This window comes from Hypanus sabinus, chromosome 3 (assembly GCF_030144855.1).
Source record: "Hypanus sabinus isolate sHypSab1 chromosome 3, sHypSab1.hap1, whole genome shotgun sequence".
NCBI lineage: Eukaryota > Metazoa > Chordata > Chondrichthyes > Myliobatiformes > Dasyatidae > Hypanus > Hypanus sabinus.
In genome coordinates this window covers 129864347-130290272 of record NC_082708.1, presented here as the reverse complement: position 1 = coordinate 130290272, position 425926 = coordinate 129864347, and the positions used below count along the sequence as shown (strand labels likewise).

Below are 425926 nucleotides of genomic sequence, written 5' to 3'. Positions count from 1 at the left end.
TAGTTAAGGTGCACACTGCATTGTAAATCCCAAAAGCCATTTAAGACCAAGGTCCTTTTTTCATTGATCTCACAAAAAGACTGAATAAACATCATGTCCAGATTTTTGATAGCAAAAGATTTTTGTCGTAAAGACTTTTAAAATTATTGGAAGCTGAATATTTAAATATCGAATTGAGATGGATGGTTTTTCTTTTTTCCAATCCCCAGATTCCTTAGTTCAGGGGTTCTTTTGTATGCCATGGAGCCTTACCATTATTTGTGGGGTCCATGGACCTCAGGTTGGGAACCCCTACCTTTGCTGCATTGTGGAAGTTGATGATGCACCATCTTAAATGGCTGCAGAGAATGCAGTGAACTAACTCCTATATGTCCTAGGATTTTAGAGTTAGAAATACTCATGACCCAAATGGAATGATGCCCCACTTGAGAGGTAACACCAAATACATTACACATTTACACTATCATGGTGGGTACTCATTAAATGGACTTGTATCTTGCATAGTTTAGTGTGGCAGTTGAAGCCAAGCTACAGTCTGAGCGCCCTATTACACTTCTCCAGACCATTGAGATCTTTAGAGAATTGGATGAACTATTCATTGCAAAATAACAGATTATACTTACAGTGCTCCCCAGTTGGATTTCTGTCAGTGGCAGCTACTACTAAGCCTCAAAGTGGGGTGGAGTGGATTATGTAGGTTTTTGTTGAGGAGTGAAATTCCAAATTTTAGGTCATTTCCAGCTAGGGCAAGAGTGTAATACTGGCATATTTTCCTTTTTATTGCAACAAAAAGAAAATGTGGTTTTAGCCATACCCTGAAATATGCATTCAGGCTTTAGTAATTGGAAATAATGCTTTATTTTTGAAATTGTCCTGTACCCATTTTAAATTTTGATGCAATGGTTACAATTGAGTGTAAGAAAATTTTCCTGAAAGATTCAATGTGCAACTAAAATTCTCAAAATATTAAAAAACAAATGAAAAGGGAAAAAAGCCTGGATAGATGGATTGGGTCTATGTCCATAAAAGGACAAAAGTAGTCCACAAAATTAGGGGTAATCCAGAAGTCCGTTACCACTTTCATCTTCAAGTGGTTAACTCAGTCCTTTCTGTGCATTGACATATCCTGTTTGAAGTTTCTGACCCTAGGAATTAGGAGAAGTCTGGTTTTACCCTGTTCTTGGTCAATTTACTTTAAATCCACCCATTTTGAACAGTTAATCAACAACACAGCTTTTAAGGACATATACAAACTGTAAAACTCATAAAATACACCATAACTCAATAGCTTGGACACTAGAAACAAGAGCAGTGTTGCAAATGAGATCCTCTTCCAAAAAGCAATTAATTCTTCTGTAATGCATTGAAGACTATTATAGAGAATTTACCCTAATCAAAATAAAACTTGCAATTAAAAAAATTGTGCACTAGATTTGGGCATTTAGATATGGTTTTACATTGTAAATTTTATAAATTCTTAAAACAATAAAATGAAATACACAAAAATAGCAGGTAATGATTTGTATATACATGTTCAAGTCATTTGTTATATGTACAAGTGATGCTCTAATATATGTAAAATGTAGCAAGTTGTTAGGTTAATAGCTTAATGTACTACATACTTATTTGATATATTTGTTCTCGGTGAGCTAAATCAAAACTATTAAAAGATCCAGAATATTTTTGCCATACTGCATGCATTTTCACTTCAAGTCTTCACACATAAATGTAGAATGACACAATTAATGTGATGTCAGGAAATTAAAAAAATACACACATCAATTAAACCTGATAGTTGTCGAAACCTGTAGACTTATGAAAGATGGCCAAAGTGTTGAGATTTCTGTGTATACATACCATTCATAGTACTGCTGTTCATTTACCTGACTGCAACAGTGACTAGGAAAACTCAACATGCTGATTTTGTTGGTACATCAGTGAAACATAAATAATTCCTCATCAGAAAGCAAAAATCAGAAACCAAGGCACAGTTACATTTTCCACCCACCGGCGCCTGGTTCGAGGAGCTTTGGCACACACAAAAAATCACTTGCTGTAGCTTTTAATTCAAAAGGGAAGATTTTAAAAAGGGGCAGGGATGTTAAAACAATGTGAAAGCAATACATTCAAATAAAGAAAAGTGGTATATGCATTTTACATTTTTAAAACTTAGCCATGTTTTCACTGGCAAAACTTAGGCATTGCCAAGCTTCCTCATTGAAACAAATCTCCAAAGAATCACAGTGCAACCAGTTATATTTTCTGATTCATTTTGTTTGTTTTTATATGCATTTTTATAAAAGTTGGGAAGATTGCCACAATTACACACGCTAATGCTAGATGTGCACACTTATTTCATTAGATGAAAAAATTAGGTAAATATTCTAAACTGATTACTTTGAATGGTATATACAATCTTTCACCTAAGTATTTTACAATTACTCCATTCAGCTGGGTTTAAGCCTAGATTATACATTAAGGTATGTGTGTGATATTTCAGTAAATTAAAACATGTACAGCTGTAGCATATTTATAAATGGTAATTATGTGGATTCCACACTGCTACTGTTCATTCTAGCCCTCTGATTACCAGCAGTAAATCAAAGTACTGCTCAGATTTTCCTATATTCAAGTTTGAACAGATAGGAAGACCAATAGATTGGTTTCACTGGATGCATTAGGATACTATTCCTAATAGCATACATTTAAAATACATGTCAAATTTTGAAGATTTTCCAGTAATTTTCACAGATGTGAATACCTTTCAAAATAAACCAGCAGCCCACAACCATCTTGCTAAGTATAATTTAAAATAATGTCACTGTCTTAATAATTCTTAAGAGCAAAATTAAACAAAATCACTTCAGTAAATGAGCACTTTTTTTTGTAAATTTTCCACAAAAATTTGAACATTTTACAACAATAGAACAGGATTAGAAAATTACAAATCAATTGTAGTGCTTCACTGAAAGCACACTATAAGCATAAAGTGATGAAACAAAACCACACCACCTCTCCCAAGCCACATAGTACCTCCTGAAATGAGAATCTGCAATTTTATCTTGACCTGTCTATCAAGATGCAGTAGGTATTTTAAGCAGTGCAAGGTATTAGTGATTCAAAGACCATTTTAAAAAAGCCGCATATTCCTTAGTTCTGCTTTCATTCAAGCCCAAACAATTCCGTCTATATGAATCATTTGTAACAATCTCCGCTAAATTGTCAGTAACTATGTAACCATCTGTTTCAAAACTAGAACACACTGCATCCAGGATGATGCACAACCATTTTCAACACTGTTAATTAAGTTATTAAATTATGTTGCAGCCCTGGTCATATCATCTTGGATGCAAGCTTAATTTCCAGATTTTTTTTTCTATCTACCTAAGTTCAACTGTATACATCCCAGCAATAAATTTGTACTTTGATATAGGCATATATAATTAATAATAATTATAGGAGGAACTGGCTGCAAAAGCACTATGGTAATGGACTAAAAAATAAAATTTTCTTCTTTAAGAAGTATGAGAAATCCTCATTGAAATCTAAGGCATCCCAAAATTCAAATGTGTAATTTTTGCATATTTGCAGGAATGCGTTTCTGTAAACAGTAGCTCAAGGTCATCTTGGAAATCAAAATGAGGGGAGTAACAAATTTTAAGAATTCCAAGCTCCCCTCCCAACAGCTTGCTGAAAGCTCAAAAGAAACAGACTTAGTAGGTTTCCCCACCCCCCAAAACTGAAAGTAAAATTAATATTTTCAAGTTTTTTTTCATTGAGGCAGTCTGAAAAAAACTGAACAAGGTCCTTGAGCTTAAAATACTGATGTGATTTGTAGAAGCAGGGAGATGTGACACATCTATTTCTCAGGTGTTTCAAGATTAGTGGTAGTCATGGCAGCAGTACTCTGGCTCCTATTCTCAGATTTCCCAGAAGATGTATCCCACTTGGAAGGGTTTGTTGAGACCTGAGGCTGACTGGTGAGTAAGGGCTTAGCAGCATTTACTGATTTACTTGAAGAGTTTGATAGATGTCTTCTGCGACCACTCTCATCATTTCCAGAAGAACGTCGCTTTCGACCAACCTCATCACCAAATGGAGGCTAAGAAATAAATAGCAATGTCATTAACAAGTTGGAAGTAGAATTAATTATGCCCTGAAAAGCAGAAAATTAAAAAGCACATTTCAGCTGAATACAGCAAGCAGTCAACCCATTTAAATAGATCAGACTGTACTAAAGTGCTGGAGTCACAGAGAATCTTAGGGGAAAATTGTGGATAAATATCAACCAGACTCTGATAAGATAGTAAGTGCTAATTAACCTACTGGAGAAAAGTAAGACCAAGCAATATGATTGAAATAATTCGGAATTAGGACTCAAACATTATTCTGCCTACTAAACAAGGATATCAAGTTTACACAGATTTGGTTTGGGCGGGGGGGGGGGGGGGGAGGAAGGAGAGAGAAGAGAAGAGATGAAACATTCTTTTCAACATTTTAAGCAAGATTAGTGTATTATTTTTGTTTTGTACAATTTTAGAGTGGGGAAAAAAAAGGAAACGAGCACCATGCAATAGTTTGGGCACTCCAAGAGATTTGAGCTCTCAGATAACTTTTACCAAGGTTTCAGACCTTAAGTAGCTTGTTAAGGTTATGGCTTGTTCACAATCATCATTAGGAAACAAAGGTGATGCAAATTTCAAAGCTTTATAAATACCCTGACTCCTCAAACCTTGTCCCAACAATCAGCAGCCATGGGCTCCTCTAAGCAGCTGCCTAGCACTCTGAAAGAAATGATGCTCACAAAGCAGGAGAAGGCTATAAGAAGATAGCAAAGCATTTTCAGGCAGCTGTTTTTTTAGTTCATAATGTAATTAAGAAATTAACAGGAACAGTGGAGGTCAAGTTCAGGTCTGGAAGACCAAGTAAACTTTCCCAGAGAACTGCTTGTTGGATTGCTAGAAAGGCAAATCAAAACCCCCCTTTTGACTGCAAAAGGCCTTCAGGAAGATTTAGCAGACTCTGGAGTGGTGGTGCACTGTTCTACTGTGCAGCAACACCTGCACAAATATGACTTCATGGAAGAGTCATCAGAAGAAAACCTTTCCTGCATCCTCACCACAAAATTCAGTGTCAGAAGTTTGCAAAAGAACATCTAAACAAGCCTGATGCATTTTAGAAACAAGTCCTGTGGACTGATGAAGTTAAAATAGAATTTTTGGCCTCAATGAGCAAGGCTACATTTGGGAAAAAAGGGTGCAGAATTTCAAGAAAAGAACACCTCTCCAACTGTTAAGCACAGGGGTGGATCAATCATGCTTTGGGCTTGTGTTGCAGCCAGTGGCATGGGGAACATTTCACTGGTAGAGGGAAGAATGAATTCAATTAAATACCAGCAAATTCTGGAAGCAAACATCACACCGTCTGTGAAAAAGCCGAAGATGAAAAGAGGATAATGATCAACAACAGGATAATGATCCTAAACACACCTCAGAATCCACAATGGACTACCTCAAGAGGAGCAAGCTGAAGGTTTTGCCATGGTCCTCACAGTCCCCTGAGCTAAACATCATTGAAAATCTGTAGTTAGACCTCAAAAGAGCAGTGCATACAAGATGGCCCAAGAATCTCACAGAACAAGAAGCCTTTTGCAAGGAAGAATGGGCGACAATTCCCCAAACAGGAATTGAAAGACTCTTAGCTGGCTGCAGAAAGCATTTACAAGCTGTGATATTGCCAAAGGGGGTGTTACTAAGTACTGACCATGCAGGGTGCCCAAGCTTTTGCTTCGGGCCCTTTTCCGTTATTTTGAAACTGTAAAAGATGGAAATAAAGAAGTAATCTTCCTTAAAATATTAAAGAAATGTGTCATCTTTAACTTCATGCCTTTTGGAAATCAGGTAATCTTTTTCTCACTTAGCTATTCACAGTAACAGAAATTTTGACCAGCGTGCCCAAACTTTTGCATGCCACTGTATCTGCATGCAAGACTGCCGTATCTTTGCCATTAATCCGCTAGTAGGCCTTGGGTAAGGAGGGGCCCAAGATATCAAAATAGGTACCGAGTGTACACTATGGGTGTACTCTAGCAGCCCATGGAATCAATGTGGAATTGAGGGGGACAGATTAATTTACAATAAAAAGTGGGCATTTTTAAAATTATTCAACAGCTGCCAAATTCCTTTCTCTAACAACCATGTAACAAAGAAAATATCATAAAACTCACATCAACTCTGAAGTCCTCAAGCCGCTTGAAATTGCTAAGGTACTCTTGAAGTTTGTGGTCAATTGGTAAATGCTTAGTTTGTGTGTACTTGAGAAAAGCCCAGAATTTTTCCAAACCATAAAGCTGACCTAAATCAAAGACACCCAAAAGTCAGAATATTAATACCTAAGATATTATTTATTAGAATGCACCTTTTAAAAGAAATACTAATAGCTGAAGTTATAGACTTCACATTTTTATTTCCATAACAATATGAAATAGTTTCTAAACACAATATTTCCATTGTGTATATCTATAAATCCTCTAAATTCGTTATTTATAAGCTTATTTCTTTAGAACATGGGTTACCTGCTTCATAGTCTTTTATTGTTTCCTCCTGGAAGTCTTTGAATATGTCATACCGGAATCTTTTCTCTAGACCATAGCTGTAGAATCTAAAAAGACATTCTAACCCATACCTGGAAAAAGAACATCACTGTAGATAAACAGGTTGAACATTTCAAGTGTTTGCAAGTTACAATTTAAACAGCATGGACAATGAAAGGTGTTGCATTATTTTGGACAGAACTCTTTGAAAAGATCAAACTCCAGAAACAAAACAAACCTTGCAACTGCATATTTTGACTCTATATGACAGAGTGGCAACTCACTGAATAAAAACTGCATGGGTAAAGGAAAAGCAACCAAACAAAATAAATTGCCAGTGCAACAGAAATCTCTTGATACCTCTGATGCCTCGAGTATTTAGGTTTGAACAATGCACTGGATTTAGGTTTCCCAGCTAGTAACTTTGACATACCACTTGCACTAAAGCTGTAAATTTCTTCAACTTCATTCGCCTAGTCCAGTGAAATTTCATAATTTCTCTACACAACTACTTGAATTTTTCACACAATCATTACTTGGTCTTATGAAAGTTATATCCCCAAGAACTGAAGGAGAAACTGTTATAAATTCACAAAGACCTCCTCTACATCCAGCTGAGTATGAACCTGTTTTATTATCTATCAAGACAAATAGACTTCCATACATATTTTTCCATGACTGCTAACCATTTTCCAAGTGATGAATTGCAGACAGAAGGAAACAGACAATGCATACAAGTTAAAAAGTTATATGGCTAAATAGAAACATATAAACATAGGAGCAAAAGTGGGCTTTTTGAGCCTGCTTCACCATTCAATACTACGTGCTGACCATCCACAATCAGTACCCTGTACCTGATTCAAAGAGGCCAGCTCTCATTCTTCTAAACTAAATGTCTCAATTTCTCTACAATGTCAATCCTGCCATTCTAGGAATCAGCCTGGTGAAGCTTCTCCATAGCAAAAACATCCTTATCTAAATAAGAAATCACAACTGCATACAATGCTCAAGGCATGGACACCAAGGCCCTATACAAATGTTCCTGTACTGATCATCTCCTGCTATGAAGACCATTACACCATTTGCCTCTCATTCACCTGCTGCATCTACATACTTACTCTCACTGATTGAGGAACAAAGGACTTCTTTCACCCCAATTCCTAATTTACTGCCCAAATAATAATTGGCTTTCATTTTTGCCACCAAAATGGATGACCTTACATTTAACCAGAATACATTATTATTGACTCTGCATTTGCCCACTCAGTAAACCTTTCCAAATCACACAACTCTTCTCACAGCTCACACTCATAAGCAGCCTTATGTTATTGTAAATTTGGTAGTAGAGTGGATTCCAGTTAATTAAGACACACTGGGATCAGTACATTTTGGCCCATTTTAGTGGCTGACACAATTATCTGAAGTTTTATGGAAAGAGTTACAAAGTTATAAAAAGACAAACTAAATAACAAATCATGTATTTAACTAAATAAAAAAACATGTATTTAAATGAAATGTAGAACAAATTAGAACACTGTTAAACTACTACAGTACTATAAAACTGTGTATTAGTTTCCTGCAGTTATATATAGAGGAATTAGGCTGGCATGTTCTTTTGATTGATTCTTCCAAATCTTCATTGTTATTATAACATTCATTGTTGACAACTTCAATTTAAAAAAATGGTTCCCAACTTGAAGTAATGAAATAGTATCATTTTCACTCCAGCCATTTCTGGCTTCTGAATGCAAAACAATCCTCAATTGTCTTACCGTTTATTTCTCACAGAATTGTATCGGTGACAAAAACACTGCATTTTGAACATAAACACACAACTAATGCTACTTAAAAACTGCTCTAAGCATGGTGTAGTGTCTAACAACCACGCAAGTGAATGTGTCAGACGCTAGTTAGAAACTGTTCATTCACAGTCTCCTGCCCCAATTAAGCGGCATGGTGATGCAAATAAACAAAGGGAATATTGATTGGCTTTTATTCTTTGTTCATCCCAAATAAGCAGCTGCCCCGATTAACCGATGGCCCAATTAACTGGAATGCACTGTATTTAATTTGTATGTCTCTATGCACACACACACACACACAAACATATTTAAATATATTCTAAATAGCTATGTCCAAGATATTTTACCCTGCAGCATGCCTCTGGTCACAACCTGCCACTCAAGAGCCCTGTTTATTCCCCTGTTTTTCTCATCTGGCAACCAGCTTTCCATCTATTATTTTCATGTGCTTTACCTTTGCTCCCCAATATTGTATGAGACCTTGTCAACAATGTTCTGAAACTCCAATACACAATATCCAATTTTACCTACATATCCCAAAGCTTCCAATAAATTTGTCAGGATCTGACTAATCAATCTGGTCATGGCCGCAAACACTGATACACAATTAGTAGTAGACTCTATAATTCCCCACTATCAATGTCTGGATTTCCCTACTTTCTGCTCACCTCATACCACTCCCTCCAAATTATGAGGTTATAGTAGTTACACTACAATCCACAAGGACCAATCCAGTCCAATGAACACTGGAAAGTGACCTTCAATGCATCAACGATGTATACTGCTATTTTTATTAGTACTCTTCCTCTATGGACTTATTAGTCTTCAATCCTATCAATTTCCTTAACTCTTAATTCCCCACTCACCCTGAATTTCTTCAGTCCCTCCACTTCACTAAATCTTACGTTTCCCAATTCTTATTGGGAGGCTATTTGTATCCTCTTTTGTAACGTATTCAATTTGTCTGCCACTTCCATGCTCCCTATCATAAAACAAGAGGTCAAGTCTTCATTAATTTTCTTTTTCTTCACACATCTATGAAGTTTTATAGTCAGGCTTTATACTCATACTTAAGCCCCATGATTCCCTTTTATAAGTAATGGGGAATCACGAGAATAAATAGGGCCTTTGTGGTTGGCTGCCAGAGACTAGTGATGTTCCTCAGGGGTTGGAGTTCAGATTGTTTATTTTCAAGTCACATGTCAATGATTTGGACGATGGAATAGATGACTTTGTGGCCAAGTTTATGGATTATATGAAAATGGGTGAAGGGGCAGGTAGTGTTGAGAAGCAAAGAGTCTGCAAAAGAGCCCTGCAGGGCAGATTGGGAGGATTGGGCAATGAAGTGGCAGATGCTATACAATGTAGTGAAGGCTATGGTCATGCACTTTGGCAGAAGAAATAGAAATATAGACTATTTTCTAACCAAATGGAGAAAAAAAAATGTGCAAAGGGAATCTTCCTGCAGAATTCTAGCAGGTTGTGTCAGGTAAGGATGGAAAATGCAATGCTTGCATTCATTTTGAGAGGACTAGAATATAAAATCAAAGATATAATGCTAGTCAGACTGCACTTGAGAGTATTGGGAGCAGTTTTGGGCACCTATCTAAGAAAAGATGTGCTGGCATTGGAGAGGATCCAGAGGAGGTTAACAAGACTTACTCTGGAAGTGAAAGGGTTAACATATGAGGAGCATTTGATGGCTGAGGGCCTTTAGTGGGGGTGGGGGGAAAAGAAGGGAGATCTCATTGATAGGCCTGGACAGAATGGATGTGGAGGGGATGTTTCCTATAGTAGGGAAGTCTAGGCTAGAGGGCACTGCCTCAGAATAGAGGGATGTCCATTTAGAATGGAGATGAGGACGAATTTCTTTAGCCAGAGGGTGAATTTGCAGAATTCACGACCACAGATGAATAGATGCCAAGTAAATTGGGTATATTTAAAGAGGAGTTTCTTTATTTGTCAGGACATCAAAGATTCTGGGGAAAAAGAATGAAGTTGAGAGGGATAATAAATCTATCAAGATGGAATGGCAGAGCAGACTCCATGGGTTAAATAGCCTAATTCTGCTACTTTGGTCTTTAATAAACTCTAAACTTTCAGTGCAATTTATCTCCTCCTCGGATCTGATCTTGGTGTTAAGACTCTGCTGTAAACTAAACCAGTGAATCAGTCCATTAAATGTGCCCTATAACTCCAAATTGTTGTGATGGAAGGATTAAAATCTCCATTTTGATTTGAATCAGGAAGAATTGCTGCTCCTTACTGCAGACTGAATTTGCGACAATTAATTATTATACCTGTAATTGTCTTTTGCATCCTCAAGAGACAACTGCTTAAATTCTTCATACATTTTCCTGTTGAAGTGATCTCTGAGGAAAAAGGACCAGAAACGGAACAGTGTGTTCATTTCCTGGGACTGCCCAATTCCCAATCGCTTCCTCTCTGAAAAACAAGATGCAATGAAACTTGTATCATTTAAGAAATATTCTGAAAAAACCTAGAAAAATGCTGACATTCTTGACTCAAGTTCAACTGTAACCTCAAATGCAGAGCCACATTCTTTTTCTTACATTTGACTGAAATATGAAGTAGCTAATAGAATACTTATTTTGCCATTTTCAGACATTTTATCTTACATTGCTTGGATTCAGAAGAATTTTCGGGATCTAGAGAACTAAGCCCAAGGTTCGAAGTAAATTCATTATCAAAGTACATATATGTCACCAGATACCACTCTGGGATTCATTTTCCTGCGGGCATTCACAGTAAATACAAACAACAGAATCAATGAAAAATTGCACACAAAGACAAACAACCAACGTGCAAAAGAAAACAAACTGTGCTAATAATGGTACTGTAGAACAGGTGACTGAGAAGGAGTGTCAGGGAGGGGGAGCAGGCATACACTGTTGAGATACCAGGGCAAAGTCATTTGATTCCAAACAATTGGTTTACTGGTTATTACAGGTCTCTCTAGTGCTTCCCACACTCTCTCCCTCCCATTCATAGTCCACAACAGAGACCCACATCAGAATCAGGTTTATCATCACTCACATACATCATGATTTTCCTTTCTGGCAGCATAGTACAGTGCAATACATACAAATACTACAGTACTGTGCAGAAAGTCTTATAGACAACTAGATACACACACACACACACACACACACACACACCCCACCCCAAGACTTCTGCACAGTACTGAATGAAAAAGAAGAGAGATATAAATAATAGACTGACAGTGAGAACACAAGTTAATGAGTCCTTGAAAGTAAGTCCATAGGTTATGGAATCAGTTCAGTATTCTGGTTCAAGAGCCTGATGGCTGTTCCTGAACCTGCTGGTATAAGTCCAAGGTTCCTGTACTTCCTTCCTGATGGCAGCAGTGAAAAGAGCATGGCCTGGATGGTGGAGAGGGTGGTGACATTGATGATAGATGCTGCTTTCCTGCAAAAGCGCTCTATGTAGATGTGCTCAATGGTAGGGAGGGCTTTACCCGGGATGGACAGGGCAGTATGCACACCTTTTTCCAAGGATGGCGTGGCCAACACCAGAGGACATGCTTTTAACTTATATTGAGGAATATTTTGGGGAGATGTCAGAGGTACTTTTTTTAAAAAAAACCCACAAGTGCCTCGAATGTACTGTCAGGGGTGGTGTTAGAAGCTGATACATTAGAGACATTAATAGATGAAAGAAAAATGAAAGATTATAGGCTACATAGGAAGGACAGGTTATTTTGATCGTGGAGTAGGTATCAAGGTCGACACAATATTGAGGGCTGAACAGCCTGTACTGTTCTGTACTGCTACATTCTATGTTCTCTTCATGCGTTATACAGGTACCCATCAAGTGGACTGGATGGTGGCAAACTTTGATATTAATTGGATCTACCCTTATCCAGTCAAGAGTACTTCTTCACAATCTTGGCGTGTGCCTTGTAGGCGGTGAAAAGGACAGGATGGCAAAACTGATAGCCTGGGAATGTTTTCCCTGAGCGAAGGCAATTGATGAGGTTATAAAATCATGAAGAGCAAAGAAGTAGACAATCACAGAATTTTCCCAGGCTAGGGGAGTCTGAAACTAGGGTGCATAGGTTTAAGATGAGAAGGAGGCCCTAATGGATAAATTTTTCCATGTAGAGTGCTGAGTACATAGAGAGAACAGCTGGAGTAAGTGGTAGTGGTGGGTACAAGTATAATGTTTAAAATACAGTTAGATAAGTACATGATTTGGAAATATTTGACAATATGGATCTAACAGAGTCAAATGGGAGTTGCAAAGGTTGCAACCTTAGTTGACAAAGACAAGTTAGGCCTAAGAACCTCTTTTCACACTGTATAATTTTGCAAAAACTCAAATGATGGAGAACATGAGATGCAAGGGATGAAGAGGAGGATACTGAGAAGAATGGAGGAAGGCAGTGGGCATTTGTTTGACAAAATGAATACACGCTAGTGCATAAAACAGTTATTGAATAGTGATACACACCATGTGCAATGATTTCTTTAAACCATGACAGTAGAATTGTGAACTGTCAAAACTCAGTAACTTCACAATTCTGAATTATACAATCACATTAGTCTCTTAAAGTAATAAAAATATGGATCTGATCCTTCTTCATTTACTTTCCAGTGCGTGAAACACTGGAGTTCTAAATCAGCAAAGGACATACAGAACAACAAGACCCTAACTGACCCATTCTCAAAAAAAAAAAATCGGGGGGGGGGGGGGGGGGAAAGAGAGGGCGTTTAGAAAACAGGTTCGTGTCACCACTCAAAATTCCCGATAATACAAATCAAAATGACAATACATTTATATCTCTATTTTTCAGTTGTACAGCAGAAGTTCATTTCCTATTTAAGATTAATATCAAAGTTACCCAAAATTGGAAAAAAAACCCATATGCACTTGCATTAACATCAATGGCTCTATTTGCCAAATAACTTCCTTTCTTCCCAAGTAAGTCTCCAATATTCAACTATCATTTGAAAATAAAGGAAGCACGCTCACCATTTAAACATCTCCGACGATACTTATGGTAAACTTGTTGGGTGAAGCCATTCTCTCTCAAAAGCTCATGTGATGGATGCTGGAACTTAGGCAGTGAGTTGGGTGTGCAGCCATAACTTCCAACAAATGGTGTGCCTTCTGAAGGACTGGCATTTGAGCTACTAAACAAAAAAAAAGCCACAAAATTAGACATGCACTTTTGCCTTTAAAACTGGTGTCCCCCACGATTTCATATGGCTCGTTAATTAGTATTTTTCCACTTTCTGCTCCTTAAGACATGTTTTTTCCACTGCAATTCACTAGAAACTAGTCACAAATACAGTATAAGTAACCCAGAACATTTAAGTGGAAAGTAGATACAGAACAGAGCACAAAACTATTTGCCTCAATTAAAAAAATAAACATTATGGTACTACGGCATGCTTTGCCTGCCAGGGCCTAAAGCTCCATATTTTCCTGTGTCTGCAGCCAGTTCTTTCATATTTCCCTATATTAAGTGATAAAATTTCTGTTTTGTGCTAAACACTTGTTATATCAAAAATGTTTTAAAAATTACAATTACACTTATTGATTAAAGATAATTGAAAATTTCCAGGCAGATTAAAGAAAAAATACTGCCAAGTGAATTTTCTTTTGCAATGGATAGAATAATTACAAATTTTTATAATTACTTTTACAACATAGGACTAAATTTTCCACACAAGCAGCAGTAAATTTTTGTATTTGTCACTAAATAACAACTATTGTTAAATAAAGTATTTCAATTACACAAAATTTGAAGAACAGTATCAATCTAGAATACTGCCATTAACAAATGCTTCAGACTTTCATTGCTTTACAATCCTATTTTGCACCTATCACTTTTAAATGAAGATATTTATTAAACCTATCAACAAAAGCATTTACCTAACAGATGATGTCCGTGGTCTGTGTTCTTTAGAATCCATAACCCAACCAATATGGCATTCAAGTGGAGGATTTGAACTATGTCGTGTCTTTCGTTTCCTTGGTGTCTGTAACAACAATCAGCTTTAAGATAAATACTACCAATATCTTAGTTCCTGCCTCAGTAAATTGTAGTTAACCCTCAGTGTACACATTCGTATCATGTATTTGGGCCGAATCACTGTGATGTCATTAAGGGCTTGAGGTAGAGAGATTATGAGGTTAAATAGGCATGTAATGCAAGATTACTATTGCGCCAAATGGATACAATGGTAAAGCAATAAAATACATCCGACAGTAAACATGTTTCAGTATAAAAGCATTTACTACTCTGATGTCCAGGATATGCCTTCTTATCATTGCTACCATTACGGAGGTGGTACAGAAGCCTGAAGATACACATTCACCATTTTAGGATCAGCTTCCTCCCTTCTACCATGAGATTTCTTAACAGTACATGAACCCATGAACATTACCTCACTACTTGGTTTTACCATTTCTATTTTAACTTAAATGACTTAGATGATGAAATGGAAGAGTAGGTTAGTATGTTTGCAGAGGACATGAAGGTTGGCTGTATTGTGGATAGTGTAGAAGGTTGTCGCAGATTAGACATTGACAGGTTTGGCAGATGGACTTCAATCTGGAAAAGTGTGAAGTGATGCACTTTGACAGGTTGATTTTGAAAGCAGAGAATAGCATTAATGGCAGGATTCTTGGCAGTGTAGAGGAATAGAGAGATCCATATATCCCTTAAAGTTGCCCCTCAAGTTGAAGGGTGGATAAGTTGGCATATGTGTTGCCCTTCAATAAGCAGGCATCTGAGTTCCAGAAGCATGAGGTAATGTTGCAGGCCTATAAAACTCCGGCAGGAACATACTTGGAGTAAGTTAAAAGGTCGGCACAACATTGTGGGCCGAAGGCCTGTACTGTACTACTCTATCTTCTAGTAACTGCTGCAAAGCAACTAATTTCATAACATTGACACTGACAAATGCCAGTGATGATAAAACTGCCTCAAAATGACCATGTTACCCTTTTTCTGTGAGAGTGAAAAACTAATTCACAAATGATTTTTTAAAAATATTTGAAATTATTTTGCAAATACTTATCAAAAAGGACAAAAATGGAAAAACGTGGATGGTAAAAGACAGAGAAAATCTGAAGCAAGCAGAATGAAAAAGAATTCCCCTCAAAATGAGGTATTACATAACTCTAGTCGAGACCCAGGACTCCACAACTCTCAGCAATAGTAGAAAGAAATATTAAGAAATCTTTTCCGCTGGATAATAATTCTACATATTTAAATAAAAATCAGGTACTTGGCATAATCCAAATAAAAACCAAAATCATAATTGGTATTCTTCTATTAATTTAATTGAGTAACCAATTGATTAAGATAACCTCACCATACCATGCAAATATAAATAGAATACAGGGTAAAAAATGTAATACATGATTTTAAATAACTTATCCTTTCACACAAGATTAAAAAAAAAATTATACCTCAATATCCAATGGCCGTCCTTCTTTCACAACAGGATAGAAACGTGGAGTTTTATTAGGATCTTGTAGCCTAGGTGTACGCGGTGTCCTTGGCGTCCTGGCAGAACATACTGGTGACTCTGGTACAGTAGTAGGCAGAGAGCGGGCGAGATTTGAAGCTGGTGGCTCTGGAACACCAAACAGCTTGTTGGCTAATTCTTCAGCATAATCTAAGACATGTCAAGATTTGGGTCTGTTAAATATCTTTGTTTTAATGCATAGTCAAACTCTTATATTAAGCCTAAAGTGAACTAGCCTTCAATGGCAAACTGCATTAATAAAAAGGGTAAATACCCTCGAATTCACAGCAAGGATGCAATCAAGACAAAAAAAAGTACAAGAAGAAAATTTGGCCAGAATCATGGATTCATAAATTGACTCAGAGTAGGTAAACAGTTATGCTTATTTTATTAAAATTGCTGATAATTTAAGAAAATATGATTTAGTAAATGAAGAGACTTAGATACAATGTGGAAAGACTGGAGAAAATAGAAAATGTATTTGTCTGAACAGAATATTAAGGGGAAATTTAAAAGACGTATTTAAGATACTGCTTTTGATAACAATCAGCAAAGATCTTTTATACTGTAAGATCATTAATCGCAGAAAGTTGATTTCAGATTAACTAGCAAAATACCCAGCTGAGCGAAGTTATTTTATGCAACAAGCTGTACAACACTGTCAGAAATGATAGCAGTTTCCTCAGTAATTTACCGTAAGAAATCTGGGAACCAGCAGGAGAGGAACTATTTAACATTATATTCAAAAGATTCAACATAGACATAAAGAGTAAATAACCAAAATTATTCCAGCAAGTCATGCAGATGGAAAATCTCAAATTAAAAGAGAATTTGTTTCTTTCACTCATATTTAAGAAAACTTAATGTGCAAGATCATTCAAATTTTTAAAACTTTCATAATAATGAACACTATTAAATATTTAAGTTGTATCTGGATAACTGTGTATGAAGTGTCATAGAATCAAATCATAGCACGCGACGAGAGGCCATTCTATTAAAAAGCAAATCAATTATTTACCTCTGTTCCTCCTTATAACCCCTGCAGTACTGAGCTTTAGCTTGCGAAGCTTGTATACTTGCAGCACAAATATTAAATAACAGGAATAAAAGCAGGATAGACAGCAACTACTCTGTCATGCACCAAGGCTGCAAAAATGATGCAAATCTGGATGTGCTAATTTAAAGATGCATAAAAATAAATGCAATTCATGCTCAATTCAAACAGCATATTCCTTATTATGAAGTTTTAAGAGGGCATGGAATCCATTTTGATTATTTCCTGGCATTGCTCTCACCAACTGAAATCTTCCCTCAACACTAATAGATCTGTTATGTCAGTGGGATGGCGTGTACTGAGGGATGAGTAATCTGAGCCACAAAATGATTTAAGAAATGTGACCTAAGTGACTTTGATCATGGCCAAATGTTGTTCCCAAATGGGGTAGCTAGATTTTACTGAGAAAGATGCAAAAAATATAAAAACATCCAGTGAACTGCAGTTCTGTAGGTAAAACCATTTTGTTAATGAGAGGTCAGAGGAGAATGGCCAGGCCGGTTCAAGCTGACGGGAAGGTGACAATAACTCAAGTAACCACACGATACAACTGTTGTGTGCAGAATCAAGTGGGAGGACTATAGCAGCAGAAGACCACAAACATGCACTCAGCAATCACTTTGTTTAGGTACAGGAGGTACCTAAACAATCTTAGATTTATGAAAAGTAATCTGTTACCACATGGAGTTCATGGAATGTCATAAACTTGTTAGTGTAAACTTAGTCATGTACTCAACTGTCATTGAGCTGTTTTTTTCTTGAAGTTGGAAAACTAATCTCTGTTTTATACTGGGCCTGAACACCTCCCTTTGCAACTGGATCCTAGACTTCTTGACTGGGAGACCTCAGTCAGTCTAGATCAGGAGCAGCATCTCCAACATCATCACACTGAGCACGGGGGCCCCCCTCCACTGCTGTTCACTCTGCTGACCCACGACTGTGCTGCAACACACAGCTCGAACCACATCATCAAGTTGGCCAATGATACGATCGTGCTGGGTCTCATCAGCAAGAACGAAGAATCAGAATACAGAGAGGAGTTGCAGTGGCTGACGGACTGGTGCAGAGCCAACAACCTGACTCTAAATGTGAACAAAACAAAAGAGATGGTTGTTGACTTCAGGAGGGCATGGAGCGACCACTCCCCGCTGAACATCGACGACTCCTCGGTAGAGATTGTTAAGAGCACCAAATTTCTTGGTGTTCACCTGGCAGAGAATCTCACCTGGTTCCCTCAACACCAGCTCCATAGCAAAGAAAGCCCAGCAGTGTCTCTACTTTCTGCAAAGCCTGAGGAAAGTCCATCTCCCAACCCCCATCCTCATCACATTCTACAGAGGTTGTATTGAGAGCATCCTGAGCAGCTGCTGATTTGGAAATTGCACCATCTCGGATCGCAAGACCCTGCAGCGGATAGTGAGGTCAGCTGAGATTATTGGGGTCTCTCTTCCAGTAATTTTCCACCATTAGTCAAATGGTCATATTTAAAGAATCACAGCTAGTGGTTCAGATTAATGGTGGAACACTCTGTGACACAAGTCCTTTTACCTCGGCAGTAGGTCCCAACCTGGCGTCCACAGACCCCCTGGTTAACGGTAGAGGTCCATGACATAAGAAAGGTTGGGATCTCCTGCACGAAAGGAAGAATCTTCAGATTCATAATTTTCAAATTTGACGTTATACAGTGATTGAGAATACAGTGCTCTTGTCATTAGACAAGACTGTTGTTGTTGATTTGGTGTTTAACATTGACCCCAAAAACATTACGCCCGTAGACAAAGATATATGAATCAAATTATATTTTTGTTCTCTGCAGGTTATTCTGGTCTTACCTTGCTGGGCTTTTGGTGGTGCAGGAGGAACCTCCTGGTTTGCATCAATTGGTGGTTCAGGTGCCAAAGATTCAAAACGCTCTTTACTGATGACTTTCACCTTCTTAAAATTCTCAATTTCTTGCTATATTTTAGATAAGGAAAGAAAATTAGCTTTTGTTTGCTCTAAGAACTAGAGTGCTAACAGTCTAATTTCTTTGTAAGCTGTAGCTATATTTATGAGGACTTCTATAAGTGTAAATGCAGCAAACTGGGGAAACTTTAAATGAATGATGTGGTTCTGCAGATTTCAATATGATAAAATAGCTTGGGCAATCAATTTTATTACACTGTAATCAAACAACAAATGTGAAAGCATGATCTATTGTTTCTTAAAGATAAAGAATCATGATGATTTTCCAAAAAGTAATGAATAGGCAAATAATTATTTTAGCGTTCTCTAATTTTAAGCATTCCCTACTGCTAATTCATTTACTTAAGATCCATATTTTAAGATTAAATTAATTTATGCAGACAGATTTATTGTTAACTCACTGCTTATTTTTCAGAAAGTCATAGATTTATTTTAACTCAAAACTAAATCTCAACTTCAATTGATCCAAGTGCCTTTTAAGGATATTTTGAGTAAACAAAACTTAAAATGATTCAATTGTGCAGTTGTTACACTGGAGATAAATGCTATAGAACATTTTTGTACATATTAAAGTTCATTATAGAGTGCATGGACAAAGAGCATCACCTCAATCATTTGAAAGTCCCACAGATGATCACTGTGAAATACACATAGAAAAAGAACCAACACTTGTCCACAAAAGTTGGATGAAAACTTAATTATTTGATAATCCAAAATAGAACGTCAATATTTGAAAATAACATCTGTCTTGCGTCGATGTACCCTTTCTGTTGTAAAAATTGTTACATTAGCATATTGTGTGTACATTTACACCTGACATTATAAAGCTTCTCCTTTCCTATCAATGTAGTTTCCTAACCAACAACTCACTTAAGTTACTAAATTAATTTATATTTTCCATCTGTTTAATCAACCCAACTGATTTCCACCCCTCCTTCAGCAGTATGAAAAGTTAACAGGATGAGGTCGAAGTAGAGCAGACCTGTGTGCTGGACAGTGTGGAGATTAAGGAAGAAGTAGTGCTGGATCTTTTTAAAAACATTAAGATTGATAAATCCCCAGGGCCGGATATGATACACCCCAGGTTGTTGTGGGAATTGAGAGATCGCAGGAGCATTAGCCACCATCTTTGAATCCTCTTTGGCTGCAGGGGTAGTGCCGGAGGACTGGAGAACGGCAAATGTAGTTCCCTTGTTTAAAAAAGGTAATAGGGAGAAACCTGGGAACTATAGACCGGTGAGTCTTACGTCAGTGGTATGCAAACTACTGGAAAGGATTCTTAAGGATAGGGTCTACGAGCATTTGGAGAAGTACAGTCTACTCATGGATAGTCAACATGGCTTTGTGAAGGGAAGATCGTGCTTCACAAGCCTGATTTGAGTTTTTTGAAGAGGTAACTAAAGAAATTGATGAGGGTAGGGCAGTGGATGTGGTCTGCATGGACTATAGCAAAGCATTTGACAAGGTTCCAAATGAGAGACTCATCCAGAAAGTCATGAGGCATGGGATAAGTGGAACCTTGGCTGTTTGGATAAAAAAATTGGCTTAAAGGAAGAAAGCAGAGGGTAGTTGTGGAAGGAAAGTATTCTGCCTGGAGGTCGGTGACTAGTGGAGTGCCGCAGGGATCTGTCCTGCGACCCCTGCTATTTGTGATTTTTATAAATGACCTGGATGGATGGAAGGATGGGTGAGTAAGTTTGTGGATGACACAAAGATTGGAGGAGTTGTGGATGGAGCTGTAGGTGGTCGAAGGTTACAAGTGGATATAGACAGGCTGCAGAGTTGGGCAGGAAAATGGCAGCTGGAGTTCAATCCGGACAAGTGTGAGGTGATGCATTTTGGAAGGACAAACCAGAAGTCTGAGTACAGGATTAATGGTCAATTACTTAAGAGTGCGAATGAACAAAGGGACCTTGGGGTTCAAATCCATACATCCCTGAAGGTCGCTGCACAAGTTGATAGGGTAGTTAAGAAGGCCTATGGGTTGCTAGGTTTGTTTAACTTAGGGATTGAGTTCAAGAGTAGAGAGGTCATGTTGCAACTCTACAAATCTCTGGCGAGACCGAACTTCTATTGCATTCAATTCTGGTCACCTCATTATAGGAAGGATGTGGAAGCTATGGAGAGGGTGCAGAGGAGATTTACCAGGATGTTGCCTGGATTGGAGAACAAGTCATATGAAGCAAGGTTAGCAGAGCTGGGACTTTTTCTTTGGAGTGTAGAAGAATGAGAGGGGGCTTGATAGAGGTCTACAAGATTATGAGAGGCATAGACAGGGTGGATAGTCAGTACCTGATTCCCAGGGCACCAACAGCAACCACCAGAGGGCATATGTATAAAATAAAGGGAGGGAAGTTTAGGGGAGACATCAGGGTTAAGTTTGTTGTTGTTTATTTTTATTAACACAGAGGGCTATGAGTGCCTGGAATGACTTGCCAGGGATGGTGGTGGAGGCTAAAACATTAGGGGTATTTAAGAGCCTCTTGGACAGGCACATGGACGAAAGGAAAATGGAAGGTTATGGGGTAGTGTGGGTTTAGTACTTTTTTTAAAGGATTATATGGGTCGGCACAACATGGAGGGCTGAAGGGCCTGTACTGTGCTGTAGTGTTCTATGGTTTATGGTAACACGACAAAACCAGGATCTGTTTGAAACAGAAATTATGCAACATTCAAGAGAAAAACACTGAAGAAATGATAACACTCTTTATAAACAAGTTACTCCAAAAGTTAGGATATTACTGATACTGCCAAACGCTTAATTGTCCTTGATTTACTGCCCACAAACTGAGAAGTAACAAATCAGTGTGACTAGAGCCATTTATTCATGATACAAATCCACAAGGATTATGAAACATGGCCAATTTCCAGGTTGATTTTTCCATAATTTGACCCGATTTGTGAACTAATTTCTATTTACATCAGAGAACCGTAAGTTAATATTTTCTTATGTATTACCATGATTTTTCCATCCCAACTTTTCTTAAATGCCTTGAGGCATGAAATACTTCTCTTAAGAATTGTAAAACAATATTTGTGAACACTATGTGTTCACGATCTACTATTGTGATCAAAATGTCCAAGTTAACATGGATATGAAAAATATTGTTGCCACTCTTATTCTGGTATTAGCATTTAAAACAACATTTCTGATAATACCAAAACATGCAATAATGCTGGAGAGAGCATTGCAACCCGATTCAAGACAGAGGAGGTACAATTTGCATGTCAGGTTGTGGTTATGACATTCTGACAAAATGCACATTTAAGTTTTGTCAGTCAATCTTTAACATATCGAATGCATAATGATTTGCTCAATGTACCCTTTTTGCCCATGTCCCCTTTTCAAACAGATCAATAGCACATTTGACTTATGGTGAAGGTAGGACTAGGGATTGAAAAACAGCAAAAACTACCGCGAGATTCTGATTGGAAACGTTTGGTTTTAACTTAACAGCAACTGGAGCTAATACTGGTCAATTCTGGCCAATAAACTTTAGTAATGTGATCAAAATGCTCTAAATCTACGATTCTATGAAAAATACAAACCCTAGATACAATCTCCTATAGAAGTTAATTTTGACAGACTTCTTAAAATCAATCTCTCTCATAAACACAAATGAATATATTTAAATAGAATTATAATATTCTTTAATGAATAAACTCTTTTCCTACTTCTGGCCGGGTACAGGTATCGATTTTAACTTATGTTTCAATGACAAACTCTGCCATCTTCTCTAGTTTTATTTCAACGATTTTCAATGGAAAATCCAGGAAACTTAACAACAATCAGGAACCCATTGCGACCACCTGTCTTCCCTATATTTCCGGTTTCTAGAATGATCTCAATGATGGATCCTGAAGAAACACTGGATTAATACCATCCATAAATCCATAAGGCAGCTCAAATCACAGCCAAAGCCAGTTGAAGAGTCAGGACAACTGATGTTTACAAGATTCCCCGTGAATGTGGAGCAGAGTATATTCAGGATGGAACACTTGGTGGAAACTCACATCATGAAACACAGGAGGTGTAACCATTTGGGTTTTTTGGAGAAATCGGCAGTAGCAGAAGTTTGTATTTGCAATGGCCTAGGATAGACTTTGAAGGCACAAAACTAACGGCTTTTGGGACACCCTGGTGAAGGAAGCCATTGAAATAAAACTAGAGGAAAATAATTTTAACAAAGATGAGGGTCTCATTGGAAGTTGATTATAAACAAGGTGGGGCAGCAGAAACCTGATTGGATGAGGATGAACCAATCAGGAGGGACGCACGATGCAGGTATATATACCATTGGACTAGACGTGCCTAGGCATCGACCCTGATGAAGGTGGCAGAGCTGGTCACTGAAATGTTGGTTAAACAAATACCTGTACCCAGCTGGAAGCCTGAGAAGAGTTTATCCGTTATATATGCCAGGTAACCCATGATGCTTTAAAGGTAGATATACAATTTCTCTCCTCTTATCTCCTTTCCATCGTTGGCTCTATCAAGTAAATGGGAGTAGACTTCACCTGGATTGACAATTCAGTTGTGACAGGTGTGGGAACAGACTGGAGATATTCCAGAAAAAGGTGAAGTCACTGTAGATGCATAGCAGCTTATATCAGAAAAAGAACATACAAAGGAGCAAAGCATGTAGTGACGGTGTAGCACTAACAATCAATTACAAGTTCCAACATCTGGAGAGAGGAAAAAAAGAACTGGCCAAAGGGTTAAGCTCCCTGCTTCTATGAAAACAGACAGCAGTATCAATTAATGTTACCCAACAATGCACAATTTTGAAATGGAAAAATAGACTCACTGAACCTACCTTAGCAAATTATAAGTGCTTATTCTTTTTGGGAATCCAGAAAAATATCTATAATTAACACCCACCACAATAACTATCTCCAGTAACTACAAACTAATGCCTTATCTTTAGAGTTTTCCTTTCAAGAGAGCATATAAGCAACAAAATGCCCATTAAAAGGATGTGCACCTTGCTAATCTTAGTTTAAGGCAGATTTAAATGCATCGGTATAAAAAGAGAGGAACATAATATGTGCAAGCGTAGGTCAACATAAATTAAAAACCACTACATGGTAATGTTTTCATATCTGATATGACTTTGAAGCATATAGTTCTTTATGATCTTAGCATTATCTTGGGCCACTAATAAACTAATAAATACGAACAGTAACTAGTGGTGGCTCACCTTTATCATAGAATATTCTGGTCCATTTTCTTCCATCCACAGGTCTTGTTCATAGTAGTACAATCCATCATTGATAGCTTTTGCCAGTTCTGTTGTAATTTTAGCCCGCGAAACATGATTTCCTGTACGGTCACCACCTGGATGTTTACGCATATGAGGAGGAGTCTGAGTCACAATCAAGATCTTGTTCACATCATGATCATCGATTTCATAGTCCGAGTCATCATCTGACCAATCAGTAAAGGTATTCTTGCGACCCTCTATCTGTTCCATTTCTTCATCAAACATAAAGTCCAGTTCCTCCTGCTCTTCTTGCTCCTGCTTGTGAGTTTGCTGAAGTTTGGTTGACACACTTTCCTTCAAATCAGCAAATCAAACAATTAATTTCCTTTATAAGATGCACTGTTAATTTTGGAAAGCAAAACAGAGCTAGTTTAACATGGGGGGGGGGGGGAAGAAGTATGAATTGTTTGTATTTGGACACTGCTTCAATTAATATTGGAACTGACTATATAATACTACTTCAAAAATGTTGCTGCTTTTTCCCCAGAGGACATATACAAAAATTGCACCAAGAATGAGAGCCTACACAGTATTTGAAAGTAATTGGACTGATGAACTGTGTCACTTACAACAGAAGGTCACATACGAATCTACAATAGTCAATGCAGATTCCTGGTTGGGGTAGGAGTACTGTTAGGAAAGGAAGGTACACTTTCTCTTTTGAAAACCATCTGAATACTATGCCTACCAGGGCTTTACTTGAAAGGTTAATTAAAAAAAAATAAGAGTAGGAAATAAAGAGTAAAAAGTGAACAAGAAGTGGGTAGAGAGCAGGAGTGAGGAGAATGGACAGCAGGAACAAAAAACCTGAGAGAAAAGTAAATCTTACACCTCCAATTACATGGTGCACTCAGTACCATCAGCATATGGATAAATAACTTAAGATTCTAAATATACTATTTTGAAAAGGAAAAAAGCAATTTAAGTAAGCTTTGTTTGGTTCAAGTTCTACATCACTATTTTTAATTATAATATATAATTTCATGCTTATAGTATTAATATCAGAATTGTGTTGCCACCTTACAATAAAATTTACACTTTGTGACTCAGGGCAAATCTAGGTATACCTTGAGTGGTGATGGACGGTGTCTCTTTTTCACTTCTATCCAAGTATCTGATTCCAGATCAGGCAAACTTGTAGAAAGTCCTTTAGACATTGTCTGAAGGTTACTGGCTTCAACATTTTTCTTTACATCAACAGGACTTCCCAGCCTAGGGGAACTAGGAGCAGATTCTGAAATTCACCAAATTTACAAAATTATTCATGTTGCAATACAATGAATGGTCAAAGAATATGATACCAAGGCTAAAGGGAGTCAAAGCCATGGAAAGCAGAGAGTTGGGATACATGGGTGTTACTCTGGTTGGCAATCAGTGGTGAGTGGTGTGCCGCAGGGGTCGGTACTGGTCCCACAACTGTTCACAATATACACGATCTGGAAGAAGGGGCCAAGTGTAGAGTATAAGTTTGCTGACAATACTAAATTAAGTGGAAAAGCAAATTGTAAAAAAGATATGGAGAGTTTACAGAGATTATAGATAGGTTAAGTAAGTGGCAGATGGAGTACAATGTTGGTAAATGCGAGGTCATCCACTTTGGAAGGAAAAATAAAAGAGCAGATTATTTAAATAGTAAAAAATGCAGCATGCTGCTCTGCAGAGGGACTTGAGAGTGTTGTGCATGAATCTCAAAAGATTGTTTTGCTGGTGCAGCAGGCGATCAAGAAGGTAAATGGAATGTTGCCTTTCATTTCTAGAGCAATGAGCAGGGAGATTATGCTGCAACTATACAGGGTTCTGGGTGAGGCCACACCTGGAGTACTGCATGCATTTCTGGTTTCCTTACTTGAGGAAGGATAACTGGCTTTTGAGGTGGTGCAGAGGAGGTTCACCAGGTTGATTCCAGAGATGAGTGAGTTAGACTATGAGGAAAGATTGAGTCACTTGGGACAGTACTCACTGGAATTCAGAAGTGCGAGAGGAGATCTTATAGTAACATGTAAAATTATGAAAGAGATAGAAAAGATAGAAGCAGGAAAGTTGATTCCACTGGTAGGTGAGAATAGAACTAGACATGGCCTCAAGATTTGGGAGAGTAGATTTAGGGGACATCAGGAGGAACTGCTTTTCCCAGAGTGCCGAATTTGTGGAATTCTCTGCACAATGCAGCAGTGGAGGCTTCATCAGAATGGATAGATTTTTGCATAGTAGGGGAATTAAGGGAAATGTGGAAAAGGCAGGTAGGTGGAGATGAGTCATGGTCAGCCATGATCTTATTGAATGGCAGAGCAGGTTTGACAGGCCAGATGGCCCACTTCTGCTCTAATTTCTTATGTTAGAGGAGGGGATGTCAGAAGCAAGTTTTTAAATCCAACATAGTGAGTGGTGGGAGTGTGAAACATGCTGTTAGTGGTGATGGTAGAAGCAGATACATTGGGAACAATTAAGAGATTTTTAATGCTGAAGGATCTGTACCATGTGTGTTCTATGTTCTATTATTAACTAGCTATTAAAAAATGGCCAAATTTCAGCATGGTAAGTATACAAATCTCTATATGGATACAACAGGAGATCATTTCTTAAATAGTCATCCAATTTAATGGAATGCAAAATCTCTCCTTTCCTGGGTCAAAAGCTCCACTTGCCTAAGAAGCTTCAAAGGAGGTCAGACATAACATTAAAGATGTGCATAAACAGCGAGTTCTACGCGCGTAACCTTTGGGTTATTTATGAAAGATATAAAAATGCACCTGAAAATAAATTTGTAATTGTACATTTTGGTATCCTTTGCAAGAACAAAAAACAAACCAGCACTGTGACATTGGAAATAGAGAAGGTGAAGCTTACAGCAGAGAGAATACGAATATCAAGGAAATAAGACTAAACAGATGACTTTTATTTCAGGATTTTACAAGTAGATGAGAACATTGCAGATGCCTTTACAATGACCTTTCAATTTTATATCTAAACAGAAACTAGACATTTTGATGGTAAAACTGCACATCATTCCATTTGAGTAAAATTGGAGGAACACATTATTCATAAGCATGTTGGTTCATTACCTGCTGTCAGGCCTTGAACTTTAATTAAAGATCAAGAATTTCAAGATATTAACAGAAACTAAACTCAGGAAGAGAAGATGTGGCACCAAGGCTGATACCAAAGACAGGGAAGAAGAATCCCCCCCCAGATGCAAACTAAGGCATCAAGCCTTTCTAAGTTTTGTTCCGCAATAGCTGAGCAAGATGATGTTTGAATATTTTTTCTACAAGTGGCAATGAATGGAGATTCACTTATTAACTGATATTGATAGACTTCTGTTATCTAAATATCAGTAAAGGATATTAGTTGCTGGGTGTGAGGGGTGGGGAGTGTGACAGATAGGGAAGTAAGGTTAAGTCAGAGGTCGACCAGAATGTCAATATGAAAACAATTTTAAGGGGTTAAATGATCTACTCTTATTCTTCAACAACTATGTTTCTGCACAATCTTCTATTAAGTTACTAAAGTTAAAATCTTTTCTGCATTCTCTTTAGTGCTTCAGTCTCCTTCAGGCAGTAAAAGGAACAGATTTTTGAACTTGCAAATACACACTCACTGCTAGGGTACCTACGACCTTTGCACAGTACCACAGTAATTTTATGTATTCAACTCTACTGCTGCCATACAAATGAAACCATGACATTAGTGAGTGATGATAAACCTGATTTCAATATAGGTCTCTTCTGTAGACTGAGAGTGGGAATGGAGCAGCGAGAGGGTTGGAAAAAAGGGGAAAGGAGAGGGCAAGGAACAGGAAGTACCAGATCAATAAATTATTTAGAATCAAATGACTTTGTCTAGTGAGTCAGCGCTGGGCGTCTCTGCACCAACGCCCCCCCCCCCCCGGCACTCCTCTGCCAGCTGTCCAACACCCCTCCTCAGTCGCTTCACTCTCACTATTCCCAACATCCTTTGCTCCCACCAGTTTGCAAAATTTCTGTATGTTCTACTTTGACAAATACAGTACTGAGCAAAAGTCTTAACTATATGTGCCAAAGATCTTTGCACAGTACTGTACATGTCAAACATACTCCTGAAGCTATCAACCAACATCACTTGAGTCTCAGTATAAAATCCCTGGAAAGTGAATACTCTAGTGTTGTAAAAGCTGATTCAGTTATGCAACTGCCCCTTCTGAACTAACAGATGAGTATTTTTTGAGTCGATCAGCACAACTTAAGTATCAAAGCACCAGACATACAAAATGAAAAGTCAAGAAATTGCAGATAATATTTACACATATAGGTATATTTGGAAAATCTAAACAAATATGTTGAGATAGTTGGTAACTAGAGTCATAAAGGTATGGACAGAATTTCTAATCTGACAATACTTTCTCTCCTTGCAGGATAAAAATCACTTCTGATTTACATTAGAATGAAGCTTCTCACTTCACTGGCTAAGGTTCAGTATACTTTACTGTACACAACTAGGATTGCAAGCTGAGATCAATGCAAATTGAGACTGAGTGATCGGTTCAAACCAGAAAGGCAAGAAACAGACATTCGACTATTTTACATGCTTTTAAGTTAATGTTTTGTTAGTGCAGTGGTTATGCTACAGTAAATGTCAAACTTACCTGCTCATCAAAAGCCACTGCCCCATGAGAGGCTGGGCTTGGCCCTCATAAGAAGCATTGCAGCCCCTCCCACTAGCTGCCACTTAGCTGATGATGTCACAGCACCAGTAGAGTTTAAATGTAGCGCGCGGAAACCATGGTGCCTCTTTCTGCTCTCCAGGTCACCACAAGCAACCAGTGCCCTGGAAACAGTGGAAGTGTGCTGCAGTAAAGGAGGTCCTGGGTGTACACTTTAGATAAGTAGTTTCCACTGGGTGTATGTTTAGTATCTGTTCTGCCGCGCCACTTCAAGCACTCAATTTAGACAAGTACTTGTAACTAAGTGTAACTTGAAGGGTTTAACTGAATGTTTAGTGTTGATTTTGTCCTGTAAATAACACTTACCGATTGTGAGTGTCTTCTATTCACACTCACCGAACCCAGAAACCTGATTTCACACAACAGGTTAGTTCAACAGAATCAGAAGAATTCCAGAATCCTCACCAGTTTGAGAGCCATACATCTGTCCAGGTATAAACTCCGGGCAATTGATTAAACGGGAAAAATCAGTCCTTGGAAGATCAGATACAGGTGGTCCTGGAATTGGCCATTTTTCAGGACACTCCTTTTTCCTCATCTTCTGGTCCACAATTTGCACCTCTGTACTTCCTTTTAAAGCCTGTGAAATTAAACATTAATAAAGACATTAGATTTTTAAGAAATGTAACAAATTCAAGGATAGCATTCAAGTTTTGGTATAGTTTTGAAGTTATACATGCTTTTAAGTTCATATAATGGACGACATGGTAGCATAATAGGGAGCACTATCACTTTACATTGCCTGTCATCATCAGGATTAAAATCCTGCTGCTCTAAGGAGTTTGTATGTCCTTGACGTAATCGCACAAGTTTCCTTCCACGTTTCAACCATGGATTAGTAAGCTGCGTTGGCAGAAAAGCATGTTAACACCCAGGCGCTGCCCCCAGCACAGGACCGCGCTGGTTGTCGAAAAAACACATTTCACTTTTGGTTTTCACAATTCTGATCTTTTGCACATTACCATCGGGTGTCAAGTGATTTACGTTGCATTTTTTTCCTTCAAAATGCATTTTTTGCTGCAGCTTCACAAACTGCAGTTAAGAGTTTCAATGCTGAAAATATTGTTCATTGTCTCTGTTCCCTATATTGGATCTAAAACTGAATAAATAAATTTGAGCAAGGCAATAGCATTCCACAAGACAATGCTTACTTGTGTTTTTACACCTAGAGAACTTCCACGGAGGCAGAGCTTATATTTGTGGAAAACTCATCCATTAAACTGCTTTCAGGATTTTACAGGCATCACTAACTACTACTTCAATACATACATTCTAACATATCTCCGAAATCAAAATTTCTAACAAATATTCCTCACTTTAAAAATGGCCCTGTTAAGTGGCCCTGATAACACTGTTAAGTGTTATCACTAAAATCAATTCAAAATACAAGCATAAACAGTAGTTTATCGACAATCTTACCCAATTGTTCAACATCCATAAACATGTAAAGTTATCATAAAAGCTAACAAAAGGATTAGACCACCGGCTGCTTAGACCAGCAAATTCCATTAGTTTTGTGCTGCTGGTTAGCATTAGCATGATGAGGGAAAAATTGATTTGCTATAGCAGTTTATGGAGAATCATGGCAATATTTGGGGAGGACATTCCTCGGGGAACGATCACTTGGGGGGGGCGGGGTAACAGGGGAAATATGCCAAGTCCTATGATTATAATTCTGTTCAAACATAGAATACAGAACAGAACTTTTGTCTTCAAATATCTGTGCTGACCACGCCAATTTAAACTATACATCTGCTGTACATGTTTTGTAATTGTCCCATCCCTACATGTTCACCTGTGTGCTCAACGTCTCTTAATGTTGCTATTTCATAGGCTTCCACCCTTCCCTGGCAGTCTGTTCCAGGCACCTATCATTGCTGTGAAAAAAAATATTCTCTTACATGTTCCCCTTTTCACCTCTAGTACTTGACATTCCCCTCTCAGAAATTTTTCATAATTTTATATACATCAATCAGCTCAGCCCTCAACCACCAACACTTCAGAGATGCTGTCCATTCTCTTCTTATAGCTAATGCTCTAATCCAGTCAACATCCTGGTGAACCATTTCCCCATCCTCTCCAAAGCCTCCATATCCTTACTGTAATGTGTGGAGCAGACTGTACAAAATACTCCAAATATGGCCTAATCCAAGTTTTATACAGCTGCAATGTGACTTCCCAACTTTCATACTACTCTATACCTAACTGAAAGAAAGTACGTTATACACCTTCTTTACCTCCCTTTCTACTCATGTTGCCACTTCTAGGGAACTATGGACATATACCCCTTGACTTCCCCTGTACATCAACACCCTCAAGGACCATTTACTGTACATCACACTTGCCTTCAATTGGACAGGACAGCTGTCCAAGACTTCAGTGAGATCATACCTGGAATATTGTGCACAATACTGCACAAAGGATGTGATTAAGCTTAAGTGGGCGTAGAAAAGATTCACAAGGATGTTGCTGGGTCTGTTTTCCCTGAAGCAAGGGGGACTGATGGATGATCTTATGCAGCTTTGTAGTCTTCTTACCAAGTAAGGGCAGTCTGTTCCTAGAAGGTACAGGTTTAAGTTGAGAGGGAAAGCTTTTGTTTCACCCCAACACAGTGGGTGATAGGGAAATGGAAGAAGCCACCAGAGGTGCAGAGCTGGGCAAAGTTACAACTTTGAACAGGCGAAATGCTTTCGTAACTATACACAATGTACTCAATGAAGGCGCAATGGCATGATAAAGTTGAGGTTTATTTTCTTTAGGTATTCCTCAACTGAAAGAACATGTGCTTTTATTCTGAAAATTGAACACCAAACTAATTACCCCAAGATGAAAACTACAAATAAGACAAATTTGAGGCAAACAAGACTACCAATAACAAGGATAATAGGAAATTAAAATCATGATAGATTACATCAGGGTGGATGGGAGTCAATTGTTTTTTATTGACTTGCATATCACCAATTGAAAAGTGCTGCTGAGGTGATCTCACAAGATAAACAGTGATCGGAGCCCGGATTGCCTTCGAAGAATGCACTAGAGGCTGACAGAATTAGGCATTATTACAGAAAAGCTCATTTACATTTGAAACACAAGTCACGAGGTTGTAGCTAAAGAATAAAGCAGTGGGTAGCACAGTGGTGCCGTGTGTAAAACTGCTGTCTCTAGCTCTAGTGACCCAAATTCAATCCTGACCCCACAGTCCTTTCAGTGGGTTTATTGTTTTACTTATTTTTGTTCCAAGACCAAAAACTCACCCAGAAACTATAGATAAATTCACATAGTGCACCAAACTTCGAAAATAATCTTCACTTAGAGGATAAACACTTCCGTGGACAGTAACCTGAAGGGACGCTGGTTTGCAAGGCTGCAACTGCTGAATGCATCCTGTCTATCCTACGTTCTCATCAACCTCTGACCCTTAAAAGGTAGTAATTTTAACATACGTCTGAATTTTATAGTACTGCATATTAAGGCAGGACCCAAATTAGGTAAAAATTAATGATTAACTGAAATAAAAACACTGGAAAAGCTTGGGGGATAAGAAAAACAGAACGCTGGTAAAATATCATTGCCCTAAACTGCTAACACTGCGTCTTTCCACAGATAGTGTCTGACGTTGAGTATTATCAGCAATTTTCCTTTCATTCAGATTTCCAGTATCTGCTGCATTTCACTATTGAAGTTTGAAGAGAAACCCACTTAGTCAGTTTTCCAAAACTAATTCAACAGCAGCAATATTATTTTTAGTACAACGCAACTATACTTTCTTTTTCCCAAAACACACAAAAGCCCATTGAAAGGATTTTATGGTTTATTCAGATGAGAATTAGCTAACAGAGGGAAGAAGTGTTCAACAGAGAGGAAATCACCAATGCAAAAGTTCAGAACTGGAGAATCAGAGAGATATGGAGAGGAGATGGTTCTATGTGACGTAAAATATGCTGTCAAGCTGTGTTTGTCCCAGGAGGAAAAACAGGCTAGGCAGCACTGGAGTGATGTTGAAGAATTTCCCATCTCCAACTGACCTTATTAGCTAGCCAAAAACCAGTCAGCTTCAATTCCAAAGGACAGCCTTCACAGAACAATAAGTGACTAGGAGTTAGCAAAAGGCCATAGTGGTTGGTGGATTCCTGTTTATTTTGGGCATACTTGGGTTAGGCCAGGCAAAAGGGCCAAATGCCTTAATAAAATTCAGAATTTGCAAAGTTCCCACAATTGACATAACGGGATCAAAAGATATTACCTCCAAAATAAGATTTACGTCAGTAGTTAGTGCCTGCACTCGGTGGAAGCTAGCGATTAGGGAAATAGGCAGAAAGCCTTGTTCATCCATCTTTCGCCGTAGAAAAAAGTCTCTTTCCAGGTTTTCTGTACTGAAATAATACTCACTTTAAAAAGAAATGAATAGTGTTAAAATACTTCATTGTTTTCCTAAAGTTAACAACTCTGTTTAGCAGAAATTAAATTGTTACATACATTTGACGTTTTATGTACTCTTTCAGTAAAGTTTCATCCACTGTATACATCTGTGCTCCACTTCCATCATCGTAATAGTACATCATATTAGTGTTGTATTCTGCTATATATTGGTCAGAGGTCTCATATGATTGCTTGTACCCATAAGGATAATCATAGTTCACTAAGAAAAAAAAAATGAACTAAATTAGTCAGGTTAATAGAATTTACACTCATTGTCACACATCTCCCACATCATTCTATTTGTACAGCTAGCTCATGGGACAGATTTCTGTGTACAATATACACTATTAAGCTGAACACTGGAAATACAAAGAAGAATAGCTTCACCAAGTATTCACTGCACTGCAAATTTCACACAAACACATAACAGATTGTTATAATCGAGATTACTTCCACAAATTTAAAGAACAATTTACCTCATACCAAAATTGCCCCTTTGAATTAACCTATATATTTCTATCCATTACATTTTTGGCCACAAGCGAAACTATGCCCAGATGAAGATTCATGACAAAGAAGTCCATTTCCTTCTATAGATGCAGCCAGATCCAGTCAGCTTCAAGTGTTTTTTTAGTTCCAGATTCCAACACCTGTGATCATTGTCTCTCCCTATATGTCTAATGTTTTAAATTACAAATTATTGGTTTAATAAAATCAATGCCAAATTATAGCAAAAATACTTACTACGCGAGTTTCCTCTACCACGTCCTCTGCCGCGCCCTCTTCCTCGTCCTCTTCCTCTAAAACTTCCTCGCATGCCACCACCCTCGCTCCTAACGCTGCCAACTTCATCAGCATCATCTCTTCTGTCTCTATCACGTTTGTCATCTCGGCGCCAACCTTCACAAAAAGTAAATTAAATATTTTAAAGAAAATTACTATGATATTTTACCCATCTTCTGTAGTGACCATTGCTTAAATGTGAATAATTTAGTGAATCATCTCTGACTGTGTCTGACTGGTCTGGTAGCCAAATGACTTTTCAGAAACTTCATTTTAAAATTCACATATACATTATTTTAAGAACTTGTGCCATGGGTTTGTTTCTTATGGAAATTCCATTGTTTAAAAAAGTGTTAAAGATATCCATTTGATTAGTATTCTGGTTATACTTTAGTATTTCCAAATCAATTTAATCACAAACCAATTGAATCATGCAATTCCTCCCCCCACCAATGCAAAAAATATTCAGTAAGCTTTCTGAAGAAATACTTTTTCAAAATATTCCAAACCAAGAAAATAATGAAAGCAAATGAATAAATTAATAGAGAATGGTGAAATATTTTCATTAAATTGTCTTGTATTCTGTACCTCAATTTAATATCTGTAGACCAACTCTCCAAAAAGATAAAAACATTACATTTTTAGCTGAATGAAGTTGGACATGAACTTTGAGCACACGTACAACTTCACAGAATCGTAACCATTTGTCAACTCGTATTTTCCCTAAGCTTCTAGTGGCCTTTCCTCAGTTGGTTCTCAGATCAAAGAGAAATTATTGCTGGGTTGTTTACTTTGCTGAAAGATTAATTAACCCTGTATAGATTAATGGGAGGTGTTTTAATATGTTCCAGAGAGCAATGCATATTCCAATATAGAAAAGGAAACCAAATTTTGAATCTAAACTCATTGCAGCTTACACAGTTGATAATTGGAACATTGGAGTTGCTGACATCTGAAAATGTTGGGAATACATATCCATCTATAAAATCTGTTTGACTGTTAATCTTGCAGCTAATATAAACAAGCGTCAAAATACTGCACTGAATTAAAATATGCAAGCCACTTACTTCTGGAATAATCATTTCTTTTGTTGTTTTGGATTGATCGTGTTGCATCTGATTGAGATCGCAAACTGTTACGTGAATTAGGCCTTTCTTGTCCATCCTGCTTCACTTCATCTAGATGTAATGGAACCCATTTATGCTTGTTGGCTAAATGTTTTAAAAATAAAATAGTTTTAATTATGCTCAATAAAGTTTAAATGTCAACAATTTTTCAGTATCCAAATAGAAGCTGCAGAACAAAGGAAATATAGGTCATCTTATGGCTTAGAAAATGTTTTACCTCCAGAAACAACACATTTCAAGTTGAAGCATAATTGTTTAAATGCAATAAAACTTTAAACATGAAAACCACAAACAGAAATCATAGAATCCCAATAAATAAAACCTGGGCAACAAGGTGAATTCAATGCATAAAATAAAACAACTGGAATTAAAAATAACAGATGTGTATACTTATCAGATTATTTAGAAAAAACAAAAGCATAACATTTACATAAAATGCAACATAAAGAAGCACAGATAACAACTTCAATGTGAAATAATGCATTTTAGAGGAAAAAACATTTTTAAAAAATAGGATGTACATTATATGTGCATGTTACATACAAATGTTGGCACATGGCCAAGTCATTAAGGCGTTAATCTTGTGATCTGAAGGTCGCTAGTTCGAGCCTCAGCTAAGGCAGTGTGTTGTGTCCTTGAGCAAGGCATTGGTCTGTGACGACACCAGTGCCAAGCTGTATCTGCCCTTGCCCTTCCCTTGGACAACATCGGTGGCGTGGAGAGGGGAGACTTGCAACATTGGCAACTGCCTGTCTCCCATACAACCCTGCCCAGGCCTGCGGCCTAGAAACTTTCCAAGGCGCAAATCCATGGTCTCTCAAGACTAACAGATGCCTATTACATTCAAAATAAAGGCTTGCAAGTAGTATAATTAACTTGCAATCACTTGGTGAATGTTTACATTTCAGAAGAACCATCCTTTGGTTAATTATTGGAATGAACATCTTCAATGTGTAACTCAATATTAAAGCTGAATTTATCTTCTATTCAAAACTGAAAGCAATCAACAAAAAAACTGAATAGTTAAAAAAATGAGGAAGAAATAAATACAGCACTAAAGATCAGAATAATTGCCTACCAAGAATATGGTCTATTTACATATAAATAACATGGTAAGCAAAAGGCAAGATATTTAGCCTTCAATAAAATATCCAGAAAAGCAATATTTTCTGGTGCTGTCACATGAATGATCAAATCACAAATGTATGTGCTATACAGAAGAATGGAATTGGAAGAGGAAAAGTAAATTAATCAAAGTACATAGATGTCACTATATATAACCCTGAGATTCTCTTTCTTGGGGACATACTCAATAAATTCAATAACCATAACAGAATCAATGTAAGTCCACACCAAACAGGGCACACAAGCAGTGTGCAAAAGACAACTGTAAAAATACAAAAGAAAAAAAAAACAGGAATAAATAAATGGACAATAAATATTGAGAGCATGAGACGAAGAGTCCTTGAAAATGATACCATAGGTTATGGGAACAGTTCAGTGATGGGGCAAGCAAAGTTGAGTGAAGTTCAAGAGCCTGATGACTGAGGGGGTTATTGTTCCTGAACCTGGTGGTGTGGGTCCCGCTCCTACACCTACTTCCTGATGGCAGCAGAGATAAGAGAGCATATGACCTGGGTGGTGGGTGCCCTTGACGATGGATGCTACTTTTCTGAAACTCTCCATGTACAAACCCCATTTCCAGAAAAGTTGGGATATTTTCCAAAATGCAATAAAAACAAAAATCTGTGATATTTTAATTCACGTGAACCTTTATTTAACTGACAAAAGTACAAAGAAAAGATTTTCAATAGTTTTACTGACCAACTTAATTGTATTTTGTAAATATACATAAATTTAGAATTTGATGGCTGCAACACACTCAAAAGTTGGGACAGTGGCATGTTTACCATTGTGTTACATTACCTTTCCTTTTAATAACACTTTTTAATCATTTTGGAGCTGAGGATACTAATTGTAGTAGATTTGCAATTGGAAATTTTGTCCATTCTTGTTTGATATAAGACTTCAGCTGCTCAACAGTCCGTGCTCTCCGTTGTCTGATTCTCCTCTTCATGATGCGCCATACATTTTCAATAGAAGATAGATCTGGACTGGCAGCAGGCCAGTCAAGCACATGCACTCTGTGTCTACAAAGCCATGCTGTTGTAGCCCGTGCAGAATGTGGTCTGGCATTGTCCTGCTGAAATAAGCATGGACGTCCCGGGAAGAGACATCCCCTTGATGGCAACACGTCTCTCTAAAATACTAATATATGTCTCAGAGTCAATGGTACCTTCACATCCATGCAACTCACCCATGCCGCGGGCACTGATGCATCCCCATACCATCACAGATGCTGGCTTTTGCACCTTTCACTGATAACAATCAGGATGGTCGTTTTCATCTTTGGCACGGAGAATTCGACACCTGTTTCTTCCGAAAACTAGCAGAAACGTGGACTCATCTGACCACAGCACACGGTTCCACAGTCTTTCGGTCCATCTGCCGGTGTTTCTGCATAGAGTTGATGTATGGCTTCCTCCTTTCGTAATACAGTTTCAAGTTGCATTTCTGGATGCAGCGACGGACTGTGTTAAGTGACAATGGTTTTCCGAAGTATTCCTGAGCCCAGGTGGCTATAATTGTCACAGTAGCATGACGGTTTCTTAGGCAGTGCCGCCTGAGGGCTCAAAGATCACGTGCATTCAACAGTGGTTTCCAACCTTGCCCTTCATGCACTGAGATGTCTCTGAATTTTCTAAATCTTTTCACAATATTATGTACTGTAGATGTTGAAAGACCTAAATTCTCTGCAATCTTGCGTTGGGAAATGTTCCTTTTGAACTAACAATTCTCCCATGAATTTTGGCAAAAAAGGAATGAGCCACGACCCATCCTTGCTTGCAAAGACTGAGCTTTTGATGGACACTACTTTTATACCCAGTCATGACAACTCACCTGCTACCAATTAGCCTGCTTAATGTGGAGTCTTCCAAACCGGTGTTACTTGAATATTCTGTGCACTTTTCAATCTTATTTTAACTCTGTCCCAGCGTTTGTTGAGTGTGTTGCAGCCATCAAATTCTAAATTTGTGTATATTTACAAAATACAATTAAGTTGGTCAGTAAAACAATTGAAAATCTTTTTTTTTGTACTTTTGTCAGTTAAATAAGGGTTCACGTGGATTAACATATCACAGATTTTTTGTTTTATTGCATTTTGGAAAATATCCCAACTTTTCTGGAAATGGGGTTTGTAGATGTGCTCAATGGTGGGAACGGCTTTACTCGTGATGGACTGGGCCATAACCGCTACTCTTTGTAGGATTTTCTGCTTAAGGGCATTGGGTATTTCTATGCCAGATTGTGACGCAGCTGGTCAATATGCTATCCACCACACATCTATAGAAGTTCATCAAAATTTTAGATTTGGCATGACATCTTTGCAAGCTGCTAACTAAGTAGAGGTACTGCCATGCTTTCTTCGTAAAAGCACTTACATAGTATGCAAATATAAAGTTCTGAAAATGATGTTATTTACTTATCTATATTTCCTTCTAAAACCTTTCCATTACCATAATTTCAATCCATTTTCAATCCACTTTTTAAAAATTTTAAGCTTTAATGTTATTATCACATAAAACCAAATCTCACACAGTAAATTAGGTAATCCTATTAAGTCGGATTTCAAATTTCAGCCTAAACCCATGTTGCTTTCTGTCTACATGACAGATACCAGCTCATTTTGGGAACAGTACAAAAAGTGAAGTTACCTGCCCAAATTGCAAAGATCTATAAGCTTCCAAAGTTTGAAACTTTCAACGTCACCTGTAGCCCAAAGACATTAGCAGGGTCAGTAATTACTACAAACCTTCACAAGCAAGGTGACAAGAGCAGAAGACATGGCCAACTGAGCAGTGGGTGGGAAACATGTCTATGTCAACATAGGCTGAATATGGCTTTCCAATCCACTGCAGAACCATACATGTTATTGCACATCACACCAGTGTACAATTGCCAATATCGCCCTTCCACTTTTATGGCCTGTTTACGCATATACACTGGATTTTATACTGTATTACCGTAATGCAACTCCAGTGAGTTCTTTAAATAAGAATGCTGGGAGAAGCTGAAAAATAAATACAAATTATGAAGTTGAGATATTGCATAGAAGAAACTACCTTTCTTCCCTTTTTGTGAAGATCCCTGGGTTTCATCGTCAATGGCTGATTTTTCCTCATCATTTTGAGGTGTTTCTCTATTTTCTTTGCTCTCACTGTTGTCCTTCTTTTCAGCCTTATCCTTCTTCTTATTTTTATTCAGAGGCTTTTTGCTTGTCTGGTTCATAATGTTATGATGCTATAAATATAAAGAGGTACAAATTTCATATTTACAGATACACTACACATTTTAATAAAGCTGCACAATTAAGTTAACATCTTCAAAAAAAAAAGTACCCAAGTTGATTTGTTCAGATCTATAATGGAAAATATCTATAGACATAATGAGATCAACTATTTTTTAAAATATCTACTGTAGATTTTCTATCAGGCCACTTTCCCCAAATACAATCTAATTAGGATTCAAGAAATCCTAATTCATAAGAATTAAAGCATAAGAGATAAATAACTGGCCCAAGCTTTGCATTTAGCATTACTGAACTGACATCTTTAATAATTTCTAAATGAGTCAAACAAATGATTAATCAGATGTTGAATCTTCACAGAAGCCAAAAATGAAATAAAAAATAAATTTAATTATATTACTGATATACAAATTAAAATTGGGGCATGCACAAAACACAGCTCATTATTGTTAATACACATGGCCACCGTATACTGTACCTCATTTTACTTTGGTTAACTGTACTTACACAAATTCAAAGTGTTGCTGTTAGTTTTATTGACTACAGTGAACTCTGACAGCCTTACTTGCATTTCTTTAAGTATATTCTGACTGAGAGGACTAAACCATGCAAAAGAAAATGAAATTAAAATAAACCAGACCACAACAATATAATATGTCAATACTGGATGAAATAAAGATTACACTCAGCATATAAAGACTTAATTCAGAAGTTTCTATTGATATCTGCCAGTTATCTCAAAATGCACCCTAATTAAAAACCTGCCATTAGGTGCTATAAATAGTCAGCTTTTCTGCAGTCCACAGTTAGTGAATGTATTTTGATTTTTTTCAACCCACCCAACTGATAGGCAGCAGCTGGTTTCCTACAATAAATTGTATGCAATAGTATTTGCTGCCATTTAACAGCCCAGCTTGTAGGATTTTGATAAAGTAGAAAAATTTATTTGTGAGTACACAACATACCTCCTTATTAGCGATTTCTCCTGGAGTAGGCCAGTTCGTGATGTCACTGAAGTCACTCGCCTAATTAAAGAAAAAACACTGGTCAATCAAAAACAAGTAATTTCTTTGAGGTTTATATTACTAAATGACATACCATGTTAGAACTATCAGATCAATCCAATCCCCTGCTTTCCCCAAAGCCCTACATTCCATCCCTACTCCATTTACATTTCAAGCAGCAAACTATTTGCTAATGGAATGAATTATTGCTGTATAAAAACCATATGAATTTTGAACAGTGTATAAAATCATGCTATAATCTTTTGAGTCAATAAGACCAGGGAGTAGAATACTTGGCTCAAAGCTTGGTGTGGGTTTCTCTGGGTAAGAGCATCAGTATTGGCAAAGGGGCAGCTAATCCACTGGCATGGGCTTCAGTGAATCAGGTTGGAACCAGTGTCCTAGTAAATTAAATATAGCTATAAAATAAAATGTAGGTAGTGAGGAGCTGAGCAAGTGCAAAATGGGTTAGAAAAATGGAAATTGTAACTCATCTGTCAAGAAGGTAAAAAGCATAAAAAGATACAAGAAAATCATCAATTAAAGTCAGTGTAAGTAAATCAATACCAAGACAAAACAGGAGTTCTTTGATTCTGTGGCAAATGTAAGAAAACAGATAATCAATGCCACAAATAGAAACAAATGGGAACAATGTCACCACAGAGACATGGTTACAACATATGCTGCCACATGCACTGTGGCACTCCACAACATGCAATCATAGGGGACAAGCACATCATGCAAATGTAATTTGTAGTACTATGGTAGGGGACAGTTATGAGATTTTTTGCTAGATAGAAAATTGGTCAACAGGGCTAGGCAGTTTAAATTGTTTGGCATGGATTAGATGGGCCAAAGAGCCGGTTTGTACACCATACTTTCCTACACCTCTATAACAACCAACGCAGATCCTTCTCTACAACTAAAAACAAGCTTATTTTTTAAATTATAATTCCGAGAAAAGACTGACCACTTGAAATTTTAGCTCTGGTCCTGTCAACTTAGATGATGTTTGACCTGGTGACTATTCCTTACATTTTTTAAATATTACATTACTGTTCTGAACTATTACAGCACTTCTTTATGTAACAAAACATCATGCATTTGACATAAACTGATGTTCATCTAAAAAGCAAACACGAGGAAATCTGCAGACATTGGAAATTCAACACACACAAAATGCTGGTGGAACACAGCAGGCCAGGCAGCATCTATAAGAGATCCACTGTCAACGTTTTGGGCCAAGACCCTTCGTCAGGACTAACTGAAAGGAAAGAAAGTAAGAGATTTGAAAGTAGTGGGGGGCAGGGGGAAATGTAAAACGAAAGGAGAAGACCGGAGGGGGTGGGGTGAAGCTAAGAGCTGGAAAGGTGATTGGCGAAAGTGATACAGAGCTGGAGGAGGGAAAGGATCATGGGACAGGAGGCCTCGGGAGAAAGGGGGGGGGGGGGAAGCACCGGAGGGAGATGGAGAACAGCCAGAGTGATGGGCAAAGAGAGAAAAAAAAACAAACAAAACAACTAAATGTCAGGGATGGGGTAAGAAGGGGAGGAGCGGCATTAATGGAAGTTAGAGAAGTCAATGTTCATGCCATCAGGTTGCAGGCTACCCAGCCGGTATATAAGGTGTTGTTCCTCTAGCCTGAGTTTGGATTCATTTTGACAGTAGAGAAGGCCATGGATAACAGACATATCAGAATGGGAATGGGACATGGAATTAAAATGTGTAGCCACTGGGAGATCCTGCTTTCTCTGGCGTACCGAGCATAGGTGTTCAGCGAAACGGTCTCCCAGTCTGCGTCGGGTCTCATCAATATATAAAAGACCACACCGGGAGCACCGGACGCAGTATACCATACCAGCCGACTCACAGGTGAAGTGTCGCCTCACCTGGAAGGACTGTCTGGGGCCCTGAATAGTGGTGAGGGAGGAAGTGTAAGGGCAGGTGTAGCACTTGTTCCACTTAGAAGGTTAAGTGTCAGGAGGGAGATCAGTGGGAAGGGATGGGTGGACAAGTGAGTCGCGTAGGGAGCAATCCCTGCAGAAACCGGGGTCGGGAGAGAGATGTGCTCGGTAGTGGGATCCTGTTGGAGGTGGTGGAAGTTACGGAAAATTATACGTTGGACCTGGAGGCTGGTGGGGTGGTAGGCGAGGACAAGGGGAACCCTATCCCGAGTGGGGTGGCGGGCAGATGGGGTGAGGGCAAATGTGCGGGAAATGGGAGAGATGCGTTTGAGAGCAGAGTTGATGGTGGAAGAAGGGAAGCCCCTTTGTTTAAAAAAGGAAGACATCTCCTTCATCCTGGAATGAAAAGCCTCATCCTGAGAGCAGATGCGGCGGAAACGGAGGAATTGTGAGAAGGGGATAGCATTTTTGCAAGAGACAGGGTGGGAAGAGGAATAGTCCAGGTAGCTGTGAGAGTCTGTAGGCTTATAGTAGATATCAGTAGATAAGCCGTATCCAGAGAAAGAGCAAGAAAGGGGAGTGAGGTGTCGGCTGCTCCTCACAAAGCTGATGAGAAAATTTATCATTAAAACTTTGAGGTCTCACTACATAACCTATATACATCAAGATCTCCAATATACTGATGCCAAAGTCTTCAAGTTTGACCATAGTCCTGTGTAATGGCCACGATTCACAATACAAAACATTTTCCAACAAACAGTGCATAAATGCAAGAGATAGCTAAGGCTTTGGTAATTAACACCAAATCCATAGTCTTTATAATAGTGGTCACCAACCATTTTAAGCCCAAGATCCCCCTACCTCGGCCTTAGTGAAAGGCAAGATTGACTCCAAATCAATTAGTTACACACATGTGCATCGGGGCAGAAAAGACCAGAAGTAAAACCCAGCAACCCAGAAGTAGAAACAAGGTATAAACACAAGGGGAACCCACCCTGTTTTGCACCAAGGACCAGATTAATATTGACAATATTCTTGCGGGCCGGCCGACCGGGGGGGTGGGGGTTAAACACAACCGGAATCCAGCGATACTCGAAGCAGGTTCCTTATGTCCAGTCTATTCTGCAATTTAGTTTTCGTGGCTCTCGGCACTTAGCTTCTGTCCAACTTGCTCACGTTTTTTTCATTGAAAAAAACTCAACCTGTTTGTCTTTAAGTGCAGGGTGGTTGGACTCAAGGTACCGAAGCAGTTTTCATTACCTCATTAGACAGCCTCCCACCCGCCGCCTTTGCCAGGTGTGGCTGGTCGTGGGCGGGGTGAGAGGACAACGTTAGGGCCAGAGGTCCCTGTGCCAGGGTCACGGTGGTCATAGTCCAGAGAGAACGACCAACCGAGGAGGGCGACAGGACGCGAGTCCGCCCCACCTTGTAGGATCTATCGGCCAAGGGATGACCTTCAGTAGATGGCAGCGAGGAAGCTGCTCTGCTACTTACGAAACCCTGCGCCCAAATTAGGTCGCCTGCGAATATTTTAACACTGGGTTCCCCACAAACATTCGGTGTGCTAAACAGGTTCAGAGGCGGCGCCCATCTGTCTGTGCTCCAGGCCGGCATCAATGGTACTTCCCGCCGGCCGCGCAAGGCCAACCAGTGATCCCTGGCGCGAGGGTGTGACAGCATTTAGGTGACTGATGACCTCCCGTGGGTTCAAGTTCAATCGTGGCCGTGACAGGGAATGGGTAAAGGTGCAGCTGACTCATATCGTTTCCTCGTGGCCCGGTGTTTGGGGACCACTAAGTACACTGTGTAGTGTGGGGGAGCTACACTTATGCGCACTGAGCAGAAAGAACGGAACTTCTTTGCTTGATGCCACATTAATGGTTACTGTTTTTTAAATGCAGCAAGGAAATATAAGTAAATATGTAGATAAGTCGTGGAATGAAAGCAATCTCAACAGTATTTGTGTGTTTATTTTTCTTTCTTTCTTTCTCTCTCTCTCTTTTTTTTTCGGGATCTACTGGGAATGTCTCAAAGATTGACCAGTTGATCGTGATCGACGGGTTGGCGACCACAAGTTTATAAGATCCCATGGCTGTCAGCAATATTATACAGTTCATACAAAGAGAAAGATAGCAAGTTTAGCAATTTTATTGCATGGACACCGACCATGAACAATGTGGTATACAACTAAACTTTGGAGTAAAGACTGGATGAATCATAGCAAATTCAAGTCCACAGATATTTTGCACGAGGGATTCTAACAGTAATTTTTTTCATACCAAATTATATAGACTGGATCCTTTCAAATACAGATCAAAGCAAGGAAGAGACCGATTACAGTGATTTTGGCAGAGAAGCTGCCTTACAACTCCAATGACCTGACTCAAATCAGTCCTGACTTGTGGTGCTGTGTGCAGTTTTCACTTTCACATGGGTTTTGTCTGAGTATTCTAGTCTCCTCCTACGCTCCAGAGATGTGCAAATTAGTAGCTGACTATCCAGTGTAAATGGACCGAAGTATGTAAAGGAGTGGTAGAATCTGGCAGGAATGTGTGTGGCTTAGTATAAATGGTTGGTGTAGTCTTGGTGGGCTTTAGGGCATATTTCTCTGTTATGTGATTCTAATTAGACATGAAAAATGTTGATCTTTAATTCAGAATAAGACTCCATTAAAAGCAAGAGAAAACAATGAACAGGGTAGTATTTGACTTCCACATCTTCCCTCTTAAAGCATGACGACTTTTATACAAGAGATGAAGGAAAAACAAAAATAAATCCATCAAGTGGTCTCCAGGGAAACTGAGCCAAATCCATCTGTTCAGAATATCTCTGAATCCTATGTTGCCTTGATTTAGTCATCGTCATCCTTTTCTTAACTTTTGACAACCTTAAGCTTTCATTCCACGACTTATCTACATATTTACTTCTATTTCCTTGCTGCATTTAAAAAAACAGTAACCATTAATGTGGCATCAAGCATAAAACATGCTCTGGGATAAATCAGGGCTATACAGAGTGCATTACTGCCTTCACAACAATATTTACTCAGGTGGTAAATTATTTTGCTTTTTTAAAAAACAATATATTTTATAGAATATTCAAAGGGGCCATGTCATACATAGCATACTCTACAGCCCATACCTGTATCTGAAACTTCTGAATACCATTAAATTCCTTAGTATTTAAGTATACATCCAGTACAAAGGGGAAGTGATCACTTGGGTGAATTTCTCCACAGGGATGGCCACAAAATGTATACTTTCCCAGCAGGTGTTATTAATAAGCAAGTCGCCTGGCTACTAATTTAACAACTTTTAATTTGCTGATACCTTATGCTCATTAAACCTGCTATGTCAAAACAAAGCCAAAAAAAATCACCAGGTGTTCTGAAGAAAACATTGCTGGTTAGGCCAGTAGATGCTGTGTAACCAGATTAAAGAAACGACAACAATAAAAAGTATAGATGCTCAAAATCAGGGGAAAACACCAAAACACAAAACGATGCATTATCTGTACAAAGAGAATTAGACCTTTCTTCAGGAAAAGAAATGCATGACTGTAAATGGGTTCAGCCAGGAAATCTCTATAAAAATGGTTAATAAACAGTTGGATGCAAGAGCTTGAAGTGTAGGTAAGAAGCAAAGAAATACGAGTTAAATGAGATGGAAAAAGTGACCCAGGCAAAGTGTTTTATTGGTTTATACAATGCTAAACTCATTAATAAATTCTGAAAGCCAACCTTTTAAGAATCTGCAGTATAAGCTTATTTTACATACTTTGCCAGGTTTCTTTATCGTCTTGGGCTTGCCTGCCTTGATTACTTTGGTTGAACTTTGGGGTTCTGTAATTAAAATGCAGAGGTTATGTCAGAGGAGATCATGCAAAACAGAAAATCATCTCAACACTTTTCATATCCATTTTTGTATGTTACAAAAACTGTACAATTAAATAACCACTTTGAAATACAGCCAATGCTGTAAACATATTGCAGCTAACGTGCAGCAAAATCCATTGAAATGCAAACATAAAGGATGAATTCTTATGTGCGGATTTGGCTAACATCAGAAAATTCAGATTACATTCACTTCCGTATGATAAAGGAAATCTCTCCACAGTATTTTCTTCTACTTTATCAGCCAGGTCTGTGAACAATTACACAGTTCATTTTCACCTAGGTCTCGGTCTTCACCTTCGTCCTGATTCCTTCAATCTCCCTCAATTAACTACAACATAGTTAAATACAATCTGGTGGATTTACATACTCTGGGGAAAATAAGCATCTAAGGCAGTATAGCAGCACAATAACTAAAAGGAGCAAAAACAGATTAAATGAGGCAAACATAAAACACTTGGGGCTCAGCTGTGGAATGATAAAAATGAAAACAAGAGAATTTATGTTAAACTTCAATACTTGATAACACTGCAGAGAGATCTCCCAGTGACAGGCACTGCAGAAATGAAGACACTGGAATGATACAAGAGAGATCACACATTAACGAAGTTCTAAGGAAATGTATTTCTGAAGTACAAATATGTCACCATATGCAACCATGAAATTAATTTTCTTACAGGCATTCACAGTAAATTCAAAAAACATAACAGAATCGATGAAAGGCTACATCCAACAGGATGGACAAACAACCAATATGGAACAGGTAACAAACTGCAAGTATCAGAGAGAAAAACAAAGGGAAACAATAACAATAAAAATAAGTAAATTACAGTGATAAATATTGAGAGGGAGATAAAGACTCAATGAAAATGAGTCAAGGTTGTGGGAACACTTCACTGATGGGGTGAGTAAAGTTATCCCCACCGGTTCAAATGCCTAACGACTGAGGGATAATAACTGTTCTTGAACTGGATGGTGTGAGTCCTAAGGCTCCTATACTTCCTTCCTGATGGCAGCAGCAAGAAGAGAGCTTGGTCTGGGTGGTGGGGGTCCTTGATGATGGATGCTGGTTTCTTGTAATGCTGGCGAGGGGTCTTTACCCATGATGACTGGGCTGTAATCCACTTCTTTTTGCAGGATTTCCATTCAAGGGTATTGGTGTTTCTATACCAGGCTGTGATGAAGCCAGTCAATATACTCTCCACCACACTTGCACAGAAGTATATCAAGATTTTAGATGTCATGCTGAATCTTCACAAATATCTAATTAGAGATGCTGCTGTGCATGGTTTGTAATTGCACTTGCGTGCTGGGCCCAGGACAGATCTTCTGAAATGATACACTAGACACCAGAATACTACAGCACAGTACAAGCCCTTCAGCCCTCAAAGTTGTGCCGACCCATATATTCCTTAAAAAAAAACACGGAGGAATTTAAAGTTGCTGACCCTCTTCACCTCTGATCTGCCAATGGACCTCTGGTTTCCTCCTCCTGTAGTCAAAGATCAGCTCCTTGGATCAATTATGGAAAAAATATGCTAGCAGATGAATTAAACAGGTATTTTGCATCAGTTTTCACTGAAGAGGATACAAATAATATACTAAACATTACCATTTACTCTCAGGGGGACTGAATATAAAAGCTAGATTTGCTGCAGTTACATAGAACATAGGTGAGACCACACTTGGACTAATGTGTACAGTGTTGGTCTCCATATTAAAAGGAGGGTGTTAATTCATTAGAGTCGAGAAAAGGTTTACTAGACTGATTCTTGGATTAAGACATAAAACAAGCACATTTAATGAGCATCTTTGTTCACAAGTCTCCATTCCACAATATGACCCCAAAAATCATTGAATAGAGATCATTTTGAGAAATATTGCAGTGAATTGACCCAGTGACCTTTCAGGCCACTTGGTTCCAACACTATACTGTCTTTATATGGGGAGATACACATCAAATTGAATCCATAGCATAAAAGGCCAAAGTTAAAAGTACATAAGCAAGATCAGAAACTTGGAATAAAATAGGCTGAAACCCACAAATTGTAATAAATTAATTACCAGACACTCTGGATTAAATGTTAAGATCTGGTAGAATTCCTGCTTAAAAGAATCTCCACAAGCAGAAATCTCAATCCAAATCCAAAAATTGTATAAAAAGTCCTGGAAGTGGAAATTTCTTTACTCACATGAATGTTTAGAAATTGAACTTGCAGGCACAAGTCATGGTTCAGAGAACTAGCTTCTGTATTCAAGGGAGCAGGGGAAGGAGGGAATAACCTCATCCTCAATGTCAACATAACAAAGGAGATGATTACTGATTTCAGGAAAACCTGCACCACTCACACCATTCTTCACATCACCGGCACAGCAGTGGAAATTGCACACAGTTTCAAACATCTGGGAGTACATATCTCACACAAACTCTGACGGTCCATATTCAAGAAAACTCACAAATGCCTCTACTTTGAAGATGCTAAAGAGAGCTGGTCTATGCACATCAATACTCACAACAGATGCACAGTTGAGAACATCCTAGCATGGTGCATTACTGCATTGAAACTACACTATGGTGGACTGGAAGGCTCTGCAACTGGTAGTCAAAGCTGTGCACTGCATCACTGGCACCAGACTACCCACCAAAGCCATAAATACAGATAGGTGCCGGAAAAAGGCCAGCAATATCATAAACAATTTGAGCTTCTATGCTTATGGACTCTTTGTCCCACTCCCATTAAGGAAGAAGCTACTTTGAATCCACACCAGGACCACCAGACTCAAAAACAATTACTTCCTCCCCAAGTCTTCAGGCTGATTAACCCTTCCTTCTTAACCCCACCCAACCACCTAATTGGGGGGGGGGGGGGAGGATTTAAACTTTATCTTCCTCCAGTGTCTTAGAGGTTTCCTATATGCTTCAGAAGCAGAGTAAGCAGCTTTTTTAAAAAAAATTCTAGAAGTATTCTAAAAAGACAGAAGTATATACCAAATTACTTGAAATTGTAACAAATGTCACTTTTCACATTTTAAACATATAAAATATCACTAGAGGTTTTGAGGAGGCTCACCTGCTAAATTAGAAAAATTTTCCCATAAATTCTGGAGGTTTACATCACTTTCCTTTATTTGCTCATTTATTAATGTATAACATATTCTCTCTGCCCTACTCAAATAAATTTGTTGCCACAAATTGCCAGGTTGCTATCACAACTACCTTTGAACACATGCAGCTAGAAGTTAAATAATGCAGTCGTTTGAAAAACAACATAGTATAATTGGCTAACCAATGTTCCAATACCAAAGTCACCACCTAAACATTCCATCATGACATGTAGATAATAAACATTCTATTCTCTATTGAAGAATGGAATACACAACTATAGAGATTGAAAGCAAATAACAGTTATAATTTAACGAAGTTTGTTTGGTAAATAACAAATTACAACCCAATACTTTCAAATGACTTCAATGTAACTGTCCTGATTTTATATAAAACGAAGTGTCGTCATTAAACGACCACATAACTGTGCATGATCTAAAATTTTCCTTTTTAAACTGTAGAAAGCTTACAATTTAAAATACCTATCTTCCAATATAAAACATTGTAAGATGCATATATATTATAGAACCAGGCCATTTTGCCCCAACTTCAAAGAAACTGCGAAGTTTACATGAACAATAACTCCCATGGCACCTTCTAGTTACAGCTACAATCACAACCATCTTAAATAATCCAATTTTCCTGTAAATCAGACCAAAATTCCAACATATCATCCCAAGCTTCATGTGCTCTTATTCTGTACAAGAGCCTTTTGGAGGTATCACTCTGAATGGCTTTTAAATTTATCCTGCTTTCACCCTGCTTCAAGCTTTTCATTTTGATGCTTTCTTACAGAATGCAATCCTGCAGCTTGGTTTCTTAGTTACTAACCACAGTGAAAGACATTCAAACGTTTCTTACTCTCTTTCAAAACTATTTTCATCCAATAACTAATCAAACCTGCAATAGTTAATGTGGATTATTTACAAGTAATAAAGTATAATTTGTAATGCTGATTTAAAAGCTCGATTTGACTGGCATTCTGTGATAGTCATGCATCATGAGATCTAACTCTGCATACTGGAAAAAAAATCACTCCTAATTCCCATAAGGACCAAAGAAACATTCCTGTATTTTCTAAGACGTTTAACTGCAATACGACATGCAAGGCATTATGTAAACGCATGCCATATTAACTGGAAGATAGCTTAATATTATAAGAGGTGTGATGCCACAAACAGACAAAGGCAGCTTGTAACCTAACAACATATCAATGATGAATGAATGCACAGTATCATAGGGAAGTAACACTTACATATACAATAAACTTCAAACAGTTACTTAGATTTATCTACACCTCTGGGTGCTGATATCCAATGGAATTACAAACTTATGATTTACACTGAATGCTGGAAGTAAATTCATAACATCGGATTACCTGATTGATAGAGATAGCTACATGGAAAAGTTACGTCAACAGGTACCAAGAGATTATCTGCACGCACACTGTGTTTCAACTGGTATGCATGCTCTAGGCAATAGCTCTCTTCAACCTCACTTTTAATTGGCTTGCCAATTCCTTTCTGAAATATCACTTTCGTTTTATCAAAATTGCCTTTTTCCTTTTAGCAAGTTTCACACAAAAAAAAAATGCTTCCAAAGCTTTTCAGCAATGAAAGTTTCCCTCACCTGATATCTGGTTTTAAATGATGAAACTTCCCAAGTAGTTAACTATGTTACAATTTTAAAGTAAACAGAATGGAGTTTTATTTTCTTCAACCTGGCATTTCCAAAGTTTTCATACACTCCAGAACTTGTATGTTTGTGCCACATTAGTGCTGAGCAACGACCATCCCTAAACAAGAGGGAGCCCATTCACCTACCCTTGACATTCACATTATCCAGTGTCATCATCCACATCTAAGGGATCAGCACTGTCCAAATCCAGAGCAGAAAACCTTCTTAAACCTGGTGGTGTGTGACTTCAAGTTTCTCTACCACCTGCCCAATGGTGGCTGCAAAAATACAGCATGATCCAATGGGAGAGAATCTTTTATTGAAAAGGTTGTCTCTTGTATATACTATCAATGGTGGGAAGAGATATGCCCATGATGTATTGGACTGAGTTCACTGCCGTCTGCAGCTTCTCACATTCCCGTTCATTCAAATTACTGTGCCAGATCAGCATCAGGTTTAATACTACTCGCACAGGTCATGAGATTTGTTTTATGCGGCAGCAGTACACTGCAAAACACAACTTAAAAACTGTAAATTACAATATGTATATATACACCCTGATGTAGACCTGCACATGTTCACCCCCCCCCCCCCCAACTTCTCGAAGTCAACAATCAGGTCCTTAGTTTTACTGTTATTGAGAGGATGTTTTTGCACTCAACTAGGTGACCCATAATACTTCTGTAAGCTGTCTCTTTGTCACCTGTAATTCGTCCAACAATATAGTTATATCGGCTAATATGAAGATGGTACTGGAGCCATACTTAGCCAAACATTCATGTGTTTAGGGAGTAGAATGGGGGGGGGGGTGCAAGTAGCATTGAGGTGCACCCAAGATAACACCCAAGATGTTATTACCAATCCCCAGTAGGTCTGCCTACAAGGAAGCTGAGTATTCAGTTGCAGAGAGAAATGCAGATGCCTGCGTTTTGAAAGGGGAATTGGATGCAAGAACGAACAGCAGTCTGACATACAAGTTTCTCTTGTCCAACAGGTCCCGAACAAATTGAAGAACCACAGAAAGCACATATTCCATTGATCTGTTGTATGGAAGACAAACTGGAGTGGATCCAGGTGATCCGAGACTAGAAGTAAATTTGCACTATGACAAACCTGATTGATGCAAGTGTCACTGGACAGTGTCACTGAGGAAGGTGACCATGCTTTTTTTCTGGGCACTGGTACAATAGATGCCTTTTTGAAGCAAGTAGGAACCACTGTTCTCAGAAGCAAGAGATCGAATGTGTCTGTAAGCACTCCAACCAATTAGTCCACACAGATCAGAATCAGGTTTATTATCAACGGCATGTGACATTAATTTGTTAATTTAGCAGCAGGTCAATGCAATACATAATCTAGCAGAGAAAAAAAGTAAATCATACAATTTTAAAATAATAAGTAAATAAATTACATATATGAATAGATCTTTTAAAACGTGCAAAAATAGTAATACTGTAAAAGTGAGGTAGTGTCCAAAGATTCAACGTCCATTTAGGAATCGAATGGCAGAGGGGAAGAAGCTGTTCCTGAATCGCTGAGTGTGCGCCTAAAAGCTTGTATCTCCTACCTGGTGAAAAGAGAATGCCCTGGGTGCTAGAGATCCTTAATAATGGACACTGCCTTTCTGAGACACCACTCCCTAAAGATGTCCTGGGTACCTTGTAGCCCAAGATGGAACTGACTAGATTTACAACCTCCTGCAACTTCTTTCAGTCCTGTGCAGTAGCCCCTCCATACCAGACAGCGATGCAGCCTGTCAGAATGCTCTCCAAGGTACAACTACAGAAGTTTTGGAGTTTATTTGTTGACATGCCAAATCTCTTCAAACTCCTAATAAAGTATAGCGGCAGTCTTGCCTTCTCTATAACTATATCGATATGCTGGGACCAGGTTAGATTCTCAGAGATCTTGACACCCAGGAACTTGAAGCTGCTCACTCTCACTTCGCCAGATACACCAGCTGGATCCTTTGAAGGACACCCAGCCATCAACAGCAGAAACTAAAATTACAGAGTCATCCAGAAATGTGAGGCTCATATGAGACACTATGGTTTTCCTTATCAAAAGGTGCATGAGGCACTGAGTACATTCAACAGTGATGGGTCATAACCACTTGTGCTTCCCAATCTCACCTCGTAGAACTTCTACTGTGCAAGACTTTCCATGCTGTTGGACACCCATCTGTGATTCCATTTTATTCCAGAATTACCACAATTGTCTTCTGGAATTTTTACCTGGATTGCTCATACAACTCTAGGTTGCCGGCCTTAAACAGCCTTGTTCATCCATGGCTTCTGGTTGGGAAGATGAGGAATGCTTTTACAGGTACACACTTGTCCACTAGTTTTTCCATAATCTTTTGGGCCATTAAGACATTAAATGCTGGCTTTGCAAGTGATGACAAGATCCCAAAAAAGCAAAAGCCACTGCAAATACAGACTAGACAGGGACCATCGCCATTACTTAGGACCAATAGCACAAAATGTTCCTGCAAATGATGAACTACTTCACATTAATACAGGTGTCCTCTGTTTTTCGAACATTCGCTTTACGACAGCTCTCTGTTACGAAAAAAAGACACCAGCTTTATGCGTGTGCTTACTCCAAGAAAGACTACCATGACCGTGAAGCCTTGCGCGGGCAGTTGTGTGCGCATGTGTGTACGTGCCGATTTTTTTTCCTCCAAATCGATTTTGGCTTGCTGTCTTCCCGATTTTGAAAAGTGAAACTACACCGTACACACAATATTTCTACTTTATATAGGCTGTATATTTATCATATCATTCCTGCTTTTACTATATGTTAGTGTTATTTTAGGTTTTATGTGTTATTTGGTATGATTTGGTAGGTTGCTCAAAATTTTTTCCCCATATAAATTAATAGTAATTGCTTTTCACTTTATGACATTTCGGCTTACGAACAGTTTCACAGGAACGCTCTACCTTCAGATAGCGGGGGAAACCTGTACTGTTCTCACTGCAGAGATACAGCATTGTTGAACATAAACTACAAATTTGCCCAAGTCATTTGCCTCCTGAAGAATTGTCAGAACTTACATTTGCAGAAAGTTCCGAATGCAGAAGAAAAAAAATCATTGTAAAATCTTGGGCTTCAAACACACATACAGCGATTTTTGTATTGATGAAGAATCCAACAATGTGACATTGTAACATAAATTGGGGCAACAACCTAAGGAGGCATTTACATCTGCAACTTGAAAGTATACTTTGATGTTCACATGTTCAAACACATTTAAAACCTTGCATGCAAAGTCACCAACAATGTTGTTTTGCATGTTTCTTGAATTAATGCTTAATTTGTTATATAAAACATAAACATTTTTAATGTAAATAGTATCAAAATTCTGCAATAGCATAATGATTTTCAAAGCAGATTCCTTTCTACAAGCCTACATTTATATCTAATAGAAATCATTTCATTTTCAGAATGCAAAGTCTTTTTAATTTTACGCCAACAATTCCCAGAACTGAAATGGCAAAACTGAAAATACTATGTTTATTTTCTTACTTGACTTTCAAATTTTGTGCCAAATGTTTGGAAATTTCGTCTTCACATGCTTTCATTAAATAAAACCAAAACAGAAAATATTTTGATATTTTAAAAGAATATCTCCAAATACAACTTCCATTTTTTCTCAAATTATTTAGCAGAATGTCTGTTTATTTTTCAAAAATTTCTCAAATTCAAACAGACATTAATACAAATCAGTGTCCCAGCCAGAGTTATCCTGTCCAGTTTCTTTTTTAATCCAAGGTTTGCTGTTTTAACTATTTTATAATAGATGCAATGAAAGATAGATTATGAATAGGAAAAGCAAAACCATGTTTCAATTTCCTAGACTTTCTACTACATTTTTTAAAATAAGGTTTTATTGCTGATTCTATATTGCAGATTTCTAAAAATAATTTAACAAAACTCTTGGTTCTCACTCATTATGATACAATATACAAAAGAGAAGGCTAGAATCTTTCCAAAAATGCATAGGACATTTCAGTTATAGAAGCATTTCATAACAATTTGAAGATTTTAGGTGGCATAAAGCAAACAATGATGTTGGAATCACAAGTAAATAGACTTATTTAAACAGTGGCTGCATAAAACGTCTCATTACTTTTAATTTACCATGCCAATGAGAATATTTGTAGTTAATTAACATGATTCCACTGAATTATTGATTCTTATTGATTCTACCTGATTTTAAAAAAAGTATGCTGTCATATTTACAAAATACAATATAATAATGAGTAATAAATCACAGTCAAGTCATACAACATACAAGATAAGTAATTCATTTAAAAGTTATATAGGATGACAATAACCTCACTCAAATGCATTTCAATAGCTGCTCAGATGGACTTGACGCAATCAAAAGTGTACGCTTACAGAGCAACATTCCCTCAAGTATCTAGGCCTCAGGCCCATCATTGAGAATGACTAGACACAAAGCTTAAATCTGACCACACTGCAAAATGTAGAAGAAACAAGGATCACAGCTTTTAAGGAATAAAAACTGCACCAATTGCTCCACTTTTAGGAGCACATATTCCAGGCAAGAAGACACATTCACTCCACTCCCCCCCCCCCCAACACTATTTAATAAGCTATTTTTCCTGGGCTTTGCTTTACATCATTCCATTTGTCTGAAATTTCGCCATTTTCCATCCTGATGCCGCATAAATTCGGTAAAGCCTATAGAAATAGGTGATGCACATTTAAAAGCATGCTAAATGCAATATAAATGAACACTATACCTTGGAAACTTTACATTCAGCCTAGTACTATTTAAAAGTGTAGAACAAACTGAAGTAGCAAACTTGAAAAATCACAATTTTACAATATGTATGGTTGTGATTTGAAGATGACATTAAGAAATGCATACCAAAGTACATGAGGAGAGCAAGGTTGTAGAAAATAAGGATGCAGAATGAAATCCAAGATGGGATACAGAAAAGGTATGTTTAAATGAGAGGTTTATGAGATAGAATCATCCAGCATGAAAACAGCCTATATAGTTGGGTCAGTCATAAAGTGCATATCTACAGTAATGCCTATTTCCAGCACGAATTACATTCTATGCTATGGTATTTCTAGTACTTATCAGAACGCATGAGTGCCTGCATCCACAAACTGCTCTTAGCAAATTCTGGGTTTCAATCGGTGTGTGCGTGAAGATGTTCCTCTAATCTCCAATCTCCCACCTTAAACCTATCCCTCTGATCAAAGGAAAATTTTCTCGATCTTTATGACTTAATTATCTTACAGTAAGACTTCAGATGAGCAATATGGCACCTCAGATCAAACAAGGTACAGCTTTTGGATAACCAGAAAACTGCTTTAGATGCCATTGCAACCATTATGTAAAACGTTTGACAAAAGATTATTTGAAAAATTTCTGCTTGCCTTACCAGCTCAGCCTAGAAATTTTGAGAGAAGATGTGTGCTTTAGTGTGCATTGCAGGGGGAGGTAGACAGTCAGGAGGAGGGATCCACCCCAAAAAACCATCATTTGGTGCACAATTCGTAACAGCATCAGCAAAACTGCTGCAGTTCCAACAATAACTTTAACTCAAAAAGTTACATCTTAAACTATGAATATCACTTATTAAATTTATCATTTAGAGTTAACACTTCAGTAAATTCATAAAAGTATCATTAAATCTTTAGAAACACAATACCATTTCAGTGGCATAATTCATTAAATCAAGACCTTTAAGCATAAAGAACATGTACAACAAATACTGTGGATTTCTGAATACTTTTCTTAACAAATAGTTCACAAGAGGAATAAGAAAAAAATCAACAAGTGTCTCATTCTAGCTTCTGCACCACAAAAATACAAATACACCCAGCAAAATACATATTTGTATATTGCAGATTTACTGGGCTCTAAACAAGATGAGCAGTGCATTTTCCTAGAAACACAATACAAAATGGTTTTATGAGACTGGTCGCACAAAGTGAACAAGAAGTTTTAGAATGTAGAAATGAACTTTTCATATTCTATTATTAAGATCTTCTTTTGCTCTGCCTAGTTTTCCAACCATCTAGTAAATTACAAGTACCAGGAAAAAATGCCAAGCTGCTAAGACAATTCGCTTGAAAAGTGCAGGTCCAGTAACCTTTGAGTTAAACCTCACTGAGAATAGTACAAGCTGCCTATTTGACACCTCATCCACATGTTAAATTCCACACCACACTACCAGTGTGCTACAGCTACAGCATAGAAAAGTAGATAATCATAGTCCTCAAAAGATCTTAAACAAAAAGGGAGATGGTTTTACAATTGCTAGGTTATCACCTGCTATGCAATGTCTGTGAAACATAGAAAACAACCCTAGATAATATGGAGGGATGCCTGGGATTTGTGGATCCACTCCCTATGTTTTTTTAAATAAATAGTTAGCCTTTGTTGTGCTTATTTCTGTTGCAAATATGAAACATGTTAGCAACAATCTCATTAGAGACACCAGAAACAACCTCTTCCCAACCTACCCTTTTGTTATTTCAAATCTACATTTGGAATTATCAGCCCATTGGTATTCTACATGTTCACGCCTACAAATGACTGCAGGTCGAGCTCTTAATCTCAAAGGTGAGTGTGAACATGGGAAAGGGCAGGGTTTAGTGGGGGGGGGGGGGTGGAAATAAAGAAGTGAAAAGGCGTGGAAAAGGTTAGCCAATTCCCAACAGTTGAGGGAAGGGTGGGAGGGTGGGGAATAAAAGCTGAGGGCAACTCACCCTGGGATGCTCTTGCACACCTCCTAGCAACTGGTTAGAGCAGCTTTGGCAGAGGCCTGGGAGCAGGTCGCCTGCCCGCCCTCTCGGCAGTGGGGTGGTGCAGGGAGACCTAAAGAGGGGGGAAGAAAAATAAATTTTTAAAATGTGGTGGAGAAATTTAATCTCCAGTCCAATCAATCTCATCCAATTGCATAATAAACTAAACCCTCTTTGGTCCCAATGATTCTTTCAATTTTAATTTCAAGAACTCAGCAAAAGAAAACCTCTCTTTTTCAACTAACTTTTGCCCCTGTAAGCACATTAACTATCTTCCAGGATATAGTTCTGCAGGTGCCAGACAGGATCTGGTGACTCGGCAAGTTGCCAGTCAAGGCAGTGGATGATATGAAGTATACTTGTCTACATAAGTAACATGTCTGGCCTCTTCACCAAATACTCACTTCAAATAGATCCAACAGTGACTGCTCAGCAACTAGAAACATAGGCAACTCTCCCCTCCATCAGCACTGATATACAAATGAGGCTAGTTCCAAAGGACAGAATTAAATAAATATGGAATACATGATCCACAAGACTCTTTACCTAATCCTTTCAACACTGTAAATTTCCACTGGAAAAGTCACTTGGAGATCAAGTCGTTACCATATAAAAAGAGACACAAAGATAAAGTGAGAGATATAAATTCCCATTATAAGGTTGGGACCTCCAAAATCTCCTTGCTCTTGCAAGTAAAATAGCTCATATGGAATAGAATGATATAAACAAAAAGCTTGTGGCTGTAAACTCAGTTGAATAAAGACATCCTACCCTGCAAGAACTCATGTCAGGGAGGTAGCAACACCACCACCGCCCCCTGCAACTCCATATCCCCTTAGTCAACCTCCAAGGGTGTATGTATACAGGCCATTTAATTATGAAAGAACACAAGTTTATTTGGATACATATTGAAATTTACTGTGTGTGTGTGTGTGTGTGTGTGTGTGTGTGTGTGTGTGTGTGTGTGTGTGTGTGTGTGTGTGTGTGTGTGTGTGTGTGTGTGTGTGTGTGTGTGTGTGTGTGTGTGTGTGTGTGTGTGTACACACACGATGCATAATCCATGATATATATATTCCATCAAATCCAACAAATACACACACACACATATTCCATCCATGATATTAAATGTTGTAGGAATAAAAGGGCAAGACCAAAGGTTTTCAGTCAATCTAAAGGATGTAATGTAATTAAAGGTGCAGGGAAATAACAATGGACTGCAATGGTGAATAGAAAAGTAGCAAATTCAATTCAGTCCTGAGAAAAGAAAGATAATATACTACTTAAGAGCAAACAAGGCAATAAATGGTAGATTATTAATAAAAAGTAACAATGACAATCTTAAAACATGTCAACAGAGGTATCGAGGACAAGCAGATAATGTGATTATGGATACATTTGCTTTTTTTGGACAAGATGCAGAATAGAAAATGCTAAAAGTACAAAACATTAGCTTGATCTCATTACAGGAAGAACCTGGTAGCAGAGATTATACACTGGAAATTTACAAGGATGTTGCCAAGTGAAGGGCTGTCAAGACAACACACTTACCAGTTAAGGCTCCTTATTAAAATAGTAGAGTTTAGTTAAGGTGTACAAGCTTATTACATGACTAGATTGGGTGAACAGAAGTGATCACCTTAGCAGAGGCTCAACAGGGAGAGATAGGTAAGAGGGGAAAAGCAGTTGCATTTTTGTTCACCAGGGAAGATATTTCCTGAAAGGACGGAAGAAGCAGAAATTTTGATTTTTACCAAGTATAATAGATTTTAGTTATTGGCCACTGGTTAATCAGGGTAGTCATTTATTTGGGACAACTCTTAAAGAACAAAAACTGATCTAGAAGATTGGCAAGATTCCCTTTGTTTATTTGGGACACTATGCCACTTAATTGGGGCAGGAGAATGTTGCAGAACAGTTTATAACTGGCATCAGACATGTGCACTTGTGTGGCCATTGGGCACTACAACCATGATTAGAGAGAAGTTTTTAAATAGCATCAGATGCATGTGCTTGTACTCAAAGAGCAGTGATTTCATCACTGACAGTTGGTGAGAAATAAGTAACAAGACATTTCAGAACTGCTTTGCTCACTGCGGTTTCAAGCAATTAGGTTTGGAGATGACAGAAACGATCATGAGTGTAAATGAAAGGATTTCACTACTTCAAGCTAGGAACTACAATCATCTTGAATATTACAATGAAAATGAAGATTTGTTGGAAGCAATCGTTGATAGTATTGCATGAAGGCAGTCCATTACCTACACTAGGTACATTTACCTAGGTACATTTCATTTACAACAATCAAAAGGCGGCAGCAGTGGTTCCTCCATTGATACCACTAGGAACTAATACAGTTTTATAATATTGGAGCAGTATTGATAGCGTTCTAGTTTGTTCAATAGTCATTATAATACATCATTTGTTACTTAAACAGCACTGTCTTTTTTTTAATAACTTAACTATTTCCATGAAACGTCGGCTAATTGGACAGCCACTTAATTGGACCAAAATGTACTTGTCCCAATTAACCAGAATCCACTGTACATGGATGAGCATTTGATCCCATAATCTGCATGGATCTGGACCAAGCGCTTGCAGATGAATAAATTTTACTCAGCTGGCATTGACACGACAGATTAAATATCAATATACATATCATAAAATGGCATAAATATGAATCAGAAAACAAATGATTCACATGAAATCTTGTTACCAATAGTCCCTGCAAGTTGGCTGCAGAGTACAGACCCTGAATGAAATAGGATTTGCGCTTTACACCTGAGAAGATACATGGTCTAAATCTGCTAACAGGCAAGTTAATTAGACTACAAAATTATGTTTCACATTGAAGTCTAAGCTTGTTTGCAGTGCACTTCACAACAAATGTTGGTTGATTATTTGAAGATTTACACATAAATAAAAGCTTTTGGACATTTTACCAGAGTCCAAAACAGTATGCTAGCAATAGAGAAGGTCACAAAAGCAAAATATTGGCAGGAAAGGTTTATTTATTAATGCGCCTAAAAATGTGGTCTTATTACCTCAAAGAAAGTTTAATTTATTTTACTGTGCCACTAACAAAGTACATGGCAAAACTGTAATCCAGCAATTCCACAGAATCGACCATTTCACAGGAAATTTAATTCAGTTACATGACTAAGCACATTCAGTAATTTCATCGCATGATTCTTGCAAGATTCACAAAGTGAAATGCACCTATGTTTTCGATCTGTAACAATGATAGATGCAAATTTGTCTTACAACCAAGTAAAGCTGCAGTGCATTTCTAAAAACAGTCAAAGGTAACTTCAAAATTTAAATTCCAGCACCATCCACCCACCCATTTCTTCACTTGAAATGCTGCTTGCCCGCAGCAGTACTACACGTGCTAATTTGATTAGAAATGGGGGAAGGGTAGCATTTAAACTGCTCCGTGATCATGAATGCGCTGTCATCAGCATATTCGCCCGTTTACAACTATTCCTCATGAAAACTAAAATAGCATGGCAATAAGAGAGACAGACTTGAGAAATTGAACTCAAAATTCACATTTACTTAAAATTTCACAGTTCACATATGCTATTACAAAATCTATAATGTCGTACGTTCATAGAAAACACGTTTTCTTCCATTAGAATTATGGGTAAAGTTAAATAATCTGTGTCCCGGTTGGTAGCAATCGCTAATACCACCCGTGTAATTAAAATTAAACACTTTATATTCGATTGTAAACTATTACAGAAGTAATCAAACCAAAGGATGAAAAAATATCCTGATCATATACACAACTCAGGTCGAATCAAAATAAATTTGCTTTAATTCCCGTGGAAAGACCTGCAGCTGGCCGACCAATAATCCTCCTAGGTAGCAAATAGTACTCGCAATACTGCAGTAAGCAGAAGAGTATTTTTGCCAGAAATGGCACAATTGAGGCCAGATTTCATGCTAAAGGTCTCGAATATACAGACAGCTCTTTCAAACAATACAAACACCTGCATTTGTAGAGATTAAAAACTGAACTTTTAAACAGACACGTGGCCTCTAAACTAATCCAATTAGCTGCTGCAAGTCAGCAAACCAAAAGATGACTCGACTTTCAGTGCTCGGCAAAAGTAGTACTTGTTTTAAAAAAACTTAGTTTGTGCAAGTACTAATAACAGCAAATATATTCGTAGCCAGCAATAATCAAGCAATAAAGCCAATCACCTCTTCACTGTCACCTCACAGCTTCAAAGTAACCAACTACCAGGTTTAAAATCGACTTCGTGCACAAACCTGTCTCCTGACTGCTGACGTTCACGCTGTTAGCAGTGACCATGTTTTTCTTCTTCGTCCAAGGGTTGATTTTGGGAGGGGGCGCTTCGGTGAACTTCAGCGATTTATCTGCCGGATCCCTCTGGTTGTGGTCGTTCTCCTTGTTCTCTTTCTCGGCGTCGGTCGCTATCTCCAAAGGGCCGCTTCGCTCTCCAGAGCGATCTCGCCCTGTGATCTGCGGCTCCAACCTCGCCGGCAGGCCGTTACCGGCGTCCTCGTCTCCTCCTGAAGCAGACGATACAGAGCGGTGGCGGTCCGCCGGTTCCACCCGAGAGCTGACACCGCTACTGCTGCCAACCGGCTGCGGGTCGTGATCGGTGGACTGAAGCATTGGTGTCTCAACGTCGGTGGCCATCGTGCACCGAACGGATGAACCGATGTCGGGTTCACCGCTGTTCCCCTCTCCTCTATAGCCCTCGCAAATAACTTGTCTTTAAAATTACTCGCGATTTACTGTTGGAATTAAAAAAAAAGAAAAACGAACAATTAAATTAAAGTAATGGAAGAGCTGCTCCTTCATTTCTTAAAAATCACATGGTCACTAGAGTTAAAAAGCAGTAAGCGCCTCCCAACCCAGACTCACTCCGTTGAGGGTAAACTTAAGTAATTTTTTTTAAAAAAATCCATATTTTCCTTTTAAATGGGGGGTTTTGGGTAGCAGAGACAGAATCTAAAATAATCAAAAATATAAGTGACCGGTGTGGCCCAGGGTTAGGTAAGAGGGGGAGAAGGGTGCAGAACTAATAATTAGTTGAGCGGCACCTTGTGCGGATGCTGCAAGGGGCGGCCGGCGAGGGAAGGGGCGCTCGGAGCCGGACCGCCAGCTCCCGGCCACCACGTGCGAGCAGCACTGACGTGGCCGTGGCCGCCGCCGCCGCCGCCGCCGCTCGCCGGCCCCGCCGCGCTCCGCCGCCCGCCCGCCGCTCCGTGCCATTGTTACGACACACAGCTGTTACTGTGGAAACTGGCCTTGTTTATTGTGTTTTTCCCCCTCCATCTTGAGCCCCGGTAGAATTAATTTTTGTTTTATTTAAAGGCGTATAGACGGCGTGGAGAGGAAGCACAGGCCAGGGTTCCGTGGGGGCGGGGGAAGGAAAGGCAGCAGAAGCGGGTCAGCTCAATGCCATGCATCGGCCCATCCAAAGGCAGAGTAATCTCTTCCCCCCCCCCCACTTCGTCTTGCCCTCCCTTCAGTGGGGTCCGAAATAGAAGCGACAGAAACCCCAAAAGGTGGGGGGACGACGACGACGACAAGAAAAAGGTGGTTAAATTAAGAAAATCACAAGGTCAAACGTCTCACCGGGATTGCTTCTAGGGGGTGAAAAACATCTTTTTTTGCGGGGGGGAAATCCAACTCGCGAGGAAGACTGAGCAGAAGAAATTAAACGGAATGTGCAGGAGAACACGGGCCAGAGGCAGCAATATGGAGGACTAGAGGACGAGTCGCTCTTCCCTTCGAACCCGGGCAACAAACGTGGTTCCTCGCCAACCTCCACTCACTCGCCTCGTTGTTCTGAATCACGGCCTCAAACCCCTCCCTCCAGGACCGCCCGGGATCGGTCTCCAAGGGACTACTCCGTGCCGTCCTCCTTCCCGTGTCCACTCACTCGCAGTACTCGCCGGATCTCTGGCCCACCGCCCGCTTCCATTTGCCTCAAGTTAAGACATAGTTTGCACCCACCATGTTAATCCGACAGTTTTTTTGTGTGGGTGAGGGTGGTGGGTAATGGCACTGCGCATGTGCACGAGTGCCTTCTCGCCGTCCTGTGCGGCGACGGGCTGGCGCATGCGCGCCGGCTCCTCCCTCCGGCGCTGTGCGCTTCAAAAAAAAATGCCGTCGGAGGTACAGTACGTGTGTGTGCGAATGTCCCCTCTGCTTGGAGATCTAAAACACACACGCATTCATTCTCTAAAAAAAACTGCAGAGGACAGAAATCGGAAACAAAAACAGGGAATCATGAAATGCTAAGCAGAGCAGTTTTTGAACCTGGAACGACAATCTGTTGGAAGAACTCAGCGGGTCGAACAGCGTCTATGGATGGAAAACAACTGTCGACGATTCCCTTCTTACCACAGATGCCGCCTGGCCCCTTGGATTCATCCAGCATTTTCTGTTTTTATTTCATTTAAAAAATATATATAATCTGAAATTCAACTTTTTTTCCTGCAAGCTATCGCCATACACCTTGAGTGGGCGTGTTCTCATTCTTTATTTCCATTGGAAATGGAGAAAGCTGATCTAAGCGAACAAAATTCTGAAGTAATATTTGTTTCCACTAGAAAATCAGTACCACCACTGTTCATGTGTAGAGAATAAAACACATTATGACTATGCTTAGGAATATTTCTTGTACAGTATATTAGTAAGGTGGCCATGCATCCAAGGGATACATAAAGTCAGAAGCAAAACAAAGTAAACAAGCTGGAAAATACTGGCTAGAGAGAGTAATATTTTCTAGCAATTCTTATCCTGAGAATATAAGACAGAACAGGAAATAAAAAAACATCAAGTAGAGGCTGGAAATCTGAAATAAAAACAGAAAAAAATGAAAGAAACCTAACTGGAGAGAGAAGAAATGTCATGCTTCAGGCTATTGCCTCTTCATCAGAATTGGGACAGTGAGAAGAACAAAGTATTAAAAACAGAAAAAATACTAATATCTAAAAGGCTAATCAGGCAGTGTCCGTGGAATGAAATTCAGAGTTCATGTTTCAAATCTGATACCCTGTCATAACCAGGAAAGAGAGAGAAGGCTGATTTTTATTTGGGGAGGGGTCACAAGGGAATGGGTAGAATACCTTCAATAGGGTGATACCAAATGAGTAAATGTGGTGGTTAGAGGTTGATTAAGTTTCTTAGTCTGTATTATGGGATGCCACCTTCCTGAGGCACCATCTCCTGAAGAAGTCCTTGATGGTGGGAAATGTTGTGCCCAAGATGGTGCTGGCTGTTTTTGCCCCTTGTGATCCTATGCATTGGAGCCTCTATACCAGTCTGTGATACATCTGGAGTGTTTGATGTCATATTAAATCACTTCAAACACCTAACAAAGTAGAGCCACTGGCTTGCCTTCTTCATGTTTGCATCAATGTGTTCGGGCCTTGACAAAGCCTTAAATATGTTGACACTCGGGAAGTAAAGCTGCCCACTCTTCCCACTGACACTTCAATGATGACTGGTACATGTTCTCATGAGTTTGCCCTCCCAAAGTCCACAATCAATTCCCTGGTCCTTCTGATGTTAAGTGCAAGGATGTTATGGGGATACTCAACCAGCCAAACCTATTTCACCCATGTACACCTCCTTCATTGCCACCTGAAATTTTACCAACAACAGTAGTGTCATCTAAGCAGTTATAAATGGTGTTTACACTATACTTAGCCACACAGTTATGCATGGAAAGCAGAGCAGTGAGTTAACCACACATCCTTGAGGTACACCTTTATTGATTTTGTGAGATGTTATCACCAATTCATGCTGACTGTGGTTTCCTGTTGAAGAAATCAATGATTCATTCGCAAAGGGAGGTATAGAGGCCTTCTAAACAGAGATTTAGAAGCTTGTTGACTGATACTGAAGGGAGTCTGAATGCATCTGATCTGCTAAGCAATAATACCACATTGGGAACATTGAATGTACACCCTAGTACACTGTATTAAAAGCGGGAATGAATACTTGCTTTATTTGCAGTGTCCCTGAATGGAGGGATAGAAGTAAAAGTACAGGTGTTACTTTTCCCACTGATGAGAAAGTGCTTGAAGACAGGGATTGGTTGGTGTGGAGGGAGTGCATCTGAATGATGAAAATGTTGAAAGAGGAAAGAAACATGCATCTAGTGATCTCTTTTGCTTTTCCTGGGTAGTTTAAAGCTGTGGGGGTGGGTGACAGTGGTGGGAAAGATGGGAATTTCTGTATTTATATGGAGATCAAAGTTCTCCAAGTAATAACTGTCTTTGATGCCATCTAAGAGAGGTAAATAAATATTAACCTTAGCTTACCCATTTGATCCATTCCTTTGCTTGCACATGTCCTGTTAAGATGTCTCAATATGGTCAATCTATTTCACCCATGTACACTTCCTTCATTGCCTCTCTCTACTAGATTGTGTATAGCATTGAACTGCTGCTGCTCAGTTAACAAATTTCACGTCATATGTCCGTGATAATAAACCTGATTCTGGTCCCCACAACTTGGCTTAAAAACAGCATTAGATATATTGCATTTGGTCATCTCATTCATTTTCATGTGCTTTAATTCTAATTACCTCCTGCATTGCATCTTATCAAAAGCCTTATGAAAGTCTTAAAGACCCAGCGATCCTCTTATTTTTCTAGTAAAAACTTTAATCAAATTACAATAGATTTTTCAAACACAAATCCCTTTCATAAATCCAAATTAATTTTGTCCAATTCTATCATCATTTCCTAAATGCCCTGTTAACATTTTCTAAATAAATTTTAATAATTTCCCTACTATTGATGTAAGGGAGTGTAATCACTTGGGTTTCTCTCTCCCTCTGTTAAGTGGTGAGCTTTTAATACCTTATAATTTGCGGGACTTCTTCTGAAATCTATGGAATTTGCGAAGTTGAACATCTCCACAACTATCCTTTTCAAGATCCAGGTTGTGAATCAATAGGAACTAGGAGTTTATGGGCTTTCAGTTCCATTATTTTTTCCCACCTTCTTATTCAATTTTAGGCTATTGTTCTCTGCTATGTCTGGGAGGACTTTGTCTTCCAAGCAGCCAATCACAATTGTTTTTTGTTTACTTTCTCCATATTCCACAAAATAACTCAAAGGAAACCACATTAACTTTAATATATCTTTTCAATTTTACATATTTATGGAAGCCCTAATTGGTTGATTTTATATTCTTTGGAAGATTAATTACATGATAGCTGACATGACAAATGACAAATAATTATTTATATACACCATGGATGTAAGTTTAAGGATGCATTCAGCCTCAATTTATTACCAATGCATAATAATGCAATGACATTGCTCAAACCAGCATGAGAAGATGGATAAAAGGGTAACAGGTACACATTCAACTTAACCAATACAGTTCAACAACGTTGGCCAGATATAATGGTCATTTTTTTTCTTTATATGCTTTCTTCTGTACTTTGATTACCTCTTCCACATATACTTCTTAAATCTAAAATCCCCAAAGCTGTCTCCACTAATCCTGTCTTCTCTGCTCCTGAGTGCCTATGCTCTTCACCTTTTGCTCCACCTCTTCTCCCTACTCTCGCACTCAGCACCTTTCCCTATCTTATTTCCAATCCTCTTTCCATTCCTTTCCCCCACTCGCTAATGCTAGCCTCTTTCCTGCTCCACTCCTTTAGGCAATTTCCCAATTCCACCTCACATCACCTGCCAACTGCAATAAACATAACATCTGAGAATAGATGCAGAAGCTCCTGTTAAGTATATTTTCAGAAGTGGCAAGCATGGCTTTGATGGTAGGAGACAATTGATATTCAGGCTCCTCAGACAGGTTTAATCAAAATATGCTTTCCATAGTACCAGTCAATATCAAAACAATTACCTTACCAAGTTATCAGGTAAGGTGTTGAAGATGGATTTTGTGAACCAGAGACATGTTTGCAAGGTAAATAAATCTTATACAATGTATTCCTAGAAAGTGGGAATAAATGAACACCCTTTATACTCAGAGACCTTCATAATCGCATTCCAATGTCTAAAACAATGTCTGCATTTCTAGAGTGTCTAATTGGTTGTAGAGAGCATGTAAAAAGTAACACATAAATCCAAGTTTTTTTCCTTTTATGATTACAGTATAAATACATCTCTGCTTGCCCATCTGCCAGATGCTTGCACTAAAACTGAACTTTCAACGAAACTTTGGCTTTCATCCTAATAGCTGGTGGTTCACCGTAAATATTGGATTGCAGTTTTGTGATGCACAATTAAATCCCAATTCTTCTGCAGCAAGAAAAGCGTTTAATGGCCATTTTTTTTTAGCTGGCAGTAAATCTTTCTCAATTGCAGGTTCTTAAGTTGTGGGCACAAATAATTGAAATGATATTAAACTATTTTCATATTCAGGAATCTGGCTTATATTATTTTGAATCTGATTTTCACCATTTTAATTCCTAATGAAATTGATAGGAAATTTTACTTTAACTTAAATGACCATTGAATATAATTTTAAGGTTGCACACACACACACACACACAGAAAATTACATGTCTATTCTCAGGGTTCAGTTTTATTACCTTACTCATTTTTATTTGCAAACCTTTTAATATTGTTGTCAATTGATCTAATACAAGACAGTAAACAATAACTATTGCTGTAGGACATAATATCTGATAATATAGTTAAAAATGATAGAAAAGTGGACCTTCAGAACTGGATTAGAAGGCTTGGAATACAGAAAACAATGGAAATGAGTGAGCAGCCTTTAGATAAAGAATAGCAGAGCTTAGATTAGTTGAAGAAGAAAAAAAACTCATTTTTGGATAGAATTGGAAGTGGACATTGATATAAATAGATATAAGAGAGAAGATATTAGAAGACTGGTCACAGAAAATGAGAATTGCATTACTAAGGAAATGGCAAACCAGAACTCATTGCAAGTTTGCCAGCAAGGCCCTGGCTGACACAATCAATATATGGAAGTTCGAATAAAGAACCATCAATATGCTGATCAGTCTGGTTTAGTCTGACGTAATTATCATTGGAGTAGATGGAATTTAATCTTATGAAGTTCAGCTGGAAAAACATGAAAATATTAAAGATGACCTAAATGCTTTGCAGAAACTTTGATATCTATGAAGTGCCAAATGAATGTCAAATAATGGAATGCGTCACCCATAACCCACCATCACCATTGATGTCATTGGTTTGGAAATCCTTGTCTTTACACTAGGAGTGAAATGCAGAACGTCTCATTGAGTCTAACTAACCACATCTGTTAAATTGTGAAACATACTGTACTAAGGTCTCTTAACAGACTATTATACATATATAAATGTTTGTTATAATGGTAATTAGAGTTAAGAATAATTTAGATCTCCCATTTAAGAAATTGTTCAATCTTGTGCTGAATAATTAAAGTAAGTGCATCAAGAGCTTGAACAGTCAATGTAAATGATTATGTATATTTAGTTAAGCAGCAATAGCACAACGTTGCTGAAGCTTTATAATTCTATTAAAGGTCAGAAATGATACAGTAATAAAGTTAATTCTAAAATACCATAAGTATTAATATCAGAATTCTGAAGAATATTTCTGCTACTTTGCATAAATTGTCTTAAAAGTAAGTAGGGGATCACATAATCTCCTGGATGTAATGAAATTTAAAGTTTCTATGCGAGATATACACACACACAAACAGATACACACACACACACACACACACACATATACATACAGGAAAAAGACATAATGAAAAGCAATGATTTTTTTTTCCCCTTGCAATGGACATCCTGAAAGTACCTCTCCAGTTTTGTTCAATGAATATTCCCTATATACTTTGATTTCTATGAACTTCTATGGCAATGTGTTAAAATATTCCTCACTTTCATTGCCTGAAACAAAGGAAGCAGACAATCTTTAATGAATTTTATTAATGAAAATCATAAATACTGCATTTAAATTTAATTATAAAGTTCACATATGACATTGAGCTGCTTTAATAATTTTTAGTTACAAGTTCTCCAATATACACTAAAATTTAAACCAAAAATCAATTTTCAAACACTGAATCCTATGGTTAGTCAATTATCATTACTAGATTACTGTGACATCTTAATTCCAGTGTATATTCAGGAAAACATTGCAGTGTAATTACTTTTTCAGTTTATGTTAGATATTTGCAATTTCTTCATTAAATAAAGAAATGTTATTTTGCTAGAAGTGGATTGTGACTTCCAAGTTTTGTAGTTTCTGTAGGCACAATATAACTCAAAGTAGCACCATATTCTTCCCTTTTATATGGTATTACACGCATTACTAATACTTTTGATCAAGTCAGTTTGGAAGTACATATTGTTTCTACATTTGTATTTTCTTGTACATGTGTTCCCTGAAGTTGATATTTGTCAAAAAATAAAGCCTAGCACTCTTCAATAGATCTAATAAAACTTACTGGTAAGATGTAAAAACTCATCAAGTGACAGGGTTGCACCAATGATGAATAGAGTTACTGAGTTTCAACAAATTTTGAAATGCGATACCAATAATAATGGCATTAGGTTGTATACAGTTCTTTTGTTTCACTTTCACTAAGTAACTTCCAACTAATAGAAGATGATTATGCTCCCCGTCTTCAGTGTGAAGTTTCTTGATAAATGATATTCCCTGTATCAGTGATTAGGACTCTGTGTAGTGACATCAGCCACAAATGAAAACCAGAGGTTGATTAAAACTTGTGCTAGATGGAGTACTTCTGAAGGAATCGTTCAAATGCATCATAAATGGCTCGTCTGTAAACAAAAAAAGTGAATTTTGAATAAATATACCATAGCGAGATACGATTATATCTCACAGTCAACTTTTTACACACTATATAAGACCATAGACATAAAAGCAAAAATCAGGCCATTCAGCCCATTAAGTCCACTCTGCCAGCCGATCATAGCTGATTTATTTTCCCTCTCAACCATAATCATTATACACAGCCAGTCTCACTTTATTAATTAAAGTTTCAGGACCAGGTCATTTCTACATGGCAAGCATTTATCTTATGTTCATAACAACTACTGAGATGGTGGTGTAGGCCATCTTCTTGAATCACTGCAGTCCTGTTGTTGAGATACGGTCGAGGGTATTAGACCCAGTGACAGGAAGAAATAAGTACTACTCTTCTACATCAGAACAGCATGGGTCTTGGATACGTAGACATTAATGCTCCTCTACATAATCTCTGAAGCCCTTGCCCTTGTTGGTCTGAAGCATGCAATCTGATCAATCTAGGCAGTGCACATTGTAGTTGGTACACAGTGCAGCCACTAGTGGTACAAGGAATTACCGTTCATGGTGGTGGGCAGACTACCAATTAAATCGCAGACAATTTTGAGCTTCTTGAGTGTAAGCTGAATTGCATTCATTCAGGTGAGTGGAGAATATTCTATGACACTCCCTTCTAATGTTTTGTACATGGTACAAAAGCAGAGGTGATTGGAGATATCACATACCACAGGCTACAAGCTACCCAATCTGTAATAGTAGTTTTAGATGGTTGTTCCATTGGATTTTCAGTGACTGCCAAGATTTTTGAGCCTCACCAAAGGCAATACCACTAAATGTCAAGGATAATATCAAACTCTTTAATATTAATCATTTGCTGGGATTTTGTGGCATTAATGTTACCTGCCACTTATTACCCCATGCTCAAATGCTGTCTTGGGAGAATGAAAGCATGTAATATTTCACACATAGGAGTTACAAATGGAAATGAACACTTTGCCATTTTGATGGCAGGAAGGTTATTCACAATACAAATGAAGATGGTTGGCCCAGGATGCTAAACCTGTGGAACTCCTACAGTGGGCCCTGGGTATAATGATTAACCTTCCAAAATGTTAACCACTTCTTTTAAGTTCCAGTCATTAAAAAGTTTACTCTTTGATAACTGTTGAATAATTTCATCAGAGCTCCTGATAGTACACTCAATTAAACATTGCCTTGTTGTGTAGGACAATCACTCTTGTCACCTCCGGAATCAGCTCTTTAGTCCATGTTTGGACCAAGGTAGATGTGGTCTGAAGCCATATGGCCCTGAAGAATCCCAGCACAGGCCACGTCGAACGATTACTGGTGAGGTAGTGCCACATGATACCACTGTCAGCTGATAGCTGAGAATAAACTAATTTGTCCAGTAATTAACTAGATTGGATTTGTCCTGCTTTTTGTTTTCCATGTTGTTGTGTATATTCCACAAAGAATAAAACAAAAATGGTGAAGACTTACTGGAATAGAACTCTAAATTAATCCCTAGTTAACACAATTACAGAAATTCCAAACATTTCATAATTTTTGTTAGTTATAACATACATGAATGCAAATAGAAATGAACACATATCACTTTTTACACATCAAGTAAAACTACATTTAAAAATTACATGCTCTATGCATTGACTCTCCTGATCACAAAACACATTAATCAAACTGCCTTCCTTATTGGTATGTAACAAAAAACAAAGGTGTTTCTCTGGGGAAAGGTTATTTTCTCCAGCTGATAAAAGATAAAAGAGCTATACAAAGCCATAAACCTAGGAGTTACTGGAATAAGGAGAGGAGCATAAATGTTTTTATGAAGAAAGCATTGGGGGATAAAACTTTTTGCTTAGGAAAAAGGCAAGACATTATTTGAATGAATGCAAATGAAGCAAAGGAAATTATAGGTCCACGTGAAGATACAAAATAAGAGAAATTAGGTTGGTTTTGCTTTACTGATAAGTTGCTGATTCCATTCATCCAAATGGTTCCGTTTAAAGTCTATAGTCACAACCTATGGATTCACTTTCAAGGACTCCTCATCTCATGTTCTCAAACTTTATTGTTTATGTAGTGATGTGCTACACACAGCGCTAAAATAATGACATGCAGTCGGTAAGTCGTTTTGAGACTAGTTTATTCAAACTTCGCGGCGCTGGCATTTAATCCCTAGCGCCCGCCCACTCCAGGCAGAAATGACGTCAGAGGTGCATTACCAAAGTCTCGCCCTTTGCACTGGCTATTCGTGAGCCAGTTCACCTGCGCAGAAACTGGGTCGCCAGATAATCCCCCCCCATCACCCCAGAACCGGCGATACACCCCCCAATGTCCACAGTCTGGATCAGCCTCTGCGCCACGGTGCCTGAACCTCGACTGGCTGCGCCAAGTCCACATGGGCTGGTTTGAGTCGGACCACCTTGAAAACCTCCTCTTCCCCCCAATGTCCAGAACGTATGTGGACCTGTTGTTGTTGATCACCTTGAATGGCCCCTCTTATGGCCGCTGTAGCGGTGTCCAGTGTCTGCCCCTTCGTACAAACACATACTTACAGTTCTGCAGGTCTTTGGGTACACGGGTTGGGGTCCGTCCGTGCTGTGAAGTTGGTACGGGGGCCGGGTTGCCGAGCCTTTCGTGTAGCCTGTCCAGGACTGCTGCTGTAGGTTCTTCCTCTTGCCCCTTGTGGCTGGTATGAATTCTCCCGGGACGACCAGGGGTGCGCCGTACACCAACTCGGCCGACGAGGCGTGCAGATCCTCTTTAGGCGCTGTGCAAATTCCAAGCAGGACCCAGGGAAGCTCGTCCACCCAGTTAGGTCCTCTCAGGCGGGCCTTGAGAGCCGACTTCAAGTGACGGTGGAAGCGTTCCACCAGTCCGTTCGATTGTGGGTGGTAGGCAGTAGTGTGGTGTAGCTGCGTTCCCAACAGGCTGGCCACAGCCGAACACAGGCTGGAGGTGAACTGGGTGCCTTTGTTGGAGGTAATGTGGGCCGTAACCCGAAGCGTGCTACCCAGGTTGCGATCAGTGCTCGGGCGCAGGAATCGGCAGATGTGTCGGTGAGCGGGACCGCCTCTGGCCACCTTGTGAACCGGTCTACCATAGTTAGGAGACTAACCTCGGGACACTGGTAGGGGGCCCATGATATCCATATGAATGTGGTCGAACCTCCGGTGGGTGGGTTCGTACTGCTGCGGCGGGGCTTTAGTGTGCCGCTGCACCTTGGCTGTTTGGCACTGTGCGCACGTTCTGGCCCATTCACTGACCTGCTTGCGAAGTCCATGCCACGCGAACTTGCTGGAGACCAGCCGGATGGTTGTCCTGATAGATGGGTGTGCCAAACCATGTTGGAGTGGAAAACTCGCCGCCTCCAGGCTGCCGGGAAGATGGGGCAAGGTTGGCCGGTAGCCACGTCGCACAGGAGGGTCCTATCTCCTGGGCATACGAGGAAGTCCTGCAGCTGCAAACCCGAGACTGCGGTCCTATAGCTGGACATCTCGTCGTCTGCCTGCTGCGCCTCCGCCAGTGCTGCATAGTCCACCCCCAGGGACAGGGCTTGGACAGCTGGTCTGGAGAGTGCGTCCGCCACGACGTTGTCCTTTCCTGAGACATGCTGGATGTCCGTCGTGTACTTGGAGATGTAGGTCAGATGTCGCTGCTAGCGAGCTGACCAGGGATCGGACACCCTCGTGAACGCAAAGGTCAACGGTTTGTGGTCCATGAATGTGGTGAACGGCCTGCCTTCTAAGAAGTACCTGAAATGCCGGATTGCCAGATACAGTGCCAACAGCTCCCGGTCGAAAGCACTGTACTTGAGTTCAGGTGGTCGTAGGTGCTTGCTGAAGAACACCAGGGGTTGCCAGCGCCCCTTGATGAGCTGCTCCAGCACCCTACCGACTGCTGTGTCGGATGCGTCCACCGTGAGGGTGGTCGGAACGTCTGTTCTGGGGTGCACCAGCATCGTGGCATCTGCCAAGGCTTTCTCGGCTTTAACGAAAGCAGCCACGGCCTCCTCGTCCCAAGTAATGTCCTTGCCTTTACCCGACATCAGGGTATACAAAGGGCGCATGATACAGGCTGCTGAGGAGAGGAAACAGTGGTAGAAGTTCACCATACCAACAAACTCCTGCAGGCCTTTGACCATGTTGGGCCGGGCAAAGTGGCGGATTGCGTCTACCTTGGCAGGCAGAGGTATTGCCCCGTCTTTGGTAATCCTGTGGCCCAGGAAGTCGATGGTATCGAGACCAAACTGGCATTTGACCAGGTTGATCGTGAGGCCGAAATCACTTAGGCAGGAGTAGAGCTGGCGGAGGTGGGACAGATGCTCCTGGCGACTACTGCTGGCTATAAGGATGTCGTCCAAATAAATGAACGCAAAGTCCAGGTCGCGTCCCACTGCGTCCATTAACTGCTGGAATGTCTGTGCAGCATTCTTCAGGCCGAACGGCATTCGGAGGAACTCCAACAGGCCGAACGGGGTGATGAGTGCTGTTTTGGGGATGTCTTCAGGGTGCACCGGGATTTGATGATATCCCCGGACGAGGTCTACCTTGGAAAAGATTCTTGCCCTGTGCAGGTTTGCTGCAAAGTCCTGTATGTGTGGCATGGGGTAGCAGTCTGCAGTTGTAGCCTCATTCAGTCTGCGGTAGTCACCGCATGGCCTCCAACTCCCAGCTGCTTTGGGCACCATGTGCAGGGGGAGGCCCATGGGCTGTCGGACCTCCGTACGATCCCCAATTGCTTCATCCTCTTGAACTCCTTCTTCGCCAGGTGGAGCTTTTCCAGGGGGAGCCTTCGTGCGTGGGCGTGGAGGGGTGGTCCCTGGGTCGGAATGTGGTACTGTACCCTGTGTCTGGGCATGGCTGCCATGAACTGCGGTGTCAGAATCGATGGAAAGTCCGCCAGGATTTTGGTGAATTCATTGTCCGACAGCATGATGGAGTCCAGGTGTGGGGCTGGCAACTTGGCTTCACCCAGGAAGAACGTCTGGAAAGTCTCAGCATGTACTAGTCTTTTCCCTTGCAAGTCGACCAGCAGGCTGTGAGCTCGCAAGAAGTCCGCCCCCAGGAGTGGTTGGGCCACCGTGGCCTGTGTGAAGTCCCACATGAACCGGCTGGTGCCGAACTGCAGCAGCACTGTGCGGGTGCCATAGGTCTGTATCGTGCTGCCATTTGTGGCCCTCAGGGTGGGTCCCGGCTTCCTGTTGCGGGTGTTGTACCCTGTCGGGGTCAAGACGCTGATCTCTGCTCCGGTGTCGACCAAGAAGCGGCGTCCCGACTGTTTGTCCCAGACGTACAAGAGGCTGTCCTGGTGGCCAGCCGCCATAGTCATTAGCGGCAGCTGGCCCTGGCCCTTGCAGGGCGGGCGATAACGGTGGGCTTTTGTGCCCCACCTCTGGTGGTAGAAGCACCACTGTTCACTGGCCTCCTCATCACTCCTGCCTCTGTGTTGTGTGTGCCCCCCTGCCGGGCCTGGTCTGGTGTGCTGTTGGGTGCATGCCCTGGTAATCTGACCGACGGACACCACGCTCTCCCTCTTGGCTTTCCACAGCACGTCTGCTCAGGCCGCCACTTTCCGGGGGTCGCTGAAGTCTGCATCGGCCAGCAGCAGATGTATGTCCTCGGGCAGTTGCTCTAGGAACGCTTGCTCGAACTTGAGGCAGGGCTTGTGTCAGTCACCCAGGGCCAGCATCTCGTTCATCAATGCTGACGGCAGTCTGCCTCCCAAACCATCCAGGTGAAGCAGGCGGGCACCCTGCTCGCCATGAGAGACCAAAGGTCCCAATGAGCAGCGCTTGAATGCTTCATATTTGCCTTCTTCTGGGGGCGACTGTATGAAATCCTCAACCTGGGCGGGCGTCTCCCGGTCAAGGGCGCTCACCACGTGATAGTAACACGTGGAATCTGAAGGTATCTGCCGAATCTGGAACTGGGCTTCTGCTTGGCTAAACCACACGCGTGGTCGCAGCGTCCAGAAAGTTGGCAGTTTTAGCGAAACTGCATGAACAGATGAAGAGTTGGTCATCTTTGGTCCAAATCCCGTTTGGACCATCGGGGTCACCAATGTAGTGATGTGCTACACACAGCGCTGAAATAACGACACACAGTTGGTAAGTCGTTTGGAGACTAGTTTATTTGAACTTCGCGACGCTGGCATTTAATCCTTAGCGCCCGCCCACTCTAGGCAGAAATGATGTCAGAGGTGCATTACCAAAGTCTCCCCCCGCATGCTGGCTATTTGTGAGCCGGTTCGCTTGCGCAGGAAGTGGGTCGCCACATTTATTTATTTATTATTATTATTATATTTTTCTTTCAGCTCAAGCTGGTAAAATCTGAGCTACGGATATAGCCAAGCATGCTCATTTGTCAATTGCTAGGAACTTTCAGACTAACCTAGTGGTATTTAGTATTGTGGCTTTCTGAACATTTATGTACATATTACTGTGTAGCCCTAATTGTTTAATGTTATTGTGCAGTGCCTTTGGGATGATGCCAGTTGTAGATATTACTATCCGGACAATCTATACCTTGTTCATTTTCCAAAGTCTTTCAATTTCCTCTTTTAATTCAGCATATTTCTAGTGATTTTCACTTACTGATTTTTGTAAAAATATTCTGTAAAAAATTATTTCTCTTTCCACTGAGGTTGCTTACTCTGCTGATTATTTTCAGCCCTTTGTTTTTAGTAATCATCAACAGTCTTATTGCAAGGCAGGCAAGACTGAGTACAACTGAATGTATCACTGAAGTATACAATCATAACATACAATAATATTGTAAACCTAATTTTTGAAAACTAATTTCAAAAACTTGGCAAATACCTCAGAGTTCTACAAGAGTAATACTCAATTTTCTTCAAATAAATTTCTCATTCACTCATGCCAACCAAACAATGACTTTAATTGTCTTTAATGCATCCATGATCTTATCTGCAGAGTAAAGTCCAAAAACTGGAATACAAATAGATAGTGATAAAAAATAGTAAAGTCAGGTGAGGGAAGGTACTCATCTCCTTCCTGAGCTAAGGTCATGCAATTGCTACAGAAAGAAACTGCAAATTAGGTCCCAAAAATTACTACTACTACCTGAAGAGGCCTTGTTTGAAGAGGTAGGCACTAATGTGACCCCCTTCCAAGTATCTGATTTCACATCCAGGCCAGATTTCATTAAGGCTCCGTACTCCAGCTCGAGGAATGTAAGCATCTTCTTTTGCTTGTACCACTATGATTAGACTAGGGTCTACAGGCACTACAATTTAAATCAAAGAACAGTTAGTTAAAGTTTCTGGAAAGAGGTACTTTCAGCTGGCAATCCAGACCCATCAAATGTTAATTGGTATAATTCTCTTAACTGAAACAATAGAATGTATTGCTCCTTGCAAAGTAATGGTAACTCCCTACTTCTACTTAAAACATTTATCTAATTTTTGCCATTAAAAGACATAAGTCTGTTTTATCAATAGTTAGTGTCCACTCTTTGATCACATGAAAATGCATTTATCTCCTCTTTAAATACCTTTAATGAGCTAGCCTCCACATACTTCTTGGGTAGAAAATCTAAGAGTTTTGCTATGCTCTGCAAGAAGAAATTACTATACATCTCATTTTTAAAAGACTGCCTCCTCATCTTTTAACTGTGTTGCTTGTTCAAAACTTTCCCACCAATGATTCACCAGGATATTACATGTTTTAATAAGATCTTTCTCCATTCTTCTAAATAACAAAGAATAGAGATTGAACTTTTTTTTAAAAAAAGCATTCATGATAGCAAACAGACCTCGTATCGCAGAAATTAGCCAAGTGACTCATTTATGGGTTTCTTCAATATCAGCATCTCTTATAAATAAAGATACTGAAGCTCTGCACAGTACTCCAGATATGGCATCACCTGCGCAATTTTAACAGTACAATATTTTTAAACTTCAACTCCCTAATAACAAATGGCATTACATACTGCACCTGCACGCTAACTTTTTGTGTTTCATACACAAGAACATCTAGATCCCTCTATACTCCACTCATTTGTAGTCTCTCTCCATTTAGATAATAACTTGTCTTTTAATCCCTGCAGCTGAAGTGTATGACCTCATGCTCCCCTACTTTTAAAGCCATTTTTCCAAATTACCACCCATTCATTCGATCTATTTCTATCTTGTTCAGTAAAATATCTAGCATCGTACCCAATGTTATTTTGTCCAGGTTTATTGCCTCATGCTTACCCTCATTAGAAAAACAGAAACTGAGAATGGAGGAGCAATAAAAGAGCATTCAGCACTTTAGCCTTGACATAGCACAAATATGGTGTTGTGAAAGATGATTATTCATGACCAATCATAATCAAATTATCTGCCCATATCCCTAACACGTCCTTGTGCCCAGAAATGTATCTGCTTCTTTCATATTCAGCAACTTTCCTCTGTAGCTCTGTGGTCTTACAGTAGATTTCACATTGAATCTCTCTAGCTCTGCCAAGTGTCAACTAGATTCCTCTCATTCTTTTACAATCCTACAATTCTACTAGGCTACAATCATAGTTGACCTAACCACTTCTCATGCAGCATTCCAAAATGTAATTGAGTTTACACTGCAAATAAAAACAGTATCAGCTAATAAATTAGATTATTCCCGTGACTTCAATGATAGTTCAAACACTAGACAACAATGTGACTAATGCTATAAATGAGAGAGACAAGGTAATAGTGACAAAGTTCAAATAGGAGTAATTAAGGTGGACCAATGACAATGGTTCAGTATTTAAATAGAAAGGTTATCAGACTTAAAAACTTGTGATTTTCCATCAAAGAATTCATTACCTGTAGAACTAACGCCAGGTAACCTCAAAGTGAGAAAAACACTTTTTGCAGGGTTAATCAGATACATATCAGCAACTGAGCTTGCATGCAGTTTTTTTTCCAATTTGGATACAGATAACAATTGTAAAATGGTAAGTGATGACTCAGCAGAGATCGGGTAACCACACGATGAATTTAACAACTAAGCTGTAAGAAAATTGTCTGCATTTCTAATTTATTAATGAAACCAAATACAATTTCAATGTATTACTCAGGTTCAGAACTTCTGACATCAACTTGAATCAAATGTTTTAAAATACCTGAGAAATTTCCCATATGTGTACATTCATCCATGACTCCTTTCATGAAAAGAATGGATTCTCGTTCTAAGGAGGTCTTCCTCTTTTCTCTCTTTGAAGGTTCATGTTTTACAGAGGATAAAAGCTTGCTAGTGTTTGTTGAAGGGCTTCTGTGACTCTGACAGCCACTGTGTGGGGTATCATGAAGCCAAAACTGTTGAGCAGAAGCATTAAAGGCAGTACTGTCTGGACTAAACTGAGTAACTGTCGCAGTTTTCAAGACTCCTCTCTTGACATTTAATTCTTGCATGTTTGTGGCAAAGTCAAAGTGTTGCCAGTTGTCCAAACTGGATGGGGAGTTCTTTACAAAATCTTGACCCATTTTGAAGGAATCCATCTACAGATTAAATAATCACTGTTTAGAAATAATTTCAGACATTTGGTGCATTCTCAAAGCAAATATTTCATCTAAGTTTTTGATCAGCTTCTCCCTGCCTTATTTGCAGTTCTAGCAGACATTGTGCAGCAATTTACAAGGCAATTCCCAGACATGTTGTTTCCTATCAATTATTTCATTCCACAAATGAGAACAGCAAACAAGCCTGGCAATTTCCTGTTCAGCACAACTCACTTATATACTACACTGAAAAATAGCACACTAAAAATAGTGGGAATCTCATTCATTTTAGATAATATAATCTCCCAAATTAAGTATATTAAATATGAATTAAATCCATTAATTAAATATAACCCCAAATTAAATATCTTCTTTACATCTTTTGAAGATTGTCATTTTGATAAATAACCTTCACTGCCAAAAAGGTGAAGCCCACTACAGGATAGATATGCAAGACCAGTGTTTCTGCTGGAAATATGTATTTTGTGCTCTTCAAATGTGATATGAATATTTTATCCCATAATTTTTTTTGCCTCTTTAAATCTAACATCACTCATGGTGAACTGTAAGGGAACAGAGAAGAAAGTTTCTAGAGGAAATAACCAGTAGTTTTTAAAGTATGTATTTACATAAGGACTTTACAATGACAATCAAACATACTTCCAGAGCATCACACACAAAATGCTGGAGGAACTCAGCAGGCCAGGCAGTATCTAAGGAAAAGAGTAAACAGTTGACATTTCAGGCCAAAGCCCTTCATCATGTCCTGATGCTGCCTGGCCTGCTGAGTTCCTCCAGCTTTTCGTGTGTATTGCTTGAATTTCTAGCACCTGCAGACTTTTTTTTGTCTTTATACTTCAGGACATCTCTTGGTGTTACAAAACCAGGGAAGTGTTTTTCAATTGAGATCATTCCAATAACAAATGTAGTGGAACTTTTGATCTTTTGAGTTTACTCTACTATTCAGTAATTCCTGACTGATCCTCTGTCTCAAATCTATCTTCTCACCCATGTCTTCTCTCCCTTGATTTCCTTAATGTCTCCAAAAAATTGCTCAAATAATTCAGTTTTGAATATATTCAGCAATTTCTCATCAATGTTCTTCTCCACTGTGTGAGGTATCATGAAGCCAAAACTGTTGAGCAGAGGCATTAAAGGCAGTACTGTCTGAACTAAACTGCGTAACTGTTGCAGTTTTCAAGACTTCTCTATTAACGTTTAATTCTTGCACGTTTGTGGCAAAGTCAAAGTCAAAGGTGACATATTGAACGGCAGAGCAGGCTCAATGCTCAATGAACTATTCCTATTCTGAGATAGATTTAAAAAAAAATCAATCCTAAGGGAACAGATACTTAAAATGAGTCCAAGCACTATAGTTACATTCCCCTGTCTGAGAAAATAGCTTTTTACCTACCCTGTTAAGCTATCAAAGAGTTCACCTTTTCTCCTAAGTATAAATCTGCTGAATCCAAGCTGCATTGACATCTTAAACATAGAGAGTAAAATTGCAGATAGCAATCCACATAAAATTCCAGCAAGAATTCCTTATTTTTGTACTTTATCCCTTCACAATTAAAGCCAATATATGAAGTGATAAGCCAATTACAGTTAATGGGGCCAGTGGATAATCAAGGTCACTGCATATTTGGGACAAAAACAAATCAAGAAAATAGCTGGGATTCCCTTTGTTTATTTGGGACACTATGCTGCTTAATTGGGGCAGGAGACTGTTAACAAACATTTTCTAAGTAGCGTCAATTGTGTGTACGTCATGTGGTCCTTAGACAGTACACTGTGCTTAGAGGGAACAGTTTTTAAATAGTGTCACTTGTGTGTTTGTGTTCAAAACCCAGTGAATTTTGTTAATGATAGTTGGTGAGTAATAAACAGTAGGACAAGTCAGAACTGTACTGCTCATTGCAGATTCAAACATTCAGGCTTGGAGATGCCAGAAGTGGCCGAGAGTGAAAATGAAATGATTTCACTAATTCAACAGCTAGGAACTATGAAGAATTTGAAGGTACTGATAATCATCTTGAATGTTAAATGAAAAATAAGATTTGGAGGATGCAGTCATCGAAAGCACTGTTTGCAGGCAGTTCACTACCTACACTGGGTGTCTGTGCTGATATTGTTCATTTACAGTCAATCGAAAGTTAGTGTTGCTTCGTCAATTAGGAACTAATGCAGTTTTATAGTACTGTATTGCTTAGGTACCTCTCCAAGTCCAACCCCTACGTACATCCTGAGAGGTGGAAACGGGCAAGATTGGCCAACAGGACTCTGGTGAAACTGTATAGGCCAATCCCCTGGACAGTAGATACAATGGATTACAGAAACATTGATGAACTCCAACCATACCATCAACTTTGTAAAAAGAGGCTCATCATTGAGTGAGCACATGACACACTGCAGAGATAGTCATCAGGATCCTGCATAGCTGACACCTCTTTTGTTACCAATGTCCATGACTACCTTTGGTATTGGAATGTGAGAACCATGTACCAGGTAGGAAAATCCATCATCATAGCAAATGTGATGAAAAGATACAAACAGTCAATTGTTGGACTGAGTGAGACAAGATGGACATCATCTGGAGAGACTCGACTGAGAAACAGGATAAGTATCATATACTCAGGCCATCAGAGTAATGATGCACCACATAGAGGGTGTAGCCTTCATGATGACACCAGAAGCACACAGAGCCATCAGTTTCAGAATCATCACTGCTAGCTTTAAAACCAAGTACAGGAAGATAACAATGTTAAGCACCAACAAATGCACTAATGAAACAGACAAAGACGAGTTCTACAAAGCACTAAACGGAGTAATCAGCAGAGGGAAGGAAAAAGACCTGACCATTGACATGGAACATTTTAATACCAAAATAGGCAAGGTTACTGGTTGAACAGGTGAGGGGAAAACACAGTCTCAGAGAAATGACCAAGAATGTGCTAACTTTGAGCTGGTTATTGGAGTAAGCTTATTCCCACACAAGGAAACATGGATAGCACCAACCAAGGTAACAGAGAACCAGATTGACCTAGCATGTATCTCAAAGAATTTTTGAAGAATACTCCATGATACAAGAGTAAAACATGGTGCAGATGCAGGATCAGACAGATGAAGCTAAAAAGAAGCAACGTACCACCCATTCAGCGACTGAAAGACAAACAAACAGCTCATAGATTTTCCCTCACACTTTCCAACTGGTTCCAGGCACTTGAGGACTTGATATCAAAGATGAATGGACTGCTGTCAAAGAGGCAAAAAATGAAACTTGAGGAAGGGCTAGGAAAAAGGACATTTAAGCACAAGGAGTGGATTACACCAGGAACAATAGAAACAATCAACAGGAGGAGAACACTGATAGAAAAATGCAGTGGAAGCAGAATCAGGAACAAGGAAGCAGAGACACAGAGAGAATATGACAGAGTGTACAAAGGTGCAAGGAGAAACATCAAGAGGGACAGAAGACAGTACATCAAAACCCTTGCATCCCAAGCAGAAACCTCAGCAAATGGAAATATGAAAGAATTATATGATACTACCAAGAAACCAGCTCACAAATTCAACCAGATCAACACCCAGCTGAAGGATAAAGATGGAAACATCCTAACTAAGGAAGACGAATAGTTCCAATGTTGGGCACAGTACTTCAATGAGCTTCTGAACAGACCACCTATTGCAGAATCTCCTTTTAGACGCACAATCAGACTTGGACATCAACTGTGCCAATCTATCTAAGAAAGAAATCATACAGGCAATCAAGAGGCTAAAGTCAGGAAAAGCAACAGGCCCAGACAATGTACCACCAAAGGCATTGAAGGCAGACTCTAAACTTTGTTCTGCAACATCTGGGACATTGGTCCGGACTGTGTGGAAAACATCATGCACAGTGCCAGTACCTAAGAAGGGCCGACCAAGTCTGGAATGACTACTGTCCAGTGGCCCTGACCCTATGCATCATGAAGACTGGCTCACCTCCAACCCCAGGTCAGATCAGCCCTTGATCCCCTGCAGTTTGCCCACAAAGAGCACATGGGAGTCGACAATGTTGTCATCTACCTGCTGAACAGAGCCTACTCCCATTTGGATAAGCAGGGCAGCACTGCGAAGATTATTTTTTATGATTTCTCAAGTGTGTTCAATACCATACAGCCCACATTGCTGGGGGGAAAAGCTCTGCTCATCTCAGGTTGGCATTTCTGTTGTATACTGGATAATGGACTACCTGACTGGCAGACCACAGTTTGTGCATCTTCAGAGCTGTTTGTCAGACATGGCTATAAGCAGAACTGGGGCCCCACAGAGGACTATATAGACCCCCTTCCTGTTTACCCTGTATACCTCGGACTTTAGATACAACACTAAGCCATGTCATCAGCAGAAATTCTCTGAGCAGCAATTGTTGGGTATATAAAGGGAGGATGAATACAGGACCCTGGTGATGGACTTTAGGAAGACTAAGTCTTAGCTGTTAATATTGATGATAAGGACATGGATGTGGTGAGGACCTAAAAGTACCCGGGGGTGCACCTGGACAACAGACATGAGTGGAGCACCAACACAGAGACCATGTACAAGAAGGGTCAGAATTGCCTCTACTTCCTGAGGAGACTGAGGTCCTTTGTGGAGTATGCAGGCCTCTCCTTCACGTCATACCAGTCTGTGGTTGCCAGTACAATCTTCCATGTGGTGGTGTGCTGAGGCAATGGCTTTAACATGGATGATGCCAACAGGGTCAATAAACTGATTAGAAAGGCTGGCTCTGTTATAGGAGGCTGTGGTAGAATAAAGAACCCTTTGGAAAATCTTGGTAATTCTCGACAATGTTTCTCTCTCTCTCTTCATACCACCTTGGCTGAACAGAGGAGCACTTTTACTAATAGACTGAGACAACTGCACTACTCCAAAGAGTGCTATATGAGGTCAATCTTACCCTCGGCCGTTAGGCTTTATAATGAGTCAATCTATAATCGGGAAAGCGATGACCCCTTCCTGTTGGACTGTTTGAGGTAACTTTTTTTAAAATTCTTTCTTACTTCTCATCTAATATTTGTATATCTCTGTGCTTATAATGCTACTGTAACAGTGTAATTACGTTTGGAATCAATAAAGTATCTCTGTCTATTTTTATGAAACCGACTAATTGGGGCAGCCACTTAATTGGGCCAAAATGCCCTGGTCCCAATGTATCCCATTAACCAGAATCTACTGTACTATAACTGTATTTCATGTGCATGGACACTGTTTAATATTAAAAACTTGTTAGTATATCACCATGAATAAAATACATTTCTGTTCTTCCTATTAAATGAATTACTTCACATTTTCTAACATCTTCTCTTCCACCATTTTATTCAGTCAATCCCACTGTTTTCACTGTTGATTATTTGTCAGTTTACTTTCTCACCTAGCTTTCTATCATCAACTAACTTGAACATAATGAGAGCTTAACTTTGTTTTCATTTTCTGTTCAACTCAATTTTTAAACCTTTATTAGCATTCTGCAAAATCATGTACTTTTGGTATTAAAAAAATCTTTAGTAAAGAAATACATTTGCATGTGATCTCTATAGAGAGTAATTTGAAATGGGGGATTTGGGAGGCAACGCGTCCGATCCATTTTGCTTGTTTCTTGTGTGGATTTGGGGGTTGATGTGCCTGTTCTGCTCCTGTTCATTTTTTTTTTGCAGGGAGGTGGGAATTTAAGATCGTACTACCTTTCTTTTCTTTTCCTTTATTGGTTTCATGGCTACCCGGAGAATTTCAGAGTGGTATTCTTTGAAAATAAATGAACCTTTGAATCTTATCATTTATTATATTAAAATATTATTGTTTAAGTGAAAATGCATATTGTTAAAATTGACCTCTATCTATAAGTTTACCACAGTATACAACAGACAAATGGGATTCAATCTTTGTGCACATTTGAATGGCACTTACTGTCATCAAGCCTAGCAACCCAAATCCAACTTATTCATTGTGATATCTACCCTCTGCTTTAAAGAACCTGTTGTTAATTGGCAGATTTGAACCTGGGAATAAGCACACAAATCAAGTTGGATTATTTCCAAACTTAAAAGATTCAGAGTCAAAACTATAATATAGCATTGCATGATTTATGAATTCAGATATGCTATTAACTAAGTTACACTCAAACATTCTTAAACAGATCTGAATTACTGTTTACAGATTTTCAGCATCCTTATAACAAGTATAATGTGGCTAGTGGAGAGGGTTTACAATGGCTTGAAAGGTGGGCAATATTATACCTGCATTAAATTTTTTAAAAACTACATAGATCGTGAAGTGTATGGGTCATCCTTAAGTAATAAAAATGCTATGATAAGTGCAAGTTTACTTAGTTTTCAAAATCTGTTGTACTTCCCTTTGTATTTAATTTTGTTTATGTTGTATATTTGGCCTTAACTAGTAGAAGACAACCCATACAATGTGATTTGCATATTGCAGCACAGTAAAATTATGTTAGCTAAAGCACACAACAGCTGTTCATTGCAAATTTAAAATTTTGGTGCTCAGATTTCCTATGAAAATATAGTCTGCAGTACATTTAGAAACAATTGAAAATAGTTTTGACACAATAATTCTGTGCTTCTACTATCATTGGTAGTGTAGTCTTGTACACAAAGCAGATCTGGTGCAAATCAAAAGAGGATTCAGAACTGAACGTTCTTGGATACAGAGTGTTCAGGAAAGAAATAGAAGGAATAGTTTGGGCTGGGAAGCAGCAGCAATATTCATTAAGCAGAGTGTTGCATTGTTGGAAAGACAGAATGATCAAAGAGAGTTTGTGTGATTTAATATGGTTTACGTTTTGAAACAATATAGATACCCTTATTCAATCGGCAAACACCCAGAATGAAGGATACAGAACAGCACATTTCTAAAGTAATTACATAGAAGTGCAAAAATGAGAGAAATGGGAGAAACATAGTTCAAATATGTACATAAAAGTGTACATGACAGAAACAAAGAAGAATATTCAGGAGAACTCTATTATAATATCTGTACTCTAGTAACAGAGGTAGTATCACCAGACAAATGGACAAAGCTGTAATCTGAGTATCACAAGCTTTAGAGTCTCTACAGAAAAGATCAACAAGTAAGCTGGAGTACAGCTAATTAATCCACTTTAGTTGGTTGAGACCAGACAAGGTTAAGATAACTGGAGAGTCAGAGATTAAAATCATAATCTGGTTTACTGTGATTGACATAAATCGTAAAATTTGTTGTTTTACGGCAACAATACAGTACAAGCATAGAGCGGGGGTTTTCAGGCTCCTGTACTCCCTCCCCCACGGAAATATTGATAGGAAGGCACGTCCTCAATGATAGAGACCATCTTTTTGAGGGAACACCTTTTGAATATGTCCTCAAAGGTTTGGAGGCTTAAGTCCATGATGGAGCTGCCCGAGTCTACAACCCTCTAAAGCCTCTTATGATTCTCTCTCCATGGTACAGTACTGAGCAGGTGAGAAGAGCTCTAGGGAAACTCAGACATGGCAAAGCATTGGGACTGGATGGTGTGTGAACTGCGAGGTCCTGAAGGAGTGTGCTGAGCAGCTGTGTGGCATCCTCCTGCGCATTTTTAATGAGTCTCAGCCTAGACAGGGTCCCGACTCTGTGGAAAACATCATGTTTGGTCCCAGTACCCAAGAAGAGCCAACCGAAAGTCTTGAATGACTACAGTCCAGTGGTCTTGACCTCACACATCATGAGGACCCTAGCCAGGCTGGTCCTGGCTCACCTCCAATCCATGGTCAGATCAGCCCTCGATGCCCTGCAGTTTGCCTACAGTGGAGTCGATGATGCTGCCATCTGCCTGCTGAGCAGAGCCTACTCCCATTTGGATAGGCAGGACAGCACTGTGAGTATCAAGTATTTTTTGATTTCTCAAGTGCCTTCAATACCATACAATCCTCATGGTTGGGGGAAAAATTCTCGTTCAATGCAGGTTGACACTTCCGTTGTTTCCTGGATAATGGACTACCTGACTGGCTGATCACAGTTTGTGCGGCTTCAGAGCTGTGTGTCAGACATGGCTATATGCAGCACTGGGGCCCCCACAGGGACTGTATTGGCTCCCTTCCCGTTTACCCTGTGTACCTCAGATTTTATATCTAACACTGAGTCATGTCACCTGCAGAAATTCTCTGATGATTCAGCAGTAGTTGGGTGTATAAGTGGGACGATGAATACAGGACCTTGGTAGAAAACTTTGTCAAATGGTGCAAGCTGAAATCATCTGCAGCTCAACGTCAGTACGACAAAGGAGATAGTGATGGACTTTAGGAAGACTAAGCCTGCACTGCTCCCTATTATCATTGATAGTGAAGACATGGATGTTGTGAGGACCAACAAGTACCTGGGGATGCATCTGAATGACAGACTTGAATGGAGTACCAACACAGACGCCATGTACATGAAGGGCCAGAGTTGCCTCCACTTCCTGGCAAATCTGGACAATGTTTTTCACCCTCTACATGCCACCATGGCTAAACAGAGGAGTACTTTTAGTAATAGACTAAGTCAACTGCAGTGCTCCAAAGAGTGCAATTATGTGACACCCCCCCCCCCCCGTTAGACTGTTTGAGGCAATTTATTTTTTTTATTCTTTCTTACTACACTTCTAATATTTGTATATCTGTGCACTTGTAATGCTACTGTGACAATGTGATTTCCTTTGGGATCAATGAAGTGTCTATCTACCTTTAGAAATTTACTAGTGTTTTCGGTGGCATAACTAATCTTCTGTAACTCCTATTGAAGTACAACTGTTGGCATGCCTTTGCCGTGATTCCATCAATATGGTGGGCCCAGTAAAGATCCTTTAATATGTTGACACCCAGGAACTGAAACTGCTCACCCTTTCCACTATTAACCCCTCAATGAGGATTGGTGTGTATTCTCCCAACTTCTGCTTCCTTAAGTCTACAATCAATTCTTTGTTCTCGTGCAAAGTTGTTATTATGACACCATTAGACCAGCTGATCTATTTCACTTCTGTATGTCTCCTCATTGCTTTTTGAGCTGTATCTAACCAGAAAGTCAAAGTAAGTGTAGAGAGAGCAGAGCAGTGGGCTAAGGAGGCATCCTTGAGATGTTATCACCAATCAGTACTAACTGTAGTCTCCCGAGGACGAAGTCAAGAACTCAGTTGCAGAGGGAAGTACAGAGGTCCAAGTTTCAAAGCTTGTTCATACTGCGGATTGATGGTGGTGAATGCTGAACTGTAATTCAGAAACAGCAGCCTGATGTAGGTATTGCTGCTGTCCGGGTGGCCCAAAGCCCAGTGGAAAACAGTGTGACTGTAGGCAATTGGAAAATAGATAGGCTTTCTAGAAACATGCAAACAACAAAACAAGAGCTCTCTGTATGATGAGAGACGTCAAAAGTAAGAGGAAACAAAAAGAAGGGGCAACGAAAGAAGGAAATAAGGGCAAAGGGCAAGAATAAGAGTAGCCTGGCAACTAATGCTGAAGATAACATGAGCTTGGGGCTGTTTAGGGACCAATACAGAAACCTACATATGGTACTACAGAGTAATAGCGGAGGAACATGAGTACTCTGCATGTTTATTAACATGGAAGAAATACCATAATAGGAAAAAAAGAGGCTTTGAGATTATGGTTAGGCTAAAATAAGAGATATAACAATGTATATTTAGGTATGTTAGGTAGTCCTGGCTAGTTTTCAAACACTGGTATCCCATATTAAGACAATATGAAAAAGGTCACCTGAAACTTGACTCTATTGATTAAATGCAGCACATTATCCAAAAACACTGAAGTACTCTTGCAGAATTGTGTGGCTAAGTACAGCTCCAACACAATATACAAGTTTGCCGTTGACACCACTGTTGTGGATTGTATCAAAGGGGGTGATGAATCAGCATACAGGAGGGACACTGAAAATTTGGCTGAGTGGTGTAATAACAATAACCTCTCACTCAATGTCAATAAGACCAATGAACTGATTGTGGACTGCAAAACAGGAAAATCAGAGATCCATGAGCCAGTAATCATTGGAGAATCAGAGGTGGAGGGGGTCATTATCAAATTCATTATCTCAGCAGACCTGTCCTGGACCCATCATACAAACATAACTGCAAAGAAAGCGTGACAGCACTTCTACTTCTTCAAGAGTCTGCAGAGATTCAGCGTGTCATCAAAAACCTTGGCAAATTTCTATAGATGTGTGGTGGAAAGTGTGCTAACTGGCTGTGTTACTGCCTGGAACGGGAACCCCATTGCCTTTGAGCAGAAAATCCTACAATAGCTAGTGCGTTCAGCCTAGTACATTATGGGTAAAACCCTCCCAACTATTAAGCACAGCTACATGAAACGTTGCCATAGAAAAGCAGCATACATCATCAAAGATCCTCACCACCCAGGCCAGTCTCTTTTTTCGCTGCTGCCATCAAGTAGAAGGTACAAGTACCTCGGCTCTCATACAACCAGGTTCAAAAACAATTACTACCTCACAACAACCAGGCTCTTGAACAAAAGAAGATAACTACACTCATTTAAGAACTCTTTTATCTTGTTATTTCATGCTCATTATTTATTGCTATTTATTTATTATCTGCATTTGCACAGATTGTTTACACTTTACAGATTCTGTTTACAGTTACAGTTCTATAGACCGGCTAAGTATGCTCACAAAAAAAAATCTCAGCATTGTATGTGGTGACATGTGCAGTTGAAGTCAGAAGATAACATACACCTTAGCCAAATACACTTAAACTCAGTTTTTCACAATCCCTGGCATTTAATCCTAGAAAACATTCCCTGTCTTTGGTCAGTTAGGATCACTACTTTATTTTAAGAATGTGAAATGTCAGAATAATAGTACAGAGAATGATTTATTTCAGCTTTTATTTCTTTCATCACTTTCCCAATGGGTCAGAAGTTTACATACACTTTGTTAGTATTTGGAAGCATTGCCTTTAAATTGTTTAACTTGGGTCAAACGTTTTGGGTATCCTTCCACAAGCTTCTCACAGTAAGTTGCTGGAATTTTGTTCCATTCCTCCAGACAGAACTGGTGTAACTGAGTCAGGTTTGTAGGCCTCTTTGCTCGCACACACTTTTACAGCTCTACCCACAAATTTTCTATCCGATTGAGGTCAGAAAATGATGTCAAGTTTGGTTCATCCTTGGGAGCAATTTACCATGTTCATCTGTACAAACGATAGTACGCAAGTATAAACAATTTAAAGGCAATGCTACCAAATACTAATAAAGTGCATATAAACTTCTGACCCACTGGGAAAGTGATGAAATAAAAGCTGAAATAAATCATTCTCCATACTATTATTCTGACATTTCACATTCTTAAAATAAAGTAGTGATCCTAACTGACCTAAGACAGGGAATGTTTTCTAGGATTAAATGTCGGGAACTGTGAAAAACTGAGTTTAAATGTATTTGGCTAAGGCGTATGTAAACTTCTGACTTCAATTGTATGTACTCTGATAATAAATTTTACTTTAAACTTTGAATTTTTACTAGGTGCTATTCTGAGCTAAGCCTGAGTTAAACAGACAGGTTCTTTTGTTAACCTATAATATTATATAACCATATAACAATCACAGCACGGAAACAGGCCATCTTGGCCCTCCGTGCCGAACCCTTAATCTCATCTAGTCCCACCTACCCGCACTCAGCCCATAACCCTCCACTCCTTTCCTGTCCATATACCTATCCAATTTTATCTTAAATGACACAACTGAACTGGCCTCTACTACTTCTACAGGAAGCTCATTCCACACAGCTATCACTCTTTGAGTAAAGAAATACCCCCTCGTGTTTCCCTTAAACTTCTGCCCCCTAACTCTCAAATCATGTCCTCTAGTTTGAATCTCCCCTACTCTCAATGGAAACAGCCTGTTCATGTCAACTCTATCTATCCCTCTCAAAATTTTAAATACCTCGATCAAATCCCCCCTCAACCTTCTACGCTCCAATGAATAGAGACCTAACTTGTTCAACCTTTCTCTGTAACTTAATTGCTGAAACCCAGGTAACATCCTAGTAAATCGTCTCTCCACTCTCTCTAATTTATTGATATCTTTCCTATAATTCGGTATTAATGACATTTTCTCTCTCTACAGATGCTGAATATTTCCAGGATTTTATTTTTAAACTTTTAGCAATCATGGCACTTTGCATTTCACAGTTCCAGTATTTTTTTCTGCTATTTTCATTTATATTAAATTTACACTTTCTGCAAACAGATCAGATACAATAACAAGCCTTCATCATCACATTTCTGAGCTAGCATCATCACCACTTGTGTCATTCACTCTCTCTTGGTCTCCATCCTATCACAGTTACTATCTTTGCTCTCTCCACTCTTCCCTTTTCTGCAAGTTAAAGTATGGTTCATTTCTAACTTTTCCTACATCAGAAGAAAAATAATCAATCTAACCTGTGAACACTTCTCTCCAGCTACGCTGGGAGATCTAGCCATTTCTCTTTTTACCTCAGATTTCTAGCATGTGATTTTTTTTTGTTTGACAATTATTACAGAGTTATATAAACAGAAACAAACTTGTTATTTTGGAGTTGTTTGAGCTTTTTGACAAACTGTATGAAAAGCCACAACATGCAAAGCAGAATCATCTTAAATTATTCCAAGCACCATGCATTCATTAGAAGTCAGTTCAGTACTCAAACAGTAGACCAATATTAATCAATGTTAAACAATAATTTATCTATGCATTATTTTTCCATTATCAAAAGATATTTTTTCCTTGATGGTGTGAGTTAAGCTTTTAAATGGGATTAGAAAGAATAATTTGCTTCCTGGAAACTATTTACACCTAGTTTCACATTAAACCTCTTGAGGTTTTCAGCTAATATACGTTGTGCTACCTTCTGGTCTTTCTTCCATGGCCAACCCGAATGCCCTAACTGGGTAGCGATGGAGCTGAGCTCCACTAAAGAATTATCTATCTCTGCACTTCTTGGCTCTGCACTCTCTAGTAGTCTGCCCAGATCAATAGCTAATCCTCTTGTTAGACACACTTTGCGTATATGGGCTCAGATCAGGAAATGCTATGGTTTCCAGGAGTTTTCGGTTTCCAGCCCTATTGCTCATAATCACCTTTTTTTACCTACTACATACGATTCAGCATTCCAGGTTTGGTATAGGAAGGGCATTAGACATTTTGAAGATCTTTTCATTGATAATCGCTTCGCTTCTTTTCAGCAGCTCTCTGTTAAGTTCAATCTGCCCAATGCTCATTTTTTCAGATATCTCCAAATCCGACACTTTATTGCTCCTTTAATTCCTAACTTTCCTGAAATGCCTGCGAAAAATGCTATGGACCTATTTCTTTCCATGAATCCACTAGGTAAAGGCTTAGTATCAATCATCCAAGATAAACTAGCAGCCTTACGACGGGCCCCCATGGATAAAATCAAAATGGCCTGGGAGCAGGATTTAAATATCTCCTTATCTGAGGAGAGCTGGGATTCAGTTCTCAAATCGGTTAACTCAACCTCTCTTTGTGCTCGCCACTGCCTTTTACAGTTTAAGATTGTTCATAGAGCCCATTTGTCTAAATCTAAACTATCTCGGTTCTACCCTAGCGTTAGTCCGCACTGTGATAAATGCAAGAGGGGCGTGGCCTCTCTCATCCATATGTACTGGTTCTGTCCTAGCTTGGAGAAATTCTGGAAAGACGTCTTCACTACGTTATCGTGTATTCTGAATCAGCACCTAGAACCAAACCCCTTTAATTGCTCTGTTCGGTTTTTGGGGTGAGACAGATTTATGTCTGGGTCCGACCGAATATTATCCTTTGCCTCTCTCCTGGCTAGACGCTTGATCCTCCTCAGATGGAGAGATGTTGCCCCGCCCACTCATGCTCAATGGCTTAACGACATCATGGCCTGTTTGGACCTCGAAAAAATTCATTATTCAGTTCTCAATTCGGATCTAAAGTTCCATAAGGTCTGGGGACCTTTTATCGAGTACTTTCATAACCTTCCTCTTGACTAGGGTTTTTTTTTTCTTTTTGGTCCCTTGCTTTCAGCTCCTTTTTTTTTCTGGTAGAAGGCATTATTACCCTCTGTTGCTGAGTGTATTCACAGTCTGGGAGTTTGGCTGTCCTGACTTATACTCTCTATATTGTGTTGTGGTTGGTCTGGAGTTGCTGTTGTTTTTTTCTTGTGTTGTGGGGCTTGGGGAGGACACTAAGCTTACTTGTCTTTAATTCAGGTGCTTTTTTTTGCTAAATTCTCTTCCTTTGTAGCATATTGTTATTGTATGCTTAATTTTGCACTGTTTTAATGTTCCTCATTGGGATTTGGGGTTTTTAATTTGTAAAATGTTTTGAAAAACTAATTTAAAAAAAAACCTCGAGGTTTTACTGATATTTCTGCTGGCTTAATTGTACCTTTAAGTATTGCTGGCAAAGTAAATAATTAAAGCTTGCACAGTATTTGCTGGAAACATCAGATTAATGGGGACCTTGGTCCTCGAAGTCATTACCAGTTTTATTCCTCCTCTGAAGAAGTCCCTCTGAATAACTTGCTTCCCCTTTGGGTCTAAATTTTGAGTTGACTGATGAGGCCGATGAAGAAATTGCAGATGAGCAAAAGGACCCTGATAGAGTGATAAAAGTCTGTGAACATAGTATACTTCTGGTGCAGGTAATCAAGGTTCTACATACTATTCCAAATGCTTCTCCTCTGCTCTGAGTGGTCATGGGTCAGCAACTCTCAGGAGTTGGTTGATGATATGATATGTATTTTTCTAGAGGTTTGGCCACATCACTGGAGTTTCTCCTCCATCTGCCTGGTAATCTTCTCCCAAGACAGAACTTGGAATAAAATGTATGCTTTGAAAGTCTGATACAACAATAAATGCCCATAATCAAGGATTATTTCAGGATGCCAGTGCTCATTTAATATGGTGGTAGTTACCAGACAAAAGTAGAGAGGAAAGAATCAAGGAAAGATCTGTCTTTCTTACAGATCTGTCCTATAGGTACCACAGGAACATAGTCAGTTCTTAAACTGTCCTCTGAAACAACAGTACCATCCACTTTATTCTGGGAAAATTAAGGATGGCTGCTGGCTTCATTTTCCCTGTGATGTTACACAAGAAATAGAAGCAGGAATAGGACATTTGGCTCTTCCTAAAGGTCATGGCCCAGCTTCTAACTCAGCACTATTTTCCTCCTCAACACTATACAAGAACAATGATTACCTTCAGTGTTGTGACATACAGCACTTTAGAAATTAAAATAAACTTACTCCACAGTATTCTAGTAAGCTAATAATTTCTTCCTCATAAACTGTTTCAGTGGCATATTGTTTCTCCAGTTCTCTCCAGTTCACTGCTTTGCTCAGCACACCCTGCAAATAGAAACACAATAATAAAACATTAAACGTCCAAATCTTAAAGCCAAGGATTCAGCACATTTTTGTATTACAAAACAGAATTTTCTACTGTTTAATGAACACACAACTGTCTAACTTATTAAATGCATTATTTTTAATAGTGAGCATTTTGTTATCAAATGGAAGTCAATTATGTTTGGAATGTGAAGCAGAACTTCAGAGAGAGAGGTGATCAAAATGGACGGGAAGAAAAGGTAGAAAAACTGGTGAAAGAAAAATGCATTAAAAGATTCATGAAAATGAAAATAGTGGACTGAATAGTGGACCCTAGGTAAATCCTAAGGTAAGGACATGTTCGGCATAGCTTTGTCGGCCGAAGGGCCAGTGTTGTGCTGTAGGCTTTCTATGTTTTTATGTATGGAGGAACAAACAGGGAATTTTATTAATCGGAGTGCATTGCGAACTCTGGTTTGAAAGAGGTAGGGGTGCAAGTTTAAAGGCAAATTTGCAAAGTGAGAATAAAGCATTAATGACAAGGGATTTAAATTAACTTAATAGTAACTGAATGTAATTAGTGTGAATGGTGTAGAGAGCACTCATTTCCTAGCCTTTCTCCAGGAGAACCTTTTCAGCCGATGTGTGTCAAGCCCAACAACTGGGTGGTGTTTCTGGCTTTAGTCTGAGGGAATGAAGCTGGGCAGGTGGAAGAAGCATCAAGGGAAGACTGATTTCGAGGTAGTGTCTATAATTTAATCAGATTTAACCAAAGGAGAAAGACAAAAGAGTAGTGACAGTTTAAAATTTGAAAGTTATGAATTTTAAAAATAAGAAATGTGTTAAAAATAGTTTAGCAAAAGTGAATTGGAAATAGTGATTTGAGGTAAATCAATGTCAGGGCAATGGGAAGCATTCAACTGTAAATATGCTTTTAATTTGAAGAACTCCGAGGCTGCCAGATCTAGAGTCTTCTCAACAACAAGATGCATTGAGGGAAGCTTAAATCAGACACAGAGCTCAATACTTCAGGAAGCCAAGAAATGTATAGAAAATAGGAAATGATAAATGAAATGATAAATAAAACTAGGTTTTTAATATCTTATTTTCTCAAGATGTTTTATTATTACATAAAGAGCAAGAACATAACCAAGGGAAAAAGTATATCTTATCAAAGATTAAAAAACAACAGTCCTAGTCATGAGCAATTAATGTTCTTAAAAATTTTGTGCATATTTTCACAAGAGGGGGACAATACTGTAACTGAGATTAAAGAGGAAGAGTAAAATACTGAATGGGATAAAACTGGCAAAAGTGGTGGAGTTAAGATGTTTAACATCGTTGAAAGATGATAAATCTACGGGTCAAAATATACTCTAAGTTACTGAAAAAGGCAAGGAAACACACTGCAGAGGCATACTCCGAGCATGGAGGAGTGATAATATTGCACCATTGTTAATTATGAAAGTCAAGTAAACATAATACAGGTCAGTTCGATTAATTTTGGCTGTGGATAAATTGTTGGAATGACTAATGAGAATTCTAAATCACTTATAAAGGCAAAAAATAACCAAGGACTGTTAGCATAAATTGTGTTGAAGGAAGGTAATGACTGGTACCTTTACTTAATTTTCTGAGGAGGTAACAAGAAAGTTCAATGATGTCAGAGCATTTGATGTAGTGTATATGGATAATGGAGAACTACAGAAAGATTATAACACAGTTCATACTGAGTCTATGTAATAGCAATATAGCTGGTCCTACACCCCAACTCTCTACATATAACCCTACAAATTCTTTCCTGTGAAACTCTTATCCAACTCTTTTTGAAGCCTTTGTGAATTTCAGACCGTAATTACTTTTTGTGAAAAATAATATCACTTCTGGTCTTTCATCCAATCACCATCATTTTATGTGCCTGAGTTGATTCCCTCTGCCAACGAAACAATTCTCTATTTGCTTTGAATATCAAAAGAAAAACTGCAAATACTCAGCAGATCAGGCCTCTTCTGTGAGATGAAAAACTGAGTTAGCATGTCAGGTTGAAAATGATTCTTCAGAATTTTATCTGACAAAGGGCCTTAACTCTGTCTCAAGCCTTCACAATTTAAATATCAGATACCCTCACAATCTCCTCCCTTTCAGTTTCTCCAGCCTATCCACGTAACTCTGGAATCATTTTAGTCAACTTCATCAGCAATTTTTAGATCTTTTCTGAAGTGTGGCATTCGAGATAATCCTGAATTAGTGGGCAACTAAGGGTGATGACAGCAACGGTCAATATTATTTGCCTTATGGCTAGACTAGTTATGCTCAATAAATCTGGTTCTGTCCAGAATTTGGTTTTAAATGACTTGGGAAATGCTTTTCCACGATGTTGATGTTGAAGGATGACTGAAGTTTGCCAGCAATTTATAGGATAATGGAAATAATCAGAGAAGATCCAAGGCAGCAATTGAGATGGAAGTGAGAGATACCAACGATGTCAAAAGAACAATATGGTATGAAATATGGTGAGTTTATAGTTTATGTGGTAGTAGAGATTAAGTGAGAATCATATAACCAATAAGCGGAAAAGGGAAGTAAACTTGATGGTTTAAAATAAAATCAGCAGCGTGAAGTCACTCGGAGCTGTGGCTACAGTAAAGTAGGTAAACGAGAAGATACTTCAGTGAGAAATTTCGCTTGGAGTTTAGTTGGTCAGCAGATGGTAAGTTACAATTATTGTAAGATTTTAGCTCCTTTTTTCAGAAAAATAGATTTCATACGTCAGAAGTAACAAATACAAGTTTAATGGCAGCACACAGACTCACAAAACTGTCAACAGTTTGTTACAACTTAGAAAGCTTCTATTCATTTCTTACAACATTCAAGTATTTCCTTAGATGCAAATGAGACCAATGGCATTTACTCACTGTAGTAAAGACTCCTGAAGCTGTCGACCAAGATAGACAGGGTACTAGTGGTATGGGCTTGGGCCAGTTAGTCACAGCTAATGACGCCATCTACAAATTAAATTTTTAGTATGTCAATGCATTTAATGCAAATCAGGCTTCTTTGGAAGCCATTTTTTTATCTGTAGGCTTTCATCAGTAATATAAAAATTCAGCTGTCAACCAAAGATACTATATCAATTAAACTTCCATTGCAAAAGCTATACAGAATCAAAAACATACTACACCTTTACCTCTCTACTCATCAGCATCACAATCTTTTTGGGGAAGGTGAAGTAACCATAGGTCATCATTTTCTATGATGAAATTTGATTATTTCTTTACTCATCCCAATAAAATTATTTTAAATTCTATTATAGCAATTAAACACATAAGTATCAACAGGAATTCATAATAATTTCCCATATTTTATAAAACAAAACTAGATGATCCTATAGATGAGAAAATTTGCAGGTGCTGGAAATCCAAGCAACACACAAAATGATGGAACTCAGCAGGCCAGACAGCGTCCTTGAAAAAGAGTAGTTAACTTTCAGGCCGAGATCCTCCATCAGGACTGGGGGAAAATATGCAAAATTAGATCAAGAAGGTGGGGGGGAAGAGAAAGAATTACAAGGCGGTAGGTACTAGTTGAAACTGGGAGCCTCCTCTACGGCTGCAATGAGGCCACATCAGGTTGGAGGAGCAACACCTCATATTCCTTCTGGGTAACCTCCAACTTGATGGTATGAACATTGATTTCTCCGGCTTCCAGTATTTGCACCCCCCCCCCCCTTTCACTATTTCCATTCTCATTTCCCTCTCTCATCTAATCTCCTTACCGCCATTAGCTCCCTCTGGTGCTCCTCCCCCTTTATTTCATCCCTTCCTCTCTCCCATTTTTACTTATCACCTACCACCTTGTACTTCTTCCTACCCTCCCCCAACCTTCTTGACCACACCTCATCTTTTCTTCCAGTCCCTATGAAGGGTTTGGCCCGAAATCTTGACTGTTTACTCTTTTCCATAGATGCTATCTGACCTGCTGAGTTCCTCCAGAATTTTGTGTTATGTTGCTTAGATGATCCTATGTCAAGCTCTTCTATAGATTTTCTTCCTTAAATCAGATTTACTGTAAATAATTGAAGTACTAACATGGATCCCTGTGATGTCCCTCTGAACATGAACTGTCAAAGTGAAAACCATCCTCCAACATCCCTACATGTTGCTTCCTGCCAATTATCCTAATTCACCAGACTACAAAAAATAAAGTTATTTATGATTAATGCACTACTTGATCTTTGCCCTCAGAGTGTGCCTACTGTTTGGGGCATACAATTTTCTCTTGCCCTGTTTCAAATAACATATTGCTCTACCCAAATGAATTCTACATTTAAATTTAGATTAACACAGCAGGTCAGGCACCATCTAAGAAAAACAGTAAACAGTCCATATTTCAGGCCTAGACCCTTCATCAGGATTGAATTTAGATAGTCCTTCACAGCCGTACTTGCTTCACCTTTTATTAGCACCTCTAATTGACCTTTTCCTTCCCACATCTTCTTAATGTTAAATATCTATTAATATTGTGCTCCCATGTTTGATTCCTTGTAATTATGTCTCTGTAAAATCAACTCAACAGTGCTAGTTTATACCACTCAATACGACAGAAGTCACACTCCTCCCTGGAAATAACCTCTTCAGTTTGTACAGTTTGTCCTCAAAATGCTTTAAGTGCCTCAGAAATCTAATGCATCCTCCTTCTTACCTACACAATTATCTATCCTTGAGTAGCTGAAGGAGTAATCCTGAAGTTATTCCTTTGAAACTTAGCTCAAACCTTACTTATACTTAGCTCAGGATATTTTTATCCCCCTACAAGAACTTTGTCAATTGTACCAATATATACCACAACCCCAGCTGATCATCTCTCCACTCCTCCCCCAGTATGTTCTGCAGCCCTTCCAAGATATCCTGAACCCAGCAACATGGAGGCAAGATATCATCTTGGGAGTCTTATGTTGAATCTCTGTTGCTGTATCACGAGAACATTATTACTTGAATGTACCTGATCCATAATACTTTTCTTAGAAATGTTCAAACTTACATGTCCTCCCATAGATATCCCAGTCATTCCTAAAGGTCCATAGCCCCCTCTCTCCAACCAATGAAGAAGAGCTGCAGACTCCAGAACCAGAGCTCCTCCCATCACAAAAAGATCAGAAACGTTCCTTAAACTTGATCTCCTAAACAGAAGAAAAACGAAGTGGAATAAGTTAAAAATATTACTTTTAAATAGTAGCTCTGAATTTTCCACCAAAGACTACCTTTTTAAATATTTTTATCATATCAAAATGTAGTGTTTTCCCAGAATGCAACACATAAGAAAACTCGTATATTTATATATTTATTATAGATTTCCCTTTCCTTCAATCCCTGATGATGTTCAACTCCACAATCAATTTTTGTACTTCAACCATCAGGATCTTTCTCATATGAACATTAATAGGATTCACAGATGAAACCAGTGACCAGAGTCCAATTCTCGACCCACATAACAGAATGGACGATGCAAGTCCAAGCAGCAGTAGGTAATAGTATTTACTTTCCATTTCCAAGAGCAGATGTGACAAGGGGACTTCTGTTGACATTCTGGAATTGTTTCCAGTCTTTGTTAATGCGAATACCAAACCAGCTGAAGAACAAAATGGAGGAACTAATTACCAACTGCATTTATGGACTAAGACTAAAATATGTCCAAGCCAACATTACTGTGAACGATTTTCAACTCTGGGGTTAAATTAATTAATTTAGTTGTTTATTTATTCTTTTATATATTTATTGAGTTAAAACGTGAATAGGCCCTTCAACTTATGCTGCTCCACAACCCCTGATTTAACCCTGGCCTAATCATGATACAATTTACAATGACGAATTAACTTAACCAATTAACTAGTATGTCTTTGGACTGTGGGAGGAAACCAGAGCACCCAGAGAAAACCCACACATACCATGGGAAGGAGATACAGATTTAACAATTTATTTCCTCAGTATTTCATAGAATAGTTATATTATAAGCAATCCTTCAGTTCATTTTCAGTGCTGAGTATCAGAGCAACTTTCTAGTTTGGTCCACCTACCTTTCCCAGTAACCTTGCAAAATTCATCTCTTACCATAATTTCCTCCTAAAAGCCACTAAAGAATTCGCCTCCACACTAAATTTTCCAGAGTTCAACCTTGCTGTGTAAAAATAGTTGATCCTTCCATCACTGTCAATTCTATTCATATTTATTCCAGCTTGGTGTTTAGACTTTTTATAGTTCAGACCCCTTCCACCAAGAAAATACTCTCAACTTCTACTTTTCATAATTTTATATATCTATCAAGTATCCCCAAATCCTCTTCAAAGAAATCAATCCCAGCCTCACTCAGCTACTAACAGTAGACCTTCATTCCTTGTACCATATTTGCAAATTCTTTTTGAACTCTACTGCCTACAACATCCTTCCCGTTACGATAACCCTTTTCTGGCCAAATATACCACCTGATCTATTAGCTATCAAATATCATATTCCATGCTTCTGTCTATTTTACCAACCTATTTTGTTTATTCTGCTGCAGTCTAACAATGTCCTTCTTGGACTTCATGATCCTGGGAAGTTGTTATTCTCTGCCTTAAATACACTCAATGACTTGTTCTGTTATTTTCAACACTGCCCTGCATGCCAATAAGACCGTAAGATATAGGAGCAGAAGTAGGCCATTCAGTCCATCGAGTCTGCTATGCCTTTCAATCATGGGCTAATGCAGTTCTTCAAGTTATCCCCACTCCCCTGTCTTCACCCCATATCCTTTGATGCCCTGGCTAATCAAGAACCTATTTATCTCTGCCTTAAATACACCCAATGATGGCCTCCGCAGCCGCTCGTGGCAACAAATTCCACAAATTTACCACCCTCTGACTGAAGTAATCTCTCCACATCTGTTCTAAATGGACATGCTTCAATCCTGAAGTTGAGCCCTTTTGTCCTATATTCCCCTACCATGGGAAATAACTTTGGCATATCTAATCTGTTCAGGCCTTTTAACATTCAGAACGTTTCTATGAGATGCCCTCTCATAATCCTGAACTCCAGGGAATATAGCCCAAGAGCTGCCAAATGTTCCTCATATGGTTACCCTTTCATTCCTGGAATCATTCTCGTGAATTCTCTCCAGTGTCACTATATCCTTCTAAAATGGGGAGCCCAAAACTCCACACAATACTCCAAGTGTAGTTTCACAGGTGCCTTATAGAACCTCAACATCACATCCTTGCTTATATTCTATACCTCTAGAAATGAATGCCAACATTGCATTTGCCTTCTTCACAACCGAATCAACCTGGAGGTTAAGCTTTAGGGTATTTTGCACTAGGATTCCCAAGTCCCTTTGCATCTCTGCATTTTGAATTCTCTCTTCATCTAAATAATAGTCTGCGTGTTTATTTTTTCCACCAAAGTGCATGACCATACACTTTCCAACATTGTATTTCATTTGCCATTTCTTTGCCCATTCCCCTGAACTATCTAAGTTTCCCGAAAGGATTTCTGTTTCCTCAACACTACATGCTCCTCCACCTATCATTGTACCATCGGCAAATTTAGCCACAAATCCAAATCATAGACATAAATTATAAAAAAAGAACAGCAGTCTCAACACCAACCCCGGTGGAACTCCACTAGTAACCAGTAGCCAGCCAGAATAGGATCCCTTTATTCCCACTCTCTGTTTTCTACCAACCAGCCAATGCTCCACCCATGCTAGTATCTTCCCTGTAATTCCATGGGCTCTTATCTTGCTAAGCAGCCTCATGTGTGGCACCTTGTCAAAGGTCTTCTGAAAATCCAAGTACACCTACTGCATCTCCTTTGTCTACCCTGCTTGTAATTTCCTCAAAGAATTGCAGTAGGTTTGTCAGGCAAGATTTTCCTTTCAGGAAACCACATGCTGTCTTTGGCCTATCTTGTCACGTGCCTCCAAGTACTCTGTAATCTCATCCCTAGCGATCAATTCCAACAACTTCCCAACTTCTGACGTCAGGCTAACGGGTCTATAGTTTCCTTTCTGCTGCCTCCCACCCTTCTTAAATATTGGAGTAACATTTGCAATTTTCCAGTCATCTGGTACAATGCTAGAATCTATCGGTCATTGTTAATACCTCCACAATCTCTCCAGCTGCTTCCTTCAGAACCAGAGGGTGAATTCCATTAGGTCCAGATTTATCCACCCTCAGACCATTAAGCTTCCTGAGCACCTTCTCAGTCGTAATTTTCGCTGCACAAAATTCACTTTCCTGACACTCTTGAATGTCCAGTATACTCAAGATGTCTTCCACTGTAAAGACTGATGCAAAATATGCATTCAGTTCCTCTGCCATCTCTCATTACAATATCACCAGTGTCATTAAAATAGCAACAAAAAAAAAGAGCAGTACCTGTCCTAATAATGTTTGCCAGAAATTCAAGAGTGTCAGGGTGCAGACATAAGTGTGGTTGCTATTACTAAGGAGAATGTGCTTGGAAACCAAAAGATCTGAAGGTAGATAAGTCACCTGGACTAGATGAACTACACCTCATAATTCTGAAAGAGGTAGTTGAAGAGATTATGGAGACATGAGTAATGATCTTGCAAGAATCACTAGATTCTGGAATGGTTCCAGACAACTGGAAAATTACATATGTCACTCTACTTTTTAAAGAAAGAGGTAGGCAGAAGAAAGCAAAATTATAGACCAGCCCACCTGACTTCAGTGGTTGAGAAGAGTCCATAATTATGGATTAGTTTTCAGGATACTTGAATGCACATGTTAAAGTAGGCCAAAGTCAATATGGTTTCCTTAAGAGGAAATCTTGCCTGACAAATCTGTTGGAATTATTTTGAGGAAATAACAGGAAGGATAGACAAAGAAGAGTTAGTGGATGTTGTTTACTTGGATTTTCATGAAGCCTTTGACAAGGTGCTACATGAGGCTGGTTAAAAAAAAAGTTAAGAGTGCATGGCAATACTGAAAAGATACTGACATGGACAGAAATTAACTGACTGGCAGGAGTCAAAAGTGTGGGAATAAAGGGGGCCTTTAATGGTTGGCTGTCGGTGACCAGTAGTGTTTTGCAAGGGCGGTGTTGGGACCACTTTTTTTTTCCATGTTATACATCAATAATTTGGATGACAGAATTAACGGCATTGTGGACAAGTTTATAGACAATATGAAGATAGGTGGAGGGGCAGGTACTCTTGAGGAAGCAGAGTCTAAGACAGATTGGGGAACAGACAAAGAAGTGGCAGATGGAATATAGTGTAGGGACATGTATGGTCATGCACTTTGCTAGAAGGAATAAAAATGTAGATTACTTTCTAAAGGGGGGAAAGAATTTAGAAATCAGTGGTGCAAAGGAACCTGGGAGTCCTTGTACAGAATTCCCATAAGGTTAACTTGCAGGATAAACTGGTGGTAAGGAAGGCAAATGCATTGTTAGCATTCATTCTGAGGACAAGAATACAAAAGCAGGGATGTAATGCTGAGGCTTTACAATGTATGGGTCAGATGGCTCTTGGAGTATTGAGAGCACTTTTGGATCCCTTATCTAAGATATGCTGGCATGGATATGGTCCGGAGAAGGTTCACGAGAATGATTCCAAGAATGAAGGGGTTAATATATGAGGAGTGCTTATGACTCTGGGTTTGTTCCTGCTGGAGTTAAGAAGAATAATGGGAGATTTTATTGAAGATTGAAAGGCCTGGATGGAGTAGATGTGGAGAGAATGTTTCCTATAGTGGGCGAGTCTAGGACCAGAGGAGACAGCCTCAGAATAGAGGGACTCTATTTAGAACAGAGATCAGGAGGAATATCTTTAGTCAGAAGGTAATGAATATGTGGAATTGAATGCCACAGATGGCCGTGGAGGCCAATTCATTGAGTACATTTAAAGTGGAGGTTTATAGTTTCTTGATTTATCTGGGTGTCCAAGGTTACAGGAGCATGGGGTTGAGAGGGATACTCAATCAGCCATGACGGAATGGCAGAATAGACTCAATGGGCCAAATGGCCTAATTCTGCCCTTATGTCCTATGGACTTCACAAGATCAGTATGGAACTAACTTTGACACCAAATTATTCAATAATAAGAACAAATGAGTGTAGAGTGCAATACAGGCATAGCTTCAAGGAAGGGATTTTAAAGTTTAAGGTGGGAGAGTGTGACAAGGATAGAGCAGGATTACAAAAATATGAAGAGAGACAGGGAAGAAGGCAAAAATACAAATTTTAAAACATGTTTGGCTTGTTTGGAAATGAATGTAGGTCAGTAAAGGCAAGGCATGCTTGGATTAACACTATTTTGGATGAACTGAGTTCTGAAAATTGGAAGAAGGAGAATGTTAGAATAATGAGATTTAAAAACCAAAGTAGCATATCAAATGAGCCAAGCAGCATCAGGACTCAATAGCATTAAGCAAATGGAAAACAGTCAACCTTCATGAAACAAGTACATATTCAGTAGCCTCGCCCCAGGTCAAAAATGACACCGAAGTGGAACCAATCTAGATCAGTCTCAGATAATAAAGTAGGTACTACAAATCAAAGTTTATGGTGGGATTTTATGGTAGGGACTTAGTTACCCCAATAATGGTTGGATGAATTTTTTAACTTTTCATTACTGGGTGTTAGACAAACAATCAAACAACATATAAATAATGGAGTAGTGTGGTGAATTAAGCAAAATACTATCAGAAAACATTTAACATCAATATATTCACAAAGTCAACAAGAGATGAACCATGAGAAATGGGAAAGATCTTTAGTAGTAATGAGACCGGAATGAGAAGAGAAATCATTGAACTGCTTTAGTTATGAGAACATAAAAATGGATCCATATGAGTGCAATCCCAGAGAGGTAGGAAGATGATTATGTGCTCAACCACCTCAAAGGTTTTAAGAGGACAAAAAGAAAGAGGTCATCTTAGAAACAGTTACAAGATGATATACATTACTCTGTCAAGGACTCTCCACCTTAACTGATGATGATGAACATGGCAGCAGCAAACAACACACTCAAAAGCAATGTCCTTCAGATAGTTCATGAAACTATTTCCTTTACTTCTTCTTTCAAATATGATTCTGTTACAAAGCTTGGAACCTGTAATTTACATTTTTTTGTTGTGCCTTCAGGCCGATTGAAAGATCTGCACTTTGCTGTCTCTATGGGAGATCAGTGAGATTTGGAGAGGAGTGTGCAGCCTAGAGGCCAAGAAGGCTGGAGATGGGGTGCGACCCCATATCTTGCTGATCAAAGCATCGAGAAAGTTTGAAATCAATGAGGACGAGAGCAGAAGGTGAGCAGATGTTCAGCACCATCTCTCTGTGTTTGACTGGTCTTGATCACTAGTCCCAGAGGAAGATGCCTGCATGTGAGTGGTCCCTCTCCCTCGATGCTGCTGGAGGTTGGTGTCAGAGACTTGGATCTTGGGCAAGGTTTAGTCGACGCAGTTTGTGGATGGAGTCTGTAGTTCATGTTATATGTTGTTCTGGTTACTCTATTTTTATTGCTATTTTGAATGGGGCAGACTTGCTCCTTGACCATCAGTCAACAAATGACAGAGTGCTAAATTGAACTAAACATTCTTAGACGGTTTCAAAGACTTTGTAGTTTGATGTTTTATATTGTTTTCGCTCATTGTTTTGCTATCTGCGTGATTTGTTCTTTCTTCACGCATTGGATGGTTGATGTTTTCTTTGACTGGATTCCATGGTGTTTCTTTGTTTTGAGGCTTTCTGTGGAAAGACACATTGCAGGATTGTACACTGCATACCTACTTTGATAATAAATGTACTTTGAATCTTATCTTGTTTTGAATATACTAAATCATCAACTCCTCTGCAGTTTTCCCATAATTTGTACTGATTTTTCTAACAAGCATGTCCCCACTGTCAACATCATTGTAAGTCTTAAATTCTTTAGATACTCTCACCCTATTTGCACTCCATACTTTTAAATTAACCCATCTTCTGTCAGCCACTTGTTGTGTACCCCAATTTTACATTAAAAAATTTCTAGTATTCTTAACATCTAGAACAAAATTTAATTTCATCAATTCATGCTATTGCTCTGCTGACTTCAGTAAGCCCACTGTTGATCAGGGTTGACCATGGATGTTCCGCCCTAGCTGTCTACGCAAGCCAGGGAAATACAATATGAAGATCAAGCTGTTGTCTCTGCAGCAGGCTCCCTCCCTACACAGCAGAGACTGATATAGTTTGGCACCAGTGGCTTTTGAGGAGTTACCAGTCAATATTGAGCTCAACATAGGATTGCCTTAGGGACTCCACCTCTGGGTTTTTCCTCAGGGTTTACTCCCAAAGCCTTCCGCATGATTGGGTACAGCCACAAGGCAGCAGAGGTTTGAAATTACAGTTGTTCTTCTCTTAAATGAGCTGCCAACTTCAAATGACAAACCCCATCTGCCCGAAGCAACTGGTTTTAAGGCACCAGTAATCTGCTTTTGCCCCTTCCCCTTCCACCAGGCTTAGTAGCTCAGCCACACATGAAGGCTAGGAGTTGGACACACATGCCATTGGGAGCATTTAATAGGTAGTGGGAGCTTAGCCCACTACCACCCCCAGCTATGACAATCTTAAGGAACCTTCCTTTAGTACAGACCACAAAACTATCAATTCTAAATTATCCATCACTTTGATTATTCTTGTTTATTCTGTCATTCAGACTCAACAATTCTCATGCTTAGCTCATATCCGTTACTCTGTTTAGAACAATAACCTTGTGTCTGTTACAACCTGTAACAAATCTCATTAATTCATAGCACTGCTTATGGATTTTTAGGTGATCATGATGCAACAATCCAGAGTTTTAAAATCTACCCATTCAAATCCCTCCAGTATCCTACCCTTCATCATTGCTGCAATGTGAAAGTAATCAAGCAGCTTATCTAGTTACCTTGTTTACTTTTGTTTGGTAGGTCAGGTCAGTAACCTCCTGAAACAATTTCCATAGCAAACAACAAATCAGCCCAAGTGCAGGGTTCTTGAGATATAGTGCAATTCCTCAAATTTTGTTCCATTGCCTTGGCCCCAGTTCTATATTGCATAATAAGAAAAGACCTATACTGCAAATGGAATTTACGTCCATATTTGCTGACTTAATTCAGAGACATGAAAGCATACAAAGTGAAATCAACATGAGAAATAGTTTAGCTGAGTATTTAGACACGTGTTGCTTTTCTCCTCCAGCACCTGAGATGTTGTCCTTGAAGTTAAAAGAGAACTGATATAAAGTACAATGAATCATGCTGAATGTCCTGGATGATTATACAAGGTGGGTAAAAAGGATCACAATGGGACAAACCTAATCACAAGAAGATACAATTTAGTTGGATTTTTCCTGGAAGTAATCAATGAAGGCCACAAAATAATGAGCTGTGGTGCACTTGATCACTAATGAATGAAGAGGCTTATTCAAAATGCCTCTAATGCATCCAGCATTTCTCTTAACACAAAATAGATAAAGCAGAATACTAAATTTATTGTGAAGACAAAGATTATACAAGAGACAAAACAAGTACACATTACTAAATACCTACACTTGATCTTTAGGTTTCCTGTAGCCATGTAACAATGTCGTCAGGGAAAATAGGCAATTTTCATGCATTTAAAAAAAAATACAATATGTATCCATTCAAATATTGAAAGTATACCTGTACATAACAAACTGTTACTGGTAAAGCATTATATCTAAACTTAACTATTTTGATATCTTATTTAAAAAGTAATCACATCAAGACCAAACAAAGAAGGAAATTATGTAAAGTTCACACCTAGGGCAAGTAGAAAAATAATTTCTCCCTTGCACTTGGTAACAATTAACTCCCTAGAACATCAAAAACAGCTAACACTATATATAGATTAACTAATTTGCAAAAAAACTGCACCTGCCTGCTTCACCCAATTTTCATGCCAATATAAACAGATTGAAGGTTACTGGAAAGTGTAGATGCAGATGATCAAATACTCTGTGGAGTAATGTGGTTTCTATTCTATTCTGAAAAACAGAATGAAGCATGTTGGAACTGAATGCTATTTCAATAGCTGAGTATTTGTTCAATTGTCTATGAGAATTTAAAATAAGGGGATTTAGTATTTAGATGCTCTCCTGTTTCATTATGTATTATGCTTAAAATATTAATTAGCTTAATAATCAGGTTGGGCCAAAAGAGCAGAATTTATGGATTATGATCTCCCATCACCCTTCATATGGAGTGTACTGGAACAACAAAAGCAGCAGAATGAAAAATGCCACTGGAAACTGGGACTTACACAGAAAAGTGCACACAAATCCCAGCATTGGCTCCAGTAGTAAGGTAAAAAGTGTGCTTCATGAACTGCCTTTTTGTCATTTTAAATAGTTCTTTTGGAAATTTTACTTTGCTGATTAAATCTTCATTAGATATTTAGTTAGGAAACAGCCCTGAGAAATTATAACTCTAAGTGGCTAACCTCACTTAGATATTTTTGGGTGATAGTAAAACTTCGGAACATTCACAAAGGATATAGTATGGGTTTTCCAAAAGAAGTGATCCAATACACGCTTCCTTTATCATTGGACGAGCCATCAAAGTGCGTCTTCGCCAGTAAAACTAGAAATGATTTCGAACAAAATATGTTAAATTTATAACACAAAAAGAGCTTCCTTAAAAATACATAAATAATTCATATGACATTTTATTGAATCCTGTCGTTTCACCTTTCAAGTCAATACCAATTTATTTGATTGCACAAGGGGCACATTCAGATTTTCCCTTCATTTTATAACCACCCCAAGTTTCTTTTCAATGCTGATAAAACATACATTGAACTTTCCATACACACATTCTCAGTTATTGCAGCAAACAGTAACTGAATATGACGTTCACCTTTACAGTCAAACTGCAGTCAAAAAGTTATTTTGGGCTTAAATTCCTGACTAAGCAATAGTGTATACATATCATAAACAACCTGGCCTAGAATTCAACTGATTATTATAGCTGTTTAATCATTGTAGCCATTATGGTGAATGCTGCCCTTACACAACATCCATAAGAAATAAAACCACTGCAGAATTTAATAAACAAAAAATTCCATCATGCTAATCATTTGTTCAGATCAATATCAGTTCACTCAATATAGACTAGGGATAAACACTTGGAATATTCATGGTATAGTGCTAAGCAGCACGTTAAAACTATTTCTAATATTTTTTAGTAGAGGGAAACACAGTTCTTTATTTTAATTTAGTTGAACCAATATTTCTATGGATGCTGACATGCTTCACAGGAACAGCTTCTTCACCTCTACCATCAGATTTCTGAATGGACAATGAATCCATGTGCATAACCTCACTATATATTTTTGCTCTCCTTTTACATTACTTATGTATATAACTCTTGTGTCATTTACAATACTAGCATGCAAAAGTTTGGGCACACCTGGTCAAAATTTCTGTTACTGTGAATAGCTAAGTGAATAAAAGATGACCTGATTTCCAAAAGGCATGAAGTTAAAGATGACATATTTCTTTAATATTTCAAGGAAGAATACTTTTTTATTTCCATCTTTTACAGTTTCAAAATAACAAAAAAAGGAAAAGGGCCTGAAGCAAAAGTATGGGCACCCTGCACGGTCAGTACTTAGTAACACCCTCTTTGGCAAGTATCACAGCTTATAAACGCTTTCTGTAGCCAGCTAAAAGTCTTTCACTTCTTGTTTGGGGTATTTTCACCCATTCTTCCTTGCAAAATGCTTCTAGTTCTGTGAGATTCTTGGACCGTCTTGTATGCACTGCTCTTTTGAAGTCTATCCACAGATTTTTGATGATGTTTAGGTCGGGGGACTGTGAGGGCCATGGAAAAACCTTCAGCTTGCGCCTCTTGAGGTAGTCCATTGTGGATTTTGAGGTGTGTTTAGGATCATTATCCTATTGTTGATCATTATCCTCTTTTCATCTTCGGCTTTTTCACAGACGGTGTGATGTTTGCTTCCAGAATTTGCTGGTATTTAATTGAATTCATTCTTCCCTCTACCAGTGAAATGCTCCCCATGCCACTGGCTGCAACACAAGCCCAAAGCATGATTGATCCACCCCTGTGCTTAACAGTTGGAGAGGTGTTCTTTTCATGAAATTCTGCACCCTTTTTTCTCCAAACATACCTTTGCTCATTGTGGCCAAAAAAGTTCTATTTTAACTTCATCAGTCCACAGGACTTGTTTCCAAAACACATCAGGCTTGTTTAGATGTTCCTTTGCAAACTTCTGACACTGAATTTTGTGGTGAGGACACAGGAAAGGTTTTCTTCTGATGACTCTTCCATGAAGTTCATATTTGTGCAGGTGTTGCTGCACAGTAGAACAGTGCACCACCACTCCAGAGTCTGCTAAATCTTCCTGAAGGCCCTTTACAGTCAAAAGGGGGGTGGGGTTTTGCTTTGCCTTTCTAGCAATCCTACAAGCAATTCTCTTGGAAAATTTTCTTGGTCTTCCAGACCTGAACTTGACCTCCACCGTTCCTGTTAACTGCCATTTTTTAATTACATTATGAACTGAGGAAATGGCTACCTGAAAACGCTTTGCAATCTTCTTATAGCCTTCTCCTGCTTTGTGGGCATCATTTATTTTAATTTTCAGAGTGCTAGGCAGCTGCTTATAGCAGCCCATGGTTGCTGATTGTTGGGACAAGGTTTGAGGAGTTAAGGTATTTATAAAGCTTTGAAATTTGCATAACCTGGCCTTTCCTAATCATGACTGTGAACAAGCCATAGCCCTAACAAGCTAATTAAGGTCTGAGACCTTGGTAAAAGTTATCTGAGAGCTCAAATCGCTTAGGGTGCCCAAACTTTGCATGGTGCTCCTTTCTTTTTTTTCACTCTAAAATTGTACAAAGCAAAAATAATACAATAACCTTGCTAAAAATGTTGAAAATAATGTTTCATCTTTAACTTTATGACTTTTGGAGATCAGTTCATCTTCTACTCACTTAACTTTTCACAGTAACACAAACTTTGACCACGGTGACCAAACTTTTGCATGCCACTGTATACTTATGTATTGTACTTCTGCCATGAAACAACAAATTTCATGACATATGCCATTAAAATTATACCTGATTCTGATTCAGTTTCATAGGACTCTTAACATTCTTCACTATCTTGCTTAATATAAGAATCTGAAACCATTATTGACTATGTGGATCTTAAAGCATACTCCACCATTCAATGTAATGCCTGATCGAGTATTTGTCTGAACTTCAGTTTCTTGGCTATTCTCCACAACATTTGCCTCCCCAACAGACTAAAATCTTATTAATGTAGACTATAAATAATTCAACTTCCATAGCTCTCTGGGGTAGAAAATTCCAAAAAGTTCTCAGCAGAAATTCACTTTCATCTCTATCTGAATTGAACAATTCCTTATTCGAAAGCAATACTCCGAAATTTTATATTTACCCACAAGGGCAAAGAAGCTCTCTGCACTTCCTTTGTCAAGAACCCTCCAAATTTCAAAAAGGTCACCTCTCATCCTTTTAAACTCTTGTAATTTAGACCCAACTTGCACATCTGTTCCTCAAGACAATCTCTTAACCCCAGGGATCAATCTAGTGAACCTTTGGTGAAATGTTTCCAGTAACTGCCAGATGAATATATACAGATCCACATTTACTCTTTGGGAATTATCAGTCATTAAATATAGAAACAAAAGCTATATGCGCTCCACCAGATGTGGCTTCAGCTTTGCCCTGTTGTGTTGTAGCAAGGTTTTTCTACTTGAAGTTATATCTTCTTTATTTACAATTTTTCCTCTTATCTTCGATTTGCCAGCAAAATTAACTGCAATTTCATGTTTGCGTTTCACTGTTTCAAAGTAACTATTTACAAATACTGATGGTTTGACATCTAGTTCACTGGAAGCTTGCTTTTCATTGTGTTTCACTTCTCAGGTGCCCCAGCTCCCAGTAGGACCCCCAAAGAGTGAAACGCAAACAGAAGAACGAGCACCCAATGACCCAGACATCAAGCCATTAGAATTTGTGAAATTATATTGTGAATTATTGGAATTTTACTGTAACCAAATAGCATTAATACTTTTAATTAAAAGTTGCAGCAATGGTCATCATGGCTTTAAGAAATCATATATCCAGCTATTTTATGTCGATTACATACAGTTTAAACTAATTTTATTTGTTTCCACTTACATGGTCTCCAGTGCCTGCCAGATGAATGCATACAGGTCGATATTTGCTCTTCCATTCTTTGGGAATTATAAACTGAAACCTGCAGCAATGGCAGTGTGAGTAACTTCACGTGGCAAGTGGCACAATGATGTGATAATCATAAATCCTAAACACACAGAACCTGGACTGAGAAAGACATCTGATATATAATTTATCTCAGCTAACATGCAAACAATTGCTTTTTCGTGATGTGTAGAAATAAACAACCTTATCCTAAACCTCTACAATGTGAAATCCTTTGGATAAAGCTGTATTCTTGATAGCTACTAAAATTTAAATTTCCTTAATATGTTAAAAATGAATAATTTATTATGCATATATTAGAATTTTGAGATTAAGTTAGACTTTGAAATGTGTCGGCATAACTTTTCCCTTCTGAATCCGAAGAAGCACTTACATTTATTCCTATCCGAACAGTTTACTCTGTTATATCGAACAGGAGGACGTGGGCATACTGTCAATACAAGGAGTTGAGTGTCCTAATCCCTGGTAATATCCACATTCATTGTGCTGACCTGAGCCTCACATCTCAGTATTTATAACCACAACATTTGCACCAATACCAGTCCTGACAGACAGACTCTCTAGACTGAACGGTGGGCAATCCCTTCCTGCAAGATTGGCAACAGAGAGCAGAGATTTATCCCATGCGTCAGAAAAATCACTGATCCCTGAAATGTATTGGTTTTCCAAAAGCTTGTGGCTCACAATTTCATCGCTCAGTTAGTAAAAGTAATTTGTGACATTGTACGAAATATCTTAAATTTGACCAAACAAGGAGAGCTTTTGAGGTTCATAGAATTATTTTCTTCATTATGAAATATGAGAACCAGAAAATCAACAAATAGTATTAACTAAAGACAGTAAACATATTAATATTTGGTACTTTGCAGGAGCCACAGTTAATGATAAATATTGCTATTTTGTAATTAATCATCCAGGACAGCTTGTATGTCCAGAATATTTTAAAGACTTTCAGCCTTCATTAATAAGTTTTAGAAAAGCAGAAGCTTTGATGATAACTTGAGGCTGAACAGGGAACTGTGTATACTATCATGTAGACATCTGCTTGGAGAATCTGGGGGTAACTAAACATGGTCAAAATTGAGCCTGTCAACCTGATTAAGGCAAATCGTTAGCCCCAATAACAATTAAAAAAACGAAAGAAGCTAAGCACTCAGCAGGTCAGACTTTCCACAGATGCAATCTGATCCAATGACTGATTCCAGCATTTTCTGTGTACATTTCAGACTTTCAGCACCAAGTTTATATTTTCCCAAAAAAAGTTGTATTTGAATTTGGTATCAAATTTTAATATTCACATCTTCAGCCCCAAGACACTTCATCTTAGCAATACAACACATCCCTTTCTTTTACTTTACACTGAAATTGCCATTGATCTCAATTTTCCCCTGGAATAAAGTACCTCACATTCTCACTACTGAGTAAGGATGATTATTGGTTTTCTTTTTGGAAAATATACATGATTATTTTGTGTCTGTAAGCACCATTTTGGCAATCCAATGTGAAAATCTTTAAATTTCAGAATTTCCATCCTTTTTTTCTAGTCAATTCAGCCCTGCTATTCGGTACTTCATGGTAATTATACACTTAGGTCTTATGTCATCCTTAAAATTGTATTTTTTTTAGTGACTACAATTTTAAAGAGAATAGAACTGCACAGAATTCCACATGTGGTCCAAAAAAGACTGTATACTTATCAAAAAAATTCTCTTTTTCTATCCTATCCATCTAGAATTTTATAGCCCCATGATTACATGTGTGAATCAGCATCTCCTAACACCTGTTTGGTCCTATCCAATTTGGTCTCATTCTTCCATGAGAGTAAGTATTTCCATATTTCTCCTTCCAAAAGAATCACCACAGAAGGATGGAAATTTATTTGCTATTTGGAAACTGTTTATATTTTAAGGTCCTCTAAATTTTGTGGAAATTTTCCTTAATGTAAACAACATTCATTAAGTTGGAGTTATCTACAAACTGAGCTGTACTTCAGAGCCCAACAGAAATTCTATCGCTGATCCCCATGAAATAATGTATTCATCTTCTGCCAAATTGAACAATTACATTTCACTCTGTTCTATATTACTTTATGACATATTGTGGAACACTAATTTAAATCACTTCAAAGGCCGGCAAAAGCCTGACTTTCTTTTCAGAAATCGGTCCTGTAGCCTCGCTTTCAGTTAGGTTGCTACAATTAATTTCCATTTAATCCTTGAATATTGTTTCCAATATCTTTCCAGTATGACATTAACCTAACTGGTCAATAGTTCTGTCTTTTGATTTCCAAGAATAATGTCCACCAGACCTCTATTTCCTTTATTACTTAATATGCCTTTTGCATTTCTTCCCTACCTTCAATACAATCACCTGTGGGTACAATTCAACCAGTTCAACTGCAGTTAGGCTAGTGTGTCCTAATCTGGAAATTAGTCTTTACAAGAGATATCAATACCTCAGAGATGGGACAGAGGAGATTTAACCAAACGTATAGAGAAATAAGGAATGCAGTACACTGAAGCTAATATTATACTCTTTTAAAAAATGAGACTTTAAAACTTTAAGACTGTAAAATTTGCAGTCTTTTGACCACAAAGATTAATTGATAATCTGACAAGATTATTAGCAATTGGAGGCTACAGGTTTGAAATTATGGCAGTAAAAGTTAAGAAAAGGAGAATTTCTTTTGAGTTCATTGAGCTCTGTTGATCTAACATTGGAAGAAATCTAGCAATAACTTAAACTATACCAAAAAAATCAAAACATTTTGAAGAAATAATACTGTAAAGCTGGAAATACGAAATAAATACAAATATTGCTAGAAACATTCAGCATAAGAGGTGCCAATTGTAAAGAAAGAAGCAGAGTTAACTTTCCATGCTAACAGTTTTCATTAAAATATTTCTGGGCCTCATAGAAAGAACAAGGAACTGGGTCTTGAAAACCCAGTAGACATATCATGGGTCAATGAAACTTTTTCTGTTCATTATGCCAATTTTAATTACTTCCTTATTTCCAACCTATATACAGCAAAATGCTTTGACATCTTTTTGATCGCCTCTTCTAATATCACATTTATTTTGGTAGTTTCTTTAGTAACCACCAAGGCTGTCATATCACCATTTATCCTGTTCTTCTCTTGATCGACCTATCTTCCTTTGTTTTGCTATTTTTGGATTGGTGAATATTTATAATATTTATATTATCTGATAGTGTAATTTGGCATTTCTCTTTGACTTCCAAATCATTTTATTCAAGACAGTTGTATGCATCTTTGTATTTGCTTTTGGCTTTGTTCCAACTAATCCATTCATTAATTTCCCTCTTCATCTTGAGTTATTGGCTTTCATATTTTGAAGCAAAATATATTACCGTGAACTTCCAGTCATCCAACTAATTTCTTCCTAAAAGTGTTTGAAGTCTTGGTCGATAATTTTCTCCAATTTATCTTCCCAAGTTCTATCCTCCATCTCTCAAGATTAATTATTTTTCCCCAAAATGCAATCTGTATCTTCCTTGCACATCTCAGTATCATTAGTCATAGAGCTGTACAGCATGGAAACAGACCTTTCAGCCCAACAGCTTCTTGACCAAGGTGCCCTTTGAGCCAGTTCCACTTATATTTGGCTGAGATCACTCTGAACATTTTCTATTCATGGACCTGCTCGAATTTCCCTTAAATGGTGTAATTGTCTGCCTTTACCACTCCACTGGTAGCTCGCTCATATTCTTGCCACCATTTGTGAAAATGTTACCTCCTAGGTCTCCTTAAACATATGCTGTATATTTTTATGACTCCCCTACACTGGGGAAAAAACTGTCAATCCAGGTTGCCTATGCCCATCATGACTTTATATACTTCTGCAAGGTCAATATTCAGCCTCCTTCACTACATGGAATACAATCCCAGCCTAAAAAATCTCTTCTTGAAACTCATACCCTGCTGTCTGTATGCTGTCCAGCATCCTTCTTATAGTACGGTGACCGGAATTGTACATAATATTCAAGGTCCAGCCTCTCCAATGTCCTATATAGTTGTAGCATGACAACTCTTGTACTCAGTGCCCCATCTGATGTAGGCAAGTGTTTCAATGAGCCAAAACAATCAGTACCTTGTAGTTGCTGAAGCCAATCAAAGGCTGCCATTCACTGATTGGTTGTTGTCCCAGTCAAGGACTCAAGTGTTCTGGGGTAAAATATTGAAACAGTCTCACTGGGGAGTGAGAGTTTGAGTGGAATCCTGAAACTGGTGCAGTTTTATTGAATAAAGGGTTATTTTGTATTCCAGCTTGTTGGGCTTTGGATCTTATTAGTAGTTATCGGTAAGCAAAAATATCAAGCATGTCATAAATCATCTTCAACACTGTCTATCTGTGTTGCCAATTTCATGGAACTATGTACTTGTACCCAACGTCTATCTATTCTACAACACTCCAGGGCCTCATTATTGATTATGCAAGTCCTGTCCTGAGTTATTTCACCAAAGTGCATCACCTTACACTATCCGAGTTACATTCCATCTGCCATTCTTTTATGTAATCTCCCAGTTTATCTGGATCCTGTAGTAACGTTAGGTAACCTTCTTCACTATATACCATTCCACCAATTTTGGTGACATCCGTAAACTTTCTAATCATGCCACTTATATTCTCATCTAAATCATTAATATTTATGACAAATAGCAGAGGACATAGTACTGATCTCCACAGTACAACACTGGTCATATGCCTCCAATATGGAAACACAACTCTTCACTACGACAGTGACGGCTCCCAACATAGCTCATCCTAGACTCCATTATGATCTCACCTTCGGGACTAGCCTACCAAATGGGATCTTGTCAAAAGCAATGCTAATGCCCAAGTAGACAGTATCAACTGCTCTGCCTTTATCATCCTTTTGGTTACCTTATCAAAAAATCTTAATTAAATTCATGAGACACGATCTTCCATGCACAAAGCCATGCTGAGTATCCCTAATCAAGACTTGCCTTTCCATCATTATAATCCTTATTAAACGTGATCATTATTGTTTAAATGATCCCCTGTACCTTCCTATCTGTTCTGTTTCATTTCTCAGTCTTGAAATCAGGAAATTATACTCAGGTTTCTTGCTTAATTTGGCTAGGCTTCCACAAACTGTTTAACTTTAGTGACTTTCTATTGTTTCCTTCCAGCAGGACCTCTATAAATATTGTTTCTGGATATTAATCAAAAATAATGAACTCTTAAATATTATTGACCCACTACTATTCTACGCTCTTCTTCTTAAAAGGTTATCCACCTTGCTAAGAAGATCTTAAAAGGAGCAAACTATACCAAATTCTCAGAGTCAAGTCATGACACATACTTTACAGATATTCTAACTGAATAGTTTAACTAGAAAACATTTAACAGTTCATATATTTTTAATTAAATCTGATAGATATCAATGTTTCTAACAATGTACAGATGAAAAACTATGCTTACTAACATAATTGTCTAATCCACTGTACTCAAAATGGATTTTTGACATCATTAACTTTTGACCTTAAATAAACGATGGTCAAACAATTGCATGCTGATGACACAATGGAAGAGGGAAATAGATCAGAAACTGTTAAAGGTTGGCATCATCAGTAATTGCAATGACATATTATGAATAATATAGATTAATAGAATAAATAGCGTTTTTTAAAAATCAGATAATGTTGGGAAAATCTGGGGCATTTATGAATGTAACCTATACATCTTAAAAAGAAAAATCTAATGTTTTCTTTTACCTGTTTAAGGGCAAATCACATCACATCTCAAAAAGTCTTGCAAAACCATTCATGAATCAATTGTATGTTTTCATTTCCTTACCTTGCATTGACAGATTCAGCTGGCATAATCCCTGGCAAATAATGATCCAGTGGAGATACAAAATGCCCATCCATGATCTGACAGTCTGCCTGCTCCTCTACCTGTAGAGAAAACCACTATTGTATTCAATTATGCAACAAAGAAATGAACATCAATTTCCACATACCCTTCCCATATTTAAAAAAGACATCTTCTCAGGCTACATACTGCTAAGCCAGGGACATGACATAAACTTTAGCCTTCCACTGGTGAAGCTTGGTGAAGAGAGGCTGTCCATGAGCAATGTTCATCAAATATCTGTCATATTAATCTTATATTCCAGCACCTGGCCTGTAGTTTAACAACTCACCTAACAACTTCTTGTATATTATAAAATGACTTGCCTTTACCATTCTCTCAGTTGGAGGGCCAAATATTTTCAGCTACTTAATCAATGGCCAAGCAGGCAGAATTAAAAGAACTAAAAGGTAGTACAGAATTAAATTAATAGCCTCTTTAAAAAACACTACAGGTTCCAAATAATTGTAAAAGAGGACTTGTCTCATTAATTCATAAGGTTTTGCCTGCCGCACCTCACCCAATCATTATCTGTGAAATTGGTGCATAGGACAAATGCTGTACAATTTATCTTTTGGGGGAAAAAAATCTAATTGTCACGAACTCACCGCTGGCGTTAATACTAGCCCAGTTCCTCCTTAGTTCCATTTGCTCCATGGAAGCAGGAGTCTTCTTAAATACTGCAACGCAGGTAATTCCTAGGTAATGAATAGCTTCCTTTTTATAGACGTCCCAACATCGAGTTCGCCCACACTTTGGGTAATACACAATAATCACTACCTAGTAACCATACCTCCATGATACTGTAGTGAGTGGCAACAAAAACAGAGAAGACCAAATACTGAAAGTGGGGGAGGGACAAAAGGGGGCCAGACATAGCAATTAAGGCGTACGTTTGTCAGACTTTTGAATTTAATAATACTATGGGAGTTAATTCACATGTATGAGGGTCAATAAGTTGGGATGACCTGTAACAACATTATGCCATAAAGCAAACCAGCAAGCCACTTAACAGAAGCCATGGAAAATAGTGCCATTGCAATTACTTCATTCCAAAGTAAATTTAATACTTAAATATCTCTGAACAGAGAAATGGAAGATAGGGAAACCACCTCAAAATCTATTTGAGACTATACAAATAAAGCCTCAAAAAATCAGATTGAAATACAAATGTTTTTCCAGAATTGGTAAGGAACAAAGAGCCTAATGAAAAGGAGGAAATAAAGAAAACAGCATTAATAAAACAAAATTCCCTCAAGACATTAAGGGAATTAAAAACTGCTATATCGCCAGGACCTGACAGGTGACATCCTGAGTACTACAAGGTGCAAATGAACTCTTTAATAGATATCAGCAAAAGGAGGGAAATAAATGGAGTCAGTAAGGGAAGTGATAAGAATGCACTGGGAAAACATTAACAGGATTAACAAAATCAACATGAATTTATCAAAGGGAAATCATCTTTGACAAATCTAATTTTTTTTCACAATTTTCTATGTAGGATATATGGACATAGTATACTTGAGCAACACAAACAAAACTCAGCTCAGGAAACATCAATGGAATAAAATGGAGCAGTCAACGTCTTGGGCCAAGATCTTTCCTCAGGACTTAGAAGGAAGGGGAAGATACCAGAATAAAAAGGTGGGGGGAAGGGAAGGAGGCTAGCTAGAAGGTGATAGGTGAAACCAAGTGGATGAGAAAGGTCAAGGGCTGGAGAGGAAAGAATCTGATAATAGAGATGGGGCAGAGGAGAAAGGAAAGGCAGAGGAAACACACAAGTCCACATAAGATGTTAGAGTGCATAATTTAAGCAGATGGAATAGCAGGTATCACATTGCAATGGATAACAAAACAAAATTAATAGAATAAGTGGGCCTTTTTCTCATCATCTAGATGACGAGGAAACCATAGCTGATGAGCCCCATCTGATTTTAATATGCCAGTAACCTACCTTTACCTCTTATCCTGCCAGGAGAAACAAGTTTGCCGAGCATAGTAGCTAAGCCACAAGTGAAGGGCAGGAGCTGGTCAGAGGCTATTTCAGACACATGCCATTGGGAGTATTTAATAAGCAGTGGGAGCTTACCCTACAACCACCCCCAACTATTACAACCCAGGAACCACTCATGATGATAGAACAAGAAAATGATGTTGAGATAGAGAATTAGCAATCATTATATACACTCAGAATATGTTCCCAGACACCAACATGGTATCAGTGCTAAAAGCTTTCATTCTTGCCTTATAATTAGAGGTAAGTGTGTTACTGATAGCACTGCTGCACTGGGAACATCATTTGAACCCATTTTCCTTATTGCCTTTTGCTACTGAGCCAGGAGTCTGCCACAGACCTCACAATGTACTGCTCTATAATTAATGCAGAAAAACTTCTTAAAAGGGCTAGTATGAAAGCCAGGGCAGTACAGTATACAGAGCAAGGCAGGCACTGTAGCCACTCAATGCTGAGGAGTGGGGCCCAGGGCTGCATTCGGATTGTCCTGTTGGAGATCAGCAGCACCTTCTCCATATGTTAACAGACTGCCTGGATCCCGTGGTTTCTGTCAGCACCACCTGTTTGATATGATGAAACCCAACACCTCAGTGATGAGCAGCTGACCATTCACCATGGCAAAGTCATCAACAGCCCTAAAAGGCAACCATTCTGTATCTATCCATAGGGCAATTTTTTGCTGGGAGAGTGCCAGCAAAGGCCAGGACTCAAACTGAGCTCTTGACACAGCTATAACCAGAGAAGCAGAGAAGGTAGACGGGGTTATTCCAGATTCCCAAAACAGCACAACGTAACCTGAGCAGATGTTCTTTGTAAAGTATGGAAAGGGATATGTACCTGAGCATTCAGAATGGAGTATCATGTGTGCTATAATGAATCACTGCCCTGTGAGATAGTGCTATTCAATGATGGAGCTGGTTCATATCGTATTTTTTCCTCTTTCCTTGTTCTCAGTCCAGTGATGCCCTGAACATTTATTTTTAAAATAAAGATTCCAACAGCTAATGTAAATAGGCAATTCCCAAGAATGCTAAATGGAATTAGATGACAACTGCTACATAGTCTAAAATCACTTCCATCTCAACAACAGCCCTCTGCTGTCAGGCTCTCTGTTCTACCAATTCAGTATCAATTTCTTCAAGATTGGAAAAACCAAATCCATTAACTCCCAAACCCAATTATAGGCTTTGTTCTTTTGAGACTAATTCATTCTTCCAATGCATATTTTCAGACTGAGCTAAATAATAAATGTCCCGCAATAAAATAAATTTGAAATATTGAGCAGGTCATGCAGAAACAATGTTAACATTTCAGCTGAATAACTTCATATGAAAAGTAGAAAGAACAAGAAAACAAGTATATTCAACACTTCAGTGAAAAGGGACGACTGAGAGGATAAATGATTGTGATAGGAAAGTCACCAAATGGATCTGGATGACACAGTATTTATATGGGTTATCAATGCTATTAAAAGTAAGAAGGGGGAGAGATGAAAGAATACGTGTTAGGATGAAGCTTAAAAGAAACTGGATGACTCAAAATGGCATTGGTGCTGGCTAAGAGAGGATTAATGAAGATTTATTCACTTGCCAATCTATCTGAAGCTAATATAAACCTCAATAATCAATTGTTGCAATGCCCACAGTTCTGGTCTCATCCATCATAAGCTCCAGTTTATTCAAAACATAGCAATCATCAAAATATTAGCTTCATTCATACCTGATCTACATTGCTCAGATTAGTCTGCAAACAAACTCAATTCTTTCTGGAACTTTGCTCTGATCTGCTATTTTGTTCTCCAACATCTATACCTCAAATCCTTCTCAATCATAGTGCATTAGACACTCACTTCATTTTGCTATAGTGCTATACTTTATCATTTTAATTGGTAATTATAAAATGTTGCAATGGAGTTAGCTGGATGTGCTTTCCCCCAATTGTTTATCTTTAAAACTGTCTCATTCACTGTTCATCTACTTACACATTTACCTAAGCCTTGTTGGATGAAACTTGGACAGTAAGGGGTAGGGACAGCCAGTGACAATAGCAAAATCAATCATAATCTACTCCCAATCTTGTCCTGATACAATGTTGATACAGATGATTCATGCAGTAAGAACAGGACTTTTTTTTTTAAAACACCTTCTTCAATATAAGTATTTTAAGACGGTTTTCACCCACATTCTTCCTCTGAATCTGGAACTGTAACAGTAACTAAAAAGTTAATTTGAGATTGTTTATCATGAAAATTACAGCAATTATTTGATAGTTCTAACTTAAAACTGATTAAATCATCCTTAACTTGATAAGTTCCAGGGAATTCAATCCAAATAAACATTTAACCCTAGGTATCATTACAGTAAGACAAACTTGAGGGAAGCATTGATCAACCAAATATTCTGATCACATCTTATGCATTTTCCTGCTACACACAAATTCACAGAACAGAAAGATGAAACAACATCAACGAAAACCATTTTGTTCATTTTTGGGGGCTAGTCGATATATAGATGTTTATCTAACAAATTAATAGAGGTCCATCTTAATAATTTCCCACATTAATTCCACTAACTCAAGAGCAATCCAAGAAGTTATAATTGTAAGTATACATAAACTGACAACCAGTTTTGTCTTTTCACTACCTAAATTTATAAGGAAGCTAGAAACAATTCTATCATACATGAAGTATTAACAGCACTTATATAGCTAGGTATGAAATCACAATTGGTTCTAAATATCCTCTCAGCGTTGATGCATTTAAGCCACATTTAAGTTTTAGTCTATTTATTTTCCATTTCCCACCCGTGTCTTGCCAACTCACTAAATCCAACTCAGTACATCAGTGTCCTGCTTCACTCAACATAATCATCCCATCATCAAGATAATTTTTTAAAACATTATTTTACTCCCACAGCTGCTAAAAACTCAACCATGCATTTGAACACACTTCGATTTTCCAACATCTTCCTAGTCATCCCCCCCAACTATTCAAAAGCATTTTATTCACAACTGCAGCACAAAATCCATTTGAACTGAGCCAATAATTACTTAGCATTCCTTTTTCTATTAACTTTCAGGGGTTACCTCCAGTTTACTGACTTACTTCGGAAATCATTTCATGTACTCATGCCATCCATACCTCTTCATCATATAAACGTTCCTACTCTCAAATTATTTGAAAGAACAGTATCAGGTGAAAGTTCTACTCCGCCTATATTTCAAATGCTTAACTGATACTCAACTGGTCGGTCAAAGTCCTGGAGCTTTACTATTTCTATGCCTTCACCACAAGGTAGCTTTACAAGGAAGGCTTTAACATCACAACCAACTTCAAGAACAATTAGGGATATGGATTAAATGCTAATTATGGCACATCCAACTAGGGTCACTACCATTTCTTTATATTCTGGCATAATTAGTCTTGAAGAATTTAATTCCTTTCCTCTTGCTAAGTTTCTCCCTACCATCGGAAGCATTCTCAAAAATCAACCTCTTTCGCAATTACTTCAGTTCTTTCTAACATCTCCAGTTGCTAAAGTGCTAAGTCTGACTTGCTTGTCAAATGTGTCTAAAATTAAAAGATCAATACAAGTGTCAACTGATACTAAAAATTATATCCTGCCATGACTGAACCGGAAAATATGAAGCTACAGAACCAGTTGAGGATAGAATTCAACAATTGATACTACCAAAATTAATCTACAATAACATATATACTATTATTATTCCCCATGACAATCCAGGAGATTCTGCTGGAATCCAACACCAGAATTAGTACTTTCTATCACAACCTAGCCAAAAATCAGCTTTACAGAGGTATGTGTGTCTAGTTAAATCAGCCAAAGACTGAAACAATTACATTCTGGCACACAATCTAATCTAATGCAAAAGTCATGCACTTTTAAAAGATCTTTTTGTGACAGTTTATTACCTTGTCGATGAATATGGGATAGTCTTTTGGTACTAATTGTTGACATTTTTCTCTGTTTCCTATTGTTTTCCTAAATTCAAACAATCTGCAATTTTAAAAGGAAAAGAATTACATTACTTGAGTGAATTTTATATTCATGTGAGTGTTAAGTATTTCATTAAATGTGCCCATCATATTGTTGAATGCCGTAAGTTGAAGCATACATTTGGAATTACAAACAAAAGCAAAGCAACATTATCATTTACAGAATTAAGTATTAAAATTTGATAATTGATCTCTATTTAGAGAGTAAAGCAGAGACTTTTTCCCCTAAGGAGAAAATTGCTAATACAATGGGCACAATTTTATGATGACTAGAGGAAAGTATAGGAGGGTTGTCAGAGGTTGTGGTTTTTTAAAAAAATGCAGAGAGGGGTAGTTGCAAGGAACACATTGCCAGGGTCTGGTAATGCAATACAATACAAGCAGATACAATAGGGACATTTAAGAAACTCTTAGAATGGCATGCAGGTGAAAGAAAATTGGAAGTCTATGGGAGAGGGAAGGATTAAATTGATCAGAAGAGTAGGTTAAATGGTCAACACAACATCATGGGCCAATTGGCCTGCGCTGTCTGTACATTATATTCTATGTTCCAGTGTGTTATTAATTGGATAACATCAATAGTTTGTAAAGTCTTCCAATCTGGCAAAGTTGAAGCAGGCTAAAATAATAACATTCTAACAGTATTGTAAATCAGCAGACAAACCAGCTATAAAATCAATCCCACAAATGAAATAGTCCACTAGGTTACTGTAACAATGTACACTAAAATAATGAGTGACATAATCAAGAAATGACACCAAGAGTACCTTCTGAGATCGTCTGGTTTTCCCCATCCTTGGATGAAAAACTTCGTAAGAAGGAACCGTCTATAGAGGACGTCCAATTTACTGACACCCATTAGAAGGTCCAATTAATTTTAAATACATCTAATTAAACAAAAAATTTCCAATCACATATTTAATAGGTAAATTAAAGATATAAAATTATTACAATTATGAAAACATAATTAAAATTATTTTATCCAATACTTAACAAATGTTAACATTTTTACATAAATCCTCAGCTTTTGAAACTATAAAGGAAAAAATTCTTGGCATCTCTCAAACTAGGCTACTTCCCCAAAAGTGCAAATATTAACTTGACCCTTGGAATTAAATTACCTCATTCTACAACTACAGTTGCAAGAAAAAATTTGTGAAGCCTTTCCAGTTACCTGGTTTTCTGCATTAATCAATCGTAAAATGTGGTCTGATCTTCATCCAAGTCTGCCTAAACTAATAACACAACAAACAATTGTACTTTTCATGTCTTTATTGAACACATTGTTTAATGATTCACAAGTATCTGAACTTTTGTATTTAATAATTGGTAGAACCACCTTTAGCATCAATAACCTCCACCAAACGTTTCCTGTATAGGCAATCCCCCGGGTTACGAACGAGTTCCGTTCCTGAGTCCATCTTTAAGTCAGATTTGCACGTGTCGGAACAGTATGCAAGTCGGAACAGGTACATCTACTATTATTTAGCGTCAGTTAGTCAAACGTTTGTCTTAGTATATAGTATATATTTTACCTTTCTATGCATATAAAACACTTAAGAAACGTATATATTTCAATAATTAAACCACTGCATCACTTAGTATTAATTGCAGCTTTCATCAGGGCAGGGCCTTTCACATCCTCCATTATTCTCACTTTATCCTTTAAAATTGTTCCGATTGTTGACCGTCTGTAGCCTAACACTTTTCCAATGACCGATGGCGTTTCACCTCCTTCCGATTGCTTTATTATTTCCACTTTATATTCCCACTTTATTTTTAATCGTGATCGTTTTCCATCAACAGAACAGAAACACCGTGGGGTCCAAAAGTCTACCACACTGAGACAGGTTAAATGGGGCAAGTGAAGACAGTGCTGACTAGAAAAGTGTGTGTGGGGGGGGGGGGGTGGTCAGGGTGAATCTTACTAAGAACAATTTAAGCCAAATACAAAGATACACACTCAACACAGTGTCAACGGCAACAACTTAATATGGCCGACAGCGTTCTCCTTCTTCAGTTTGTACTGTCAGACCTGCACAATGGCAAGGAGGAATTTTAGACTATTCCTCCATACAAAACTGTTTCAGTTCATCAATATTTCTGGGATACCTTGCATGAACAGCCCTCTTCAGGTCATGCATCAGCATTTCAGTTGAGTTCGGGTCTGGACTCTAACTTGGTCATTCTAAAACACAAATTTTCTTCTTTTTAAACTATTCTGTTGTTGGTTAACTCTGGTGTTTCAGATCATTGTCTTGTTGCAAAATCTATTAAGCTTCAGGTAAGACCGCTACCCTGATATTCTCCTGTAAAATGTCTCCCATTCTTCCCTCAATAATTGCACTGTGTCAGCAAAGCAGCCCCCAAACCATGATATTCCTTCACCATTCATCAGCTGGGATGAGATTTTGGTGTTGGTTTGGAGTGCCCTTTTCCCATCAAACACAACAATGAGCACTTCTGCCAAAAAGTTCAACTTTTGTCTCATCTGTCCAGAGAACATTGTCCCAGTAGCATTGTAGAACATCCAGGTGGTCTTTTGCAAACTTTGTTTTATTTTGGAGAGCAGCTGTTTCCTCCATGAACTGCATTGTTGTTCAGTGTTTTTCTTATAGTGGACACATGAATAGAAACTGCAGCAACTTCTAGAGATTTTTGCAGGTCTTTTGCTGTTACCCTTGGGTTATTTTTCACCTTCTTCAGCATTGCACATTGTGCTCCTGGTGTGATCTTTGCAGGATGCCCACTCCTAGGGACAGAAGCAACAGTACTGAATTTTCTCCATTTGTAGACAATTTCTCTTACTGTGTACTGATTACTGTTTAAATGGTGTACTCAGTTATTGATGGGAAGTAGTACAATTGTTTGTGTTATTAATTTAGACAGATTGTGTTTGTCTATTATTGTGACTTAGATGAAAATCAAGTCCACACTTTATGAGTAATTAATGCAGAAAACCAGGTAATTGCAAAGGGTTCACAAACTTTTTCTTGCTATTATATATCTGTAAGGAACACAAGTAGTAGGAGCTGGTGGCCATCTACCCATACAAATGTCTCAACAAGAAAATGAATGATCTTGTACCTCAAATACGTTTCCCCAAAGTATTCCTTTCGAAATCTAAAGTTATATCAATTTCAGCAACAACTGCGTATCTATAGCAGTGGTGGAACATTCCAAGGGCATACAATACTACCAATAAAGTTCTTACTCCAATCATAAAGGTGATTACTCCAATCCTTCTTTATGTCCTCCAGGCTAGGGATTTGTTCTTTGAAGTGACATAGCATGAGAGGAGACTTGATCTAGATTTATAAGATTATGAGGGGCATAGGTAGATAGCTAGCACCTTTATCCAATAAGAGCAATGGCGAATACCAGAGTACAAAGGCTTAAAGTGAGTGGATTAAAATATAGGAGAGATGTCAGAGGCAGATTTTTTTCTAATATACAGAGAATGGTGGATGACTGGTAAACACTGTCAGGAATGGTGGTAGAGGCTGACACAACAGTGACATTTTAAAGACTCTTAGATAGGCACATGGATGTAATAAAAATGGAGGTTATGGGCTGTCTACGAGTGAAAGGTGGAATATAGTTAAATTGGTCAACAATTTAATCTTCAACTATAGAACTCAAGACTCCTATATCCCTTCAATTCTGGTCTCTAGTGCAAATCTGCCTTTATTATTACTGGCTGTGGCCTTCAACAGCTAAGGCCCCAGGTTTTGGTATAAACCTCTTTACCTTCCCCTTTCAGAAATTCTCTAAAATCTGTTTCTTCTAATTTTTTAAAAGTGGCTTAGCAATAAATCTTGTATAAGATTCCAATGAAGCACCTCAATATATTTAATAATTCTATTATTCAAAAGCAAGTTGTCTGCAGTTCCTCGACCTGCTCCGTTTTTACTGAACAACTGAACAGGTTGCTTGCTTTTTTGAGGCAATGCTTCAAAAGGGTGGCATTCATCATTAAGGACCAAAATCACCCTGGACATGCCTTCTTCTCATTGCTACCATCAAGGTGGTGGTCCAGGAGCCTGAAGACATGCACTCAACAGCTTCTTCCCCACCACCATCAGATTTCTGAATGGACAATGAATCCATGTACATTACCTCAATATTTTTTACTTTTGTTATTCACTACCTATTTTACATATATTTCTTATTGTAATTTATAGTTTAAATTATGTATCACAATGCACTGCTGCCACAAAACATCGATCGATCACGTGCCAATGTTTACAGCGAGGTTGCATCCACAAGGTCTTATATTTTGCCTTCTGCTGGAAGATGGTGTTGGTTATGGTAAGGTTATGCTCAGAGCAAAGAGTAAGTAGCCTCATGCCACTTGCATTGATCTTGCCAATACCATGCCTACCTAGCACTCCACTCCAAATCCTGTTATTCTGTCCCACCCGAGAGTTGAAGTCCCCAAGCAAAAGGATCTTATCATTCTCACAACATATACCCATGATATTAAAACTGATTCTGTTTCTTTTTATATTACAAGATGAGGGATTGAAAACATAGGTCATTTGGCCCCTTGAACTGGGCTCCATGATTTAATCAGGTCACTCATAATCTTATCAATAGCTCCTAACCCACTGCTTTCCCCAATCTGGCTACATCACTGTTTCCACTCCCCCTTCCTCTCAACCACTTGAGTTACAGCCTCTCATTTTCAACCTGCAAAAATCACAATGTAGTTCTGTTCAAGATATCCTAAGCATTTTAGTCAGTGATATTGGTGGTAAAGTAAGAAACAGCAACCAACAGCCAATTCCCACACAACAATGGGACAAAATCAGGTGATCGGTTTTCTGCAATGTGTAAGAACCATTTGCTAGTTTGTCAAACTTATAAACAAAATCAAATTAATTTTACTTTTGCTGGTTACTGTTTAAGCAGTATTTTTTGCAAAAAAAGATTACGTGCTATTTTCATTTTATTCTAAATTTACGTTTCATTAAACATTTTTACCCGTAAAAATGCCATCAGCATCCACCAACGTATTTAGAGCGAGATAGATTTTACAATCACATTCGATCTCTTTTACATCGCTTAAAACATTGATTACCAAAACACATTAAAATTATGTCCTGATCCGAATGAGCTCCTCGATTTGCCTGGAAGACGAGAACGCTCTTCTTCATCAACCGATCATCATTATAATCCAAGACTGCACCGAAACAAAACGGGTCATTCAAGTAGCATCTGTAATTCGAGAAGTCAGAGGGTCAACCTCACTAGCAATAGAACCATCGTGTACAATATAATTTCAAAATAAAAATAAACCAACGGACAACGGCGATAACAATCGTTCGCTTTGTTCTTACTCACTTCAACCACAGTGCTCGTCCTCAACCCATTACCAAGAACGCCGCCATCTTGCAAACACCCCGTGATCCAGCAGTCCTCCAATCAGCGCCCAGAAAACCTGCAGGTCGGCACTGAGCTGAGGGCGGATGAGGACGGTTAGCATGCTGAACAACACAGGTTGTATTAGGACAGGTAGAGGAAATGGCTATAGGTGGGAAAGAAGGTTAGTGCCTCAGTAAATCAAAATAAAATTTTCTTCTGTTGACTTCATAGTCTACCTCCTCATGGCCTTGAGCCTTAACTGTCTGTCTGTACTGTACTCTCTGTAACTGGAACACTATGTTCTGCATTCTGAATCAGAATCAGGTTTATTATCACTGACAGGTGAAATTTGTTGTTTTGTGGCAGGAGTACAGTCCAATACATAAAATATACTGAAAGATAAAATAAGAAATTGGGAAAATGCTTGAAGCTATCATCAAAGAAGAAATGGTGAGGGATCTGGAAAGAAATGGATCCAGGAATGGACACAGCATGGATTCAGCAAAGACAGGTCCTGTTTGAAACACTTGGTGGAGTTCTTTGAGAATATAATGAACACAGTGGATAGAGGGGATTTCCTTGGATTTCCTGAAGGCATTTGATAAGGTGCCGCATAAAAGACTTATCCATAAGATGAGAATGCTTACAGTTGGGGGTGATGTATTAGCATGGATAGAGGATTAGTTAACTAATGGAAAGCAGAGAGATGGGATACATGGGTGTTACTCTGGTTGGCAATCAGTGGTGAGTGGTGTGCCACAGGGGTCAGTGCTGGGCCCACAACTGTTCACAATATACATTAACAATCTGGCAGAGGGGACTAAGGGTAGTGTATCTAAGTTTGCTGATGATACTAAATGGAATAGAAAAGCAAATTGTGCAGAAGATATGGAGAGTCTACAGAGATATATAGATAGGTTAAGTGAGTGGGCAAGGGTCTGGTAGATGGAGTACAATGTGGGTAAATGCGAGGTCATCCACTTTGGAAGGAAAAATCAGAGCAGATTATGATTTAAATGGTAAAAAAATTGCAGCATACTGCTGTGCAGAGGGACTTGGGAGTGCTTGTGCATGAATCACAAAAGATTGCTTTGCAGGTGCAGCAGGCTATCAAGAACATTGGCCTTCATTGCTAGAGGAATTGAATTTAAGAGTAGAGAGGTCATGCTGCAACAATACAGGGTACTAGTGAGGCCACACTTGGAGTACTGCATGCAGAACTGATCTCCTTACTTGAGGAAGGATGCATGGATTTGGAGGGGGTGCAGAGGAGGTTCACCAGGTTGATTCCAGAGACAAGGGGATTAGACTATGAGGAGAGATTGAGTTGCCTGAGACTATATTCACTAGAATTCAGAAGAATGAGTGGAGATCTTACAAAAAAATATAAAATTATGAAAGAGATAGATAAGATAGAGGCAGGAAAGTTGTTTCCACTGGTAGGTGAGACTAGAACTAGGCCTCAAGATTGGGGGGAGTAGATTCAGGATGGAGATGAGGAAGAGCAGCTTTTCCCAGAGGAAGGTGAATCAGAAGAATTCGCAGCCCAATGAAGCAGTGAAGGCTACCTCAGTAAATATATTTAAGACATGGTTGGATAGCTTTTTGCATAGTAGGGGAATTAAGGGTTTGGGGGAGAAGGCAGGTAGGTTGAATTCAGTCTATGGCCAGATCAGCCATGATCTTATTGAAAGGCGGAGCAGGCTTTGAAGACAGCAAATATCATGTCACTGTTTAAAAATGGATGTAGGCAAAAGGCAGTTAAATATAGGCCAGTTAGTTCCCAAACATCCACGCTCACCACATATGCCTGCTGCCTTAAAAGTGAGAGTTCCTTTCATCCTTACCTCCCACAACATGAGCTTCTGCATCCAACACATCACTATCCACAACTTCCATCATCTCCAAAGGGATCCTACCACCAAACATATTTACCTTCCTCCACCCTGTCTTTTCACTTTCAGAATCAGAATCATATTTAATATCACCAGAATATCTTGTGAAATTTGTTAACTTTACAGCATGAGTACAATGAAATACATGATAAATAAATATAGAGGAAACAAAATGGAATTACAGTGAGCATCTATACAGTATGTCTATTAAATAGTAAAGTTAAAATAAGTAGCGCAAAGAAAACAAAAAAGTAGTGAGGTATTGTTCATGGGTTCAATGTCTATTTAGAAATCAGATGACAGAGGAGAAGAAGCTGTTCCAGAATTGCTGAGTGTGTGCCTTCAGGCTTCTGTACCTCCTGCCCAATGGTAACAGTGAGAAAAGGGCATGTCCTGGGTGGTAAGGATCCTTAATGATGGACGTCGCCTTCCTAAGGCACCACTCCTTGAAGATGTCTTGGATACTATGGAGGTTAGTATCCATGATGGAGCTGACTAATTTTACAAGTTTCTGCAACTTACTTCAATCTTGCACAATAACAACCCCCCCCCCCATACCAGACAGTGATGCAGCCTGCCAGAATGCTCTCCACTGTACAGTTGTAGAAGCTTACAAACCAAAGCTTGGACAAATCAAATCTCCTCAAACCCCTCAAAGGTTCGTTTATTTTCAGAGCATGTATCCATATACAACTCTGAAATTCATCTTCTCCAGGTAGCCATGAAACAAAGAAGCAACATGAAAGCCATTCAGAGAAAAACATCAAACCCACAGCCCCCCCAGCACAAAAAGAACGGCATCCCAATCATCAACCTTCAAAATCCCTCCCTTTGCAAAAAATGGAACAAGAACTTCAACCCCCAATCAACCTCTTCCCCACACAAAAAAATCTAATAGAACAACAAAATGGAAAAGGAATGGGTGATAAAAATCACAGAATATAAAAACCGTAAGTCAAAAAAAGTCCACAGTCCATAAACACAGACCCACAATAGCATCCTCTGATATCAGCGACATTCATAGAAAGAGACTGACACAACACGGCAGAGAGGCCCACCTGCCTGTCACAGCGAGCCACACAGAGATAGGCTGCTCACAGACTTCTTCTCTGGTAGCAATCAAAAGGAAGGCTGTCGGTACTGAACCCTCACTCACCATCTGCATTCATCTCCATGTCTCAATCCTCCTCCACGCTTTAATCTGCAAAATGGAGTTGAACATCCTGTCTCAAAGTTTCTTAAGGCTGTCTATGTACGCGCTCGATTTTCAGAATCTTCTCAGAGACAACAAAGCACAGGAGCACTCAAATAATCTCCAATCTCTAAATCACGAGATCTAACAGTCCCAGAAACACATTTGAACTGAAAAACAGATGTAAAAGAAGTAAACTAATGTAATATAGCTGTTATCTCATCTTCTTTATAGGTGCATCAGTATGTTGCATCCAGATTAGGTCATCAGCGATATTGGCACCCAGGAACTTGAAATTGTTCAGTTTCTCCACTTCTGATCCTTCTATCAGGATTGGTTTGTGTTCCCTTGTCTTATCCTTTCTGAAGTCCTTATGGACTTTGGTCTTGATAATGTTGAGTCACAACACCTCTCAACTAACTGGTATACCTCGCTCCTCTATGCCCTCTCATCACTATCTGAAGTTCTGCCAACAATGGTTGTATTATCAGCAAATTTATCAATGACATTTGAGCTATGCCTAGCCACATAGTCATGGTTGTAGAGAGAGTAGAGCAGTGGGCTCAGCACACATCCCTGTGGTGCACCAGTGTTGACTGTCAGCGAGGTGGAGATGTTATTTCCAAATCACACTGATTGTGGTCTTTTGGTTAGGAAGCCATGGATCCAGTTGTGGAGGAAGGTAGAGAGGCCCAGGTCCTGTAGCTTTTTGAACAGGACTGATGGTGTTAAATGCTGAGCTGTAGTCAATAAACAGCATCCTGGCATTGTCTAGGTGACCCAAGGCTTGTATGGAGAGCCACTGAGATCGCATCTGCTGTAGACCTATTGTGGCAATAGGGAAATTGCAGTAATCTGCAGAGATCGCTCCCTCTGTGATTTTCATGTCCTTTTGTTCCTCCCCACTAATCTCCTTCCCGGCACTTATCCCTGCAAGCAGCCTAAGTATTACACCTGCCCGTTCACCTCCTCCCTCACCTTTGTTCAGGGTCCCAAACAGTCCTTCCAGGTGAGACACACTTCACCTGTGAACCTGCTGGAGTTGTCAATTGTGTTTGGTGCTCCCGATGAGGCCTCCTCTACACTGGTGAGACCTGTTGTAAAATGGAGGTCCGCTTCGTTGAGCACCTGTGTTCCACCTGCCAAAAGCAGAACTTCCCAGTGGCGAAATATTCTAATTCTGATTCCCATTACCGTTCTGACATGTCAGAATCAGAATCAGAATCAGGTTTATTATCACCGGCATGTGACGTGAAATTTGTTAACTTAGCGGCAGCAGTTCAATGCAATACAAGCAGAGAGAGAAAAAAAAATAATAAATAAAACATAATAATAAATAAACAAGTAAATCAATTACGTATATTGAATAGATTTTTAAAAAATATGCGAAAAACAGAAATACTGTATGTTAAAAAAAGTGAGGTAGTGTCCAAAGCTTTAATGTCCATTTAGAAATCAGATGGCAGAGGGGAAGAAGCTGTTACTGAATTGCCGAGTGTGTGCCTTCAGGCTTCTGTACCTCCTACCTGATGGTAACAGTGAGAAAAGGGCATGCCCTGGGTGCTGGAGGTAATTAATAATGGACGCTGCCTTTCTGAGACATTGCTCCCTAAAGATGTCCTGGGTACTTTGTAGGCTAGTACCCAAGATGGAGCTGACTAGATTTACAACCTTCTGCAGCTTCTTGCGGCCCTGTGCAGTAGCCCCTTCATACCAGACAGTGATGCAGCCTATCAGATTGCTCTCCGCACTACAACTATAGAAGTTTTTGAGTGTTTTTGTTGACATGCCAAATCTCTTCAAACTCCTAATAAATTATTGCCGCTGTCTTGCCTTCTCTATGACATATCAATATGCTGGGACCAGGTTAGATCCTCAGAGATCTTTACACATGTTGGACCATGCCCTCCTCTTGTGCCATGATGAGGTCATCCTCAAGGTGGAGGAGCAACAGCTTATCTTCTAAGCTGATGGCATGAATATCAATTTCTTCTATTCTCCACTTTGGCCTCTTGCCTCTCTTATCTGCCGATCACTTCCTCCTGGGTCCCTTCCTCTTCCCTTCCTCCAATGGTCCACTCTCTTCTCCTATCAGATTCCTTCCCCACCCACATGGCTTCATCTATCACCTTCTAGCTATTCTCCATCTCCCCCCCTCCATCTTTTTATTCTAGTGTATTCTCCCTTCCTTTCCAGTCCTGAAGAAGGGTCTTGATCTGCAACAGTGACTTAATTCATTTCCATAGATGCTGCCTGGCCTGCTGAGTTCCTCCAGCATTTTGTATGTGTCGACTTTTACTGAACATCTTGATATTTTCTAAACACCCTGTTATAATATCTCTAATAATATGTCTAATATTTTCTCTTTGACAGAGGTAAGCTAAATATTCTGTGATTTACTGCTTTCCATTTCATTTTTTTTGAATAAAGGAATAACTTCTGATGTCTTACAATCAATTCAAACCTTGCCAAATGGAGGACATTTTGAAAAATTAAAATCGATACACAACATCTCATGAGCCACTTCTTTTTAAGATCCTCCATTGAGGTCCATTAGGACCCAGAAATAATTCACTCTGCAGGTTGAACAATGTCTTCAGCATCATTTCCCTGTGATTGAAGTTTCCTCAAATTCTTTCTTCCCCTCCAGTTCCACATGTGAGATATTACATCTACCCTCAGTAGTGATGGCTGATGGAAAATGCCAACGTAATTCACCTCACAGCTCATTAATTACTGTCATTAATTCCCCAAGCTCATTTCCTATTGGACCACATGTGCTTTTCTTAAACACTTTTTTGAAATACTGACAGAAACCCATACCACCTGGTTTTTAAGTTTATGACTTGCTTTATATCAGAACCTGATTTTTTTTTCTTCCTTACTATTCAGTTAGCCTGTTGTTGTGCTTTATATTTCTGACCTCCCACCTAACACTGGACAATTAAACACCTCTAAGTTTGAAATGGTAACATTTTTTAGATAACTACAGGTGATGTGTCCTCATTCTAATCCACCTGTTCTGCATATTCTAAAAGATCCCCTTATATGTCTTCCACTGCATTTCAACTGATTGAATCTAATTTGCTAGTTCTCTTTCGGAACTGTGCTTTAATACCCTAATAGTTCCCTTTATTTAGGAATAGCATTCTTAGACACATTCTTCCTTCTATTAAATTTTACTGAGAGTAAAGTTCAATCAAATGATGATTGCTGCTGATTTGTTATGTCTTCACTACAAGGTTATTAATCTCATCCCATTGGGCAATATCAAATTTTCCCTTTCTCTCTCTGGCTCAAGAAAATGAGACACTTTGACTTCAGATAATATCAGAGTCTTTTTCTATATCAGAAATAAACATGATTCATAATAAAATATATACAAAAAAAGCACAAAACTTTTATATTCATGGTCAATGTAGTCAGTAGTGTTAACTTCCTGTTTATAAAATAACCTCACTTCCCAATCTTTACAATGAGTGTTTTAGTTCATTTCTGATCATGATCATAGATTTATGAAGATAAGTTGCTTGCCTCAACTTTGTAATAATGGGAGATCAGCACAAACATTTACCTAGAGGGACTGAAGTTAGGAAGCAAATTAAGCAGAGAGAAGAGCAAAGGCTCACCCACCATTTACTTTATATTCTAGGTGGCAACTTCTGCAAGGATAAAGCATTCCTCCCTCAATAATAACATTGACAGGAGACACAATCCAGGTAATGCTGAGAATAAAAACACAAGTACTGAAGATAATTTGAAATATTGAAAGTTTTTAAAAATATTAAACAGATCTGTATTGACAAAACCCTTTGGTTTATTTTCCTTTCTTAGACTATTTGAGGGGCAAGTGATTCGTTATTAAGAACAGATGATGCTCAATAAGGTTGGACAACACTGTTCAACTACTGAATATCATTAAGCTGTCTAAAACAGTTCCTACATCAACTGCATTAAACCCCGTATGTAATTTATTCACATATAGGATAAAAGCATTGCTGGCACAGTTAACATTTAGTGGCCAAGGTACCCTTGAGAAGATCTGTCATGAATATAATTTATGTAGTAATATATACCATTACACGTGTTTGGATAATAGTTGCCTTCCTCCAAGCCAGCCAGGGTTATGGTGCTTTTTGGAATTTCCATCTCACTGTTTTGATCTTTGGCTGTTGTCACTTTTGTTGGAAATTTGCAAGGTCTGTGTTTGAAGATGTGCATTCAGCAGGCTTGAAGAAAATTAATATTTTTTTAAAGCTCCCACCTTTTACTGTACGTAAAGATGAAACAACATACTAGGTCAGCTTCCTTCTTAAACCACTACAGCCAATATCAAGCCTGAAATGTCACTTTTGGGTAGAAAATTAATTTTGTGCTCTCTGATAAAGGAGCTCACCTGTTTCAATTAGTCAGTTATAATGGGATGAGATACTTGGCTTTCCATGATGTCTCAGTGAATTCAACATGCAGATTTTGGACCTCTCACTCAAACTCTTCTGTGAGAATAATAAAAAAGAGAAAGAAAACATGCTTGACATTGGAGAGATGGAGAAGGATGAACAGAAGGAATGTTTTGAGATCAGGTGCGGACCAAAGTGGGTGAAGGAACAAACACGAGGAAATCTGCAGACGCTGAAATTCAAGCAACACACATGAAATGCTGGTGGAACACAGCAGGCCAGGCAGCATCTATAGGGAGAAGCGCTGTCGACGTTTCGGGCCAAGACCCTTCGTCAGGACTAACTGAAAGGAAAGATAATGAGAGATTTGGAAGTAGGAGGGAGAGGGGGAAATGCAAAATGATAGAAGACTGGAGGGGGTGGGGTGAAGCTAAGAGTTGGAAAGTTGATTGACAAAGGGATACAGAGCTGGAGAAGGAAAAGGATCATGGGACGGGAGGCCTAGGGAGAAAGAAAGGGGGAGGGAAGCACCAGAGGGAGATGGAGTACAGGCAGAGTGATGGGCAGAGAGAGAACAAAACGGGGGGAAAATTAAATAAATCAGAGATGAGGGGAGGAAGGGCATTAACTTAAGTTAGAGAAGTCAATGTTCATGCCATCAGGTTGGAGGCTTAAAATGTGTAGCCACTGGGAGATCCTGCTTTCTCTGGCAGACAGAGCGTAGTGTTCAGTGAAACGGTCTCCCAGTCTGTGTCAGGTCTCACCAATATATAAAAGGCCACACTGGGAGCACCGGACACAGTATACCACACCAGCTGACTCACAGGTGAAGTGTCGCCTCACCTGGAAGGACTGTCTGGGACCCTGAATGGTGGTGAGGGAGGAAGTGTAAGGGCAAGTGTAGCATTTGTTCTGCTTACAAGGATAAGTGCCAGGAGGGAGATTGGTGGGAAGGGATGGAGGGGGACAAATGGACAAAGGAGTCACATAGGGAGCAATCACTGTGGAAAGCAGAAAGGGGGGGGGAGGGAAAGATGTGCTTGGTAGTGGGATCCTGTTGGAGGTGGCGGAAGTTACGGAGAATTATACGTTGGACCCGGAGGCTGGTGGGGTGGTAGTACAAGAGGAACCCTATCCCAAGTGGGTGAAGAAACAATTACTTTAGAATTAGAAGAGCAAAGATGACCATTGGAAACAGAAAGAGACAAACATATCAGTGGAGGGAAATTAAGGGATGGTGATTTGAAATTGAAGGGTGCAAGGTAGCCTAAAGGAAGCTAAGATGCAATTCCTTGATCTTATGTTGGTCTAATTAGAGTAATCTAAGAGGCAGAGATATTGTAGCAGTTACTTTAACTGTTGAGAGACTAAGCCAGGAGATTGACATCGTTTGATGTACTTCCAAATAATGAATTTCTGAAGTTGAAAAAAATGTTTGATCCTTTATTATGAAACTAGCAAAGACAAACAATCTTGTAGAGATAAAAAACTAACAAAAGTAAATTAACAATATGATTTTCAAATTAGCAAAATAACAAAGTTAGCAGTTGAACTAACGTATTTAAACAAAGTTAACAATCTAGTTAGCATTCCAGTAACATCCCGATTAGTGTTCTAAGCAGTCAATAGTAGTCAACAAAAAAAAAATCATTCTCTGGCTGCAGCTAACTAACTAAGCCCAAATGTGAATATGAAACTACACTCATTTGCCTCTACTACGCCCCAGCCTACATGACAGATTATCATTTTAAATGTGCCAAAAAATACGATATAGACAGAAAATAGATACATAGCTCTTAGAGACAGAAAATATATAAATGGCCCCTACAGGTAGAAAATAGATACATGGTTCTTACAGATCTGGAGGTTAGAGATTAAGCAGGACAGAGAACCAAAGTGACAAGGTTCACTGATTTGCTTTGAAATTTTGCAACTATACCTGTGGTGAACTATGTGCCTGTCTGGACACGCCCCCTGCTGACTGCTCCTGTGGCTCCTCCCACAGGCCCCTGTATAAAGGCGATCTGAGGCCTGACGCTCGGCCTCAGTCTCCAGGACATAGTATGATGGACACTCACTCCTGGTTCCTTCTTCCAGTCAATAAAAGCCGATATCTCGCCTTACGTCTCAGTGTGAGTTATTGATGGTGCATCAATACCTAACTTCAACAATATTTCCTTTCCTTTTTGGGAATCAACAAACTATCACGTTTATTTTCACCCCTGGTGGTAGTGCCAGGTGTTGGCAAGTTGCCTTATCCTTCCAGTTCAAAATACAGTACGTGTTCTAATCTATCTGGCCCTTAACTTGTCCATTTGGACTCTCGGTCATTTGAGAGTTTTCAATTGTTCTTTATACCTTGGAATCTGTATTAATTCTCAAAATAGTTCTGAATGTTAGAGATTTAGACACTCCTCTGACATCACATGTTACATTTATCACACATTTATCTATAGTCAGGATCCCATCATTTATGGCTGACACAACAGTCTTCAGCTGCTATATTTTGTCTTTATATTGTCAAATGTAGAAGAACCACAGTATAACTTCTGGATCTTCTTTTATCAATCACGGCTGCATAACATAGAAACATAGAAATCTTTGGCCAACAATGTTGTGCCAACCATGTAACCTACTCTAGAAACTGCCTAGAGTTTTCCTACCACATAGCCCTCTATTTTTCTAAGCTCCATGCACCTAAGAGTCTTTTAAAAGACCCTATTGTACCCACCTCTACCAACATTGCTGGCAGTACAGGTGTCCCCCACATTACGAATGTTCGCTTTACACCACTTCGCTTTTACAAAAGACCTGCATTAGTAACCTGTTTTCGCATTACAAAGAGGATTTTCGCTTTTACGAAAATTTTCCCCATATAAATTAATGGTTCTTCGCTTTACGCCATTTCCGCTTAAGAAAGGTTTAATAGGAATGTTCTGCCTTTGTAAAGGGGGGGAGGGGAGAGACACCTGTACATTCCATGCACCCACTACTCTCTGTGTGGAAAATCATATAAAAATCATTTGAGAACTAAAATATATTCATATTTCAATATTAAAAACAGCAAGCCACAGAGTATTCAAATAAATTCTTTGGATTCTCCTTTTTTGAAGGAGTGAGTTGCACAGAGCAAAGTGAAAGACTGCAGTCCAAAGGAGGTCCCATATAGAGGTACAGAAACCCTTGCAGGGCTAATCGGAAGTCTTCGCTGAGTAGGGGAAACATCTGGGTCGGGCAGCGTTCACAATGTACTCTCTGCAAGAAAATGGCATGATTTTGAGTGCCATTATGCAGGTGTCATTAATGAAATGGAAATAAGCACAAGTTCCACACAATTACCACACTTCCAAGTCAACAATGTGCAGCAATTCTTGTCAGTCTCAGATAGACTTGGTGTTACGCACAAGAATGCAAAGCGGGATGCAACCTGCTGTGCCTCTAGCTCAATGTATGAGTTTTTGATGTAAAATAATTGAAATATACCAATAAAGATCAGCTGTAAAAGAGAACTTGCTTCTGTGAATTTGCATCCTTCAATTAATGCATTTCTAAAATGATAAATGAAAAAGGAAGATCATCCTGAACTATGAAACATAGTCAAACTTAACAACTGAAAGCAAAAGTCAAAAGGCTTAAGTACTCAAAGCACTAATGTGGAAATACATTTCAATAGCAAATCAGTGACTTAATTCCTGCAAATCATCTGTTTCAATAAATCATACAAGATAATGTCATAAGGGAATTATGATTATGCCATCAAGGAGGAATACCCATTAGATCTCAATAATACATTCTATTTGCATCATGTTAAGGCTTAATTAAGTAAAGAGTGAGGTAATATTATTTGTAAAGAGGTAAACACAACCAGCCTGTCAGTTGTCAGCAGGAGGTATGAAAGGATGTTTGTAATGACACAATATATTCCTTTGTTTTTTGGTTCCAGTATTGCTGAAAACTATATGATTTGTTTAAAATATTTACTTGCAAACATTTTATTCAAGTACATTTATTTTGTAATTAATTTACTAATTATTTCAGAAAGAGGCTAGACATAATTAAATAATGAGTGTTGTGAAAGTGTGCATTAAAGATATTGATGGCATTTGGGATGGGACAGCTACCATTTCTCAGAAACAGGACCAATAAAATATCACTATTTAGAACAGCCAGTACCACTACTGTGGGAACACTGAAGAGTGAATCAGAGTCAGGTTTATTATCACCAGCATGTGACGTGATATTTGTTAACTTAGCAGAAGCTAGAAGAGAAACAAATAATAAACAAGTTAATCAATTACAGTATATGTACATTGAACAGACCAAAAAATGTGCAAAGTACAGAAATACTGTATATTAAAAAAGTGAGGTAGTGTCCAAGGGCCCAGCGTCCACACAGGATGGGATATGTGTATATGGTGGATACTGTGTCTGTTGTTTAAGAGGTTCAATTGAAATAATATTAATTAGACACAAGCAACACACACAAGATGGTGGAGGATTTGAGCAAGTCAGGCAGCATCTGTGGAGGGGAAATACACATTCGATATTTCAGTCTGAGACCTTTATCTCAATTATGTTAATTTTGTTCTTTCCTTCTACCACTCTGGAAAAAAGATTTTTAAAAATCCATAATGCGTAACTTTTACTTATAAAATGCTCGAGTCCTAAAGAAGAGTCTTGGTCCTAAATGTTGATCGTTTATTTGTTTCTATGGATGCTACCTGACTTGCCAAATTCCTCCAGCATTTTGTGTGTGTTGGTTTGGATTTCCAGCATATGCAGAATTTTTTTCATGTTTTTTATTTGCAGGATTCATTTTTGCCCCCAGTTATTATTTTTGATCACAGTTGATCACTATAAATGTGATCAAGCTGAAAATATGTGTTTGTAAAGTAGCTGTAGCTCCAGTCCACAATGGCACAATTAAGTAAACATTTAATTATTGTACATGCTTCAGTTCTAGTGACAGTTCCTCAAACAAGGCAGCAATCAATTAAGACCAGAGGCCATAAAAATTAAGAAATCAGAGCCAGAGTAGGCAACCCAGCTCACTATTTATACTTGATCTGTCTGTTGATCTTAATTCCACTTTTTTGCCCAATTCCCATAACCCTTAATTCACCAGTAGCTAAAATAATACCTCAGCTTTGAGCATACCAATGATCTGGCAGACAAAACTCTGAGAAAAGGAATTCCAAAGATTCAGAGCTCTCTGGGAGAAGATAGACCTCATTATCTTAGTCTTAAAAAGACCATTCTTCTTTCTGTATCTACGTTTCCTCTTCTGAGCCTACAGGCAGCAGGGCTGGGTAGATAAATTGCAATAAGATAAAGCTTTAAATCATCTGTAATAGCTAAATGGTGAAACAATGACAATTCCAAAAAAAAACACAGTGGAGCTTTAAAAAAAATGATCAACTATGAGAATGGTTAACAGATCTGATGAGATACAAAAATTCTACTTTTTTGTTATAAAAAGAGCCAGTTTTTGCTTATCTGTGTTAAAGCCTTAGCAGCAAGATCATTTCCTAGAAAGGTTAGGAACACCCTTCAAGCTCAAAATCCACTTTGACCACTGATAACCAAGTATTCAGTGCCCAAAGTCATATCTTTTACCTTGCAGTTCTTGTGGGTTTCTTCAAATACCTCAGGAGAATGAAACGTTCTACCATCTTTTGTTACTCAGATTTTCAACACACATTGCATTGTCCTTTTGTATTTTGGGAAATGGTTCTGCTTCTTAAATTTACACCTCTTCCAGAATGATCTTTTGCTTCTGTACATATCCATTAACATTTTCTTTAGTTTCTCAACATTGTTTTTCATTATCCTTTTATCTAGAAAGAGTTTCCTACCTCTCCTCTTTTCTCTGCATCTTAAAATCTATTAGACCAACCATTTACCTCTCTAGACATACTTTCTGACTGTTGAGTACTTCTAGTTTTAATCACAGCAAGAATTTTCGCTTTTGGGGAAAGGGGAAGAAAAGCTTTCTAAATTTCTAATTTTTTTCTCTGTCATGAAAATGTTTTCTTTATGCATAGCACTACCCATTATTTGTGAGGTTGATTTCTTTGACTAGATTTGTAAGAATAATGTAACTAAATAAATTGGCCTTGTCTAAGACTATTGTTCTTCATAAACTGTTTTACAACCAGTTCAGTTCCTAGAATGATCTGCAACAACCCATTCCACAAAATTTCAAACACTATGCTGACCGCTGATAACTGTTTACCCTGCAAGAGGTGTGGTACCATGCACTCTGCAGTTTTTGAGGACCTCAGTTGAATATTTGAGAAAGAAGAATGCCCATTGATTCTACTTAAACAATGCCCATAATATTTATCTGAAATCAAATACTCTATCATGAAATCAAATACTCTAACATTGTGGCTTTCTTTCCAAATAGATCTAAAACAGGCAAAACTTCATTAGTATTGAAAACACTGGTTAAAAAATGTAAGAATTTGTTGAAACAAGATATATAATTTTCTCCTTGCTTATTGGTCATATTATGAAATGCTGCATCTTGTTTCAACAAGTTCTAGCCAATTCAAAAGAATTACTTAAAATTGCATCTTGATTATCTTACAATTTAAACTTGAAAAAAGTATTCCAAAGAACTTTTCACAAATGCAATTAAAACTAGATTAACATCAGATTAAGAATATTAAGACAAGTGACCAAAGTATTTGTTTAAGACACTGCTTTCCTCATGCAGAGAGCTTCTTAAGGAGGTGGAAAGATTTAAGAAAGGAATTTCAAGGTTTTAGAGCCAGTCAGGCAATTAGGTTAACCTAAAATTGGAAGACTCAATAATTATGTCATTGAATTGTAGACTACCAAGGCGGAATATAACATGTTGCTCCTCCAGTTTGCTCTGGGCTTTAGCTCGCAGTAGACAAGGCCAGAGATAGACAAGTCTGCATTGGAATAGGAAGGGGAATTGAAATAGTCTATAGCTGGGAGCACGGGTGGCCCTTGTGGATAGAGCATAGGTGTTCTGCAAAATGATTGCCCATTCTGCTTTTAGTCTTGTTGATGTAGAGGAGGCCACATTGGGAACACCAAATGCAGTAGTAGATGAAGGAGAAGGTGCACACAATCCTGATCAGCCTAGAATGCACAAGCAACCAGAAATGGAAGGATGTAGAGTTCTAAGAGTATTGTTAGTTTATGCAGATTACAGAGACAAAGAGCGGAGAGGTATGTTAGTACCTAAACACATCAGTGATAACACTGGACAATATTTTTTTCCAAAAGTGCTGCTTCCTCAGAATTTTTTGTTTGTTTGTGATAAACAGCTTGAAGCCGAACACAAATCAAATTTCAGACAACTTGTATCACATGGGAATTTGGAGAAACAAGAAATCAACTAACGTTGAATATAATGCATTTAAATGCATAATGGCATTGACACTTTGCATAGCACAACTAAGCTAAAAATATTTTATTGATGATTTTCATTTGTATTTAGTGTCTGGGGCTTCTCGCTTAATAATCAGCCAGCACTGATGGATTCCAGTTGCCCTGATATGCAGGCCATGACCGCAATGTCCTGGTGAAAATTTTCACCACACTTGTCACTGACAGTGCCAAGATTTGCAGGGAAGAAGTCTAAATTGGAATGCAGAAAATGAATCTTTAGAGACATTTTGCATTTCACGGTTTTGTATGCTCTTTGCATGTCGTCAACCAGCTGCACGTAGTTTGGTAGTCTGTAATTGCCAAGAAAATTTTCAACAACATTCTTGACGTCCTGCCTTGTTCCTGTACCAAAGACGCCGTGCCCCAGTGGCTCCAATGACTACAGACCCGTGGCATTGACCTCCCACATCATGAAGACCCTGGAGAGACTTGTTCTGGAGCAGCTCCAGCCTATGGTTAGGCCACACTTAAACCCCCTCTAGTTCATCTATCAGCCCCGACTAGGAGTTGAGGATGCCCTCCAGTGCGTTCAACACCATCTGCCCTGCTCTGCTGGGTGAGAAGTCGACAGTGATGCAGGTGGATGCTTCCCTGGTGTCATGGATTATTGATTACCTGATTGGCAGACCACAGTACGTGCGCTTGCAACACTGTCAGACAAAGTGGTCAGCAGTACTGGGGCTCCACAGGGGACTGTCCTGTCTCCCTTTCTCTTCACCATCAACACCTCGGATTTCAACTATTGCACAGAGTCTTGCCATCTTCAGAAGTTTTCTGATGACTCTGCCATAGTTGGATGCATCAGCAAGGGAGATGAGGCTGAGTACAGGGCTACGGTGAGAAACTTTATCATATGGTGCGAGCAGAATCATCTGCAGCTTAATGTGAAAAAGACTAAGGAGCTGGTGGTGGACCTGAGGAGGGCTAAGGCACCGGTGACCCCTGTTTCCATCCAAGGGGTTAGTGTGGACATGGTGGAGGATTACAAATACCTGGGGATACGAATTGACAATAAACTGGACTGGGCAAAGAACACTGAGGCTGTCGACAAGAAGGGTCAGAGCCGTCTCTAATTCCTGAGGGGACTGAGGTCCTTTAACATCAGCCGGACGATGCTGAGGATGTTCTATGGGTCTGTGGTGGCCAGTGCTATCATGTTTGCTGTTGTGTGCTGGGGCAGCAGGCTGAGGGTAGCAGACACCAACGGAATCAAGAAACTCATTCATAAGACTAAACATGAGGAAACCTGCAGGTGCTAGAAATTCAAACAACACACACACAAAATGCTGGTGGAACACAGCAGGCCAGACAGCATCTATAAGGAGAAGCACTGTCAGGACGAAGGGTCTCGGCCCGAAACGTTCACAGTGCTTCTCCTTATACAAACTCATTCGTAAGGCCAGTGATGTTGTGGGGGTGGAACTGGACTCTCTGACGGTGGTGTCTGAAAAGAGGATGCTGTCCAAGTTGCATGCCATCTTGGACAATGACTCCCATCCACTCCATAATGTACTGGTTAGGCACAGGAGTACATTCAGCCAGAGACTCATTCCACCGAGATGCAACACTGAGCATCATAGGAAGTCATTCCTACCTGTGGCCATCAAACTTTACAACTCCTCCCTCGGAGTGTCAGTCACCCTGAGCCAATAGGCTGGTCCTGGACTTATTTCCACTTGGCATGATTAACTTATTATTATTTAATTATTTGTGGTTTTATATTGCTATATTCCTACGCTATTCTTGGTTGGCTCGGCTGTAATGAAACCCAATTTCCCTCGGGATCAATAAAGTCTGTCTGTCTGTCTGTTGAATGCCTTCTACACAATTTTCTCCGGTCCCACTACAAGTTCTCTGAATTGCCTGTCACTGATGACCTGCTTGATTTGTGGAGCCATACAAATGTCTTCTTTAACCTTGGCATCAATTATTTGGTGATTCTGAAACATCTGTCTCAAATATTGAAATCCTTCACAAAAAATTATAGATTTTCTCAAACCTGTCCTGCGATGCAGCAGCCGCCCTGCCTAAGCCTGCCCAGGCATCCCTGGACAAGATTGAAAACTTTTCAGCTCACGTTGTGGGCAATATTTTAATTGACTTGAATTATAAATTGAAATAACTAATATAGGCAATTTAAAAAAAGTGATGCATGATAGGGAAATCTCATGGTGACATTTATGATCAGCAGCCCAAAATCCATAAGATACACCCAAAAAAAATTCAGGAAGCAAAATCTTTGTTGTCCAGTGTAATTTGAGGTGCTAATGGACTGGGTAGTAACATAGATCAGTCTACACAATTATTACGGGAAATTAATTATTAGTCCAAAATAATAAATGATTATTTTGTATGAGCTCAGATTTTTGGAGGGTGGAAGCTACGCCAAGTAAGCACTGGAATAGTTGAGAATGGGGCTAATAACATCATGGGTAAGTGATTCATCAGGAGACAGACAAAGTCAGATATTATAGGGAAGGAAATAGGTGATAGTGGCAGCGGAGAGGAGCTGGCTCAGATGTTCCAGTCACAGTGATGTTTATTGCTGAATTTACATATTGTTTTGTTCAGCTGAAGGTCTATAGGGAATTGATGGCAGGGAAATAGAATTCATGAAAATCAAAAGAAAATGTGGATATTGGAAATCTGAAACACAGGGCAAGTACTTAGGATGTGCGCAGCACAACTGGCAGGTGTGTTTGCAGACATTTTTAATCTCTCCCTCTCCCAGTGTAGGGTGCCCTCCTGCTTCAAAACATCCACCATTGTCCCTATAGCAAAAAAGACCGAAGTAACATGCCTGTATGATTGCGTCCTGTCGCACTCACCTCAATAATAAGCAAATGCTTTGAGAGGCTGGTCAAGGACTACATCTGCAGCTTGCTACCCCCCAAACTGGACCCCCTACAATTCACCTACCGAAACAACTGAGTGACAGATGACACAATAGCCACTGCTCTACACACTGTCCTTACACATCTGGAGAAGAAGGATGCTTCTGTGAGAATGCCGTTCTTGGACTACAGTTCAGCATTCAACACCGTACTTCCCTCAGGCTCGACAAGAAGTTCAGAGACCTCGGCCTTGACCCTGCTTTGTGCAGCTGATCTTACACTTCCTGTCAGATTACCAGGAAGAGTAAGAGTGGGCTCCCTCACCTCTAACCCTCTGAATCTCAATACAGGAGCCCCTCAGGGCTGTATACTGAGTCCTCTCCTTTACTCCCTGTATTCCCATGTCTGTACTGTCAGCCACAGATCCAATCTACTAATTAAATTTGCCGACGACACTACATTGATTGGCCTTATCTCAAACAATAACGAGATGGCCTACAGGGAAGAAGTCATCTCTGACACAGTGGTGCCAAGAAAACAACCTCTCCCTCAATGTCACAAAAACAAAGGAGCTGGTTGTGGATTACAGGAGGAATGGAGATGGGCTAACCCCTGTTGACATCGATGGATCTGGGGTTGAGAGGGTAAACAGCTTTAACTTGCTCAGCATAAACATCACTGAGGACCTCATGGTCTGTACACACCAATTGTGTGGTGAAAAAGGCACAACAGTGCCTCTTTCACCTCAGACGGTCGAGGAAATTTGGTATGGGTCCCCAAGTCCTAAGAACTTTCTAGAAGGGCACAATTGAGACCATCCTGACTGGCTTCATCACTGCCTGGTATGGGAACTGTTTCTCCCTTAATTGCAGGACTCTGCAGAGAGTGGTGCGGACAGCCCAGCGCATCTGTAGTTGTGAACTTCCCATGATTCAGGGCATTTACAAGGACAGGTGTGTAAAAAGGGCCTGTAGGATCATTGGGGACCCAAGTCACCCCAACCACAATCTATTCCAGCAGCTACCATCGGGGAAGCGGTATCGCAGCATAAAAGCCAAGACCAACAGGCTCCACAGCTTCTTCCACCAGGCCATCAGACTGAGGAACTCATACTGACTTGAGTGTACTTTACAATACATTGACTGTTCCATTTATTATAAATTTAGATGAAGACGTAATGTTAAGATTTTTGCTCCTCCTGTATGTGAAGGATGTAAGAAATAAAGTCAATTCAATTCAATTCAATTCAATACATCTCATATTAAGATATTATCCTGAGATTTTCCATACTTAGCAGAGGTTGCTACTGCGTCACATAATTTCTGCTCCTATTAATTATTAAAAGTCTACATTAAAAAGAAGGATATATTGGCTTTGGAGGCAGTGCAGAGGAGGTTCACCAGCTTGATTCCAGGGATGAAGGGGTTAACCTACGAGCAGAGATTAAGTCGCCTGGGACTGTACTCTCTGGAATTCAAAAGAATGAGCGGGGATCTTACATACAAAATTTTGAAAGGGATAGACAGATAGCAGTAGGAAAGTTGTTTCCATTGGTAGGGGAGACTAGATTCAGGGGAGCAGATTCAGGACGGAGACGAGGAGAAACTGTTTTTCCTAGAGAGTGGTGAATCTGTGGAATTCTCTGCCCAGGGAAGCAGTTGAGGCCTCCTCACTAAATATATTTAAGAAACAGATAGGTTTTACATTGTAAGGGAATTAAAGGTTATGGGGAAAAGGCAGGTAGATGGAGCTAAGTTTACGGACAGATCAGGCATGATGTTATTGAATGGCGGGGCAGGCTCGATGGGCCGGATGGCCTACTCCTGCTCCTATTTCTTATGTTCTTATATTTACTTTTTGTCTCCCGATGTTGACATATTCTGTCTGTTTACGTGCAATTGGAGGCTCTTTGGTCTGCGCGGAACGGTTTGTCAAGCCCACAGTTACCTTCCCCTCCTTGGCGTGGTTGCACGCGTTGCTCTCCGGTCGGATTTGGTGTATCCCCTGGCCGTCACTTCCGACAATGAATCTACAGAAAGACTTGGTCTGATTAAAGTCAGGCGATAGTTCTTAAAATGGAGGCGCAGCCCGAGGTGGGTGAAAGAAGCCCGTTGTTGAATGCGGATCGTGGAAGGTGAGTGACCACATGCGGCAGATAAAAGACCAAACACAGACGTCGAGAATGAGGGCTACAGGTTTTTCCTTGTTAAACGTACACACGCAATTATATACAACTTATAGCAGACCCATCAACTCCTGAAAGAGAACAGAATAAAGCGATTTGTTGGTTTGTGTTCTTAATATATCACATGTGTGAAAAGTGTACTATTAGTAAGTTATTATTTTTCTTTATGAAAACTTCCGCATTTTATACTGTGTTTTGCACTGTCGATAATAGTGATCTTGTCTAGAATTCCATTGCTCACATCCTAGTTTGTTTCATTCACTTGACTGACCCATTTAGATTTCAGATTGATACACCTGAGTGTTGAAGTTATTTCATTTCCCTGTACTGTTGCCCTTTTTATATCTCCAGTAGTCTCCCATTGCCTTTTAGAAATTCATATTCTTCCTGTTTTTGCACATGCTATCCTGATTCCCTTTGTTTCTTCATTGTTAGCAACGCATTCAGATGGCAAGTTATAAATGCTAAAATTCTGCTGTTATTCTTAGATGGGTTCGTGAAATAGAGAATGGCAGGCTTCTATTCCAGTTTTGAAAGTCTGAAATACCTGATAAGGCTAATCTGGGAATTGAAGACTCTTCTATAGATAGGGCAGGTGGGTGGGTAGTTTGTGAGATGAAGCTCACCTTTCATCAATTGCAACTTTTGTTGCATGAACTGTAATCCTGCCCTTTATTTCCCCATTCTGTTTCTGTACTTGCTCAAAGATAGACCACTTCAGAACATCGCAAAGTATTCTTTATTTTACCCATTTTGTACTAGCTACATTTTCCTTCACTAACCTAGTGAATGAAGGCAGCAGCTTTTTAATTAAGCTAGTTAAATACTTTCGTAGCTTACAGTGCACCAGCATAAAGTAAATCAGCTTGGTTAGCTTGAATTTTACACTCAGAGCCGCACATTCAGCAAGTACTATCTACTTTTCATAGAAAATAGCATTTTGAAAGCCATGCTTCTATAATTAATCTTGAATCTCTCTTTCTTAATAACAAAAAATGTTTAGAAATGTGACCTTGCAAATTGATCTGTTTCCAGTGGTGAACCGTGCCATTTTCAACATCTAATAGATAACAAGTTGTCTTCAGATCTATATGTGTCAGCTACCTGAAACTGATTATCACTTTACTGGGAGGATGTTATTGCACAGGAGTGCTGTAGAGGAAATTTACAAAGATGTTCCCTGGGAAGGAGAGTTTAAGTTACAAAGAAAGTACTTGGAATGGAGGAGGCTGAGAGGTTCCTGATAGAGTTATACAAAATTATGAGGGGATTGAGAACAGGAAACTCTTCTCCATAAAACTAGAGGCATGGAGTTATAATAAGAGAATTAGAGGGGGTCTGAGGAAGAACTTTATCACCCGGAAGGTGATTGAAACCTGAAATGCACTGTCTGAATGGGTGGTCAAGCAGGTGTATTTTCACAATGCTTAAGTATCTGGATGAACATTTGAATTGTCAAGGCATAGAAGGCAATAGAGTAAGTGCAGGTAAATGAGATTGGTATAGATGTGTACTTGAAATTTGTCTTTGGTAGGACCTGTTTCTATGCTGTATGACTACAGCCTGTGACAATTTGATCTATTGCTACACCCTGTCTGAATAATGTTAATTTTTAATTACATTCATTATTTCAGTTGATTCCAGATTTAATCTTTCTCTGAACTACAGTATTAGCAGATTTTTTTTATAGTATCAAAGTGAATCCCTTGATGTACAAGGCATCTAAGTTGTAAAACCACATAAATAAAAAACCCTGCAGATGCTGGAAATCTGAAATAAAAACAGAAAATGACATAAATACTTAGGTCAGGTAGCATCTGTGGAAGAAGATACAGAATTAATGTTTCAGGTTAAAAACCATTCAGAACTGGAGAAGAGGGGGAAATGGGTAGTTTTCTATTGTAGAGCAGATGGTAGCGGTTTGATAATAGGTTTGGAATATTTCTGAGCTAGCAGGAGCAACAAACAATCTACTGCAGTAACGCAGCAGGTCAAGCAGCATCTGTGTGGTCTGATTATTGGCTTTCAACTTGAGACATTGATATTTCCTTCCGCTTTCCACAGCTACAGCTCAGACTGAGTTCCTCCAGGTGATTGACTGTTGCTCATATTCCAGCATCTGCAGTTGCTACAGACTCCACTCACTCTCACACTCACACTCACACTCACTCTCACTCTCACTCTCACTCTCACTCTCACACACACACACACACACACACACACACACACACACACACACACACACACACACACACACACACACACACCACTCCCCCCCCCCCCCCCCCGAGTTTGTTGCTTGTTGATGGTATACTGTGTTAAACTGTATGTTTTGATGTACATGCTAAATTTGATACCGAGTCTGGAACTATACTGTGCCCAGGTGGAAGAACGAGGTGCTCTTCCCCAAGGTTACGTCAGAATTCATTATAATAGTGAAGGATAGGTCAGAGTAGGATAGAGAATTAAAACGACTGGAAACTCGTATTTATCCCTGCAGTCTGAATACAGCTGTTCCACAAATCAGTCATACAATCTGCACTGATGACGAAATAAGGTGACATTTCAAATGCATATTGGGTGATTGCTCTGTGGAAAGATGCACAAAGTTTGCAAAGGCAATGAAAGCTTAATATTTGCCAGGACTATTTTATTGTTCACATCTTTCAAACTGTTTTTTTTTAGCGATAGAGCACAGAGTAGGCCCTTCCAGCCCTTGAGCCATGCCACCACCGACAAACCCAATTAAATCTAACCTAATCATGGGATAATTTTTTTGTACAATGACCAATTAACCTATCGGGTATGTCTTTGGGCTGTGGGAGGAAACCAGAGTACCGGTGGAAAACCTACGCATTCCATGGGGAGGACATTCAGTGACTCCTTATAGACCGACGCCAGGATTGAACTCTGAACTCTGGAATGCACCAAGCTGTAACAGTATCGCACTGACCTCGACGCTGGAGGTGGGGTGCACACTCCAGCCCCCATCTCCTTTTTAATATTACTGAATTAATGTGTCTAGCATAAATATAACCTTACCAGATTATTGGAATGTCCCAAAAGGTGCTTGCTTTCTGAGGGAAATTTTGTTGTTCGTTCTTCGGAGTCGAAGACAACCACGACTTCTGTCAGGTGGAGGGTTTGTGATTGTGGGTTCGGAGGTGACTGGTGAGGCCAATCCGGGCCCTGAAAGCTCGCCCACATGTGGGACACATGAGGGCAGGTGCTGCAGTGGAAGTGGAGGTAGCTTGAGCTTTGCGTGCGGCGCGTTTCCTCTGAGCCTCTGCAGTGCGTCTGATTTCTGCTGCATACGCTTCTTTAGTGGTCCTGCTCCACCAGATTGGGCGGTCCAGAACAAGTGATTCCCAGTTACTGGGATTGATGTTGAGGTCTTTGAGGGACACTTTGAGGAAGTCTTTGAAATGTTTCTTCTGCCCTCCAACTGAGCGTTTGCCCTGGCTCAGCTCTCCATACAGCAGCTGTTTCGGTAGTCGACTGTCAGACATCCTGACGACATGACCAGCCCATCTGGCTTGGGCTTTCTGTAGGAGGGTGTAGATGCTGTGGGTGCTAGCCCACTCTGGGACCTCCGTGTCTGGGACTTTGTCCTGCCACCGTACGTGGAGAAGTCTGCGGAGGCAGCTCAAGTGGAAGTGGTTGAGCTGTTTAGTGTGTCTGCTGTAGACAGTCCAGGTCTCGCTGGCATAGAGGAGGTGGTGAGAACCACTGCTCGGTAGACCTTCAGCTTGGTGGTAAGGCTGAGTCCTCTCCGCTCCCATACATTCTCACGGAGTCTCCCAAAGGCGGCACTGGCTTTGGCAATTCTGTTGCTGATCTCTGCATCTATGTTCACTGCTCATGATAGAGTACTGCCCAGATTAGTAAAGCTGTCGACTGCCAGTAGCTTCTGCCCCTTTACTGTGATGTGTGGTTCCTGGTAAGGCTTTCCAGGTGCGGGCTTGTACGTAACTTCAGTCTTTTTGGTGCTGGTTGTAAGTCCGAAGTTGTCACAGGCTCATGAGATGCAGTCCATTTCTTGCTGCATCTTCTGCTCTGTGCTGGCGTTGAGGGCGCAATCATCAGCGAATAAGAAGTCTCTGACGACGGTCTCCTTTACCTTTGTAACAGCCTGTAGACACCGGGGGTTGAATAGCCCACTGCCAGTCCTGTATCTGACGTGTACAGCATCCTGACAATCACGGAAGGTATCATTCAGCAGAGCAGAGAAGACCATGCTAAAGAGTATAGGGGCGAGAACGCATCCTTGCTTCACACCGTTCATCACTGGGAAGGCTTCTGACTCATCACCATCATCCAAAACTTTCACCAACATGCCATCGTGGAACTGCTGAACAATCGTGATGAACCTGCTAGGGCAGCCAAACTTCTCTGTTATCTTCCACAAGCCATCTCTGCTGACCGTATCAAATGCCTTGGTCAGATCGACAAAGGCCATAAAGAGGTCGCTGTGCTGCTCTTGACATTTTTCCTGGAGTTGGCGTGCAGCAAATACCATGTCGGCAGTTCCACGCTCTGCACGGAAGCCACACTGGCTTTCTGGGGGAGACCCTGCTCAAGGTGTTGGAGAAGGCGATTATGCAGGAAGCGAGCCAAGATCTTCCCAGCTATGGACAGGAGGGAGATGCTTCGGTGATTGTCACAAGACTGGCGGTTGCCTTTCCTCTTGTAGATGTGGACTGTACTGGCATCTTTCAACTGTTGCGGGACCTTTCCTTCATTCCACATAGACTGGAAGAGCTCGGTCAGCTTCTGCATCATGAATGGGCCTCCTGCTTTGTAGACTTCAGCAGGGATTGCATCTGATCCTGGTGCTTTGCCACAAGAAAGTTGCCTGATGGCTTTTCTGACTACTACTTTTGTGGGGAGGTAGTCAAGGTTCAGTGATCTCCACCTGAGGAAGGCGAGCAGTGGCCTCATCATTGATTTCGGCAGGGCGGTTGAGGACCTGGTTGAAGTGTTCAGCCCATCTCTCCAAAATCTGCTTTTTCTCTGTCAGCAGCCGAGTCCCATCTGCACTGAGGAGGGGGGGAGGAGCCAGAGGACTGAGGTCCATAAATAGCCTTCAGAGCGTCGTAGAAACACTTGGTGTCGTGACTGTCTGCGTAGCCCTGGATCTCATCGGCCTTATTGCTGAACCAGACATCTTGCATCTTCTGCACTTTCTGTCTTGCACTGGCAAAGGCATCTATCTTTGCTTGTGATGTGGGATCGTTCTGGTGCGCTCTGAACAGTTGGTGTTTCTCTGACAACAGTGCCTGTATCTCCGCGTCGTTCTCATCGAACCAGTCTTGATGTCTATGGATTGCTGGTCCCAGGTGTTCGAGAGCGGTAGAGTAGACTGCATCTCTGAAAGCTGTCCACTGCTCTTCAATGCTGGTGTGGTCATCCTGGGGTGTGTCAAGCAGCCTGCTATCTAGGTCTTTACGAAATTCTTCTGCAACTACGCTGCTCTTCAGCTTAGAGACATTGAGCCTCTTTGCAGTCTTCTGACGTTGGGGTCTTCTCATAGGCAGGATGCGAAGTTTAAACTTGGACACTATGAGTCGATGATCCATCCAGCAGTCGGCACCACACATGGCCTTTGTCACTCTCACGTCTTGCCAGTCCCTCTTTCTGGTGATGACATAGTCAATCAGATGCCAGTGCCTAGAGCATCCAAGATGTCTTGTTACAGTAAGGGAGGCGGAATATGGTGTTGGTGATGACAAGGTCATGCGTAGCGCATGTCTTGAGGAGCAGCAGGCCATTGCTGTTACACTTGCCAATACCATGTCTTCCAAGAATCCCTTCCCAGGTCTGGTAATTTGTCCCCACACTGACGTTAAAGTCCCCAAGGACAACAAGCATCTCTGACTTTGGGACTGCTGCTATGAGGGCGTCAAAGTTCTTCATAGAACTTATCTTTGATGTCATCTGGATTGGTCATCGTTGGGGCATATGCGCTGATCAGCATTGCACTCCTCTTATTGCCAAGTGGGAGCCTAAGCATCATCAGGCGATCGTTGATGCCCTTGGAAGCTTGGCAAGTTTACGAGTGAGGTGGGATCGGATGACAAATCCAACGCCAGCCTCTCATCGTTCAGTGCTGCTGCGACCGCTCCAGAAGAAGGTGTACCCACCATCACGTTCTGTAAGCTGGCCCTTGTCTGCTAGGTGTGTTTCGCTGAGTGCTACAATGTCCATGTTATAGCAGGCTAGTTCTTTGGTGACCAGTGCTGTTCTTCTTTCTGGTCTGACATAAGGTTAAGCACCCTCACTTTCATCTTCTTTGTAGTTCGACCGCTGAGTGGGATCCCCGCCAGCTGCGGTGTGCTGGCCAGGGTAAGATGAAGCTGGCTATGTTTGAGGCACCTTTTCTAGCCCCTTCCTCCATGGAGGTGAGCAGAGCGATTCCTAAAGAGGACTGCTCAGACACCCAGGGGGCTGCCAAGCTCCACTACTGCTTCATTCCAGCGGAGAACGACCCAATGCCCTGGGCCGCCTGTGTGCAGGTTTGTGACTACAGCTTCCAGTGTATCCACACCTGCTGTTTCACCACTCGCCCATCGCCACAGGACTTGAAGTTTTTTTAGTGGAATGGGTTTGGGAAAGGAAAATATAGTTCTGTCATAAAAGCTTTACCATGAGGCCACCTGCAGGTGTAACATAGCAAAACATCTAAATATTTTCTGAATGAAGCTGAAGTTCTTCGAACTGATTGATTTGACAAGTAAACTTTTAACTGCTTTGTAAGCCGTAATCATTGCATTAGGTTTCTAATGGCTTTGAAAATTTATCTTAAAAGTGGTCTTTCACCCTTTCAGAATTTAATTGGTGTTGGCGATGTTAAAAATACACAGAAATATCAAATAATTTGCTAACCAATCTTTAAGAAATCCCAGTGGATCAGCATTTGATTCTTTCTAGTTCCTGTGCTCCTTTTAAGTTTACTGGGGTTCTCCCTTGTTCCCTTTAAGCTCATCAGAGCCCTGCTTTCAGCACCTCCTTTAAACTTATTTGAGAGTCTAAATTGGAGAAAGGTTTCAGAAAGGATCAGGCAATTGTGGTTTGGGACAGGCTGTTTTCTGGAAAAGGTGTACTTGGAAAGTGGGTGGTCTTCAAAAGTGAGATTTTAGAGTATAAAACATGCAAGTACCTGTCAGGATAGAAGTTAAAGATAATAGGTTTAGGGAAACTTGGTTTTCAAGAGATACTTAAGCCTTGATTAAGAAAAGTAAGGAGCATTATCTACCTGTATAGCCAGGTAGGAACAAATGAGGTGCAATGGAATATAAGAAATGCAAGAGAACATTTAAGGAGGATATCAGGAGGGCTAAAAGAAGGCATGAGGTTGCCTTAGTAGACAAGGTGAAGGAGAATCCAAAGGGATTCTACAGATACACTAAGAGCAAAAAAATTTAAGGGACAAAATTGGCTCCCTAGAAGATCAGAATGGTGATATGTGTGTGGAGACAAAAGAGATGAGGGATTTTTTTTTGCATCTGTATTTACAGTATTTGGGAGATGGACACTAAAGTCTACAGAGGTGACGCATAGCAACAGGGAGGTCATAGACTCTATACAGATTTGCTGGCTTGAAGTGTTCCCTCTAACTCTGTGGGAGGCAAGTGCAGAAATTGCAGTGGCCCAAGGGGAGATATTTTAAACGCCCTTAGCAACAAGTGAAGTGCTGGAGGATTGGAGAATAGCTGATGTTGCTCTGCTTTTAGGAAAGGCTCTAAAAGTAAACCAACAAATTATGAGCCAGTGAGCCTAACATCAGTATGGGAAAGTTATTGGAAGGTATTCTGAAGGACCAGATATATGAGCATTTGAGTGATTAGGGGTAGTCATCATGGCTGTGTGCGTGACAGGTCATGCTTAACCAATCTTATAAAGTTTTTTTGAGGAAGTTACCAGGAAAGTTGATGAAGGCAAGGTAGATGATGATGTCTACATGAACTTTAGCAAAGCATTTTAACAAGGTCCCACATGGGAGGTTGGTGAAGAAGTTTCAGTTGCTCGGTATTCAAATTAAGGTGGTAAATTGGATCAGACATTGGCTTTGTGGAGAAGGGAGAAGTGACAGTAGAGGGTTGCCTCTTGGACTGGAGGCTTGTGACAGATGGAGTGCTGCAGGGATCAGTGCTAGGTCCATTTTTGTTTGTCATCAATATCAATGAGCTGGATGATAACGTGGTTAACTGAATCATCAAGTTTGCAGATGACCCCAAGATTTGGAGTGCATTGGACAGTGAGGAGGATTATCAGAACTTGCAGTGTGATCTGGACCAGCTGGAAAAATGGGGTATGTGGTAATCTGCCTCAGTGACTATACTGCCTCAGTATTCACTGTGATGCATATCACTCCTGCCTGAGGAGTGATTTAGATCTGCTCCAAGTTTCTTCCTCCCCTCCCCTCGTCTTTTTAATCTGACTTCTCCTCTTCCTTTCCAGACCTGAAGAAAGGTCTTGTCCTGAAACATTGACTGTTTACTCTTTTCCTCTAGATGCAGCCTGGCCTGCTGAGTTCCTCCAGCACTTAGTGTGTGTTGCTTTGGATCTGCTCCAATTTGTCTAACATCATAAGCCCACAGCAGATGCCATTTTATTGGCCTTTCCCTCAACTCTGGAACATCTGGAAAATTAAGATGCATATATCTGGATGCCCTTCATTGTCTATAACTCAGCATTCAACACTATTGTCCCCTCAAAACTCATCACTATGCTCCAAAACCTTTGTCTCTGAACATCCCTGTGCAAATGGAACCTTGATTTCCTCACTTGCAACAACACCTCCTCCACACTCATCATCAGCACAGGTGCACCACAAGGCTCTGTGTTTAGCCCACTGCTTTACTCACTCTATGCCTATGATGGTGTGGCTAAGTACAGCACAAATACCATATTTAAGTTTGTTACTGACACCATTGTTGGTCAAATCAAAACTGATGACGAATAGGCATATAGGAAGGAGATTAAAATTTGGTTGAATGGTGCCACGCAAGAGCAGCCTCTTTGCAAAAGCAAAGAGATGATTAATGGCTACATGAGGAAGAAACTAGAGGTCCATGAACCAGTTCTCATTAAGGAATTGGAGGTGCAGAGGGTCAATAGCCTTAAATTCCTTAGTGCTACCATATAACAGGATCTGTCTGGAGACCAGCACATAAATGCCATCACAAAGAAGATACAATGGTGCCTCTGCATTCAGAAGTCTGCATAGTTTCAGGATTTCACCAAAAATTTTGCCGGAGTTCTACAGATGCACAGTAGAGAGCATCTTAACTGGTTGCACCATTGCCCAGGAATGGAATGGTCTATAGAAAGTGGTGGATACAGCCTGGTCCATCACAGGCAATGCCTTTCTCATCATTGTGCATATTTACATGGAGTTCTGCCACAAGATAGCAGCATCCATCATCAATGAACACCCACCATCTAGGCCATATTCTATTCTCACTACCACCATCAGGCAGGAGGTATAGAGGCCTTTAGTCTCACACCACCAGTTTCAGGAACCGTTATTACTCTTCAATTCCTGAACTAGTATGGATAACTTCCCTCACCACAACTCTGAACTGATACTACAACTTGCAAACTCACCTTCAAGACTCTTTACAACTTGTGTTCTTAGTATCTTTTTTTTATTTGCAGTTTGTCTTCTTTTGCACATTGGTTCTTTCTCAGTCTTTGTTTATGTATTTTTTTTGTAATTTCTATTGTATTTCTTTCTTTTCCTATAAATACCTCCAAGAAAATTAATTTCAAGGTAGTATGTGTTAACATGTTGGTATTTCAATAATAAATTTTACTTTACCTTTGATTGCACTGACCTTCACCCTGGTATAGCAAAATGTAGGAGCAATACCTTGTATTTCACCTTGGGTAGTCTACAGTCCAATGGTAGGAATATTGAGTTTTCCAATTTTAGGCACCCATGTTTCTGTTTTTCCCTTGTCCGTTTTTTTTTGCACTCCTCCTGCTCATTATCTGGTCTCCTTTCCCACTCTTCCCCAGCCCCCCCTTCGCACATCTTCATTCCCTTCTCCCTCTCCTGGCTTCATTACCCAGGCTTCCCCCCCCCACCCCCCATCTGGTTCCGACCATTGCTGTGCTCTCTCCAATGGATCCAGCTCTCTCCTAATCCAAATCCAGCTCTGGTGGAGACTTGTATTCGTGCTCATCCCCTTTCAGCAGCTGTCTCCCAACTTCACACTCCTCTGCCCCCCCCATCACCCCCACCATGCTCCATCTGACTTTTCTTTCTCTTCTCTCTGTCGGCCTCATCAGCTGTGCTTGGTGGCTTGTCCAGAGAAGGAAATCTCTCATCTCAAATCTTCGCTGTCTTGTGGCTATACCAGGGGTCGGCAACCCGCGGCTCCCCGTGGTTTGTTAGTTTTTGAAATGTAATTCGAAATTTGAAGATTATGGTGATCTTGTACAATCTAAAAATGTTGTGGAGACCTCATTTCCTGGCACATCCGAACTGGCTCACAATTAGCCACCGTTCCGGCTAAGGGAGATAGCCTACGGGGGTTTGTGAGTACGTGTCTTTTGGAGCATCCGCGCCCACGGGGACGGGTTGAGGGAGGCTTTAAATCAAGGCTGTTTAGTTCGAATAAAGTTACCTTTGACTGCAGTGTCTTTGTTTTAGCGCTGCGTGTAGTGCTACACCGCTACAACGTGTTTTTTAATGCTATTAATATACATCACCACTGCCAATGCCTGACACCCGCCAGTGCGCGCTTTCTTTTAATTCTTCAATCCAAGGTAGGCTAACTATGGAGTAACCTTCAACCCAACGTCTTTTTTTCGGAGTTCAAAATGTTTTTGTTGCATGCAGAAATGTAATTTCATTTTCTGTGCAGGAGTTCATCAATTTCATAAATGCAACACATTATAGTTTGTTTATACATAGCATAAAGGCAAAACAAAACGTTGTATGCAGTGTTATTTCATTTTAAATGTCAAACGGGTTTTGTGGCTCCCAGTGTTTTCTTTTCTGTGGGAAATGGGTCCATATTGGCTCTTTCAGTGGTAAACGTTGCCGACCCCTGGGCTATACCCACTCATGGGGGAGGACTTTGGAAGTAAACCCGGAAGGGAAAAATCTGGAGCTGGAATCCCCAAGGCAGTCCTACGCTGAGTTCAATGCTGACTGGCAACTCCTGCCAAATTGTGTCAGTTTCTGCTGTTCCTTTGGATTCATCATCTGCATGGAAAGGGGGAGTCTACTGCATGGACAACAGCTTGTTCTCCATATTGTGCTGCCCTAGCTTGCATATCAGCTGATGGCATTGCACCAACAATGTAGGCAGCTGGATGTATGGAACACAACGTCCATGTTCGATCCTGACCAATAGAGGGCCTCAGGACTGCCTCCAACTGTCGTTCACCTGCCACAGTCTTCCAACTCCATTCCTTATCTCCCATTCCTGGCATTACATACCTGTCAACTCATACTTCCCCTGAATTCACCAATCACTTTAGAATCCTTCCTCACCACTCCCCTTGTCCTTATGCTGGTGATCCTGCCTTTCCACTCTCAGTCCTGATGCAGTGTTTCAACCTGAAATGCTGACAGTTTCTTACCTCCCACTGATGCTGTTTGACCCTCTGTGTCTCTCCACACTGAAAACTAGTCTATGCTGAACTATTAATCTGTCTAGTCCCATTGACATGCATCCAGATCATTGTCCTCCATACCCCTCCCATCAATGTACAGTAACTATCCAAAATACTCGTGTTGAAATCAAACCCACATCCACCATTTCCGCTGCCAGTTTGTTCCACACTTTCACCATCCTCAGAGTGAAGAAACTCCCCCGTTGTGTCCCCCTTAAATATTTCACCTTTTACCCTTAACCCAAGACCTCTAGTTCCAGCCTTACTCAATCTCTGGAAAAAGCCTGTTTGCATTTACCCTATCTATACTCATTATTTTGTAAGGGTCATATCTCCCCTCATTCTCCTACGCTGCAGGGAATAAAGTCATAACCTGTTCAACCTTTCCCTAAAACTCAGGTATCTCATACATACTGTTAATTTTCTCTTTACTCTTTCAATCTTATTGATATGTTTCCTATAATTAAGTGGCTAGAATTGCATGCAGCACTCCAAATTAGGCCTCACCTACATCTTGTACAACTTCAACAAAATATCTCAGCTTCTGAACTCAATACTTTGATTTATGAAGGCCAATATGTCAAAAGCTCTCTTTACAACCCAATCTATCTGTGATGCTGCTTTTAAGGAATCATGGGTACTTCCAGATCTCTCTCTTCTGCGTCACTCCTTGGTGTCCTACTGCTCACCGTGTAAGTGCTACCCTGGTTAGTCCTTTTAAACTGCAACACTTCACATTTTTCTGCAGTAAATTCCATCTGCCATTTTTCAGCCTATTTTTCCAGCTGGCCCGATCCCATTGCAAGCTTTGATAGCCTTCCTTGCTGTCCTCTCCACCCCTGATCTTGGTATCATCTGCAACTTTGTTGATCCAATTTACTACAGAATCATCCAGATTGTTGATATAGATTCCAAACAGTGATGGACCCAGCACTGATCCCTGTGGCATACCACTTGTTACAGATCTCCAGTCAGAGAGGCAGCCATCTACTACCTGATGAAGGGTCTCGGCCCGAAACGTTGACAGCATTTCTCCCTATAGATGCTGCCTGGCCTGCTGCGTTCCACCAGCATTTCGTGTGTGTTGCATCTACTACCACTCTGGCTTCTCCTGCAAAACCACAGTATAATCCAATTTACTACTTCATCTTGAATGCCAGACCATTGAACCTTCTTGGCCAGCCTCCCATTTGAAAACTGGATTGTTTTCTCTGGACCATTGGAGGTTGAGGAGAGATGTGATAGAAGTTTATAAAGTTATGAGAGACCTAGATGTGGTAGGTAGTTGGTCTGTACTAGGACAGCATGGTAGTGTAATGCTTTACTGCACTAGCTGTAAAATCGGGGTTTAATTCCCGCCACTCTTTAGGAGTTTGTATGTTCTCCCCATGAATGTGTGGTTTTCCTCCAGGTGCTCTGGTTTTCTCCCACATTTCAAAGTCATGAGTTTGGGTTAGTAAGTTGTGGGCATGCTATGTTTGTGCTGTAGCACGGTGGGCTACCCCCACCATATCTCAGACTGTGTTGGATGTTGAAACAAAGAACACATTTTACCATATGTTTCAATGTACATGCGATAAATAAAGTTAATCTTTATCTGCCTTAGGGTAGAAAAGTCAAATTCTACAGGATGTCGATTTAAGGAGAGTGGGGAAAAGTTTAAAGGAGAGATGTGGGGCAGGTTTTTTGCAGAACTTTGGGTGCTCTGGAACACGCTGTCATGGATGATGATAGAAACAGATGTGATCGTGGAGTTTAAGGGGTAATGTTGTGATGGAAATGAGACAGATTCTTTGGGTCTCAGAGGCAAGGACTTCAGACACACAGTTTTAATAAGGAGTTTATTTACAAGGGGTGAAAAGCTTGGAAACAACACAAGTGGCTACAATATTCGCACAAACGCACTTAGAATAGACGAGCGTGGGAAAAGTTGAGTTGGCAGTACAATACACGGGAAAATGGTGTGGGGACAGAGTACAGGTACACATACAAGCAAGGAAAAAGTAACTGTGATACCTGCCACCCCTTGACTTGGGCAGGTGTGGCTCTCTGTTACAGGGACGACAAATAAACGCTCCCAAAACCCTATTCAATGCACGGCTCACCACATGTCTCCAGCGCTGTTCTGCAGTGTTTAGCCTGGAGTGAAGCAGGGTGGTCCCTCAAGGTTGGCAAAAAGAGAGTGAGCCAAGCACATGCAACACCCTTTATAGGTCAGGGGTCTGGAGAGTCCAGTCCAGGTGATACGCCGGGCGGGGGGGGGGGGGGGGCACGGCTTGGTGCTAGACGAGTTAATCCAATTAAGGTGGCCAATGATTAAGTGTGCATTAATTAGTTGGGAGGGGTGAAATGTTGACTGGCATGTGGTGTGACCTCCGACCAGGTGAGGGCAGTGCTGTGACATGACAGGCACGGCTCTCTGGATACAGGTACTTAGGCAGGTTCATGAATATGATACGAACGGAGAGATATGGATTGTGTATGCTGAGGATTAGTTTCCTTTGACTGAAGCAAACATTGTAGGCTGAAGGGCCTGTCCTGTGCTGTAATCTATGTTCTAATCCCATTAGTACATTGATCTTCTGTTTTGTTTTCCAATAATAGTTGAAGTAATTTGGTAAGAGTAATTGTGGATGTGTGGTGAAACAATGTAATATGTATCTAGACCTGAGTAATTTTGATACACTTTTTCTTCCATCCTTTCCCCCGAACAGATCTGAATGATGTATATCTATCGTTAGGCTGTTTTACTAAAATATAGGACTGTAGCGGTGTGCTACATGCAGTGCTGAAATAACGACACGGAGTCGGTGAACTGCAGTTACAAAAAGATTTTATTCGAACTTCGCGGCCTCACTTTAAAGTCTTCCTGATCCCGCCCTCCCCGGGTGCAGATGCTGTAGGGGGCACGTATTCACAGTCCTGCGCGGGCTTTTCTCTTTGTTGATGAAGCAGACTTGGCGCCCTTTTGGGACTGGCCTTTATGCCGGCGTGCTGGCTATTTGTGAGCCAGTTTGAGTGCGCTAGGAAGTGAGTCGCCACATAACCCCCCCCCCCCCCCAGAACCGGCAATACACCCCCCCAATGTCCACAGTCTAGGCCGGACCCTGTTTGGGAGGTCTGCCTCTGCGCCGCGGTGCCTGAAACTTGACCGGTTGCACCATGTCCACATGGGCCAGTTTGAGTCGGTCCACCGTGAAAACCTCCTCTCTCCCCCCAACATCCAGCACGAACGTGGACCCGTTGTTCCTGATCACTGTAAATGGCCCTTCGTAGGGCCGCTATAGCGGTGGCCGATGCCCGCCCCTTCGTACAAACACAAACTTACAGTTCTGCAGGTCTTTGGGTACGCAGGTCGGGTTCTGCTCATGCTGCGAAGTGGGTATGGGGGCCAGGTTGCCGAGCCTCTCGCGTAGTCTGCCCAGGAATGCTGCGGGTTCCTCCTCGTGCCCCCTTGGGGCTGGTATGAACTCCCCCAGTATGACCAGGGGTGCGCCATACACCAACTCGGCCGACGAGGTGTGCAGATTGTCTTTGGGCGCCGTGCAGATGCCAAGCAGGACCCAGGGAAGCTCGTCCACCCAGTTAGCTCCTCTCAGGTGGGCCATGAGAGCTGACTTTAGGTGACGGTGGAAATGCTCCACCAGGCCGTTAGACTGTGGGTGGTAGGCAGTTGTGTGATGCAGCTGTGTCCCCAAAAGGCTGGCCATAGCTGACCACAGGCCGGAGGTGAACTGGGCACCTCTGTCGGAGGTAATGTGGGCCGGTACACCAAAGCGGGATACCCAGGTGGCGATCAGTGCCCGGGCATAAGATTCGGAGGTGGTGTTGGTGAACGGGATTGCCTCTGGCCATCTTGTGAACCGGTCCACAATAGTGAGGAGGTGCCGCGCTCTGTGCGACACTGGCAAGTGGCTCACGATATCCACATGAATGTGGTCGAAACGCCGGTGGGTGGGGTGGAACTGCTGCAGCAGAGCTTTGGTGTGCCGCTGCACCTTGGCCGTCTGGCAGTGCATGCACGTTTTGACTCATTCACTGACTTGCTTGCAGAGTCCGTGCCAAACGAACCTGCTGGAGACCATCCGGACGGTTGTCCTGATAGAGGGGTGTGCTAAGTTATGAATGGAGTTGAAAATGTGCCGCTGCGGGGATGACCGGACGGGGCCGGTCGGTGGCGACGTCACAGAGTAGGGTCCTCTCACCTGGGCCTACGGGGAGGTCCTGGAGCTGCAAACCAGAGACTGCGGTTCTGTAACTCTGGATCTCCTTGTCTGCCTGCTGCGCCTCTGCCAGCGCCTCAAAGGCTACCCCTTGGGAAAGGGCATGAATGGTAGGGCGAGAGAGCGCGTCCACCACGGCATTATCCTTATCCGAGATGTGCCGGACATCCATCGTGTATTCAGAGATGTAGGACAGATGGCGCTGCTGGCGGGATGACCAGGGATTGGACACCTTCGTGAACGTAAAGGTAAGCGGCTTGTAGACCGTGAACGCGGTGAAGGGCCTACCTTCTAAGAAGTTCCTGAAATGCCGGATTGCCAGGTATAGCGCCAACAGTTCCCAGTCAAAAGCACTGTATTTGAGCTCGGGTGGTCGCAGGTGTTTGCTGAAAAACGCCAGGGGTTGCCAGCGACCCTCGATGAGTTGTTCCAGTACCCCACTGACTGCCGTGTTAGATGCGTCCACTGTGAGGGTGGTAGGGACGTCCATTCTGGGGTGCACTAGCATTGCGGCATTTGCCAAGGCTTCTTTCGTTTTAATGAAAGCAGCAGTGGACTCCTCATCCCAGGTAATGTCCTTGTCTGGACCCGACATCAGGGCGAACAGGAGGCGCATGATTCGGGCAGCTGAAAGGAGGAAGCGGTGGTAGAAATTTACCATACCCACAAATTCCTGAAGGCCTTTGATTGTGGTGGGTCGGGGGAAATGGTGGACTGCGTCTACCTTAGCGGGCAGAGGGGTTGCCCCGTCTGTAGTGATCCTGTGGCCCAGGAAGTCGATTGTGTTGAGCCCGAGCTGGCATTTGGCCGGGTTGATTGTCAGGCCGTATTCACAACGTAGAGTTGACGGAGGTGGGACAGATGCTCCTGACGACTGCTGCTGGCTATGAGGATGTCGTCCAAATAGATGAAAGTGAAGTCCAGGTCGCATCCCACCGTGTCCATTAACCGCTGAAACGTCTGTGCGGCATTCTTCATGCATGCTGAACGGCATGCAGAGGAACTCGAAAAGGCCGAACGGGGTGATGAGTGCCATTTTGGAGATGTCGTCCAGTTGCATCAGGATTTGATGCTATCCCTGGACGAGGTCTACCTTGGAGAAAATCCGTGCGCCGTGCAGGTTTGCTGCAAAGTCATAAATGTGCGGCACAGGGTAGCGGTCCGGTGTTGCAGCCTCGTTCAGCCTGCGGTAGTCACCGCATGGTCTCCAGCCCCCTGTTGCTTTGGGCACCATGTGCAGGGGGGAGATCCATGGGCTGTCGGACCGCCGTATGATCCCCAATTCCTCCATCCTCTTGAATTCCTCCTTCGCCAGTCGGAGCTTGTCCGGGGGAAACCTTCGAGCACGGGCGTGGAGGGATGGTCCGTGTCGGGATGTGGTGCTGTACGCCATGTCTGGGCATGGCTGCTGTGAACTGCGGTGCCAGAACCGATGGGAAATCTTCCAGGACTCTGAAGTCGTTGTCGGATAGCGTGATGGAGTTGAGCTGTGGGGCTGGCAACTGGGCTTCACTCGGAGAACATCTGAAAGGTCTCGGCGTGGACCAGTCTCTGCCTCGGCAGGTCGAGCAGTAGGCTGTGAGCCCGCAAAAAATCCGCACCCAGAAGTGGTTGGGCTACGGTGGCCAGTGTGAAGTCCCATGTGAGCCGGCTGGAGCCGAACTGTAGCTGCACCGTACGGGTGCCGTAGGTCCTTACTGTGCTGCCGTTCGCGGCCCTCAAGGTGGGACCCGGTGCCCTGTTGCGGGTGTCGTAACTCGTTGGAGGTAAGATGCTGATCTCGGCACCGGTGTCGACTAAAAAACGGCGTCCGGACCACTTGTCCCACACATACAGGAGGCTATCCCGATGGCCAGCCGCCGTAGCCATCAGTGGCGGCTGGCCCTGGCGTTTCCTGGGAACTTGCAGGGCGGGCGACAGCGGCGGGCTTCTGCGCCCCGCTGCTGGTGGTAGAAGCACCATTGTTTGTTGGTCTCCTCACCCCTCCCTCTGGGGCTAGTGGGCTCTGCTGCTGGGTCTGGTCTGCTGCTGGGAGCATGGCCTGGTGATCTGTGCGACAGACGCCCTACTCACCTTCTTGGCGTTCTACAGCAAGTCCGCCCAGACTGCCACCTTCCGGGGGTCACTGAAATCCGCGGTGGACAGCAGCAGGCGTATGTCCTCAGGCAGCTGCTCCAGGAGTGCCTGCTCAAACATGAGGCAGGGCTTGTGTCCTCCGGCCAGAGACAACATCTCATTCATTAAAGCCGATGGAGGTCTGTCTCCCAAGCCATCCAGGTGCAGTAAGCGGGCAGCCCGCTCGCGCCGTGAGAGTCCGAAAGTCCTTATGAGCAGGGCTTTGAATCCCGTGTACTTGCCATCCGCTGGGGGAGACTGTATGAACTCCTCAACCTGGGCCGCTGTGTCCTGGTCGAGGGAGCTCACCACGTAGTAGTAACGTGTGTCCTCCGAGGTTATCTACCAAACGTGGAATTTGGCTTCTGCTTGCTGGAACCATAGGTGAGGTCGCAGCGTCCAGAAGCTTGGCAGTTTCAACGAAACTGCATGAACAGATGCGGTGTCGGTCATCTTTGGCCCAAATATCGTTTTGGGCCGTCGGGGTCACCAATTGTAGCGGTGTGCTACACGCAGCGCTGCAATAACGACACGGAGTCGGTGAACTGCAGTTACAAAAAGATTTTATTTGAACTTTGCGGCCTCGCTTTAAAGCCTTCCTGATCCCGCCCTCCCCAGGCACGGATGCTGTCGGGGGCACGTATTCACAGTCCCATGCGGGCTTTTCCCCTTGTTGGTGAAGCAGACTTGGCGCCCTTTTGGGACTGGCCTTTATGCCGGTGCGCTGGCGATTTGTGATCCGGTTTGAGTGCGCTAGGAAGTGGGTCGCCACAGGACTTTGAACAATCTGATGGTGTTGCTTGTTTTAAAATTTAAATACCATGCACAAAAGCTTAATTGCGTGAATAGCAAATTGATACTTAAAGATAAATGATTGTTTTATTTTGCAGTGAAGGCATTCCAATTGAGTTGCTGCAGGAAAATCGAAGTCGCTGGAGGTCAATCCGGGTCATGTATCTTACTATGTTTTTCAGCAGTATAGGTGGGTGTTGCACTCAGAGATAACCACTCAACTAAAAAGTGAGGACATTATTAGTCATGAAACTTTTTGTGGACTACACTTGAATAGAATGATGAAAATTGCATTTAATTGATATGTATTTATATTCATCTCATTTTAGTAGTAACATATTGCTTCAAAGTTAGTTTCTCAAAAAACCATGAAACGATATTTCACTGTCAATTTTTTTTTCAAACAAGAGAAAATCTGAGATGCTGGCAATCCAAGCAAAGCACACAAAATGCTGGAGGAACTTGGCAGGCCAGGCAGCATCTCCTGCTGAAGGGTCTCGGCCCAAAACATCGACTGTACATTTTTCCATAGATTCTGCTTGGCCTGCTGAGTTAATTTAGGATTTTGTCAGTTTGTTTTTGATTTTTGTTATCTAACCATTTCATTCTCATTTTTAAAAAAAATATATTTTTTCCCTTTGCCCTTTTTCCAGTTTAGTGAATTGGCAGACACTAACCTTACATCAGCACTTTGGTATATGTGGAGCTTTCTGAGGGGAATAGTTATTTCCTTAATAGTTCTAATAGTTATCTCTCCCTCCTGACCTTCCTGCTTCGTTTGCAGGATTCTGCTTGATGTTTTGTCATTTTGCTTAATTATCAGTATTCTGCTGTTATTAATTTTTTCGTAGGTTTTAAACAGGACTGTAATTTTATCCACCATTTTGATTCACATAGCTTCAGTAGGAAGGTGGCTTCGGGAAATATGATTAGAAAAGAAGTTGTTACTGTGTCATTCTTAATCACTTCCTTGTAGCTTGTCCTAGACAGAAGTGATGGAAGGCAGGAGTGTAGTTGCTTGCTTGCAAATTAACTTGACAATAATAGTTGAAATAATGTTGGAAGAGAATATCATGAATATCTGAACAAATTTGCTTGAAAGTATTTTTTCCATTGGAAAAGATCAATGGGTAGCTGATCAATGAAAATAAGAGATTATTAATCAGCTGATGTTTCAGGCCAAAACCCTTCATCAGCACTAGAAAAAAGTGTGAGGTGTCAGGGCAAGAAGATAGGGGAGGGAAAGAAGAAGTACAAGGTGGTTGGTGAAACTGGGAGGGGGGAGGAGAGGTGAAGTAAAGAGCTAGGAAGTTGATAGGTGAAAGAGATAAAGGGCTGGAGAAGGGGAAAACTGATAAGAAAGGGTAGAAGACCATGATCAAAAGGAGGAGGAGCAACAGAGGGAGATGATGGGCAGGTAAGGAGATAAGCTGGGAGAGGGAAATGAGAATCAGGAATAGTGAAGGGGGAGGGGAGTAATTACCAGAAGTTTAAGAAATCTCAGTTTATGCCACGAGGTTGGAGGCTACCCAGAAGGAATATAAGGTGTTGCTCCTCCAACCTGAGTTTGGCCTCATCACGGCAATAGAGATGCCATGAACTGTTGTGTCGGAATGAGAGCTAAAAGTAGAATTGAAGTGGGTGGCCACTGGGAGATCCCATTTTTTCTGGCGGATTGAGCGTAGGTGCTCGGTGAAGTGGTCTCCCAATCTACATCGAGTCTCTCAGATATACAGGAGGCCACACCGGGAGCACTGGCAACAGTAGATGTCCCCAACAGACTCACAGGTGAAGTGTCGCCTCAACTGAAAGGACTGTTTGGGCCTGAATAGGACTGAGGGAGGAGGTGTAGGGACAGGTATGGCAGTTTATCTACTGATACCTTTTATAAACCTCCTGATTCTCACAGCTACCTGGACTATCCCTTTTACCACCCTGTCACTTGTGGTAAATGCCCTCCCCTTCTCTCAGTTCCTCTGTCTTTCCCGCATCTGCTCTCAGGATGAGGCTTTTCATTCCAGAACTAATGAGATGTCCTTCTCCTTCAAAGAAAGGGCTTTCCTTCCTCCACCATCAACACTGTCCTCATCCACATCTCTTCCATTTCATGTATGTCTGCCATTACCCCATCTTCCTGCCACCCCACCAGGGATAGGGCTCCTCTTGTCTTTACCTACCACCCAGTGACCTCCATGTACAGCACATAATTCTCTGTTACATCCGCCATCTCCAGTGGGATCCCACCACCAAGCACATCTTTCCCTCCCCCCTTCCACTTTCTGTAAGGATCACTCCTTACAGAAAGGAGCGACTCCCTTGTCTATTCATCTTTCCCCACTGATCTCCCTCCTGGTACTTATCCTTGCAAGCAGAACAAGTGCCATACCTGCCTCTACACCTCTCCCTCGCTACCATTCAGGGACCCTAACAGTCCTTCTAGGTGAGGTGACACTTCACCTGTGGGTCTGTTGACGTCATCTACTGTATCTGGTGCTTCTAGTGTGGCCTCTTGTATATCAGTGAAACCCAGCGTAGATTGGGAGACAGCTTCACCAAGCACCTATGCTCTGTCTGCCAGAAAAAGTGAGATCTCCTGGTGGCCTCCCATTTCATTTCTACTTCTCATTCCCTTTCCAACATGTCAGTCTGTGGCCTGCTGCAATGAGGCCACACTCAGGTTGGAGGAGTAACACTATATTCAGTCTGGGTAGCTTCCACCCTGATGGCGTGAACATCGATTTTTTTTCGAACTTCTGGTAATTTCTCCCCCCCCCCACACCCATTCCCCATTTCTGTTTCCCTCTCTTCTTACCTGCTTATCTCCTCTCTCTGGGACACCTCCCCAATTCTTCCATGGTCTTCTACCTGCTCCCATCAGATTCCCCACCTCCAGCCCTTTTTCTCTTTCACGTATCAACTTCCCAACTCCAGTTCACCCATTCCCCCCCGCCCAGTTTCTTCTATCATCTATCACCGTGTACTTTGTCCCCTCCTCTCACCTTTTGCTCTAACTTCTCATCCTTTTTTCCAGTCCCGTTGAAGTGTCTCAGACCAAACTGTTGCCTATTTACTCTTTCCCGTATTTGCTGCCTAGCTTGCTGTGAGTTCCTCCAGTATTAGAACCATAGAACACTACAGCACAGTACAGGCCCTTCAGCCCTCCATGTTGTGCCGACCCATATAATCCTTAAAAAAAAGTACTAAACCCACATTACCTCATAACCCTCCATTTTTCTTTCATCTGTGTGCCTGTCCAAGGGGCTCTTAAATATCCCTAATGTATTAGCCTCCACCACCATCCCTGGCAAGTCATTCCAGGCACTCACAACCCTCTGTGTAAAAAAAAAACTTACCCCTGATGTCCCCCCCCCCCCCCCCCAAACTTCCCTCCCTTAATTTTGTACCTATGCCCTCTGGTGTTTGCTACTGGTGCCCTGGGAAACAGGTACTGACTATCCACCCTATCTATGCCTCTCATAATCTTGTAGACCTATCAAGCCCCCTCTCATTCTTCTATGCTCTGAAGAGAAAAGTTCCAGCTCTGCTAACCTTGCTTCATATGACTTGTTCTCCAATCCAGGCAACATCCTGGTAAATCTCCTCTGCACCCTCTCCATAGCACCTCTCTACTCTTGAACTCAATCCCCCTGTTAATGAAGCCTAGCATCCTATAGTCCTTCTTAACTGCCCTATCAACCTGTGCAGCGACCTTGAGGGATGTATGGATTTGAACCCCAAGGTCCCTTTGTTCATCCACACTCTTAAGTAACTGACCATTAATCCTGTATTCAGTCTTCTGGTTTGTCCTTCCAAAATGCATCACCTCACACTTGTCCAGATTGAACTCCATCTGCCATTTTTCTGCCCAACTCTGCAGCCTGTCTATATCCTCTTGTAACCTTCGACCACCTACAGCTCCATCCACAACTCCTCTAATCTTAGTGTCATCCGCAAATTTACTCACCCATCCTTCCGCCTCTACATCCAGGTCATTTATAAAAATCACAAATAGCAGGGGTCCCAGGACAGATCCCTGTGTCACTATATTAGTCACCGACCTCCAGGCAGAGTACTTTCCTTCCACAACTACCCTCTGCTTTCTTCCTTTAAGCCAATTTTTTTATCCAAACAGCCAAGGTTCCACTTATCCCATGCCTCGTGACTTTCTGGATGAGTCTCTCATGAGGGACCTTGTGAAATGCTTTGTTAAAGTCCATGTAGACCACATCCACTGTCCTACCCTCATCAATTTCTTTTGTTACCCTGTAGCGGTGTGCTACACGCAGCGCTAAAATTACGACACGGAGTCGGTAACTGCAGTCGAAGGAAAAACTTTATTCGAAATCCTCAGCCTCACTTTTAAGCCTCCCTCAACCTGCCCCCCGTGGCGCAGAGGCTCCAAAGCTCTGTGCTATCTAATTGTGAGCCGGTTCGGATGTGCCAGGAAATGGGTCGCCACAACCCCTTCAAAAAACTCAATTAGGCTCGTGAGGCACAATCTTTCCTTCACAAAGCCATGTTGGTTATCCATGAGTAGACTGTATTTCTCCAAATGTTCGTAGATCCTATCCTTAAGAATCCTTTCCAGTAGTTTGCATACCACCAACGTAAGACTCACTGGTCTATAGTTCCCAGGTTTCTCCCTATTACCTTTTGTAAACAAGGGAACTACATTTGCCGTTCTCCAGTCTTCTACCACTTCCCCTGCAGCCAAAGAGGATTCAAAGATCATAGTTAATGCTCCTGCGATCTCTTCTTTCAATTCCCACAACAACCTGGGGTGTATCATATCCGGCCCTGGGGATTTATCAGTCTTAATGTCTTTAAGAAGTTCCAGCATTTCTTCTTCCTTAATCTCCACATTGTCCAGCACACTGTACTTCGACCTCATCCTGATCAAGATCCTTTTCATTTATGAATACTGAAGCAAAGTATTCATTTAGGACCTCCCCAAACTCTGCTTCCAGGCACATGTTGCCCTCTTTATCCTTTCGTGGTCTCACCTTCGTTCTCGTCATCCTCCAATTCTTCACATACGCATAGAACGCCTTGGGGTTCTCCTTAATCCTAGATGCCAAGTCCTTCTCATGCCCCCTTTGAGCTCTCCTAAGTCCTTTCTTTAGCTCCTTCCTGGCTACCCTATATTTCTCATAAGCCCCTCCTACTTCCTGCTTCTTGTATCTAACATATGCTTCCTTTTTCCTCTTGACAAGTTGCCTCAGTGTTTCGACATGTTTTGTCAGCCACGGTTCCCTTTTTCTACCATTTTTTTCTTGCCTCAGTGGGACAAACCTATCCTGAACCCAGCTCAAGTGGTCCCTAAACTTCTCCCACATTACTTCTGTGCTTTCCCCTTTGAACATCTGTTTCCAGTTTACTCTCTCTAGTTCCTGCCTCATCCCTTTAAAGTTAGCTCTTCCCCAGTTAAGCACTTTACTATTTCATCTGATCTTATCCCTTTCCATAGCTATGCTGAAGCTAAGGGAGTTGTGGTCACTCTCACCAAAATGCTCCCCGACTAAGAGTTCTGTCACCTGACCAGGTTCATTACCCAGAACTAGATCCAGTATAGCCTCTCCTCTGGTCAGCCGGTCCACATACTGTGTCAGGAATCCTTCTTGAATACACCTGACAAGTTCAGCCCCATCTATCCCCCTTGCACTCAGGAGGTACTAATCAATATGAGGGAAGCTGAAATCACCCATAACTACTACCCTGTATTTCCTGCACCATTCTAAAATCTGCCTGCTTATCTGCTCCTCAGTGTCCCGAGGGCTATTTGGGGGCCTATAGACTACTCCCAGTACAGTGATTGATCCCTTCCTATTTCTGACTTCCACCCAGACTGACTCCGTGGACACTCCTTCTGCAGCGTCCTCACTTTCTACAGCCGTGATACTATCCCTGACCAGCAATGCCACTCCCCCCTTTTTTCTACCCCCTATCCTATTCCTTTTAAAACACCTGAACCCCGGGACCTGCATCATCCAATCCTGCCCTTCCTCCAACCATGTTTCAGTAACGGCCACAACATCGTAGTTCCACATATTAATCCATACGCTAAGTTCATCCTCCTTGTTCCTAATACTCCTATTATTGAAATAGACACATTTCAACCCCTTTAACCGGCTACAATTATGTTCTGTCCCCTGCCTGTTCTTCCTCATCAACTCAGAACTCTTAGCATCATGCCCTTGTCCTACCTTAATCCCTGCACTCACATTCTGATTCCCACCCTCCTGCCAAACTGGTTTAAACCCTCCCCAACAGCTCTATCAAACCTGCCCGCCTTGGGATTCAAGTGCAACCCGTTCTTTTCGTACAGGTCACACCCGCCCCAAAAGAGGTCCCAATGATCCAGAAATCTCAATCCCTGCCCCCTGCTCCAATCCCTCAGCCACGCATTTATCCTCCACCTCATTCTATTTCTATACTCACTGTCACGTGGAACAAGTAGTAATCCCGAGATTACTACCTTTGAGGTCCTGCTTTTCAACTTCCTTCCTAAATCCCTGTAGTCTTCTTTCAGGACCTCTTCCCTTTTCCTACTTATGTCATTCATACCAATATGTAGCATGACCTCTGGCTGTTCTCCCTCCCACCGCAGGATATCTTAGACGTGATCAGAAACATCCCGGAACCTGACATCTGGGAGGCAAACTACCATCCGAGTTTCTTTTCTGTGTCCACAGAATCACCTGTTTGAACCCCTGACTATAGAGTCCCCTATCACTACTGCCTTCCTCTTCCTTTCCCTACCCTTCTGAGCCACAGGGCCATACTCAGTGCCAGAGAGACGGCCACTGTTGCTTCCCCCAGGTAGGCTGTTCCCCCCAACAGTACTCAAACAGGAGTACTTATTGTCAAGGGGTACAGCCACAGGGGTACTCTCTAGTACCTGACTCTTCCCCTTCCCTCTCCTGACTGTGACCCATTTCTCTGTCCCCCATGGCCCCGGAGTGACCTCCTGTCTGTAACTCCTCTCTATCACCTCCTCACTCTCCCTAACCAGACAAAGGTCATCAAGTTGCAGCACCAGTTCCCTAACACAGACCCTTACGAGTTGCATCTCGATGCACTGGGTGCAAATGTGGCTGCCCTGGACACCGGGAGACTCCAGGACCTCTCACATCTGACACCGACCACAGAAAACTGGCCTCACACAATCAACAACTGCCTCACCTTGTCCCATTACCGCCAAAGTCCTTTCACACTGCTGCCTCTCACTCCACTGCCTGCTCCCAACGCTGCCCTCTGGATATGGCTGCCTTCTTTTTAAACTGTTTGCGCTCAACTGGCTAACGTCACAGTGCGCAGTCTGGCCTCTCTCTTCCGCCGAGAACTCAAAATGTCTTCCCGCTGGAAATCCTTAGGTGCTCTCCCACTGCCTTGTTCCACTTCAAAAAATTTTGTGTATGTTCCTTAGAATTCCAGCATCTGCAGGTTTTCTCATTTGAAGGATAAGTAGGTTATTTTTGTAAAATGAAGATGGAGATCTTTTTAAAAAATATATAACTTGAGATGTAAAGTAAAAGTTTTACAGTGATTATTTATCATTTGTTGAAGCATATTGTGTTGGGAAAAAAACTGCTGGCTCTGTGTGATAAAAAATACTTTTCCTGCAGGTTTCTCAATTGTCGTCTCTTCAATTTGGCCATTTCTACAAAAGGTTAGTGATTTTTTTTTTCTTAATAATCTTGGTTTAAAGGAATACTTTTGTAGGGGGGTCTTTAAGGTTACTTATGTCACGAGGCATTTTCCTTTTGTCAATCAACATGATGGTCCCACTGCAGTGAATAATGAATACTACCTGATAATAAATAATGAGAATTAAAAGTAAATGGTGATAGAATATTAGTGCTAGGCTACCCAGATTATATGACTATTATTAAACAATTTTTTAATCAAACAAAGGATGCAATATAGATGGGAAGATATTTGGAATCACTAACATGATTAAGATTAATTATTTTTTGATGTGTTTTGAGTTATTCAGACTCTGTTGATCCCATGACTGTACAATACTGAATAAAATAGATTGCCATAGCTGCATTGCTCTGTATCTGTTTCAGAATAGGTCTATTTAAGGAATTCTGTAATATTCTTACCTCTAAGCTGGAAGATTAAGGAGTCAAGCATCCCTCTTGTTGTGAGTGAACACTGCACAGCTGTCGTTTGAATCAGGCAATAATTGATGTTTAATTGGCTGCCACCTTTTCATATATTATTAGAGCAGCTATAATTCGAGAAGTACTTCATTGACTCAAAAAATGTGTCAAGATATCCTGAAGTCATAAAGAATTCTATAAATCTCGGCCATTGTCTTTTATTGCCTTTAGTGTATCTCCCCTATTTTCTGATAGATTTGTCTTATAAGTGGTAACATATGAATGCTTCCTTTAACAAAAATTGACATTTTGTGGCCAGTCATATTTCATTGATTATATGAAAACATCATGAAATTCCTCAAGAAACAAAATATTTGAGTCTGAATGCTCAAGATTGGATAATTTAATTGAGGAATACAGTAAACAGTTACTAACTGATATTTAAGCATCTGGAATTCTCAAGCAGCTTGCAAAAGTTTCTAAGGGTATTAAGCAATTTCCAACTAAATTACAGTGCAAGACATTGTTACTTAAAGGAGGGAGATTACATTGTTCTGCAATTTATTTAAAGGTTTATGTTTAGATTATTTGTGCCACAGCTGAGTCCGATGCATAAAATACTAGTGTGGGGTAATCTGCAATAATGATTTTTTTGAGCAATTATGCAGCTCTCATTTATGCAACAGCATCCCGTTGAAGGCAGAGAATGCACTGTATTTATAAAAGAAGACATTTCGAATTTTGTAGTGGGGCTTTTAAAGCATTAGTTCATTGCTCTTTAAGATTCCTTGTAGAGGCATTTTCCTTCTCACTGTGACAACCCTGGTACTATGAATGAACGAGGAATATTTTTAGGTGATAAATTAGATTGGGAATGAAATAGAGTTAGGACATTAATAGTAGACTACCCATGTTAAGAGGACAATTATTAAACAATTTGTTTAAAGAAGTAGATGATTTTGGGATGATGGGAGGACGTTTAGTAGTTAAAGCCAATTAATTTGGGCTTGATTTGAGTTATTCACACAGAGTTGGTAATCATAGCCATGCGCTTTTTGCTTGCAGGTGGATAAGACTGCAAATGCAACTTTTCTTGGATGGGTTATTGCAGTTTACAGCTTGGGGCAGATGATTGCATCTATACTGTTCGGTGCATGGTCCAACTACAGGCCAAGAAGGGAACCTCTTGTTATCTCAATTTTGATTAATGTAGCAGCAAACATACTGTATGGCTATGCACATGCCCCACCATCTCATAATAAGTACTATATGCTGTTTGCACGAGCGTTTGTTGGATTTGGAGCAGGTAAGACCTATTTCATGTGAAAACTCTTAGTAATTGTACACTGAATATAAGCAAAATGGACAAATTATATGGTAAAGGCTTTTAATTGCAGGTATTGTAGTGATGTGCTACACACAGCGCTGAAATAACAACACGCAGTCGTTAAGTCGTTTCGAGACTAGTTTATTCAATCCCTAGCGCCAGAAATGACGTCAGAGGTGCATTACCAAAGTCACTCCCCGTGCGTTGGCTATTTGTGAGCCGGTTCACCTGCGCAGAAAGTGGGTCGCCACATAACCCCCCCCCCCCCCCCCCCCAGAACCGGGATACAACCCCCAATGTCCACAGTCTGGATCAGCCTCTGTTCGGAAGGTCTGCCTCTGCGCCGCGGTGCCTGAACCTCGACCGGCTGCGCCAAGTCCACATGGGCTGGTTTGAGTTGGTCCACTGTGAAAACCTCCTCGTTCCCCCCCAATGTCCAGAACGTATGTGGACCCGTTGTTGCTGATCACCTTGAACGGCCCCTCGTACGGCCACTGTAGTGGTGGCCAGTGTCCGCCCCTTCATACAAACACAAACTTAGAGTTCTGCAGGTCTTTGGGTACATGGGTTGGGGTCCTTCCGTGCTGTGAAGTTGGTACGGGGGCCGGGTTGTCGAGCCTTTCGCATAGCCTGTCCAGGACAGCTGTGGGTTCGTCCTCTTGCCCCCTTGGGGCTGGTATGAACTCACCATACACCAACTTGGCCGACGAGGCGTGCAGATCCTCTTTGGGCACTGTGCGAATTCCAAGCAGGACCCAGAGAAGCTCGTCCACCCAGTCAGGTCCTCTCAGGCAGGCCATGACAGCCGACTTCAAGTGACGGTGGAAGCATTCCACTAGTCCGTTCGACTGTGGGTGGTAGACAGTAGTGTGGTGTAGCTGCGTTCCCACAGGCTGGCCACAGTTGACCAAAGGCTGGAGGTGAACTGGGTGCCTCTGTTGGAGGTAATGCGGGCCGGTACCCGAAGCATGCTACCCAGGTTGTGATCAGTGCTCAGGCGCAGGAATTGGCAGATGTGTTGGTGAGCGGGACTGCCTCTGGCCACCTCGTGAACCGGTCTACCATAGTTAGGAGGTACCACGCTCCTCGGGACACTGGTAGGGGGCCCACGATATCCACATGAATGTGGTCGAACCTCCGGTGGGTGGGTTCGTACTGCTGCGGCGGGGCTTTAGTGTGCCGCTGCACTTTGGCTGTTCGGCACTGCGCGCACGTTCTGGCCCATTCACTGACCTGCTTGCGAAGTCCGTGCCACGCGAACTTGCTGGAGACCAGCCGGACGGTTGTCCTGATAGATGGGTGCGCCAAACCGTGTATGGAGTGGAAAACTTGCCGCCTCCAGGCTGCTGGGACGATGGGGCGAGGTTGGCCGGTAGCCATGTCGCACAGGAGGGTCCTCTCACCTGGGCCTACGAGAAAGTCCTGCAGCTGCAAATCCGTGACTGCGGTCCTGTAGCTGGGCATCTTGTCGTCTGCCTGCTGCGCCTCAGTCAGTGCTGTATAGTCCACCCTCAGGGACAGGGCCTGGACAGCTGGTCTGGAGAGTGCGTCCGCCACGACGTTGTCCTTTCCTGAGACATGCTGGATGTCCGTCGTGTACTCGGAGATGTAGGACAGATATCGCTGCTAGCGAGCTGACCAGGGATCGGACACCCTCGTGAACGCAAAGGTCAACGGTTTGTGGTCGTGAACGCGGTGAACAGCCTGCCTTCTAAGAAGTACCTGAAATGCCGGATTGCCAGATACAGTGCCAACAGCTCCCAGTTGAAAGCACTGTACTTGAGTTCGGGTGGTCGTAGGTGCTTGCTGAAGGATGCCAGGGGTTGCCAGCGCCCCTCGATGAGCTGCTCCAGCACCCTACCGACTGCTGTGTCGGATGCTTCCACCATGAGGGCGGTCGGAACATTTGTTCTGGGGTGCACCAGCATCGTGGCATCTGCCAATGCTTCCTTGGCTTTAACGAAAGTGGCCGCTGCCTCCTCATCCCAAGTAATGTCCTTGCCTTTACCCAACATCAGGCACATGATAACGGGCTGCTGAGGGGAGGAAACAGTGGTAGAAGTTCACCATACCTACGAACTCCTGCAGGCCTTTGACCGTGTTGAGCTGGGCAAAGTGGTGGATCGCGTCTACCTTGGTGGGCAGAGGTGTTGCCCCGTCTTTGGTAATCCTGTGGCCCATGAAGTCGATAGTATCGAGACCAAACTGGCATTTGGCCGGGTTGATCGTGAGGCTGAAATCACTCAGGCGGGAGTAGAGCTGGCAGAGGTGGGACAGATGCTCCTGACGACTACTGCTGGCTATAAGGATGTCGTCCAAGTAGATGAACGATAAGTCCAGGTCGCATCCCACCACATTCATTAGCCGCTGGAACGTCTGTGCGGCATTCTTCAGGCCGAATGGCATTCGGAGGAACTCGAACAGGCCGAACAGGGTGATGAGTGCTGTTTTGGGGATGTCTTCAGGGTGCACCGGGATTTGATGGTATCCCCGGACGAGGTCTACTTTGGAAAAGATTCTTGCCCCATGCAGGATTGCTGCAAAGTCCTGTATGTGCAGCACAGGGTTGTGGTCTGGAGTTGTAGCCTTGTTCAGTCTGTGTTAGTTGCCACATGGTCTCCAACCCCCAGCTGCTTTGGGCACCATGTGCAGGGGGGAGGCCCATGGGCTGTCGGACCTCCGTACGATCCCCAATTTCTCCATCCTCCTGAACTCCTCCTTCACCAGGCAGAGCTTTTCCAGGGGGAGCCTTCATGCACGGGCGTGGAGGGGTCGTCCCTGGGTCGGGATGTGGTGCTGTACCCCGTGTCTGGGCATGGCTGCCGTGAACTGCGGTGCCAGAATCAATGGGAAATACGCCAGGATTCAGATGAATTCGTTGTCCGACAGCGTGATGGAGTCCAGGTGTGGGGCTGGCAACTTGGCTTCACCCAGGGAGAACGTCTGGAAAGTCTCAGCATGTACCAGTCTTTTCCCTTGCAAGTCGACCAGCAGGCTGTGAGCTTGCAAGAAGTCCGACCCCAGGAGTGGTTGGGCCTCCGCGGCCAGTGTGGAGTCCCACGTGAACCGGCTGGCGCCAAACTGCAGCTGCACTGTGCAGGTGCCGTAGGTCCGTATCGTGCTGCTGTTTGCGGCCCTCAGGGTGGGTCCTGGCTTCCTGTTTCAGGTGTCGTACCCCGTCAGGGGCAAGACGCTGATTTCCACTCCGGTGTTGACCAAGAAGCGGCGTCCCGACTGTTTGCCCCAGACGTACAAGAGGCTGTCCTGGTGGCCAGCTGCCATAGTCATTAGCGGCAGTTGGCCCTGGCCCTTGCAGGGCGTGTGACAATGGCGGGCTTTTGTGCCCCACTGCTGGTGGTAGAAACACCTCCGTTCACTGTCCTCCTCACTCCTGCCTCTGTGTTGTGTGCGCCCCCCCTGCTGGGCCTGGTCTGGTCTGTTGTTGGGCACGTGGCCTGGTAATCTGACCGACGGACGCCACACTCTCCCTCTTGGCTTTCCACTGCACGTCTGCCCTGGCCGCCACCTTCCGGGGGTCGCTGAAATCTGCGTCGGCCAGCAGCAGATGTATGTCCTGAGGCAGTTGGTCTAGGAATGCTTGCTCGAACATGAGGCAGGGCTTGTGTCCGTCCGTCAGGGCAGCATCTCGTTCATCAATGCTGACGGCAGTCTGTCTCCCAAACCGTCCAGTTGAAGCAGGCGGGCACCCTGTTCATGCTGTGAGAGGCCAAAGGACTCAATGAGCAGCGCCTTGAATGCTTCATATTTGCCTTCTTCCGGGGGCGACTGTATGAAATCCGCAACCTGGGCGTCCGTCTCCTGGTCAAGGGCGCTCACCACGTGGTAGTAAAGCGTGGAATCAGAAGATATCTGCCGAATCTGGAAATGGGCTTCTGTTTGGCTAAACCATACGCGTGGTCGCAGCATCCAGAAAATCGGCTGTTTCAGCGAAACTGCGTGAACAGATGAAGAGTCGGTCATCTTTGGTCCAAATGCTGTTTGGACCGTTGAGGTCACCAATGTAGCGATGTGCTACACACAGCGCTGAAATAACGACACGCAGTCGGTAAGTCATTTCGAGACTAGTCTATTCAAACTTTGCGGTGCTGGCATTTAATCCCTAGCGCCCGCCCTCTCCGGGCGGAAATGATGTCAGAGGTGCATTACCAAAGTCTCTCCCCGCGCGCTGGCTATTTGTGAGCTGGTTCGCTTGCGCAGAAAGTGGGTTGTCGCAGTATGTGCTTATATTTGAATTGTGGATTTTGAAGACAAAAATGCATGTAACTAACATGGTAATGTTAGGAAAATTTGTTTGACTTTAGCATGATCTTGAATCCATGTGTTTTATACAACCTGATTGTCCTGTTAATATTTTTCCTTGTGTAACTATCATGACACCTATCTCTCCTTATGAACAATCTCTTTGCAACTCTTGAGTTATTATTCTCCAATAATTGATCTTCTGAGATAGTACTCCACATCTGGTTTCAATGTTGTAGATAATTTTTGAAACAGAATTTCTTCATGAAACTTGCAATACAAGTTCTCAACAGATTATAGAAATACACTGGATGCCAATTAACTGGGCCACATCAGGACCACTACATTTTTGCTCAGTTAAGCAGCTGCCCCAATGAACTGAAGTTTAGCGGATATGATTTTAAAAATAAAGACAAACCACCATTTAACTGAGTAACAAATTGCGTATTTAAAAATATTGAACAAATTAGAACATTATCAATATGACTACAGTACTATAAAACTATAGTTTCTGATAGTTATTTATACTGCTGTGTTTTATTGACTGTAAATTAACAAAATCAGCATAAATAACTAGTGCTGATAATGGACTGCCTTCATACGATGCATTCTATGATTACATCCTCTAAATCTTCATTTTTAATTGTAACCTTCTAGATTGATTACTGATACTGTTGGATCTCTCTTACTTTCTGATCCTTGGGGTTCTTCTGGGAGGCAGGAATGACTAACAGTCTTAGTTCTAATGATAGTTTACAAACAAACATACAAATACTAAGCAAACTAAATAAAGAGCTGAGGAACATTGCTCAGATGAGTGATTGTGAAGGTAAAAGGACTAAAGATGGTGCCTCTGAAAAATCCATCACTTTTATAGATAAGAAATTCCTTAGATAGGAATAAACTAGTTGGTAGGCTACATAATTAAAACAATTACATCACATGGGGAGGGGAAAAAGCGAAATGATAGGAGAAGACTGGAGGGGGTGGTGGGGTGAAGCTGAGAGCCAGAAAGGTGATTGGCAAAAGGGATACAGAGCTAGAAAAGGGAAAGGATCATGGGACGGGAGGCCTAGGGAGAAAGAAAAGGGGAGGGGAGCACCAGAGGGAGATGGAGAACAGGCAGAGTGATGGGCAGAGAGAGAAAGAAAAAAAGGGGAGGGGGCTAAGGGGTGTGGCCTTTTATATATTGTTGATACCCAACGCAGACTGGGAGACTGTTTAGCTGAACACCTATGCTCTGTCCGCTGCTGTCAAGATGAAGCCATACTCGGGTTGGAGGAACAACACCTTGTATACCAGCTGGGTAGCCTCCTACCTGATGACATGAAAATTGACTTCTCTAACTTCCGTTAATGCCCCTTCTCTCCTTGTTACCCCATCCCTGATATATTTCGTTCTTTTTCCCCCTCCCCTTTTTTTCTTTCTCTCTCTGCCCATCACTCTGCCTGTTCTCCATCTCCCTCTGGTGCTCCCCTTCCCCTTTCTTTCCCTTTAGGCCTCCCGTCCCATGATCCTTTCCGTTTTCTAGCTCTGTATCCTTTTTGCCAATCATCTTTCTGGCTCTCAGCTTCACCCCACCCCGTCCAGTCTTCTCCTATCATTTTGCTTTTCCCCCTCCCCCTCCTACTTTCAAATCTCTCAGTACCTTTCCTTTCAGTTAGTCCTGACGAAGGGTCTCGGCTCGAAACATCGACAGTGCTTCTCCCTATAGATGCTGCCTGGCCTGCTGTGTTCCACCAGAATTTTGTATGTGTTGATTGAATTTCCACATCTGCAGATTTCCTCGTGTTTGCATCTTCAAATTCTTTGTAGTTTCTAACTTGTTGAAGTAGTGACTTTCTTACTCCCCATTATGCTGCTGGTGTTTAGGGCACCAATGAAGGTCTTCCATTTCTAGCGGTGTTCAGGAATTCCATCATTGTGTCATTAGCTTCCTCTTGGTTTTTACTACTGTCAGCCATTCAAGTCCCTGGTAGAGACTCAGAAATACCGTCACACTCAGTTGTAGAAGGGTTCTATATTGCTGTTATGTTTTACCGGTCAGGGTTGTTAGCCGTGAGCTGAACCCCTGAACCTGGAGGACCAATTCACTCTTAGTCTGACCTCTACCCTTTGATCTGTTTGACATGGATGACCCTACCAAGAACCAAAGCATAGCTCTCTGGGTCATTGAGACATGCAAAACTCCAAATCATGACATGGTTATGGTCCTCTTGGAGGTAAAGTAGTGAAATCATTTCTTTTTCACCCCTGGCTGTTTCTGGCATTTCCAAGTCTGAATGCTTGTAACCTTAGTGAGCAAAATATTCCTGAATTGTCTTACTATTTTACTTATCACTAACTATCAGTGACAAAGATCACTGTTGTTTAAACAGAAACACCAGCAAATGATATTTAAAAACTGTTGTAAGCATGGTGTTTAATGACCACACAAGTGAACATGACAAGGTGCCACACATGAGGCTGCTTACCAAGTTAAGAGCCCATGGTGTTACAGGAAAGTTAGTAACATGGTTAGAGCATTGGCATCGCATGGGAATAAAAGCGTCCTTTTCTGGTTGGCTGCCAGTGACTAGTGGTGTTCCACAGGAGTCGGTGTTGGGAGCACCTCTTTTTATGCTGTATATAAATGATTTAGCTGATGGAATTAGATGGCTTTGTTGTCAGGTTTGCAGATGATATGAAGATTGGTGGAGGGTCAGGAAGTGTTGATGAGACAGGTAGGATGCAGAAGGACTTAGATTAGGAGAATGGACAATGAAATACAATGTTGGAAAATGCATGGTCAAGCACTTTGGTAGTAGAAATAAATGTGTGGACTATTTTCTAAATAGGGAGAAAATCCAAGAATCTGAGATGCAGAGGGACTTGGGAGTCCTTGCGCAGAACACCCTGAAGGTTAACTTGCAGCTCGAGTCAGTGGTGAGGGTGCAAATGCCATGTTAGCATTCATTTCAAGAGGTCTAGAATACAAGAGCAAGGATGTGATGCTGAGGCTTTATAAGGCATTGGTGAGGCCTCACCTTGAGTATTGTGAACAGTTTTGGGCCCCTCATCTTAGAAAAAATGTGCTGGCATTGGAGAGGGTCCAGAAGAGGTTCACAAGGATGATTCCAGGAATGAAAGGGTTATCTTACAAGGAATGTTTGATGGGTCTGTTCTGACTGGAATTCAGAAGGATGAGGGCAGGATCTCATTGAAACCTTTTGAATGTTGAAAGGCCTAGACAGAGTAGACGTGGAAAGGATGTTTCCCATGGTGGGAGAGTCTAGGACAAGAGGGCACAGCCTCAGGATAGAGGCCCTTTCAAAAAGAGATGAGGAGAAATTTCTTTAGCCAAAGGGTATTGAATTTGTGGAATTTGTTGCCACATGCAGCTGTGGAGGCCAGGTCATTGGGTGTATTTAAGGCAGAGATTGATAGGTTCTTGATTGGATATTGCATCAGAGGTTATCGGAAAAGGCTGGGAACTGGGGTTGAGGAGGAGAGGGAAAAAAAGGATCAGCCATGATTGAATGGCGGAGCAGACTCGATGGGCCAGATGGCCTAATTCTACTCCTATGACTTATGGTCTGATGGACATACCAGTTAGAAACTTCGGCAACAGTCTCCTGTCCCAAGTGAATGGCATAGTGTCCTAAATAAACAAAGGGAATTTCTGCTATTTTCTCAGTTTTTTTTATTCTTTAAGTTGTTTTGAATATGTAGCTGCCCCAATTACCTGGAATCCACTGTAGTAGAAAATAATAATATCCATATTGTGAAGGTTTTATGAGTATGATTAGTCAGTTTCTTCCCAGTTTCTTAAAAGATTTATCTGCAGGTTTGACTGGAAAAGCTTTTTCACCCAGAGAGTGGTGGATATGTGGAATGCTCCGCCCCAGAAGGCAGTGGAGGTCAAGTCTCTGGATGCTTTCAAGGGAAAGTTAGATAGAGCTCTTATAGATAGCGGGGTCAAGGGATATGGGGAGAGTGCAAGAACGGGGTACTGATTGTGTATGATCAGCCATGATCACAGTGAATGGCAGTGCTGGCTAGAAGGGCCGAATGGCCTACTCCTGCACCTACTGTCTATTGATCCCAACACTAAAAACTGCAATTCTTCAACCTTCCCACTGCAGATCATTATTATAATGCCTTTTTACCATCAACTTCAATCCATGAGCTTGTGAAAAGCTTGGGAAAACTTGAAACTCATCATTTTCATGAAGATGGCATAAAGTAATTCCTGAAATGAGGAAGTTTAAATTTCTCGGTACAAGAAACAGGTTTAACTGCTTTTATAATCTAACTGCAGATTACTAAAGTGATATTATTTTGCTGACATTCAGAATAGAAAATGCACGAGGTTACATATTATTCAGTTCAAGTCTGAAAGTATATTGCTCCAGTGGGCCACTCTGTAATACAACAGTGTTTATGAGCCTGTGCCTGAGTGCATGAAATGGGGACATGCATTTTGTCATTGGAGTGCAATGATGGCAGTGATAGGCTCTGTAAAAGATCAGGACTCTGTTGCTTGCATGAGGGTCTAGATCTTCCACCTAACTAGGGAATTAATGGCTGGTAAATTTTGGGTTATTAGTATATGGAAGAGCTGGAATTTGTTACAAATGTCTCAACAGGTATCTATTTTGAAGTCCCAATTTATTTTATAGTTGTATGAAGTTGACTTACATTTGTGTCAGTGTTTTGAACAGCTGTTTAACATTATTGAACAACTTGTAATACTCCCTGCCCAACGGAGGAATAATTGCTTCTAGGAAAATTTTATAAAAAGCTCAAATTGTAGTGTGCCTGCTTTGATTCTCGGGTCATTAAATTATCATTTGTGCTCCAATAAAACGCAGAGGTAGGCATTTTTACTGTATTCAAAAAGTGGACCTTAGCAAAAGGGGTTTGAGCTTCCAGAATTCCAAGTTACTCTGGGGATTCGTTGTTCACAGACCTTTCAGCTTTTACTCCCACTTTAATGGTTAATATTTCAAGTTGTCCCTGTATTTGAATATTCTAAAGATATATGTTAAGTTGCGGAGTAGCACATAAGGATATTTTTGTTAATTAATCATAATTGTCTACAAGCCACAGGTGGTTATCCTTTTGATTTTGTTTTGTGAAGCACAACAATGAAAATTGAACTGCAGCAAAATGGTTCTCTTCAATATAGGTATAAAATTAACATGAAAATAAGGAGCTTGTAGTTAATGTGTAAAATGTTATTGGAAATATGAATTTTTAATAATTAATAATCATAAATATTTGAGCAATATAAATTCCCAGGCTGATGGACTGATACCATGATGTAGTCTCCTCTGAACCCGAGAAACCAAGATCAGATTGGGTGACCATTTTGCAGAGCACTTTGGTCTGTAAGGATAACTCTGAGCTTCCACATACCTGTCACATTAGTTCTCTACCCCTTTCCCACCTTGACCTCTCTGTGTTCAGCTTCCTACCCTGCTCCAAAGCTCTTCAATGTGAGCATCAGGTCTGGTTACGTTGAAGCCCTCCCAGTTTAATATTGACTTTAATAGTTTCAGGTAACTAAGTTTCTTTCTGCTGACATGATTATACCTTCCTCTTTCAGTTAATATTTTTGCTTTTCCTTTTCTTTTTCTAAATGCTGATGTTTAAAGTCATTGATATCATGACACTGTCAGTCTTCACCCTACACAAACATTCTGTTTTCTCTGTCTTCCCTTGACTGAAACAACGCTCTTGTTTTTTCACTTTTCCCACTGTAATGAAGGATTATTTTCCTGAAATGATTCTTTTTTCATCTACAATTTAATATATTTGAAAAAAATTATTCACTTCCTGTTTTTGTTTTGGATTTCAAATATCTGCAGTTTTATGCTCCAATTCATGAAATCGTGACCGTTTCCTCCTGATGATTTTAATTTGCCTCAATGCTGCAAAGTTTTCTATGTTTATTTTTCTCATAAATTTGATTTCTGGAAACATGTGGTTTGCCAAGGGGATCAGTTTTAAAAAGGTGGAGTAGCTTAAAAGGTCAGTACAACATCATGGGCCAAAGGGCCTGTACTATGCAGTAGTGTTCAATGTTCTATATATACACGCTCACAGTGGATTCCGGTTAATTGGGCCATTTGTTAATCATGGCAGCCGCTTATTAGGGACGACCTTTAAAGAACAAAAACTAGTCGAGAAAATAGCTAGGATTCCCTTAATTTATTTGGGACATTATGCTGCTTAATTGTGACAGGAAATACTCCCTGCTGAAGTTTCTAACTATCGTCAGTTGCATGCACTTGTGTAGCCATTAGACACTACACTGTTTAAAGCTAATAGTTTTTAAAGTTTTTAATTGCATGTGCTCGTGTTCAAAAAGCAGTGATTCTTGGTGAGAAATAAGCAGTAAGACAATTAGGAACTGTTTTGCTCACTGCGGTTTCAAGAATTCAGGCTTGGAAATACCAGGAACAGTCAGGAGTAAAAATGAAGCTATTTCACTACTTCAAGTTAGGAGCTGTGGAGAATTTGAAGGTATCGTCAGTCATCTTGAATGTTACACTGAAAATGAAGCTTTGGAGGTTGCAGTCGTTGAAAGCGGTATGAAGGTAGTCCATTACTTGCACTAAGTGTCTGCGTTAAATTTGTTCATTTATAGTCAAACAAAAGGACACATGAGCATACACTCAATGAATTCCTCTGTTGCAAACTACTAAAGACTACAGTTTTATAGTACTGAGTAGTATTGAGAATGTTCTAATTTGTTCTGTATTTCATTTAAATACATAATTTGTTACTCAGTTAAATGGTTGTTTGTATTTTTATACATTTTTAACTATTTTCATAAAATCGGCTAATTAGGGTCGATTTTAGCGATTGGGCTAAAATGTACTGGTCCCAAGTAATTAACTGGAATCCACTGTATTATCCGTACTGTGTATTCTTAATATTAAATTTGCTATAGTACTGTTCAAAGGTTTTAGGCACTCTAGCTATATATACATATACATGCCTAAGACATATATATATATATGTGTGTGTGTGTGTGTGTATGGATATGTACATATGTTTTACTGCTGATCTTCATTTTGCTTTTAAAATAAAATTGTATTCTTTTCATTTGTTTGGGAAATCTGAAAAAAAATTTTATGTTCTGGGTCCAAAAAGACAAGGTAGATTTTGGCCTGATTTGCTTAAACTTTCATATTATTTTATACTTTCCTAATAAAATTGTGTAACCAGTACTTTTTATAGCATTAGCTAATAGTCAATGGAATTAACTTTCATTGGAAGAGCTGGATTATAGTAATAGTGTTCATTAACTTTATAGATTTTCTATATTTGTAGTCACACCATAATGTATTTGCATTAGTCAGTACAATAAAGTAGATGTCAGTTATATGCTCCAAATAGTTCTATAACTGTTAGTACACTTCTCTGTGTTGGAGGCGAAATGGTATACAGAAACACATTGGAGCAGTACTTCTGGATGTTTGATGGAACTTGATCTGTTTATACATGGATAAAAAGCAAATAGTGTTTGATGAAAATATTAAGTATAGTTTAATGGTAACTATATTGTGAGGGAACTAAAACGGATTTCATACACTTCGAGTGAATACGTATCAGAATACGATAAGGGCCAAGATTTGAGTAGCTATATTTTAATGTGGGAATTACAGTTATTTTGTTTCATTTACCACATTAGTGATAGAAGATCAGTCTTACTAAATACATACACATCTTTTGGAATCATCACAGATTCTAAGCATCTGGATACTCAAAAACAGGCTAGTAATTGATGAAGTAAGATTTCTGTTTCTGTGTAACTATATATCTAATGCTGTACATTTGAAAATTAAATGAAGTAATGTTTTTTTTAAGGAAATGTGGCTGTGGTACGATCATATGTTGCTGGTGCAACATCACTTCAAGAAAGGAACAGTGCAATGGCTAATATAAGTGCTTGTCAAGCTCTGGGATTTATACTAGGACCAGGTAAAAAAAAATTACATTGCTGACAATATTTATGTTTGAATGCATTTTTGTGTTTCTTGGGTGTGAGTTTTTATTTCAGTTATCTTTTTTTTTAGCCAATCTGTTGAATTGTTAACTTTAAACCAATTCATTGTGAGGTTGATTGCCCCTCTGCTAATTGGAAATAGAAGTATTAAAGAGCCATTTAGTTCTTATTGCCACAGGAAATGGAATAAATGGATTTAATCTGCTATGATAAATCCATTTCATGTTCTGGGTGATTAAAAATGATTGTTGAAAAACTATCAATTCCCACATTACAGTTTTAAAAAAAACACAAAATCACACCTAAGATCTGGGTGAAAGCCAAAGAAACTGATGGGTTTGAGTGTGCAGGTCACAGATTGATAATGTTATTAATAATATTGAAAAATATTAATAATAGTTAATAATGCTAATAGGGTTGTATATGCCGTGATACCCAGATTTTGTATGGCCCACATGTTACTTCATAAGCATGGGCTTTCTAAAAACCAAAGTCCTTTCTCTTCATGGTTAAGAGTGTGCGCCAGGTTTACGGGGAAAACATGACCCAGAAGAAAAGGGAATGGAGGGGAATAGGGAAGAATCATTATTCATTTCTTGTTGGGAGAGGACCATGTTTTGGCTGATAGATGCAAAGGAGAAGGAAAGCTTGCAACAGATATAAAAAGGTTGAAGTGGGAAAGGGGGGGGGGGGGGGAAGGGTATCTTGTCGGTCTACCAGAGGGGAAACACTTTGACTTATTTTGCAACAGAGAATTTTGGAGGAACTCAGCAAATCAAACAGCATCTATGGAGGGGAATAAACAGATACATTTTCGAGTTGAGACTCTTTTGAGGTTGTTAATTTCCCTTCATAGATGCTTGCTGAGCTCCTTCAGCATTTTGTGTGTGTGCGTGCGTGCGTGCTGCTCAGGATTTCCAGCATCTGCAGAATCTCTTGTGTTTATCACCAATTTCCCTTCTGGATTTTCCCTCTCTTCTTTTGAAGGTGGAACATCTTTTACCATGCTTTAGGCAATGTATTTTTTCAGGAAAAAGTTGCCATAATTACGTTTCCCTTTGCTCTGTAAATATATTGTTTCTGAATAAGTTGTATAATATGACTGTTTGACTCCAATGACTTAACCCACCAAAGGTGATGCGTTCTTATTTATAGGCATAATTGCACCAGTGCAGTCAAGTGCTATAATTATTAATGTTTATAATGTCCACACACACACACTCTAGGCAGAGGAGTGTCTGTACATAAGGTGAAGTAGTGGTGGAGTTAGCGGGTGATCAGCGTGCTGCTTGGGGAAAGTAACTGTTTTTGAGTCTAGTAGTCCTGATGTGGATGCAGTGTAGCCTCCTCCCTGATTGGAGTGGGGCAAACAGGCCACAGCCTGAATGCAGGATGCTTTATGATATTGCTGACCTTTTTCTGGCACCTTTCTATATATACGGCCTTGATGGCAGGTAGGCTGGTATTGTAATGCATTGGGCAGTTTAGATTACCTGTTGTGAATCTTCCTGTCCGCTGCAGTGCGGTTTCCATACCATGCAGTGATGCAGCAGGTCAGGAAGCTCTCTACAGCACATCTGTAGAATGACGTGAGGATAGATATGCATAATACAGCTCTCTTCAGCTTCCTCAGAAAGTAGAGATGTTGGTGAGGTTTCATCATTGTGTAGGATGTGTCCTGGGACAACGAGAGGTTGTACATTGAAACGACCCGCAGATTCCACTGCTGTGCCGCTGATATAAAAAGAGGTGTGAATAATGCAAGTTCTTCTAAAGTTGATAACCATCTCCTTTGTCTTGTTGACTTTGAGGAAGAGATTATTTGCCTGGCACCAGGCTCAAGCTCTTCCACTCCCATTCTGCAGGCCACCTCACCATTATTGATGATGAGCCCCACCACAGTCGCGTCATTGGCAAACCTGACAATGTGACACTCAGGTGTTTGGTCATGCAGTCGTGTGAGCAGAGTGTACAACAATGGACTCAGCACACAGACTGGGGACACCCATGAGGAGGATGATGGGGAGGGAGGAGCAGTTGTGCATCCTAACTATCTGAGGTCCATTGGTTAGGAAGTCCAACTCCCAGCTGCACAGTGGTGTACTTGCACCAAGGCATAGGAACTTGTTCACCAAGGTCCGTGGGGCAATGCTGTTAAATGCTGAACTGAAATCTAGAAACAGCTTTCTGACGTTAGTGTCCTTGTTTTCTAGGTGTGTCAGGGCCAGGTGCATTACAGATGCAATGGCATCTCTCCTAGAGCAGTTCTGTTGGTGAACTTCCAGGGTGGAAGGAGTGGAGTTTTTGATATGTGTCATTACCAGCCATTCAAAGCACTTCATGATATCACTGAAAGGTTGTTGTTTAGTTCTGAAGCTGTGGAGTTCCTTGGCAGAGGGGTGATGGTGGCTGGTTTGAAGCACATGGGGACAGCAGGCTAGATGAGTGAAGTGTTGGAAGTTTCCATGAAGACATCAGTGAGCTGGTGCACACATTCCAAGAGTACTTGGCCTGGGATGTTGTTCCTGGATCGGCAGCCTTATGGAGGTTGACTCTTTAGCAGAGTCCTTCTCAGATCTGCTGCTGTTATAGACAGTGACTACTACCTGGGACAGGTGGAGGTTTCGTGGATGGTGTTACATGCCTTGAAGTATGCATTGAAGTTATTTAGCGTGTCAGGGAGGGAGGCAGTTGGTGCTTTTTTACTTTGCATGGTCAGTAATGCCTTGATGCCCAGCCACATACACCAGGGATCATTATCAGACCCACGTTCTTGATGTTTTTGTGCACAGGCAGGCTTAGCCCTCTTGATGCTTAAGATGAGGTTTCTGCTGGCTGAGAGCTGATCTGTGTCCAGACTTGAAGGCAGAATACAGATGAGCATACAGCAAATGAATTAGGAGCATGAGTACAGCTCTAGCTCTCTCAAGTCTGCTTCATCATTTATTATCAGGGCTGATCTGATTGTAAACTCCGCTCTGCTTCCCATCTACAGATAGTAATCTTTTATCCTCTCTTGCTTAACAAGTTTCTATCTTCCACTGCCTTAAATTATTAAAAGTCATTGCTTCCGCTATCGTTCAAGGAAGACAAATTTGAAAGACCTGCAGCCCTTTGAGAGAGAAAAAAAATTGCATCCTTTAATTGGATAACCTTCGTAATTTTTAAATAGTGACTCCTATTTCTGGGTACTCTGATGAAAAAGCTAATCTGCTCTCTATCCACCCTGTCAAGACTCCTCAGAATCTGACATGTTTCACTAAAATCCTTTTTCACTCTTCTAATCTCCAGCAGATACAGATTTACTTTGTGTAATATTTCATCATAAAACCACTGGCCCAATCCAGTTATTAGTCTCATAATGACAAAAAAAAATTTGCAGAAAAGTAAGAGCAACTAACCCAAATGAAACCAAGAGTGAATAAAAATTTTAAAAGGCAGTGCCCTCAAAAGGTGGCATTGATCATTCAGGCTCCCATCAACCAGGATATGCTATAAGACATAGGAGCAGAATTAGGGCATTCAACCCATCGAGTCTGCTCCATCATTCCATCATGGCTGATCCCAGATCCCAGATCCCACTCAGCCCCATACATCTGCCTTCTCGCCATATCCTTTGATGCCCTGACCAATCAGGAAGCCATCAACTTCCACCTTAAATATACCCACGGTCTTGGCCTCCACCGCAGACTGTGGCAGAGCATTTCACTGACATACTACTCTCTGGCTAAAAATAATCTCCTTACCTCTGTTCTAAAGGGTTGTCGCCTCAATTTTGAGGCTGTGCCCTCTAGTTCTAGATACTGCCATATAGGGAACATCCTCTCCACATCCATCCTATCTATTACTTTAAAGATTCAGTAGGTTTCAATGAGATCCCCTCCGTATTCTTCTAAATTCTAGTGAGTGCAGGCCCAAAGCTGCCAAATGCTCTTCTTGTTAACCCCTTCATTCCTAGAATCATCCTCATGCACCTCCTCTGGACTCTCTCAAATAACAACACATCCTTTCTGAGATTATGGGGCTCAAAACTGTTGACAATACTTCAAGTGCGGCTTGACTAGTATCTTATAAAGGCTCAGCATTATCTTCTTGCTTTTATATTCTATCCACGTTGAAGTAAATGCTAACATTGCATTTGTCTTCTTTACCACAGACTCAACCTGTAAATTAACCTTCTGGGAATCTTGCATGAGGACTCCTAAATCCCTCTGCACCTCTAATGTTTGAACCTTTTCCCCATTTAGATAATAGTCTGCACTATTGTTCCTTTTAACAAAATGCATTATCATGCATTTCCCAGCTCTGTATTCCATCTGCCACTTTTTTGCCCATTCTTTCAATTTGTATGTCCTGCTGCAATTGCATTGCTTCCTCAGCACTACCTACATCTCAACCTATCTTTGTATCATCTGCAAACTTTGCCACAAAGGTATCAATTCCATTATTTAAATCATTGATAAACAATGTAAAAAGTAGTGGTTCCAATACTGACCCCTGACTAGTCAATGGCAGCCAACCAGAAAAGGCCCCTTTTATTCCCACTCGCTGCCTCCTGCTTGTCAGCCGTTCCGCTATCCATGCCAGTCTCTTTCCTGTAATGCCATAGGATTTTATCATTGCTACCATCAAGGGGCGGATACAGGAGCCTGAAGACCCACACTCAACATTTCAGGAACATCTTCAAAGTTCAAAGTAAATTTATTATCAAAGTACATGTATGCCACCATATACAACCCTGAGACTCATTTTCTTGTGGGAGTACTCAACAAATCTATAATAGAATAATAACCGTGATAGAATCAGTGAAAAACTGCACCAACTTGGGCATTCAACTAGTATGCAAAAGACAACAAACTGCAAATACAGAAAGAAAGAAACGACTATAATAATAATTATAAATAAACAATAAATATTGAGAACATGAGATGAAGAGTCCTTGAAAGTGAGGTTCCTGATGATGAATGGAGCTTTACTGCAACATCATTTAGTATAAATGTGCTTAGTGTTGGGGAGGGCTTTATCTGTGATGTACTAGGCCATATCCGCTACTTTTTGTAGGATTTTCAGTTCAAGAGCGTTGGTGTTTCCATACCAGGCTGTGATGCAGACATCAATATACTCTCCACTATACAGCTATAGAAGTTTATCAAAGTTTTAGAAGATGTGGCTTAGCAAGCTCCTAAGGAAGTAGAGGCACTGCCATGCTTTCTTCATAAATGCACTTAACGTGCAGGGCCCAGGATGGGTTCTCTGAAATGATAACACCAAAGAATTTAAAGTTGCTGGCCCTCTCCACCTCTGATGCTCTGATGAGGACTGGCTTATGGACCTCTGGTTTCCTCCTCCTGAAGTCAATAATCAGCTCCTTGGTCTTGCTGACATTGAATAAGAGTTTGTTGTTATGGCACCAGTCAGACAGATTTTCAGTCTCCCTCCTATATGTTGATTCATTACCGCCTCTTATTTGGCCAATGGAAGTGGTGGTGTCAGCAAAACTTGAACATGGCGTTGGTGTTGTGCTTAGCCACACAGTCATAAATATAAAGTGAGTAGAGCAGTGGGCTAAGCACACATCCTTGTGGTGAACCTGTGCTGATGGAGTTTCTGGAGGAGATGTTGAAATACTAAAACAATGTAATTATTTAATAGTTGTGATACATTGCTTTTGCTACCCGTGGTTAAATCCAATGTTCCCTCTAATTTGCAATGACCAGCGTGTGCAAAAATCTTGTGCTGTGCAATTTTTTGCCCAGTGATAACAAAATGTGTGCACTGAATAATTTCTTTAATAAAAACAGTATAAATAAGCCTGTTACAAAATCTTCAGACAAATCATCACAAGCTCCATGTTGTCAACACCGTCCGCACCAGAAACTGGAAGAGCAACTGTGATTATATACGATCCTGAAATATACTTAACATGCCAAGGAAGTAGAGAGAGACAACCTTTTGTGCGCAGTTTAAATTTCTTTGTACACTAGTTACAAAAGATGTGAGCATGTCCACACATTAGAGCAAACATTGATTCTATCCATTCCGTACTCCCCTATTCAAATCTCAATATATTTTAAATTGTTTTAATTGATGTGTGTGTTTTATTCATCAATTTTGTTCTATACTTATTATTTAGTTTTAAAGTTTTTTGCAAAGCACATACCCTCTAAACTAGGCGATATCCTAATAAACTTTGTCTACCCTGTCCAAAGCCTCCACATCCTTCCCGTAAAGGGCCAAACAGAGTTGCATGCTGTGCTCACTGTTCAACGTAAACTTGTTATAAAAGTGCAGGTACTGTATGTCACCATATACAACCCTGAGTTTCTTTTTCTTGTGGGCATACACAGTAAGCATAGAATATAGACATCTACAGCACATTACAGGCACTTCAGCCCACAATGTTGTGCTGACTACTGCATAGCCCACTATTTTTCTAAGCTCCATGTGCATCTCTAAGAATCTCTTAAGATCCTATTGTATCCCCCTCCACCACCATTGCTGGCACCATACACCCACCACTCTCCATGTGGAAAAACTTACTCCAGATATCCTCTCTGTACCTACTTCCATGCATCTTAAAACTATGCTCCCTTGTGTTAGCCATTTCAGCCCTGGGAGAAAGCCTCTGGATACCCACACACTCAATGCCTCTCATTATTTTATACATCTCTATCAAGTCACCTCTCATCCTCTATCCAAGGAGAAAAAGCCAAGTTCTCTCAACCTATTTTCATAAGGCACGGTCTCCAATCCAGGCAACATCTTTGTAAGTTTCCTCGGCACTCTTTCTATAGTATCCACATCCTTCCTGTAGTGAGGTGACCAGAACCAAATACAGTACTCCCAAGTGGGGTTCAACCTAGGTCTTTCTTGTATAACTGTAACATTACCTCATGGCTCTTGAACTCAATCCCACGGCTGATGAAGGCCAACACACCATATGCCGCCTTAACAACACTGTCAACCTGCACAGTAGCTTTGAGTGTCCTATGGACACGGACTCCAAGATCTCTGCCAAAAGTCTTACCATTATATTATATTCTGCCATCAAAATTGACCTTCTAAAATGAACCACTTCACACTTAACTGGTTTGAACTCCATCACCACTTCTCAGCCCAGTTCTGCATCCTGTTGATGTCCCACTGAAACTGCTGACATCCCTCCAGACTAGCAAAAAATCCCCAACCTTTGTGTTATCAGTAAACTTACTAACTCACTCTTCTACTTCTCCACCCAGGTCATTTATAAAAATCACAAATGGAGGGGTCCCTGCAGAACACCACTGGTCACCAACCTCCATGCAGAATACGAACCATCTTCAACCACCCTTTGCCCTCTGGGCAAGCCAATTCTGTATCCACAAAGCAAGGTCTCCTTGGATCCAGTGCTTCTTACTTTCTGAATAAGCCTTGCATGGAGAACCTTCTCAAATGCCTTACTGAAATCCATACACACTACATTCACAGCTCTGCCTTCATCAATGTGTTTTGTAAATCCAAGAAATACAATAAGATCATTGAAAGACTGCACCCAACGTGATGGACACATGGCCAGTGTGCAAGTGACAAGAAAAAGTGTGCAATCACAAAATTAAGCAAATAAATAAATCGAGCAAGAAATATTGAGACTATGAGATGAAGAGTCCTTCAGAGAGAGTTCATAGGTTGTGGGAACTGCTCAGTGATGGGGTAAGTGAAGTTATCCCCATTGGTTCAAGAGCCTGATGTTTAAGGGTTAAAACTTCATGAACCTGGTGGTTTGGGACTTGTACCTCCTGTACCTCCTTCCTGATGGCAGCAGTGAGAAGAGAGAATGGCCTGGGTGGTGGGGGTCCTCGATATAGGATGCTACTTTCCTGCAAAGGTGCTCTGTGTGGATTCACATATGTTTATTATCAAAGAATGTATAACTTGTACAACCTTGAGATTTGCTTGCTCACAGGTAGCCACAACCAAAGAACCCAAAATAACCCAATTTTAAAAAAGAATAAAAAATATAACAGACCAACACTCAATGTTAAAAAAAAAACACAAATTATGCGAACAATTGAAGTGAAGAACAACAATCTGAATCAAAATTGAGTCCTCAGTTCCAAACCCTGGAGCAGCCCTGAGTAGGACCAAAGCCTTGCTAATCAGTTCTTCATATTAGCGGGTATGAAGCACAGCAGCCCGGGCAGTCTTCATAGACTCAGCACCATGAAGATGACCATTGCAGAGAACAAGTGAAATTGGTTCTTATCACCAAGTCTGTTTGGGCTGGTGTTTAAATTATCCCAACAATGGAACAGCGAAAGGCACCGTGCTGAGAGAGGCGTGAACATCATGGAGAGCGAGTGAAATTGGCTCTTACCTCTGATCTGGGCTGGCATTTAACAGTGAATTGTACCTCACACTAGAACCTAGACCACACTGCCCAGCAACTCGCTCTGAGCCCAGATTCCGTTGCCCAATCCAAAACGGTTCTCAAGCTCTTCAAATGAGCTCAGCAGCCAGAGCAATCTAACCTTGCACCCGGGCCTGTTGAACGAGCATTGTAACTTCTTTTGGCACCCATTGTAATCCAGCTTCACTCCCGGGCCAGCCCTATGGGCATTGGAATTCCCAACTGCAACAAATCTGCAACTAACTACCTTGGCTCATCCTCCAAATTCGTCTTGCCATTGCCTATCTCTTCACTGTTTGTGACAATAATATAATTTACCAGAGAAAAGCTATATTTAGGGATGCTTTTAGTCTGATTTCCTATCTTTACAACTACCAGAAGCTGTTGCACACGTTTAGCCAGTAGCACCATCTTAACCGGAACTGCTCAGCGATGGGCAGTGCTTTACCCGTGATGTAGGATTTTCCATTCAAGAGCATTAGTATTTCCATACCAGGTTGTGATGCATCCAGTCAATATGCTCTCCACCACAGATGTATAGAAGTTTGTCGAAGTTTTAGATGTCATGTTGAATCTTCACAAATTCCTAAGGAAGTAGAGACACTGCCATGCCGCCTTTGTTATTGCACTAACATGCTGGGCCTAGGACAGGTTCTCTACAGTTATATCACCAAGGAAGGAATTATTATGATGGATGACAGAAAACTAGGTGCAAGTAATAGAATTACTGTATATGGAATAGTTGGGACAGTCAGTAGACATTTGGCCCAGCTGGTAGTTCCTAATATTTTTTTGCCAAATGAACTTGCTTCTGTCTATATCTTCTGGTTCTACCGATAAATCTGTGTATCTGCTGCTTCTTTACATACACCTACTCTAATTGCTGTTTCTGTTCCATGCTGAAGCAGGCCCTGCATTTTTAGTTCCTTTGAGAATTGTTAGTAGTTATATTTCTCACTCCTTATTTTAGATTGACCATGAGGAACACTGTGTATCATTCAGAGAGTTAAAGACTTGTGTTTGATTTGATTCTGTAAGAAGAGAGCTGTAGCTGTTTAGTTTTTGCTGGTAGTTTTAACCTCTCAGTTGTGATACTAATAAATTTCTTGTATTCGATTATCTCTGGATCCAGTTTGTAATATGAAGACAATAGTTTGTTCAGTACTCAGTATATTCTAACCAAACTGTTAAATGTTTGACATAACGATCTGTTTTTCAGTTTCTGGATCTAAATGCTCAATTTGTACTTGTGTTGCTATATTTAATACTTGGGAATACATATCCCAATGGATCCCTTATTAGCCCTGGTTCATTTAGAATTTAATTTTCCAAAGAATATTTTGCTTCCTTAATCTTCCTACAAAAATGCAACACTGCACATTTGAGTATAAAGAAATTCATTTATATTTACATGTCTTCAAGATAATTACTTTTGCTTGGATTTTGAAGCAGTCTTCCTCAGCTTTATTATAGAAACATAGAAAACCTACAGCACAATACAGGTCCTTCGGCCCACTAAGTTTTTCAGCTGTGCAGCTGCTTTGAGCGTATTATAACTGTGAAGTCTGAAATTAGACTTTCTAAGTCATTACAGTGGAAAACCAGTTTATGCTTCTGGAGAATTACTTACTACTTCCACCAATCTGAATAAATACCTTTAATATTTTCTCTACATTATAGTTTGTAGTCAGTTTGCTATCCATTTTACTACTTAGATCCCAGCTCTGCATGCTAAGACTATATTTTTGAAGAATTGGTTCATTAAAGGTCATTTGAATGTCAAAGGAAGCAAAATCTTTTGCATTACCCTTATCTATTGTAGCCTTGCTTTGCCTACATATTTTCAGAAAAGATTCCATTTTTCCTACCACTGATGTTAAGTTAACATTTCTAAAATGTTTTGTTTAGAGGAATGATATGATCTGGATTTTAAAAGAATTCTATTTTCCTTACTGTAAAATAAGAAAGGGTGTATGGTGATAAATGATTAAGAATGGAGTATGGGAGCAAACTTAGAATGATTCAGGGTACATGTTTTGGAGAAGTAAAACCACAGGAACAAGTCTTCAAGCTGGCTGACTCTGTGATGACCATCAAGCACCCATTTAACTATTCCTACACTAACCCCAGTTTATTCTCCGCAGATTCCACCAACTCCCCGTACAGGCCCTTTATCTAAGCATGCAGATCCATTGTTGGGACTGTAATTAAAATGTTAGGTGTTTATTTAAAATTGGATTGACATGAACAGGAGGCACCAATAGATGGCTAGATGAACAGGAGAGTAATTGGTGGAGTTAAATTCAGAGAAGTGCAAGAGGACATCCAAGATCAGAATCAGAATCAGACTTTAATCGCCAAGTACCTGTGCACATACAAGGAATTTACTTCCGGCAGATGTTGTCTCTCTGCTCATAACAATAATAATGATAAATATAAATGAAAATATAGATTATACATACAAGTAGTGCAAGTAATAGTTAGCCAACAGTTAACCGGCAGTTAACTGTTCAGGAAAGTGACAGCAGTAGGGAAAAAACTTCTCCAGTGTCTATTAGTCTTAGTCTGGAGGGATCTGAAGCACCTACCAGACGGAAGCAGTTCAAACAGTCGGTGTGCAGGATGGAAGGAGTCCTTTATGATGTTACCCGCCCTCTTCTTCAACCTGGAAGAGTACGGGTCCACAATAGAGGGCAGGGAGGCTCCAATGATGCGCTCGGCAGTCCTCACTGTGCGCTGTAGTCTGGTTCTATCCTGCTTGGTGGCGGCTCCAAACCACACAGTGATGGAGGTGCACAGGACAGACTCAATGACTGCAGTGTAGAACTGCAGCAGCAATTCCTGAGGCAGACCATATTTCCTCAAGAGCAGTATATAGTAGACAACTCAGTATTATACAATGGAGTGATGTAGATGTGCAAGAACTTACTGCCCATTATGCTGTTGGCATTTAGGGCAGCAACGAAGGTCCTCCCCCTCTGGTGCTGGTCAGGCCTTCCTCTTGGTTTTCAGTACTCAGTCATGTAAATCCTGGGTAGAGACTCAGGAATACCGTCACACTCAAATATAGAAGAAAACTTCATTGCTGTTTCCATAACAATTTTGTTTTCCTAGTCAGGGTTGTTAGTCCTGAACCTGGAGGGTCTGGTCTCTACTGTTTGACATGGGTGACCCCACCAAGAGTCAAAGTACAAGGTCCTGACTCCAGCCATCATAGCTCTCTGGGTCATTGATGCACACCAAGCCTCCAAACCTGACAACAAGGTTGTGGCCCTCTTGGAGGAGATTTGCATGTTTAGTGTTCTGAAGTGTGTTTTAAAAAAAATATTTTTCAGCTTTGCAGACTGCCATGATAAGCATTGGGCAGACGGGGGTCTCTTGGAAGGTGATTGACCTTGAGTTGAACATGTACACTGCACCAGCTTTTCTGGGAGCTTTCCTAGGAATTGTAAACATCATTTTTATTATTGCAGTATTCAGGTAAGTTATAATAAATACTTCAGAAAATGGTAAAATTAATTTAAATATCACCATTGCTTGTAGAATTTAAAACAAAACATTTTCTGTACCTGATGTTGAAATTTCTTATTGGGTTTTGTTGAGAGTGGTATTGAACCAACCTTGTTTCTAACAGATTTCTGAGGAATTTTCTTTGAGTGATATTTAGCACCTATATTACTCAATTCTGTTTTAGTTGTATCAACCCTGTTCCCAATGGAAATTAACCACTAGCATGGTAATATCAACAAGCTGCTAATCTCACTTGCAAGTGTGTTTACTTTAAGAAATAGAAATGTCAATATTAGCTGTCATATATGCTTTTACTCTGCAGCTGATAGCAAAAACTTAATTCCAATGGATCTTACTTGCTGTAGCAAATCTTACTATGTAATGGATCTTAGTGCACTACAGTTGGGCAGGAAAAGGAAGCAAATCAGCACTTTGCTCTTGATCGTTCTCCTGCAGTTTTGCCACAGCTGAGCTTAGCTCATAAGTAGTGGCTATATGATCAGACTTTCTGATGGTGTCCCAATTAAACTGCCTGATAGCACTCAATAGACAAACCATTGCAGATACTGGAGATCTAAAGTGAAAATAAAATATGGTGGAAATATTCAGAGGTTAGGCAGCATCTGTGGAGAGTGAAAAAGTTAACAGTTTGGGGTGATGACCTTTTATCAAAACTAGGAAAATTTAGAAATCAGTTATGTTTAAAATTGGAGAGAAGTGGGAGCAATGGAGACAACAGAAGGAATGTCTCTGGTTTAAGATGGCACTGGTGAAGCACAGTGACGACTTGCTGGTAGAAAACAAAGCAATAAATTAGTGCATTGATCTCACTTTTCCTCAGATACGATCACTGCAATCAATAACTTGTAACTTCACTTTCAGAGTTGAGCTGTTGAACTGCCTGTATGACCTGACATTTTTGTGGTGTGTACTGAAGTCTCAGAGTTACAGGGTGGTTGCCACATGGTGGGTATGAGGCAAATTGAGGCAGTACGGTCCGGGCCTGCGAGTGGGGAATGTGCCAGTGATTGGTCATTGCTGGAATGCACTTGGAGGCATTTCAATGTGGCAAAACCAAGGCGAGGCAGAGTCAAGGTGGTGGGGACCATGCGCAAGTCTGAGAGCAAGGAACGACCTGATATTTGACTGATTTAAGCACCAGGACAGATAGAAAAGGTCAGGATGTCAGGGCCAGAGATAAGGGACAGGCTGGTGTTTAGCTGGCTGCACGCGGGCTTTACTCGTCTCTGTGCTGAACTGAGGCGGTGGATTGTAACTAACGGGCTCCTGAGTTGACTGCAGTGATGACTGCCTTTGTGGCTGTGGTCTCACTTTTCGTGAACTTCAGTTCTGAGTGTTATTTGCTTACTTTTATGGCTGGCAATCTTTGGTTTATTTCCTACACATTGGATGTTTGACAGTTTTAAAAATGGGTTCTGTTGGGTTCTTTGTTTCAAGGCTACCTGTAGGGAGGTGAATTTCAAGACTGTCTATAATATACATTGGTAATAAATGTACTTTGAAAAGATATAGACCAAGAGTTAATGACTGAATGGTGCAACTGATGGTGATGCTGCCTGAGATGAATAGTCTCCATCATTCCTTTTCTATTGGTCTTTACCTTATCACATACATTCCCTTTGTTCTTGCAGCTTGAAACATTTACTTTCCAACTTTTCCAGTTTCTGATGAAAGATCATTGAACTAAATAGTTAACTACTAAAATTGCAGATGCTGGAAATGTAAAATAGAAACAGAAAATGCAGGAAACATTCAATAGATCAGGCTGTATCCATGGAAAAAGGGAGCAGAATTAATGTTTCAGGCCAAAGACCCTTCATCATCTTAATTTATGTTTCTTTAATTTGTCTTTTGTCTATCATTCAAATATAATCTGCATTAAATGTATTATTTTCCACAGGGAACACCATGTTGATGAGTTGAGTGGAGCAAAATGTATAAATGGCAACATCCAAGGTAACTCATTTAAATCTTTTTGAGAATTCTACAGAATTCAGGTTTTAGTGAATAGATGTTGCTCTAACAGAGTCATGCTTTGCGTTTTACAGGAACTTCGGAGATGCGTGAAAATTCTGATGGGGATATTGATCTGGTCGCAGTTGTAACGTGCAACATCCTGTTTTTCATCATTTTCTTTGCATTTGCCATTTTTGAAACGTAAATAATTTCCTGAATTTTTTTTGCCGCATTGCGCTTTCTTGCTAAATTGACTGTTGATTATCCCATAGTTCATTTAATAATTAATCGCTGTGGTGCCAAATTAGTTATTCAGAGGACTTCATCTTTGAAACTGCTAAATTTTGACAATGATATTAAACCAAGTGTAATCCACAGTTGGACTGTTTGTCCATAGCTAAGTTAACCATGGTAAGTGGGGAGCAGGAGCAGTCAGTGTATATGTATTAGTTATGATCAACAAACCTTCATCACTTTCTCAGTTGAAACCACCGTCCTTTGTCTCATTCAATCTCTTGGTCTTCACTCTAGTGCAGGTATTCCTTTTATTCTTTCCACCCCTCCTCCTCTTCAACGGCTTAAAAACATTTGATTTCTATTTTTTTTCTGATTGTGATGAAAGGTCACTGATAAGAAAGGAACTCTGTTTCTGTTTCTCTCGAACAATGCTTCTTGTCTTGCTGAGCACTTTCAGTACTTGCTGTTTTAGTTTCAGATTTTCAATGATCTCCTGTTATTTTGCTTTTCAGTTACCTCTTGTTTCCTGTCACTGAGCCAACTTTGGATCCAGTTTGCCACTCTGCTTAAACTCCCTATGCTGCCTTTTTTTTCGACTAGCCCTCTGTGTGACTCCATCAAAAGCCTTGCCAAAGTCCATATAGGCTGACTCAAATGCTCTCTCTCCTAAGTGTTCCTCATTACCTCCTCAAAAAAATTCAATCCTTAATCAGACAGTGTTGTTTTAACAAATGTATGCAAACTGAACTTGATTAATCTGTGCCTTTCTGAATGTAGTTTGTACTATGTCTCAGAATAGATTCACTTAATTCTTCGAGCACTGAAGATAAACTAACTGCCTGTAATTACTCAATTTGCCACTTTTCCCCCCACAACAATGCAGCTACTAGGGCAATTGACTCAGCTCCAGAGACTCTGGTTCAGTAATCCTGACCTTGGATGTTGTCTGTCTGGAGTTTGCAGGTTCTCCCTGTGACCGTATCAGTTTCCTCTAGATGCTCTGGTTACCTTCTACATTCCAAAAGTGTGAGGTTTGGTAGGTTAATTGGTCACTATACCTTGCTCCTGGTGTAGGTTAGTGGCAAGACCTTGGTGGGTGATCAGGCGGGTCATGTGGAAAGAGTCAGTAGAATTAATGTAGGGTTAGTGTCGATGGCCAACATGGACTTGATGGGGCAAAAGAGCTGTTTCTTTGCTGAATATTTCTGTTTCTAGTACAACATTAGTAGTTCTCCTATCTTCTGTTACTGTATAGAAAACCAATTGTCACAACCTCTGCAATTTTATCTCTTTATTCTGTTTATCCCTTTAAGTATTACACATTCTTCCTTCTTACTTCTCCACTTTTTGAAATCAATCGTAAAATATCTGTTAAAAATTTTAACACATCAAACTTTCCAGATAGGTTGCTTGTTCTTGAATAAGCCTCCTCTTTCATAAGTTATATTTCTGTTGTTCATTTATTTAGAAAGCATTTTAAAAATTTCCTTTGATTTTACTTCACTGTTTTTTGTCATGCTTTTATCCTGCTGTCCTAGTTCCCTTTTAATTCTTCGCCTATAATTCATTTTTCTTCCAACCTTTCTACAATGTCAGATGTAGGTTTCAATTTTGTTTTTGCTTTATTGTACAGTTTTGGCATCCAGGAGGTTCTGGTTGTACTTCATTAGTAAAATGATTTCTGGTTATCTTGAAATCTATTAGTTAGACTAGAAAATAAATAACTTTGGTTAATAAAGGCTTCAAAGTACTTAAGTTCACAGTTTACGTTGTTAGGCAGCTTGGAAGACTAGGGTATCAGGCCTCAATGACTTAGAACTTAGGAAGTGAAATTTAGCCAGTGTTCTTGCTTGGATTATTAATAATTTGTATGATAGTTGACAACGACATTAGGCATGATTTTCAAGGGATTATATAGCCTGCCTGCAGTTGCTCCTGTGTACCATACATGAACAATGTAATTTAGGTAAGGTAACAAAGAGAACCTGGTGCTTATAGAACCATATGCCAGTAGAAGTCAGTGCCTTCAAGACAGAGTGGGAAAGGCTATTAATTTTCTTTAACACACTCTTAAGAACAATTCTAATAGCCATCCGATTCCTAAATGGGCATTGAACCCTTGGACGCTACCTCACTTTTTAAAAAATATACAGTATTTCTGATTTTTGCACATTTTAAAATTTATTCAGTATATGTATACTGAAATTGATTGATTTATTATTTTTTCTCCTATATTATGTATTGCATTGCACTGCTGCTAAGTTAACAAATTTCACGTCACATGCCGGTAATAATAAACCTGATTCTGATTCTGAAAAAGTATAGAGACATAGGAGAATGCTGATGCTGGGATATGGAACAAATCACCAGCTGCTGGAGGAACTCGGTGGGTCAGGCAGGCAGACTCAGTGCAGATTCAAAGGGATAGTCGCTTTTTTAGGCTGAGGCCTTGTCTAAAAATATCTACTTACCTTTCTGTCTCCACAGATGCTGTCCGATTCATAAGATGAGGAGCAGAATTAGGCCAGTTGGCCCATTCAGTCTGCTCCAGAATTCCACTATGGCTGACTTATTATCCTTCTGAACCCCATTCTCCTGCCTTCTCCCAATAACCTTTGCCTTTTCTAATCAAGAACTTATCAATGTTCGCTTTAAGTAAGCTCGATGACCTGGACTCTACAGCTATCCGTGGCAGTGAATGCCACAGATTCACCACCATTTGGCTAAAGAAATTCCCCCTCATCACTGTTCTGAAGTAGCGTCCTTATATTTTGAGGCTGTGCAGAAAACCACCTCTCCATATCCACTCTATAGGCTTTTTAATATTCAATAGGTTTCAATGAGATAAGACCATAAGATAAAGGAGCAGAAATAGGCCATTTGGTCCATCAAGTCTGCTCTGCCATTTCATCATGGCTCATCCATTTTCCCTTTCAGCCCCAATTTTCTGCCTTCTTGCATCCCTTGATGCTTTGACTAATCAAAAATCTGTCAACCTCTGCCTTGATGTACTTAATGAGATGACCTCCTCAGCCGCCTGTGGCAACGAGTCCCACAGACTCAGCATTCTCTGGCTGGAGCAATCCCGCCTAATCTCTGTTCTAAAAGGACACCCTTTATTCTGAGATCCCTGCATTCTTCTGAATTCCAGTGAGTACGGGCCCCCGAGCCATCAAACTTTTCTCATACATTATCTCTTTTCTTCCTGGGATAATTTTCACAAACCCAAAACTACTCTCAATGCTAGAAGTGCAGTCTGACTAATCTGTCGTAAAGCCTCAGCATCACATCTTTGCTTTTATATACTAATCTTCTTGAAATGAATGCTAACATTGTATTTGCCTTCCTTTACCACCGACTCAACCTAATAGTTAACCTTTAGGGACTCCTGGAGGAGGACTCCAAGTCCCTTTGCACCTCTAATTTCTGAAATTTGCTTCCTGTTTAGAAAATGGTTACACCTTTTATTCCTTCTGCCAAAGTGCACAACCATACAATTCCCTACACTGTTTTCCATCTGCTGCTTCTTTGCCCTTTCTCCTAATCCAAGTCCTTTTGCAGAGCACCCCCTGCTTCATCAACACTACCTGCCCCTCCACCTACACTCAATGTCACTTTACACACACTCATATACCTGCTTGTTAATGCAAAATCTAATCAGCCAAACTTGTGGCAACAACTCAATGCATAAAAGCATGCACACATGCCAAGAGATTCAGCTATTGCTCAGACAAAACATCAGAATGAGGAAGAAATGTGATCTAAGCGACTTTGACCATCACAAAATGCTGGTGGAACGCAACAGGCCAGGCAGCATCTATAGGAAGAAGCACTGTCGATGTTTCGGGCCGAGACCCTTTGTCAGGACTAACTGAAAAGAAGGATAGTAAGAGATTTGAAAGTAGGAGGGGGAAGGGGAAATCTGAAATGATAGGAGAAGACAGGAGGGGGTGGGGTGAAGTTAAGAGCTGGAAGGTGATTGGCAAAAGGGATACAGAGCTGGAAAAGGGAAAAGATCATACAATTGCAAAGGGAGGAGAGCCATCCAATGATCCTTTCCCTTCTCCAACTCTGTATCCCTTTTCACCTCTCAGCTTCACCCTACCCCCTCCTGTCTTCTCCTATCATTTCAGATTTCCCCCTCCCACTCCTACTTTCAAGTATCTTACTATCTTTTCTTTCAGTTAGTCCTGACAAAGGGTCTCGGCCCGAAACTTCAACAGTGCTTCTTCCTATAGATACTGCCTGGCCTGCTGCGTTCCACCAGCATTTTGTGTGTGTTGTTTGAATTTCCAGCATCTGCAGATTTCCTCGTGTTTGACTTTGACCTTGATTTGATTGGTGCCAGACGGGTGGATTAAGTGTCTCAGAAGTGGCTGATCTCTTGGGATTTTCACGTCCAATCGGACTGTAGTGTAGGGCAAAAAAACATCTAGTGAGCAGGAGTTTTATGGGCAAAAATACCTGGTTAATGAGAGGCCAGAAGAGAATGGCCGTATTGGTTCAAGCTGACAGGAAGGCGACAGTAACTCAGGTAACTGTGTTACAACAGTGCTGTGCAGAACAATGGAAAACATGTTGAACTTTCAAGTGAATGGGCTCACAGCAGCAAAAGACCATGAACATGCAATCAGTGGGCACTTTATTACGTCTAGGCGGTATCTAATAAAGTGGCCACTGAGTGGATCTTTGTATCATCTGCTAACTTGGCCACAAGGTCATCAATTCCTTCATCCAAATCATTGCCATGTAACATGAAAAGAAGTGGTCCGAACTCCGATCCTTGTGGCATGCCACTAATAACAAGCAGCCTATCAGAAAAGGCCCCCTTTATTCCCACTCTTTGCTTCCTGCCAGTCAGCCAAACTTCTATCTTTGCTAGTATTTTTCCTGTAATACTATGGGCTCTTATCTTGTATTGCAACCTCACTTGCAGCACTTTGTCAAAAGCCTTCTGAAATTTGAGTTAGCAACATCCACTGACTCTCCTTTATCTATCCTGCTTGTTATTTCCTCAAATAATTCCAACAGATTAGTCTGGCAAGATTTATTTTATCATGTGCTTGCAAATACCCCAACAATTGAGTACATCCTTTGTTTCTTTGTCCCCCATTCCTACCTCTCCAGCTTCATTTTCCTGCAGTCTGATATCCACTCTCATTTTACCTTTTATATAGTATATCTGTGAAGACTTTTAGTATCTTCTTTTATATTATTGGCTAGCTTACCTTCATATTTCATCCTTTTCCTCTTTATTGCTCTTCAGTTGCCTTCTGTTGTTGTAAGTGCCCCACAATTTTTTGCTATATTACATGCCCACTCATTTGCTTTTATGCTGTCTTTGACTTCCCTTGTCAGTTACGGTTGCCTCATCCTCTGTTTAGAATACTTTTTTCTTTGAATGAATCTATCCTGCACCTTCTGAATTCCTCCCAGAAACTCCAGCCACTTCTGTTCTACCTTCGTCCTTGCTAGAGACCCCTTCCAATCAACTTTGGCCAGTTCCTCTTGTATGTCTCTGTAGTTCCTTTTACTCCACTGTAATAACTACACCTGATTTTAGTCTCTCCCTCTCAAACTGCAGGGTGAATTCTATCATATTACGGTCACTGCCTCCTAAGGGTTTTGTTTACCTTAAGCTTCCTAATCAAATCTAGTTCATTACACAACACCCAATCCAGAATTACCTTTTCCCTGGTGGGGGGACCCACTGAGTTTCTTCAGCAGTTTGGCTTTTGCTCATCAATATATGTCTTGAAAATACTGGAATAAGCTCTCAGACAGGTAACGAAGAGGCAACTTATGTGACTATTGATTATAACCCTGTTATAATTCTTAAGGTAATGAATCAATGATCATGAGCAATATTGTAAATTAATGTACAACTAAAAACATTGTACTTTAAAGATTGTTTGCATATAATATATAATTAAATATTGTCATAGTCCAGTAGTTTGAAGATAATTTTTAAAATTTCTTTGCAGCATAGCCACCCCATTAACCATGGACATGTATGCATGGACTGGTAAGCAGGCTGTCCTCTACAATGGGCTTCTGCTGGTGGGTGTTGGTGTAGAGTCCATTGTTGTTTTTATGACAACAAAAATTCTTTCAAAAAGGTAAAAATATACGATATATTATGTAAGTATTGGAGTTAACTTCTGAATTTACACATTACAAAAATCAATTTGTTTTTTTTTAAAGACTTGAGGATCGTCTATTGCTGCTTAAAGGATTTGTTATCATTTTTGTTGGCTTCTTTATTTTGTTACCATGGGGAAATCAGTATCCACAAATTCAGTGGACAGGTAAGTTTAGTCTTCAGTCTGGTGGTACCTGTGTTTTGCCATTGTCAAACTTTTAAATGTTGTGGAGTACAGAAAATTTTCAAAAACACAGAAATTTGAAATTAAAAATAATTTTTAATGCACATTTTTAAATTGGTTTTAAAAATGGGTTTGATCTGAAATCAGGAACTAGATTTCCTTTAGTAACTTCTGAACATGCTGGATACCATTTTGAGATCTTGAGAAATTCAGTGTTAGAACACAGCTGAGAAATTGCCAGTTGAGCTTGGCAGGAAGATTCAGGCATGTTGTGTTAGTTGGGAAGCACTCAACCACCTGATATTTCTCAGGGATAAATATTGACAGGCTGTTATGAAATTGCTGTTATGACAGAAGCCTCTGAAGGACATCTGGATTGAACATTGATTAGATACTTACAGTTAAAAATAGTTGTAAGTGCTTTAGAGCAAACACGAGGAAATCTGCAGATGCTGCCTAGCTTGCTGTGTTCTACCAGGATTTTGTGTGTGTTGTTGTAAGTGCTTCAGCTTGTCTTTTACACTTGATGATGGAGATTTTCAATGAGCCTTTCCCTGCTATTAATATTAAGTTGCTCACAACCATCCACAACTGCAGGGCTGAATTTTGGTGGTGATGCCCTGCTCAAGCAACTAGTGCAGTAAACTAGAGGCTTGTATGAAGAATCCAGATACCCAATTTAATCCCACCTGGGTAGCTGTGGAATTTAAATTTAATTCATAATTTGGATGAAAAATAAAAGGTCAATCAGTCCTGGTAAGGATTAATCTTCTGAGTTGTAAAAGCCCAGATGCTTAATCAGTGAGGAAATCCTGCCATCCTTACATGATCTGACCTATATGTGAATAAAGATCTACAGGAACATGGTTTACTCTTAGCTGAGCAGTTGTTTGGGTGACTTCAAGAGAGGAGAAAAGTTTGACTGGATTCATCACCTTGCCATGAATAGTAAAAGACAGCTAAGTTCATGTAATGCAAATAAATATCCTAACATTTTTGCTGTTATTTTCAGAGATTAAGAATGGCTCCAACTACAGTTCTGCTGACATATATGGTGAACCTTCCATAGTTGCATGGAATTTCTTATCACGGTCTTCAGACAGTGTCGATGCAGTAGGATGCCCTGTGCAGCAAGAATGGTGTCAACATATACCTATTATCCATCTAGCTCAATACATCGTATCTGTTATTCTAATCGGAGTTGGATACCCTGTCTGTAATGTTATATCCTACACCTTGTATTCTAAAGTTTTAGGACCAAAGCCCCAGGTAAGAAAGATGTAACTATGTATCATATTTGGTAGTTTATGATTTTCAGTTTTCAAATTTCCTCAGTCTCTTAATTCAATGACAGTTTTTAAATCAACAATGTATCTTAAAGGGCCAACATTACATCTATTTACATGTTTTAAAAAAACAGTGATTTAGCTGCTAGACAGTTATTCTAACACCTAGTTCCACAAGTGATATGGGCTTATGAACAAAGGGACAGGTTCAATATTAACTGGGACTGCTTTGGTTGTAGAGAGACATAGATGATAATTTAAATTATAACTTCAATAATTATAATGTATGTGTGTAATGCATACAGGAGGGTTTCATAGAATAATATGTTGATGATCCAACAGAGGAGGGACCATATTAAACCTTGTGTTGGGAAATGAGCCTGGCGAGGTGATCGGTGTTTCAGTGGAAACAGTGACTGCAGGTTTTCTGATGGTTGTGGATAATGGTAAGATTGGGCTTTGGGGGACTGTGGAGGTGAGCGCTACATGGGGGAAAGACTAATTACAACAGTATTATGCTGCTTTTGTTGGTTAAGTCCACCTTGGATATATGTTCAGAATTCACTTCCTCTGTTTAAGAAGAACAATTGAGACAAAGCAGGACAAACTAGTGAGCCTTACATCAGTGGTAGGTAAGTTAATGGAGAAGATCTTCGGATAAGAACTGCTCACATCTGGAAAAATATGGTCCTTTTAGGGATGGGATGTTATTCTGACTAGAGGTTTATGAGTTGTGGTGTTCTGCAAGGATCAGTACTGGGACCTCTGTGGATTGTGATATAAAATGACTTGGACAAAAATGTTGGTGGCTTATTGGTGAGTTTGCAAACTACACAAAAATTAGTGGAGTTGTGGATAGTGAGGAAGATTGTCAAAGGATTTAGTAGTGTACAGCCCACTTGGAAATGTGGGCAGAAAAATGGCAAATGGTGTTTAATCCAGCCTTTAACCATCTAGTTTACAGGGAATAAAATAGTTTGTGCAATCTTTTTTAATATTAGCCTCTAGATAGCTTTCTGATAGATCTCCTCTAAAACCTAAATGCACTTAAGTTTACCATTACTTTAGAAAGAGGTGTTGATCATTACTGTTTCTATTGTATGATTTTTTTAAACTATAAATTGTTTTATAACCATCACAAATTTGTATGATTATACCATGAGTCACACCCTAACAAAATATGTAAGCGATATCTCATCCTCTGAAATATTTAAGGAATTGATTAAAGCCGTCAGATATGCTAGATAAAACATAGAGATTACATTGGTTCTACTTATTTCCCACGTGATTACATTACTCTGGTTTGGAGGAATTTTCAAGGCTTCGTTCTAGAATTTAGTAATTTTCTGTTACTAACAATTAGGTTGCCTGTGTCTTGTTTCTCTTAAATGGAACAACTGCACAGTTTTCCAATATATACTAATAAAAGCTGGTTCAGATTTATTACCACTGACACTTGTATGATATGAAATTTGTTGTTTTGAGGCAGCATGGTGAAATCAAAAGATTTGTGTATGTTAGACCACTCTTTGCAGGAGCAGGGTGGAAACTTGTTAGCTAAGGAATAGCATACAGATGCTATTAATGACATTTAAAAATTACCATTTTGGAAAGAAAATTTGAGTCAAATGTTTCTTTTGAGAGAAAGATGTCTTTACAATTGCCGATGATTTTTTGAGTTTAGTTTATTTAATGCAGGATCTTTAGCCCTGGGTTTCATAAATTGTATCAAAAGAAAACTAAAATGGTGCACACGAGGAAACCTGCAGATGCTGGAAATTCAAGCAACACACACAAAATGCTGGTGGACCGCAGCAGGCCAGGCAGTATCTATAGGGATAAGTGCTGTCGATGTTTCGGGCTGATTCCCTTGGTCAGGACACGCTGTCAACGTTTCAGGCCGAGACTCTTCGTCAGGACACATTGTGTTCATTGGAGAATTCAAGTGGTGAGATAGGTGCTATAGTAGAGAGGTTATGAAAGGGAGATATGAAATTAGAGTGCGGAGAAGTAAAAGATTTTGTGAATCAAAATCATCTGTGACGTGTAGGAGCATCAAGCAGATACATGGAATATCCACAAAACAGAACTATACGTAAGGTTCAAACTGAGATCTTAACCCCTTGACTGGGGCGGTGGGAGTATTGTGCTGCAGGCTGTAGCTTATTGTTTAATGGAGAAAGATGGCAAGAAAGGAAAAGGAGATTGTTTCACCATGAAGGATAAACATTTTAGTATCTACAATGGGAATGTCAACACACCCATTCTGCCTTGGGGAAAGGGGTGATTTTGTTGGACGATTTCCAAATGTAAATTGCTTGAAACCTTTATGGTATCCAGGTATTTAGGATAGGAACAAGGAAATTTGACTTCACTTATATTTTATTGCTGAGTTTCTTTCAGAGCAGTGAGGCTTTAATTTTATTACTTTGGGTTAATTAGCATCAACGAAGAAAAATGCATGTTTCAGCTGAAAACAGACTACCGTTGTCAAGCACAACAGAGCCAGCAATTTCTCCAAGTTATCTCCCCAGTTGCTGCATGTTTGCCTGATCATTTTGAAGAATACATGATTGCTTTTATTTAAAATTGCCATTATTGACGAATGAGTAAAAATTTGAGCTGCAGATTGGTAGTTCTACTTATTTCCCATGTGATTACCATCATTTTTATAATTTTAAAGTGGGGAAGAGTTTTAAAACAATTGTGGTTAAATTTTGTACGAAAGCACACAGTATCTCAACCTCTTATTTTTAACTTTTTAGGGTACATATATGGGCTGGCTAACAGCCTCTGGAAGTGGAGCACGCACACTTGGACCAGCTTTTGTTGGGCAGGTTTATCCTCGTTATGGACCCCGGTGGACATTTGGCCCCCTATGTGGGATGGTGATGGCAGCTACAATACTTGTTGTACTAATGTATAAAAGACTCGTAGGGTTTTCAGTCCGGTCTCTGACCCTACAACGATGATTAACTTTAAGGAATGCAAAACAAAATTATGGATTTTACCTGAGTACAAAATTAAATTGCACTTTATAATTTTTTTATCTACTGAAGCTAATAGTTATGGGGTTTAACTATAACTACTCTTTCTAAACATAATTTACTTGACTTTGTTCTAAATCAACACTATTCACATTCTGCTGTATATAATTCTAATGTTAATATGATATATATTTTTAAAACCTAATTTTGAGATAACAAATATAGGAATATTTTGAGCTTTATTTTTGTGTGGGGTGTTACGAACCCCATAACTGGGTCACTTACCAGCAAAGATGGAGACGTCCGTTGAAGTCTGATGATACTATTTTTAACAGTATTTATTAGTAAAAATACACAAAAATAGTATCAATGCAAATATACAGATAATATATGTCGTCAGTACTAAATCTAAAAGTGCGGGTATAATAATAATAATAAGAAATAAGCTTTATCGTTGTCTAGGGGATAATGTATTGTCCGATAGAAATATAAAGTTCACTCAGTTCATGCAGCAGGCTGCAGCCGCTGGGGACCGCTGTGTTGCAATGGTTGGCGAGAGAGAGAGAGAGAGAGATTTGGAGAAAAACTTGCCAGCTTTCCTTTTATGATTTCGATCCGTCAGGAGTCTCGTTGTTGTGGCCTTTCACTTGTGGCCTCTCCTTTAGCTAAACTGTTCTTCCGTGGTGAGCCCGCCACCCAGGCAAGGGAGGACGCACACGAGCCCCCACTGGCTTTTGCTATAAAATGCTGTCGCTGGATCGCCAGCGTTTCTCCTGGTGCGTCTAAAGGGGTTGTTCCCCAGACCCTTTTATCCTTACTTACTGGGTCTCAGCTGTCAATCAGGTTGGGATGATGCAATCCCCCAACCAGACCACTCTGGTTGTCCCTTGAGGGTTTTCAATGAAGAGTACAGTACTCAGTATACAATTCCGTTTCCAAGAGACAATAGCCGTTATCAGTGGTTCCGTTTCGCTGAGGTCAGGACACATTCCAAACCTTGTGTATTCTGGTTGTCTCTTTCTCATTTCCTGGGTCTCAGACCTGAATTAATAGCGATCTTGCGATTCTCAAAAAGGAGGGGGCGACTTTGTACCCTTTGGCCCCTCAGAGTTGCTTCACATTCATAACAGGGGAAAAGAAAGTTATCCTTTCAGTCTATGGGTGATTTATTAAGTCAATGTGAAAGAGGTATGCTTGGTGCATGGTTGCTATATGTACAGTATATCCAATGCTGAAAGGGTTTGGTTTTGCTGTAAAATTTAGACACTCACCCTCACATAAAAGTTAATCAAATATGCATTTAAGCCCAGCTCTGCTCAACTTAGTTACAGCCAAACAGGTAGGTGCACGGTAGCAGTAAGTGAAAAATTGATTTTAATGTAAGGATTTTATCCAATCCTTTGTGTATTGGATAATCAGAAATTGAATGTGTACATAGCTCAGTTATATGGAGACGAGGTTGTTTCTTTTTCCTGCTGTTGTGAATGCTGCTTAAAGCTCAAAATGAATTTATTGTTTAGTTTATATTAAACATGTCACATTATACAACCCAGAGATTCTATTTCTTGCTGGTATACTCAATAAATCCAATTACCATAACAGAATCAATTAAAGATAGCTTGCAGACAACCAGTGTGCAAAAGACAACAAACTGTGCAAATACAAAATATTGAGAACATGAAGTGATGAGTCCTTGAAAGTGAGTCCAAAGGTTGTGGAAACTAATGGTTAAAAATATCTTCAAATGCACCTGTCAGGAGCTGGCACTCCTGAATACAGGGAGAAAATTATGGTTGGAGGCTGCTAATTGCTGGTCAAGCCTGAACAAGGAGGTGGGGACAGTTCTGGAATAGCAGTATTTAGTCATCTCATTTGCTACCAGCAAGCAAACACTGGATTATGCAGTAGAAACTGATGGATATAGCTTCTCAATGTCAGATTTCCCATGATATGTGAAACATTTGCATTTTGTTTGGAACACTCAACTTCCAGCCTTTTGCTAGCTATCAATCATTTAAAAAAAATGCCCTTTACATTCTCAATTAAGTGCACAACTAACTGTACTGTAACTGTTAAGTTCATTCTAAATGACTGGCTCAGAGACATCATTCATGCCCATGAAACAGCCTAAGCCTAACATTAACCTTAATCAATATGACTTTAGTTGTTTGTACCAGATATTGTTTTGTACAGTATTTTTCAACCTCTTAGAATGTAGGGCATACAAATTTAAAGATTCAAAGCCAAATCTGTTAAGCTGCTTTATTTTTACAGCAAAGTAAATGTACATTTAATATTGCACTTGCTAATTAAACCCATATACTGAAAAAAGAAAAAAAATAACTGATGCTGGAAAACAGAAACGGAAGTTAAAAGTACTGGAAAATCTCAGGTCAGAGAAACGAGATTAAGGTTTCAATGTGAACAGACTTTAAATATTAACTCTTTTTCTTTCCACAAATACTGCACAACCTGCTGTTTTCAGAATTGTTTTGTTTCAAATCTATACCTGTTCATCCTGGAAATAAAACATTTTTAAAAAATTGGCAATCTTTCTATAAAAGCTCTCTCAAGTCTCAGCTTTTTATGCACTCCTCCCAACTAGCTGCCTCTGTGTTCAAAACAAGGGCTATAGTTTATCCAAGACTAAGTTTTGAAAATGCACTAACATATTGGAGTAATATCAATGCTAGCATATTAACATTCTGACTGACCTTTTTTCTTCTATAAATTATGTACAATTTCCAAATTTAAATGTTACTAACTTTTATTTTAAAATGGCAGGACAATGAAAGTTAGAAATTGAAAATGCTGGAAATATGCAGGTGGTATCTGTCAAATAATTAAGTTAACATTTCATATCAAAAGAATTTTATAAAGTGTGGTAAGAATATTTAGCCAATTGACAGTTCTCAAAAATGAAAATATTAAACTTTGTAATAAAATTAAATCTAAGCTTTGATTTGAGAATGAAGTGCATTTTTTTTTAAACTTCAGTTAGTGTCAAAATGGTTAAACCCAGCAAGCAAAATCATTCTGGAGGTCTTAGATTTAATCCTGTTTTAAGATTGGTTAATGAATCTTGGATGCCACTGTTGGTTGCCTTTGGGCTAATAAAAGTTATTTAAGGTTTCAATTTAGATTAATATCCCCAGTGCTAGAACCATCTATTTTGGGAGATGGTGCAATCAAATTTGTTGAAATACCCAAAGCTCATAGGAATTATGTACTGGTTGCGGTCTGGATGTTAGTGCCTTAATGCAAAAGAAAAGTAATTGTTAACTATTAGCATCCGAACAACTGATATTTGGTATTAAAACTTGAACAGAAGGCTTGGTCTGTCTTTACACATTATTTCTTTTAAAAATATTGCAGGAACTTTTCAAATTTATTTAATGACAAATAAAACTGGAAATACATGCTGCTAGTTGCAAGATTTCTTTCTGCTAGCAAGGAGAGACATTTTTACGGAAAAACAAATTAGGAAAAACTGTTATTTATAAAAAAAAACAAACTAGTATTAAAGCACCAATACACATAATATATTAGAACAGTCAATAATGGACAGCAAGTTTTGTTATTTAAATATACATAATTTACATATATACTAAGCAGTAGATTACAATCCAAATCAGTTTTCAATATTTTTTGACTAAGTTGTCTCATTAACAATGGTTATTCATTTTCCTGCAAGGTAATTCATAATCTTTTCAACAATTAAGTACTAATTTAAAATTAACTTAATTGTAGGCCAAGCTTGGACTTGGGGAATTAAAACCAATAATTACTTAAGTTTAAAATCTTAAAATGTGGGGCAAAAGGTAGTGTGGCTAATTTGGATGATATACTTTATAACTTATCAAAATACTAGAACACATGACTTAGAATTTCAAATTTAGTCTAGATATTTTGTTTTTGCGTGAACAGTCATCTTAGAATGAAGGATACAAACACTTCATGAAGTTCAATGCCCCACTCCATGTTGGAAGCAGTGTTTTGTTGCTAACAAAGTCAGGTAATGAAATTACAGTGCAGCTCTAAAATGCACAAATTATATATAAAATTGTCTTACAGAAAATACATGTTTTTTTATAAATTGTGCAAACCCTTCTATACAGTTAAATACACATCTACAATATGCCCATTTCAACTCTTTATCAATGCATTATATTTACTCAACTTAGATACGAATAGAAAAAATAAAAAATCTCAAAAGAAATAATAAATACACAATTATTTACAGCTTCAGATACAGCATTTACAAGTGCTACATTAAACAAACATCTTTTTCAGCTTTAACTCTGACCGCTATTATTCAGGTGTCAAGGGAAAGGGGTAGTAACTTACGAACATTACCGAAAACAAACATTCACAAATATACAAAAATGTAAGAAAATATTGTCAATTTGACAGATTATATATACATGTGTCATTGGAATCTATGTTGACTTGTCTGATTTGCCAGCATTCCTAGGATTGATGAGAGGCACTGTAGCTTCCCTTTTACATGATCTGGAATCATCTCATTCTGCCCATACCTATAAAAACAAACATTTTAATTGTAGCAAATTCTATAATGATTACATACAAATCTAAACAATCTTGCTTCCATTAAGTTAAAAATGCAATTGTGAAATGCACTATTCATTGTTTCTGTATTTAGAGAGATAAAGCCTTTTACAAATGGTAGATTTCAAGCATAGCACAAATATAGAATAAAATTGAAAATGTGAAAACAAGAAGTACAGTGTCATAATCTCTCTTCACTCTTGTTATCTTGACCATATGCTGGAAGAACAGCAAATCCTGTGCGATAGTTTTGTGCCTCATTTCTTTCAACTACAAAGATTTCACTAGTCAGAACAATATTTCTTAAAACAACTACATTGAAGGACAGTTACTCATCCACTTCCACAGAATCTTTACAACATTTAGTCTTTTAAACTTCATAAAAATATAACTACTGTTCCTTAGAGTAGGTTTTCACCAACTTCAAGTTTCTAAAGGATTTGATAGGAATAAGTAATAATGTTTTCACACAAGTTTCACATAAAAGCAGTTTTGAATATGGCAACTTGTAACGTTTGAAATGAGCAAATAACTCAAGTTGATACTAAACATGTTCCCAAAAGATCTGAGCCTTTTGTTACCCCCATTATACTATACCACCCCCATATACAAAAGCTGCACCTGGAGTATACAGTAAATATGTAGTATGGGAATAATTATTAATATTTTAATTTATTTCAACCAAGTTATCAATTCATGTTGTTTCTTCACGCCTCGTGGCACACATCTTTGCCGTTTCTGTAGCATTTGACATTTTTTAAGCGAGGCCAAGCTGCTAGCTGGACTCTCAACCCAGCATGGACAGAAAGTGTGCAAGGAGCCAGCCAGATTCGAACTCGGGACCACTCGCCTCGAAGTCCGGTGGTTACACCACCAACCAGTTGTCAATTCATATTGAGAAGTACTTCCACTCAATTGTAGATAACAGAGGGATGTATGGGGTATCAGGGAGGGGTAGCACCTCTGGTAGGGGAATATGTTGTGTCCTTTTCAAGGTGGTTTCTCCACCTTTGGTCCCCACCTGGCACTCAGCTCTCACCTGTGGCTCCCTGTAGCTGTTTGCATGTGACAGCGGCTGCACCCCGGGAAATGGCTTTGACAAGCTGGCTAAACCAGCTGAGGGTAGCCGACAGGTCTTTAACCTTTGGTGAGATGGGGAGTTGTCTATCCCAGCATGTAAAGACAGACTCCAGTGGACTGAGCGGATGAGACCAATGGAAGGTACAACAGTCAAGAAGGCAGTCTCTGCAAGCATTGTGAAACGCACAGTGCATGACTAGACACAGAAGATGTCCTGGTCATCCACTGTGCCTAGTCCCATCTCCAGCTGTCTTGACTCTTCTCTTGCCACTCGATCCAGATGGGAATTGGGAAGAGAGAGTGAGGCTGACGCTGTGCAACTCTCCCTCACTTCAATCCTAATCAAGCACCGACGACGATAGACGAACACGCAGATATGAGTTAAACTTTTAGTTTTGCACAAGGTTCTATGCTATTCTATAATTAGGAGAGTGGATAGTAGTATGTGCCACATCAGAAAATTTACTTACCTGATTGATTGGCCCTGAGGAGGTGTGTAAATGACCGCTGCAACACCAGCTTGAACCAGGAGCTGAGAACCATCATTAAATTGAACCCAGACTTCTCCGTTGTTGAGCTATCAAATAAGGAATTAGCAAACATTAATTTTAGGCCCTGATTCTTTCTTGTATTCTAACAAATACCTTAAAATTAATGACTGCTATTTGAGTAAATCTCAAAAAAGTACAGTACTTATACATATTTAGTATTAAATGCCTTTTGTTCTTCATGTATAATAAATGGGAATCAAGTGTTTGGAAAAATACTTTATTTAATTAAAAAATTTTAGTGGTCACTTTTAGACTCAACCCCCAATACTGGTTGCCTAACCATACATCAGTTTTCTCCCCCCATTGTTATTAATAGTTTATTCTGGTTTGTCCCTCAGTTTCTTTTTGTATAAGTGGCTCTGTAGAGTGATGCAATAAATATAGTCTGTGGCCTTAAACTAGTAGTCCCTTTGAGAAATGCTCAGGCTTAGAGAAGAGATTATTAATCTTCTTATCATCTTATTAGTCACTGAACTCTGCAGCAACCAATAGTTTGCTGGAAGAACTGAAGCAGTATCTGTGGGAGGAAAGGAACTTTTGATGTTTTAGGTCAAAACCCTGCATCAGGACAAAGTGAAGAGGGGAGATAACTAGGAAGGGTACTGGAGAAATCCCAAGACAGGAGCTCAAGGTGTCTGTTGAATGGTAGTAGTGGGGGAGGGGGAAAGGCAAAATGATAGAAGACCGGAGGGGGTGGGATGAAGCTAGGAACTGGAAAGGTGATCGGCGAAAGTGATACAGAGCTGCAGAAGGGAAAGGATCATGGGGCAGGAAGCCTCGGGAGAAAGAAAGGGGGTGGGGGAAGCACCAGAGGGAGATGGAGAACAGGCAGAGAGAGGGAGTAAAAAAACAATATGTCAGGGATGGGGTAAGAAGGGGAGGAGGGGCATTAACGGAAGTTAGAGAAGTCAATGTTCATGCCATCAGGTTGGAGGCTACCCAGCCGGTATATAAGATGTTGTTCCTCCAACCTGAGTGTGGATTCATCTTGACAGTAGAGGAGGCCATGGATAGACATATCAGAATGGGAATGGGACGTGGAATTAAAATGTGTAGCCATTGGGAGATCCTGTTTTCTCTGGTGGACCAAGTGTAGGTGTTCAGCGAAACGGTCTCCCAGTCTGTGTCGGATCTCACCAATATATAAAAGGCCACACCGGGAGCACCGGATGCAGTACCACACGAGCTGACTCACAGGTGAAATGTCGCCTCACCTGGAAGGACTGTCTGGGGCCCTGAATGGTGGTGAGGGAGGAAGTGTAAGAGCAGGTGTAGCATTTGTTCTGCTTACAAGGGTAAGTGCCAGGAGGGATATCAGTGGGAAGGGTTGGGGGGGGGGGGGAAATGAATGGACAAGGGAGTCTCGTAGGGAGTGATCCCTGCAGAAAGCAGAAAGGGGGGGAGAGAAAGATGTGCTTGGTAGTGGGATCCAAGTTACCGAAGTGGCCGAAGTTACGGAGAATTATACGTTGGACCTGGAGGCTGGTGGGGTGGTAGGTGAGGACAAGGGGAACCCTATCCTGAATGGGGTGAGGGCAAATGTGCAGGAAATGGGAGAGATGCGTTTGAGAGCAGAGTTGATGGTGGAAGAAGGGAAGCCCCTTTGTTTAAAAAAGGAAGACATCTCCTTCGTCCTGGAATGAAAAGCCTCATCCTGAGAGCAGATGCGGTGGAGACAGAGGAATTGTGAGAAGGGGATAGCATTTTTGCAAGAGGATATTAAGGATTTAGATTCCAATCTTAATGAAACATTGGGTCTATCCTCAGGAAGTTCACTGAAGCCAGCATTCCTTGCAGTAACTGGGATGAGGTGAAATATGGTCACTGTATTAAATTCATCAAAGCTAAAAAATACCTGAAAAAGCAAGATGAAAAATTATATTTGCAAAAGTGGTTTGAATTTGAAATACATTGATGAATATGATTGATAGAGATTCCATAGAATATTCAAAAATGGTATCTGCTGTTAGAGAGCTATTAATACTAGTTTTCTTCTACAGGAGACGGAGGCAAGAAGTCAGTGCTCCCTCAGAAAAAGGGGGTGTCAGGATGGAGAGTAAATACATGCAGGATGAAAGAACCCGGGTGGACAGTATGAGGTTATCCAAACTAGTAGCCTGCTTTATTTTCAGGACCTATGTTAACCCAAATTTTAAATATGATGAAAATAGCATAAATTAAGGATATGTCACATTTTCCCTGAAAATATTATTCAAACATAACAATTATTCTAAGTCAGAAGAATCTGGCTTTGCAAACAGGTAAGACCTGCTACATCATTGAATTATTTAAATTTCACAAACGTAACAATTATCAAGCCATTTCCTCATGATGGTGGTTACACATCAAAGTATCAGTTGATTCTTTTGAGAAAAGAATAAAGTAATTCATACCTGGGATGCCCAGCCAACATTAGGTACAAAAACAGATTTCAGCACCTGTCCTGGACTTGGAGATATTGCAGGCTGTGATAAAGGTGCAGTTTTATTTTTAACATCGGTAAAAGTTGTTAAAATAGACTCCTCAGACAAACAAATCTGAAAAATTAAAATAAAACCTGGTATGAAAGTCAAAATTGTATAATACAGCAGGTGTACAAATTATTGTTAAAAAGAAGTACTCTATTATTACAGAATCACAACGTAACATGAATTGGAAAGAGTTTTGTTGAAACATTTAAAGTAGAAATTACAACAGAAGTGACTCGGTGAAGAAATATGCAAAAAACATACAGACATTACTTTTGAGGCACATCATAAATATTGGACAAAAGGCACAGGAGAATGATACACAATAACTAAATTTGCATACTTAGTTGGTCATTGGCTGAAACTGACTTTCATTGCAATCTTTCAAAATTACTTCCCAACAAATGGCTACCATTGTCTATTGACTATACCTTGAAGCCATCTAACCTGATTGGCACTGATCCATAAATGGGCATTTTCAACCGAAATCTGGTGAGCATCTTGAACTTAGTCCTGTATTAATTAAATTGACATGAAGACATTTTTGCTTCAGGTAACATGGAATTTAAATAATCATTTGGTTTCATCTAATCCATGCTGTGTGCTTTGACTGGTTTTGATAAAGTGGTAACACACAAAATGCTGGAGGAACTCAGTAGGCCAAACAGCATCTATGGAAAAGAATAAATAGTCGACATTTCAGGCCAAAACCCTTCATCAGGACTCATGATTAATTCTAGAGTAGGTTAAAACGTCAGCACAACATGGGCTGAAGGACTTGCACTGTGCTGCAATGTTCCAAGTTCTAAGAGAACAGTGATCTTAACACCATGAAAGTAGGCTCTTCTTCTTCAGCCTGTACTCCATCTTGTCAGTATTTCGCATCTGGCTCACTGGTGGTGTCATTTGTGAACTTGTAGCTGGAGAAGAATTAGGCCACACAGTCACGGGTGCAAAGAGACTATAGTGAGGGGCTGAGAACTTGTAGGACACCAGCGCCGAGGATAATTGTGGTGAAGGTGTTACAGCCTATCTTTATAGATTGCAGTCCATTAGTTAGGAAGTCAAAGATCCACTTGCAAATGGAAGTGCAAGTCCTAGGTTCAGGAGAGGAGCCTGTAGATGAGTTTATTTAGAACTATGGTATTGAAGGCCTTGTGACTATGACAAAGTTGTCTTTGTTATCAAGATGCTCTAGAGATGAGTGTAGGGCCAGGAAAGTGGCATTCTCTGTGATCGTGGCCTTGTCTGTTTCAGCAGTAAGCAAATTACAGAGGGTCAAAGTTGCCTAGGAGGCTGAAGGTGATATGTGTTGTGACCAACCTCTTGAAGCATTTCATAATGGTGGCTCTCGGAGACACCAGGCAACAGTAATTAAGGTATGTCACCATTTTTGTTGGCATTAGAGTGGTAGTGATCTTAAAGCTGGTGGGAATCTCAGATTAGAAAAGGGAGAGGTTAAAACTATCCACAAGTACTTCCTTCCACTAGCTGATTCTTGCAGGATATACAGTAGCTGAGGACTCTAGCTGGGCCACACATATTTTCTGCAGGTTCTCTCTCAGGATCAGTTGTAGTTCATTACAGCATGCAAGCCTTGCCACAACTGACAGCTTATCTGGGACTCATGTTTGCACTGCTATTGTCTCTTGGCATCTCAGATTGCTTTATAAAAGTTATAATGAATTTCCTGGATAGGTCAAGGCCATCCAATTTGCACTTTACAGGCCTGGACCAGTAGAGATTGGCTCTCTGTTCATCCATGGTTTCAAGCTGTACTTCTACTCCCTGAGTACAGGCAGAGACTGAAGACTGCAGCACCAGCAGTGAGGACCAAGAAGGTTTAGACAAGGGAAGCACAGTAGTGCCTACAGGACTGCTTTGAATCGGTGGTCTGGACTGTATTCAGCGATTCATCTTTGGACCTGGATGAGAATGTTGCAGTTAAAACCTGTGTGGATGAGTGTGTGCCTACTGTACATTCCCAAACCAAAGCCGTGGATGAAGCAGGAGGTACGTCATCTGCTGAAGGCTAGATCTGTGGCTTTCAAGTCTGGCAACCCAGGCCTGTACCAAAAAACCAGGTATGATTTGCAGAGGGCTATTTCAAGGGCGAAGAGACAACTTCAAACAAGTTTGGAGGCGGTATCAGATGCATGGCAACTCCGGCAGGGTCTGCAAGGCATTACTTCCTACAAAGTGAAACCCAATAGTATGAATGGCAGCGATGCTTCACTACCAGATGAATTCAACGCTTTCTATGCCCACTTTGAAAGGGATAACACAACTACAGCTGTTAAGATCCCTGCTGTACCTGATGACCCTGTGTCTCAGAGGCTGATGTTAGACTATCTTTAAAGAGAGTGAACCCTCACAAGGTGGAAAGTCCCAATGGAGTACCTGGTAAGGGTCTGAAAACCTGTGCGGGAGTATTTAAGGACATTTTCAACCTCTGACTGCTACGGACGGAAGTTCCCACTTGCTTTCAAAAAGGCAACAATTATACCAGTGCCAAAGAATAATAATGTGAACTGCCCTAACAACTATTGCTGGCAGCACTCACATTGACGGTGATGAAACTCTTTGAAAGATTGGTTATTGCTAGACTGTACTCCTGCCTCAGCAAGGACTTGGACCCATTGCAATTTGCCTATCGCCACAATAGGTCAATGGCAGACGCAATCTCAATGGCTCTCCACATGGCTTTAGACCACTTAGACAACACAAACACATACGTCAGGATGCTGTTCATTGACTACAGTTCAGTATTTAATACCATCATTCCCACAATCCTGATTGAGAAGTTGCAAAACCTGGACTTCTGTACCTTCCTCTGCAATTGGATCATCCACTTCCCAACCAGAAGACCACAGTCTGTGTGGATTGGTGATAACATATCCTACTCGCTGACAATCAACACTGGTGCACATCAGGGGTGTATGCTTAGCCCACTGCTCTGCTCTCTGTATACACATGACTGTGTGACTAGGCATAGCTCAAACACCAACTCCTGGCACTCAACGTCAGTAAGACAAAAGAGCTGATTGTGGACTTCGGGAAGGGCAAGATGAAGGAACACATACCAATCCTCATAGAGGGATCAGAAGTGGAGAGACTAAGCGACTTCAAGCTTCTCGGTGTCAAGATCTCTGGAGATCTAACCTGGTCTCAACATATCAATGTCGTCATAAAGGCGGCAAGATAGCGGCTATTCTTTATTAAGAGTTTGAAGAGATTTGGCATGTCAACAAATACACTCAAAAACTTCTATAGTTGTACCATGGAGTGCATTCGGCCAGGCTGCATCACTGTCTGGTACGGAGGGACTACTGCAGAGGGCTGCAAGAAGCTGCAGAAGGTTGTGAATCTAGTCAGCTCCATCTTGGGCACTAACCTACAAAGTACCCAGGACACCTTTAGGGAGCAGTGTCTCAGAAAGGCAGCGTCCATTATTAAGGACCTCCAGCACCCAGGGCGTGCCCTTTTCTCACTGTTACCATCAGGTAGGAGATACAGAAGTCTGAAGGCACACACTCAGCAATTCAGGAACAACTTCTTCCCCTCTGCCATCTGATTCCTAAATGGACTTTAAAGTTTTGGATATTATCTCACTTTTTTTAATATACAGTATTTCTGTTTTTGCACATTTAAAAAAATCTATTCAATATACGTAATTGATTTACTTGTTTATTTATTATTATGTTTTATTTATTATTTTTTTCTCTCTCTCTCTGCTAGGTAGGTGCTTGCCGAAGAATGCCAAGGGTTGCCAGCGCTCTACCCACAATGATTCTACACCATCCAATCCTATGTCACCTCTTTATAATGATTTGATTTCAATTTTTATTAACAGAGCTATCTCACCACCCTGCCTACCCTTTCAATAAAAAGTGTATCCTTGGATGTTAAGCTCCCAGCTATAATCTTCTTTCAGCCATGATTCAGTGATGGCCACAAAATCATTTATGCCAAAAAGTTCATCTACCTTGTTCCATATACTGTGTGCATTTAAATATAACACCTTCAGTACTGTATTCATCATCCTTTTCAGTTTTGTCCCTTTTTACATTGCAGCTCATCCTGTTGACTGAAAATTTGCAGCATCATCAGCCTGTCCTTGCCAGTAGGACTGCCTGTGTTTGTAAACCAACTACCCTGTCCTCAGCCCGATCACTCCATTCCCAACCCCTTAACACATTAGTTTAAATCCGCCCAAACAGCTCTAGCAAACCTGATCACAAGGATACTGGTTGCCCCTCAGGTTCAGGGGTAATCTGTCACTTCTGTACAGCTCACATCTTCTCTAGAAGAGGTCCCAATGATGCAGAAATCTGAACCTGTTCCCTACCAGTTCCTCAGCCATGCATTATCTGTCAAATCATCCTATTCTTACCCTCACTGGCACATGATACAGGCAACAAACCAAAGATTACTACCCTGGAGGTCTTGCTTTTCAGCTTTCTACCTAGCTCCTTAAAATCTCTCTTCAGGACCTCCCACCTATGTCATTGGTGTCAATATGTACCAAGACTTCTGGCTGCTCCCCCTTCCCCTTTAAAATTCTTGTGGACCTGATCCGAGACATCTCTCACCCTGACTTAGAACACAGAACATTATAGCACAGTACAGGCTCTTTCTATGCCTCTTATCATCTTAAACACCTTTATCAAGTCACCTAAATGTGCTGACCTTTCTATGCCTTTTAACATCTTAAAAACCTCTATCAGGTCACCTCTCATTCTCCTTCACTTCAAAGAGAAAAGACCCAGCTCATTTTCCTCAAAATACTTATTCTAATCCAGGCAGCATCCTGGTAAATCTCTTCTGCATCCTCCCTAAAGCTTCCACATCCATACTATGATGAGATGATCAGGATTAAACACAATACTCCAAGTGTGGCCTAACCAGAATCTTATAAAGCTGCAACTTTACTTATGGCTTTTGAACTTAGTTTGCTGACCACACCATACACTTTCTAACCACACTACCAATTTGTGCAGCAACTTTGAAGGATCAATGGACTTAGACCCAAGAACCCTGTGACTCCACACTGTTAAGAATCCTGCTAAGAACTTTGTACGCTGCCTTCAAGTTCGATCTTACAAAGTATATCTTGCACTACTCCTGTGGCCAGTGAAGACACAAAGATAATTGTCAGCATCCCAGCAATCTCTTGTGTAGCTTCCCTTAATAAACAGTGGTATATCCTATTCAGTCCAGGGACTTATCTATCCTAATGTTTTTAAAAGCTCCAATACTGTCCTTTTATTAGCCTCAACATGCTCCAGCAAAATAGTCTCTCACAATACTCCTATCACTGCTGAACAATGAAGCAAAGTATTCATTAAGAACCGTCTCCTAACTCCTCTGGCTCCAAGCACATTTCCCCCTTTATTCCTCAGCACTCCCACCTTCAACCCTAGTCATTCTCCTGTTCTTCACAAACATGTAGAACACTTTGGGGTTTTCCTAAAGCCTTTTTATTTCCCCTTCTAACTCTCCTAAATCCCTTCTTAATCTCATTCCTGTCTACCTTACAACTCACCAACAGCTGTGTTTTTTCTTTCTGAAGCATTAAATAAGCTTTCTTCTTCCTCTTGACAAAATATTCTACCTTTCTTGTCAACCATGGCTCATTAATCCTGCCATCCTTTTCCTGCATCAATGGGAAAAACCTATCAGAACCCCATGCAAGTGCTCCCTAAACAAACTCCACATTTCCACCATGCACTTCCCTGAAAATATGTTTCCCAGTTTACATTTCCAAGTTTGTGCAGATCAGAAGATTAATTTTGTTGTGCTCTGAGTAACTGGAAGACTGGATGGGAAATTTGTACCAATGAAAAGTGCTGAAGTTTCTTTCAACCACTGAATCAAACAAGACCTTCACTTTTTGTTTTGAAGTATTCTCACATTTCAGATACAAATTATCAGCATGTATCACAGCAAAGAAAGCTCCAAACAGCATGGAACCAATCTATTTAGAGCTTTTAATATTTCATATTGCTCTACCAAATCTTAATATTAGCCTAAATGATAGAAGTGAGTGCAATCTCAAGATCAACCTTAACCCGCCACAGAAAAACACAAAGTGCACTGCAGATGCTGTGGTCAAATCAAGATGTACAAAAAAGCTGGACGAACTCAGCAGGTCAGGCAGCATCCGTTGAAAGAAGCAGTCAACGTTTTGGGTTGAGACCCTTCGTCAGGACTAAAGAAGGAGGGGACAGGGGCCCTATAAAGAAGGTAGGAAGATGGTGGAAAATCAATCAGAGGAAAGATCAAGGGGTGGGGGAGGGGATAAGCAGGAGAGATGAAGAAGGAATCTAAGGGGAAAGCACTATGGGTAGTAGAAGAAGGCAGAGTCATGAGAGCTAGAAGAGGAGACAGAGTAGAGGTGGGATGGGGAAGGGAGAGGGAGGGAATTACCAGAAGTTGGAGAATTCGATGTTCATACCAAGGGTCTGGAGACCACCCATACAGTAAATGAGATGTTGTTCCTCCAACCGAATTTTGGCCTCATCTTGGCAGTAGAGGAGGCCATGTATGGACATATCCGAATGGGAATGAGAGTGAGAGTTGAAGTGAGTGGCAAAAATACATCTCTTTCTAAATTGACATTATAATCTGGTATGCAGAAGCTGCTTGTTTCATAGCAAATAATAAACAAATGTTTGCTTACCGAGGGACTAATGCTTACAGTCTGGTTAGTTCTATTTTGAATCAGTGGTTGCTCCTGCAATTCATGTTTTGGATCCAATGTAGGAGTTGGGGGTAGCATGGAATCTATGTTTGCAGGCCGCCTATTATAGATAATAAAACTTATTAGATAGTGAACAATTCAATAAACTACCATTTAAAAAAGGTTCTTTCAGACTTTCCTGTCCCAACAGTGCCTTTAAATGCACTTTTCATTTCCAAAACATTCTGAATTATGTACATTGCTAGTATATTAATTAGTAAATATTTTTACCTTCCAATAATTATAGGGAAAAATGACATCTGTTTTCCCTTTCTTCCTTCTTGTTCAGCAATGATTGATTCCAGATCTTGACAAGTCTGATAAGCCTATGGGACACAACATTATATAAAGTTAAACAAAATAACTTAGTATAATTGTTATTCAATTTCAGTTTTGTTATGCTCATTTACTTTAATCAATAAAACCTTCATACTGCATACCCTTAAGTATTTTTCCAACTATTGGAATCATGTTGAGCATTAACAAATTGAAGTCTTACTAATTTTAAGTATAAAATTTGAATAGATAGAACAGTTTAACTTATGAAACTACTTTTCTTCAAGGTCAAGATAGCCAAATTGTACATACAAATTTCTGCACCCATCAAAGTCAGTATCATGACTTTAATGTAGAACTACTGGGTACTGATAAGCAGGTATCCATAATGGTGATCTTATTGAAATAAAGGCTATTCCCAAATTGAATCTTGCTGAGCCAATAATTTAAAATTACCTTCAAAATGAACTTTGTATGATGATAGGTTCTGTATTTTTGCTTCCCATCTCTATTACTAAACATTGACAAGCAGCTTACTGGACTTATTAATAAAATAGAGCTTCAATAATTTAAGATCAAGTTAACTTAATAAAAAAACATTCATTTTTACCCTAAAGATCTTTGCTGAGTGGTTGACAATTGCTGTAGATATAGTTAAAATATGCTTCATAGATACTTGATATAGATAAATTTAATCTAGGTTAAATAAAATCTGGAAAGAAAATGCTTTGTCCTTAACTTTGTTTCATTCAGATGAATCAAGACACAAGAGACAATAAGACCATAAAATGAAGTACAATGATGTTCTAGATTATACATATCCTAGCTAGACTAGAATTTATATAAATTACATCAAATTATTTAAAAAAAGAAAATGCTTATGAACATTCAATTCAGTAAAAAACTACTACAGTAAAACTCTGATAACCAAACATTCAATTGTTCAAAAATCCAGCTCTCTCATTATTTTGAAATGAGAGGAAGGGGTCCCAAAGTGAACTAGGCTGGGAGTCCAGAGCCAGGAAGATCTGAAGTGCAGCCAGGGCCAGGATTTAGATTCTGAGCTAGGCATGTAACAAGAACCAGGGTTGGGATCTGGAACATGAGTTGGTCGGGCCCACACACTTCTATATTCCCTGCTCCAGTTAAATTCATCAGATTCACCGCATGATCACAAATTTCATACTATTGTGAAACATGTTTAAACAAAAAGTTAAATTGAACTGTTTGGATATTCATAAGAGTAACATCCAACATTTCAGAAAATCTGAATGCCTGTCACTCTCAAAATCCAAGGATGCCAGATTATTGGAGTTTAACTGAGCTTCAAGAATAATAGCCTTACCTCATGCGCATGTTCCACATAATATTTTATTTCTTCATCCAAGTCATTTATTTTCCCTCCTTTAAGTGTGTGTGATTTCCCAGATTTTTCTATGACACGAATAAACTCAGACGTCTTATTAACTTTTGCTCCTGTTAAGCAATTTTATTGAGTTTAATTAATCAAGGATGGTCAGCTCAGATCAGGTCCAGTAAATTGGAGATAATCAGCAGAGTTAATGAAGAGAACATTCGCTACACTTAACATTAATTTTAGAAAGACCTTAACAAATCCTGCACGGCAAACTGGTCAGAAAAGCAAAAGCTCACAGCATCCTAAAAAAGGACTGATACAGTCTATATAGCAGGAAATACACAGTTGCCTTAGTGACAAGTGGCTCAATGCAGTGGCATTTTGTAGAGCTCATTTCTAGCTCCTTTGCTTTATGATCCACATCAATGATTTAGCCTGGAAGACCAGTGTTCCCTCTAAGCTGCACAGGTGTGCAGTCACACAGTAACTGAAATGCTCTTGCACACATAGCCTTTGCCCTGCAAAGCTGGAATAAAGACAGATTGAGAAAAAGTTTATGAAACGTGGAAGATTTTCTTTGTTGTATCATATTTCATTATATCCTTCAATTAATAAAGTCAATTTTCATTCTAACTATTCATAGTATACATATTACAAAAAAAATTAAAGTGCTATGCAGTTTTCAGGCTGTGTAAAAATGTCCTGCTCAGAGCAATGGATAGTCAGTGCAACTGTAAAAAAATATAGAAGGAATGTTGATAGGAGCTATGATCAAGATGTTTCCAGTTAGTGCTAAATTTGGTTATAGAAAGTGTACAGTGCAGTAATATTGTACATCAATCACCTAGACAAAAGTACAGAGAGGTGAGAAAAGTTAGCCTGAGGTATTATGCAATGCATTTGGGGAGGGCAACCAAGACATACTTAATAAATCTTACAATGAGAACTCTAAAGGAACAGTGGACCACAAATCTCTAGAAAAGGTAAGAGATGAAAGTTAGGTGGTTATGAAAGCCTTCAAGATACTTTACTGGCTGTAGGAGCAGTCAAGTAATGTTTAAGTTGTGGCCTGAATAGTTTTATACAGCTGAAGTACTGTACAGTTCTGGTAATCACATTCAATAAAGGATCTACCAACTACAGATTTAAAATGACAAATAAAAGTTTGTTTCATCAGTCATGCCTGCTCCATCATCCAATAATGTTATGGTTGATTCTTCACACCAAATCCTATTTTCTGTTCAATTCTTCGATTTCCTCAATTCTCTTACTGCACAGAAATCTTCAAATCTCAGTCTGGAATGTGCTTTATGGCTGAATACAGACATAGAAAATATTAAAAATACTCCACCTTATGAAATAAAAATATCTTCTCATCCAAGTCCTAAATGATTAATTCCCTAATTCTAAGGCTTAAACTACTGAGCATTAGATTCTCTAATTCTTGTATATCTCATTGAGATCTTTACATTTCAATCTCATTTGATCTCTCATCTTATAACACTTTTCATTCTAGGAACCAATCTAGTACAATAAAACTCTTACAGTCAAACACACTTAGAACTTCGGCCAGTGCCAGAGTATCAGAATTTCCACACCACTGGATGTTATTCCTATTATTACCAAATGCACTTTTATTTGACTACTTTTTACGTTACATGCTAGTGTAATAAATTTTCCAGCAAACCCAGTGAATTTAAAAGGCACGGAAAATGTACCTACAAGTACTCAGACCCCTGCTCTAGCTCTGGCTGTACACCTAGCTAGCACTTTAGGCCTCTAGTCACACTCCAAGTGAGCAGGAAGACAAACCATCAGAATTTAGCTTTACTATACATCTCGTTGCCTCTACTGTATATGCAGTCTAGTTCAGATATTAAAACTGTTGGGAATATTCTATGTGTGCTTGCCTAATTTATACTCCAACTACTTTGCAATAACAGGCAACAAACCATTTGCCTTCCCAATAATTTGCTATTAATTTGCAATTATAGTAACTGGTTTCCAAAAGTACCAGACCAAGATCCTTCTGTATAACAATGAAAGATTCTCAGCATTTACAAGTTAGTTTTTCAATTCTTCAACAAATTCAATAATCTCAGATTCTCATCCTTTCAACCTATTCATTTTGCAAACTCTGCTTCTTCCTTGTTGCCCCAAGAATATTCCAAATTTGACTCAGAATGCAAGGCATTGAGGAGAGACTTAATTGAGTAAAATGGTTGATAAATACAAAGGAAGGGCTAATTTCCTTTAGCATTGAGATCAATAACTCTAGGATATAGATTTAAAGTAATTTAAAGACAAGTATTTTTATATAAAGAAAGTGTATCTAGAAACAATGGGAGCCTGAAAATCCATTAATCGATGGAGACAGAAACATTCAGCAGATTTTAAAATAATTGGAGGCACCCATTAAGTGCCAAAAGCCAAAATTTGCAGCCAATAACTGTGGCTTGGCCAGCAGTGATATTGGGAATCACCCTGCTCCTTGCAAGCCAAAGATTTCTATGAAATGAAAACAAGAAAGTCTACATGCAAGCATAAGCATAGATTAAGTATGTAAGACTTACCATCGTAAAAACAGACTTCAGAATCAGCTTGTGGGCCATTCTCCATTAACATACATTTGCCATACTTAGTGTACAGTGTTATCTTTGGAGTTTTGGATCTCACCAACTGAACAAACTTTGATGCATACTGATACTTCTTCCAATAGATTTCTGAAACCAAGTATGGGAACAGTGGAACTAATGTAAGAATGATTTTTTGTATTATGGACTTCTGTCCAATTTTTGAAACAATCAAATTTAACATTCTCTAACCAAAGAGTACCAGTATTTTGATTTTGCTTTGAATGTAATGTTGGAAACTTGAAATAAAAACAAAATGTTGGAAACAGCATGATACATTGAAAGCACAATATTTAAAATTAATGATCTTTCAACAGTGCAACAGCTAGAGGTATACTGCTCAGGCACAGATGTTTGTTTAAAAATGTTTGCTTAAGTATATTTATTTGATGGAATAGCATTAACTGAAATAATACAGTTTATCTCACACTTGTTGCTTAACCTATTTACTTCTATAATTTGAGTACTCAAATAATAACTATATTTGTAAAGCGTGTTGTTATACTCCAGAATTCATTTGATGCATGCCATACTACGTTAAATAGAATCACAGAACATGTTTGCTCATCAACCATGACATCACAAAATAGTATGTAAAAATGTTATTATTCAAATGATAAAAGGCAAAAGGCCACTAAGCTTGTATCTTAATAACACTGAGCTTGTATACAATCTTTCCCGTTAATAACCTGAACATATACTGTACACTCATTTTTTTAAACAAATTGGGTTGCTAGAAATCAGTTAATATTCTTTCTTACTACATACGATGGAATAAACTGGATATTCGGGTAAAGGTTTCAGACATTATCCAAAAGGATTAAAAAAATAAGTAAATTTGAAGAATAATTTAAAATTTGTCCAATATTAACTCTCATTTAATGATTGAAATTTTCCATCCATATACAGATTTCAAAATGGATTCAAATCAACCAGTCCAAATATTAGAGGAAACTGATTTATTGGAGCAATATGAAATTCTTTAAAAACTTGAGCAACACACAAAATGCTGGAGGAACTCAGTAAGTCAAGCAGTATCAATGAATGGAAATGAACAGTCGATGCTTTAGGTTGAAACCCTTCATTGAGACTGGAAAAGAAGACAGCAAAAACCAGAATAAAAAGGTAGTGGGAGGGGAAAGAGCATAAACTGACAGTTGAGTTCAGGTGAGAAAGGGAAGGATGGATGAAAGAGAATTATGTGAAAATCTAGGACAGGAGTTCCCAACCTTTTTTTATGCATGGACCCCTACCATTAACCAAGGGGTTGGGAACTCCTGAGCTAGGAGGTGATAGATGGAAGAGGCAAAGGGCTGAAGAGAAAGGAATCTGATAGGAGAGGACAGCATACCATGGTATTTATATTTTCATTCTTCATCTTTTTGCGATTTATGTGATTATTGGACTGTAATTTATATTGGTTTCCTTCAATTTTTCAGTGTTTTCTTTCTTACAGCAAATTGGCGGGTGGGTGATCTTTTAATTTTTTGTGTGTGAGAAGGGGCTGTGGGGGAAAATTGATGCTACTGTTAAAAACACAAAATGCTGGCAGAACTCAGCAGGCCAGACAGCATCTATGGGAGGAGGTATTGACAATGTTTCGGGCCGAAACCCTTCATCAGGAGTGTTTGATGCTGATGAAATCAGCATTTGACAGCATAGATGCTGTCTGGCCTGCTGAGTTTTGCCAGCATTTTGTGTTTTTATTTATTTCCAGCATCTGCAGACTCACTCATGTTGCCTTTGATGCTACTGTTGCTGTTTTTTTTTGAGTGACGGGGTCAGGGATTGTTATTGTTGCTGTTTTATTTCTGCAGGGAGGGGGTGGGGGAATTTTGGGGTCTGTGAGTTTTCCTTTTCTGTGCTGGGGAGGAGGGTGGCGTTGATGTTCCATCTTTCATCAACTTGTGTGGCCCTTCATGGCTATTCGGAGAAGACAAATATCTGAGATGTACATGCATACTTTGACAAGATACTGACCCTTGAACTTTTGATGAGTGCAGGTTAGTAATGTTTGCATCTCTTGGTTTGGGCATCACTAGCAAGGCTGTGCACCTAGGCTATCTCAGTGTGCCCTCAAGGATTTTATAGTGAGCCGCCTTCCTGAATTGCTGCCCTACATTTGATTAATACATTTTAACTATATGAAGTCTTGCTATATTACTGAGCAGTATAGACTTTTGCCAGACTGGAACTGCACATCATAGATGGTCACTAGACTTCTTATCTGAAATAGAATTAATAAAAAGATAATCCACTTGTTTTTGGTACCACTATGGATCCTAACCTTTTAAATTAAAGTTTGTTTAATTAACTAAATATAAATTCGCTATTCGCAGTGGTACAATTTGTTCCCATATTGAAGGCACTGGTTAAGAACACAACCACTATACCATAAATCTCACTGTCATGCTCTAACTAGCACTTTAAACTAGTACCAATCATCCCGGCAGCCTTCTCTAATTCCCACCTCTTCATCAAGTAATGTAAGTAATAATGGATACCTGGTAAGTCATCAAAACTGTAAACAAATACTTCCTCTGGTGGAGATGGTGGTCTGTTGTCTATTGGGAAACCTCTTCCCTCATTAGGATGGTAAATATGGATCTGCATAGATTAATTGTTAAAAATGTTATATATAAAATCTTATTTCAAAAATAGAATACATAAGAGATTGTTACTGGATTAGATTCAGAGAAACCACATTCACTACTTCTGCTGGCAGCTTGTTCCACACTCTCACCACCCTGAGTGAAGAAGTTGCCCCTCCTCTTCCCCTTAAATATTTCACCTTTCACTCTTAACCTCTAGTTCTCATCTCACCCAACCTTAGTGGATAAAGCCTGCTTACATTTACCCAATCTATACTTTTCTTAATTTTTTTATACCTCCATTAAATCTCCTCTCAGTCTTCTACCCCTTAGGGAATAATGTCCTAACCTATTCAACCTTTCCCTATAACTCAGGTCAAGCGCTGGCAACATGGTCATAAATTTTCTCTGCATTCTTTTAATCTTATTAACATCTTATACAACTTCAATATTACATCACAACTCCTGTACTCAACACTTCCATTTATGAAGACTAATGTGCCAAAAGCTTTCTTTATGACCCCATCTGTGTCGCCATTTTCAAGGAATAATGTATCTGTATTCCCAGATCCCAGTGTTCTACTGAACTCCTCAATGCCCTCCTGCTCACCATGCAAGTCCTAATCTCTTTTGTCCTCCAAAAGTACAACACCTCACACTCATCTGCATTAAATTCCATCTTCCATTGTTCAGCCATTTTTCCAACTGGTCCAGATCCCAATGCAAGCTTCGATAAGCTTTGTTTTCCACCACACCCCCAATTTTGCTGTCATCCACATATTTGCTGATCCAGTTTACATTATCATCCCAATCATTGATACAGATGACAAACAACAACAGATCCCCATGGCACACTACTAGATACACGCCTCCAGTCAGACAGACAACCATCTACTATCATTCTCTTGCTTCTCCAATGAAGATAATGTCTAATTCAATTTACTAGCTTATCTTGAATGCCCTCCCTTCTGCGCTATCTCCTTAGCTGGGTTAAACTGCATAATCTTCCTCTTTCTGGCCTTACTAGCATGTGGTACAGGTAGCAATCCTCAGATCACAACCCTGGAGGTCCAGTCCTTTAACTTAGAACCCAACTCCCTGAACTCACTTTGCAGGACTTCTTCACCCTTCTTACTCATGATCCCTGGCCACTCACCCTCCAACTTAAGAATGTTGTGGATTCAATCCAAGATGTCCCTGACCTTGACACCTAGGAAGCAACATACCATCTGGGAATCTTCTTCTTGTCCACAGAATCTCCTGTCTGTTTCCCTGACCAATGAAACCCTGTCACTCCAACTCATATCATCTCACTCCTTCTCCTCCAAGCCAGAGCCAAACTCAATGCCAGACAACCGGACTGCTGTGTCTTTCATCTGCTAGATCATCCCTCCCAACAGTATCAAAAGCAGTATACTTGTTGTTGAGGGGAATGGCCAAAGGGGTACTCTGCACTGGCTGCTTATCCCCATTCCCTCTCCTGACAGAGTCTTGAACCTTGGGTGTAACTATCTCCCTGTATGTCCTGCCAATCAAACTCTCAGCCTCCTAAATGATCCAGAATTAATCCAGCTCCGTTCCCATTCCTTAATAAGACTTGAAAGACCCTTTAAGACAGGGGCAGTGGACTTTTTTGAGAATGTGTACCCAAATTCGCAATGATCTAAAAATTTCACGCCATGTGCCATGGTAATTTTAAACAAAGATTATTGTTGATTAATGAATTTGTAACAATAATTATGGATTCTTAAAAAAAGATGCTTATTTATTCATTGCACAAAAATTATTAATAATACTCTTTTAAAGACAATTGAAAATTTTGTATGGAGGTGCTAAACTATCTGCAGTATTTATCATCACTGAATATCCAGTGTTTAGTCACAAATGACAGAAGGAAAAGTACAGTCGGCCCTCCTTATCCACAAGTTCTGCATGCGCGAAGTCAACCAACTGTGAATCAAGAAAACCTGGAAGTGCTCTTCCAGCACTCGTTGCTCGAGCATTATTCGCCTCACATCTCATTCATTTACTACTTTGTTCCTGTGGAAAAAATGGCTCTTAAAAAGCAATTACGTGGTCAAAGCAATTCCTCAAAGGCTAAGAGTGCTATCTCTCACTGAGAAAGTAGAAATATTAGATAGTTTGAAAAGTGGCATATCGCTTTCTGAAATGGGCCGTAAGGTCAGTAAGAACAAATTCGCTCAATAAAACAGAAAGAAGCTACAATTTGTGAAAGTGTTAGTGCTGCCCCTACAACAGCAAAAATGGTCTCTTTGGTTCATGATAAAGTGCTTGCAAAGATTGTGTGGCTAGAGGACATGTCACAGAAGCATATCCCTGTTGATGGCCAAATTGTACGTGAAAAAGCTCTTAGTCCCTATGAGCACTACTGTGACAGGGTTGATGAGAGCGAGATAAAAGAGTTTAAGACTAGCAAGAGATGGCTGGCTGGCTATGTAAAGCGCTACAGCCTCAAGAATGTAAAGATTAAGGGAGAATCGGCATCTCGTTCGTTCACTGCTTGTGTTGTGAGCAAGAGGAACATGTACAGTTCTTTCTTGTCAATATTCCCTAAACATTTCAGTATAACAACTATTTACATAGCATTTACATTGTATTAGGTATTATAAGTACAGTCGGCCCTCGTTACCCGCATGCGCGAATTCCGCCAACCACGAAAACCCAGAAATGCTCTTCCAGCACTTGTTGTTCAAGCATGTACAGACTTCTTTTCCTTGTCATTATTCCCTAACCAATACAGTATAACAACTATTTTACATAGCATTTACATTGTATTAGGTATTAGAAGTAATCTAGAGATGATTTAAAGTATACGGGAGGATATGCGTGGGTTATCGTGGATCGGGATCGAAAAAAAATTGGAAGTTCTCTTACTAAATAAGTCGGAACAGGTACATCCAGTATCATTTGGCGTCAGTTAGTTAAACGTTTGTCTTAGTATATATTTCACCTTTCTATGCATATAAAACACTTAAAAACATATGTTTCAGCACCAGGCTCGGGAACAAAGTTCCCGAGTTCGATTGAGTGACAGACCACTCCCAAGAGTGCTCTCCACTGTGCCGGGTTGATGTGGAGGATCAAAAACCCAAAACCCCTGAACCTAATGTGTGACATGTGGCCAAGTGGTTAAGGCGTTGGACTAGTGATCTGAAGGTCGTGAGTTCAAGCCCCATCCGAGGTAGCGTGTTATGTCCTTGAGCAAGACACTTAACCACACATTGCTCCAGTCCACCCAGCTGAAAATGGGTACCAGCAAAATGCTGCCTACTATGTGACTGTTAACCAGCGTCCTATCTGGGGGGAGTCTCGTACTCTCAGTTGCTTCACGCCACGGAAACCGGCATAAGCACCGGCCTGATGAACCTATAAGGCTTGGGACAGACCTTTAACCTAACCCTAATAATTAAACCACTGCGTTGCTTAATTGTAGCTTTCATGGGGGCAGAGCTTTTCTCACTTTATCCTTTAAAATTGTTCTGATCGTTGACCCACGCTTTTCCCATGACTGATGATGTTTCATCTCTTTCCGATCGCTTTATTATTTCCACTTTATTTTCAATCGTGATCGTGATTATTTCCGTGAACAGAAACACTGCGGATTCATTCTGCTGCTGGGTCCTAATGTCAACCGCACTGAGACAGATTGAATAAGGTCTGGGGTTCCGCTAGGTCCTAAGGTCCACCGCATTGAGACAGGTTGACTAAGGGACTTGAGCATCCGTGAATTTTGGTACCCACGAGGGGTCCCAGAACCAATCCCTCGCAGATAAGGAGGGCCAACTGTAATCTAGAGATGATTTAAAGTATACAGGAGACTGTGCGTAGGCTATATGCAAATACTACGCAATTTTATTCAAGGGACTTGGCATCCGTGTTTTTTGTTATCCGCGGGAGGCCCTGGAACCAATCCCTCACGGATGAGGAGGGCTGACTGTTTAAGCTAACCAAAGCAAAGCCTAGGTCAACTGGCCCAACTGTATATTATCTAGATATTGATGCATGCACCAGGTCTGCGGGATTTCAAAGCGTGTCATCCAATGTCACATGATCTCAGAATCTTCTAGTTCGCGCCAAGCACGTTTTCTGTGAAAACATCTCACTGCTCTTGAATTGTAGAAAATAGTTTGCTGCTGCATTTGGCAGTAGAGATAATCATTATGTATTTTTAAAAAAATTAAGGGCAGGGGTTAAAGAATTGAAGGGTGGCGCTTCATGCCACATCCAACAAAATTTTTTCAAGTACATCTTTGGCATGTGTGTCAACGGTTCATCACACCTGTCTTTAGAATATGTACCCTTGACTTACAAATCCACCTTCTGCTACAAAAAAAAATAGTGTGGTTCTCTGTTCTGAGAAATACACTAAACTAAGTTAAATGAACATCAGTCTGCCTTTTCGATTTTTGGAATTTAGCTTGTGCAAAATAGTATTCACAAACATGTCCATTTTGTAAATCGAAGACTATTTGTAAAAGATTTACAATTTCCACCACTCACTGACTCCTGGATTACTACATTAGCTTGAATATAGTTATGCAAGTTCATTAAAACTTAAAGAACCAAAATAATCCAATTTGAAGGAAATTATCAAAATAAGCCATTGTTTTTAATTGTGTTAAGTTTTCCCTCTTTCCCCAAATGCTATTATCATTTCTAATTGTAAAGGGGGTTTCTTCTTTTTTCTTTGTTACTGTTGGGAAAGGGTTTCTTTTTGTTAACTAGCAGGAATGCTAATTTACTGATACCGAGAATGGTATTCCTTTGTAAACCCAATGGGGATTAATGTTCTTTCTTCTGAGTCTGTAAGCTTTTGTTGACGGGCTTTTGGGCAGATCGGCGCGAGGGGGTCGAGAGAGAGGACGCAATGCTCTAAGCTGGGCGAGGATCGGACCCCAAAGGGGGGTCCGAGGCCGGGAGATTCTCCGAGGAGGGGGGATGAAGCTAGATGTGCTTGGTTGACCACTCGGAGGGTCCTGAGCTGTTTGGAGAGTCGAGGAGTTCGGAGGGTCCGGAGCTGCGAGACGAGGAGTTCGGAGGGGATCGAATGGTGGCCAGAAGACTTCAGAAATTGAGCTCCAACGGCTGTGCACGAAGTGGTTTGGACTTTGATAAGTTTGGCGCCTTTTCTTTAATTTTCTCTTCATATATACTGTATCGTTATTAATCACTTAGTTATAGTAACCTTTATAAATTGTACTCATTTAATCGCATATGGTGTACTGTCTGTTTTTGGGTGAGGCGGGGACATCACACAGCATCCACACCAGCTGATTACCCAGTTTGGCGGGGCCGAAGGCTGCTCCCCCTAGACGAAATGAGCTGAGCGAGCCTGAGGCGACCAAGGGGGTTACATAATAAATGGCATAAAGTAGTAAGTCACCAAAGCAAACGCTCAAAAATTTTAAACATACCATGTTTCCATCGCAGGATATTCTAAGTACTTCCCTTACACGTTCTTGAGCACCATTCCCTTTCAAAAGCTCCATGCACACTTCTTCAGAGTCAAGAATACTGACCTGAACAACATAACAATAGTCATTGTTGTACAATAAAACAAATTATATAAAATATGCAATAGAAAGTACTTTGCCTCAGCTAATTGGTGCTTATGCTTAGACTAAATACGAGTTTTTTCCAATTTTTTTTTGCCTCATCCCAGCCTTTTAGTAATTGCCTCAAGCATTTTTTTGTAAATAGCAACTTCTATTGATGAAGCATCCACAAAGCATAAACAGCTCTCCATAATTCTATATTTATTAAGACAATATTATGGATTGTTAATAGTATATCTGCAAAAGAAGCCTTTCTATCCTTATCTATCTTGTGTAACACATTAAAAACTCTAAAGATCTCCAAGTCCTCTTTTCTAGGTTTTTTTTAAAAAAAAGAGCCCTAGCTTTTCATTCTTTCTTGATAATCTGTTCTGGTATCAAACTTGTACTTTCTTTCTTGCACTTACTTCTTTGCTTTTATGTTCTTTCTGAAGTAGGCTAAAAGGGCACAAAAACATGGCTTCAAATTGGCAAAAATTCACAACTGAATTCTTACACTAATAGAAATAAAATTCAATTTTGAGGAAAGTACTCATTATGATTCACAATGGGTGCATTTCAGTGCTTGACAGCACCTTGACCTAAGCACTTTCTAACACAACCGAGATTGCTGAACTGGCTGTTTGTTGTTGGCCACTTAAGCAAACAGAACTGACATGCACAATAAAAATGGCACAATAATCTGTTGCTTTCAACAGTTCTTGGTAGATCAGGTAATTCTGGTTAATTGGGACACATCAGGATCAGCATATTTTGGTCCACCTCATCGTCTAGCATTCAAATTTCCTACTGAGGATGGCATCGTAGATATATGTGGTAATGCCTTCATATTTCTGCTGACAACCAAAACAGAAAGAAATTGCTTCATAATTTGTATTAGCTATATAAGGTTCAATTATGATGACTACATTGGTTTTGAATACTGACCCCAAGACAAATTTGACTACTACTAAGTTAGCTGGGAAATTTAAATCAAGTAACCATGCCTGGAACAAAGATCATATTCAGGAGTGAAGAGTGAGAGAGAGACAGACAGAGAGAGAGTGTGTGTGTACACATACATATACAATGGCATGCAAAAGTTTGGGCACCCATAGTAAAAATTTCTGTTACTGTGAATAATTGAGTAGAAGATGAACTGATCTCCAAAAGTCATGAAGTTAAAGATGAAACATTATTTTCAACATTCTAAGCCAGATTAGTGTATTATTTTTTGACCTGTTCAATTTTAGGATGAAAAAAAGGAAAGGAGCACCATGCAAAGGTTTGGACACCCCAAGAGATTTGAACTCTCAGATAACTTTTACTAAGGTCTCAGACCTTAATCAGCTTGTTAGGGCTATGGCTTGTTCACAGTCATCGTTAGGAAAGGCCAGGTTATGCAAATTTCAAAGCTTTATAAATACCCTGACTCCTCAAAGAATGTCCCAACAATCAGCAGCCATGAGCTCCTCTAAGCAGCTGCCTAGCACTCTGAAAGCTAAAATAAATGATGCCCATAAAACAGGAGAAGGCTATAAGAAGATAGCAAAGCATTTTCAGGTAGCCGTTTCCTCAGTTTGTGATGTAATTAAGAAATGGCAGTTAACAGGAACGGTGGAGGTCAGGTTGAGGTCTGAAAGACTAAGAAAACTTTCTGAGAGAACTACTCCTAGGATTGCTAGAAAGGTAAATCAAAACCCCTGTTTGACTGCAAAAGGCCTTCATGAAGATTTAGCAGACTCTGGAGTGATGGTGTACTGTTCTACTGTGCAGCAACACCTGCACAAATATGAACTTCATGGAAGAGTCATCAGAAGAAAACCTTTCCTGTGTCCTCACCACAAAATTCAGCATCATAAGTCTGCAAAGAAACATCTAAACAAGCCTGATGCATTTTGGAAACAAGTCCAGTGGACTGATGAAGTTAAAATAGAACTTTTTGGCTGCAATAAGCAAAGGTATGTTTGGAGAAAAAAGGGTGCAGAATTTCATGAGAAGAACACCTCTCCAACTGTTAAGCACAGGGGTGGATCAATCATGCTTTGGGCTTGTGTTGCAGCCAGTGGCACAGGGAATATTTCACTGGTAGAGGGAAGAATGAATTCAATTAAATACCAGCAAATTCTGGAAGCAAACATCACACAGTCTGTAAAAAAAAAGCTGAAGATGAAAAGAGGATGGCTTCTACAACAGGATAATGATCCTAAACACATCTCAAAATCCACAATGGACTACCTCAAGAGGTGCAAGCTGAAGGTTCTGCCATGGCCCTCATGGTCCCCTGACCTAAACATTATCAAAAATCTGTGGATAGACCTCAAAAGAGCAGTGCATGCAAGACGGCCCAAGAATCTCACAGAACTAGAAGCCTTTTGCAAGGAAGAATGGGCGAAAATCCCCCAAACAAGAATTGAAAGACTTTTAGCTGGCTACAGAAAGCGTTTACAAGCTGTGATGCTTGCCAAAAGGGGTGTTACTAAGTACTGACCATGCAGGGTGCCCAAACTTTTGGTTTGGACCCTTTTCCTTTTTTGTTATTTTGAAACCGTAAAAGATGGAAATAAAAAAGTAATTTTGCTTAAAATATTAAAGAAATGTGTCATCTTTAACTTCATGCCTTTTGGAAATCAGGTCATCTTTTACTTGCTTAGCTATTCACAGTAACTGAGATTTTGACCAAGTCTTTCGTGGGGGGGTGGTGGTGGTGGTGGGTGTACACATGCATATATATAATTTATTTATTTAAAATCTGGTTTACCAAGGTCTTTTAGAGAAAAAGGTTTGAAAACCTTTTTCTGACTTTCAACCCATGTGGAACATCAGATTCAATGCAGTTACTCTTAAATGCCCTGTGACTGGCTGCCATGGAGGACCACTCTAATCGAGAAGCTATCAAGAATTAAGTATTGGAAAATAAGCAGCTATAAAGAACAAATTGCAAAACTCACCACAGCATTTTTAGTTTTTTGCCGGATTGCTTTAAGTCTGTGAGCTTTCAGTGGTGACACCAACTCCCGCAACGTCTTGTTTTGAGATTCAGTAGATTGCCTTTCCTGTTTTATTAATCCACGTTGTTTCACAGCTTGAGGACAGACATACCGCATGTCTGATTGTCTGGAATCTCCTTCACAACTTTGATTATCTATCTGTTTTCTGAAGCAATCTTTGTAGTATAGTTGGTCAGTTTTCATTTTGTTGCTGCATTGTTTTCCCCACATATTTGTTGATATAACCTCATCTACAGTCTGCTTTCTTCCATGTAAAATTCCATTAGAGCTACCAGTGGTGCTGATATCCACTGGTTTTCCGAAATGAGCTTGGAAATAAGATTTGCATTAACTCTACATGAATGAATATTGCCTAAATACTGCCTAGATTTTAGAGTCATTGTTAGATGTAGCATGGAAACAGATCCTTCAACCCACTTATACAACCTTAATCCAATTTCACGCTCCCCACATTTTCATAAACTCCCCCAAGTAACATATCACATCATTGGTATGTATTTCTAATGTACTGCATTAACCATCTATTACACTTATAAACATTTTTCAGAAAACTAAGTTCTACTTTAGTGAAGCAAAAATCCATATTTCAGGTCTTGGGTTTTAAATATGCATATCCTGAAGACCTTGTATTTAATTTCAAACCAAGAGTTCATTTCACAAAGCTGAGTTGCATCGTTACAACTTAAAACAAAAAGGCAACATAGCTGCAAATACCATTTATGGTGCTAAAGTAGAAAAAGTAAGCAATACAGAATGGACTATAAAATTCCTAATCTTAGCCAAGCTGTTTCAGACTGCACCTCAAAGAATGGGGTGAAACCCATTAAAATACAAATTTGTTAACATCAAACAACACATACAAAATACTGGTGGAACACAGCAGGCTAGGCAGCATCTATAGGGAGAAGCACTGTCGACGTTTTGGGCCGAGACCTGCTGTGTTCCACCAGCATTTTGTGTGTTGTTTGAATTTCCAGCATCTGCAGATTTTCTCGTGTTTGTTTGTTAACATCAAGTCACTTTGCACTGAAATGACAGGGTGATTATATCTACCCTTCAAGCTCACCCTATCAACAATTCTTCCATGGACAAGGGAGAACATAGAAAAATAGTTTTGAAAGATAAAAAGAAAGCAACTTACCATTATGTGGCTGGCTATTTTCAAACCAGTGCTGTATTGTGCCAGCCTGTGATATCTGCTCCAAGAGTGGTCCACTGGAGGCAGGCTGGTAAGCAAAGCTTGGGCTATGAATAAAATTAGAAAAGATGTGCCTTGTCAACAACTCCAGATTAATATTTTATAATCCACTGAGTTGAGCAACAACATCACTCAGCTACCAACAACAGGTTTAGGTAGATAAAAATCAGTGTTAAATGTCTCCCCGAAATGTCCTCTAGGCTTTCCTTGCTTCAAGTCACTGTTGATTATCAGCAACATCACTCTTCATTCTTTTATTACAGAATTATTATCATTAATTTTACATATTAGACAAACTATTTTTCCAGAGATCTCCATCATTTGCAATTCCTTGTGACATACAATGAGGCCTCTTGACCCAATGAGCTTATACTACCTAACTCAGAGTAACCCCAATTCTCTTTAACCTTTTTACCCATTAACTCCTATCAACCTACACCAATCAACGTCTTTGGGATCTGAGAGAGAAAAAAACATACAGATTGTGGAAACTCCACACAGAAAGCACTGGAGATCAAGATTAAGTCTGGATCACTGAAGCTTTGAGCCAGGAATTCCAAAACGGTGCTATTACATTGATTTTATATTTTTAAAACAGTTTGTGATAAAATTAAACATTATTTCAGATGGTAATTATCCTAATAATTCAAAGTATTTTGTACTGCATACTGTCTACAGTTTGTAACCTATATCTAGCCAGTGTTTTCCATTATGAAAACCAACATAAAAAACAAATTTATTTTAATTTATTCTCTTTATACTTGCATCCTGCAACATCCAGAGTTTGTCTTCTGTTATGTTGTGAAGGTAAAAATGGATGCACTTACTTTGTGGTCTGTTTGACAGGAGACATGGTAAGCTTGTCCTGGGTGGCGACGTTATCTGAAACCTCTCTATTAAACTGTGGAATATCTACATAATTATCTCCATAAAAGTTTTCACGATTATGCATTCCATGTCTGGTTGACTTTAACAGTGCATCAACAGATTGACAGCGCTCCATGCTGCTTTTGGGCTTTTCAGGTTTCTGATTTTGGAAGTTTTCAGATCTGTCAGTAGAGTGCGCCCTTCGAAGCCATCGGGAATGGGGTCGTTCTTCATCTCCATGTTGTATAGTTCTTCCTCGACCAGCTCTATTAATTTCAGTGTTTTGTGCTCTTTCCCCATGATATTCTATGCTAAATCCTAGGGATGAAGTATCATTGATAATACTATTGTGTGAAGTAATGACTGACATTTTATTTGGAAGAAATTGTCCTATGACTTGTTTTGTTTTCTGCTGTAAGCGTCCTGTGGCACTAGCACCAAAAGATCCTGCTCCTGTGGTAAACGCAGTTGAAATTGTGGCATGTCCACTATCCATTGAGTCCTCTGCAGATGTTGAATCTTTATTTTTGGATGAAGGGCACTTCATCATGAATGGATGGTCCAATATACTAGAAAGACTGATGCGATCTGCTGGATTTTTTCGAAGCAGCTGATAGATCAAATCTTGAGCCTCGCTTGAAACAAATGTTGGCATTTCATAATCTGCCAGCATCACTTTATTCAGTGTATTTTTAACAGTGTCAGTGTCAAATGGTGGCTTTCCCACCAGAAAAGTATAAAACATGCACCCAAGAGACCACACATCAGATTCAAGACCATGAGCACTGTGAGTTGCGATCTCCGGTGCAATGTAATTGGGAGTTCCACACATGGTGAAATGCTTTTCACTGGGCATTTTCAGCTGTGCGGCTAATCCAAAATCTGCTATTTTTATGTTCATGTCACTTGTAAGTAGAAGATTAGAAAGAGTGAGGTCCCGATGCAATATACCATGTGAGTGAAGGTACAACATTCCAGTGACAATATGATGCATGAAGTGTCGAGCTGTGCATTTAAAAAAAAGAAAAGCAGAATGAATGTCAATTTTAAAAATATATTAAAACTATTCCCCTTCTTTGCCATACTTCCTCCATTATTAACTCAAAATAATTATGTCACTCACAGACAAGAGAAAAATCTGCAGATGCATGTTAATCCAAGCAATACACACAAAATGCTGGAGGAACTCAACAGGTCAGGCAGCATCTATGGAAAACAGTACAGTCAACATTTCAGGCTGAGACCCTTCATCAGGACTGGAGAAAAGAAGGTCAGAGTAAAAAGATGGGGGGAGAGGAGGAAAAAACACAAGGTGATAGGAGAAACCAGGAAGTGGGGGGGGGGGGAGAGAAGAGAAGAGGAGGAAGAGGGCAAGTAAAGAGCTGGGAAGTTGATTGGTGAAAGAGATACAGGGCTGGAGAAGTAGAGAAGGAGGAATCTGAGAGGATAGGACAGAAGGCCATGGAAGAAAAAAAAAGGGGGATGAGCATCAGAGGGAGGTGATGGGCAGGCAAGGAGATAAGGTGGTAGGGGGAAATGGGAATGGGTAAAGGGGGGGGGAGGGGAGGGGTGGCATTACCGGAAGTTTGAGAAATTGATGTTCACACTATCAGGTTGGAGGTTACTCAAACAGAATATCAGATGTTGCTCCTCCAACCTGAGTGTGGCCTCATCACGACAGTAGAGGAGGCCATGGGCTGACATGTCAGAATAGGAATGGGAAGTGAATTAAAATGGGCGGCCACTGGGAGATCCCACCTTTTCTGGAGAAAAGAGCATAGGTGCTCAATGAAGCAGTCTCCCAATTTGCATCGATTCTCACCAATATACAGGAGACCACACCAGGAGCACTGGATATAATAGATGACCCCACCAGACTCAGCTGAATTGTCGCCTCACCTGGAAGGACTGTTTGGGGCCCTGAAAGGTAGTGAGAGGAATGTGTAGGGACAGATGTAGCATTTGTTCCACTTGCAAGGATAAGTGCCAGGATGGAGATCAGAGGGGAGGGACGAACGCACAAGGGAGTCACGTAGGGAGCAATCCTTACAGAAAGCAGAAACTTGGCGGGGGGGGGGGGAGAGGAGGTGTTTGGTGGTAGAATCCCGTTGGAGGTGGCGGAATTTATAGAGAATTATGTACTGGACATGTACACATGGGGTTGGGTGGTAGGTTGAGGGCAGCATTGATGGTGGAGGAAGGGAAGCCCCTTTCTTTAGAGGAGGAAACCTCCTTAGTTCTGGAATAAAAAGCCTCATCCTGACAGCAGATGCAGCAAAGACGAAGGAACTGAGAGAAGGGGATAGCATTTTTACAATTGACAGGGTAGAAAGAGGTATAGCCTAGGCAGCTGTGAGAGTCGTTGGGTTTATAATACGCATCAGTAGGTAAGCTGATATATATTAGAACAAAAAAAACCAACAAATTTCAGCCTACTCAAATGTCAGTTCTACTCATAATCCCACCTCATTATGTTAGCAATATTTTTGCTCTTATTTATCCATTTTCTTTTTGATGCCACAATTGAATCTTTAGTATACAGTATATCCTAATCAGCCAATGCATTTCATATTCTATAGACACACATAAAACAATCCTAATGTAACCTCTGACTTATTTCCTAACCATTTTATTTAAGTGAGCTCTCATTAACAGGTTTCAGCAGATAAAACACAGAGTTTAATGTTTCCCTCAAATGTCTTCCCAGCAGAGTTTTGGTCATTTATCCCTGGACATTTCGGCCCATCCAATTCAAGTACAACAATACAAGAGACATGTAAAGTCCTAATGAGATAATGCTGAGCACCATCTGTACACCTATGCAATGTTTTTCATACCTTCATTTGACAGAGAAAGAGGCTATTCAGCCTATCAAGTCTATGTGGACTCCCAGAACAATTTCATTCCCTATATATTTCTCTTACATGTCCATCAATTTCACTCTGATCGTCCTACCACCACTATGGTATCCAACTAATTTAACAGTTAGAACATCTTCAAGATAAGAGAGGAAACCAGAGCATTGGGCAAAGCCCTAATAATTTATGATGGTAGATCAGTAGTTTTATGAATGAATCCTGAATATAGCCAAGTAGAGATCAATTTGAATCTGGCAAAATAAAACACATGGTCCTCAATATCACATTTATTAATGGAAAGTCCATAATAAATGTTTTCAAATGGTAGTACCTTCATCTTCTGAGAAACTAGCTTTTCTGTTCTTTAAATATCTGCTCATCTCTCCATTGTGACACATCTCCAGTACCAAATAGACATAATTGTTGTCTTCAAAATAGTTGTAAAGCTGAAAGTAAACAAAGATCATCCATAAGTATTCTCATAGAATAGATGCAAAAGAACAGTATTCATAATACTGCAATTACCTCCAATATTGACGGATGCTTCAACTGACAATGTATCTCCACTTCATTGCGGACTCTCTGTACCATTCCCACTTTGTGCATGGCCTTTTTGTCAATCTGGAAACACAATTCATTGGATCCATATCATTTCAACAATGAGCAATTAGATGAATTAAATATGAGAAAATCTGCAGATGCTGGAAATCTAAGCAATGCACACAAAATGTTGTTGGAACTCAGCAGGTCAGGCAGCATCTATGGAAAAGAGTAAGCAGTTGATGTTTTAGGCTGAAACCCTTGATTCATAAGTCCTGATGAAGGGTTGTGGCTCAAAACATTAACTGCTTACTCTTTTCCATAGATGCTGCCTCGCCTGCTGAGATCCCCCAGCACTTTGTGTGTTAATTAGATGAATTAAATTATTTTCTATTTCAAAACCTTTACTACATTTTGGGGGGAAAAATACACAAGTGCAAAATTATTTGAAAATATCTGCTTGGGAATGTGAAGATTCTTCCCATCATAAATAGATTTAAGTTACTAACAGTAAAACTTATTTTCATTAAAGTAAGAAATGGGAACAAGTTTCACAGCTGATAATCAGCAATTTAATTGTCCAATACAAATGTTGGCCAAAATGAGTAAGCCAGTTTCTCACAAAGATGTCTCATGAAACAACAGTTACCCATTAGACAATAATATCCAGTGCTTGATTTTTATTCTATTTTACCTGTAGTTTCCTCTGACAAGAGGATGTTAGAATCTTGGGTAAGATACTCTCCTAAAAGTGGTGAGTAGTCACAGAACCTGCAGTGATTAAAATTTATTCTGTCCTTTGAATTATAAACAAGTCACCATGCATACATTGCTGAGCTGAATTTTACTGTTTATTTGGAAAGAGTATTCCCAAAGATGCACTCAGTGATTTAAAAAAAAAGAAAAATTTTTAATATGCCAATGACCAACTTGAATATGAACTTTAATTACAAATTAGTTAAAATTGTCCAAGAATTCTAAAAGATTTATGGGACTTATTTGGATATGTTTAGTTACTTTTCTGGACATGGAGAAATTATCAGGCACAATGAACAATTATGTTTAGTCTGTTTCAAGTAAGACATTTAAGCCAAACTCAACTCAGACCTTTTTTTAAACCATTAGAGCAAACGGCATTAATTCCGTTATGTTGACAAGACATTTAAAAATAATTCTAACAAACTGGGCTAAAGTAAGTATTGCATTCAAGATTCCCATAGGCAGAGAAATTTTTAAAAAAATTGTTTAAAGTACATACCGCTTGTGGTAAACTTACCATTTTTATCGCCACCTCCAGACCTGTACTCACAGATTTTGCTCTGTAAACACAGGCGAACGACCCCTTCCCAAGGAGTGTTAAAACCTTGAAGTCCTGAAAAAAATTTGTCAGTCACCGATTCAATATACTCTTGATCGATTGCAGCACAATAATGCAATAATAACTATTAGGCAATGTGCAAATGACTAGTTTGTTCGGTATAAATGCTTCGTACAGCTTACCGCAATGGCATTTTCACCACCAGACATCATACACTTGCACTTTAAGATACAATTCAACACCCGATCAAACATGTTAGAACTACCAACGGGAACTTGACCGGTTTTTCTTTTGACTGGCACGAACTAACTAAGTAGCGAGAGGATTCAAAGATAAAGACCAAGTCAGTAAAACATAAGCCCGGTTTTATTCCCGCGTTAACACAACGGCTTCTCATTGCCAAGCAACAGACCTTTAAGTATTATTTACGTGTTCTTCAAAGCCTCGTCAAGCGAAGTATCAAATCATTAGAAAGTATGTTTAAACACAAATACATTACATACTGAGACAATCCATTGAAAATTTGAATAGCCTTCATTTCTACAATAAACATCAATTTGCCAGCAAATAGTTTCTAGTTAAGGGCGTCGGGTATTGAAGTCTACTATAATGGGCACACCCTCTTCACTACTGTGGGCATTTTCAAGAGACGGTGCCTCAAAAGGAGCCTGAAGACCACGCTCAGTGATTTAGGAACAGCTCCTTCCCCTCCGCCACCAGACTTCTGAACGGTCCATGAACACTACCTCATTATTCTTTATTTCTGACACTAGTTATTTTGTAATTTATAGAAATTATTATGTCTTACACTGTACAGCTGCCGCAAAACAACAGATTCCACACCATTCAAGACAGTGATTATGAAAACAACACACACAAAATGCTGGTGGAACACAGCAGGCCAGGCAGCATCTATACGGAGAAGCACTGTCGACGTTTCGGGCCGAGACCCTTCACTTTAGAACTAAAGAACGTGGGAAGTATTAATTAAAAAATCACCTCCCCCATGTCTCTAATATTACTTTCTACCCTTACATATTTTATAAAATCTGCCTCTTGTCATTCCTCTCCCGTTAAATCACCCTTATTTTAAATCTAACCTCTTCAGTGTTTCATGATCCTTTAAAAATAGATGTATATAAAGAGCGTGCAAACTAACAAATAGCATAAGAGAAAACAACAAGATGATCAATTTAGATATTAGGGGAAGCAAATAACTGAGAGAAAACAATAAGATAAATTGCAACACAATAAAAAAACATAAGATAGCTGATTATATTATATATAACACACACACACATTTTATATCCATAAAGTGAAGCTAGGCACTGGTGACCCTGACAGGAAATGATAAAGTAGTGAAGGTTTTGATCAGCCTTATTGCTTGGGGAAAGTAACTGTTTTTGAGTCTGGTGGTCCTGGCATGGATGGTATGTAGCCTCTTCCCTGATGGGAGTGATATTATTAGGCAACAATGACAAATTATAGCAACCAAAATGGAAAAAGCAATCAAAAAGATCAAAATATACAAATATAAGCCAAGATGACATCTGCATTGAATAGACTATCCAACACCTGCATGACCATGGATTGCATTTTCAAAATGATGAGGCCAATACACATAGTTGTCTTTGAAGCCAGAGAAGGACTCTTGAGATTGATGTAGTTTTCAGCTAATCTCAATCAATGTCAAGGAGTCTAATGCAATTATTACAATTAAAACAGGGGTGGATTATTTTGATTTGAGACAAGGAGAAATATCTTGGTGAATTTCAGAATGCTCTACCCAAGATGACAGTGGAGGTTCAATCACCAACTGCTCTAAGAACAGTGATCAATAAGTTTCTGATTGAGAGACGTCAGATAGGCAGGAAAATATGTTGAGGTGGAAAATCAATATTGATTTTGTTTAAAGGGGGAGCAGGCTCCTACTGTGTTCTCACACTAGATTTGTTGCTACCTTATAAACTTATTGGTGAATTAGTTTGAATTAATCACTGTGAATTAGTTCTTCTACATTTTGCAAGACAAAAATTCATAGTTGTATAATATGAATGGCAAATCATGCTCCTCTCAAGTACTGAATCTCACCAAGGGTGGATTTAAGAAATGACAATTCATTGCCGTTGCTTAGTTAGATCCCTGCTACATTCAATGACCAATCAGCACATATGATACCATCAATCATCAAAAGCTGTTTTGGAAGAAAATTAAAGGAAAGATTCAAGCAAGTGTCAAAAAGCACCACTTTTTAATGATCATGATAAAAAATGCATTCAATGACACCCTCAATGGACCTTTTCCCACAAGAAAACCACTCCAGTGTCATCCTCAACAACTTGTTGATTAGCCAACGTGAACAGCTATCTACGCCAAGCTGGCTGATTTCAACTTAAATCAGCCGGTTCAATCAAAAGCTTATTATGTTGTGGTTACTTCAAGAGTGACTCTTTTCCATACATGTTCTTCCATTATCCATTCAAGAAAAGACAAGGCAGCACTTAAAACAACAGTTGCAAGTTTGTAAATACAAAATGATTGCTGGACCTGGTGACAGTCAGGATCTTCACCTTCACTCAAAGATATGTGGGCTCACTTGTCTAATATGGTAATACTCTGGTCAAGCCAAAATAGATTCATAAAATTCAAACAACCTAAGTAAACCAATTTAACAGTTCATAAGGTCTTACAGGAATTCTGTCCTCCTCAGACATCCAAAGAGTCATAAACAGTCAAACAAATCAGCAGAAAGACAGCTAGGTATCCTCTGTATTGTTATATTAAACCAACTCAGTCAATACCATACCTACAATCTCTTGTGTGGAGATATAAGAGAAATATCTTGGAGACCTTGTTGTTGGGTCCAACATAGGAATCACAGCAACCATGTCAGGGATTGCTAAACTACCAGATGCCATTATAAAGACCTCTACCTGTAGCAAGAGACAGATCATGTAACATTTTCTGGTTTTCAAAGTCTCCAAAGACAACATGCAAATCTTGTAAAAGCCTCTTTACAAGTGTTGAAATGTTCTCATCACTAGAAATATGATTTGGCAGATGGATGTGAAAGATAATGAAGCTTTCAAAAGAATCTGGAGTACAAACACACAAATCATTAAAGCAACAATGGTGTAGATTAATTACACCATTAAAAGTAAATTTATTGTCAAAGTGTGTGTGTATGTATGTACAGTGTATTGGCCTTCATCAATCATGAGATTGAGTTCAAGAGCCGAAAGGTAGTGTTACCGCTATATAGGACCCTGGTCAGACCCCACTCTGAGTACTGTGCTCAGTTCTGGTCATCTCACTACAGAAAGGATGTGGGATCTATAGAAAGGGTACAGAGGGGATTTATAAGGATGTTGCTGGGATTGAGGAGCATGCCTTATATGAGAAAAGGTTGAGTGAACTTTTCTCCTTGAAGCGGATAGTCAGAGGCTTTTTCCCAGGGCTGAAATGGCTAACACGAGAGGATATAGTTTTAAGGTGCTTGGAAGTAGGTACAGAGATGTCAGGGGTAAGTTTTTTTTAAGCAGAGTGGTGAGTCCGTGGAATGGGCTGCCAGCGACGGTGGTGAAGGCGGGTACTTTAGGGTCTTTTGAGAGACTCTTGGCTGGGTACATGGAGCATAGAAAAATAGAGGGCTATGGGTAATTTCTAAAGTAAGTACATGTTTGGCACAGCATTATGGGCTGAAGGGCCTATATTGTGCTGTAGGTTTTCTACTTTTCTAATCCTGAGATTCATTTTCTTGTGGGTATACTCAATAAGCACATAATAAAATAATATCATAATATAGCTAAATAAATCAAAAGGAGAGGTTTAGTTAAATTTATGCTTTTTATTCATCAAAATGAGCCCCATTATAGCCAAGAGAACTGGAGACAACCTAAATAAAAAGACTATTTTTTAATTATCCTTCTTGATTTAGTGAAGTAATAACAAAGTGAAATCTTGTTATGTAGATTTCTGTTTGTGCATCAAATTAAACTTGGGTTAGAGTTTGGCACCATCTTTAGGAGAACAAAATGGATTGAAAGATGGCCACGACTCCTATCATGTGAAGAAACTACAAGGTTCCATTACAATGCAGAACACTTGTGGCCTTTTCTACTAGCTATGTGTTGAATATTTTTGTATTGTGAAGAGGCAAAAACTTCCCATGAAAAATGCATTTCTAATGATTTACACCACCCAATTACTATTGGTGTTATAGCATTTCTACTATCTGTTGCTTCCCTAGCAAGGTCTCAAATATGCACGTTAACTGTCTAACAAACAACTTGGATGGTAGAACGGACATCTCCAAATTGACACATTCTGTGATGGGCTTCTGTACAAAACAGTCAGCCAGCTTGCGGCACGATGTTACGCTCTTCCTGAATATCAGGTAATATCAGACTCATTTTGGGTAACTAAGAGGTAGTTAAATTTTCAAGGAATGGAATTTTTTCCGCAATGCATTTCATAACTGCATATTGGTAGGATAGTTCTACAAAAAAGCTGTCGGTACTCTATCCTCCCAGCATACTTTTTTGGTGTTGCATATTTGCTTTAGTACTGTACTAATAAGTACAAATTAATTTAACATGGCCTCAAAAGCTTTATGGTTGTCTGATAACATAAGCTGTGGGCCTGGTCCATCCACATATTTAGTCAGGCTCTTGCATTCAACAAAACACGTAGATCAGCCCTACAAACATAATAAAATTGTACAGTAAATGTTGACAATATTGGTTGGTAGTGGACAGGACACTTCTTGTCAAATCTGTTCTAATCAGTTCCTGAAAGGCATGAAATTGTTGTGGAGAGGATGTTTCCTCTAGTGGGGGAGCTAGGACAAGAGGGCACAGCCTCTTAGAACTGAGATAGAAGGACAGCCCTTTAGTACTGAGATGAATTTCTTCAGCCAGACAGTGGAATTCATTGCCACAAATGGAGGTGGAGGTCAAGTAATTGGGTGTACTTAAAGTGGAAGTTGATAGGTTCTTGATTGGTAAGGGGTTAAGAGGGATAATAAATTTGCCATGATGGAATGGCAGAGCAGACTCAATGGACTGAATGGCCTTATTTTGCTCTTATGTCTTATGGTTGGAGTCTAACTCCCAAGCCATCATGGCTGTGGTGCAGATGATATGGTCACCCAAGGTCTGGAAAACTATGCTATCAAAGTTTGTCTCAGACTGTTGTGTAACAGAGCACCACTCATATCTACAGTGTTCCCAGGGATGAACATCAAGAAAAACATCAACTGCTGCTGCAAGATCATCAACTGTTAAAGACCCAGTTTAGTCTATCCTTCTACCTGAAACCTGATGTTATTCTGGTTCACCAAGAGCTCTGTAAGTGAATACTGCCAATTGGCATATTTCACCCTCAAAGAGTACATAGTCAGGGGCACATTTAAGCTTAGCACAGTCAATGTAAAAACTCTGAGGGGAGGGATCACAGTTCAAGTTCCAGCCATCACTGGGCATTGAACAACTGGACCACTCTGAACTAATTCTACAACCTACTTTTAAAGGTACAATTCATGTTCTCAGTACTATTTTATAGGTGCACAATTTATCTTTTGCTCATTGGTTGTCTATGTACAGTTCTTCAGAAATTGCGTTTATTTATTTTCATGTAAATGTTTGCAAGTAGATGAATCTCAAAATAGCATATGGCAACAAATTTACTTTGAGCTCTGTTGAGTGAACACTTCCTGAATGAATTATTCTAAGTGGAAACTAGCTGTGCTGCTGCATTGTGAATATGAAAGAATGTATTGAATTGATGGCAGAATGAATGGAATGATTTGATATAATTTTAATAGTTTTTAAATGTTGACAGCTTTCAATCAACCCCAGATTTAACTGATTTTTTTTTGTTATAGAAGATAGAAAGTTTACGTTTAGTGAACTGTGTGTTTCGCTGGCTTGGCTTCTGGGCAGACATCTCGCTACGAAACAGCAGGTACCACATCTGCGCCCGATCTGGGACAGAATTAGCGGCAGACAGAAAACCAGAAAATGTTAGTTTAAAAAAAACAAATCGGCATTACCAAAGGGTCTAACGTGACAGCTGATGAAGGGGATGGGCCCCCGCCGAGGCTTCGGTCTGAGATTGGACGAGTTGCCTTCCACAGGAAATAGTGTCAGGACTTTTGTTAGTAACCAAAATACAGGTGATGGCGGGGCGTACCTTTATTTTCTCACCGATGCACACGGTCGCCATACCGGTAGCCGCTGCCCCCGTAGGGCGCGGGCTCACTGCTCCGCTGCGCGCTCCCTCGCTCCAGTCGCCCGCCCAACGCCACGGCGGAATCTCTCCATTTTTGAAAATTCCGCCGTTTACCCAGTCGACAACGAGGCTGCGCTGGCGTCACCTCCTCGCTGAGGCAGTGAAGAAAAAAAACAATGATTAAAGAAAATGTAGGTCCTAGAATCGATTATGAATCCCATTCCTACATGTAAAATATATTTGTTTTAACTTTGTAGAAGTATTTGATTTAGTAAAGGATGTCACGTGACTCTCCCCCCCCCCCGCCGAGTGCAGCGCATGCGCACATCTCCTTTCGTTTGACTTCCAGCGCGTAGATTTAGAAATCCGGTTTCCTTCACTGCTGTCGGTCTGACGGACACTGCTGCAAGAGCAAAGTAAGATTAATTGGAATTTATTGGCGTTTAGGTGTTTAAGAGAGTTGAAAGAGTTGCAGCGAAGGTAAAAGATTGGTCTCTCCGCCGGTTGAAAGTTACGTTGGTGGGAAAGTAAGTTTCTTGGAAACAAGTGGGGCAACGAAGTACTGGCAGAAGTGCAGTGATTGTTTACAACCCATATCCCCAACAGTTTTATTTAAGGGAAAAGTAATTTATCCTATGGAAAACGTGTATGTTAGACACGAGATGCTGGAATCCGAAGCAACATACAAAAAGCTAGAGGAACTCAGTAGGTCAGACAGCATCTATAGAGGGAAATAGTCGTTACTTGGGGATTAGGGCTGACAGATAGAGGGGATATATGTTTATGTGGACATTTTTATAATGTACGAATCACAATGAATGTAGTCTTTCCCCGCTCTCCATTCTTATTGGAGTACGAATGATTTTTCAAATGTTTTAAGGGTAATATATTACGACAACAAATAAACCCGACTTTTATCTGTAGCCAAACCTCAGATTTCTTAAATGGGGAAACGGTACGAGTAGAATGTAGAAAGTTAAAGCTGATGTCAATGAGGACAATGGGGAAATCTTTACTATTCCTCGTATCCCTCGCATAATAAAAGTGTCTTTTTTGGAGGCTAGTGATTGCAATCCAGAATTTAGTTATTGGATACAATATGATTGTGTTCATCTTGCAACTTTCCCAAGCTTAATCACCGGCGGAAGTCAATAGTATGGCAGAGAACTCCACACTTGATCGGATAAGGTGCGTTTACAACAACTTTCAAGAATGTTAACGTCTTCCAGGATTGGTATCTGATCACTAATTGATATCCCATTCTCTATGACAAAGATGTACTATTTCTGGTCTGAACTCCATCTTGGCACTACTCAGTAGACATTACTTCCCAAAACCACAATTCCCTCGATTTAGCAGGACAAGTGTTAGCAGGAAAACTTTCAATATCTCTGCCAAGTCATCTACACTTCTGGCATGGACGCAAATCATCATCCTTTTATTACCAGTAGGTCAGATTACTGGCCAGATCATTCTCCATAGGAAGACATTGTGGAGGCATCTTCATTATATGCATTGCAATAAGTCATCAAAGCAGACCTAGGGAATAAGCTTATGTTCTAAATTTTTTTAAAAATAAGACTTTAAACATGCAGGAATTGTATAAAATCATTCCCTGTAGGCTATATAATTTGGGGACTTCTAACCTTGCATTTGCAGCAGTTATTTCTGGTGCTTTTTGTGCTGTTTTCATTAGCCCACAGTCCAATTGTTTGTGAGATATTTTGCCTAGACTGGACCATTATTCTTATTTGATGTTTAACATTTTTTGCGCTCTTTTTCTTGAAGTGTTTGTTGGGAATAGATGGTGATTTCCATTTTAATAATTTTCTGACATTAAGAATACTTACATTTGTCTTTTTACAGTCCTGTACTGTTTAAGACATTACTTGTGAATCTTCAGCTGTTTCTCTGCTTAATAAAGATATTATAATTTTAAAACTTCTTGGTGAATTATTTTTCTTGAGTTTGACTGATCTGCTTATTTGTAATCAAACAACAAAAAAGGGAAAATTTGCAGTTGCTTGAATTCTGAGCAACACACACAAAATGCTGGAGGAGCTCAGCAGGCCAGTGGCTTCCCTACCTTCACCATCAATGCTGCCCTCAACCGCATCTGTTCCATTTCATGCATGTCTGACTTGTACCCTGTTTTCCATCACCCTACCATGGAAAGGGTTCCTCTTGTCCGCAACTACCACCCCACCAGCCTCCACATCCAACACATAATTCTCTGTAACTTCCGCCATCTCCTGCAGGATCCAATCACCAAGCACATCTCTTCTCTTCTTCCCCCCCCCCCCCCCCCCGCCACTTTCTGCTTTCCACAGGGATTGCTCCCTATGCAACTCCCTTATCCATTCATCCCTCCCGTCTGATCTCCCTGCTGGCACTTATCCTTGCAAGTGCAACAAGTGCTATGCCTGCCCCGACACCTCCTCCCTCACTACCATCCTTGGCTAATTAGCATCTAACAATTTAACGGCATTGTTACGTACCCTGTAACTGGGTGTCTGACCAGCAGAGAAAGAAGAATCTGTTGGAGTCTGGTGGTACCAAACTAAAGGTGTTTATTAGTAAACTACACAATACAATATCAAAATTGCAAATATACATATAAAACAAGTTAGCAGTAATAAACCTAAAAATGTAGGAATAATAATAATAATAAACAAGCTCTATCGATGTCTTGGGGTAAATGAATTGTCATAGGAAAGTATAGAGTTCAGTTCATAAATGCTGAGGTGGTTATGGTTGTTATATTGAAATAGTTGGAAAGAGAGAGAGCGAGCGAGAGGTAACAGCTACAGCTGTGACAGGCAAACCTTTTGTGGCTTTCTTAATCTGTCGTGTTGTTGTGGCCATTCAGTTATGACCCTTCTGTTCTTCAGCTAGACCGTTCTGTGGTGGACTTGTCACTCTGGCATGAGTGGACACACACACACACACACGTCCCCACCGGCCCTGCTGTAACACTGTGAGCTTTACTGACCGATCTCCTGGTTCGGTCTCCAAAGCCCCTCCCCCCCACCTTTCTGTGGGTTCTCAACACTCATTCAGTGTCCACTGGGGTGTCTGAAGGGTGTCTCTCCAGACCTGTCTTTTATCCCCACTCACAGGGTCTCAGCTATCCATCAACTCTGAATGAATGTGTTCTCTCTCTCCCCCTCTCTCCAACAATAGTTCGTAGTTTTCAGGAGGCGGGGTGGAATGGTTAACTCTGCACCCCATTGTCCATCAGGTCTGTCCATCACTGATAACATGCCCATCCTTCTGGAAATTTTCACCAGGGTGAAAATTAACTAATAAAGCATATTACTGAATTACAGAGTTTAACAAAATACAGAAGTGGTCTTAACTACAAGAATAATACAGATACACTTTCAAATTAACATTTGGATAAACAGCAATTACATTCTCACTCCCCTTTACATGTTATATTTTAATATCGAATTCCTGTAACAACAGACTCCAACTTAATAACCTCCTGATTTTTATTTTTCATGTTAGCCAAAAATACCCAGGGTTTGTGTTCTTAGCTTGGGTGTGTATTACAAAGTGTGAACCAATACATGTGTGATTATACTGTGGTACATTACAGAAGTTTGTGCAAATACTAATCTCTATTTTACTTTTAAGCTTAACATTCAATCTTACATGATTTGTCTTTATTATTCACATTCTTTGTTAAAAAAAAACAAATTCCCGCAAAACCAGATCCTGTCATTCAAAGTGGCATTTGGTCAACCTTTGCCTCTCTTCCACTTAACTCTCACGTGGTTAGCTTGCTCACCAGCTTGGAATAGGCCTTCACAGACTCCTTTCACAGGAGCTATCTTATCACCAATATTTTCCAAACTAAGCCCATTTGCTGAACTTCCACACCACTCATTACTTTTAAGCAGGTCATTAATTTTATCTTCAGGATCTTTAATTCTGTTAGTTTCTCTTTTAACATCTGCAGGTGATCCCTCTTGGTCAAAATAACACTTTAAGTTCTGTCTCTCCAAATCACATTCTTGAACAACATCACTAAGTTGTTTATCCTTAAATTCCAAAACAAACTGTAATTGATTCACAGGCACCTTGTTAACAAGCCACTGTTCAGTTAACGGTCCCTTCACTTTTGTCAACAGTTCTGACACCAAACTTGGCATTAAATTTTCTTTATTCAAAAGTCTAGGAACAATACTTTTCCCTTTCCCTTCAATTATATTCACATCACCAGCTTTCATCTCATTTTTAACACAAGTGACTGAGAATTCTCACTTTCTCCAGGTGCCACGGTTAACCTTTCTTCACTGAACCAAGTCTATCTGACCCAAAAGGATTGCATTCTTTTTCAACTAAATCAGATACCTCATTCTTTTCCTGAGCTTCAACACTAAGTTCAGTACTCTGTGTCCCCACATCCTTCACATCCTGAACACAAGCAAACGGGACATCTGCCTCTCCTAGGCTTTCAATACCAGTCCCTTTTTCAAATTCCAAGTTCCCCTGATCCTCCCAGTTACTCTCTGGGTAACTCCACTTCAGAGTAAACTCAACCTTGCGGGTTAAAACAACCTCGTCTGCTAACCCAGCAGACTCCCTCAAGGTAGTGGCATCCTTTTCATCTAGGACTGCCCTTATATCATCGGGAACACGCTTAACTTCTTAAACTGAAAACAGCTCTGTCAAACCAGACAGTTCATCCATGTCCAACCCTGGACCTTCTAACTGCCTCATCTGTTTCTCATCTTTACTCTGTGTCTCCATAACCTCCTTCCTCACTCCTAAGTGTCCACCTAGGGGTATCTTGTGAGCCAGATTCAAAATTTCGTTCCTTGCTAACTCTAAATCTGCTTCGTCTCCCTTACTTTCCTCAGCTCCACTGTTCTCCATTTACCATCCTCTAACCTCTCCTGGTACAAGATCGGTAAAAACGTCTCTGCTAAATCAACAGTGGACTCATTTAAACTGTCTCCTTTCTCAGCTGCCTTTTTAGACATGCTGCGAGTGATTGCGGATGCGGGATAAATCTTGGAATCTATGGGTGGGTCCTCAGCACTTACAGACTTGCTTGTTAATTTCACTGCTGAATACACATCCCCAGTATCTCTCCAGATCCGCACTGGAACTGGGGTTTCACCCTCCTTCACAGATACCGTCCCTTCCGAGATAAACTTCTCACTCCCCTCTTGTGCTCTATCTACCTTTGCCTTCCTCATCAATCTGTTGACTGACTCAATGCAACCAGTAGAGATTGCTGTTTTCCCTTTTCCTGTCTCCTTCTTCGGAACAAAGCACTTAAATGCTATATGACCAGCTTTCCCACAATTATAACACGTAAAGTTGGGAACCTTCCTGCTAGCCTGCTTTTCCTCCTCCTTACCTTTTCCACTATCTCCCGGCTTATTCTCAGCCTTAGCCGGTGGGCTTTCTCTGCCATCCCTACTGCCTCTCTGGTAGCTCTTATTTCGGGAAAACTTTGTTTTGTAGGTTAAGGCATACTCGTCTGCTAACTTGGCAGTCGCAGACAGAGTCACTGTCTCCTTCTCATCCAAGTACGTCTTCATACTCTCAGGGATACAACTTTTAAATTGCTCCATCAGTATTAACTGTAACAGTTTATCATAATCTCCAACGTCCCCTTTTGAAGCATACCAACGCTCACAATTCATTTGCATCTCATGGGCAAACTCTAAATACGTGTGGTTCCATGGCTTTCTCAAGTTCAGGAACTTCTGCCAATATGCCTCTGGCACCAACTTGTAACTCCTCAATACAGCCCTTTTTACTTCCTCATAATCCTTAGACTCATTCATAGACAATGCCGAATACGCCTGTTGAGCCTTCCCCTTAAGTACGCTCTGTAACAGAACAGCCCATTTCCCCTTAGGTCAGTTCTGATTCACAGCCACTTTCTCAAAATGAAGGAAGAACTTATGGCCGTCCATCTCCTCGATTGGAGGTACCAACTGGATCTCCTGACCAGTCTTGAACCCCTCATTTGGGTTTGCTGCCCAGTCTCTTCCCTGCGATGCCTTTAACCTCTCCATTTCCAGTGCAAACTGCCTCTCTTTCTCTCTGTCCTCCCTCTGCCTATCAGCTTCTTCTCTCTGCCTTGCAGCTTCTATCACCTTTATCTGGAGCTCATGCTCCCTTTTCTCCTTCTCCGCAGCCAACCTTAATCTTTCTATCTGTATCTGAAGCTCACCCTCAACTGGTTTTTTCTCAGGGAACAGGTCCAATACATCTGACATGAACACACCATCGGATACGTAATGCACAGCTATTGCTCTCTGTATATCCAACTTGCTCATCGATGATTTCACCGCCGGGAGATTTAATCGTTTTGCAACGCTCACCAATTCCGCCTTCTTGGCAGCCTCTAATGCCACTAAAGTCGGGTCTTTTAAAAATTTGGCAATTTCCATCTCTGCTGGTTTCCTGTCTGGTTATCTACACAACCAGATCAGATAAGGGACTTCTATCCCGATTCACTGGCCCCCCAATTTGGTAATCAAATCCCGGAGACGAGGCCACAATTTGTTACATACGCCATAACTGGGTGTCTGATCAGCAGAGAAAGAAGAATCCGTTGGAGTCTGGTGGTACCAATCTAAAGGTGTTTATTAGTAAACTACACAATACAATATCAAAAATGCAAATATACATATAAAACAAGTTAGCAGTAATAAACCTAAAAGTGTAGGAATAATAATAATAAACAAGCTCTATCGATGTCTCCGGGTAAATGAATTGTCATAGGAAAGTATAGAGTTCAGTTCATAAATGCTGAGGTGGTTATGGTTGTTGTATTGAAATAGTTGGAAAGAGAGAGAGCGAGCGAGAGGTAACAGCTACAGCTGTGGCAGGCAAACCTTTTGTGGCTTTCTTAATCTGTCGTGCTGTTGTGGCTATTCAGTTATGACCCCTCTGTTCTTCAGCTAGACCGTTTTGTGGTGGACTTGTCACTCTGGCATGAGTAGACACACACACAAGTCCCCACCGGCCCTGCTGAAACACTGAGCTTTACTGACCGATCTCCTGGTTCGGCCTCCAAAGCCCCTCCCCCCACTTTTCTGTGGGTTCTCAACACTCATTCAGTGTCCACTGGGGTGTCTGAAGGGTGTCTCTCCAAACCTGTCTTTTATCCTCACTCACGGGGTCTCAGCTATCCATCAACTCTGAATGAATGTGTCCATCAAATCAGGCCACTCCTGCTATCTCCTGAGGAATGTTAACAAGGAAAGTACAGTCCTTGTAGTGGAAGGTAAATAATCCAGGAAGAGTCATAATACAGTAAATCAACAGTCTCTCTCCCCCTCTTATCTGTAGCAGATGTTCTTGCCTGGGCTTTCTCTCTCTCTCCCTCTCCCTCTCCCTCTCCCTCTCCCTCCCTCCCTCCCTCCCTCCCTCCCTCCCTCCCTCCCTCTCTCCCTCTCTCCCTCTCTCCCTCTCTCCCTCTCTCCCTCTCTCCCTCTCTCCCTCTCTCCCTCTCTCCCTCTCTCCCTCTCTCCCTCTCTCCCTCTCTCCCTCTCTCCTTCTCCCTCTCCCTCTCCCCCTCTCCCCCTCTCCCCCTCTCCCCCTCTCCCCCTCTCCCCCTCTCCCCCTCTCTCCCTCTCTCCCTCTCTCCCTCTCCCCCTCTCTCCCTCTCTCCCTCTCCGTAGCAACAGCAATAGTTCCTAGTTCTCGGGGGGGGGGGGGGAATGGTTAACTCTGCGCCCCATTGTCCATCAGGTCTGTCCATCACTCATAACAGCATCCAGACACCTCGAGGCAAGGTCCATCAATGTGAATTGATCTATCCCAGCCCACAGAACAGCAAAAAGCTGACATCTGATCAACTTACACCCTTTATTTAGCAGGTAGTGAACACTGTCAAATATTTGAATGGTACAGATGTGCAGAAATATTCAAAAATTCTAAAAATCAATTGGATGGTGTTGCAGTGAAAAGCTTTCGTTGAATGCTGTCCAGACAGATCAGTCCATACTTAAGTGCTCCAAGGTAGTACAAAATAAAAACACTAAACAAAATCCACAATATATTATTACAGTTCCAGTGCAGGTAGACATAAAATACAAAGGCCATGTGAAATAGATTGAGAGAATCCCAGTTTTACTTTATTGTTCAGGAGTCTTATAAATTGATCCTGAGATTGGTGGTATCTCAAACTTTTGTATCTCCTGACTGATGGGGGTTGGGGAGGGGTTAGAACTATAACCAGGTTGGGAGGGATCTTAGATTATGTTGGCTGCTTTCCTGAGGCAATCAGACTTTGAGACAGTCAATAGAGGGAAAGGCAGTTTTGGTGATAGACTGTGAACTGAATCAAATGTCAGAGTAACTATGTACTGTAGATCTCAAATTCATACAATAAAGTTGTGTGTACATTATAAAATACAAATCCAAAGCAACATCTACAAAATGCTGGAGGAACTCGGCAGGTCAGGCAACATCCATGGAAGTTAACAAACAGTTGATATTTAAGGCCAGGACCCTTCTTCAGGAAAGAAAGGGGGAAGACACCGGAATAAAAAGGTGGGGGAAGGGGCAGGGAAAAAGGATAGTTAGAAGGTGATAGGTGAAGCTAGGTGGGTGGGAAAGGTAAAGGGCTAGAGATGAAGGAATCTGATCTGATAGATAGACCATAGGAGAAAGGCAAGGAAGTAGGCACTGGTGGAGATGATAGCCAGGTGGGAAGAGGTAAGGGGCCTTACTGGAATAGGAGAAGGAGGTGGAGGAGGAACTTTTTTTACCAGAAGGAGAAATCAATATTCATACTTTCAGGTTGGGAGCTACCTAGAAGAAATATAAACTGTTGCTCCTCCACCTTGAGGGTGGCCTCAACATGGCATGAGGAGGCCATGGACCCAACATATTAGAACAGGAATGGGAACTAAAATGCCACCTGGATTTCTGCTTTCGGCAGATGGAGCGGCGATGCTTGACAAAGTGGTCCCTTAATTTACGACGGGTCTCACCAATGTTGAGGAGGCTGCATCCAAAGCACCAGATACAAAAGATGGCCCCACCAGATTTGCAGGTGAAGTGTTGCCTCACCGGAAGGACTGTTTTGGGGCCCTGAATGGAAATGAGGGAAGAGGTGAATGGGCAGATGTAGCAATTTGACTGAATGCAGGGATAAGTGTCAGGAGGAAGATTAGTGCTGTGGGGGGATGTTGTGGACAAATGGACAAGGGAATCATGGTGGAGTGATCCCTGTGGTAAAGGGAGAGGAGTTTGTGTTTGGAGGTAGGGTTCTTTGGAGATGTCAGAAATTCTGGAAAATGATGTGGTGGCATATTGGGTTGTAGGTAAGGATAAGAGGAATACTATCACTGTTCAGGTGGCGGGAAGACGGGGTGAGCGTAGATGCATGGGAAATGGAGGAGATGCGGGTGAGGGCAGCATCAAAAGTATTGGGAAGGAAACCCCGTTCTTTAATGAAACACAACATCTTTGATGCCCTGGAAAGGAAAGCCTCATCCTGGGGATATATGTGGTGGAGATAAAGGAACTGAGAAAAGGGAATAGAATTTTTAAAGGAGACAGGGTAGGAAGAGGTATAGTCAAGATAGCCATGGAAGAAGGTAGGTTTATAAAAGATTACAAAATGTGATTTTTATTTCATGCTTCGCATGAAAGGAAGCTTAATACTCATGATTGAGCTCAGCAGGGATTTTCCCTGTTTGGTTGTTGCCATGGTTTCATGCAACTTATCAAGGAGACATTGAAAATGATATTTTAAAGTGAAGACAACATTGTGCTTAACATTTCATAACTATTTGATCAACATGCAATGGAGGGAAAACCAGGGGAGTTCTCAGTAATAAATTCTACAAAAATGAATCAGTGAGTAATTTTAGCCCCGATTAACGATGTCCTAAGATACTTTATTAACCATTCTGTGTTCCTTTATCTGGATGACATCCTAATCTTCTCCAGCAGTTTCCAGGAACACACCCATCATGTCCGTCAGGTTCTACAGAGGCTTTGGGAGAACAAATTATCCATTAAAGCTGAGAAGTGTAAGTTCCATGTCCCCTCAGTCAACTTCTTCGGGTACATCATCGAGAGTGGGCGACTGAGAGCAGACCCCAAGAAGATCCGGGCGGTGGCCCACGATACGCAAGCAACTCCAGCAATTTCTGTGTTTTGTGAACTTCTATCGCCGGTTCATCAGGGACTATAGTTGGGTGGCGGTGCCCCTTACCCAACTCACTTCACCTATGACCCCCTTTCATTGGGACCCCGAAGCTGACTCAGAGTTCTGAGCTGAAGAGGCGTTTCACCTCCACTCCCATCCTGGTCCAATCCGACCCCTCTTGTCAGTTCATTGTGCAGGTCGACGCCTCTGACTCTGAGGTGGGACTGGTCCTCTCCCAGCGTTCAGGCCCTAACCAGAAACTTCATCCCTGTGCCTTCTATTCTCTCCGGCTGTCCCCACCACACAAAATTATGATGTAGTGAACCAGGAGTGACTGCTTTGGAGGAGTGGAGGCACTGGCTGGAGGGAGCGGAACATCCGTTTATCGTCTGGACCAATCACAAGAACCTTGAATATATCCAAACCACCAAATGCCTGAATTCCCACCAAGCCTGTTGGGCATTATTTTTTGGCTGTTTCAGGTTTACTCATCTATCATCCAGGGTTGAAGAATGGGAAGTCCGATGCTCTCTCCCGTCGAAACATTTCCAAGGAGGGCCTTCCCAACCCAAGACCATCCTGTGTGGTGGTTGCCCTCACCTGGGAGATTGAGGCCATAGTCAAAGAGGCCCAACGGGCCCAACCTGACCCAGGCAAAAGACCCTCCAATCGCCTTTCTGTGCCCGATTCCGATTGATCTCAGGTTCTCCAGTGGGGGCATACATCTCGTTTTGCCTGCTATCCCGGGATTGATCAGACCTGCCCCTTCTGAAGAGGGACTTCTGGTGACCTTCCATGGATGCTGATACCTGTTCCTTTGTCTCTGCCTGTTCTGTTTGTGCCCATGGTAAAGCTTCCCACTGACCACCTGCTGGATTGCTTCATCCCCTACCTGTTCTTAGCCATCCCTTGATCTCACATAGCACTGGATTTTGTTACAGGACTACCCCCTTCACATGGGAACACTGCCGTACTCACTATGGTGACCGCTTCTCCAAAGCTGTGCAATTTGTAGCCCATCCCAAACTCCCTACAGCTCAGGAAACAGCTGATCTTCTCGTCCATCATGTTTTTTGCCTTCACGGGATTTCTTCAGACATTATTTCTGACCTGGGTCCCTAACTCGTCTCTCAAGTCTGGAGATCTTTTTGTCAAGCCCTTGGTGACTCAGTAAATCTGTTGTTCAGCTTTCATCCACAGATAAATGGTCAAACAGAACAGGCTAACCAGGATTTGGAAGCAGCACTGTGCTGCATAACGGCCAACAATCCATCTACCTGGAGTACACATCCCGCTTGGGTAGAGTAGGCCCACAAATCCCTGGTCAGCACCGCCACTGGAAGGTCTCTTTGAATGCTCCCTTGGTTACCAACCCCCTCTGTTCTCCGCTAATGAAGGTGACGTTGCTGTGCCTTTGTTCAGGCCCATTTCCGCCGGTGCCATAAGATCTTGGAAGACACGCGCGGCCCTGCTTTGCTCAGCAGACCGCAACCAGAGGATTGCCGATCGCCATCAGATTCCTGGACTTGATTATCAACCTGGGCAGAAGGTTTGGCTCTCTTCTGAAGCCATCTTCCTCAAGAACGAGCCCAAGAAACTCGCTCCTTGCTTCTTGGGCTCTTTTGAGATTGAGAGTATTATCAACCACACAGTGGTCCAATTCAAGCTGCCTAGATCTATGCACATCTGTCCTACATTCCATGTTTCCCAATTGAAACTGGTATCTGTCAGCCCTTTGTGCCCTCTGGCCAAACCCCCTACACCTGCCCGGATCATTGGTGACCACCCGGCATACACTGTCTGGCATTTACTGGATTACGGGATGCGCGCTGCTGAGGCAGGGGCCTCCAGTGTCTGGTCGATTGGGAAGGATACGACCTGGAGGAACGTTCCTGGATTCCTCGCTCCTTCATCTTGGGCCCTTCCCTCATTCGTGATTCCCATCGGGACCATCCAGAGAATTCTGGTGGATGGCCTGGAGGCTCCCGTTGGGTGGGGGGGGGGAGGTGGTTGTTGTCATGGTCCTGTCATAAGTGACATGAGACTGGACCCAGATGCAGGATACAGGCACTGAAGTACTAGGGGCAGGATGGGAACAGCTAAATGATAGAACAAGAAGTGGAGACCATGGAATGCATGAGGGTGATGCATTTCAAGGTGATCCTGGAGTTCAGAGAGGATCCTGGAGTTCAGAGATGGTCACGAGACTAGGCTAGAGGATGGGTTTTTGGGCCTAGGAATGCTGGGAGGATAGCCCCCTGGGCGGGCCAGAGAACTCCTGGGTGGGGCAGACCTCCCAGGCAGGACACAGGGGCCTGGGCAGATCATGGGGCACAACCGGTTGGCGGTGAGGGATAGAAAGGGTCAGAGTCCTCTGGGTGGGCCGCAGAACTCCTGGGCAGGACACAGGTGCACCTGGGCAGGTCGCGGGGCACAACCCGTAGGAGGCGAGGGATTGGAAGGGGCAGAGTCCCCCGCTGGGCAATGGCAGTCTGGCCTGGCTTACCTGACGGAGGCAAGGGATAGGAAGGGAGCTCGGTCCAGGGTGACTTCCAGACTCACTCGCAGAACTCATCTGTAATGGTGGGTACTCCAAGCCAGAAGGAACAGGATAACCCCCAAGTATACTCAGTCCCAGAGTCCCTTATATACACTGCCAACCGATAGGCATTAGGTGCACCTCCTTGAGCCCAAACAAGCCAAGATGATCCTCAGGTGTGACTATTTGAGCTCAAGGCAAACCGAGGGACAGTCAAAGGACCCGGAGTCCGGAGTCTGTGGACCGGATCAGGAACTGGAATGCAGGCTCTGGACTGGACCATAACAGGTCCTGTTTATTAATCCCCTATCTTGTCCCTAATCTCTTTTGATTATGCCTTGATTCCAATCATTAATTTCCCATTTACTGCTAATTTGTTTGATGACAGCACATCTGGTCTCCATCAAGAACTGCAGTATAAGAACCCTGGTGTCACAACCACTGGTCACCAGTTCGTTGGTCTATTCCCATGTGATAACGTCGTTTCCCGACCACTTAGAACCATTAGTTCTTAGTTCAGCTCCAGTTTCAACATATTCCATGAAAACCCCGTCTCCGTGTCAAGACTCCATATCAGAGCAACTTGTCAACATTCCTCCTGTTTGCTGTTCAACATTCATGTCTGCGCGAGCATCCCAACTCAATCTCCATGCCTGTGTCCTGCACTTGGGTTCTTCTCAGTTGCTCTGTGCAACAGATTGAGAAGCTTCTCATGGAACAAACACTTCTTTGTTCATACATTGTTCTCACAGAACGACTTGTCAAGCTGCCAATAAATCAGTTAGGTTCTAGCCCTTTTAATTCTGCATATAATTCCTCATTCCCTCCTTTTGTCATTCTATGACAACCAGCACGATCAATGTTGGGGCTGTTGTACATTTTTATTCTCATATTCATGTAAGAAGGGTGGATAGTAAGCCTTGGGATAGGCCGAAGGGCTCTCCACATCATCGTAGTCACCATCCTTATCATTTGCACCTTAGTCTCTCTGGGGTCCCCTTTCTTCTAGGGGACTCTTTGTATAAATATCCTTGTGGGTGTAGGGCAAAGGCACCAGCTGACAAGAGGCCGTAAACATCGGAAAAATGCAGTAAGTATGAGTATTCCTGCGATGATGATAGCATAATCCTGTGAAGATATCACTGAAGGGCCACAATCCTCCTTTTGAGCTAAAGCCCAGATTTTCTGGATTTTATTTACCTCCTTCTGAATGTGAATGGAGAGAGGGGTAATGTTCTCTGATTCATCTGGGATGTAGATGCAGCACTCTTGTCCTGTACCAGGACACACTACTCCTTTTTCAGCCAGAACAAAATTGAGGGTCATTTGGTTCTGTGAAACAGTCTGTTGTAGCACCGTCATTTCAGCAATGATGGTCCTCAGCTGATACTGGACGCCATCCATTGCCTTAGCTGTACTATTAGCCATTTCCATCAAAACTGCGGCCAGGTTGATGCTTTCCCTTGAATTGTGGTCTGCCCCGTAGAAGAGGAAAGCTATCAGCCAGAAGCGTGCTGGTTGTGAGACTCCTCGCTTTTGCTGTAGGAGGGAAGGGTGCTGGTCCCGGGTTTTCAGCATTCGCATGTGGGGAACAAGGAAAGCCAGGAAGCAGCATCCCATTCAATTTCTCCTCTTGTTGGGTGTCCCATCAGCTAGCTGCCTCTCCTGTGAGCCACAAACCCATAAACCCATTGAGTTCCATTCAGGAGGTGTGGTGGTTCGGCCGTTTTATAAGTGGCACAGGTGCTATTACCCAGAAAGTAAGTCTCCTTACCTTTGAAGTTATAGTAGCAGATAGTATTTAAAATAGTAAATTAAGGGTTGTGGGGGAAAGGCAGGTAGATAGAGCTGAATTTACAGACAGATCAGCCATGATCTTATTGAATGGCAGGGCAGGCTCAATGGGCTGGATAGCCTACTCCTGCTCCTATTTCTTATGTTCTTGTTTGCTGGTGGGTCAGATCTGACAATGGTGGAGGCCATGATGTCTAACCTCCCCATTCGGATGGCTTTTTCCAGGGGTACGAGTGTACCAACCATCAAAGGAGTGGCACCCATAGTCTCCAGTCACCTCACTTGTCTGAGTGTCATTAGAAAAGGCCCAGAGTGACCATTGTCCACTGCTGGTCAGTGGAATGGTTATGAGGAACCCCTGTCTTCTCATCGGGAGGAATTGAGGCACACGCTCAGCAGGCAGTTGAGTTAGTTTTCCCAGCCTAACTATAGCAAAGCGACAGGAAGGTGTTTGGCTTGGTTACTACAATACAAGTACTTAAGATTTCAAGTATAGACAGTAATAGCTTAGTCATGAATGTACACGTTTGACGTGTCCTAGATATGCCCATTTTGGAAGTCCTTGTACTGTAGTTTGGCTGCTGTTGGAGTGGTCAGTAACACTTGGTAGGGTCCTTTCCAGAGAGGGTCAAGTGTCTTTCGAAGGTGGTTCTTTACGAGAACAAAGTCTCCTGGATAAACTTGATGTTCACTTTCTAGTTCCTCTTCTTCCCAGTGGGCCTCCTTCACTTTCGAATGCAAGACCTGGAGAGATTTGGTTAGTGCCAGGATATACCCTATAATTTAATTCGACATTTGATTCAGGTCCATCTCAGGTAATTTTGGGGTAAGCAAGGCAGCCTCCCAGCAGGTTCTTAATAGTCTGCAATATACTATTTCGGCCACCGATTGACCATGTTTGGTCTGATAATGACTTCTCATCTGGAGCAAGACTATCGGTAGCACTTGGAGCCAGTTCTGACCGGTTGCTTATCTTAATTTAGCCTATTTTTTTTTCAGCATACTATTAGCCCTTTCAATCAGGCCAGTGGCCTGTGATCTGAGGGAGCAATGGAATGTCTGTTTAATCCCCAGAGCCTGGCATAGTTGGGTGTTAATCTCGCCCACAAAATGAGGGCTTTTGTCAGATACAACTTGCTCCCGTAGTCATAAGGTAGGCGTTGGGAACGGACCCATATGCAAGACACAGACACTGAGGTACTAGGTAGAGGGCTAGGTGTATCAAGAAAGCAAGGGAAGTGGAGAAGAAAGGACGCCGGACATGACACAGGCCCTAGATGAGACAGGGATTCTGGGCCTGGGCTTGGACTTGACTAGGATAGCAGAACCAGGACATGGAACTGGGAACTAAGAGCCTGGGCTTGGACTCCGAGCCAGAGGCTGGACAAGGACCCAGAACCTGGATCTTGACTCAGGCTCAGACCCCAGAACTAGGTGAGGACATGACGAGGCTTGCCTATTGACGAGGAGAGGCAACAGGACTGGATGTGAGACTCCTGGACAGGACAAGGGAACCCCAGCACAGGACAAGGAAACCCCAGCACTGGGCTGGGCAAGGCACATGGACAAGATGAGAACACAAAACCATAGCTTGGACAGGACAAGGTTCTTGGATGTGGTTAGGACTAAACGAGACCCTGAAGCCTTGACTTGGTCGAGGGAGAGATAGGAACGCAGAGCCTTGGTCGAGGGAGAGACAGGAACATGGAACACAGAGACTCGACCCCTCCTTGGAAAAAGGACATAGAGCCAGGACTCATTACACAGAACTGGGACCCTTCCTTGGGTACAGGACAAAGGGCCAGGACTCATTACATAGAATGCAGAATACGATGAGATGGTTCATAACACAAGGTAGCAGCAGGCAGCCGGACCTACATAGGAAATGTGTGGATACAGACAGTTCTCATCACTAGGTAGCAGCAAACAGCCAGACCTACATAGCAAAGGCAATGTTTGGACAGAGACAGTTCAAAACAACAAAAGACAGTTCCTTATCTTGCTCCAGTGGTTGAACTAGACAACAGTGAAGTCAAGGCTCCAGGAGGAAGGCGAAGGGAAGGGATACAGACAGGGGGTTTAGACAAGAACAATCCAGTAGCCAGAGGCTAAATCCTGAAGCTATTTATGAAGCCAGCCCAAATGAGAATCAGCTGCCTCAACAGAAACTGGGGAAGACCAGAAAACCTGGAATAAGGAATATGGACCGGACCGTGAACCGGAATGCAGATTTCACAGACCAGACCATGACACCGGTACCCCGAATCTGGGAATGATTTCTTTCAACAAAATATGCACCACGGTATCGGCTTTGCTATCTGTGGTGGGATACACTTCAATCCATCTACTAAGAACAGTAAGGATTACAAGACAATACTTATACCAGTGTACATGGGATAATTCGATAAAATGGAGTTGTAGTTAGCAGAAAGCATATCTTGGCAATGGGGTGTTTCCCTTTGGGCATGGGGTGTCTTCTCCTGGATTATGTCGTTGGCAGATCAGATATTGTCTAGTAACATTCTCTGCTACTTTCTCCAGGCCTGGGTTCCATCGTGATTCCAAACGTTGCCATACCCTTCCCTCCTTGCCAAGGTATTGGTGTGTACAAAATCTACCATATAGCCCAGTACAATTTCAGGTATGCAAGCTTGATGTGCAGGAGTAAGCCAGATGTCCTCAGTCACTGAGTGAAAACATCCAGCCGATTCCCAGAGGCGTCTTTCTGTAAAACACGCACATCCTCAATTCCAGGCATACCCTTTGATTCGAAAACTGGGGATTCGTCATTTGTGGAACAATCGCAGCTTAGTCAGCTCTGTTGTTTGCACAGTCAGTCTCAGTGTCATGGTCCGGTCTGTGAAGTACGCATTCCGGCTCAAGGTCCGGTCCATGGACTCCGGACTCTGGGTCTTTCGGCTGTCCCTTGTCTCACTTGGGCTTAATCATAGGCACCTGATTCTTGTCTTGGGGCCTGGAATATAAGTGGCCCTGGGGGCAAGGGTGGTGGCTGGTTTGTCTTGTCAGTATCCTGTCCTTGCCTCTGTGTGGGTTCGTCCCATCAGTATCCTGTCCTTGCCTCCGTGGGGTAAGTCAGGCCATCCTCACCATTACCCTACGGTGAGATCTGTCCCTCCTGGTCCTTGCCTCCATTGGGTAAGTCAGGCTGTCATTGCTGTTACCCTAAGGCTGGACTGTTCCCTTCTGTTCCTCTGAAGCCCCGCCGGCTACCCACGCAGGAACCCCACTGGCTACCCATACCCAGAACCTTGCCCTGATTTGCTTCGCCTCTCCTCTCCTCTCCTCTGCCCGGAGCCTCACCTTGCCTCATTTGCAACTGTCTGTGTCCATTTTTTTTGCTAGGTAGGTCTGGCCACATTGCAGCTACCTAGTGTTGGAAACTGTCTCTTCGTGTTCACCGTTCTGTGTAATGAGTCCCAGCCCTACGTCCTGTACCCAAAAAGGGGTCCTGGCTCGGTGTTCCACGTTCCTGTCTCTTCCTCAACCAAAGTTCTGTGTTTCCTGTTCCTATTCTCCCTTGACCAAGGCTCTGTGTTCTCATCTTGTTGATATGCCTCGCCCAGCCCAGGAGTACCTTGCCGAGCCTGGTGCTGCGATTCCCTCATCCTGTGCTAGGGTTCCCTTGTCCTGTCCAGGAGTCTCACGTCCAGTCTTGTTGCCTCTCCTCGTCCATACGCAAGCCTTGTCATGTCCTCACCTAGTTCTGGGGTCTGAGCCTGAGTCAAGATCCAGGTTCTGGGTCCTTGTCCAGCCTCTGGCTCAGAGTCCAAGCCCAGGCTCCTAGTTCCCAGTTCCATGTCCTGGTTCCGCCATCCTTGTCAAGTCCCAGCCCAGGCCCGGATACCTTGTCTCATCCGGGGCCTGTGTCATGTCCAGCGTCCTTTCTTCCCCACTTCCCTTGCTTCCTTCTCATGCCTAGTCCTGTTCCTGGTAGTTCAGTGTCTGTGTCTTGCTTTTGGGTCCACTCCCAATGCCCCCTTTGTGACACTCAGTAGTACCTTTAGTACGTGCAGAACATCTATAAAGGCCAATTGTGAAGGAAGACAGATGGCAGCCAAAAGGTTGTCGATGTAAATTTTATTAGTGTTGGGCATACTGGAGGAGATGACATAACCCCTAGCTTTCCAATGTTTTCCGAAGTCATGAGCGACTCCAAAGGCGTATCTAGAGTCTAAAATATTGGCCGATTTCCCAGTGGCTAGGATGCATGCTCTAGTGGGTGCAAGGAGTTCAGCTCACAGCGCCAAGTGAGGAGAAGGAAGGCAAGCGTACTCCACGGTTTCTATGTTGTAAACAATAGCATAGCCTGCACAGCACTGACCTTGGTTGTCTATAAAGGAGCTCCCTCCCATCTATATAGAAGACTAAGTCAGGGTTAGCGAGGGGGATGTCAGTCATGTCAGGTCAGACTTCTGTCAATTGGTGATTTATTATCGCACAATCATGGGGTGGTGAAACTAGACGCTCATGTGGGCATTCTGAAAAGGTGGCTGGCTGGGTTCACAGTAGAACGGTGAAAAATGGAGAAGGGGGTTCTGTAGGAGAAGGACCTCATATCGAGTGTGGCAGGAATTGACAAGGCCCAGGAATTTACGCATCTGAGTCGATGTAGTATATTAACAATGGGGGTTAATTAGCACAGGTCAAGGGCTGAATCTGGTACCTTCTGGTAGATTAAGATTTGTACTACGTTGGTGCCACAATTGATAACAAAACCTTTTTAAAAACAAATCTTTCTTTCTGACAAACTAATGCTAGATTTAAAAAAAAGTATAATGTAGTGTTCAGAATTGGACAAAATCAAAAATTAACCTTTCCTCACAAGGAAAGAAAACAAGTATTAAAATATAGAAGATTGCTCTAGCCACCCATTGAAGATTTAAATGAACGATTTTCCCTTTAGATGGCCTCTGTAGTTTGCTTTGAAAGACTGAACTAGACACTTCTTTCTGACAAGGCCACCGATTGTTAACACAGCTACAATGATAAATACTGTAATGAACATCTTTAACTGATTTATAGCTTACCTAGAAATACTTTGTGTTTGTGAACTACTAACAATTTATAATAGCTTTCTGAAGTCTGAGTGGATTCTGACCAGTTCATATTGTTGACTTTAACCCTGTTGGCCACCTTGCTGGGCAGGGCTAGGAGGAAGAGAGCACAATACTGGTTCCCTGCTGCGTACAGCAGATCTCCCTATTGTGCAGAATAAACGGCATTAAAGCATTCTAGGAAATAATCAGGGGTCTCTCCTTTCCTGGGTTTATACTCTTAAGACCTTAGTTGCATCTATGGAGGGGCCGGAACGTGAGACAAGGTGGCCAGTATATTTTCAAGCACCTGTGGTTTGGTTTGCCCGTTCACGATTAACTGGATGTAGTTGCCATATGCGAGACGAGTGGCGAATTGTGTCTGATCAGTAGGAGTAGGGGCGGCCATGGCCATGGGTAACAAATTTCGGGAGTTAGCGGAATAAATAGGACGGTTCTTAAGTAACTACAGAACCCTTGGTGGGTCGACCTTTTCGTCAGGGGCGGCATTCAGTATACTACAGAGTTCGAAAGGGGTCCAGGGTTTATGGATTTGCATAATAGGTACTTGTCCCTCCACTCAGTTCAGTTCAGTTTCAGTTTATTGTCATTTAGAAACCACAAATGCAATGCAGTTAAAAAATGAGACAACAATCCTCCAGAATGATATCACAAAAGCACATGACAAAACAGACTACACTAGAAAATCCACATAATGTTTGGCAATCCCCAATCCAGAGTCTGGAGAGGCTGCTGTGTATTAATATTGCGCTACCATCTTAGCGCATTCCCCGGAAAGGAACTCCAAAACCACCAGACAAAACAAAACTAAAAACTAAAGCTACAAGACCTGTACAAAACCATATAGTTACAACAGTGCAACCAATAGCATAATTGTTAAAAAAAAACAGACCATGGGCACAGTAAAAATAGTCCAAAGATATTAAAAAACTATAAGACTATAAGTTTTAAGACTATAAAAGACACTCCGGCTTGTGGGTTAGAAACAGTCCTCATGGGCAATTGATAATGAGTTTTTATCAGTCCTGATAAAACCATTGGCCCTTGTTCAGGATCCAGTCTGACTGCATGTGCGGGCAGAAATGGGTTATAGTCTTCCCAACCGATCTGGAGGAACTACATCAGTCGGTGGCGAAGCAATGACTGTCGAGTTGGCAACAGAGACACCAGGGCGAGAACCATGGGGGGGGGGGGGGACTGACCATGGTAAAATTGGTGCCAATGCAGCTGAAGATAGTACGGCAGGATTATTATGTCGCTTTACTCATTCACAATCATCATCAGTATCGTTTGGGGAATCAGTCGGTATGTCTGGATGAAGGCAGGGTACCCCAGAATTATTTTTATTTTCCGTTTTCCTTTTCCCTTTATTCGTTCTTCCATGGCCAGTATGTTTTGTCTTTGATATGGTTTCTTTCTCTGTCTTCTTTTTCTGTTTCTGTCCCTTATCCCAGTCTTCACAAATCGCTCTCAACTCTTACCAACTCCTAAGATTGCCTCTTCTATCATGTACGTCTATCCTTCTTCGCTTAGTGTTGTCGATGCAAGTTAATTTATGTCTACCTTCTTTTATTCCTGCCTCTTGTCACCATAAGCCAATCAAGTGACCATACTCTTTTTCTGTTTTCCCTTTCCATATTAAATTTAAATCAAATATACCTCCTGCATGCCAATTGTCTTTTCCCAAATGTTTAGACAATTGGAATGACATTTGTTTCAGTTTCTTTTCACTATCAGGATATCTGTCTATTATTTACTGTAACGGACTACACCCCCCCTCCCCGGTCTAAGTGCGCACCCATCGTATTCCAGACACTCGAACTCGACCCTTTGGGTCCCGTTAGTGGATTTTCCCCGCTGAAATGAGGGAACAAGCAGTTGTCACAGAGCAGAGAGGAACCAAGGTTAAGGCTTACCTTGTGAGCCCATTTGTCTCTGATTCGCCCCAATGGTCCATCTGTCCAGTTATTCAATTTTGGTGAGGAGGTCTACCACATACTAGGACACTGTTCTCAGCGCCAAGAGTCGATCTGCCTCTCTACTAGAGGTCTTTAGGTTCACACCCAGGGAATAACTGTCAAACACAGTTTAGTTAAAAGTACATATTATTTATTAGCAAGGTTGCATGCTCATTTGGCAACACGGAGCCTCTGCTCACCAAACCTGAGAAAATCTGCAGCCAAGTGAGCCCAGAATACTGTTTGGAGCTATTGTTATCACCTACAGATAAGGGAAGACTGAGAAGCTTCTCATGGAACAAACACTTCTTTGTTCATACATTATTCTCACAGAAGGACTGGTCAAGCTGCTAATAAGTCAGTTAGGTTTTAGCCATTTTAGTCCTGCATTCCTCACATGAGATAGTCATTTGATTAGACATTGGCTTCCTGGAAGTTTTTGGAGTTGATTTTTTTAAAATATATTTTTGATTTTTTTTCTACAAACAAACAACAAAAAAAATACAGCACATCCACAAAAACCATGACCATAACAAAATGAAATTAAATATTGAGCGGCAAAGGAGAGAGTAATATAAAGGCAAAAGTAAACATACACAGCAGAGGTGCACTGCACCAAAAAAACCTCAGTCCTCACCCTGTAAGAAAGTCCAATACAGGGCCCCATATCCTTTCAAAGATGTCCCCTCGGTCCTCATTACATAGTCTCAGTCTCTCCAAATGTAAAGTATTTGCCAGTTCTCTCAGACACAGATTGTATGTAGGCACAGAGTCCATTTTCCACACTTTCAGGATTAACTTCTAAGCAATCACCATTTTCCAAACAATACAGCCATTTTTTCATATTTATTGGCTGAAGATAGGGAGCTTGTTGCTCCAAGGATGGCTATGAGCGGGTCCAGTTCCCACTGCTTCCCATAAGCCTCAGATGAACAGTGAAAAATACTTTTCCAGTATGCATAAGGCTTACAACATGACCAGAATGAATGTGACAAGTTACTGTTCTCAGATTTACATCTATTACAAATTGGTGAAACATCAGGATAGAAGCTGTGCAATTTTTCTTTGGAATAATGGAATGTATATATTGTTTTAAACTGTATAAGTCTGTGTCTGACGTTGACCAAACAATCATGTATACTCTTTAAACACTCATCCCAGACCTCCTCTGTCAGTTCTACAAGCAATTCATCCACCCATGCCTGTTTAAGACCTGCAGTATTCACCCGAGCTCCATTATTTCGGATCTGATAAAAATAGCGTATGGCACTACGAGTAACCGGATCAAATTTATTTATCGCCTCCAGGGACTCATGTTTGTCTAAAACTTCGAAATTAGGTATATATTTCCTAACATAATCTCAAATTTGTAAATATCTAAAAAAACTAGATGCAGGGATATTGTAAACTGCTTGTAACTACATTACATTGTTGCTTGTTAAGGATGTGGTTTCGGGACTCTAGGAGGCAAATAATAACATAGGCTGTAGTCAGCATGGTTTCCTCAACGGAAAATCTTGCCTGAAAAATGTGTTGGAATTCTTTGGAGAAATAACAAGCAGAATAGACAAAGGAGAATTGGTTGGTGTTGTGTGCTAGTGTTTTCCAAAGGCCTTTGACAAGGTGCCACACATGAGGCTGCTTAACAAGTTACAAGCCAATGATATTACAGGAAAGATTCTAGCATGGATTCAGTGATTGATTGGCAGGAGGCAAAGAGTGGGAATAAAGAGAGCCTTTTCTGGTTGGCTGTCGGTGACCAGTATTGTTCCGCAGTGGCCTGTGTTGGGACCAATTCTTTTTAGGTTATATTTCTATGATCTGAATGATGGGATTGATGGCTTTGTTGCAAAGTTTGCAGACAATACAAAGATATGGGGAGGGCAGGTAGTTTTGAGGAAGAAGAGAGGCTACAGATGGACTAGGTTAGGTCAGATTAGGAGAATGGGCAAAGAAATGGCAGATTGAGTACAAAGTTAGGAAGTGTATGGTCATACACTTTGATAGAAGAAATGAAAAGGGAAACTATTTTCTAAAAGGAGAGAAAATACAAAAACACTGAGGTGCAAAGGGCCTTGGGAGTCCTTGTGCAGAAAGCACATGTGATGTTAGCATTCATTTCAAGAGGATTAGAATATAAAAGCAATGTTGTAATGTTCAGACTTCATAAAGCACTGGTGTGGCCTCACTTGGAGTATTGTGAACAGTTTTGTGTCCTTTATCATAGAAAGTATGTGCTGAAATTGGAGAGGGTTCAAAGGAGGTTCACGAAAATGATTCCAGGATTGAATGACTTGTCATATGAAGAGTGTTTGGTGGTTCTGGGCCTGTATTCACTAGAATTTGGAAGAATGAAGGGGGATCTCAATGAAACCTATCAAATTGTGAAAGGCCTGGACAGAGTGGAGTGGAGATGGTTCCTATATTGGGAGTGTCTAAGACCAGAGGACACAGCCTCTGAATAGAGGAGTGGCCTTTTACAATGGAGGTGAGGAGGAATTTCTTTAGTCAGAGAATGGTGAATCTATGGAATTCATTGCTACAGGCAGCTATGGAGGCCAAGTCTTTATGTATGTTTAAGGCCGAGGTTGATAGATTTTTGGTTGGTCAGGGTATGAAGGGCTATAAAGAGAAGGCAGGAGTTTGGGGCTGAGGAGTAAAATGAATCAGCCATGATGAAATGGCGGAGCAGACTTGATGGGCCACTTTGCCACTCTGCTCCTGTATCTTATGGTCTTAAAAAGCCTCAGCATTACATCCTTACGTTTAGATTCTAATCCTCTAGAAATTAATGCTAACATTGCATTTTTCTTCCTTACTACTGACTCAACCTGCAAGTCAACCTTTAAGGAATCCTGCTCAAGGACTCTCAAGTCCCTTTGCACCACCAGTTTCTGAATTTGCTCCCCAACTTTATTAATTCTACCTAAATGCATGACCGTACTGTACCGTATTCTATCTGCCACTTTTTTGCCTGTTCTCCTAATCTGTCCAAGTCTTTCTGTAGACTCCCTGCTTCCTCAGCACTGCCAGCCCCATTACCTCTTTTTGTATCATTCACAAACCTGGTCAGAAAGCCATCAATTCTGTTATGCAGATCATAGACATATAATGTGAAATATATGTAACCAGTGAGTCTTACGTCAGCGGTGGGCAAACTATTAGAGAGGATTCTTAGAGACAGGATTTGCAAGCATTTGAATTAGTCAGTATCGCTTTGTGAGTATCAGATCCAGTCTCATGAGCCTGACTGAATTATTTGAGGATGTGACAGATTGATGAAGGTGGAGCAGAGGATGTGGTGTACATGGATTTTAGTAAGGCTTTCACAAGGTCCCCATGATAAGCTCATTCAAAAAGTCAGGGGGCATGGGATCCAGGGAAACTTGGCTGCATGGATTCAGAATTGCCTCTTTGTGATTTTTTATAAATGACTTGGATGAAGAAGTGGAAGGGTGGATGGTAGGTGTGCAGGCAGCATAAAGTTTGGCGGAGTTGTGGATAGTGTAGAAGGTTACAATGGGACATTGACAGGATGCAGAGCTGGACTAAGAAGTGGCAGATGGAATCCAATCCAGAAAAGTGTGAAGTGATACACTTTGGAAGGTCGAATTTGAAGTCAGAATACATGGTTAATGACAGGATTCTCAGCTGCGTAGAGAAACAAAGTGATTCCTCAAAGCTGCCGCTCAAGTTGATAGGGTGGTTAAGAAGGCATTAGGTGTATTGGCCTTCAGTAGTGGTGAGATTAAATTCAAGAACTTGAACTGTGGTCTAATGAGTGTTTCAACCACATTTGGAATATTATGCTTGGTAGGAAGAATGTGTAAGTTTTAGAAAGGGTGCAGAGGAGATTTACCAGGATGCTGCCTGGATTAGAGAGCATGTCTTTTAAGGATAGGTGGAGCGAGCTATAGCTTTTCTCTTTGGAGCAAAGGAAAATGAGAGGTGAATTGATAGAAGTGTACCAGATTATAAGAGGGGAGATAGAGTGGATAGCCAGAGACTTTTTCCCAGGGTGCAAATGGCTAAAATGAAGGAACATAATTTAAGGCAATTGGGGAAAGAAAGTAAAGTGGGAGGGGAAGATGTCAGGTGTTTTTTTTTTACAGAGTAATAGGTGCATGTAACTTGCTCCCAGAGTGATGGTAGAGGCTGATACATTTGGGACTTTTAAGAGTGATGCACCATCAATAACTCACTCTGAGACGTAAAGGCGAGATATTGGCTTTTATTGACTTGCAGAAGGTACAAGCAGTGACCACCATACTACATCCTGGAGACCGAGAGGCCGGGCTCAGGCCTCGATTGCCTTTATACAGGAGCCTGTGGGAGGAGCCACAGGAGCAGTCAGCAGGGGGCCTGTCCAGACAGGTATATGCAGTTCACCACAAAGCGATTCTTAGATAAGCACATAAATGAAAGAAAAATGTAGGAATATGGGGAGAGGGAGAATTATATTGATCATAGAGTAAGTTAAAAGGTTGGTACAACATTGTGGCCTGAAAGGCCTGTACTGTTCTATGTTCCATGTTCTTGATTTACAATATTGAACCTTCATGACTCCAGAAGATGCACTGTAATACTAAACCTTTAAAATACTAGAAATAAAAACAGGAGAAGCTGAAAATGTTCAATTGACTCTCTCTCAATAATTGTAGAGAGAAAGCAAGAGTTAACATTTGGTTAACTGATGGAAGTGTTACTTCTCAGCCCACATCTGCTGCCTAACCAGTTGAACATTTTTAGGATTTTATGCTTTTTATTTTAGAGTTTCCACATATATTTTCTTTTGGATTAAAAGCCTAGTATCCTATTGCAGGGACATTGCTTAAGATATTTATATGACTTTATGGATTTATTCAGTTGCAAGCTCTTACCAAATATTTTATCAATGAGAACCAGTCATTTAGCAAGTTATCAAGGAGGTAATGCCAAATGACTCTTTGCTTAATCATGCTTAGTGCAGTAATGATATATTTTTAATCACTGCTCTCAACCTTCTTTTCATTATTGGGCTGGTGGAAGAATATCAGTTGCTGTTTACATCTTCTGAGGTTTGTTCTGTGAAACTTTGGAATATCAAAGCAGGGCTTTTAAGTAGGCGTTAGAACTAAGTGCCTTGCTCTGTATGCCAGTTTTTGATTTTTATTTGTGCACAGGTCATGTATGGCTGATTCCACTCTGAACTGAAATTAGTAGTTTAGATTTATCAAATTTCAATTAAAAGTAAATGTTGCAAACCCCTGACAGATCAGGTTGCATTTGTGAAATGGCAGTGAATTCAACAAGCAAGTGAAAATCAAAAGTACAGATAATAAAAACTAAAATGAAACAGGTCAGGCTACACCTGTGGAGAAAACAATTAGGTTCTGAAGAGGGCACCCATGGTTGTTGTTGGACCTACTGAGTTTTCAAATATTTTCTGCTTGGATTTGCAGTTTTTGTTAATTTTCACTTAATGTCCATTTATTTGTACCACTAATTGCATCCCCACTAATACGTTTGTACTTCTGAGTAACATAAAATCAATAGAAGGTTGTCTATTTAATTTTGTAAAATCTTTATTTTACTACTGTATGGGGATTTTAACTTTGTTCATCCTCTAACTTAGCCTATTTTGGTTTTTTTGAGTTTTCTATGTTAGAAACATAGAAAACCTACAGCATGATACAGGCCCATTGGCCCACAATGCTATGCCGAACATGTACTTACTTTAGAAATAGCCTAGGGTTACCCATAGCCCTCTATTTTTCTAAGCTCCATGTACCTATCCAGGAGTCTTTTAAAAGACCCTATCGTATCCGCCTCCACCACTGTCGTTGGCAGCCTATTCCACGCACTCACCACTCTCTACGTAAAAAAAAACTTACCCTTGACATCTCCTCTGTACCTACTCCCAAGTACCTTAAAACTTTGCCCTCTCATGCTAGCCATTTCAGCCCTGGGGAAAAGCCTCTGACTATCCACACAATCAATGCCTCTCATCATCTTATGAGATCACTCTTCATCCTTTGTCGCTCCAAAGAGAAAAGGCTGAGTTCGCTCAACCTATTCTCATAAGGCATGCTCCCCAATCCAGGCAACATCCTTGTAAATTTCCTCTGCACCCTTTCTATGGTTTCCACATCCTTCCTGTAGTGAGGTGAGCCAAACTGAGCACAGTACTCCAAGTGGGGTCTGATCAGGGTCCTATATAGCTGCAACATTACCTCTCAGCTCCTAAACTCAATCCCACGATTGATGAAGGCCAATGCACTGTACACCTTCTTAACCACAGAGTCAACCTGCGCAGTAGCTTTAAGTGTCCTATGGACTCGGACCCCAAGATCCCTCTGATCCTCCACACTGCCGAGAGTCTTACCATTAATACTGTATTCTGCTATCACTTCTCCACTTCATAGTCCTGCTTCTGGGTAGGCATCTGCAATGTTAAAATGGTGTCTTTTAGTACTCTTTCTCATGTCTTCAATTTTACATGGAGGAGCTTGTATGCAAGCCCCTCCCTTGGGGAAAAGGTGAAAATAGGGAAACCTATCCTTATTCTGAGGTGGAGGTAAAAGGGTGGAGCCCCAATATGACAGTGAAAAGAATATGACAGTGAATATGACACTGACTTTCCCTGATTCTGACTGAAGGTCATGAAATGTTAACTATTTTTTCTCTACACAAGTACTACCTGACTTGTTGAGCAATTTGGATTTTCAGCAGTTCCAATTCCTTGTTCCATTTTCATTGCATTACCTCTTTCTGCCTACATTCTAAACTCAACTACTCTTTTGGTCATGGGTCTCAACACCTCTGTGACTGGATGTCAAATTATATCTGCTAATGCTCCTGGAATTTGAAATAGTTTGTTAAATACACCATATATTTATTTATTTAGCAATACAGCGTGGAGTAGATCCTTCTGGCCCTCTGAGCCACACCACCCCAGCAACCCCCACCAAATCCAATCGACCCTAACCTAATCATGGGACAATTCAGTGACCGTGAGAACAAATCTTACGTATTCCACAGGGAGGACCTACAGACCCCACACAGAACAGCACCAGAAATGAATTCTGAACGCCGAAATGCACTGAGCTATAATTGTGTCTGGCTAACTGCTGCGCTGCTGTGACACCAGATCCCAGTTATTCTGAGTCAAAGATAGATTGATGCTGAACTGTAACTGATGTTTGATGGAAGTGTTATCTTGCAGCAAACAAAATGAAATTATTCCTTGAAGTGAAAAGAAACATGGGCACTTAAATTTTTAAAAAATCAGATTTGTTTTCACTTACCTGCAATAAGAAATTTTGGTATTTCAGAGACAGTCAGCCTTCCATGACGTATATCTATCTTGAAAGTACATCACTATTACAGAAAAGCCAGTGCAGCATGACATTTTTCTCTTGACAGACTATTGTCTTGATTCCAACAAAAACATGTATTGCAGTGGTTGGAAGGGAGATGTGGCATTTTGTAGTCCAACATATTATAGAGAACTGCTTATTTTGATGTAGCTAACCAGTTTTTATTTTCATTTATCAAGTCAAGGCATTTATTTTGAATGATTCATGTCTTTAAATTTATTGTAAGGGATTAATTTATATAGTTGCTTCCAACAACTAACCTGTTAAAAATGATAGATAAAGCTGACTGATCAGTAAGAAAAAGACCTTTTGCCAAGCTTTCATATACTATAAAACAGAGTCTGGTACAATGGTCACCTCTATCTATGTCTTTGGTAGGTCGTATTGATGTTGTTAAAATGTATGTTCTCCCCAAATTTTTATACTTATTTCAATCTATCCCAATTTTTATTCCTAAATCTTTTTTTGATTCCTTAGACTCTATTATTTTGTCATATCTGTGGAAGAATAAGTGCTCTAGAATTAATAAAATCCATCTCCAAAAATCTAAAAAAGAGGATGGCATGGCTTTACCTAACTTTCGTTTAAATTATTGGGCAGCTAATATACGTTGTGCTACCTTTTGGTCTTTCTTCCATGGCCAACCCAAGTGCCCTAATTGGGTGGCAATGGAGTTGAGCTCCACTAAAGAATTATCTATCTCTGCACATCTTGGCTCTGCACTCCCTAGCAGTCTGTCCAGATTAATAGCTAATCCTCTTGTTTGACACACTTTGCGTATATGGGCTCAGTTTAGGAAATGCTATGGTTTCCATGGTTTTTCCGTTTCCAGCCCTGGCGTACATAATCACCTTTTTTTACCTACCACGTACGATTCAGCATTCCAGGTTTGGTGTAGGAAGGGCATTAGACGTTTTGAGGATCTCTTCATTGATAATCGCTTCGCTTCTTTTCAGCAGCTCTCTGTTAAGTTCAATCTGCCCAATGCTAATTTTTTTAGTTATCTCCAAATTAGACACTTTATTGCTCCTTTAATTCCTAACTTTCCTGAAATGCCTGCGAAAAATGCTATGGACATTTCTTTCCATTAATCCACTAGGTAAAGGTTGAATATCAATTATCCAAGATAAATTAGCAGCCTTACGACGGGCCCCTGTGGATAAAATTAAAATGGCATGGGAGCATAATTTAAATACCTCCTTATCTGATGAGAACTGGGACTCGATTCTCAAATCGGTTAACTCAACCTCTCTTTGTGCTCGCCATTGCCTTTTACAGTTTAAGATTGTTCATAGAGCCCATATGTCTAAATCTAAACTATCTCGATTCTACCCTGACATTAGTCCGCTCTGTGATAAATGCAAGAAGGGCGAGGCCTCTCTCATTCATATGTACTGGTTCTGTTCTAGCTTGGAGAAATTTTGGAAAGATGTCTTCACTACGTTATCATATATTCTGAATCAGCACCTAGAACCAAACCCCTTAATTGCTCTGTTCGGCTTTTGGGGCGAGACAGATTTATGTCTGAGTCTGACCAAATGCCGAATATTATCCTTTGCCTCTCTCCTGGCTAGACGCTTGATCCTCCTTAGATGGAGAGATGTTGCCCCGCCCACTCATGCTCAATGGCTTAATGACATCATGGCCTGCTTGGACCTCGAAAAAATTCATTATTCAGTTCTTAATTCGGACCTAAAGTTCCATAAGGTCTGGGGACCTTTTATCGAGTACTTTCATAACCTTCCTCTTGACTAGGGTTTTTTTTTCTTGTCGGTCCCTTGCTTTCAGCTGTTTGTTTTTTCTGGTAGAAGGCATTACTATCCTCTGTTGCTGAGTGTATTCACAGTCTGGGAGTTTGATTGTCCCGATTTATATTCTCTATATTGTGTTGTGGTTGGTCTGGAGTGTTTTTTCTGTGTTGTGGGGCTTGGGGAGGACACTAAGTTTACTTGTCTTCAATTTAGGTGCTTTTTTTAAAAAAATTCTTTCTCTGTATCATATTGTCATTGTATGCTTAATTTTGCACTGTATTAATGTTCCTCATTGTGATTTGGGGTTTTTTAAATCTGTAAAATGTATAAAAAAGACTAATAAAAAAAAAGAAAAAAAAAAGAAAAAGACCTAAACAGAGATAATGATTACAGAAGAGAAACGTGGCTATTCAGTCTATTAGTTCATATTGTGTCTATATGAGGGTATTCCAGCTGTTCTCCCTCTCCACAGAATTTCAGAAATCTATCTTTCTCCATTTTTTAAAACAATACAAGTGATTCGGCTTCCACAACCTTGGCTGGTAGTGAATTCTAGACATTAGTCACATTCTGCATGCAAAAGAGTGTTTTTCTCATGTCATCTTTGGTCTCTTATCACCCCTTTCCTCATTTCTTAACCCTTCTATGAACAGGAACTATTTAAATCCATAAATCGCAATTAGATGACCACTGTGTAAGCTTACTTTTTGTTGAATAGGATGGAAATTTAGCTTGGCTAACAATTTAAAAAAAAATTTAAAATATCTAATGGAATTCTTAATATTTGCACAAAAATGATTTGTAAAATGACGTGCCTGCACTAGAGTTCACCTACATTGTTTGTTCAAGCTAGGATTGCTAGCAAGAAAACTAAATGAACTGCAGTCAATTTGAAACAATTTCCAGCAAGATTTCCACTGATGGTGCTCTGACCATTCACATGGAGGAAGTTCAATTTTATATACCCTCATGAAAGAAGAGCAATGTTTACAGCGTAGCTTGCAATCCTGGAAAATATATTTTCCTATTGATAAATTTGGACAAGGTGAACTGTGGAATATTCAGAGCAGCAATTCAGACAAAAATCAGAATCAGGTTTATTATCACCGGCATGTGATGTGAAATTTGTTAACTTAGCAACAGCGGTTCAATGCAATACATAATCTATTAGAGAGAGAAAAAATAATAAATAAAATAAAACAATAATAAATAAACAAATAAATCATTTATGTATATTGAATAGATTTTTTAAAATGTGTAAAAACAGAAATACTGTATATTAAAAAAAGTGAGGTGGTGTCCAAAGCTTAATGTCCATTTAGGAATCAGATGGCAGAGGGGAAGAAGCTGTTCCTGCATTGCTGAATCACAGGAGCAGTCAATAATCAGCAAGGAGTTAACCCTGCAATGTGACAGTAGAACAACGATTAAGAGTAAGTGTGAATGTTTTCTTATATACTTAATTGCACTTAAAAGCATTGCCCTGCAAGTTCATACCCTTCAAATGTTGCTAATCATTTACAAGTTCACTTCTGGTCACATCACTATATGATGCAGGAACTTTGAGAGTGTGCAGAGATCTACCAGGATGCTGTCTGGAATGGGAGAACATGTTTTATGAGAATAGGTTGAGTGAGCCAGGGCTTTTCTCTTTGGAGTGACAGAGGATGAGATGTGACTCAATAGAGGTGTATCAGACGATAAGAGGCACAGATTGAGTGGCCAGCCAGAGAAATTTTGCACTTTTCTGCTGGAAGATGGTATCCAGCATGTGAGCCTTCATGTTTTGGATCCAGTGTATTTTTTTTATGCACCTTAAATTACATTCCAAAAACATTAGAAGCATATTATATGTGTAATGTGTAATGCCCTGGGAAAGGTTTCACTGATAATGTACTTGTTTCTCTGTAGCAGCAGTGTTTGACTAGGGATCCAATGAGGGGAGTGTTGTTTCTTTCTTGTGTGCCCAAGAACAAGGTATTCATGGGCTTTTGTTTGGCAGAAGATGGAGAGAGAAGGTGACAGAACAGAGAGGTCGTAGATTGCAGGACTGAGTGGATATGGAATGGGATTGGGAGTTAACGACGCCCAGGGAAATCGATGGAGAACGAACGGATGGGGAAATTGTGAGATCCAACTTGCACTTTAGACTGGATCATTAAAATGGGCCCTTTTTCTTTTTGTTTTCTTTATTAACCCTATAGTCAAATTAAGAATTATAAAGCTCAATCATTTAATTGCGTATGGTGTACTGTTTGTTATTTTGTGGTACTGATTTGTCATGGGAAAACATCTTGTAGCATCCACACAAACGAGATTTCACAAGTTTGGCGGCCGGAGAGCGTCTTCCCCTAGACCAACACAGCCCACCAAACCTGGGGTATCGTTCCGGGATTGTCTTGAGCATTGAACCAGTGGGTTGTGTGTTTTAAGACTGTGCTAGTATGGATGCTGCCTTGGTGGAGCGGTAGGGTTCATCCACCGGGGTTACTGGTAACTAATGCATGCGTGTTGAGCGGGGTAGATATTTGTACTCTGGATGAATTGTTAATTCACCTGTTAAGTACTGTTAAAATTGTTGGCAAAGTTACAATTGCTGGGCAGAGGTTGATAAAGTGGTGGGCACAGACCTCATTTTACTGCAGACTAGCACTGACATAATGGCAGCGGGGTGGGCCAAATCACAAGTCGAGTTTCCCGTAGCTGGGGGCAGAGACTTCAAAGACAGGGTCCTATCATTTCTGAGGAGTGAGGGGAAGGAGTGGGCAGATTTGGAATGTCTAATTAGTCCCCGTCCCCCAGGGAAGAGAGAGAATTCTGAGTTATTATCTGCCCTTAACTCTCTGGTGAATAAATGGGAAAATGCCCAAGTCCAAAATCCCAGCTATGTTAAACTCCATCTATTCTCTGGAATAATGCCCACCCCCAGGGGGAAGGGGAATATGAGACTTGGGTGGGGGGGAGCAGACCTGTCAGTTGTTAGATGAGTGGCAGTGCTCTGATGATGTAAAGCGACTGAGAGTGATTGAGAGTTTGAGGGGGCGGGCTGCTGAAGGGGTGAGAGCCGTGAAGTCCCAGTACCCCCTAGCCAATGCTGCCAATTACATGGGAGCACTAGAAAATGCATTTGGCATGACAGGGAGCCCAATGGAGCTCTTGACAGGGCTTCAGAACATGTGTCAGGAGAAGGGGGAGAAGCTTTCTGCCTACATCTTTCGGCTAGAGGCAGCTAAATTGCTTGCGGTGCAGAGGGGTTATTCAGGCAGCTGAGGTGGATCAGTTAAGAATGGAGTAAATAGCAAAGGGTGCCCAGTCTCGGGACCTGCTCGCTTGGGGTCTCTGACTCGTAAGATGCGCCTCCCTCCCTCATTTGTTGAACTGATCAGAGAAGTACAAGAGGAGGAGAAGGCATCGGAGGCATGGGAGGGCTCTGTCAGCATAGTACAATCCACGGTAGTGGTCCTCTACGGTGAAATGACCATGGATAGCCTGCCCCAGGGAATGGTAGACCCCGGGGAATGGTAGAGGAAATTGTGGCAGAGTTGAGAACTGAGATGTCCTGGTTGTAATCAGCATGTGTGACCCCGCCCCGTATGATGGAGCTGATAGGGAGGTGGATTTTCTAAGGGGACGGACTATGCAGAGGGCTGCTAGCAGCTGGTATTGTCTGTTATAACTGTGCTGAAGAGGGACACTTCAGGCAGGAAACTCCTCAGAGTGGGTCGTTGGGAAAACGTAAAAGAGACCCAGTGAAGGGATGGCCTGGCGTATCGGGGGGGAGGGACATTCCCAGCAATATATTAAGAAACACCCTAAAGCAAAGAACCATATTCCTGAAGGCTTAGTGGGGCCAAGCTCCAGTGTATCGCTACAGAGAGAGGGTGTTTATGCTAGAGCCATACTTGACACAGGGTCACAGGTCACTTTGCTGTACCATTCATTTTACAACCAGTATTTGATGCATTTACCTTTGGCGCCATTCAGTGCACTGGAGATATGGGGTCTTAGTGCGGGTGATTATCTGTATGATGGTTATTTGTCAGTGAAGCTGGAGGTTTCAGTGGGGGGGGGTAACCGAGGCCCTTGATACATTAGCGCTGGTTTGTCCAGACCCCGTTAAGGGCAGCGTTTCAATTCTTGTGGAGACCAGCCCTCCTACTGTGAGGAGGCTCATGAGAGACTACAGGGCGAAAGCTGGAGAGAGCTTCCTGAGAATGTTGTCCGTTCATCCGGTGTTTCCAGCTGCTTTTGAGGAAATGCGTGGCTGCAATGGGCTGGATAACAACTTTAGACTACAGCCCGGGGAACTAGTGAGAGTAATGGGAAACCCCAAATTTCCCAAATGCCCAAGGGTGAGGCCCTCTTGGTGGATGCTTCAGAAGACCATGATGAGGAGTTGGGAGTGCCTGCTGGGGTACTGGTGAGGCCCGAACTGTAGAAGCCCTTGGTTGTACAGGCGAACAGGATGGCAGTGATTGTCAGGAGCACTACAAAGAGGTAGTCATCTTCCGGGTGACGGTAATGTCTAATGTCCATGTGGGACAAGCCGAGGAGAAACAAGTGATAAAAGGGGGAAAGTTGACTGCTGAGTCATTCAACTTCGGGGACTCCTGGTACCTAGGGGTTTGAAGAGGAGGTTGGTGGAGAAGATGTTGAAGCTGGAAGGTGTCTTTACCACTGACAAGTTCAATGTGGGTTGCTCCAAAAGCACTCGTCTCACTGTCCGGGTGACCGAGGACACCCTGTTCAGAGAGACGTCATGGTGACTGGCCCCTGCAGAGGCCAGTCATTAGTGTAAATTGAAGAAAGCTGGGATCATCACCGAGTCCCAAAGTCCATATGTGTCCCCAACAGTAGTGGCCAGAAAGAAGAAAGGGAAGGTACATATGTGTGTGTGTGTGTGTGTGTGGATTATAAGACTCTGAACAGGCGTACTGTCCCCGACCAGTACATGGTCCCAAGGATTGAAGATGTGCTGGCCTGTATGAGTGGTGCAAAGTGGCTCAGTGTACTGGACTTGATAAGTGGATATTACCAGATCCCCATGAGTGAGGCTGACAAAGGGAAGATGGCATTTATATGTCCACTGGGATTCTTCCAGTTCGAAAGGATGCCCCAGGGCATATCGAGAGCCCCTGCAAACTTCCAGCAAGTCATGGAGAAAGCAGTGGTGGATATGAACTTGCTTGAGGTGTTGGTGTATCTGGATGACCTCATAGTGTTTGGGTCCACCTTGGAAGAGCATGAAGTGAGGATACTGAAGGTGCTGGGCCGCCTGAAAGCTGAAGGGTTAAAACTTGCCCTGGACAAGTGCGAATTCTGCAAGATGTCTGTTAGCTATGTTGGGCACATAGTTTCCTGGAATGGAGTAGCTACAGATTAATCTAAGATAGAAGTGGTGACCACTTGGCCAAGGCCCCAGACCGTGGGTGCTTTGCGCTCATTCCTTGGGTTTTGTGTCAGAGGTTCGTGAAAGGTTGCACGAAAGTGAGTCACCCGTTGAATCAGCTTCTGTGTGGTTACCCTCCCTTGGGGAAGAAATGGAGGGGGATGAAAGGAGAGGAGGGTAGAGAGTATCTTAGTTCTTCATGGCCTTTTAGGCCGAGGTGAGATGCAGAATGTGAAGAGGCCTTTTAGTCACTGAAGCAGATGCTGACACAGGTGCCTGTGCTGGCTTTTGCAGACCCCAATTGCCGTATGTACTACATATGGATGCCAGCAGAGAACGCTTAGGGGGTGTCCTGTATCAGGATCGGGGCACCAGTTTGAGACCCTAAGTGTTTGTAAGTCAGAGTCTGTCACCCTCTGAGAGAAACTATCCCATGCACAAGTTGGAGTTCCTGGCATTGAACTAGGCTGTGGTGGATAAGCTGAGTGACAACCTCTATGGTGCCAAGTTTGAGGTGAGGACGGACAACAATCATGACCTTGGCAAAATTGGATGCCACAGGCCATCGGTGGTTGGTGGCATTGTCTGCCTATGATTTCAGCCTGAAGTACCGGCCGGGAAGCAGGACATTGATGCTGATGCTTTGTCCCAACATGCGCATGACAGGCTGGACAAGGACGAAGAGTGGGAGAGCGTTCCTGCCCCAGGGGTGAAAGTCATGTGTCTGTTTGCCATCACAGTGAAGGCAGAGGGAAGCAAGGGTAGGATTCAGCAGTAGATCAATTGGGAGTTTTGTCTAGTGAAGTGGCCATCGTCAGAGCTTGAGGAGAGGATTTGTGGGGGCTTTTTCAGTTTTTTAAATGGCCAACCAATTGGGAGCGGAGGAGCTGAAGACAGCTGGTCAGCTAGCGCACTATAAAAGAAGTGTCGTCTAGTGAAGCGGCCATCGTCGGAGTGGACTGAGTCAGTGTGGGATGGCTTTGGCTCAACAGGCTTCAGTGTAAACAGGGAGAGGTGAAGGTAGGTTCTGGTAAATTGTTTTTTCCTCATTCAATTACTTTTTTAACTAGTAAGTTTAGAGAGAATGCCAGGCAGGATGTTGGAATGCTCCTCTTGCAGGATATGGGAAGTCAGGGAGACCTGTGGTGTCCCTGACAACAACACCTGCAAGAAGTGCATCCAGCTGCAGCTCCTAACAAACCGCATTAGGGAACTGGAGCAGGAGCTGGATGATCTCTGGATCATTTGCGAAAATGAAAAGTTTATAGATAGTAGTTTCAGGGAGGTAGTTACACCAAAGGAGCAACGCACAGGTAATTGAGTTACCATTAGGTGAGGGAAGAGGAAAGGGCAGGTAGATCAAGTCTCACCTGTGGCCATTCCCCTCAACAAGTATACCGATTTGGATACTGTTGGGGGTGGGGGATGGTTTACCTGGAACAAGCTGTGGCAGCTGTATCTCTGGCACTGAGTCTGGTTCTGCAGTGCAGAAGGGAGGGGGGAAGAGGAGAGTGGTAATGATAGGGGACTCGATAGAGGTACAAACAGGAGATTCTGTGGTCATGACAGAGACTCCCGGATGGTTTGTTGTCTCCCGGGTGCCAGGGTCAGGGACGTCTCTGATCGCATGCACAGCATTCTGAAGTGGGAGGGTGAGCAGCCAGATGTCATGGTACACATTGGTACCAATGATGTAGGAAGAAAGAGTGAGGAGGTCCTGAAGAATGAGTATAGAGAGCTTGGTAGGAAGTTAAAAAGCAGGACCTCGAGGGTAGTAATTTCAAGATTGCTACCTGTGCCACATGTCAGTGAGGGTAAGAGTAGGATGCTCTGGAGGATGAACACATGGCTGAGGAACTGGTGTAGGGGGCAGGGTTTCAGATTTTTGGATCATTGGGTCCTCTTCTGGGGCAGGTGGGACCTGTACAAGAGAGACAGGTTACATCTGAACTACAGGGGGACCAATATCCTTGCAGGGAGGTTTGTTAGTGCTTTTGGGGGGGGGGGGGTTAAACTAGATTTGCAGGGGGATGGGAACCAGAGAGCCAGAGCAGATAGTGGAGCAGGGGTGAAAATAAATGATGTTAAAAGTTTATGCGAAGTCAGAAATAGAAGGGTTGTGTGTGGTGGTAATAATCTTCTGAGGTGTGTCTATTTCAATGCCAGGAGTATTGTGGGGAAGGCAGACGAGCTGAGGGCCTGGATTGACATGTGGAATTATGACATTATAGCCATTGGTGCAACTTGGCTACAGGAGGGACCGGACAGGCAGCTTATTGTTCCAGGGTTCCAATGTTTCAGATGTGATAGAGGCAGAGGGATTAAGGGGGGGAGGTGTGGCATTGCCAGTCAAGGAAAATGTTACAGCAGTGCTCAGGCAGGAAAGATTAGAGGGCTTGTCTACCAAGGCCATATGTAAACAGGAAAGGTATGACCACATTAATGGGGTTGTATTATAGACCACCCAATAGTCAGCAAGAATTGGAGGAGCAAATCTGCAGAGAGATAGCAGACAACTGTAGGAAACAAAAAGTTGTGATAATAGGGGATTTTAATTTTCCACATGTTAATTGGGACTCCTATACTGTTAAAGGTCTAGACAGGTTAGAGATTATAAAATGTGTTCAGGAAAGTTTTCTAAATCAATATATAGAGGTACCAACTAGAGAGGATGCAATATTAGATCTCCTATTAGGAAACGAGTTAGGACAAGTGAGGGAAGTGTGTGTAGGGGAACACTTTGGGGTCTAGTGATCATAACGCTGTTACTTTCAACTTGGTCTGGATAAAGATAAATCTGGTCCTCGGGTTGAGGTACTAAACTGAAAAAAGGCCAAATTTGTGGAAATGAGAATGGATCTAAAAAGCGTGGATTGAGACAGGTTGTTCTCTGGCAAGGATGTGATTGGTAAATGGGAGGCTTTCTAAGGAGAAATTTTGAGAGTGTGGTTTGTATGTTCCTGTCAGGATTAAAGGCAAAGTGAATAAGAATAAGGAACCTTGGTTTTCGAGGGATATTGGAAATCTGATAAAGAAGAAGAGAGAGATGTATGACAGGTATAGGCAAAAAGGAGCAAATAAGGTGCTTGAGGAGTATAAAAAGTGCAAGAAAATACTTAAGAAAGAAATCAGGAGGGCTAAAAGAATACATGAAGTTGCTTTGGCAGTCAAGGTGAAGGATAAAAATCCTAAGAGCTTCTACAGGTATATTAAGAGCAAAAAGATAGTGAGGGATAAAATTGATCCTCTTAAAGATCAGAGTGGTCAGCTATGTATGGAACCAAAAGAAATGGGGGAGATCTTAAATGGGTTTTTTGCATCTGTATTTACTGAGGAAACTGGCAAGGAGTCTATGGAAATAAGGCAAACAAGTAGTGAGGTCATGGAACCTATACAGATTAAAGAGGAGGAAGTGCTTGCTGTCGTGAGGCAAATCAGAGTAGATAAATCCCCAGGACCTGACAGAGTATTCCCTTGGACCTTGAAGGAGACTAGTGTTGAAATTGCAGGGACCCTGGCAGATATATTTAAAATGTCGGTATCCACAAGTGAGGTGCCGGAGGATTGGAAGATAGCTCGTGTTGTTCCGTTGTTTAAAAAGGCTCTAAAAGTAATCTGGGAAATTATAGGCCGGTAAGTTTGACGTCAGTAGTAGGTAAATTATTGGAGAGTACTAAGAGATAGGATCTACAAGTATTTGGATAGACAGGGACTTATTAGAAACATAGAAAATAGGTGCAGGAGTAGGCCATTCGGCCCTTCGAGCCTGCACCACCATTCAGTATGATCATGGCTGATCATCCAACTCAGAACCCTGTACCTGCCTTCTCTCCATACCCCCTGATCCCTTTAGCCACAAGGGCCATATCTAACTCCCTCTTAAATATAGCCAATGAACTGGCCTCAATTGTTTCCTGTGGCAGAGAATTCCACAGATTCACCACTCTCTGTGTGAAGGGGAGAATCAACACGGCTTTGTGCCTGGTAGGTCATGTTTAACCAATCTATTAGAGTTTTTCGAGGAGGTTACCAGGAAAGTGGATGAAGGGAAGGCAGTGGATGTTGTCTACATAGACTTCAGTAAGCCCTTTGACAAGGTCCCCCATGGGAGGTTAGGAAGATTCAGTCACTAGGCATACTTGGTGAGGTAGTAAATTGGATTAGACATTGGCTCAATGGGAGAAGCCAAAGAGTGGTAGTGGAGGATTGCTTCTGTGAGTGGAGACCTGTACTAGTGATGTGCCACTGGGATCAGTGCTGGGTCCGTTGTTATTTGTCATCTATATCAATGATCTGGATGATAATGTAGTAAATTGGATCAGCAAATTTGCTGATGATACAAAGATTGGAGGTGTAATGGACAGTGAGGAATCTTTTCAAAGCTTGCAGAAGGATTTGGACCAGTTGGAAAAATGGGCTGACAAATGGCAAGTGGAGTTTAATGCAGGCAAGTGTGAGGTATTACATTTGGAAGGACAAACCAAGGTAGAACATACAAGGTAAGTGGTAGGGCACTAAGGAGTGCAGTAGAATAGAGGGATCTGGGAATACAGATACATAATTCCCTAAAAGTGGCGACCCTAATAGGGTCGTAAAGAGAGCTTTTGGCATATTGGCATTTATGAATCAAAGTATTGAGTATTAGAGTTGGAATGTTATGGTGAGGTTGTATAAGACATTAGTGAGGTGAATTTGGACTATTTTGTGCAGTTTTGGTCACTTAATTACAGGAAGGATATTAATAAGGTTGAAAGAGTGCAGAGAAGGTTTACAAGGATGTTGTTGGGACTTGAGAAACTGAGTTACAGAGAAAGGTTGAATAGTTTAGGACTTTATTCCCTGGAGCATAGAAGAATGAAGGGAGGTTTGATAGAGGTGTATAAAATTTCGATGGGTATAGATAGACTGAATGCAAGCAGGCTTTTTCCACTGAGGCTAGGGGAGAAAAAAACCAGAGGACATAGGTTAAGGGTGAAAAGGGAAAAATTTAAAGGGAACATTAGGGGGAGCTTCTTCACACAGAGTAGTGGGAGTGTGGAATGAACTGCCAGATGAAGTGGTGAATGCAGGCTCACTTTTAACATTTAAGAAAAATTTGTACATGTACAAATCAGGTACATGGATGAGAGGGGTATGGAGGGATATGGTCTAGGTGCAGGTCAGTTGACTGGGGAGAAAAATGGTTAGGCACAGCCAAGAAAGGCCAAAAGACCTGTTGCATGCTGTAATGTTCTATGGTTCTATGGGAGCTTCTAATGTTGCAGTTCCATAAGTTTACTGTAACCTGACTGCTCTGAAGACAAACCAGTTACTGGAATTGAGTTTTCGGGAAGTGGCAGCTGCTCAGTGAGATGACCCGGGCATCGGTACCATTTGGTCAACAGTCGAAAAGGGAGACATGGCTCAGGCAGAGAAGACGAAACACACTGGGTGCCTCCATTGCTGAGAGAATGGCTCAGGTTGGAGCTGAGGAATCAGATCCTATATTGGGTCATGATATAGGAGGCATTACGGACATCTGGGGGTTGAAAAGACCTATGGATTCCTCAGAGATCAGTTTTACTTGCCCCGAATGAAACCAGAGGTCGAAGAATACTGCAAGTTGTGCATTTGATGCATATGGAGGAAGATGCTGCCTACAAGAGCAGCTCCCTTGTCCCATTTGCAGAATGCGGGGCCCCTGGACCTGCTGTGTATGGATTTCCTGTCAATAGAGCCAGATGCCTGAAACATGACGAATGTCTTAGTCGTCACAGATCACTATACCCGATATCCGCAGGTACCAAGGACCAGAGGGCGTCCACAGTGGCCAAAGTATTATGGGAAAAGTATTTCATTTAATATGGACTCCACAGGCAGTTGCATAGTGATCAGGGATGGGATTTCAAGAGTAGGCTCACCTATGAGTTACTGAGCATGCTCGGAGCTGAGAAGTCGAAGACTACTCCCTATCACCTGCAGATGGATCCCCAGCCTGAGAGGTTTAATTGGGCCTTGCTAGACATGCTCAGAAGCTTGGAGATCAGCAATAAGAGCAGGTGGAGTCAATATATTGGATATCTGGTCCACTGTTACGACTGTACCCAAAATGAAGCTACCAGGTATGCACCATGTTATCTGATGTTGCCCATTGTCCTTTGTTTTGGTACTGACGAGGATGACCTACCACCGAAGACTCATCTGAAGTATGTGTCTGATGTGTGAAGGGAGCTGAAAAAAGCTTATGAATTAGCTGAAGTTGCAGCTGCCCAGCAGATTCAAGGAAATATGATCAAAAGGTTAGGTTCTCCCAATTCATGCCAGGAGACTGAGTCCTCATAATGAATTTGGGGCTACCTGGGAAGCATAAGATGGCCAACTGCTGGGTGGCTATGCCCTGTATGGTGGAGAGTCAGATACCAAACGTACTAGTTTCCCAGGTGAAACCAGAGGATGGGAATGGGCCTGTCAAGATTCTCCATCGGAGTGACATCAGATGTATGGCAACTCTGGCAGTGTTTGCAAGACATTACTTCCTACAAAGTGAAACCCAATATCTCTATTTCTACCTTTATTTTTTCCTTTCAGGGTCCTTTTGAAGACCTGGAGTTACACGCAAGCTTTGGTTCTTTGCAGGATTGGGACCCTTACTCGGGGTTTCATGACTGGCCACTATTTGACGTGCCAAGGGTTTGGCCTGAGAATCTCGATCATGTTCGGAAGATTAAGATCTTGGGGCTCTGGAGACGGGCAGATCGAGGGTTGGTGTCACAGCCGGAGACTTTTGTGTCATTGGGGAGGCTGGAAAATCTTTCGCTGTGGGCCCGAAGACCCAAGGTCTTTGTGATCTTTGGGCACAGAGCTCAAAAAAAGTGACAAAATAGACTTTAACATTGTAAACTAGTAGATTGTTGTAATGTCTCCTGACTGCTGTGAAAATGGGGGATACCGCCCTCTCCCTTGCCAGGGTGAGAGAAAACCTGTGGGTTGTCGAATTTGGATGAAATGCGTTGGGATAACTTTGGCCTGTGTCTTTGCAAACGCTTGGGCTCGGTGATGGTACCGATGTGAGTTTATTTTTGCCAGTGGTTGGAGGGGAATCGTTGCTTGCTGCTGCTTACATGTGGGAGGGGGAGCAGGGGGGGATTTTGGGGTTCTCACGTTTAACTGTCATTTATTCTTTGGAGCACTTCTCTGTTTTCGTGGATGTTTTGCGAAGAAAAAGCATTTAAGGATGTATATTGTATAATTTCTTGGACATTGAACTTAACCTTTGAATGGCAGTGATGCTTCACCACCAGATGAACTCAATGCCTTCTATGCCTGTTTGAAAGGGAGAACACAACTCCAGCTATGAAGATCCCTGATGACCTTGTAATCTGTCTCAGGGGCCACTGCTAGGCTGTCTTTAAAATGAGTGAACCCTTGCAAGGCAGGAGATGCCAATGGAGTAACTGGTAAGGCTCTGAAAACCTGTGCCAACCAACTAGCAGGAGTATTAAAGGACATTTTCAACCTCTCACTGCTATGGGCAGAAGTTCCCACTTGCTTCAAAAAGGCAACAATTATACCAGTCCTTAAGAAGAAATATGAGCTGCCTTAAACCCAGTAGCACTCACATTGATAGTGACGAAATACTTCGAGAGGTTGATCATGACTAGTGACTAGACTGAACTCCTGATTGAGAAGTCGCAGAACCTGGGCCTCAGTAGCTTCCTCTGCAATTGGATCCTCGACTTCCTAACTGGAAGACCACAATCTGGGCAGATTATTGATAACACATCCTCCTCACTGACGATCAATACTGGTGCACCTCAGAGGCTTAGCCCACTGCTCTACTCTCTATAGTGTGGCTAGGCATAGCTTAAATACCATCTACAAATTTGCTGATGATACAACCATTGTTGATGGAATCTCAGGTGGTGATGAGAGGGCATACAGGAGTGAGATATGCCAACTAGCATATGAACTATTGTGTGCAGTTTTGGTCACTTAATTACAGGAAGGATATTAATAAGGTTGAAAGAGTGCAGAGGTTTACAAGGATGTTGCTGGGACTTGAGAAACTGAGTTAGAGAAAGGTTGAATAGGTTAGGACTTTATTCCCTGGAGCATAGAAGAATGAACTGAGGTTTGAATGGTGCCGCAGCAACAACCTGGCACTCAACATAAAATGAAAGAGCTGATTGTGGACTTCAGAAAGAGTAAGATGAGGGAACACAAAGCAATGCTCACTGAGTGGTCAGAAGTGGAGAGTGAGAAAATTCAGGTTCCTGGGTGTCATTATTTCTGAGAACCTAACCTGGATCCAACACATTGTAGCTATAAAGGTGGCACAATAGCAGCGATATTTCATTGGGAGTTTGAGGAGATTTGGTTTGTCAACTCAAAAACTTAAGAAACTTGTAAGACCAGTCAGCTCCATCATGGGTACTAGCCTCTGTAGTATCCAAGACAACTTCAAGAAGTGGTGAAGAACATTAAGGACCCCCACCACCTAGGACATGTCCTGCTGTCATTGTTACCATCAGGAAGGAGGTACAGACTCCACAATTCAGTAACAGCTTCTTCTCATCAAATTTTTAAAAGGACATTGAACCCATGAATACCTACTTTTTTTTACATTACTTATGTAAAAGACTTAATATTACTGTAATTGTTTTTTCTCTGTATTTATCATGCATTTCATTGTACTGCTGCCGTAAATTTAACAAGTTACACACCATATGCTGGTGATAATTAAACCTGATCCTGATGGTGTGAACTTCAGGTGTAGGCAGATGTGCATTATTATATTCTGGATGAGGTTTTCTTGGACATGCACTGTAGTAGTCCATCAGCATTTGCAACTGGATATGGTAGGACTAGGCTGTTTAGTTTGATCCATTGACTTTTAAAATACAGTCAAGTGTACTTCCAGTTAAAGTAGTTATGTAAAGTTAACACCCAAATAGATTTTTTCCTTCCATTAATGCTCACTGCCTGAGTAATCCACATCATTTAGGGCCAATCAGGTTGTAGTACTAAGTAAACTATATGGTGAACACCACAGAACCATACGCAGAGAATATTTTTGTCCTCTGGTTCTAAGTAGTATTCAAGAGATGTAACATTAGGCCTTACAAAATAAAACAGCAACTTAAGCAGCAAAGCTTCAGATGAGTAAAGCATACAGCAGCCAGATGTTAACAAGTGGCCACAAAAATTTTCTTTAAACAAATGAGTGTGATTGTATGGCACCATTACATTACCAATAATTGGTAATCACAAAATGGTGAACCCTTTTGTATCTATCCTATACTTAGTGCCTAAACGTTAATTTCATCTTGTGTATTATATAACGAGTAACAGGAACACAAATCTAGTAGGGCTTGCTGGGATCCAGACCAAATACCATAATGCTCAGCTACAAGCACACATTTCCCACATTTGTCTGCTGTACTGCATTCTGGAGCTTTGGAATTAACTATCTTAAATATTAATTTCAACTTCATTTAGACAAATACTCAGATACCAATAACAGTAAATTAAAAAAAAACTTTTTCTACATGTTTAACACTTTTATCAGAATTTAATTTTCATTCTTGATAAGCTGAATTGCAAACCTGAAGAATTCATATGGAGTGTTGCAAGTTTCTTTCTCAGATATTGTCCATGAGCATTATGCAGGCAGCTACATACAGAGTAATAAAACAAATTATAATAGTTCCCACAGGAATCCCACCCCCCAATCTTGGATTTGAATTCATGGGCAAATTTGAAGAGAAAAATTACATTCCTGCACTGCCAGATTCACAAACTTTAAAGCGCAACCAATTTATCAAATTAGCAAGCTTGGAAGCAAGTCAGGATGTTCAGTCCTGTGAAATTAACACCTAGCCATAAATCAAGGAGAGCATACAAAAAAACTGTAGCATCAACTCTAATGTCCTAAGCATGAACAGCTCCACAACTGTCTCTGCAATTTTAGACATTCAACAATAGCATCATTTGAAAGAATATTTTGACAGCAAATAGTTTTTCCTTTATCATCGTTTTACAGAAGGCTTTGAAGTATCATTTAAAATGCTCCCATTAACCTGCAATGTGATTTTTTTTTTGCTCTTTTTGCACAATATTGCAATGCACAGCTGGATAATGATTCAGCTATATGTATCATTAACACAGTTCAATATTATCTGTTATCAGGGTAGGAATTAAGTCCCAGTAGATCTTCAAAAACACTAAATTATACTTAAAATGCAAGCTGAAGTTGTAATTTGATTGTTCAAAAATGAAACCTTAGTTATCCACATGGATGATGGAGTTTATTAAATAGTTATGGTCACAGATCCTATTAAACATTCTATTGATGCTTTTGTAAAGTAAAACACCAATATTTAAACATACAATTTTCTAAGCCTTTTTAATTAAAACTCACCATGGATGTGACTTATTTTTGAAGACATCCAATTCATGGAGGATAAAATTAAGGCATGAAGTAGAGTTGTGAAAGAGCTAGTGACTGTTCAAGTGCTTATAAACCAGATACAAAAACATCAAAGGATGATTAAAAAAAAAACAAAATCAGCAGATAACAGCAATACTACATTTAAATCTGGTAGGATTGAGTTTTCACCATTTTAATACTAAAGATACCGAGCCAGATACATTTGAGAAAAACTGAATATGTGCCTTAAGCTGGACATACAACAGAAACCACAGTCTTGGATGGACGCAAAAGGGACTTTCTTTTAAATATAACAGAGGTTATTTTCAATCCACTTCCATTTCAGTGTTCCGATTTTCTGCTGGCTTTTGCTGCTCAACTGGTTTGGTGTTGTCACCACCTGCTATATTAGATTCAGACTCGAGATCATTCCCACTTTCCTCGTGCAATGGCCCATTGGCTTTGTCTTTTTCAGGAAGTGGCTCCACTTTTGGCTTTGGCTTGTTAACAATAGGATCACATGTTGTCTCCAGTTCCTGAATAAATGAGAAAATTGAGATTTCTAATAAAGAAAACTTCCCTCAATCCAAAATGGTCATTATTTTATTTTGACATGCTACACCCGGCTGGAACAAGTCTCTAAATTCATTTTTGGATTTGAGCCTTTGGATAAGCTATGTAATTTGTATAATAACTTAAGTTCAGTATAATTCAGTGCAAAGCCATTCACATCATTGTATCATTGTTTGCTCCAAGTTAGCTCCACCACTGTTCTCACCACAGTTGTGCCAATTTTCTCTTTGTTTTTTTTGTAAAGTCACCAGCAAATCTCCCCCCACAATCCAAAATGACATTGCATTCAAGATGTTGCATTGTTTCTTTTTAACCAGTTACCCTATATTCATATTCTCTTATTTCTTTAAACTTGTATAGTTTGTCACATTTACTCCCATCAAATCTCCATAATTTTGAATTTCCAAGATTCACTATTATGAATCACATGTACATCGAAACACAGTGACATGTGGTTGTTTGTGTTAACCACCAGCACACCAGAGGGTGTGCTGAGGGCAGCCTGAATTTGTCCAAATCTCATCTTAACATCCTCTACTGTAAGGAGAACAATTTAAGTTTCTCCATTTATCTGAAGTCTTTCCACTCTTGTATCTTTCTAGAAAAGCACTTCCCACTAACTGAGTGTTAAATTATTTCCTTGAAGCATGATACCCAAATAATATTTAATTTAAAAAAACAAAACCCTGTCAATGCTGGAATAGTGTAGTAACTAAAAAAAAATGTAATACTCAGCAGATGAGGCTGCACCTCTTGGGGAGAAGTAAGCCAGGGTGACTCAACGACTTTCGTCAGGATGAAGACCATGTGATAAAAGATCGTTAAAATTTCAACTGATTAGCACACTTCAGGTGGTCTGGCTTGAAGTTATTTCCAGAAATGTGTTTACGTTGGTGATTTTTAAAGATTTAGCACAAAGAGCTTGCTTTTATATTCAAAGTTATCTGGTTTACTTTAACAACCTTCTCAAAGTATTCTAAGAAATGCCAGGCTCATTATACTCTTCCAAATCAGTTTAAAAATATCCTTCGTCCCCAGAGGTAACTGTTTTCTACAAGCTAATAACTGAAAAATGATCAACAGAACCCTTAGAACCAACTCCACTAGCCTAAGTACATCTAGCAGTATATACAATTTATTTCTCTCCCTTGAATATATTGTCAGGAATATTTCTTAGCCCAGTCCACACTTTGCATGAGCTACGTCTCAGTCAAACGGTGTCTGATTTTACTATTTACTTATTACTTTCTAACAGAAATAAACATTACGTTTAAAAAAGAGTTGCTAAGCTATTATACTCAATCTTAAGAAAACAAGAACATTATGTAGTTTCAAGGAATTATTTGATTAATAAATTAATTCTTCTTACCTTAACTTTGTTCATTATTTCTGCTACCTTCACAATGGGGTCCTGGAACAACATCTGGTTGTTCTGTCCAATCATTCTACTATTCATCCAATCCATGGCACTACTGACATTTTTTTCAACTTTTGCCATTTCTGTAGCATCAATATGCTCATAGTTTTCATCCTATTAAAAGTACATTTTAAATATCAAAAATTTGCAAGCTGTTGGAATTAGTATATCAAATCACAATACTATTGTTCAACTTTGTCAATTATTTACATTGCTGAAAATCAAATTATTAGACAATTCAAATTCTAGGCATAGAAAGCTGAATGATCACCGAACTAGTATTCTGGCTCAATGACAACCATAAACTTCCTAATATTTCTTATGGCATAATCTTTCTTGCTATTGTTATATACTTTGAAAATTCTGCCAATATAAACCTGAAAGAGAATTTCTAATATACCCATTTTGGGTGAAGGAGTTGTGAAAAATACTGCAAATTCCAAGGTGTTGCATTTAGGACAAAGTTAGGTTATTCTGTTATGACCAATACCTTATTTTTATAAGCTTCTGCAATCTTCATGAAAAGCTGGATCTTTTTGCCCAACGCATCAAATGCTTTTGGCCTCTCCTCATGTTCCTTGTATCTGTCTTGAACAGGTTGACCAAGATTCTATAACAAAACAAATCTTTATTCTTATATGGACATCAGTTTTGACCTGTTATAGCCAGTTAATGAGTGTGCATTTTATCCTTCTTCCCCAGCAACATCCCACCCATAACTTCAGTTTCTTCGCTAATTACTCCATTAAATATTTCCCTTCTATCAGTGTCATGTGGAATGATACATGGTGATCTCACACTGGGATGCACATCTTAATCCTTCCTGCTCAAAGTCCCCATGATCTACTATCAAGAAAAATCTAGTGTTTTTCTCCACATTCATCTCTGCATCAAGGAACTTTTCAACCTCAGTAATTTCAGTCTTCACTTCAATTCACTGTGCTTTCTCATGATTCACTATTTTCACCTTTCCAGAATCAAAATCAGGTTTAATATCACTGGCATATGTTGTGAAATTTGTTGTTTTGCAGCAGCAGTACATTGCAATACATAAAAGCTATATATTACAGTAAGTATATATAATTTCAATAAGTGCAAAAAAGGGGAAAAATACGGAGATTGTGTTCACTGATTGTCTGTTCAGAAATCTGAAGGCAGAGGGCAAGAAGCTTTTTCTGAAACGTTCAGTGTGTGTCTTCAGGCTCCTGTACCACCGCCTTGATGGTAGCAATGAGAAGCGGGCAATGTGGGGGAGGGGTGGTCCTTAATGGTGGAGCTGGCTGAGTTTACAACTTTCTGCAGCCTTTTCTGATCCTGTCTCATGGTCCCACCATACCAAATGGTGATGCAACCAGTTAGATTGCTTTCCAAGGTACATCTGCAGAAATCTTCAGTGTCTTTGGTGACAAATCAAGTCTCCTAAACTCCTGAAATATGGCTGCTGTCATGCCTTCTTTTAATTGCATGAATATGTGGGGCCCAGGATAAACCCTCAGATGTTGACATCCAGAAACTTGAAACTGCTCAACTTTCCCACTGCTGATTCCTTAATGAGGAGTGGTTTGTGTTCCCTCAACTTCTCCTTCCTGAAATCCAGAATCAATTCCTTGGTCTTACTGACATTGAGTGCAATTGAGTACTTTGAGTGTTTTGACTTCACGCGCCCAGCTGATCTATCACACTCCTGTACTTCTCGTCACCATCTGAAATACTGCCTGCAATAGTTCAGTCATTGCCTAGTTTAGATGGCATTTGAACTGCGCCTAGCTGCATCGAAATAAGTGTAGAGAGTAGAGCAGTGGGCTAAGCGAGCTTCCTTGAGGTGTGCCAGTATCGACTGTCAGCAAAGAGGAAATGATATTTCTGATCTGCACAGAATGTGGTTCTGGTGTGGAAGTTAAGGTTCCAGTTGCAGAGGGAAGTATATAAGCCCAGGTTTTGGAGCTTGTTGATTAAAAATGTGGATATGAGTGTGTTGAACGCTGAGCTGTAATCAGTAAACAGCAGCCTGGTACAGGTATTCCTATTAGGTGTTCCAAGGCAGAATGGAGACCCAGTGAGATTGCATTTGCTGTGGACTCATTGTGACAATCGGCAAATTGTTGCAGGTCCAGGCGCTTGCTTAGGGGGCAGAAGTTGATTCTCGCCATGATCAACCTTTCCATAATAGTTTTCAAATCCTGTATTTATTCCAGGAAATTAATCTCAATCATAGTTGCACTTTCTATAAACTCAAATATCTAACCTCTGGCCCTTTATTCAGCACAATATTTTTGCAATCACAGAATTATACAACCACACATTCACTTCAAATTTTGGTGCTCCAAGCCCACATTAAAACTACTACTCTAACCCTAGCCATTTCCTCCATGCCCCTTTTAAAATGCTGCTCCTCATTTAAGGAATACAGACTTGAATAAAATGGTTCAGAAAATCACCATCTGGCCAGACCAAAAAAACTCATTATGTTCTCAGTGACCATAAATATCCTTTATTCTCTACAGAAATACATAACCTTAAACCTTATACGTTTCTTGTTCAACTTTGAAGTGTATTGACAAATTTGTCACTAAAGCATAGATCAACCAATCAGCTGCCTTTATCATTTCCATACCTTTCCAGAGCCCATCAGGCAAAATTTGTTGAAACTCCATTATGCAGAACTTGTTCTAGATTCTCCATTTCCCCTGCACACTGAGCAATCCTTACCCAAGACACCTATTTAATGCTCTCTTGATCCCAACTACCACCCATCTTTTAGCCTTATTTTCAAGATTCTCTCTCATGAGCCTTTTCCTCCAAATTCAGTAGTAGTCAACATCTCACCTCCAAAAAGAAAGTACCTTATGTCATTTCAAATACTGCCAATCTCTCATTTCTCCCCTTTCATGCCAGTTAAATTAGGTTTCCGCCTCAAATCAAACATTACTGCAGTGGTACTATCTAACCACAAATAACAAAGGTATACCACCTTGTCTTGACCACCTCTCCTTAATTTTGTCATAATTATCAATCCCTGGGTAGGATTCCACTAATCTGATACCCCTGTAATCAAGGATATCATCTGTACAGGCCTCTTTTCCAATTTTGCAGACCGTAAGGATCTCTGACCAGCAACATTCAGATTTTCATTTACATGCTGCTCCTCAGCAATGAGTAAAAATACCATATCAGGTCCTATATATTGCTGACAACACTTCATCTTTAGTTCACCAATCTTCACCCCACTCATTCAAGTAGAACTGCCAGAAGTGGAAATACGGAACCTCTCTGCAATTAAACTAGGATGACTAAATAAAGCTATCTTTGATCCATACCTTAACTCTGAATCTGGCCATGACTCCATTTCTTTACATTCAACAGTTTGAGACAGATTTTTGATCCTGGTGCATGTGCCTAAATACATACTAACACCATTACAAAGATAGATACTTTTTCTTCTGTAACATCATCCACCTCTACTTTTGGCTTAAGTTGCACAACATTTATAGCTTCATGAATATCTTTGTTAGTTCTTAACTCCAATGCTTACTCGACTCATTTTCCTCACACTGACAACTCTGGCCATTCTGACCTACAGTACATTAAAATCCCTAAATAAATACATGCTGTAGACTGTCTGAGATTTCATGTATTCTGCACTCAAACTGCTGTGGAGTTTTATACTAAATATTGTGCTACAAACACACAATATTCTGCAAATGCTGGAAATCTTGAGCAACACACAAAAAATGCTGGAGGAACTCAGGCAGCATCTATGTAGGGGAAAGAACAGTGTTTCAGAGTGTGACCCATCATCAAGACTGTGCCATTTAGCCAAAGGCATACCAAAAAATGCATCTCACTGATAAACTTTACATTACATTGCTAGGAATTTTTTTTTAAACTAACATTAATGCTGAAATTCTATTAAGAGTATGCATTGCTGTGTTCATCTGTTAGGACACGCATTACAACCAAAGAAAGAAGGAACAAATATTCCCCAGGATTAAAATTTATTAGCAGCACCTCAGAAGTATCAACATAACCCACAAGTAATAATTGATGTTGTAACACACGAATGAATATACAATTTTGCCTAGTGTCCCAAGAACAAGGACACCAAATTCTGCCAACTATAGAATAATCCAAAAGATTAGACACGTCGAGTATAATTTATTGTCAAAATACATTTTAAGCAACCTAACAAGTATTATCATAACTACTCAGTAAATACCTTTAGATCATTCAGTTTATCAAGATATACTTGTTTAGGTTGGTCTTCTCCATCTTCATATAGCCAATTTTCTGTATCCTCCAACAATTGCGTGAACTTTTGTTTATCCTGAAAGGCAAAACAAATGGAATTTCACATTATTTTTCTATGTGCAAGTTGCTCACTGCCATGCAAATCATAAACAAATTCTGAAGATGCTGAAAATCCAGAGTAACACACAGAAAATACTGGAAGAATTCAGCAGGTCAGACAACGTTTATGGAGAGGAATAGAGCTGACATTTCAGGCCAAGACCCTTCATCATGAAATGTCGACTCATCCTTTCAATAGATGCTTCCTGACTTCTTCCAGCATTTGGTGCATCAGTGTCATGCAATCTACTTTGATGTTTAGACTGTGTTTTCAATATTTTTGCAAATGAAACATGATTACGGTGATATAGTCCTGTGATAACGGCTGAACTTGTCAACGTCAGAATTAGGTTTATTATCACTGGCATACAGAACAGAAAGTAGTACAGGCCTTCCAGCTCACTATGTTGTGCTGACCTTTTATCATACGCAAACACAATATAACACTTCCCTCTCACATAGCCCTCCATTTATCATTCATCCATATTATCTAAGAAACTTATGAATGTTTCTAATGTATTTGCCTCTACCCCATCCCTGGCAGCACATTCCACACACCCACCACTGCGTAAACATACCCACCTCTAACGTCCCCTTTATACTTCCCTCCAATCATCTTAAAGTTGTGCCCTCTTATGCCATTTACGTCCTGGGGAAAAAGGTGCTGGCTGTCCACTCTATGCCTCATCATCTAAGTTCACTGGTTAAGTTTCCTCTGCATCCTCTCTAAAGATTCCACACCTTTCCTATAAAGAGGCAACAAGAACTGTACACAGTATTGCAATTGTGCTCTTGTGCTCCAATTAGAAACGCCTTATCTCACACAATCTATCCCCATAAGACATGTCCTTCTGAGCTCGCTGGTTAAGTTTCCTCTGCATCCTCTCTAAAGCTTTCACACCTTTCCTATAAAGAGGCAACAAGAACTGGACACAGTATTGCAATTGTGCTCTAACCAATTTCATGGAGCTGCAACATTACCAGCGTTACCTCGTGGCTCTTGAACTCAACCCCAACTAAAGAAGGCCAACACACCATATGCATTCTTAACCACCCTATCAACTTGCACAGCAACTTTGAGGGATCAATGGACATAGACCCCAAGGTCTTCCTGTTTCTCCACACTGCCAAGAATCCTGCCATAACTTTGAGCTTACTCTTCCAAAGTGAATCACCTCACACTTCTCCAGATTGATCTCCATTTACCAATTCTGAACCCAGCTCTGCATCCTGACAATGTCTCACTGTAACATATGACAACCATCTTCACTCTCCACACCACCACCGACCTTCATGTAAACTTACTAAACAAACCTCTCCACTTCCTCATCCAAGTTATTTGTAAAAAATCACAAAGAGCAAGGGACCCCAAACACATCCTGCAGAACACAACAGGTGACCAACCACCAAGCAGAATGTGTTCCATCTACTATCACACTCTTTCTGTGGACAATCCAAACTTGAATCCACGCAGCCAAACTTCTCTGGATCCCATGCCTTCCTGATCTTTTGTATGAGCTCACCATGAGGAACCTTATCAAATGCCTTACAAAACTCCATCACCCTCGTGAGGCACAAAGCCAAGCTGACTAATCCTAATCAGCCTATATATTACTCCAAATGTTTATAAATCCTGTCTCCAAAAATCTTCTTCAATAGTTTGCCCACCACTAAGGCAAGACTCTGTGTTCTATAATTCCCATGAATATCACTATAATCTTTCTCACTGGTGAATATAGATTGAAACTATTCATTAAGGTCCTCACTAAGCTCCTCTGACTCCACGCACTTTTCCTCTTCTATCCCTGATCAGTCCTACCCCACTCTAGTCATCCCCCTATTCTACAAGCACATGCAGAACACCTTGGGGATTTCCTTAACCCTATTTGCAAGGCCTTCCCATGTCCCTTAATCTCTCTCCCACGTCCCCTCTTAAACTCCTTCCTGGTTATCTTGTAACTCTCTGGACCCGTCTGATTCTTGCTCCCTTCAGAATCTTTCTTCCTCTTGACAAAATGTTCCTTTACTCTACCATCCCTTTCCTTCCTCAATGGAACCAATCTATCCAGAACTCCATGCAAGTGCTCCCTAACACCCTCCACATCTGTTGTGCATTTCCCTGAGTATATCTGTTCCCAATTTATACCCCCAAGTTCCTATCTAATAGCATTATAATTCACCTTTCCCCAATTATTTTTCCATACTGTCTGCTCCTCTCCCTGTCTCGAAGCTGCTCACCAGATCAGTCTATTGACTAGATTCATTGCATAGTAATCAATCTTCTAGTCTGCCTGTCTACACATTGTCTCAGGTATCCTTCCTGGACAGAGGTAACTAATACCTCCAATCTGAACTTTTTGAACTGAGGAGGAGGCAATTATTATTAGGGAAGGTGAAATCATCCATGAAAACCCTGTTATTTTTGCACCTTTCTGCTCCTCAATGTCTACTGTTATTGGAGGTGGAGAGGGGATGGTCTATAAACAAATCCCAATACAGGTAGTCCCCAGGTTACGAACAAATTCCGTTCCTGAGTTCATCCTTAAGTCAGATTTGTACCTAAGTCGGAACAAGTACATCTGGTATTATTTAGTGTCAGTCAGTCAAACGTTTTACCTTTCTATGCATATAAAACACTTAAGAAATGTATGTATTCCAATAATTAAACCACTGCATTGCTTAGTAATAATTGTAGCTTTCATCGGGGCAGGACCTTTCACATACTCCATTATTCTCACTTTATCCTTTAAAATTGTTCCAATTGTTGACCAAATGTAGACTAACACTTTCCCAATGACCAATGGTGTTTCACCTCTTTCCGATTGCTTTATTATTTTCAATTGCGATCGCTTCCCATCAATGAAACAGAAACACTGCAGGCGGCGGGTCCCGACTTCCGCCGGCTCCCAAGGTCGGCTGGGTCCAAAGGACCACCACACTGAGACAGGTTAAATGGGACAAGTGGGGGGTGTGCTGGGTTTGGGCATTTGATCCTCCACAATATTCTGCGTGGGAATTTAAATTGGAGGTAGCAGTGTTTTTTTTTAAAAAAGGTCGCGTTGCAAGCTTGACATCAACCAGACACGGATGGTACGGGAGCCATTGTATTGACATCAACCTGGCATGGGAGCGGTCTGTCACTGGATTGAACTCAGGGTGGGGGTCAGGGTGAATTTTGCTAAGAAAAATTTAAGCCAAATACAAAGTTACACACTCACAGTGTCAACAGCAACGACTTAAAATGGCAGGCAGTGTTCTCCTTTCTCAGTTTGTAAGTAAGTCGGAGGTTCGTAACTCAGGAACTACCTGTAGTGATCAGTCCCTTCCCGTTTCAGACTTTCACCAGTACTGATATCCACCCTTTCTGCAGCTGTGATATTATACCTGATTAGTAGTGCCATTCTCCCACCTCATCTCTTTTGAAACATCTAAAATCTCAGAATATCCAGCAGCTGTTTTTTGTCTTTGTAACAGTCAAGTCTCTGTAGTGGCCACAATGTCATATTTCCACATACCGATTCATGATCTACATTCTTCTCCCTCATTCCTGATACTTCTCGCACAAAAATAGACATATTTCAACCCATCCAATTGACTGCAATTTTACCCTATCCACTGACCATTATTCCTTAAAGTCTTTGCACACATTGCTTCTACCTTTACACCAACTGCTCCATCTTCTGACCTATTGTTCTGGATCCCATATCCTGCTCCCAACCTCGTTCAACTCTTCTCAACAGCTCTAGCTAACCTGCCCACAAGGATATTGGTCCCTCATAAGTTCAGATCTTACCTTCCCCCAGAAGAGACCCCAGAAATCCTGAGATCTGAAACTGTGTCCCTGACCAATTTATCAGCCATATCATCCCATTCTTAGTCTCATTGGCACACGGCGCAGGCAGCAATCCAGAGATTACTACTGCTGAAATCCAGCTTTTCAGCTTCCTACTAGTCTCCAAATGTCATGAAAACTGTTCAGTGCAAGACTGGCTGAGTCGACAACTCTCTACAGCCTCTTTCGATCCTGTACACTGGAACTTCCCTACCAAGCACTGATGCTATTTAGAATGCTCTCCACTGTACATCTATAGAAATTTGCTAGTCTTTGGTGACAAAATAAATCTCCTCATTCTTAATGCTGGTGTGCCTTCACTGTGATTGCATCAATGTTGAGCTCAGGAATGATTCTCTAAAATTTGACTCCCAGGAATGTGAAGCTGCTCATGCTGACCCCTCAATAAGACTATAATTAGGAGGAGTATTACAATTAGATGAGGAATTTCATTAGCCAGAAGGTAGTGAATCTGTGGAGTCCACGTCACTGAGTGTTCTTAAAGTGGAGGTTCGACAAGTTCTTGGTAGTCAGGATGTCAAAATTTAAAGGGAGAAGGCAAGAAAATGGAGTTGAGAGGGATAATTAATTAGCTGTGATGAAATGGTGGAGCAGACTCGATGGGCTGGGTGGTCTATTTTAAGATGCTTTTATACACAATCTTAGGAATGTATCATCCATTCTACCAGTTATTTCCCTATTTAAGCTAAGAAATTCAATATGGCTTGATGACTAAATTAAGATATTTTTGCAAGAATTTTTACAAATGCACAATGCAACATCAATGACAATTGCAGGTACCTTCAAACTATTTCCAGGATTCACAATTTAACCAAGTAGAAAGCATCAGATCTGAGGTCTTAAACTTTAAGTGTTCATAACTGGGAACCCAGTCAAATTACTTTGTTGCTAGGTTTTGAGAAAGTGACCTGCTTCTGAATCAAAACTCCACCTTATAACTTTTGGTGGAAGTGTTAAGGAGATTTGACATTTGAATCATACTCCCCATGAATATTACTCACATTTGATTTATGTATAGGAAGTTATGTTTATTTGGAAAAAGCTCAAGTATACTTCCAGCAAGAAGTGGAAAAACATACCTAGCCAATATATTTCACACTTCAATTCATCTATTTTGAAATAGATTTATCACCTCACTGGCCTTTCTCAGTATTACATTTTCCCCATTTACCAGAATATTTGCTTACAGCATGAAGAAATAACTCCCCAAGCTCATTTGCCAGGCCAAGATTATAGAGAGTAAATCAATATGAATATCCAATTATTGTAAGCATGTTGAATTATAATAGCAGGAAACTAATGCTGTACATTTTACTGACTAGTTTATAGAATGGCAACTTACCGCTTCATTGATGAATTTCTCATAAATTCCACACAATTTGTCTCTGATATCATACACATATTCTTCAACTGCATTTTTAGCATCCATTCTTTCTTTTTCAAGTTTATCCTGCATAATCATCTTTCCCTAAGAAAGTAAACAATATTGGCATTTGTGCATCTTAAACTAGTTTAAGTGGTCCTGAAGAGATGCTTAGATGTTTCCAAATTAGTTCATTAAAAAAATGTGGGTCAAGGATTCCCAAAAGTTAATGAAAATGTTAAAAAACCTTGAAAACAGACATTGAGAACATTCTGGAAGCACTTGTCATTTTGGAAACCATTGACATGACAGCTTAGACTGGTCATTTCAACACTTTAGTTTTGAGCAAGCAGACAATGTTACCTACCCACTGGACGAAATAAGCATGGTGGATAAACCAAACTAGAGAGCCACTATTATTAAATGCTATTGAAAAAACTTCACTAAAAGACAACTACAAAACAGTGAACTTGTCAGTCTGGTCTAGACTGTCCCATATGTGACTCTAGTCCATGCATATATTGACTTAACGATCCTCAAGTAACTGAGCCTCAATGCAACAATACTTCAAAGGCAGCAGTGAACACTAAACTTTTAAGGCAATAAAGCTGATGAATATAATTAACAGTCAATCTCACACAGCTAGTTCTTAAATTTCAGGATACATTCAACACATGGGTATTAAAAAATTTAAAAAAGTTAAATACACAGTTCTGTGTAATAATTTTTCTTTAAATTCATAACAACACTCAACAGGGAACATACCTCATTTTCAATATAGTTGTTGAGAAGGTCCTGAACAAGCTGTTGGGGCAGTTCACTTTTGATCACCAAATCCACACTCTTCACTTTTATTTTGGGTTTTGAGCTGTTATCTTTATTTTCGACAGCTGGATCATTCTGCAGAGAATTAAAGTTATGAAAGACATATCACAGAAACAGCTATTTGTTCTTTGCTAAATTTGTATAGTTTTACCAACTTTTTCTTCAGAATCTGTGCTTGGCATTTGGGAAACATCATTTTGCTCTTCAGTTTGATCTTTTTGCTGAGAATGTACTTCTTCCTGATCAACTTGCATAGTGGCCTTAAAATACAAACAAAATATAAGATTACAGTCAAGACCAAGCATGTTGATTACCCTGCAACCAATACTTTGAAGCATTTGTCACATTTCAGGAAGGAATCATTTTGCAAATGAGACACTATTACGGCTGGGCACTGTACTGCTACCACAAAAATCTTATGTCATATGTCAATGACGATAAATCTAATTAATGTTTTCAACCCAACACATGGGATTTCAATACCCCACTATTCATATATTTAAAATAACTTTTAAATAAGACATCAATTTAACAAAAATAAGTGAGCAAAGTATTCACTAACAGTAGAACCATAGACTGAAGAACATCTCTTCAAATGTTCATGGTTTTATGTTATTAATATCAAGGATTGGATGCTAACTAACTCATGTAATGCCACTGCACTCTAAATTTATTGCCCACATAATTCAGCACCAAATTCTGCTACTGTATAACATTATGCAATTATGAATAACTTTAATGCAGAAATAATTCTTTCACATTCTGTTTTGTCATTTCAAATCATCGAAAGCAATTTTAAAATCTAAAACTGTTTAGGCCAGAATAATTTTTTTTAGTGTGACAATTCCAGCTCAAATACAAAAATAACTAGCTCATAAGCATGAAGTGTCGGGTATCTTGTTGCAATAGTTAATTTTGTTATGAATTGCTGATTTTACATTGTTTTACCAGATTTTAGTAAAATAAGGTTCAATATTAATTCAAATTGTACATAGAATCAAACAATAGTATCAATGTCTCAGTTGAGAACGAGTATATTGCCTTGACTGTACTAAGTTAGCATCAACAGAAAGATAAGGTCCATCAACAATTCTTGATTTTTATCCAGTGATAATAAATCTTTCTTATGCACATCAGGGTGACAGTTCAGCAAAACAGGATTAAAGTTAAAATTCTCCTACTGGGGAATATATCCTGGGGAGACAAACACTTGGAAAGTTAAGAAAAACAAACAAAAAAAAATTCCTGCAAATTTTATACTTGTTTCTCCTTCCATAAACAAAGCAAAAAGATGGGAAAGTGAACTTCAAAGTTAAAAAATTTAAAACTCCAGAAGACACAGAATTGAACTGGACACATGTCAACGATTCTGTACATCATACCTGGTCATCAATTTTTGCATTTGCTGTGTCCCGTGATAGCTGGTCTGTTTCCATTGGAATATCTTCAACCTGACCACTGTCTGGCTTTTGTTTTTCAATCAGTGATGCACTGGATACATTGAAAATACCATGGATATTGACTCGAACTTTAACTTTCACTTTTGAATTTTCCCCATCATTTTGAGGAGTCACATTCTGAATTGAAAACCGACCTAATTAAAAAAGTTACAATGAAGGATTAATTACTACCAGCATTCTTAAAAAATAAAAACCAAACCAGATTTAGCTGCATCAATACTTCTGACGCTGATATACCAGATGCTTTACACCTACTCCAGAACACTGATCTTTTACCTGAGTGGCTCTTTCTTGTACTAACCTTATGAGGTTTGAACAGGACCTTGTATTACTGCATTAAGACATCTTAACTCTTGTACTGAAAGCATCTGGAAATAAATTCACCTTCCTAATTAATTGCTTGCCATACTTGCATGTTTACCTTCAGTGATCTGGTACAGATTCAGTAAGTGTTCAACCATTCTGGACAAGTAAGAATTTTCTTCACTCAGTACAGTGACTCTTTGGAATTCTCCAACTAAAAGGACTGTGAAATTCAAGTCTTAAGTTTATCCAATACAGATTAACAATTTTCAGTTATCAATGGTAATGGGATAGACCAGACAATGACTTAACAGTAGCAATGATGATTTGGATCAGACCCAAATGAATGCCAGAACAGACATCATGGGCTGAGCAGTGCTATTACTATCATTTCTTATCAACAATTATTACATTCATACTCACACCCTTCACAATTAATTGTGCTACTTACCAAGTGAATTGTTTGCAGTGTCTATATGGTTATATCTTATATCTCTTGAACCATCATACTAAGATCCTTCTATGCACAAAGATTTAATGGTTTAAAAAGATACCACTTTTTAATTTAATCAATTCTCCATGGATTCTAATATGAACCACAGGGACCCTGATTATTTTAGAACAATGTCCTTTGCTCATCAACCTACCATTTTCTCTTAACCACCCTTACAATTTCACCTGAAAGTTTGTCTTGAAAATTTAAAAAGTATTTATTTATCTATTTATTTATTTATTTTAAAAAAGTGTGTGATCACAAGGCCAGCACTAATTATCCACTTCAAAATAGCCAAAAAGATAAACTTTCTTCTCAGAAAAGTATGCAATTGGGCTCTAGGTTAGAGATCTAGGATTTGAAATAGTGAAGGAACGATACATCTACAAGCCAAAAATGTATAACTGGAGGGGAATTCAGGTGGTGGTATTCATGCAAGACTGTTGTATTTGCTGGTGATACAAGCAGTAGGTTTGAATCATGCTGTTCAAGGTAATGCATTTGCAGAAAAATTTCTAAGATGATGCACACTATAGATAGGAGGGAAGTCCATTTTTAGCTTTGTGGGAAAAAAACTGTCAAAAATCAAGTAGACTACCATGTCATTGGTGTCAAATTTAATGCCCTAGAATTTTCATTGAGGCAAGGGAACACATTTATCTTTGTCTTGATGCGTTTTGCATCTGATTTATTTTCAACCAGTTATTCACCCCAAGCAAAATAAATTCAAAGTAAACATCACAAACAAGAGAAAATCTACAGATGCTGGAAATCCAATCAATACACACAAAATGCTGGAGGAACTCAGTAGGCCAGGCACCATCTATAGATAACAGTCACCCCTCCCGGTAGAGACCCTTCATCAGGTCTGTAACAAATTTGTTCTCAAGCTAATGGAAGTAGCTTTGCCACTGCTGTGGCTACTGTGGAAAGTGCAGCTACAACTGACCCTGGAGCTGATGAAAAGGGTGCAGATTCAAAAGAAGACATGAATGAAGGCAATACAGCAGTGAGTACCAGCCTGGTAACTAATAGTCTTATGGGGGCTGGTGATCATGATTGTAAACATCCTGTAACTCCAGTTCAGGTGAAGTCTAAAAAAATAACAAGACAGTGGTTACTTATGATTTTATTGATCAAGGAAGTACAGCAGAGTTCTGTACAGCGAACCTCATGAAAAATCTCAATCTGACAGGAAAAAGAACATGCATTCTTTATGCATGATGGGTCGAGAGAAAGTTGTGCATAGCTACATTGTTTGTTCACACCATGCCAGCATGCAGCTTTTTTTTTTAAAAACACACCGGGTGTGTAGCAACCTTCACTTGCCTTTCAATAAAGATGAACAATGCCAGTGAAAGTAACTTTACGGTTGTACTATACTTGCAGTTTATACACTGCTGATCTCCATTATTTCCAAAGCTCACCGGGCAATTTATTTACGACAATCTTCATATTAGCAGGCATGTTCAACTCACGCATGGCCTGCACTTCTCCATAGCACTGCAATGACTTCTAAGAGAAAGACAAATCTTGAAGAGCCCACTGCCAACTTTTGACCAGGGTAACCTCCAGTGTGCTGTTCAAAAAAATAGCCATAATCTTCAGTCTTGCCCTCAATTATATTCTTAAAAGGCCTCATAAATGAATTATACCGCAATGAATTGCAGACAAAGATTTGAGTCTGTCTTTTAGGCAGAGATGCAACGCCATGTTGTTGCGTCACTATGCTTGTTGTTTACAGTGTCACAGTAGCATTACAAGTGGGCAGATGGATGGACATGGCAGAGCTCGGGACCCACAGCCTGCAGCTGCTGCTGAATCCTCAGTGTTTCTGTTCTGTTGACAGAAAACGACCACGATTGAAAATAAAGTGGAAATAATACAGCGATCAGAAAGAGGTGAAACGCCATCGGTCATTGGAAAAGCATTAGGCTAGTCTGTCAACGATCAGAACAATTTTAAAGGATAAAGTGAGAATAATGGAGCATGTGAAGGCCCTTCCCCGATGAAAGCTACAATTATTACTAAGCAACGCAGTTGCTTAAGTACTGAAAAACATGTTTCTTAAGTGTTTTATATGCATAGAAAGGTAAAATATATACTATATACTAAGACAAATGTTTGACTGATGCTAAATACAGGATGTACCTGTTCCAACTTACTTATAATACCCAATACAAAGTAAATGCTTTACAAATAGTTGTTATACTGTATGTTTAGGGAATTATGACAAGAAAAAAGTCTGAAGCAACAAGTGCTGGAGAGAGAACCTTCAGGTTTTCCCGATCTGCGGGTGGTTGAATCCACACATGCGGAACCCGCAGAAAAGGAGGGCCTGTAGCGGTGTGCTACAAACAGCGCTAAAATTACGACACGGAGTCGGTAACTGCAGTCGAAGGAAAAACTTTATTCGAAAACTTCAGCCTCACTTTTAAGCCTCTGTCAACCGGCCCCCCATGGCGAAGAGGCTCCAAAGCTCTGTGCTCGCAAACCCCCGTAGGCTATCTAATTGTGAGTCGGTTCGCATACGCTAGGAAATGAGCCGCCACATAACCCCCCCCCAGAACCGGCGATACACCCCCCAATGTCCACAGCCTGGGCCAGAACCTGCTTGGGAGGTCGGCCTCTGCGCCGAGGCGCCGGAAACTCGGCCGGTTGCGCCAGGTCCACATGGGCCGGCTTGAGGCGGTCCACCGTGAAAACCTCCTCCTTCCCCCCAACGTCCAGCACGAACGTGGACCCGTTGTTCCGGAGCACCGTAAACGGCCCCTCGTATGGCCGCTGCAGCGGTGGCCGATGCCCGCCCCTTCGTACAAACACAAACTTACAGTTCCGTAGGTCTTTGGGTACGCAGGTCGGGTGCCGCCCATGCTGTGAAGTGGGTATGGGGGCCAGGTTACCGAGCTTCTCGCGAAGTCTGCCCAGGACTGCAGCGGGTTCTTCCTCTTGCCCCCTCGGGGCTGGTAGGAACTCCCCGGGGACGGCCAGGGGCGCGCCGTATACCAACTCGGCCGACGAGGCGTGCAGGTCGTCCTTGGGCGCAGTGCGGATGCCGAGAAGGACCCAGGGAAGCTCGTCCGCCCAGTTGGCTCCTCGCAGGCGGGCCATGAGGGCCGACTTCAGGTGACGGTGGAAACGCTCCACTAGCCCGTTCGACTGTGGGTGGTAGGCAGTGGTGTGGTGCAGCTGAGTCCCCAAAAGGCTGGCCATAGCTGACCACAGGCTGGAGGTGAACTGGGCGCCTCTGTCGGAGGTAATGTGGGCTGGTACACCAAAGCGGGATATCCAGGTGGCGATCAGGGCTCGGGCGCAAGATTCGGAGGTGGTGTCGGTGAGCGGGACCGCCTCTGGCCATCTTGTGAACCGGTCCACGATAGTCAGGAGGTAACGCGCTCCGCGCGACACTGGCAGGGGGCCCACGATATCCACATGAATGTGGTCGAAACGCCGGTGGGCGGGATGGAACTGCTGCGGTGGGGCTTTGGTGTGCCGCTGAACCTTGGCCGTCTGGCAGTGCATGCACGTCCTGGCCCATTCACTGACCTGTTTGCGGAGTCCGTGCCAAACGAACCTGCTGGAAACCATCCGGACAGTTGTCCGGATGGAGGGATGCGCCAAGTTATGAATGGAGTCGAAAACACGTCGCCGCCAGGCTGCGGGGACGACCGGACGGGGCTGGTTGGTGGCGACGTCACAGAGTAGGGTCCTCTCACCTGGGCCCACGGGGAAGTCCTGGAGCTGCAAACCAGAGACTGCAGTCCTGTAACTCGGAATCTCCTCATCTACCTGCTGTGCCTCTGCCAGTGCCTCAAAGTCTACCCCTTGGGAAAGGGCATGAACGGTAGGGCGAGAGAGCGCATCCGCCACGACATTGTCCTTACCCGAGACGTGCCGGACATCCGTTGTGTATTCAGAGATGTAGGACAGGTGGCGTTGCTGGCGGGATGACCAGGGGTCGGATGCTTTCGTAAACGCAAAGGTAAGCGGTTTGTGGTCCGTGAACGCGGTGAAGGGCCGACCTTCTAGGAAGTACCTGAAATGCCGGATTGCCAGGTAGAGCGCCAACAGTTCCCGGTCAAAAGCACTGTACTTGAGCTCGGGTGGCCGCAGGTGTTTGCTGAAAAACGCCAGGGGTTGCCAGCGACCTGCGATGAGCTGCTCCAGCACCCCACCGACTGCCGTGTTTGATGCGTCCACTGTGAGGGCGGTAGGGGTGTCCATTCTGGGATGTACTAGCATTGCGGCGTCAGCCAAAGCTTCCTTCGTTTGAACGAAAGCGGCGGCGGACTCCTCGTCCCAGGTAATGTCCTTGCTCGGACCCGACATCAGGGCGAACAGGGGGCGCATGATCCGGGCAGCTGAAGGGAGGAAGCGGCGGTAGAAATTGACCATACCTACGAATTCCTGAAGGCCTTTGACCGTGGTGGGTCGGGGGAAGTGGCGGACCGCATCTACCTTAGCGGGCAGAGGGGTTGCCCCGTCTTTAGTAATCCTGTGGCCCAGGAAGTCAATGGTATCAAGTCCGAACTGGCATTTGGCAGGGTTGATTGTAAGACCGTACTCACTCAGTCGGGCGCAGAGTTGACGGAGGTGGGACAGATGCTCCTGACGACTGCCGCTGGCTATGAGGATGTCATCCAAATAGATGAACGCGAAGTCCAGGTCCCGTCCCACCGCGTCCATTAACCGCTGGAACGTCTGTGCGGCATTCTTCAGGCCGAACGGCATGCAGAGGAACTCGAAGAGGCCAAATGGGGTGATGAGAGCCGTCTTGGGGACGTCGTCAGGATGCATCGGGATTTGATGGTACCCTCGGACAAGGTCGACCTTGGAGAAGATCCGGGCGCCGTGCAGGTTTGCCGCAAAGTCCTGAATGTGCGGCACAGGGTAGCGGTCCGGTGTGGTAGCCTCGTTCAGCCTGCGGTAGTCGCCGCACGGTCTCCAGCCCCCCGTCGCTTTGGGCACCATGTGCAGGGGGGAAGCCCAGGGGCTGTCGGACCGCCGGATGATCCCCAATTCCTCCATTCTCTGGAACTCCTCCTTCGCCAGTCGGAGCTTGTCCGGGGGAAGCCGCCGAGCACGGGCATGGAGGGGTGGTCCCTGTGTCGGGATGTGGTGCTGTACGCCGTGCCTGGGCATGGCTGCTGTGAACTGCGGTGCCAGAACCGATGGGAACTCCGCCAGGACCCTGGTGAAGTCGTTGTCGGACAGCGTGATGGAGCCGAGGTGAGGGGCTGGCAACTGGGCCGCGCCCAGGGAGAACGTCTGAAAGGTCTCGGCGTGTACCAGTCTCTTCCTGGGCAGGTCAACCAGCAGGCTGTGAGCTCGCAAAAAATCCGCACCCAGAAGCGGTTGGGCTACGGCGGCCAGTGTGAAGTCCCACGTGAACTGGCTGGGGCCGAACTGTAGCTGCACCTGACGGGTGCCATAGGTCCTTACTGTGCTGCCATTCACGGCCCTCAGGGGGGGACCCGGTGCCCTGCTGCGAGTGTCGTAACTTGTCGGAGGTAAAACGCTGACCTCAGCCCCAGTATCGACCAAAAAGCGGCGTCCCGACCTGCTATCCCACACATACAGGAGGCTATCCCGATGGCCAGCCGCCGTAGCCATCAGCGGCGGCTGGCCCTGGCGTTTCCCGGGAACTTGCAGGGCGGGCGGCAACGGCGGGCTTCTGCGCCCCACCGCTGGTGGTAGAAGCACCAGTGGTCATTGGGCCGGGGGTTAGTGGGCTCTGCGGCCGGGCCTGGACTGGTTTGCTGCCGGGAGCGTGGCTGGGTGATCTGTGCGATGGACGCCCCGCTCACCTTTTTGGCGTTCCACAGCAAGTCCGCCCGGGCTGCCACCTTCCGGGGGTCACTGAAATCCGCGTCGGACAGCAGCAGGCGTATGTCCTCGGGCAGCTGCTCCAGGAATGCCTGCTCAAACATGAGGCCTGTGTGTCCCTCGGCCAGAGACAACATCTCGTTCATTAAAGCCGATGGAGGTCTGTCGCCCAAGCCATCCAGGTGCAGTAAACGGGCAGCCCGCTCGCGCCGTGAGAGTCCGAAAATCCTGAGGAGCAGGGCTTTGAATTCCGTGTACTTGCCGTCTGCCGGGGGCGACTGTACGAACTCCGCGACCTGGGCAGCTGTGTCCTGGTCGAGGGAGCCCACCACGTAGTAGTAGCGGGTGTCTTCTGAGGTGATCCGGCGAACGTGGAATTGGGCTTCGGCTTGCTGGAACCATAGGTCCGGGCGCTGTGTCCAGAAACCCGGCAGTTTCAACGAAACCGCATGAACAGAGGCGGCGTCGGTCATTTCTGGTCCAAAAATCGTTTGGACCGTCGGGGTCACCAATTGTAGCGGTGTGCTACAAACAGCGCTAAAATTACGACACGGAGTCGGTAACTGCAGTCGAAGGAAAAACTTTATTCGAAAACTTCAGCCTCACTTTTAAGCCTCTGTCAACCGGCCCCCCATGGCGAAGAGGCTCCAAAGCTCTGTGCTCGCAAACCCCCGTAGGCTATCTAATTGTGAGTCGGTTCGCATACGCTAGGAAATGAGCCGCCACAGGCCGACTGTATTAGAAGTAGAAAGAATAAAAAATAAGTAATCACAAACAGGCTAACAGGAGGGGGTCATCACTTCCCTGGCTATAGGTTGATTCATATAGAACCTGTGGCCGAGGGCAAGAATAATCTCATATACCACTCTTTGGTGCAGCAGAGTTGTCTTAGTTTTATGGCCCCCAGCTTGACGTTTAGACTTTTACCATCTGAAAGCAGTGTCATCATACTGTAAATCATTGCAAGTATCTTGTGGTATTGGATATGGCATAGGTTCAGAGTACCTCCTTGGTGCAGGCTGAGAGTGAACATCCCAAACTACCTCTTGGGGTTCATGTTCATGGCTCAGACTTCTGATTCTCAAATATATCCACATTGGACACCGAGTATACTGGATTTTCTCTGTTCCATGTCAACATAGGAACTCTCACCACAGAACTTACAGTGTTTACTTCGTGGTCTATTGAACCTTGTTTCTGCTAGGTTGCAGCTTTGTCTGATTGTCTTCTAAATGGATAATGAGTTATTGTGTGCAGATCTTCTGGTTGGACTGAGTGAAATATACGCTAGACCAAAGTTATTTGTTGTGGTCCTATTGTAAATCCAATTTTCCATATGGATGCAACAGTTTTGATGCAAGATCTGTTACAAGTCTACCCCATTCATTATAACAGTAATAGTGCACCATGGAAGAGATCCTGGAGGTAAACACAGGACCAACTCCATATGGACTGAAGTCATTCCTAACAATGCCATCTTGGAAGGATGTATTTGCAACAGGTAGCATACATATTCATACACAATACATAAGCTTTGTGCTTCAGGACTCAGCCTACTTATTTAGTGGTGCTGTTAGGGCTACTCTTGATGATAAACACTTAAGTCTCCCAAGCAAAAGTTCATATAGTGCCTTTGTTACTTTCGGTGCTTCTAGAAGAGTAATGATCTTTATGAGGATATGTGGCAATAAGGTCTCCTCTTTCATATTAAACCTAAATTCATTATTTTTTTTAAAAAGCAAAGTCTGCAGTCAATGTTGAGGATGGCAATTTGTACAACATGATAGTGCCACCTCTGGTGCACCTGTCATGACTGTGATACAGGACATCTAGCCATGAGGTAATTTAGCAAAAATATAGAGATTTATTTTCTGAAGACAAGTACAAGCCAGCTTTCACAGATTTAAAAACTGGTCCCTTTTGTGAAAAAGACGAAGTATGACTTGTTTGGGTAATTATAGCATGACTAAATTTTGAACTTAGGTCAATGCTTCAGGAATCATCCAGTGTTCTTCTGCTACTAAAGTGAACTGGTCAGCCGTTCAGTGCACTCAAGTAAGGGTAGCAAATTTCTCTCCTGAAAATCATTATTTTTAATTACAACTTGGTATTTTTATGGTCACTATTATTATTTAACTGAATGCATGTTATTACCTGCCATTGCAGTATTTGAATTCATGTCTCAATTGTTAGTCAAGGCTCCAAATTACATGTCTATTAATTTATCTTTTGCACCACTGTACCTTATTATCCTGGTGTTCGCAACAGTCATGTTGTGTACGGGTAACTCATGAAAAGCCTATGTTACAAGAATGGAATGGACACAAGATGGGAAGTTTTTGCATGGTGAGCAACATATTTAACATCAGTGCATGTCAGGTGCCATTTAATCATCACTTAAAAATCTAAATGGTGTGCTCCTGTTTCTATGTAATAAACTAAAGACACTTGAGTTTAACTAAAAGCTTTACCTATTCTGGAATCTGGATAGTAGAGCTCCCGTGGATTACTGTAATATGCATCCAAGTCAAAAGGTTCCTTCTTGTAGAATGTGATGACTTTAGAAAATGGTGCTGCATGATTTCTGCTGAAAACTTCACATTCACTGTAAAAAAAATTCAGTTACTGAGAACCAGCTACACAAAATTAATTTAATACTACATTCTTATTTCAAAATTATGGTACGATTTATCCTATATTGTTTTGCAAAAGCTTCCAATTATTGGTACACAGCATAATGACAATTTTACAACTTAATAAAATTACTGTTAATCAAGGTTTTTTTGTATTGGTATTTAGGAGAACAAGATTGAAAATGTCAGTTGTTTTCTTCAGATAATACACTGAAGAAGGTTTACGTATAGTCGGAGCCCAAGATCAATTACTCTATGACTCTACTAGTCACAGCTTGTTAAACTTAAGGTTCTGTAACAACAATCAGCAAATTGAAAGGTAGCAAGTGTGATCTCACTATTTAAGCGATAAAGAGAAAACAGAAATTTTGACCTGCTGGCTTGCTGGAAGGTCAATACTTCTGATGAAGTATTGGGGCAAAGAACTCAAAATGAAAAATTTTAAAAAGGCATGGGAAATCAAACAAAAAGGTTTTCCCCCTTTCCCAGTTCTGTTCTGGTTCCAAACCATTAACAAATTTTCTATCCACATTTCTGCGCACGTTCTCTGTAACACTGTTATTTTACCTTGTAATGCATCAGTGCTATGTTGTAATAACTTAACAATAAACAGTATACAAGACAAATTTGTCACTGTACCTCAGGCCATTTGACCTGCTAAGAGTTTCCAAAGAACACAAAAGTATGATTAAGCAAAGTCAGCATGGAGGGATATCAAGTCTGAGTAAACTATTCGAGATCACTGAGGACATATCTGGTACACACAAGATGGAAGCACTGGATGTAGTTCTTTTGACTATCAGAAGCCCTTCAGTAAAAATTCCTTAAAGGTTGAATCACATCAAACAGGGGTTACAGCACCAGTATAGTTGACAGTTGGCCAACAGAACACAAAGGAATAGAGTCCTAAATTAAGCAAGCTGTGACATGAAGAGTGGCATAGCATTTGTTGCTTGGACTCCAACTATTCACAACCTTTTTCAATGTTTTAGCTGAAGCAAACAAGTGTGACATTAAAGTTGGCCGATGAAACAAAACCAAGTGGGAATATGAGAAGTGATGAGAGTGCAAAGAGCATCAAGGGAATACAGATGAGTGAATAGACATCAAGATATTTGGAGTCATGTGAAAAAAAGGCTAAATTTTCTAAATCAGTTTCCCAAGTTTTTTTTTAAATGGGCAGAGATCGGAACATCCAAAAAGGGCTCAGATGGCCAAGTCAGTGAAAGCTAACACAGGTGTATCAGGTAGTTAGGAAGGCAAAAAGAATGCTAGTCTTTACTGCAAGACAATTTATTCACCTTTTTTTTCGGATCTGAGCACAACCGACATCTAATTGCCCATACCTAAATGCCTTGAAGAATGTAGAACCTGCTTTGTTCTAATGAGTGCTGTTGGGAAGGAAATTCAAGGATTTAGGCCCTGCAATGACTAAAGGCCAGCAAATTGTTTCCAAGTCAGAATGCGTGTGACAAATGGATGGTATACAATGTAGTCACTGCACAATGATGTATGACATGAACAATGATGGAGGCTATTACAAATGCCAATCAAGCAAACTAATGTGTCTTGGGCAGTGTCACTTCTTGCATGTTGCTTCAGCAACCTTCAAACAAAAGATGTATTGTACAATACCCCTAATCTGCAATTCGAAGATGGTGGAAACTCTGGGTTAAGTTGCTCCCCACTGCAAGACACACTGCTGAGATTTTATAGCCACAGTATATGGTTGGTCAGGTGAACCCCAGGAGGTTGATGGTAATGTTAAGGGTAGAGGTTAGACTCTCTAGCTGGAGATGGAAAGTGCCTGTCATTTTTGTCGAGCAAGTATTAATTGTCATTTATGATTCCACGCCCAAATGCTAACTTAAGTCTTGCTGTGAGCAGGCACAGCCTGTTTCGTTTGTTGAGGAGCTGCAAGCTGGTGTTAAACTTTGTACAGTAAGAAAACACCCACAATTCTGACTTTAAGATGCAATGAAGATCATTCAATGCAGTATGTTCTGGGGAAAAACTGAGTGACATCTACACACAGGTGGTTAAAAATAAAGACACACAGAAAGAGACCACATTCCTAGAACTTAGAGCAATAAAATAAACACACTGTAGCAGGAACTCAAGAAGGTTGAGCACATCCATGGAGAGGAAGAGACGAGACCTGATGCAAGGTCTTAACACTACAGACTATTTTTATGCCTCCAAAGATACTGCTCTATCCATTGAATTCTTCTAGCATTTTTTTAAGAATACTGACCCAAGTCCTTCTTCAGTTGTAGATTTCCACTTCAAAGTGATTGGAAAAGGAACTATGTCTGTGATGGAAAATTCACGCACTTTAAATGCTGGTGAAAGAATTGCACACTGGATGGAATAGGAGGAAAAAAAACACCCATGATATTGTAGCATAATTTTTAATACAGTTATTAGTAAAAGTTTTAAAAATAATTGCCAAAAATTGACTATATGACACTACCAATGCAGTTAGTCTAAAAATTCAACTGCATTAAATAAAAATAACTAATTTTTCATCTTCCTGGAGTGAAACCTGTTGAGTGATATTCTGAAAATATCACTTTTCCTATTGGATTACTTTGCACCTTGTGAGGGAAATTTAGAGCAATTTGTGCACTTCTAGAACAGTTTTTTTTTACTAACCAGAGTTGTGCAATACCATTACTTATCTTCAATCCTTCTGGGCATCCCCACCCACTAGGGTCCCTGATTATGCATTTATCTGATTTATGGTTCTCAACTCTAGGCATCATCATTTATCATAATGCAAATATTGGTATAACTAACATATTTTATACTGCTGCAACATGACTTCTGGACTTCATATTCAATGCTTTTACTGACAAATGCATCATTCTACAACCTGTGTTGCTACTTTCAAGGAGCTATGAATTTGCATCCCAAGATTCCAAAATGTCCTGCAATTTACTGGCATAAGCTCATTGGCCTATAGCCCACTCTTTTGGCTTGTGAAAATTGCCCTTCTTAAAAAATCTTTGAGACCAGCCTGTGGTTAGAAGGGCACAAAAAGCTCTCTGAAGGCTCCAGCAATTTGCTCCCTTGCCTATCTCAACAATCTAGGCTAGATACCATCAGGACAAAGGGATTTCTACTCCTTAAAATTCAAGAGCCCTAACACCACTTTCTTGTTATCAAGGAGCGTTAGAGTAGCAGCATAATCCTCCCCGATGAATAAAGATGCAGAGTACTCATTTAGTACTTCCTCTACTTCTTATTGCTTCAGCATAAATTCCCCTTTTGTTATTAACAGTTCTCACTGACTTGCTACACTGATTTAACTCCCGCCCCCAAGGAGAACTAGCAAACCCCACCACCCCACCCCTGTGTGGATATTGGGACCTCACCAATTTAGGTACAACCAATCCTTCTTGTAGATCACCTGTCTTGAAAGAGTCTAATGATCCATGAACCTGAATACTTCCCTTCTGTATCAGCTCTTAAACCACTCATTTTACTTCTTGCCTTATGAGCATGTGACAAAGGAAATATTCCCAAGATTACTACAGAGTAACTGCAGTGCATTTTTGCAGATGCACACTGCAGTGTGTGTTGTTAGAAGAGGGACCAGTGTAGTGGATGGAATACCATTTGAAAGGGTTATTGAGTGTTGTTTGGACCACACCCATCCTCACAAGGCTGAACATGCAGCCCTGGTAGGAAATGCCTTAAAAAGTATGAGAAGTTTTTGCACCACTTATTACAAACCACCACCAGTACAAAGTGTTCATGCAATTCTTCCAGTAAATATGTTCAAACCACAAAACAAAGCATTTAACACACAAAATGCTGGAGGAACTCAGCATCTATAGGGAAAAAAGGTCACTTGACATTTTGGGCTGAGACCCTTCATCAGGACTGCAGTTGGTTACTCTGTAGTAATCTTGGGAGTATTTCCATGACGCAAGATAGGCTTTTTGCAGAAAAATCCTGTGCAGTATTTCCCTACACTTCCCTATAGTCTAGAAATTTTTTTCTCTAAGGCAGTGTATTCTAAGTAATAATATACTGACAACTGGCAAAACTTCAGTTGAGTAATACACGACAATAAGAATTATATGCAACTCAGAAAGGAAAAGTCAAAAGTGATATAATAACCAAATACCTAGGTAATATTTTCTGGAGACAAAAAGAAAGACCATTTTAATTTACATGGGAAGAAATTTACCTGCAGTGCACATCCTCGTGCTACGGCTTCATCAGCATTGAGGGTTGTGCTCACATCTTTGTGAAAGAACTTTGCAATTCTCTCCTTCACAGCTGGAATTCTTGTCGCTCCACCCAAAATTTCAACAGAATAGATATCTTCTAGCTGCAATTCTACAATTTAAATGCATCAGTTACTACTAAACAAAAATGATTGTATTTCTGAATTCCAGCATCATACACTTAACAAATGTTCTTCATGGATAAAACATGGATTTTTATTATTCTCCAACATGCTTCAAAAGTAATTTCATACAGACTCAAGATTCAACAGGCTAATACAACCAATTAAAATTTACAAAATCTGCATCTATTTTTACTTCAAGCTGCTCTTCTCTGATTAGGAGTCTCACATCAAATGCTTTTCTATCTGCTCTTTCATTACTCACTTGCCCATTCTGCCAGCCTATGAACATCTTATTGTAGACAATTACTAATACCACAACTCAAATTTCCTCAATAAAATCACTTTTAAGTGTCAATAATAAATCCAGGTCAATTATTGCTTAATAATAATTACTAACTTCTATAAGCATTTCAATAAGAAGCACAGCCTCAATTTTACTAAAATAAACTTTGATCAGTTGCATTCGTCACTTCTTTTGCTCCAGCCCATCAGACCAAGTTTACACTTAAAATTCTGTCTGGTCACTTGTGTCTTATGCACAAATCCTGTTTTATTAACTATAGTTTTAATGAAAACCAGGAGAGAAATGTTATTAATTTTCTGCTAATAAATTTTACTCTCCTTCAAATCTCATTATCACTCCCCTTGGGAGGGTTGAGAGCAGGTGGCGGGCAAAAAAAACTGATGACAACTGTTCGATTTCTAAACACGCTTGCCCCTCACGCCCGCGTCTGTATCCATCTGTCTGTGCATGCACCTCTGTGTCTGTACATGTGCGTGTAGGGGAAGAAGAGTGGACAAAGAACTAGCAAGTGATTGGTGAACACAGTCACCAATGGAGGGAGGGGGAGAGTGGGAGCTAGGCTAGGATGTGTCAGGTGGAAACGACAAAGGGCAACAGATTAAAGGAATAGCACCTCATATTCCACCTTGGAAGCATGAATGCTGGAATATAATTTTTCCAACTTCTGGTAACCGCTCCACTCTGCCCACTCCATCTTTTTCTATCTTATTCCACTGACACCATCACCCACTCTCTTCCCTGCCCCACTCCCTCAGTCTGCCCATCGCTCATACATTCCTCCCTCCAGTACCCCCTCACCTCCTTCCCTTTAATCCACGATCCATTGTCCTCTGATTACTTTTTCCTTAGCTCTGTGCTACTTCTACACATTATCTCCTAGCTTCTTACTCAATTCCTCCTCTCCCATTTGTCTATGAATATACATTTCCCTCCACATTTGTTGCCAGATCCACAATGTTTCTTTTGGACTCACTACCAGCTTTGTCCCTACCTTGCACTTTGGTAATTAACAATTAATCACATTGTTCCTGAGCCTGGTATCAAACCCAGTGTTCGAGGTTTCTAGGAAATGTGTGCAGCTCTATTCCTACCTCTAACACGGCCTGATCCTGCCCATCTCATTAATTAACAAAACTCCATGCCAGTTTTTTTTTCAATATACTTTGACTTCAACTTTAACTATCATCCTTTTTCTTGACCTTTAAACTTATCATCCAAGTTATCATTGTACTTGCCTTAACGTAACACCAACTTCTATTCACTTGTTGCCCATAAATTCTTACAATTCTTGGTTAACAATTTATTTGAAAATTCTTCTCTAGTTATATGATCCAACTTGGCTTACCCCCTCCAACTTCATTCCTCCTCTAAATCTACAATCCTTAGTTTTATGTAAAGAGCAGCACAGATATCCAAGTTAGCAGAAATTAATCAATGAATCAACTTACTGGCTTGTTCAATTATGCTTTTTAAGGGGGCCTCCACTCTGTTCAAAAGTGAGGCGCAGAGTTCTTCAAACTGTGCTCTAGAAAGGAAAGATAATTATTTTCAAATATGTCATTGTTTCCAAATGGTTTTCAAAAAGAAACAATATTTTTAATTGAGTGAATATAGGGTAAGAGATGATTAACTTCATAAACAATATTAAGCAACTTATGCTGTTATCTTGTTTCAGTTTTACAAATAAAAATATGATTCAGCTACTCTAATTGCAAAGTGTTAAACAGTATCACCAGCTTTACACAATTTCATTCATGTTAATTTTGGCAGAGCACACTTAAAAATCTAGTTAGATATCACATCTTTATCCAATATGACAATCTTAAATAAGTATATGGTAGAAATTTATTAGGACCTTGCTACAGCAATCCATGCTATCTGATCTTTCACAGGAGATCTGGCCTTTTGAAACTTAACTGAAAGACTACGTTTTGTTTTCCACTTTAAAATCCAGATATTGCTTCTTTTTCAACCACTGCAGTCATTCGGGTGAGTAGGGAATTCTAGTGTTTAAACCTAGCAACATATCCAAGTTAGGATGCTATATGAACTTGAACATGCAGGTGCTAGTATTTCCATGCATCTGCAATTTGTCCATCCTGATTGTTGTAGGTTTGCAATGCCGATTTTATGAATTTATTGATAATGGAAAGCTAGCACATCTAGATTGGTGGTTGGGGATGGAGTCAAAATGCTAGCACACAATATTCCATTACTTGCCAGATATTCCTTACAAATGGTATAATGGCTTTAACTGAAAGTGGGAGGTGATGGGGACTTTTCTTCATAGATTTACAGCCTTGATGCACTAGTAGTTAAACATTTACTTGGCTAGTCCAGTTAAGATTCTGGCCAATAGCAACCCCTAGGATATCAATTGTTGCAGATATGTTTATGCCACAGAATGTCAAAGAGGTGGTTATACTACTTTACTGAAAGACACCATTTGGTGTTGTGCTGTTTTCAATTACCAGTTTATCCCCATATTTTGTCTTGGTCTTGCTTCACACAGGCACAGACCGCAATTTTATTAATAGCAATGCAATTCGACATTGAGCAATTAGCAGCAACTTTTTCACTTCAGCTTATGATAGAGACCATGATTCAGTAGTAAGGTGATGGTTGAACCTAGGACACCGTTTGGAGGAACTCCTGCAGCAATATTCCAGACCTGAAATGATGAATCAACAATCACCTTCCCTTGTGTAATCCAAGATTGTTGGTTTCCAATTATTTGTTTTACCAAGGCTCCTTGATGCCACAATCAATTAAATAGTGCCTCGATGTCAAAGGATGTCATTCATAGTTATGACGGCACTTCTAAATATTTTAAATCACATTACAAACCATCTTCCAGATTGTTTGCGCTCTTTCCTTTAATTCAGCCAAATTGAAAATCTGAATTTAGAATGAAAGACTACAACAAAATGTATCTACCTGTTCATTTTTCCAGAAACATCAATATCATTCATGAAGCACTCTATGTTCAATGGAAGATCAGAGGCATTTGCACTCATTAGCTTCTTCAATTTCTCACACTCCTGGTGTAGTCGAAGTAAAGCTCTAACATTAGCCTTTACATCTAGCTTGTACTTCGTCTTAAATTCTTCACAAAAGTAATCTACCAAGGTTTCATCAAAGTTTCTTCCACCCAAGTAGGGATCAAATGCAGTTCCCAAGACCTGCAAATGTTGGGATGGGATATCAGAAGTTAGTGGACAGTAAAATACATTCTACATTTTTGAATAAAGAAAACTAGTTACATAATATTCAACTAATTTATTTTACTGACATGTCCTAATATCATAAATTGCATAAATAATGCACTTAAAAAGGTTTAACCAGATATTGCTTTACAACTTATTTTGAAACAGCAATGAGGAAAAAGGGCTCAATCAGTACAAGGACTTGGGTGCAATAATTCTGGATAACCACAATAATAATTTAACCTAAAGCATCACTACCAAATTTATCCCATATTCTTCTAATAAAGTTACTGTAACCAAAAAAAAACAAGCTCAATCATTGATCTAATAGTTGTTGAAAAAGTTGTAGAAAAACAAAAGGCAATCTTCAAAAAGGTAACTTTCAAAAAACATGCAATTTTAGTGTATTTTAAGGGTTGCCCTAGATATTCAGTTTGCTGGAAATTTTAAATACACCCTATCCTTGTTATATGCGTCTTCAGACAATGTGGATTCACAGTTATGCGAGGAACTTATTTAGACAATAGACAATAGGTGCAGAAGTAGACCATTCGGCCCCTCGAGTCTGCACCGCCATTCTGAGATCATGGCTGATCATTCACTATCAATACCCAGTCCCTGCCTTGTCCCCATATCCCTTGATTCCCCTATCCATCAGATATCTATCCAGCTCCTTCTTGAAAGCATCCAGAGAATTGGCCTTCACCGCCTTCCGAGGCAGTGCATTCCACACCTCCACAACTCTCTGGGAGAAGAAGCTCTTCCTCAACTGTTTTAAATAACTGACCTCTTATTCTCAATCCATGCCCTCTGGTACTGATTTCTACCAACATCTCCTTATATGCGTCCAAAACTCAGAGTTATGCGAGGAATACTGCTTTTCCGCCAATACAAGTCACGTGAGCACACCTCACAGTCTCACCGTTGGGATAAGAAACACTGCTTTCACGCCAATACAAGTCAGGTGCGTGCGACTCACAATCTCACTCCTGCCAGTCTCGCACTTTTGGCAAGGTGTGGATGTGTGATCTTGCGCTCTTAAGACTTTTGTTGGTTTTACCTATGATGCAGTGATTTCGTGCTTGAAATACTTAACTATGCCTCCTAAGCGTCCGATGTCATGCCCTGGGCCATCAGCTGAGTGGCAGAGAACCGCTTTAACACTTGGAAAAAAAAAGTTGGAAATTATAAACAGTGCAGCATCAGGTGAAGGTAACACAGCTCTGGGACGTTACTGCCGGGAACAGAATCTTGCCTTTAAAGTTCTTTCGTTGCTTGATAATGCACCAGCCCATCTTAAACATTTGGACAGCATTCATCCTAACGTAACAGTGCATTTCCTGCTGCCTAACACAACATCGCTGATTCAATCACTTGTCCAAGGTGTGATCCACATTCAAGGTGTGTTCTTTTTTTTGAAAACAGGCAAGCTGTCTCTCAGATGCTGCAAGCAACAGACAATTTTGAAAATCCTGGGAGTCTACCAATGATGAGGGAATGGTGGAAGTCGTAACGCCTGGCACAAACGGCGATGGACACAGACCCAATTGTAGAGCGGAGTCAGCATTTCAGTCGTTCCCTGCTGTCAACCCTTCTTCCCTACAAGCAAATTTATGCTGAATAACAAAATGCTGCCAAGCAAACAACCCTCAGCATTTTCTTCAAACCGGTGACATCTCCTGCAGCCGGCAGTTCTAAAGAGTCCTCAGAGTCTTCCTTCACACCCCTTACTGTGTTTGATATGATCCTGACAACCACAACCATCCACCTTATCATGTAAAGCTGCCCAACACCACAACAACCATTCATCTCCTGGAGCAAACACACCTGCCACTGTTGGTCAGTACTGTACACCCTAGAATGTTAACTTTCTGATTATTACATTGAATATTACCTTAAATTGATGAAATATAATACAAATGTTGCCTTGTGGTACTGCTTTTGTGTCATATTGGTATGAAAATATGAATAAATTACAGATAAAACATATTTTAAAAGCCCTCTGGAACGCATCCCTATTTTCTCCATTTAAATAATTATTCACATTATGCGTCGACTGCGAGGAACGTATCCCCTGGGTAGTTGAGCAATTACCTGAATGACAATACCTTGCACAAATGACTTACACTTAATTTAAACCTCTGCTCCAGAACTGCTCAATTTGATTGGATTGATGCTGTGTCACAGTCACGATGAAAACCCAAAAATTGAACCAATCTGGGTTGAGTTAGCTAGTTTTGCTCAGAAGAATAGACTAAGAGTTTAGCCCCCCAGGTAGGGAATGAAAGAAATAGGAACCAAAATGCTAAAATGATGCCAACTCAATTGTACTAAGATGGTCAAGTGATACTCAAGTCACATTTTAAGCATTAATAATTGCCCACAGTGTAATATTCCAGAAATGCCTTTAAGTGGAGGAGAAAAATCAACATTGCCCTAAACAAAATATCACTGTAATGCTTCATTGTGATTTGAATCTATAAATTATTCTTCAAACCACATCATGTTAAATACATGAAGAAACTTTCAGATTAATTTATAGTAGTGGTCGCCAAACTGTCGATCGCGATGGACTGGTGGATCTTTGAGACTTTCCCAGTAGATCCTGGAAAAAAAATTTAAAAAATGCACAAATACTGTTGAGAGATTGTTTCCAGGTTGCGGGATTTTAGTTCCGTTCTTTCTGCCCAGTGCGCAAGTGTGTAGCTCCCCCGCCACACTCTACACAGTGTACTTCAGTGGTCCGCAACCACTGGGCTGTGAGGAATCAATATGATTTGTTGAACTTGAACCCACGCGAGGTCATCTGTCGCCTAAACACAGTGATACTCTTGCGCCAGGGATCACTGGTTGGCCTCGGATAACTGGCCGCCTGACACGTCCAACAGAAAGTGCCGTTGCTACTGGCCAGGAGCGCAGACAGATGGGCGCCGCCTGTAAACCCGTATAAGGGGTTTCTTCTTTTATGTTACTGCTAAAGCTAATAAAATGGCTTCTTTGTTATGTTAAAAATAAAAATGCTTCTTTGTTATGGTAACTGCAGAGAAAGTGCTTCTCTCTCCCAGTTTATCACAGTCTGATAACAAGAATTGTATTAATTTGCTAACCAATTGTGATAGATGTTATTCTGTTTTGTGTGTCTGTAAGCTATTGTTTCGTGGGCTTTTAGGGAAGAAGGCGATGGGGAGAGGGGGAGAGGGGGAGGGGGGAGAGGGGGAGGGAGAGAACGTCATGTTGTAAGCTGTGCAACGGAGCAGACACTGAGCAGGAGTCCGAGGCCCAGGGTCTTCTGCAAGAAAAGGAGACAAGGACAGATTTGTGTGGAGCGTCTGGTCGACCACCGTTGTTGGACCAAGGCAGCGGGTCAAGGAGGTTGGAGGGGATCGAAATGTGGCAAGAAGACTTTGTTAACTGAGCTCCAATGGTTGTGCATGAAGTGGTTGAACTTTGGTCTATAAACTGTAATAATTTAATGGCATGTGGTGTACTGTTATTTGGCGTGGTGGGGACATCACACAACATCCACACAAGCTGGTTACCCAGTTTAGCTGCTCCCCCTAGACGGAAGTGAGCTGAGCGAGCCTGAGGCTTACCAGGGGGCTACACCTGTTTAGCACACTGAGTGCTTGTGGGGAACCCGGTGCTAAAATATCCGTAGACGACTTAATTCCGGCTCAGGGTTCTGTCAGTAGCAGAGCAACTGCTTTGCTGCGATCTATGGAAACAAACTTTTGTTGGCCGATAGATCCTACAAAGGGGGGGGGGGGGGGGGCTGATGCATCTCGTTGGCACTCCCCGCTCAGTCGGTCTCTCTCCGGACTGTGACTGCCATGGCCCCGGCACAGGGACCTCTGGCCTTGACCTTGTCCTCCCACCCCACCTGTGACCAGCCACACCTGGCCAAGGCGTCTGGTGGTGGGCGGGTGGGTGAGAGGCTGTCTAATGAGGCAATGGTACTCTGGTACCTTGAGTCCAAGCACCCTGCACTTAAAGACGAACCCGTTGAGATTTTTCAGCGGAAAAAATGTGAGGACACGGGACAGAAGCTAAGTGCTGAGAGCCACGAAAACTAAATTGTAGAATAGACTGGACATAAGGAACCTGCTTCGAGTATTGCTGTATTCCGGTTATGTTTAACACCCCACCCCCTGCTGGCCGGTCCGCAAGAATACTGTCAATATTAAAATGGTCCACGGTGCAAAAAAAAGGGTGGTGACCCCCAACGGACACACATTATTTCTACCTCTGGGTTGTGGGGTTTTACTTCTGGTCTTTTCTGCCCCGGTGCACATGTGTGACTAATTGATTTAGTAGGGTCGATCTTGCCTTTCGCCAAGGCTGTTAAAAAGGTTGGTGACCACTAATTTATAGGTACTTGGGCTAAATAAACCATTGTTGAATAATTAATAAATTGTACTCAAAAGGGGAAAAAAAACAGGTCTGTGGCGACCCACTTTCTGCGCAAGCGAACCGGCTCACAAATAGGCAGCGCACGGGAAGAGACTTTGGTAATGCACCTCTGATGTCATTTCCGCCCGGAGAGGGCGGGTGCTAGGGATTAAATGCCAGCACCGCGAAGTTTGAATAAACGAGTCTCGAAATGACTTGCCGACTGCGTGTCATTATTTCAGCGCTGTGTGTAGCAGTGCTACAATTATTCAATTGGAATAATGCATCATTGAATTATTTTTTTCTTCAAAGTTTGATCATGTTTTAATAAAAGTACACAATCTTCTCTCTTTTTTTTTAAAAAGGACATTCAGCTCATCACCACCAGTTTTCAGATACTCAAGGTCTACAACATTATGGTAGAATGCAACGCTATATGCAAGATTAGTTATCAAGGTTGTGCATTCCACTTCCTTTAAAAACTCCAGTTGTGTTTCACTGTTCTTTTCCAGTCCATTTAGCGTACTTGTTTCACATAACTTCATCACATATTTCCCCTTTTTCCTCTGTTGATACACAATTTCCTGTTTGAATATGCATTGTCATTCCTGTTAGTTAGCAATCATGGGAGTAAGGACATCTGCTGAAATGATCATGAAAATCAATTTTAAATTTTGCCCAACTGGCTTTTTACTATAAGGCGGTTTTTGAATGTAGCTAGCAAATTTTCTGTTAGAATAGTACACAGAAATTCATTTGGAAGAATAATTTTACACAATAATAGACAAATGAAGTTTACCAAGACTGGAGTTCCACATACCTAATGGATAGACCTGAACAAGATGCTATTTGCCTATCACAAAAGCATTGCCTTATAAATGTGCCAATGAACCACAATTAATTGATTTATAGTAGTTACCAGGTATTTGTTCCAACTTTATTGTTTTAACAAATAAAAAACATTCAATTAGAATTAATCTACTGCAATTGTTATAAACCAAATTTACTCTACTAACCTTAAGTTTTCCCTTGTTAAATGCACAGATTGAAGCCTGGTAAGATGAATGACCCATATCTACAAAGACCACATTCCTTGGTTTTTCTTCTGGAGTTGGTAAATCTTGTTTGTAAATACCATATGCAAGAGCAACTAGGAGAAAAATTTAAAAAGTAGTTGAGAAAACAGCAGCTACTCCAACACATGAAGTTGAATTTGTGTATTTGTCAAATTTACAGTTAAACTTCTGATGTGAAACTGTCACTGAGCATTAGCTCATCAAAATTCAGATTGCCACAATCCTGTATTCATCTATACTTAACGTATATTTAACAGGAATTACTCAAAGGTTGAGCAAAAGTTGTCAACATATAGGATTACCAATGCTGCAATTTCTATGCAAACTTGTTCAAAGAACAAGTACAGTGAATGTTGCAACAAATTAAATGAACAGAGAAATCAGAAAAGACCATGCATAGCCTTACTTAGAAGTGTCACAGACATAAGTAATGTAGTATATTTGAGATCTGCCCGAGTTTAAAAATCAATGACCGACTTTAATAGAAAAAACTCCTCCCCTCCACTTAAAATACAGATGTTACTGACAAACAGTGCAGTTTTTCTGCTGTAGATATTCCCAATGGCAACTGCTTAGAATTCTACACAAGATCAAATGCTTTCATTTTTCTTCTTATGCCCGAGCTAACCATTACAGCAAGTCTGGGTAGTAGTGTCAAGCATGCGTATGTATATGTAGTGATGTTGAGCTGCTTGCCCTAATCCTGATGGTATGCTAAATCAGCAGGGTGTGCTCCAATCCAAACTAAACTCAGATGTTAACTGAAGTACACGCTGAGATACGTGTGGTTAGGACCTACGGGGCTTGTTCAGAGTGGCTATACTCATGTGAAATGATGGCAAGTTTGCCTAGAAAAGTTCTTGCAATTCAGCTTTTTTCCTTCAACAGGAGGATGATAAGTAACTACAGCACTCTGGGAAAATTTAAACTTTTGTTTGATCTGCAAGAAGCCAACTTAATGCCAAAACAAAAAATACGATCCATGTTTTCTTAAGGGAAACAAACAATTTATGATTTGCATTACTACAATTTGCCCAGGTTGTTCACCTCCAAATAGTTGATTTAGATCAAAGGAATTTGGTGCTAGCCATAAATGCCCTTCAACAATGAATAGAAATTAGAGTAGGTGGTCATTTGGCTGCCCAAGCCTATTCTGCTATTAATTGGCAGACCTCAACTTCACATACCTGACTTTGCAATAGCTTTTCAACTCCATACCTATAAAGAAGCTACTGACCCATTTTAAAATATTGAAAGAGCAGTAATTTCAACGGCTTTCTAGAGTGAAAAAGTTGTCTCACGCCTTGAATTCTACATTGTCCCACAACAGGAAATATGTTCTCTGAATTTTCCCATCAAGATCACTGGATGTTTAAATTATCCCCTTTTCTTCACTAAACTCCAGTGGCTACAAACCTAGACATTCCTTCATAAGATAACCTACTGAATTCAGCTACTAGTCAAGTAAACTTTTTAAAAATCCTTCATTATGCAAGGAGACTAATCCACAGTACCACAGATGAGATCTTATCAATGCCCCATAAAACAGAAGGAAGCCTGTCTCCCTGTATTTAATTTACCACAAAATAAACACCATAAAATAATACATTATGGGAACAGGCACGATGTGACACAATGGTTGTACTAAGAATGATGCCATATTAAACTCATCCCACTTGCCTGCAGATGGTCCATATGTCACCATCCATACATATTCATGTGCCTATCTAAAAGCATTTTGATTGTCACCATCTGTTTTCTACTACCATCCCTGACAGCGTGCTCTGGCATTTCCACTAAGTGGAAGGGAACTTGCCCAGCACAATTCTGTTAAACTTTCCTCCTCTGGCCTTAAAGTTGAGCTCTCTACTTTTCTAGCCTGGGATAAAGATTCTGGGCATCTACCTTTCTTTTTCACCTTTACTCTTCTATTCTTGTCCAGTTTCTTTCTACTTTCCATCCAGTTTGGATAAGAGTTTAACACAGTATTTCTTGTATCATCCTTGTAAATTTATTGTGCAACTTGTCTCCCAACCTCTACTTTTTAATAACAAAATTCAACAGGATCTGTAACAGTCAAATCAAGCAAGTCAGCATGCACAACAGGTCTGATAAATGTCTGCTGAAGGAACTCAGCCTGAAACATCAACTGTACTCTTTACTATAGATGCTGTCTGGCCTGTAGCATGTTGAGTGTTGCTTGGATTTCCAGCATCTGCAGATTGTCTCATTTCTGACAAACGTAGCTTGCTCCACATCTTGTGCTTCAATTTTAAACTACAATTTTTAACCTGCTTCCCTAAATTTGATGAAACACTAAATATTCCCTTAGGTCCCTTTGTTCAAAGCTACTTAGAAATCTTCCTACCAAAATCATGCATCTCATTAACCTAATATGAAATTAATTTGCCAATTAGCTGCCCAAATCCATATTTGTTAACATATTTAATAATTTGTCTTTCATAACTTTATACTATAATTGGGGGTTCTCTGTAAATCATTAAATTACTATGTGAACAGTGAGATGGTAATGAATGAAACATTTCCTCATCATCCTCTAGTCACATAGCCCCTAACTATTCAGGACATGCTTTTCTCCTCATACTCAAACCCACAAATAGATTTTCCTGGACAGATCACTTCAGCCAAATAAATAGGTTTCTAATTTCTTTTTTTTTACCTTGACTCTTCTAGTCTTGTCCAGTTTCTTTCTACTTTGATCCATGGCCTCTGTGGACTTGAAAAGTTTCCTGTACTCAACTTGCACATTTTCAATATGATGTCACCCCACACAAGGATGGCCCAAAGAACCTTTTCACTGAGGGCACAACTCATCTCCCTCCAGCCCCATTTTCCCATATGAGTGGAGTTAAAGTTGTTCAACATGAGAACAAGATGTGAGCTGTCATAGGTCCAAGCCAATTCCTTCCTTCAGTCTTCATTATTCTCCATATAGTTTTGTTGCCAGTTCTGAAGACAGTATTCCATACCACAGATTCAGGTTTTTACTTAACAATAGCTAATAGAAGCTCAATTTCTTTCATTTTTTTTCTCTCAGACCTCTCCAAAGGATTGATTTTCCAATTCTCAATATCCACCCCTCCAGCCTCCACATTCAACGGACCATGCTCTCTAATTTGTCAACTACAATGAGATGGCACCTTGAGACACATTTTTCACACTTCCATTCTTTAAGGACTGCTCTCTTGTTGACTCAATTCATTCTTCCATCTCAACTTTCAACAACTTCCCTTCTTAGAAAAGTCATGAGTCCCAGAAGATGCAACACATGATATTTTACCTTTTGCCTTTCTCTCACAAGACCCAGCCTTTGAGGTGAAACCATAATTCATCTGCACCTCTTCTGTTTTATATTAAGTATTCATGATCCATTTTGCTTTTGGAGAAATCTAATTGATAAGGCAACCACTTTGCAAAAATCCATTATGCAAGAGCAATTCATCATTCAGCTGAGTTTCTTTTCATTAACATCAAACCCTCTCCAAACTATACTTTTACCTCTTAACACTATCCTAACAAGGCTCAGTTAAGCTTTGGCTGGCATATATGTAAAACGATTTCAGGAAATGAATTAAGTTCAAATAAACAGCCTTTACAATTTGCTTTGCAGTGTGTGTCAGATCTAGTCAGCTCTGATGCAGTTCTTTCCAGAGACACTGACGGACCTACCAGTGATTTTGAGACTTCCTGCAAACTGCACTATTTTCTCTTTTAACTCCTTTTTAGGCCTTCTTCAGACAGATCAACTGCAATTAACAAGCCTTCATGCTTTCACAGCTGCCATCCAGGATCTCAGCCCTGTCACTTTATTTTCTTTATCCTCAGTTAAAATGGTTTACACTAATCTGAAACCTTTCAGAGAGTAATTAAGTTTTAAGCTTTCAGCAGTTCGAACCAAGTAGAAATAATATTGACTAATCCAAATCTGCACTTGGTGTTTTGGTACTTCTAACCAATATCTTCACAGGCATTTATATTCAGTTATTACTGTGCACTTACCCTCCTAAAGCTGTAGTACTTTGGCTTCTGTCACTTGGACAATATGATGAACTTTTACCATCACAATACATCACTAAGAAAGATGAAGTTTACCTACACTTATCTCAGCCACAGGCCAAGATACAGTGCCTCTTCTTTTACCTGCAGTAGTGTCGTTCATCAGTCGCAGACAATTAAGCCCTGCAATCTTAGCAGCAGAAATCATGGATCTTCTCTCTACATCACTGAAAAAACTAGGGACCTGTCAATAGATTCAGAAAATCTCAAATTTTAATACTTTTTTTTACATAAATGTGATACACATATATATCTGCCAGGATCCAACAATAACATTCAATGTGATATCTCACAACAGTACCATTTGATTGCAAGTAAAATTTTGCAAATAAAAATCTTCAACAAATCTTATTCCCATGTTTTTCAGCAATTTAATAAAAAACATTTTGTAGTCATTTCAGAATATGAATAACTTGTTTCTAACTTTAAAAAAGTTAATTTGTTCACAGTATTTACCATTTAGTGCCAGGAAACAAGTAGTTATTGGCTGGGGTAGAAGGAACATTGGTAGAAGAAATATTGAGGTTTGCATCTTACAAAATGCATATCAAATTACTTTAATGTTAATCTACAATTTGTATTACACAATAGCTCACCATTAATCTCCCCTAATAAGAAAATGCTGAATTAACTCAATGCAGTTGCAGATGACATTGTTCTTGACAAGTTGCTGAACAATGAAAGCCCACAAGACCTATAGTGTCTGCAAGTAGTAGTGCAAAAGTTCTTTTGAATTAAAATTTCCCTTTTCATAATATTTTCTAAAACCAGTCTAACCCACTCAAAGCCATTGCATTTTCACCTTTATTATACATTTTCTTTCTTGAAGCTTAAATGTAATTAAGACAAAATATTTCTCAAGATCTTGAATGGCTTACTACCAACTCATTATAAGCAATTATGCAGTAAAATGTTTAGAGCTGCAAAGGTAGAGATAAAAATCCAACATATTGTGGCTGCCATGAATGTGTCTCATTCTACTAAATTTTGGCATACTTATGTTCTCAAGTGAATAAATAAATAAATGGGAAAAAATATTACAACTTGAGGTACCAACTTGGCCAGATAAAGTACTAAGAACTTGAAGCCAACCACATGAGGGCATGGGTTTCAATTTGAATTTCTCGTATTTTCTGTAATATTCATTTTTCTTTAGGAAAAGATTTTCTCAAATATACACACTCACTAAGAACTGGATTGTAACTGTTCATTTCACTGTAGATTATACAGCTGTTAGTTAAATGATAACAGGAAATAAAATTGGATAATATTGACGCCAGGCATAGTGCAGCCATTAGCCAATAAGCATTAAGATCAGAAAAATTATGCAATTTATTCTGTCAACATGAGAATGATAAAAGTTAATTATTTTAAGCATCTGACACTAATATTTTACAAGTTTATTAGGCAAACATTGATGTAACATAAACAAATGAATGCCCAGCAATGTTTAGGATATGGACAGCAATAACAAGGGAACATTAGTTACCCTTAATAGCTCTTGGTTGTGATTATGGACTTGGAATTATTGTAATCTCAATGGAAAATGCCCTTTATTACTATTAGGTAAGAAATGTTATCATTTTCAGTAATGATGAGTTTACAACTCAACGTGTTCACTCCAGGATTGTATACGCCATTTAAAAAAAACTGTGATGTTATTCCTCCCCAAGTTGCTGGATGATCCTTTCTGCTGATACAGGTAGAACTAAAGACAAAGTAAATTTAAACAGTTGTAATTTAACCACCTATCTAGGTTTATTAATACTTAATTCAGTATCCAGGTGCAACTCAAAGATACCATTTTACTCTTGACAGATTTAAACTTTAGTTATCAGCACATCATCATGAACAAATAGCTTATCCTATCCTATACTGTTCTATGCTTGTGGACAGCACTACTGATTAGCACGCCAGTTCTTGACTAGCAAACTCCACCCCCCAACCCATTTGTAATAAATGGAAAGGGTTCAAGGAGTCTAGCAGTATCATGAAATAACCAGCTTCAGTTGTTAGTGTGCAGCGCATTTAGCCCAATTAAGATTCTGGTAGATGGATCAAATGTCTGTTACCAAAAGTCAGGGAAATTTTAGGCACTATTGCCAGTTGTGATCATCACACAAGATTGTTACCAGTCTTCCATCATCCCAAATATGAATAGTGTATTGTTCCAGTATTTTAGGCATCACCAACCCATGGGATTCCACCATTACTGTAAATGTCATGGACTACTTAGGATAATATTTGGCTCAGTAGACCATTAATTTCTTAAAAGTAATCTTTACAGCCAAATTTGAAACAAATGCCTTTTAGCTTATTGAAGATCTGATGCCAGCTGAGAAACTGAATGACAATTTACTCTGTCAATGAATGAAGATGGCTAATACAGTAGTACTTGGTTTCATTAGTTTTGTTCCATCTTGAATATTTGTCACCCATAGATTAATTGGTTTGGTAAATAGCATGAAACCTCTCAATTTCCCTTGGTAGCCATGGCTAGATCATTTTTCTTTGTGATTTCCCTTTGCCATTGCCCCTCCCCCAACAAATCTTTAATGGTTTAATTTACTCAATACTTAACGTTTAGCTATTGCTCATTTACTATCATAACTTAATGTTGTTAAATCTACAATAGGTAACTCGCACTTCCTACCTTCAGTTTGTTCTGTTGAGATTTAAGACCCTGAAGTCAAATTAACTAAACCTTTTGTTTATTTTTTCAAAAATCAAATTTATAACAAATGCATGTTACTCATAATTCTGAACTATTGACTATCCCTTTGTCACCACAATAGTCATAAAATATCTTGTCCTGTATGGGACACTCAATTTTCTGATTGAGAAAATCTCAAGTGAACATGCTACCATACTTTTAAGTGTTTTACATGCAGAGCTATATTTTAAGGACTATTTGGTGCTGTTCTAGTTACACTCTCCAGTAACTTAAATTGACCATTTAGCTCGAGAGTAGAAAGTGAAACTAAGCCTGAGTTTAGATACTGTAATGATATCCTGGTTATAGTTCACCACACTCATGAATTTGAGCTTTGAATAAGGGGTGCTCCAGATTTGTCCTAATGGACATGATAATCATGCCACACATACCACATCATGTCTGCTCTGAGATGAGACTAATTTTTAAGAGTTATCATTTGCTAGAGTTAACAGCTTATTCCCCCATCATTTTATGAAAGTGGTATTATTTTATGGAAATGGTATCGGTGAAGTTGTAATGGTGGGAACATGCAATAATTTAATAAGCTAATCCAAAACATAACTATGAAGCATTATGTATCTCCACCATTGGTTGTATCTGCCCTGCCAATCTGAGAGAGCAAACCTCATCAGGCTATTCCTGGTCTTTCAGCTAGCACTTGGCATGGGTTCTGCTAGCGGGCTTCATATTTAATTGGTCACACCAAGACCTAACCAATGTATGGTCACTACTACCAGCAATAGACACCTTGTTTCAGTCAATTTACCCGCCATGTCACTACTGAGAAAGTCATGATCCTTGTATTTGTGTGTTGGGGTGGGGGGGAGAGGAAGAGAAGGGGGCAGAAATGGGAACCCTATGTGAGAGCATCAACAGTTCAGTAGCTTTTGTAATCAGTTATTGTATTAACCCATTAGTTACCAAATTTATTGCATTCCATTTCACAACTTCCACTTAAGATCAGAATCTGCCACAACGATATCTTTGCAGTAAGTCTGCAAGGTGAATGCAACTCTCTAAATGGTTACCATCTCTACAGGGAAAACATTTTGAAAGAATACATTCCAGAACAGAAAAGAGCAGTTCTTGCACGTGTATAGAACCTGTAGAAACAGGAAAATGGAGGAACTATGGAAACTCCATTGTTGGAGACACAGATGGGAATTTCTGGATTCACTGTATGTGGCTTTCCTTTTACCAAACAAAAGGCACCTGGAAAGGGCACAGTTTTCAATAAGAAGGCAAGGCAACACAAGGAGACAAATTAGAGCTAGTCAGTACTTATGACAGAAACAAATTGGAATTTCTGGAGGTATCAGCCTCTTGTATAGTTCTCGTGCATGTTGGAGCAGATTAGTACATAACTAGAATAACCGGGGAGGGAAACAGGGCTTCAGGTTCTTAGAGCCACGACAGTTTTCGGGCAGGAGAGACATACTTATGATAAATAGGTTGAACCTCAAGGACTGGGACTAATCTAAGCAAGTACATGAATGGCCTCTAGTATCTAGTAAGAGGAGGAAAAGGCATGAAGGGAGTGCGAACATTAGGAATGGGCAGTAACAGTGAATAAGTGAGAGCAGAGACCAAGATAGGTATTTAAAGTGTGTGGTTGTAAACAAATGTGGCAAACTGAAGAACAGATAACCGTGTGGTAAATATGGTTTGACTGAATTTCTTTGCTGATGTAAAAGGTTTGAAAAGAATACAGAAGCTGTCAAGCATAATTTTAAAAAGCATTGATAAATGCTTACAGAGAACAGAGCACAGATTGGAGTCAATCTAATAAGGCTCAGTACTAGTATGCATCAGTAAGAAATTGACTTGATGGGGAAGCAGCCAATGGTTACTCACCATGCCTACAGGATCGTAGATTATGTACACAGATTGCTAGTGGTGTTTTTTTTAAATAAATACAGTGGATTCCAGCTAATTGGGCCATTGGTTAATCAGGGTAGCTGCTTATTTGGGACAGCTCTTAAAGGGCAAAAACTAATCAAGAAAATAGCCGAGATTTCCTTTGTTTATTTGGGACACTACAACCGCTTAATGGGGACAGGAGACAGTTGCCAAACATTTTTGTAACTAGTGTCAGACATGTGCACTTGTGTGGCCATTAGACACTACACCATGCTTAAAGAGAACAGTTTTTAAATAGCATCAATTGCATATGTTTGGGTTCAAAAAGCAGGGATTTTTGCCACTAATAGTTGGTGAAAAATGAGCAATAAAACAATTCAAAACTGTTTTTGCTTACTGCTGTTTCAAGTATACAGGCTTGCAGATGCTAGAAACAGCCAAGAGTGAAAATAGGAAGATTTCACTACTTGAATTTGTCTATACTTTCAAATTCTTGAATATTACAATGGAAATAAAAATCGAGGATACAATCACCAATAGCATATGAAGGCAGTCCATTATCTACATCAGGAGTCTGCACTGATTGTTAATTTACAATCAGAAGAACATTATATCCTCTGTTGATAACTATTAAAAACTGAAACTATAAAGAACTAATAGTTTTATTGTACTGCGGTAGAATTGATAGTGTTCTAATTTGTTCTGCATTTCATTTAAATACATAATTTGTTACTCAATTATTGCATTGTAACTTCTTCCATAAAACTTTAGCTTATTGGGACAGCTGCTTAATTGGGACAAAATATACTGGTCCCTATTAACTGGAATCTACTGTGTATATTTTCGTCTTGCTTTGGATCTCAAATGTAAAATTAACTTTCGCATTTTAAAACATGGTGTAAAAAATTTCGAAAAAAGTGATCCTGAATACACTAAGTAAATGAATGGGCAAGTGGCAGATGAAATACAAAAAAAACTTGGTGACAAAGAAAGATAGAGATCAAATGTTAATTGAGTTCCTTTGGTGTGCAGGAAAAGATAGACCGAGACACATGTGCATCAAACTAGGGCATTCCACCAGATTCTGATCACCACACTTAGAAAAGAACATGAAAGTCCAATGAGAAAATCCTAAAAAGCATGTGGAAAATAACTTCTGCAATAGTTCCAAAGATGAAAGATTCAGGATTTATGTTACAGAAACATTAGGTTATTTTCTCTTTGCAGCAAAAGTTAAAAAGCAGTATTAATAAAATTCAATATGATGGTGAGAGAAGGCACAAAGGGAAGTGATTCTTATTATAATTCAAAGAATAAGGGAAAGAACAGAAGTAACGAACAAAAGGTACTTTTCGTAGATAAGGTGTGTCTGAGGGGGGTTCAGGAAACATACCAAAAATAGTCCTGCTATACGTGTTGGACAATTATGGCTTTCAAAGTGCAATCTGAACAGGTATGCAAAGGAAACCACAAATGTATTTAAGGCTTTGGTAACAGTCTAAGCAATGAGATTAAAAAGACTTTCTGAAGGGAAATAGCACATTTACAAATGGGCCACAGGCTCACCCTGCACCATATTCCATTATAACAAAAAAAAAGCCTTATATTAGCTTTATTATTTTTAGAGCAGATAAAAAGGCTACTAGTAACATTTTTTAAAAAAAGTGAAAGGAACCACATCCAATGATTCAGACTTTTACATCTTTGGAGTAGGTCATGATTTGTGATTGATTTACCTGGTTCATATACCAGGGTCATTTGGGAGCACATTTTCATACTTTGACAGGAAATACAAAAAAAATTATTAACCAATACCTTCAAAGAATGAAGACAATACTTGCTGGGAACCCAAAAGTTTTCCACAATTACATACAATGCGCTACAGCAAAGTATTACAGAATTTCTTGAACTTCATCTTGGAATAAAGTCAAAAAGCTTGCCATCTTGAGCAGTTAGATTAAGGTAACTTCTTTACAAAAGGATGTCACCAAGGAAGCTACTTCTGAAGAATTATTCATTTCCATCCAGGGAGATTAATAACATCCTGGCAGTTGACTGGTTTTCAATCTTAGGAACTAAGTCTAGGATAGCTTTGAGATTTTGCTGGCGTTACTTCAATCCAACCTACCGAAATTACACAGTCAGTCACGGGCTTCTTCAGCGCATTTTCTGAAGTCTCTTTGAGTTTAGTCAGTAACGTCCCCATTATTTGTTCAACAGCAAAAACTCGTTCTTCATTCAAGTAATGTACCTGTAAAAAAATGTTACATGCCAAATTATCCAGTTTTAAAATAATAAAGTTGAGAGAGAAGAGAAAATAGGAAAAAAGAGACAATAATTTCATTACATTATTTGTAACTGCCAGTTTAGATCATGCCTGGATGGCACCTGCCAACAATAAAAGAAATATAAAGTTGTTAGCACTGATCACTGTGAGCTTCCCTATTGTTGCTGTCAGATACGGTCAGGTATCTGTTCAACAAGATTCCTGATGGCCAGCAACAATGATCTCAAACAGGCCAAAAAGATAAATACATTGGAGAATTCTCACCAGGCAATATACACACAGTGGCCTCTTTATTAGGTACGTCATGTACCTAATAAAGTGGCCACTGAATGTACGATTGTGGTCCTCTGCTGCTGTTGGCCATCCACTTCAAGGATTCAACTGTTGTGCCTTCAGAGATTCTTTTCTACACACCACTGTTGTAATCCATGGTTATTTGAGTCAGTGTTGTCTTTCTGTCAGCTTGAACCAGTCTGGCCATTCTCCTCTGACTTGTCTTATTAACAAAGGTGCTTTTGCCCACAGAACTGCCATTCACTGGAACATTTGTTTTTTTGACTTGTGCATGAATATCCCAGCAGATCAGTTGTTTCTGAGAAAGTGAAACCACCGTCTGGCACCAACAATCATTCCACAGTCAGTTGCCTAGATTACATTTTTTCCCCATTCTGATGTTTGGTTTGAACAATAACTGAACCTCTTGACCATGTCTGTATGCTTTTATGCATTGAATTGCTGTCTCATGATTGGCTGATTAGATGCCATGAGGTTGGAGGCTACCCAGACGAAACACGAGGTGTTGTTCCGCCAATCTGAGAGTGGCCTCATTGTGGCAGTAGAAGAGGCCACGAACTGACATTGTCAGAATGGGATGCAAAATGAAAATAGGTAGCCACTAGGAAAGCCTGCCTTTTGTGATGGATGGAGCAAATGTGCTTGATGAAGCAGTCTGCCAGTCTATGAAGCAGTCTATGTTGGGTCTCACTGAAGTAGAGAAGGCTACAGCAGGAACACCGGATACAGTAGACAATCCTGACAGAGGCACAGGTGAGTTGTCGCTCCACCAGAAAGGATTGATGGGGTCCAGAGTGGCGGTGAAGGAGGAGGTGTAAGGGTAGATGTAACCTTTGTCCTGTTCGCAGTAATAAGTGCCAGTAGGGGGATCAGTGAGGATTGACAAGCAGATACGAGAGACAGAGCAGTTTCCTGAAGAAAGCAGAGAATGGGTTGCGAGTGGGAGAAAGATGTGTTTAGGGGCAGGATCCCATGGAAGGTGGTGCAAATTATGGAGAACGATGTGTTCGATACAACATGTCAGAAAGAGAATGGAAAGTAGAATATAAATGTATGGTCAATGGGAAAGTCCACCTTTTATGATGGATGGAGCAAAGGAGCTCAAAAAACAGGAGGCCCCCCCCCCCCCAAATCTATGTTAGGTCTCACTGATTTAGAGGAAGACACACCAGGATGCAGACACTTTAGGGACGGTAGGCAAGGACAAGGGAAACTCTGGTTCTTTCATGGCAGGGGTAAGATGTTGTGAGGACAGATGTCTGGGAAATGGAGGAGATGCAGGTAAGAGGAAACATCAATGGTAGTGGAACGGAAAACCTATTCTTGAATGACGACAATGACATCTCAGATGTATTCTGCAAATCTTGAGCAATACATAAAATGGTGGAGGAACTCAACAAGTCAGGTAGCATCTGTAGAAGGTAATAAACAGTTAGGTAGACTATGAAGGGAAGGAGGAGGGCAGCACCTGTGTGAGGAGATGGGTAGGTGAGGGTAAGGTTAAGGTAAGTGAGAGGGTCACCAGAATGGTGAATGGAAAGAGAGAGAATGAAAAGGGACAGAAGTTACCGGAAGGTAGAGATATTGATGTTCATGCCATCAGGTTGAAAGCTATCCAGATGGAATGAGGAGTAGCTCCTTCTACCCAAATATGGCCCCATCATAGCAGTAGAGGCGGCCACGGTTAGATATGTCTGAGTGAGAAAGGGAAGCCAACTGAAATGGATGTCCAACCTGAGATCCTATCTTTTGTAGCAGACGGAGTGAAGATACTTCATTTCAATTCCCTGAAATTGATTACCTCACTTTCACCTCAATGCCCAGACCCTATACTGCTGTGGACCCACATGGGCCCCAGCTATTGTTTTTTTGTCGGCTGCGTGGACCAGTCCATGTTCCAAGCCTGCATTGGTAGGTAATGCTCCTTTATTTCTACACTACTTTTGACAACTATATTGGTGCTGCTTCCTGCACCCATTACGAACTTGCTAATTTTATCAACTTTCACTCTGCCATCAAATGTACTTGGTCCATTTCTGACACTCCTCTCTCTTTCTTAATCTTTTTTCCATCTCAGGAGACAGGCTGTCTGCTGATATCTCTTAGAAACCTACCAATTCTTAATATCTTGACTATACATCTTCCCGCCAGTTATTTTGTAAAAATGCTATTCCCTTTTTCAGTTCCGCCATATTGTCCCATCTCTTCTCAGGTTAAGGCTTTCCATTCTAGAACACAGAAAACCTACAGCACAATACAGGCCCTTCGGCCTACAAAGTTGTGCCAAACACATCCTTACTATAGAAATTACCTACAGCCCTCTATTTTAAGCTCCATATACCCATTCAGGAGTCTCTTAAAAAGACCCGATCATACCTGCTTCCATCACCATTGCCGGCACCCCATTCCGCACACTCACCACTCTCTGCGTAAAAAAAAACTTACCCCCGGCATCTCTTCTGTACCTAATTCCAAGCACCTTAAAACTGTGCCCTCTCGTGTTAGCCATTTCAACCCTGGGAGAAAGCCTCTGACTATCAACACAATCAATGCCTCTCATTATCTTATACATCTCTGTCAGGTTACCTCTCATCCTCCATCACTCCAAGGAGAAAAGGCTTGAGTTCACTCAACCTATTCTCACAGGCATGCTTCCCAATCCAGGTAACATCCTTGTAAATCTCCTCTGCACCCTTTCTATGGTTTCCACATCCTTCCTGTAGTGAGGCGACCAGAACTGAGCACAGTACTCCAAAGGGGTCTGACCAGGGTCCTATATAGCTGCAACATTACAACTCTGCTCCTAAACTCAATCCCACAACTGATGAAGGCCAATGCACTGTATGCCTTCTTAACCAGAGTCAACCTGTGTAGCTGAGTGTCCTATGGAGTCTGACACCAAGATCCCTCTGTTCCTCCACACTGCCAAATCTTACCATTAATTCTATATTCTGCCATCATATTTGACCTACCAAAATGAACCACCTCACACTTATGAGTTGAACTCCATCTGCCACTTCTCTGCCCAGTTTTGCATCCTATCAATGTTCTGCTGTAACCTCTGACAGCCTTCCACACTATCCACAACACCTTTGTGTCATCAGTAAATTTACTAAATTGCCCCTCCACTTCCTCATCTAGGTCATTTATAAAAATCATTAAGAATAAGAGACCCAGAACAGATCTCATGCCCCTTCTTGAAAAAGGGAACAACACCCGCAACCCTCCAATCTTCCGCAATCTCTTCCCTCGTCTCCCACGGTAGCCTGGGGTACACCTCATCCAGTCCCGGTGGCTCATCCAACTTGATGATTTCCCAAAGCTCCAGCACATCCTCTTTCTTAATATCTATATGCTCAAGCCTTTCAGTCCACTGTAAGTCATCCCTACAATTGCCAAGATCCCTTTCCATAGTGAATACTGAAGCAAAGTATTCATTAAGTACCTCTGCCATCTTCTCTAGTTTCATACACACTTTTCCACTGTCACTCTTGATTGGTCCTATTCTCTCACATCTTATCCTCTTACTCTTCACATATTTGTAGAATGTTTTGGGGTTTTCCTTAATCTTGTCTACTAAGGCCTCATGGCCGCTTCTGACTCTAATTTCATTCTTAAGCTCCTTCCTGATCTTCAAGATCTCTATCATTACCTAGTCTTTTTGAACCTTTCATAAGCTTTTTCCTTCTCTTCTTGACTAGATTTACAACAGCCTTTGTACACCACGGTTCCTGTACCCTACCATCCTTTCCCTTTCTCATTGGAATGTACCTAGCAGAACTCCATGCAAATATCCCCTGAACATTTCCCTAAGAACATCTGTTCCCAGTTTATGCTTCCAAATTCCTGCCCGAGAACCTCATATTTCACCTTACTCCAGTTAAATGCTTTCTCAACTCTGTTCCTATCCCTCTCCAATGCTATAGAACAGACAAGAAAAATCTTTTTTCAAAGAACAGGATTTCCTTTCTACCATTTTCAATGCTGTCTTCACCCTAGGGATGCTGTTCTCCTTTGTCTTTACCTACCATTTCAAGAGTCTCTGCAGCCAGAATATCCATTCTTTGTAACCTAAGCCATCTGCAACATGATCCTACAGCTAAACACATCTTTCACTCCTTCTGCTCTCAAAAGGGATTGCTCTCTACCCGACTTCCTTGCTCACTCATCTCCCCCTTCACCCATGGATCTCCCTCCTGGCACTTAGCTCTGCGCTCTGCAAGTATTACCAGTTCAACACCCGCCCTTGCAGCTCTGGCCTTCACATTATTCAGGACTCTATACAGTCCTTCCATGTGAGGCAGTCAGCTGCAAGCCTGTCAGGGTCATTTATTGTACCTGGTGCTCCCAGTGCAGCCTCCTCTACATCAGTGAGACCTGATGTACAGTAGATTAAGGACCACTTCCAACGAACACATAGACTTCATCTAGCACAAAAGGCAGGATTGCCTGGTGACTATCCATTTCAATTTGACTTCCCATTCCCAAAACGTGTTTCCATGGTCTCCTCTACCGCCACAATGAGGCCATACTCTGGTTAGAGAAGCTGTATCTAATATTCTTTCTGGGTAGACTCCAACCTGATGGCGTGAACAGTGATCTCTCCCCTCCCCTTCTCACCTGCCCATTCTCCTCCTTCTAGTGTCCCTCCTCTTTCTTACATGGTCCACTGTGCTCTTCTATCGGATTCTTCCTCCTTCAGCCCCTTCCATCTGTCATATCCTAACTTCTTACTCCCCCCCCACCCCACTCCACCCACTGGTTTTATTCATCACTTAAAAGCTTGCAATCCTTCCCCACCCCCACCTACTTATTCTGGAATCTTCATCCTTCTTTTGCAATCCAGCTGAAGGGCCTCAACCAAAAACATTCACTGTTTATTCCCCTCCATGGATGCTGCCCGACTTACCGAAATCCTCCAGCATTGAATTTGAACTTATTGATCTTGTATTATTTTACTCAGCTTCCAAAAAAATATTCCACACAATGCTTTTTAAGGAATAGCAAACAATTTGGCCCATTGAGCCCATGATCCATCGCTAGTACAGTGGGGCTTGTGACCCTCTCTACAAACCCCATGTAAACCAAGTCTGCTGGAATGTGATGCTAGAAATTCCTTACAATAAAGATTTTACATGAGATTCTTATGCAAAAGAAGGATTGTGCAATTGGATCCTGGATTTCCTCACTTACAGGCTTCAGTCAGTACGGATTGGCAACATCTCCTCCACTTCCTCCAACAGCACAGGTGAATCAAACACTGTGTGCCTAGACCCCTGTTCTACTTGCTTTACACTTATATCTGGTGTCATAACAACCTCTTGCTCAATGAGATCCAGCATGACATCTAAAACTTTGACAAACTTCTGCAGATGTGTAGTGGAGAGTATACTGACTGGCTGCATCACAGCCTGATATGTAAACACCAATCCCTTTGAATGGAAAATCCTACAAAAAGCAGTGAATTTAGCCCAGATCATCACCAGTAAAGTCCTCCCAACCACTGAGCACAGCTACATGAAATGCTGTAGTAGGAAAGCAACGTTGATTATCAGGGATCCCCACCACCCAGGTCACGCTCTTTTCTCACTGCCGCCATCAAGGTGGTGGTACAAGAACCTCAGAACTTGCATGACCACAGTTACTACACTTCAATCATTAGGCACTTGAACAAAGGGGATAACCACTTGCCCCACAATTGAAATGTTCCTACAACCAAGGACACTCTCATCTCATGTTCTCATTAATTATATTTGCATTTGCAGTTTGTCTTCTGTACTTTGGATAAACACCCCAGATAGGCAGTCTTTCATTGATTTTGTTATAGTAGCTATTATATAGATATGTTGAGAATGCCCACAAGAAATGATTCTCAGGGTTGTACATGGTTATACTGCATGTACTTTGAACTCTGATCAACAGTATAAAACATCTGCTCAATATGAAGTCTTACGTCACAAGACACTTTCTAATTTCAATCAGTTTTAAATAGTGAGTGATGTTGTCAGTGATATTAATACTGAAGTAACTCCCAGTTTTTACTGCTAAGCTGTAGGTATTTCATTTTTAGCAGTTCTGTACGAGCAGTCTGTTCTGCTTTTAGCATGTTTGGGTTTGAGCTAAAGGGGCTTAGAAATATTGTGTCAGCCAATCAGGATGGTGGAATTGGGAGAAGGTTCTAGAGAACGTTGGGTGGAGAGGTTTTGATGATGGACACTGGTGTCGGTCGAAGTCTTTTCAGCAGGAGGGAAGATGGCTGAAGATGCCGTCTCTGTTGCACAAGGTGCTTTGTGCAGATGAATGGCTTCAAGGTAGGAGCAATACTCCCGTGGGGAAGCCTGTTTACTCGAGGTGGATTTCGAGCAACATTCAGAAGGTGGTGTGTGCTTTCACACAGACTGTGGGTCCAGTACGTGAGTTAAAGATAACTTCAAGATGAGCTCCAACTTATGTGTACATTTGGACTGGATGAACTGTAATAGGCCCTTTAAATTTTTTTCTCTTTTCTCAAAAACTGTTCCAAAAAGCTGAAATTTGTAAATATACTCTTTATAATTATATGCAGTCTGTTATTCCTTGCTGACAGTGACTTGCATGGGGGCAGTATTCACACAGATTGGGGTTTGTGTGGACAAGATATCCCAACTTCATGGTTTTGATGGGACCCAAGTCAATCGGACCATAGACATGTGGAGTTAACAAGCTTCATCTCTAAAGATGGCCAGTAAAAAGGGGTTCTCTTATAAAAGCTTGCAACTTATAATGTGGTTCTTCTTGATTAAAACTTTTCTTTTGAAGATGCTCCTTAAACACTTCTGATCATGCCCAATAGCTGCTGGTGTAACTTTGCACCAAATTTTGTTTGATAACATGCAGTGAAACATTATGGAATTCTTTATAATTAAAACTTCTACACATACTAATTAACATATATGGTCTCCACAAAGAAAAAAAAACTTACTTTGATTCCAACACTGCCACTTGGTAACTTTTGAAGCTCATAAGCAAGCTTGCTTTTTTCAGTCTGCACAAATGGGTCATCGAAGGTCCTGCCATGCAGTCGTTTAAAACCTTGTATTGTATTCTTTGCATTGGTCACAATCTGCAAATTGAAACATTCACAAATATGGCAAACAGCAACACTGACTAAATTATTCTTAGAAATTATTATTCCTACAGAAACTACTTCTAACTTTGGAAATATGATTTCTTCATCTTTATAGCAAAACCACCTTTATAATATAATTGAAGGAATTAAGTTTTTTCTTCAGTTTACTATTCAATGCAAGTATTTCATAAAATACCACAATGCAATTTGTTAATACCAACATCAAACATTTTATATCTCAGATTACTGTAATTATCTCTAATGGTGCAATAACATTTTTTGGCAAGTTAAACTCCTATTTTCTTAAATTTTGGCTTGCAGGAGTATTGCGTTTGACTTCTCAGAAAATATTTTTGCACCATTGATCTAATCATAGTAACCTGAAATTTCACATAATGTATATACAGAGCAATTGGATAGATTTTGTAAGCATTTTCTTATTTGGAAGGAAATATTAATATCTATTCAACTGTTTACAAATGATAAAGATAAAAGATGTGTAATGAAAATGTATTGCTAACAAGAATGTAAAAAAATAGCCACCACTCTGAACATAAAATATCAGCTTAAACAAAAAGGGAAATTACTAAAGTGCATACATAGCAGGAATGCAAAAATTAAAATTAAAGGACCTTGCGTACAAAAAGCATCATACATCTACCTTCAAATACACTACAGAAATTTCAGACTTGTGCTACAGTTCAGCAATATTGCTAGATGAATCACAATGAAAATTTTGGCAAATGCTCACATTCAAAAGATACAAACAGTAATTTGTTGTCGAAAGGTAGAATTCAACACTTTCCTACCTGGATCTTGGCAGCTGCTCCAATTGCCCGATTTTTAGGTCCCAGTGATACACAAGCCCTGCAGCAAAACATTAAATAGTTAATATGCTATGTTATACTGGATAAAAAAATAATTCACATAAGATGACAAAATATGAGATCAAAGGAATATTGTATTATCTTCATGGAAGTATTTGCAGCTTTTCACAAATTTGTTTTATTTTTACTGTTGTACTATACATTACATGTCCTCATTATTCACTGCAATAACATTACCAGCTTTGGGCTCCGTATAGGAGGACAGCTCTTCATAATTTCCCCCATTTCTGTTTATGCATGGACGGGACAGCAAAGCACAGTAACAATGCAAAAAATGTCCAATATTGTAATTGCCTTAAGAGCTAGAGGTAACAATCAGAACCAATGTCTTACTTTTCAAGTTTTCATCACTAGCATATTAAATGAACATTTCCTTTAAAGAGGCAGCAAACAATACCCATTCCTCACATCTCAAAATTATCTGATCACATATTCCACTATGCACAAACTAACTAGTCCTTCCTGATATCATAGAATATTCAAATATACTTGGTTTATAATAAAAAGGCAAAATTATAAGATTAATGTTACATGCTCATCTTTAATTCCCAGTTTCGAAATCTGTATAAAACCTTAACTTTATATTCTAAAATGATACAGAAAAAAACTATTTTGTAGTTGTCCATCACTAATTGCGTGTAAGATGCAAGCATGAACACTCCTATTCCACCATTATTGTAAGAGAAACTCAAAACTGCATTCATTGCATGAAAAGCAAAATGAAGAATGATTAGTGAAACAAAATAAGAAAAATAGAAGCATACTTGTTTGAAGAGTAGCACACCAGATTTATCAAAAGCATTTTAATCCACCTAGGATGCAGATATACAACCGAAAGGGCAGGGTCAAGGGACTACACAGACAAAATGCTGGAGGGATTTAACAGGCCAGCCAGCATCTATGGGAAAAAAAGTAAACAGCTGGATGTTTTGAACTGAGACTCTTTCTCCAGTCCTGATGAAAGGTGAGAAGTCAGAGTAAGAAGATAGGGGAGGGCAGGAAGAAACCTGGAGCAGATCCAAGTCACTCCTCGGGCAGGAATGATTACCAGAATTACTGAAGTTCAAGAACTAGATGTTGCAGCTATCAAATTGGAGGCTATTCAGACGGAACACAAGGTGTTGGTCCTCCAACCTGATTGTGGCCTCATTGTAGAAGACAAGGCCACCGGGCGATCCAGGCTTTTCTAGCAGACAGAGCGCAGATGTTTGGTGAAGTGGGTGGGGTGCAGGGATCAACAGATCAACACTGCACTCACCCACATCTCTTCCATTTCATGCACATCTGCACTCACCCCATCCCACCAGTGATAGGATTGCTCATGTACTCACCTACCACTCCACTAGTCTCTGTATCTAGGACATAATTCTTCACAAATTCAACTTGATTCCATTACGAAGCATATCTTGCCCCCTCCCCCCAAACTTTACACAAGGGTTGCTCCCTAGGTGACTCCTTTATCCATTCGTCCCTCCCCACTAATCTCCCTCCTGGTACTTATCTTTGTAAGCAGAACAAGAGCCACATATGCCCCTACAGCTCCTTCCTCACTATCATTCAGGACCCCAAAAAGTCCTTCCAAGTCAAGTGACACTTCACCTGTGAGTCTGTTGGGGCTGTAGCCTCCTGAATATCAACAAGACCTTACATAATTGGGAGACCACTTCACCAAGCAACTATGCTCTGTCTGCCAGAAAAAGCTGTGGCCACTCATTTCAATTCTGCTTCCCATTCTGACATGCCAGTCCTTCTGGTACGATGAGGGCACACACAGACTGGACAATACCTTATATTACCTTATACCTATATTCTGTCTGTAGCCTCCAACCTGATGATATGAACATTGATTTCTCAAACTTCCGGTAACTGACCCCATCTTACTTGCCCATCACTTCTGTCTGGTGTTCCTTCCCCTTCCCTTGCTTCCATGGGCCTCTACCCTCTCCTATCAGATTGCTCCTTCTTCCGCCCTTTAACTCTGACACCAATCAACTTCCCAGCACTTTACGTCACCCTTCTCCCAGTTTCACCTATCACCTACGACCTTGTACTTTCTTCTCCCCTACCCCACCTTCTTACTCTGACTCATAGACTCATATTTTAAAAAAAATAGCCCTGATGAGGGCCTCTGCTCGAAACATCAACTGTTAACTCTTTTCCATAGATGCTAGCCGGCCTGAATTCCTCCAGCATTTTGTGTTGTTTGCTCTTAATTTCTGAAATTTTTATTATAATGCCAATACAGCAAAACAATGATAACACACTTGATCTCTTGAAGGTAAATATGACCATGACCGGAAAATAGCCACCTTCTTCAAAAAACATGTGTATCCAACATCCAGAAAACTTTGGAGGAGCTGATGCACCCCACTAGCAGACTGTGCTCAAATCTTGAGGAAATGTAAAACATTAAGAAAATGAGGCAAAACTATTAACTGCACAGTAATGAAGCTTCCAATCTGCACTGAAAGACAGCAGATATGTGACTCAAGTGTTCCAGTTTTTAGGTAGTAGTGATTATTATGAAAACACCTACAACCTTCTTTTCCAAGTAAAAGGTTCAACTATGTTAAGACTATTCAAGTACTTTCCTACTGAAGCCAGTTAGCTGAGTCTCCACTTATCAAACCAAGTCTTGGCACATGGAAGGGTGGATCCTAAGAAATTTTAGGTTCAAATTTTCCATTAAAACTAACATTTTGGATAGCCTCTTGACTTAACAACTTAAGAGGATCACAGCACCCCCTAGGGTGTCAGGTTAGAATTGAAATACCTACTCAGAGCATGTTTTTTTAGCTTATCCTAGAAGAAAATGTTCAAATTTCACAGCTGTATTTCTCCAATATATTATAAAGTTATGAAAAACATAAAAAGAAACTGCACAGGTATCCAATATATTCCTCCTGTACATGGTTTTTCCAATATAGTGCAAGTAATATCCCAAGCTGTTATAACAAGTCATGGCAGGAAAAAGTGGTGTTTGAACATGACATTAATCTTCAACGCATCAGTAATGAATGCCAAATAAGAATCGGGGAGCTTTTTTTTAAAATGAAAAACCAGTGCAATATGAAATAAAGAGAAAGGAAGTGGCTTCCAAGGCAAGTTACGTTTTATTAGTACTACACCATGGAAATCTAAGTATTTGCACACATCGTACTTTATCGAGTACCACAAGACCCAGTTAACCTCCTGGACATCCATCAAATCGTCATTGCACTGTAATTTTAAAAATATAAATGATCGACCTTAATAATAGACAAGGAGGAGAGCATTAAATACTTTGAAAAGGCTAATTTAATAAACAGGGTGGAGTTTGTTTGAAAGGACGTAATACATTAACGCACGATGGGGCTCACAACCAGAATGAATGGAAAATGTGCAACTCTTAATGGACGGGAATACTTTAATCAAAATTGTTTTAAAAATGTAAGCTCGAAAATCGCTCATTTATATTTTATGAGCGTTCCGTTTAACAAAGCGTCAAGTGAACGATAACGTTCCCTCCTGTCATTTTCGAGATAACCTCGGAATTGGTGACTGAAGGATCTGCTCATACATCCAGCTACTCAGCGCTGGATACACTCTGAAGCACAGCAAACCCATCAAATTTACATAATAGACGCAGACTAACTTAACTATTCCTTTCCCCCCCAAACACCGAGAGTGACGGTAGTACAGTCGATCCACACCTAGCTCCAACGTGGTGAGCAGCGTGGTCACAGGAGTGGAGTGGCGCACATCCCTTCACACCGACTCCACTGGAACAGGCCCAGACACCACCCCACCCCCACCACTACCCCGCGGCCCCCAATTCACCCGCAGGCTCCCACGCAGCCACGAGAGCGGCAGGGCTAACGACCTTGTCGCATAACTGGGAGAAGAGGGCGATACTCACGGGGTACACCTGTCGCTGTACTCATTGGCGATAGTCTCGATGCCGCCGCTCCTCGCCACGGCGATGTAGCAGTTCTGGAATCCCACATCAAAGCCAACCACCGACATTACCGCTCTTACGTTTAATCAATTTATAGTGATACACAAAGCCCTGACAAAAATCGGACAGGCAAACTACACCGGCCTCTAGTCTACGAGCACCAGTAATAGCCGCACCACCACTGCTGCGTGCGATAACCGGCCGGTAGAATGCTCCAGAAAAACGCCGCAGTCGTGACGTATGACGCTCACACAACCACCCGCCCACCGATGAAGCTGATTGGTCGATATCTCAGCGATTCATTGGCTGGCCATACTTTAGCACATATCAATCAAATGTGACGCTGAGGAGGTCGCTGAATCATAAAAAGCAGTGGAGGTATTGAGCTAATGCGCATTTTTTTCTAACATTGATTACATCTCAGAGTGATCTAACACATTAGTCAACTAAATATTCGAGATTTGTTGATGCCAATTGTAAGTAATCGCAAACGACAGACTCCATGATACAATGAGGTATTAATTTAGTGTTGAAAAACAAACTGCAGATGCTGGAAACCTGAAATTAAATAGAACATTCTGGAAATATCCAGCATCTATGGAGAAGGAAACAACTAATATTTCCGGTTGATGACCTATCATCATTACTGAAGTCGAGCGAGAATGTGGCTTGGGTTGCTATAACACGAAAATTGATGCAGTTTGTATTTGAGAAGTTGGAAACGCTCTCACAGCATCGTGGTCAGATAATGAAAACGGGTGGAGGTTCTAATGAGTGATTAATGAATTCACTGTTCTTTTAAAGAGCTACTTTCTGAGCTGTAAATTTTATGTCATTGAGGTACTACGGAACGCGGCTATTTGACTCCGTCTCAACTCTATTAGTAACCCCGCCAGTTACACTCTCTGCTTTATCTTAAAGCTCAGGAATTCCCCCCCCCCCCCGTGCCCATTTGGTTCCCTTCTGTTCATTGATCAATATTCCCTACAATTTGTTGAATCAGTTCCAAGGAACTTCAATATAGAGAGAAGGGATGCCAAGCGTTTGTTAGGAAGAATAAAGAGGTTGTATGATTTCTTAGAAACAAAGTATCCGCTGAGATAAAGGAATTGGCTGTGGGAGTGAGTACAAATGCACATATCACAGAAGGTAGCAATTTAGATTAATAAGACCAGAAAAGTGCTGACACAGTGAACACAGAACTGAGATGATACTGATCAGGAAATGGTGCTCTGTGCTTCAAAAAGAGAAAGGAAGGGATGACCCCGCGACCTAAAAATAATGGAAGTGTTTGATGAAACCATGTAGAAAAGTTATTTCAATTTCACTAAAACTAAGGGCCAGAAAGATAAGATAGTCATAAATTATAATGGTAAAAGCTCAGATAAGTGGCAACTCTTTTGTGTTAAGCTCCAATGGGAATCATCAAATATTCCCATTTAGGACAAATTGTTTTTAAGATGTTTTAAAAATCTAATGATACTTGAAATCAATGGATCCCAGACTGCAGACTCAGGTCACAAGTGCAGTTCTCCTTTTAGAAAAAGGAAGCGGGTTCACTGTTTTGGGCTACAGTTATGACTGAAGAGCAGAGGCCTTAGACCATCACTGCCAACTATCCTGCTGCCAAATATACAGACTCTGGAAAATAAAATTTGAGACCTCAGAGCAAGATTGCTGTATCAGAGACTGCTGTGTACTTTGCATAATGAAAACATGGCTGTCTGTCGCTATATTGGATGCGGCACTGCAGCCAGAGGGCTTTCATCCACTGAAAACTCAGGACAGCTGAATCCTTTAAAGGTAGAGGAGGTGGGGTATGCCTTATGATTAACTTATTGTAGTGCATAGACATGGCAGTTGTGTCTCAGTCCTGTTCACCCAACCTGGAACATCTGGTGGTCAAATGTCTTTCTCATCTGCTGAGAGAGTTCATTGCCATTATCCTGGTAGCAGTGTACGTTACATCTCAGGCCAATGTCAGGTAGGCAGGTAGTGGAAGTGTTTAGCACTATACTGTAATCAGCAGGCAGAAAACAATGCATCCTGATGCCTTCTCTGTCATTGTGTGGGATTTCAAACAGGTCAGCTTGAAGAAATCTCTGAACAGCTACCACCAATATATCACCTGTAGAACCAGAGGACGATACTTGACCACTTATATCACCATCAAGAATGTTTGCCATGCCATCCCACACCCACACTTTGGAAAGTCTGATTATCTGGCTCAACTTCTACATCCAGCGTATAGGCAGAGACCAAAGACTGCAGCACCTATGGTGAGGATCAAGAAGGCATGGTCAAAGAAGATGGAGAAGTGGTTTTATGACCTCTCTGTGTCATTGAACTGGACAATATTCATGGATTCATCTTTGAATTTGAATGAATACTCTATGGTTGTCACCGATTTCATCAAGACCTGTGTACTTTTGAGAACATACCCAAACCAAAAACTTTGGCAAACCAGGAGGTTTGTAGTCTGCTGAGGGCTGGATCTATGGCATTCAAGATTGGTGATCCAGAACTATACAAGGTGTCCAAGTACGACCTATGGAAGGCTATTTTAAGAGCAAAATAATAATTCCAATTGAGGTTAGAGATGGAATCAGATGCACATTGGCTCTGGCAGAGGTTGTAGGCCATTACTTCTGACAAAGCAAAACCTAACATCATGAATGGCAGTGATGCATCACTCCCAGATGAGCTCAACGTCTTTTATGCACACTGGACAATGTTTCCCACCCTCTGCATGCCACCCTTGCTGAACAGAGGAGCAATTTTAGTAATAGACTGACAACCTTGCTGCTCCAAAGAATGCTATTTGAGGTCATTTCTACCCTCAGCCATTAGGCTCTATAATGAGTCAACCTATAGCCAGGGAAATGATCACCCTCTCCTGTTAGACTGTTTATGGTAACTTATTTTTTATTCTTTCTACTTCTCTTCTAAAATTTATATCTCTGTACTTATACTGCTGTGACACTGTAATTTCCTTTGGAATCAAGTATCAAAGGAGAATAAAACTACCACCTGTGTGAAACCCTGCTGCATCTGGTGTCTCTTGTGATCTTTGTCTCAGAGATTGAGGTCAGAACATCCTTAAAGGGAGTGAACCTTTGCAAGGCCCTGATGGTGTACCTGATGGGGCTCTGAAAACCTGTGTCAACCAAAGGGCAGCAGTGTTCAAGGACATCTTGAATTTCTCAATACTAAAGTCAGAGGTTCCCACTTGCTTCAAAAGGGTAACGATCATTCTGGTGCAAGAAGAGCAAGGTGAGTTGCCTCAATGACTATCATCTACTGGCACTCACATCTGTGCTTTGAAAGGTTTGTAATGGCTAGAATCAACTCCTGCTGAAGGAAGTACTTGGAACTGCTGCAATTTGCCTATCAGCACAATAGGTTTACAACTGAAGCAATCTCACTGGTTTTCCACCTGGCCTTGTATCACCTGCACAATAACACCTATGTCAGGCTACTGTTTATTGATTACAACAGCATCCAACACAATCATAACCTCAGTTCTAATCAACAAGCTCCAAAACCCATCAGCTATATTTAGTTAGGAGTTTGAGGAAAATTAAAAGACATTTGCAAATTTCTACAGGTATACTGTGGAGAGCATTCTAACTGGCTGCATCACCATCTGGTATGGAGGGGCCTTTGCACAGGATTGGAAAAAGCTGCAGAAGGTTGTAAACTCAGCCAGCTCCATCATGGGCACTAGCCTCTTCAAAAGGTGATGTCCCTGTAGCAGCGAACTCTAACAAACCAATAAAAACACAAAATGCTGGCAGAACTCAGCAGGCCAGACAGCATCTATGGGAGGAGGTAGTGACAACGTTTCGGGCCTCCTCCCATAGATGCTGTCTGGCCTGCTGAGTTCTGCCAGCATTTTGTGTTTTTATTTATTCCCAGTGTCTGCAGATTCACTCGTGTTGTCTAACAAACCAATGCCGCTGCTGTTGACACCTACGGGTTAGTATCCTTGTATAATGTGCCCTGTGATCAATCCATTAATAATCTTCCAATAAGTCAAAGAAGTGTATTTGATCCTTTATTAGCAACTAGTAAAATATACAATCATGAAGCGATGCAATTTCTGAAACTAAGACTAGTGATATTAAACATACTTAAACAGACTTAATTCAAGTTGAGTTAAGCGATTCCAAATGTAATGAAATGAAGTTAAGCATAATTAAGTGGTCAACAAAAGATACAACAGCTCTCAGTCATCAGTTAGTACTAAACTACTAAGAACAAAACATGAATACATAGCTAAACCCTATGCTTTACCACACCCCCGTCCACATGACTACTAGCATTAAAAACATAATAAATATGCAACACAGAATACAATGCAGATAGAAAACTGATGGATGGATTCTATAGCCTCAAAATGGCGGCATTCACCTTTTAGTATCCCCATCAACCAGGACATGCCCTCTTCTCATTACTATTATCAAAGAAGAGGTACAGGAGCTTGAAGACACACACTCAGTGTTTCAGGAACAGCTTCTTCCCTTCTGCATCAGACTTCTGAATGGACAATGAACCTATGAACACTACCTCATTTTTTTCTCCATTCTTGTGGTGTCAAGAAAACATCCTCTCCCTCAATGTCACAAAAACAAAGGAGTTGGTTGTGGATTACAGGAGGAATGGAGATGGGCTAACCCCTATTGACATCAATGGATCTGAGGTTGAGAGGCTAAACAGCTTCAAGTTCCTCAGCATCCACATCACCAAGGACCTCATACAGTCTGTACACACCAGCTGTGTGGTGAAAAAGGCACAACAGACCCTCTTTCACCTCAGATGTTTGAGTAAGTTTGGTATGGGCCCCCAAATCCTACGAACTTTCTGCAAGGGCACAACTGAGAGAATCCTGACTGGCTGCATCACTGCCTGGTATGGGAACTGTACTTCCTTTAATTGCAGGACTCTGAAGAGAGTGATGTGGACAGCCCAGTGCATCTGTAGTTGTGAACTTCCCATGATTCAGGGCATTTACAAGGACAGGTATTGTGTGCAGTTCTGGTCACCAAATTATAGGAAAGATATCGATAAATTAGAGAGAGTGCAGAGACGATTTACTAGGATGTTACCTGGGTTTCAGCAATTAAGTTACAGAGAAAGGTTGAACAAGTTAGGTCTCTATTCATTGGAGCGTAGAAGGTTGAGGGGGGATTTGATCGAGGTATTTAAAATTTTGAGAGGGGTAGATAGAGTTGACGTGAACAGGCTGTTTCCATTGAGAGTAGGGGAGATTCAAACTAGAGGACATGATTTGAGAGTTAGGGGGCAGAAGTTTAAGGGAAACACGAGGGGGTATTTCTGTACGCAGAGAGTGATAGCTGTGTGGAATGAGCTTCCTGTAGAAGTAGTAGAGGCCAGTTCAGTTGTGTTATTTAAGGTAAAATTGGATAGGTATATGGACAGGAAAGGAGTGGAGGGTTATGGGCTGAGTGCGGGTAGGTGGGACTAGGTGAGATTAAGGGTTCGGCACGGACTAGGAGGGCCAAGATGGCCTGTTTCCGTGCTGTGATTGTTATATGGTTGTTGTTAGGTGTGTAAAAAGGGCCTGTAGAATCATTGGAGACCCAGGTCATCCCAACCACAATCTATTCCAGCTGCTACCATCTGGGAAACAGTATTGCGGCATAAACAGGCTCCAGGACAGCTTCTACTGATGAACTCATGCTGATTTGAGTGTACTCTGTATTACATTGACTGTTCTATTTATTATAAATTACTATGATTGCACATTACTCTTTTAGATGAAGATGTAACAAAGATTTTTACTCCTCATGTATGTGAAGAATGTAACAAATGAAGTCAATTCAATTTTTTAATATATACTTACTGTAATCTATAGGTTTTAATTATGTATTGCAATTTACTACTGTCGCAAAACAAACAAATTTTGTGACATGTGGCAGTGATATTAAACCTGATTCTGATTCTAAGTATATCAAATGCAAGTTCAGGAGAAACGTCTATTCCGGGTAAGTAGTTAACATGTGAAGCTCAATGGCAAATGAGGGAGGCAAATGACATGCATACTTTTAAGGAAAAGCTAGTTAAGTATCCACAGAAAATGAATTTGTATATTGGTGTAAGTGTAGAAAGGAGGAGCATAAGCACAAATTGGTTAGCTCATGAGCTACAAATATTTTTTAGTATTTTGTAAGTAAGCTTGTGCCATGGAAGAAGGCCACAAATATGCTATGCAATTAATTCCATTATCCTTTCCCCAGAGTTATAATCTTTTTCCTTCAAATGATCTTTTTCTTTACTCCTTTTTAATTACTGAATTTACTTCCACCATCTTTTTCAGGCAATGAATTCTTGATTGTAGCAGCTTATCATGAGTTCACATGGGAATCCTCCTATAGGGAAATGCTACACTTGCCCATTTACCTCCTTCCTTACCTCTATTCAGTGCCCCAAATAGTCCTTCCAGGTGAGGCAACACTTCATCTGCAAATCTGTTGGAGTCATCTATTGTATCCGGTGCTCCCTTCCCTGCATTGGGGAAATCTGATGTAAATTGGGGTACCACTTTTTTGAGCACCTGCGCTCCATCTGCCAAAAATGTAAATTTCCATTTTAATTCCTATCCCCATTCCCATTTCAACATGTCAGTTCATCATCTCTTTTAGTAGTTAGAACTTTGAACTAATTTGCTTATAAGGATGGTATAGAAATGAAACAATCAATGTCTTCAAAACAGATTGGATAAACAGAGAATAATTTGCAGGCATTGTAATTGATTGGATTACTCAACTAGGATTTGACATGATGGGCTAAGTGGTAGACTGCTGTCCTTTTATGTTCTCTACTGAAAAGAGTGGACTCTCTCTGCTCTTGTGCCAGATTTTATATTCTTTTGTTTGAAATATATAACTAAATTTGCAAAGCAGATTATGTACATGGCTGAAGTCAATTAGTTGCAGTTTTGCTTGGCCACTATATAGTCCAAACGTTTCAATAGATTGGCTTCCATTTGTCTCTACAGTGTAGGTTAGGTTAGGAATAGAGGTAATCTAGTAAGGAAACTATATATCAGATTTGAAAATGTTTTCAAACTCCTTGATTAAAGAGTGTATTCTAGGCCACCTTGTGGTAACAGATCATTACTGCAGAATATTAATTTTTTCAGAAAATACTCATTAGATTCAATTTTACAATATGACATACTATCCGATTGTGTTGGCATGACTTTTCTCATAATTTGCGGACGGCTCATGTTATCTGACCTTCATCATCATGTGCCATGCCCAGTTTGAGCTTTGACTGCCATGGCCCACATGCCTCCAGTTTTGGGTCAAGTGGATCAAATCTGACCTTAGCTAACCCAAATCTAAAGGGAATTAATCAATCATACATAAAAACTTTAAAATAATCTAATTACTTTAAACATGGTCCTGAACTGCTTGAGTTTAACTAGAAAGTAGCAATCATAATAACTGAGAAAGCCTTTAGTTTGAAATTGGTCTGCATTGAGTTCTGTGATTTAAATCAGCACTATGTTGTCTGAATTGCACATTGGAGTGATTTGCAGTGAAATTCAGTCAGGGTTATCTCTTCGGACTTATTTCAACAACTGCTGAATATGTGAGTCATAAGGTGAATATGACTGATTTTTGGGATAGAGGGTATGATATCTCCTATGAAAATAAGTAAGATTGGCCCAATGTTCTCTTGCGTTTAGAAGAACAAGAGATAATATTACCAAACTTTTCAAAACTATTCTGTGTCTTAACAAGGTAGATGATGTTTCTTCTGGAGTGAATTAATCAACCAAGCTACATCTTTGGAATGGGGAGGAAACCAGAGGATCCTTCACAAGGAACATATGCAAATATTCCATAAACATCACAGGCAGTTCTTGTTCAGTGAAGCTGTAAGGCAGCAGCTTTACCCATTATGCCAATTTGCAGTACTGGGCAAGATTAAATAGATTAGGCTTGTGAACTCTATGAATTGTTGCAGTGTACAAAATTCCCAAGTGGCTTGACAAGGTAAATGCATAAAAAGTAATTAAATAGTTGATGTTTCTGCTGACTGGGATGTCTACAATCAATAGTCAGTGTCAAAATAAGGGGGTCAGCCATTCGATACCAAGATGGCAATAAATTTCTTTACTGGAATATGGTGAATCTTTGTAATTCTCTATCCAAGACAGTTGTGGAAGCTCAGTATAAATACATGTGATATTAAGGTAATATTGGGGAATTAGTATAGGTAAGAAATAATAGCATATAAGGTCATTATGATCATTTATAATTGAGGGGCTGAATGGTTGAATTCATGCTTATGTCTCTTACATTAGTAATTACTCAAGAAGCATAACAACTTTTCAACACCGAACTGAACACAAGAATATGAACATCTGTGTGATTCAGAAAATACAAGTTAAATTGTACCTTAAGAGTTAATATTGTAGCAAGTTTAAAATCTTGAAAGGTTTTCATGTAATTAAGAAAATGCTATTTCCTCTAGTAACAAAAGGGGCAGAAAGCGAAAGACATAAATGTAAGGCAAAAGGAAAAGAACTAGATGTACAGTAAGAAAAGAGTTATTGTTATATCGACTTCATTAATGACATAAAAAGAGAATTTGATAAACATTTGAAAATGAAATATTTATTGAATTATGGTTTAAGACACGGGGAACTCATTAGATATCTTTTTTAAAGAGCTAGTAGATGTACAATGGTACAATATTTTATCTGGCAGTGCTTCAAACTCTCCATAGGGATCCTGACAACTTTGATCTGGATGCTGATAGCAGCAGAAGCCTGTGGCTGATGGAGCATTCTGCAGAATATTTGTACGGTTGTGAAATGCCAGGAGATGAAATTTCACGTCTGGTATCAATGAAAATTTCATGTCACCGAAATTCAGGCCTTTATGTGTACACTCAAATTGGGTCTTTACCATTGTTTCAGTCTGGCAGAATACAAGCCCAATAGGAGTGCTTCATGTGAATTAATGGGGAGGGCCCTGTACCAGCTGGGGCTGAAGGAGAAAACTATCTCAGATTTCAGTATAGTTCTTATATGTGCTTATAAAGTAAGCAACGGAATATGTTAGAGGAGTAAACATATCCAAGGATAAAAATCCCTCAAAAAATTCAATATATTTATTAAAAACCCTGTCTGAAGAGAATAAAGCAGTTGTTAGAGTCATTACAGCAATGTTTTTTTAATAAAAGCAGGTTAATTTTCATTGAAATATAGTAAAAATTTCCATCACTACAGCAAGAGAGTTATCAGCATTGAATGATAATTATCCAATCATCCACAATCTGTCCTGGAAGAGTTTCACAATTATGCACTGTTAGTGTACCCATTTGATTCCATGCTCAGATGGGTCAAATAAGTATTGATAAAGCAGGTCTCAAAAGTGCTACGTGTTGATTACGCAAGATCTTGGAACTGATTTACGGATGTGCAATGTATGTCTTTGAATGTCACTACATGCATCCAGGCAATACGCTGTATTAGTAAAGATTTGATAATGATGCATATTGTCAATTGCATATTATATTCCAGATTTTCTTTTACAATTATCTTAAACATGTGTAAATAATGCAATTTCTGAAAACAATTAATGAGCCAATATTTTCGTATGGGAAATTTAAAAACTAAGATCAATAAATAGAAATAAACTTGAGAATTCCAGCAAGCAAATAAGCATAATTTCTTTACTAAGAGTGGTTAATGTGTCTATTTCACCTTAGCAAATTGGTGAGGCATATAGCTAAAGTGATTTCAAAAGGCAAGCACTGGAAAGAAAAAGAGATGAGAAAGATATTGTGAAAAGTTGAATAGAGATACAGAAAATAGAATGACAGGCAACTTGTTTGGGACATAAATTTTTATCAACACTACTCAGTGCTTATCAGACGTTTTTTGTAATTTCAGCACATGCAAGGCAATCTTGGTCTCTATGGTGAAAATAAATGACATTCTTCTGAATATTCCTTTTGACTTCAAATTCCTTCTGATATCCTTTACTTTTGTTTTCCTCCTTTTCCTTCATGGTTAACTTATTTCTGCGGTATGAAGAATGCCAAAATGTTTCATTTTGTGCGGAGAGCCTGGCATAAATGCTTTGTGACAATTTTGTTCCACGTACTAAGGTTGCCAAAATGATATTCTTATCAAAAGAAAAGGAAAACTAAGCAATATTAACCACAGAGAAACTTGCAAATACTGAGTATTCTAATGGGTAGATGAAAATCAGAATCAGTTTACAATGGAGACGCTTAATTGAGAAAGACATGTTTACAGAGATGTTCTTGAGCAAAATCTGAAGCAGATTAACATAATAGTGGAAGCCTATCTGTCAAATTTGCTGGCATTGGAGAGTCCAGCAGTTATGAGATTTGCGGGGGGCGCAATATGCATTGAAATGTACGGAATATTGAAGGATAGGCAGGATGTGGACAGAATGCTTCTGAAACTAGGAGAATCAAGGACCAGAGTGCACAGCCATCAAAAGGATGTCTCTTTGGAAAAGAAATGAGGAAGAATTTCTTTAGGAAGAGGGTTGTGAATCTGTGGAATTCTTTGCCACATACAGCTGTGGAGGCCAAATCATCAGGTATATTTTAGGCGGAGGTCAATTGGTCCTCGTTTAGTAAGGGTGTTAAAGGTTTCAGGGAGAAGAAACAAGAATCTGGTTGATGGGAAATAAATCACCCACAATCAAGTGACAGAGGAGACTTGCTTATTTTATTGCAGGGTACCTAGCCTCTCATTCTTCTTGTAGTCATGTTATTTATATTTCTAATACAGTTTAATTTCTGATAATGGAAAAGGTTGACTTTCATTGGAGATGCTATTCATTGCTCACCACTTAACAGCTCATCTCTGAATGATGTCTGGGCCTTAGTCACATTGATTATTCCATAGAACTGAACTTCATGCAATCACTGAAACCACTTCTTCTGAAGTTATACAAAAGTCATCAATGAAATTACTTGTAACCCCCTGGGTCGCCTCAGGCTTGCTCAGCTCGTTCTTGTCTAGGGGGAGCAGCCTTCGGCCCCGCCAAACTGGGTAATCAGCTGGTGTGGATGCTGTGTGATGTCCCCGCCTTGCCCAAAAACAGACAGTACACCATAAACGATTAAATGAGTACAATTTATAAAGGTTACTATAACTAACTGATTAATAACGATACAGTATATATGAAGAGAAAAAATAAAGAAAAGGCGCCAAACTTATCAAAGTCCAAACCACTTCGTGCACAACCGTTGGAGCTCAATTACTGAAGTCTTCTGGCCACCATTCGATCCCCTCCGAACTCGACTCGCAGCTCAGGACCCTCCGAGTGGTCAGCCAAGCACCTCTAGCTTCATCCCCCCCTCCTCGGAGTACCTCCTGGCCTCGGACCCCCGCTTGGGGTCCGTTCCTCGCCCAGCTTACAGCATTGCGTCCTCTATCTTGACCCCCTCGCGCCGATCTCCCAAAAGCCCGTCAACAAAAGCTTACAGACTCAGAAGAAAGAACATTAATCCCCATTTGGTTTACAAAGGAATACAATTCTCGTTATCAGTAAATTTTAACCCAAACAAGCTTCCAGCACTCTCTCTCAACAAAGAAACATTCCTGCTTTTAACAAAACAAAGAAAAAAGAAGAAACCCCCATTCCTGCTAGTTAACAAAACAAAGAAGCCCTTTTGATTACATACACAGTAACAAAGAAAAAAGAAGAAACCCCCTTTACATACTGATGATGCTCAGGCTTAATACATTGTCCTGAAAATTACCACAGTGACGTCCTGCAGCTGGGATGATTGACCTCCAACAATTACAGCAGATGTACTTGATGTCAACTGATGTCAATTTTACCAGGGCTCTCTGGCTAATTTTATCTGTATTTGGACAAAGGTTATATTGTGGTTTGGAGTGGAATCAATCGAAAAATATCAGGACAAAGTTAGTGGTGATTTGATGGCACTATTGATAACACATTACATAGTGGATGACTGAGAGCAGACTAATTGGCTGGTATTAGGTATTTTATTTGCTTAGATTTTTAATGGTGACATGACATACCAGAATACTCTATAAACATTTCAGTATATACAGTATTTGTTTTATTACAGTATTAAATGATCAGTTATCTACAAGATTTTTGTCTTGACAACACAAAATGCATTTTTGCAATAATTTAAAATAAGTATTTACTACTCTATTTTCATTATTCCAACAGAACAAAGCATTTTTGGATTGCATTAAGTTGGACTTGTATAACCAAGATAATATAAACAATGTCGCTAACTTGGAGCATTCAGTTTAGAGGGCATTTTTTTGGAAAAATCTCTTCTTTGTACTTTTCTAATATTGAAACCCACCTAAACACTCTGTTGATATCCGGCACATATAAAACTGTTAAAAGATGCATATTCCAAACTATTTCCGTGCATCAGATGATAGGAGGCAGCTGCAGCTTGATTTCTAAGCAGAAATTTTTAAGCAACCTGGCAGAAAAAATATAGAAAAGTATAGAAAAAATTTGACATAGGCTGTTAAAAGTTTAGGAAGACAATTTACAGAGACATATAGCATATTTAATCTCTTCACAGGTGTAATGATACTTGCCATTCTCTATTTAGAATGGTTATAATAGTCAAACCAATATTTTTCAACAGTGCTGTTTCCTGAATTTATTTTTTTCTACCTACAATGTCAACTATTTAAATGAATTTGAGAAAGACTGCCTCTGAAAATTCACCACGGAAGTTCTAGTTAAAGATCCTGCACTTAAGTGTATAACTAAGTACAACTAAAAGAAAATGAAAATTTTAATTTCTTTTCTCGATGTTACTCAAGAAAAATCCATTCAGGAGCATGGATAATGCTTAATGCACACTGAACTGCAAAATGTATTTTCTTAACGAGCTTTGCTTTCCAAAATAATGAACAATTTCTTAATTTCATCATAGAATACAAGAACTAAAGCACCACCAGTTCCACGCAGGATATTTGAAAAGGCTCCTCTGAAGAAACCACCAAATCCCTCATGTTTATAAATCTTGTGGAAGCAATCCAGTGTTCCAGTGTACTGTCTATCTGATTCGCCACTCTGTGGATTAAAAGTTCAAATTCTCAGTATGTCATGAGCTCTCATAATACTAACCTACATAATTATTGTGGTAAATTTATTGAGACTATTGCTAGTTACATTGAGAAATATTTAAATGTGAAGTTATTATATTTTGAAGCATAATTGCTGCTTTGGAAAACATCAACCTTTGCAAATTACAGGCTACAGTTTCTATCTAGTTTGCTTTTCTCCCCAGATGCTACTTTGATTTCCAAATTCAAACTAAGTGCTTTAATAATGTTTAGAAATTATACATCATGGTAACATATTCTGCCACCAAATTATTGTTGACATCAATTGTGAAGTTGAGTTGAATTTGAATTGTGCCTTCTGTGCACATTTTGATACGTTCAGACTTTAACACGTTCAATGAGTTAGTTCTGATATTAGCCTACAAGCTCAAAGAGCCTGGTAAAGCATATTAATTCAACACTTAGTCATACCCAAGGAATTGTGCACCACCAAATGGGCCTGGCAGCTTCTGAATCATGAGCTGCTGACATCATCTTGTAGCATATCTAATGGGCCTGATGAAGCAAACTTTTTGGAAGATTAAAACACTAAATTAGAAATGTAAAAGAAAGAATGCTTAAAATTAAGTGTGAATTTTAGACTTCTTTCCCCTCCACTGACAAAAGAATATATCCTTACCGATCATTACAAGTTCTCAAAGATATTCAGCAAGGAGTAACTGAGTTTTTGAGCAGTTTGTGCTGTGTACTTTCCAAGTGTTTTTTATAGTACAGTGAGCTCCATAATCCATTAAATATAAGTGAATTAAAATTCTTGTGAAGTGTATCTGGGATGGTTTTCCGCAATCTACTATATATAACAAAACTAAAGCAGAGTCACGTGCATCTTAGCAACCACTTAATAAATTGCTTTTCTTCCCAATGTGAAGATTGCTCAAAAAGCCCTTGAGCCATTCAGGAACATCATCTTTTTCACAGTGCATCATTATTTCCCTTCTGTTTCAGTAAAAGTCTCCCTGGATTTTTCTGTCCTTATACTCTTTGTACTTCACAAAAATTCAAAGACTCTGGTTAGCTTTGGAACCAGTAAGTGAAAAATGTAGCAATTTATTTGGAATTTCTAGTTCAACTCGCTCACAGAACATTCAATGAAAAATTCCAGAAGACCTTAGGGCCTCATCAGTAAGATTTACCTCGGAAAATGGAACTCCCAGTCTTGTTTATGTACCATATTTGCTGAAGCAAATGCATCACAATGCATTCTGCTTAGGGGAATATTAAAAAGACAAGTGTATGTGATGATTAGAGACTTAAATAGAGTGAACAGCAACACATATATTCTATACCAAGCCACGCTGGGGCTTCTTTAAGCTGTCCACAACAATTCTGATTTGCTGTCAGATGTACTTGTATTTAAGGTATTGCTTCTGCTAAAAACTTAGTGACATCATACTTAGAACATTATTGTTTCTGATCATAGATCTTGACCTGTGTGCATTCACAACAGCTGGCCATGATACCTTTGGAACGATCCACTTTCACTACAATAATGAAATAAAGTTCAGGTTTTATTGAATGTTTCACAAAGGTATTCAAAGAAGCAGGGAAATTAAGTCTTTGCCATTTCTTAGTATTGTAATGGTTAGAAGCTGAATACTACCATTTAATTTGACCAATCCAGGCAAACAGAGGTTCTGTTGGCTTTTTGCTACAACTCAGACAATTGCTCTGGAGAATCCAAGAATGCACCTCAAAAGCTACTACTGACCTGCATCATCAAACGTCTTCTCACAGTGTCAAAAGGATAAGACAACATCCCAGAAAATGAGGTGACAGCCTGAGCAATCAAAAATGAGACAAACACAGGAGTATTTTTTTGGTTTGGTAACACACCCTGTGGAAAAAACAAACAAAATTTTACCCAGAAATAATTAGAATATGAATTAATGTTTGTCAACTAATGGGGCTGTGAGCAGAGCAGCCTGTTAAATAACCTATTTTTTATTCCAGTGAAAATTGAATACAGTATTTTAACACCCATGCTATTTCCCTGAAAATACACCCTAAACATTTAGAATGCTGATGTTTTGATGCAATTGATCATCAAATGTTAGGCTTGCTTAAGATTCACTGTAATTACTGATTTATTTGGAAACATTGCACAAATAGCAAAGCAAAATTTTTGCTACATATACCTCTTTAGGTAATTATATGTTTATTTGAAGCCTATCAACTAGGTAAACTCAGCTCAAGAGGACAGTAAGTGATGGAGGATTTACATTTTGCTGTTCCAAAAATGCAATGACTCAACGCATTTGTTTCTCCATTGAGTCCATCATGATGATGAGTTTGCGGGGCACTTGGATGCATATGTTAAAATAGGTGAAAGTCAGTATGGTTTCTTTAAGAGGATATCTTGCCTGATAAAACTGTTGGAATTTTTTAAGGAAATTCTTTCTTACTTCAGTGGTTGGTAAGTTAATAGAGAAGATCCTGAGAGGCAGGATTTATGAACATTTGGAGAGGCATAATATGATTAGGAATAGTCAGCATGGCTTTGTCAAAGGTAGGTTGTGCCTTTCGACCCTGATTGAATTTTTTGAGGATGTGACTAAACACATTGATGAAGATAGAGCAGTAGATCTAGTATATATGAATTTCAGCAAGGCATCTGACAGTGTACCCCATGCAAGGCTGATTGAGAAAGTAAGGAGGCATGGGATCCAAGGAGACGTTGTTTAGTGGATCCAGAACTGGCTTGCCCACAGAAGGCAAAGAGTGGTTATAGACAGGTTATATTCTGCACGAAGGTCAGTGACCAATGGTGTGCCTCAGGGAGCTGTTCTGGGATCCCTGCTCTTTGTGATTTTTATAAATGACCTGGATGAGGAAGTGGAAGGATGGGTTAGTAAATTTGCTGAAGACACAAAGGTTGGGGGTGTTGTGGATAGTGTGGAAGGTTGTCAGAGGTTACAGTGGGACACTGATAGGATGCAAGACTGGGCTGAGAAGTGGCAGATGGAGTTCAACCCAGAAAAATGTGAGGTGGTTCATTTTGGTAGGTCAAATATGATGACAGAGTCTAGTATTAATGGTAAGACTCTTGGCAGTGTGGAGGATCAGAGGGATCTTGGGGTCCGAGTTCTTAGGACACTCAAAGCTGCTGTGCAGGTTGACTCTTGTGATTAACAAGGCATACAGTGTATTGGCCTTCATCAATTGTGGGATTGAGTTTAGGAGCCAAGACGTAATGTTGCAGCTATATAGGACCCTGGTCAGAACCCACTTGAGAGTACTGTGCTCAGTTCTGATAGCCTCACTACAGGAAGGATGTGGAAACCATAGAAAGGGTGCAGAGGAGATTTACAAGGATGTTGCCTGGATTGGGGAGCATGCCTTAAAGGGAATAGGTTGAGTGAACTCAGCCTTTTTCTCTTGGAGCGACGGAGGATGAGAGGTGACCTAATAGAGGTGTACAAGATGATGAGAGGCATTAATTGTGTGGATAGTCAGAGGGTTTTTCCCAGGGCTGAAATGATTAGCACAACGGGGCACAGTTTTAAAGTGTTTGGAAGTAGGTACAGAGGAAATGTCAGGGATGTTTTTTTTATGCAGAGTAGTGATTGTGTGGAATGGGCTGCCAGTGATGGTGGTGGAGGTGGTTATGATACAGTCTTTTAAGAGACTCCTGGATAGATACATGGAGCTTATAAAAATAGAGGACTATAGGTAACCCTAGATAATTTCTAAGGTAAGGACATGTTCAGCACAGCTTTGTGGGCCAAAGGGCCTGTATCGTGCTGTAGGTTTTCTATGTTTATAAATAACAGGCAAGACAGACAAAGGAGTCATTCATTTACTTCGATTTTCAGAAGACAAGGTGCTGCACACAAGGCTGCTGAAGAAGAGCCCATGGTATTTTAGCATGAATAGAAGTTTGGCTGATTGGTAAAAGGCGAAGATTGGGTCTAAAGGGGGCCTTTTGTGGCAGGTTGCTGGTGACTAGTGGTGTTCTCAGGGGGTCAGTGTTGGTCCGCTACTTTTCATGTTATATGTTAATGATCTAGATGTTGGAATTGATGGCTTTGTGGCCAAGTTTGCAGATGATACAAAGATAGGTGGATACAGTTAGTGTTGAGAAGGCAGGAAGTTTGGAGGACTTGGACAGAATAAGAGAATGGGTAAAGAAGTGAAAATTGGAATACAGTGTAGGTAAGAGTATGGTCATGCACTTTGGTAGAAGGAATAAAGGTATAGATTATTTTCTAAATGAGGAGCAAATTCAGGAATTTGAGGTACAAAGGGACTTGGAAGACCTAGTGCAGGTTAATTTGCAGTTTGAGTTGGTAGTAAGGAAGGCAAATGCAGTGTTTGCATTCATTTTGAAGACTATAATACAAAAGCAAGGGTGTAATGCTAAGGCTTTACAAAGCATTGGTCAGGCCACATTTGTAGTGTTGTGGGCAGCTTTGGGCCCCATATCCAAGAAAGGATTTGCTGGCATTGGGGAGGATCCAGAAGTAGTTCATGAGAATGATCCCAGGAATGAAAGGGTTAACATATGAGGAACATTTGATGGTTCAGAGCCTGCTATCGCTGGAGTTTAGAATATGTGGAGATTTAATTGAAATGTACTGAACATTGAAAGGCCTAGATAGAGTGGACATGGAAAGGATGTTTCAAAAAGTGACGAGTCCAGGACAAGAGGGCACAGCCTCAGAAAAGAATGTCCCTTTAGAACAGAGATGAACAGGAATTTCTTTAGCCAGAGGGTGGTTACTCTGCAGAACGCATTGGCACCAGACACACAGAGTCTAGAGGAGACAGCCAAAGATACCACGATGCATGAGCCAGAAGTGGAAAATGACAAAGATACTAATGCAGATTTGGAACCCTTTTTGTTGAGTAAGCCTCACCTGATAACTCAATTTGAGTTAAATGATTTGGTCATAGACCTGAGTTTGTCAAAGGCAAAAGCAGAATTACTGGGTACTAGACTGCAGGGATGATGGAATCTGTTGTCACAAAAGACACAAAAATTTCTGCCTTTCGCAGCTGCCAAGATTTGGCACAATTCTTTGGCCAGGTAGTAATCTGAATTTCTGCACTGACATTAATGTCTTTTGACTGTTTTGGGTTTCCTGCATGATCCACAACAATGGTGTCTTTCTATTCTTTAGCGTTAAGCCTGGAAGCTGTGCTGTTACACAATGGCAATGTCCACCCTTTAATACCAATCAGCTATGTGATTCACATGAAAGAAAGCAATTGAAATTTGGAAGTCTTGTTGAAACACATACAGTACAGCAACTACAACTGAAATATCTGTAGTAATCTCAAAGTAGCAGCACTGCTACTAGAATGCAGCTCAGATACACCGTACTGTTGTTTCATTTGCTGTGCTAAAGAATCTCATTACATTAAAAAAGTCTGGCCACTCCGTAAGCAGTTGGTTCCATGGCAGACAAGGGTGACAAATAAACCACTTGTAGATCAAACAAAGATATTTTTGCCTCCTTTTCATATAAAATTCGGGCTAATGAAAAGTTTGGTGAAAGCGATGAACAAGGAAGGTGAAGGAGTTCGGTATTTGAGACAAGCGTTTCCTAGTATAACTGATGCCAAGTTTAAGGAAGGTATTTTTGTTGGTCCAGAAATCAAACAGGTCATCAATAACAAGTAATTCAAAGGACTTCTAGTAGGACCAGAGAAAATTGCATGGAAGGCATTCAGGGACATTGTTGAAAATTTTCTTGGCAACTACAACGCACCAAATGATATGCAGCTGGTTGTGAATATGCTTCCACCACACAAAGACATGAAGTAAAGCTCATCACTAAAGATTCATTTTCTGCATTCCCATTTATACTTCTTCCCTGCCAATCTTGGCACTGTCAGTGACGAACACGATGAAGGGTTTCACCAGGACACTGTAGTCATGGAGAAATGTTATTGGGACAACTGGAATCCACCAATGCTGATTATTTTGTTGAACACTTAAGCCAGAAGCTGAGTACAAATGAAAATCATCAACCAAACATTTATAGCTTAGTTGAACTATTGCAAAGTGCCAGCACTGTTATACAATTAAAGGCATTATATTCAATAAAGTAAATTTCTTGTCTATCCAAATTCCTATGGTATACAAGTAGTCTGAAATGATAAGTGTTCAGCTTCAAGCAGTCTGTCGTAATCGTAAAAAATTCTGAGGAAGCAACACTTCTGAAAAAAAATTGCTGTCCAGTGTAATGAACTGGTTTTACTTTGTTGTGAAGGTTTACTTTCAAGGTTATTGAATAAAGAATTCCAGAGTTTCCATTGTACAACAGTGATCTATTTCTAAGCCAGTATAATGCATGAATTGAAGAGAAATATGTAGATGTTGCTGTGAGAGATACCACTTAAATCTTGGTGACTTTTAACAGTATATTTTTAAATACTAAACAATGGCATCAAAGTACACAAGTGATGGATGTATGCTTAGTACAGATTTCAGTCAAGTGAAATGCTTTGTTGCAGATGTAGTTGAGTTTCTCCAGATATTGCTGTAACTCATCATCTAGAGTAGACAATTTGAGACTACATTCCAACATACTCTGAGAGTGAAGGTAATCAAAATTTTGGTTTCACATTCACCGATTAATACGGCTTTTCTTAGAAATCCACAGAGTTGATATGCTCCCCATTTTTTAAAAATTTATGTCTGCAGGTCCAATTTATGATTAATAATCTTCCAGAATGATAACAGTAAGGAAGTTGGTTATAACAACACTGCTGAAAGTAATGGGGAAGTAGGCAAAATCTGCTTAGCGTTTAGCATAGCACAGCCAGTGCTTTACAGCTCCAGTGATGTTCAGTCATGACCTTCAAAGCAGTCTGTGTGGATTTTGCACTTCTCATGATCGCTTCCTGTTTCCTCCCACATTCCTAAAGATGGGTGAGTTGAGAAATAACTTGGCCTTTGCAAATTGCTCCTTATTCAGAGATGACTAGTTGAACTGGGGTATTTGTACAGAATCTGGGATGGAAGGAATAGAGCGGGCTCGCTGTTGGAATGGTGCTAGTGGGTATTTAGTGATTAGCAGGAACTTCCTGGGTCTGCACTGCTCATCATTAATCAGACCATACCTGAACAGTGACCTTTATTAGTGCATGAAGCACACACTGCTTCACTATTGTTTCAATCGAATTGAAAGTGTAGAGGCATCAAACATTTCTCATTCTGATTTTAGAATGGTGGGAAACACCAGAGATGATTGGTTATACAACATTACACTGACAAATTCCTGGGGTTGAGATGAATGATCTCCACAACCTAAATTATCTCTCATGCTTGTTTGATATAAGTTAGAGGAAAGTTTTGACCCTGATATTCAGGTATTCATTCACTTCAGTTTTCCCAAGGTTCCCTGACGTGTCAACTTATAAAACATTGCCTTCAAATTAAGGCAGCTACTTTGGAGCCAAATGGTCTTTGAGGAATTAGTGACTCTCAGTCAGCAAGTTTGTTCTGCTGAATAGCATAGCATACAACAGCTTCTGTCACTTTGCCAATTATTAAGAATACACAGCTATCAATAAACTTGATAGAGTGCAGAGAAAATTTACATGGATGCTGTTGGTACTTGACCTGAATTACAGATATAGGTTGAATAGGTTAGGACTTTATTTTCTGGAGCGGAGGAGAATAAGGGGAAATCTTATAGAGGTATATAAAATTACGAGGGGTAAAGATACAGTGAACGTATGCAGGCTTTTTCCACTGAGGTTGGTGATCTAGAGCTAGAAGTAATAGGTTTAGGCTGAAAGGTGAAATATTAAAGGAAAATCTGAGGAGGAGCTGTTTCAGAGGATGGTGTGAGTATGAAATGAGTTGCCAGCAGAAGTGGTAAATATGGTTTTAATTGTAGCATTTAAGAGAAATTTGATAGGTACATGGATGTGAGGTATGAGGGGCTATGGTGGGACTAGGCAGAAAACCAGACCAACTGGACTAAATGGTTCGAAGGGAATACCGTTGTGCTGTAGTGCTCGATGACTCGATACAGACGGGATGGTACTACTGTTTTTTTATGTAATAAAGACATATCTGGGCAATTTTCCAAATAGTAAGAACGTAGCATAAGTGATTATAGCAGTGGATAAGGCTACAACTAGTTTTGGAGAATAAATCTTCAGCATTATAGTCAGCATTACCATAAAGCTTTTCCTCCATCATTGTTCTCAAATGTTTCCTGTAATGTCATGGAATGAAACACGTCCACTTAAACATTATGTTAGATCTTCGTTTGATGACTCAAATTTCAAAGTAGTGACATATGAATAACTGAACATTGTGTGCAAAGTATGATAACAATGATTGAGGTACATTAGCAACTTGCAAAATTATGACAATAATACATGCAACAGCAGATAAATTGAAACCCAGCTCCATTAATAGTTGATTTGCATTGCAAACAATTGCAAGAACGTCTGCTGTCATAGAACCTTAGGGATATCAATCAAGTGTGTATAGGCAGACCATTACCCATTGTTAAGGAAAGGATTGACAGTGAAATGGAACATAGAAATGGCAATTCCACTCAATTTCTCATTTCTCAATTAAGCTGTAGCCAACACAACATCTCTACTCTAAAGGGCTGTCAGCGCTGTGCAAAGCATGCTGTGCAGTCTTTGCTGGTTCTTCATAGCTCTGAACCCAAAATGTCACAAGCAAAGACCATGTCAGTATCAGACCTTGGATCTTTTATCTCTGTTAAAGTCACAAACTAAGTTATCAAAAGACAGATGCTGAAAATATCCATAGCAGCATCTGTGGAGGGAGAAACAACAAATGTTTCAGGTTGATAAGCTTTCATCAGAAATGATCATTACTTAGATGTCTATTTCTTTTAATCTTGGGAGCTCACACTCCTACAAATAACCTTGTTATTATTAACCTGAAATATTGGCATTATTACTCTCCACAGATGATGCCTGACCCACAGAGTACTTTAAATATTTTCTGCACTTATTTCAGATTTCTAGATCAGCTACCAAAAATATGCATACAAATTTTAATAAGCTGTTAACTTTTTGAAAGATGAAATGCACTAAAAACTCGGTATTTGGAACTTTTTTTAAATAAGGAGATCATTTCTGCAACTTAAATTCGCAGTATTACTTTTCACTTGCTGCATCATGGAGGACAATAGAACTGGTAGATCAACATAGACAGGGTTTAGGCCAAATTTATGGAGTGGGAGAAGGGTGAGAAGCAGAGGAAAGATGGGCTAAAAAAAAAGGGGATGAGGATTTTGTCTTTCTGTTAATGACTGAAGATTACTTACAGCAAAGATAATGAAAACTAATTAAGTCCTCATCAAAATAATGATCAAACAGCTGCTTGTCTTTGCAACTGGGCTGACACCCTGACAACTTCTGTACTAGATTTTACAATAAAAGGTAAAGGCAATGGTACATCCTAAAAGTTATTGGATACGTAAGCCTGCTTCTGTCTGTAGGACCAGATTTTCTGTGTGATTTATTCAACAATGTTTATCAATACCTAAGTAAGGCAGAGCAGTGTCAAATTCAAACAATGTAATCACACCTTTGTTAATGTGCATTTAATGCATGGATAAGCACACAATCCAGAGATTTAATTTTAAGAATCTAAATCATATTTAGGAATTGATATTAAGTCTGCAATTAGGAAACATTCATCATATGAATGAATTACCAAGCAGTCTCTTAATTAGCACAACACTATTACAGCTCAGGATGTTCTGGAATCCGGAGCTGTTCTTTAAGCGGTCTTTGTACGTCATCTCTGTGGAATACATGGTTTTTCTCTGGATCCTCCCACAGTACAAAGATGTACCGGGTAGGCTAAATGGTCATTATAAATTGCCCTGTGATAAGGTTAGGGTTAAATGGGTTTGTTGGGGATTGATTGGGTGGCATGGCTCGAAAGACCAGAAGGGCCTATTCTGCACTGTATCACTAAATAAATAATTGATGTAATTTTTCTTCTGTTTATAGAAATAAATTGAAACATGTTCATTGGACATCCTAAGAATTAACCTGAGATTCAGAAACCTATATTAATCTGAAACACAAGTCAAAAATATATGTATAGAAAAATCATGATTTACTTGAATAAACATACCCAAATGAAGAATAGGTCAACCCAAAACAAAAAAAAAAATCACAAAATGCTAGAGGAACTCAACAGGCAGTCGGCATCTACGGGGAAAAGTAGTTGACATCTTGGCCCGAAACGTTGACTGTACTTTTCATTCCATAGATGCTGCCTGGCCTGTTCAGTTGCTACAGCATTTTGTGTGTGTTGCTTGGATTTCTAGCATCTGTAGATTTTCTCATTTATTAAAAAATATCAACTTATTTAGAGCATAAATATTTTAAAAGTCACCTTGATTGTGTCATAGCATCCGAAGTAGGAAGCTCGATATACAATGATGCCATTCACTGAAACAGCAAATCCTTGATAAAGTCCCCGAGGCCCATCTCGCTTTGCAATTTTCACAATACAGTCAGCAAGACCTGTAAACTGCCTTTCCTGAGGACCTATACAGTTTAAATGCACACTCCAGTTACAATAAAAACATTTTTGACAGACAATGCATAAAATTCTTATGTAAAATTAAATGGATAACTGTTATATTAAAATGCTGGACCAACGAGTCATATATTATATATATATGGAACATATATAATAATACAGTAAAGGTAGTGCCAGACCAGCAGATCTTTCGGTTTGCTGTTACTTCATTAGTACTCCAGCAAACTTAAAATTAATCTCCACCCCCCCCCCCAGTTATTTGAGCCAAAGCACCCGAAGTATACTTGCTGCAGGATGGAGAGCACCTGCTGCTTTCCTTGCATATTAATGATTTGTAAATTAGTCCTAATGTTAAATTTGTTATGCCACTCTACTTGCAACAAATGATTTATTGTCATCTGTTTTTAAAAATTTGTTTAACAGGGTCTCTGACTTTTATCAAATAACCATCAGGATAATGGGTGATCGGTTTTGATTTTAATCTTTGAGACAACCAACTAATACTTTTTCCATTGCATTCATCAAACCACAATTGCCTTGTAGTGATGAAATTGATCATTTAATATGCATAAGCATTTGTGTTTTGTCCTTTTATGGCATTGACTGTTGAATGACTGAATCTTAACACTGCCAATTTTTGTTGGCACTGAGATTCTCCTCTTTCTCAGATACATTACCATCATATGTATCTTTTTTTTGATTTTTGGTATAAATGGTAATTGCAAAAATTCTGTAAGAATTATATAGTTGTAAAGAAGCACAAACACTGATATCCAATATGACACTCTGATGAGGACTGGCATTTATTTGGTGGTTTGAGTTGTATTGTAATCATGTGCATTTATCCAGTTACAAACTCACCTTAGCAGGGGTCAAGCTGGTATACATCTACTACACACCACCTATGTAGACAGACTATAGCATCTCAGATACTGACTCATTGGGCCTTATATGTCCTTAATTAGACTCAAATCATCTTACCATTAAAATAATAAACTATTCTTTCTGAATTTGCTTGTTATATCTCCATCTTAGCTTTCAGTAATTCACATCCAAGTACATTCTGGTCCCGCTGTACATTAACACTTTCCAATCTCTCATTATTCAAAGGATTCTCCAGTTTCTATTGTTTTTAGCACTTAACATGATAGTACTGCTACATAACAAGATGGAGAATATTCTCAGCGTAAAGACAAGAAGCTTCAATAAGGATGAAGCAATAGTGGAGGTAAAATTTACTAATACTATGACAAAAGATGCATTTGCAAGTAGAAGACTGGTAACAGTGATATCAGCCAGAGTTTGGTTTTACCCTGGCAGCTAGATCTACCCATGTCTAACTGGACTTGCAAGTCTGTCAGTGGTAGTGTTGCTGACCCATTCATGGATAATGAAATTCCTTACCCACTGTATATTCTATGCTCTGGGTAGAGTCACTGAGTACCAAGTATTGTGCAATGAAAAGGAGCACAAAACTATCAGTTAAGGGAGGCCATTAGTTAACATCACCATTTTTTTTGTTTCTGCCTGATTTACTGGCATGGATCTTCATGTCGTACAGCTCTGTGTTGTAACTTATTTTGCTAACTCAAGTGGGTCTGTTCTGTCAGGTCAGGATATATCCACAGATTGTGATAGAGAAATCTGAATGATTTGGTGTAACTGTGCAATTTAAGTCATTAAAATATATTCAAAGAAATAGGTATATTTTTAAGTTAAAGGATATGGGGAGAAGGCCAGAACAGGATTCTGAAGTGAATGAATAACCATCAGCATGTTGAGTGGTGGATGGCCTATTCTGTTGAGGGCTGGATGGAAATAATATGTTGTTTGGAAGATATTCCTGAAGCAAGTAATCACCCTCATTATTTGCATTTCCAGCTGACTAGAGCCAATCATAGATCCAGAAAACCATCCATGAAACCAAGTGGCAGCAAGGACATGGTCGACGTACTCAGTAACATATAACAGCCAGAAGCCCTACACAAAAATAAACTCACTTGATAGCAGGTATTAATGCACCGTCTATCTATTTTCAAACTATATCTGACATTAAGAAGTACTTGAAAATTTTAACTATTATTTTCTATCTAAAAATAACAGAAGCCATGGATGACCGCAGAGGTGCGTGCGCTGCTGAGGTCCCATGACTCCGCCTTCAGAGCAGGCAACAAGGCAGCTTTAACAACAGCAAGGGACAAACTGTCCCAAGCCATCAGAGGGGCAAAGCGTGCAAATGCCCAGCTAATCCACAGTTACTTCCAGGACAGCGGCGACACATGGTGTATGTGGAAGGGCATCCAGCACATCACCAATTACAAGAAACATCACCTAACTGTGCGGGTGATGCCTCCCTCCCAAATGCACCGACGCCCGGTTTGAGGCAGAAAATGACGTGGCAGCGAGGAAGTCCACCCCTCCTACGAATGACCAGGTGCTGTGTTTCACCGTGGCTGACGGTGAGAAGAACCCTGCGCAGGGTCAACCTACGGAAGGCTGCTGGACCAGACAACATCCCTGGTAGAGTGTTCAGAGGATGTGCAGACCAGCAGATGTTCTCACTGACATCTTCAACATCTCTCTCAGCAGCACCAGCATTCCAACGTGCTTCAAGGCCGCCACCATCGTCCCTATGCCGAAGAAGTCTTCAGTGTCCTGCCTAAATGACTACCGTCCTGTTGCACTTACATCCATCATCATGAAGTGTTTCGAGAGGCTCGTCATGAAGCCTATCAAGACCCTGCTGCCCCCCTCACTGCACCCCCTGCAGTTTGTGTACCGTCCCAACTGCTCAACAGATGACGCCATTGCCACCACCCTGCAACTGGCCCTAACCCACCTGGGCAAAAAAGACACATATGTTTGGATGCTGTTCATAGACTTTTGTTCAGCATTCAACACAATCATCCCTCAGAAACTGATTGGAAAGCTGAGTCTATAGGGCCTGAACACCTCCCTCTGCAGGTGGATCCTAGACTTCCTGACTGGGAGACCTCAGTCAGTCCGGATCGGGAGCAACATCTCCAACACCATCACAATGAGCACAGGGGCTCCCCAGGGTTGCGTGCTCAGTCCACTGCTGTTCACTCTGCTGACCCACGACTGTGCTGCAACACACAGCTCGAACCGTATCAAGTTTGCCGATGACACGACCGTGGGGGATCTCATCAGCAAGAATGACGAGTCAGCTTAGAGAGAGGAGGTGCAGCGGCCAACGGACTGGTGCAGAGCCAACAACCTGTCTCTTAATGTGAACAAAACAAAAGAAATGGTTGTTGACTTCAGAGGGGCATGGAGCAACCACTCGCCGCTGAGTATCAACGGCTCCTCGGTAGAGATCGTAAAGAGCACCAAATTTCTTGGTGTTCACCTGACGGAGAATCTCACCTGGTCCCTCAACACCAGCTCCATAGCAAAGAAAGCCCAGCAGTGTCTCTACTTTTTGCGAAGGCTGAGGAAAGTCCATCCCCCAACCCCACCTCCTCATCACATTCTACAGGGGTTGTATTGAGAGTATCCTGAGCAGCTGCATCACTGCCTGGTTTGGAAATTGCACCATCTTGGATCACAAGACCCTGCAGCAGATAGTGAGGTCAGCTGAGAAGATCATCGGGGTCTCTCTTCCCGCCATCATGGACATTTACATTACACACTGCATCCGCAAAGGAAACAGCATTATGAAGGACCCCATGCACCCCTCATACAATCTCTTCTCTCTCATGCTGTCTGGGAAAAGGCTCCGAAGCATTCGGGCTCTCACGACCAGACTATATAAGTTTCTTCCCCCAAGCTATCAGACTCTTCAATACCCGAAGCCTGGACTGACACCTTGCCCTACTGTCCTGTTTATTATTTATTGTAATGCCTGCACTGTTTTTGTGCACTTTATGTAGTCCAGTGTAGGTCTGTAGTCTAGCGTAGCTTTCTCTGTGTTGTTTTTTTTATTACGTAGTTTAGTCTAGTTTTTTGTACTGTATCATGTAAACCATGGTCCTGAAAAACGTCTCATTTTTACTATGCATTGTACCAGCAGTTATGGTCGAAATGACAATAAAAGTTGACTTGACTAAAGCACATGTAATGTGAAATACATTTAAAATACAATGTTCTGTATTCTTGCTTTTGTATCCTGCATAATTGCAATCACCATTCAAGTGGATGTACTTTCACTATCTCTGCAGATCTAACTTTGCACAGAGTTCAAGAGAAAATTGCCAAGTGCAAGTACTATGAAATCATAGCTAACTTCTGCTTCTCTCTGTAGAACCCAGCACAGACAAGAGATCTTGGTAATAGTTCAGTGCTCCTGCACAAATGAATGAGTCCTGAACCTATGGAGCCTTACATTTCCATGCAAAACAGCAGAATGCATCTGCATAATCTGGGCCACTGTGCTTAAATATTTTAAACCAATGGATGGGCAAGTATTAATCAAAACTCTGCTTAAGACCTGGAATACATTAGGCTTCTGATTTCCTTCTCTGAAAGACAATGGTGAACAACTTTAGATGGACTAGTTAATCTGGTAGCTTCCTAGTCTCTGTTTAGCTGTTTGCTTCTAAACCATTGGGGAAAGACCACCACTCTCCAGTAAGGCAGTTATAAGTAAACTCATATTAGACAGGACAAGAATCTGGACCTACATCCAGAAACCGATTCATTTAATTAAAATAATTTGTGAGCCACTTCCTTTGTGAAATGCTTTTCTAGATGTGTTTAAACTTTACATATTGGTTGATAATTGACTAACAATTTATTAGTTAAGGTACCAAATGTAATTATCTTTGAAATGGTAGTAAGATGTTCATGATCAGGACATTTCGGATTGAATAGCAGTTTTAATCTCTGCCATGACCATAACCCAAATTCACCATTTGTATAGACTTCTACATGTGCTTCAATTTCCATTCCTTTCTGCATAGACCTTGGAACTTTCTCTCATCTCTCAGCTATAGCTAATATTCCATGCCAACTTTTGATTTCTCATCCTTTGAATATTTCTCACTGTGCCTAATCTCTTACTCACAATTTAGACTTTCTTTAATCCTCCTCCTTTTCCATACCTGTATCCCTCTCAAGTAATCCCACATGGACATTCAGTACTACTCTTTCTTTCATCCTTCACTCCATCTCCTTGGTTAACAAATTCAAATTATCTTGATGTTTTGCTCACACTATGCTCCATTGCTCCTCTAAGAATAAAGCCTGGACACTGCAATTTCCCCCCATTCTTCTTTACAAAACTACTTAAGCTCTGTCAGATTGCATTGGGACCGTGAGTGAACAGTCCTTATCAAGTCCCTTGACAAATTCTCAATTGGATTGAGGTCTGGACTCTGACTTGGCCACTCAAAGATATTAAATATGTTGTTTTTAAGCCAATCCTGTGTAGCTTTGGCTTTATACTTGGGGTTATTGTCTTGCTGGAAAACAAATCTTCTCCCGAAAGTTCTCTTGCAGACTGCAGCAGGTTTTCCTCCAGAATTTCCCTGTATATTGCTTTATTCATTTTACCCTCTACCCTCGCAAGCCTTCCACTGCCTGCTGCAGTGAAGCATCCCCACAGCATGATGCAGCCGCCACCATGTTTCACACTAGGGATGGTGTATTTTTGACAACATGCGGTGTTTGCCTTATGCCAAACATAGCATTTACTCAGGTGGCCAAAAAAGCTCAATTTTGGTTTCATCAGACCTTAGAACCTTCTTACAGCTGACTTCAGTCACCCTCATGCCTTCTGGAAGATTCTAGCCAAGATTTCATGTGAGCTTTTTCCCCCAACAGTGGCTTTCTCTTTGTCATTCTCCCAGAAAGCTGAGACTGGTGAAGCACCCGGGCAATTGTTGTTGCATATATAGTCTCTCTATCTTAGCCACTGAAACTTGTAAATCCTCCAGGGTTGTCAAAAGTCTCTTGGTGGCTTGCTTCACTAGTCCTCTTCTTGCTCCTCTTCTAGTCCTCCTCTTCGCTCAGGTTTTGAGGATGGCCTGTTCTAGGCAGATTTACAGCTGTGCAAATGCTTTCCATTTCTTGACGATTAACATAACTGCACACCAAAGGATATTCAGTGACCTCAAAATTTTCTTGTATCCCGACTTGTATTTTCAATAACTTTTCTGTAGAGTTGCCTGGAGTATTCTTTTATCTTCATGGTGTAGTTTTTACCAGGATACTGACTCACTAGCAGCTGGATGTTCTAGATATGGGTGTACTTTTATAATCAATTGAAACACTTTGACTGCACACAGGTGATCTCCATTAACCAATTATGTGACTTCTGAAACTAATTGGCTGCACCAGTGATGATTTGGTGTGTCATATTGGGGGGTGGGGTGGATACTTATATAATCAATTATTTGGTGTGTTATATTGGCAATTTACATCTCTTTGTAGAGATCAGTTTTCACTTTGATATGAAGGAGTCTTTTTCTGTTGATCGGTATCAAAAAAGCCAAACTAAATTCACTGTGATTCAATGCTGTAAGACAATAAAACATGAAAATTTCTGCGGCGGGGGTGGGCAGGTGAATTTTTATATGGGCACTGTACAGTATCTCTCACAGACTCCACTCTTATAGCCTAAAAAAGACATTTCTGATTACTTCCTTGTATCTCATCAATATTACACTTCAACCATCTTCTAATCTTCCTCCAGCATGACACTGCTAAATGCCACACTCAACCCATTTTCCATTGTACTGGTTAGACCATGGCTTTTCTTTCATGAAAATTAACTGGAGCTGCTTTGCTTACCTTCCTTTTCACTTCCCTTTTTAATGTTCTTAACTTTACAAAATAGCATAGGAGGGACCCATACTTCCCATGAAGAGTCTTATAGCTCTTATGAACAATCCTGTTGTTTCCAACCCCTTTTCCATTGTAGCTTTGTAAACTATTTTTTCCACAAGAAACTAACAAATTCCTTTCTAAAAGTCATAAATATTCCAACAAAGTTCTCTTTTGCAAAATCATTTTGGATCATTGTCTAAAAAGAGAAATTTCACAGTATCGAGCATACAACTAGTTTATGTTTCTGTCAAAGGGCAGATCTGTTTGGTCCATGAATGTCATTTAATTTTTTACCACCTAAAATACCTACTGCTGTAGGTTTATCCTTAACGCTAAAAAAAATTCCTGCTTGAGTTTCTCAATCACCATCATCTTCCTGAAGATATTTCACTTTCCCCTTTCAAATGGGACTTAATGACTTCTTTGACACTAAGATCAAGACAACGTGCTTCTTTGAACCTTTTCCTTCCCAAGTGAGCAATATGTTAATCCTTGGCCTGAACCTCTATTCTGCAGTTTCTCTTCTATCGGCTGTTATTAATCTACTTTCACTACATTGCGGATCAGGCATTCTTCCTCCTTTTGCAAGTGGTGTCTCTAATATTTTTAAAGCCACCATATCATTACTCATTAAAACTTTTATCTTTTACTTTTTGACTTTGCATATTAGTAGCATACACTGAAATGGCTTTCCAAATCTATGCCAACATGACCTGCAACTCCTTGGTTGTATCTCCGCACTCAGGTTTCAATGGCAACTAAGATACAGACTCCTGAGATGTTCACCACTTTGCTGTACTGGTTCAGGAGATTCAAAATATGCAGATAATGTAAGATAAAGTAAGTGATTATGAACACATATGGTATGTTGGCTTTTAACAGCAAAGGATTTGGAGTACAAGTGTGGAAATCCTGCTGAGATATTGTGCAAAATTCTGGTAGGATTTCTTTCAGGGTAAAATGTGCAGTGTATGTCTCCATATGAACGAAAGGTACACTTGCCTTGAAGTCAGACAAACCATATTGATTCCTGAAATGAATGTCTTATGATGAAAGATGAATAAGACTGGCCTGGGTTGGGTCCGGTGTAACAGCATTCCAAAGACTTGAACATATATTGTTCAAAGAGGTTACATGAATGGTACTGGTTCACTGTACAAATAATGTTTCAATCTGATGAAATCACATATGTATAAACAACAGCATTATGAATATATAGACCAGACTATGAATGGGAAGAAAACCAAGTGTCGTTTGGTATTTCTAGAACATATTTTTATGAATACATTTTAAATTTTTAATGAAAAAAGCCAGTCTTCATTCACTAGAGTTTTTTAGAGGTGATTTCATGGAAGTACACAAGATTCCAAGAGATTGACAAGGTTAATGCTGAGAACCTGTCAGCTCTTAATGGAACTTTTAAAACTATGGGATAGAGTCTCAGGATAAGTGAGACAGAGCTTATGACAGAGCTTATGACCGAGCTAAGGAGAAAATACTTTACTCATAAATATACAGAATATTTCTGATATTCTCTCTACCACAAGAGGGCTGTAGCTACTCAGCTGTAGGATACACACAAAGCTGATAATTTGATCTTCAGACTGGAAATTAAAATGTATAAGGATTGGGCTGATAAACAAGACAATATATGGCAGCACAGCAACACAACTGCTGCCTCATGTATGACCAAACTTGGGTACAATCAGACCTGTGGGGTGCTGCCTTTATAAACACTGAAGAGCATGTGTGTCTGCTGGGTTTCCTAGTTTTATCCTGTAATAATAGGCATCTGTTGGTCTCAAGAGACCATGGATTTGCACCTTGGAAGGTTTCCAGGGCGCAGGCCTGGGCAGGGTTGTATGGGAGACCGGCAGTTGCCCAAGCTGCAAGCCTTCCCCTCTCTATGCCACCGATGTTGTCCAAGGGAAGGGCACTAGGACCCATGCAGCTTGGCACCGATGTCATCGCAAAGCAATGTGCTGTTAAGTGCCTTGCTCAAGGACACAACACATTGGCTCAGCTAAGGCTTGAACTGGACCGATGGCTTATCCACTAGGCCACGCGCCAACACCAAAGATATGCTTCTAGGTTATCTAGTTTTATATGTTACCAGTTAAAGTGGGTTAATGCCAAAAGAACAAAAGAAAAGTTTATGGGCATGTAAAATAGATTAAGTTTCATGGCTACTACAAGGAGAGGAAAACAGGGCTTATAGAGTTGTTCTACTGGAAGATCACATAGACCCGATGAAGTAAACTTGAGTGGCTGTATGACATACCCCGGTTCTCCTTATTTTTTGTTGTAATTACGGTCTCTATTATTATGAATGTGGTGAATTTCTACTGTTAATCTCCTAACTCTGATATGGTTGAGCCAATTATCCAAGGCAAATCAATGGGAATGCTTTACTTAAATCAAAACATTGACTCTGCTGCTCTTGGCTAAATCTAATTGTTATCTCCTGAATATCTTTTCTGACAACCACCACATACTCTCAAGCTTTAATCATTTCAATTCCTCCTCAATAGCCCTCTCTTCAACCCAAAGTGCTCAGTTGTCTAGCACTATTTTTTGTGTTTTGAGCACTGACTGTATAATGAGGTAATTTTCTTCATATTACCTTTGCCAATGTCAGCTGCCAAACGTGTTCGTGCAAAATCCAGTGGATATACAAAACAGAGGGACGTAGCACCCGCAGCTCCTCCAGATGCTAAGTTTGCTAAGAACCATTTTCCAAACTAAAATGAAACAAAAACTCATCCTTAAAATTTTTCACTGAACATAAATACTTTAGCTTACATTTACACTAAGATTTAATTTCAACTGTCAAGGCTTTTAACATAATGTTTCCAATTTACATCCATTCAACTTTTGGACAACTTAGTTGTGTTCCCTTGCAAGTTTTACAGAACCTCACTTTTCCAGACTCTGTTAAATACATGTTTTAAAATTATACATAATTAATCAACTGCTGCACTATTTATTGGCAACAATTGGTACTAAAACCACTCATATAGTAGCAGTTTCTATTTAAGGAAATAAAACTTTATTCCATCAAAATTGAATTTCCAGGCTCATTTCTACAAAAACATAAGACAGCAAGAAAAACCAAGGTTTCACCTCTTAATAAAGTTAACAGATATTCACAACCACTTAATGACTTAGCAGTTATCTATGTAAATATAGCAAATATGGAACTTGTGCAGATATATACATGTATACACATCAACCTTTCTCTCACTCAATGTCAGCAAGACTAAGGAGCTGATTATTGACTTCAGGAGGAGGAAATTGTTGGTCCATGACCCACACCTCATTGGGGGATTGGGGGATCAGGGGATCAGGGGATCAGGGGTGGAGAGGTTCAGGAAATTTAAATTCCTTGGTGTTATCATTTTGGAAGACTGGTCCTGGGCCCAGCAAGCAAGTGCAATTATATAGAGAGCACAGGAGCACCTCTACATCCAGGGAGTTTGCAAAGATTCAGCACGGCATCTAAATCTTTGACAAACTTCTACAGATGTGTGGTGGTGTGTAGATTGACTGGTTGCATCATGGCTTGGTATGGAAATACCAATGCCCTTGAACAGAAAATCCCATAAAAAGTAGTGGATACAACCCAGTCTATCACGGTAAAGCTCACCCTACCACTGAGCACATCTACACAGAGCACTGTTGTAAGTAAAAAGCATCCATCATCAAGGACCCCCACCATGCAGGCCATACTCTCTTCTCGCTGTTACCATCAGGAAGAAAGTACAGGAGTCTCATGACCCACACAACCAGGTTCAAGAACAGTTCTTACCCCTCAACTATTAGGATCTTGACCTGAGGGATTAACCACTCAACTTCTCCTGCCCCATCAGTGAACTGTTCTCACAACCAACAGACTAACTTTCAAGAACTCTTTGTCTCGTTCCAATATCTATTGCTTATTATGAATTATTATTATTTTTATTTGTACAGTTGGTTGTCTGTCCTGTTGGGTGTGGTCTTTCATTGATTCTATTGTTTCTCTTGGATTTACTGTGTATGCCTGACTGAAGGAGGACAAATCTCAGAGTTCTATTCTGTATACATACATCGATAATTAATGTACTTTGAATCTTTGCCCGCAAAAAAAATCTCAGTGTTATGTATGGTGAAATATATGTACTGTGATAATAAATTTACTTTGCATATTTGCTTTTCAAAGAAGCAACACCAAACTTACTTAGTGGTAGGGGGCACCATTTTAATTGTTCCACTGCTAGACCTTTTATGGTCTAACTGCAGAATAGAACTTAACCTTGTCAAGATTCCTCAGGTACTGGTGTAAGGTACACTGCAACACTTTTGCCATGAATTAAATTTCCTTTACGATAATGGACATGAACAAAGTATGTTCAATTCTTCCCTTATCCACGCACTTGTTGTTCTATTACTTCAACAAAGACAGGAATTAAAGCAAAATAATATCCCATTTTTTACTGGTAATGTCTATTTTATACCTGTTTTTCTTTGTCAATTCCTCCCATAAATAATTGCTTGTATTTATCCTTGAAGGCAAAATTCAGAGCCTGAGTTGGGAAATATCGAATCACATTTGCCAAGTTGCCACGCCAAAAACTCAGAAATCCTGAAAAGACAAAACTTGTATAAGTGTTTCCAAGTGTTCAAAATAAAACTCAAAAATTGACTTGCAAATAGTAAAATAAAATAATAAAGACCCATGGTTTAATTAGCACTTTTGTCTTATCAAGAATCTCTAGGCCAGCATTACAAGTGCAGTTTGTCTGAATTCTAGACTAATTAGAAGTCATATCTTTTACATAAGACATTTGCTTTATCAAAAAGTTGTTAATGTTATCATACTGGCAAATATTTATCAATTAATAAAAAGTGATTTGTGAAAGCTTGTGATGTACAAGTTGACTGCAATTTTCCTGCAACACCACAATTCAAAAGCGCTTCATTACTGCAAAATGTTTTGGGACTATCAGAGAGAAACACAAAGGGCTTCATATAAATGCAAGTCTCTGGAAATGGACTATGTGATGACAACAATAAGCATTCTCATAAACCCACCCAAAAGAAACAAGCTACAGAGATTGTATTCCATTTATTGAGGGTGCAAGCTGTTAGCCTTAACAAATATATGAACTGTTTAACAGCTTTATCAGTATTATTACATGGTTATGAGACACTCAGGAGCTCTGTTAAATTAGTCAATTTAACAGTTATAGACAGTCTATAACTGTCTGAGTACAATCAATTTTAGTACTGATTTGTGTTCCGTACCCCGTAATGGGTTAAAAAGGACCAGCAGAAATGGACACACCTGGAGTCTGAGTCTTCCTTTATAAACACTCTTTTATTAGTAACTCCAGATGGACCCTCCTTATCCGCGAATTCCGCATGTGCAAATTCAACCAACTGCGAATCGCAAAAACCTGGAAGTGCTCTTCCAGCACTTGTTGTTCAAGCATGTACAGACTTTTTTCTTGTCATTATTCCCTAAACAATGCAGTATAACAACTATTTTACATAGCATTTACGTTGTATTAAGTATTATAAGTAATCTAGAGATGATTTAAAGTATACGGAACGATGTGCGTGGGTTATCGTGGATTGGGATAGAAAAAATTGTAAGTTCTCTTACTAAGTAAATCGGAACAGGTACATCCAGTATTATTTAGTGTCAGTCAAATGTTTGTCTTCGTATATAGTATATATTTTACCTTTCTATGCATATAAAACACTTAAGAACGTATGTTTCAGTGCTGGGCTTGGGAATGGACCACTCCCGAGTGCGCTCTCCACCATACCGGGTTGATATGGAGGATCAAAAACCCAAAACCCAATAATTAAACCACTGTATTGCTTAGTAATAATTGTAGCTTTCATCGGGGCAGAGCCTTTCTCACTTTATCCTTTAAAATTGTTCCGATTGACGTATCCTATCGCTTTTCCAATGACCGATAGCGTTTCACCTCTTTCCAATCACTTTATTATTTCCACTATATTTTTTGAATCATTACCGTGATTATTTTCATGAACAGAAACACTGTGGATTCAGATCTCTACTTCTGGGTCCTAATGTCCACCACACTGAGACAGGTTAAATAAAGTCTGGGGTTCTGCTGGGTCCTAAGGTCCACTGCACTGAGACAGGTCAAATAAGGGACTTGAGCATCCGCAAATTTTGGTATCCGCAAGGAGTCCCGTAACCAATCCCTCGTGGATAAGGAAGGCCAACTGTATGTGATAAAGTAATATAAAACGAAGTAAGGCAAAACAGGTTAGCTAAGTATATGCATATGTAAGTGAGTCAATAAAGTTCCCAAACTTCTCCCAGATCAGGTGATTAGATGATACAGTCTTACAGTGGTATGGTAAGAAGTCCGTTCAGTTCTGGAATTTGATTTGAGGAGGGAGAGGGGGAGAGAGAGAGAGAGAGGTTTTGTCTTCCCAGTGCTGATGCCGTCGAATCTTCTACGTTGTCCTCCTGCTCCCGAAACTTAAAATCACCGACTGTGACCACAAAAAGAGGATGCCGTTTTCACGTGGTACTGTTATCAACCCAGGCAAGGGTTAAACACACTGATAGCTTTCCACCGGTCACCCCTTTGTCCACACTGTGAGCAAAACCCCACCTTTGTTGTGGGCACACAAAGCTCAACCAGAGTGTCTTCCTTGGTGTCTGATTACAAAGCCAACTGATCTTATATATATTCCACAAGTGCCGAGCACTAGCTGTCCATCATATAATTCCACCTTTCAGTTTCCAAGGGAACTCACAGACTTTCTGTTGCTCTCTCCATTGCTGAAATTGCACACATGTTGTCTGCTCCCTCTCTCTCTTTTAAAGGAACAGTCCACTTTGGATAATCCTTCGGATCTCATCACATTTGTCTTAAGTTTGTATGTACAATGGGATGTAAATAATTGTCCAGATTTGTTATCACACTTAACTTTAGGAATAATTTACATTAATATAATGTAACCTGCAATAAGAGGAGGAAGCTAAAATTGGATATATCGGTATTATAGTGGAGTAAGATAAATACAGAAACATGAGAGAGGAGCTGGGCAAGTTGATTAGAAGGGGACACTATGAGGGATCAAAATAAAAACAGCAATAGCTGGAGTTTCCGGGAGTAATTTAGCAGGCAGAGGTTCGATTCATTCCAATAAAGTAGAAGTAGTCTAAAGGGAGGATGAGGAACCTTGGCTGACTTGGAATGAAGACAATATAAATGCAAAAGAGAGATTCAAAGTACTGTACATTAATTATCAAAGTATGTATGCAATATAACACTCCGAGATTTGTCTTCCCCAGACAGCCACAAAGCAAAGAAAACCATGCAAAGAGAAGCAGTGAACCACACCCCCCATGGAATATAAAAATTATGCAACTGGCAATGGAAAAAAAAAACAAGTAAAAGAACACACTATAAAACATAAAATCAAAAGAGTTCAAGCATAATTCACTTCAGCTCAGTATTTGTTCTTTGCAGGCTGCCCTAATTCAAAGCCGTCCAAAATAGCAACAAAAAAGGGAGCTACCAGAAGACAGTTACACATCATAATGTGAATTAGAGTCCAGTCACAAACTGTGTTGATTAAACCTTGCCCAAGAACTCCAGCACCATCCTCCAACAGCATTAGGAGTGAGAGAGAGACCTCTTGAACACAGGAATTTTCCTTCAGGAGCAGCGAGCAAGAGGTTGGTAGATGGTGCTAAACATCCTCTTGCCTTCTGCACTTGCCTCAATGATTTCAATCTTCCATGGCATCTTAACTGGCAAGAAATGGAGTCAAAATGGGCTCATGCCCTGTCTCCAGGCTTCTCGGCCTTAAGGCTGCGCACTTTGTTTGAAGCCTCCTGGAATACCCTCAGAGACCGCAGTGCCAGATTTGCACAATAGCACACCACCAAAATGTAGATCACTGGCTTCAACAGTAGTAGAACTACACACATTTGAAAGAAAAAGGAGTGAAAGAAATAGTTTCGTGAATTGTCCAGAGTATGTCGTGTTGCTTACTGCAGCCATCTTGTTCCAGTCATATAACAAAAATTAGTGAGACACTGGAGGACTGGGAGACTTTTAAATGCCAACAGAAGGCAACTCAAAGGCAGTAAGGAGAGAAAAGATGAACTATGAAAGTAGCTAGCCAATAATATAAAGAAGATATCAAAAGTTAAAAAATTATATTAAGAGTAAATGAGAGGTGAGAGTGGCTATCAGACCACTGGAAAATAATGGAAATGTAGTAATGGGGGACAAAGAGGATGTGGTGAACTACATACACCTATCCGGACATGCCTCCCCCACCCCTCCCTCCGCTGACTGCTCCTGTGGCTCCTCCCACAGACCCCGGTATAAAGGCAATTGGAGGCACAGACCCTTCCTCAGTCTTCAGGATGTTGTGTGATGGTCACTTGCTGCTTGTGCTTTCTTCCAGCCAATAAAAGCCTACCTTAACCCACGTCTCAGAGTTATTGATGGTGCATCAATTTTATTGGCTGGAAGTTTTAAAACGTGGAAAGCACTTTACATCTCAGAAAATTGGACATTGATCCTCAAGACTCAGAAGCAGCTCTTGCCTTTGAACTCTGGCTTGCATGCTTCAAATCATACTTGGAGGAGATTCGTGTGACTGAGCCCGCTATTATGAATCCTCCTTTTGAGGGTCAGCCTGAAAGTTTACTCCCTTATCGGGGACCTGCCGACCTACCAAGGGGCACTGCATGCCCTCAAAAGACAGTACCTGTGGCCGGTGAACACCGTCTACGCAAGACATCGCTTAGCGACACGGTGGCAGCGAACTGGCGAGTCAAGTGGGGAGTTTCTCCGAGCCCTACAGACACTCGTGCGGGCCTGCGACTGCAAGGGACTGACAGCGGAACAGCATGTGGAGCTCCTGGTACGAGACGCCTTTGTTACGGGGATCAGGTCAGTGTACGTGCACCAGTGGCTGCTGGAAAATGCCGATTTTACCTTACGCTCAGCAATCGAGATGGCCGACACACTGGAGGCTGCCCTGCACAACGTTGACGCTGTCCAGCCGAGCAATCCCCTGCCGGTTCTGTGGACACCGCAGACCCCGCCACCCGTGAGCGAATCGACCACCGCTGCTGCCACTCGCGAGTCCACAAACTCCCCGAAACCGACCACAGCTGCTGCCAGTCGCAAGTCCACGCAATGTTACTTCTGTGGACTTGAAAAGCACCCCCAAAAACGCTGCCCGGGCCGAGAAGCTACCTGCTCCAGCTGCAGAAAGAAGGGCAATTTCGCCAAGGTCTGTAAGTCTGAACCACGAGCGGGGTCAAGCAGCGCCACGTGCGAGGCATGGGGGTCGCAATCGTAGTCACCGCCATCTTGTCTGCCCTCCTCGTGTAAGGCATGGGGGTGGCCATCTTGCCTGCCCGCCTCGTGTGAGCCATGGGGGCGGCCATCTTTGTCAGCGCCATTTCGCCCCACCTCCGACCCACGGGTGTTTACTGGGCACCAAGACTGCGGTTCAACTCTGGCCTCCGTAACCCTTGACCAAAGCGCCCCACACCAGCTTGCAAGGTCAATGATGGACATCCTGGTGGAGGGGCACAGGACTAGCTGCCTGTTTGACACGGGCAGCACTGAGAGTTTTATTCACTCAGACACGGTGCAACACTGCGGACTCGTGACACGGCTGGTAAGCCAGAGTGTCACCATGGCTTCTGGGTCACATTCCATGACAACTGGGGGTGGTTGTGTAGCGACATTGGTGGTGCAGGGCACAGAATGTCAGGACTTTGCACTACTGGTCATGCCTCATGCCTCAACTGTGTGCGCCTGTGCTATTGGGGCTGGACTTCCAGAGCCACCTAAAAAGTGTGACTATGGCATATAACGGGTCCCCTCCCACCACTCACGGTCAGGAACCTTCAGTTTTGTGGGACTTCGTCATATACCCCGCTACTGACCACACACACACACCGACCAACACATCCCACCCAGCACCATGCCGACAGCTGTGCTACTGACACCACTTGCAGCCTCTCCACCCTCAAGATCCCTCCCCCACCGTTGTTCACCAACCTGACCCCCGACTGTAAACCTGTGGCAACTAAAAGCAGGAGGTACAGCACGGGGGTCAGGGCCTTCATTCAGTTGGAGGTGCAGCGGCTGCTCAGGGAGGGGATCATTGAGCCAAGCACAAGTCCTTGGGAGGGCCCAGGTGGTTGTTGTTCGGAATGGGCAGAAAAATAGGATGGTAGTGGACTATAGCCAGACCATCAAAAGGTTCATGCAGCTTGACGCGTACCCCATACACCGCATCGCGGATATGGTCAACCAGATAGCTCAGTACAAGGTGTATTTGACCACAGACCTGAAATCCGCTTACCATCAGCTCCCCATCCGCCCAGAGGAGCGCCCCTACACTGCCTTCGAGGCGGGCGGCAGGCTCTATCACTTCCTGCACGTCCCCTTCGGTGTCACAAATGGTGTCTCTCTCTTCCAGAGGGAAATGGACCAGATGGTGGACCAGTGCCACAGGCCACATTTCCCTATCTGGATAACATCACCATCTGTGGTCATGATTGGCTGGATCACAACACCAACCTCCAACGATTTTTCCAAGTGGCTGCAGCTCTGAACCTTACTTATAACAGGGACAAGTGTGTGTTCCGAACCACCTGACTTGCTATCCTTAGGTGTGTCGTGGAGAACTGGGTCATTGGTCCTGATCCCGACCGTATGCGCCCCGTTAGAACTCCTTCTTCCCACCACCCTCAGACGGTGTCTGGGCTTCTTTTCCTATTACGCCCAATGGGTCCCTCATTACGCAGACAAGGCCCGCCCCCTGGTCAAGTCTACCACATTTCCCCTTTCTGCCGAGGCCCGCGCGGCCTTCAGCCGCATTAAAGGGGACATTGCCAAAGCAACGATGCATGCGGTGGATGAGACCATTCCCTTCCAAGTAGAGAGTGACGCCTCCCGATTTTGCGCTGGCTGCTATCCTCAATCAGGCAGGCAGGCCAGTAGCATTCTTTTCTCGTACCCTTCAAGGCTCTGAAATTCGGCACTCCGCGGTGGAGAAAGAAGCCCAGGCCATAGTGGAAGCTATTAGGCACTGGAGGCACTATCTCGCCGGCAAAAGGTTCACCTTGCTGACCAACCAGCGCAAAGTTGCGTTCATGTTCAGCAACCAACAGCGGGGCAAAATCAAAAATGATAAAATTTTGTGGTGGAGAATTGAACTCTCCACCTACAACTAAGATATCCTGTACCGGTCTGGAAGGCTCAATGAGCTCCCTGATGCCCTATCCCGGGGAGCGTGTGCCAGCGCACAGCTTGACCGGCTATACGCCCTCCATGCAGATCTTTGCCACCTGGGGGTCACCCAATTTTACCATTTCGTGAAAGCCCGGAACCTGCCTTACTCCCTTGAGGACATCAGGACGATGACCAGGGACTGCCTAGTCTGCGCTGAGTGCAAACCGCACTTCTACCGTCCTGAAAAGGCGCAACTTATCAAGGGCACCCGCCCCTTTGAGCAACTGAGTGTTGACTTTAAGGGCCCCCTTCCCTCCACCGACCGCAATGCCTACTTTCTCAACATTATCGACGAGTACTCGCAGTTCCCTTTTGCCATCCCCTGCCCCGACACCACTGCCACCCATCATAAAAGCCCTGCGCCAGCTCTTCACTCTATTCGGATACCCCTGCTATATCCACAGTGATAGAGGGTCCTCCTTTATGAGTGACGAGCTGCGCCAGTACCCGCTGGCTAGGGGCATTGCTACTAGTAGGTCCATGAGCTATAATCCCCAGGGAAATGGACTGGTGGAGAGGGAGAATGCCACAGTGTGGGCCACACTTTTAGACCTTAAGTCAAAGCGGTTGCCGGTCTCTCGATGGCAGGAGGTCCTCCCCGAGGCACTCCACTCCATCCGCTCTCTGTTATGTACGTCCACCAATGCCACCCTTCATGAGCGCCTCTTTTCTTTTCCCAGGAAGTTTGCCACTGGGACCACCCTACCAGCTTGGCTGACGTCCCCAGGGCCAGTGCTGCTCCGGAAACATGCGAGGAGCAATAAATACTCCCCGCTGGTCGAGAGGGTTCACCTACTAAATGCAAACCCTCAGTATGCCTACGTGGTCTTACCTGATGGGCGGGAGGACACAGTCTCCGTCCGCGACCTAGCGCCCGCAGGAGTAGCGGACCACTACCCCAAACACTCCACGGTAACTATGAACTCTGTACCCAAGGTGACACCGTGCACACCAAGCCCTACACAGACTCCTCATGACACTCCCATACTGGGCACCTTGCACAAGCATGAGAGATCATTGATGCCTAGTGGGCTGACACCTCCAGTCAGGCCGGAACCAGCACAATCACCAGCTCCGGTGCAATCACCACCGGCACCTGTGCAATCACCACCACTGGCACCTGTGCAATCACCACCACCGGCACCTGTGCAATCACAGCTGGTGCTACATAGATCGCAGCGACAGATTCGACCACCTGATAGACTTAACCTGTAAATATACTTGTATGAAAATTCGCCCCATGGGGACTCTCTTCTAAAACAAAGGGGGGGGGGGTGAATATGGCGAACTACATATACCTGTCTGGACACGCCCCCCCCGACTGCTCCTGTGGCTCCTCCCACAGACCCCGGTATAAAGGCGACTGGAGGCACAGACCCTTCCTCAGTCTCCAGGATGTTGTGTAATGGTCACTTGCTGCTTGTGCTTTCTTCCAGCCAATAAAAGCTTAACTTAACCCACGTCTCAGAGTTATTGATGGTGCATCAGAGGACAAACTCAGTGAGTAGTCTTCAGTATGGAAGACACCAGTAACATACCAGAAATATGACTATCACGGGGCAGAAGTGAATGCAGTCACTGAAACAAAAGAGAAGGTTCTCAGGAAGCTGAAAATTCTGAAGGTAGCTATATCACCTGGACCAGATGGAATAACCCCAGCGTTCTGAATGAGTTAGCTGAACAGGCTGTAGTCATTAGGAGTAATCTTTCAAGAATCATTAGAATCTGAAGGACTAGAAAATTGTAAATATCATTCTGTTCTTTGAGAGGAAAAAGATAGGCGATGAGAGGTCAGTCAGTGATTATCAAGATGTTAGGGTCCATTACTAAGTATGAAGTTTTGTTGTACTTGGAAAAACATCACAAAATAAGCCGAAATCAGCATGGTTTACATCAGCTTTACTTATCTGTTGGAAATTTTTGATGAAATAAAAGGCAGGATAGAAAAAGTTAGTGGATGTTGTTTACTTGGATTTTGACAAGGTTCCGCTGCTAAACAAGATATAAGCCCGTAGTATACTGACATGGATAAAAGATTGGCTGACTGGCAGAAAGCAAAGATTAGGACTTAAGGCAGCCTCTTCCGCATGGTTTCCAGTGACTAGTGGTATTCCACAGGGGTCAATGTTGGTTCTGCTACTTGACATGTTCATCTGGATGATGGAATTGATGGCTTTGTGGCCAAGTTGTCAAGCCTGAGGAAGATATGAAGAGAGGAAGAGAAACAGGTAGTGTTGAGGAAGCAAAGAGCCTGCAGGAGGACTTGGACAGACTTGGAGAATGGACAAAGAAATGGCAGATGGAATGTAGTGTATTGAAATGTATGGTCATGCACTTTGGTAGAAGGAATTCAGGTCGACTGGCGTTTATAGGACTCCCTGTGAATGCGAAGCAGCATGATAGAAACCTGCAACAAGGAGAACAGCAGGTGTATCCATTTGCGTTACCCAGAGAATCCGTGGTCGCAGAACACTGTATTTGCAATGGCCATGAGACTAATTTTGATGACATAAAACTACTGTGCCACGCCAATGGCTTAGGAACCACCTGGTAAAGGAAGCCACTGAACTAAACTTAAAGGAAAAAAGTTTTAACAAAGATGGAAGTCTCTCTCGAAGTAAGAACTGGAATTCCATTTTATAACAAGGTGGGAAGGGGAAACCTGATTGGATGAGGACTAACCAATCAGGAGGGACAAACTATGGAGCTATAAATACCACCGGATTAAACATGCCCAGGAATCATCCCTATGAAGATGGTAGAGTTTGTCATCAAAACCGCAGTTATAATCGATAACTGAACCTGGCTGGAAGCCCTAGAAGAATTTATTCATCAAATAAGCCAGGAAAGAATTGAATTCTTTTTCATTATTTATCCTATGTGAAAATTCCACAAATACCACAATTTTCAATTGCAAGGCCAACAAAAAAGCCCTTCTACTTCACTGACCCATTACACAGTCTGACAGCTCCCACCATTTAGCTTAGCAGCTGTGATTTCATGTTTAAGGCCTTTCACCATAATATAAGCTACAAACACAAGTGATTCTGCAGACGCTGGAAATCCAGAATAATATATACAAAATGCTGGAGGAACTCAACAGACCAGACAGCATTATCAGAAATGAATAAACAGTCAACATTTCAGAAGTTGGACTCTGATGGAGGTCTTGGCCCAAAACATCAAATGTTTATTCATTTACATAGATGGCTGCCTAACCAACTGAGTTCCTCCAGCAATTTATATGTGCCACAATACAAACATAATTTTTTCAGCTACAATGAAGTGTTGCTAATTATAGAATGAATGCTACAATAAAGGGAGCAGTATTAAAGTGATTCCAAGGGTCTGTGTTATCGTAGTGAATATCAGTGCTTATAGATTTGCTCTCTGTAAATATTGCTAGTGCCACACCTGACAAGTTTACACCACTAAAGTTCAAGAAGGGTTGAGGAACTTAGTCTGTGTATCTGAAATTTCTTAAACTAGAAAGTACTTTGAACAATGCAGCATAACCCAAAGCATCTGTGCTAACTATAATGCTAAGTTAAATCAAACCCATCTACTTACATATCCTTCTATTTCCTGAATGTTCATGTCCCTGTCTAAATGCCCCTTAAATGCCACTGTTGTGTCTGCTTCCAGCACAATTACTTGTGACTCTCCTGTAGTTCAAAATTCAAAGTAAATTTATTATCAAAGTGCACATATGTCACCACATATAGTACTGCACAAGAGTCTTAGGCACCCTAAACTTTTTAATATTAATTTGTTTTAGATGGTCATTTTTGTCTTCCGCATGAGTGTCAGTAGAAGAGAAAAAATTAATTTCTAAACATTCATTTTCCAAAAATATATATAGCTCAGAGAAAATGTTGTATTTTGTTAATGAAAATAACATACTAAGTAAGATTGCTTTTCAAATAAAAATGTTGATTACTTTTTAGGTCCAGTGCAAAGATAACAAACAGGCATTAATGATCAATGACATAATGGGTTGACTGATTAACTGAAACAGAAACAGATGTAAAAGCAATCAAACTGAGCAAAGAATAAAAGCTAAGGATGTGGCAGATTTAAGTTTAACCTTCAAATCATCAATTCTTACATCACGGTGAGAGTGAACATAGCAACAAGACACAAGGTGGTCATCCTACATCAGCAAGGTTTTGCAATAGACAGGAATTTTAAGATGTCCAAACTCTTCTGAAGAAGCACAAAGAAACAGGTAAAGTTCAGGACTAGAAACCGTTGTCAGCCACAGGAACTAGGTGAATGATACATCAATCTGATATCCCTTCTAAATTGGAAGAAGTCCAGCACTATTATCAGCTCTGAACTCACAGAAACCACTAGAACCCAAGTACTCCATCTACAGTCCAGAGAATTATTGTGAGAAGCCATCTTCATGGAAGAGTTGCTGCCAAAAAGCCATTCCTCTGAAGTAAAAACAAAGCCAAGAGACTCACCTATGCACAAAAACACAGGGCTATTACTTCTTACAAAACTGCTTCAGCTCTGGGATGTTTGTGGGCTTCTTTACATGAATAGCTTGCTTCAGGTCTCTCCACAACGTTTCTCTAGGATTGAGGTCAGGACTTTGACTCAGCCATTCCAAAACACAAATTTTCTTCTTTTTAAACCATTCTGTTGTTCATTTACTCATCCTTTGGATCACTGTCTTGTTGCATTATCCAACTTCTATTAAGCTTCAGGTGATGGACTGCAACCCTGATATTCTCCTGTAAAATGTCTTGATACAATTTTTAATTCATTGTTCCCTCAATGCTGTCCAGGCCCTGAGGCAGAAAAGCAGCTCCAAACTATGATGGTCCTTTCACAATGCTTCACAGTTGGGATGAGGTTTTGGTGTTGGTGCACAGTGCCCTTTTTCCTCCAAACATAGCTTTCTGGCAGAAATGCATATTGCTCAACTTTTGTCTCATCTGTCCACAGAACATTGTCCCAGAAGTATTGTAGAACACCCAGGTGGTCTTTTGCAAACTTGAGATGTGCAGCAATATTTTTTTTTCTAGACAGTAGTTGTTTCCTCCTTGGCGTCCTTCCATGAACACCATTCTTGTTCAGTGTTTCTCTTATAGTGGACACATGAACACAGACTTTTGCAAGATTTCTTCAAGTTTTTTGCTGTTATCCTTGCCATTACCAAAGATCACTTGGTGTGATCTTTGCAGATGCCCACTCTTAAGGAGAGTAGCAACAGTACTGATTTTCCTCCATTTGTACACAATTTCTCTTACTGTGGACTGATGGAACACTCAGGTCTTTAGAAATGCACTTGTAGGCTTTTTTCCAGCATCATGTATCTCTACAATTCTTCTAAAAGTTGTTTTGATGAGGCAGAGCACATTTACAACCCACACCTCCAATCTCATCTCATTGATTGGAACACCTGACTTCAAATAGCTTTAGTAGAAGGCATTACCCCAGAGGTTCACCTACTTTTTCCAACAAATACATAGAATATTGGATCATTTTTCTCAATAAATAAATGAACAAGTGTAATGTTTTCCCTGTTATTTATTTAATTGGGTTCTTTTTATCTATTTTTAGGACTTGTGTGAAGATCTGATCACATTTTCACAGACAGACTGACAGACGTACTTTATTGATCCAGAGGAAAACTGGGTTTTGTTACAGCCGCACCAACCAAGAATAGTGTAGAAATATAGCAATATAAAACCATAAATAATTAAATAATAAGTTAATCATGCCAAGTGGAAATAAGTCCAGGATCAGCCTATTGGCTCAGGGTGTCTGACACTCCGAGGGAGGAGTTGTAAAGTTTGATGGCCACAGGCAGAAATGACTTCCTATGATGCTCAGAGTTACATCTCGGTGGAATGAGTTTCTGGCTGAATGTACACCTGTGCCTAACCAGTACATTATGGAGTGGATGGGAGTCATTGTCCAAGATGGCATGCAACTTGGACAGCATTCTCTTTTCAGACACCACCATCAGAGAGTCCAGTTCCACCCCCACAACACCACTGGCCTTATGAATGAGTTTGTTGATGCTGTTGGTCTCTGCTACCCTCAGCCTGCTGCCCCAGCACATGACAGTAAACATGATAGCAGTGGCCACCACAGCCTCATAGAACATCCTCAGCATCATCCAGCAGATGTTAAAGGACCTCAGTCCCCTCAGGAAATAGAGATGGCTCTGACCCTTCTTGTAGACAGCCTCAGTGTTCTTTGACCAGTCCAGTTTATTGTCAATTCATATCCCCAGGTATCTGTAATCCTCCACCATGTCCACACTGACTCCTTGGATGGAAACAGGGGTCACCAGTGCCTTAGCCCTCCTCAGGTCCTCCACCAGCTCCTTAGTCTTTTTCACATTAAGCTGCAGATGATTCTGCTCGCACCATATGATAAAGTTTCCCACTGTAGCCCTGTACTCAGCCTCACATCTGATCACATGGATCATATTTATGGAGAAATAGAGAAAATTTTACAGGGTTCACAAACTTTGTAGCACCACTGTAGTACAGTGCTATTGGGCAGGGAATTCCAGGATTTAGATCCAGCAACCTGGAAGGACAGCTCTCAGTCTGATGCAGAGAAGAACTGGCAGGTAGCTGTGTTCCCATGTCCCTTCTCTTTCCTTGTGGTAGCAGTCACAAATTTGAGGGGTCCTCATCAATAGGTAAGATAAGTACCTACAATGCATTCTGTAGATGGCACGGTATCATTCATGCACTCACACATTCAGCTACATCAAAATGCATTTTCCTAGTTTGTACTGTTACTCAGTTGGGCTATTTAATCTATAAATATCTCCACTACTTAATTTTGCCATCTACACTACATAGTGTCACTCTTTGCACTGTATTTCAGCATGTTGATTAGGTATGATTTGCCCTTTACAAGACCATCATTACCTCTCAATTAACAACTGCAATCTGTGAAGAATTTCAGTCACTACACTCTTAATTAGACTCAAGTAACTTCTTGATAACATCTCCGTCATGTATATCCAACAGAGCTAAATTTAAGACTTGCTAGGATTTGAAATTTTGGACTGATTCGTTTATATAGACTTAAAGTGTGGAACATACATAAATTTTTAAAATAAAATGTCAAGTTGTTACCTTTCCTTTTTAATCAAATTTGCGTATGTGCAAACAAAATTTCAACACCGAATACTTGACCTGTATCTCAAATAACGGGCCCTCAGAAAAAAAAAGCTGGTCTATACTATAAAAGGTGTGTTGGCAGGAGGGGGTGAGTGTATGGACCCATGCTTGGGCACTGAAGCAGCGCAGCCGCGGAAAGGCGGCCATGTGCGTAGTCAGGCCCTCACACAACATGGATCCTAGGTGGGCTTGGTATTCTGGAACACCCCTCAGCTCGAATGGAGGGGATATTCCAATACGTTAAACGCTTCAAACGAAGCCAGGCAAAGTGTAATATCGTTAAAAGCCCCTAAAAAAAACGCGTACACCCGTCACTTGGCCCTAATGGTTGTTAGTTTACCGATGAATTGGGTTTGCGTTTCTTGCGCTTACCCTGCTCCTTGGGTATCCGGACGACGCAGTCAATAATGCCTTTGTACTGTTTCTCGACGGCAATCTGCTTGCTTGATGCCTGAACCTGCAGCAGTAACTTTACCCGTTCGATCGGCGCCACGGCGGTTTTGGAAATCGCAGCGGCAGAGCCTCCAGCAAGCAGGTCTTTGATGAAGGAGGTAACGTCAAAAATATTAGACCCAGAAGGCATCGCTGATCGGTGTGAAGGGCAGAAAGAGTTTGATTCGAAGCACGTTGGGTTTGCGAGGGAACAGCGGCGTGTTAGCGCGCTGAGCTTTGTGACGCGGCACCGGCGTCCCGTGTCTGTGGTAATCAGCGAGCGTCCTCTGCGCTCCAGCCTGAAACACAAGTGCTGAAAGATCTCAGCAGATCACAACATCGGCGGGGAGATTAACCGATTTGCTTTGAGAGGAAACGATGGAATGTCACAGAGCTATACTGCACAAAGTCATCGAAGCCCCGCCATTCTCTAAATACTGATCCTCATTAATTCAACTCTAATCGGCATTTTCCTCAGTGGCTCCCATAGGGTGCAGATCAAAGTTCAAAGTAAATTTATTATCAAAGTACATATATGCCATCATATCCAACCTTGAGATTCATTTTCTTGCGGGTATTTACAGTAAATACAAGAAACGCCATAAATCAATGAAAGACCACACTCAAGAAGACACACTGTGCAAAATACAACAAACTGCAAATACAGAAAGAAAAAAATAAATAAAAAATATCAAGATCATGAGACAAGAATCCATGAAAGTAAGTCCATAGGTTGTGGGAACAGTTCATTGAAGGGGTCAGTAAATTTATCACCTGTGGTTCAAGAGCCTGATGGTTGAGAAATAATTACTGATCCTGAACCTGGTGGACTGGGGCCTGAGGTTTATGTAGTTTCGTCCTGATGCAGCAGCAAGAAGAAAGCATGGCTGGAAGATGGGGGTCCTTGATGATGAACGTTGCTTTCCCCTAACAGCGCTCCTTATAGATGTACTCAATGGTGGGGAGAGCTTTATCCATGATGGACTGGGCATCATGAGAGCAGATGCAGTGGAAGTGGTGGAATTGAGAGAAGAGGATGGTGTTTTTACAAGTAACAGAGTGGGAGGAAGTATAGGCCAGGTAGCAGTGAGAGTATGTGGGTTTGTAATAGACATCAGTAGATAAATTCTTCTCCTCGCCTACTACCCCACCAGCCTCCGCGCACAGCACCTGCTCGCAAGATAAGGCTTTTGATTCAGTGAAAGCGCCATGCAAATGGTGCATGGATCTCCAATCAAGTTGTAGTTGTCTCAGCTGATCAGGGCTCCACAATGCTGGCCCTGCCAAATGCATTTACCAAATGCAAGTTCAATGTGGCTTGTTGGTTGATATATTTCACCGTTACACATATCCTTCCCACAGGAGTTATCTTTTCTCCAGTGAAAGTTCTTAGTTGGATATCCGTAGGCTTCAGTTCAGTATCTATGAAATGCCATTCAAAGTCCTTTGGTGGAATGACTGAAACAGCCAAGCCAGTGTCCAATTCCATTCTAATTAATTTTCCCTTCACTTCTGGTGTAATACCGCTTGGTGGCGCAATAATATCAGTGACGGACTCTGGAGCGAAGGTTCCTAAGTTCGAATCCAAGTTGGGTTGAGCATCGAGCTAGCAACTTAGCCTCATAAAAACAGGAATAGCTTGCTACAGAAACACCGTCAAAAGATGGTGCTCGGATAACTCCACTGCCAAGTTAAGGGCTATTCTTCTTCTTCTTCTGGTGTAAACCATATTGCTTGTTTCCTCAACACACACAAAATGCTAGAGGAACTTAGCAGGCCAGGCAGCATCTATGGAAAAGAGTTCAGTCGGCGTTTTGGGCCGAGACCTTTCAGCAGCACTGGAGAAAAAAAGATGAGGAGTAGATTTTGAAGGTGGGGGGGGTAGAAACACAAGTCGATAGGTGAAACTAGGAGGAGGAAGGGGGAAGTAAAGAACTGGGAAGTTGATTGGTGAAAGAGATACAGGGCTGGAGAAGGGGCAGTCTGACAGGAGAGGGCAGAAGGCCATGGAAGAAAGAAGATTGGGAAGGAGCACCAGAGGGAGGTGATGGGCAGGCAAGACGATAAGGTGAGAGAGGGAAAAGAGATTGGGAAATGGTGAAAGAGGGGACGGGTGCCATTACCAGAAGTTTGATAAATTGACGTTCATGCCGTTAGGTTGGAGGCTACCCAGGTGGAATATATGATGTTGCTCCTCCAATCTGACTGTGGCCTCATTGTGACAGTGGTTGGCCACTAGGAGATCCTGCTTTTACCATCATGCATCTCAGTTCTTGAAGTTTAAATAGGAAGTTCTGGAAACATTCAGCAGATCACGCAATGTGGATGGATTAAAAAAGTGCATATACCTGAAGTTTCTTTTCTTTTTTTAATATTGTCTTTGTTTCCTTAAGGTTATCATAGCCAGGGTGGTAATGGGGCTAATCTACCTAGACAAAATATAGGGATTTGTTCCTCCAACCTGAATGTGGCCTCATCGCAACAATAGAAGAGGCCATAGACTGACACTTTGGAATGGGAAGTGGAAATAAAATGGTTAGCTACTGGGGGATCTGGCTTCTTCTGGCAGACAGAGCATAGGTGCTGGCAAAGCGTTCACCCAATCTGTCAGGTCACAGCTTACCTACTGATGTCTATTATAAATCCATGGACTCTCACAGCTACCTGCACAAAACCTCTTCCTATTAATTGTAAAAAGGCTATCCCCTTCTTTCGATTTCTCTGTCTCCTCTGCATCTACTCTCAGATTGAGGTTTTTTATTCCTAAATGAAGGAAATGTCCTCCTCCTTCAAAGAAGGGGGCTTCCCTTCCTCCACCATCAATGCTGCCCTCAACCACATCTCTTCCATTTCATGCACATCTGCTCACCCCATCCTTCTGCCACCCTGCCAGGGATAGGGTTCTTCTTGTCCTCACCTACCACCCCACCAGCCTCTGCATCCAGCACATAATTCTCCACAACTTCCCCACCATCTCCAATGGGATCCCACCACCAAGCACATCGCTTCCCCTTCACCCCACTTTCTGCTTTCCACAGGGATCGCTCCCTACGCGACTCCCTTGTCCATTCTTTCCCCCTCCCCACTGATCTCCCTCCTGGCACTTATCGTTGTAAGCAGAACAAGTGCTACACCTTCCCCTACACATCCCCACTCATTACCATTCAGGGCCCCAAACAGTCCTTTTGGGTGAGGTGACATTTCACTTGTCTGTTGGTGTTTGGTGCTCCCAGTATATCTTGTATATCGGTAAGACCTGACATAGACTGCTTCGCCAAGTATCTACGCTTCGTCCACCAGAAAAGCAGGATCTCCCAGTAGTCACTCATTTTAATTCCACTTCCCATTCCTATTCTGATATGTCAATCCATGGGCTCCTCTACTGTCACAATGAGGCCACACTCGGTTTGGAAGAATAACTTATATTCTGTCTGGGTATTCTCCAATCTAATGGCGTGAACATCGATTTCTGAAACTTATGGTAATGGTCCCCTCACCCTCTCCTTCACCAGTCCCATCCCCCTTCCCCTCTCTCACCTTTTCTTCTTGTCTGCTCATTGCCTCCCTTCGGCGGTCTTCCCCTCCTCTTTCTTCCATGGCATTCTGTCCTCTTCTATCAGACTCCTCCTTCTCTAGCCCAGTATCTCTTTCACCAATCAACTTCCCAGCTTATTACTTCATCTCTCCCCCTCCCGGTTTTTCCTATCACCTTATGTTTTTCTCTCCCCTCTCCCACCTTTTGAATCTTCTCCTCAGCTTTTTTTTCTCTAGTCCTGCCGAACGGTCTCAGCCTGAAACACCAACTGTACTCTTTTCCGTAGATATTGCCTGGCCTGCAGTGTTCCTCCAGCTTTTCATGTGTGTTGCTTGGATTTCCAGCATCTGCAGATTTTTCATTGTCTGTCTTCTGTTGAATAAATAGAAATTGGCTATTGAATAAAGGATGGGGATCCATTGTCCTCACTTCCAATTTAGCAATCTCCACATTTAATGGACTATCCTCCACAATTTATATCTCTGCCAATTTGATTTCATGAAAAAGTAGAACCAGCTGTAGTTAACAAAAATGATGAAGAATAATGTCAAGTTGAAAAATAAGGCAAAAAGTTAGCAAGGACAAATGGTAGACTATGAAGTTGGGATTGTTTTTCGGGAATTGACAGCAAATGCTAGAAAATTCCTAACAGAAAACAGATTTTGAGGGGAAATGTGCATGTATTATCAAAAACTGTAAGAGTTTTCTATGGATATATGATAAGAAAGAGGGTGGCATGGTAAATGTGGGATCTTGAGAGAATAAGGTTATATAAATAATAACATTAAAATGCAATAGCAAATACTCAGTCAACTTTTTTTGCATCGGTCTTTACTGTAGAGGACACTGTAAGTATCTGGAATACAACAGGTAGGTTGTGGAGGCTGGATCTTTAGAAGCAGGCAGAACTGTTTGATCATGTTGAATGATGGAGCAGCCTTGAGGGGCTGGGTGACCTTATCATGCTCCTATTTTTTTGGTTTCTTGTGTGCTCTTTCAGCCTTCCAAATGTTCTTTCTGTGACTCCATGATTTTCTCTTCCGTCTCATCAGTTACTTCCTTTCTTATGCATTTTCCATGCAGTCATGAGAAATGAAAGAGCTGTCCTTTTACCTGTGATTGGTGCTCCTCATATGATCTACTCACACTGGAGAAACTAATCATAGATTGAATGAAATCTTGGCAAAACAAGCCTGTTCAATCTGTAAGGTGATCTTGTCACTTTAATCTGCTATCTGACTTTGGCCCCTATGCCTTTGGTATCTTATCCCGTTCCTTGGACATGTTTCATCTTCTGATTTGTCACATTGCATTCCTCCAGTATAGTGAGTTTAACAATTTCAGATATTCAACCTTTCCCATTCATATCCAAACTGGCCAATTCTGCTGAAAGTGTGTCCTCCATGTATGCTTAATGTCTGCTGTGTATTTCCAGCATTCAGGCTTTGTTTCTGATTTCCAATATTTCTGGTGTTTTGCTTCTATTGGATTTTGTATTTCTCAGCTCCAGCATTTTTTAAACTTTGTTTCTCTCTTATTTTCATTCATAACCTCTTTTACATTTTGTCAAAACATTATCTATGATTAAAAAAAAACACTTTCACCAATCTCTCAGCTAGCATCAACACTTGTATTATTAGGACCAGTTGGTCTCCTCCTTAAGACAAAAGTTCCCCGAGTTTATTCCAGCCTTTCTGTAAAACTGTGCTTGACTTCTAACATCTCAGTTCTTATAAAAAGTGCTCCAATGTCCTCCCACACTCCCAAGATGTAGTGTAAGGATTAAGGTTAATGAGTTGTAGGCATGCTATGTTGGTGCCAAAACTGTGGCATCACTTATGAGCTGTTCAACACAATCCTCACTGATTTAATGCAAACAAGGCATTGCACTGTAAGTTTTAATGTACAGTACATGTGACAAATAAAGATAATCTTCAAAAAAACTTTAATTTTTGAAATTGCATATTGTTTTCTTTATTAATGTAATGGTTAAATGTATCACTGTATTTTGACATATTGTTTAGGTCAGGGGCTTCAATTTTCAATTTGCCCAGAGTCCCAATGAATCATACTGCATTTCTGTTGCAACATTGTTTATTTTGATATTTTTCCAGAAGCTGTTTGCCTCTATGGATGAAAACTACAATAAGAATTCTGTCTGGGCGCCAAGCCTTCCCTTTATTTAATGGTTCTCACTGCTCACAAGTGGAGAGAATTGCATCATACTATAGAGTCTTTAAAAGATGCCCAGAAATTCCACTAAATTAATGTTGCAACCTGTTTAAAAAAGCTAATCATTATTTCTTAACAAAATTATTACAGATACATTAATGGAAATAAGAATGTACAACCCCACAGAACACTCAAGAATTAGATTGATTGTAGAATTGCATATGAGGCTGGGGTATGCAGCTACGCTGTGAGAAAATTGTAGATGGTCAGTGGAAGTGAGACAATATACAGAAATACAGAAATTGGGAATACATTAGTGAGGTGTTGTTTGCATTGCGGACAATTGGTTGTTGCAACACTTAGTTCTCAATTTATTGAATACACATTCCATGCTCATTTTCAGTTATGCCTGGTGTTATCTTTCCACATTATACCAGAGCTGATCCTCCAGTTTGATAGTAATGAGTGAGTTGAGTCTATGCTAAGACCACATGGAAATAGATATGGTAGTTTCTACTGTTGGTACAGTTTTGGTTCAGAACTTCAGATCAGTTCTGAGTCTCTCCCATTTAGCATAGCAGCAACACCACACAACATAATGGATGCTCTTGGTGTGAAAACGACTCTTTGCTTTCATGGGCATGCTACAGTCATTAGTCCTACCAACATTATTGCATGAAAATGCATGTACAATGGCTAGATGAGTGAGAAAAAAGTCAAAGTAGATTTAAACCCAGTATTGGTTAACCCACTACTTGCTATAGCTATGTCTGATCTGTGTTAAGTGTTTCTAAGCCAAAGTTATGGACTTAATTGTCCCCACCCCAGTTATATTCTATATTCTTGCTACTTTGTGTTTTTCCTAAGTAGTGTTCAACATGGAGGAGCATCAATTTGTCAGCTAAGGTAAGATAGTAGATTGAAGTCAGGAAATTAGTAAAGTATCCTTGTTGCTAATTTTCTATTCTTACAATGAGAGATACTGTGACCAAAGACAGGTAAGAGTTCAGTAATGAAAGCTATATAATAGTACAATGCAAAAGATGATAGGGAAATGCAGTAAGATAGTACCAATGAACACATCATCATTAATGTAATCTGGGGTCATTGGGTGTTTTGAGTCTTTCAACATCAGACACTATTGTCCAGGTGACCCAGCCCAGGTTGATCAGGCCTCGACTTGTGTCCCAGCAGCACTGGTCGATGGGCCACAACTCTTGATCCACAGCCACCTGGAGGCCTACTCAACAGATTCGGTGACAGTCCTGTTGGCCCTTCTCCATGTAGCTAATGTCAAGGAGCTATGAACTTGGATCCCAAGATCTCTCTGCTCAGCAACGTTGTTAAGGACCTTGCCCTTAACAGTGTACCGACTTCTTGCATTTGCCTTATCAAGATGCAACACCTCACACTTACCTGGGTTAAACTCCATCTGCCTTTCTCTACCCATATCTGCAACTGATCTATATTGTACTGTAAACTTTGCCAGTCTTCTACACAATCCATGACTCCACCATCTTGGTATCATCCACAAACTTATTAACCCAGCCAGCTACATTTTCATCCAGGTTCATTTATATACATCTCAGAACAGCAGAAGTCCCAGCACTGATCCCTGCAGAAACCCTTGCTCTTCTTTGCACAAGCCAATTCTGAATCCAAACAGCCAATTTGCCATGGAACCCATTATTCTTAATCTTCTGGATTAGTCTCCCATGAGGGACTTTGTCAAATGCCTTATAAAAGCCATGTAGAGAATATCCACTGCCCTACCCTCATCAATCTTTCTTGCCACCTTGTCAAAAAAACTCAATCAAGATTAATGATAAGATGCAATGTGTCCCGCACAAAGCCATGCTGTCTGTCCCTAATCAGGCCATGGATTTCCAAATGCTCATATATCCTAACTTTAATAACTTTCTCCAGAAATTTCTCTACACCTGATGTGAGACTCACCGGTCTACAGTTCCCAGGATTTTCCCTTGTTCCCTTCTTAAATAGATGTACAACATTAGCCACTCGCCAGTCCTGTGGCTAGAGAGGACACATTGACATTGGTCAAAGGCCCAGCAATCTTGTCCCTTGCCTCCTTCAATAACCTAGGGTAAATCCCATCGTGCCCTGTGGATTTATCCACTTTAATACTTATTAGGAGGCCCAGCACTTCCTTCCCCTTGACCTTTAAATGCCCTTATGTATTTTTACACTCAGCACTGATCTCCTGGTCCTCTATATCCTTTACCTTGGGAAGTACTGAAGCAAAGTACACATTAAGTCCTTTAGTCACATTCTCTGTATTTCCCTCCCCCTACTTATCCTTGAATGGTCCCACCCTCTCCATAATTATCCTCTTGCTCTTGATATATGTATAAAATGCCCTGGGATTCACCTTAATCTCACATGCCAAGGAGTTTTCAAGGCCCCTCCTGGCTTTCCTAATTCTCTTCCTTAGTTCTTTTCTGTTTTCTTTATACACCTCATGTGCTTTGTTTGATCCTAAGTTCCAAGGCTTTTCATACTTTTCTTTTTTCTTCTTGACTAAATCCATCACCTCTCTGGACATCTAATGTTCTCTTATCTTTCTGTCCTTCTTTCTAACAGGAACACACCCTTCCTGTACTCTGTGCAATTGATCCTTAAACACCCTCTACATGTCTGATGTGGACTTGCCTAGAGAAAAGGTGTTCCCAATTAATTCTTTTTCACTCCTGCCTAATACCCTCATAATTTGTCCTACTCCAATTTAAAACACCTCCGCCAGGACCATACCTATCCTAATCTAGAGCTATCCTGAAAGTTATGGAGTTGTGGTTACTGTTCCGTAACTGTTCACCCACTGAAAGGTCAGTTACCTGGCCAGGCTCATTACCCAATACCAGATCCAGTACCGTCCCTTCTTTCATTGGACTGTGCACTTATTGACTTAAGAAACCTTCCTGGATACACTTTACTAATTCTGCTCCACCTAAACCTCTTGCACTAAGAAGGTCCCAGTTTATATTAGATAAGCTGAAATCCTCCATGACAACAACCATACTATTTTTACACATTTCCTTAATCTGATTACATATCTGATCCTCAATATCCTGGTGGCTATTGGGGGGGGGGGTGTCTAATACAATCCCATCAGTGTGATTGCATCCTTCCTGTTCCTGAGTCTTACCCAATGGAGTCAGTGTCTGGCCCCTCCATTATGTCTCCCCTGAGTGCAGCTGTGGTACAGTCCCTGATTAGAAGTGCAATTCCTCCCACCACCTTTCTAAAACTTTGAAAACCTGGTACATTAATCACCCATTCCTGCCCCTCTCTCAATCAAGCTTCAGTAATACCTACAACATTGTACTTCCAAGTTCGGATCCATGCTATAAGTTCATCATCCTTACCCATAATATTCCTAGCATTAAAATACATGCACTTCAAACTATCCAACCCATCATATCTGTTATTTCAATTTTGCATTTCAATACTTTCCCTGACATCTACCTTCCAGTCCGATCCTTCCCTTACTGACCTGATGCTCTGGTTCCCAGCTCCCTGCAAATCTAATTTAAGCTCCCCAGCCAGGATACTGGTTCCCTTCCAGTTCAAGTGCAATCTCTCCTTGAGGATGCCATGCTGTTAGATCCAGGACTTGAACTTGCCCGGTAGGCCTGACTTATCCACATTGATAAGCCAGATTTCTATCCGCCAAGGATAACACCTTGGCGGTCTTCTAGATGGCAACAACATCTCTAAGGCTGCAGTTTAAGACCTTCCCCAGGCTCTTGATTAGTTTCTCAGAGATGGCTGGGATAGCAATATCATCCAAGGAGAAATGGAACTCGTCCTGTCTGCCTTTCTTTAACAACAGAGACTTGGATTTCTCTGGCTTAAAGCTCATCCTTGCCCATGCGACGAGTCTCTCTAGACCCTGGAGGATCTATTTATTGCCTGACACTGAAGTAGTTGTCCCCATGAGGTCATCTATGAAGGCTCTGATTGGGGACTGCCGCACGCTTGTCTTAGTCAGAGGGCCTCTACACTCCACTTCGGCTGCCTTAACCAACATTCTCATAGCCAGGGAGAAGAGAAACCATTGTAATTGGATTATAATACCCTTCTTGAGCCAGTGCCAGCATGATGTGGTCATTCCTGGGGAGACTTGCAATCTGAAGTTCTTGTAGCAATCCAGGACGAGGTCCTCTAACTTTCTCAGAACATAATGTTGGTTCAGCGCAATCTCCACCAGCTTATGTGGTAATGGCCCGTATGTATTGGTAAGGTCTAACCATAGTACAACTGTCTCCCTTTCCTTCATGTGCTTCCTTCAGTTCTGATGAGTCAGGTAACAGGAAATGATACTGAAAAATACCTTCTCTTCCTCAATGAGCAGCGAGATGGATCTCAACTGCTCAATCTTCTTGGAATTCCCCACTTTGGGGATCCAGATGGCTTCTACACACCTTTACATATCTGCAACCTTTCCCTTATGCCAGATAACACCAAGGTCTTTCCAAAGTAACTGGAGCAGCTTAGGGCAGCACTTGTACACCTTGCAGTGCATGTTGCTGGGATCAGACGCAGAACTAGCTCTGGCTTCTTTGACTATTTTCTGGATCTCCTTCTAGCAGAGCTGCTTGCTATTGAACTCAACTACAGGAGGTGGAGGATTTACGAGGGCGCTCTGTTGCTCTAGCTCCAGCTCCCTCTCTAAGGGAGAGGGAATTCTGAAGGTGTAGATCCATCTCTT

General features: G+C 40.6%; 6 protein-coding genes and 2 long non-coding RNA genes across 23 annotated transcripts; 3 read left to right on the top strand and 5 right to left on the bottom strand.

Annotated features, from left to right (window-relative positions):
- Positions 1 to 1408: 1408 nt before the first annotated feature.
- LOC132391653 (la-related protein 1B-like) lies at positions 1409 to 65150 on the bottom strand. Of its 5 annotated transcripts, none has more exons than XM_059965119.1 (20): positions 63590 to 65150; positions 62251 to 62742; positions 46285 to 46349; positions 40566 to 40625; positions 39416 to 39593; positions 35172 to 35315; positions 34066 to 34221; positions 33379 to 33541; positions 33146 to 33290; positions 29308 to 29482; positions 25271 to 25437; positions 24141 to 24497; positions 18807 to 18930; positions 15862 to 16028; positions 14317 to 14423; positions 13411 to 13571; positions 10695 to 10839; positions 6575 to 6684; positions 6227 to 6354; positions 1409 to 4102 (listed from the first exon to the last, which is right to left on the bottom strand). In XM_059965119.1, exons 2-20 carry the CDS (start codon positions 62642 to 62644, stop codon positions 3860 to 3862), a joined length of 3189 nt encoding a protein of 1062 aa, XP_059821102.1. In that variant the 5' UTR covers positions 62645 to 62742; positions 63590 to 65150; the 3' UTR covers positions 1409 to 3859. The 5 variants fall into 5 exon arrangements, with proteins under 5 accessions (XP_059821102.1, XP_059821098.1, XP_059821099.1 ...); XM_059965115.1 differs by having other exon boundaries at positions 1410 to 4102; positions 15862 to 16070; positions 63590 to 65144; XM_059965116.1 differs by having other exon boundaries at positions 1410 to 4102; positions 15862 to 16070; positions 63790 to 65144.
- Positions 65151 to 69454: 4304 nt separating this feature from the next.
- abhd18 (abhydrolase domain containing 18) lies at positions 69455 to 131433 on the bottom strand. 2 transcript variants are annotated; one of them, XM_059965112.1, is made up of 14 exons: positions 131170 to 131433; positions 130810 to 131043; positions 126591 to 126710; positions 125740 to 125824; positions 119738 to 119838; positions 113832 to 113910; positions 110160 to 110244; positions 109192 to 109219; positions 100662 to 100800; positions 98537 to 98626; positions 95541 to 95642; positions 79869 to 80244; positions 77843 to 78005; positions 69455 to 70751 (listed from the first exon to the last, which is right to left on the bottom strand). In XM_059965112.1, the coding sequence occupies exons 3-14, from the start codon at positions 126680 to 126682 to the stop codon at positions 70700 to 70702; spliced, it is 1392 nt and encodes a 463-aa protein (XP_059821095.1). In that variant the 5' UTR covers positions 126683 to 126710; positions 130810 to 131043; positions 131170 to 131433; the 3' UTR covers positions 69455 to 70699. The 2 variants fall into 2 exon arrangements, with proteins under 2 accessions (XP_059821095.1, XP_059821094.1); XM_059965111.1 differs by lacking the exons at positions 109192 to 109219; positions 113832 to 113910; positions 119738 to 119838; ... (2 more) ...; positions 130810 to 131043; positions 131170 to 131433 and having other exon boundaries at positions 69661 to 70751; positions 110105 to 110161.
- Positions 95821 to 139605, top strand: LOC132391652 (uncharacterized). Of its 8 annotated transcripts, XR_009511295.1 has the most exons (10): positions 95821 to 95970; positions 106766 to 106929; positions 108842 to 108926; positions 111208 to 111265; positions 113843 to 113926; positions 115627 to 115715; positions 127203 to 127292; positions 133375 to 133557; positions 137930 to 137996; positions 138112 to 139605. It is a non-coding gene; the product is annotated as an uncharacterized LOC132391652 (long non-coding RNA). The 8 variants fall into 8 exon arrangements; XR_009511291.1 differs by lacking the exon at positions 111208 to 111265; XR_009511294.1 differs by lacking the exons at positions 111208 to 111265; positions 133375 to 133557.
- An 11309-nt stretch (positions 139606 to 150914) lies between these two features.
- On the top strand, positions 150915 to 217834 carry mfsd8 (major facilitator superfamily domain containing 8). Of its 3 annotated transcripts, none has more exons than XM_059965108.1 (13): positions 150942 to 151073; positions 159345 to 159435; positions 169984 to 170075; positions 177511 to 177554; positions 179059 to 179299; positions 191441 to 191554; positions 203301 to 203445; positions 205397 to 205452; positions 205545 to 205653; positions 211674 to 211808; positions 211894 to 211997; positions 213028 to 213284; positions 216067 to 217834. In XM_059965108.1, the coding sequence occupies exons 2-13, from the start codon at positions 159431 to 159433 to the stop codon at positions 216271 to 216273; spliced, it is 1509 nt and encodes a 502-aa protein (XP_059821091.1). In that variant the 5' UTR covers positions 150942 to 151073; positions 159345 to 159430; the 3' UTR covers positions 216274 to 217834. The 3 variants fall into 3 exon arrangements, with proteins under 3 accessions (XP_059821090.1, XP_059821091.1, XP_059821092.1); XM_059965109.1 differs by having other exon boundaries at positions 150965 to 151073; positions 159352 to 159435; XM_059965107.1 differs by lacking the exon at positions 159345 to 159435 and having other exon boundaries at positions 150915 to 151073.
- Positions 217835 to 217971: 137 nt separating this feature from the next.
- On the bottom strand, positions 217972 to 260127 carry plk4 (polo-like kinase 4 (Drosophila)). Its single transcript, XM_059965113.1, has 16 exons — positions 260095 to 260127; positions 253861 to 253956; positions 252570 to 252665; positions 252376 to 252490; positions 249147 to 250191; positions 248263 to 248366; positions 247062 to 247429; positions 243991 to 244095; positions 238469 to 238571; positions 235905 to 236054; positions 233320 to 233450; positions 231930 to 232024; positions 231639 to 231759; positions 224882 to 225025; positions 222408 to 222514; positions 217972 to 220826 (listed from the first exon to the last, which is right to left on the bottom strand). The coding sequence occupies exons 1-16, from the start codon at positions 260125 to 260127 to the stop codon at positions 220718 to 220720; spliced, it is 2922 nt and encodes a 973-aa protein (XP_059821096.1). The 3' UTR covers positions 217972 to 220717.
- A 45558-nt stretch (positions 260128 to 305685) lies between these two features.
- Positions 305686 to 366363, bottom strand: LOC132391648 (heat shock 70 kDa protein 4L-like). Of its 2 annotated transcripts, XM_059965105.1 has the most exons (19): positions 366102 to 366363; positions 362126 to 362183; positions 361170 to 361310; positions 353756 to 353878; positions 347136 to 347235; positions 342915 to 343048; positions 337241 to 337485; positions 335752 to 335828; positions 333835 to 333986; positions 331891 to 331997; positions 329475 to 329608; positions 320304 to 320515; positions 319077 to 319181; positions 318862 to 318996; positions 318076 to 318201; positions 312750 to 312857; positions 309024 to 309143; positions 308486 to 308647; positions 305686 to 307079 (listed from the first exon to the last, which is right to left on the bottom strand). In XM_059965105.1, the coding sequence occupies exons 1-19, from the start codon at positions 366206 to 366208 to the stop codon at positions 306870 to 306872; spliced, it is 2556 nt and encodes an 851-aa protein (XP_059821088.1). In that variant the 5' UTR covers positions 366209 to 366363; the 3' UTR covers positions 305686 to 306869. The 2 variants fall into 2 exon arrangements, with proteins under 2 accessions (XP_059821088.1, XP_059821089.1); XM_059965106.1 differs by lacking the exons at positions 353756 to 353878; positions 361170 to 361310; positions 362126 to 362183; positions 366102 to 366363 and adding an exon at positions 353443 to 353680.
- A 118-nt stretch (positions 366364 to 366481) lies between these two features.
- On the top strand, positions 366482 to 369190 carry LOC132390844 (uncharacterized). The gene is made up of 2 exons (XR_009511026.1): positions 366482 to 366518; positions 368225 to 369190. It is a non-coding gene; the product is annotated as an uncharacterized LOC132390844 (long non-coding RNA).
- Positions 369191 to 379054: 9864 nt separating this feature from the next.
- LOC132390934 (ADP/ATP translocase 4-like) lies at positions 379055 to 415641 on the bottom strand. Its single transcript, XM_059963470.1, has 6 exons — positions 415431 to 415641; positions 401086 to 401213; positions 399216 to 399333; positions 389654 to 389808; positions 381008 to 381133; positions 379055 to 379246 (listed from the first exon to the last, which is right to left on the bottom strand). The coding sequence occupies exons 1-6, from the start codon at positions 415639 to 415641 to the stop codon at positions 379055 to 379057; spliced, it is 930 nt and encodes a 309-aa protein (XP_059819453.1).
- Positions 415642 to 425926: the final 10285 nt, after the last annotated feature.

What these genes read in the sequence shown, in the direction of transcription:
- plk4 (XM_059965113.1), bottom strand. Translation starts at nt 260,127, where the DNA reads ATGGCGACCGTGTGCATCGGTGAGAAAATAAAG. An exon ending in AAAAAACTAAAAATGCTGTG is followed by an intron (nt 244,096 to 247,061) that starts GTGAGTTTTGCA and finishes TATGTTGTTCAG; the next exon opens with GTCAGTATTCTTGACTCTGA. An exon ending in ATGTTGGCTGGGCATCCCAG is followed by an intron (nt 222,515 to 224,881) that starts GTATGAATTACT and finishes CTTATTTGATAG; the next exon opens with CTCAACAACGGAGAAGTCTG.
- mfsd8 (XM_059965107.1), top strand. Translation starts at nt 151,015, where the DNA reads ATGGAGGCGCAGCCCGAGGTGGGTGAAAGAAGCCCGTTGTTGAATGCG. An exon ending in TTGAATGCGGATCGTGGAAG is followed by an intron (nt 151,074 to 169,983) that starts GTGAGTGACCAC and finishes TTTATTTTGCAG; the next exon opens with TGAAGGCATTCCAATTGAGT. An exon ending in TTTGGCCATTTCTACAAAAG is followed by an intron (nt 177,555 to 179,058) that starts GTTAGTGATTTT and finishes TTTTGCTTGCAG; the next exon opens with GTGGATAAGACTGCAAATGC.
- abhd18 (XM_059965112.1), bottom strand. Translation starts at nt 126,682, where the DNA reads ATGGGTGTCAGTAAATTGGACGTCCTCTATAGACGGTTCCTTCTTACG. An exon ending in TCTTTTGGAAAACCCATACT is followed by an intron (nt 109,220 to 110,159) that starts ATATCCTTTGTG and finishes CGACATTGTTAC; the next exon opens with ATGGCTACAGGAAACCTAAA. An exon ending in AGGAAACCTAAAGATCAAGT is followed by an intron (nt 100,801 to 109,191) that starts GTAGGTATTTAG and finishes TCTTCTGTTTAG; the next exon opens with GAGATCAAGTTTAAGGAACG.
- LOC132391653 (XM_059965115.1), bottom strand. Translation starts at nt 62,644, where the DNA reads ATGGCCACCGACGTTGAGACACCAATGCTTCAGTCCACCGATCACGAC. An exon ending in TGGTAGAGGAAACTCGCGTA is followed by an intron (nt 33,542 to 34,065) that starts GTAAGTATTTTT and finishes TTTTTTTCTTAG; the next exon opens with TGAACTATGATTATCCTTAT. An exon ending in TTGAGGACTTCAGAGTTGAT is followed by an intron (nt 4,103 to 6,226) that starts GTGAGTTTTATG and finishes TTTATTTCTTAG; the next exon opens with CCTCCATTTGGTGATGAGGT.
- LOC132390934 (XM_059963470.1), bottom strand. Translation starts at nt 415,641, where the DNA reads ATGCCTTCTGGGTCTAATATTTTTGACGTTACCTCCTTCATCAAAGAC. An exon ending in CCGGATACCCAAGGAGCAGG is followed by an intron (nt 401,214 to 415,430) that starts GTAAGCGCAAGA and finishes TTGTCTTTTCAG; the next exon opens with GATTTCTGAGTTTTTGGCGT. An exon ending in GGCAGCTGACATTGGCAAAG is followed by an intron (nt 389,809 to 399,215) that starts GTAATATGAAGA and finishes TAAACTGTATAG; the next exon opens with GTCCTCAGGAAAGGCAGTTT.
- LOC132391648 (XM_059965105.1), bottom strand. Translation starts at nt 366,208, where the DNA reads ATGTCGGTGGTTGGCTTTGATGTGGGATTCCAGAACTGCTACATCGCC. An exon ending in GTTTCTGGAAAAATGAACAG is followed by an intron (nt 335,829 to 337,240) that starts GTAGATACATTT and finishes TTTCCTTTCTAG; the next exon opens with AGCACAGTTTGAAGAACTCT. An exon ending in ATGCAAAAATTGATGACCAG is followed by an intron (nt 319,182 to 320,303) that starts GTATGATGTACA and finishes TTGTATTTTAAG; the next exon opens with GCCACTATGCAAGTTGATCA.